Source organism: Numenius arquata, chromosome 10, assembly GCF_964106895.1.
Source record: "Numenius arquata chromosome 10, bNumArq3.hap1.1, whole genome shotgun sequence".
NCBI lineage: Eukaryota > Metazoa > Chordata > Aves > Charadriiformes > Scolopacidae > Numenius > Numenius arquata.
The window spans coordinates 5,779,336-6,329,346 of record NC_133585.1 but is presented as its reverse complement, the minus strand read 5'-3'; the positions used below and the strand labels follow the sequence as shown (position 1 = coordinate 6,329,346).

The 550,011-nt window shown below is 39.6% G+C and overlaps 5 protein-coding genes across 9 annotated transcripts in view; 1 reads left to right on the top strand and 4 right to left on the bottom strand.

Annotated features, from left to right (window-relative positions):
* The window catches only part of KAT6B (lysine acetyltransferase 6B), a 112,318-nt gene extending 75,734 nt beyond the window's left edge, over positions 1-36,584 (bottom strand). Inside the window, exons 1-2 of one of the 2 annotated variants that reach the window (XM_074154750.1) lie at positions 36,316-36,584; positions 28,432-29,327 (exon numbers count right to left, since the gene is read on the bottom strand). In XM_074154750.1, the coding sequence (XP_074010851.1) occupies positions 28,432-29,052 (621 nt within the window). In that variant the 5' untranslated portion in view covers positions 29,053-29,327; positions 36,316-36,584. The remainder of the gene's footprint in view (positions 1-28,431; positions 29,328-36,315) is intronic. The other variant, XM_074154749.1, reaches the window with a different exon arrangement.
* Positions 36,585-64,119: 27,535 nt separating this feature from the next.
* On the bottom strand, positions 64,120-355,221 carry ADK (adenosine kinase). Of its 2 annotated transcripts, none has more exons than XM_074154565.1 (11): positions 355,113-355,221; positions 339,559-339,633; positions 317,301-317,354; positions 270,717-270,795; positions 217,641-217,813; positions 211,860-211,968; positions 143,954-144,124; positions 109,268-109,303; positions 102,691-102,805; positions 82,615-82,701; positions 64,120-65,263 (listed from the first exon to the last, which is right to left on the bottom strand). In XM_074154565.1, the coding sequence occupies exons 1-11, from the start codon at positions 355,166-355,168 to the stop codon at positions 65,139-65,141; spliced, it is 1,080 nt and encodes a 359-aa protein (XP_074010666.1). In that variant the 5' UTR covers positions 355,169-355,221; the 3' UTR covers positions 64,120-65,138. The 2 variants fall into 2 exon arrangements, with proteins under 2 accessions (XP_074010666.1, XP_074010667.1); XM_074154566.1 differs by lacking the exon at positions 355,113-355,221 and adding an exon at positions 346,397-346,485.
* A 359-nt stretch (positions 355,222-355,580) lies between these two features.
* AP3M1 (adaptor related protein complex 3 subunit mu 1) lies at positions 355,581-373,813 on the top strand. Of its 2 annotated transcripts, XM_074154429.1 has the most exons (9): positions 355,581-355,661; positions 363,720-363,995; positions 364,722-364,893; positions 366,948-367,085; positions 369,049-369,134; positions 369,507-369,640; positions 370,115-370,322; positions 371,347-371,491; positions 372,767-373,813. In XM_074154429.1, exons 2-9 carry the CDS (start codon positions 363,723-363,725, stop codon positions 372,865-372,867), a joined length of 1,257 nt encoding a protein of 418 aa, XP_074010530.1. In that variant the 5' UTR covers positions 355,581-355,661; positions 363,720-363,722; the 3' UTR covers positions 372,868-373,813. The 2 variants fall into 2 exon arrangements, with proteins under 2 accessions (XP_074010530.1, XP_074010531.1); XM_074154430.1 differs by lacking the exon at positions 355,581-355,661 and having other exon boundaries at positions 363,723-363,995; positions 364,722-364,731; positions 372,767-373,812.
* A 972-nt stretch (positions 373,814-374,785) lies between these two features.
* VCL (vinculin) lies at positions 374,786-436,491 on the bottom strand. 2 transcript variants are annotated; one of them, XM_074155319.1, is made up of 22 exons: positions 436,055-436,491; positions 412,869-412,939; positions 408,129-408,279; positions 406,110-406,218; positions 405,095-405,217; positions 404,653-404,813; positions 398,799-398,889; positions 397,649-397,796; positions 394,957-395,110; positions 393,777-393,952; positions 392,397-392,587; positions 389,646-389,845; positions 389,002-389,130; positions 387,840-387,989; positions 387,110-387,218; positions 385,812-386,114; positions 385,102-385,226; positions 384,344-384,529; positions 381,232-381,441; positions 378,779-378,982; positions 378,058-378,162; positions 374,786-377,471 (listed from the first exon to the last, which is right to left on the bottom strand). In XM_074155319.1, the coding sequence occupies exons 1-22, from the start codon at positions 436,220-436,222 to the stop codon at positions 377,325-377,327; spliced, it is 3,411 nt and encodes a 1,136-aa protein (XP_074011420.1). In that variant the 5' UTR covers positions 436,223-436,491; the 3' UTR covers positions 374,786-377,324. The 2 variants fall into 2 exon arrangements, with proteins under 2 accessions (XP_074011420.1, XP_074011421.1); XM_074155320.1 differs by lacking the exon at positions 381,232-381,441.
* Positions 436,492-486,965: 50,474 nt separating this feature from the next.
* On the bottom strand, positions 486,966-493,529 carry PLAU (plasminogen activator, urokinase). Its single transcript, XM_074154967.1, has 10 exons — positions 493,470-493,529; positions 492,305-492,359; positions 492,018-492,122; positions 491,318-491,483; positions 490,891-490,976; positions 490,596-490,785; positions 489,831-489,985; positions 488,696-488,836; positions 487,997-488,145; positions 486,966-487,160 (listed from the first exon to the last, which is right to left on the bottom strand). The coding sequence occupies exons 1-10, from the start codon at positions 493,527-493,529 to the stop codon at positions 486,966-486,968; spliced, it is 1,302 nt and encodes a 433-aa protein (XP_074011068.1).
* Between the last annotated feature and the right edge of the window lie 56,482 nt (positions 493,530-550,011).

Genomic DNA, 550,011 nt, shown 5'->3' with positions numbered 1-550,011 from the left:
CCTACTGAGGAAACTAACCTAGTATGATTCCTGTTTTAATTACATATGCATGTATTTATTTTGCAGGAAGGCAAAGCAAACAGAGAAGCTTGCAACAACAACAAAAAAATGCAAGTGCTTTACGCTAATCAGTACTACATAAATAAGTTTTCAAATTTTTTGTCCCAACCCCTGGAAAGCATACTGCTTTTTTTACAGCTCTCCAACTTCTGGAGAGCTTTGCACATCAAATATCACGGCATACTTTTCAGACAGGAATGATGTTTTGTACTTATATTACACAAGTTCTAAAAGGATGGGGAGTTGTATATACAAGAGATTCCAGGGGTAATCTCTTAAGAATACACGCCAAACAGCGTAACCAAAGCAAAGTCCACTCGCTGGGCTGCCAATTTTGTATTCAGTCTGTCAGTAGCCAAAAAAAAAGAAAATAAAAAAAAGGCAGCTTAAAATGATCCAGGAGTCAAATGTATTAAATAAAGCAGTTCCTAGCTTTGTTGCATCTTCCATTAAGGTATGCAAGTGGAAAAACGTATTTCTTGAGATCATTTTTTTGTAATGGGAACAGGATGGGAGAGAAGAGGACAGAAAGGGCAGAGACATCACACCAAAGACATGGAAGTATTTTTCCTTCCTATGTCTGGCTATCCTAGCTGGCTAATTCCACAGCCTATGCTAAGGGTCAGAATATGCGGATCCTTTGTTTAAAAAAGACAATGATATCTGCATCTGTTGCTATAAAAGAAGAAAAACAACAATCACAGCTTTCCCTTTTTATTTTAGGCTATGAAATACTTTCAAAATCTCATGGGTTTAAGGGGTATTTAGTTTCATAATAACAAAGTTAGCTTAACCTAGAGTCTTGGACCTTTATGAACAGTTCATTTCCCAGAACAACACATCTAGTGAAATTTGGTTTCTGAATTACCTATCTTGTATTTCTTTCACTACCTCCTCACCTCCAAATTCTCAAACTATACCCCTCATGCTCACACTCACATCCCCAATATTCCTCCTCCTCCTCTCCATTTTCCCTGGGTCTCCATCTTACCAAGAGGACACATATTCTGCATCCAATCCAGCATCATATATGATTTGTTTAGCTGACTACCACCTCTACCATTATCTGAAATTTCACCAACAAAGATGTAGATAGAGCTGTCCCTCCTCTTCCTCCAAAAATAGTGCTTCCAAAGGCATCTCCTTGCCACTCTTAATTTCCATAAGACTTACTTGTCATTTTTGGTTGAGTACAAGCTAATGGTTCGTAAAGTTAAACTTAATGTCGAGTTTCCAAGGGAAGACGGGTAAAATACATCTGACTGACACTGACTGCAGCTGCAATGTAACTGCAAGTTCTTTAATGTAGGAAAGCGGAAAGTAAACCAGCAAGCATATAACCCTGATAAATGTACTAACATTGTTGTACTAACATAATCCTGACAAAAGTTTTCCCCTCATGGACATTTTACCTCCAATACTTTTTCTTCTCCTGTGTATTGGGCCAGCCTCACCTTAAGCATCTCTACTGATTCCAGCAGTATATATCCAAGATGGGTATGTTTCAGAAGAAACTAGCACTGTTGAATGATGAGTAGAAACTAGAGACTTCCCATTCAAACAAAGCCTGTCAATCTGCAACAACACTGGAATTGTTTTTTTTTTCCTGCCTAGTTCTACTGGGCTGCATTTTAAAACAACCCTGCACAAGTCAAAACTTTGGACACCTTCTCCTCAGGCCCAGCTATACCCAGATTTAGCAAGCTGTCTATTTTTAAACGTAGTAAATCTAACTTTTCATAACCACAGGATAAAGGAAGTACATACTGAACATTCATGCTAACAGCAGCATTCATATACTACAAAGGCATGTAAAGATGTGGCCTGGTAGTTTCCTAGGAATCCAATCTGCTCACACACCTAGCTTCCAAGGAGACATTTAATACCTTTAACAGTGTCACATCTTCATGAATTATGAGCCTATTTTGACAGAATGAAGTCCGTTTTCCCCCTTTTGTTACATTCCAAAAATAACCAGTAACAAGTAGTCTGAAAACTCATAATACGCTCATTTTAAAAAGATTAATTAGATCTTGAGACCAATCTCTTCTGCTGGTTTGGGACTGGGCAAAGCAGGGTGGTGGTTCAATCACATCCAAATCAAGTAAGTCTAAATTCAAGCCTCTCTCCTCTTAGAGGAACGAATTGCTACAGAATACATCTGCCAAAAGCACATCCTACCTCTACATCTTGGCTCTGAACAGCAGCCACACTTGTCCCCATGAGTAAAGCAGCAATTAACAGGCAGCCACCTGCAAGGTCCTACCAAGAAAATGAGACAACTGAAGAAACCTGCCACTGTAACAGCCCTGAAAAAAGGGCTACATATTTTTAGTCTGTAAAACAAATACAACGCATGAAGTTTCCTCAAATGTGTTCATCAGATGGCTTCAGATACTCTAAAAAAATCTAAACAGGGATGACTGTATTAAAGGGTAACACTTTCACAAATTCCCTGTGCTACAGGAAATCAATAGCCCATACTCTGCTGAAACTTGCAAGACCATGAAATTACCCCAATGAAGTCTAAAATGGACACTTGTTCATGAAGAACTGGACTGAGACCCCCTGTCTTTTACATAAACCCACAAGTAGCAAGACAACCTCCCATAGTAACGGGCCTGAACCGTACTTCAAACAGTTACCTGGAGGTGAAAAGCAACACCTATCATCGGTCTTCTAGGGTACACCCAAACAACGATAAACTGTCAAAATGTTAGCTGACAGCCAAAGCAGAATCTGAAGAAGATCCACAAAAACACACGCTGAAACTGAAACCAAAGTCTTTCCAGAAGTTCCCAACACTAACACAGAGCTGACAGCCTCTTCCCATCACTGGTGTCCTTACAATCGTGCTGGAGTTTTAGTAGAAACACAAGCTTTAGAATAAGCAGGCTACTGCACAAAACAACAGTGATGACAGGTCCTAGAAGCAGACTCAAGGTTGATGAATCATTATCAAGCTCTCAAACCACAGAAGCAGTTAAAATCCCTAAACACAAGGTGTCAATAAAGTAACTAACTATAAGATGAAAGAACTCTTATTTTACATTTGTTTTCCTTTCTTCACCCACATAAGTCACAGACCACCCACAGCTAGCTATGCTTCAGTGAGGTTTAGCAGAACTCGGAACAGCTATTTCCCTTTAATGCCTTTGAAGAGACTGATGATTGAAGAAAATCAGAATGTGCTGGATCCACTCTGGGGCATCAGTCAGTACTGGCATAATTCTTTATAACGCATGGTCAGGCTTACCCTGATCCATCGCCTGACTCTAGAACAGAAGTGTTAAATGCATGCATCCATACATATCATGTTTATCAACTGCATCCTAGGAATACAAAGAAAGCTGTAAGGTAACGTCCTATATCAATGTAAATTCCATTACGTTAAAACTGGAATTATCTTACTGAACTTGAGAATAAGTCATGTTTTGCCAGAGTGAGAAAAACGGGTTTTAATAAATGATGATTTTGTTTGGCATCGTGAGGCACATTTGTTACAACATGTGGTAGCTTTCTGTGAGTATATGCAGTCCTTGCCAGTACGTACTTTCAAACTATATTAATACTCTTTAGCAACAACCATATGATGTTTCGTAATAACAATGTAGCATAATTAAGTGCTGCTATATTTCACAATGAAAATCATTTCAAATTAATTCTGATATTACTATTGTTATTTAAACTACATAGCCTCTAGAATTACTAGCAAACATTCTTAACCTAGGGAAGCAAGACAGTCAAACTGCCAAAGAGCAGATCTGATGGCAAATTTTAACAGAAGCACAGTTCTGCCCAATCAATCTTTAAGAAGTCTGACACAGTTTTATTAAGCCTTTATATTATATATGGTCACAGAATTAGAACAATATGGATCCTGATGATGTAATCATCTAAATTTCTGTACTTCAACTTCTTCCATTTTTCTTCTTAACAGCCAGTTCCTTTTTATTTGTCTCCTATTCTTTCTTCTCTATCCAAACCTTAAGTCTCTAGGTAATGCTCAACCTATACCTAAAATCTGTCTCCAGTTTTACTCAGACTGCCCACAGACACATTTTTTTGTTTGTTTTGTTTTTGTTTTTTTAAAGTGATTTGACAACATTATAAGGTATACCTTAAAAATAAACAAGCAAAACTGTGGTAGTGTAAACAAGGCAGAAACCACAGAGGGTGAGAAAACCCATGTACTTGCACACTACAGAATATTTCTCCATGTTTTGAATTTGAACTGACATATAGGCCCAACTCCTTTGGAAAAATGAGACCAGAGAAAATGACCAAGTTTTCAATATATTCAAATCATATTTAGCAGAACAAAGATGGAACTCCTCTGTCTCAGGACCTGTCTCTCAATATTACATAGCCTGCTTCATTTAGACCCCAGATACCACGCTGAAACCTACTCTGATGCTCACTGGTTACCTTTCTCCTACCCCATTGCCACCTCTTTTCACAAAAGCTTAAGTAATATAGTGACACTTGTTCACAAACATCCAAGCACTTGTTTCCTGGGTCCCATTGTTTTGGGAAACATGTCAAAGTTTAGAAACATTTTTGCAGGCTCAAGTGGGAGAAAAAAATTCCCTTTCCCTTAAATTGATGCAAGCTCTACTGACTTTACTGAGGCCAAACCAACATATACCACTTGAGAAATAGCTTCCTAAGAAAATTTCTGGCAAGAGATGAACTACAGTATAGTGGTTGCCAGGGACCTGTCATGAGAGAATGCTGGAAGACATTTGAAGAAAGTAAGTATCTTCTGGAATCCCTTCTTTAACTATAATCTAGGACTAGCAACCATCATACAAAACTTCTTTTGCTATTTGTTTATTTTTTATTACTTCATCTGATTATAATCTTTTTAAAAGCAGATAGGAAGTTTTTCCACTGCAATAAAAAGCAATCCTGGCCAAGAAAGGATTTACCCATTAGCCGCACTATCTCCACAAAGACAGCAGCCTTATTAAATTACAACTGTTTGAACAAGGTCAAGCACTCAGGGTTTAATTCAAAGTGTTTCCAGGTATAACGCTGTCAGGTCAACTTAAACAAGCCAACAGAGGCTTTGAGCTTGATTAAATATTAAAACGGAATCTTTCACATCTGTTTTTACCCAAGGATGAAATTACTGTACATCACTTCAACCAGCTCATTAATACACTAAACACATATCTTGCCTCAAAAGGTTACAGGAATATCAATGCTTTCTGAGTGCCTGCAGTGAAACCTACACAACTCAGCTAGAAGTGAGGTCATTGCATACTTTAGCAGGATGTCAATATTTCTTTATAAATGTGAGAGGTAATCAGTTAGACATAGATACATTTTAAATTAAAAGATGGGAGCCTCCAGTGAAGCTAGATCAGTTGCCTTTGATCAGAACCTTTTAATCACTCATCTCATTTTCTTTGATAGATAACTTGGTAACAGACATGGACCAGAAAGTTTGATCCAACAGTAATTACTTTTCAAACTGGAGGGCTGTCATGTCCAACTAGAAGTCTGCCTTTTTTTTCCCCCTTCTCTTTTTTTGTTTTTTAAATTTGTACAGCACAATTTTTAATTGAAACATTAAAAGGTCTATCAGGATCATCTATTTCAACACCTATCATTTCTAATGATACTTTGATGCCACGTTAGGCTAAGGGAGAAGAGAATGCATTTGAGGATACAACTTCTTTGACAATGATACATACACTGTATTAACTACTCCACATGGCATCTGCTGCCCTTTAAAGCACACCCCAAAAAAAATAGATGCTCCTCTAGCATTATCTTTGCATGAGACAGGAGACATTAGTCAAATCATGTTTCCTGAATGCAATCCATAAAATGCACAGAGACAAATGAAAGTAATCTATTTAGAGCAACAGATGAAGGACAGGACTTGGAAGGGAAGCAATGGGAAGTGTTTTGTGTCTAAACTACGCTTATCCCAGATAAGAAAATGGTCTGTAAATTTGTACACACTGAAAGTGAACTTGAAGATCTTATTCTATGACACAAAAAAACCAACTAGTGAAACTGCCACAAAACATTCAAACTTACTATGCAGTCTTAACAGCACTCTCTTAGGGCAGGGGAGGGGGAAAACACTGCTTGAATACAGATATTCTTACATAACAAATAGGAGAAACCCACTAAGAACACTTCTGAGTGCCCTGGCATCTATTCCAAGAGTCAGAACTAACATTTTAAGCACTGGTAGTTAATAAGGCATGAGACAATTTGCTTAAGACAAAATAAAATTCCAATACAACACAGTCTTCTACCACCCACTAATTCACACTTGAATAATATAATCAACTAGACCAAACTATGCTTAATGTAAAGTCAATAAATTCCTTTTTGGCTGTTGACACAAAAACCTACTGGGAATTAAACACTTGAGGAAATTAATCATTATAACACTCTGGCTCAATGCACATCTATATTGAAATAATTTGGTCTTTAATTCACTTTATTTGTAGTTGGGTTTAAAGCAGTAAATTTGATAGAAGCGGGCCTCATTAAACCAGATCCAGTTCAAACTGCCTTTCAATTAAGCTTGGTGTATTTGAACAAAGTCGAAAAAGATTCATTTCCTTTAAAACAATTGTGCATTATAAAGTAACCCAAGCAAACCAAGACCATTAATATATAATACAACAAAGGCATTTATATTTGATCTGAGCAAAACCCAACATTAATGATCTATTTGCTCTCATATTTTCTTGAGGCACAGAGATACTCTTTTCTTATTGACCACAGAAACTCACATTGACAAAAAGCAGGAAGACCACCAAAATAAAGTATCTAGAAGCCCAGGCTATGACAACCTCCCAGCTTCCTGTTTTAAGAGTTGTGTTTAATTCTTCTAACACAGATGTGGTTTAGCATTATGGCTCCCGGACTTAGTTGGCTTGGAAATCAAAAGCAGCAGCAGGTGGTTTGTGCAAAGACAGTTTGGGAGACATCACATCTGTGGGCTGGGGAAACTTGTGTAGAGTCACTTGACTGCACAGAACCAGCTAAGAGAACTATACCAACACTCCTCGCTACATGAAGAGCATGTAGCTCTTCAAGAGCAGCAGCAACTCTGCAAAAGGTGGCAGCAATCACAGCTCCATATGTAGCTGCCAGGACACACTGAGCAGTTCAGCAGCCTGGGCATGTCTCCAGCTTAAAGTCTTTACCCCAGTTTCTCCCAGGACAGGGCATGACGGTCATTGTATATTATCACATGAGCCCTGACGCCTGCATAATGCAGTATGGAAACCTCTGGCGAAACAGAGATAATTACACTAAAAATGTGCTTAAAGAACATGTGCAGTAACTCAAAAGCATAACGTTAATCGCTTCCACACACATTTACCTTCCTACTCTGTTCTAGCTTAAGAGATGAGACAGGCAGTACACTTTATGCAAAGGGACTGCTTGCTCTCAGGTAGGCACTCAAGCAAAATCCTACACGATATGAGTAAACTGATCTACCTAGTGATGATTTCTATTTTCTCAAAGTGCACACACGTCATCCACTTCAGACAGAATAAATCTTTGATGTGATTTCAAGAAGTGGGCAAGTTAGAAGTTAAGTTTTTATCTTCCCAAGACAATGCTGTGTCCTGTCCCATCCCCTCTGCTTTCACTATGCACAGTTCATGCCTCCACGTCCCCTCTTTTGGAAACAGAAATATGCTCCTGTGTAATATCAGGCCTTACTATGAGATACACTACAATACCTACACCACAACTGAGTTGCAAATAGTGGTCACATGTTAGACTGGGGTGGGAAGGAAGAGAGGGATAACCTAGCATGAAATGCAACAGTATTCTTAGCAATTAAAAAAAAAAAAAAAAAAAGCAAAAATCCCCACTCACCCCGAGCCCTTATGAAAAGGTTTTCCCATTCTTTGAAACAAACGACAACTACTATCCAAAGCTATTTAGTCATGCTACTTTCAAAGCAATCCCAGTAACTACTACAGGCAGGCAATGAAACTACTCTGCATGAGAAAATACAGGACACCACAAATAACAGACAGAGGTGCCAAAAAACATGCCAGTGGGCAGAATGCCCTCAAAAGTACATCCTGATCATTGCAGCTTTACAGCACAGTTTTCATCAGAATAGTCTGAAAAGCAGTCTATGCAACAGCAAACTGCTCCTTTACAGCCTGAAGGCAGAGACACCGCTTTACTTCCTTCCTCTTGCAGGAGTAGTTACAACAGGAAGGTCATCGGCAACAGCACAACCTATGGGGAATGCAGAGCTCTGATTCTTATAAACATGGCAAACTTCTAGAAGACATGTGATGAAGACTAGCTGTCACCAAGTCAGGATGGCAGAAGAAGGTCTTCTGGCAGCAGATTAGTTTTGGAATTTAAGATCCTTAAGATGGACCAGAAAACCAAGGACCAGCTCTGCAGGAAATACAAAAATTTCTCAAGGTTTAATTTTTCAATAGGGAAAGTTCAGTAAATGCAAAGCTTTACTGAAAAAATAAAAAAATAAAAAAAAAAAAATTTGAAGGTGAAAAAAAAGCAGGAGTTGGAAGGCTGATGACCAGAGCCAGTCACTTATAATCATTACATGTTATCTAAAGATTTCAGTTAAGCATCACAGGTAGGCACTGAGACAATGACAACTCCGAAAGTTCTCAGCATGCACAGAGCATTAGCTAATTCTCTATCACTTTAACCATCAGAATACTTAAGGTGTTCCAGGTAAACATGTAACTTCACAGATTATAAATACTAGACCAAAAGGAGGCCTTCCTCATAACCTTTAACTCTCCATAAGGCTTAGTCTCGTATACTTTTGTGGCTCCGAGTTCTGAATTGGGATTCAAGTGCCTAGAAATCCTTGCCCACCTCTGAAACAAGACATCCTAACAGGGTTAAGTGATGTTCAGGATTCCACAAATGAGCAATAAGGAAGTGTGATAGTGCAAAGACCATTCCTTAAGTTCTTACGACAAAAAGAACAATCAATAATCACCTAATTTGATGATCTAGATAAGGGGATTGAGTGCACCCTCAGTAAGTTTACAGATGACACCAAGCTAGGTGGGAGTGTTGATCTGCTTGAGGGTCGGAAGGCTCTACAGAGGGACCTGGACAGGTTGGATCAATGGGCCAAGGCCAATGGGATGAGGTTTTATAAGGCCAAGTGCCGGGTCCTGCATTTCGGTCACAACAACCCCAGGCAACGCTACAGGCTTGGGGAAGAGTGGCTGGAAAGCTGCCCAGCAGAAAAGGACCTGGAGGTGTTGGTGGACAGCCGGCTGAACATGAGCCAGCAGTGTGTCCAGGTGGCCAAGAAAGCCAACAGCATCCTGGCCTGTATCAGGAATAGCGTGGCCAGCAGGACAAGGGAAGTGATGGTGCCTCTGTACTCGGCACTGGTGAGGCCTCACCTCGAGTGCTGTGTTCAGTTCTGGGCCCCTCACTACAGGAAGGACATTGAGCTGCTGGAGCGTGTCCAGAGGAGAGCCACCAAGCTGGTGAGGGGTCTAGAGAACAAGTCATACGAGGAGAGACTGAGGGAACTGGGAATGTTTAGTTTGGAGAAGAGGAGGCTGAGGGGAGACCTCATTGCCCTCTACAACTACCTGAAAGGAGGGTGTAGAGAGGTGGGTGTTGGCCTCTTCTCCCAAGGGACTAATGACAGGACCAGAGGAAATGGTGTAAAGTTGGGGCAGGGGAGGTTTAGATTAGATATTAGGAAGAATTACTTTACTGAGAGGGTGGTCAGGCACTGGAACAGCCTGCCCAGGGAGGTGGTGGAGTCACCATCCCTGGAGGTATTTAAGAAACATGTAGACATGGCACTTCAGGGCATGTTCTAGTGCCTGAGATTGTTGGTTTGCATCTGTTGTTTGCGGGTGGGATGGTGTGTGGTTGGTTGTTTTGGTTTGGTTTTGGTGTTGTTTGTTTTTGTGGTGGGTTTGTCTTTTTTTTTGTTTTTTGGGGTTTTTTTTTTTGTTTTTTTTTTTGTTTGTTTTGTTTTGTTTTTTTTTGTTTTTGTTTTTGTTTTGTTGGCTGGACTCGATGATCTCAAAGGTCCCTTCCAACCAAGAAGATTCTGTGATTCTGTGAATGACTGTCCTACTGAGTTTCTCCTACCCCTCACATGACTTTCTCCTAAAATCATCTCACAGGTGAGGAACACACTGACACTACAGGTTCCAGGACAATTTTGTGAGTGATTTCAGAAGGCTATCACACAATCTGTCAGTAATAAAAGCCTGGTTTATTGTAGTGGAACATTGTACCATGCCATTTGTTACAGCAACCCTGCATCTTTTGGCCCAAGCATCTGCAGCTGGCTGCAGCTATCACCAAGTTATTCATCTAACTTGGAAAAGACAAGTGAAAAACACCAATACTGCTGAACAGCTGCCTGTACCTGCAGAAAGGAAGTTGCTCTCAACAATTAATATCGCCATTACAAAGTTAACAGTACACAGAAAATTTTCTCCTTTCACCTTTCTTTCATTCCCTGCAGTCTTCTGTCTTTTCCCCTCCACTCCCACTGAATCTTGCACCCTAATTTTCTATTTTTAAAATCAGTATCTGTCAGTCTTCATAAGACAAAAAGGTTGGTAAACCACTGTATGAGTGATGCAAATATATATATATGTACACAAATATACATTTGTATATGAATATATATATAAAAATAGAGTATCCCAAAGCACACAGAAATCACTTCCCAGAAGAAAAAAAAAAAAATCTCTTCCCTAGAAGCTGTTTAAAATGGTTATTTGCATTAATTCCTGAATTGCTACTGCTAAGCAGCATTAGAACGTAAAAATCACACTCCTACAGTTTTCTCCTCTTGAGATTTACAGTTAAATTATAAGAAAAATACTTCCTGGTTAAATTGGACAGATAATGCAATACAGCTTTTATCAAACCAATAAATATGTTATAATATACAAGCCTCTGGCCCTAAGAGACTTCCTTCTTCAGGTGCTGGCAGTTCATAAATTAGCTCATTTGTAGCATAGAAAAAGCTTCATAATTAGTACCTAGTTTATCATTAAAACCTTGCATTCACTGTATGATGTCACAGACTAATGAGTCTGGCTCTCATTTACACACTCAATTATTTTCTGGCATCTCAGTACAGTCGATCCCATTATTTCCTATATAATTGACCAACTTCAACAGCTGCAATTCTTCTCTTGTAAATACAGAACACATTGCACAAGACAGGATCACAGTTATCACTCTTAAAATAATTCCACATAACGTACAGTTTAAGTTTGACAAGGCTTAAGATGCTTTACCCTGCAGCCAGCTAAAGTTTGATTTAAAAAGCACTGTACAGTAATTAGATTTAAACCACAGAATTACTTAAAGTACCACACTCATTGACTGGTAGAGCTTTTACTGCAATAGATTAGACTCATTACTTAGAGACTGAAAAGCAGCTCAAGATTCATTTACCTCTGGTACTAGAAATTAATACATTTACTTCTGATTACAGCAGTGAATAAGACATGCGGATAGAAGTTATGTGGGTCCAGCCATGCCATATAGCCTCCTGGACCAACACGAAGCAGGAGCATCCTAGCTGACTCAAATCTCAATTTGCTCAACATGCTAAATCCTCCTAAATCCTTATGGGAAAACCTAGAATGCACGTTCTCAGAAATTCTTCTACCCAAACAGCTTCAAACAGCAACCCCCTGTAGCACAGACATGGAAGACAATGGAAGATTCAGTAAGTATTTAATTTTAAATAGCCATGAGAAAACCAAAGATGTTTTCATTTACTTCCGCAAAATCTTTATCTCTAAGAACAAGATCTGAGAAAATACCCGTATCTTGTTCAGCATAAAGGATCTGCAAGTCTGAAAGCCAAGAAGCCCCTTCTTATTGGCCCTGAACAGATGTCATGAATGGCCTTCAGTTAATCAAAGGAGAAAGAGTAGTAGAAAAGACAGTATTCAACAGCCTGCAACTGTACTGTACAGTAACCTTTATCCCTCCAAAGCAAAAACCAACGAGAAAAGCATGCTTTTCAAAATCTAACAGTGTGTATACTGCTGTGCATATGCACAGAAGACAACTTTCACAGGAAGGTAGTGTTTTCACACACACACACTTCTACACTTTATTTTATAGCAGCTTTTTGTTATGGACTTCTGGGGTTTTATTAATACTGTTTTCACATCAGGCATATTCATGATGGCTTGGGATTTCAGAAAATTTTGTTTCAACGTTTTGTTTTATATTGCTAGAAACAAAACAAAAAGGCAAAGAGCAACAAAGCTGCTTCTTGCTAGTAGGTAAAAGGCACTACCTTCTAGTTGTTGTACTTCTAATTTGTCAACTGTGTCACTCAGGACATTTTCCTCCAGAGAAAACGTACTTTACCAAGGATAACACACTAGCCAAATATCTCCAGAACTTTTCACAGACAGGTGTCCATCAGTAGTGACGACAGTTGAAAAGGTGTCTCAAGCATCAGCTGGTATGGTTGCATTGTCTGAAGCATCATTCAAAAGAAGCTATATAATCCATGAGGAAAGGGAAAAAGAGAGAGGGAGGAAAGATTCTGCCTGAAAACCTGTAGAGTGCACTTAAGTTTTGATTTGGCATTCCTGTTTTACACCATTCAAGATACTTCAGGTTTTCACCCCATAAAAGAATGATGATACTTAAGGTCCCTATGGATCTTGCACATAAAAATCTGCACTGACCAAATTCAGGAAGTCTTCAAAATTAAGGCCAATACCTCACCCAATTCTACAGTATGGCCACATGATAGAACAGCGTAGCAGTGTAACGGCTCTGTAGCACAGCATATTTTTCTTCTGGCCCAAGGTTTTATCGTTTAACATAATGATTTTCTCATTTATCAATGTGACTCAAATATGTGTCATAATTGATAATCTGCTACAAATACAAAAGAAAACCAGCAGCAAAGCCTTACAGCAAAAGAACAGTATTTTAATTGTATGACATTACAATTTTAGTATGCTCTTAACTTTTGCGGAAGGAATTGACCTTTGTAGTACAATGTTAGGCACAAAACAGGAAGTTTTTAGCACTCCATTAAAAAGATTTGAATATTTGTGCTCAAGACATAAATTCAAACAAGACAACCTTAAGAGAAATGTATTCTTTAGACATGGACAAGGCAGATAGTAAAGCTAGTCTTCAGATTCCTGTTATCAGTGACAACAAAACAAATTCCGAGTTAGTTACCAGCATATATCTGTTAAAATCATATACATATGAAGCTAACAGCTTGTTCCTCTATAAAGAAACATCACTTTATAGCTTGTTATATTCTGGAGAAGAGTTAGGATCTTCTTAAATTAGGTAATTATTTCAGATGTTAATACAGTACTACAGAAAGTGCTTCTGCGGGATAAATCAGGCTACTCAATTCTGAGTAATGTTCTATTAACAAAATTCTATCCGTTTTTTTTGCAGAACAGTTCTCTCCTATAATTTCAGTTAAAGCCTTTCCATCCTCAAATAAAACATCTGCATGACCTCTCAAGACAGAATCTTCTCCCGAGTCTCTAAAAAAAAAAAAAAAACCAAACCACACTATCTTCACTGCATTCATTTGGTCTTTTGATTCTACTCTAATGGATTATCTATTTAATTTAGCCACAATTTTATCCAGTGTTATAATTCACGATCAAAGAAAGATTATTTTAATCCAGCTATAAAAGCTTGAGGTCTTGAGCTAACACACAAGATAGAACAGGTGAAGCTTTAGAATCTGGCTACTACCACTGCAGACCCTGCAGCACAACCAACATACCACAGACAGGACCCATCAGTCCCTTCCCAAGGCTTTGGAAACTTAAGCACTGCCTTAAGCCTGCATTTTCTAGTCTGTTCTACTCTAGCCAAGAAATACATACCCTGTACTCAGGGCCTCAACCCAGCTACTTTTTAAGCTGTGTGAAGTAATGATGGAAGGCAGGTAGGTGGTGGGAGAAGCTACTGCCAGTGAAATAGAAAGGTGAGAAAGAACGATTTTTCCTCTCCTTCAGGGGATGAACAGTCCAACACTTACCGTGTATGTTTCTCATTTCCCCAAATTATTTTAAGCTACATATTAGAATATTTAAGTCTTCAAAAGAGCCTAATAAAGATTATGACATGACGGGAAACAGCATGAACTCTACTGTGTCCTATACCACAATGGTAAACTCACATCATAGTTGGCTTTTTCCTTCCCCTAATAATAAGCAGTGAAACCACAATACCCATGTTAAGATCTTATCAGTTAAGGTCCCCTCCTGAGAAAAATTCAGGAACGGCTGTACAAAGCCATGAACACTACTGAGCTTGAAGTTTCTGAAGTAGCCACAAATTTATAAAAGAAAGAATGAGGTCTATCCATCTGGACACAATATTTGGGCCTCATCTGTCACTTGTGGTATTTGTATTAGTGACTTCCAAATTAGCACTCTGGAGAAGTATTCAAGTGACTACAAAAGTAACAAAAAAATCCCAGTATACTGTTTTCACTGATGCTGATAGCACCTTTTAAGTATAGAGTCTGAACACAAATTGGTAATTTAGCAAAAGAACCCGGAGAAAGTAGCTGAACTGTACATAGTATGAACAGGTTTTATACAGATTATATGTTACTGCCTCCCACCTTCATAACAGGACGCTTCTCAGCACCTCCATGGAAGCTGCTAATCATGTACTTACTACAGCTTTTCCCTCAAGCTTTACACTGGTGAGGCTACACAACAAACACCAAATCTCAAAAAATGTCTTCAATGCATTTCTACTAAATCAGCATTAAAAGCCCTGTTTAAAAACAAACAGCCAACAAAAAACACCCCTATGTTTTGCTATTGTTTTCACTAAGCAGTTGTCTGTTCTAGATTATACTGCTCTTAGAAAAGCCTGAAAAGTGCTTGGAACCCCAAACCTATGAAACAAAAAGCCAGGCATATAGCAAAAATACCAAACCTGTCTCCTGTGGCAATAATCAGGGAGGGAATAGGTGCTGACAGTAAGTATAAGCTGTATCAAATAGACCTGTGATGGAATTTAATAGATCTACTACAAAAAATATTTTTGTAGGCTAAATATTTACTGTTTTGTGAATACAAATGAGTTAAAACCGCAAATAAAACACTAACATTATTTTCTTGTAGAATTACTTTAAAATCTCTGAGCAAAACTGGTATTTTTACTTTTATATAAAAGTCAACACATCAACAGACTACAAGAGAAAAAATACACATTCCTATAGCCCTTTACAAGCAACAGCTGCGGTCTTAGCTTGAAATGTCATTCTAAGTCATGCTTTCCTGTTGCCGTTGTGCTTGTATCAAAACATTAGTCATTGTACCTCTGCTAATATCAGCCCCAATCAAGAATTTAATTACCCTCTCTTACAGGCTTTATAGTCTAACAGCCTGTTTTCCATAGAGCGATATAATAAGGTAACATACAATACTCCCTGTAGTACCTCCTCCTGGTGAAACTCCTTCCAAAAAGCTGTTTAAATTTAATATTAAGTAGTCAGGGTTTTTTCCTCCAACTGTAGCATTTTGCAATATCTCATTAAAAAGCTACCCAAAAGCAAGCACCCTTTGCTAGAGAACTTGAGGTGAACGGGACTCCTAGATGACACAACAAAGTAAAAGGTCCCAAGTTGTAACAAGTGCCACCATGTGCAATGCCTGGCTGTGCTAATTTTGGCCACGTTATAGCACTACTAAGAAACAACAGTGCCTAAACCAAGCCGTGCCATCAGCTGTCATTTTGAACTCTGACACTAGAAGCTGGTACTTCGGAAGTTATCATGCAGCCTGCCTATCTTCATCCTTGTCTCCGACGAGGCCACAGTCCCTCACAACTGAAAGATACCACAGGATAAGCTTTTACATTTTGGTTTGCCTGAAGAAAGCATTAATAATCAGTTTACCTTACATCACCCAATATATTCTAGGAAAGGTTGCTAAGAGATGAAAGATTTGATTTTCATATATACTATTATGCAATAGTTAGTTTTAACATTGTAGCAGCCACACAGATGCTGAGCAGGCCATTTTTTAAAGTGTGACAGTATCACAGATTTTTATACCCTACGAACATGATTAACTTTCAAAACACGAACCAGGTCACAAAAGAAACCTGTTAGCTACTTAGCAGAAGAAGTGAAGAGGAATTCTTGGAAACGTACTGGAGTTAGATATCAGCATTTCAGTAGACTAGGGGGTTGGAGAATCTATAAAAAATTCTACTAGATACAAGAGAAGAGCGATTTCTTCAGTCTGAGAAGCTAATTTAAACATTTATGATGGACGGTATTCCACCTGTTAACACAGTATTGAGAAATGGAAGCCAATTTGAATACTAGGGCAAAAATACATTGGGAGTAATCAAACAAATATGAAGTCACTTCCTTTTTTGCATAATTTCAAAAGTGTATCATTTGACTGTGGTATTTTTACAGTGAGGAAAAACATTTCAGCTCCCAGGCTTTCTGCAAAGATTTCTTCAGACTATCGTATGTCCTTCTTACTATAGTTTTACGTAACAAATAAAATTCATTCAACTTAAAAATAGATTCATTTCTAAATTCTATAGGTCAAATACTGATTTTTACTCAGCTTTTTCATTATAATCCTAACATCAAAATACACTTTCTAGTTTTTGAACAATGTAGTTTCAATAGAAAGAGCCCAACAATACTTCTTGAAACTGTATGGAAGATGGGCAACTATTTACTGAGAGAAGTCTAGTCAGTGCATACGATTTGGGGGTTGGGAGGAAACATAAGAACCCATTAAAACATTATATACTAGATTAAAAAAAAATAAAAATAAACTAACACTTTCAAGGATGAAGTCAAAGTTACACTTAAGCAGGGCAGGGAAGATGAACCTAAGCTGGATCTCAGAAACACCTTCTCCTGTAAAGTGCATTAGACAATGACCCTTAAAACACTTAGTCCTTTTCTTTTCACCTCTTCCCCTGGAAAAGAGGAACTGTAATATCAAACATAGCTAACTTCTAAACTACTTCTAAATCTTGCTAAGAGGACTGTAATACCTTGAGAAAATGGCTTTCTGGAAGGTCCCTTAAATCCTCAATCCGTTATAATGTTACAGAAGAGAGTACATTACCCCTCTTCTACATGGCACAGTATACAAGTATACCCTTTTATATATAGTTGCTGTAACAATCCCTTATTCTAGTTACACCTATTCTTTACCCACTGTATTTCCAAAGCAACCAGATTATTCTCAAAAACCCACCTTTGGGATCCTTAAAATAGAATATCCTTGGACAAAACTATATTGATCTGAAGACCTTAACTGTTTTTTTTGAAACTCTGTAAACGCTAAGAACCCAGAAGCGTTTCCGTTTTCTGCAATCCAAGTAATTTAAACTTTACCTGGGGGATGCTCCAATTCTTTCCTCAATCCCTTTCCAAAATCTTTCTAGAAACTAAATATTTTATTTAAATCTTGAAAACGGTCTTTATTAAAAGTAACCCAATTAAAAACCTAATTCTGACTGATTTGTTTCCCCATACTTTTGAAAACAAGTTTATAAGCAAGTTTTAACATGAGAGTGAACTATCACCTTTAAATATACACCCAATAGATGAGGTGCACAATCACAAGTGTAATCCAAATTAGAGAGATTTATTTATGAACTTTATTATCAACAGATTGCTTAAACTGATTTTGAGGCAAGTCTCATCAATAAACCATGAAGTAGTTTTAAGTGGTATTTGTCACATGAGCTAGTATCAAATCAGACTTGTTACAGCAGGGAAAAAAAAAAAAAAACAAAACACAAAAACCAAAAACAACAAACAAACAAAAAAAAAGCACAACAAAAAATCCCACCAAACCAAACCACACCAAAACAAAACCCAAAACTAGTAATACAAAAAGCAGGCAGAAACAAGACTTATTTCCCTTTGCACCACTCTAAGAAAGGCAGAGGGAAACAAGTAGGGGGGAGGTAAAAACACCTCTTTGCAATCTCTTTCTGACCTACTTCCAAAAGTTTTAAAATATCAATAAGCATGTGGTGACAATCAAGTTGGAAAATACAGTTTAGTCAAAATGTTGAAGATACTGTCTTACTGGATTGCCCTGATTTCTAACACTCTGAAGGTAATACTAAATAAAAAAATTCTTACAGTGGTCCAATGCTCAGTACCTGGAACAGGACTAAATACTCTTTAGCATAATCTTTGTATTCACTAAATCCAGAATTCAACAGTAGAGCAGCTGCTCAGTGCCTGCTCTGCAGAATTCAATGAACGACAAAAGGTTACCTTAATTCAATGAGATAATCAGCACACATTTACCCACTACCAAGAGTTCTCCAACCATCTGCAAGGCGGCAGAGCTAACTGCCTATAAAACAACTGGTAGCATGCTGACATGTCCTCACATCCCTCATGTCAATGAAAATTTATCTCTTAGCAACAGCTAAAAAGAAGCTGAACTTCCAGAAATATTTCAGATGCATCATGAGCCAACAATTTATTCGTAAGTGATTTTGACTGCTACTGATCTCCAAACAGATGTCTACTCTAATTGGTAAAATCTATTAAACGCATACTTAAAAAAAAAAAAAAAGAAAAAAGTCAAGTTGTCATGGCTTAAGAAAGCAGTAACAATGGGAGTCATTATAGCTGTGCACATAAAAAACAAAAGCTAACCTTATTTAAAGCTGCTGGCCCCGAAATGATATCAGTAACACTGAAGTAAACAAAATGCATGTGTTGCTGGGAGAGGAAAAAAATTGCTATTAAGGCTACTGTCAGAAATTGAAAGATAAGACACAAGTCTTCTAAAAACTAAGAGAAATATTTTTGATGGGAAAAGCAAAACAGAAGATTCAAAGTTAAAACCTAAAACTGGTTTAGGACTTCCTCCACTGCTACACATACATATATTAAGATATTTATACTTTTACACTAAGATATTTATATCTTTACTAAGTCTAAGTTAAAATACAAGATTTTAAGGCATCAAGCTTTACAAGTAAATTACATATAAACCCTCTAAGAAAAACTGAAATTCACTTGTAATAGCAAAATATCAAGCAAATTAGAATTTTACAACCAAACAGAGATCAGGAAAGGGAAAAAGCTTGCCTCATTCATATTAGTAGCTCTTCTCTAGAAAACCAATCTTTCAGACGTCTCTTCAAAATACGTCCAAACACAATACTGAGAAAGAAATAATATAGATCATTAAGATTCAGTTTCATGTCACAGACTATGGGCAGTTCTGTTTAGAACTACACACAGCAAGTTAAATATGACATGTTCACACAATGAAGCTTGAACATCCCAGGTGTTCTTTTTTACTTAGGCAGAATGGAGCTGCAGCTGTCAAAGTCACTTTCTCAAATGAAGTCAACTCCAGCAGGTTTATTAACATAAAAACAGATAAATCCGTTTTATTTCTGGTCTAACTCTGAAAATTATTAATACCTTTTCCGTAACAGGCTGAAGGTGACTTATACACATGTTGAAAGTGTTACTTAAGAAGGTAGAGATATAGGTAAGAAAGAGAGGTGACCAAACAAAATTCCAGTACACCCCTCTCCCACCACTAGTATCTTCTAGGAGACATAAAACAAAATCTGTCAATCCTGGGCTGAATAGCAGCTGCAATTATTTCCTTAAATTCATAGGCAGAATTGAGGTATCATCTTGAATTCAGAACGGTATAAGAAGTTGGGAACATAGGGGAAGATTCCTCCAGTGGTGTATTATTCCAAATAAAAGATTCCTACCATCTATCAAATGTTCAGATCTGAAAAGATTTCTGAAAATCTCTCCTGAAAAGCTGAAAACATGCCTGCAAGATAAGCAGCTACTCACTGTTTGGTTTTGGGGGGGGGAGGGTGTGTGTGTGTTTGTGTTTTGTTTGGTTTTTTCTTTTTTTTTTTTAAACACAGTGCACAAATAAAATAAAATAAATACAGTGCAAGTTCTCCAGTAATGGTCTTCCCAGATGAAGCTTCCACCCCTCTTCAAATTTCTTTAGCTGACACTTTGGCTATTTGATGCAGCTGTCTGCAAATCTTTATCAACATAGTCCTGCATAAAGAAACTATACTGTTTTATTAGCCAACAGTTAGAAGAAGCAGACAAACTTTCGATTCAAGTTGAAAGAGAATATTCTGGGCTGGGAGAGACCTCTGCAGCATGTACCCCAACCTACCACTCAAAACAAGACCAGACGCAAATGTTACCTCGGGTTGCTCAGGTCTTTGCCTAGTTAAGCTCTGACCGCTTCTGAGGATGGAGATTCCACAGCCACCCCACAGCCACCCCGACTGTTTCACGTCTCTCCATCCTCACCATAAAGGATTTTTCTCCTTCATCTATCTGGAATTTCCCTTGCTGCAACTTGTGTCAGTTACTTCTCATCCTTTTGCCATCTGAGAAACAGCAATCTCCATTTTCACTATAAACACCCAATAGTGCTGAAAGAGGTGCTTTAACACAACAGTTCTACCAAGACAAAAAAAAGTCTACACATCTATGGTAATTTGATCTTGACTACTCCTTTCAATTGTTACTTGTAACTACTTATTCTTTAGTTAAGAACTACGTGTACTCAGTGCCTGAAACACAAGGCCACTGACATTTGTCTCCTACTGAGCCAAACACAAACACTTCGAGTTAACGTTGCCACGGATACAGGGACATTACATAAAAATTAATTCCTAAAACTAGAGTCAGTCATTTTCACCATTTTGGAAAAAACAGAGCTGTGAAATTGAAGCCAACTTCAAAAACACCACTGGTGTTGAAATTAAATGCTGGAGAGCGCATGGAAAACGTGTGGCAAACTTATCACAGTTTATACTAGCCCTCGCTTCTATTAAGGATTCTTCCTAGATGAGGAAACATCAGCCATGCCTCCCAGACAACTTTGCTGAGATCATACACAGCTTTTTCTCCTGTGCCAGAGTCCTGCTTGTAATTAAAAACAGAAGTCTCAAGCCTACTCCACCTAGTACTGCATTAGTTGGTAACTGATGGGCTGGACCACCACAACCACAAGGGAAGATAAATGAGACTCTACCCATCTAGAGCCAAAACACTTGAGAAAGTAGAAATTCCTGCACATGCATATCAATTACTGCACAGACAAGACACAAGAGTTGACAATTTACGAGTCCACAGTTTCCCTCCTCCCAAGGACTTTTTCCTTATGTGACATCTTCTCTACAGCAAAACCTGAAGTCACAATAACCCGCACAAACCTAGAAATGCAGCAGCCCTGGAGTTGCCTACTCAGACATCTTTGACAGTTCACACCATTCATATTCTAAGAAGGCTGCCTGTGCCTGCAAATTAGAAACTTGAAGCTCTTCTGCAAGAACCTGGAGAGGAGAAAAAAAACACGGAAAAATATAAGCAACAGCAGTTATAATTTCCCTCAATGAGGAAGGATATAAGCAAACAGGGAAAAACAACAACCAACACACACAAGCGATTTTGCAATCAAAGGAAATCAAACTAGTTTAAAAGTTTGTTTGTCTCTTATCAGGTAACCACAAAGGACAGCAATGGATCTGTCAGCTAAGTGGTGCCTGATTTGATGAGTGTCATCCTCAAAATTCCACAGCCACAATCTGAGCCCTAATAGTGTCATTCCGGTACACAACTGCAACTCCCTCCATGTGGTTCCAAAAAGTCTTAAGTGTCCTGACTCGAAACAGACCCTCACAATGTTAGGAACTATGAGTCTGTCCTTAAACCCAGGCAAATACAGCCCTGAATACAGAGAAGAAAGTTGTCCTTTGAAATAAGATGCTAATAGGACCATAAATGGATTCAAAGTGGCAAGGAAGATTTTTACACCAATTGAGTAATTCCTTTCTCAATGCTAGTGACAGTCTTTTGCCATTTCCAACCAACAAACTCGAAAGCTGTGGTTGATTAGTGGTTGATCTACACCTGGCAATCTTTCTTGAGAAAAAAAAAAAAATCATCTGTCAAAAAACAGCAGACAACCTCAACTGCAAGCTATCAGTTTTTCATCACCTGCTTTATAACAAAGTTCCTGCAACAAGAAACAACATAGAATTGTTATTGCATTTCAACCACCACAGAAAAAATCCTCAAGATTATCACTATTTTTGAACATAGAAGAGGAAAGACACTTAAGATAGGTAAAGATAAAGCACTGAGAAAATATGCAAGCTAGTTCGCCTTGTATCTAAGGCAGACTTCTGCTATTTCTATATTCTAGAAGGAATCTTGACAAAGGAGATATCCATGTACTGAGTAGTTACAGAAAAATTAATCTTGGGAGGAAAACTGCAAGGAGTAAAACCTCTAACTGTAGTTTAGGAATCAAATGTCACTCCCAGTTAAGACAGAAGAGTTCACAGAAAATAGCAGAGATGAACAAACACAAACAGAACTGCTGGAACTACACAGGATTTCTTTAACTCGCTGCTGTCAGTTTCAATACAGGGCTCACCACAGTACATCACACCGATTAATTTTGAAGAGAAACTACCAAGAGAATCAAATTTTAGCAAGCCTTAGGATTAAACAGCTTTCAGTATAGGGTTTGGAATCACGAGCACGTGATGCAGAACTACGTTCCAAAATACCCATCTTGGGCAAAAAAAGATGAGTCTTCCCTGACACATCTGTCGACCTGTTTCAAGTCACTGACATCAGAAATTAGAACCTACCCCCAACCCGTCCCACCTTATGAAGGAGCAGACCAATTTAACTTAGGAAATAGCAGTTTTTCATTTCCCTCCCACCATACAAGTCAAGAAAACTTCTACAAGCATGCTTCTTGGTTTGATCCAAATATGCTGAATCGCAAAATACAAAAAAGCTGCGAAAGCACGATGTATCTTTCTACAGTGGTATGAGCTGCTTCTGCACGATACAGGATGACAAGACTTTTCCCTTTCAGTTTTAAATGCTCAAAAGATGGGGTAAGTCGTTCTTCAATTTCTGGTAAGCTCCAGTATCTCAAGCATGAATAGGATCCATTTTTAAGTGTTCACTTGGCTTATGCCTGAGTTGGTACTTTTAGCATTTCAGAAGCTACAAGGACAGCAGAGAACTGAGAGAGAGCAGTAGCACCTCGCAATCATCCCAGAATTTCAAGGACAAGAGCTACACACACTGAGGTGCAGGCCACCCTTCCAAGAAATAAAGGTATCTTGTGAATTGAGATAATGAGAAGCACAAACATGAGAGTTAACGTTTGTCAAGTAACTCTTAACATTCCTCAGTCTTTTGTCATGAAGATGTTTCGAGGGGAAAAACACAGGTTGTCTCTAAAGTCAATAGTATTTTATGGACTGACAAAGGTCAAGCCTAGATTTCCTTTTTCTTTTTTTCATACCCCTGTCTACAGTCTCTTCAACTGTAGCACTGCAGAGACTCTTAAACTTACCTATCACTGTGTTTTGGTGCTCAGACTCACCCGGAGCAGACTCCACATAATGCCAGCTCAAAAATTAGGCATTATGAATATCCCCTTACATGTAAATGGATCAGATATATTGCGCAGCACTTCCTTTCTTCCTAACTTTTCTGTTTCTGCTCAGTAGAAAGTCTAGAGGGGCCAGAGGGAACAAGGTAGAGCAAGCAAAGAAGCCTCAGCCAATCATCTCTTGTTGCCTACCCACAGGAAGGCAGGAAGCTGAAAAACTGAGCAGGGAGGAGCCTGGATGCCAAGAAAGCGATTCTCTACAGATTGGCCCTTTGCCTGAAAGACAGAAGGAGGAACACCCAGTGTCTGCACTGGCACAAACTACATACCAGAAAACTGAAATTCAACCCATGCCAAGTTATACTTTGAAAAGCTAAATGCACGCAGGCCAGCGAGAACAGAATTAGGAGTTCAGAGTATGAAAAAATTAATAAAACAAGTTTGGTTTTGCATGTAAGTCAGCTTAGTAAGACAAACTGAAAATGAAAGGGTGATTAATAAAAATTGTCATGCTAAGAATCAGATGGAAACAACTATTAATACAGTTGCTGAGCTGTTCAAGACAGTGTTCAAGAGAACGAAGAAAACACAGTATGGATCAAGTCATCTCCATTTGCACTGCATCTTTCGAAATACACTCTTAAGTAGTAATTATTCTGAACATAGCAAAGATGTAACCACTGAGATATACTATACACTCCCACAGTCCTCTGAAAATGTTACACTGGCCATTGCCTCTTCACCTTTTAAAGCTGGATTTAACACTTCAAATCATGTTTAAAAATAAGTAAATAAAGAGCTGTCTGCAGCCTACAAATATCTGCTTCTTTGGGTTCACAAGCTATTTGTGCTCTGGAGATGGCTAACTCCTACGACCTAGAAGGTTTCATGCAGTTCCCAAACTGCAGAACCTTCCTAGTGTTTGTCCAAATGATGAGGAAAACAAGGAACAACACAGCACATACGTGCACAGAAAACACCATCAATGTTGCTATTCTACAGTTGACATCATTAAAGATAAATTAAACACCCACTTAAAGACTAACCATAATTTTTAATTACCACTTTACTGCTGAATTTCCAGAAGTGTATTTTACTGCATCAAAAGCTTATCAAAAAGCTAAGTATCACTCAACATGTTCAGGTTGATTTTCCTCTCTGTTCACACCTTTCCTACTAAGGTATTAGTTTTTACACTGCATTTTCTGATTAACTTACTCATACAGCCCTTTTCAGAAGATGTTGGGTGAGACTCTGAACATAAGAAGAACATGTAAGAGCAGTTAAATTGTTAAAAGTAACTATGCACTGCAACATAGTGATGTGCACAAGATCAAACTGCTGAGTAACAAATTTCCTTCTTTTTCTGCTTGTGTGTGGTTTTTGGTTTTTATTTGCAGGAAAGAAAAAAAAAAAAATACAACAAGTCTTCATCCTAAAGGACACCACTGTTTTCAGTTTCCCGTCATTGTTAAGGCGGCTGGCTGGTCCTTTAACACACTAACTTAACACTTTAAAACAGGCATCTTTTGAAGTGCTTTGATTCAAGTCACCTGTCCAGATCAAGCAAGCATCTACCTTAATGTAACAACAGAACATTTAGGATAACCGGGATTTCCTTTTGCAATGTAATTTATACTACTCATTATACTTTATATGATGTACAGGCTAGACACCATACAGCTGATGACAGCTACTGACCTTGCAGTGGAATATGTCCTTCCTATAAGCCTTGTGCTTGGATCTCTTCATACGCAAGTAAAAAAGCAACCCCTCCCCCCCTCCCAGGAATGGAAAAAGGTGGAGGAAAAGAACATTTCAATAACTGGACTGTGTATTTCCTCTTCCTGTAACTTGGAGTTGACACACCTTTATCCTGACTCTTCTGGATCTGAGCAACACTTGAAGGAAACATACCAATTTTACACAAACATGTCCTATGGATAATAGGAGGAACCATGGTAACACAAGCTATATTGCTGTAACTAGCTGCACCTATTTCTACATCTAGTGAAACAAGAGGACTACATCTAGTTGCATTGGATCACCCAGTCAATATGAAGACAAGAAAAGCAGCTCCGTATCATCACCACCAACAGGAAAATTCAGCACTTCCACCTCCCTGTTCCACAGAAGTATTTCATCGAATGCATAGCACTCAACACCCTCGTAACACAGTCAAGGCTCCACATCTGCAAAACTAACTTCAGTGGCACTGTGTTGCAATATTATCTGTCTTCTCAGCGCACCAGACACTCTGATGCCTTTGGAAGGGAAGGTGGTGAAGGAAAAAACAAAAACACACCCACACCATAACAAAACACACCAAAAAAACCCCACCAACCCTAAAACCCAACACACACCACCCACACACAGTCAGTACTTTATATCTTCTGATCACCTTTTGCTCACTCAGGAAGAAAGGTTCGGAGTCTGCATTTGGTACTGGGAGTGTGAAAGTTCAGATTGCCAAAGAGAGAGCTCTGATGCACTTCTAACGCATTAAATCTTTAACTGCCTCATCCTGATGAGACGTTAGTTACGCATTTAAAAAGTAAAAATTACTCAAACTTCCACAGTCACCTACAAAGACCTCTGCACATCCTCCTGTTCTTTCTTCTCCTCGAGGAAAGTCAACAGATACTTGAACTTCACCTCTAGTATTTAAAAACAAAAAAAAACCCCAAACAAACAAAAAGAGCCACCCAAACAAAAAAGCAACAGCTTACTTCTGCTAGCTATATAAACAGCCAAAGAAACTTTGAAACACACCGGTCTCTTCAAAGACTAGCCATTCCTGAGAGATGCCAGTTGGCTGCATTTTATTGTGTAAAATTCAATAAATAATCTTGACATGCCCATACTGCCACTTAAATACTTCCAATAAAAATAGCCTAACAGTGTTGTTCAGCTTATTCATGAATTACCATCAGTTTCAAATGAACAGTCACCTCCCAATAACAGACACCTATTTATAGTTACTTTCAGAACTGTTCTTTGGGTGTATTTGAAGCCATGCAGCTTGAAGATGAGCAAAAATCCCATATTTAAACAAAGTCTATATATAATGTGCCCAATAACCTGTGCCACAACTAGTACAACTAAGCAGTGCACTACACTGATATCCAACCACTGATTTGTCAACCTTGCATCAAACCTATTTTTGTCAGGAAAAAGCGTGTGCTGAACAGTTTTTAAACACACAAGTCACACTGCTAATTTTGAGGCACCCAAATGAAAGCTTACTTCTTGCCAAAGCACTTGCTAGAGAACAGATTTGTTTGGCTAACTTCTAAAAGACAGATTTATCCTTATACCAGTATTTTAGTATGGGAGTAACGGCTTTGTCAGCACCGTGACCCAACTCACGTTCCTTGCAATGGATGCCAGTCCCAGTAGGTAGCCTAACTAGGGAGATGTTTGTTTCCACAGAATTCATATGAAGTATCACAGTATTAAACTATTTTGGTTGCTCAGTACTCCAGCCTTCAAATTTTTCATGCCACTAGAGTATCAGAATTACAGAAAAATCTCTGAAAGTACTTAAACAACAGACAGCTTTATTTCTACCAGCAACTAAATCTTTATGGTGTATGGCTATAGCACCAATCACACAGTAAGCAACACTCCCGAATTTCCATTTTGATTATTGGACACGAAGCCCCATGCATCCTTCAAATACCTAAGAAATCCAATTTGACAAAAACAGATAGATATCCACATAAAAGCAACCATATTTAACATGTATTTAGAGAAGCTCACAAAAAATCAACCTACAGGTACCAACATTTGTAGTGTCACCTCTGACAGTTCCACAAGCAGCTGTTCTTGTAGACCTCACTAAATATTTCTAACACAATCACTTTCTATTCCGCACCCTCCAGAGCCTTACAATCAGCTGAAGAAAAAAGGTAAGTGAAAACCATCATGCAGTTTCTAGGTGACACTAATGGCACCTGTACAATGGCAAAGTTGTCTGTGTTATTCCATGCCAAAAAGAACTGTCACCAAAATTTTACCACTGAGAAGCCAAAAAACGAAAACACCAAACCATCAAATAGTCGAAGTGACTCAATTCAAATAGAACAGGTAGCTTCCCCCCCCTCAAGTACACTGAAAAATTCAAAACACACTTCACCATGCTAAATGGGGAATGATCAAAGAATGCCTACAGACATGTCTTTGACACTATCCTTTCATAAACAAAACACTAATTGACACCCCTTTCTCCCTCAAGGCTTAAACTCTGTGATTAACCTGAAAACAAGGCCCAAGTAATAACAAAAATAAACCCATGCAGGAAGTCCAACAAAACTGAAATAGGAGGATTCTCCAGTTAGCTCGATTTGTCACTCTGACACCTTCACTTATGTTCCTAGAATATTTACATTAACTCCAGGTTCCTGTTAACTATACTTGTAAAGCTAAGTATCTACATACAAATATCTTTTAAAATAATAATTCTAACCATCTTAAATATCAAGAGTTCTACTGGTAGCATTTCAGATGGTGTTCAAATGACAAGAAAAATCAGTACATCCAGGCACAAAATAAATGTGAAAGGCCACAATCAAATCACACTGCAGATTACAGCAACACCAATCTGTCAGGCAAAGACAGAACAATCTCAGACCTAGAAGAGAGCATACAGCTGTACTCCTCCCTGCTGCTCTGTTTATCTACTGAAAATCCAAAGAGCAAACTATCCAACACAGAATGGCAAGACATTGGGAGCTAAGCAAACTTCCTTCCCAGAACAGATTCTGCATGGATCTTTTGACATGCATCCTCACTTACATACATCTAAACGGGTAAATAAAGAACAAAAAGAACCATTATTTTTGAATGAGGTAAATAAACAAAGACCAACAAGAATAATTTTTGCATTACTACATTTGCTCTCATTTTTCAGACTTACCTGGTCTTTTTCATGGGGTAAAAGGCTGACGGGTGGAAGAGAAGCGGGGAAAGTGCTGGAGTACTTTGGAGCTCCTTTGCTTTCCAAACTGCCATAATTCACTCTATACTGAGGTCCATCCTTCAGTAATCTCCCATTGTTCACAGCACGCTTGGCCCCCAGGCGCAACCTCTGCTGAAAGGCAGGATTGTTGAAAATATTTGCTAGGTCATTTTGACTTCTCAAATACTTCTCTATATTTTTCAGGGAGGAGCCATTTGGTTCTTGAAGCCCTTCAATTGCTCTTCTCAAAAGTTTATTCCAATCCACATTACGAAGCTCATTACAAGCTCCTCTAGATCCCTTAACTGATTTAGGAATAGTGCCAGGTTTAGCAGATGAAAACCGTCCAGGATTATCTGGGTCCTTGTAGGATGCAAGGCCTTTGTTGGTAACTTTAAGAATAGAACCATCTTGAACGCTAAGTTCCAACTGTTCCGAAACAGTCTTCTTATCTAATCCATGGGAAGCACAAACAGCATGACATATTCTCTCTTCAGAAGGCCTTTGCTTTTGCTTTTTAACTTTTTGTATAGCTTCAAGAATCCACTCCGTATAAAGAGGGTTCGCAAGTTTTACCATGGTTGACCAGTAATTGTTTCCAGCCAAGGGTTACCCATAGAGGTTCCTCCTTATCCTTTTAGCAGATCTTTCAGAGATTGTTCACACCTCAAACACAAATCAAAGGATTCCACACACTGCTTGGATGCGTCTCAAAAATATCCATCCTGAGGAGTCAGAAAAGGCTGGGAAATATCTGCTGACCAAAGCTTCCAATTACTTCACCGGTAAGGAAGGGTAGAAAGGATTCATTTGTGATGATACTGGTACATCCTTACAAGAAAGTTTGTTGCAACCTTTAAAAAGAAAAAAGAAGAGGCAGGGAAAGAATACAGTTAGTGCTGAAGTAGTAAAAAGAAACAGAACGCAGACATGCATTCACACTGTAGATGTTGCATTATGCAAAAATCTTTGTGAGATTATATGAAATGTTCACCAATTTCCCTATCAAACAAGTCATCGTAAAATCCTTCCACTTCTCATAACATTCAGTGGATCTAGTTTTTCTAAATTCCATCACCCCAACCCTTAACCTGTCACTGATTTGCTGGACAATTTTCTTTCAGCCAGAGATCTGAAAATATTCTTCAAAACAAACTGTCTACAAATCATTTCTACACCCACTGATATAAGGAAGTTACTACCTGGATGGATTATACATGCACTAAAAAACCAAACAAAACAAAAAAAAAAAAACAACACCACAACAAAAAACAATCCTCAACTGATGAAAGTCAAATTATTAATTTCTTAATTATTTATTATTTAATTACAGCATGCTGTAAGTGCTATGCCATATGTTGATTATACAACTCAAAAATAAAAAAAAAATATCAGAACTGAGTTACTAGGAGCACATCTTTCACTAATACCTAGGTACCCTACAACACAGAAAGGAATCACAGTCACTTATTCTAAGGCACACATTTTTGATACAAACTCTTAAGAACAGAAATGAAAATGAACTAACAGAAGGCACAAATAAATACACTTGTCAGCATTAAGACATATATCATTAAGTCACAAAATATGTTTCGGTGACTCACAGTTTAACAAAGAATTTTATTTATTTCTTATGGAATAGATTACTCCAATAGAAAATTCAGTGGCTATAAAAACTTAGGTAAGAAACCTGAAAGAACATCTTGATTGGGAGTTTATTCATTCTGCAGGACAATATATGAAAAAAAATTGTATTAAGAAAAACTACATAAATTAAACTAAGACAGTAGGTACCCAATGAATAAATATATTTGAGGTATTAGGTTTTTCTGCCATGAAATGTGAGGGAGAACTTTTGAAGGCATTAACAGAATTGTGTAATTACTTCAAATCAAAGGAAAATAAATAAAAACCAGAAGTGGAAAATCTTCATTTTCAATACATGGGTTGTCTTGTAAAGTAGAAGATTCACCTGTTTCACAGCAAAATCTAGAACTGAGTTAATCTGAAACTACATTTATAAAGCCATGGCAAGCAGCCTATAACTGACTATAATATATATGATTATATATGATTATACAAGCCTCGGACCTCATTTTTATTCATTTATTCAAGTCATCTTGCATATCTGTAATTTACCTAAGTTTTAAGCATGATTAACAGGGAAAAAGAACCACTGAATTGATGCAGCAATTTAAATTATTTTCAACTTGTTCAAAAGATTCCTCTGCGACTGTGAAGAGAATGAATACAAAAAACACTTTTGGTCCCATATCTTTTCCTCCCTCTCCTCTACCCCTTCAAAAATCTCTTTAAATATAAACTCTATATCCCGTTTCACAGATTCCTACACCTAGGCAACAGGATTAGTAACAAAAAAGCAGCTGGTTATTGGTGAATAAAATTCTTCTATACCCAAATAGAAATATTAATGAATCCGTTTTATGAATTTGTCATTCTTGAGGTCTGATTGAAGCTTAGGCATTTTCAGATTTATAAATAAGGAGTTTCATCTGAGTGCCAGAACGAAAAGACACATTCCTGATTCAAATGCAGGCCATGGATGTTCAATTGGCTCTCATACTGAACTCTCCTGATCTACCTAAATTGGATCCTGTTTCTTGCTTCCAGTCTGTACTCATGCAAGTTATATTTGTTAACAGTTATCACAAACACTTGAAATACACAGAAAACAATATCTGTAAACAAACAGTTTAATCCAGCTAGCAAAAGCCATTCTTTCTCTAACAGCATTGTTTATATTCACTGTTTTCAGATAATTCCAAAATAATACTGTAGCTGCAAAACGTAGACAAATATAGGGAAGAAAAAGTTTCTGTGGTATTATGAATCCTACAGATTCTCTCACAACTCTGACACTGAAAAATACAATAATGCAACAAAGCAGAACTCCATATATAGTGGAGGCTCACTCACATTGAGACTACTTTATACGCTCTGCCTATAGAAGTTCTCTGCAGCTACATATAAAGCCCCAGATTCTTAGAAAGCTACTTTTAAGTTTAAAAGTTATTTAGTTAGGCTGTTCTACTCTGAGTCTTCATGAAGATAGTCAGTACTTAATTAAACGCTGAACACTGCATTTGCTGAGTCAGATGTACTTGCCTCATTTTTAAGCCTACTGCAGTACTGTTGTATTAAATTTCATACAAGCAACCACATCACTTCCATTACATTCCAGAACACACAGTGCAGGGTCTGTTCCAAGCACCTGGACACCGATGAACATTTCAGTATAAACACTGCAACTTGTGGGTTACAGGAATTTTTATTGGCCAGTGATTGCGGCAAAAGGTGAGCATAAACCTGTATCTTCATGTAAAGTCTGCTGCTTGGTACAGGAATTTCACAGCAATATACATTCAGAACTACATTTTTACTTATTTACTTAAAACTCCCTACGTATAATACAACCTCCTGCATACTATTGCCTACTAAATCAACACCAGTTGAGTGTATCAGCAGGAGCACAGAGTTTCCAACACACACGGCAGGCTGTTCCAACAGAGAAAATGAAGACATCTTAAATTCACACCTTCCAACTGAATCAAAGTTCATTCTGCTTTAGAAAACCATGCAAAGCTCATCTGATCCAATTTTGGAATTGTTTTATGACAAGTTAAGAGTTTCTGTTATTCTGCCACTTTGACTGGTATGTACTTGAAAAGTAGCACCCTGACCTCCACAACTGACGGAAAAAGTTCTACCATACATAAAATTCAGAATAACCTCTCAATAACAAACATCTTTGCCGGCAATGTAATTCAGCTAAGAGATCCTGGAGCCATAAGTTAAACAGGTCTTTCACATACCAAGTAAGGACAGATTGATCCAAGACTAGCAATACAGAGATATATACACGTACACGCTGAGTGACTGCGTAAAGACAAAACAAACTTTCCAGATTAAACATAAGAGGACACACGTAAGTTCAAAGTGACATTCACATTTCTAAGTTTAGAACTTAGTATCACCAAAACCACAAAAAGGTAGTTATACATCATTTTATATTAAAAGTGTGATGCTTACCCAAACAGATTTTGAGGAAATACCAATTTTTAAGAGTGATCACAAATTAGGAGACAGCACTCGTGTATATTTATTAATTTTCCTCCCCTTGTAATTAAATAACTTATAATCAAACGTGCAACAGTACCTATCCAATCACAGATTAGATTTTCCAGTGCACTGTTAAGTGCACAGGACCACTTCCAACATGGCAAGAGTCATTAAGCTCTTTCTATGTCATATTTCAGCTTCTACACTCTATGGTATTTTATTTTGAAAATACAAACGTTTGAGAAAGTCTGGTTGCACTATATTCCTGGTCAAGTCTGTTAACAAGTCTGCTACTGAAAAGCTGCAGAATATAAGCATTCGGAGGGTTAAGTACAATACATTACCTTTTAAACATGAAAAGCCATCTCTAGTCAAGGCTTGTCCCTTTACCTAAGTCATAAATTATCAGATAAATACAAAGAAGTTGCAAAATTGCAGCCTGGGATTTAGAATGAATGCAAATATGTCCTTCATAAAGCACACACCTATTGTACATCTGATTCTAATTAAAGAATGCACTGACTGAACATGTCAATCCTAGGTGTCATCAGTAATCCTATAATCCTGTAATAAGGTTTTTTTTAGACTGAACTAGTATCTGGAATTATTTCCAAGTGATCCAGATTGTGAAAACAAGCTATCTAGTCAGACAAAAAAAACAAAAAAAAACCACCACCACCAAACACAAAAAAAAGCTTCCCCCACAAGAAACTGAAGTTATTACAGAAGTATCCAAAAGCATTTCACAAAATATAATCTAAAGTCTTTTTTTGGAGAATTTCATTAAAAATATTTGGTTTGGCTGTCTTAAATGCAATTGGACTTAAACTTTTAAAGACTGAGATTAACACAGCTACCAAAAAAATAAAGGCGGGGGGGAGGAGGAAAGAGAGATGACAGCAACTTGTGCAACCTGCCGGTGACCTGCGAAGCACAATTTCATTCTGCTCCCTCCTACCTGCTCTACACACACTCGGGAGAAGCAACAGCAGGCCAGCTCTCTGCTGCAGCATCAGGGTCAGGTAAGGATTGCAGCAGAGGAGGAGGAAGAGAAGATTGCCATTGCATTCAGTAAGCTTTTTGCCATTTTTCCTTTCCTCCAAGCTATTCCTTAGAATTCTGCAGCTAATCAACTCTGTATTCCACCCCCATCTCAATTAATGATGCAAAAGAGGCAAGATACTTGCTCCCCTATTGCAAAATACAGGCACCTACAAAGAGGCAGAGCAAGAGCAGATCCTGGCATGGACTCCCAGCACACATGACGCTCTTAAAATTACTCAGATCATGAAGCCAGCTATTGTATTCTTCTTTGTAGACAAAATACAGTTTTCAATTAACCAAGGAAGGGCAGTGACACTTGCACACGCTTTGAACAGACAGATGAGAAGACATTATAATAACTTCAAAACTACCCCAAAAGACTTGGGGGCGTAGGGAGTAAGAGTGATACAACTGATGAAGCGCTTGCACTCTGCAATACCCCACAAGCTAGATTAAGATCATATGCTAAAAAGCAGTTGACAACATGACAGCAGCAAGCACCACCAGAGGAAACAGCACCAGCACAACATGACACCAGCAAAACCACCCAAATTCACCCTTCCCACCCTCTTCCACGGTAGTTCTGAGCACTTCAAAATACAGTACTAGACAACATGAAGGAGCATAGGAAGGTAATATTCACTGCCAGCAGTTAACCTGGGAAGAAGGTTTCGCTGAAAACATTTCTTCTTGGGATAGTGATTTTCAACACAAGGGCAATCTGCTTGCTTCTTGCAGAGCGGGCTATTTTCAATGCTCAGTGACAGAATGCTAAAGGTGAGGTCTGGGCAAAGAAAATACAGCGTGAACATCACTTCTGAAACGTGGCTTCAGAACCTTGAATATTCCCCTCCCCAACTTACTTAAGGTTTTTGCAGTATACCCACGCCATGGAGATTCGCAACGCCTAGTGCCTAGCGCCAAGGCATTGTTGTATCTGACAGGGGCCGAGCTGGGGCTGGCTTTGGAACCCTCCAAGCCTTCCTCCGGGATTTTTCATGTCAAAGGCAGAACCCCCCTCCCCCAAGCCCGCAGGCTCTGCTCCCCGGGGCACGGCGACCCCGCAGGACAAGCCGGTCGGGGGAGGAGGGCGGCGGCGCGCACCTGCACCCACCCCACGGGGGCAGCGGCCGCGCCGGCCCTCCCCGCGCCGCGCCCGCGGGAGGCAGGCCGAGAGGGCCCCCCTCTCTCTCTCTCCCTCCCTCCCTCCCCGGTACCACTCACCTCGGCGGGACCGGGGCCGCGGGGGGAGGAGCCTCCTCCAGGCGCCGCAGCGGCTCCCCCTGCTGCCGGCTCTTCCCCTGCTCCCGCTGCCAGGCTGCGCCGAGGCGGCTGCCCCCGCTGCCGCGCTGCCCCCCTGCCGGCGGCCGCCGCGACTCCCCCTACCGCCGCGGCGCGGCTGGGCTCGGCCGGGCTCGCCTCACCTACGCCGCCATTTTGTTTCGCCCTGTTGTACTTAACGTGAATCCGACATGACACTGATTACAGCCCAATGGAGTCTCATTAAAACCTTACCTACCCCCGCGCCCCGCCCACCGGCGCCCGCCATTGGGCCGCCCTGCGCACGCCGCTCCACGCTCACAGGCCACGGGTTCGTGTCCATCAGCCGCCCACCCCGGCCCTGATCCGCCCAGCAACCAGCCCGTCTCTCCCATTGGAAAACGGGGCGTGTCAATCACGGGGGACGCCCCTTCCCTCCAGGCGCAACCCCGCCTACCGGCGAGAAAGGGCGGGGACGGAGGTCGCCATTGGCCGCCACCGCCGCCACACACCCGGACGGCCCGCCTCATTGCTGGGCCTCGGACGCTAGCGATTGGCCACCCGCCGCAAGCGGAGGGGAACGCTCTCGCAAGCCCGCCCTCCCGTTGGCTACCACTGCCGTCCGTCTGGCCCGCCCGCCCCGCCACCCTCCCCCACCCGCCGCCGCCCCACCCGCTCCTGAAGTTTGTTCGGGAGGGCGATCGCCAGCGAGAGACACCGGCGGCGGCCGCCGGAGCCAGGCCGGCGGGGCGGGCGGGCGCGCTACACACATTAATCGGCCGCCTTAAACACTGAGCGTCACGCGCGCGCCTGGGAGCCTGCCGCTCGCCCGGGCGGGCGAGATGGAGCGGCGTGCTCCCGGCACAACCCTCCCCCGGCGCCGGGCACCGGCGGCCGCCGACCGCGCACACGCACCGCCGCGGGAGGGGAAGGGGAGGGGAACGGCGACAATGACTCCCAGCTCCACCGCCACATGCAAGGTCCCCGCAAGTTTCGCCATGCGAAGGCGCAGGGACTCCTCTTGTCACCCCGCCGGCGAAGGAACAATCGCCGCCTCAGAACGGCAGGGTGGGAGCATGCAACACAAAAACCTCGGCCAGCCCCTGCCACCCTCCGCCGCTCCATCCCCCCCCCCCCCCCCCCCGGCTCCCCACCCCATCCAGCCCGGCCATCGCCTCCTGCCGCTGCCGCTCCCCCCCTCCCCTGCAAAACGCAGCGCGTTGCAATGCATTTACCAAGCACAAGTGCCTGCAAACACGTGCATCAGCCGCCAATGCAAAAGGGAAGGGGAAAAAAAAAAAAAAAAAAGAAGTACCCAGCCTAGTGACAAGCCCCCTGCACTGAGAGAGGGGAGGGAGAGGGGGTTATTATGGCAAATTGCAGCCTGTCACCCAACGCAAAACAAAAACCCATCGCATGCTCCCTATTATCCCCCGCATAAACTCCTGGGAATCTAACCTCCGGTGCAGGTTTCCCCCCTCTGCTTGCAATGACCTCCTTTCTCTGCCCGTGTGTGTGTCTGCAGCAGCGGTTCCTGCGGAATGTGCTGCCCCTGAATCGCGATCGCGGCTCCTCTCTCTCTCTCGCTCGCTCTCCCCTGCTCTGCTCTGTCTCTCGCTCGCTCGCTCCCTCTCTCTCCTGGCTGCAACCAGAGCCAGGAACACAACAACAACACGGCCTTCCCCCCCCCACGCCCCCCCACCCCCTTCCCCAAACACATACACACTGAAGAGACCCAGCCAGGAGAGCCAGACGAGCCGGGGAGGGGGGTGGAGGGAATCCCCAGCCAGCGGATTGATTGCACCAGTTACCTTCGCTAAGCCCCTTCGCGAAGGGGGGGGGGGGGGGGGGGGGAAGGAAGAGGGGGGGTGTGTGGAAAAAGAAGATGAATACAGAGAGAATACCTTGTCTCCCCTCCTCCTCCTTCTCCTCCTCCGCGGGGGCTCCTCTTCTCACTCCAAAATACTCAAAGGTGGACGGGCAGAGAGAGAGCAGAGACGAGCCTTCAGCCCGCGGCGGGGGAGGGGAGCCGCGCCGGCAATTATCATTAATTTTAGAAATTAAAGCAGAGAAACCCACCCCAGACCTCCAGCCTCCCCGATGTCAGGCGGACGCGGATTGCGAGGACGGGTGCTAAGACACAGGACCTGATAACAGCTAATTGAAAGGTTAATCTACATAGGCTGTGACAGAAGAGGTCCCTCCCCACTTTTTTTATCTGCTGTTGGCAAGTGGGAAATTGAGCTCCCCCCACCTTTTTTTTTCCCTAAAAAAAAAAAAAAAAAAAAAGAAGAGGGAGAGAAAGGGGGGGGGGGGGAAGGCGATAAAGTTTGGGGGGGAGGCGCGTCCCCGCGGCGGCGCGCGGCTGAGGAAAGGGGCGCGCGCGGGTGGCCGTTGCGGGGCGCGTTGGGCGGGAAGGCGGCCTGAGGGGAAACGGCCGCCGCCGTCGTCTCCCCAGGGGGCCCTCACACCGCCACCTCCCCCCGGGGTCTTGGTTTGGGGTTCACCTCCGATGTGGGGCGATTTTAAACGTCTCGGTGGCAGCAGCGCCACGGGCAGGCTTCGGCAAACCGTTCCTCAAGGGCTTGAGCGGTTCCTGGGTCCGGAGGCAGAGGGCTGTGTTTGAGGCAACCATAATTAGTGCGAGGGATGAAAGGATGGCGAACAAATTGCGGATGTTATCCTCCCATTGAGTTTGCTGTAAGTGTAACAAGATGTCCTGAGGAGTGTATTTTAAAGGACAAGGTGGTAAGACATATGGACTTAAGACTCGTTTAAAGGCTTCCTCCAGGCTGTCTTGAACCGTGCTGCCAAAGGCCACTCACCATGTCAAAGTTTTAATTTTCATGATGGATTTTTTTCTCAACTATGGCTGAAACACCACTTTTCACAGAAGTGTGGCGTGATGAAGTACCGTAGGGTATATACCATAGGGTACCACACGAGGGAGGAAAAGGTAATACACCTACCTGAGCATCTACTCAAGGAAGACACCCCCATCTTCCCACACTTGAGATGTGACCCATCTCAGAGGTCTCCTAGACATCCTCTTTTCCATGTCTTGTGGGTGACACATTGTGTTAGCCGCCTGTCTGGCAAAGTTTTCTAAAATTAATATCTGGTCCTGAAGAAGAAAAAAGAAAAAAAAAAAGTCCCTCCTTTTACAGTGGGTGGAAAATGACCTTCTACAATAAATCAAGAAGGTCCTTCCTAGATTGTGTACTGCACGTAGACCAGCAAGCCAACAAAATTTCCAACATAAAATACTAAGCGTTGAGGTTTAGTGCAACTTTTTCAGAGTCAATTGCTGGAGATACTGTGTAGGGAAGCTCTTTGGAGATGTTTTAGAGCACTGTAAAATTGAATGACCTACTTACAGAAAGCTACCAGGCGAAAATAATATTCTAGCATGTATCTATGATACCATACCTGTTGACTGAGGTTTTAGTCTTTTAACTGCCAGATGCAGCCCTTTAAATGTAGAGCAGGAAGTTGAAATGTGTAGTGACCTAATATTTGTTGGAGACTCCTTCAAGGTTCATGTATTACGCAGGACTTGGCTGTGATTGAAAATAGATTTTAAATTATTGGAAACAATATAAATCATTACAGCACAATTTGTAGCAGTGTCACATTTGCAATGCTATTCTGAATGTTGTGTCAACATTTCCATTATAAACATGGTTTGTTTTTTTTTTTTCTTTCTGGGAAATTTACAACTTGGTTAGTGGTAAAAAAGAAAAATAATCTCTTGAAACTGAAACTTGGCGTGGCACATCCTGGTTCAGGAAACAAAACACTGGAGAAAACTCGACAATCTGTTTGGCCATTTTGAAATTACCAGTGTGCTGAAGACGTAATTAATAGCACAGAGAAAAATCATAAAAGTCTCTGGTTTGAACACTGTCATTCTTTCTTCTTAATTTAATTCTTTTCCTAAAAATAAATTTTGTAGGACAATGTGTCATTGGGTGTTGTGTTCCGGTTTTTAACATATTCAAGAACCTTTTGTTTGAAGAGAAATTCCTATGGATCTTGACATTTACAGGTGTAGCTAACACTATGTAAATTGTGAAGTTAAGCACATGAACCTCTTTATACATGAATCATCCTCCAGCAAACTTAGATCGACTATCACTGGCAATTATACTATTTCCCAAAATAATAACTTCAAAAGAATTGCATCATGTGAATTTAGGGCAGTTCAGTTTGAGACAGTGCCTGTTACACAGACAAGCCAGAAGTACCTGAAACGCTTTGTATTTAACTGAGAATGTCTAATGTTGTGTGCATTTTGGTCTGTGATCTAGATAGGAAGTATTTCTGGTTTATTGTATGAAAAAAAAAAAACCCACGAACCACTACATTAAAAATATCCATGGAAAAGTTATAAGCCCACCAAGGAAGTTGTGCAAGCAAGAAAATTCACGCTTTAGCATGTCTTCTACTGTCAGACTTTGAGGGATTTAGTCTCCCAGAGCCACTGCTAAACTGGTGAAGTACATCAGTTAATGCCCCTGAGCACTAACAGGTGCCTAGACATCTACACATTGAATACACCCATTCCATCTGCTAAAAAGATGTCCCTGATATTAAAAAAAAGTATCTAAAATGAAAACCACTCTCTCTCATCAGCTTTTAGAAAGAAGCACTACGGCCCAGTTCACTCTGTTCCATTAATTTCCCTGCTTTAATTATAGTTTAAATATCCTTATTCAAAGGATATTTTTCCTCCCCCCTGTGGAAAAATATGTTTGATAGCACTATATTGCAGTGTATGTAGTAAGCATACTACTTCTCTCCAAAAGTCCTTAGGATTATTCTAAAAATGCATGTATGTTTGCTATTTTTGGATCACAAGTGAGAGAAAGCACAAAGTTAAGGGCTGAGCATGGTCTGAGTTAAATTCAGTTCCCAAAAATCAAACTCTTAGAACTGCTGTACGTATAGCAGTGGTGTAAGACAAGCTGGAGACTACCGCTTAAATGAAGCCCAGCCCATATGCAGACCAAATTCATCAATATACAAAAGGATGCTAAATTAGAGTTTGAACACTAATTTGAAATCAGTGAGAAAATTCTTGTGCATGAAATTACTGCCATATATAATAAGATTTTTCCCTTAGAAGGCTTTAATCGCTGGTGCAGTTCCATTAGAACTGGTGGGGCTGTTCCGTATTTAGAAACAATTATACAGTTGTCCATGTTGGTATGGTGACAGATCCCTATTTATCTTCAGAGCTGCTGGAGCGTGAAGTCTTGACCTTCATCAAAGTCTGGCAAAACTTCCTATGACTTCAACAAAGCCAGGACATCCCTTCTATTATTGCCATACGTAACCACAGATATATACGGTCACCTGGAAAGGCATATGCTGTCAAAAGAAGTCATCCTGAGGAGAAAAGTCATCCCAAGAGCGCAGCGAGTTTCTTCCCAGACTCTGCAGTCACCCTGACCACATCCCTGCGATGAGCTGAAGGCAGGTATGTATTCTTTACTTACACCACCTCCTCTGCTTAGCTCTCCTGCCATGGGCTCAGCAGCTTCCCTGTAACCCAAACCTTCAACCTCATAGTCCTTCTGGATTAAAATAGCCTTTTATTTTTTTCACTTATGAGATCTTTTTTTTACAGCCTTTTATACTGTAATTTAATCTGAAACATTAACCTGTGGAACTAAGTCTACCCCCCTGGATACAAACAGAGCGTTTCTTGGTTTATGCATGAGGGAATGCATTGCCACACACAACAGGGCATCACTGCCCAATTTAAGCACTGTTAGGAAACACTAATATAGATTTTATTAATATATACATGCCTATATTTGTACAGACACAGACAGACACACACAAAGTGAATAACCTGTGGGCATATTTTCTGATCACTTGCTGTCTCATCTATTACATTTAGTAAAATTGAATAATAGTATAAAATAGTCTCCTGCTGCCATCTTACTGATTTGGGGGCTTTTTAATTCCTGAAACTAACAGGCTATAAGGTAAATGCTACAACAGTCTCAACTCAGGAGTTGTAATTGGCATAATGCTGTAATTTGGAAATAAGTGTTTGTGGTAGATCAGCTGTTGTCCCACAGGGATGGAGACAGTGACTTTTTATAATAAATCCCACATGTTCCATTCTACGCTGGCAAATACACCACATTTCTATATCAAAGTATTTTACAATCCTTAATTAATTAGTTCCTATAAGAGTTCTGTTAGGTGATTGTATATTATTTTTCCTGTTCTCCAACCAGAGATACAAAGCGTAGAGCAAAGTGGTTAGAAGAGGATGCCAGCTTAAAGAAAGATCTGGCCACCTGGGTTCCACAGGCCCTGCTCTAGCCACAGGAGATCCAGTTATGGAGTAGCAGTGCTAGCCAGGGAGAAGAAACTAGTGGCCTCTTAATGCATATTTGAAACCTTAGCAGGAGCATGTCTTTTTGCTGCATTAACTATTATACATGTTACAGAGGCAACAGGATAAATAGAATTTAGGACTGCAAAGGAAAAGGCTAAAAGCAAAGCAGAAAAAAAACCCCACAGGTGGCTCATATATGTGTCCTACAAGATGGTGTCTTTTATATACACAGTAGCTCACAATACTGCATATAGAGGTTCTATTTATACAAACATGATGAAGGATTAGTAAGTGATTAATAGAAGTTTTAATAAATGGTAATCAATTGTTATGAGTCCAATGGGTCAATAGGGTTTTTTATAACAATAGCTCATCATCGTCTGAAACACCCTATTCATGTGTTTAAACTCTATACGCTTTACAGAGAAACACCTGCTAATCTCGTGTTAAACCTCACAAATGGAATCTTAATATAAAGTGTGACTCAAAACAAATTTGCTGGAGAAAAAAGGATTAGCACCTAGGCTCCACAGTAAATTGTTGGTTATAGCGATACTGGATTTAAGTTTCTCCTTTTGCCATGTAAAAGGCACTGATACGACAGGAAGCATTTTGCTGCTGTGCGCAAGAGTAGTGTTTTCTAGGCTAATCCCAAGAGGAAGGCCTGGGATATTGCAGGACTCTGTATCAACCAGCATCACTGAACTTGATGCAGCTTTGTGTTTTTATACACGTTTACGGTAATACTTGGTGAGGGCTGCTGATGAGATGAAGGATGGAACTGAAAATGAATAAAGATCAGTTTGCTCAGAGCTAGTGAAAGCTGCCGTAATCAGGGGCTGCTCAGGCCGTTCTTGCTACCGTCCTGCTGCGATTAGTTAGTCTAGGTGAAAGGGGAGGATGCTGGTGTTTGCAGGAGCCGTTTTAACACCTCAGCCTGTCTTTGTGAGCTTTAAAGTAATTAACTCTCCAATCATTATCGGTTGACTTTGTCCACAGGTTTAGGTTTCCCTCCCGCTGTTCCCTTTGGGGATATTGGGTTGTCACTTTATGAGAAGGGGGGATTCTTTTTAGAGTTCACACAAAATCCCTTTCACAGCTTCCCAACAGCTTTTTGTGATCTCCAAACTGCTAGAATACTCTCTCACTCTCTGTTTTAATGAACCTTACTTTTATAACTTTCTCCAGATCCAACTGGACAAGAAGGGGTGGGGAGAAGCCTCTCCAAAAAGCCTGGCATCGCTCTTGCTGAGCCCTTCAGATGAAAGGGCGGCCATCCTCGGTACTTAGAAGCTAATAAAAGACACTGCAAAGGCAGTTTTGCTGAATAAGGTTACTTTGAGGCTCTAAAGGATCCTGACAGTCCTTAATGTAACTGAATGAATCCTCACAACTTCCAACTGTGATGTGGGTGTACTACATTCTAGTTCACTTTTAGCCAGGGGAAAATTTCCAGACTTGAAGTTGTTGGCAGTCTTTTATTGGTCAAACATTGCCAAGAAACATGGAGAAAAAGGGGGGGAGAGAGCTTGACCGTATTTTTGTTAATCCCATTCTCATCCAGTTTCCACTCTATTTTTTTAAGTCCTATTAATAAGATGAAGAAATTGAAATGACCAGGAAAGCTCTTACTAGCCACGTAATTTGGAGACTGTTCTCACGCTGCCCAGCCCTTGGTGTACTAGGCAAGCAACCCTACTTGCACTACCCAAGCAGCCGGAGCAATAAGAACTGTGACTGAAAGGCACACCCACCACATTTCAGAGTCAAGGGACAGTGAAAACCCTCACCTACTGCAGAGCTGGTTGGAGCACTTCCCCTTTCAACTTCTGCTTGGCATCTCCTGGCACACCCACCTTCTCATAAAGGCTGGGAGTTTGGGCGATAACCCATGTGACAAACCAGCTCTGAATTTGCTGAGCCCAGGCTTAGGAGAACCTGAGGTCTGCTCTGTATTGTTTGAGAATTGAGCAACCTCCACTCCGGGCTCCTCCTTTTCCAGCTTGAACCAAGCAGAGTGTGGCTGGTCTCAAGGACTAAACTGCTATCTCCAGCTGGAGTTTTATCTAGGTCTGCATGATGTTTTCTTTACTTTGTTGGCAGCATTAGTTGTGAAGTTCCCTTGCTAAATAAAGCTCTGACTGCACAAACAATTTATTTCAGTCACTTCCCATAGCTGCCGGTACTAGAGCAACTCTACCTCTGTTAGCTAGACTAGGAGGCCTGTCAGAGTCAGGTGGCAACATACCACATCATTTCAAATACCTTTCAGAAACCTTTAGATTTGTTCAATGCTGCTTTAAAAATAGCCAGTGGCTTGCTTGCCTTAGGGCTCCCAACCTGACTAACTCCGGTTGTTAAATTATTGTCACACACAGCAGGATTTTGTATTAAATATCCTTTGGGAAGGAAAATCTTGAGTGAAAAGAGATTTGGGGGGCAGGAGGGACTTGCTTTTCTGTGTCAGGTAATATGAGAATGTGAACTATTGTAGTAGCTAGGAAGAGATAAGGTGATAATATATCAGTGCTGGAAACACAAAGTATTTTCTTCATATACATTGACCTATACAAACTGTCTCCTCAGTGGTACATAGGATAGGTAGCTGGTGATTTATCAAGATGCCAAGGAAGGAGTTGCAGTATCCAGCATAACGAAGCCTTTTGTTTATTTCATTTCATTCAAAAAAACTCCGAAAACAGCACACACCAAAAAAAGAGTGAAGTTCTACCTCTCAGCTGATGGCAGGACCTGGGCAAGCAGTGAGATTGTCAGAACTGTTTTCGTTAGCACTGGCCAGAATCCCCCTGTTATCCTGATATTATTCCCCTTTGTTATTCGATATCCCACAGTGCCAGCTAAGTCAGGAGTTGTCACACTCCTCACTGGTGCAGCAGGATACAAAATAGCTGGGGGTGGGGAGGAAGACTGGAATGGTTAGGAGGTAGAAGGGAAAAGGCCTTTTTTTTTTGTGAACACAGTAGCACCAGCTGCATCCTGCAAGTCGCTAAATTAGCCAGTCAGTTGTTTTTCTTTTAATTTTTGTGTGAATTCAAGAATAGGTTGTGGATGTCTTGGCAACTCATGAATGAGGCTCTTTATGAAAGAATTCACCTTGCAGAGGGGCTGCTGTCAGATGCACAAGCCTCTTTCCATTAATTAAGCTGCAGAACATCCCCTCTTTTTTTTTTTCCCCCCATCCCTCTCAACGCCTGGATAATCAGACCCTGTGTCTTTCCATAACATCCACCGCTGTCTCTCTTGCTCCTCACAGTATTTCACCCACTCTGTTAATTCTGGGCTGCCAGATTTTTTTTTTTTTAACGCAGCTTATTGCTGCTAAGTGAGATATCATGCTGCCTGAGCTAAAATGAATATTCTGCTCCCCTGCAACCAGTAGCACTCTCTATGCATTATTTTCAGCTGAAAGGTGGCCTAAGAGCAAAGTTGGATATTTTCAAAAGCTCAGCTGGGAGTTAATCAACTCTTATTGTCTTTCTACAGGAGCTGGGTGCTTAACGTGCATCCAGTGAGTCATCCCCTGAATTGTTGCTGGCTTGCACGCAAGCAGTCCCACAGAAGGTGCAGAGAAATTTTAGACATCCTAGAAATGACCTGCCATTAAAAATGCATAAGCTAAACTGTATCACACTAGGGAGTGATTAGAGATGTAGTTATGCCTGAACATACAGCCTGGGGAGAGAAGGTGGGCAGTTCCAAGAACCTCAATCAATCCCCACCCAGCTTTGCTGCCTGTGGTCTGCACAGGCTGTGTGACTGCAACTGAAGCGTCTTGGAGTTTTATATGGGGATACTCACATGTGTATTTATGAAGCTATACACCTGCTTCCGGGAATAATCCCAAATCTTTTAAAACCAGTGAAAGGTTTCCACTGACTGATGATCTCACTATCACACGTGAAGTGTTTGGGCTTAATTTTGTGTGGCCGATTTAAAATCCCAGTCATTAGGAATAGAAAAATACAGTACATGGTATTAATGACAGACTTTTAAAAATGATCTGTTCATTTTCCTTCACTTCTAAGTAATGCTGAACATTAATTTCCTGCAAATGAAGCAATCTGAAGTAGAGTGAACAAAATAATTAATCTTTGGAAACTCTGGACTAAATTAAAATAATTTCAAGTTAAATAAAGAGCTCATCTGTGGCCTCAGTGGTCTTTCTTGGAAGCAAGGGATACATAAAAGAATCAAAAAGAAAGCAAACACCAAATTGTCTAACAGGAAAGGAATCTACAAATATATGTAATAAACTCCCACATTACATCATAAAAATAACTTTCTCACAAATGCTGTCATTGCAAATACCGAGACACATAGGAGACCATTCAATTAGTAGTAAAACTGAATAAGCAAATGAGAAACTATTTACATTGGAAATATGCATTTTCTAATTATTTTCTTTTAGAGATTATCAAATTCTCTATTATACTACAGGTTTCCTTATACTAGGAACTGAATGTGGTAGAATCTGAAATACCATTTAAATTGTGAACTTGTGGAGGTAGAAACTCTCTTTATGAATGCAGGCACCATCTCAAAGAACGAGCATTCACAATAAACTCAATGTTTTTATTAGCAAATGTTGACTTTTTAATCCAATACCATAATTTGGTTAAAATTAAAACATAAATACAGTTGAATAGTTATCTGTAAATGGAGAAGATTCAGGAATATAAGAAAAATAATTCCATCTTCATTAGATCCAGGAAAAGTAAGCCTGACTTTTTTAGTTTGTTTGTTTGTTTGTCATCTCTGAAAATCAGGCCCTGAATTTCTGTGCCTACATGTAGCCATTTCAGGAAAGACAGTAAATAAGCTATTTTTATTTACCTTCTGCAGTGGGAATCTATAAAAATAAATCATTAATATCTGTAAAATAGCAGTGATAACCTCACTGAGAAATTTTACGCAGTAACAACATATTCCTAAAACCCAGAAACTTCCAGTAGAGCATTCCTGTTCACATCCCTTTGCCCGCTCAGCCTACACGGTCTTTGTTTCTTTCAGGGTTTCGCTTGTCTTTTTTTTATTATTTTTTAAATCTTTCCTTGGCTTCAAATCCTCAGCTATCCAGAGCTATCAGAGGCAAATAGTCTAATGGAAAATAATATGGCTGAAGAGATTAATTCCAATAGTGAGCAGCAGGATCTTTTGAGTTTTAAACACATGGTACTGTCTCTAGTCTTGCTGAAAGCTCCTTGCTACAGTTTTCTTGTTTGTTAAATATGAAAAATATTAACCTGTCTCTTGGTGAAGCAGACTTGGAGCTCAGAAATGCTCCTGTCTGTATAAATGCTGGGGATGATTATTAGAGAGAAAATTAATATAGTGATGAACCCACTCAATTTCAATTGCTGCATACGAGGCTTTTTCCTATTATAACAATTAACCTCTTAGAAAAGAATTAGCGCTGAGTTTACATGTTGACTCTATAGACATTGCATAATTGCTTTTAAAAAAGTCATCTATAGTCCAGGAAATTACATTTCTCCTTTTGCTTCTAAAATTACAAACTTCTGACTTCCCAGCTGGTAACGCAAGCAATCAAAATCAGGTCTCCCGAGTGCAGTTGCATGACACACATGAACAACAATCTCATTTCATAAAGAATTAACCCACAGCCAGCCACATTAACTGGCTCCAATTCCTGCCACAAAGCCCGTCTGATCAGAGCACTGTAGTTCCCCGCTTTGCAAAGGTAGAAATGTCCTGGTCAAGCAACACCCAACCTCCTTGGAGCCCTACTCTGACAAAGCTCCCTGGCAGAGGGAAAGAATTTGGAATAAAGCACCAACAAATAAACCAGCAGAAGCTCTGACTTCATCTTCTATCTTTGTTACAGACTTCCTATCAGTAAGTCACTTAACCTCCCAGAGTTTCGTCTTCTCTTCTATCATATAGGGACAGCAATACCTCCTTTGACTGTCTGTTTAATCTAAAGTATGAAGAAAGCTACATTGACACCACCCTCCCCCCCTAATCTCAGCTAAGGCATCTAGGCACTACTGTGATTCTAATGAGTGACAGCATTAACCAGCCTTTAAACAGAAGGGCCTACTTCAATTTGGCATTTCCTCGATTTTATCTAGTTAAAATTCTCTTTGTAATTTCTCTGGGCTTTTTCCTCTCTTTGAGAGAAGGTAGGAGGAAAGGAGTTACCTGTTTTGGGTTGATGATTCAGTTCTTGAAATGCTCCAGGTATGGGGTCCTAGAAAGGAAGCAGAGAACCTAGATCCAAATGAGGAAAAGCTGGCAAATTTAACTTCTTCCAGCAGGGTTGCTCCCTAAAATGTGTTCTTTAGAGCTTAAAGATGACCTGCAAATAGAAGTACAGAATAAAAGTGTAACTCAGTTGTGCACTTTTCTCAATGAGCTACAGTGAAGTGACCTGGGTGGAGGTTCCCTCAATACCTCTCCAGCATTTCATAGACTAAACACCTTGCTGCTTTCAGGTGTTTTTTCTTGGTGTTCAGTCTAAATCTTTCTCTACTGAGTTTTAAGCCATTGCAACCCTAATTATAGTCCTAAATCAGTTATTCTCCTTTATTGGCATTCACTGCAAATGGTTATCTTGGGTAAGCAATTGCCATATTCCTCACCAGTAATCAACTAAGCAACCTGTAGCCACTTATCTTATTTCTGTTTTGAAATACTTGTTAGCTGAAAGATTCAAACAAACACCACCACATCCAGTTGTGTCAAAGACTGCTGTTCAGAAGGTTTTGTGCTACACTATCCAGTCTGGAGAAAGGTTATTCATACATTCAGGAGACTGACTTTGCTGGCGTATGTACATGCTTGTATTCAAAATTTCTAGATTGACAACCCTTCAAAAGCAATTGCCTTCTCTTGGGACAGGAACACGAACCTTTATTTCTCTTTGACTTGAGAACTGACACCACTGTGATCTCCATCATGAGTCTAGCAATATTAAGCGTGTTGTTCTCTGCAGGCAGGTCTGACTGCTTGAGTTGAATGACTACACGTTGACCTTGGGGGAGCTGCGGGGGTATGTGTGTTTGTTTTTTAAATTCATCTCCTCCATGTTGTGGGGAAAGACACTTTTAGACATTACATGATCCATAAGGATTTAAACAACAGTTGATTTCAGCAGGATCTTACATTTTTCAACACAGCCTTATGAACTGTTAAGGCTTAGTACAGGATTTTTTTTTAGATCAAAAGATGTGACAGGCCACAAAATGTGCACTGAAGAAATAAAACCATCCCCCATACACACCCAGAAGCACCACTACATACCAGATTCCCCTGACAAAGGTGTCTTTAGCACAAGTCCAGAAAATTGACACTCCAAACTGCACATATACTTCAAGACAGACAGCTGTCTGCCAGGGACAAAAGTCTGTCTTCTTCTCTCATGATGAATTACAGTGGAGGACAGCAGTCATTGCCTGTTCAGTGAAAAGGGAGGCTGTGTGTGATGTGCTGCTCAACTGAGGGGCATCAGAGGGACTAAGAAAGAGTTGGAGCTGGCAGGTTGCCCAAGGCTTACGCCTCCAGCCTGTAATTCTGCTCCTGCTTTACCTAGTCTCTTGCTGCAACGCTGGGCAGAATTAGCCCATCAGCTGTTCTAGGTGCAAGGCTTCTGGGGTACACACAGAGCCTTATGTCTGTATTTAAGAAGGCACAATTATTATCATAGGATCATAGAATAGTTTGGGTTGCAAGGGACATTTAAAGGTCATTTAGTCCACCCCCCCTGCAATAAGCAGGGACATCTTCAACTAGATGAGGTTGCTCAGAGCCCCGTCTAACCTCACCTCGAATGTTTACAGGGATGACGCATCCACCACCTCTCTGGGCAACCTATGCCAGTGTTTCACCACCCTCATAATAAAAAAATTTCTTCCTTATGTCTAATCTAAATCTTCCCTATTTTAGTTTGAAAACATTACCCCTTGTCCTATCACAACAGGCCCTGCTAAAAAGTTTGTCCCCGTCTTTCCTGTAGGCCCCCTTTAAGTACTGAAAGGCCACAATAAGGTCTTCCTGGAGCCTTCTCTTCTCCAGGCTGAACAACCCCAACTCTCTCAGCCTCTTCTCACAGGAGAGGTGTTCCATTCCTCTGATCATTTTTGTGGCCCTAATTATCTCCCAGTGCTAGACAGATTTAAAACCCCCAAAAGACTGAGGTTCTCAGAACCACATGTATAATTTAAAAATCCCTAATGAGGGAGAATCTGAAACTCAGGAGGCCCCGAGTCCAATTCAGAGACAAATTTGAGCGCTTGTGACAGAGACCGATGAGTTACATCCGTTCATGGAAAGAAAAACAATTTTATGATCATGCAATTGAATTGTTTCTAATTAATTCATGATCTATATTTCATACTGCTGAAGCAGGATCTGAGACACACTAGGAAAAAAATCCTTCATGTGGCACATCCTAATGGTGGCAAGGGTGCTGAGTCACTGATTCCATTATTAACAAGTTTTCTTGAGTTCGTAACTCAGGTCTTAATTTCATTCTCTTGTTCCTGGGCACACATAATTAGTTGTTAGGGGGCAGCAAGCATCGGTTACCCCCTGCAGCCCGGGAGCTGAGAGGTGTCCCAAGGCTGGCAGCGAGGGAGCAGGACAGGGATCAGGGCCAGGTTTAACCAAAAGTCAAGCTCACCAGGCAAGTTTGTGGTGACGAGGCAGGTCCAAGGTCAAGCCAGGCAGTCTATCTGCAAGTCAGGATCCGTACTGAGCACAGCAATGAGGCAGGGCCAAGGTCAATCTGGAATGTTGGCCTGCGGGCTGTGGTCTGGCTAAACAGGCCCCATGGCCAGGGACGGGCATGGCTGCAGCTGAGCTAGGAACCACCAGTCCTACTAAATAACCTAGAGCTGAGCTGAAATGGGGCTCCTGGGCAGGGGTGGGGTGGTGGGGATGCCCCAGGTGAGGCTGGTCAGGGCCATTAATACTTATATAGGTGCACTGTGTTTTCAAGTTTTCTTTATAAATAAATGCCATGAAGAGCACCATACATTTGCCTGCCACACAGAGCAGGACTTTAATGTTACACAAATAATAACCTGATCCTACAGACCCTTGTATATGTCACTGAGATCTTATTACAGCCTGGCTAAGAGGATGCTGGGTGTTTGCACTGATGAGGCTATTTCAGTATGATAAGCTGCACTAAGTGGGCTCAGTTTTGCATCAGTGGAGTGTATTTGCATATTGCACTGCCAGGGAAAAGAAAACCTTCCATATTGCAAGAGTTTGCCATGCACAAAAATGCCACTGCAGACATCTGGCGATGTGAGCAGTTCCGATGAAGGCAATACTTCATGAAAGTGCTCTGTTGGTGCTAGGAAGGCTAAATTAAAGGGCCTATGACATTTCCAGTTTCTTGGATGCTCACTGGAAAACTCATCCGTGTACTTTCAGGACTTTTTGCAATATCCATTGCCTTTTGATTTATAAAATTGCCCATGGAAAAAGAGTGGGAAATATTTTTGGCTATGAGAATTCAAATAGTCAAATAGTCTTTTGGAAGAATCATTATTAGAACCAACTTTAAGTCCAGCCAAATATTCCCATTCTCTTTCACTTTGGTCCTTGATATACGCTTTCCTGTTGAAAGGCAGCCTGGAAGAGTTGTCCATATTTCCATTCTATACAAAACTTTTTTTCTATTAGCTGCTGATTTCTGATTTTTTTTTCATTTCAGATTTTTTTTCCATTTCATATATTTTAAAAACTGAGAAGAAGCCAAAAATGTATCTTATATTTCCTATTCTATGTTGCATTTTGCAGTTGTGTCTTAAAGTTCTTCCATAAGTCCAACACGGTCTTATTCCTAAATTAAGACAATTATTTTAGGCCAGGACCTTGAAAAATTGGCACCACATTTAAAAATCTGAGAAGGCAACTTTTATATTAAAAAGACAGATTACTTCATATCTATATAAGACTATAGACACATGCTCACATATACTTTTAGTGTAGTGTTATGTTACACTTAATTTATATATAGGCTATTAAAATAATTTACATGAACAAAACAAAGCAGATTACCAGCAAAAAAGTGCAGTAACAAGATTAAGACCAAAATTATAATCCCCAAGTAAACTGAGAAGAGAGTGATAACACGAACAAGTTCATTCTGCTCCTACAACGTAGGTGTTCACTAATTTATCTACAAAAGAGACTTGGGGGAGGAGAGAGAGATCCTAAGGCTCCAAGATTGTTTCTCCAACCAGACTCAGGCTGGGTCTTGTTTGACTGAAGTGGAAACGCACCTTTTGCAACAAGTGCTGAGTCTGAACAAGAGACTCACCGTGTCCGTTCAAACCACAGCTCCGACAGAGATCCCAATGTGGGAAAGTCCATTAGGGACATGTCATGCCCTGGAATTCAAGCAGAACCCTCCAGCAGACACTGATAGCCCAGTCCAACTGCTCACCTCTCGCTAGGCCATCCTCAGATGGTGCTAACAGTATGGACTTTCTTCAGAGAAGCACGAAGCAGCTCACTAGGGCTGTGCTGGTGCAGAACAAAGCGCTACCTTCAGGCAAGTCAGTGGGAAAGAATTAATAAACAAAGTTACCCATAAAGTGAGAATGCAACACTAACAAAAATGAAAGTGATTGTAAACTGTGTTAATACCTGGATCATTCATGTAGTAAACAGAACAGAAGAGAAGGCACAGAAAACATTGCTTTGGTGAATGGAGTAGAAAAACCTGTCAGCGGTAGATGTCAAATATATCCTTTGTAGCTTCGCTGAGGTATTTTGCAGTGAAACAATCAAAACAATCAAAACAAACATGCAGAATCTAATTACGGGACAAGAATCTTCTTGTAGTTTGGTGCTAGGAGTTCCCTGGCAGTTTGCTTTGCAACACCCAGTTTTTGTGCTGTGCTGGGACTGGCTGAGAGCTCAGAGCCAAGGTCTGACCCCAGCCCGGCTGCCAGGTGAGTTTGCGGAGCATGAGAGTACTGGAGCACCTCTGTAGCTACATGGATGCAGTGAAATCACTTTCCTGCTTAAACTGTGCACATAAAAAAAACCACCAACCCAAGTGCTTTCTGGGATTTTTCCCTGGTTTTTTTTGGTTGTTGGGTTTTTTGTTTGGTTGGTTTGTTTGTGTTGAGGGGTTTTTTATGTTTGTTTGGGGATTATTTTTTTGTTTGTTTGTTGTTGTGTTTTGTTTTTTTTTTTTTTTTAATTCTCATTCAACCGTAACAACATGCTTCATTTCTAGCTGTTCAGCTTCTGCGGTTTAATATTTATGGCTTTGCATCTTGGACTTCCCAGGTGGTCATCCATCTCACACTGGGCTTAGAGTCCTCTCCATCCCATATCCACCAGAATGTTCACCAGCACCAGCAGGTGCTGAGTAGCCGCATGATTTCCTCAGACTCCATAGGGTTGGAAAACCCATTTGCTGGACCACCAGGCAACAAGCAGCAGTTGTATCTGGCAAGCCTAAATCCAAAAGGGAAGAGTTTGGGTTTTAAAGCCATCAGGGACCATTCCACATCACATAGAAACTTTCCTACATTCCTCCATGCTTCAGCAAGAGCAAACACAGAGAGACAAGAGCTGTCTAAGGGCCCTGAGAACATCCCCCCCTCCTGACTGTTTGGCTGTCTGGGCTCGGGGCCAGCTTGGAGCTAGTGCAGCTGAGAGTTGTCCCACCTCCTCTGCTGGCCTTGGACACAATGCTGAAGGGAGGCCTCAGCCAGGGCTGATACCACTCCCTGCGGGACCTGCTTTTAAGCTAAGCCTCTTCCATTTCACCCCCACCTGAGCTAAAGCTGGCTTTGGGCCCATTGCTCTGGACCTAGACCCTGACCTGCAGTGGACTTCCAGCCTGATCTCAGACCTGCCTTATCACCGTGATCCTGCCTGGTGCTCACTGGGTTCTTCCTGGTCCTCGTTACCCTTGCTGGCCCTGCCCTGCTTGCCTCAGCTGGGGGCTGTGGGGCTGGTGAGAATCCTGCCCTCCCTGCCCCCTGTGTTACCGTGCTCAGCTCCCAGCTCACCTTCCCCTGCAGAGAGCCAGCTCTTGTGGCTCCCTGATGGGCTGTTCCTCTCAAAATCTCCACAGCTTTTAAAGACTGATCATCTCAGCAAAAATGCCATCCCATTTTCCTTCACAGAAGAATATAAATGGTGGGATCAGCCAGGAATCAAACCTACTACTTATATTCCAGAACCATGGAACGAGTAAAATTAGTAGTCTTATATTGCTTCCCCTGTCTCAGCAATAACAAAGCAGGTCTAGAAACTTTGGGAACTCTTTTTCTTAGTCCTCTAGCCATTCTATACCAACAGTATAGAGATATCCTGGGAATAAATGCCATTAATTTATAAAGTAGAAGAAAACAACTTGTGTGAGCAGTGGCTTTTAAAACTCTGGGAGTCCGATGGATCTTTCAGTCACGTGCCCTTCCCTGCTGCACCCTAACCGACCTCAGCTGCAGCCTGGATCACACTGGCCCCACAAAGAATATCACCGCACCAGCAAGTGTCATGAGACTAAAAAAAACATTAAAAAAAAATCCTCTTTGAACAGTAAGTCAGAGGGAGTCCAGAGGATCTGTGGTCAACATGTCAGGATGCTCTTTTCTTCTTCCCCTGCTTTCCTCTCAGGCCTTCCTCCCCCCACACCCTGCCCCAGCTGATTTTGCTGGAGGCTGGGGCCCTCCTCCTGGAAGGAGTCTTTTTGTGCCGATTGCTAAACTCCTGCAGCAGCTGCTCAGCCCTTTTCCTACCACTGTGTTGTGATGCAGTCATGATTTTACCACAAAAGTGGCGTTCACCTGCCATGAACCCCGATGAGTTCAGCACTGATTAGGAAGGAAGGCTGGCTGGCAGCACGATTGACTAAGCTGGTTTCCTTAGGAACCCAGCCGAAAAGAGCGAGAAAGTAAGAGCATGTGTGTTCGGGTAGGCAGTGAATAATCCATTAAAACTCTTAATTAAAAATTTAAACATGTGTCTGCTAATTACATCACCCTTCTCCTGCCCTCAAAAAGCAGCAAATGAGCATGGTTGCACACCTGCCTGTGTGTTTATTTCCTTAGGATGCTGCTCACTTGCTCAGCAACCCAAATACCAGCTCAGGTAGCAGCTGCCATTGTAAAAACATTCTGGGGAAGAGCGATGACAAATATTTTCTTTTGGGGAATGAATGGCAAAACTGTTCACAGAAATCCTGCTCGCTGTTGCTGCATGCCCTGAATTTGTAGATGTTTTTCATATATCAATCCTGATACTATCAGTTCTCATCTCTCAGGCAGGGCTATTCAATGCCAGCAATGCACATTCTGCTGACCAGACACCTGAAGGCCTGTGAAAAGGGAAAGACACAGGGTAAATAGTTTAAAAAGTAGGCTGTAAGAATATCAAATGAACATGGACGCTGTCTGTAAACTCACAAACTGCAGAGAAAGATCTACCAAGGCTCTAGACCCTCTGGAGAGTCTCAGTCCTGCAGGGATAGTGTGGAGCTCTGCATTTCAGGCACATACAGGGTGAGGAGCCTCAGCATGGTAAAGGGACAGCTCAGATTAGCTGTTGTCCGTGCAAATGAGCACTCACAGCAAATGAAACTGGCTTCTCCCTCCATAAGTTACCCTGCAGTGAATCTCCTCTGGTATATGTAGTCTCCTCAGCTGCTCTGAGTTGGCTGGGTTGCAGCCACTTGACATCAGGCCACAGCCTCTGAGTTAGGAAGGCTGTTTTATTCACTGCCTAGAGGAGTAGGATCATGTTCAGCATCGCCGTTGTTATTTATTACAGTCATTAATTTGGCAGGAATTAACCAAATTCTGGCAGGTAGCGTATGTCTCTGTACATTAGCATAACTGTGCTGAGCTATGGTGGGTACACTGGGTGAAAAATCAGTTCCCTGATTTTTGGCTCCTGTCAAAACAGGCCGAGGCCAGAGCAGGAGGGCATGTGTGTCTGCTGGCACATGTATGGTCAATCTCACCAGATGTTCATCCAATATGCTCTCCTCGAGGCCTGTCTTTACACAGTGGTCCTACCACAGCCTGCTGAACCTCTTGGGAAAGGGTCCAGCTGGGATGTAGGTTTGTTTCCTTGGAGGCACTTAGAGCCACACTGGTACTGCTCCAGGCCTTCTCCAACTCAACCTAGAACACTGCCTCAAGACTGTGAATGACCCTATGAGATTATCTTTAAAGTGATATTTTAATACATTCACTGACTGTTTTAAAGCTTGACAGGTGATTTCTTGAGATGACACACTGGAGAAAGCTTCATTATCCTAGCTCGGGTAGGTACAGACAAGGAGGTACCTGCCCTTCTGCCGAGTTTCCCTATGTTGAGGTCACATCCATCCAAGGCAGCTGGAGTCCGGTGACTCAGCTCAGGGGCTGCTGGAATCACTGATTTTTCATCTGAGGTGAAGCATCTGCAGGGTAAAGAAATTAACTGGTCCTTCCTTTGAAAAAATGGCTATTTGTTAGAATCTGAAGTATACGTAGAGCTTAGGATGCCACAGGGCAAACCTGGGGGCATATGAAATCCCAAGCAAGGCCACGAGGTTAATTGGCTCTGATCAGAAATATTGGGCCTGGCTTTCATCATGGAGGAGGGAACCCAGATCTGAAATTCAAATATTGGCCTGTCTTTATAGGGTGTCAGCTCCCAGTCCCCGAGCTTGGTCGCTCCCTGAAATCCCAAGTTCATCTCTGCTCCCTTTGCCTTTTCCTAGCTTGCCAGGAGGGTGGTTTTCTGGCAGGACCCTGCTGTGCTGCGCTGCCCTGCTGTGTGGGTAAATGTGCTGGGAGGAGAGGGTGGTTCACGCTGAGGTGGCTCTTTGACCTGAACTCATCTGCTCCAGTAAATGACCAGAGGTGTCTCTCATGGGCAATGTTCGCTCTGCTGACCAGGTGCCAGGCTGAGCTCTCTGTACTGTTTTTGCCCACGAGGAAGACTGTAGTGGCAGATCCTGATGGCTCTGGGGTTGCTTTGATGCACTTCACATGTATGTATTCTCCAGCCCAGGCTGGATGGCACAGAGTGAAGCAGCTTAGTGGGGTGAGCCAGGGCACATAGTCCCGGGGTCTGGGCTTCTCTGGGTCAGTGTCACTACCCTTTGCGCTGCAGTGGTGGAGGAGAAGCACTCAAGGCTTACACCAAAACCTGCTCAAGCCGGGAGCGGGAGGATGTGGCTGCAGCTGGGCTCCCCAGACAAAGCTCAATTACTTGCCATTTGTGTAGAGAATGGGTGCATTTAATCCAGAAACAGTAGCAACCAAAAAGTCATTTCACTAAGTAGCACGATCATCCACCACTCGGGAGCAGCTAGAACTATTTACAAAATGTTTTCACACTTCAGCAAGGAAGAGGCTGCATATTTCTGACTGTGGAGCAGAAGGCAATCCTATAATAATGCCTCATCTTTACCAATCATTCCAAATTATTCACATGAAAGATCCTGCTTTCTCTCTTGGACTTTAATGAAGCTCCTGTTGAACCAATTATTCACTAGCTATTCATGTATTGTCAGAAAGGAAATCGCAGAAGCTTTGTCATTAGGAATAAGATTTGATTGGCAAGCCACATGGCTTTGGGGTGGGTTTTCTTCTTCCCCTTTTTTGCTCTAAAGCCATAGCTTTTAACTGGCAATTTCCACTGCTATAATCTGATGGAAAGTGATAAAACGCATCAGACTGCAGTACTCAAATGAGAAAACACTCCAGATTAGTAGGAATATAATTATGTTTTTCATGACATTGATTTTTTATTTTCTAACTGATAAAAGTAAACAACTGAGTGGGGGGGGAGGGAGTGCCGAAAAACAACATTTAGACTTTAGTGAGATAATTAACTCAGCAATTAAACATATTTTGTATTCAGCATTTGTCCTCCATAGCACACAGCATATGTGACGTTTGTCCTTTATTCAAATTCTTGCTTCTTGCAATCTTTTTTGTCAGCAGGAGTGGCAGCCGGTGAGAGTCCTGTATGAAGGCCCACTTCCATGGCGCTTTACTTTTAAAGATAAATATTCACAGCTATAGATTGGAAGGGAAGAGGCAGCCAAAAAGAATCATTAAGCTGAGCTAAATGAGCAGAATAGAGAGGCAAGAGATCTTTGCAACAGGCATTTGCGTCTGTTTTCTTATTGCCAGTGGTGTTTGGAGGAGAAGTAAACCAAACCCCTCCTGATCCTTGGGGCGCTGTGTGCTACTCAGCTTCATCCAGCTGTGATATGAGGCTGCAATGTCAAAGGCCCTGTGCTTTGATCCTATTGGATATTAGACCATCAGGATGGGCTAGTATGTGGGCAGGATATATCCTAGGAAAATTAAAGAAGGAGAATTAAAGCCAACTAAAGCAGAGAGGCCAGTCTTTTGGTGGGGCTGCCTGGTGGTTCAACAGAGTTGATTTCTTGCTACAGCATGAAACACGGGAAGAGGCATAAGCAACAACGGATCATTAGAAATCCCACTGGCCTTTTTAGCACAGAGTGGTTCTTCCATCATCAGTTCAGCAAAGAGTGAGTGATTCTTCAGGGAAGCTGATTGTCTCAGAAGGTATGAACTACAATACAGCAGACGTCCTCCCCGTCACTGCCCCATCTTTATCTCTTTCAGAAAACTGAGGTCATTAGGAAAAGGTTACAAGGCTAGGATAAATAATACAGGCTACTTGTGACTTTTTAGGCAGGATCAAGAGGGACAAGCAAAGACTGTGTCAGGCAGAGGTGTGCAGCTATGCCGTGCAAAGGATGACACACAAAAGGATGACACAGTACTTCTGCACATCAACCAAACTGCAAAGCTGTAGCTGATATTGTGCAAGTTAATACACAAACACACTACAGTTTATCTTTTCCCTTTGAGACAACAATATGTGAGGCTTCTGTTCAGGGCAGAACGCTGAATCTCAGGGAAACCCAAATACCTTCATACTCTGTGAGACTCCCATGGCCCAATTTAAGCTGCTGCTGCTGCTGCCGGGGGGTAGAAGGCTGACTTCTGAGCTGGCATAAATTTCTACAGTAAACATACTATGACAAGTCATTCCAAATTAATTTCTTCCTTTCCCAAGCTGAATTTGCTAGGTTATGTGCTAAAATATTTTTTTCTTGCTTTGTCCTGAAACACTGTGGTGCATAATAAACACCAAGCCTCAAGAGGCTGTTTTGCTGCTAATTTTAGGCAATTAAATGTATCATGTATGTATTCATGATACATACGAATCACCATGTATCTGGAACACAACCTTCCCCAAATCCCCCAAACACCCCAAAAAAGGGTGTTCATCTTGTGAAATCTGTGGCCATTTACGGAATGCAAAGGTTGCACTGATAAATGCTTTTCACTATCAGACATAAAATGTGTTTGTTATTGTACTGACCTTGGGAGATGAATAGAAATGCGCTTTGTCCTTACCCTGCAAGATAGCCACAGCAGCTGGCTATGCTTTAGGACAGGCTAGACTAAAATAGGTCTGTCCACGTGACAGGTTGATAGAAGAAGCCTGGAAATACTGCAAGTTATTTGAGTGCCATTAATAGATGATATTATATGATACTGAGTGCCACCAATACATGATATCCCTGAAAAGGTATCCTGAAGTTGGATCAATGATTTCATTTATAATTCACTGACCCACTGATATAACAACAATCTAATTTTTGGGAAAACCTGTTGTGATTGGTTACTGCCTCACCCCTAAAAAAATTCCAAACCTACTCTTTTTATGAAGCTAAGTGGGACAGGAGGTGTGTTTGTGGGGAAATACTTCAGGAGAGAGCTAACTCCTATGGAAACAAAAAGTTGTGTAGGAAGCCCTGCCCAAACAGCAGATGAGCAATGGGGTTTTATACAATATCTACCACAAGTATTAATATGAAGAGGAGAGATTGGAAGAATAGAATCATCATTAATTTGCAATCAAAATAATTTTAAGGAACTCAGATCAAGGTAATTTAAACGTGAGTCATGTTGCTGATGGTTGTACATTTTGCTGCTTTATTTGCCTGTTTCTTATTGGTTTTCCCTCTTCTTGCCTTTCTGCAAAAAGCGCATACCAACAAAGGGAAAAGGCCAGGGCAGAGCGGTCCCCCTCTCTGTTCCCGCTTTAGGTGGCCAGCAGCCTTGGAGTAGGTAGGTCCCATCCTACCTTCCCTCTAGAGCCTGCACAGGTGCCTGCAGAGCATTTTGGGAGCTGTTGCTCAGCTCCCTGCTCTAACTTGTCCTCTGGAGGGATGCTCTCCAGTGGCTGCACAGGGAGCCTGGGCAGCATGGCCTTCTAATCACATTTGGTACTTCCCATCACATAAGAACAGCCAGCGGACAGATGGGGAAGAGGGAATGTGACTATTCCCAAGGACCCAAAGAGTGGGTACGTTCAAAGTAGAGCAATTTTAAAGTATAGTGAAGTGTTACTTCTGGCATGAATAACAAAAATAATATGTAGAATGAGCAATGATTTTCAAGCCGAATCTGTTTCTTGAAATATTCTCTCATATGCTGTTATTATTCAACTGTAATGGTTCTTTTAGGGCAATATTTTACACCAATGTTAACATCTCCATGGCACCATAGGCAGGGAGGCCTTCCAAGCACACAATTTCTCTCACATTCAGTTTAGAAGCTCTTTCATTTTTCTGTGCATTTATGCTGCGCCACTGACTTGAGATATTTGATCCAGAGTAACGATAATGCTTTGCTTTGCTTTGCTTTGCTTCATTCCAGCCTTTACTCAATCTCCTTTACGAACACCGCTGGGGAGTAGCAGGGCCCTGGGAGGCAGAAAGCCCAGCCAAAGCTCGCCTGTGAGCACCTGGCAAAGCCAGGACTAGAAGACAGAGGTTCTCAATCCTTCTCTCATTTGAGAAGCAGCTCAGGTCGACATGGCTCTGAACTTTGGAGATGATCTGCCTGCTAAGCTATAGCACATTTATGATTTGCGGGTTTCTAGTCTGACTTGGCTTCATTTTTTAACTTTTCATTTTCTTTTTAGGGAACCAAACTGTTCACTGGGTTTGGCAGCTGACGGCTATTAACTGTCACACTCCAATAACCAAGGGATAGTTAGAAGAGCATTAAATATTTGCACTGTGCAGCAAGGCTATACTTCATCTCAGTACACATGAATCCCATGCTCTTTTCATGCTGCAAGAAAACCCACCTTATTGCTATTCAAATCTATCTGTCTGTCTCTCTTCCCATACTGTCATTACGCATGCAAGGCCTGTCAGTGCCATTGACACAAAAAACCCCTCTCGCTTTAAGCCAACACCAGTGACACCTGAAAAAAACCAGCACAAGACACAAAAGAATTAATGCTTTTAAAAAATTTGTTTATTTGGCCTGCATTGGCTAATAAGGTCACTTATCCCATGTCTTTATAAAAGTATTTCTCCTGCCCTGCAAGGGTGCGTGTTCTTTCTCTCAGGAACAGGTTATAGATAATTCTATGTGAAAAGTGGGGTTTGCTAACTGAGGTTTGTCCACTTTGTACGTCCCTGGTTAAATTGTGAAGCTTTGTTTTTGAGCACAGTTTTTTCCCCTTATCATCTTAACTGCCATTTTGAGTCTAATCTTTTAGGAAATATCCTACATAGGCACTCTTTGTGGTCTGCTTTTAAAAAGCAGAATTTATTTTGGCCTCTGCAGGAAGCATTTAAAGCACATAATGAATAATGTTTGACACAGGAGTCAGTTAGCAGTCATTTTAGATTAACAACACTGCTCAGAAAAAAACCTTGCAGGGGATTAGACCAAGGAAAAGATGCTTAGGCAATAACCTCTGAGCCAGTTGGTTGCTGAACTATTCACAATAGACATAACTATCTCCCAAGGTCTTAAGTGTGAGAATTATCTCCGGGAAGAGAACAATGAGTTAGTGAGATATAAAACAATAGGCTCATGCTCTAACAGAAGCAGTTAGCGCCACACATGTTCTCTTCTCATTTCATCTGCAAGACTTTCAGACAGAAGCAGTTGGTGCCCAAATTAAGACTTCCTCTTTCCCTTTGATCTTATGTAAAAACTAATGAATTGTATAATCTCCAACACCTCTGAAATCCCGCTGGTTAAAGGGAAACTATCCCTACCTTTCCCTCGCCTGTCTCAATTCACTAAATGGGAGCTATATTTAACAGCAGGCCAATCACATGATCGCTGAAAAGGAACAGCACAAGGATCTGTAATCCTAATGCTCTGGAGCTGTGATTGCTATAAATCCTTTGCAGAAGATTTCCTTTAAATCCCAAACATGTCATCACACTTTTAATTAACATTTCTTTATGAAAACTGTGGATAAGACCCTTTAAATTAAAGATTGTTCCCAGACTTGTCATCTTAAAACACTGTGCATTTCTATTGTCATTTTCATGTAGCATATTTTACTTCAATTTATAAGTAAAGCTTTTTTTTTCTTTCCTTTCCCCTCCTTTGCCTTCCCTGCCTTAACCCTCAAACAAGTAGTAACAGCTACCACTATTTTTTAAGGGTAAACAAATAGTTTTAAATTAGTTCATGCACAAAAGGGAAAATTCAAATAATGGAAAGGCCAGCAATGAGTAGAGGCAGAGATGTGGCTGACACTGCCCTGCTTGAATTCTTACCACCTTCACCTCTTCCGTTTACCATCTTCTTTACAGAAAGAGATTGAGAGAGGAAAGCGATCTCCCCAGAGTAACGAAAGTGGATCACTTGCAACCTTTATTTCCTGATTCCCAGCTCTTAATTCTTCTCAAGTCTTTAGCATGTGGCTTTCTGAATACCAGGCCTATTTCCTTTGCTGTTGATCTCAGCAGCAGCGCTACTCACTTAATGTGGTACTCAAACAAACCTAAAAAGCACGATGCTGGGCACCGGACACGCAGTCTTATTTCCAGCAAGAGGGAAGAGTTTTATCTGAGGGAGGGTGATACGCTTTGGCCAGTGGCTAGTGGGGAATGGATTTCCAGTACTTGTTTTCCTGAAACTATCCCAGCTAAGAACTCTGGGTTTGAATGATGGCTCAAGCTCAGTGACAGACTCACTTCAGCTATCCCATCTGGGATCTGAGACAGTGGCACATGTCACTGGCAGACATCTCTTTCAATGATGTTTTTCAGGAAGCCCAGTTTTCTAACATGCCTCTGTGTGGAATAAGATGGTGCAGGACCAAGGAGAGAGGAAGAATATTTGTGAGAGAAAATATTAAGGATGGCATCCTTATCCATTGTATAGATTAAAAAACCCCTTTCACCAGAGAGAAGCAGGAAACAAATACAGATCCTGAAAAGAATCCAGAGTGAAATCGTCAGGCAATTTGACAGCACAAAGTCAAATTACTTAGCTTGATTTGGCAATACGTTTCTAAGTATCCATGTATCATCCAAGAATATCCATTGACAGATATTGGAGAAATAATGAATGGCTAAATAGAGTGGGTCAGACTCTGATGCCCTTCCATGAATTGGGTAGTAGTTTATTCCTCAGCTGCTCCCACTGGCTTCAAATTATGCTTTGTAGCTGACCCCCAGAGCCAAATGTCAGGAGCCCACGCTCACCAAGCATGTCAGTGGAAAAGCTCAGAACAGAACCTCTGACTTGACTCTCTTGCATCCTGAATTGAAAACAAGGTATAGCTGAAAGAAAGAAAGAAAAAAAAGAAAAGAAAAGAAAGAACAGAAAGACCCCCCCTATGTTACGAATACCTTCCTTTATATATCTTCCCTTTCTTTACAGTAGTTAGTCAGTCTTGACCATAACTCTGGTAGTTTCATTGGTACCGTAAAGAAAGTTTACATATTTATATTCTGATTTAAATGGGCCATAATTATCTGGCCAGGACATTGACAAAGCTGTTTCAAAAGGAATGGAGAATGTCATGGATGCAGAGCAAAGGGAACAGCAAATTTCATGACTAGACCATTGGGTTTTCCTTACCGACAGCCAAATTCATGCAGTAAGCGTGATGTGGCATATGTGACCATACATTAAAAGCAGGGACTCCAACACATCCTTCCTCGGCCTGTCAGCTTTTCTTGATTAAAATATATCGCATGGATACATCAAGTTAAAGAACTAAAAATTAACCATGAGATGTTAAAAATAACATTCTTCTGCTCAACCCATAAAGCCTGAAGACCATGCACACTGTAGCCTCTTTCAGTTTTGTTTGCAGTTCCATTTTCACTCTGATATATTCATTCCTCCTATGCTAGAACATCAGAAATGTAAAGTCCAAAACTCCTTCCAAGAGTAGTGCTGTGAATAAGCCAGACAAGTCTTATTGGCACAAAGCTGTTCATGAGTAGGTCCACAGACAGACAAGGCTGGTACATGCAACCTTTTTCAGATAGAAAAAGCCTGAGTCCTTAAAGAACAGACCGTACTTACGATGCAGTGATCTGTGCTTGCGACAACGGAGTTCCATGGCGCCATCAGGATTTTCAGGAGTGGCTGGTTTGAAGCTCCTGGATGTACTTGCAGGGATCCCACCAGGTGACCTCTAAGATGACAGAGGCTGTTCTCCAGTGTATGAGACTGGATACTGGGCCAAACGAGGGAATCAGGATCATAACCTTGATTTCTCCCCATGCTCTTTGGAATGCACTAACTGTAATAACACCACTCAACCTCTGTGCGCCCCTTGTTCCATGCTTTGCAGTAAAGCGCAAAGCCCTCACTGACTTAGCGTTCTTTGATGAACCGTAGCCATTCATTTTTCATCTCTCCTGCAGTACAAACACCAAACTGATGTTCCTTCCCTTCCTTACTGCTGAGATCACCCTTGAACACCTACCTGAACACTGAAAGTCTCATATAAAATGTTGAGTTCTAACATAAACTGTGGGTTAAACACCCGTTTCCTGTTCCCATTTCAGTACAATACGTGGGGGAAAGCCAGACACATACCAATACAAAAGCAGAAGTAACTGTATGACAATTTTTTATTTATCAGTATCAAATTACATAGCAAAGTAATGAATGCAGTGTCAGATCACCTCTTTGAATACTGTAAATACAAACAAAATCCACCATATTGCTTAATTATCCAAAGTAAATTAAAAGTTTAAAAATGTGCGTTTCAGAGATTCCGTTTGGCATATCCTGTCAATATATCCTGCATAAATATTTCTGTACCTCATTTTCACTATGTGTACCTTAATTAAATACAGCCTTTAGAAAGCTCACATGTAGGAGAGAGGATCTATCTGTATGTTTATGTTCATCAGCAAGTCATGCATCTGCCCTGAAATCGCTGGAAGTACCTATCTGTGAGCTCACCTGACAGATGAATGTGACTGCGGCCTGACCCTGCTCTCAGGCAGTGCCAGACCCAAAACCACTGGCCTCATCAGCTTTGGATCAGGTCCTTCAATTACCCACGAAGTAGCTACTCACTTCTCTGGAAGCTGGGCTGGGTCTGGTGGCCAGATCTTGTACACTCAAATAGGTAAGGAAATTCTTGGGACGTTTACACCACTCTTTACGCTAGTGTGACTCCACTATATAGAAAGAACAACTCCTGGTTTATAATGTTTAAGTGACAAATAAAGTCAGGTCTGTTGATTTCACGCAAGTTGAGAAGGATTTGGCCACAGCTGGATACAAACTAGATAATTCAACAGAAGTATTTTAATGGTGTTAGTTAGCAGTGTCATTTACATGGGGCTTCCTTATAAACTGTGTAAATAGAACAAATTTTCCTGATGGATGAGAGAATAAGCTTCACTTAGCACTGTTTCCAAAGTTAAGACTACTGAGACATCGTAGCGGTATGAAAAGGAAAACACCATAGAAATATATATTTTGTTTAGAATACAATGAACAGAAGTACAGAAGCGTTGATGCAGGTAATTGGAAAGGTGAGGAAAGGGAAGGAGGAAAAACGTAGGCAGCAATCCCACAGCAACGTGGGAGTTACTCTTGATCCCTCCAATTCACCGGTATCAGTGGAAGTCGGGCTTCTCTGGGAAGGTGCAACCTGAACGCTTGATAATTACGCTGGCAGCGTAATGTCCAGCCCGGATGCACTCGGTCACTGGCTGGTCATAGACGAGCTGTGAGAGAAAGCCTATGGAACAAAGCGGGAGAGAAAGAGAAGGAAGAAAATGGTTAGATTTGGGGTTTGGGTGGATCAGTTTGTCACAGGGCAGAGCACTGCAATACTGGCCTAACTGTATGTACACAGGTAGCCTGGTGTCGTGGTTTGGGCTACTATAAATTTAGTATTGCCCTTGAGTGAGGTGCCGAGTTGGAGTGCTGCTGCTCTTCTTTCTACCTGAACTCTCCATTTGGTAGCTTCAAGTAAGTCAAAGATTATCAAGACTGATCTTTATTAGTGCCGTCAAAATTATTTTACGAGAATTCTTCCTCTCTTCTTTTTCCAGAGAGAGCCCCTGATTCCTCAAATACCATTTTGAGAACAAAGAAGCAGTTTTCCCTGCTGAAGAGAGCTCCTTCTGTCTATACCGGCTACAGCCGCAGCCCCACACAACTGTCACTCTGCAAGTTCTCCTCAAAAAAAGAGAAGGGCACATAGCAAACAAATGTTGTCCATATTTACAGTTACAGGTGCTCACAATGGAAAGAAGGCGAGAAACTATCTGATGAGGAAAGTTATATGACATCTGTTGCCCCTGATTGTGGGAAATTTAACCTAAAACTTCAGAAACAGTGGGCACCTCTGAGCATGTTCCCCTAGCTACGTAAACAGCAACCCCTATGGAGAGCCAAGACCCTCTCAGAATCGGGGCCCTTGGTCAACTGCTGTAGCTAACAAAGCCCTCACGTGCGTGGCTTAGAAAACCAGAAACCACCTGGAGCCAAGTGTTTTGAAAACCAGAGCACCTCTTTAAATGAATGTAAGCAGAGAGTCCTAAAAAGGAGATTATTTACAGGTACTTGGAAAAGTTAAGTACAAGTGGCACCGGAAATTTTACTTTCTGTCCGTCACTTCTGAAACACTTTTTCTTGGTTGAAACTATTGTGATTGAAAGCGGGACAGAACTTATGGCAGAGGTGAAATACGTATTTCAAATTTGGAAGAGGTTTTCAAGATGTGAAAAGTAAACTTGGTATCTCATAATTTAAAACTTTACTCTGTCATTCTAGAGGTAATATTTTATTCACTTTTATCCTGGTTTTAATATGTTTCAGATGTATCTCTCTTCCTCATCCAATCATGGAAGGAAAGTGAGGCTGACCCAGGAAAATCAAAATTCGAGCAAGTTGAAACATGTTCCTTCTAAAGCTTTCATCCACCATTTCAAGCTCCTTGTGTCACAATCTGACAGGCCTTGGGCCTTGACAGTACAAATCTAGTCTTGAAACCATGTCTCTCGTAAGTACTGTGGAGCTGATCGGTACCAATTTCTGACATATTACAAATTTTGATTCAAGGATGGTAAGTTTTGCTAGCTTGCTTTCAGATGCATTTTCCCTGTTCGGCTTGGTAACTGCTGGAACAAAGACTCTATATTAGATTGTGATGTTCTCATTTAACCTGTGCTCCTTTTCTAAATATTTCCTTTCCTGGCACACTAGAGCATATTTTTAGAAGATGATAAAAATATTTTATCCTATGCAATAATGTCTGCTCCTTGAAGGTTAAAAATCATGTAAAAAATGAAAAAATAAGGTTAGATTAATGAAGGATAATACTGGTGAGCAAAAGATGCTGTTTCCGTGAATTACCAAGGAAATCTTGGCCTCTCGGTCATGACTGAGAGTGAGAAGAAGCCTAGTTGATGTATGGTTTTCTCTAAACTGCACCAAATGGGAGAAGAGTTTGAAACTACTAAATCTATAAACCAAATACTTTTCATTGGAACAGGGAGGCCATAGAAAGCAGGTGTTTTAGTTGACAAGTAGGACAAAACTTGCACATTTCTGACATCAATACTTTTCTAGAGAACTACCTATTAGCTGGAATTTCACAGATACTGACTGGCACTAGCTGGGAAAAAATGACTGCTTCACCAACAACAGTTAAGCCCATAAGCACCAGTGGAGGAGACAGGACTTTCCAGTAAACGAAGATGAGAATCCAAACCAGGAAGAGATGTTGCTGTGAGTGCTATCACTGATGGCAGTTTGGGGATGACAGACAACACAACTGTGGCAGGATGGTCCAGCTGAAATAGTTGGGTAACACTGGAGAAATTCAAACAGCATGCCTGGCAGAAATCAGACCGTTTCTGAATAACAAGATGAAAATGGTCTGCTCTCCATTAAATTAACATGCATTCTTAGGAGAAGCTTTCTTGGATATGCGGAGAACGTCAATCATTAAATTTAAACTGCCTGGGAGGCAGGAGCTTGCCAGTGTGCTTCTGGGTGGTTAAAACTTGAGAGCGTGTTGTAACCGAATGTAAAATGAGGCTGTTAAGACAGTCCATTTCTGACTCAGTAAGTACCGAAGATGCACTGGGCAGGCCTCCAAAGGCAAACAGGAGGCTGAGTTTTGTGCAGAGCATGAATTCAGAGAGGGGTTTACACGAGAAAGAACAACTGTCCTCTATGTTTATGACCCCGGCATCAAACATATATGAAGATGAGAAAATCCAAGGAGCGGAGGACCATAAAACATGAATTATTTTTTAACACCAACCGGACTGAGACTGTCATTGCCTCCCAGCCTCACTGTAGTTTCAAGCTAGTATGTATCTTTTGTCTTCAGTGAAGCTACTTATTTATTCTGATCTAAGTGAAAGCCGAATCAGGTAAAGAAACATCCTGTTCTAATTGAGGATAGAAATGAGAGATCTCTGTGATTTCAGAGTGGTGGAGAGATGACATTAAGTACAGCTGTCATATATGAGATATGTAGAAACTGCAGTGGGGAGTTTGCCCTCAAACCATTCTCTTGTCTGTTGAGTTTCTCTTAAAAGGTATGTGTTTCATAGATGAAATAGAAATAGCAGTATCTGACACAATATCACATCGAATGACAATACAAACACACATATCATAAACACAGAACTACATCACACACTAAGAGTAGGCAGTTGGCAAAGCAGACCCCGAGGGAACACCAGAAAGCGCTGTTGTTTGAGCAGAGAAACAAAGAGCTCTATCAGGTTGGCTGCCTTAGCTGCAGAATGTTCTTTTTAGTTAATGCAGTAAAAAGCAACATGATCAGAATATAATTCAGAGTTTGCCTCCTCCAGTGTATAAGGTAGTGTGATGCAAACCCATGAGTCACACTCTCAAGGCATGGATTCAGATCTTTGTGTTCCAGATGAAGAAGTTGCTGCCCCATCTGTTTTTCACCATCCTTCTTTGCTGCTCGCATAACCTGGTACTCGGTCAAAACGAGCCCGATTAGTTTAAACAGTAAGCTGTTGAAGAGTAGATCTTTGCTAACCCAGCTGATTTAAACTGAAGGGGGTTAGTGAGTACTCAAACAGCTCTACCAGCGACAAGGCGGCGGAGGGAAGATGATAAGCACTTGAAGGCTGTAATCTCTTTAAGGTGCCATGTCTGGCAATGCAAGAAGATAAGTGAACGTGGCTTCAGACCTACTTCACACCCCTCCTACCATTTCACAGACGGGACGGGCAGGATTGAACTCTCATCCTGTATCACAGGCCTGGGATCACAGAACTAAATCATCCCAGCACATACTAAAGTAGCTCAGCAACTATTTTAACTTCTGCCATGGCCTGAACTACTTCCTGACTATCATTGGAGTGGAGTGCAGAAAGCAGTAGTGTATTTTGGCTACGCAAGACAACCTCACTTCAAATATTTTACCGACACAACTTCAGGCAATATTGTCTATCATCTAATTGCAGCTATTCTGCACTAGCATTCCTACACTGCGGAAGCTGTAGACGGTGTCAATGCAAGGTGTACCACTCTCTTCACGCTAGAACACAAAGGCAAGAACCAAACTCAAGGCTTTCCCGCTTTTCTGCCTCCTGCCCCGACATCCAAAGTTGGCAGGATGTCTAGCAGGCCACCCTGCTGTAGCTAGCCATCTCGGTAAGCTTTCAGAGTAGCCTGGGATGCCTTTTTCCCTCACGGGTGTGGACAGCCAAGAAACCACTTTGTACCACAATAAGAACTGGAACTGTGTCCAATTCATTCCACTTTTCAGCATCTTCCTAGAAAGCAAAGACAACTTTGCTTGAAAAGCTGCTTTAAACCTCAGAGTGGTACAAAATGTATTTGCATTCCCAGATGATAGAAGTGATTATAACACATCAATAGCTATTTTTGGCCCATAATTATTCCTTTCCTGCTCAGTAGAGAACAGCATCTCTGAAATCACTTTGCTCTGAAAAGTGTGCCTGACATAATTGAGAGTTAATCTTTATTATCTCCAGCTTCCTTACTACATATGCTCAAAGACCGTGTTTATAGTCGTTAGGTCTGCAAACAGAATGAGGGATGGAAAAGCCAAGTTGCTTTCTTCCTTTTCGTGCTCACCACCAAGTGAAAAGTTCTGTAAGCCAGGTGCCAGAAGTGGTGCTTGAGCCTCAAAATCCAAACCCAAGCCAAGGCCCTCACTGAAACCAGCTCAAATCTCTTTGGGGATGTCAATACAAGTCTGAAAGGACACAGCAAGACAGTCCACCCACCGACACAAAAGGTGTTGTCTTTACTTTGTTACCGCTAAGAGCTGAGTAGCACTTAAAAACCATTAAAGGAGAACCAAGTTCATTTTCTTGCGGCCAGCAAAACAGACATTTCAGAGGCAGTTTCACTGAAATCAGTGGTTTCTTTGAAAGTTTTGTTTTCAGATTATCGGTGGTAATTCTGAATGAGCGCCTAGTGCTAGTGCAGTTGGACAGGAATGTGGGAGTCCGATAGCGGAGATTTTAAAACAGTTCTGGTCTGCTCCAGTAATGGTTTAACAACACTTAAAAACAGCTCATATTGAAGCCAAATGTTTCATTTCAAATTGTACACTTGACAATTAATTTTAATGACTGTTAATTACTAATGCTGGCTGGAAATCCGTTTATAGACTCCGACACCCAGCTCCCCCACTACTCGTCTTTCTGCAGTCTCTCTCACACTTCCAACCTTTGTAAAATGCCCAAGCAAAATTAATGTATTTTTTTAAATGCAAGAGAGAAAAGCAAAAAAAAGCAATTATCAAATGCATTAATTATAAACAATTACAAGCTGACTCTGAGTCAGAGCCCCCCAAAATCTTTTTGCTATGTGATGTTCCCAGACAATCCTGCTCTTCCAGCTGAACCCTGAAGCATCTAACACGAGCCACGCTGCCAGGCCACTCACAACAACATTGTCCCAGGCACAGAAAGCATCATGAGCTGCCTCCTTTCTTTTTTTTTTTTTTTTTGTGTATTTAAAGTCTCTGCAGCTTAATTTATGAACTGTCTTTTTAAAAATGGTGCTATTGCACTAAGGGGGACGGTCGCAAGCACCTTTTTACACTCCCGTTTGTATACAGCATTGATCACAGTTGCTCGAAGGCTCATCTATTTTTATGTGCTCCCACCAGCTTTCCAGGCCAGCAGTGTGGGAAGATGCAGTTTTCAAGAAGCATTACCCTGGCGGTTTAAAGCCTCGTAGCTGATATGACTGAGGCTTTTTTTGGTTGCTGTCTTTTAGCGCTGTTGGAGCGGGTTAATGCCGTGGTAGCACGAGCCTGGTCAGTTGGAATCAGGTGGTTCGCAGCGCTGGTGCCAAGAGCCAACCAGCCAACCTAGATTTTGTAAAAGACATTGGCATGGGATGATTCTGCAATACAGTCGCTGAACGACCGTACGTCAACATGCTGAGGTTTCTCCTTTTTTAATTTTGTGGCAGATGGTGGATATTACAGCCAAGAACTGTGGTAAGCCAGAGGCCCTGCCCACTGCTATCAAACCGAATGTTGGCTATTCTAAATGGAAACGTTTTTGATTAAGGGTGGGATTTGGCTTCTGTTTTCATGTATTTTGGCACTGTGGTCTGACACATTAGACTTACAGTATATAAGACAAATTAAATGTACACATCTTCAAATACACTCTACTTATTTCTGCCTTCACACACCGTAGCTTTTTCTCTCTCAAAACACAGTGTAAGAATTATTCCACACATGCACATATATGTTATTAACTACAAATGTATACATGTACAAACAAGTGCACACAGTAAACAAGAGTCTTTCCCTCTCCTTTAAAATGAGATGGCTTTGTGCTTCTGCAGAACTGTAGTGCCAGGCTAATTACAAGTGAGAGAAAAAAGGTTACCAACCCTTTCAGAAAAACAGTCATTTAAGATGTATATCTAACAAGTGGCAACCTTGAAATCTCACCCTCACTGAAAAGAACATTAGAAAAGCCTTCCTGTCTATACCACTGGAGGAAAGTTTTAATAAAAACTAATTAAACTACAAAAATCCCAAGTGGTTAACTGATTTTAGGGGCTAAATTTCTGGCAATTCTAATTATCCTCTTGTGGCTTCACTTAGTGTTTCACAACCATGACAGATGACAATGAAAAACTGCAGTTAAATTCATCCTCCCTGACACCATGCTAAGCACTAGCTTCTCCCTCTCCAAGTAAAATCAATACCATGTTTGAGTAAACACGTTTACAGCTTTATTAGGATGTCTCGCTTGTTCTGTAACAGCTACTTGAAGCTGTGGTAACAAATCGACTCAACTCAGTTAAACCTAGAGAGCTGAGTAAGAGGCTCATCGATAAGGTTGTTATAAAAATAAACTGCAGGAGATCAGAAAGCTGGAACAAACAGCCTGGTAAATGTCAATATTTTTACTTCCAGAGAATGACAAAACCATGAGATCACGAATAAAATGTTTCGGAAGTCTATATTTACTTTATTTATAAAACGGTCATGTGCTAAATGCATTTTGCTGCCTGTACGACCCCCTTACACAAACTTCTTATTTTCCAATCACCAGCATGAACACTAAACCAAGCACGTTTCCAAGAAAAGCAGCTAGTATGGGTATTGCTGTCCCTATCCCCCTTGTATTCTTTATATTTACATTTTGAATGTATTGAATTTCTGTAAGGATCACTCAGATGGGTGCACGTCTTCCTTAGTCTGAGGTTATACAGTCATTTATGGACACAACGCAAATAATACAACTTTGCATTTACTAGACAACTATGAATAAGTGCAAGGAGTGTTTTCAGTTTAGCAGCCGTTCCCCAGGGTGGAGAGGAGGTGTTGAATACACAAAGCAAAAGAGAGTTCAGACCCTAAGGCTTTCAACCATCACATGTGGAAAAAGTTAATGAAAGATTCCTGCAAAAACATAACAATAAAAAAGCCGAAATAAAACTCCACTACATCCCTGTTATTCCATTAGGAATCAGTTACTCAAGGCTGAATAATTTTATTGCACCACTGTTTGGACATACTGGGCCAGCTCACTGCAGCTCGCAGAGTAAGGTGCCATCACACCTCCCAAGGCCTGTAGAGATGCTTGTGCCCATCAGAGACTCTCTAAGGAAAATTAGCAGTCTTGTTTCTTTGATGTCTTTGTGCAAGTAGGAATGGTGGTTGTAACTCTATAGCGGTTTGGTCCTGAAGGCTGTGTAATGGACGGAGAACTTAGATCCTGATTTGAAGCCTGCTGAGACTGACAGGAGTTTGCCTATCACTGGCCTATGCCTTGTATGACTACTGTCCATCCTTTGAGGGGAACAGCTCAAAGCTGGAGGAGAGCCTTAAGTCTTTTATGCTGTGACACCCTCCACATTAACCAACAGACTCTTAACCTGTTGCATAGCACCTCTATCAAACCCCCAGCGCATCTTACTGTCCAAGAAAAGAATCACTTCAGTCTACAATATGCTCCAAGAAAGATGCGATGGAGGAAGCCGATAACAAGGTTATAACTTCTGATGGTTCGGTCCTATTTTTCACTTTTCATTTTTAAATCCACATGATGAACTTTGGGAAATTCCCTTTTGGATCAGAATCTGGTGGCTTTGGGCTTGTCTCCAACAGCCAGGACCAGGGGGAAACATTTGATAAAAAAAAACCCCTCCAAGCTTACAAAGAATATTCAAGGCACTCTATATGCCAAAGCAAATACAGGTATTTTCATTGGAAGCATTGTTGCTAACCATCTGAAAAAACTGCTTTCCAGGCTGATGTTTCTCTTTGTTTTTCCTAAAAACATTTCCGAGAAAGTTTCCTAGAAGTGTTGTTCAAAAGCTACAATTCTCCTTAGCCATTTTTGAGACCGCAGAATTAAATATGCTTGCTTTTATTAGTACCTGAGGAAATCTTCTGAGCCTCAAAACAGATCTGTTGTATTGACATTAAATGGTGCAGATTACTACACCTACTGCTTGGGATAAGAGGAAGAGACTTCCACTAATTTAATGTAGAAATAACAAAGTTCTAAGCAGAACAAAATGGAATACTACGTACTATCCTCTATTCAGTTTTTAACGTTGTTTGGAAGCATAATGCTTCTGTCATATATTCAACTACAAAAAAGGCTCCGTGAGGCTTCAGAGTTGCGATTCACCTGCACCAAAGGCAGGAGATGTGAAGTCGTGTTAGCAGTATGGGTTTATTTGCAGGTACACTCCCACACCCTCAAGCCAGCGGTAGGCAAAGGGAATCAGAAAGCAAGACCCAGCGCAGTGGGAATACGGCAGTTAGACATCCCACCACCTTCTTGACTTTTGTGGGCTGAAATGCCCAACCTAGCATTATGTTCACGATGCTCCTATTCTAATACAGTGGCGTTTAATGTCTTTTGCCTGTTTAAGTATCTCTTACAGTCCTGGATTGATACTAATCATTTACTGATTACCAATAACAGTAACGCCCCTTTAAGTAGAGTCAGAGATCAACCAACCAGCACTGCCACTACCACTGCTTTTAACTCTTTTAACTGGGACCATGGTTTTTATTTCTTTTTTTTTTTTTTATTGCAGCCTTGCCATCTCCTCACCTCAAGTATGAGCCCATTTCAGTGTGGGAGAAGTGAACTAATTATGGGAGACGTTACCACCGTATCATATAGTAGAGGCAGCAGCCAGTGAGTGAGGGTCCTGCTGGCTAATACCTCCGCCTGAGAAGTACCTCTGTGGTCATCCCGTCCATCGCCACAGCACCACACCAAGTCATAACAGGCGTGGAATAGATGACATATTTCAGTGTATTTTTATATTTCGTTGTGTGCTGTTGTATCTCCTGCGAATATAGCATCAGCTTAATCTGACACATCGTTTCTTAGGGGACTACATCCTGCCCTGATTCCCAGGGGAATGTTCTTGATGATCCAATCTGACTACTGCCTCTGTCTCTACTCAGAATACATTAAAATAACACAAAAATATTACCAACAGTCTGCGAGCAAGGTAATAATAACTCATTAAAGTAATTTCTAACCTTCCACACGAACACTTTCTTTATCATTACATGATTTTCTAACACATGACACATTAACATAAAATGAAATGTTATGAGGATAGTAGGCATGACAAAGTATTTTAAACGGTGATGATTTGCTTTGAGGCGTTAAGTCAATCTGTAATTGTCCCATAGCTATTACAGCAAAAATTGGAACTTTATAATTGGTTTTGAAAATCTATTTTTAACACGGTAGGTTTGTTTTTTTAAAATGTACGCAACCTATTCAACGTTTATTTCTCACAAAGCCTGTCCAGAATGTCACTGAATTTATGGTGAGGTAAATTAGGCCTTTTAAAACCCAATTTTGCAAAATATAATCTTCTTGCTGTGTACTGAGGTTCCCCTAACACTGACGGTGTCACTGACAGAAGAGAGACACAGTGGCTGGAAGGATCAGGTCCCGCTTCCGTCTAATTAGAAACTTCTGAGGGTTTTTAATTCCATACACTGATCCTTTTAAATGGATCTCTCACTTCTACATGTTATTTAAAAGATGACAGCAAGTATAATAATGTTTTGCCTCACAGTAATTCTACTACATATTTTTCTGGATTGCCTTTAAATTGTAGAGGTGAAAAAGTGAATTAACGTACTTAAGTTACTAATTTTGATAAAAAATACATATGTAATAAAATTAAGAACAGTTAGAAACCAAGAGAAGGGTAGCAATTAAAACAAAACAATTAAACCAGATTGGATGACAATTAGATTATACTTGAACGACACTTGCTGCCAGTTTTAAGTATAATGCCAGCGCAGAAGAGTGTATTATTTCCAAAGAAATTTTGAGTGGAAATTGGTAAAAAGTGAAGTAGGGAATGAAAAAGAAAACGGGAATATTCCATGTTTTTCCTGAGTGATATCTATTTTTATCAAACTGCGGCAAATTTCTAAATGGTGCCAGCACTAATGTTGAAATTACCAGTGACTGGCTACGCTATCGATCAGAATAACGATGGGCCTCTAGCTGAGACTGAGAAAAATCAACCAGGAACGTATAATCTGGTAATTTTCTAGTTTGTAGAAGGTCAGTTACAGAGATAACGTGGCCATCTAATAGCCGGGGTTTAGATGGGATGTTTATCTGAGAGGGTTAAGAATGCCATCAGAACACAGGGGCGGTAAGTCATGAGCGTGTTGACACGTTATCCCCTGGCAAGCAGAGACTGATGCCCTGTCTGCAGCTCAGCTATTATACTCCCGTACGCTGTTTATAAAACAGGAGTATTAAAGATGGGCAAAACAGGCTGTCAGTCAAAATGCTGATGACATGAAGAAGGTATTTTTATTTCAAAGCTTCCTATCTCATCAGCAATGATCTCAGTAACAACGGGATTGCTCAGAGGCAATTAGCCACCCATGTTGTATAAATGAAGACTGAGAGAGTGCTGATTTCTGTTATAACGTTTATCTTTACTTCAAAGAAAAGACAGAACAATTCAAAGTAGTATCCCCTTGTCTCTCTGCTCGTGAAGATAAATTTTGTAGCAAAAATCAGCCATAACGAGTTACGTGCACATACATATTTAATTGATATCACAAAAAAAAAATACCTCTCAGTCCCAGCTGGCAATTAAAATTGCATCTCAGAGCTCTGGTGTTATCAGAATGCAGTGCTTCACAGCAGTGATATTTTATCCACTCTCTATCAAATGTGATTAAAAAATGATGACAACTTCCCAAGGTATCTTAAACAAGTATAAAAATCTTATACAAATTAAAGACCGCTGTAAGTGGATTAAGTAGCTTCTGATATCGCACTCCTGCTGTTCAGTAAAGAACTGTTTCTAGTTCCTTGAACTCCTCTTTCAACAAATCTAGAACGTTTAGGGGTGGTGAGTACTGGAGGGAGGGCAGCTCTTACAACAGAGATTCATACAGAGATGAAAATACAACAAATAAGAGGAATATTTCATTTCTCTACAATGTTTTTAGTGAAAACAGATTCTTCAATAACCTTAAAAAGCCCTATAAATCTATTATGGAACTTTATTTTTAATGTAGTCACTGGCCCACTCACAATTTAGTATTCTGACAAACCATTCAAATCACCTGTCTCTGCTGAAGGCATTATCAGACCTTTTTGGCACGTTCAGCACTCCGGGTGTAGCCATACAGCAACCAGCCCTAAGAACTTACTTCATTTTCACACGTGCACGTGCCTCCATCCACACAATTCCTTCACATGAAATACATAAGGGACTTATTAGACAAAGTCATGAATACAGTCCATCTTTGCCCTGTATCAGATTTATTGTGAGAAGATGGAATTCCCATTGCAGAAGTTTCGTTTTTCAGTTCAGTCAGCTTCTGCTCTTCAGCCACCAACGCTGCCCCCTGAGGATGACTGAGGCTGGATTTTCAGAGGAGCAGGAAACGGCACCTGGGAAGGTAATTCCTATAGGATTAGCACTCATAGGACCATAGCACAATTTAGGTTGGAAGGGACCTCTGGAGGTCACTTGCTCCAGCCCTTGGCTTAAAGCAGGGCCAAGTCAGATCTGATGATTTTTTATTTTAAAGGTTCTTAGATTCCTTCCATAAATGACAGATTCTGCAGGACAACAGCAGAAGAATTATTATACTGGATTCCATTCTGTTTCCATTTTTATCAATAATATACTTGTTTAAATCCACCTGCTTCAGTCGAGGTATTCCAAAGCTATTCTAGTGTTTTTGCAAAACAGAACCCGGCTATTTTTTAAAAAACGTTTCTGAATCAAACTTGTAATAATAGAGTAGTAATGATGAACAATTATTCTGTGCACTATGGGTTCTTTGCAAACCCATATTTATATTTCTTGTGCTGTGTTTTTACAAATATACATATAGGTATAATACATTCAAAAAATGTTTCACATTAAGGGTAATATTTTAACATTTCAGTAATGTGGAAGCATATACTAAATATTACTTAGCTCTGAAATGAAAGCTGGATGTCACTCTACAGAAAGTAATTTGCATTTACCTCATGAAAACAGGCTAAAATTTGAACAATGCGATGACCTTAAGGCAAACCCTTAGGAGTCCGAGGTCTTTATCTAATTTGTAAAGGCATTTAGATTAAGATGGAAAAATAATGTTTAGAATTAACCTCAATATTAAAGATGAGGGAATGGCTTTATTGAGCCAGTTTGGCAGCAGAAACAAAAGGAGGGAAGTATCTCCACTGAGCCCTGTGGTCTCTAAAGAAAAGATAAGGATGCCATGAGGCACACTCAGGCAAGGACACGTATAAAAGATGACAATTCCTCTTTTGCTGCTGTCCCTGTCTTCTATCACAGCAGTTCTCTGATAGCCGAGACAGTAGTTGGCCATCTCGTAAGATTCACGCTAAGTTTTCATGAGAGAGAGAACTGTTTATTCTGTAGGCATGTGCACCAAAAAAAATCTGAATGTCGCTTTCAAACTGTAAGCAGCAGCTTTATGAGATTCTGCGGTACATGAAAGCTGCCAATGGGATTTTTAAATTGACGGGTGGTTTGAGCCGTTGACCTCAGCTTTAATACTGACGGAGGCAAATTGCTACCAGCTCGTATTCGGCACCGTACGACGCTTAATGAAGAGCTCCTTCTATCTTAGGATTTCTTTTCCTTGAGAATGGTATAACATCTTTATAGCACGGTGATAAGTAACAGACACTTGCTGCGATCATTCTGTCACTGCTTCATCACGCGACTTTAAAATGACTTGTGGTTGCATTTCATACTCTAGTACTTTTCATGCAGTATATGACTAAATCAGAGTAGATTACTAAGTCAATATATTTATATTGACAGAACCTGAAGAAACATTGATTTTACACCCTCTCCTATTCATTCATTATGAAGTCTCTACCCAGTTCCGCTGAGTAGACAGATTCTAGGGGAGAGATTTGGCAGGGAACAATGGCAGTAACTATCAGAAAAGATGCTTATTGTTTTCATTAGTTACGGTGGCAAAGGGGAGTCCAAACAGAAAGCAGAGCCAGACCTACGCTGGCTAAAGGCAGCGGGACGGCATAAAGGAAAGCATAAAATGGCAAAACTGTCGATATTTCGATCTGTTTATTGCCATTAAATATTCTTTGATTATGATTATTGCAAAGGTTCAAGCTGGGGTTGACTAGTAATAAATAACTAACTAAATGTTAATTTAACGAGTAATACAGTGTTCCCCAAACTCTACAAACAAAGGCTGTAATTCCATTAAGAGGACTCTGGTGACATTAAGTGATGTCAGCAAAGCTCAAGTGATTTGTCCATGTCATCAGAACTTGGAGGTGGAACTGCAACTTCGGTTTATGGGTATTTCAGGGATTTATAACCAAAAATCTGTGGTATCCCTAAAATCCACAAGAGGTGCTGAGATGCCACAAAGTAAACAATTATTGCTTAAACTTCTGGAAGGTTGGCGGTGTTGCTGGAAAGCAATACAGGGAGAGCTCTGATAAAGTGTTTTTAGCATAAAAATACTTGCAGCGATTTTAAAACTCGGTTTCTCATTCATGCATTGCACCAGCCTGAGTGGCAGATGACTTGATGCCTGCAGTAAGAGGCAAGAAATTCAGAGATATTCCTGGTGCCAACTTAATAAAAACACATTTCAACTGAAGAATGCAGTTTATTTCTTGTTGCTAGCTGCTGGAGTGAGCTAGTTCTCCTCGGAGGCTGGCGGCTTCGTGTTCAGAAATGCTGAGCTCATGAATCAACTCACAGACTTAGAAGTGCCCAGAAACTTTGTGTCTTGAAACTTTTTCATCACTTTAAGGTTTCAAGACCTTCAGTAGTTAGATAGGTTCTAGAAAAAAAACCCAGACAGATTTCTTATTTTCTACTTTCACATGGAGAAACACACGAGGAGAGATTTGCCAAGTTGGCATAATTATCCAGAAGGAATTTCCTTACAATCTGTGAGTTATACCTCTGGAAGAGAGCGCCTCCATGAAAGACCTTTCAAAATATAGTAGAGTCTAACAAACCTGACCTCCTAATGCAAAATAAATCCTGCTTGATGGGGTTAGGTCTCATTATATCCCACATTCCCTTCTCAGCCAAGACATTTGCTCCAACAAAACCACTGTTCAGTCATGTTAATATGCCAGTCCCAGAGAAGCATGGGAAGCTTTGCCATGGGACTCTTGTTCTCTGCTGTTTGAATAAAGGAACTATGTTTCCAGGAGAGAATATTATAACACTGAGTGCATTTTTTGAGTAAAGGGATGAATTTTGAAACATTTTACTACACTAAAATCAAAATATTATATGTACTGTTGTCTAGGTAGTAACAACTTGACAAAAACCTCAATCGAAGAAAGCAGCTAGAAAAAAACTGAAGAGAATATAACCTTCCCACGATAAAAACTCTGTCAGGACAACAACGCTGCATCTGACCCCGTGCTAGAATCAACAGGAGATACATATGTCGAGTAGTATTACCAACATTACTGCGTTGGGCTTTCTGGTAAGGAGACAATAAAGAACTTTTCCTGTTGCAAACATGTACTTTGAAAACACATGAAAAGTGTGATATAGATAAAATACAGACACTTCCCCCAAATGAAACACAGACCAAATCAAAGGCTATCCAGTCCAGTATCCTATTTCCTACATATGGGAAGGAAAATGAAATGACTCCATAAAGAAGACGACCACAGTATCTAAGACTAGAATCAGCTGTGTATCTAGACTGTTATGACTCCCAAATCTCCCATCTGGACTAAACTCGGGAAAATCTGTTCTCTGAGGAGAAAAAATGACCAATTTATTATTTATGGAGTGACAGAGAACTAAGTATCTCAGAAGCTAATGAAAGAACCACGGATATGCTAAAGCTCCTGTTGCTTTGTGGGTCACAGCAGAGAGAAACACGGCTCCACGAGAACCTAATCTCAGATGCTGACCCTCAGGTAAGTGTGTACCCGCGGTGAGATTTCAGACAGATGGCCACTGCTGAGCCAGCTTCCAGCACAGGGGGACAAATAGATGTGGTCCTTTCGTTCCCAGGTACCGAGGATGACCTGGACAATGCCATGCCACCGCTGGACTGCATTGCCCCTGTGCTCCATACAAAAAGCATCTGAGGCCTCAGTGCTATTTGTGGGAGAACTGAGGAAAATAAAGTACATCCACGAACACTGACACAAGACCTTTGTTAAGTTTACCCCAAATACATTGAAGCTTGTTGTATCCAGACACATTACCTCAACACGCTTAGGATGAAAAAGGGGAGTTGATCTTTTAGAAGATCTATTTTCTTTCCTTCCTTCCCAACAGAGTTTAGCATTTTCCATGTCATGTTTCCCCTTGGAGAAAGGAATCTCACAACTGATCCAAGACCAGCCTGACAGGATATGCCTGAACTCCTTCCACTGCTGGTAGAAGGTTTGGAATAGAGTCTGATGTGGCTCCTATCAGCCTTTCCATTCTGGATGTTCTGAATAATTACTAAAGTCAACGTTTTGGCCCTTCTACAGAAACCCAGGAGCTATGGTGATGCCAGGGAAAAGGATATAATTTAAAGAGGAAGGGTTATGAGAGACCAGGCAGTTCTTAAAGCCCGATTATGTGGTTGCAATAGTCTTCCTGCAGCTAAACTATGGAAGAACACAAGAAGGATCATTAAAAAAAGCTAAAAATCCTGATTTCAAAATGCCTAAAATCTGAAGAAATGACAGTAAATACAACCTGAGATAAACATGACAGACACATGAAAAGCTGCTTCTTGCTGAGGCAAAGCTTGGTTGGTGTCTACTGCATTGCTCACCTGGGCCCTGCGCAGTATTACTTTATTTTCAGGATCTGAAAACAAAATTGGCAAGATCTTTTCTCTCTTTTTTCACAACAAGAACAGCAGCTTATGGCACAGCTGATACACAGAGCACAGGTATACAAGGACAAGCACTTGACGAAGATCTTATTTACGTTATAGTCCCTGTTACTTATTGGTTCAAATTTAGTCTTGTTTGCGATTTAGGAGCCATAGAGAGTGACAAGCGTGCACTAAAAGGTGTATGAATAACATGATCTACTGTGTTTCCCTCTGTTTCTGTCCTTTTCATTCACGAAAGCACCAAAGCAACGAGTAATAACATTCCTATTTAAGATTTAAGCACGTACTGAAAATTTATCATTGGTTTAAGTGATGTATTAAGTAAGGACGGCATTACTCACATGCTTAAGATGAAGCTTATGTCGAATATTTTCTCTTTCTTGAAGCAGGACACAATTCTGTAGCTTTAATTTGGTAACAAAGCTGCTTGTTATCCCCTTCACAGCTACAAGACTGAGCCCTGCAATTCTATTTATAAAGTCTCTTTGGTAATGTTTCTAGTAAATTAGTGACTAATGGAGCTCCTTACAGCTACCACGTACTGGATATCAGAGCCTTCAGGATGCACTAGTGCATCACAGAACTACATGTACGAAGGTTACAATGAATGACAGAACTTTTGGATTAGATTGGGTTTTGGCTTATATTGAATCATTTTTTAAAACAGGCATAGACAAAACATCCTCTTTTTTCCTTAGAGCTTGTGCCAAAAAAAATAGTAAGTTTGCAAATGGATATTAAGCAATGCCAGATATTTTCTGGGTTTGTTTTAACAAATTAACCCTTTGTGTTCTTTTCTGATGTCCAAATAATTGTATTGGAAGCAGATGTTCTACCAAAATTGACATGATCAGAAGACATTATGCTCACTTATTAACATACTGTTTAATATTCACTACAACCTGTTTTAAAGAACAACAATGTGTTAACATTTAAGCCAGGAGGGATTTCTGTACACTATATAGTACTTGATGCAGCTTGTTTATGCAACAGTCTGACAGATACAATTAATCTCATGAAAAAGACCAGAGTACAGCATAATAGCATATTATTTTTAAAGTAATAGAACACACTTTCCCTTTGAAAATCAGAACTTAATTAAATCATGTAACTTCCGGATGCAGATAAAAGCTCTAAAAGAATGAGCTCATTCTGAAGGACAGTTGAATGAAAGGATGGTAGATTTTATACAGGGAGAATAATAGGATAATCTCCAAACAAGAGAAAGAAGTAAGAAATACCTCCAACAAATGCATCTCCAGCTCCATTGGTATCCACAATTTCACTCTGATCACTCACCAACACAGGGAAAGTAGTCACTTCATTTTCTATAGTGGAAAGGGAGAATAAAACGTGAGTTACTTGCAAATATGACTTTGAAATGCACAAAACCCAATGAAAATCAAAATAATTCAAAACTGGAGCTCTGACCTTTAGCACAATTATTTGGATAAAAATAGATTTTGGTTTATAATTCTATCTGTATTTACTGCATAGGGATACAGGAACACATTTGATCAAGCTATTTGTTGTGGACATTTTCATGAATTACTTCCAGCTTAATTTCTTTTCTTTACCTCCTAATATTAAGGGCAAGAGAAAAAAGGTTAATCAGGAGGAACAACATAAAACACCTGGGCATATGGACAAGACTAAGAAAAATCCATCCTGCCAAAACCAGTGCTTCCTATTAGTTGCAGAGAGGTGAGGTAGCCTCCAGAATGGCCAGTCCAAGCTTCCAAAAGTTGAACAGCAATTGCTGCATTGTAAAAAGCCAAATGCACATGAACTAACTAAAATAAAGCTGTGAAATAAAAAGCAGGAACTAGTGTAAATCAAAGTGCTCTCAAATTACATCTTTTTAAAAAACACACATATGTAAGAAGCCTTGCAACTTGCCATCTGACAAGATTTGCTTTCAAGATTTCAATGACTTCACCCTCTTCCTTAGTATTTCTTTTTATAAAAAAACACATTTCCTCTCTGCAGCTCCCTGCCCTCTACTGGCACCCGTTAAACCTATTGCAATAGGTGGATACTCAGCATCTTCACCTCCAACTCACTGCCACACCACAGTTCAACATAATTACACCACTTAGGTATGATAACTTTAGAGTTCTAGGGTTATAAATTTAATATATGCCACTAATTAATCAGCTATGGCTTTCCAGGTGGTAATGTCATAATGACGTGATAAAAATATAATTACCACCTTGTCACAATACCTTGTTAAAGTGTAAATTACCCCTGTAACAGAGCCAATGGAAGTTCTGCCTCTGGTAGTCAGTATGCATTAAACTGTCTCAGAGCAAACAGATTGTCCTTTGGCAGACAGCAGGAATTAAAAAAAAGGGAGGGGGAAGAAAAGCCTGTCAACCAGTGAAAATGAAAACCATCAGAGCTGTTTTCCTTTAATTTTTGGTAAAAATAGAAATAAAAAAGGGGAATAGATCCTCCAGTAGCTGAAAGCTGGAGATGAGTAGTTTCTTCACTGTCCAGCGACAGAGCAGATCATAAAAATCCTTCTTCCACTGACGTAGACAGTGGCAAACAAGGAAACCTAGTTTGGGAGGCATATAAAGAATTCACAGCCTCAAATCAGGCAAGTCTGTGTGTGCTGCAGAGGTACCAGAAGGATCCTGGTTTCTGTGAAATGCAGTGTATCAGCTCTACTGCTCTTCACCATCTGCTACTAAGTGAACCAGGCAGATATAATGATGCTGCCTCCAGAGGGAACTGTTGGCTGGCCCACCAGGAGGGGAGGGGAGCATTAGCAACAACCAGCCATGAGAGGCAAAGGAAAAAGGGTAATGAAAAACATAAGATGAATATTCCAATTAAAGAACAGGTTTCAGTCAGTTCTCAGTGGATCTGACTCCCTGTCCTATTAAGAAAGCTATTTAGGAAAGTGCTTCAATGCTGTGTTGCGCTCTTAAGATAGTCTTCAAGAGCAATGTTTTTTAGTAATTTTAACAGGATTCATTTGAAATCAAGAAAGAGAGGTCTTAGATTAACCTCTGCCAGACGAGCAGAGTGTATTCATCTATTTCATTGGAAGGTATATATGATTTGCTCTAGGTAATACTAGAACAACGATCAAAGTGACAACGCTGTTGAAGACACATTGTAATGAACTAACCGGCTTCCTTCCCAAGTGTGCATGGGCACACACAGATGTTCCACGTTAAAGACACAGCAGGCACTGGCACGTGCACACAAATGTGTGTGTTTGGGCACAGACATTGTATTTCGAATGCTGTAAACGGGGCTTGGCATCAAACAAGACTCTGTTCAAGCAAACTAACACCAATGAAAGTTCTCACCATCATCTTTCTCCTTTCTTTTCCTCCTGTGTCCTGATTCCTTCCCCCAGCTCCCTCTAGTACTTGCAGGTAAGCATTGCACTAGGAGCTCTTATTCTATTCTTTCTGCAGTAGATGTAATTGTAAGTAACTGAAATAGTCTAAAACCCCGAAGACATAAAGGAATTCAGCTGGTACGAGAACACTCTTTTTTGGTTCTGATCACAGTTTTCCACCCCTACGTGGGCCATACATTCTGCCTCTATAACTTTATGTGTTTTCAAGAGGAGCAATAATCTCATATTTTGAAGTACTGAAGTTTCAGAAGCAGCTAGCACGGCTTTGCAGCACATACTACATTATAAAGATATTACCACCTGCACAAACCCAATAGGCAAATTATCTTTTTTTAACCTTAGGAGAACTTCTACTAGCATAGTAGAGCCTGCTAAACTATAGCTAACAATAATACTCATTGAAAGGTACAACAAAATAATACTGAGGCGTTTGGTTTTTTTTCCTTCACAATAAATGAAGTCAGTTAGAATTAAAGCTGCCATTAATTTACCTTGCTATGTCTGTGCAACAGCATAAAAACAGCTAACATCTCTCACTGATCTGTGTTTTGTAACAACCAGGCACTATTGTGAATTAAGATGAAGCAGAAGTCTCCATTCTGGATATCCTTGCTTTTGTGACTTTAATGTTGCTTTAACTTCATTTTGGTGTGTGATCTATTATGTTATAAAACTCCCAAATCCATCACAGCAAACACAGAGACACCTTGGCTAAGTGCACTGGTCATCGGTGGCCTTGCTTTTCAAAGTCAGTTCTGATTTCATTTATCATTCTGAGAGCTTATGAAATAAAGAATAATTACATAAGTGTTTTGAAGTCCAAGCGCTGCTCCTCTGGGCATAAAATCCAGTGTTCTATTTTTAAGCAACAAATATATTCTATGGTAAAAGCCCTGGAATACAACACATTCCACTTGGATATTATTTCCTAGAAGCCCAGAATTGTGTGCGCAAATTGCAACAAAGTGTCTACAATTAGGGAAGTTTTAGTAAAAAGCATCACTGAAATGTAAAATTTGAGGATTCAGCCCTCTCAATGATTTTACATTAGTGAGGAACTCAACTGTTTTAAAATGATATAGAAATAATAAAAATCAAACATTAACGCGGTGATTTCACAGGCTGAAGACAATATTCACAGATAAATCAGAATGAATCAGCTTATTGGTAAATTTAGTTATTGTTAATTTGTTGCATTATGTACATAAAGATGTGAAATCTATCTTTATTTTCCACAGGCAAAAATATGCACTAGCATATCTAGCTTAAGATATTTTTGCAGATAAAACAGTCTGGAGAGATAATAATTGGAGAGCAATATTAATTGAAAAAACAGTGCTCCTTCCATTCTAATACATTTAAGCTCCCAAATGAACACAAGCCTATTTCGTGATGTTAACTGAAACAATCGAACTCTGATGGTAGCTGCGAATACTACAGGTCTGTCTTTAAACCAAATTAGAATCACAGACTACACGTCTACTCTTAGTACAGTAATAAACACCAGCAAGCAATCATTACATCCAATTAGGCTGAGTACTTTCCTTAACTGGGTCATTTACCAGTCTCTCTTGCTCTTAAAAGTAGATTAAATGTGTAAACTTACATTTAATTACCTGTAACAGAACTCTTATGGGCAACATGTTGGAGTGTCCTTAATTTTGTATTAAAATAAAATAAAAGGAAGAAGGGAGCCCTAAAATATATACAAAAAAGTCTAGCAATTTCCTCAAATAAGCTTTTGATCCGTGGGCTGGTAGTGGTAGTACAGATGCTTACAAGATGGAGACACATTCATGTTTCTTTCGTGAGCTTTAGCTTGGAAAAAAAAGGAACAACTGTGAAACAGAATTCTGTCCCATCTCCTCCCCACCTCCATCCTCTCTAATTTTCTTCAGATCGGGGGCCAAAAACAGATAAAAAGAAAGGAGAAAAAAAAAAAAAAAGAGACAGGAAGAACTTAACAGGACATAGAAACCTGAACTCAAAACCTATAAACGTCTCTGGGCAGCTATAAGGTAAGAGGTAATGAGAAAAGTATTTGGAACCAGCCCATGTCAGTCAGGGCGATTCTGAGCTCTCACCTCGCTCCAGAAGGTAGAACCCAGAAGCCTATAGGCTCCAAGTCTCTGCACCTTTTCCAGCACACTAATACATCTTTAAAAATTATTAGTGTAACTACACTTTGTCCTGTTTTCTCTACAGTAAAAAAATGCTGTTGTTGCTGTACTTCACACAAAGATACCATCGACAACGTTAAATCAAATAGATGCCACAATTCTCTCGCCGTATCGGCCCAGCACTGTCCCAAGGTAGAGGGCAACGCGGGGCAGGGCACTGGGCGCTGGAGCCCGGTGAGAAATCCCTAAGACTTCCAGCGATGACGGATTTCAAACCTGGCAGCGCTGATTCAACCTGTCATTTCAAAGCAAACAGAAGGAGATCCTGCAATTTCAGGCTGGGACTTTCAGATAGCTGTACTGGATGAACACCCCAGGCCCCCCGGCACTTTCTGTGTGCGTGTTGTGTGTGCCTTGTTTCGCATGCCACCTTCTCCTCTTCTCCTCCATCTAGTTCTGTAGCTACGTAGGGCTTGTCAGACAAACAGGGAATTTATTCGTGCCAGCCAATGGAGTTAAATAGTGTGTAACAAGCAAGATGCATGTCAGCCATGTGCTTTGGGATCTTTCTAATCAAATATTTTAATAGTACACAACAAACGATGCTGTATACTAATAAATTAAATATGTAACCAAGAAAATTTCATAACTAATAATGAAGAAGAGGTTAAGCCTTTATTGCTGTAATAAACAATGCTACTCCAAACAAGTTGTGGAGTAGTTGTCATTTATAATAAATTATGTCTTTGCTATGATATAATTAATTAATTAATTCAAATACTAATTTATTTCCATAATAAAAGACCCAAATAGTGCAATTAGGCTAAAATTCTCCTCGCAGCTTGCTAAGCAAAACTAAGTCCTTATAGCTGTGTTGGCCAGGATGCAAAGAACTGTCCCTCAGAGGCAGCTAGTTAATTTTCAGTAGAAAAAGAGAAAGAATATGATGCCAAAGACTTTGAATCTTTTGTGGCTCTACTCAGGGTTCTATAGATATCTGTAAGGGAAATGACAGTGTGCAGACCCCGTTTTCCCTCTCTCCTAGGAGGTAAAGTTAATCCAAAGATGTTCAGTGAGACTCGCCTTCCCTTTATAGCTCTCCCCAGACACACACACTGTCCCATTATCTAGTCAAGAGTATTTTTATTCAGAAGTCATATTCATAGCATCTAACTAAAGTGTGATTCATAGCGTTAGAGTTAATAGGGGAAAGAAGGTTCCTCCAAAGGACTTCATACACTCATACACATCAGCTATTAGCAATGATGTTAAATTAAACACTATTTTTGCATCCAGCGTACATCCTCTGAACCTATACTGATTCTGGCTGCTCTCCTGATAATTCAACATCATTCCTTCGAAACAACTCTTGATTTATACCAGCGTAAGATCAGACTGAGAACTCTGTATCTACTTACGACAGTTGTAAAAAATGTAACAGCATCAACTAATGATTCATTAATAGCTTCTATAGGCCCAAATTTATTTTGTTTACTTTATAGAAGGTGTGGGAGCCACTTTAACGTCAGTATTTTCAATATCAGCAATATCCTCACTGCCAGTACCATGAGTTGAAGCTCTACTTTATTTCTCATATTAAATAATTCTTGTTTGCGCAAGTAACCAAAACACTATGACTGTGTGCAAAAGACGGGGAAGCAAGAGGTCAACAGAAAATACTAGTTTTGCTTCAGTTTGGTGCTAATATAAAATTTTTTTTTTAAAAAAATAATATATGCATATATATATATGAAAAAACTGCCCTAAAGAGCAAGCCACTGAATTTTTCTGGCATGTGTCACAATGTTTAAGGTTTAGAATGGCAATGAACTCTGTTGAAAAAGCCTTTCCGAGCACACAAGAGTATTGCCATTTGCCCGTTAGGCACAGATTTCAGAGGGAGCTGAAACTGCGCCCACTGAACTGCCAGAAAATGCACTGCTCTAACTCGGCGTGGCTGCTGAAGACATAAGGTAGTGTTCAGAGCTAAATCCTCCTCCTGTGATCTCTCTTCCTACCAGGAAAGGGGTTGAGGACTCGGGAAAGGCAAAAGGTGTGAAGCCATAGGCACCAAAATTAAGAAAAGCTCAGAACTTTTGCAGATGTTTCACTGATTCAACACAATGTCCTGGAAGAGCTCAGATCAAAATCAGCCCCTGAAGATGGAAGAGATGGGTTACAATAAACCAAACCCATGAATTGCATGGTCCTAGTCTTTATGGAGAACACAGGGAATTGATCGCCTTTGCATAATGCCAGACTGACACCAGTACAGCCACAACAGCCAAACGGAACCAGATCTGGCCCTGGATATTAACAAAAATCAAACTCTATCCCTGCACTGTAAATCCTACATGATTTGGTTTGGCCACTGTACATCATATTTGACCCTTACATGTAAAAAACTAAACCAACGCTCCCACCGCCCTATTAATTTTTGAGCTGTATATGAGAATGCGAAATACAGACAAATCTATTTCCATGTCCATAAATAGGCAGCTCAAGAATTGAAAACAAATGCAAATGATCACAGTTGGAATTTCAATGTCTAATGTAAAGAATACATCACATACGTACGTCCAATTACACTGACAGATACGTCCTAGCTCACACATGCTCTTCAACCTTCTGAAAGTTGGCTACGGGGACTGTGCAAAAATGAAGCACCTTTCAGCTCAGAAAGCAGACCATGCACTTCACTTACTGCTTGCACTGACCCACACACCAGCAGGGGTGCAGGTATGTTTGTCCTCCATTTCATGGTATTCTCCAGGCATATTTTAATCCCCTGCCTAGCTGGACCATCAAAACACTGTCCTATGGGAGAATCTTCTGGCAAATATCAACCTATAATAACGTCAGAGCAATTCCTACCCAAAAGCTGATCAGGGTACTGGGTAAAAAAAAAAAAAAAAAGAAAAAAAAGGAGAAAAACACATTATAATTTGATTTTGAGCAGGAAAAAAAAACGTATTCTGCCTCACATTTTTAAACATTAAGCATATTGCCCTAGTGGGGCAAACACACCTGTCAAAACTTGCAAGCTTTCTTAGCTATACCTTGGTTTCAGAGTGGTGAACACAGAAATCACATCATTTAAATAAATGCCATGTTACATGACAGCTTTGTTTATGCTACATGATAATCTGAGAAGCATGGGTCGTCAGTGGAGGCAGAAATGGGCCCAAGGCACTTCTATTTTACTTGAGCATCAGTAAGACTGAAAAGAGAAGGAGTGAGCATTAGGTCACTACAGAGCAGTTCTGAAGGAGCTTTTTCTTCTGGGAGAATTTATATTTAGTTTCATAAATACAATCAGTCCATCAGAATGAAGGAGACAGCCTTCCCTAGAAACATTACTAAAAATAAGTTAATGCATATATATACACACACTTATACATTCTCCTTAAAAAAAAATTACAATTTTACAATTATTTTTTCTTCTCAAGCTATATTTGCAAATTCTGTGTTGCCTTTAATTATGATCTCCCTAGACTACTTATTTATTTTTGAAGAACAAAACACGCGTGCTAAATGAATTTTCTCAGCGTTTGCAGGTTTTAGAGCTATTAGAAGATGTCACTGCAGTGGAGGCTGAAAGTTGTTCTAATCTCAATGGAAAAATATTCTGCTCTTAAAATGCCAGTTAAAAACAGAGCAACTCCACTGCTTTCAATGGAATTCTTTAACCGTTATGCCAGTCTTTCTAGAAAGAGAATTTGGCCCAAAAATGAAGTTTATTTTTCCCCTAAATTAGTTGCAGATTATTTCTTAGATAACTAAATATCCCAAACTATGGTCTCTGTGGTATCACTTAATCAGTTTAAAAGTATTACCTAACCACTGCTTTAAGCAGGATGGTTAATCTACCACCTTTTAAAATAATTTCACATATGTTTTAACGTAAATTATGCAACTCTGCATTTATACAATATTGACTACATGGTGAACTAAATTCATTTGGATACAGTTTCTATAATAGCAGTTTTGACAACACAGTTTCCGGCAAGAGCTCTTGAATCATATGTTTGTGTAACAGCCTTTTTAAGCATGGCAGTAGGATATAGGCACCCATAAAGGTAATACAACAGCTTTTACAATGTGTGCATTACTGTCATTTAAAGTGAACCCCAACGATATAAAAACAGGCTGCTTGACAAAATCAAAATAACTAACCTAGCAGACAAATGAAAAATTTCCAACCTCTGTCTCTGCGGAACCTTGTCAAACTCCTGCCATTGCCTGTCACTCACTTTTCTTTAAAGTTACATTTCTGTAGTATTAAGTTGCTGATTCATTCAGTTTTAAGCTATTTCAACCTAAAACCCCAAACAATGCATTGATCTTCATTTCAGAAGCAATAAAACATATTAAAAATCATCAAACTTTGACACGTATAGCCAAGTTCAACTTGTGATCTCTTAAACCTAATTTGTATTCTTCTTATTGTCAAGGTGAAGGTATGTATTAGAAGGAGAAAAAACCCAAAAGTTCCTGTTTTAAAGAGTTTCCAATCTGAAAAAGTAGGCTGGTAAGCAAGCAAATAGATACGTAAAAATAAAATGTGGACACTCTGCTGATAATTTAGGTTATGAAAAGTTATGAAGAAAGGCAAGACACGAGTGAAGAGACCTGCTGGTGACCTGGAGGCCGATCCTCGCTCAATCTGGATTTTTATGCCAACAACAACTTAAGAGGCTTCATTCTTTTTCCATATAAATACAAATCTGAGCCCATAGCTGCTACTGGGCGGCAGCAGAGGCGGGAGCAGAGGGTGCCAGGAAGGAACAAATCTGCTCGGGAGCAGACTAGTGTTGGGAGCAGGTTTTTCTGCTGAACGCACTTGTCAAACTCGACCTCTGAGCCTGTATTGTTTGACTCATCCAGTCTCTTATTTCCTTTTTCTGATTTTATTCTTAAATGCCTGTACATTTTGCACATTCAGGCTGAAATTGGAAGAGTGGTGTTTTCCTCCTGTAGCTCTAACCTTTTATGAGGAGGCCTCTAGCTCCCTGTTAATCCACCAGTGCCCCCAGTCTCCAAGGAGAGAAGTGCTGTCACTCCCCACCAATTTATCGGATTCCAGTAAAGGGTGTGCTCCAACCCCAGCCTATCCCTAGCAGTTTGGCTTGGCCTTGAAGAACTAAACCTCGTTTCTCTTTATCATCATTTTCTAACACATTTAAATTTCTGTATTCATGTCCCTAAGCCCTTTGAGATGACAGCTTCACATGGTCTCACCTTCTAGACCAGTACAGTGACTGCCCCAGAAGCCAACACACAACACAAATCCAGTATGAACACCTAACATGCTTTGCTTTGTTTCTCCAAACATCTGTTTCGGTTGCACACACAAAGACGACTTGGTGGTTTCTGTATTCTACCTTTCACAACTACGGTCCCTTGATTTTTGAAATATTTAAGATGTCTAGTTACGCAGGAAATACAAAAACAATATTTAGGTTTTTTATATTTGGTTTTAGCCAAATATAAAAATGTCAGTGCACAAAGCAGATACTTATATTCCGTGATGCACCAGAAATTAAAAGAAAATTGCATTTTTAGCACTCTACTAACTATAGTGTTTAACTGCTCACAAATGGATTTTCATATTTTTGTAGTAATTTACATTGTGCAATAGGAATTGTAATCTAATCCACCACAATTGCGTAATTTTTTACCAACTTGCTGTTGATAAATAATGCAAGTATTAGGTTATTAAATTTTTTACAATTAAGTGGCTAAGAAAGCTGTTTATTGCCTTCCTTTTTACCCTCTGTTAATAAGATCGTTGTTGCAGATGTTCATGTATGCTGCATTGATGTTTAATGGTGCATGATGCTCTAGGTGGTTCCCATAACCTTGCTTTGTCTACTATGAGCTGACTCAATTGATATGATAATAGAGAAAAGAGGTCTGAAACAAGCTGGGCTGTACTGGCACAATTTGCATAACCTTTAAATTTGCCATCATTTGATAGCCAACTGCTCCTAAAAATTCTTATTCAGTTGTCAGCAACAACAATATACTGTACAAACAGCGTTCTGCAATTGGACAGGTGGGGAGGAAGGAGAGGGCATGCATAGTTTATTGCACTTTTATATTCTGTCAGGAAATGTACTTATTACCAAATTTATAAAGCCAACAATTTGGAGTAGGGTTCTGCAGTTTCACTCGTGATCAATTGCTATTAGCCACAATGCATGGCCTGGCATCTTTTCAGGTTCACAGTACAATATCACAGTGTGGGATTACAAGGGACATAAATATTTGGTTCCATAGACTCCTCTCTGATGAAGTTTTGACTGCTAATCACCGGGGCAGGCAGAGGAATCGGGAGGGATTAGGAGGGCGGTGGGGGGCACAGGGTAGCAGACTACAGCAAACAAAATCAAACCTAAGCAGCCTTCCAAACGTTAAATCTGCTTTCGGACGACTCTATGTATTCTTTTTAAACAAACATTAGGATTATATCACTGGGTAGGTATAGCCAAAACCTAACAATGTAAAAATATTTCATGTTTACTGTATACACTAAATATGCTGTCTGTATATACTTTGTCAGGTCTGCTTACTTTACTGACTTTATTATTCATAACAAAGAGAACAGCTAGGGTGAAAGTAAGCCGGAGCCCACTTTCATTCAAAGGGGATGAACTACATAAACGTTATTTTTGTGGTACTCAGAGGTTTATATCTAAACTGCCACTTCATATTCTATATCATGCTCAGGTGTGTCACAGCCAGGTCATTGGTACACGAGTAACGTGCACAGCCTACTTTTCACATACAGCATTTAAACCACTTCCACTTTCCTTTATCTGTAAAATCTACTGCGGAAATCACTGAGCCAAACTGATCATAAAATCTCACAACTCCACTTTTAGAAAATTAACTATTTTTGAGAACTCAAATTAACCTCCCTCTCCCCCACTCCCCAGTGTTAACTCTAGATGTTGTCTTACACAAACGAATCCTAAACCCCCAAAGTCAGGCGAAGCAGGCCCCATTCAACCCTCCCCTTTGTCCACTTTTTCCACTAGCCAGGATCTCTGCTCTGTTCCTCCTCCAGCTAAAGATCTGTCTTCATTCAGCCACCCACTTCCCACAACTTCTATTGCCCGCAACTGGATGCTACAGCAGAGAAACTTCTAACCAGAGGGTCAGTTCCTGCAGTTAATTTTCGTGCAGGGTCACCATACATACCCACATTTTACTCTCCTTCCATTCTGTGCAATTATTTTATAGTGACTATTTGAGCTGGTGAAGATTAGAGGCTTGAAAACGTAAGTTCCATCATTTATGGCAAAAGCATGACACGGATAGCTACAATTTAAACTTTTCTACAATGTTCATTCAACTGTAATCACAAGATGGGAAATAAAATCTCTAAATTAAAGATGATAGGCTATCAGAGACTGTAGGGCACCTTCTGAGTAGAGATTCCGCTGTTCAGACTCCTCTGTGATGATTTGTTATGAAGTGAACTGCTGTCTAATAAAAAAAAAAGGCTAAAGCTGCCAAAATAATGGAAAAAAAAGACCTACAGAAGATATTCTGCTGAGGTGCCAGTGGTCAGAGGGTCCAGTTCTTTATGCGCCTCATTTGTAACAGACAACAAAGAAGATACCTTAAGGTAAGATGTGTTATCAAATCTTTCAGCATACATAAAGTTCGCTTTTTGTATAACCTCTGGGTAACCACAAAAATTGAATCAGAGATTGCAGCCAAGGTACAACACACAAAAAGACACATGGATCAGTATAAACCATTAATATTCATGAATGTTTTAAGTTCTCCATGGCCATAATCGATATCCAATGAAGTTAATGAGATCTTTCCATTGATTTCAAAAGACACTGGGTTGAGCCCCAGAGACAATAATACCACATTCTCTGCAAGCACTCCAGCTGATAACACATAGTTTGATAAGGTGCTACCCTCCCATTCAGAATTTCAGCAGTGAACAAAAGATACATTATCTTATTTCAAACTGGTTTTGCAAAATGAGCGGTGTACCATTATAAAACTCAGTATGAAGCATTTAGTATCTTTAACTGAAGAGCAATCAAGGCCACAATAGTTATTTGCGATGTTAATGCCAACATGAGATCCACGTTATTTGTTTAAGAAGGAAATGTAGAAATAAAAAGCCTTAATGTGTTATCCTCCCAAAAGGTTGAGATTTTGTTTTGTTTTAACTTTGAGCCTCTGGAAAGCACTACTTCGAACTTTTATGTCTTCTAACACATCTAAGCCCATCCAATAGATTTAATCACTGATAAGCAGAGTTAGAAGTTCAAACTGGCCTTGACCTTGGGCAGTATGACATTATCTGAAAACCATTAATGGTCTGAAACTAAAGGAAAAGCTCATTAATAAAAGCAAAACCGTATAAAGGTACAAAGGTAAAGAAAAAAAGAAAAAAAAAGGAAGTTTTATTAGAAGTATTGATCATGACCTAGGGCACTACAGACATTGATCTTCCCACATCTCCACAGGAAAAAAAAGTTAAGCCAACAAATTATTGATCTATTATGAAACCTGCTGAACAAGCCATACACTTAATTCCTTACAATGAAAAAAATAATCACACCAAATTAGGCTGAAGAGCAAATGTATTTCTTAAAAATTATTGGTTAAAAAATTACTATCTGAATAATTTCATAAAATAGCCACCGTATTAGTATGATTTGGAACTAAGTGATGGGAGGGGAGAAGTCTATGCACTGTAAACCTTTAAAGCCCGGGTTTCAGATTTCAACTCATTAAACCATATGCTTTTAAGAAGAAATGGGTAGCGTCCAATACTGATTATTGCAGCCACACAGAATGCAAATTCATTCAGCTTTGCTCTCTTGAGTCAACCAAGAGAGGCCTCAAGTGGTTTAAGAGATGGTCTTATTGAAATCCCCCTGCCTAAGTCCAGTCTTGATGTTCACTGTGCCTATCTGTTACGGGTACCACCTCCAGGCCTAATAAGAAGCACAGTTTTGCCTTGAAAATTCCTCATTACTACTGATTATACACAAAAATGTGATTTACCAGCTTCACTCAATTTCTGAGCTAGACTGGTACTTTAACATATTAGACTAGAAAAGATATCCTTTTTAAAAATCAATATGAAATTACTGAAACACACACGCATTACATATATACATACATATTTTTACATATATACATATGCATTCTTTGAGATGCAATAGTTGATACAATTTTAAGTCCAGCTAAGATACTAGTAACCAGGAACTTAGGTTTTAATAATGTGTTTCAGCTGTCTAATAAAACGCTCAGACCTCCTCTCCCACACAGCATGAAATCATGAATGGTCTCAGTTACAAAAAGGTATTACCAGCTTTGCTATTCATTAACCTCTATCAACAAATCTTCATTATTAATTTAGGTTTTGTGGTTTCGTAAGTCACAACTAAACTAAAAATCATTCTATTGGGCTTTCTAGCTCATTTCTTATGCCATTAACAGACTAAAATTTCCTTTTTTCCTAAATCCACTTTTGGTTTTCAAACTTTTCTTTCCATTTGTGAATATAAATGGATAGAGAAGAGTGAAAGTATGTAATTCCATGCAAAAGAGTCCACATTGTAATATAACTCAACTATTGTTTCCCCAGGCCCAAGACACTACTTTTGTTTGTGTAAACACACAGGAAGGCTGGCTGATAAAAAGAGGTAGTCAAGGTTTTCCTGTCTGGAGGGCTATGCACGAAAGCTGCAAGAAGTAAGGAAAAAAAATAACACCACTTCTTGCCTCTTAGAGGAGAACACCCAATGCTCAGTACCTTACAGAAAGAGGAGCTGCAAACAGGCCCACCATCAAGTGTCAGCAGTGGCAGTAGTAATAAATACTTCTATGTTTTATAGATAGGCTTACAAGGCAATGTGCTGGTCTGTGATTGCAGCACAACCTGGCAAAGAAAACCCACTGACCTCTGCTTAGAGCCAGTTGTATGCTTGACCATCAGTCCATTTGCTTCCCCAAAAAAGCACACAGCATCACACCATTATGAATTAAGAATGACTCTTAAAATCTCTAGTTTCCACAATTTTGTCAACCCTTCTACAACAAACAGTTTAAAAACTCTCCTCCCAAAATATTTAAGATCTAACATATCCTTACAAAGTAAAAGAAGCTGCATCATTCATAACACCATACTATCCGTACCCTTGTTGCTATTTTCATTTAGATCAGGTTTTGGTTCTATCCAAACATACCCAAACTTTTAACTTATGAACATTTCTGTATATATTACCTTAAGAATGGTTGTACTGGGTGACACCAACACCTGTTTAGCTCAGCATCCTGTTTCAGATAACAGGTAGAGGCAACGCCTGGTATTATTCCAACATCCGAAGCTTGGGAGGCAGGCTTTAAAATTTGGTAATATTGCAAGTGTCATTGTGACATATCAGTTTGGCTGTATTACACATGCCATTTAATTTATGGAATAGATAACAAGTAATAATAACAAGTAGAAATTCACAAAACTATTTCAGTATGTACTATGTGGTAGGTGCACTACGAGATTTTTAAGGGGAATGTTTCTCATTTTACCACATTTGCCAGCACGGCTAATGCCTTTCCTGAAATGTTCTCAAGTAACATATCCCACAAACTGAAGAAGATGTAAGTGGTTAGTAAGGCCTAACTAAGGTGGCTTTAATGCTCGAATCCTTAAAAAAATCCATTTTTACTACCATATTCTAACAAATGAGGTTATTACAAATGTGCCCTTAACAGAGGTGGTCTTGCAAACACTGAGGGGAAAATAGAATGGAAAATTCTATGTTCATGCCTGAACATGCCAGATTTCATCATTCATAACTTGAAAAATGCTGAAGTGATTTTCTTTAAATTTGGATTGTTTTTCTTTCCTCTATTAAAACTATAAAACAAGCCAAGTTTAAAGTTTGTAGCTTCAGCTGTTTTTGAATTATGCAAATATTTCAATAGAAAAGTATGTTTTTCCATTGCTGAACTGATTTGCCTCAGACTTTCCGAAGATTTCCCTTTGGGCCAAGACCAGTCATAAAATGTATCTGACTAAAAGTAATTTGTTTAAAAATGTTATGAGCAACTCTGTAAAAGGGATAGCTTTCACAGCATTTGATTCTGACAAATGTTATAGCACACATATAGATATGACATATAGGTTCTTGCCAGAGCTTGCGATTTTTGGTGCGTTTCTTAAAAGCTCCAGCTGCTGAAACCAGGAGATCCCATGTGTTCATTAACTCTCCTCCTTTTCCCAGCATATGTATTTTTTGTGGTTATGGAAAAAAGTATTGAAACATGAAACAAATGTATCCCATAAACTCAAGAACCCTCAGTCAAATCCAGAATCCCTGGCCTTGGAAGAGGGATATGATGGAATAAGTCTGTGGTAGTGGGACTGGAGTCTTGATAGCCAAGTAATTCCAGTATGGATGTGGAGCATCCATACAAGGAATCAACCCAATACTGTTCCTCAAATAAACTTTTCTGGGAAGCAAGTCCATAGATCCTATTTTCAGATACCAGTACCTTTCCCAAGCCATAATCCTCTGTACTGAAAGGATTCGTCACAGGTGTCTCTCAGAGGCTACATTTTTTCAAGAGAGTTTTATCAAAACTCAGACATGTTGGGGACTGATGCTAGAGAAAATCACAGAATCACAGAATCTTCATGGTTGGAAGGGACCTTTGAGATCATCGAGTCCAAACACACACAAAAAGTAAAGACAAGGCTTTTGTCAATGCTAATTCTTAGGGTCACTGAGAAGATCCAATGACTTCAAGTTCTTCAGTAAATACGGAAAAATTGACATCATAAAAAAATGCACCTCGGGTTGCGCAGAGAGGTGGTTTCCTCATCCCTGGAAAATTCAAGGTCAGATTGGATGGGGCTTTGCGCAACCTGGTTTAGTGGAAGATGTCCCTGCTCACTGCAGGGTGGTTGGACTAGATGACCTTTAAATGTCCCTTCAACCCAAACCATTCCATGGTTCTATGACATGAAGAGGAAAACTTCAGACAACGATCATTTGCACATGCTGCGTGGAGTCTTATTAGAAGCTGACAGTTAATTTAGTCAACATTTCATCTGCCACAGCTCCTGTGTGCCAATCCTAAACACTCCTTTCCTTCCCTATAAAACACACTGATCACACTCAGCTTGAATTTGAGCTTGCCTCTTCCTTGCAATTATTCCTACTGACAGAGAACAGGAAGGAAGGGGAGAGAAAGGGGGCCTTGGGGCTGGAGTACTGTGACAGAGGAGATATGAACAGACAGTAGAAAGACCCAATGCGCTCCATGATAAAGAGACAGGGTTTTTTCCTCTGAAAACACAAATAATTCCGACAGCCACAGAAAGTGGACTGACAAATGGGAAAGGCTTAGGTTGGGATTGCTGATGCGGTTATTGCTTCTCACCATTTTCATGATCTGCTCCAGCTACAGGGACCCCTAAGTTGCTTGTCAACCCGTGCCTGAGTGCCTACAGCTCGTGGTCCATTTGAGGGGAGCCACCACTGGTTTTGGCGGGCATTAAAACAATGTTGTGTAAACTGCAGCAATTCGTAAGGCGACTAACCATCTTTGCAGTACGGCTGGGCCAGAATTTTAGAGGAAGTAGACGTTCTAACGGTCTCAGTCTAAGCTCCCTCCCTCGTCTTAAAGAGCTATATTCTCAGAACTTTTTGGTTAATCTTTCCTTCCTTTTGGTAACAAACTGCGCCTTTCTGCTCTACGCTCTGCTCCTCAAATACCTGTTGATACTTCCATTCTCTGGAATGTCCAGGAATCAACAGGTGTTGCCACAGTCCTCTCCACAAGTAACAATTAGCTGTATCTGGCTAATTCCACATCTAATAAAATCTAATAAAAAAATTCCACATCTAATTTCCATAATGCACAGTACATATAATTCTGTGCCCTTTCACAAATGAGCTGGAAACCTGCAACAACCCCTTTTATCCATCCTATTTCCTTTCTTTCCAGCCAGAGCTGTATCGAAGTGTATCCCCTCATTATTTCCATTACCTGATCCCCCACTCAGCCTACACACAACTCCCTGAAGAGGTTACTCCTCCCCTCGTAACCCAGCTCCTCTCAGCCTGGCCCCATGTCCTGGACAATGTGCAGAGGCTTTGAGAGAGGAAACAGAGCTCTCTCTGTTAAGGATGCTCTTACAGCCTCGGTGTTGCCTGTCTCATCCTGCCATGTGTGGGAAGAGGGGAGGGAAGGGAAAGAAGGTGGTGGTGGCCATCCAGCCCCGTCTCTTCACAGAGCACAGCCCAGTCCAAGTCAGAGAGACTGAGTCAGAGTCCCTGCCAGAGAGAGAGACCTTTCCACAGGGAAAATGGGGAAGGGGAGGAGGAACAAAAGGTAGAAACCCCACAAAGGCCAAATTCACCTTAGAGTCTCTTACTCTCACACCTGTAAGCTCCAGCTCCACCCTGGGCTCTTTCAGACACCAACTAAGACCACTGGAATACGTGATCTGCCCAAACTGCTGGTGAAGGTCGGTTAAAGGCAGTATTAGGAAGGGAAGAAAGAGTTGAGTCCTTTGCCTGGATGCTGACCCCCTCTGGTTGAGTCACTACTGACATTGTCCTTATTATTATTAACCTGGGCAAAATATAAAGCAGAAGGTACCAACAATCATATCCAAATCCACAGCTGACTTTACAAATACTATTTTAATCTAGGCACAAACTCTTTGAGACACTACTGTTTCCTCAGAAAGGCAGGACAAACAACTACATACAGCCTGCTTTTTCAAAAGATGTACTCCTCTTCTGTGCATTAGAAAAAGGAAATTATTTTTATACTGGTAACTACTCCTAAATGCAGTAATTCTTCCAAATTTCATTTAGAAACTTTTTACACATTCCACTGCAGGTTTCAAAGCACAACTCGACCTAATTAGTCCTAAAATAAGTGTGTTAGCAGTACTCTATGTCATTCTGTGGTATCATCATATGCTAAATTAAGGGACACATTCTCCTTCTTTCATTATTATTTTAATGTGGGGAGGTGGGAAAAAGATGATCCACACCAAAGGAAGGAAAAAGGTGGAAAACAATAACAAATTGGTATCTCTTTCAAGAATTGCCCCACAGGCCAAACATTTTTATGTTCTTAATCATTATTAAATGACTTAACATGACACACAGAGCCTGGCAAATGATTGCATCCTGACATGAGAACGAATTACAAATGAAATGAAAGATCAAGCTGTATTAGAGGACTGCCTCTGGGAAATGAAAATCTTTAATTCTCTTTTATTATTGACATTTATTTGGCTGCCATGAATAACAACATAGCAAAGAGATTCAGCTATGCTTGTGCACTGAATAGCTTATCCCACGGCTCAAAACTGCCTTAACATTTATCATGTTTGCTTTTGTAGCTGACACCATTGCATACACTCTCTATCCATCTTGCATTTATCATGCATATAAAGTGCATTCTCTAATTTAAGTTCATTTCATAGCGAACAAACAGCTAAGATTAGCAAGTGTCAGTCCTCAAATAAGCTCCCAGTTGTAAAAATATCAAAGAAGGGATTAATGGATTTGTTAACAACTCCAGTTTGAAGAATAAAATAAGTACACAGTGAAAATTAAATAAGAGCACAGGAGGGTTACATATAAGATTTAGGTTTAACTACCGTTATTACTACCTCATGTATAAAAACATTTTTATACTGCTATTTTTCAGCCAACTGTACACTGTTCAAGTGGAGTGCCTCCATATGGGCCATTCACGTAATGCAGTAACTTTCTGGAAGCAACACTTCCATCATTATTCAGTGAGACACACATACCCAACTCTCAATGCCTGCTTTCTATTTCCTGTAAACCAGTTTGTAGCTAACAAAATAGGGGAAGAAGCAAACTATTGGAGAAATCATTCCAACTGCTGCTACGAATGATCTATATAGCAGTGACATACCTACTTAGTGCCGAGCCCTGCAGCCACAGTCTGAAGCCAATTCTGATTTTGAGGCAAATATCATATGAGTAAGCACCAGTCCCTCAGGTGCAAAGCTTCCTCAACTTCACTCGACTTCCAAAGGAGGAATTCAGCCCTGACTAATAACTTACCTTGTGAAGGAATGAACGACTGAAATGGCTTGCCACAGCACATGTTTTTAATAGCTTTATTTAGTCTAGAAGCATAGGTGGACAGAATTAAAGAGACTGTCAAAAGGTAGGCAGTCATGTTTATAATGCTTAAATCTGTGCGTCGTACATCATCAATTTAGACAGCACAAACTACTTGTATCCCTGCTAGAACACCTTTTTCCCACGTACTCCTTTGAGAATAGAAGAGCAGACGGCTGAGAAAAGCTAAAGTGAGACTTTCTGCTCAAAGCAAAAAAGCCTGGAAATTCACTTAGTACTGGATTTCACTTCCTCCTCTTCACAAATGTTTAAATATACTATACTGTTGCACAGCTGTTCTCAGCAGGCATAGTGTGTTCTTGTTTGCAGCAAAGATGGCTACACAGATAAAATCCCAAGTCATAAAAATCTGAGTAAAACCAACTGGATCAATATTTTAGATCTATGTTATAAAAAAAAGAACTTAAGATGTTCAGAACTAAATTCTCAGGCATTCCTGTTGAATATTAACTTCTCAAATTCAGAATCTTAAAACAATTGAAAGCATAACAGATGAGAACCATGGACTAACATCAAAAGGCAAACGCTCCAACTACCATTTAACAGTTATAATTTGTAAAACCACGACTTGTAATTGATTAACTAGAATATTTACTGTGAGTGACAATGGAGATTTGAAAAATATACCTGTAGCCATTACAGTGTCATCTTTCCCTTGGGTAAAGACTACGATTCGTTGCCTTTTAGTGTTCACCTTTGGCAGGGCTTGTGTCTTCCGGGCTATCTCTTTAATGTCTTCAGTCTATTAACAGAGAGAAGGAAAATTCTTGTTACCAGCATACTAGAGCGGTGAGAGATTAGAACTTTATTAGCAGATCAAAGATTTATTTTCTTACGGCTAGGTATAAAATAGTCTTTATTGTCAGCAGAGGAAGATTTTCAAAGGAGGAATATTTCATTCTCCTAAGGGTTTATGTAGTACTATGAGAGCATTGTTTTTAATCTTGATAATGATAGTTCAGCTGTTCCAATCGCTGCAAAACTGCAAAGCTAACAAAGGAATTACGGAGCATTTCCTAATGAGCAATTAGTGGGTTTCTTTGCTGCTGACTGGATTCTAACCTTACCTATCATAAAATTAAAACTAAAATTGGTAAGAGAATACTTTGGATAAACTCTGAGCCTGATCTTCATCCAATTTAGCCAGGTTTTATAGTACTATAATCCCCCTGATTTCAGCAAGATTAGAAATGCAGTTTCTCTAACTTTTTTTCCGACAGCAACTGGTCCCGGGCAGTAAACTGAGCGTGCACTGCAGCACCTCAGAGGCTGTGAGCCCAGGTGAACGCCTGCCTAATTGAGATGCTTGAGTAAAGCAAGGGGTGAAAGCTATACCCAGTGGGGCACAGAACATCCCCGACTTCCTGAAGCAGGACTAAGCTGCAAAAATTTCAGGGATCTTGGCTTTAAAGGGACTTTGCCTGTACACCATAGTGCATGCAGCTGGGAACAGAGACACTGGCGCACTGGACCAAATCTCTCATCCATCTCATGGCTTCGACAGCAACAAGTTTGAAATGTTTCATTTGATTTAATTTAGAAACTCTAATAGCACAACTTGCCATTAGAATATCGTACTTCCCATTCTCATAGGTGCCCTATGATCTGAAACACAAGGATTTAAATTTCTAATTTACTTAGGTCTCAATCTAATCTAAATATAGGTATTCCTGTTATTTCTATATGCATCAAATCCTTTTTTAATGCTGAGTGGGAAGCTTTTGTTCTCAGATTTATCTCAAGTCAGTAAGTTCCACAAATTAACTTTGGTATATGTAAACCTATTTCTTGCTATCATTTATATTTTTTTTCTTTTATTTTTTTTGACATTAGGAAAAGGAAGAAAGACTATAATTATTCTCTGTGCTACTTACTATGTCCCACTTTATTCATAATGCCATACTTTTTATTCCAGTTTGCTCTTGTGTTACAAGCAGCTGTAGTGAAACAGCTGATTTGGTGAGGGCCTAGTGTTGAATATATGAAAACATAACAATACGTTCTGCATCGTTTTGTGTCCTGTTTGTTACGAATCCCAACTCATTTTTTAACACAATTACATAAAGAACAGAATTCATTTATAAAGCTGTCCAGAGGGGCTTCAAGTAATTTACCAGAGTTGTTACAATTAATTTATATTATTAATAAATTGATTTTTATCTTTCAAAATCAGCATATAGTGTTATTTTGAAACTTAGGTACAGTATGTGCCATTTTGACTGCAGCTGCTGATTTGAACAAGAGATTGATTATTTTTCATCAGCAGGTCAGTAAACACATCAAGACCTATAATCTGCATACCATTCAGTCCTGGTTACTTGCTGATTTTTGATAATCTTGTTGATCTTCAAGCACTTCGCCTTTTGTATGGACAGAGAATGTGCCTGGGCTATATATTCACCAGTATCTATTTATGTGAAAATCACCTAGCTCTTTTGCAATACTTTTAGCCTCCCTTTAATTTCTCCAACTCCGAAGCCAGTGAGCCCATTGATTTACACACATTTGCCAAACACAAAAATAAATTCCCCTTACTAATTGGTCTCTTTACCCCTTTTACAAATTCTCTCATACTTTTAATTTCCATGTACTGCATTCTAATTTATGTTATTTCTTCCTTCCTCCTACTTTGACTGTTAATGTAGCTTTTAGAAGGCAACGTTTTCCACCAGAGAAGAAAGGGAGGAACTCTGGACCCCTCTGTGTGGACTGAGGACCGTGAACAGGGGCCACCTTACCCCTAGTTCTCAAAAGGTGAGGAGACCCTTAAAGATGCCAGAGAAAAAAATTGAAATTGCTGTTCTTCTGTTTTGAAATGTCTTTTTAAGAGACTTGTGAATAGCTGGTATCAGCTGGTGGCACAAGCTGTTGAACGGGGGATGGATGGAGAATTACAGCCCTCCAGCTTGCTAATATGTAGGCTTCTGAAGGTTCACCTGAATTCCGAACTATTTCAGGCCTTGATAATTAAGAGATCCATGAACTAGAAAATGCAATAAAGCATCCTGGAGATCAAAGGAAACCGGGGAGAGGTGTTTAGTTTTTGTTAAGTAGGAAGTGGCTACTTGTGACTTTATTAAGCACATTTACAGTGAAGCAAAGCAGGCACAGAAATCAAAGAGCTTGAAGATATTTGTGTAACGTATTTACATGCACTTTAAATTTTAAAAGGAAAATGAGGGAGTTATAACAGGAGAAAATGGCAGGATCAAAAGACGATTTCGTCACTTTAAGGAAGAATAAAGATGAACTTATATGAAGGAAAGAGGACCCTGAGGAAAAAGATTAGTGAAGACTGATGGTAAAGGATGAAATAAAGTAGATAGTGAAAGAAATCAAAAAGCACCTATGTTTTCAGGAAGAATTAAATATATAATAAGCGTGTAACAATAGAAGGAAGGTATTTAGGGGAAAGGCGGCAATTTTTTAAAAAGCTGACATTTCAAAACAGGATGGTTTGGAGACGTGTCTGTGCAGAATTCAAACGTAACTGAATAGCATCTTTCATGAGAATTAACTTGGCCATTTTTAGTTCAAATCACTTTCTATACTAAAATTCTTCAAAGGAAAAGAATAAAATAGAGCTTATATAGCTCTATTGAGGAGGCTTTAACTTTTCCACAGTACATCTCTGCCTGACCGTTATGTTGTATTTTGATGGTACAAGTGTGACATTTTATAATATGTGAATATTTACAGCTTACGACTGCAGAGGTACCGTGCCCCTCATTTCATTGTCAGGCAAACATCACGAGATGTTGTCATCTCCTATTTCTGTTCAGAATATACATAGTATTTTCAAATAGCTGTAATGAATAATATTTGTTTTGCAATGACTCATACTTGCACGCTTATCAAGACTTTCTCATACATTCTGTATCTACAGACATGGGTGATGGTTGGACTGTACTGGTTTGTGGTTCTAAAGCCTCTATAACGTGTACCAAATTCACAGGATATTCACACGTACCCAGTTATACACTACAATCTGATTTAACAAAGCTGACATACAAATCTCACAACAGTATGATTTGCCTATTGATGCTGCACCTGAAAACCCTTGCACGTGGCATTCATTCCAGCAAGTAAGTGGGCCTGTGCAGCGGACCTCGTTAACTTGAAGACCTAAATTTGGTGCAGGGTACCAAAACTCTCCACTTGGGTTTCCCCAACCAATACAGACTTAGGAGGAGACCTCTGCCTCCAACAGGAAAAATTATTCTGCATGGCAGCTGCTACTAACCCCTTAGATACATACTGCTCCATTCACTTCATTTTACTTCTGAGTTGACAGACAGAATTGAACCCTAAGTTTTATGTTAAAGGAGGATGATGTTTTCCTAATTCCTACATAGAATAAACAGCAAGATATCACTTTGTAAAAACAAAGCCTCATAAATCTTTGTACTGGTCAATTTTGTTATTTGAAACATATTACGAACATCCAGTTAAAATATACTGACAACCATTCTACCACTTCCAGAGGAACCAAGTCCAGGAGCTTCCCTGGGATAAAAACTGTGACTGTTATGATGCATTATTGAGATGACTGCAACATACAATTAGGATGATGCACTGTCTTCACAGACAGGGAATTTACAATTTATTTAATAGTTTTAAAATGTCATAGAACACGAAACTCACAAAGAAGAAAACACTGATGCACTCCAGGAAGAGACTGCACCAGAAGTAATGTTCTACTTTTGATTATTACAGATAAGTGTTGGTCAGGAGACAAAATGAAGGAAATAACGGTCTTCAAATATCGTGATTGATTTTACAAAAATACTTTGGATTTCAGCAAGGCACAATGGAAAGCTAACTCTTGGTAAGGTGAAGCATAAAAATAAAAATTCCTTTGAATGTGGTTTCCCTTACAAGAGAAAAAAACAGGTTTGTGTCATGGAAGTGTTTTCTCCTGCCTATGGCAAGATTTTGTTTCTTCAGAAAAGGTGTATTTTTTCCTGAAGTTGACTTTATTGGACTTCTCTTTTGCAAAAATTGTTTCAGATACACTTAGCTCGATCAATGCTTAAAAGATGCATTTAGTCCACATAAACTGTTGAAATTACTGGGAGGTAGAAAAGGAGACAATAAAAGAAAAACAATAGCAAAAAAAGAAGCTAGTCACAACTGATTCTTCCTTCTAGAAGATTTCTGGTGATTTTTGTTAAAAAATAAAATTCCAGGCTGCAATTCAAGTTCAGCTACCAGAATCTTTTCATAATTTCTATGATAAATATCCTCTAGATTTTTGCTCTGGTCACTCCTGTCCTTTACTTTTCCATGTTTCTCCAGTTCTCTGCTCTCAATATAAATTGCAGAATCATTTCTACAAGCTTTTGAGAGTTGCTGGATTTTCTTTCCTTGTTTTTAATTGAAAGGCCTATTGAAGCTCTTTAAGTTTTTCCTAAGATACTTTCTCAGGGGTGTGATTTTTTTTCTTGCCTCCGCAGCACAATGGGAAACCAAGACAGTGGACACTTATCAAGTTTTACACATCTCTGTCAGTATACTTGACATGTGAGTTGTTGCCAAGCAAGGGGGTAATAAGAGATAAGATCATAATCATTGTGCACTTTACTGATATGCTGTAATCAAATGTGGCAGATTTAGGATGTTCAGAAGGAACTGTGCTAGAATCTCTAAGCAAGCACTAATGGAAAGGTTAATATGATGGTAGTTAGCAGACACCAGCAAAAGCAGTTTGTCACTAGAACTGAATTTAAACCAGGCACATTCAAAGTCTTTAGCTCAAGGGGGCAATAAAAATATAGAATGGGTAGACTTAATACACTACTTCCTTTCTTTTTTATTGTCTAGCTACCAGAGGGTACCAATAATTTGTTATGCTTCATATTATATTTGGAGGCATCTGTGAAATTCATTCGATAGAATAAACTCAAAGTGTATTTTTATGCTAACAATACAGATTATACAAATGAAAATTGACAGTGATAAAAAGCCTTGATTTCTGCAAAGCAGCCACATGAATTTGGGAAACATAAAATGAAATGGCACAGCCCACAGTTTTAATATCTAAAACACTGATGGCATCGATGTACCTGCCGGTGTATGGTTCTAAAGAAATCTAAATTGTAGAACAAAAGCTGTCAGTCTTTCCCTCTTTTTTTTTTTTTTCATATGCAACCATCCACACACAAAAGTGGCACGTTCTTAAAGCGATGCGGTTTGAATTGCGCGGCTTCTATTATTTATGCAAAATGGGTGTTGAGCAGTCAAACTCCTATCTATTCTTTTACACTGCAAACAAATCAATTAAGGTGGGTCTTATTCCAGTGGAAAAAAAAAAACCAACATGTAAAAGGATTATGTGTGTTCAGTTCTGCAATTTAGATTTCAGTAAGATCACTTACTATCTGCAAAATTAGCACAACCGTTGTCACAGTAATTATAGTATTTAAAACCTGCCTATTTGAATTCAGCATTAGAGACCAATAGCTGATAGCTCTCCAGATTAAGTTATCTGAATTTAGCCAATGGGAGATACTATTCAAATAAATACCTTGAGAAGATGAAATCAAAAGCTCTGAAAATCACTGTAAAATCAACAGTGTTTACTTCAAGAAAGTAGAGGATCATACATTTTTAGAGCACAGATGGAAAACACCAACTCGAATATGTTTTGAAACACAAATTCCGCACTACCCCTTCTAAACGAAGCTGTTTGTAGCAGCACGGTTTACATTAATCAGTACCTAACAATTTTATATACAACCTTTCTAAAATTCATTTGCATAATGATAATCCGCATATGGCAGGGTTTAAGTTATTTAAGCGGTGTTATATTTCACTATTTAGTCTTGCTTCACCACTGCTTTAGCAGCGAATCCTTCTGGAGTGTAATGCAGCTAATGAGGTAGCTTTTTAACTGAACAAACTGACAGGTCCCATATCTGCAGAGGCAGCTTGAAACCGTGCCCAACCTCTCGGCTTCCCAAGAGGCTTTTCAAAATTCAATAAATAACATCTGTAGGCGATGTTGGGTGCAGACCTAGCAGAGTGCGTCATAACACTGAGCTGGCAGAACAAAGAAACCATGACGACTGCCAAGTTTCCATGGCAACCGCTGCGAGGCTTGGAGAGTATAATAGCACATCAATCATTGTCCAAAAGAACTTCATTATCAGCAAGAAAAAAAACCTTTAGGATCTGTTTAGTGTGCAATTGTGGGTTAACTCACCTCAAAGCCTTGCTCTCTAGCAAAAGTGGCAGCTTCCTGAAATAATAAAAAAAGAACAGTTAATTATAAAGTGCTAGATAATGAAGAAATAACACATTTTGAAACTCATTCAGCCAGTTTTCTTTTTACACGATTATCTCAATATACCCACATACAGTTGTTCAGTTCTGATAGTCGCAGCAAAAGCTTCCCCCTCCTTCCCTCAAGCCCAACAACAGTACAATGTCAACACACTTCACAAGTTCAAATAAAGGAGGTACAATATGTTTTTTTCCAGGCGAGGAAAGTTACTTCTGGAGATAGGACTTTGACTAGGAAACCACTACTTCAAATCCAGACAAACATCCTTCGGACATATTTTTAACTGAAATTGTATCGTATCTCCATTTATGTATGGCACTTCATGGGATACAGGTTATCAAGGCATTTTAAAAAATCATTTGTCATCTACAGTGTATTAAAAAAAAATAGGATCACAAAATGTGTTCAAACCCTTGTGGTGGAATCAAATGAGCATTTTAAAATACTCTGATGTCTTAATCACTGCTTTAGGCAATTTAGCTATGTTCTTTTCCTGAAAGAACAGAGGAAACATCAGGGTATCAGAATGTCCTCATTTCTTATTTATATTAATGGGAGCAATTAAAATGTGTTTTGAAATAAAAGCAAGGAGACAGAAGACAATAGCAACGTTTTTCCCTTACTCCCTTTCTACCTTAACATAGCAAATACTGCAGCGAACCCTCCAAGTCTTTTATGTTTTAACTTGCATTCTTCCAGATTATCTTTGCCAAGTGATATTAATAGAGGGAGAAGTCTTGAGCCAAAATGGTGAGTTGATCCAACTAAACAAAAATAACTCCCGTACCAAACCATTTAAGTCCAGTGTCCCTAGGACAATTTTCAGCGCTGCACAAAATAGCCACTCATGGACCTAGATGATCTGCCAATTTGGGGGCAACGTAAGAATTTGAAGTGGGTACAATTGATTATAACAACAGCAAGTTGAGGTTAATAAAATGTGATAAGCTGAAAAGCACAACTCCTCGGGCTGCTTCACTGCAGAAACATAAGGCTGACCGGGTTAGCCTTAGCTGATGTTGACAGAAAAACTGAATCATGGTCCTGACAATTGGGTGCGGGCAAGGTTAGCCACTTTGACAATTTACTTACAATTGAATTCCTTCTTGTACATCACACAGGCAATGACATTTGCTAGCCTGGCTGTCAAGAAGGAGCGTAGGGTTCAGAGATATCATGCAGTGTTTTCCTAAACCAGCATGTGATTAACAAAGCCTATGCTTGTATGAAAAAGGGCGCCTGCGAGCTTCCACTCTGAAGTGATGCACGTACAATGAACCGCAACACAATCAAGAAAGCCTCAAATGGGACCGGGACACAGGAAAAAAACCCACCAAAAATAAGAGAAACAAGGGAGTGGTAAGGTGGCAGAGAATAAGAAAACAGACTAAAAATTACTTCTTTAACCTCAGGATTTTGGTCATGCAATTGAAATCGGAAGTTACGCTGATCTGTCCTAAGGGGATTTCTTTAATGTCCCAATGCAGCAGGACATTAACATCTGTGTTAAACTATTGTTTGGCCAGGAAACTGGACACCAGTACATTCTTACATCTGTGAAATAAAAACTATTCCAGTTAAGCAGTGTTTCCTTATGTGGGAGACTTTGAGAGAATTCATCTTAATTTTCTGTACTGGGGCACCCATGCATAGCACATGTGGTTTGAAAGACCTGGCTCTTCCACAAGAAAGGATAAATGATTGCACATTTGTTAAAAAAGTATCTCATCTTCAGATTTTCCTGTTAGAGCGTCATCTTTTAGCCTGGTCTGCTGCCTGGCTACGTGAATAATGGTAGCTAGCATACAATCATACATTTTCCTGCAGTTGACCTCTAATCTAAGGGTGTCTGAACGCGCCAAAGAACAACAGCAATCTTAATTTTCTTCTCTCCTATCAACCGAACCTCAGAATAACTCCTCAGCAGCTTCTTTCAGAAAGGGCCTACAGGCCCCTAAGAATCAGGTTCTCTCAGAATCACAGCCCTTTAAGAATTAAGGCCCTTCCAGTGGAAAAAAAAAAAAAAAAAAAGATAATAAAGCTCTAAAAAACACACGTTTGGGGACTACAGTTTGGTGTTTGCAAAATGGTGAGAAACGTGAGGCAGGCCCTGAATGCCAGGGACAGTTCAAAGTAAATTAACCAGATAAAAGCGATGAGAACCTTTTAGTATCTATTCACAATAACAGTGAGAACAGGAAACAAGCAGACCCCATCTGTGCAGCCCTAGGGCACCTCATACTGAGCTCCACGGCTCTAATAAAGTAGTCAGGTTAAAATCTAAGTGGCTGTAACATGTGGAGACTGCTAGGGTTACAGGGCCAGCCAGGGCGTTCCCTGATGCAGGTGATAATCAGTATGATAATCACTATATTTACAGGCTTTCCATTTTATATCTGACATTGGAAATCACGAAGAAGGAGGGATTAAGGAAATAAACAACCTACACAGAAGCTTTACCGCTCCCCGGAGAATGCAGCATTTCCATTCATGCGTGACAGGCAACAACAGCAAAGCAAAACAGCCACAGAACAGAATTTTCTTAGGAGGCTTCATTTCACATCAGGAGTTCTTTCAGTTTTGATAAACTTTAGACATTATTCGCTCATTACTCCAACTCAGCATTTTCAGAGCTATTTTCCATTATTGTCTACAGCAAAACATTTCATTTCATAAAATCCTCTCCCCCACCTTTTTACTCTTTCATACTAAATATGTTAAAAACTCACGCTCCTTTTTCTACATAATCTTTTTACTAACCGCTACAGCGAATTTATTGCTGTACCACCTAAAGGACAAATGGGATTTGTTATCAATTATGAAACATTATTTGGCTCATGCAGTTTGGTGAAAAAAAAAAATAATCCTAACTAGTCACACTGAAAAAACCTGTGTACAGCATTACTTAATGGGAGTAACACAATGTCACCAAAGTTAACACACACCCTCTCCCTGCACAATAGTGAGCAGTTTACACAGGAAAGCGAGATAAATTAAAGAGATAACAATAAAAAAAGACAACTTCCGTTAGTACTGGCCTTGCTGTTATGTTAGAAGTCACTTGCTAGCTGAAAACTACTTCCATTCTTGCATGTATTTTATTGCTGTTGGAGTCCCAGCATTTAGTAAATGGAGCTGTCTATAATCTACACTGGGGCTAATTGTAACAGGACTTGTTAAAATTCTAAGCCCTTTTATCACCAGCAACACAAACTATTTGTTTATAAGTAAACAGAAACATACCCTCCAAACACAGAATTCATTAGCATCTGCATTCCTAGGAGTATTCGTTAACCCCCTGCGTTAGAAGAACTTTATGATTATAGAGTTAAGATGGCTCAACTTCAATAATTGTACGTTCGATTTGCCATAACACACAGAAGGCACACTATATATTAAATATACTCGACACATCCACATTCTTTTTTGTTGGTACCAAGGTTTTATGATGACTCAATCAAATTATTGCAAAATGGTAACAGCATGCATGTTGGGTTAAATTTAATTAATGTGGGCCAACATAAAACTCATGGAGTTGCATTGAACAGCATTTAAAGCCACGTATTGCTGAAATTAGCTGACAAAGACTGTTTCAAAAGCACCACCAACAGTATTATCTACAATATGCATTTTAACCTTTATACAGAGAAAAGAAGCACTGTAAACTAAATTTGCATTTCATTGGTGAAATCAACATTATCTCATAAAGAAATGATAAAACAGCAGGACGGCAATGATACCCTTGCACACTGAATGCATTTCCCGTAATTACACAAGAAAGCAAATGCAGGGGACACTGAAGCTAATCCCTCCCCTGCCATCCTTCTTGGTAGAGGAAACATCTTACAGAATAACCCAAACTCAAAAATTATAGTATTACCCTGTGCAGCTCTCTCTAATTCCCAATTTTTTCTTGGGGAAAAAAATAAAATAAAATAGGATTTAACGTTTTTTAATTGGGGGATTACTGGCAGGTTTTGAGGGAGTTCCTATTGCAATAACTGAAAACGTCCTGACTTACCCAAAATAAGACCTATTCACATTTTCAGGAATATCACCCTCTTCCTCTGCATAACAAACCTGTGACTTAGTGGCTTCGGCCTGGCCCATGAATCAACGTAATCTTAAGTCCGCACATACAGAGAACGCAGGTGTAACTGTGGAGGAGGATCTTTGCAGTATCAGAGTGTGTAACAACAAAATGAAATAAAAAAGCAAATGTGAGTGGACTCACTCAATATGAAAGAGTAACTGACTATGAGGACCATCCACTTAGTGTTTGCATTTGATGGATCCATTCCTACCAGTACCAACCATGTTTGATTATAACTTGAACAGTACTTCTCCCACTATACCTTACAAGACTTTTTAAACTGCTAAGATCTTCTAAAAATCAACCTTAAAACATTTTCTTCCTCAGCTTCAGGCTACTGCTGTTGTATGACTGTCTTCTAAGAAGTATGAATTATTAGTTTTCTTTCATTTACAGTGTTTGCTTGAACACATTAAAGGCTACGATTATCTCACTGATAACTCCCTTTTTTCTTCAGTATAATCATTTAGCACTATCAATCCCACTCATGAGTTCATCTCTAAACCTGGTATAACTTTGTGTTCTTTGTATCCTCTCTTGCTTTTCTACAGCTTGCCTTGTTTGCTGCAACAAAGCAGTAGTTGTATAAATTTTCTCTAACATTAAACCCCTGTTATCTAAATGAAAAGGGTGACAACAAAGTAAAATAAGCAAATAGATATATAGGGAAGACTTTCATGCAAGTGATGCACACTGATATCTACAACTTCATTCTGTAGAAGACTGACTCAAATTATCAAAGTTGTATTACATTGACAATCTCCTTTCTTAGAGATAGGTGCTAAAGGTTTGTATTTCTGAAATAGACATTTTTATTCATGATTTCCTAAAAGACAGTATACTTGCAAAGCTTTCTAAAATAATAAAAAAAACCCAAACAAAATTTCATGTACTATTTGTCTCACTGCACTAGAGAGACACGGAAGTCTTCCGCTTTATTGTAATATAATTACAAACACTTGTACTTCAGCTTTCCTTAGGTAGGCACATTTGTCCTTCCTATCTCCGTGTCCCTTCTGTCGTCTTGCCTTGTCCTTAACAAAGAGCTTTTTTATAAAATTCTCTGCTTTCAGAGCTATACCCTTAGTTTTATATATTCCACAGGTGCTGAGAACCTTCGATTTCAGCAGTTATCTGTTGTGCCCAATAACTCTGAATATGGGCCCCTAAAAGACACCTCTTGTTAAAATCTCCCTCTTCTTTTTTGTCAGAAGATAAGTCACGAAGACTACTTTCTGTCAAGATTACTGTGTGCCCTCCTTTTAGTATTTCCTTCATAGAACACTCACCCAGTGCAGGAGCTAAGCTAGTTTTTAAGGAGGATGGGGGGCTAGTGAGCCCCCCATGACATGCTTTCCACTCTTCCAGCTCCAGGCAATCTACGCTAAATATGACCCTGGAAATGTGGCCTAAGGCACAGATAGAACAATGGATTTTCAGTTGCTGTCCTTGAATTATAACAGAGACGTCATACATACACCCACTAACTTCACAACACAGTTGGTGGGGTGTCCTTATATCAAATCCAGGTATTAATGCAGCCCATAAACATGGAGCAATATAATCTGTCTTTATACTACTCTTTCCTGTGTATGCTACACAAAGCCAAACTCGGTTCTACCTGATTTTATTGCCTATCGCAATTTTAAGTGAGAAAATAATAGATGTATACATACATACATATATTGACAGATACACATTTCTTAACATGCTGAATTAACAGCATGCAAGAACTAAGACTGTTCATCTTCTAGGCACATAGGGGTGACGACAAAGCTGTGGTAATGACAACCATGACCTACCCAAGGAATCAGAGGTAGCTACTGCTGAAGACTACCTGGTGATCGCTTGAAAACATCATTTCAGCAAATGGCCACTACCATTCTGTTATTTAAAACGAATGGATGGATAGCCTGTAGGACATAGTTCCAGCTGCATCACTAACCTTTAGTGCCAACCATATATTTATTGTGGTTAGTGGTAAGATACACAGGTTCCTCTTCAATTCAGTGCTAAATAGTGCTAGACTGTTACTCAAAACACTGCAAATTGTCCTACCCAGCCTTTAATGTCATTGTAGTCTCATTTAGACAGGTGTTACTTTCAGGTCAATTATTACTACACTGCACTCTGTCGAAGCAATACAAGCTCATGTGCCTTTATTAAAAAATGGCCATTTATCAAGGCATTCAGGGCTCAGGAGGAGAATGTGATTTTATCCTTTTTTAACTTCTTTTATTTCCCCCAGAGACATTTGCTTTAATATGGGTCATATGAGAGTTTGAGAAACAGGAGTCAAAAGAACCTCCCAGGATATTTTCTGAAACAAACGTCTATCTGGTGAAATTCTGCTACAGCTGATAAAATCTGAGCTATACTTGGGGATGTGTTACATGGATGTAATGCTTCCAAATTATTTCGTTTGACAAGTGCAAAGACTAATCTTTGATTCGGTCAGTAGCGTACACCTGCTCACGTTTCAGAGAAGATCAATAAAAGCTGGGCACGGAACGGACAGACCCCGCACACAGCTTGAGAATCAACACTGAGAATCAGCAGTATCTGAGCAAGTATCTACCCCTCGCTGGTTATTACTGAAGAAAGCACAGCTGGCATCAATTGGATGGGCAGATTATCATAAAGGAACACCGAGGTGGTTTTTTCCCTTTTTACTTTTCCCATGAGCAGTGCCAGACCCCAAAATTGCTTTTCTTCATAAAGGATAGTTCATGTCAAATCCTAAAATATTATTTCAGCTTGCTCCAGTAAAGATACTGGTAACAATATCTACCCTACCTCCCCTCAATAGGTGAAAATATAAAATAATAATAATCAGTTCAAGTGATTAAGCAGAACAAGTATAAATACCATATGGGGTTAAAGTTGTAATGTTCAGAGGGGGTTCTGGCAGAGCACCAGAGGGTTTTGTCTGAAAAAGCCTAGTGTGAAAAGAATTGAGAAAGAAACGTATTTCCTGTCCTGCTTGGGTTCACCCTGGAGCATCCATATTACGTACAATTCATTAATATTCAACTTATTTATTCTCCTATTCGGTTTATTACCAGAACTATAGTTCCTGCTAGAATCTTCTACAGGAAAAATCACCCTGAGTCAGAGCTTAATGCCATTACAGGGTCTGCAACAGCTGCAGCAGTGATATGCCTCTGAGCCATTTCGAAATTTTATGATGAATAAAGCGCTATTACTTATATCTCTACCTTACATCCTTACCTAAAGAACTGAACTACCTATGACTCTGTACGTGTTGCTCTCCTCACATATTATAAGCACCAAATTAGTGAACTATACTGCCTTACACCACCTCTCTGTACAAATGTGTCCGTCTCTATCTTAAGAATAGATGCAGAATGATCAGAAAAGAGGGAGACAAAAAATAAGACCCCTTCCTTAATCATCACTGAATCAGGAGAACATAATAAAAATGAAAACAAACATATTAAAATTAATTTAATAGCTAGAAGATAAGAGATTTATACACATATAAAAAATAAAAGATGTGCGGGGTCTTTTGAAGTCTTTAATACTGCTCATTGGATGCTCTTAGTGTTAACTTTCTGGCTGAAGGATGACAAACAGAAATAAAAGATTGCATCATTTTCAACAAGGCCTTCTATGATTGCAACCACTCAGACTAGCCTGAAATCACTGACAAGATATTCTCATCCAGCAATTTCAGATGAAGAGCATAATCAGGTACTGCGCTAAAAGTGCTGGGATCCAGCAGGACTTGCCTCTAGTCCAGCTAAAAGGTTAACACATTTTCAGCAGTGAAATTGAGTTGTTTTATATACTTTGTTTGGTATGATGTCATGCACAGCCATTTGGAATTATAGCTAAGGCTATGGGATTGGGAACCCTGTAAAGAGCAATCACTGCGTAACTCTCTTCGTGTGCTAGGCTTGCACTGCTTGTTAACTTCAGCAAGAAAATAAAATTGCTCACTGCAACTTCCAGCAATAACACTAACTTTTTAACTTATTTTAATCTTACACATTTTACCCATCCAATTAAGTTCGAACCCAGTGGACTTAAAAGATTCTTACTGGAGTTTGTTGTGCTAATTTGTGTTGTTAATGCTAATTTGATGATGCATTTATCAAGGTATGAATATTCAAGATACATTTTTTTTCTTGTATTTTCAGTTTTAGCTACTGCAACTACTTTATGGAAGGAAAAACCCAGTTCTTGGTCTGTATTAGTGACTCTCTCACGACATGGTCATTGTATGGAAAAACAAAATTTCAGTCTGACCACAGTCAAGTCATTGTGGTCCTGACTGAAGAATATGAGCTCTAATTCCAGATGTGACTAAGGCACTATTTGTCATCTTGGACAAGTTGATAATTTCTTGCACCAATTGTTTTTTCTATAAAGGTTTTTATAAATTTACCTGTTTCTGACCAGTAAGTGTTTGAGGATGAGTGTTTTTTTGATATGTTTGTTTCTTTTCTAAGAGAAGCCAACCTGAACCTGGGACGGGCTAAGACAGAGCAGAGACTGAAAGAAAATTCAACTAATGACATTAGAGGGATCACAAATTCCAACATATTTTAAGAGAAATTACAAAATCACAGAGTGGTTGAGGTTGGAAGGGGCCTCTGAAGATCACCTAGTTCAACCCCACTCCTCAAGCAGGGTCAGCCAGAGCAGATTGCCCAGGACCATTGGGTTTGGAATATCTCCAAGGTTGGAGATCCCATAGTCTCTGGGAAACCTGTCCCAGCATTTGACCACCCTCACAGTGAAGTTTTTTTCTTATGCTTAAGTGGGAATTTCCTGTAGTTGAATTTGTGCCTGTTGCCTCTTGTCCTGTCACCGGACATGGCTGTGAAGAGCCTGGCTCCATCTTATTTACTACCTCTTATGAGGTATTATTGATAAGATCATCCTGAGCCTCTCCTTCTTGAGGGTCTCAGTCTCCACTCCTCACACAACAGATGCTCCAAACCCTCAATCATCTCTGTGACCCTTTGCTGGTATCAATCCAGTAAGCCCATGTCTGTCTTGTGCTGGGGAGCCCAGAACCAGACCCAGCACTCCAGATACATCTCACCACTTCTGAGTTGAGGGGAAGGATCACCACCCTCCACCTGCTGGCAATGTTCTTGCTAATGCAGCCCATGATGCTATTGGCCTTCTTTGCTGTGAGGGTACGTTGCCAGCTCAAATCCATTTTTTGCCCACCAGGATCCTGAGGTCCTTTTTGGCAGAGCTGGTTTCCACCCAGAGGGTCCCCAGCCTGCCCTGGGATCAACATACCTCCCCAGCTGCAGGGCCTGCCATTGCCATTTGTTGAAGTCCTGTTGGCCCATTTCTCCAGTCTGTCAAGGTCTTCAAAATTTGATATTATACTTTGCATTAAGATAGTAGCTACAGACTCCAAGCATGGGATAAAATCCATGCTGGGGCCAGGCAAACAGGTAAAAACTTTGTCAAAGACTTATTGATAGATGGAGAAAAGTCAGATGAGTGTTAGGATAGAAAATAAATAGCTAAAGAAACCAAGCAACTAACCACAGCCATGCAGCAGGCGAGGACACTCAGGGACTACAAGTGAATCAGAACAAGCTGTTCTGACAAACAAGCAGTATCTCTCAAACTAGGAAAACCCCTCCCATCCAGCTTCTGCTGGCCAAAGGACTGCTAGCATCAGGACAGCACAACAAAGATGAAGGAAACATCGAAGTCCATTAATGTCTTGACCACTGAACATTCCCTATTACATGCTTGGCAGCAGACATTCAAATTACCTATACCTAATTGCTTCATGCATTCAAATCGTTCTCATTTCATTATAATTGTTTTTTTTAAAAAAAAAAATTTTTTTTGAAAACCTTTAAAAATTAGGTAAAAAAATTAGGTAAAAACATCAGGTAAAAAAGTCATGACTATCCGACCGGTTGGTTTTGTTACTATGCTTTCAAACATGAAAGCGACATTTTTTCAAGAAGTGGGGTTCAGAATTCCTGTGACAGAAAGCAAACTATAAGCTTCCTCAGCACTTCTTTCTACTTTTAAAACACCATACTGTCATCAAGAAAAAAGGAAAATGATAAAGTGTAAGATGCAAAAAAGAATATAAAAGGACATGTGAATCTGTATGAATTCCTACAGAAAAAAAATAAACATTAAATAATTGGGGAAAATTACATCAGTAATCTTTCACCTAATACATAACAGCGTAATTATGACAATAACTTATTTGTTAAAAGTACATAGTTTAGCAATGCATTATTACATGGATAACTATGCAAACCCCTTTCTTTCAATGCACTGGATTCGTAGCAGTAACACTGATAAGAAACTAAATCTATACTGGTTTTGTCTGTCAGGCATTTGCCCTCCCTCTTAAATCAACTTTATGTACACACATATACACACACTCATGCCCCCTTTCCCAAATGCATAAATAGCTCGTGACAAAACAAAGGCGATCTCCATCTCTGAAACCCTCTGTATTTCAGTCTTCTCCTACAAGCACCCATTCTCTAAACCATTCCTCGTTAAACCAATGGTTTTCACAAGCATTTTTATTCACTAGACCTCTAACTAGGGGACAGTAAAACCCTGCCTGCAATGGAATCACAGCCACTAAAATAGTCCAATTTAGTGGCACTTTCAGGTTTTCTGAGCACTTGAAGGCTATGAAGACCTGCAGCTACAGTTTGAGATATACTGGTTACATCACCATTCACGCTAAATAGCACTGATGTATCTTTTTGTTACTGTGAATTAATTCTACCTTGTTAATATAGTTGCAATGAATTATTATCTATTCTCTCTTAAAAATATCATTTGATACATTCACTAGCTATAAGATACTAAAGTGCAAATATATTTTTCTTACAGTGTAATGACTGAGATTGTACAATTTGCTATTGTTCTTCAGTTCGTAAATTCACATGGATAACTTTTAGAGCCAAGTTGAAAAGTAAAATTTGGACTCAGTCCACACAGAAGATTTGGTTTACATTTGAATAAAAGAAAACTTTTGAGATTTGACTGTGCTCTTTTTACAAGATAAGTTCTCCAAATCTCTGCTAAGCAAGGACACTCTCCTAGTGGCACCAGTTGTATATTCTAAAGGATCATAAAAATGTACCATAGTTTTCAAGCAATTATGTTTCATGAATTTTGTACGTAAGCATACAAAAACCTTGCCATCTCTGATGCCAGCATATGGACATTCTCCACGTACTCCTAGACTCAAAGAACATTTTTTCATCCTCAGCTACACTTCAGAACAGTTACCACTTTAACCTCTACTTCTGCATCTTTAAAATGCCACATTTATTTTAGGATTTGTCTCACAACTATTTTTTAATTACTGCGATAACAGATTGACGTTATATTTTAATAGACATTTATATATTTGTTAACCATTACTATGTACTTAGTATACGTTAGCATATTGCAAATGAATCTGAAATTGCACCTGATATATTTTTTATTTTATTACACAACAAATGTAAGACTGCAAATTATTCTGAAGCTGAAATTAGTAGTCGCAGTAATCGTAGTAGTAATTCAGGTTTGGACAGGTTATTTTTAGCTAAGTACTTGCTCAAGCCCTTCACTACAGATTTCTCACACCTCCTGAGTGCTCAGAAGTGTAAATAATCTTTTTTTTTTTGCCTCTGCCTGTAGCATTATATTTATGTTTAAATATAACAGAAGTTATTTCAATCTATTTAGTTTGCCTCACACTTTCCAACACAAAGAATTCCTGTGATTTCTTCCAAGACGCTGCGTCTCTTCCATTTTATGCAAAATTTGAAGAGAGCTGTAGGGTCAAAGCAGTGCTGTTCTTTTGTTCAGATTACATTCTGATTTGGGCTCTTGAAAATTTACTTCTTTCTCTTATATTAGTAATAAATTTTTTGGCCAAATACCAGGCAACAAATGAATGGGAACATTCTAAAACAGTAGTGCTATGCCTTCAGAGCAAAAAGTAGTGGTAATAACAGCACACCAGATGCTGCTTGGAAGCTTTTTCAAAAGACAACTATTTAGGGATTTAGGGAAATGAAGAAAAAAACAGGCTAGGACCTCTGAAAAGTGGCACAAATTTGTAGAATCTCCTTGGTTTGCGGTTTGTTTTTCCTAAAAGAGCTAGGAGGAATGTAGTGCTCATATAATACAGTAAAATCTAATTACGTTATAAAAACCAAGCTAGAACAGATATTCAGCACTAGCAGACATGTATACATCTTCCTAATTCCTTGTCTCCTGTCAGATTTTTGTATCATACACTCTCCTCTTCAGCCAAGTTAATCAACTCTTCTGAATTATGCTTCAAAAAGTCACATATGACATCTACCATGCCCTGTTTTGAAAATCGCCATGCTCTAAAAGCCATTTTGATCTCAGGTTTAGCCCATGAAAACAAACAGTTTATTTGGAGTCTGGCTGGCTTACATGGCGAGCAGCGAACAGTTTGCAGAGGATACTGTGTTAAAAGTGTCACTTTTTAAAAATAATATTGAAGCAGTTCTTTACAAACATGGCACTTGTCCAAAGCACATATGGAACATTAAATATAACCATAAAATTTTATGCACCAGATTTGACCAAGGTCTTGAGCTCTAATTTATATTTTCTCCGTTTTGCTGGAAGACTAGCTGTATTTGATATAGCTACTTCATAAGGAGACTGTTCTCCTAACATTTACACATCACACATCTGGACTTGGAAAGGGATTCTGAGTAAAAGAGCCAACTAATGCAGATCTTGTTTACATTATGTGCAATTACTCTTGTGTCATGAATCTCCCCGGGATATCAGAATGTGCTGAAGACACCCAAAGAATATGCACTTCAAATAGAAGTGCAAAAGCCTGGGTGTTTCTGTCCCTATCAATGTACACATGATGGTGTAAGAAAGTGAACAGTATTTGTATTCTCTAATAAGATTGCACTTCATTTTTATTAATTATTTGTATGTAATTAGAGCTGCCCTCAGTGTCTGAAGAACTCTGTTTGGATTGTTTTTCTCTCACAACTCGCTCACTGCAGCCAAGGGAACTAAGTGATGGCAGTTGCAACACTCAATTCAGTTACATAAACACATCTTCCTTGCCAGATTCCCCTGTGGTGTTCCCATTTCACGAAATAAGTCTCTAGCATTTAGTAATGTACTGTACCAGCAAGTTTCTTTTCATGTGACAAAAAAATTAGGTCCTTCGCTCCTGGCAGCAGAGCAGCATGTGTGTGAGCATCACATGCATGGAATCCACCCCAGACCAGGTGGCTGCACCAGCCAGAGGACAGAGAAGACACAAAATAGTTGAGGAACTACAGAACAAGAACTGGATGTCAGATTTTAATAGGAGAGAGACAGCCTTCATCCAGAAATCGAGGCAGATTTATTCCTAAGTCTGTTGCAGTGCCAACAAATGTGAGTGGACATTTTACCTTCAACCATATACAAGATGCATGTGCTTCCACATTGAGTGTGTGTGCCAGTAATGACAAAAAACACTCTGGCCACATTATTCTTGTAGGTGTAAATGGAGTTGTACTTTTTAACATCACAGCTGGAACAAACACACTCTTGACTGGGAAAGCAGTATGTGGTAGAAGTGGAGAGACATAGACAGAGTGACCTAATCTATCGTGCAGCCCATCAGCTGCAGAGCGAGGGGGCTTTCTGGACCAAGTTTCCCATCGTACCTGCCCATCAGCCTGAAGCTGGGTGGTCACACTCCATTGACTTGCTGGAGCTTACCTGTGCCACGCATAGGTCACGTTGAAGGCTACCTGGTAAATTATACAGGGACGAGTACCTGTACGTCTGTGCAAAGGTCAGAGACAATATAAGTCTTTGAGCATGTTTATACCAGGCAGCAGAGCATCACGGAGATCTGAGAACGACCTGAGCTGGTAATTCACGCAGAGTCACACAGCTTAAGGTACTCCTGAAGTGCGGCACTCGCACCGGCAAATTGAATTGTCTAGTTGTGCAGGTTACATGGTCCAGGGTCAGTTCAAATATCTCTGGTTGAAGAGTATACCTACGCTCCTAAAGGATTATTTGCAAATTCCACTTGCTGCCTAAATAAACATAAAAATACTGAGGGTTTTTTTTCTGAGAAAGAAATATAGGAAAATGGAGAGAATCCAAATTAAAACGGAAGCAGTTAGAATTACTTATTAATGGTTCCTAATTATAACACAATGAAAAGGATTTTTTTGATCCTTTTACACAATTTGCAGTCAACATGGAAGCCATGAAAAAGTTTCCTTCTTTCTAATTTAGGACTTCATTTTCCTTTGGCGGCCTCTTATCAGTTTTAGAGAGTCTAAACGGTGGCACTGCTACATAAAGCTGGAATCTGAACCACTCAGTCTCCACCTCCAGTTCAAGGACTTTGGGAGGTTTGATCAAACTTGCCAGATGAAGTAATTTCCTAACTCTTCCCTACAACTCATACAGATAAACTTAACACCTAACAGCACCATGTCCGCTTCCCTACCCAGCAAAGTGAAATTCCTTCTTTGTGGGAAGAATTCTGACACCTCACGATGCAAGGAAGAGGAGATCAACCATTACATGAACATGGATGAATTTTACTTTGGCGTCTTCACATGGACTTGCTAATGGCTGGCTCCGTGTGTTGACATGTTTGTTCAATAATTCATGTGCCCTGTTACTCTTTAGTTAAACACATTTTCGAAGTAAGTTAAACAGGAACAAACCACTCCTGTTCCAGCCTAAGATTGACCACAAATGGACACAATACAAATCTCAGTTAAAGCTGTTGTGCTTAAAATAATGTGCTCAGTTCAGATTAATTTTCTTGAATAGACAAGCCTTTATTAAAGAAGAATTAACTGAAACGGTGGATTAAATCCACAGTCCCACAAACTGCTTTTCTTTAAATATCCGTATTCACAATTGTTATATGTATTCAGGTTATTAGAAGACAAATGTAATAGTAACGTGAGTGTGACACATATGGTATGAAATAAGGGGTGGAATGTCCTGGTTTGAGCAACACAGGACTAACTTCTCTTTCAGTAATTTAACTTTTCAGTAAAGTCTCTTCTAATGCTTGGGAAAACTGTACCTTTAGAAGACTCTAGTGTCTGAATTTGTGAAAATATTTACTTCACAGCCAGCTACGGTATGTGGGTTTCAAGGTCTCAGTGTTTTTGAGCTCACCAGGTGCGGGGACAAGGAAGGGCGAGACCCGGGCACTCAACCCAAGCTGCCAACAGGAGTATTTCATACCATGAACATCACATTCAATATAAATTAGAAAGTCTGCCGAGGAGTTCTCTCTCTCCTTGATGGCTGCAATCCTGAGAACTTCACTCACTCCATCTACACATGAGAAAACATAACTTGGCTACAAGAAGGAGAGGTGTAGATCTCTCTACTGTAATCTGTGGTAAAAGATTTTTCACCTTTTATTTGCCCACTGTCACAAGTCACATCGGGGTAGCTCACCACTGCCCCACTGGCTAGTGCTGATTTGGGAAATCTGGTACTTGGCTACTCAATTCTAATGGTGTTAATGAGCTGCACCCCAAGGTACACAAGGTTACCACCTAAATTCTTCATAAATTTGCCATTTCTAAAGTAGAAGCAGCAAGGAAAAAAACCACTTTTTGTGCTGCTATTTTATATAACATTAACAAGCTGCAAATAGCCAAAAGATGGCTTTGTTTATGAGTTCACACTTAAAATCAGAGAAAATGTCTTCCTGAATACCATACATTATTTTCCCTGGAATGTTGCATGTAAGTACCAATATTTCACAGAAAACTAAAGGTTAAGTATATACTAGTGGAGTCTCTGCTGATAGAAGCCAGTGAAGCTTTTCTCTCAGCTTAGTGGCAAAGGATTTACAATACTAGGGATGCTAGCGACCTGAGATCCACTTGCACCATAAAACGTTCTGTAAATCAATGTGTTACTGTTTGTTTAGAGAAGTGTGTGACACTCTCAACTTCTACTTTCAGTACTTGTGCAGCAAATAATCACAGTTCAGGTGGCATATGGGTATTTTGTATTTCAGAACTAGCAAAGAAATCCTGTGACATGGTCATTGCTATGGTAACTATACTTTTGTAGTGAACATTGAAGTAAATAGGTACATAAAACATGTATAAGTTGTCACTACGTAAGTTACTGCTGCCCTGGAGCTGCAATAATTTGCTTCCTTTAAAATCGTTAAATCTAGCCATAAATACTTGGTATCTCGCAATGTCCCACTATTTCAATAAGATGACAAGGCTCCTTTTACATAATATAGTGCAAACACATGAGCAGATTGATTTATCAAGAAAGGAACTTTTTGGAGAAGTAATTTATTAGCCTGTAAGTAGCAAAGTATGAACAGGCTTCTGGCCTGCACGAAGAAGGTTGCCATCACTGAAACTTGGTGGCACGGATCCCATGACTGGAGTGCAGCTCTCAATGGCTACAGGCTGTTCAAAAGGGACAGGCAGGCGAGGAAGGAGGGGTGGAGGGGTTGCCCTCTGGTTTCAGCCAGGATAGAATTAATTTTCTTTCTAGTGGTTGCTGTGTTTCAGATTTGGTATAAAAGGAATGCAATAATGCATACTGTTTTAGTTGTGGCTAGGTGATGTTTATACTATCCAAGGACTTTTTTCAGCTCCCCATAGAAGCTGAGAAGGAACATAGACAGAACAATGCAATGGCCAATGGAATACTCCATACCATAGATGTCATGCTCAGTACATAAACGGGGTTGTTGGAGGGGCAGGAATCCATGATCACTGCTCAAGATGGGCTGGGCAACCAATTCACCAGGTGGTGAGCATGACTTGTGTTGTATTACTTTATGCTGTGTAATCTTTTACCATTATTATGATTATTTTCCTTTTCCTGTTATTGTTCTATTAAACTGTCTTTACCTGAACCCATAAGGTGGTTTTTTTAAATCTTTTTTCCCTCTTTTTCTCCCTACCCTTCTGAGGGGGAAGGGGAAGAACTGTCCAAGTGGCTGCATGATCGTAGCTGCCAGCTGGGGTTAAATCCACAACACCTCTACATCAAGAAATGGATAGAGTGTAAGGAGTTGTCTCTGAAGAATAGCCAGGAGCATGTTGAAAGCCCATGGGTAAGAATAAGAGACCAAAGCAACATTGGGAACCTTACGGTTCGTGTCTACTGCAGGCCACCTGATCAAAGGGAGCCTATTGATGAAGCCTTCTTGATCCAGCTACAGGAGGCATCGCGCTTGCAGGCTCTCATTCTGCTGGGGGTCTTCAACATTTTTTATGATGAGGGTGGTGAGGTACCAGAACAGGTTGCTCGGAGAGGTGGTAGATGCCCCATCCCTGGAAACATTCAAGGTCAGGTTGGATGGGGCTCTGAGCAACCTGATCTACTTTAAGACGTCCCTGTTCATTGTAGAGGGGTTGAACTAGATGATCTTTGGGCCCCATCTCTGGGAAGTACAGAAGCATTTTCAGGTAGAGTGCTCCACCTGATTTCCTCAAGTCTTCCCCTGATTCTTTGTCTCGTCTCCTCACATAACTCACCAACAGCTGAGATGTGGAATCAGAAAAGAACAGGCTGGACCCTGCCCTCCTTTAGCAAACAGCAGTAAACTGCAGAAAGAGGTTTTGGTCTCCTTTCATGCCCTGCTCTTCATCATAAAGAATGTTTGGCTTAAGGAGGTCCTCCTTTTGTCCCAGCTGAGCAATATAACACAATTGTTAGGTCTTTCATACACAAACTTGTTTTGGAACAGTTAAGTGCAAGCTTAACACATAGCTTAACACAAGCTTCTCACACATAGTGATGATGAACTGATACTCAGAGAAGGAGAGCACAGTTGTCTTCCAATTTAGACAGTGACTGTAATTCCTGCTGAGCAGATAACCATAGGGACCGGTCTACCCATGGCACAAAATGAAGGAAGGCACTAATAGGTCAAGTGGATCCCTTGGGACCATTTCCTTGGGTTAGATTACGTGTATGGCTTGGAAGTCTTATGTTTCTGAAAGAAAGGAGACAGTGTTTTGTGACAGCTGCATTATACCATCATATCAAATGGATCAGGATGGTGTGAAACTGGAAGGCCCACACAGTTATCACTGATGAGGGAGACACAGCTGAATAAGTCTTTCATAGAACATATACCAGTGTATGTCCAGTGACTGGATGAACATCAACAAATATCTTTTTAAACTAGAGAATCCAGCTGCTGCTGCTGCAAAAAGAAAAAAATCCCACAAAGGTGGTAATGATATTTTATGTATGAAGAGAAACCATCCACCTTAATGTATCATTGATGTTCTGGTCATGTCTCTAACACCAATGTTAAGTTCTGTTTTTCACTTAAAGCAGGGATTTGACCTCTGTTTACTGTGAGAAATAGTGTATCAAGACCTTGCATGCTTTGAATGTTCTGAGTGTGTACGAGAACTTTATTTATGAATCCACTGGCAAGCAGGTCCTTTACCACAGATACCAATATTGGCTGTATTCCAAAGCATCTAACAAACATCTTAAGTAATTATCATATGAAGTTTGACATTCAGCTATATTTAAAGATGGAAATTTAAACAATCTATTGATGATTGTTTTATCTAATTATATCTGGAGGGACTACAGCAGTGCAGGTAGTTCTAATTAAAATGCTAGTTACCTGTCAGTCTTTGTCTAATGATTTTATAGATTGTAAAAATTTAGCAATGGAGAAGAAGCTCAAGATCTGTGTTCTGGCTCCTTACTTTTAGATTGACTGTCTCAATTACATCTCTGTTTAAAAATGATGTGGCCACATCTCCTTGGGCCTCTTCTTTAAGATAACCCCCATGTACCTGCTGCCTTAGCCCCACTGTGCAGAGGGAACCCGAGACAAGTCTGAGAGGGGAGAACATGGAGTGAGATCTCCCTCTTCCTCTGGTGGTAAATTCCTGGATCAACCCAGACTATAACGTGCACCTTCACATTGATGTAACTCTGCATATCACTACCTTAAGGGTCTGATTCATCAGTCATGCTCTCATTTCATTATGCTGCTCTGCTGATAGAAAAGGTGCACAAGTATAGGTTAACAGGTTGGTGCACTGTGGCTGTTTTTCTTATGCTCTATTATATTTGTAAATCTGTCCTTAGGAGTCAACATCAATACAAAATGATTTAAAGTTGATACTACTGTAAAGAGACAACTTTTGCATGGTTGTGTAATCCTTGGGTTTCTTGTTTGGAGCCCACATATGACACTTAAAAAAGCCATAAAAACAATGACAACAATAATAATAATAAACAATAATAACAACAATAATAATAACCCAGGACTAAAATTTACATCAGGTCAATATAGAGTTAAAATCAGGGACTGAAGCAATAACTTCAGTATTAAGAGCTGCAAGTAAGCTGTAAGAATTCTGAATTCCGTAAGCAAGAATATAAACTCAGGAAACTCAGGGTTAAGTTTATATTGAAAAAAATCCAATTACATTAAGATAAAAGATAGACAAGCAAGTTACTCATACATTAACTCCTATCTGTCATGATACCATGAACAAAAACAGACATGAAAAAAGCCCAAAGTCCTGAAAACATAATTCCCAGCAAATGCAGTACCACAAACACTAAAATATTTAAGTCATAACAATGGTTATTAGACAGTTTTACTACAGGGTACCCTATCATTACTACTCTCAATAGCAGGACTGAGAAGACACCTCCCCGAGACACAGCTCTTTCATGGCTCTTTTGAGTGGACAAAGGACCAAGTTAACAAAGAGTAACCTATTTCTCACAAATTTAGCAACGCTGCCATGTTCAAGGCCAGTGCCACAACACAGGGAATCCCAACCTCCTTTCCCTTTGCTCTCCTGCATAAGATTTAGGCATAGTACAGTTAATAATGAGTGTGCATTCTTAGCCCACAATCTTTTACTCTGTTCTGCTAGAATTCAACAGTTGTTTTAAAACATGGGGACTGCTATTAAAAGTTGCTGGAAGTACTCATGCAGAAAGCTGAAAAGATTGACAGTGAATTTTTTTACTTATATAGCAAAGACTAATTTGTATTTTACGCTGTTTCAGCAGTCTTTGACTGTTTTCTTCAAAATCACTGGCTCAGTGGCACCATATGGAGCATGTTGAACTTAAGATACCAAGAATGTGTCCAAGATATATCTCACTCCAGTGTGTTAAAACATTCCACCCTGCAGCTGTCATTATAGGAATATAATTCATACCCTAAAGTTTAAAGAAAAACAGTGTAGCTTACTATGCTTACAAAAATACAAGAGTTTTTTGGTTCCAAGTAACGGTCAGTAAATGAAGAACAGTTAATCTTAAATACTGCTTTCTTAAATATTTAAAATTTTAGCTGATCATGAGCTGCTTTAATTCTGCATGATATTTAAGACTAGAAGCAAAACAAAACAGAGCAAAAGAATTACTAAAAAAAACCCTATAGTGAAGGGTCTTATATATCTAGACTTATCATAACCCATCATTACTTTTTTTCTTTTTCATTGATTGCATTTCTTTTGAAAATTGATATATGACATCACAGGGCAAAAAACTTAGCTACGTTTTTGGTAATGGCACTGTGCAAGTGTATGATCACTGTTACGACATTTCACCTCTCTCTGGTCATTACTTCTTAAGTCTTTTGTTTGTTGTCTCTGTTTAAAATGTAAATTTCTCAGGACAGGACATGCCTCTTGCTCTGTTTTGTGCAGTGTATAGTACTCCTAACACCTTCTATAAAGTTAACTGCTCTAATAATAAGGGTAGGAGATAGGCAAGAAAAAAAGAACACATGATGGTTTCTTAGAAAAGCTGTCTTGGGATGGACACATTACTCAAATGGTCAATTCACAAACTGCCTTAGAAAAGGATCCAGAAGATCATTTTAACATGCCAACCCATCATATATTCTGTATATGACATGTTTCAGAGGAAAACTATTTTAGAGAATTTAAAATTTTTATTGATACAATTTTTCATATGCCTTTGTCTGTAAAGTCAGGAAGTTGTACGAGGCTCAGGGGAAAATTTTTTAGAAACTTTCTAAGGGCTATCCCATAACAGCTTATTGATAAATGGTAAACTCGTATGTAAGGTTTAATATCCTGGAGGCCTTCGAGGGCAGGCACTAAGTTCTGTGCATCCTGCTGGCAAGCTGGGGATCTCCCCTCTACAATATTGTCAATCTTCCATTTACAGCCATCCAAGGACCAAAGACATTGGTGCAAGCCTGAACGTTGCATACCTTATGTCTCTAGCCAGTATAGTATTAGGGAGGCATTTCATATTTGCAGGGAGATAACCGGGAGCAGGAACATGGAAAGGGTTTTCAAGGGCTGGTTGGGGTAGTTCAGAGCACAGAAGCTGGCTCTGATGAGAGAGAACAGTAACTACACTCAGTAACAAGCACTGCTGAAGACGACCTTGCTACACTATCCACATAGCTGAGACAGGCAGCATAAGATCCATAGAAGTGATTGTAAAATGTGGAATTAAAATAGGAAAATATCACACATTCATACCAAATTTGCACCCTAGGCTGTTGCTGGGTACGATGTGTTTGGTTCCAGAAAAACGGAATTCAAGAAATATAGAAGAAAAAAAAAAAAGTAGTTAAGGAAATGTTATGAAAAGGTAAGCGTCATAACTTGTTATGATCTTGATTTAAATTGGTAACATGGTTTGGACAGATAGTGTAGACAAAATTAGTTACATTTCAAACAGTTTGCAGGGTAAGTTGGATATATTACAGATCTACTCTTGGGAATTTTATCTACATGAAGTATAATTTTTCTTATTCATTATCCTGAACAAGGATTTATTGCAAGAGGTCTTATTAACAGATGAACAAAACAGTAGCACTGAAAACAGTTGTTCAATTCTAATTAAAAAACCCCCCAAAACATTAGAAAACTTCCCACATGTTGTATAAATTGTAAAATGAGACAGTCCTATTTATCTGGCTAATGTTTTCTTGAAAGAAGTATCTTTGTTCAAGGACCACAGGACTGGCCATAAAGGATCAGATCAGGAATCTATCAAGCCCAGGACTCTGTCTTTGGAAAATTGTTACAAAGAAAACGGAAGGAAACTGAACGTTTACAGAACAGTCTGGTTTCTTTTAAACTCTCATTAAAGAGTTGACTTTTATCCTGAAAAATAAGTGAAAATAAGTGTTCGAGGACATTAACTGTGGATAGCCATATTGTCTAATTATCCAATACTCCCCATCCACCTAAAACTCAAAATCATTACTATGTCATTGAACAGATAGATTTTGAACCAGAAAAATTTGTGGGTTTGCTTTGTGTTTCATTATATGAGATACTATTCCAAAAATTGTTACCTTGAATAACCCACAAGAAAGAATGTCTGTATAATCTACTCGTGAATTAAGCATCTTCCTGGTGTGATAACATTCCTTGTTAACCTATTACATATTCTTCTCTCACTCTAGAACTCTTCAAATGCCCTCCAAACCAACCAACTTCTGTTACTTTACGTCGCAGTATTCTATATAGTGCACTTTGAGGTTCCAAATAACAAGAAAGAGAAACTCTTATTTAAGAATAGTAGAGGTGAAGGTTGGTTAAAAAGAGATAATTAACATTTAACTTCCCACAAAAGCAACTCCAATGGAAGAGGTGCAAAATGAATAGGTATGTTTTCAGTAAAGCCTGTTACAAGGAATACCCCTCCCTAAAATAGTTTATATCTTTACCATAAATGAAAAGATAACTTTGGGATGACTTATGTTGTCACTCCCATGCCAGCTTAAAGATTATCCCAAGAACACAACTGATGATGATGTTAACACACTAAACACTTTGATCTTGATTTTAACTTGCTCTACCTGAAATATATACATTGACCACTCAGTCCTGGGACACAAAGTTGTTCTTTGAAACATGAGAGAAACTCATCTGCAACTAGAGTTAATATGGACTCTTGAAACTTATGGTTTCCATGGTCAACTTTAAATAACCCTCCCACCAGTACTACCCTTTAGAATACTCATACGTGTGCCCACCCACCTCTCAAGTAATACGTGTTCAGAGATGGGCTACAATAGGCCAGCAAAGGGCTGTGTACTTCTGCAGTTCTTTTCGCCACTTTAGAAGAAATGAATTTGGTTCCAGATGATGAGTGTTCTTTTTTGAGCACTTAGATTCAGTAGTTTGACTCATTATCGTAATTCGCATCTACCAAGATGCAGCTACATCCAAATCTGGCATTTACTTTGATGTTCAAATCAAATGCATAGTGTTTGGCAACTATATGTGCAGAATTTAAATTGACTGATCCATTTATCTGAAACTGGTACATGTCCAAGACCACTCACAGATGTATCTGCTGGTCTAGTAGAAATTCTAACAAGAAGAAAAAGACACGTTAATCATAGCTGCTCCAAAATGATGTACATATTAAATACTGTGTATGTTAAGACCACCTGACTGCCCATCCAGACTGGCCATACACGTGTCACAAAAACTTCAGGTGAACCAATGGTGAAAGATGGCTTCAATTCCATGAAATTTCAGGTATTTTTCCAGTTGGAGGAAGGTCCTCCTTTCAGAGCAATCAGAACTGCCCCAACAACACAATCTATGGCTAAAACTTCATTTCACATTAAGAATTCCAGTTCTTTTAAAAAAAGAAAGAATGTCGCACAACCTGGAGAGGTCAATAGTCTGACTAGACAAGGTAAAAATGCCCTGGTCTCTCAGAGGAATTGCAGAGCAGAAAGACACGTTGTGTGTCTTTCTGCTTCAGAGATCCTGAAGAGGACCTAATTCTGTGAGGTCTCGTACCTGCCAGGAACCAAAGATACTGCTAATAGCTTGGCCTCTCAGAATTACAAAAATAGTATCCTTCAGAAGAACAGCCACAGAGAAGGAGAAATAAGCAAGCTGTTGACTGGCACCTGCAGACTGGCTTAGACTCAAAGGACAGTATTCATCAGAATGAAGAAGCAGAATTTCTCAATAAAAGCAGTGGTTTTCCCCTGAATCAAGATCCATCAATCTTCAGCATCAGAAAAATTTAAAATAAAACTCCTAATGCCAGAAATTTTTGGGACATCCTCGAGTAGCCTATTACACTAGCTGTTACCTTGGTAACACCAGGGCAGCTTAAAAGCATCCCTAAGGACAGATTAGTTGAGGATCCTAGGGGGTCTTCCATTGGAATGTGTACCACTTCCCCACTGCTTTCAAGTGAGTTTCTCAAACGCTAAAGGTTTTTTCTTACTGACAGGGACAGCCCATGGCCTTATGGAGTGGGGACAACCAGCTGGTTCCAAGACAAACCAGAAGCAGATTTTGATGGGCACCTTCCTTTGCGAGGGTGGTGAGGAAGTCCTTCTTAGCTGTGGTTGGGAAGAAGAAACTTTCCGCTTGCGAGACCACTGCCTCTGAACGAAATAACTTAAGGATGATTAATACAATTGTTTGGGAGGTCAATATTTAAACAAATGGTATTTTAAGTTGGAATATGACCACTAAACCTCAAAATATAGCATAAGGAGACACTTTCATGTGGCTGCAAAATTATCACACAAAGGCTGTTGTAAATGGGATGGCTTACTCTTATAAATAAGGAAAGGTTTTAGAGATCAATTAATACCTTTGGGAAAACCATGGATGCTTTTATGTACCTTTCAGGTATTTTAGGTACGCTGCAAATACATTTTTTTCTATTCCTTTTCCAAGCTCCTTTTATAGCTTTTGACAACTCTTTGAAAAATTATTTAGAAATTTATATATTTAAAATACTTTTGCAACCCTTACACATATTTATGACCCATTGCATATACTTCATAATACAGTGCACGTTTAACTTTCTTTTTATTGCCATTTATAGGAGGGACAAATTATGTTTTAATTGTATAATTAGTAAATTTAATCAATGAAAATGCCCAGTATTATTAATTCTAATGCCTTAACTCTAAATTCTAATTAAAAAATATTTTAATCAATAACAGTTTAGTGGAAGTCAGTTCTAAATACCTTCAAAGCATATGTCAATGCATAAAGGAAAAATCTTTTTGTGTTGTTTACTTATACATAGCACCTTTTCTATAGTCTTAAGGAAACACCAGGGGGCTACATTTATTCCTATCAAATCTATAAACAGTAGGAATCCCAGTAACAGAAGATTATATAACTAGTTGGAAATAGGAGAGGGCTCAAATGCTTTGTTTTGCTCTTCTTTGTTGAAGAAAGTCAGAAAAATGAAACTACTTAGATTTGTAATCAGATGTGAAACCCTCTTGACGGAATAAAAATATTATTTGAGCTATATAAGCAGAATGAAGGAAGGTGTTGATAGAGAAAGATAACATGAGAAAAGAAACAAGGTTAAAACTGTAGTTTTGGAAAAATAGTGCTATGTAGTAATACAGAAAAATATGTTAATGTAATAAAGATATTGCCAATTCTATTCCAAACCCCCCAAACTATGTTTTCAAGATTAATTCCTTATAAAAGTTTTAAAAACAAAAATCAAAAGCTGTTCTAATGCAGTTCCAATTTACTTTTGTACAGCTACACGTTCACATTTTGTATGTATTTTTCTTAAGCAGCTTCAGTATTAAAATAATTACTAAAACGTTTGCACTCATACAGTCTGAAAAGCATATCTACTTTTAGTCTCTGCATTTATTACATTATATTGCATATTTTCAGACCTTGTTCTCACCAAGAAGAAGTCCAAAGCTGATGGGGAACGTGAACCTCAAGGGCAGACTTGGCTGCAGTGACCATGAAAGGGTGGAGGTCACGATCCTTAGGGCAGAGAGGTGGGGACACAGAAGCTTGCTACCCTGGACTTCAGTAGAGCAGACTTCGGCCTCTTGAGGAACCTGCTTGGCAGAATACCATGGAGGGAAGAGGGGCCCAAGAAAGCTGGATATTCAAGGATCACCTCCTCCAAGCTCAGGAGCGATGCATCCCAACAACGCATAAGTCAGATAAAACCACCAGGAGGCCTGCGTGGATGAACAAGGAGCTTCTGGACAAAATCACATGGAGAGGAAGCCTACAGAGGGTGAAAGCAAGGACAGGTAGCCTGGGAGGAAGACAGTGAAATTGTCCCAGCAGCCAGGGATCAGGTTAGGAAAACTGAAGCCCAGATAGAATTAAATATAGCCAGGGACGTCAAGGGCAACAAGAAAGACTTCTACAGGTACATCAGTGGTAAAAAGGAAGACTAGGGAAAATGTGGGCTCTCTTCAGAAGGAAGCAGGAGGCCTGGATACCCTGGATATAGAGAAGGCTGAGGTACTCAGTGACTTTTTTGCCTCAGTCTTCACCCGCAAGTGCTCTAGCCACACCACCTACATCACAGAAGGCAAAGGCAGAGACTGGGAGAAAGAAGTACTGCCCATGGTAGGAGAAGACCAGGTTCAAGACCATCCAAGGAACCTGAAGGTGCACAAGTCCATGGGACCTGATGAAATCCATCCGTGGGTCCCGAGGGAACTGGCAGATGAAGTTGCTAAGCCACTACCCATCATATTTGAGAGGTCGTAGCAGTCTAGTGAAGTTCCCGCTGACTGGAAAAGGGGAGACATAACTCCCATTTTTATAAAGAGAAAAAAGGAAGACCTGGGGAACTACAGGCCAGTCAATCTCACCTCTGTTCCCAGCAAGATCATGGAGCAGATCCTCCTGGAAATCATGCAAAGGCACATGGAAAATAAATAGGTGATTAGTGACAGCCAACAACATGGCCTCACTAAGGACAAATCGTGCCTGACAAATCTGATGGCCTTCTACAATGAGATTACAGCGTTGGTGGATAAAGGAAGAGCAACTGACATCACCAACCTGAACCTGTGCAAGGCATCTGAAACTGTCCCACATGACATCCACTCTTGCTACGGACATAAAATTGATAAATCTGACTAAAAGGGGTAGATGAGACTATATGATAAGGGCAGGTGATAAAGGTCCACATCAGCTCACATTTAGATGCTACCCATGGGGATAACATGGTGCTGCAGCCTTACAATCCACTGTAAGGACTGTAATGGGGAGAATCCCCAGTATATGTTGGCATAAAAGGTTTTAGAATGATCTAACATTGCTCTAAATCAGGAACTGGCTATATCTGCCCCAAATAAGGCTTGAAATGTGGAATTATGGAATAGACCTTAGCTGGATTGGAAAACAAAACCTTTATTGCAGCCTATACATTTTACCTGCATTGTTATCTGCAAATACCTCTGTGAAATTGTATTGTTAAAAATTTACACTGATTTAAAGAAGTTTTTGTGAACATTTCTGCCTTTTTATCAACTATATAACTAAATTTTATTCATACTCTAATTTTTGCAGCTCTTACATTATAGATTTGTATTATATTATATGTTTTTGTGCTAGTACTGATTATTGAAAATGCACATGCAGTTCACCTTTAAAAGGCCTTCAGAAACATACATTAGTATTGCACTGAAAGCCAAATTCTGCAGGTCTTTTCCTCCAGTCAGTTGAGTTTTGCCCTGAATGTATCCAGCAGCTGACAACATTTCAGGACACTAACTGAAGAAAAAAGTCAGAACTCGATTTTGCTTGTTCCTGGCTCTGCTCTTGCTGTATGACCTTGGGCAAATAACCTCTCAATTGTCCACCTGTAAAACAGAGACAGGACTACACACCCACCTTATTGGTTTATTCTGAGCTTTAATGTTTATGAAGTGTTACGAGAGGCTCTGGGAAGTGCTACAAAGTGAAAAGGGTTATCAATCATCGTCAGGAAAACACAAGCTGCTGAAATAGGGTGAAATCTGCCTTCCCTCCTTACAGGACATGTTCTGTCTTGTGCTGTGCTCTAACCAGTATTTGTCATCTTAAAAGTATCTCAACACTGCATAGCATAAGGAAGGATAAATATCCCTAAGCATTCTGAGGGACTACTAGAAATGTTTTTCATTTTAAGAAATGAAGCCTGTTGTAAAGTATATGCTTCTCTTCTAAATACCTGCTTGTTTTCCATAACAGGAAAAAAGAAAGCCATTTTTGAGATAGGATTCCTAAATTGCTTAAATAGCTAGACATTAGCTGAAAGCAGCACTAAATATCAATTTAAATACTTGGGTCTCAATTTTCCTTTCATTCATAATGTACTAGGTAAACTATACTAAAATAATTACTTGCTTATTACTCATGAATTTCAGTGTAGCAGCTGAGACAATGTAGATAAATAAGATGATTAATTGAAACAGAATGAATCACAACAAAATATGTTGTTGTATAAGGTATGATTAACTCCACAGTGATTCATATCATTTCAGATAACAGGGCTTTTATCAAAGACGGCTGCAAGGTTGGGAAATGATTTAAAAGCATTTCATCTTAGAGAGCCACTGCAGTTCACAAGGGAGGGAAAAAGGGAGAGGAAAAAAAAGAGAGAGGCAGAAGCAGATTCAGTGTCTGCAGCTGAAATAGCCTTGGGCTGTTTCAGCATCCTTCCCACAGCACATCTTTACAACACGCCATTGACATTATCAACAGCCCTTGTGCTAAAGACCCTCTCATTTTCCAGTTGGTCACAATTTATTAGATACTCCAGTACTGAGAAAGTTAATTCTATGAATTAAGCAGCAATATTACAATGCCACAGCTTTCATATAATTGAAAACACAACACCTGCACCAGGAAATAAGTGTCATAATTCTACAAAGACATCAAAGAAAAATAATATTTATTTTCGCTCCCTTCAAAATTACAATTTTTAATTCCCAGGCTCCCTCCAAAGACTGTGCAGCAACCTTAAGTGTACGATTTATAAAAAGAAATTGCTATCTGTTTACTGCAGTTTAGAAAAGCAAACAGCAGCAGCAGCTGACCTTAAAAACCTCTACCTGTTAAAACAGAAGAGAAGATGAGATGTCTCCTTAGTAAATTTTTCCCCATGTGCATTTAATAAACTGGGTCAGAATATCTGACTACAATTTTTAACTTAACTGCAGACTCCCTGTAGGGGACTGTGCAAACCTCAGTCTCTCACTCAGCCTACAAAATGAAGGTAATACCCTCACCTCTGGGGCAAGTGTCTGAGAACTTCTGAAAGCAAAATGAAAAGGAAAATACTGGCATATAAATTGAAATGCAAAACACCGACACCCAACTTAATTTCATTTAAGATTATTAATGTTTCTGAAAACTTAATTCAAAATGAATAAAGATGTAGAAGCTGAAGGTAAAGGTTGAGCTCACAGGGAAGATAGCCTGCAAACAACTACTGACTGAAAACAACCCCTCGATATGGACCAGTTCCAGTAAGCTAAAAAGAAAGAATCAAGGTCTCTTGAGGGCTCTTTACATAACATACATCCAAGTTAGCAGTACAGTAAAATAAGCCTCTTCAAGATACTCCGTTTCAAATACAATCTAGTATTTGCCTTCTACTAATAATTTCAAACATTCAAAAATAATTCTAAATGCTTACTTGAAAATACTTCAAACAGTTTGGTGATATTTATGGTGTGATCAGCCATCCTTTGCAATGTTCTTTACTTGGCCCCATTGATACAGAAGAACAGACTGAAATGTTTGTCTCTGTTTCATTATTTATTGAAAGTCAAAACATATTTCCCTTCCTCCACACACCAAATTACATCTGCTACCCGATTTTCTCCTGTCTCTTACCTCTTAATCGTTTCCTCAGAATCAGACAATTCACCAGTGGGAAAGGACATTCAGGTAGTGTGGAAAACTACGCGTTAGGTCTATAAACGGTAGGAATTACACTGGTGTAAAATCAGATCAATTCAGTTATGCCATTATGAATGCACAAAAAGAACCACCGTGAGGCCCACTTGTCTTACAAAAGTGATTATGTCTCATTCAAGATTGTTGTGAGCTGTGGGCAGATTCCTAAGCCTGCAGGTATCAGTCTGGTCCCAGGTGATAATCCAGCAGAGGAAATTTGCAGGTGGGACTGAAGGTTGTCCACAGTGTCATATCTTAATGTAATATATCACAGTATGTGCAGTGAAGTTGTTCACAAAAATGCGTTATAGGTTACAGAGTGGGAATAGACCAATTTGTTTGGAAACTGTCATTTAGGTGTAAATCCTAGTGTGTTGAACACAGTCTTATGCCAGAAAATTTAGCAGCAGTTCCATTCACTCCCCTGGTTAAAATGAGCACAAAAGTACAGACTGACTGCAAGGTCAAAATTGGGACCATGTTAACCACTGTTATCAGTTTTAGATTTACTGTTTTTCCTTATCATTAAAGAGAATTTTCCATATCATTAAAGAGACTTGCCTTTATAAAGGTTTATAAAGGTTCTTAAAGGCCGTGTCCAAACCACATATATTTCTACGGATGTTTACGTGAGTATTTCATACCTCACTTGAAAATATTTTAACTTTAGCAGGCACAATGTACCATTTTGGTATAGTTGTAAGGAGAAATGGTGACAAGACCTGTTTGATATCTTATTGCATATAAAAGCACCCACCTTTTCAAAGCTCAGGATTCATAACTCCAGAACCACCACTAAACCTATTGTCATTGCTTTTAAAAACATAGAAGTCTTGCATGCAACCTTTTTTCTTTTCAGCACATTTGTGTCACACCAGCATCAATTTCCCAATGAGCTTGCAGAAGCATCTGTCTTTGCAGAACTTCAGCTTACAATCCTGTAATTAATTTGTTCAGAGACTGAGTGTTTAGAAGTAACAGCTCTTTACACTAGAGTGGAAGAGGATCTAATTCCCAAGAATAATTGTTGCCTTCGTTTTCTTTATTATATTCATGCTTTAGAAAAATCTACGATATCTCTTCTACATAACCTCCTCAACTTTTACTGAGCGCTGTATTGTTCGGTTATGGCTTCTGTTGTAAAGCAATAGATGAGGAGCTCAACATGTCTTTAATTCTAAAGTTTCTAAAAACTAAAATTTCTCAGTGATGTCCTGCCTACACGTAGGAAGAGAACCAAGATGATCTTTACCCCATCAATATCTTAATAAATATTCCTCTGAGTCATGAATGACTGCCATACACAGGGATGAATCATGTGAAAGCTTTGGAGTGTCCCTTGAATTCTGGAGACCTGCTCAGAAAAGAAACTGCCATTCAGCTGTGTGTCCCGAAACACACCGACCATTCCCCCCAGAAGTAGTTCCTTCCCTGAGGAAGTGCCATTGTAACCCACATCTTTTGGGGAGACTGGAAATTCAGTTCAAATTCCTGTGCCTGTTATTGACTTTGATGGGTCAAGTATATCAGAGATATCAAGCTTTAGCCCTAGCTGGGAAAGTGGAAAGAGGTCTGGGAAAGAAATAGATGCAAATTTAGTCTCTTTTACTTGCCTCGTATAATTACTGTGTAGGAAACATTCCACAACTCTGTGTAGAGATGTAATTTTAAAAGCTTTCACTCCTTTGACCATTCTGTTACTGAAAGTTACTTTGAGTTGTAAAATATGTATTCTAAGGTGAGCTTTTACAGACGAATTAAGCAGCAACTTGTGACAAAGCAGTTATCATCAGGAGATAATTGACCTTATTTGAGAGTTAAGCATCCTGAGGCAAAGTAGAGTGTGCTTAATCCTGGCAGGTTAATTATCCAGTGATTATGGTAGCTTGGAAGGTATTATTGCTAAGAACCATTTGCAAAATGACACTATTAAAAAAACCTTAATTTAATAAAAATTAAAAGAAATGACAATAATCAAGTTCTCCAGTCATGTATTGCTAGATAATGACTGCAGAATGGCCGTAATTGGGTAGCAGCAATGAACATATAATTATTCCTATTCTGAATGTTCTGTACTAAATTTATTATACGAAGTAGAGTTAATAAGTATCAGAAATCCAAGAGAGGATGTTTGGCTAGTTATTAAAGGGATTTAAGCAAATGATCAAAACACCAGTGGTCACTGAGCTAATGCTGAAACTGATACATGCACTGAGTTGTTATCCCAGAGTTCAGTGTCTCCGCTGCAGCTAAGGGTATGCTGGCATTTACATTCCAAACTAGAACATTTATTCTGAGAGGTTTATAACTTGCCCATTTTAATTACCATCTGGCTGAAACTTGAAATAACCAATCTCCATTCAGATGTAAATTTTTAAGTAGAAGATGTAATTTAAAATCACTTTACCAATTGTTTTTAGTTTAGGAACGGCAGCAATTTGGAATTTTGCTGCTCTTGGATGTTTTTGTATTACTCAAAAAATAAACATCTCAGTGCTTAACAATAAAACTGTATTGGTCTATAATGTGGAGTGAAGATAAATATAGGGAAGAATAAAAATCGTGTCTAAGAGTATTGTTTGTACTAATAAACTAACAACCACACTACTTAGTATGCCTTGCTTATATGTTAACTTACGCACTTGCAGTATTTAACTAAGCTAGCAAAACTGATGGAAAATGCAGCAAAAAGAGATCACTGTAAATGTGCAAAAATTTGGTGTTGGCTAGCTGAAGTGGTTCATTGCCCATCAAGGCATTCATAAACACAAAAAAATCCTTAATGTACTTGTAGATGAAATAAATATAGCAGAAAAAAACCACCAAAAAACAAAGAAAGAAGCTACTAGAAGGCAGAACGTGTCAGAATGAGCTTCTCTTGAGTTTTGCAACTACTCTTTACCACAAACCATATGCAGAGAGCAGAAATAGTGACAATCACAAGATACAGCAGCTACTAAAAACTAGAAGGAGGCCATGCCAAGAGTGTGGTTTCAAGTCACACAGAAAGACAAGGGAACAAACCACTGCAAAAAGCATTTCAACAACTGAAAAGCAGCAATGGGCAGAAAGCAGAGACTAAAAAATGACCAAGGTTTCAAGTGATTAGTGTAAGTAACAAAGCATAAGAGGCTGCTACTCTGAAGTGTGTGTGTATATGTATATATACATATACATATATTTCTTGTACTGCCAAATTTAAGGATGATCACTTAAGTTTAAATAGTATTTTTTAGCCTGACAGACACCAAAATGCTTCAGAAAGTTTATACAGAAAATGCAGGGAGTCTTTCAACTTTAATACACACAACAGTCCTATACAATACTTCATGCCAGCAGGTGAGTAACACCATAGCAAACTGAAACGGCAGGGGAAATTAAGGTAGCCTGAATATAATTTCTAAAATTGGAATGTCGTCAATATAGTGGGCTTATAAAGCGTGCAATTATACCAAAAGTAATGACTTATGTTTTATCTTCTGAAAAACAGCATCTAATGAACCACTGTGATCTGAATTCTCCTAATAGGTCAGTGAGGTGGTATTTATATAAAAGAACAGCAAGATTTAATCCTGGAAGTTTCTATGAAGCCCTCCCACACAAATATTGACTAAACTTGATATTACTTAATCCGTGAAATCTGACAAGATTTTTCTGTTGAGATTACACGGCTATTAAATCAAAATATTCAGTAGCATCTTTGTGGGAGACGTACTGTGAAAGACAGAATGAAGGTAACAGTTGGCAATAGCAGCAAAATGTCTGGAAAATACTTCTTCTGTATCTTTAACTATAATTAAAAAGGTTTCCCTTATACTACCGCATCTAAAAGACATCGCCATTTTCTTAATTTTAAAAATAGGGGTTTATTTAAAAAGTCCTGTAAGAATGCTAGCCCCTAATGTGGACGTGTAGACAATAGCGTAAAAACTGACTTGTGTTGGTGCAAATCCCCATATCACAATCAGGAATAACCACTGACAGGAATAAGTTGCTTTTCCATAATTTTCCTGTACTAATGTACTTATCTTGAGAGACAAGCCCACCCTTCATTTAGGTGTTTCACACTGTCAAAGGCTTTTATTAACCTTCTTATGCTGAGCAAACTAATAAATATTTAAGAGCACTTTCTGTAGTGGGAAAAAAAAATCAAAAAGTGATAGCACTACAATGAGTGAAATTTGAATTCATTTGGTCTATTACCATGAACTTCCAGCCAGAATTTCACGCAATCTGTTTGCCAACTGTTGCATAGCAAAGATAAGCCTTCCTTAGATAGACTGCCAGTCCATCTACCATAAAATCAATGACAACCTTCTAAACCAATTAACCATTTTTTTGTTTTCTCCTCCTACTTCTCCCTAAAGAGTCTTCTTCATCATGGAAAATGCTATTAATAGCAACAGTATGGGTATGGAAACAACTCGGAGAACCTCAGCAGCTCTGCGATAGCCCTTCATAGGTTTTCTTCCAGCAGAGATTTAACTTCTGGGTGAGTACATCACACAGGTGGACAGCTGTTATAAAGAAGCCAATGTGTTGGATATTTCCTCTTTTAACCTAGAGTGACTTGTTCGTGTGTCTCTACACTAGAATGAGCAATTTGTAAACCTCTAACAGGTCAAGTGACCTCTTTGGCATCTACTGAAATATCAGTCCTGTGGCCATGGATTTAATTTTCTAGTCATGCTTCACATGGTCAGTCTTTCCCTATAAATAACGGGGGACCAGGAAACAGGCTCCTAGACACAAACAGCTAGGTGCAAGAGATGCAAACACTTCATTCACTTCCGTAAAACTCACCGTCTCATTTCCAAACAGGACGTCGACATAAGGCATGACTTTCATCATAGGCTCTTTGTAGAACTGGCTGATAAACGGTGCAGAAAGATTCAAGCTGAAGATCTTGTTGTTTGCAGAAGCCTGAGCAGCCACTTTTAATACTGCTTCTGGTGACACCGTCAGGAAGAATCCCTGCAAGCATCCAAACAAATCAAGATATTTTAGTAATTTCATATTAAGAACCACATGCTTCTATAAGGTCTCCCCCAACCCACCTTTGCCAAACACATGCACATGTAAAATCCTCTGGAAAATACTGCCTTTCCATTAAGGTATTATGAAGGTGACAAAGAAACAGCATATGCCTAGAATCACAGCCTTCCAAAATCAAACACAACTCCCTACCTCTGCATTCCATGCAGTACACTTTCCCATGGCAGCTAAGACTAATGTTCATATTTTAAAAGCCGATATATTATAATTCTGAACGCCCCTTTTTAGTAATAGAGTCAATCAGGCTGTGCTGCTTAATTCCGAAGTCCAGTACGATGGCTTTATACACAGGTAGGAGATTAATGAAATCACTTGCCTAAAAAATTATTACCTTGTTTATAATAAATATATTGAGTATGCTGTCATTGTAGTGGTTGCTATTGTTTTGCAGGAAAAACCTAGGGGTTTTCACGTTTCCACACATGCATTTTATTTCACCCCCTCCTAAAAGTATTGTTCTTTATTCTGAATATGAACATTCAAGTAAGGACCAATTGTGAAACAAAACAGACAGAACGCAAAAAGAAATGATAATTTGTCTACTAAATCGTGAATGCCGTTTTCAACCCTCTATGAAGAACACTTCAAGGCTGCCATCTTGAATTTAGCGTTGCAGATGATTACCTCAACCACACATGTTCCAGGACTTATGTAAAGATCCCCTACAGTTTCATTAATCTATTAATTAGACAAAGGCTTAGTCTTTACACTGATTAAACACATTTTCTATGTTTCATTTTTACAATCCTAGAAGCAATTTTACTAACTGCTCTCAAAACTCAGGGAATAATAGTAATTTTCAGGCAAGAGCGGCAAGTGTTAAATTTAAGGCCAGATATAATGTCTAAGGCACAGCAACAAACAACTTTGAGGGGGCTCCGATAAATAAAACACGATCTCGGTCCTGTCTGTAACATCACCACCGTGACACTCTAAAAGGTATAATAGTGAAATAGTCTTATTTTCCAGTTTTTATCTGTATTATTATGTCTCCGGATCACAGAATATCTGTATTTTTATCCTGCATACTTCAGCTAACAGATCATCTTAGGCACTCTACTCACTGGAAAAAATAATATAATGAAGAGTCTACAGATTAAAGACTACTTAGAAACTCTTTCTATTTATTTCTCCTTACTCCACGCTCTCCAGTCTAACAAATACATGACTGATTTGAAAATCTGGGCACGATTCACTACATGACAATAAAAGGCGCAGGAATGCTTTGCGTCTCGTGGAGTTACTCAGTACCTTGAACGACTGGAAGCCTGTAAACATCCAAGCTTCTTTGCTATTTTTACATTCTGAAGAATTAAAACGAACAGTTTATATAAATTCTCGTCTCCATAGCAATCTCTACCATCTTTTAGTTTTTTATTTAATGAACCAAGTTGGGTTCTTTAAAAACTGTTCCAAACACAAAATAAAAACCTTTCAAGGCTAAGATGTTGCCAGCTGTGGAGAAATCACAGATTGCTATACAGTGGTCTATGTAAATAGTAACCTGGTCAAATAATTAGGCTTCTTACCAATTTTAGGCTGAAAACTTCATCTGAACTAAAATACATCTGATTGTAATTTAAGGTACAGAACGCTATCCCCATGAGATCTAACTCAGGCCTGCATCCAACTCCCTTTTCCTTGTAAAGGCAACGTAAAAGTACTGAGATGCAGATAGGAGAGCTCGCTTTTCAGATCCTGCAAAGTAAAGGCCAGGGACTCTCACAGGCTACAGCTCTGTCTCCTGGGTTTCCGAAAAATCACTTCTGCCATTTAATTGCATTCTTCCAAGAGTTTTTTTATATTTTTATTTAAATAACTATTTGACATTAAAACATCTAGAAATGAAGAGCTGTGTGCATGAGAACTCTTGTTAAAACTTTGCCAAGTATAACATTTCTTTGCAAAATAAATGTTGTAGCAATACTGAAAAGAAAGTTGTAGCAGTATAATTCACACAATGGAATTAAAAACGTAGGAAGAAAATGCATAAAATCTGAAGAGATCTGGGTTTAAAGAAACCTAATTAGACGCCCCTTGCTAAGTATTTAAATTGAGTTTGTCTCTATTTTCAGTGGAATTCCAGTTACAGCTATGGCCAGTACAGTGACAGGAACCCAGCTTCCTAAGTTTGAATTACAAGGAGGTAAACCACAGACCACGCTATTGCAGCATGCTACAATTCCAAACAGGAATGAACTCCACTAAACCAAACAAGTTTTCTTATAGCTCACTGGGATTCACAATGAAGTCGCTCCGTGGTTCCTCAGAACCACAGCCCACACGCTCTTGCAGCTCCCACTGCATTTTGTCCAGACAGATGCATACAAAGTCAACTACTCCAGCCTCCTCTAACAATTAACTGTTAGCCAATACTGAGTGTGAGAATAAGCATAGCTCGGTATCACTGGCATAAAAGACTCTGCATTTCACTAGTAAGAAGTCCTATACCCACTAACAAGAAGGTAAGAGGCCTCTCAGAAGATATACTATACCCACCTACACACCTCAGTCTACTTCTCAGAGTTTTGGGAACCTTTTTGCCCTCAAAACCCAAAGGTATCTTAAAACAACTACGAGAAAAATATCTGCAATGAAAAGATGAGATGCTTAGTTAACTTATATAGAGAAATTCCAATAGCCTGGGAAACTTAAGTTGCGCTTATATATGAAATGAAATTACTGTGTATGTATCTATCCATGTGAAAAGAACGTTGTACATACAAGGACGTATGATAATTAGACAACGCAGTCAAAGAAAGTGAAAGGCAGGGATATTGTACTATGAAAACCTATTAAACATTAAAGCCTATCAGACGTACCAGCAGCACGCAGTATTCCTTTGGTGTGCACTGATTGAGACTGAGTGTACCAGATGCTACAGTTTCATGATGTGCCACTATTTTCTGCTGCTCAAAACGTAATGAGGCTCTTTTCTATGCCAGGAGGAAGGCACCATTCTACCACAAGTCAGAGAGCACGGCTGAACTAACATATACACCAGGAAAATAGGATGATAGACTGAATTATTTATATGCATGCTTGTACGTACACACGTGCAAAACACAACAATATTTTTCTTATGCACTGTAAGCAGTCCTTCTGTTTAAATACAGTCCTTTGGTGGAGACAAACATTTTCTTGTGGGAGAAAAGAGAAACAAAAAGAAGAAATCAGAAAAACACATTTGTGCATTGCAGACACATGGCTATGGGAGACACAGTAGCTTGTTTCTAACTTAAGAGCTTTTAAAATTCACTATTAAGATGCACAACAAAGTCAAGAGAGAATATCAATAATCTCACCCACTTTTACAATATTCAGGAATTCTTTGATGCACCTTTTAAAATATGGCAAAGCAGTGTGAGTATAGATAGTCTTTTAAACTCAAGTCTTTTTTTTATAGACACTAGCATTACTGGAAGCATTTGATGGGTTTATGCACAAGCAATTTGTCTTTGCAAGTCATCTCTCTCATTTTTATCACACACAGACCCAAAAGGCTTCTTCTGGCCTAGACCAAGCTCATACAGCTCTAGGTATTGCAGATGTGAGGGGTGGAAAATTAAGGGTGTCAAAAGTGTCAGCAGCACAGAATCAGAGAACGTTCAAGGACCTCATGAAACCTGAACAACCCTGGCTTTGGTGAAAGTAATTCTGTATAAGGTGCTCTGTCCAAGCTGAGAAGTCTTGCCATCATTTGTTCCCATGAAATAATGTGCTTGCACTGAATTCATCTGGATTACATACATGTAATGTTCGCACAATGAGAATCAAGATAATTTTTTTCTAAAGCCAGTAAGTATTTCATTAAAGCCAAAACTAAAATCTGTGACCTACTGTACATTTAGACGAATCCAGGCTGAGATGATAACAAACAGCTTTGCAATTTTGGATTTATTATTATTTAATAGCACAGAAGCAATGTTTGCATAAGAACATACAGAGATAATAAAAATTAGGATTGTTTTCAAACCTGCTACCCACTAAAATGCATTTTCCCTCTCTTCTTTCTAGCTCTTCCTCTTTCCTCGCCACTCCCATGTGCAGAGTGCGTTACATGAAAATAACTATCATATGAGTGACAGGATTTTGAACCATGGTATTCTGAGCTGATTGTGAAATGGCATTTGGTAACAATGTAAAATCAATAAATCGCAAATGTGAATCAAAATATTTAACTTTCAGAAACACATATACAACAGTCTGCTGCCATTTAAGACAAATTATATTCTGCCAACATGAAAGGAACACATCATTTAATCCAAAATTATTTTATAGCAAGCATTTACATAAAAAAGCAACTATGACGACATCACGCTCTCATCCATCTAAAGGGTGGTATTTTTCAGGCACATCGAAAGTTTGACAGTTAGGTAGTGACAGTCCTGATAAATACTGTGATTCAGTAAAGCCCTACAGAAATCATCTAACTTCAAGTAAGCTGGCAGTTCCAGTGAAAGAGTGAGACTGCTACGGTGCCAAAAGAGCTTGCTGTGTCAAGCGACAGACATAACCAAGTCAGAGCTTTTGGTTAAGTTTCCTGTATTCTATACACAAAGAGAACTTCCAGCCACACACTTGGGCAGAAGAAGACTTCCCTCAGCTCTGCTCTGCCGTCGCTCTCAGCTGCTGCCATCTAGCTGGAATACCAGGGCTTCAGGAGTGAAGCTGCAACACATGGCCATCCTTGGGATGGATAATGAACCACCAGGTACCTTCTTCAGAGAGAACTTACACAAGGCTTCCAGGTGCCCTTCCAACCAGAAGAGTCCAAAAGACTTTTGCCTTCTATCCTCTGAAGCGCACGGGGCACAGATTGGGTGCAGCCCGTGTCCCACCCACCGTGAGACAAGGCAATGAAATCATCTTCCTTCAGAACAGGAACCAGAAGGAATCTTCTTGGAACGTTACAGCAAAAGCTCTTCATCTCTCTTAGCACTTATGTGAGTTTAAAAGGGCGGGGAACAATTTAAAAACTGTCTCCAACACTGAAATCTCTGAGCATAATCCTTGGAATGTGCAACACTGTCAGGTTAGCACTTAGTGACCCCTTACCCCTTCCTCTGAGTTTTAAACATTTATACTCACAACCTGCTCCTGCTTGAAATTATTTGCTAAATTATTTTCCTTACTGAGATGTGACAGCATAGTATCAAATGATAGAGATATCAAAATACTCAGGATGTGGATAAAACCTCCAGAAATTATTAACAACCCCCCACAAATTAAATAAACAACATGACCTTTATTCATGAAGGTGCTTGTGCTTTAAGTAATTTTTTAGTTTCTCTAGGAAGGACAAAAGCTCTCTGTAACTATCCACTTGGGAAACGTTCAGTCTGTAAATTGGTGAAATACATGAACGTTATTTTAATCTATGTACCTGTTCCTCACGAAATAGGTCATTTAGGAACTTAGAAAGTATCTACACGGTATCAATTGCATTTTGGAACTATATTTTATCTTGTAGTGATCAGCAAGTGGTTACTTAATGAAACAAAACCCACTGCTTTTTGTCCAGTTCCTACTGGAGACAGTTGTTTTAAATCAGAAAGCAAGGACAGCAAGAATGCAACAATTTCTCTGAGTAATTGTTTTGGCTTGTTCCTGTATGCATTGTTTATTTTTATGAAAGTATTGCTTTATAACTGGAAAATGACTAAGCTGTAAACTATTGTTTTATCATTCTGAGTGGCCAGTGTTTCTGGTTTTGATAAAAGCCAAGTTTCAAACAGTTTTCAAGTAACATAGGAAAAAACCTAACTGTCAGTAAATGTGCTTATATTGAGCGTGACATTTTCCTCTATGACGGTGCCAACATGTCAGGAGGAGAGGATTGCTTTCAGACTTGAACAGCTTCTTTGTTGCTGAAGTGAACTCTGATTGCTGCCATATTAGTATCTATCAGATTACAACAGTAGCAGAAAACCTCCAATATTTGACATTACATGTTAAAGAAAATAATTATTTTATGCATATATGAGCAATTTTACATTTAGTTTTAAACGATTTGGAAATCGTTTTCAATTCCGATTACTATTGATTAAATTAGGCACTCTCCAGGAAGGTCTTCCAATCCCTATTTAGGACAAAATAATTGTGTGACTTTACTTATGAGATGTACACTTGCAGAGTGTAGAGATGAGAATTTTAATGATGAGATGGAGGTGTACACACATGTGCGAAAGAGCAGTAATATACCTGGGTTTGGTGTAGGGAGATGCCACAAATAAAAAATTCTCCTATTTCCCTGGAAACTACAAAGTTAGTTCAGCTCATTTTGGCAAGATGAATTAAGATCTTAAGATGATGGTTTGACATAGTTCCCTAAAGTCTGCCCCTCTGTGAGGAAGCAAAAAAATTGCTATATTCTCTCTAAATTTCAGCACACAGCTTTAAGTGAGATTATTAAGCTCAGGGAGTGAGATGTCTATTTTTATTTATGCTGAATTTATAACAAAATTTTAGAGGAAGTATTAAACATCATCTGGGAGACAGGAGCCTAGAGGTTTTATTACTTTGATTAAAGTAATTCAACCTTTTTTGCCTCTGTTTACCCACTTGCAAAATAGTTATAATGATAAATACACCTCCATTGGCAAACCAGTGGGAGGTTTAATTACTTAACATTACTAAAATGACTGAAATTCTGTGTTGAAAGGTATTATAAAGTACAGGGCATTACCATCAATAAAATATAAGCTGCAAATCAAACAAGCTCTGATAAAGAACAAGCCACTTTTCTTCTTTTTTCCTAGTATCCCCAAACCACTTTGCTATGCTTTTTCTTCATTGAAAGCCAATTTAATCCTTACTGAGAAAGCCATGCATCTTAAAATATTTGTTAAATTGTTGATTAAAGAGAGAAACTGTTTCTTTCACTTTTCATCCCTCTAAAATAACTGTCAAAACTAGATTTGCCTAACCCATCTATTAATATGAGCATAATGTTGTGTTTAGACCAAAAAGTAGACTGAGAAATACCAATCGTTGTTTCATGAACCAATAACCAGAAGTCTAAAAACTGGTAATTATATTATTTATGATGTTTGGAACAATGAGATAATTGATTTTCAATCTTAATTTCCACAATTTTGAGCACAATCCCAGGGTCCCTGTTGTGGCAAATTAGCATTTCAGGAAGAATAAGGTATGGTTAATTTAGGCCTTTGATGATCGTGCAATATTTGCCTTTTTGTGTATGGCTAGTTACATTAATATAATTTGGCATCTCATTAATTATGTAAACATCAACCATATGTTGAATTCATTCAAGTTTGGTGTGTACATAATATTTACAGCGTATTAGTAAATTGAGAGAATCTATGTAACTACAAATGCATAGAGAATTTCTAATTCTCTAGACAGTTAATCCTCAGTTTGAAAGCTCTATAAGCAAACATTTAACGCAAGTCTATTCCTTAGTTATTCAAACAGCTTTGAACAAGAAGAGAACAAATAGGAGTATCTTTTTAATCAAATGGGCTTATACCAGAACAATGGTTTATTTTATAAACACAGGTAAAACACTCAAAGACAGAAACAAAGACTGACCATTGGTGTATTAGTAGATAATCTCCTCATTGACCGACTGCCAAAAGATCTCATAAAAAAGCAGATTATTTGATATGACCGTACAAAGTCTTGTGGAGAACTGCTCACAGCTTGCTTATCAATAGTGCTTACTTAAGAATCTTGTCTTTAATATTCCATGGCCTGAAAAATCATAAAAATTCTGCTGTCTACACGCAAGAGACTTTTTTGGTTATGTGACTATGCACACAACTACTGTGACTTTTGGAGTGGAGGAGGAAACTAATTTGGGCTTGCCCTGTTGTAATCATAAATATTAGTTCCCCTGCTCACAAAAAAAGCAAAAAAGTCCTCACCAACCTTTTGCTCTATACTATATATATGCACTGCTATACCTGTGCCCTCAGAGTGCCAGGATTCCCAGGTGACGCAGAGCAACGTGGCTGCTACGCAATTTAAACAAATACAGGAATGAGTCCAATGCCATGACAAATCACTCAACTCCAGCATGACTTCTATACTTTATGGATTTCCCTGTCAACAACGTGGTCATGCTGTGAAAGGCTTCACTTAAATTCAGGTTAGAAAACAGATATAAGATATAATAAAACATAGGTATGTTTTTCCCTAAGCACTCTCATACTGAAACACTTAAGTAGAAACCTTTCTTCCCTCCCCCCAACTACCTTTGAGATCTTGTAAATTATAAGAACATAGCAGCACGGGGATTAAATATTAATCAAAGTCATTACCATCATCGTCAGAACATATTTCAAGAGCCCCAAAGAAAGAGCGTATTATTTCACTAATAAAGATCATATCATCAGAAAGACTATGCTGATATTGTAGCATGGTAGGTACGATGAGTTAAAAAAAAAAGACATGATCAAGAGGTAACACAAAAGATTTCTGAAGCTTATCGCACTATTGAAATGCTAACTCATCCTTTCACTGAGTCTGTTTAAGTAAAGCAGGCTCACCATGGGCAAAACACAGCTTTATATACAACCACAGAAGCATACGGTTTATCTACAAAATGTAATTTTGCTGAGAAAAAAACCCAACCAACCACATAAAAAAACCAAGTATCCAAACTCCATAAATTATATCCGTGAAAATCCAGAGCAGCTCTAAAGCTCTGTGGAGATCTGAATTCATTGAGTGTGTGATAGGGCTCTCCAAAGCCCAACCAGCACACCTGAAACTAATGTTGTTCACAGGATGACTTACTCTTTGCATTAAAGCAATGACAAGTTTTATGGAATAATGGGACTTTTGCTATTTGCAAATTAAGGTGTAAATGTTTAATAAACCAAAATACCCTCTCCCATTCCCCAAGGTATTTGTCAGCTGATTCTAAACAGCCTATGTATCCCTATGATATATTTAATTTAATGTATAAGCACCACTATTGCATAAAATTAAGTGCATAATAAAGTAAAATGCTCAGAAGAACTAAAAAAGTAATTGGCAAAATGCTAAAGGATGTATTTCTTTCAATATCTGGCTTACCAAGTTTAAGAGCAGTAACATTTCCTTTTAAATATCACCCTTCTCCCTACTCTAACCCCAGAACTACAATTCCAAAGAAACTTCTTTCACAGCAAATATAACATTTACTATGAACACGCAATTAGGTCCTAATCACTTGGATTAATTACCACATCAGGATTTACAATAAAACATTTATTGCTCACACTTCCACACATTAAAATTAATTATTTAAAAGAACATTAATGTTATTGCTTGGCCTTTTAATTTTCATTATATAAAGACTGTTGCATGACTTTGTTTCTGAACACACAAATAAATGAGGGTCAGGACCTACGCTAATTCTAATAATTATTAAGAAATATAGTTGAAATATGGACAATTGCTAAACTCTAGACAAAGATATTTTCACTTATATTAATTTGGGTATCAATACTTGTCTGCAGAACACTAAATACAATGAGCTGTGTAAGTGCTTAGCATTAATTATTATAATCTGAATGAGCACCTTCTTCAAATACAAAAGGGGGGGGGGGGGGAAAATACCCCGACTATTAGCTTTTTAGAGCCAAGTAATACATTAAGTTCCTGTTTTTAATGAACTCATGAGCTCACACCTCAGTAACCCACTTTTAATAGCAGAACCACCACTGTAACCAGGGAGAGTTGTGTTTGTTTTACTCCCAGATCTTACAACCTGAGGGGAAACTTCTCTGCTAAGACACTATTTTCCGTGATGTCTTATTACTGTGGGAGTAGCAGGTTTCAGTGGGGGCTTCAATTTGCACTGCTATTCGAGAGGCTTGAACACTCAAAATAAGTTTTAATTTTCTACTGAACATTTTCCATATTCTGTACCTGAAAATGACTCCATTCCCGTCCCATTATTTGCTCACCTTCACAGAAAATCAGACTACAGATATAGGAAATATGACGGAGCAAATATTTTTTCAGAGAACTAACCTTTCTTCACACAAAATACCTCTGAGTTTTCAAGTAAAATGATTTGGAGAACAGGAAACCCCCAAAATTTGGTACGCAAGTTCAACGGGGTACCAGTCCCTTCTGCAGATGGGTTTAGTACTAAATGTCCACGTGACATACAGCTTCTGATGGGAACACTTGCAAATCACAGATTTTTCCATTAAAAACACCAGTGTCTGCAAAATGGAATTCAGGAAATACTGAAGGAGGCTGCTCACATACAGACATCGTGATGCAATTTTGGATGGTCGGATTACACACTGCTAACTGGTAATTAGTGAGTTCTTTGGACTCACTTAAGCCTCCAAAGCTGTTACTTTATGGAAATAAAGTCACATTCAAGGAGATATTTCCAACATGGCAATTCTGGTTTTGGAAGATCAGCCTAACCCCTTGAACCAACGTCTCTCCTATTTGTTAGTGCCCAAATTAGTTTGTCTGCTTTAATTAAATTTGCTTATTCTTGAAGTGTTGAAGTGTATGGGGAAAAAGAAGAGAGATTTACAGGAGTTCGTGTTCTTAAAAAATTCCATTTGAAATTACAGGATTCAAACCAACTGTTTTTGAAACTCACGTGAGTTTTACAATGTTTGAAGAAATTCCAAATGGAAAAAGAATTTTCACAATAGCAGTCAAACATCAGAATATCCTTAGAAATATTCAAAATGACCGACCACAAAGCAACCGTGTAAACTTTGAATTTGCTCTAACAAACCTCTGGTGGTCCATTCCAACCTGAATTATTCTAGAAGTCTATGATATGTTAGATATCTGTGTATTTGAAAAATATGGACAAAAAAAGCACATAGCCTCCCATGTTCATCAGCTTCTAAAAGAGCAGTACCCCAGATACTGCAGCTACCTCTAAACAAATCATGTAAGAAATTAGCTCTTTTACCCTGAAATAAATACCACAAAATGTATACACTTTGCAAATGAACCATGTAAATGCATTAGGAGTAGAATAACACCTTAGAGGTTACGGTCCTCCTGTGGCCCTTCAACTTCACATGGAGCTTCCCTGAATTCAAAATTACGAAGTCAATGAGATCTTAATAATCCCTACAGCCATATTTGCAGACAGTCCTTTGGACAGGAATGAGCTCTGCTACAAGAATATTACGAAAAAACGTTTCCTGCTCTTCTTTGCTCTTGAATCTCTGCCCATCCAATTTGTGTCCTTGAAAATAGAATAAGAAAAACAGATAGTAAAGCTATCACAATGTATTTAACACTGTTAACTTGTGTGCTAATTGATACACTATAACCATGATTTTCTAGATTAGATTATCAATGAATAACTTTGACATATTGGACACAAATAAAGATAAATGAAAAAGCACTCCTTTTTAAATCAGCATTTAAGCTCATGTTTTAGTGCTTTTATAAGAAAGGAAAGTTGGGATTTCTCAAAATCACCTCCTCAGTTTGAGAGTTTAAATCCATTCCTTATGCTAAATAAACATAATTTCTACTTTTTAAACAGCTAAACTAGGACAGTTTGGAACAGTTTAGTAAATAACCTCAGTTTAGGGAATGAAAATTATTGGTCCATGTCTAAGTAAAATGCAGCACGCATTCCTCAGAACAAACATGGAAAGTCTCCGACTCAAGTTTTGGATACATTTTTATGTATCTGTATCAATGACATGCCTTTGTTTATAGGAAAGCCCAATGACTGGGTATTTATTGGAGCTTGCTTTCTCTTCAAAACAGCTAACTATGGAAATCAAGGATTTTCTCTTTACTCCTGTCCCTGCAATGGCTCCTCATCAACATCTATGGTCCAACCCAGTCAGGAGGCTAGTAAGAAACCAACCACTGGCAGAGCGGTATAAAACACTTCTACAAATAACAGGAAAAGAAAGCGATGATGGTACCTCTAAAACCAGAGTTCAGAAGCCATGGATAAATATTTTACATTGTTTCAACCTTCTGATACTTAGAGCTTGATTTTCCTTCAGGAAGGGCAGTGGAGACACACATCAGCTATTTTCACAAAACTTTCCCTGGAGAGCAATATCTACATGACGCTACTTGGAACATCTTCTACAGAACAAAATTAAGCTTAAGAAGCTCCCTTCTGAAACAGATGTTTGAATACTGCTATAAATCACAGGACAATACAATCCCCTCTCCAATACTCACGTTTATCCATAGTAATAATTGTTGTTAATCGAAGGGTTAAGTAGTTGGTAATGACATGAACAACAACAAAAAATTACTTGACAAGATTCCACCCTCATTCCAATCTCTACCAAAGCGTCAAATGTAATTATAAATTTTCACCAAAGATGTCAGATTCTTATGTTAATCTTTGCACAATCTGACATTGCCATTCTTCAACTTTTATAGATGTGAACAGTTATCACTTTGTTTGTATGTCACCACAGACAACATAATCAATAGTTTTCATATCTTTCTGTTCACACTTTTTGTTAAAATGAATTTTGTGAGTGCTGCTTACTTTTGTTCCACTATGAAACTTGTTACTGCTTGAATAGAGAGTACTTAATCTCAACAATAAACATTATAATGTGTGATAAAGCAGTCAGGAGAAAAAAAAAAAAAACCTCAACATTTTTTTTCAGTCCCCATTTTAACATACTCTGTCCTTATCAAATTAATATCTAACAACAGTGACACGAAAGCAACACAATGGATGGCTTTGTTCACTTCAGATGTACTAATCTGAAGCACAAACTGCCTTTCACTCCTTTTCCTTTTATGTTCTGTATTTCTGTAGTAGGGAAATCTTACTCCATGAAACTCAATGCAAAAAATTTACAACTGGAAATAACTGATTTATAAAATATTACCTGTCCTCATCAATAATTTAAACAGGATCCACCAACAAATGGATTGCTCATTTATTGTTTCCATAGCCGAAGACCCCCCAGGAAAGCAGGAGAGGTGTTCTTCCTCACCTGTACCAGGTGAATGTACCATGTGGGCACATTCAGCTCTTCCTCCAGTTCTAGAGCAAAACTCCTCCAACTCCAAGCACAACCAGCACAGTTGCTCCAGACACTGACAGATTTTCATAAAAGTTGCGAATGACACTCATTGAAAAATTGTTTATTGTAGGATAGTGGCTCCTGTGAAGGTTAACTTGATCCTTAATGTGCCTACTCATATACCTATTCTCCAGGGATGCCATGATGCACCAAGACTTAAAAAAAAAAGATTATTTTTTTAATCAGTCACCAGGGCACAAAACTGAAATGTGAATAGAATAAATTTTTTGCTGGCCAAGCCTTTACATTAGCTTTTACAAATGAGCACCACTGTGCCAACAGTGAAACGGGTCCTGATTTTGTAATGTTTGCTGAACTTGAGTTTAGAAATTGACTTTCTTGACATGTAGTCTGATGGCAAGTTTCCTTCTGGGCACCAAAACAGACAAAGCTGCTCCAACAGAAAGAACTTATTCTGAATATGATGTTTTAGGCTCTGGCTTGACCAAATGAGTACTTCAGACACTTAACAGCCAACAAAGAGAGTCAAGATTTTTTTTACTGCCAGCACCCAACTGATTTCTTCCAGTGTGAACTAGAACCAAATAAAGAGTCCGCTTCATCCTTTCTAGCTTAACACCAACATACATAATCATAGGAAAATGTCACCTAACTCTGGCTGGGTTTAGCCAGAGGTAATTACTGTTACTTATTAGAAACTGCAGCCCTGGCCTTGTCTAGAAGCAGAGAAATTACATGGCTCTTCCTTGAGCGAGTGCTTCAGACCTGTGGAGCTCCGCAAATCCAACAGTACTGAAGTCTAGTAACAAAGGCACATCCACCACCTCCGAGTAATACCATGGTACGGTTCAGGCTGCTGAAAAAGCAGATTTCAGAGAATGGGTTGCATCATGGCAGTTCTTTGGCATATGTGTAAGAAACAGGTGTCTTCTGACCCTATTTACTCCTCACAACTCGCACTCAGATGCGCAGGGGTTGCAGAAGGCTTCCCGTGAAGTTGGTTTTCTGGCATCTACTCTCCGCAACGATGATTGCTTATATCTCATGTACCCTGTCATCTTCCTGTCCACTCTAATCTCAGAGCAAAGGAACTTCAGAATATTCACTGCGAATAATAGTCCTTGGAAAATATTCAACAATTTCAAGACTGTATGATACATTTTAGAATTTAGAGATTTAATAGCACTGATGACTAGCAATTTTCCACAATTACCATCATAATCATTCCATGTTCTGAGAAGAGGATACAGATGACAAGGAGCTGTTTGAAAAATTAAACTTTTATAAAACATCTTCTGAATGTCTGGCATTTTGATACAGTAATACTTTGTCTGCTTTTCTGACTGCCTGTTACAAATTTGTATTTGCCTTTAGATATTCTTCTTATGGCAAAAAAGAGTCTGTTCTGAGGATGATTTGTACCTTGGTTTTACTACAGTGAATTATGGATCTATTCAGAGATCATGCTCTCCCAAATGAACATCCAAGCCTGTTAAAATAGTCTGCCAACATACTGTGAAGATCTGGGAAATGGCACACCCTCACAAATGCCAGATGTAATTCTGCCCACAAGAAAAGTCAGATGGATTCCTCCAATAAATTCCTACTTCTTTTGTCTGCCTCTTGGTTGATATATGATACCACTGCAGATGTATCCAATTTTATTAAAATTTGTCCCATCAGCTCCATTCTGGAAGGAGAATTTTCAAATTTACCCTGAGCTTGTGCACGTTTTGTGATAAGTTGTTCCTAAGCTGAAACCCAAGCCTTAAGTTTCATTTCATTTAGTTCAGCAAGGTCCGTATCTGGTCAGGCAATCTTCTGTCTTTGTGATGGTAAAAGACAGCTATATTTCACTGAAAATGGCTGGATATTTGGGCTCACTCACATTCCAGTAAATTTTTCAGTTAGCTCTGAAACTGGAATTATGATGTCCACTTTGGTTGAGCTTGAAAATCATCATAATATTGAAACTCATCGTAGCGGCTGAGTTCAAACACCAAAACCTCCCACAGGACTACACACAAGGCAGAAAGATCTCATCACAGCCAGCTCTTCAAATTCTAACAGAAGCTTTGCCGAAGAACTGAACTGTAAGAATAACATTCTTCAGTGTTTATGGTTTTATATCGAATGAAAAGCTTTCCCTAAATGAGTGGCTAATAACGTACTTCAGACTATGGAGATACTGGTAAACCTGTACTTAAAGATGTCACTTAATTCCTCCATTTCAAAGACACACCTAATGCTAAAAAGTATTTAGGAAACACACCGTTGAAAGTCAACACAGTTGTCTATGGGTCTTTACTGAATTTTATATTAATAAAATTTTGAACTATTCTGAAAACCTCAGACTCTAAAAATTATCACATAGTAGAAAAGTATCCACTAGAAAATTTTAAAAAGTAGCAATTCAAAGTAATTTTTTAACAGTCTTTCTGAGTTAATATTTGCTATGAATTTAAGTACGATAATTTGCAAATACTTATATGCACTGAGAGAACAACTACAGTGGATACACATTCAAGATTTTCTTAAGGGAGTACATTAGGTCCAAACTTTTTGAATTGGGAAGTATTAGGATTTGACATTGAGCTAATGTTGAATGATCTTGCACTGAAATACTCAAACATTTAAAGACTGACAAAATAACTCCATATAAATAAAACAATGAAAACAAATACAGGTATATAAACATGCTGTTTGTTCTACACTGCTTCATGTACAGAAACTAAGCTTCTAATTCAAGTTGTCTTTGTGTAGTATCACTACCTTGTAGAAAAGAGGGTGTTTTGTTTCCAAAAATGACATTTTTGGCATTATGACCCAATTACTTCAGATTCTGAAGATATTGCCCCACAGTCATCCTCCTGCTCCCAGTCATTCATTTTGTTACTAGTGTTTGCAGAGACCGATGATCTAGAATGTCGTTTGTGGTAAGTTTTTTGTATTCCACTTTCCTCCTTCTCAACTGAGGATATTATAGTTTGCTTCTACTCACATTTAAAGGAGCAGAGAGCGCAAAAGCTAGCGATACTCACGGGGAGATACTCTTCTGCTTGGAGATACAGAAGGGAAAAATATTGTGTGAGAAACAGGGAGATAAATTTTAACACAAGTGTGAAAATGAATTGGGGTAACTATTTTTGTCACTGTGGTGTCACAGCTGGCCCTGTGATAGATGAGTCTCAGCCTGCATATGAAATGAATATACACTAAAAACTTTATTAATAGGAAGTATTAATTACTTCAAGATGATAACATACCTTGGATCTAAATCAGATGCTGCTCAAGGGCACACTGGGGATAACTAAGTATTGTTATACGAGTGCTTTTCTCACATGAGAAAAATACAGTAAAGATTCTATACATTTCAGTTGTTGCACAAAACTATCCAAAAGCATATTGGGGCTTCTCGTAGAAACAGAAAACCTCTAAAAGGGGCCTTTAAAGTTGGCAAAATCAGCAAATTTAATCTATCCACTTTCTTTTGACCTTTAAACCTGACCTGAAAAAAGTGTTCAGCAACATAAATTTGATCTCTAAAGGCCTGCTGCAGATCTCATTTTCTGCTGTTTTTCCATTAGGCATTTATGGGACTTGCTGGTGTTACAGGGGACTAGTAAAATGTCGAAATAATCCTGCAGTTCCTGTGTATGAATTCAGCTTTTCCCTGTGAGATGATAACATTTTTTTTTCCCCTGCCAAGGCTTTTTCAGATACTGGAGTATAAGACTAATACCATAGGTGTGATGTTATTTTTTTTTCATTTGGTAACATTAACCAGATCTAGCAGTTCAAGTGTTGAAACAAAAGAATTCTTTTCTGAGCCAATAAGGTGGCTTGGTGCACATCTGCACTAATTGAAATCACAGCATGGCTTTTCAGGATAGGAATTGTATCCAATACATACAGAGGATCTGAAGATCCTGGTTGTGTGTTTGTACATTCTCTTAAGTGCAGAGGAAACCAGCTGCTTCCATTTATAAACTGTGCTGATGCATGTGCCTCGATGTACCAATGACACAATGTGCAGCTTCGCAAGCTATAGATTTGCCAACTGTTTTAACAAGGAAAAAGAAAGGATGGGTATAGAAGGCAAGACAATAGAAAAGAATTTATGATAAAGGTAACTAATTTTCAAGTAGCACATTCTATAATTTATGCTATAATTCAAAAGGATTAGATTTAGATGATAAAAATATGATAAAAATAACAGCTTATTACATTATCCTGCCATTTCATCCACTGATAATGGCCCTCGATTCTTTCCAAGTTCTCTCTCCTGTCTTTTTTGGCTATTGCACTGTTTTCCCATAACACGGTCATCAACTTCCAACCCAAATTCACTTTCCCCTCCTTTTATGCTCTAGTAAATATTTCATGCAAGTTTGCATCACGAGGGCATAATCAAAGTCTCTAAAAAATTTTTCCCATCTCTGAAAACCTAAGTACCTGTTTTCTCTTCGTTAATCATCTTATAGTAGAATTGACCATGTTTTTCCTTCTGAAGCATTCTTTTTCTCTTGACTTTCTCTCATATCTTTTCCCTTTTTTCATGCTCTTATCTAACAACTCCTTCAGTGTATCTTTTGGAAGATCCTCCTCAATGTTACTGAACATGGTTCTACAAGTTGTTTTAAGACATCTTTACACTGCCTCTAGCTCTAGCCTATTTCCAAGTAATCATTACCAAACACAGACTTAAGCTGATGACAGAAGGACCTTTCTCTCTCCCCTCCTTCTCTCTGAGTTGTGACTTATTCTGTCCAAGCCGAGACCCACATTTTCAAACCACATTCTCAATTCAAATCTTTTTTAGGACTTCACTTTAATTATTCTAATAGTTTCTGCATAACATTTCCTTTATTTTTTAGTCCCACAACTTAAACTGAGCAGACATCATCTTATTCCAACTGAAAAATAAATAATTTCCAGTCCATATCTAATCAGATCACTTTCCATTCATCTCCTTCTTGACTGCATCAAGTACTCTGTACTTGGTTCCTCATCCAGGCTTTCATACCCATCTTAAACCAGACTATCTGTGAGCATTCACCACTTGCTACTTCGCTTTTGAAACAATTAGCTATCTGCTTTTATCTGTCCCTAAAGCAGGTGAAGTGCTTCCCATAAGCCTCGCCTTTTCCACGTCCACTATAAAACGTTTAGCACTGGAGATTCTGGGATACTCAGACCAATACTACTGCTATGTTCTTATTTCCATGTGCTTTCCCTACTGCATGCACTATAACGGGAAATATTTCTTAGAGTAGCACCCTAACAGGGTTTGGATCTGTCATTAAGGCTCCAAGGCACTACAATAATAGGATGAAAAAAGAAAAATGTTAAGTTTGTGTGACAGGTTATAGAGAAGGTTCCAGGGAAAGAGAGGAGAGAGAGAAGAGTTTTGATTATGTTTTTACTTCATGCATACTCACATAATACTGACTCAAGTCAGTCCTCTCCACACTCTGCAATTGTAGTAAAACAACAGAAGAGATGGAGGGGGGATAATTCTAATTCTATTGTTAAATGGCAAAAATAAAATCAGTCATTATTGATTGATAATTTGATCCTGGAAAATCATAAATGCATTTCCATTCAGGAATTAAATATTGCACAGAAGAAGGATGTATAATGAAGACAATTAGGATCCTGGCATTCTCACAAGAGAAGTAAAATTTGGTTCAATCAGTGACTGAATTTTAGTGTCAACACAAGAAAATTAAGACTGCGGCCACATACGATCATAAGTGTTCCTTTGAAAAAGACGTCATATAATTAAAGGTGCTAGCTTCCACATCAAATTCCACTTTGGATGTGGTTAAATTCCAGCTCGGTTAAGTATTTCCTGTCTATTTAATTTCATCCTGTAGATCCAGCTGCACATAGTTATTCCACACTTCCTGTCCTAAACTATCACAGTGGCATAGTGAGTCACTGAGCAGCTTCATTCTTTTTCATTCTTTATATGATGTATCAATTATGTCATCTAGAAAGTGCTTTGAGACCATCTGAGAAGTTACCAGAGATGTCAGGTTACACCCCTAACAAATAACATGTAGTGAAAACTTTAAAAAACCCCAACTTTTAAAAGGAAATATAAGTCAAGTAAGAATTGGTAGATTTTGGTAAATTATGCCGAGTCCACTAAACAATAAAAGCCAAATAAAAATTAATTTCAGAACACAGTTTTCGGAAAAGGTAATTCAATTTCCTCATAAATAGGCTGCAGTTTCCAGGGTGGCATTAGGAATAAAAAAAAAGGCAAGGAGATTTAGAAATAAATATACAAAACTAAAAAACCTGATAAGTGTATTTTTCTATATCCTCTCTTTCACTGTTTTTTCACATTAAATAAAAAGTAGGTGACAAACCCAGAAGGTATGTCAATCACTCAGTAATACCCCAGTGCTCTATCAGCTCACAAAGGACCAGAGAAACTGACTCCTCAAGTAACACCTGGTCTAAAAGCCTTAAAAGCATTTAAAAACACTGATCAATAAATAAAACTGAACCATACATAATCCCCAAAGGGAACCAAGTCACTTTTTTTCTACAGTCAGAGGCAGAAATAGAAGCCTTTGACTGTCACAGGACTTCTTGCCAGCTCCCACAGGCTCGGTAGGCCTAGGTTGTCCCTATTTACATTTTTTAATTTGGGATTAAATTCCAAAAAACCACACTCATCCACATGGGAGCTCTCCCATAACTCTTTTGTCACCTACAGCCTGATAACCAATAGGAAAATTTACCTGATGGCTCCAATTTCCATCGCTTTAAACCCCCATTTCTGATTTTAGGTCTGGGCGCTAGGCCCTGGCTCCTGAAGGCCGTTTGTTCAGGCCCAAAGGGAAGTTCAGGCCCAGCACCCAGGGAGGGAGGGATGGATGGATCCTCCTGACATTGACTGATTATTAGAAGAAATAAGCTCTCCTTAGTATATATACAAGCAATTACGAACCTAGCTCTAGTTAAGACAGGCCCCTGGACATCACTCTAAGAATTCTGCATGCAAGTTTTATGTCAATGAAGACTAGTTGGTCGCTACCTTTCCCCCTTGTTAATCAACAGATAGGAGCAGTGAACTTCTCATTCTAGTTTCATCCTACAAAACTTACACAAGGTCCGTCTACACAGCGCTGCTGTTTTCTCAAGAAACGTAGTTATAACATTGCTTTTTTTTTGACACTTAACAAATCTAGATTTCATCGTTCAAATGGGTTTGAACCAAGTTTATGTTCTTAAACAAGTTGGTTCTCAGTGGACCTCAAAACCATGATAAACACACGAGGTAAACATATGCTGCCCATGGTACCACGTGTCACAAGGCATCGAAGGGCATGACCCGTTTTCTACCCATACCAGGGACAACGCGTTAGTAAGACAAATTGCATTCATGCTATAGAGCACTTAAAGTCTGCAAAGACTTGTTATAATTCCTTCAGCACATTTCAGACTAATGACCCACAATAGTGAAAGAGCTATTGGTTTTACAATGCAGATCAATTCTTATACGCAGTGAACAGATTCCCTCAACTTTCTTTATACAATTTACAAGCTGCTCTGGAGAAATGGCAACAGCAAACTAAGTAAATGTAATTTCTCTTTCATTTACTCTTGTGTAGATCACAGTACTTGATTACCAGTAAAGTTTCTCTGCTCTTGAGTGAGGAGAAATGAGAGCTTAATAACATCAAAAGTTGCAAACATGTAAATACATGCAAATTAATCCATGCATGTAAAAAAAAAACCTGGATAGAGACGCAAACAGGGAGACACCAGTTAAGCTGTTTTTACATTCAGCCTCAAATCACTTTTACTGTAACATACACCTAATGCTTTACATCAGTGTAACTTGAAATAAAGTTTACTTTATTCTTTCTAAATGTATTTGCTGATGTAGGGAAACATGACCAAACAATGAGTCTCCATTTAGCAGTGGAAACACACAAATGACATTTGCTTTTTTTATTAAAATAACATGTGAAAGATGTATTACAGATTGAACTTCCTTTTGGAAACTTTAGCTGCCCTGGGAGACAACACAGCCTATAATATTTCTTACTAAGAATATCCATAATAGTTTTGGAAAGGTCTTAAAATAAAATCTAAAATATGCATGAAATATATGTTTTTCATGAGTTTTTTTCCCCTGTCTTTTCCTCATGAGCTCTAAAATGCCAATTTTAATGTTTTAATATTTAATTCAATTCAGTTAGTCTTTTTACCCTTTGCCTTGTAGAATTTAGGAAGAAAGGTTGAAAAGTTAAAGAAAGGGGGAATTTATCTAATTAAAATGAAATCTTTTAATGATGTTATGAAACCACTCAGAGCAATGTTTTAGATTTGCTCCTGCTGTTGTTTGAAGCTGTGGTGTTAAAAATGCCCTGGTTAGAGTTACAGACTGTTCGAAAAAACTGTGAGGAATTTATGTAGGATTTAAAACAGACACATGCTTTTAAAGTCGAGAACCTTCAAATACTACAGCTAATCCACACAATAATTCAACAACCAACCCATGCTCAAATTCCTAACAGATACCATATGCAACCTGTAATAAAAACTGCATCAAGGTATTTCAAGCGATGGGATAATTTCATTTTCTACTTAAGAGCCCTATTTACTTTCAATTAACAACCTATTACAAGGTGCATGACAACTATTCCACTATTTTGCATACAATGCTTATACTGAAAATGGTCCTGAAGATAATTTACTATCTAAAGAGCCTGGGTTATTAATTAGATGCATTATGATAAAATTAGCTATTGCTTATCTAAATATACTTGACAACCATATATCGCAATGATACTTTCTGCCTTTACCTTTTCTGTAACTACAACAGAAAGAAAGATAGGATGAAGTGACCCGTCTCGTTCAGAAGTAGCACAGGTATTAGTTAAACAGCAAGAAAAAAACCAACCTCCAGAGTTCAATGCGATCTATCTTGTAACAGAAAATGGTGCTTTGACAATATAGGAACAAAACGTAAAGATACAACGAATTTAATGGTTTAGCCTTTACATTTTTCCATCCACTTTTTCATTCTAGCATGCTCTCTCTCAACAGCCTCCTTTTCCCTAAGGATTACACATTTTCTGGATTTGGACTTTCTCACAGGAATAACTGTGGTAATACAGCTGGACCCAAATTCTTGTAGTAGTTGAAAAATGTACTTCATACAAAAAACAGGATGTAATTCCTCTTTTGACTGTCTCTTTGGTTAAGCTATATATTTAGGTGGCTAAATAATTAGGCCATTGCTAAATGTGAAGATTTTTCAAATGTGAATCTAATTAGCCTAAGTAAAGAAGGTATTTCATGGGAAATTATTTTTTTGCCTTCAAGGAGATGATTCTATAGTCAGTGAAATTGTGTCATCTTATTAACACTCAGCTTGTCTGCTATAGGTCTTAAATGATTTACTCTTGTACTCTGTTCCAAATTACAGATTCAGTAGCTCCTGAATACTAGCTATCTTTACCAAGATTCCCAAGATTGGTATTAAATTGCCTTACATTGTAGAAGCAAAAATTTGACACTGTTGATATACATATAAAAAAAATGTTCAATAAAGCATCCTATTATGTCAAATGAAAATTTTCTTCAAATGAATGAATGGATTGCTTAATATCAGGATGGGAACATGAGGCTCTTAAGCAAAGAGATTCAACTTCACATCAATGAAGTCCATAACTGCTGACCGCCACAAGCTACCAGGATACCACAAAAGAAAGACTATTTTCTCCCCATTTCCTTAAATATGTATGGAAATATTTATTTGACTGGATGGATTTTTGCCTTGATCTACTATGATAGATTTTGTTTTGCAGGTATGAGCAGTTGGAAAGATTTTAACATATCCTTGGGCACTGCAGCCTTTTAGTCTATGAATGGATTATAATTCAACACAGTGTATCTATTTAATAAACACAGCATGCACTAAACAAAGTATTTAAACTCTTCCATAAAACACCAAGAGCTTAGCAGTAATTCCTAAAGAGAAAATAACCAGACGACAATACAGCTCCAGATAGCAAAAAATCATGCGTTGTCCACCCAAGGTAGCCCTAGTATTTTTCAACAACATAGCGAGCATGGAAAAAAGTACAGAAACAAAGTAAATAAACCTCATGACAAAAAATAACTTACCCTGATTAAATCACTTCATTCCACGGCCTGAATTTTGGGTGCTCATTACTTCTACTTCTGACTGGCCACATTCAACAATTCACAAAGCTTATTTTTGTCTGTACTAACACTTCCATAAACTTCAACAACGTATTAGTGTTCACCGAGTGGAAGCACGATCAGTCCATCTTGACAAGTCTGGTGTTTCCACCTAACGTATCTTAAACAAATTATTTGGCATATAATGCCGTATTTCAGCTGTGACTTTCCTTTCCAATGAGTTTACTGCTTCCAGGTTTGCATCAATCCATTCTGAAACGGTGAATTAAACTATCAGTGAGAAAGCATGGTATGCCATCATAAACTGGTACAGACATACTTCTGTTTGATACACTTCAATGGATTTGTTTAGATTTATAATATTTTGAACATTTTTTATAGGCAGATGCATACTTATGATTTGGACCAACCGGCTGCAAGAACAGTCAAAAATCAAGAGTTGGGAAAGTTATGTTAGTGCAGCTGTAAGTGCATCTCAGCAAAAAGGTACATTAAGACAGGCTCAGTGCTGTACAGAACATGGACTTTGGACACATCAGAACATGACATAATAAACTTGCACCTGCTTGGAGTACAATGAGTGAATGTGAACTCGGGCAGATATTCCTTTTGTTCCCTGGAGATTATGGATAATGGACAATAATGGGTAGCTCTATAGTGCACATTTTGCATTTTCCACTATTATGCACTCAGCTTCCCCACTCCTTGACACCCTCCGCAATGAAAGAATCTTTCTCAATTTGCAGAAAGCAAAGCTTCCAGGATGAGGTAAGCCACCATCAAAACCATCCCACATAACCTTGATCCTGTTCTTTTTTGCATATTCAATATTATCATCATTATTCACATGTCAAAGCTTTCTCGGGTCTTTGTGTGAAACAACCACTTACTTCACAAGATCACTTCCTATTTTAGTATAGAAAATGAAGCGGGGTGGGGAATTTTGTACGCAGTTTCTGTTGTAATTTTTGGGTATAAAATTCAAATAACTTTTTGCATAATTCCAAACATCATCAGCTGTAGTTAATTTACTTTTATGAATGTCATTGCTCCCTTTATCAAATGTAAGAACTCTCATTATTCCATTAAATCCTTGCAAGGTGAAGCTGTCTGAAATCTTAGCATATGGTCATCTTTAAAATTTCACCATTTTCTGTCACTCAGGCAACATTAGCATCCTTAAATAATTGTTTAACTTATTTTCACCATAGAACTCAATCTTTATTCTGTGTCTCACTGACAACATATTACCTGTGTAACAGCTACAAGAAGTTCCAAGTAAATATCCTCAGACCATTCACTCCAAAATGACAGAACATGTCCCTCCCCATTTTCCACAAAGGGATGTTGAAGTTCAAGCTCTGTGTGACCATTACTTTCTTGGTTTGCCCCCCACAAATCCCGTTTTCTTTCCAAAGAAACTAGATTCTTTACCTAGGTGTCAAAAGAAGTTCAGTAACTCCTTCTTTGTATGAGACTGGACAATAAGACACCTTGCATTTCAAACTCAGGTGACACTACTTGAAGATCTGTATAAGCAGCGAAAGACACCATGAAACTGCATGGCCTTTCTGTCTTTTCAAATATTTTGAGATGGTACCCCTTTATATATGGCCTGTTATTTAAATTAAGAAACTTCTGAGCCTCTGTAAAGTGCTTTCTGGATTAAATAATACTGCTGTGATACATGTAAATCCTAAAATATCTCTGGAACAGCCTGGGGTGAAAAACCTCTCCGATGAAAAAATATTCAAAACAAAGTGCACAAATCAACCTCCACCCCAACACTGGATTCCTTTCATACCTTAAATGACATAAATGCATTTAGAAAGTTTCCACAACTATTGTTAAAGATCATCAAGCTTCATTATCTTTGCATTAAAAGAAAGAAAATTACTTTTCAGCGTCCAAAATAGAATTAACAATTTCTTATTCTTACAAATTAAACATTCCAATTAAAGTATTTCTAAATTGTTGCTTAATTCTAAGTTTGAGAGCTGCGGTTTTTATGTATATATAAACTACTCAATAAAATGGTGCTTTGTCTTTCTTCTGAAGTTGTTTTATGAACAGATGAAGGAAAAATGATCATAAAATGATGAAGTAATTTCTAAAAGCAAAATTATTGACTTCAACTGAAAGGCTTTCTAAAGGTTTTTAATTGCCCTAAATTTGTGAAAAACTACCCAGGAGATCAACAAATTCATATCAATGAACTGCATTATACTATTGAGAGAACCCTTGGCCTCAAGCCAGGGAGAACAAATAGAAAGGACCATTTTCACTTGGCTGCAAATTATCAAAAAGCTAAGAGAAAGCTATGGAGTTAAAGTGACATGTTTGTATGGTGGGAAAAAGATCAAATATTGATCGTCCAAGCTGAGGTAATTAGAGCGGTTGTCAAGGAGATGGGATGCATGTCGTTAGCCCTACAGAAATGCATCTTTGTTTTATATTGAGTGAATTAGCTGTTCAGCAGTTGGCAGTGATTTTTTCTTTTCTTTCTTTAAAAGGCTATACACCAGTCAGTAGTAACATATTCCCGTAATTCAATTTTTTAAAAGATAAACATATACAAATACACTTTAAAAGCTTATTCTAAATATTGGAAGTTTTTCTACATGGATATTTTGTAAAACATGCATCTTCCTATGCTTTAAGGCTTATAGCAGTGTAAACCACCCGACTGTAAATGGAGAGAAAGACGCATGGTGTGGAACTGAAGTGCCTGCTGTTTTAATAAACCTTCAACCTCGCCCTGGGTAGTAAGTCCTTGCAGATTAATGTCAGTCCACTGGGGACTGGAAGCTCACACCATTATGGACACCACAGAGACCCATCTGCTGGAGCTGGTGCCGCTCATGCATTTCATGTGGCAGAGAACTGCTGCTGCCTCCGTAACAGCCCAGTCCCGTAAGGCTGGGGTCTCAGCGTGGCTCCCTCTCCTCCAGCACCCGCCGCCCAGGAGACCTTAGGGCTGACAGCAGCATCTTCTGCTGCGGCTCACGCTTTGTCAGACATCTGCCTGGGACATCGACCAAACGAACGTCAGAACAGAATGTGGCACCTTCTAGAAATATGTGAGCACCCCCCAAAAAGACACAGACCAAACCGCTAACAGCTTCATCCCCGCAAACTGGATATACTTCACTCATAGAATCTACATCTGTACCAACAAGCAAAACCACTACTGATAGAACATGTAACCCTTGTGACAACCAGGAATGCGGGGACGACATCTAATCTCCTCACACAAAAGAAATGGTGTTTCTGATAGATGTTTACTAAATATCTTTACCTACGAGACTAGTGGCAAAAAAACATCCACCCCCAAAAACCCAAATCGGTTCCCCAGATGATCACATAAAGGTGAGATGTAAAAGACCTCAATCCACAATTGTTAAATACCCCCAACAAAAACAACCCATCTGATACCTAAGAACTCATATCGGGAACTTCATTTCCTATCTCAGGAATTCACCTTCAATGTCATACAACTATTTAAGTGGTTTCAGACTTCCAATTATAAGACTGTTGTCAGTTGTGTACAATTTTGTCAACCTTCCCATTTGGGCTGAAATTTATCAGCGCTGAATGTCTTCTCTAAGGTAAGATAATAATCTTTCCAGGAAACCTTAAGCAGAGGAAATGAAAGGAAGCTATGCAGTAGCTCTGACTAGAATCCAGTTCTCCACAGGATGACCAACATGGGAAGGCTGTGCTTTATCCTAATGTGCTGCTGAAATATTTTTTAACATAGTAAAGTCTGTTGAATTTTGATCAAGTTCAGCATTTTTTTTTCCAAAGAGAAAGTCACCTCTGCAGTGCTATCTTGCAGACATTTCTCTCAAAAAAAATCTGGTCCAGAAACTGTCTGAAGAGAGAGACCGCCAAACAGCCACGTTTCAGCAGGACACTGAACAAAGCCTTATTTCTATACTTTGATAATCCTAGATATTTTTTTTTATATTTATCACCATTTTAAAGCTTCAACAGTAAGCACTAATGATATTTTTTTTCTTATAGCAGAACATTTTCATACTGTTCTCAAAAATTCTGATTTTTTTTTTAATAAAGAAAAAACACAGCTGCTCAATCCACTAATAAAAAAATTCAGCATATTAAAATACGTAATTAAATAGTCTGTCTTTACTGTTCTGCCATGTGTTTAGTTTATTCCAGGTAATTCAATAAAAAGAACTAGCTTTAAAAGAAGCAGGCCAGGTACTGGAGTTTATACTTTTTCACAAGTCTCTGTGCCTTTTAAGTAGAGCTGGACAGAATGCACGAACCTTTTGCTTCCTTTGGTCATTTTCTCTTCCCTACACACAAGCCGATTCCTGGAATTCCTATTTGCTGGAAAAGGAACTCATTATAACCACTTAGTTCAAATACTACCCTTCCTATGAAAGACAAACTAAAGAAAAAACCTGAGCCAAGTACAATATTCCATCAGTCTAGATGCCATGGGGCTCCTTAACATGGCAATGCTTAAAAAAGACCTACTAAGACATTAGACCTGAGATTCAGGGACTGGCAGCCATCGGGCTGCATATTCTCCCTGAAACACTTAAGTATCTATTTCACACTTGCATTCCTGTCATATCCAAACTGAGAAAATAGTCTTTTTCATTCTTTCTGCCATTAGTATTTGGTTGAAAACACAATGGTATCAAAGTAAAATCTATCCTTCAGATTATGAAAAATTACCCAGAAGAACATGTTCTTGTTCAGATTCTTAACTGCATATGGAAAGAAAAGATCTATTTCTCATTTGTCATCAGAGTAACAGCTTCCTCAGTTCCTCTTAATGAAACCTCAAATTTGATATACCATGAAAATGGAAAGAAAAACAACCCAAACGATCAAGCAAACCACTAACCCAATAGCCATGGAGTGCAGCTCTGGTATTCCACTTTCTCTTATCACCTACTTGGTCAATACTTGTCACATATAACAGTGCAATGACTCAGCAGTCATGTCTTGCTAACGCTATTTTTAGGCAGTATACTATAAGGTGGTAGTTACCCTTAAAAAAAGACATCAACATTGCCCAACGGGTGCCATGGAGTAATAAAACCCCGTATCACAAAGATATTGTCTGCATACTCTTAGCTAAATGTTGAAGGATGCCGAATTCTTAAAGTAAGCAACTGCACCTTTACTATATTGCCATCCTGATCAATAATTATTTGTCAGAATACATGAAAAAGATTTCAAATAGCTTTGTTTATTATGTTTGTTTACTTGCTTAATCCAAAACCTGATCATATTTAATTATCAGTGAAGCTAAGAGTTTCAATTGCACAGTAAATACCACACATTGTGTTTGGCATAATCAGACCTTTAGATCTGCACAGTATTTCTGTTTCACTACCAATACTGAAATTACGATTCCTCCTACAGCATAAGCCAATTTTTGGCCAACAAAAATGTTGTTTCAATAACAAGCAGCTCTTTTACTTACTACAGGCACGTGGCAGTGAGCCTCTGAATAGAAACAAGAAATGGGCAGAATTTTCCTTATCGTGTCCTGCTCACAATAGAGGACCTTTAATCTTACGTGTTAAAAACTGCATCAAGCTCCCAAATCTCTCTCTCAAAAAAAAAGCAAGCCCAGCAATGGGCTCTGCCTCAATTTGCTTAATAGCAAGGACAGTTCAAGAGCTGCAGAAGAGAAAGCATAAGATGGCATGCACTGCCCTTTAGTGGCTGCAGAAATCCTCACCCATAAAGTACACAACTGCTAGCTTATCGCAAAGAGAAGCGTTCCTTACTTGGCTTTTCTGGAAAAATCCCAACGTGTTTTCCCCAAAGCTACAGGTAACAGTAACTCGCACACCTCAACAGCATGAAAACTATTAGTCTCATTTCAACGTAACAAATACTTCAACAGGAAAGCAGTTTGGGGGGCTGTGCTGTCTAAATGCGCCATGGTTTCTGACCGATCGAAGGGTAAGAAAGGAGCAGGCTTGAGAAGACAGGAAAAGAGAAAAGTTGAAATTAAAGAGAAGAACAAACTGTTTTGTTTATCCTTCTAACACTGGACAGGGTCTTAAGGATTTTTTTAAAAAGAACCTATGCAGGGCCGGTGTGTAAGTTATTAAATCCTTTTGAAACCACTACTGGCAGTACCAGCTGTATCACCACACACACGAGTAGCTTTGAGTACCCTTAAACTTTTTCAATTTACTGAAATCTTCATTTAGGTACGTTCACGTTTGTTTTCACTCTCATACCTTTATAAGGCCAGTGATAAATGCTACCGAACTTCGACAGAATATGCAATGCCTCAGTATTCTTCCGCAGTTACTTCTTGTGCCGCTCGCAGTTCCAGGACTGCAGCTATTGCAGAAAGCACCAGCATGAACTCTCAAAGACCCCATCTACGCCGGCTTTAATATTGTCCACAGGCCAATGGCTGTCACTGAATTCCTTAGGTTACTGTGAAAAATTGGAAGTTTTAATAGAAGTTTAAAGCTCATTTGAGGGAAACACTGCCATTTCTAGGCTAGTAATAGTGTGAAATAAATTGGGTTTAATTTTAAGGTCTGCTGTGGATTAAGCTGGCCAGTCATGACTGTCATGTAAGTTTTGTCTTCTACGTGTTCACAATATGTCAAAAGTGTACTGAAATGTTCTAACAGAAGGGCTATATTTATTATTATTACTTAAGTGATGTATCATGCATAACAGATTTTCAGCTCAACTTTATCTTACCTATCCAACAGATTAATCTCTAGGACTGCTGTCTAAAGTCTCTTGTTATCCTTGCACGTGATGGATGAATGAATGCCATCCTGTATTTTTCTCAAAGCCGCAATGAAATAATTTTCCTGTGAAAATCCTAGGTGTACATTCAGGTTTGGACCTGGAAATAACAAAATTAGCAGCAGTTCCAAACTTGAAGTATGTTGCAGATATGGAATATGAAACTGCTGCATCTTCCTGGTGATTCTTGTATTTCAATAACGACCACTTTGTCTCAGTTCATGTCTTCTGCTTCTATCTCTTACCAGTAAAAACACTCAGCAATTCACAGAAGAACAGAAAGAAAGGTGATGAAAACACAAAAGTGTATCACGTGCAATTTTCCACTGGAAAAAAAAAGAGGACTGGAGAAGGAATGTGTGTGTCAGATTCAAAGTTATTGCTAGACAGTAAAGATTTGTTTATTGTATTAACAGGACAGCACGCAGTTTAAAATATTGACACTTTTTTTTCCCAATTCCTGTATTTCTTATTGGGTAAATAGGAGCAGATGAGCATTCAAAGTCTTGGCAAAAACATTTCTTGCTCACTCAGTGACCATGTGGACTATGACACAAATCCACAGTCCCTGCTATGGACTTGACTGTCACTTGATTTCTTTTGGTATTTTAACACATTTACCCAGATTCTTATTACATAGCGATTTTATAATTTTGAGTACAGAATGACCTTCCATGGAATTTATTATGAATTTGGTAGAAAAATGGTATGCACTGAGAAACTGTGGCAATTGAAAATGATTGTAGCTGCAGTAGTTCATGGTTACGTGTCCTGCCAGGAAAAGACCAAGTAATAAGAAAGTCTTCATATTAGTCTTGCATCGCGCCTGTGACTGGAATACTAGAAAATGTTTTAACTTCATTATGTTAAAAATTCTGTTCTTAAACTACAATTGCCACAGTACCTTTCTTAAGTAACTAATGTACACTACCAAAATGACAGGTAGCTTTACAGTATTTTCCCAAAGGAAGAAGACGCATCTAATTAATTTTTACAAAATTTGGATATTCTCTAGTTCTCTCTTGTACAAAAAAAAAAAAACCTTTTAGATGTTACAGAGAAGAGACTGAGACTTTGTTAACAGCATAGCCTTTTCAAAGACGGAATGGAAACTTGGTTGCTTTTTCCTCTTTTAACATCTTCAAAAAGATAATTAGGAGAAGTAGCATAGTGGGAAGTAGAACAATCTTCATGCATTAACAGGCCATTGCCCAGTAGATAAGGTGAGAAGGTAAGATAGCATGGCTAATTGGTCTTTAAAACATGGATCTTGAAAACCATTATTACTTAAAATAGATATTTGTTCTTTTAAAAAGAGTTGCACATCGGTTATTTTGACTGTTTTCTCAGAGGTGGCACAGGGAGGCTGGATTCATCCTGTTTAAACACTGCAAACCCCTGCATTCACCGTGTCCCACTGGATCCGGCCCTTGTGAAGCAGAGGCAGGCAGCTGGGAATACTGGGCAGAAGGTCTTTGGCAGAACTTAAGTTAATGAATCTGGGCCATGACGTCCAGTGGAGAACTTGGAGCATCTAAAGAATACCAAGGAGTTAAAATTATATAAGCTTTAAGTTATTACGGGCTGCTTTCCAACAAGCATGACTTCCAATACTTGAGCGTGCAAGCCAGATTTCATTTCTGGCTCTATCTCACAATGCTGTAATAGTTTAATTCAGTTGAACTAGAGATTCTCATCTGGTATTAAGAACAAGAGCTAGAACAATACAAGTGTTTTATAAACTGCAGCAAAATTAATTTGCAATTGATGAGAGAGAGCAAAATCAATAGTGTCCTGCAACAATTCTGCATCGGTGTTGGCTTTCTGTAAGTTCTGCTGGCTGCTAAAAAACCCCAGCATTGATAAAAGATGCATTTTTTTGTTAATACCATATTATGTATTACTATGATTTTTATTATCTTTATCTAAAGTATGTGTTAAGCCTAGTTGTGTGACCAGGAAACCAAGTTTGCATTGACTTTCTCTATGAGTAGTTTAAAGTCTGGGAATACCAAATCTAACCTTCTCTAGAGTAAATGTCTTCTGAGAAAAAAAAAAGTGAAGGTTATTTCTCATGTTTGAAAAATGATAATTTTAAAATTGCCATCACACTTCTATTATAATAAAAAAAAAAATTGAAATTATGGGCAAAACAAATTGTGAACTACACAATGTAAATACAGGCTGTTATGTTTAGAAAAGATAAAAGCTTCAGACTGTGAGGGACTCCAGACAGAACAGAGAGATATATCTGTGTATACCTGTCCATGTAATACTTCTATACTCTTAGTTATATGGCAGATAGTTCCTGAAGATGACATCTACCATCCAATCATCTCCTCTTTGAAGCACTGTTCAATGAATAAGTCTTAGTCTTGGGACATAAAAGCAGAATTCTGATTTTTCATAATGTTACATATAATTGGATTCATACAGAACATTTTCTTGGAAGATGCCTGTAATTTCTTCAGAAATATAATTCATAGTTTCCTTTCTGAGCACATCACAATTGTAACAGGGACTGATGGGACCCATGGGTGTATCATATATACATAACTACTGCTGAATACAAATGGAAATACTTGGCTGAAGCAGCTGTCCCTGGGGGCAAGTTTTCAACAAGGCAAATAATACTAATATTTTGTGTTTATAACACAAGCTGAGAAGATTTCACAAGTGTTATTGAATTAAACCAAACAGCAAATTTCCAAGACAAGGTTCCACAAAATATTTGAATTGCACAACCAAGAATCAAGGCCTTTTTTATGGCTCCAGACTCAAAGACAAACTTTCTTCATCTCAAAGACGAACTTTCTCTTATTCTCTCTTCCTCCCAATAGTCCTGGACAGAACAGTTACATTTTGCAATTAAGAGAAGACTCACATTAATTACCTGCTTCCAGCTTTCTCATCTTTCTCACAATCTTTCACTAAATATTCAGTCATATGAAAGGTATCAGTATCACACCAGCACTGTTCTATGAGAACTTTGTATATGCATTGAGAAATGCAGTGAAATAGTGCTCTTTTTGGTGAAAGTGGATGATAAAGTTTACTATTACAAAGTGATGGCCATCCTGAAGACGAAATAAATTTTGCTACAAGTTTTAGAGCTCTCAAATGTATTAACGGGCTTGTGCAAAATACATTACTTTATGACATAATTCAGAAAATTAAGGTTTAGAACTGTAAAAATAGCCTATATTCCCAGCCCTCATGGTTCCAGTCATAACTGTAAAATTAAAAACTGTTAAATAATGCAGTAGTGCTGTCCCGAGTCACCAAAGAGCCTCAGCCACCAGCCCTGCTCAGAAAACTTCCGTCTTCATCAGGAGCTGACCGAAATGTCATTACTGCAGCTAACGGCATTCCTGATCCTTTCAGATGAAAAACCTAGAGAATTTGCTTGAATTTAAAGAATACATGTGAAATAGATGATTCTTATTCAGTTCGGGAGGTTTTCCTCCTCCCAACAAAACCCACCTTATTCTTTCTAAATATGCTTATTAGGAAATAGCTAATATTAGGAAAAGCTATAGCTTTTATCAATTTGCTTATAAGCGATGTTGGCACAGCCCTTTTATTCTAGAAAAGCAGTCAAACAAGCAGACAATCAAGTTTAGTAATTCCATGGAAATTCACATCCATCCACAAAGTAAGTTAATGATAATTTATGGAGGAAAAGAAACAAACTGCAATATCCTTTTGCATTGAGACCACTGTGTGCCTCACTTCCCCCAAATGGTCCAGACGGGGCTGTGCCCAGGCAGCCCTTTCTCTACTGTTCCCGTGATGATACTCTTCTACTTAAACCAGGAGTATTTTTTCATAAGAGAAACCCAAAAGTATATTAATATACTAAGCTCTTTAGTGATGAGGTAAGAGGTATAGCAGAAACAAGTGTGGGTGAAACATCTTCCTACTGCTTCTTCAATTACATGGCATTTTCTAATATCAACTATAGCTCAGAGATATTAACTGAAAATGACTGAAGGACATGCATTGGAAAAAACCTGGTGAATAAGAATGAAACTGCTTGTCATTTTTAGAAAACTGAATAGGAAAAAAAGTAGAGAGAAACAGATTTTTCTCTTTTTTTTCTTTTTATAAAACTAGTGGGCACTCAAGTCATCTGCCCCTAAAGGATGAAGAATTTAATTTATAGTTCTAAGAAACTGCAGTTTTTTCAACTGCATTTTAGTAGCTTAAGCCACTAAACCAGTTCCTTATGTGTAGAACAATAATGGTTTGATTTTGCTGAAGTTAAATAAGACTTTGTCCAACTTTCAATGGGACAGAAACAGACTGTAAGGCGCATTTTGTATAATCACTTTTAACAGAAAGATAAAATGCACATAGCTTTTATCTATTCTCTTAAGGAACTGTACATAAATAGACAACATTTTGCCAAATACACATCAGGATTACTTTTTTCTTATTCATTTAGAAACATACTAAATTGCAAAAAGAATATACTAATGTACTTATGAGCAAAACAGTACTATCTACCTTTGCTAAAAACAGGCTGCTGTTTCTGAATCTGTTTTACATTATCTTTCTTAACCTGAAAATACACAGGAGGAATTACAGCACAGAATTTTCTCATGCAAATACACAAATAAGGTGGGAAATTCCTCCCCCCTCCATGCCCAACCACCAGTTTCATTCATTCTTAGACTGAGTGAAAGGAGCAGGTTACAATGACACAGTTAACAATTCATTTTAGTCAATTTAACGATAATTACTCTGCAATCATCCCTTATTTACAAACATGTAAATGCTTGCTTTAGTTATGGAATTAATCATAAAACACATAAGGTATTTAATATTGTAATTAAGTATAGATTTATTAATGACACATAACACTTGTAACTAATTAATGCACACAGTTAATCATTAAGTATCTTGCTAAGTGCTTATTAGGGTGTCTCTACCCATGGACAGCTGATACTTCCCTTTGTCATCTGCCTGATATCTTCACATTTCAAGACAGCAAGGAACATAAAGGAAGGTAAGACCTTTGAGGAAATTATTTTGTACTGCAAGTATTGCTTCAGATTTCATTGTGCTACTGCTTTACAATTAGAAAATGACCCAACAGCTCCTGGAACGCTTACAATGTAATAATTTAAAATCTCAAAAGCAGGAAGTTCTGCTAGACCCAGATAACTTGTACTTTGTGTTAGAATATACATGGTTTTTCTCTTTCAATAGGCATTTGCATACAAAAGTAGTTCTTTCTTAAGGACGAAGCCTTTTATTGATTAAGGAAATTTTCTCTACACAGGAAATGTGCACTACCTCAATAAACCCAAAGTTTGCAACTCATCTACACTTGACATATATAGAATTTAGGGTGGTTGTGCATCCTGTGCAGATGGGCTGCTGTTTCTTATTAATATACTTTTATTATTTATTCACGTTGCGGTAATGTTCAAAGTCTCTGATCTAGATCACAACTTCATTACAGTCCAGGTGATCTATACATAAAGGCTGACTCAATTCCTACCCTAAAATACTAACTTTAGAAAAAAATACAAGTGAATGAGATACAAGATACAAGCAAAGTAATTAAGATCACAGACAAACCTCCTATTAGTTACCTGCTATTTTTACATCCTCCATAAATTCCCTATCGCCTTTCCATTTCCTCAGCCACTGTAAATAATGTAGCAATTATGTCTCTTTCTCAATTTCATGTTTTAGCTACAAGAAAAAAAGAAAAGAAAAACCACAAACCACGCTGCACTGAATGGGAACTGCTCAGGTGACTCGGCACAGCATTGCTCCCCTGGCTGGCTGAACACATCTCCCACAGGTTCCCAGTGGCTCCAGCCACCTCCTCCTTTTGGTGGAGGATTGATGGCTACTGTCCTGGATGCTGTGGTCCGTCACTCAAAACTATGGAGTTAAAGCCAGCTGTTGCCCCTGGTGTCTTCTGAACATAGTCCTATCCAAAGAACCTTCCTCTGAATGTTTATAAGTGTCAGCTTCACCGCCACGAATATTTTCGGTGTGATTTCATATTTAAAGTTGAAGATGTATTGCTTGCTGCCTCATCGTCCCCCCGGATGCCCATCTGCAAATCTGCTCTTTCTGCTTTTGTTATTAAATAATTAGCCAACATTTATAAAACAGTACAAATATCTGGAAACAGAAAACAAAGTTCAAGGATTGGGACCACAAAAATACCCCAACGTAACTTGGTACGTACACCGATACTTCCATTTGCTCTGAAACCTGCACACATGATAGGGCTTTGTTTAAACAAGTTTTTCTGTAACAGCCGTATGAAAGTAACAAGTGTCCTCATGAGCTCCTTTCACCAGTTAGGGAAATCTTCACTAATATCTTAAAATATCAGACAGAAACTTATAACTGATGGACCACATATCCTTTACCAACTGCGGAAGACTGGATTCTAACCTATTAAGGTGATTTTTACCTTATTTATCAAATGATTACTTCCGTAAGGTTTCCAAATACTTCAATTAAATCAGTGATATGTTTTGATCAGAAAGCTGAATGAGATGTAGCTGCTTAGTAGGTAGGTATTCTTTCAGAGAAAAAATATTAAAGTTCCAGTAATATGGTACAAAACCTACACTATTTTTAGTACTTTTTCATGAAGGGAACTTCTATTACTGCAAATGCTGGAATAACTCTTAGTGATATTAATGTGTAATTTATATGACAGTAGCTACATGATCGATGTCCAGAGCATCCGAGATCAAAACACTGCATCAGTCATGAGCACATGCATGTCATTATCTTAAGAGAAACAGCATGCTCCTTTCCTACTTCTGAAGAAGTGATTCAAATTGCAATCCAACAACGTAAAATTTTACTTGAAAATAATTAAGCTACTTTCTCACTATGAGAGAAAACAAGCATCATGAATATCTACCAAGCATTAATTTCTATGGTGTTGGGGGTTTTTTTGGTGTTTTATATTTTTTTTATTTAAAAAAAAACAAACCCTCATGATGAGCAAAGGCTAACAGATGGCTAAAATGATTGTGTTCAAATTGTCCAGAGAAGTTTGCCTTGACCTGAGACCTTGCAGAAATGAAGACATACGTACTTCTCTCCCCCCTTATAAAACAGGACATAAATGGGTTGTGAGCAGTGCGACACAAGCACACATACAATAATAAAGGCACCGCAGACAAAAACATGTTATAACTTTCTACTAGAAACCAGTGAATGTGTGAAGCACAAAAGATAATGAATTTTTTTTTCAAAAAAGAAAAAAATGAGTACTCGTGGGATGTGGGAATGTGGGACTAACACACTGATCTCTCTCACTGTCTGCAACATCCCTGTCCAAGCCCAACACGAGATACCATCAGAGGAGTAACAGGCACTCATCGAGACTCTGTGCCATGCCCACATGATTTGGAGTCCCTCAGCTGAGACAGGACAATAAATGAAATAGAGATAGAATTACATGGCTGATGGTCAAAGACAGTAGGACTGACAAAAATGGCAAAGCCCAGCAAGTAATGATAGCTTCCCACGTACAGACAACTCTACCAGAGAAACACAATGTAAAACATGCCTTACTCACTGTTTTGGGGCTTCTGCCTCATTTTGAGCTATTATAGATACCTTTCAAGACAACGTGTGTGAAAGCAATCCACGGGGAGATGCTCATCTGGGGCACTTGTATTCTTACCAACTTTTCAAAATTTCAAAATGAGCCCAGAGTACCCCCCCAAAAATTTTTAATTCAGTAACAACTGTGGTGCAATGAAAGAAGAATGTTAAAAATAATACAGAAAAAGAAAATATTTTTTGCATAACCCACTGAAAGCTGAGTGATACGTTGCCATTGGAGTGAAACATCTGAAGTTCATTTCGGATTTTAGCTTTCTTGTTCTAAAGATTTTTCCAATCATCTTTTTTGGCAAGAGCTGATGGACAATATATACTGCTTGAATTAGTGTTACTAATTGTACTTACTCTGCAAAAACAGATATTCCACTCCAACTGAAGCTCTGCTGGATGAAATAACGGGGCTCACATAGAGGGCAGATTTCAGCTCTCCATTTGTTCTTATTTAAGCTGTTGGTTTATATTTTCCCACATCAGCTGAGCATCAGGTGTTCACATCTGTACTATTCCTTCCCATAGCTCTGTCTTAGCAAACTTATTACTTTTACCAAAACCAAAGGCAAAAGTAGCAAATGGGAACAAGGAGCAGCAGAGTTGCTCCTATCAGCTCTATACCCCCAAAAAGTCTCTCTGCAGAACAACAGTTCTTAATAAATCTTTCGACGTTTCAGTACATTCTGGAAACCAAGCACAACTTCCAATTCTGAGCATAACAACAGCTATACTTGTTGAGTCGAAGATCCATCCAGTCCAGTGCCCTGCCTCTAGTAACGGCCATGCGTGGACACACACAGCGACAACTAAGAACAAGGCGTGCATCACACATGCCCCGTATAAACTTTCAGCCTCCAACTGTTTCCAGCTCAAAAAATTTCCTGAGCATACTGTAGTTTATCTTAGAAGGTAACACCCTGTGAATCCATCTTCCACGACCTTGTCTTGGACGTGAATATTTTGCATCTACAACCACCTTTGGCAAGATGTGCCACAAGTCTGCTACTACCTGTATTTACTTTGAATCTGGCTTCTACCAGCTTGACTAAGCAACACTTAAGTCTCACCTTGGAAGAGATTGTGACCAGTTGATCCTAACGTATCCTCTCACACCGCTACTGATTTTTTCATCTTCTGTAGTTTCTTCCTTTCAGCTGTTTCTTTCCCAAGGAAGAGTCCTCTGTTCCTCATACAGAAGCCATTCTTTTTCCGTGAATATATTTTTGCCTTTCTCTGAACTTTTTTCCAGTTCTACTGCAGTCTTTTGGAACCGACAGATCCAGAACTACAAGCAGTATCCAAGGTGTGGACTTCTTTGATGACTTTATGACATTTTGTGCCTTGTTCTCTAGTCCTTGCTTTATAATTCCTAACATTTGGGTTGTACTGGGTTGGTTTTTGTTTTGGTTTTGTTTTGGGTTTTTTTGTGGTCCAGCCAGCCAGGTGAGAACTATTCCAAGTGCCCTCTGCTTCCCCCGCACCACACATAACATGGGTATCTGGGCCTCTGCATGGTTTTGCTTTGAAGGTTGCTCCTGTTGTCTGGCATTCCTTCCTCACGGATAGACACAGTTGTATCACTTGGATAACCCTTGCCCACATGTTTGTTGAGTCCTTCAAACACTGCAAGTCGGATTTCCCTTTGCAGAAGCCATACCGACTTCTTTCTAGTAGACTATATTTAGCCAGGCATTCATTAACTCTATTTTATTATAGCCTCTACTAAAATTTGCCTAGTAAAATCCTCCAGCTTACATGCCTGTAATTCCCTAGAAACTTCAGGGATTGCTTGAGCAACAGGATTATCTCTAATAATCTAAACCAAAATGTTTAAATACTTGCTAGGGAAAATATTAATTCAGATATTCCTTTGTGTATGATTAGGATCCCCAGACAATGTTTTCTAAAAGACAAACATACTCCTTTTTTCAAGGAAAGGAAATCATAGAGATGTTTCTGTCTTGGCCTTAGATAATAGCGGTAGCAATAGATACAGTTGCCAATCAAACCAACAGAAAATATTTTTGTACCTTAAGCGTACTTTCCCTTTCAACTTTTTGCCCCCCAAAATTACTTTTTAAAAAAATTTTTAAAGTAGGCATATGACTGACTGAATACAAACATTCGCTACAGGTGTGAACAGAGCCATATATGCTGCTTCTACACCAACATTCAGGAAGGGAACAATTTATCTCTTTCTTCAGCTACCACACTACATACTGAACTTACATTTTCTGGTAGAAGCATGAAATACAATTGCATCATCTCCGATTGCCACAAAGCTGCAGCTTGAAGGCATGTGGTATTTATTAAACACAGTCAAAGCTACTGAGAAAGTCAGAAGCAAATAGATCTGACCAGGATAATGTTTATCAATTATCAATACTTAAAGGGGAAAAAAAAAAAAAAAAGACCTAAAGGCTTATTTAACAACAGTTCTGAAAAATCAATGCAGTAGTTCAGAGGCAGCCTTTTCCAATAAATATTCCCTTCTTACAAAGACAAGGTATTTGTTGCTTCTAAAATGTTGTTCCCAGCAGTTCCATGCTACTCATGATGATCCAGGGCTGGAGTATCTGGTTAAGCCTGGTTTGGTTGGAGAGCTCTGCGTGCAGGAGTGACACAGCCCTGCCAGGTCTCTGCTCCAACGCCAGCACCTACCTGCTTCCCGGTGTCTAACTGGGGGAGATCTTCTGTGCGCACCAACTGTTATTGCAGGACTTTTATTTCCATTAAGCTCTCAATGGAGGCTCTTGCAATCTAATTTTACATATGTTTTGTGTTAGTCGCATTCGCAATTACCCAGGTTATCCCCACCTCCTCATTACTCCTCATTACGTTATTATAATTGAGAGTTGACTAATTGAAACCATAGGTGCAGTTTGAGAGCAAGACATACTTTTCCTGTAATAACACACAACTCCCCCTTCCTTCCTCCAAGGAAACTACAGGAAATTCACAGCCAGTGCTTTTCAGTAGAATCGCATGCAACAAATCTACTGATAAGCAAAGGAATCACCATGTTCCTTCTCTTCACTCCCCTGTTCCCCAAAATATCAAAAGACAAAAAACTGATGAATAGAATAAAGACGTAATACCATCTCAGGAAGGCATCATACAGGAGATACAAGGGAGAAGGACCATCTACCTTTGCACGTCACTTAATTTTTCACTTTCCCGCGGGACGAGTGAGAGCATTTCAACATATGCCAGAGCAGTGCTAATTGCTGCTCTAACGCACGGGGGTTACCTTCTTTCAACAGCTGTTCTACAGCACAGAAAAACAGAGTTGAAAGTGCTCCATCCTTTCAAGGCCCAGATGCTCCCATCCCCTCCCCCAGCAGACTTCCAGGCTGCAGTTTGGGAAAGCCATGGGGGCAAGTGGCTCCAGGGGCTTGTTACATCGCCTTTGAAGCTGAAGATCTACTGCAGAATGAATGCACCGCTACAGACCTGCCCTAACAGCCACTGCATAAATAAAGGCAATCTCAATTTTATAAGTAATTAAAAAAACCCACACAAATAATGTGTATTTTTAATCTCATTATGCCAAATAGCAAAAGGAAAAAATTATATTACGCAAATTTCTTTGAAATCTTTCAAATTTTAATTTTTGTGTACGTACCAGTTTTTACTCAGCTACACCACTGAGCCACATCTAAATAAAAATATATTTTTAAAACTAAGTAGTAGATTAATGTCTTGGAAGTCCAAAATAATAAAGTACAAGCATAATGGTATTAGAAGTGGGGGTCAACAAATATTTTCTTTATTAAAAATGTAAACGTGATGTAGGTGGAGTTAGGCCACAATTACTTGCATGCTTTTATTATCAGCAGTGCTAGGGCAAGCAATCCCTAACCTCCACCTTCCCCAATTGCTCATTAATATCCCTACACCATGGCCAGTTTTATGGGAGAACTGTTTGTGGGGTTGCTAGGAGATTGGTTAAAAAAATTAAACAAAACCCCCCCCTTTTTTTTTTTTTTTCTCCTTTCTTTCACTCAGCTCAGTCCCTGCTTCAATTAGAAGTGCAGCCCAACAGACGATGACCCAAGACAAACGATGACACGAAGGAGAGGGAGAAGATGCTCAGGTACACCCCCACCGCAACAAACGTACAGACATCCTCGCCTGAAATTTTTTCAGATAGAGATTTGAAAACACCGCTGTCTCATTTAAGACTATATTGTCTGTCATGGAAATGTAGCAAGCACTTTTTTTAAAATAATGAATTTGCACATAGTTATACAACCACACTCAAGCATTTAACAATTTTTTTTCCAAATGATGAAATGAATCAGGGGCAGAATTCACAGCTCAAGGCCCGAAAGTGGAAGAGAATCGGCTCACGTGGGCCCGGGTGTTTTTCTGGAACAAGCCACCTATTGCATTTGGTGGAGACACAGAAGCCAAGCCAGTGGAGGCTGTCCTGCTGTCCCCTCCCCGTGTCACACATCCCTTCCAGCCAGCAGGCTCCCGAGCCCAGCGGATCCCCAGGACAATCCAGCTGCTCTCGCCGGGCTCTGCTCCTTCACACCGGCCACCAGCTCAGGCTCCGCCACCCCTGGAAATGATTCATACTCAGAGTGATGTTTCCTTCTTAACAGTGTTTCTTTCCAGTGTGAAGTCACTCTTGGGGATTCCTGCAACCTTGAGTATTTATGGCTTATTTGGCCTGTGCATCCCTATTTTTTCCTAGGCTAGCAAGAATCCCTTTCAGCCGCCATCCCGTGCAGCTGCCCTTGGATGCCCTTCCCTGCCAGCTGGACCAATTTAGCTTCCCACCTCCCCAGGCCAAGCAAAGGCAACGCTTCTCATGATGTCAGTGAGGAAAAAATGCTTCCTAGTCCTTCCTAGTCACTTCCTAGTCCTCAGGAGCTCACATACCAAAGCCTATTAATTACACGTGAAGTAAAAAATGACTATTACATTAACATTCGCAAGACCAGTGAATACAGTTTATCCCTAGCTCTAAAGTGACACCAAACAAATATGATGAATGTCAACTCGGGGAGATGACACCTAAATACAGACACTGGAACTGGCGTGGGGAAGTGCACTGTGAGATTTCTTACGGCTCCCATAGTCTGAAAGAGATTTGCACGTGTAGTTTGCACAGGTACACGCTTGGGATACAATCAACGCTTTAAGCTGGCACTAGTTTTAATGGATGAGTTTAAGCATTATCTTCAAACTACCTCTTCATAACATAAATACTAACAGAATCTCAAACACTGTAGAAAGCAGTCTTACAAATAAGGAATAAGGTATAACGTGTTGCCCTTTTCTTGGTAGACGCAGAATGCTTTAAGCGCTGTTAGAAACCCAAAGGCGACATCATTTTAGCCACTAAAATAGGTGTGAAATTTGTTCTCATCTGCAGTATCCGAGTGCTCCTACGTACTATATTTTGGAACATCCTCAAACTGAGGCAGATCAGATTAACCACACTCACAGGCACCACTGAAGCCATAAAGAAAAAACAGCAGCTCCAGCCAGAGCTCTAAAACTATTTTATAATTCTGAAATTAGCACTATCATGTACTTACGACACACTTGCCCACTATATTATCATTTTACAACTGGTTTTCCCTGTTCCCCCAGGTACTGGTAGCTTTCCAGATAAATTAACTTATAATATGTTATGGGAACATTGTTATTTCGGGTCAACATTTTCAATATGAACTCATTGTCTCCATGAAGCAAAGAAATATTATAATCCATTAATATCTCTTTCAACAAAAAGGATGAAATCTTCCCCTGGTTGGGCTGATAAACACTTTGGTGTCAAAACTAAGCCTCTTTATCATGATAACCCAGAGTAATGGTCTGCTGCTCCAGGCACTTTATCTACTTTACAGATGAAAAATCAGTTCTACTTTCATGGAATTAGATTAATGCCATAACAGGAAATACTTCTGGGGCTGAACTTGCTTCATGCCTTCAAAGCTGGCTGTAAATTTAAAATACTTCCTGAACTCAAAAGATAAGACAGGAGAGAAGGAAAAAGAAAAACAGTGGAGTGACCCTCTTTCTGAAGAAAAATATTGCTTCCTGAAAAAGCTGTCGAAAGCTACTTGCTAAGGGCATTGTGCTCCAGAAGGCCCAGGGCAAGTCTGGTTTAGTTGAACATGAGGATTCTGGGTATATATCAGACATTTGCCATAAATCTGTTCCTTCCGTAATCCTCTCTGATAAACTTTTCTTTTTTTAGTCATCTTACTTGGCAACAGCCAAAGTAATAACTTTCTCAGCTTTTAGCAAATACAAAACAGCTTGCTATTTTATGTACAATATTTTTCAAGGATTACAGTTTTGCAAACTTTGAAAAATGCTGACCCTCAAGCCTTAAAATTGAATTTCAACTCTGAAAATGGACAAGAAGCAGCAAATTGAGTAACACCTTTATAAATAAATAGCCTTACAATAGAAGATGTAAGGCATTCTTAGGAGTACTTTCACATTTATAATAGCAGAAACTGAACACTGATACAAAATATTACTATAAAGGCAGACTTTAGGGAATTTTGTGTTAGTGAATACAATCATAGAATGAATCACAGAATCACAGAATGGCTTGGGTTGGAAGGGACCTTAAGGATCATCTTGTTCCAACCCCCCTGCCACGGGCAGGGACAACATCCACTAGAAGGTGAATAGGATAGAGAAGTTTTTCTTTGGTTCCCTTTTCCATCAAGCCGTATAGACTAAAGAGCTGGGGTTTTTTTTGGTCATGTGGTATACATTTAAACGCATCACTAAACTCAGGATCAAGTTTCTAATTTCTGATTAAGTACTGAATAACAATAACATTTACATACTCAGAATTCTGAGTCAGAGAATCGGAGGAAGATAATCAATGTGATTTCCACCCATTTGTCTCTTGACTAGATCAACAGTTCTGCCCACTTGGGCCCGTGTTTTTATGGATCACTTAATCCCCTTTGCCTTTTACGTTTGTTGCGCTCAGTACATTCCTGCCGTTGGAGGTAAAAAAAGCACTTACTGTCTTGCTTTCCTGTCCAAGCTTCACCTCAGTAATATTACTAGCCCGAAGAGGCATAGGTTTAAGTGTTCGCTCCTGTGCCAAGGCACTCGCCACTCAATCATGAAGCAAAATTGTTACAGAAAACAGGAAAGGAAGTTTATTGACCAGCACAAATCCAAAACCAGCACAAAAGGGATGGTCAGCTATCTTCTTGGAAGCGTTCACGTCCAGGCTTCCATGCTACACGTCAAGAGCTGCACCTTATTTCTCAACGTCAACTTCTCTCCCAGGTTTAAACAGGTCAGTAAAAAGCCCATCCACAAATCTCCGTCAGTCTCCAAAGACCACATCAGATCCACAAGAAGCAGAGCCTGAAGCTCTCTACTCATCTCTAAGCACCAATTTAATCAGTAGGAATAACTACAGAGGTTTGCTGAAGATGAGTGGGAGGTGAGAGAATGCTGTGAAAAGGGCACGTAAGTAATGCAACCAACTGAATTTTAAGACAAATTGCGTAAAGCATGCATTTACACATTTTTTTGAGGGATCAGCTTGAAGCTGAAGCACGCACACAGTTGTTTAAATGTTGAGGAAGACCGTAACAAACCAGATGCTTTTCTTAGTAGATTTTAACTGAGCTTCTCACAAATTATAATTGGATACATTATTCTGCTAGTTCTTGCTGTAGTACAAGACTGCTTGCTGAACCAAACCAGCACCGCAGCAGGATCTACCATCTAGACAACAATTCCACCTTTGACCTTACAGTATGCTCAAAGTCCAGGAAATAGAAAGAAAAAAAAACACTCAGAAAAATCTATTTTAAGATCCCCTCACTATGAATTGTACCCTAAATGCCCGTTATTTCCCCCCCATATGAAATCCATTCATAATAGGCAGTTCCCAGAGATTTTTTTGAACGATTGCAATACCGCCACCAGTATTCTTTCTGCCTGTGAGTCGTCATTCAGGATCAAGTGCTTTTTCCTGTACACCTTATGCTATGGCAATTCAGGGACAAACAAACTCAGCAGCAGGGAACCGCAGTATTTCAGGCTAGCCTTTCTCAAGATAATACTTTTAAAAACTACGTTTAAAGTCATGTACTAAAATTGTCCTCTGCAGCAACTGCCCTGTAAGGAATTGCGGGCGCATGGGACCAGTTAATGCCACAACAGGACTTCTTCTAGGATAAAACAACCTTGCTAAACAACACATCGCTGGCATTTAACTCCTTTAACAACTATACTGATTAATGGAGACGGTCAGAGAGAGAGACCTAGAGCTCTAGTTCTGTGTGTGCTTTTCCTGTCAATGTTTTACTCATAAGACACACGGAAAACACAGGATTCAAAGGGAAAATGTAATATCACACCTGCATATTTATCTGGGCAGCCTTATGGAGAGAATATAATCTTTCCACTAACTTCTACAGAAATATTTTATACCAATGTATTATTAAGTAATAATATGAGCATCGACCTCACTAGAAAGCTAAATTAAGACAAATTAACAGTGTTTTCTTCTATGAAGTGGCAAACATATGAAAAAGCTAATCACTATTAAAAAAAGAAAAAAGGTAGAACATTACAGGAACAAAAGACAAAAAAGGAAAGCATTAGTAAGAAATATAAATTAGTTGGTAAACTAATTTTCTTTGCTGTTTTTCTTTGTGCGTTTTGGGATTTATTTTTTTTGGCAGATGGATTTGCTTTGTTTTATGGGAGACACGCTGAACCTGAGCCCTTGTGTCTTCTACAAATAAATCCGTTAGCTTCGATGTGGGGATTGCTGACAAGCAGGGTCCTACAACAGGCAGCCATCGTGCTCTCAGACACGGGTATAGGACCCCAGCACTCCAGAACTGCCAAGTTTCCATAGAACTCTCTACACAGTTACAGACAGCATTGCACCCCATCTCTGCTTCCACGACACTTCCTTGCATTTACAGACATGTGTGAGTTTTCTCTTTCTTGATCTCACTGCTACAGGCTGAAGGCCACACGTGGAAACACTGAGACCTCACAGGCCACAGGTCACTCGAATGAAGAACCATTTGGATCTTCTGTACGGAAAACTATGAATGAAAGACACCGCATTGCTAGAAGGCACATTTCAAGAATCCACTCGTTTGTTTTATCAGAGTTAAAAGCATCATTATGAAAGAATTAAGCTCCTTTGTGAAATGGATCCATCACGTAGAAACTTCAGTGGGAGACTTTAGCCTTATCACTTATTCACATGTGAAGGAAACTTTTATAAATTAACATTGCTCCTGTCAGAATGTTGTTATATTTGCATGCGTTTAACAAAATGTTGCCTTCTTCCACCTACACTCACTAGAAATAGAGCAAACATTTCAGTCTTTTCATGAAAAAAAAAAAAAAGGCCACAGAAATGCCGCTCTCCTGAACTTCAAACCCTCAATTTCATTAAGGGAGGCATTTCAAGTCTGAGTGGAAGCTGCATCTTTTTACTTCGTGAATCTTTCACTGGGAAGTTTATTACTTCAATTATTGTAATACATCAAGTCTAGAGCAAGACAAGATCCATAAGCAGAACATGTGATCGCGACAGGCACCAGCTGTAACACTCATTCATCTACTGGTGTCTGTATTTGTTACAAAAGGGGTGGAAGACTTCACTTGAGTGAGCTCAAACAATCCCGTTCTGTCCCACACGGATACCACATCAATATCCACTTTTGTGAGAGACCAGTCTTCCAGAAAATATTTGTTTTAAAAGAAGAGAACTGGAAGACTCAATTTGTTTGGTATATTTAAAAAAAATATTCTTTAGATTTTCCCCTGAGAACAGACACTTGGTATTTATGAGCAGGCTCGTTGTGTAATGAAAAATGATTCAGAGGAAAAAACCAATTCTTCAGGTGGCAACAACGTTACAGCTAACCATTAGCCCTTTTTATGGATGGATTTTTTTTTTTTACATTTCACAGTTCAATTTGAAGTATGTACATTATCTTTTGGAGTGTTGTTCCGTGGGTGGTAACCTCCAAGGGAAGGAGAAGACTGTCAGCTGGATGCAGAAACTGTTACGACAAAATATACAATAAAATTCAGGCTGGAACAACTCAGTTCCTGCTAACGTAAGTAGTCTGAGTGTGGATGCTGACAAGTTCTCCCCAGCAAGGATTCTAATTCTTTGCCACATACAATTAGAAGGCTCCTGGGAGACCTTATAGCCCCTTCCAGTACCTAAAGGGGCTACAGGAGAAATGGGGAGGGACTCTTGATCAGGGAGTATAGAGATAGGATGAGGGAGAATGGTTTTAAACTGAAAGAGGGGAGATTTAGATTAGATACTAGGAAGAAATTCTTTCCTGTGAGGGTGGCGAGACACTGGAACAGGTTGCCCAGAGAAGCTGTGGCTGCCCCATCCCTGGAGGTGTTCAAGGCCAGGCTGGATGGGGCTTTGAGCAACCTGGTCTAGTGGGAGGTGTCCCTGCCCATGGCAGGGGGGGTTGGAACTGGATGATCTTTAAGGTCCCTTCCAACCCAAACCATTCCATGATTCTATGTGCCCCAAAAGGACTGACTAGCTTTAACACAACTGCTTAGGAAACATATGGGATAGCGATGCAGCGTCTGATTCAGCAAACCCTGGGATGAGCCCCAGGAACCTCTGTGTCACGCACCAGATACAGTAACGCCAGGGCTTGCATAGGGCTATTTTGCACATTGTGTGTTCACCCTCACTCAAGATAAGCAAATTCAGTGCATCAACTTGAGCTTAGAAAACCTGCCTTAGCTCCGTACATGATGTCCTTGCATAGTAAGACAGGAGGGACCTTTTACGGAGCACTCTCAATCCAAGTGCAAGAATTCTACATTAAAATTCGTTACTTCCAGGCTGTGTGTTTACAATTACTACCACATTATACTGACAAATGTATTCCTGTAATTCAAGAACAGACATAAAGAAGGTAGAAATGTTTGTGTGGGGTTTTTTTTGGGGGGTGGGGGGAAAACAGATTAGCAGATCTGTATGGAAAAAAAATGTAGAAAAGTATCTCAGGGCAGCCAGTTGGGGTAAAACACCTGGACTGTTTCTACTGTGGTGCCACTAAGACTGTATCCAAAGAAAAAGAAATGAAATTACATGGTACCTGAAGGGACAACATGCTCTTCCAAGGCCTGAGCAGAAAACCAGCCCATTCACACTTCACAGAAACCATGCTCAGACGATTTAAGAAACCAGCAATACCACAAAAAAATCCTGCCACAAGGCACCACTGCACCCCACAATGTCTTCCTCCACTTCCCACTGGCTTCTTTTCAAAGTATTTGTTGATTACTTTGTTACGGTCATCAATTATGATTTTTAAGGTGAGTTTTATAGGTCTGCACAGCAGTCTGTATGAATATTTGCTGCTGTGAAAAGACGGAAAGATTTGCGAGGTCGATGTTATATCCTCATTTTGAGCAAAGCTACAGGCAAATGCCAGGGTCAGGTGTAGGAGGGCATCACTGTGATAAAATTCTTTTCGGGATATTACTGATTCTTTGCAAATCACTGACTGTTCTGGCATTAATACAAGCGTAGCAGCTCACATTTTATAATTAGCAAGTTTTGTTTTGTTGGGTTTTTTTGTTGTTTTTGTTTTTCAACTTACTGCTACTGGATATACAATAATCCTGAAAAAGCGCAAGTTTACACTCTGGAGAGAAAGTATCCATACCCATGTATGCAACTCTGTGAGTTGCCTAAAAAATGTAGAACAAAACACAAAACAACCACCTTTCTTTTTTAAAAAAAAAAAAGTTTTGCATGCCAATTCAAAAATGGGGTAAAATAACGTAAGCAACATTGATTTTCCTTTTTTTGTGTGGGATATTCAACTTCACAAATCCTAATCTATCTGGATACCACTTATAAAACAGCAAACTGGTCTCTGGGAAGCACAGTCTTTCTTCAGCTTGCCCTCTTCTTCACCGGCAGCACCAGACAGACTCAGGACTCAAGACAGGTACTATTCTCACACGCTGTAAATTGTTTTGTCTTTACCCTCCCAAAATCTAGATGATTGATTTTTCCTTCTTGTCTTTTTTAGTCTCCAAATCTCCATCACTAGAATATTTATACAATTCTATCCTAGTCTTCCACAGCCATTCTAACGAGTAAAGGAAGGTTATCTGTTTTAATCCCAGGGGCTCGAACAAGGGAAAAAAAAATGACACTCCCTCAAGGTTTACCTACTTGAGAAAAACTCACTGCTCAGCAACTACAAAAAAAGCAAAGAAAGAGTCTATACTAAGTTCAGGAAATAATTCTGAATAAATGACAATCATACATCCTCATCTGAAACACAATGCTCAGCTCTTGGGAGCCAGAAGCAGGTCTCCATGATTGCAGGCAGAGCCAGTGTACAGAGAGAAGAAGAAAAGCAGGACCATGAAACTCAAGAGCCAGGATGCCACAAACATGTGCAAACCAAATATTCCTCACAAAATGTGGGTATGCATTCAAATATGCATGCAATGGTGGAGCAACCACTATTTCCTAGTTTCTGCAGACAAGCCTTAGGACTCTATAAAGTCTATACACATTGGCCTACTCCACTTCAAACATCAGATGCGTTTCCTCACAACTGCCTGCACTAACGAGAGCCATTTGGGGTCAGCCTGGCATCCTACGTTCACATCATTGCTCACTCCGTGTCGACCATCTCATAGGAGTGCACCCCTTCCAGACCACAGAGGGAGCCTCTGGTGTCAGGAAGGACACAGAGAACAACTGCTCAGTGTCTCTCCTACCATGAGGACTGAAGGACATCAAATAAAACTACCAGGTGGCAAGTTTGAAACAAAAAAATGTATACTTCATACATAGACTGCTGAAGCGTATGACGTGCTACTCCAGGATGCCACAAATGCAGACGTTCAAAAAATTATTATTCACATTAACCTGGGAAAGACTTCAAGAGCTCTTGAGCAACACGCCACCCACCTTCACCTGAGGAAGACCTTGAGCTGCAGATTACTGAAAGCTGAGAGTGTATTTTGTGCACATTTTCCTATACCATGTCCATGATCTCCCACTCTTCCCCTAGCACTTGCCTTCCTCTGTCGGCTCGCTCTCTCGGGATGTGTAAATGTTGCTCTTATTCTGTCCCACAGTTTTATTTCTCATTTATATTTCTCCTTTTCATTCTGTTGAAGACAATACTTTAAAGAAAATAAACAGTATCTAAATCCCGGTTTAATATAAGTTTAAATATCTAATGAGAGTGACATAAGAGGAAGGGAAAAAAAGGAGTTTATTTAATCAACATCATTGATTTAAAGCAAATAGAGGGGACGAGGTTAATTCTTGGGTTTGGATTTAAAAGAAAAATCGATGACAATAACTTTGTCCAACCCATGCCTGAAAAGTTGTATTAAACAACCTCCCTCTAACTTTGGAGAGCACCTCAAACTATCGAGATCAAACAGAGCACAAAGTACTCCTAAACAAAGCAGGGCTCGAAGTAGCTCAGCTCCCATTCAGCTAAACCCAACTGTCAATACTCCCGCTATGCCACAGCTGGAGCAGCGTGGCCAGCCCTGAAAGCAGACGTATCCAGCTGCTCTCAACCCAGCCTAAACAGCGACAACTGCCTGCAGTATTGGCTTCCAAAGTGATAATAAATGTTGTGCATTTCAGAGCAACTTAAGTGGTTTTTTTCATTTCTCTCATGAACACCGCTTCTTTCGAGAACTCACTTAAATCCACAGGAATTTCCCTACATCTAAATCCATTTTGACAAAGCAGCAACTGGAAAGTGTACTTGGTTTTCCATTTGATTTGCTAGTATCTGAAAATTTGTTTTCTGAAATGAAATTACCTTTTGTCTTTTGGTTTTTTGGTTTTTTTGTGGGTTTTGTTTTGGTTTGGGTTTTTTTTTTAGGATTAGCTTCCTGAAGTCAGATGACAAGTTATCTTTTTATTCAAAGACGAACCCACTGTAATACTTATATTAAAAATTCAAATGCCTGTTATGAACATATGACACTGTTTAATAAAATCTTAACAAAATTTTAGTTAGTAAGTTTACAGTATAGTCAACGTAATGCATCAAATATTTAGTTCCAAACTTACCGGGTGGTCTTACTAGCATATAACAATCTCTTACAAAAATCTGTGAGGTATATAACAAAAATATGAGCAAAATTGGAGAAAAATTGCACTCGGATTTACTGCTACATTTGAACCACCAACCATAGGCACCCACATCAGCGCCAGACAAATCAACCACTGCTAGTCTGGGGCTCTTAACAGCCAACAATCACTGAACTTCAACCACATACGTCTGGAGAAAATGATTTGTTTGCTTTATTGTGCTTAACCAACGCTACCCTTTCAGGAAAACCACACTGTAAACCAAATGGGGTATCCCACATCCCAACAAAGTATCTTAAATATGTTGAATAAAAACACGAGCATTACCTAACGGTGCACTAAATTCCTTTATAACATGCTCTTTGCCCCCTCTCATTTAATTCCCTTCTATATTGCAAAAGAACAGTCACACCTCCTATGTATGATAACAGCTGCAGACTGTATCGTTACTGCTTTTTAGACGATTTATGAGGTCCATGACTCAGTTTTAAAGGCCCACATGACTGTGGGCTACCAAATCCTGCAGCTCATCAGCGGGAAAGATTCTGAGAATCACAAGATGAGTTTTTATATTTTGCATCGAATTGCAGTAAGCAACAGAAATCCTCCACGTGGCACAAGCAAATTAAACCATAAAAGACAAAGTACTGAGAACATTATCGTGAAGAAGGCTGTGGTCTAAGGAGATTTACAAAAGAGATGTCTCTCTGGAGACTAAGCCAACCACCTTTGCAGCACAAGTCCTCTGCTTCTGTGCACTTGAAATCCAGGATTTTATTGCCAAGATCGCACTAATCTTTTTAATGTGGCAAGTTAGAGGGAACAAAGATCACAGAAGAATGAAAACCAATTTTTCTGGCCCATTATTACCAAAAGGGCAGAGAATATTCTCTGGTTGAAGGATCTGTGGGGTTGCATTATTTGAAACATGATGCCAAACAAGGCTATACAAAATAAAACAAAGACAGATCAACCATATGGGTGTCCTTTTATAATGCATTTTAGACCAAAAAATAGCTGGTATCAGACATAAGAAGCTAAGAGCTTTTAGAAAACAAACAAACTATAAAATTCAATATAAAAATCAGTGTACCGAGAAATTTTGGGAAAAAAATGTCTTCTCATCAGAGGTTTTGGTAATGAAAAAACTTCATGGCAATTACAAAGCAAAATGAGTCATTAATAATAATCCTTAGCATCTGGGTAGAACTGCGTAGTTTATTATAATACATTCTCAAACATTTGTGGCTCTTGTGGCAATAAACACTACTGACATGGAAGATGAACCCACAGCGTTTCACAGGATTTCTAAACGCTTTTCATTCTTTTTAAACAAGAGAGTTTAATTTGAGAACTGCTTTTACGCCTGCTCTAAAAGTTCTTACTCATTTGTCGTATCAGGCAAATATTAACTCCCTCTAATTTGCACAGGGCTTATTTTTGAACCATCATCCATTCCGGGGCAATCATAATTTCTGAGTTTTGCTGGGCAAACGTATCAGTGAAGGCAAACAGAGCTCCAAAGCAAATATTACTCATGTAGAATTTACAGCTAACACGCTTTATGCATTTCATCAAAACTTCCATATTTAGCCTGAGCTCTTCAACTGGAAGGAACTATAAACACATTCTAGATTTAGCCCCCAAATCAGTACGGGATTGTCTCTAAGATTTTGTCTAATTCATAACGCAAATTTTTAGTTTATTGTTGTCATAATAAGTATTTAATCTTACTTCAATTAAAATAATTAAGGCACATATGCAAAACATAAGAGTATACACAATGTAACTGATTTTTCTTTTTATTTAGCTGTGGGCTACTGCTGCCTTTCTAGTACAGATGAGTCACTGCAACACTGATTTTTTTGCCAGTGGCCGTATCAGCAAACCCAAAGTTATTATCTCAATCCCCTTTTCTTGTTGTACTAAAAACAGAAATTGATTTCCATTGGACATTTTGAGTTGGCAAAACCAGGAACGCACATAGGCTACCTGAAGGGCACATACACTCAATAATATTAAGACTTTTTTTGTTTTGTTTAAGTCTTCCAGCTACTAGTGGAAGCGGCTTCCACGAGTTCCAAATAAAGCTACTTATTTTCTATTTATTTAAAACTTACAGCACTTACTGTTAAAATCATAAAAATTGAAAACTTACCTGAATTGTAACAAGGGAACAATACAGTATTGTAAAACTGATGCAGTATTAAGTAGTATCTATATACAATAAGATGTAGGTGACTACTTTTAGCCTTACAATATATATGGTACTAATAAGAAGGAAAAGACAAGATGATGATTGAACTTATTAGGTATTTGGAAAAATACTCTTCCTGGCTATAACAATACTGCTTAATTATTGTTAGGAGGAGGAGAAATTACTTTCCAAACGCCAACTGATGCACCAGTTGCAGATGCACAAAGACATTTATGAGTAGAAGGGAGAAAGCACAAGCAAAGCCTAAGGTTTGCCACTCTCTAACTGGGCTGAAAAGAGGAGAACGGGGGGAAACGTGGCAGTGCTCCTCCTTCCTGACAAATATGTCACTCAGCACCAAAATATCCCCTACTCTGTCAAATGGTATGAATTATTCTCCCAAATGGGGAAACAAGAGGAGGCAAGGTTGACTCTGACTCCAGTTTAAATACAAATCGACTTGTGATTCAATTATAGCTTTTTAGCTATTATAACCATTTATAGCCTTCAGCTTAGAAAATGGAATTCTTGTCCTGGGTAGCATGCTAGGTGTTGCCTTCTACATGTGAAAGCCTAAATCCACCTTTGAATTTTCTACATACTTACATATTACTACGCTGTACAGTCAGAATTAAAAATTTTGCCTTCAGGGCAGATACTGTTACGTCTCTTTCTAGTGGGTAATACAGGCTTAAGACAATTATGGCTTAGCAAAATCTGTCAAATCTAAAAGCAATAGCTTGAACACTGTGGAAAACACAGTAAATGCTCTGCCATGGTTCACAAATGTGTGAGCTGCACTCTATTGCATTCATATTATCACAATTTTTCTGAAAAGAAAACATTAACTTATGTGTATTCCTTTTAGGCAAAAGATTAACAGATGCAATGTTATAACATCCCAGCAGCAATTTTTCCTAACATCTAAAGATTTATACTTTTTTTTTTTCACCTCTAACACTTTTGTCTTACTTTTCATTATTGTTCACATTTTTCTTCTCTCACTAGCTAAAAAATGAAGAACGAGAGGCGCAAGCCACGAATCTTTTGAACTTAAAAGCTGCAATAGTAAATTATAAGCTCCAAGTTCCTCCTAGTCCAGCATCGCATCCCAACAGCAGCCACAAGTGGATGTCTAGGCAAGAGTAAAAGAGAAGCACAATACTCTTCCAGCTCCAAGCTTAGAGGGTTTCCTGCACAGATCTACAGTTGCGCAAAGACTCAAGTACTCTTCTGATACTCTTCCCTGTCAGGTCAGTGGTGACACAACTGCTAGTGATATGAAAATTAGAAGATGAAATCAGATTACCTATTAATTGGTAAGCCAACCTCCAGAGTTCTACGTATCAGCCTCAGGTTCCTCGGTTACATGATTTCTACGTACCGTTCTAAAGCGGTTTTGCTGCTGTAGCCCTGTCCTCCAGCCTATGACATCCCTTCATCAACAGAGCAGCCAGTAATCGCTTCTTTTAAAAACAAAATTGAAATTAACTTTTCTTAGAGATGAGATCAATTCAACCTAGTGTTAAAAAAAAACATAAAAAGACTATACTAGCAAACAGGTATCTTGAAAAGACAGCAGCACAGCAGCATGCCTGTAATTCTACATTCTACGAAAGAGGGTATTTGGTTAGGGAGCATGACTGAAGTTTAATATAAAATTGATGTGCTGGATGGACTGAATAAAGCAGAGAACATGCCTCCAATTAAATGGGTTTTAATACCCTTTTCTGATAGTTATCTGGTAAATGATAATATTGAATGTTTTCTGTTGTTCCTTTACCACTGTACAACACTTGGTACCAACTCTGCAGTTGGGCAGATTACTGTGTGGACATTTTTGCTCAAAAGAAAAGAAAGATGACATCTGCTTTCAATTCTGCTGACAGAATTTTATCATCACAGCGATAAAACTAAGACCTTATTAAATTCATATTCTGAAGGTTTGGGGGCTTTGTAATAGAAAGAAGTTCCATGATTTCAAAATAATTAGAATCTGATGATTTTATTTAACGTATTTACCGTACGAACATTCAAACATTCGATTCCGCCGCAGCGCAAAACCTCACTGTATTCTGTATAGGAAGCCATTCTAAAAAAATTTTAACATTTTCTGTTCCCTTTCCATGAACTATATTTTACATTTCTGCTGTTCCTGAGAAATGCATTAAAGGCAGATCACATGATTTCCCTCACGTCAACAAATGATGGCTCAATTAGGCAGATAAGAATCTCCAGCCCTCAGCAGAAACTCTCTTCAGCCCATTCTCAGCAGCATAAAGCAGCACTTGGGGACAGCACTAGTCCTGGGGAATGAATCCTTGCTGTCCTTTATAAACACGCTCGTTGAAAATTCCTCTTTCTCTTCAAAGAAAATTGGATCCTTCATGTTGTTGAAAATTTTCAGTCACTCACAGTTTGTAAATCCTTTTTTTCTACATGCAGCTACAGTTCATGATTAAAATCAATAAAATGGTGAGGAATTTTAATTTTAGCACATTGCTCTACTAATTCTAAATCTTCTCTTGGAAATAAGGTATTTTAATAAGTAAATTAATAAAAACTCTTAAATATTGACTCAATGGACACGGGAAATTGATAGTTAAGGACGAAATTCATTCTTACCTTACTTTGCAATGGTCAAGTGAGAACTCCATATACAGAGTGCCAAGGGTCGTAAGCCCAGCTATAAATGCCAATATTCTCCTGGGCGCTCTCAATGGATGACAAATTTGTTTCTGCTTCATTCCAGCTACTCAGACCATCTTCCATGCTCACTACCTGCCGTTGTTTTGCTGAATTTCTAAATTTTAAGCCTACTGTGAAGAGAAATCTATTTAAAATACTGTGGTCTCTCACTTCAGGTTACGCAGAGAGGCAGAATGCTCACTACCTCCCTTCTTTCTCCCACTTATTCCACTTCTCTCATTCTTTAAGATTTTATGACTCTTTATAATGCTTAGCCTTTACTTTTCACAAAACACCTCAATGTTGTTCAGCACCAATTATACTCCATATGGTCTTAAGAAGACATGTTCAGAGGCATATGCTGAGGCATATTTCATGCTAAATGCTGTTAACTGCTGTTCCCCACCATTTTCAAATTTGCAGAAAGTATTGTTATATTGCATCTGGCAATAGCATAGTTGGCAAAAAACTATTAGGAGCGGTGGCATTTCGCAAAACAACTTCAGCAACTTCAGCATAAAAAGTGCTAACAAGACAGATCTTCTCACCTACAGGTCGTCAAGGGCTAGACATTATTGGCCACATACTCCACCTGATTTAGAAGGGACTTTGCAGTATCTACGGACTACAAGGTATGAATATGCTGATATTTATGGTGAATATTATGGCCAGGTATTCAGTAAATGATTTTGCCTGAGCAGCTACGGTATTTAGAAACCCAAAAAACCGCACTGTCCTTAATGAACACAGTCCTGCCAATAAAACTTTTGGTGCAAGTATGATTAGTCTGGGAAGGTGAGAGCCCTTCTGCTGGTACACCAGCTGCTATGAACTGTCTCCACCTTGGGGTGCTTATGTCAGAGAGAAGTGTAAATCCCCATGAGGGTTTTCCACAGCAGCTGCACCAGCAAAATCCTTCTATTGTGGACAAAATCTAAGTGCCCTTAGCTTTTGTTTAAGCCAAGCCTTTGCAAGGATTAGTACTGGTGTTTCTATCTTGTTCATATTGCTAAAATGACGTTTCATCAGTCAAGCCCTGCCTGCCACCATGACGGTCTGGGTATGCCTTAGAAAGTAACAGTGTCTGCCTCTATTTCTCCAACTTAAAAATTTCTTTTAAGAGTGCTTTAAAACAGCGCTCATTACTTATTCAGAGAATTTAGTACTTCCTTCAGTATTCTATCCTTAATGAAAAGAAGAAGAAAAGAAAAGAGGAGGGTTATCTTTCTTTTGGCCAAACCAGACGTGTGTCTGAAGCACATTTACCAAGCAGGTGACCCAGCGCACTCCTGACGGAGCATTAGCCCCACGACTAGAAGGATTAAAGCCTAAATCCTGTCTTTAAGGCACAGTTCTATTCTTCAAAAATAAACTCGGGAAACACCATGAAGATCTCAACTAAAGCAGATGTCCCCTGAGAAAGGTGCTCCCTCTGTTGCACCAGGATGTGTCTTATGTCCTATAGCCTCTTTCAAATGAACTTCCAGGACCTGTTTTTGGAATCAGTCAATTCCTGTTTCAAATTAACCTGATAACAAACAAGGTTGGTGAGACTCAGCCCTTCTGCCTCCTAAAGGACTAGGGAATCTATCACAAAGTTGCAAAAAGCCCAAACCACAGGGCATACTATTAACGCGTTTAATATGGTATCACTGCAAATCTGTGCCGACGCATTTTTCAAAATACTTTTTTTACTCTAAGTCCACAATTGCTGACACGATGTGGCACACAAATTTACTTGACACGGATTTTTCAGATATTGATTATCTACGCTGTAAGAACATTTTTACTTTTTTAAATGATAATTTTTACTTGCAGAATCAAAAAGTAGCCTCCAGGTTCCCATCCTGCTTGCAACCCCTGCTGTTTCAAAACACCACCTGTAGTTTACAGCGTAGGTCGATGCCATTCAGTACAGGTCAGCTTTTGAGCTAAGAGGAAGCGTATATGACACCCCTTGCACTATGTATACATATTTTAACATTCTATAATTTTAGTGCAAAAGTTACTCGCTTTGAAACAACGAGCATAAAAGTGACCATTTCAGAGTGCTTACTTCAAAGCAAATTATTAATCTAACTTTTTGCAAGAAAAAAAAAAAAGAGTTTTGTACTTAAACAACTGCACTATCCCTATTACAGACGTAAATGATAAATGAAACTCTAATTTCAACTTCAGAGCAGGTAGTGGGCTACCATAAAGAGCTTAACTAAGCTCTCAAGTTACACACACGCACATAGTTTTTGCTGCTAAAAAATTAACCTTCTTCATGTAAAACAGAGCCCAATTGCTGTTGTATTGATATGAGGTTTTTAATGCAGCAGTTGATGACACAGACACAAAGAATATATATTCCAGGGTTATGCAGACTATGACATCTCCATGGGTTTCTGAGATCAACTCCTTCGGAAGAAAGGTGGAACGCCAAATTTCAATCAACTGTACAGAATGCTGACTACCAATTTATTATACATTTTGGTAGTCAGCATCCAAAATAGCAAGTTACCTCAAATCAGAAAAAATCCACAAATTTCAAGTTTTAGTCTTTAGAACAGTCTTAAATTAGTGATTCTTTTTAAACCTTATCAGAGAAGTACTGAAAAGAAAAATAATTCAAGATAGAACCAATACTGTTTCAAGTCAGAGCTTCTAACTCCTCGATTTACTGGAGCTTTAGTTTAGAGATTTTGCTCTAACAAAGTTGACATGGTAACAGACAAAATTCTTGTGCTCTCATAAAGGGAGCATCTAATAAAGACTGACATGCAAGAGGACCTGCAGTAAAAATTTCCCTTCAAATTGACTCACCTCACCCCTTTGGAGTCTGAAGGCTTCCCTTTTTAATTTACATTTAAATAGTGTGTTAAATCTGCCCAGACTTTACATAGGATTTGAGACTCGGTGTCCCTGAAGGCAGAGGCACCTGGGAGCAGGGTCTCAGCAGGGTCCCTGGCCCTGGTGACCACCTCGTCCCACCGCTCCCCAGTTGGCTACAAAGCCTGACTCAGTCTTTGCAGACACGTTGCAGCCCAGAGACTGAAATTTAGTATTTCAGAGACAGAGAATTTAGTATTTCAACGGATTTACAAGTTCTCCTAATGAAATAAAAGCATGCCCTTCCTGTCCCCCCCTCCCTTCTCCCCGCCCCCCCCCCCCCCAAAAAAAAGCAATATACTTTTAAAAGGGTAATGCAATCACAACCATTATGTCAATGAAAATTACATGCTGGGTTTATCTCTGTAGGTATCTGTCAAACGCAAAGTGCTCACAACATCTTTGGCGTAATAATGATGTTTTATCATTTTAATTACAAACACTTTGAAAAAAAATAATCCCTAAAGTGTACCAATTGGGGTGGTCTGAATTAACGGGAGCTTGATAGCCCAAGGGTAGCAAAAATAGATTGAGCTACCAAATTTCATAGTAGTTATAGCAGCTGTCTTCTTGCCTCAGGGAAGCCGGGTATTTAACAAAGCAGACAGCTTGGCATTGGCATCTGATTAGTAATGTGGGTATTGTTGGACAGAATACGCATGGTTCTATTGTTTCGCTGTTTGATTAGGAATTTGGAGAGCTAGGGCATCATTTAGCTTTTATAGTCAGCTCCAGCGTGTTCACTTACAGGTACTGTAAAAGGATATTTTCTCACTCCTCACATGCTGCAAGTAGGGAATATTGTCTTGAACATGATCGATGAAACATGACAGGATTTAAATGTCAGGGTCAGTTGCTTCCCCATTTCTGTGCCAAAATTTTGTTGAACCGACCGCGTAAGTTTTTCTAATTGGGGAGAAAAGCGAATAAGGTGAAAGCCTGCTCTTCCCTTACCACAGGATACAAACTGTTTGGAATTTAAAATCATTTTAAAACATCATTTATTCCTGTTTAACTTTACAAGGGAAAATTCCTCTTCACAAAAGAAGTCTCAGAGGAAAAATCCAACTGTTGGGGAAAGGGGGATTGATTTTTATTTTTCTAATCCCAGAGCAGCCTAACGGTTTGGATAACCACTGGGGGTAAGAGAATCTCCGGTTCAAAACCAATCTGCTTAATGGTAAGAATCTTAGTTAACACGCTTTATCTAAAAAGGCTTGATCCCGGGGAACAACCTTAGCACAAACAACAATATTACTCCGAGGTTTGCGTTTGAACTTCATACAGCCCAAAAGACCCCCCACGTGGCTCTTCTCCCTTTCCTTCTTTAAGTATACATCACAAATTATTGGGGCTTGTTGGCAGAGTTCAAATCACTGAACTCATTGCAAAGAGTCTACTTCAGCCGAGAAGTACATTCTTTTACTCTATCAAATCCATCTGAGGTAATAAGACTTGATGTTTTATTCAACAGAGCTGAGGAAAATTGTTGCACAATAGGTTAATTCAAAATGGCAGCATAGAAAATGCATCTGTCAGTGGGGATCAAATTACAGGGCAAGCTCCTCTCAATGCTTCGAAAAACAAGTCTGCAGTTCCACAGATTACGTGCATGTGTGTGTTTAAAGGGGTGGGAAAGGAGCTAAATATCTGAGCTAACCTCCAATTAAAGTCAATCATAAAAACAGCCAATTTAATGAGCACGGATTTCTTTGGGTAATTATAACACCAACCACTTTTTTTTTTTTTTTCTTTTTTTTTTTTTTTTTTTTTTCTCCTCTCTCCCTCTCTTTTAAATCTGTAATTCTGCCTTCTTGTTATTGCTTGCTTTGTCATTAATCGCCTCAGGAACTTGATTTCCTAGCAACAGACTCTGCCACCAAACATTTGGCTCCCGTTCAACGTTTCCTTTGTGAAAAATGGCACTGCTATTGCCGCCTGGCTGTTGCAGCTAGACTGGCTGTGTAAGTGCTCTAATAATGCATTCTTCTAAAAAACACCCCAAAAATCACACGATAAAAGGAGCGATGACTGAGCTTCACTAATTACTGTGCTGAAGAAGCGTAGCTGCAATTTAAAGGCTACTGGGGTAGGAGGAGAATGACAGCAAAGGAAGCGTGTACATTCGTCATATAAATAAACATAAATTAATAACCTAGAGGCGAACATTTAGAAATAAATATTTTTATGCAATTAGACAGATTCTCATTAATCTATTACGGCAAAAGGAGGTACAATCTTTCTTAAAAGTTGACGATGCATTTTTCTGCATGAAGTACAAAGCATTCATCTTCAGAGAATGACAACTCGAGGATCAAACTTCACGAAAGATAAGAAAAAAAAGTTTCTTATTCACTTTTCCACACCAAGCTACTTGAGGAAACCCTGGCAAATTTGTCTATGCCTGAGAAGTTGTACCTGAAATGGTAGCATAATGCACACCGCACCCGAAATATATCACAGAATGACGTAACCCATGCTGGTGCCAGTTTAGACAAAGAAATAAAGCCGGGAATTTTTGTATTTATGAAAGTATTTTTTTCCGTATTTGTTTTGGAAGCCAGCAAATGGCAGCTTTGCTTCCTGGTGAGATGCAGAGTCCATCATCTCTCCACACTGAACGGATCATACTTCAACTAGAACTTCCAAGAAAACACAGAAAAGACTCAAGACGGTGGGTTTCAGGGGGGCGATGTTTTCTCAGGTCAGCAAAAAAAGGCCCCGACTAACTGTTGCTATCCGCAGCTTCTTCTTTATGCTTAAGACTTTCAGAATGGTGTTTTCCTGGCCATAAAACCTATTCATTATTGTGAGCAATAGTTTTGCATGTCAAACGGCACACATACCATCGCCAGAGCACTATGGCAAAAGTTATCAATGGAAAAAAAAAAGCTATTGTGGAGTTATTCAAATAAATGTCTTTTTTAGGAGATATTCCTGCCAGTGTCTCTGTCTCTCGTTTCCCATGATGCGCACACTGACCCAGCACATCTCAAAGCAAAAAACCTATCACAACCCATTGTAAATTATCGTACTTATCATAGCAGCAAATTACAATAAAAATGCCTTCACTGAATACGCTTCTGAAAGGAGGAGACAGCACAAAAGAAATTTCACTTATACTTACATTGTTATAATAATCAGCATTTTTTTTCTCAAGTAGAATAGCCAAACCTCATGTAAAATACTGTAGAATGTTATTTAAGCTTTGCTACACATTGCTGACATCAAGCTTATGTTTTGACAGTCTCATGTTGAAACCAGATAATTCCGCCATCAAGCCCACCACACCACCACAGCATCTCTCTGCTTAGACAAGCACTTAGGCATTAAAAGAAAATAAATATAAAAATACCACAGTATTTGTTGAAACATAGCAGGGTGGTTGGAGCTTTAAAAACTTCTTCTCCTCCAGCAGTAGGTATGTTACATTGGGTTCATTATCATTATGTCCCAACGCCTGACATTTCCTAATTGAAACGGCCTCAGACCGGAATACCTGGTCTTGATCAGAACTGTCATTAACATCAACATAAACTACGCTTGCCGTTAACTTTGTAAATGCAAAAGAGGTGCTGAAGGTGGGTGAATGTAATTTAATTGGGGGCTAACAAATCTCAGCAGTATTAGGAAATTTCATACTTAACGTGGTACAACTCAAGGGCGTCACCACTGAGCAATGTCTATTGCTTGCTACATGGAAGCAGGAGAAGGGAATGGTTTAAACTTCTATGGATTGTGAGATAACAGTTGCCGATACAAAGCTGACCGAGCGAAAGCGTTATCTTTTCCGAGTAAAAGGTTATATGGCAACACTGAGAGTGAGCAACCCAAAATTCAGCCGCATAGAAATAAGTCTCAGAGCTACAAAAAAAACGCTTCATCGCTCCTCTAGTCTCTAGCTACGACAGGTAGCACAGGAGCTGACGCTTTCAGGTCACCGTAAATTCAAAAAGCAAAGACAAGGGATCATAATGCATAAAGTATGGTGTAAAAACAGTCCCACACCTCTTTAATGGACACAGATAAACGTGAGCATCAGCAATGCCGTACCTTTATGAAATGGCCAGGCAAGAAGGCTATGTAGATACCAACGAGAGAAGCTTTTTAAGCACAGAAACTATATCCACAAAATGCAAGTTCAAATACAGTCCCTAAACAAGCACCCACTATTTTCCTTTGTACAGAAGAGAGACAAGCATTTTATTAAAGGAAGATCTGTGGGTTTGAGGAGCTACTTAACCCATCCATTCTAAGCTAAGACTCAAGTTACTGCAGATGGGGGACCTTACTGCCATCACTACTGCCATTTCACATGCCTAGTGAAGGCAAGTATTAAGGAGGGGGAAAAAGGAAAAGCAGAAGTACAGAAGGACCTTTCAAGAACACATTTATTACTTCAGCACCGAGATAATAGAAGCATCAAATGACAGCGTTTCACCCACCTAATGGCTCCAACTGCAAACATTAAATGAATGCAGGTGTTGGACTGACGAACAAATTGAGTAAAGCTAAATAACAGGCAGAAATAACTGGAACAAGAGAAAACACACATCTGGGAAGCACCACACTTGTGGCAATAATGTTCAAATACAGGCAGAAAGTTAAAATTCATCTGCCTGTGTGAGCAAGCAGTATCAGTTGTCACGGAGTTAAGATTTCACAAGGTTAAGTGCAGCTTTTAATGAAGAAAAGCATTTTCCCTTTTTCCATTTTCTTCCCATTATGAAAGGACAAGTGCAAAATTCCTTACTCACACACAGCAACAGAGAGGTGCTAATTGGAGTCAAATGACAACTCAAATTCTCCTGAGTTTTTCTGCTCTCCTAAGTAACTCTTATCAGCAGATTATTTTATTTAATCAAAAATAAAAATGTGTTTGCAGTCCAGGTTTTCGGAAGATATGAAAATTAATAGCTATATACTGCAAGTTGCATTAAAAATGTTAAAACGTTTGTGCGCAATGTCAAAGAAGTGAGTACCAGCAACTCCTATAGATTTTAGCTGGTGCTAAAGACATTGATGATACTTAAAAAAACCAAAACCCAAACAAAATACAACTCAAAAACCCCACAACCCAATACATGTCATAGAATCCCTGTAGATGCCTACATAAATACAGTACTACCATCAGTCTATTAAATACCTCTGAAAATAAGATGAGCAAGGTTCTCAAATATGGGGTTTTATTACCCAAATTTGTAAGATGCAACTCTAACGCTTAAGAATTCTAGAATGCAAGTCCTGACAGAAAGCATGGATTCACAAAAAGAAAGAAAAAAAAAATGAGAAAACCACACACACAACACAACTTAAAGATTGTTTTCACGTCAGGTTGAGTCCCATTCACAATTTCAGAGACAGAATGACAATGTTTAGTGCTATCATAACTCTCAACTTATTCTGAAATAAGGGAAATGTCTGAGGAAGAGACATTTTCTAGCCCCAGCAGGAACCAAATAAAATCCCTCACAGTGAATTCTAATCAGACACCAGCAGCACAGCTAGCTGAGCCACAGTGAAATGAATATGACAGAATGGAAGATATGATGTCAGCGGTAGAAATTACTGCAAGTATATGAATTATATCTGGAGAAGAGAAAGAAATTGCATAGAGTTTGACAGTACATGTAATCTATCTTAAATGATATAAAGTAGAGTAATTTTCAAGGATTAAAATACACCTTTAAAGTTTACCCTCTTTGAGAAAGCTGGGGCAGCCTCTGTATTTTGCTTCTATCTGTGATTTACAGGGTCCTATTCTTTTCTAGTCTTCCTCCAATTTGTCTGCCGGATCTGATTACCAGATGGCTAAAAGAAACGTATTGTGTTCATTGATGGTAACAGAAGTTGTCTTTAAAGGTTCTGTCACGGCTTCACTATGTTTTCCTTTGTACCTACTCCTCCCTCTGTGAATTGATTAGATTTCCGAGCTAAGTTTCATCTGAGGGCCATTCTGCCGAACGCTGCATTGAAAAGCACATTATCTATTCTGGGAAGCACATACAGATGACCACAGGATATCACGGACCTGTCCTAAAGCAACAACTGCCCTACTCTGCCAAGAAAATAGATGGTTCGATCATCTCAGGACACGGATTTCCAGAATAAGTATCTGTCACTAACATACATTCTAATGCCATCCCAGAAATAGGTGACAGTTGGATAGAAAGAAAGAAATTAAAAGCAACATACGCACAGTGCAAAGCCAAGGAAGGCAACAAGACTAAAGTGAAGACAGACAACAGCAGACAAATTAATGACTCTGAGAGCTACCCTATACCTCAGGGGTGGTAATTGTTCACTACCTGGTTTCATTTAATCTGGTAAACCCCTACAAACCTCCAAGTGAAGGAGCTAAATGACAGAATAGGGCATGAACGCGCTGCAGCGTGAGGGAACGCGTCTCTTTTCCTTCAGTGAAGTTACACACGCAACAGCCTGTCCTCTGGGGTGATGACACTGTCCCAGAACTCGCTCAGACGGACCCATCCTTGAGTGCTTTTGCTACAGGGGTGAGCCCAACAGATCTCCTCCACAAATCAGATATCTGAACTCCATTTTGCAAATATCTAATCCAATTTATTAGCGCTTCAGTGTTATTTATTTATCCATTAACATATGGGCATCTTGGGTTTTATTTTCAGTTCAGTACAATAATTCTCTGTCTCTTAGTCAAAGCTTGGATGTCACAGAACTGGCATCTGAAGAACAGCTTTTAATATATATGAAAATCAGAGTAGTGAATCACCTAGTCAAAATTTAAGCGATCAAACCGACTGAACACAGTAGAGTGGCTTCGGAACTAAAATAAGATGAAGGCTGTATCTTAAAAAACCCAAACCTAGTTTTCACCTCATGTAACGTTTCCCACTTGTCTAGAAGCATCTCCACTGAGTTTAATTTTTCTAAATTGTATATTGGAATTGCATATGATAAAAAATAAATAAAAAACCACCTTAGTGCAGATTAGCTTTTGGTAACATTTGTTATTCTTCTTTATTTAAACTATACTCTTAGCCTTTCAATATTTTTTTGAGCCAATAGCATTAATTCCTAAGCGTGGCATTTGGAACAGACTGAGGTATAATTATTGGGAAATAAAAAACTGAGAACACTTGAAAAACAGAAATAAAAAATGAGTAGACAATACACCTACGTATTTTTTTTCAACCGCAGCACAAACATATGGTCATAGCAGTGGGATATATTTTCTTTGTATACTGAGAAGGTTATAAGTATTTTTTGACAGTTATAAAGGGGCAGTCTTGGCCATACGCAGGAATCAATAACAACCATGTAAAGCCTACAGCAGTGCACACTAACAGGCTGTAGGAGACATTAACACTAGCTAAAAGAAATAACTGTATTTCCAATGAACTTGTTCCTCCTGGATAATCAATTTTTTACACTTCTTACCAGCTGTTCCCACATAGCTCAGGTAGCAGAATGGAAGCAGCTGTCATACAGAATCCATATATTACATGCATGTTAAGAGGTTTTAATCTGTCATAGATGTTTTACGTTTGCTAATTTTGATCAGTCGTATCAACTCGAGAGCAAGAGGAAAACAAATTCACCGCTTCTATTTAGGCAAGATGTAATCTACACAAATACACTAATCTGGCTCGATTCATTCTGGATGGTAAAAAAAAGAATACTGATCGTGAATCTACAAATGCCCCATCCTCAAAACCCCTTTATTCCAGAAGTAAGATTTCATCATTAAAATCAGTTTGCCCCACCGCCCACATTCAAGAGATTTGTCACAATCATTGTTTCTGAAATATTGAGTTATAAGGTGCCGTAGTAATTACTATGGAATAAATAGCAATTAAGATTGTTCACACAAATAAGCTCAAACTGTTTGCAGTGAATAATTATGCTAATAGTGTTTTTCTACATAATTTGTGCATCCTTCACAACAATTTACTAGAAAATGTGAAATGTAAATTTGATGCACTACTACAAAAGCTCTGAAAATATGTTTAGTTCTTATTTTTTTCCCCACTAATTTAAGAAAGCACACAACTGAAACATACTTCTACATTTGTACATTTAAATTTGAAATCAAACTACGCTGAAATTGAAGTAGTCATTTTTTTTCATTGTATTCCTACGAAATCATCCTAAACCATATGCACAAGACACGCTCATTGCTTAAACCTCACAACGTTGTAACACAAATTTTAGCAACTTGAAAGAAGCCGAACTTACCGCTATGTAATAAACTTTGGCCTTTTCCACCAACTTCCAGTTCTTCTCCAAATCAAGATGCTTTTCCTTCTTGTAGCAATTAGCAGCAGCAAGGTTGGCAACAAGAGACCTGAAAATGATTAAAAACCAGGCATTAGATCCTCTTTAACTAACACTACTGCAAATTTCTCACTAAGAACAAGATTTCTCAAAGATAATCAAAGATCCTAAGGAGCATAAAAACAATTAACAAAGAGCACCATAAACCACATATACTTTATTTGACCATTTCATAGTATTTAAATAGTATTTTTAAGATTATATATTAAATACAATTTAAATTTAAACCATATATTAAATAATGTATTTTAAATCCAGCTACGTAGTTCACGTAACCTGTCACTATTCTACTGTTCACGTGCCTTCGTTTGCTTAACCAGACTCAACCTTTGTTGCATTTTGTGATCAACCCTGATCTGTATGGTATAGTATCTGCAGATTTTCACTCAAACTCTTCTAGTACCTAACACCTAAAGGGAAGTAGCTGCTCCAGTTTATCTTCTGAAAACTGTTTTCCCTCACTAGGACCAAAAAGTTGATGGATACTTATGTCTTGCCTTTATCATTTTCCAATGAATAGTTGAATTATTTAAAAAGAGGTTTGTTTGGGTACTTTTTCCCCCTTAGGTTCATATTTTCCTTTAGCAAATGAGAAAGAGTCACATTGCTACGTTTAGATGAACTGTTAAAAAAAACTTTGGCTTAGCTGTGTATTACTGGAAAACTACCAAAAACTCATTTGTACTTCATTCTTTCCTAACAAGTTATAACACAAGCCATGGGACACAAGACAAAAATACCTGTATTGTATTTACTTTGTTACATGTAAGATATATTCTATTTGAAATCCTCCTCTTCAGCCATTCAATTCAGCCTTATGAAACACACAAAACTTATAGATGTACTCCTAAAAACAGGTCATAAATAGATGGTTATGCACTAGCTCTCCACCCTGGCTACCAGGACCAAATCCTTCTGTGCAATTTTGTTACGAGAATGTTTAATAACATCCAATATTTAGAGAAGGGGAGTTGGGGAAACAGACATTTCCACGTTGGCATACAGAGTTTTACGTTGATTTTTCAGGATTTAATGGTCATAGGATGCATCTTTATCATTAACACACCATTGTTTTGTGATATTTGAGTACATTAGCCAGATAATTAATATGTAATTGCACATACAACGTACGGCTATTTAAAAGTTTTCCCTTCTCCAACATACAAATTCATGTTGTATGTGTCATCATTTTCGATAGAAATGCCGCTACAATCCAGAGGCAATGGGTCAGAGTGAATGGCTGATCTGCTCTACCAAGTTATACTTCTGCCTCCAGATTGGGTGCCGTGTACAGGCCCTAGGAGGTAGTAAACTGGGAATTCTTGAAAATTTATTCCACCTCAAAACAGCATCTTTCCACTGTTGCCACTTCTTTTTGTCCTATTCAATAAAAACCAAACAAAAGGCCCCAAAGAATCTCTTATGAAGACAGAACCAAGTCTCCCTGTAAAGCTTCCCAAAGCGCTTGTCACTGACAGTCCCTGTAGAGTTAAAAAGATCAAGTATATGAAAATTTAAACAAAATGTTAGACTAACTTTTTCTGATTATATCAAAATACATAGCACAGTTCTGTGTCATTTCATCCCAAGGAATATTCTTGGAGCTTATCTCTCTAATTGTAAAGCCTAAAGGCAATGAGAACTAATGTGAATTTGGAAAATTAAAAAATAAATAAATTTATAAACAAATAGACCAAGCCTGTGTAGCAGCAAGAGGGCAAGAATTTTCATTCTTAATAAATATTATCATTTCAATGACAAAAAATCCACCAGAGAACCAAGTAAATCCAAGAAAGACTTGTGCATAACTGTAGTCATTTTCTATAAACCAAACTTATAAAGCAAATTCAATCTTTCGGTTTTGGCAAACCCTAAATATCCAAACAAGGACCTAGCTGGAAAAATCCTGCCTGTCTGCATATGTTGCTAAGTGAAAAGCACTCATGTTCCAGAAAACTAAGCAAAGACTCTCCCTCTGTTTCCTTTCACTTACCACATGCCCCTGAAACTGTAAACCTCGCTCCACATCCAACTGCAGAGATACTCTGCACATGGCGCGTAATAAAAGACGGTTACACTGAAGACAAAGCACCAAGCTTTTCCAAATTAAAACTCTAAGTCTAACAGCACCACGTTCAACATGTGGGACGCAGAGAAGGTAGATGTTTTTTCAATGAAATACGGCAATTGGAGACAGCCAGAGCGCTTCAAATCCAACAGCTTAATGGGGACTCTCTGCACGTGGGGACTTCTGAGCGGAATGCACAAATCAAAGTCGTGGATTATGACGGAGTGTAGGTTCTACTTCAGTTTAATCATGTGTTAGGATTTTCTTGAAAAGCTCTGAGAAAACAAAGCCTATTAGTATCGCTAAGCTAAAGAATTCCGAGTGGTAATCATGAATTAGCTCCGAACCCTTTCCTGCAAAAAGCTAGACAGACTAGCAGAAACAAGAAACATTCACATCGGGGCACCTGGAACATAGATATACACAGTGACTTACTGGGAAAACCAGGAGTGCTATCAGCCAGCTCCTCCAAAAGTGACAAGAAAGCTGAATTACCTGAAGGAGGAAGTCGGCACGTACCTCAATTGAGACAAGAGATTAGTCAATAAATAGAGCTATCAACTGGGGCCAGGTTGAAGTGATTCTTACAAATATAGAAAACGCTGAAAACCAAGAAACAATCAGAGGGTAATTAAAGACTGAGAATAAACTTGCTCTCACTAGAAGAAGGGGGGTTGCACAAGAAAGCCTATAGAAGCAACCGTCGGCTGTTTTTTCTCTGTCTCCTGAGCAGGGAAGTCAGTCTCCAGAACTTGCTGCACACTCTGAAGCCATTGGGATGAAGCCACTGCCTCTAGTATTTGCACAAACATGTGATATTAAGAGAGAAATGTATTTTATGGTAGCAAACCAAAAATACTGATTGATACATTAAAGAAGTACTTGCAGACATTTTTATGAATAATATACCTAAACTTTTAAATTCAATTGAGATGCATGGCAAAAGATGCACATATTTTTCCTGAATTTATGATGTACGTCTATTGACAGTCTTGACTTCATTTTCCCATCACGCCATCTAGGAAACGGTGATTGCTACAGGATGCGTACACAGACAGTATGTGACTGGAGAGAGAGAGAGAATCACAGAGCAAAAACATCTTTATCGCTTATCTTCTCTTTGAAAAACTGAATATGGATCCTGGAAATGAAGGGGGAAGTCTGTAGACATAATTAATGTCAAAACTCCAGATGAAGATGAATGGACTTCCTTCCTCCACTGAGTACGTACATTCATTCCTGAGAGTAAGACATTATGTATGACATTCAATTGGGAGGGACAGGCTGATCAGCTGGAGGACAGGGCTGTCTGTCATACAGTGGATCTTCAAGAGCCTGGAGAAGAGGCCTGGCAGAACACTTGAAGGCAAATGCAAAGTCATGCAACTAGGACAGAATAACTCCCATGCGACAGTATAGGCTGAATGTTGACAGGGTACAACACAGCTTTGCAGAAGAGGACCTGGATGTGCTGGTGGACCAAGCTTGGAACATAAGTCAGCAGTGGGCCCACACAGAGAGTTTAATCACATTCTGGTCTATATGAGCAAGCATGCAGCCAGCAGGACAAAGGAATTACCTATACTCAGAACAGAGGAGAACCTGTAATGGAAAGCTCAACACTTGACATGGAACTCCAGATGAGGTCTGGAGACCAGAACAGAGGTTCTCCTGGTCTTGTCTGGAGTTCTGTGTCCAGCTTTGAGCTTTCTTTTCCAAGGAAGACGCTGACACAAAGCAGTGAGTCCAGCAGTGGGTCATCAAGATTATTAAGGGGCTAGAACACTTAACAAATGAAGAAAGGCTTGGCTGAGCCTTAAGAAGAGGTATCTAAGGGGAGACCTTCCTCCTGTCTTCAAATATCTAATGCAAGTTCACAGACAAGATGGAGGCAAACTATTCATGGACGCAAGAGGGAACAGACACAAGCTGGAAGAAGGAAAATTCCAGCTGGGTATCATCAAAAGAATTCCTCCCATTACAAGTGGTCGAACACTGGAATAGGTTGTCCAGGTATGTTGTGCGACCTCCATCCTTGGAGATGTTCAAAACCCACCTGGACATGGCCCTGAAAAACCTGTTGTAACTTCAAAGATGGCCCTGCTTTCTGCAGGGGTTTGGACCAGATGCCCACTTTAACTAAAATTGTTTTAGGGTTCCACATGTTATTTGGAAAATTCTCCTTCCTCCGACTCTCAGATCCGTTCATGTTGCTGCCTATTACTTTTTCTAATTCTACCCAAAACATTCATCAAATACTCAGGAAGTTTGGTGCAGATTTTAATTATGGGACTGTTATCTTACCTTAATAAATTCTATTAACTCCTGATTCGGCTTTGAAAGGGAAAGAGCAGTTCCTTAGGAACTGGCATTTCAATGGCATTGAAAGCCACAAAGGGAAACCAAAAAGGATAATGACAGATATTTTGCTCTTATTCAGAGCCAAAAAGAAAATATTCTTCAGGGTAACCAATGCCACTTTCATTATTGATTCAATATCTAGTATCAGAAAATACAGATATTGGCAGAAACCAGGGAGGGTTGGTGTGTGCTGGCAACATCTCAAGATTAAGGCAGACCTGACTGGCTGGTTTTGAAACCTTTAAAAAATCGTCAGGAGGTAATCAGCAAATTAGTAGTACATAAGTTCAAGTGTTGTGGGTGGAGGGAGAAAGAAGAAAGCAAAGGGCTGTGCTTAAGATATGCCTATTGTCTTCATTATCTCTTTCTGAAATTCTTGTTTTTATTCATTTTATATAGTAGCCAAAATAAATCACTCTATGAACAGGTTCTTCCTTATGGAATGCTCTGAAACCATACAAAATACCACGAAAGTGATTGTTCGTAGTTTACAAACATAAAAAAGGTTGAACAGAGTTCTGGAGAAGTGATTTTTCATATAGCAAAGACCATGTAAAAAAAAGGTAGCAAATGAAAACATGAAAGACAAAATTCAGATGAAATTGTTAAGGTGTAGACATACAGAATTACAGTTATTAGATGAACTTCTCAACAACAGCAAAAACAATCGCTTTTTTCTCCCTCTTGTATAAAATCAAATTAACCCTTTCAAATCAGGCTATATGCTGACACCTATCCTCTTAAAACCCATTATCACCTGAAATATATTCCTCATTTGCCAATCAACTACATGCCTTCCATGCCAATCAGCTTTCATATAGGTGTATACCTACCTGCTCTAGTGGGAGGTGTCCCTGCCCATGGCAGGGGGGTTGGAACTTGATGATCTTTAAGGTCCCTTCCAACTCTAACCATTCTATGATTCTATGTATATGCATACTTGATAACCAACATTTGTCTCCTACATATTTTCTCTCTCCAGAGCAATTGGAAGCTATAAAGTTCAGAAAGAAGTAGTATATTATTATCTTACACTTTTCTGCCATGATACAACTGCTGTTCTCTAAAAGTGTACTAATACCACCCAGCCCCAAACCATGAGCCGGGCAGCCCTGTGACGTCTCAAACCGGTGCTAATACTTCCTTTATCATTCAAAACACAATTTTTCCAGGTGAAATATTGCAAACAAATTAGGCTCCACACACTATGCCAACTGCATTTATATCTTAGGAAAATAAAAAAGGCCCCTGACCTGTTATCGCTAGTGATGCAGGCGGCACAGGTTCCTGTTGGTTCTTCACTCTGCTCGTAGTAATGGGCATCCACATGGGCTTCCTCAGCCTTCTTCTTTAAAATCTCTCCAAACTTATCTTTGCCGATGCACCCAAAGAACGTTGCAGCTTTGTAAGGGCTCTGAATCATCCACTGCAGATTGACAGGAAAAATAAAAACAAGAAACAAATACAAAGTTAGCAGGCCTCATATAGCTTTTTTTTTTTTTGCCGTTTTTTTTCTCTCCACTCGCCATATTTAATTCTGTGCCTACAAAGCACTGTGAAACAGAGAATACTTCTGTGCCTGAACTAAAAAACACCTGGTACCTCAAGGGAGGGAAGGTCAAAGAATAAAAAATTTACTCTTAATGATCCAAATGACTGTTTAGTACCTAATATAAAACTTAAATAGATGTAGTTCACTATCAAATAAAGTAGATTACTAGGTTTTTACAAGGTATTTCAAAAGAAGTTCCCTTGCTCAAAGGAGATGCCCCTACACTTACATTTAATCAAGCAACCTATGATATCTTTAAAAAAAAAAAAATTGTAGAAAAGACAAAAGAAAAAAAAAACCTCAACAAAAAGAGAGCACATAAGGAAAACAATACATTTGAGAAACACAAGAAGAAATATTGTGCAACATACACTATATATAAAAAACTAAATGGTACTGAAAATAACCACTTGTGTCTACCATTTAATTAAATGCAAAAAAGCAAATGCTCCCCATTTACATTGTTAAACCACGCATGAAAATATCTATCTCCAACTTTATTAAGAGCAGTTCTGTCACTTGAATTGTAAAGAAAGAGCGTAGCTGCACAGTGTTGCGAAGGTGCCAGGTTATTTCATAAAGCTCCTCTTTTATTCATAAAAAATGTGTATCATTCAACTGTAAATGTAACTCCATTTTGCACTAAGCTAAAAATAGCATTTAGCAGCAACGTAAAATCAAGAGTGAACTAAAAAAAAATGTGAAGAAACAATCATAGGCCCTACTCTGCTGGTGGTGAGTCAACCAACTGAAGTCATTATAATTCACTCTAATTACAGTCAGAAAGCTTATCCACTCAATCTATAGTATGAATTAAAGGCTACATCAATTTACTGCCATACTAAAACCCTACTTATAATTGTTTCCTAATCAAGATTTAAATAAACGATAATGTCTCCATTAGAAAGCAGCATTAGTGGTAGCTGTGGGTTGTAGAAAGGTCAAGTAACTGAGTTGCAAATACATGCTTAGTCACATCTTTATTACTTCCAGCTTCAGAGGAGGTGGAAAAAAGGAAAAAAAAAAAAAAAAAAAGAAGAAAAAAGTCTTTAGTCATGTAAAAGTCTTCATTAATAAGGCAAAGGTGGACAAAAGTTGCCAGGCCTCTTTCCTGCAGCAATTAAAGGTATATAAAGTATAAGGACAAAAAAAAAAAATTGTGTCGTCAGATGGTGGCAGCGTTCAGTCTCTCATTCCTGAAATGCACACTGCATAGGCTCTGCTAATCTAATCCATATCACTCTAAATTAATATAAATTAAGAAAACCCCTAACGAGAATTATCTGATATCCTTGAATCTTATACACATTCTCACAGTGTTCATTTAGGATATCTTAGGAACAGTAATCTTTTCTATTTGGAGCTATGGCTAAATAGAACAGGTTATTTAACAAGACTAAAGACACTGTGACCTGCCGTAAGCAAATATGGAACCAATTTCCACACTGGTAAGAACAGAAATACCTGAAGCCTCATGTCCCATGTTGAAAAGCACGCCTTACTCTGACAAACTGCAAGAATTAATAGAGATCACTATGAACAGCATTTATCCAAGCATCAAACCCCAATAGTTCTCAAAAAAACCATAAGACTTCAAATTGCACCTTAGGCTTACAACATTTTCTCAAATGACATAACTTTTCCATCCTTTATGCATGAAGTCTGACAACATTTGGAGCAGCAGTAAGTAATATTTCCCATACATCTCTGAAAAAAAGAATTTCTGTTCAAGTATCACAGTTTTGGCTATTGGCAGCAGCTCAGTTTGAATTCAGATGTGATATATGCCATATATAACTAACTATCACAATCCTTACTTTAAATATAAGCAAAATTATTCTAGAGAACCAGAAGTCGCGACCTAGGATTTCTTGAGATGAACCTCTGTACATTGTGCAGACCACTTCTTCCAGAAGCAGCGGTTCTGCTCATACTCATCGTTATCTGAAACACAGGAATTGTATTGGTGGGGGAATATTCCCACTCTATAGATATTATTTTCATTTGAACATCTGACCTATGCTAAGCAACAGCGAGGAAGATGGAAAAGTACTTCAGCGGTGTTTCTGGAAAGATCCTTTCATCACAGATCTCCAGTTACAAATACTCCCATCTTCTTGGAATTATCCCACAATAACGCTGGTGAGGTGTTGGTAGCTGCGGAACTCCTCCAAACTGCTTTTCCTCCTTTCCTCAGCTAAAAGGCTACATATTAGCAAAGGCAAAAACCAGACAACACATTACAAACTTGATGAAAGCGAACTACAGAAATCTCTCAGTGGTATCCCATTCAAGTTGCACGGAGCGGAATGAGTCACAGCAGGCATTTTTTGCATACGTGTGAAAAAAAAACAAAAGAGAAAATAACATCTTCAAGGTAGACTCTGGAGCACGTTTTTTAAAAATTGACCCTAGATTGGAGTTTAATTTTGAATGATTTGTTACGGAAATAACAGGCTTCTATGGGCTACTGCACACACCGTTGTTATTAGCAACGTTTTGGCTTAAATACTCTAAATGGGAATGGGGTCAGTCAGCACAAGACATTTAGCACCACGGAACAGCCCGTGCAGCATCCTATCCAACAGCAAAGGAGGGCCAATAACAAACCGCACACATTGATGCCAGGTATACGGTTATACAAACTGCAAATTCATTTTATAGATTTTTGTGAAATACAAGATTTAATTGAATGAAAAAGACTCTAGACAGAAACGGAAAATGACCCAGCTCAGCAGGCACTAGCATAATGAGTTAATTATCTAGGGTTTGGCTAGGCAGCGAGGCAGCTATTAACTAACTGCACTGACAGCCTGGTCAGGAGAGGTTGGCACCTGGCCACACCACGAATCCTCACCGTCACCCAAGGGAACGCGAGGCTGTTAACAGCCCAAAGACAGAAGTGTCAAAAGTAGGAACTTATCATGAAGGAACCAGACAGCCTCAGGAGAGGGACACCACAAAGGAAACTCAAAATTTAGAGTGGTTTATGAAATCTAATGTGTTTCTCCATCCTAAAGTTTTCTTCTGTCAACGCAGCTTGGACATCAGATACACACAAGGACAGGCCCTGCCCTTTTCAGTTAGAATGAGCATCCGTGACAGAGGAAGGAGCAAAGGAAACAGAACACCTTTCAGGTGCTCACTTGAGTCAAACATTGCATTTGGCTTGCATTTTTGTTTTATACATTCTGGTTAACTAAAAGCAAATATTAAATTTTTGTTTTTTAAATTTATTTCTTGCCTTTAGCATAACTCTGTATGAAAATTAGGCTGATTTCAAAATAAGCATAATCTACTATCAGATTACCCAATCCCTACAGGCACATTATTCCTTGTGATCAAATACTGAAGCCAGCACTTCCAAGAAGCCAGCACCCAGCCGGCTCAAGGATACCCTAGAGAGTGACAGAAGGCTTCCCTCCTTATTTTCACAAGGCTAACTTGGGTTCACAGCAGTAGGAGTATCTGTTCAAGTGGTTTTTTCATGATCAGAGTTAACAGGGTGAACTCTTTGGGATGCTTTAGCTATCAGAGAAATGTAAGAACCTTTGTGTTCCAGGGAGTAGGTGGCAATTGCAGAGAACAGCATCGTCTTTTCTTGCAAGATGTTGAGATGCCAAGAAGACTTGTTACCAAGTAAAACTTCTGAAGACTCAATTGTGACTTTGTGAGACTGCTTGGATTTAACTACGTCCCGCTCTTTCACATCCTCAGACTCGAGGATGTGGTACACCTATCTCCCACTTCCGTCTGATTAGAAAATGGCTTTGGGAGCAACCTTTCCTCTGAGTTACAGAAGCACTTCTAGAAGCACTTCTTCCAACACTAGAAGGGACTTGACTTTGATTGGCTACTCAATGCTGTCTTCTGAGAACAGGATTCGAGATGAGATGACAAAGTTACCCGAATGGTCCCTTACACCCACCCAAAAAATAAAAAAAAGCACCTTCATACTATGTGAAAGAAAATCACTGAATTAAAGAAGAAAGGGAGAATTGTATTTCCCAAGCTTACCCTATTTGGCTTGAGAATGCCACACTTCTGCCACAGGGGCAGAGTCCAATATCCCATATGCCAGCACTTGATCTGCATTTAAAGCTTTTCTTTGCTGTTCCTGCAAAGTTCACTGGAGAGGAGGACCTCTACTTGAAAGGCAAAAAGCAGCAAAACTAGTTAGTTGATCTAATGTACCTCACTACCTCCAGTTGCAAAGATACTTCCCCTGCCAAAAGGAGAGTTTGCTACTGTTGGGTCTCGGTACACAATCCCGCAAGACTTTAAAAGAAACATCATACTGATGAAGCTTAGGACAGCTTTACAGTAAGCCCTCTGACTAAACCAAAGATCCTTCAGAAATTATTTCATTTTACTCCAATGCTACTCTTTGTTGTAAGTGCCACTGTTAACTGGACAACATCGGTAATTGGAACAAGGAGGCTGGTGAAGATGCTCGCTCTCAGTCCCACATTGTTCTCCATCCAAAGTCCTTGGCTCCTGAATTCTTTTAGAGAGCTGCAGCCAGTAGCACATTTCCACATCTGTCAGTCATCTTAAACTAACAATGTCAAAGCACAGGAAGCTTTGCTTAGACTGACATACCTTCTGCACATCGGAGTTTTCAGCTGCAGACTTGAATCCTAAATGCTTAGGAACTGACAACACAACAGGAAGCATTATGCCCCTTCACAGTGAAGGATCTTCAAAACTCATTAACACTGAATACAGACATCTGAAGTGCATCTGAAGTGTGTTATTTGAAGCTGGACTCTTCTCTGCGTGATCTGTCAAATCTGATCTTATTTTAAATTGCAGTTCACAGAGGAGAGGACTCCAAAGACCTAAATTTAGCTAAGACTTAACATGCTTGCTAAAATCTAAACTAAATAATGTTAGCAACTACTTATAAAGCACTCTTTTTAGTAAATCAGAACAGAAAAGGCTTCTTTTTCGTGCAGTGCTATTTGGAGTATCTCTTTATATTCTGAATTTTAGAATGAGTCCGTACACTTTTCAGAAGGTTTCACCAGTCTGTTGTGCCCCTAGGACATGTCCTGTCACCAATTATACACACACTCCATTAAAAAGTTCTTACAAATATTTTTAGGAATATTTTAGCTGCTAGAAGAAAATAAATCACACCTCATCTTAGAAAACCAGATAAAATGAGAAAAAGTGTGATCAAACCCCAAATCATTGTGTATGTCTTAAAAACACAAAAACCTGACAATATGTAAAACAATCCTAAAAAAAAAAAGACATTAGTGTCACTGTTCCAAGTGAACTCACTTATTTCTTGTGAATCGTGTGATTCACCTCAGGCACAACTGGAATGCAATATTCTGTTACCATTACACATACTATATCATTTAAAATCCCTACCGTGGTGGGTTAACCCCAGCCAACAGCTCAGCCCCCACCCAGTCGCTCCCTCCTTGGGGGACGGAGGAGAGAATTGGAAGTGCAAGAATGAATAAAAAACGCCTGGACCAAGATGACATGATGCAAAGGCAATCCATTCACCACTTCCCACCAGCAGGCCGATGCCCAGCCAGTCTCTGAGCCATGGCTACCTTGGAAAAACACCCCCTCTCTCCCTGCTCCCAACAGTTTTATTGCTGACCATATTCCATACGGCCTGGACCATCTCTTTGGTCCAGCTGAGGTCAGCTCTCCTGGCTGTGTCCCGTCCCAACCTGCATCCTACTTTCTGGGGCAGCAGAGTGAAAACACAGAGAAGGCCTTGATGCTGTGCAAGGACCATTCGGCACCAGCTAAAACATGGCTGTGTTAAACAACACTGCTTTGGTGATAAACAAAAACACAGCACCGTATGGGCTGCTACAAAGAATATTAACTCCATCCCAAGCAGAGCCAGTATCCCTCCTCCCCATACGGCATCAAGACCCTGGAAAACAGATGAGATACTACAGTTTTGTTCCAATGCCTTTGCAATCTTTTTTTCCTTTTTCTTTTTTTTTTCATTGATCAACATTTAAAGATTGCAACAGCTATTATCACATAAAGACCATTTAAGGCAAAAAAAAAAAAAAAAAAAAAAAGAAGGAAAAATAAGCTTATCTTTATAAAAGCAGGCTTGCAAAAAGGAGCCCCATGTCCTGCACAGCAATTCTTCCACCATTAGCCGAAGCTGCCAAATCTTGCATGAGGAAGTGATATTGTTAAAATGCATGACAACACCCTCAAGCAACTTCCAGTCAAATGATATAAAAGTGATAATATTTTTTAAAGGAAAAGACTAGCTAAAGCCTTGCACTGAGAACAGTATCTAAATCTTATCAGGATTTGGTTCAACAAGTACTGCACAGGAATATCTATTAGTTTTAATGTGGCGCCACAAGTTGCGTTTTGCTATAGAGCTTTTCAAATTAAAATGTCTGTCAAAACGTTAATCATACAGGAGCAGTAGAATCATAGAATGGTTAGAGTTGGAAGGGACCTTAAAGATCATCAAGTTCCAACCCCCTGCCATGGGCAGGGACACCTCCCACTAGACCAGGTTGCTCAAAGCCCCATCCAGCCTGGCCTTGAACACCTCCAGGGATGGGGCAGCCACAGCTTCTCTGGGCAACCTGTTCCAGTGTCTCACCACCCTCACAGCAAAGAATTCCTGCCTAATATCTAATCTAAATCTCCCCTCTTTCAGTTTAAAACCTTTCCCCCCTCATCCTATCACTCCAGTCCCTGATAAAGTAGTTCATTCACTTCTACATTTAAAAACACAAAGCTAACAAACTGCCTCTTAACAAAATCTATAATCCAAATAACTATTTGTAATACTGCTATTCTTTAGTATACCGTTTCCTATTCCTTCCTTCTTGCTCTTCATCTGCTTGTCCGCTGTCTTATTTTCAGTCCACTTTGTAAGCTTCTTGCTGTACAAGGAAATACAAGCGTATTTTCTGTAACTAAACATGTAGCAGCCACATTCCAAAGTTTCCGTGTGGCCAAAAGCTAGCTCTCTCTTTTATTGCACCCCTTAAATACTGGCCAGTGCAGGCACCTAATTCCAATACTCCTTACTCCACCACCCTCTTATTCTGTATTTATGATGCTACAGTTCTGCCTCAAACACCTGAAGTGCTGCAATCGCCTCTGAAGTTCAGTGTACGCCATCTGAGGCCAAAGGTCTCCTGCAAGACGTGACAAGGCACATAACTGAGCTGGCCTTGTGTCCCTTCCCCATCTGAAGCACAGACTCAGAGACATCAACCACCTCCTTGTTGTTTGATCCGATGTGTCACTCCCCTTCCCTTTCCACAACAACGAACGCGGTCCCTTCTCAAAACCAGAGAAAAGACGATACACCTACAGAACAGGGCTGGTCGCTGGTGGTGCCAGTTCTGCATCACTCAGATGACAGTTAGATGAAGAGTATCACAACAGTAAGAATTCCAGGTTTACCTGGGACTCTTCTGCAGCTGCTTCCATGTGTTCAACTGTTTAAGAATTTTCCTAATACTACAAAGCTATGTACAAGGAAAGCTTTGAGACCATCTTTATCAGTAAAAGAACTCAAAGTTACTGATTTCCTTGTTGAACACTGTGTGTGAAACATGGGAAAGCGGCAAATAAAGTACAACACAAAAAATGTCTTGTTAAGCCGTGGCGTTAAGCTGTTAGTGGAACCATATCAACAACGTGAAAAATGGAACATCATACTTGTTTGCAGTAAGACAGACTCATTGGGCAACTGTAGACCAGGGTTAACCATCCCTCAGCCTACTCTGCCTCTTAAGAATTAGCACTCACTTCACAGAGGTACGGGAAAGACTGATCAGCATTTTAAAAATGCCTTCAAATCCTCCAGTGTAAAAACAGCATACATATATATTTAAGTACTAACCTATAAGTGAAGTTGATATTGTTGCAAAGTGACATTTTAGGGATATTTCGCAACTGGTTTTGCATATCTATAACCCTGAAACAAATCCTCCTTTTCAAGATGCCTGCATATGTCCCTCCCGCTCCCCTGCTAGATGATGTGCAGTCCCAATGAATACACCCACCCTCCGAATGACAGCACAAAAACCCACAAGCGAAGAGACTCCTCTCATTGTCTGGCAGCACAGGATTCATAAAGCACAAACTGTAAACAGCTGCCTATCAGCTTCCATCAGCGATGGTATCAAAAACAGATGCCAAAGGTCAAGTCAAAGTTTATTGACAATGATGAACTTTGACAGCCTCTATTAAATTACTTCTTCCTTTAAGGTGTATGTGATCAAAGCGGCAGAGAGATTTTCACTCAGTCACATAACAAGCTATTTGTTGAGATTGAAACATCTGGTCAATATCTTCTAACACTGCAATTTCATGCACAGTTAGCAACAGGGTACGTTTCTTCTCTTCTTCTTCTTACAGGGTCCATAAGGGTGGCACATATGGCCGATCATTTCATTCAAAAGGGTTTCAATTCCAGGCATTACATACAATTGTCTCTATGCTTTATAGTACTTTAAGTCTACCTACCATTGTTTTCCATCATCACTGCTGTCTGCTCTACTCTTTGCTGTAAAAGCCCACAAATATGACAGAGCACTTAAAGCTTAACAGCTTTTGACTACCGGAGTTAGAAAGCAGTTAAGGCAAGGGAGTTTTTAAAGTGGCAGGTCTTCAGCTATCTGGTCTCAAGAATTCCCACTGCATTAAACTATTTACCAAAACCCTAGTAACAGAGATTGTAATTTTTTGTTGTAATAGCAAACCCTTCATTTATGAGGCATTCCCGAGCAAGTAGAGATCCCCCTTTTTACTAATTTATAAATTATTATACGTTTTACAAACGTAACATAAAACACATTATATTTCAAACGAACGTGTGATAATTATAAGAAGTTGATGAATCATAATCCTATTCCTCAATCTGAAATAGTAAAAAGACACAAAATGTTATCTATCCCAAATGCTGAGAAATGCATGCTTTTAAAATTATGCATCTATGTTGCCACAGCAACAAGTAGTGAATAATGCAAAATGTGCTTCACCCTTCCATTTCTAAATCCCAATCTTTTTGGTCAAACGAGAAAGAAAGGAGGGCTAGGTGCAAACGCCTACAGAAAATACATTTCTAAGAATTTTCAGTCACTATTAAATAGCCCCCATTTCCATTCAGTTAACGGTTGATTTCCACATCTCATTCCCACACTGGCTGACTCCAAGTAGCATCTACACCTTAAAAGTTTATCCAGCAGGTGTAGGAAGACATTGACTCTAAAACTCCTCAATGTAACTATGCATCATGCACCAAAGGCATATGGGAGGGGTGGGAAGGGAAGAGGTAGATAATCTCCACGTGGGAAAAATCTACAAAGTGCTTGAACAGAGACATCCCTCAGAGATGTCACCGAAGATGCCTGGGTTTTTCTGGAGAGTGAGTTCACTTTCAGCACTATGGCATTTAGTCAGTAGTACCTCATTGTTCTGAAGGAATGGGATACGTAACCTAGACTTAATTAATAAATAAATAAATTAGAATTGTCCACTAGAAACTGATGGGTTTCATATAAATGTCAAGATACAGCTTGCAGGTACCAGAACATGTTTGCAGGTTGTAAACATGAGGCTAAATAAGAGCCTGTCAGACCCTGCCACAAAGGCAGACAATCAAGTCAGGAAAGCAACTAATTAGCTGTCAGTTAGCACTAACAGCATTGGTGTAGAAATTAAGTAGTTAGCCAGATTCTAACTGTTTTTTGATAGGAGTGGGAAGCAGGAAATGCTCCAGGAGCTCCAAACAAGTTCAGAAATGATGGGATTAACACTATTAAATTGCAATATTTTTTCAAAGAAACCCACGACAACCCCAACCGGTCGCAAAAGGTGTAAATTCAGCCTAAACTTTATTGTATATGTACAGCAAGGCTTATAGTATTGAGTGGAGCATTCCACCTACGCTACTAAATTTATTTCTTCCAGAGTTAATAAGGAAGCGTCTCCAGAAGAGATTAGGAGAATAAAAATTTAAAAAAAAAAATAAATAAAATCTGGTGTCTCCTCTAACTTCAAGGCTTTCTCTCACTAGACTAGGAGCCTTTTGAATGATCAAGACAAAACTTTGGAAAGGTGGTATTAGGCTTTGAGTTGACTCCATTAGGAATGAATATTTCAGGATTGGCCTCTCCCAAGTGTTATTGCATATACTCCATCCACAGTTCCGCTTGGAAATGCCCTCACTCCAAGGTTCAATACTCTTAAGGAATGACCCCTCTTGTAATGAAGAAAAATGTAAGCCAACTGAAAAATGACTGCCTTAGGACAGGCGAGTCTCAGAAAAGCCTATGGATTCCTTATGTGTGACTTCCGACCACATTTAGTTGGAAATGCTCTGTGTCCACCAAAGACTGCGACCAGCACATAGACCAGGCTGAGATTCCTGGGGAATCCTGGATCCACAATGTGTGTGTGAACAATGATCTTGAAAAATCACAGGATCAGACCCAATGAACTTTATCTGAACTTTTGTGCAACAGGAAATATTTTTTTTCAAACCTTAAAATCAAAATTAGCAGAAAGACAAAATACATAGACGAAACACTAAGGAGAAGATGCTTTGCTGACAACTGTATGGGCCTGATCCAGTTAATATTCTTTGAGTGAGGTGCATTTGGAAATTAACCCAAATAGTATACCCCTATATGTATATTATCTTTTCATTTAGTAACTTATTTTCTATTTTACCTAAAGGATTCACCTAAGCTTCACTTTAAAAATATGTTTTCATTACATTTTCATTCACTATCCCAAAATATTCAAGTTGCAGGAACAGCTCCCTAAGCACCTTGCTTGTGTATTCATTCAGATTTGCTGAACATCAGGTAAATCCCCGGTCAAATCACTCAAACACCATAAACCACTAAGTGACCACAAGTGACCCTTACGAAAACTTCATTTAGTGATAGGCATTTCAGTTCAGTCTTATGATCCTACAGGTAACAAGATCCTTTAAATGTGGACAAAAAGAGCATCTCTGAAAATCTTTGCTTATCTTTGATCCCCCAAATTCACAAATTTAGGATTTTCTCATTTACTTCTTTCTGTATTTTGGAATGATTGATGAAGATTGTACTGGAAGGGTGAAATGCCAATTCACAACTCAATTTCAAAAGGCAACAGTTGGGATAGCTACCACTGATGAAAGGGGAAAAAAAAGAATGAGAAAAATATTCAGAAGGAAGTCCTTACCAAAGCATACTCTAGAACCTTTTTGTCCCTATAAGGTTCATAATGAATAATTGTCCACAAAACAACGTATAAAACTAAATGAAAAATCTTGTGGCCAAAATTTGGCGTGATATGCTCTTGGCTTGTACATGTCATAGAGCATAGTCAATGCTAATAAATGAGACACGAATCTTTAGCTGATGCACTGGGAACACAGTTACTTCATTCACTGTTATAAAGTCTCATTTTTTTCCCTCATGGGCAATTCCAAATATCCAGAATTATCTACTCTTCTTTATAATAAATCTGTCATAAAATATTTCCATCTGAGCACACAGAATAGGCCATTTACTTTTTAAAGAAATATTTTTATGTATGCTTTAAAGAAGATGTAAAACAGTCTAAGCAATAATGTAATTCACCAATCTCTGTTGTTTTCTGCTCAGGGACATTTACTGCTTTCAGCAGCATCAGGCAAGCCAACAGCCCCGTATCTTGCCTGCACTGGCTGCAGGATATGCTAATTGTGAACCATGAAGATCCAACGTATTAAGACAGCATGTACTTAATCTGAAACCCTAACTGCTTATGTGCTAATTAATGTGGATCTAAAATTATCATATTACTACTTTGGTATTTTGTATAATCATTTTCTGTGCAGCACAAAATCCATCATATTGCACATAGACAAGTGTAAACGTATTTAACTTAACATCTAAGGAAAACTAAAATCAAGTGTTTTCAAACTATAAATATCTTGGGATATTCTCCTTCTCAGAAAGATAAAAACTGCAACAGCATTTTAAGGATTCTTTCTGGAGTTTTTGGATATCGCCATTACTGTTAGCTGTTCTACTAATGTTAATTACATCATTACATGATTTCCCATGGATAACAACTTGTAATTCCATCTACTTATTCTCTATAGAGGCAAAGGAACACAGTAGATTAGGAGGCTGTCAAGATGATAAAATGACAGCGAATGCAGATTTGTATTTGTAATACAGCATGGAAGATTTGGAAATGCCACTTAAAACAGAAGCAGCAAACTAGCTTCAGGCACTGAATGTATGCTTCAGGCAGCAAACGTATGAAAAAATGCAAATACATTAGAATGTCTGAAGCAACAACAAGAAAAGATTCTATCTAAACTTCATTAAGAGGAGAATCTGTCAATAAATCAACTGAAAGAAAGGACGAGTATCAATATTAAAACACTCACCAGCTATAACTGGTATAACACCATTTCTCTTGAGGCAAAAGCTAACAAGTAATGATATAAAAGGTTAACTCATTAGTCCTTATTTTTAATTTTCCAGAACAAATTCCTAAGCGTTTCAGATACTTTTAATCTAAAAGCCAATTTTCTGCTCCTACTTATATTGATGGAATCTGACTGATATCAGTGGGATTATACCAGTATGGATCAAAAGAGAATTTGGTCCTATTATCTTAATTTCGGTAAGTTTTTAGCTTTTTTACATACTACGTGACCATTCAAGGGTAAGTCCTCAGGACATTGCTCTATTAGCGGGCTGTGAGGATCAACGCTAGTCACTGTTATGGAAGTACTGCATACGCACAGGATTTTAAAGCCAACATCACCACTTTTTTATTACTAAGAAAATACAAACACATTTCTTTTTACCAGTTCAGGTACAAAACCTACTTCTATAAAACCAAAGCAACCTAATATTAAAAAGGCTCTTTTTACCACATTTCTTTTTACCAGTTCAGGTAGAAAACCTACTTCTATAAAACCAAAGCAATCTAATATTAAAAAGAGCAAGCAGAAATTAAGTTAGAATGTCCAGGTGTTAACAAAAGTTATTTCTGCAGACCCATTATTTTAACAATGTTGAAAGCATTCATCCCTTTCTTAACATGACATAACTTACACTCTGGAAAATGCTGTAGAGATTTAATATATTATCCCAATATTTTTTTTTTAATTGAAACTACAGAGGGGTTTGTTTGTTTGTTAACATTCTTGTTAATATGGCAGTGTGATTACTCTTATTTTAAGACATCTAAAGTGGGACTGGAAAAATTCTTACTGAAGGCTAAAAGCAGCCCACTACTGGCCAGTAGCAGCAGTGGCCAGTAGCCCCAGGCCACCTTCATAGATATCCAGGTTTATAATGCATATATTCCCATCTCCCCACTTTATTATACCACATATCAACGTAGAGGGGTTGCCTTGATAAGAGGTGGCCAGGACGGGTTCTCTCTCTATGGGCTGCCTCTCTAGGGAGCAGGTATCGATTTTGTACTGCCACTTCAGCACATCGTCTGACCAGTGGCTAGTTACCATCCCTGCCATTGCTTCTATTTTTATAATTTTTTTTACCCTTTCTTTTGCCATTTTTAATTTTACTATTATTTTCCAGAAAACAAATACAGCTGTCAGACAAGGATAAACTGATTTTTGTGAGGCTGAAATCTGTTCTGCTCTAGGTTTCACATTGAAAGAAATTTCAGAGGCACCCGACCAGAATCATCAACTTCTCAGAGGGCCTGGCAAGTATTTACTATGAATAAATTTAGCCCAATAAGGCTAATATTTCTACTGATGAAATATAACATGGTAATGAAGATTCTTCATTTTCAGACCTCTCCAGTTTTCTCCTGGAAGCGCACAGGCACTTAAGATTTTTAGCTATATACAGATTCCATATAGCAGACAAGAATTTTCTTTCCTCATTCTGTTTCTGGGGACCACTTAACATATCCATGATTACTTTTAGATCACTTGAATATTCCACCACCCCCAAAAACCAATGGAAAATTATACAGGAAACTAGCACTACCAGCTTACAGCCAACCTTCGTTTGGTTGAGAAATTTGAAGATTTCTCAATTCTTCATGTTGCTCCCTCAAAGAGGAGAAAAAAATTGCCATAGTGAGTATTCCTTCTAGATTTAGTGATACTAAAAGCTCACCCTTTAGTAGCAATGATTTTGATGAGTTGCCTCTCTACAACTGAGCCCCAGCACCAGCATACCATCTTCTACAGCATTTTACACATAAGCCAAAATAAACACTTTATTTTCCAAAATGTATTTGTTAAAATCCCAGTCTAACCCAGCACTTTAACATTTTGGAAAGTTTATTGTGACAAATGTAGGAAAACAATGTTATTACAGTCATTCCTGCAATTAGATATGACTTACAGTGTAATTGGGTCAACTTTTTCTTTAAATTTTTTTTTTCCTTCACTAGAGCCAAAAGTAGCATTCTTAAATCAAGGAACTGAATCTAATTTCCTTGCTAATCCATTATCCATTTTAACAATTGCTAAAGTTTGAACAAAAGATAGCAGTGTTAAAAAATGAGAGCTAGAAATACATCAGAACAGATACCTTGGACTGTTTCAGAATGAGGTTTTAAAAAGATAATGACTTTACAGTTCTGTGGGCTGCACGTTCAGAAGACATTAACGTAGGAAGCTCTAAAAATCCTTGTAACCCTGACCTTGCCAGAGATCACACACACAAACGCCAGATGTTACAATATTAAGATAACCTCACCCCCCCCCAAATAAAATAAAAAACCCTCAACAACAAAAAATCAGCAACACTGACACAAAAGTTTAAGCTTATTCCTCAAATGACTCAGACTCCTTAAAAAAACAAACCAGAAAACCCAAACACAAAAACCTTCTTAAATTGTTACAAAACTGTCAATCCACAGCGCTGCCAGTTTGTACACACCAAGTTTAGGATTAGCAAATTCCATTCCTGTACACCGAGAAAGAACTAAAACAGAGAAAAGAAAATCCAGAGAGAATTGTACAGCACAGCAATGGACTCTGACAAGCGGCAGTGTACAACGATGGATCCCTTTAGAGTATTAATGTCTTCTATCAAGTATGCAGGAATCAGCCAACTCATGGAATTCAGAGTTTAACGCTGCACATGAGATTTCTCTTAAGTGAAAAATCCAGTGTTTCGGTAAGATGTAAAGTACCTTAAAATAAGGAAGCAATTTAACTACACTACACATATGACTGAGCATTATGCAGTCATTCAGTACTTTATTTTGTCACTTTAATGACTTAAATACATCTCAAGATGTACCTTCTTTATTGTAACACAGAGCTATTGTACAACAAACTCTTTATGGCAGGAGAGTACTTTTGCTCACTTACAAGCATGTCACCAGAAGACGATGTTCCCTTAGCTGATTTCCCCAGTAAAAATTCTACTTTTCTGTCTGGGAGAGCACATCACCCAAAAACTTCCTACTGTAGCTGCTTGGAAAACAATCACAGATTGTTCTCCCTTGAACAACCTGTTATTCCAAGACAAGGTCTCCTTGAACTGTAGTAATGAAATGAATGTACCTGGAAGAAAACCAAGCTATTCTTACTAGGACATGGGTAAAATTTGTTCAGTCAATCACAATAAATTGTTCCCAGGTATACACAGAAAACCTCCCTGCTTCATTCAGAATATGTTAAGTCATTATCTTCAGCATACCCCTAGAAATTTAAATGAAAGCAATTACGAAGCAATTTTCCATTTGGATATTTTGTACCGAACTCCAGTGAAAGCCTAAAATTTGGTTCAGAAAAGATGGCAGGTAATAAACAACTTGAACATTTACTTCACTGTACTGTAAGTGTCATTCCAAAAAGAAAAAAGATTCTGCTTACTCAAAATTGTCTAAAATAATATTTACTTAAACCAAGCAAGAAATACTATATATGCAACCAGTGTTAGCTGTACTATTTATTGTGTTCTGAAGACAAGGTCTACCACAAGGCTCAGTAAAGATGGAATCGTGCCTTGTATTTGGAAAACGAAATTACTTCTTCCAAATACGCAGTCTGAGATCTGGATGCCCCAGTGAAACCTTCTACACGCCCACTGACTGGCGCTCCAGTTATCCGCAGTGGTCTGTACAAACTGTAGGGTGTTACATCACATTGTGTAAAAAAATAAATAAATCCAACAACCAAACACTTTTAATCTGCTCTTTTCACATCTCACAGAATCGGTAATGGAATTTTCCTTTTTTGTCATGCTCTACATTCCCCGTAATCGTACAGCAAGTATCCCAAAAATTCACTGATCTTCTAATAGCTCTGCCTTGGCAAATCAATAGGTTTCTGCACAGTACAAAGTAAACTGGCACATCACTCAAATACTTTTTTTTTTTCCTTTGAGTTTAATGAGCACATTTCAGTAACCAACGAACCAAACACAGCTCAATTAATTCCTTTACTGCATTAAGAAGTTCTTCTTCTCTTGACAGTCAGACATAACTCCCATTAATGCTAATTGGAGTTATGCATGTTTATCACAGTGACAATAAACTCTTTGAGATACAGGGTATAGAGTCTGCAGGCAAGTGTGAAGATCCTTTGATAATATACTGTACTTCCCGACTCCGAGACAGAAAAGCCGGACGCTTCGGAAACTGAACTATTTAGTCACACCAGAGGTAACTCCAAGTGGGGAAAGTCACCGTAACTGCTGGGAATTACTTCTGCTTGCCTCACTCTTTTATTTGAGGGTCATACAGGAAAACACTGAAGAGGAGAGATTTTGTCTTAATTTTGGATGTGTTAAGAGAATGCAACTTGTAACTTTAAAGAATAGGGGAAAAAAAATAATCATATGATGGGACAAAAGTTCCATGTGGGTGGATGGATCTGCAGTTGTGAGGAACAAATCAACAGTGCAATGTACAACCAGAATAAGGTCTTGGAGAAGAGGTGGAAGGTAGTGTTGGGGGGAAGAAGCCACAATGGTCTACAATATGAAAAGAACATTGAGTAGATGTAGATGTAATAATGCTCTACACGCTCAAATAATTAAATTTACAAGTCTGACACTTAATTTAATTTGGCTAATAAAAGTTTAACTGCAACTATTCTTTTTTTTTTTTGAATCTGCAATTTATGCTGTCTTTTTGTGAATTTACTATTTCTTCAATCTAGAATATTGGACAGAGTATAACAAAGCCATATAGAGGGTGAAAAACCGTGGCTTTAGATTTCTTGAATTTGTTTGCAGAATAAATTAAACCTAATACATCCTTAAGTACTTCATAAATACTGTGATATCCATGTTCAATTTTACAGCTACAGTTTGTATAATCTAAACTCAAGTTATTTTTAAAACACTGCATAGAAGACTAGATTCTTTCAGCTACAAAAGAAAAGTTTCTTTGAAAGACTGCCAAAAATACTTTTACAGCTGATATGTAGCTGACACATTAACCTGCTAAATGTTTGTGGAAGTACTAATGACTAAGCAAGGGATATCAAAGACAGTGAATAAAAGAACAAACAGCTGCCAGCACTTGGCATTCCATTCTGCTATCATAGCTAATATGATTGGCAAAGGAAGTTACACCTACTTTGTAATAATAATACTACATTTGGCAAAGACTTCTAGATGGAAGTATTCCAGCACTCGATTTTCTGAAAGGTGTTGCATGATTCATTAGAAAGATCAAAATAAAATATACTACTATGTAACTGTAATACTGCAGAGAATTATAAAAATAATGCCTCTGGATCAACAGTCTGTTAAGATATATAATCAGTATTATTTTCACACTGTCTTTTTACTATCGTTGGATTGTGATGCAGTTGAAAGCGTTCAGTTAAATATATATAAATGTCCAATTGACTTGGTGCTGAGCATTTTATCGAACAGTGGCTTTTGGGATACTACGATAGAATAAGAGTCAATTTTAAGTAATCCAGTCTACATTAGTCATGACAGGAAATATTAAAAATTTCAGTTGACTATCCACTGAAAAAGCATGGAAATTAACATTTAAGAGCTACTTAACATTTAAGAGCTTTGAAAATCCCCCAAAAGATCCTAAGTTGCATAAAAAGCTAATAAATTTTAGAGTTTTTAACTTTTATTATTGCTCTAGTAATTATTCTACTATACTCAGTGTAAAATGGAACTCTACATGCTTATGATGGTCAATACTTATCACAATTTTTACGCAGTATAGCAATCTTTATTATATATTTTCTTATACCTTCAATATTTAACAGATTTCAAGTACTTACTCTAAACTCTTACAATACAGTGATGTAACAAAAATATTGGTTTCAGACTATCTAGAATGCTGTTGCAAACAGTTGATTAAAGAATCATTATTATGATGATAGCAAGTGTCTTCATAAAACAGGAAAGATTATGCAAAAATTTACCTTAAATCTACTGAAGTTACCAAAAAGAATTAATTAGTGGGATATAACTGGCTTAAAAGACTAGGATAATGTAAGTACAAATGATATAAAATGACCACTCTCAATTAATACAAGGAGTTTCTTTTTGGCAGGTAAAGATCTATACTAAAAATCGCTCACATAAAAATTGTATTTTAAAAATTAAAGTTTTAAATTTTAAAAATATGACTTTAAAAATCTGCAAACGCTAGTTTAACATGCTGTCTCAAAGTTCACAAAATAATACTTCCTTAAATCTTCTTTGTGGAATTTATAATCTGAATGAGCATTCAAAATACTGTCTTCAGTGGTTTTGTCTGACTTACAATATAAATAGAATCACAATACGATAAATATTTAAGTAAATGAATAAACAAACTAAAATTCCCAGGGCAAAAAATTATTTGTTTCATGTACTTCATTCTCAATACCTTCCTGTTAGGAAGCAAGAGTCTAGGGATCTGTTACCCACAAAAGCACTATCATCCCAATCTGCTTAATTAGCTCATGATTGGGACCAGACAGGAGAGTAATAATGAGCTACATATATTTGGTCTACTTAAGTGCTTGTACCATGCATGTTTATTAATGTAAAAATTGATAAAATGGTAATTCATATTCAAAGATGAGGCACCAAAGGAAATGGGAGACAGCTTTACTCCTGTCGAACACACCTAAAGAAATGAGTCAATCTTTCCTTTCATTAAGAAAAATGGCCAGGCTCCCTCTTGGATAAGGAAAAAGCATGGTGAGGACTTAATGTGGTGTCTCTGGAAGACTTCAAAAGGTGCGCTAATTATAATAATCACTCATCTTCATGGGAAAAGTTGGCTAATAGGACGCTGATGTGCAGGTCTATGTGATGCAGTGAGGGATTGCCAGCAGCTCCCCATCACTCGTCCTATCTTGCTCCAATCTCAGCTGTACATTCCCATGTGCCATCTCATGCCAGCTCCAGCAAGGGCTTCCTGGGCTTCTCCCAGAGAAGCAGCAACCACTTCGTGGATATGTTTACATCATATTGGTTCATAATACTGTGCCCAACAGCTGCCTCAAGTTTCTTTTCCTACAAGTTTTCACCTACACTTCACACTCCTTGTTTTCCACCTTCATTCCAACATTACGGCCGAGCATTATAAGCATTTTGGGTAGGAAGGCACAGAATTTCAGGCGGCTGCTTTATAACGGGCATTCTAAAATCAAAGCCAGGTTCACCTGCCCCACCAATTTCTCAACCACTTTCCCAAACCCTGAAAAACCAGAGTATTTCCCGAGATAATTTCTTTAACTTTTAATATTTTCTTGAAATTTGTCTTAAGTAAACCAGTGAAGATTTTACACCACACACCACCAAGTTTTTATCTTTGCACTTAGGGAAGTTTGGAAGTGTTTGCTTCCAAAACAGATAAACAACAACTCATTACAGGATAAAAATTATGTTCCAGATCAAAAACTTGAAAAATAGGAGAATTCTACTAGGGAAAACAATCAATCTCTCATTTAATTAAAACCACTACAAATTTACATAGTTGATTGAAGTAAGGGCATGGAAAATACGCACAACAAATTTTCAACACAGCTATTGGAAAGATGATCAAGTACCTCAAGTACCATTTCTTAGAGAAAATGTCGGCTTCAGGGACTTACGGCTTTTTGCCCGCAACTATTAATTGCCATCTATAAAAACATGATAGGATACAATAGATTGGCTACTGAAACACCATGTACTGCAAACATGGGAGGGCAAGAAAGGGTTCTTATAGTTAAGAAAAGGGAAAACATCATATAGATAACTGAAGATGTACAATGTGACCTCGACATCATGCAATATTGCAGGCACTCTTCTTCAATAGCTGAATAAAGCACATGGAGGTAAAAGTGGGGAAAATGCCACATGGACTTTCTAAGGGTAGATTATGCCAGACAAATCTGACATTTTTCTTTGATATCTAATATATCTGGACTTGACTGAAGTATTTGATTTAATGCTGCAGAGGAAACCATTAATGAAGCTGCAGAAATGGAAATTGGTAGTACGCAAATCCCAGGAAAGTAATAGGCAGTGGTGCCTGGCACTGGGTTGTGCTGAAATAGGGATCATCAGGCTTCAAGCAAGTCAACGTTGGAGCTTCTCCAGGATCAGCCCTAGGACAGATCTAACAAAACACTAATGACAGACCCAACAGAACAGCGCTAATGAGATTTGCTTACAAAGAAGATCAATAAAGAAGAAAAGCAGAAAACCTTACAGAGGAACCAAATGACTTAGAGAACTATTCACCCGTAAAAACAGAAATGGTATGGAATGCCTTAGCAGGAAAGGCAAGGTCACATATTCAATGCCCAGAAAGTACACATTTTTAAATATAAAGTTAGGGGCTTATTTGTTGGAGAAAGAAACTATTATGTTGGATATTATAGCTGACCACAACCTGACTTAGATAACCTGAGATGCCTTAAAAGACACTTATTTTTTTTAATTTAAATTTAAAAAAAAAAAAAAGCAGCATTTCCAATATAGATAGACAGTGAAACATTAAATCCATTGTAAGCATCCTTGATACAACCACAACCAGAATACGTTTTGCAGTCTGGTCACTGTTTTCAGAAGAGAAAAAAAATATGCACAGAACATTAAGATCACAAGAATGAAGAGAGTATAAAAGGATCCCAAATAGTTCAGCTTTGTATAGCTTAATAAAACAAAGGATAACAAAGATTGTATACATTAGACTATACATCCTTCTACGATGAGATTACTAGCTCAGTGAATGAGGGGAGAGCAATGGATGTTGTTTATCTTGAGTTCAGCAAGGCTTTTGATAGTTTCTCTCATAACATTCTCAAATGATAAAGTATGGCCTACATAAATGGACAATGAAGTGGACTGAAAACCATCTGAACTGCTGGGCTCAAAAGGTTGCGATCAGTCCAGTAAATCCAGCTGGAGATCAGTCACTGGTGGTGTATCCCAGGGACTGATACTGAGGACGGTACATCTTCATTAATGACCTGGATGATGGGACAGATTGCACTCTCAGCATACTTGCAGACAATACAGAACTGCAAGGAGTGGTTGATGGACCAGATGGTTGTGGGGAACTTAGACAGGCTGGAGAAATGGGCCAACAGAAATCTCATGAATTCAGCAATGGTAACTGGAGAGCCCTGCAACTGCAGCGGAATAACCCTGTTCACCAGGACAGGTTGGGTGGAAAGCAGTTTTGCAAAAAAAGACATGGAGGTTCTAGTGGACAAGTCAAACATGACCCAGCAATGCACCCTTGCAAGACTGCTAACAGCATCCTGGGGCTGCATTAAGAGGAGCAGTGTCAGCAGGTCAAGGGAGGTGATTGCTCCCCTCTACTCAACAGGACATACTGGACTGAGTCCAGTGAAGGGCCACTAAAATGATTAGGGGATTGGCACATCTGTCACGAGTGGAGGCTGAGAGAGCTGGGACGGTTAAGCCAGAAGAAGGTTCAGTGGAAATCCTACCGAGACATATAAACACACGATGGAAGGGAGCAAAGAAGACCGAGCCAAACTCTTCACAGTGGTGCCCAGTGACAGGACTAGAGGCAACGGGCACAAACTGAAATACAGGAAATTCCATTTAAGCATAAGAAAACCACTTTTTTTTTCTGTGAGGGTGGTCGAAAGGTGGCACAGGTTTCCCAGAGAGGTCATGGAGAGTCCATCCTTGGAGATATTCAAAACCTGACAGTCCACAGCAACCTGCTTTATCCACCCCTGCTTTGAGAAGCTGGGGCTGAACTGGAGGGTCTTTCCAGCCTCAGCAATGCTGCAATTCTGTGTAAACACCAAAACAGCTACTTGAATTAGCCAAGAAAAAAACCCCACAGGACAGAAATGACAATATTATTTACTTTGGAACAGCTTTTTCAGAAAAAGCAGAGGAGGGTAGAAAGCCAATCAGATGGTTTTTAGATGAAGCTGACAAATTTGTGAAAGGGAGTACAAGACATGATTGCCTGTGGTATCTAAACAACTTCAGGTCTTTCTCTTCAAAGAGAAAGATAACTTCATCCTTCACATCTGCAGCTACCATGAAATAATACATCACTGAATATTCACACAACTGCGCATTCATTATTACAGTCTCTGCAGATGTGCAACAGTCTTTCAGCAGCACCAACTTTAGTGAATCCTGTCCTGTATTAAATGAAATACCATCTTCAGGCAATTAGGAGTTTTACATTTAAATAGCACGCTAAGTTCTGTTTCTTTAAGCAAAATTAACAAGAAAATTTTAACTAATGAATATTTCCAAAACAAAGAGCAAATTGTACATAGTCTGTGTCTCACATGACATCTCTGATGTTTACAGAGAATGACAGGATCCCAGTCTGACAACTTACAAAGCCTCCAGAAGCAAAATGACTTCTAAGTGCTCATATTAACATAATACTTAATATTAAGTAACTGTGACTGGGGCCACTAAAGTACTTTAGAAATATTTTAACTAATATATTTTGAGAACAAGTGAAAATGTTAATGACTTCTACCCATTTGAAAGAAACCAAAACCAACCAATCCCCAACAACAACAAACATGAACAAACCCCTCAGAACAAAGTCCAAAATTTCTATTAGGACATTTTTAAATGTCTGCATTTTGTATGATTTCTGCAATTAAAGATAAAACCCTGAACTAATAAGCAACAGCTAAGAGATGTCAATTTTCAAACCGAAACCTGTAAAAGCTGAAACCTTCAGAGGGGACTATGTCACCTCTCCTCCTTGGCCTCTGGGTCTCAAGATCCCTGCATGCGAGAAGTCTTCCTTCTGTTTTATCTATTTTACTCCAAAATAACTTCAGTGCCCTACCAACGGCAACCACGTAACTCCTGAGCAGCTGATTTCACGGCAACAAGCAATAAAACATACTATTAAATAAACATTCAAACCCACATAAATCGAGGTTTTATTTTATTTTGTATTTCTAGCAAATTACCAAGTTATCCATCTAGTGTATGACTGTAATAAAGGATGTATCAACCAATTTATTGCATGGAATAATAACTACTAATTATAAAATACGTTCCATGCACAAAAGCCCAAACTTTGACATAGGGCAATTAAAAATCCTGTTTTCTACTGAGATACATTCAAATACAGTAGTCTGTGGAGTTATCCTGCCTTCTCATTTGGCAGTTTTAAACTGCTATCACTAGATTTCCTCTCTTGTAAACAGCAGCTCTCCACACAATACACAAAACCGCATTGTAATTATTTTCAAAGGGCAGGATTTTCTTACATATGACTTAAAGATTTGACCTATGTTGGCATTCAACATATGCTCTTTGTTGGCTTTATAAGTCACCCTACTTCAAGCAGCGTAACTGGACCACTACAAAGTTAAATAAAAACTTGAAGTTACTACTTTATCACCTTGCCCTCCCAGCAAGCTTTTACCATGCCCTGATCTTAAAAAAATTAAAACATTGCACAAAAAAAAAATATCCCCCTTCTCAACCCTCCTAACACTTATGGATTCTGTTCCATCTGATCTACAAGCTACCAGCAACCAATCAGTTTCTGAGATGCCTGCTGTGGCATCTCCGTGCTTATTGTATCCGAATTTTAAACTTTGATAAAACCCTTAAAAAAAATAATGCTGAAGTATCTACCATAATGTATGTTTCAAAGGAGAATAAATGGATACTCTAGCTACAGACGATGTGTTATTTATTCTTGCTAAATCAGAGCAGTATTTCTGCCAAATACTTCATTTGATAAGATCCTGCATGGAAATACGTCAAAAAAGCAAATATATAATAGATATAAGCCAAAACTCACTGCAAGTCAGAAAAAAAAAAGGACCTTAGGGAAAAAGAGCTATATTTAACTGCTAAGAAGCCATGGGACAACTATATTTCACTTGAACTGATAACACCAGAAACATCTTTTTTTGACAACTAACATTTAGAAACTGTCAGTTCATGTGTCGAGCAATCTTTCATCTCTGTAACAATTCTTTGTAGCCACATTTTCAATCCTTTAAAGAAGGAAGCAACTTAACTTTTAAGAATGTTTTTCCTCACTGGAAACAGTTTCTGTCAGCGTTTCTTCAGTGTGATTAAAGACTTGTGAAAATTTTCAAGTCCACATGCCCAAATCACTGCAGTTAGGTATTAAACATACTGGCTTCCACGTTAACAGTACTAGATAACTCCAACTTCTATTGATATTTGATTAGAGATAAAATACTGAATGTCTGCTGTGAAAGCGAGGTGCTCAGTGGCTCTCAGTTTTTCTGTGTGAACATTTAACCAGAAGAGAACATGAGAACTTTCATGAGAAGCTCCTGTTCTCATGTATGGTATAAACAATGCTATTCTTTGGCACAGCTGAAATTGGCTACATCAGTCTCCCATTTGCCAGCAGGACAGAGGATTTAACGAACTGGGATCTTGACATTTGATTCTCATTTAAATAGATTCAGGTTCTTCCAGCTTCACTGTTAAGGAGCTGGGTCACAGGGGCATGCAAAAATCATTTTATACCCAAAACACATCTAAAATTCCAAATACAACTTCTCAGACCTACAGAGACATAAACGTTTCAGGAGATAGTGGTCAAAAGCAAAGAGAGGAAGAAGGGTTAAATGGCAGAAATCCCCTTGTTTGCTGGTGTGGATGCTTAAAAGAACCTACCAAACAAATAAAAAGCCCCAGATATGCAGGAATGCTACTTCAGCCAGAATCTGGGAAGACCAAGAGAAAAGACAAGGGAAGCCAGTGAAGCTCAGATACCTCCTGTGTGGAAATGAGCATCTCCACGACTCCTTGGGCCTCTTCCTACACATCTGCAGTGGAATCTAGAAAACACGTCCAGCGGGAAGATTTCTGGGGTATGCCACCCAGTCTTATTCTCTTAATCATTGTATCTCCAAAAGCGTTGATCAGCATTCTTTGTAAAAAATCACTAAAGCACTCAAAAAAGTTCCCAAGTCAATTTAGCTACCATCTAATGTGACTCTAAATTCCTTTTTATTTAGTCAAAAAATGGAAACCAGCAAGCCAAATAGAACTGTATTTTAATATTTTTCTGTAACTATAAGCAGGATTAATACTGAAAAACCATTTCTTCTTTAAGAATCTTCAGAGTTAGTTCCTATTCTGGCAAACACACAGCATTAAAACCACAGCGTCTCTTTTAGTAGCCCTGTGGGCTCCCTACTCTTCACATTTTAATGTTCAGTGTGAAGTTAAGAGAGACATCTGATCCTGGGCTCACTTCAGTTCCTTCTGCACTACAGGTATGTGAATAAGCTACTTCATCTCATCCATTCTCTGCACTTCTAATCTTTAAGACAAAAGCAGTTAAAAGCAAAATGAAGACGTTAAATATAATGCACTTCATAACTCTGATCTGTAATATGGCCCTCCTAGAAGACAGAAAATTAGACAGCTTTCCTGTAGCATAAACAGATATACCAATTTTTTTTTTTTTAATTGGGACATGAAAAAAATTGGTTTCGGAAAAATGGAAGAAATAAGATTTACCCTGACCTGTATGCAAAGGTCTCAAATAATATGTAGTTTTATTGCTTTTGAAAATGTTAGTTAAGAAACAAAATTGATAAAAGGCAAGTAAAAACTGCATGCCACTGTCATAGTTTTTTTTACTGAATTACCAGTAACACACACAATGAGAAAGATTGGTGTTGAAAAATTACTGCCTGCTCAAATGGATTTAGTACAAACCAGAACGCAGAGTATAAAAGAAAATTGATCACTACTTACAGAGTGCTATAAATGAACACAGTGCTTTACAGATAAACATTAACAGGGTTCCTTCCCCTTAAGAGCGTATAATTGAACTCAAATGGGATACTCTGAATGACAATTAAGGTTTGTGAAAATGAGCAGAGGCATTGTTATTGCAAAGATGACTATAGAAAGAAACAGAGACTTGCATACTCCCTGCCTGAATTTCTGCAAAAGCTGTAATTCCCACACTGCTATTGTTCTCATGGCTGTATGGATTCGTTCAAAGGAAAGACTACATACCTGTAATTTAAAAGGTGGCAATTGACTATTAGAACTATCAGATTTGATATTCCTTTTATTAATAGGGAACACTCACAGAAAAGATAAGAATTCTATAATTGATGTGGTTCGCTGCTTAGAGTATGACATTATTTTTCATCTCAGGACAAATGAACATAGCTCTAGCGTGCATTTTGTTCAGCTCCTGGTTCTGGTTGTGGTGGAACAGACTGAAAGCTTCTTAACATAGAGGAGATCAATATAGATGAGATGACAAATGACCACCAGCTGTGTAGGGTACAACACAGTGCAATATACAAAAACTAGAAGAGAAACAATCAGAAATAAGTGACATGAAGTAGGAAACTGAAAAAGTCTGTGTCAAAAGAGAAATTTAGTATAGTTCTCTCAAGCCGTCAGACAGTTCACAGATTAATCCACAGAATGGAACTATATATGCAAGTTTAAAAGTGACCCCATGATAGGACAGCTGGGGATATTCCTCTGTCACTGGCAACATCATAAAATTAACAAAATCAAGAGCTAGGTGAGTGAGGTGATAGGCACACTAAAAGACAAGCTAAAATCATTTTGATGCAGATGCTGCAGTTGAGAAAAATCACACCAGATACTTTCTGAAGAGATGCTGGAACAGGGAGGAGCTTTAAGTTTCTAAAAAGTATCTGAGCACAAAGAATACAGAAGATGATCAGAGACTTTCTAATAAAGTACGTAAGAAGGGATAAATTCAAAGGTTTCTTGAAGAGTTAGATACCAGGCTGGGAAGCAAACTTTGAGGGAGCAAATGATTTGTTAATCTGTATGATCACACCTAAAAAACCCCCCCCAAAATACTATAAGATACAAGAGCAGAAACATGAAGCATCGGTAAATGTAGAACCATCAAACCAACAAAGCAGGCCTGAGTGATGAAGTAGTCAAGCTGTTTGAGCAATACTTGAATAAAAGCTTGGTTTGGGTTTGAGTTTATTTTGACAAATAGGAAAACTACTTGAAATAATTAAGCAAAAGAAATATTGAAAAAGCAACAGAAAATACTTGTTTTCTGGTCAAATCAATTTAATTTACAATCAAATATTTAGGCACAGAGACAAAAGATATGTAACAGTACCTGAAAATTTTTCAATTAATAAGTAAGTAGTATTCTTAACCGCACATTAAGATGCTGAGTTTCAAATGTTAGGGAAAAAAGAAACCTTATTTTTGACATCCTCATTTCTCGTCTACGAGATCTGAGAAAAGGTGTCCACCCACATGTAACAACACCACAGCGTACAAGAACAATCAGACCACCGAAAAGGAAACAACTCTTCTGTGGGATCATCCAAAAACCTGAAGTGTTGTCACTTACGACACAGAAGGCAAAAATTAAGGTGAAAATTATGTCTACTGTTATAAAATTTAGTTAATATGCCTCTTGTTAATTGTTCACAGAACTTCACAAGACAAATTAACTTTCCCCCTAATATCCAAAAGGAAAGCACTGCAAATTTTTTGGCCAAAAATGGAAACTGTGTATCTATGAAGGGAAACAACAGAAATTTCCCACTAGTTATCTTAGAGAGAAATTAAAATACAAATAGCATTCCGTATTTCATCTGTCAGAACAAAGGAACATCCGAGAGGGGTGGCAAGGGACAAGTCCAAACCCCTAAGATTAGGCAGCTCCTGTTTTTACAGTGTACCTTCCTAAGCATTTATTCTGTTAGTGACAGTTCATCTGTTTCTGTTAAGAGCTTCTGGTTTTGCAACTAGGAATTCCACACCCCGAGACGCAGAGTTAACGATACAGACGGGCAAAATAAAGTTGTAAAGCAGGAGTAAATCTGCATTATCGAAACATGAGCTCAGAGTAGCGCTCTCAACTTCCGCAACATCATAACATGTAGCACAGCATCTACACATCAAACCTCATTAGCGCTCCTACTTTAAGCCTTTTCATCCAAAGTAGATCCCGAAGTAAGAAAAAACTTGAGTAAAAGTTGAACTAGAGTGGTATTTTAATAGAATTTTCAGTTACCCGGATTATAAATAATAGAAAGTAGACGTTACAAGAAGAAAAGGCTTAGAGGTGCCACTATGCCTGTACTATTACTCATTTACTTGAGAAAGGAAAACACAATTTTTGGTCTGTAATTGCAGATTGTCTAATCTCACCAGAGTATTTCAACCACAACGGGAAAGAATTCCTTCAATGTACAACTGCAGTGTACCCCTTAAAAGAAAAGGAAAAGATTGAAGCAGGTATGAACAATTTGGTTTTTTTGATAAAGCGCAGTAGCAGGCTGGTAGGAATTTAACCATTTGGGAATTAAAAACTAGTTCATACACAACAGTGATGAAAGCAACGCTGGCGTTTGCAGTGTTTTTATAGACCATTGCTGTTTCTTTTTGAAAAGAAAACTTGAAACGTGAGCAAGTTTTCACTGAGTTTTACACAGAATAATTGAACAGAACAACACACTTCTGCTAGAAGCAAATCACGGAGACAAAGTAGTGCATTAAAATTAATCACTGAGAACTATATATATATATATTTGTGTATATATAGAGAGAGGGATGTGCACTGAAAATGTCATTTCCTTACGCTATTTAAACGCATAATAAAAGTGGGCTCAACGTTTCAGCTTCATTCACAGGGTCTGTTTTACAACACATTACATAAAGCAAATCTAAATCTCTCTCTTAATTGTAGCAGATGCAAAATTAGTGAAAGCTCATCCTTATTACAGGACTGCCCTCATGTTCATAAATACTGGCTTCAAGTGACAGTTATATTATGCAAAATTCTCAGTTGTACGAATCCTGATAGAAGCCTCACTGTTTTTATTGGGTAATAAAAATGCAAGTCACTCTAGTGGAACCTTGAGAAGAAATTTCTTTAATATGTCATTAACACTACCTCATAAACTAGATTGTTGATTTGAAAAGGGTACGAGGAGAACTCCGCACATTTCCTGCTGGACAATTTACACCTAAGACTGCAGAAATAAGGCTGACAATAATAAATTCATCAATCTTTTTTAACCCAAGGTATTTTAGAAAATAATATTCCGAATTGAAAGACAAAATGATTATTTTCTCCCACAAACATATCGGTCGTACTTTTATCTGTATGATGTCTGATTAACGTTGGTAACAAATATGAAGCTTCAGATTTAAACAATTTTTCACTTATGTGCTACAAGGAAGACACTAGAAATATATACATTATACTTTTTTTTCCCTTTTTTTAAAAAAAAAAAAAAAAGTACTTAACAGTACTTCGCTAGACCAGCTGGGTTATTGATTATAATACTTTCTATAGGGCTATATATTTTCCACCTCTACAGTGTCTTTTTCCATCTGAAGCTTAACACCTCGCTGTTGTAATAAGATTTGGTGTCAACATGCTTGCCAGTACACATTGTATCATTATCTTATACATGGTTATATCGCTTCTACGATCTGAAAATACACTTCTTTCCCACACTGAGTATAATTATTTTCCCCCTTTTTTTTAACTCTTTGCCAAAAATTTTTCAAGTTATCTTTAAAACTGTTCAAATTAAATGGGAAATGTATTTTTGTGAAACTTCAAATGTTTTAAGTAAAAACAAAGCAAACTCTCAATGGCTTGCATAGCCTAATTAAAAAGAAACCAAAAACCAAAAAATAAAAAACACTTAAAAAAAAGTTATTTGTATCACTTTTATACATACAGACAAAACAGTCCCCTCCATGGCTGCAGATACACACAAGGAAGGCCAGAAGCTCCACTTGAACTTCCAACTTCCAATTTCTGAAGCACCTCCAGTGCTTCAAATTAAACAATTTGCTGAATGTTAGAATCCAGTCAATATATTGAGTTTGATATACCATTTACTATATATATTTACTTGTTTTATGATGGCTGTGAATCATTAAAGGAGAGCCTGTATTCCTGCTAACGTGCAGCTTTTAGTTTGTACTGTGGCCGCTTTAGCAGTTACTACGTCATGGCCATGAGAGCTTAATGATTTTAAATCATTTTCCTGGCTGGATACCACAGACTTTTCACTTTCCTCATAAAAAAAGTGTATTGCCTACCCATTTAATGCACACTGGTAAACATGCATTAAATCAGGAAGTCTCCCTCTATTTGTCAATATTAATACTGAATGGAAAAAATATCCTATGAGTAACTACCTGATTCCTGAAAACAAACATAAAACCAAAACAGCTTCAAGGTGACGGAGACAGTGTTCCATTCAAAATAGGTATTAACATTTTTATGGCCCGGATCCCACCATTTTGCAATTCTTGCCACTAATACATCTGGTTATGGTAACTTAAAATATTTTTTCCATCTCGCAATTAAGAAACTATTAAATATTGGGACATGTTAATAACTCTCTCTCATTACCACATTAGAAATCATTATTGTCACCACACAGTATAATGTAATGCTGGATTAATATAGTGGAAAATTGCTAATCATATAATAACATTTCAATGTTTTTACTACATTAGCAAAACTGATTAAGAATAAAGTGCAAATAATAAATAAGACACAGTTTTACAAGCAAGGAGAAAATTACAAGCAAAATGACAGCACTGAGAATGCTGCTGTACCCGATAATATAAATATCAATTATGTTGTGCTTCTGGCTAGAATTTAAAATACTTCAGAGTTGCTGATACACAGCACTTTTGGAAATCAGATCTCTTCTTCTATGCCTTAAATAAACCTAAAAATTGTTATGGCCTTTTCTAATTGCAATGGAATCTGCAACCAAATGGGAATTATTTTAAAGGTTGGAAACCATCTACAATTTTAACTTCTGTCAAATTGTACACATTTTTAAGCACTACATTGCAGTAAGAAACCTAGCAGATAATTTCAACTTTCAGCTAGAAAATAAGTGTATAATTTTAATAATCCCCTCTAGCATATTTAGGTATCATACTTTTGACTTAGTACGCATGAAATGGAAAATACCAACAGGATCCAATTTCTGTTAGCATCCAAGTAGGTTTTTCTGAGGACTTTCAAGCGTCCATAAAGACTCCTTTTAATTTAAAACATCCTTTTTGTAGCATGCAAGTTCCAAAAAGCATGATGAAACGTGAGATTGAAAATAGAAAAGCCTATCCCTTTTATCAGGCTTCATTTTGCATACTCTTACCAAAAAATGAAAGAATTATTATAAATGGATCCATTACTTATTTAAATATTCTAATCAGTGCCTATCACTTCAAAAACAGTTAACAGCATATATTCAGATGCTTCTGTAATTTCTTTTGATATAAAGAATGCAAAACAGGATCATAACACTCATTCTAGCAAGTCTACTGCAATTCATTTACAGATTGGCAAAATGAGCTTGAACTAATCTGAATTAAGTATAACTAATGTGACTTAAGTATAAACATAACTTTAAAAAATATTTAAAGATAATCACAGAATGCCACTTTAGACCTTTAAGATGCTTGTAAAATACTGAAAGGAACAAAACATTTCAAAATGTTTTCTAACTCACAGACAACGATACAAAATTAAGGAAAGTGAAATTTTGATGTCCCCTTTTTACCGAGTCTCTCTGTTGGATTTATATTCAATTACAGTACTAATTAGGCATGTTTCCACTTACAGTACTACACCATATTTCACTGTGCACCTCAGTCTTGCAGTCCAGACAAGTTTTTGGCACTTGGTTACAGTTAGAAGTTAACTCAAGTTCCACAGAATGGCAAAATGCCTTGCGCTTTGCTCCCCATTGTTAAGGACCCCTCTCTTCTCGCTTGGTTTTAAATTAGAGAAGAAAGCGGATCATGAATGCGTTAGATTGGGAATTTCATTTAAGTCCATTTAAAATTTCTCATTAAAAAAGTACCATCTCCCTGAAACCAAGGCATAGCGCAGAGAGGGATCTTTATTTGACAAGACTTTTGTCAGGGAAGATTGCTCATGATGAACCGTCTGAAAACAGGTTTTCTGTATCCCAGTGACTGCGTGGACTACTTGGGTATTGCTGACACTCCTAGCAATGTCCTTCTTACCCTGGCAAATTTGGCTCAGTTGGTAAAGGCTCTTGAAATCTTTAAGCGGTTCATAGGAAGAAAAGAATATTTGCTGACAAAAGCATACCTGAGAGCATGAAGAGTCACAAAATACCAGTGAAACTTCATTTTATGACAAGACTAAAGGAAAAAGCCGCTTCTCTATATTTCGTTCCTCAAATCCGTAGAGATAACGGTCTTCCTCTAGTAAATAGCAATGCAAGGTACTTCAAAGTCTGAATACATTTATGATTCTTATACCCATGTTGGGAAGTACTATGTTTCATGCTGATAGAAAACTCTGAGAAATACAGAGGGAGGAGTAACAGGAAAACAATTCTTTGAAGAATCAAACCCTGTATTTTTCAGTTCCTAGTTCCCAACTTTGAAATTCCATTCCCGTAATGCCTAGATTACCAAGATTGAAATACATAAAAAGCTACCTAAAAACACTTTAAAAGGGCTTTTGAAGTAAACCTAAATTCAAATTTCTTTGCTATTAGGAGATGATATTTAAAATTTTATGTTCCAGTTCATTTTCAGAATAAGATATTTAAATACTCATCTATCATGCATTTCAGTTTCATCACCATGCTGGCTCAACTCTTATTTAAGGAAAAAAAACAACCCTAAAGGCCCAAAACTGAAAAAAAAACTTGCCCTGAAATTCATCACATTAAGTTATATTACTAGTAGAAGTGTAGTATCTGCTGACTAGGACTCATTACTTCCTTCACGAAAGACTGAAATAATAAAATTGAATCAGCATCTGATCAATATGGCTCGTATTTTGGCATGGGGTTTTACAGTTTGTGGATATTTATCTGAAGTACAATCTCAACACAATGTTTTTGTGAAAAATGAGGTGATGCTTCCTGAAATTCACAGGAACAAGGGAAGACTTGATAGCAGGTGCATAACAAGTCATTTATTCTTAGGACGCACCTTGGTAAACCAATCATTTTCTAGTTATGCAGATAAAAACAACCACTTAAAGTATTGACATAATAGAATTCTTTGCATGCTGAAAAATTATTTTCCTTTTTTATTATACTGGTCCCAGTGGAAATTTAAGAGTTTCTGCAGATGCTGACTTGCTGTAATTCTAAAGCATTGCCTCAAATCCAGCTTACCTATCTAATCCCCAAAATATCAATGCTTTTACGTTAGAGGCTTAATAGATCCCTAAATGTTTTTGTCATACAGAAGAATGAGTTTTTAAATTACTTGCACAAAGAAAATAAAATACAAAAAACCAAAGTCAGAACAGGCTTTAAAGGTCTGAATTTACCAACAAAAGCAAACTATTCTCCCTGGAAGCCTCACCTTAATTGCCAGGTGTCTAGGTAATGTGCCACATCCCATATGCAAGATCAATGACAGACGGGAAACCCTCACAACACCCAGACACAACCCACTAGACCACGGATGGCAAGAAGGTCCATACTGAAAATCTGTTACATGTGTCCTCAAGATGTTTTGTTCTATTTCCTATTAAAGCGACACCAACAGTTTGGAAAGTGACGATAGCGATAGATTTGAATAAAGACATGCAACTGTTTTATTCCATTACCTAAGAAACCTTAACCTATGAGTACACGCAAGTTAACCTGCTACTACGATTAAATAATCATAGAATGGTTCGAGTTGGAAGGGACCTTAAAGATCAGCGAGTTCCAACCCCCCTGCCCTGGGCAGGAACCCCTCCCACTACACCAGGTTGCTCAAAGCCCCATCCAGCCTGGCCTTGAAGCGTTAATTATGCTCTATTTTCAGGAATGATACTGGTCAATGCTGTTATTTATGTAGTTACTTAAGTAGGGAGAATGCAAAGCCCAGGCACATTTTTTGAGAAATTTTGCAGCTTTTTGGACCAATCCAAACCGTAAATCTTTTTCTCTCTCTCCAAGTTATTATTGGAAGTGTTTGAAATAAAGGTTTTGGGGTTTTTTCACGGTAAAAGCTCACTTTTCTCATCTACTACTCCCCCTACCACCACCACCTTGATCTGAAATTGATGTGTGCACACACAACTTGATTTATTGAGACAGATATACAATGAGAATAAAAAAGGTCAAAGAGAAAGTAGGTAAAATATAACTGCCTGATGCCATTATACCAAAGATGCTCCACTTCCCCAGGAAAAAATATTTTTACCTTCTAGCCCAACTGCAGAGCTAAATGTTTCTAACAGTACCTAAATAAATAAATAAATAAACCTTTATTTTCCCCTCAGTTATCTTTCACAGTCTTGTCTGAATTCTTTACTGTGTTTATCTTGCTTTATGCCTAAATCTGTAGTTATTTTACTCCATAGAAAGCAAGAAATGAAATGGGCATTATCATAAATAGTTACTGAAAAGGCATCAACATTCATAAAAATGGAAGAGTAAAAAAAGATCATAAAAGTCTGGAACTCAAAACAGCATGATAAAAAGAGTCGAAGCAAATAAACACAAAGGTATAATAACTGGTTATCATTTTTGCACACTGCTGCCTCCTGTTGTGCCACGATTGGTGAAAGCAAAAGAGCACACTGCTACTATTTTCATCTCCCAATACTTTTTAATATATTTCCTTCCTGCAAATTAAAACCTGAGCATAACTAGCGGCAGTAATTACACTGGTAGTTACATGCCCTTCAGTACAACTCAAAGCTGGCTCAAGTCACCACCACTGAAGGTTCTGCACTAACAGTTTCTAATGCGTAGCTTCTGGTTATCTCCTCCTTTTAGATACCCCTAGAGCTTCAGAGAAATCTATTCCGTTGAAATGAAGTTAAAAATATTTGAATTAACAATTAAGGCAGTCACTGACTGTTTCACATAATACACTTCAATCTACAGATTCATGCCACTGACTGATTTAGAACAGAAAGATTCTAGAATGTGCCTTTATCCCTGAAGACTCTCCATGCACCGCCACTCAGTGCTCTTAGGAGCAGCAATTTCCATCCGCTACTGGTACACTGTGACGGGGTAGGAAAGGACAGGGAATCAGAAAATATTTGCCTCGGTCTTATTTCTGATACGGTTTTGAACAAAGGCCACAGGCCAAAGCAAGGCAGGCAACTGCTTTAGACCCTGAAGACTTGTGCCAACTTGGTAACTCCGAGTTCCCCTCCGGTAGAATGCTGTAGGTGAAAATACCCTCTCTTCCCAATTCTGGTATTTATGGCCACAGGTAAATATGGTATATCTACACAAACTAAAGAGGTTGATGCAAATCACACATTCTTTGATCCATCCTGAATTCACTGGCACCATTGAAAGCTTACAGGTGATTCAGAGGGCAGTAAGATCTGAGGTCACTAATTTCCCTTGGAAGAAAATTTCTGTGGGCTGATGATCGGGAAAAATCTAGGCCATGTTCAGAAATGATATAAAACACACATAAAATATATTGCTTTACATTGACTTGACACACTTGTCCTCTGTTAGGATGCGTGAGTTAAGAGTTCATACCTATAAATTACTTTCTTCTGTCTCCAAATTTGACTATTTCTTTCCAGATTTTGCAGCTGCTGTTTTTAATAGCTCCCCTGTTGCTGAAGACGACAGCCGTTGTGAGAGAGATCTTTACTGCAAACGGAGACACAGTCCCCTGGGTCGTCCAGTCAGCTTTGATATTTAGTACCATGCTCTGGAGCCAGTTTCAGGAGGTAATGGAGAGCAACTGGAGTTTAGAACTGAAGCTTTCAGCTCAACCTTAAGTTGCTGAATTTTGGACCAGACAGCATTATTTTAAGCCTTAGGTATTTTCCAGGTACATGATTGTTAGAGCAAACAAGCATGCGAGTCTCAAAGGTAAGATCTGTATCTGTCAGAATAACAACACAGACTTGTAGTCAATAAAAAGCAACTTTTAAAAGCTCTCTCCTAGATTGAAGATCATAAGCCGCACGTCATTTTTAACAAAGTGCAATATTTTAAGCGCTAGCTTCTAGCAAAGGTTTCATCTTTCCATTGGTATCACTTCTACGCTGACTAACTTCAGTCCCAATATATTGCTTTCCATTTACGTTCAGGTTTCTCAGAAGCTTTTAGATGATGCTCCCTGCACTGACTTAAAGGAAACATACAATTACTTCATGTCTGCTTACTGGCAACATCTGATAACCCCCTGGGGTTCCATGTGAATTTTAACTACCATGGAGAAGAAAACAGAGGTCTGAAAGACTCCATACAAGACAGCTCATGCAACAAAGATGTCTATTCCCATAATATACAGTTACCAAACTTGGTTTGGTATCACTGCTATTGACAGTAGCAACAACAGTTGGATCTCTGAGCTGCGAGCCAGATAAATAATGAACGTGACTGCGGAAAGGCTGTCTCCACCTCTTCTTTCGTTACTCCTCTGATTACAACCTTAATATTAACTCTGGTAAAACGAACACGCATCCAAAGGCAACCTAATGGAAGGGCCAAGTGAAACAGATCCACAACAGCAGCAAAAGATGGACATTTTTGGGGAATTGTCCTTCAATCTGTTTCTGAAACAAATTCTTCATAAGTGAAGAGCTATCATACAAAGAGAAAGATAGAGAAGCATCAGTGCTTTTCTTTCTAACTTTCCTTTATATTTAAATTATATTTTGTAATCATATGCTGGCCAAAAAAAAAAAAAAAAAAAGGCACTGCTGGTCTCCTTAAAAGAGATGTGGACGCCTACAATTCAAGCATGATCCTATAGGACAGGCTGGACCCTATGTTCTACCACAGCACTCCCAAAAACACTCCAAAACCAAAACAATAAAGCAACAGTTTGGAAATTAATTATAAGGAACATCTTCGTAAGGACAGTGGGTCCTGATACTTGGCAGAGCAAACCACATCTGACAAATTCTGTATTAATGAAATGCCAAGTACTATTCAAAGAGCCATCAGCTCCTCCCTAAGCAGACTGTCAAAATAAAGAGGAAAGCTTCTAGTAGATGACATCCTGCCATTGCACTCTGGGTCCCTCCGTTAGAAGAGGAGGGGCATTTCTACTTCCCTACAATAACCTCAAGCAGCTCCCTCGGAAAGAGGGATGGCTCCCTTCTTAAGTCCAGAATGGGGACAACAGAAAGGAAAACCAACGAGAAAGCTGGAGAACCAGGGAAGACCACAGACTCCTAAGGGGTACAGTGAGTTTGTATTAGAGAGCAAATCCAAAGCAAACACTTGCAGAGATCTGGGGGTGAAGAGGAAATTGCAGGGAGTTTGTCTAGTGGCAGAAGCCATTTGAAGTTCCCAAACTAGCAAGCAAAACCATTAAAAAAAAAAACAACTTATAAAACAATGGAACAGGGTGGGATTTGTTTTTAAACTTTATTTAATCTGCCTCGCCCATATAATTTTAAATCATAGCTTCAGAACAGGGAACATTTGGCATCTTTTGCCTGCTTACAAAAAAAGCCAAGGAAAGGGATTGTGGAAAGTGGAAGAGGTCGTTACTTGTTAAGCCAAGCCAGGAACACCATAAAGGAGAAGTTCAGCTTCGGTGGTCAGAAAGCAGTTCAGAGCATGAGCTAGAAACAAAGTTTTTGTGTCTTTGGCTTCTTGGTTGAACAGAAGATTTATTTTTTGGTAGTCAAACCCCTGCTTCCAGCTGTCTAAAAGCATCCTAAAGACTAGACACTTCCCATGATGACAGCAAAATGAGAAAGACAAGAACACAGGTCAGATGATGGTCAAATTCTTCCCTTCCTTCTACACCTTCTAGAAAAAATGAAAGAATAATTAAAACTCACCTTGGCAGGACTAACAAAATAGTTTATCACTATGTTTCAAAGAATGGATGGGAAAAATGAGAAGATCAAAAAGAAAAACCGAGAACCCAACATGGCAGCTCACTCCACCATGTCACAATTAGAAAATAATTATGTGATACATGGTTCTTGCTTGCTTGACTTGGAACATACTAAATTACTATACCGCAATATTTTTAATAAAGTGTGCCATGCCATTCTCCATTTTGTACGTGAAGCTGCTTAGGAATTTAATAATTAACCTTAAAATTGATTCTAAAATTAAACTTGCCCACAATATTTAACAAGAGGAAACCCGGTGTCAAGACTCTGCTGCCTCACCAATTGCTGCATCCAGCTTCCTTTATTCGTAAAAGAAATATTAGAGGTATTGACATAGAAGTCTCTTGAACAGGTAGCTCCATATGACCAGGTCACAGTTACCTTTTCTTTTAAGCACCTCAGTTCTCAGGGTCTTTAAACCTTTGAACCGTGTGTCAGAGTTTAATGAAATACCATCAAAAATGTCACGCACAGAAGCTCGCTTTTTTTATTTGCATATATATTCTGTATGTGTACTGCAGATTTTAAAACAGAAACCTGCTTTATTTTTAGCAGGGTAGCTTTGAGTCATCCAGTGCAAAATTCTAGCACAGTTAGATTGTCACAGAAAATCACACTTGGTCTACTTCCCAGCAGCATTCCCAGCATAAAGCTCAAATTTACATTATGTATGTAAATTTAAAAACTGTCATTGCTACAGTTTCTAAAATCATGTTAGTTCTTCTGAAAAAAAAAAATTATATTTGTCATATCTAAAGCCATTATCCATCCATACCAGACACAGGGTAGCAAAAAGAGAAAATTTCCCTTTTTTTCCTGCCAACCTCTCCTTATTTTGCAACCCACTGCTCCTGGCTCCTGCTGGATCATGCTCTAGGTCCTAGAGCACGCTTAGTGGAAAAAAAAGGCACGTGGTTTCTTACAGGGCTACTGCAAAGCATTTAAAAAGTAGATATATCTTCATCAATAGTGTTGGCAAAACCTGATAAATTGCCCAGTTTAGAGGGTCATGGACTAGATTGTAATAAAATAAGAAAATAAATAGTTTTGCTTATTAAAAATGATTCTGAAGAAACAATGTAACTACACATGCAAATACTAGGACAAATGCTTATTTGAGACTAACAATTTGAGAATAATTCTTTGCCTTTGGTAGAGGTGCTTTTCCTCACTTTTATATATTAAGACTCCCTCAAAAGAACGAGTCCCACTTCCTTTTGCTCTCTAGAATTGGTTCTTTCTGAAAAGGGAACAGAATATAAAGTTGTCATTTCTGAGATGTGAGCTTTCAGTTCCATGACTCCAAAACATCACAAAGACCTGTCTCTTATGGGCAATTAACATTAAACAAGAAAAAATGCAATAAAATTTCAAATTAATTTTGAAAAACAGACTTTTAATGTATTGTAAAGCACATAACTGTTAAAAAAACTGCAATTAATGATACAATAATTCTGTTTAGTGTAAAAATATCATTATAGCACAAGTGCATTCCTGTAGCACTAACTTCTTTGCTTTTTGAATATTTCAATTCAATCAAGTTTTGAAAACAATATTTGAAAAAACTTCAGAGTGACTTAAATAGGCAATCCCTAAACTTCTAGATTTGGTTAATCGGATGCCTTTCCATTTGATCTCATTTATAAAAAGCGGGGAGGGGATTTTTGTAAGCAGCAGTACTTAGCAAATTTTTGCAGCAATTTTAAAAGGTAATACATCTTGATACATGTATCAAGATATCTGCATTTCACATGTGACAACTGTTAGTAAAATTAGTTTGGGGATCGAAATTCCTCAGTTACTGTAATTAGACTAATGCTGAATTTTGGACTACCTTGCAATCACCATCAGCTGTATCCATAAACTGAAGATGCAATAATCCCAGATCAAACTCCCTCTCGCAATAGGGCAGGGGCCCTTACAAACACAGCTGGACCCCCCTGGGAATGATCTGGACAGGTTTCTATAACGTGCATCCTCTAGAGAGGCAGAGCTGATTTTCTAGGCTCCCATCCAGGCAGGACCAGGTTTCCAGAGGAGAGCTTAGTGGTATTTAACCAGCAAACTACCCATCCCCTTCCCAGGAACCCTTCCCCTCACTGCAGGAACGATTCAGTTGCTCGTGACAGATCTACTGAGCTACCGCAGCTGACAGCCTGGTAAATTAAAATAAACCAGCACCTATTTTCTCTCTGTATTTCGGCCTCCAGGCTGCAGCAATTCAGCAGCTGTTACAGAATAGACTGACCCATCTTGAGATCATAGGTGATAACTGCTGAGGCCATACAAAAGTTAGCTTTTTTGGATCAATCACACCCGCTGTAGTCTTGACCTGTACAAAAAGTATTTAAAAAAAAAACTTGAACAATGAATAATAACAATATTAAAAATTTATGTCAACAAGTTTCCTTCTTTACTAAATAATAATCTACTGTAGACTATGGAATTAATCTACAGTCAAGCAGAATTTCTTCCACACAAGTGCATGAAAAAGGCAGGAAATCCCAGCTCATCTCAGAGTCCAAGTGAGCTCTGGAAAGTCATCTTTAAGAAAAATCCTTTTATTTATTTTACAAACTAAGAATGAGATCACTGTGATTTCAGGTTGTATTTTTAAAAGACAAACTAAGCAGCTTAATTTATCCTATAGCACATGTGTACCACTATAATGACAGTGAAAGAAAAGCTCGTGTTCTTAGGGTTTCCAAATATATCTCAATGCATTAATGCTACTGTTGACAGAACAAGAGTAAATAATTTTCTTGAATTAATTCATTTATTTGTCAGACTAACATCATGAAGAAACTCAGTATAATTGGGTGTAGTCGTTTCACTTTACTCGTATCTAAACTTAACTCTTCTTACACAGACTAGCATGTAATAGAAAGTATATCTTTTATTAGTAAATACTATTAAATTTTAAAGTGTCCACATCTAACTCCTAAAGACCTCTTAGTAAATCACAGTGGTCTTCTCATTAGAAAAATAGACAATATAAAAATGTGTGTATAGAGGCAAACAAGTTAACTTACTTTGTTTCCTAGGGCAAATCTATAGTGATTTAGGAAAAAGAAATGCAAAAATACTTGAAACTCTGTTCATTTAGTTCTGATACTGCAGTGTGCGTGAGGATGGGGGAAGAGTCTAAGGTAGCTACTGTGAATCGCTAGGGAAAATACGCAGAATGTAGTTATTACACATATAGGACCCTTCCTTCACTCACAAGTGAAAAACACCTGAAAAGTTAAAAGCAGAAGACCAGCACAGCATTTGAAGCTAATACAAAACTGTCAACTTTCAGTGCTTTGCTTTACTTGTTACAACATAACAAGAAACTAAGTGGAGCTGCTGCATGTGTGGTTGTGCTTTAACAAATTTGGAGTATACAAGAGGCATATTTTTCCTTTGAGGTCTTGTGACTGTTTAGAACAGAACCCCAGCAATATGGGGTAAATATTCTCCTACAGTTGTTGAAGATAACAGGTCAAATCCACCTAAATATTATTTTGCACTAAGAATAATTAAACAGTGAAACTTAATGTGTATCAATGAAGTAAAATTTTAGAAAGTTCTTTTTTAAAAGAGACTATACATATATATCAATAGTAAGAGTAGCCACAGGCAAACTCTACTAGTCAGGGTATAAGTCAACTACTGATGGAGTAGTCCTAGGATAAGACTTTCCTGTTGGGAGCTCACTGCGTTATCCCACATCGTTTGTTCGAACAGAATGGCACATAACACCAGTCACTGCAACGGCCAGTGAAACACAGCCTGCTGATGCGACTGGGAAGGCAATCCTACGTGTTTCTTTGAAATCATGCTTCGTACCTCCTGATGAACCTCTCAAATTATCAGTCCTTATCCCTTTGCATTCTGAAAGAGATTAAGGAAATTCCTATATTAAATTTCTATCCTGATAAACCACTGTTGCCTCCATGATACACGTAGGAAAGAGAAAGGTATACTAATTTACTATATGGCTACGATGCAAGTTAGCAGGAAAGTCAGACACAGAACTCAAAAGTACAGAATCAGACATACGTGCACTTGGATTGAGCACAAGTTACTGAAAGAGAGAAAGAATGGTTTTAGGTAACAAACCTGTGAATATATCTAATAAATGTGCAAGGAGGTTATACTAATATATTTAAACTTTCTGAGGAAAGCACTAGGTCTCCAAAACCAGTATATTATAAAAACAGTACAGAGTTCTTAACTAACAGCAAGATTTCCACTGTCCTTGTTCAGGCAAAAAAAAATTTTTAAAAAAAAAAGTACACTTTCAACGGGAAGTATTCTAGAGATGTGCAAGAAACGCCTGTAACTTGGCATTTCAGATTTCCAGGGCAATTAACTCCCCACTGTATCACATCACTTAACATTAATTAATTGCTAAAGATGTAGTTATGTAACTTACTGAGCTGCTAAGGATAAAATAGCTCCCGAGCTCCCAAAACTTGAGTGGCATGCCAAATTAATCAGTGAAGCACAGGGATTTACCCTCTCTTCTGAGATTGCCAAATCAAGCAGTCAGTCTCCTTCCAGTGTCAACTAACGGGAACGAGTCAAGTAAATGTCAGTCAGTGATGAGTGTGCCATCAGGCCAGCGCTGCACGGACAGCATCACGGAGAAAAAGGCTCCGAGAAAGTCCCATCGTTGCTCTGTGTACGAAAAGGTTCATAGAATCATAGAATGGTTTGGGTTGGAATGGACCTTAAAGATCATTGAGTTCCAACCCCCTGCCATGGGCAGGGACACCTCCCACCAGACCAGGTTGCTCAAAGCCCCATCCAGCCTGGCCTTGAACACCTCCAGGGATGGGGCAGCCACAGCTTCTCTGGGCAACCTGTTCCAGTGTCTCACCACCCTCACAGGAAAGAATTTCCTCCTAATATCTAATCTAAATCTCCCCTCTTTCTGTTTAAAACCATTCTCCCTCATCCTATCTCTATAATCCCTGATCAAGAGTCCCTCCCCATCTCTCCTGTAGCCCCTTTAGGTACTGGAAGGGGCTATAAGGTCTCCCCAGAGCCTTCTGTTCTCCAGGCTGAACAACCCCAACTCAGCCTGTCAGGTCATAGGGTTCACAAGAAGGTACCCTTGGAACCAGGTCCCCTAAACGTGACTCACCAATGTTTATTTCTTCAGGATAAATCCCAGCCTACACCAATTATTGTGTTACCCAGAAACATCTTTCTTTTCAGGATAAGTATAATTTAGCGAATGTACTCTCATCCATAGCCTGGCTTACAGGTCAGAGGTGGGATTGGCTCAGGGGAAAACAAAACCAGAAATCAATGACATTTGAGTCCCCTCACTCAGCTGGACATTATCTTAGGGACAGAGCCCCAGTTCTTTTGTTGCTTTTGAAAAAACTAACAAATTTTTACAGCTTCAAAACATGGTGCTAACATAGCTAAACAGGCATAGAAGCTGAGTCAAGCAGCAGGCAGCTGAATTGCATTCCCAGGAAGAGCCAACTGCTACCATTTATGTAGTGCCTTCTGATTCCATGTGGGTGACTGATGTTTGATGACTCTGGAATATGGAAACAGTTTTTAATCATTTAAATAAATTACAATTTTGGATGGATGAACAGAGGCTGCATATGCACTCTGAAGCTGACTCAAACACATCGAGGAGAGAGTTTCAAGGTTCTGTCTGAATGGATTTAGAGGGATTGTGATTGTACAACTCTTTTTACTGTTCTTAAGTGATTTGGGATGTGACATATTTCAAAGACGTTCTAGCCACAATCTTATTGATGTTGCTGGCCAGGGACAAGACCTGAAGAAATAAGTGGCTGTGGTTCTGGTGCAAACAGGCCGGTTTGTGTGACCAGCAGCCAGCCACTCAACTCCATGCCAAAGTGATGCACATAACGGACGCTTGTCTTGCAATGTTTAACAGTTACCATCTGTCTCATAACAAAGTCTGTTTTAGAGCAATGGTGGTGTGACTGGAACTGCCTCATTTTCAAGAGGACAAATTTAGGGACCTGGCATTGCGAAATCTGAAAAAAAAAAAAAATGCCACGGGCTCTTTGGAGCTTAATTTTCTGACCATCCTGGTATCTGTTGAAACTGCAATTCCCAGGACTATGAATATACACAGAGTTGTATACAGTTATTCCCAGTATGCAACCAGTACCGCTGTGCAGGAAAAAGCCTCACTATCACTAACCTTGAGAAGTTAGGTCCTCCAGCATACTGCTGCACCATTTACTGTCAACATCTGACCCATAACCAGAATGATAAAGCGGTTTTGTTGCTTTTTTGAACTGTTCTACGTAACTCTGCATAAGGCTTTGAAATTGATCTTGGGTACAGTGGAGTAAAAAGCCTAGCAATCTCTAAGGCTTTCCAAAATACCTATAAAGTTCTAAAATATTACAGAATTTCTCTGATACCTGTACAATCAGCTTCGGCATTACACCAGTTTCCCAAGCTATGGGTTATAATTCCGAAGAGGAAAGGCTGTCTGTTCTGTCAGAAGCACGGACACATCACTGTGGTGTTTGACACAGGCTAATCTGGAAATGCACATGAATGAGAGAGCATCCTTGAGAGAATAAATAACTTGGGAAATGGATGTCACTGGCATGTGACACTGTCCACTGTGACACTATCAATGGGACATAATCTTTGCAGTAGTGGGACCATTGCCTTTGTTGTGTTTCCAGAGAGACAAACTTAAATGACTATTTTTGTCAGCGCTGAGGCATGTTCTGTTATTCCTTTGCCAGGTACAAGTCATTAGGACTGGCCACAGCACTGGGGAGAGATGCTCAAGAGATCCAATTTACTGACTAGTAGCACATAAACTTTAGCAAGGTCTAGATAAGAAAAAATTAGCTGCAAGTCCTATAATAAGCTAAGTCCTAATAAGCTGTAAGTTTTTCTCTGTTTTATCTTCTTTTACATTGAATAAGGTTGAAAAGCAGGTCATGCACTTGCAGCACAGCAGAAACACGCGGAAGCTGGCATAGGAGGAAACACACGCCATGGGATTGTTTCCCAGCAGAGAAGGTGAGCCCGTTACCCCTGAGTTTATCGAACGACACCAGACACAAAACAGTTTCATACTTTTTCATACTTTTTTCTTGAAAGCTGGACTGAACTATTGAAAATATTGGAAACACATGTTTGCTGGGGCCACCGAGCCCCAGCTGAGGAGGGGGATGCAATGAAGCTGCTTAAGGAATATGGAGCATAAGGCCAAAAGTAACTCTGAGGAATTTAAGATTCTAACCCAACTGGTTCAGAAAGCTCAGAGCCTACCTCTCTTGGAACAAACTGACCTATTTCCTTTTGGTCAACAGAAGGATACAGAGCTAGATGCTCCCTGCCTCACTAAGTAGGGGGAAAAAGTTGTTTAGGGGACTTGCTTACACTTTCTGGGAACACTACTCCTGAAACTGGTTTTGGAGAAAGGTATTTGTGGCATAAGTGAATTTAAGCACACAGTAAGCAAAACTGAGAACATTTCCAGTTGATGGCATGATGGGTTCTATAAAAAAATGACAGGTCCTGCAAAGTTGCATCAACATCAAAAAACTGAGAGCGTGCTTGAGGTGACCTCCCTGGTAACTATGTCATCACCTCTCTCCTCCTTATTCATATTCAGTAACATTTTGAGGCCTGATCCCGAGCCAAACCTTTCTTCCTGCTAAGATCAATCTAATCAATTGTAAAGAAGTAATCCAGAAGTTTTCACAAGTGAGGAAAAGACTAAATTCGTTACAGTTATATGCCCATTTATATAGAATGATAGGAAAGCGAGGAGGAAATCACTGACAACAGTGTAGAGCTAATGTGTGACGGGCTTTGTAGATTACACACAGTAAGTAACATTTAGCCAAGGGTACTACTTTGCAAGTATGTAGAAACCTAATTTTAAAAGCATAGAACCAGTTGCAATGAGCCAGTTATGTGTTTACAAGATTACAAGCTTATCTGCTTTTAAAAATGCAGTTCTGCCTGCAAGTATTTTTCATAGATGAATCTGTAATTTTACAGACTATTTTTGGATTAAGCATGACATGACCCTGTGGACACATATGGTTAATATAAAGCCAAGGTTTGGCTAATTACATAACAAATAGTAAATATTTAAGAGACATCTAAGCCTTCAGCACATATTGCTTTTTATAAACAAGCATGAATCTGTTCATTTTTCAAAATTATATTCTCAAACTTGTCAGTTTATTAGAATGCTAAAAAGCTCAATTGCTTTAGATCAACAGATCAAGTTAATCATGATTGAAGAATAAGAACTGGGATGAAGATACAAGCCCTTGAAATATAGGCTGATAGTGGGAAAGTGTCAGACCGCTGACGTACAGAAGATGGTGGGACACAAATGCTCAACATAATTTAGCATCATACTATTCTCTCTTAGTGTCATCCCTCTTAAAAGTCATTCCAATCAATGCATTATTAAGAGGAAATAAAAACATATTCTAGTTTAAAACCAAACTTCTTTAAAGTACCTAACAACAGTATGTAGGTTTTTTTTCAAAAAAGGTTGCACAACCACAAGAAACCAAAAGCTTATGATTAGAAAGTGAGAGGTAGTGTGGAAAAACAAAAAAAACAAAAAAAACAAAACCAAAAAAAAAGGGAGACATTATAGTTTTCTGAGGTGTGTATTCTAAAAACATTATTGTGGGGTCCCAAGAGCATCTATCTGAAAGCTTCCCAAGAATTCTAACTTACTTTTTTCCCTTATCTGCCAGTCCTACAAATTCAACTTGAAATGTGTCAAGCTACATTCTTCCAAGTTCACATGGCATCACCAGTAATAAAACTTGTGTAATGAGAACTTCCCAATTCTTCTGAGGAAGAGTAGGCAATAGAATAAAGCACTCTAACTGCTAAGTTAGATACATGGCAATAACAGTATCGTTAGAATGAAAATAAGCTATTAAGAAATTGAGCATAAACCGAGAGCACCCATTCTGAGGATGAAAAATGTGGTATTTTTTATATGCATTTCCAGAAAACCAAGAACAAAAGTGTGCTGTTTGTTGCCAAGGTTGTGTTGTTTAAAATCCAAGTTATAAAATTCTAACAAGACTTGAAATCCAGCACTTCAGTTAAAAAGATAAAACTTCAAAGACTACTTCTTGCAGTTCTAACCTCAGCACTCCCAAGTCAAAATAAACACTGACAAAAATCATGCAAATATGGCCTGGTCAGCAACACTTGCCCTGTCTGCGAGCTATCTGCTTTAGATACTTTAAAGTCACAAGCCCTATTAAAAGATTCAGTCTTTTTTTTTTCCCCCTTCTAGATCAATGTCTGCTGCTAGACAGGCACAGTCTTAATTAAAATTACAGAAGGAAGCTGAGAAGTAGTAAAATACTGTCTTCACAAATCTGAATTTAGTTTGTTGGCAGAACTCTAAAACAATACATTATTTATGAACTGCATGCAGTTACATGTATGCATATTTTATAGATTTAATATAATGGATCCAATCATTTGGAGGGATTGCAAGAGCTCAGATTAAAGCAAGATGTCACATATCATATTAGATGTAAAGCCAAAATTTAATGAGACAAGTAAAGGTCAGAGCAGCACACTGCAGTTTCCATTTGATACCCCCACTCTCCTCCCTGTTCTTAAGCAAGCACCATAACTTCAACCTTAAACACAAAGGAAAACTAAAAGTTAGTACAAAAGGATAATCCCAATGGCAAGACCACTAAAGCAAACAGGAAAGTTGCAACTTCAGTTTGTATTTCAGAAGCTAAATGATTGCAACTCAGTTCACCTCTAGTCCTCATTTTTGAGAGTATTATGACACAATTTTCAGTGATTGATGCCTGATAATTACAGCTTGATCCAGCAAAGTCTGAAGTTACTAACACTCCCTACTGGTGGGTTAAGAAAAATGAATAAATCCCAACAACTGCGTCTAATAGTAACATCGCACCTCCAGAAGTGCATTACCTGCACTTTTACCGATTCCAACTGTTTTCTGCATTGTTCTGCACTCAGGAAACCCCACTATCATTATTCCTCTTCCCCGCTCCTCATTCTTTATGGTGTCTATTTTTCCACTCCGTACTGAAGTCTTAAATGAAAATGTATTAATTTCAATAAGACTTTACCTTAAGGCCTTAGAAGTACTCAATCTGCTCTAGTTAAGACATCTTTTCTCTTCCAGGGGAATGAATTTACACCCAAGAAAGATGACAGTGGACACGGCAAATCAGACTGGGATGGAGGAAACAAGGACGGGACAGCGAGGGACTCAATCAGAACAACATTAGAATTTTTATACTGTTTTTCTCTTTCTAGATTACTTATTTCCTATCCTCTCAAACAGTTTTGCCTTTTCCCCTCATAACATTTTCTGTCTCCACTTTCTTTACTTCTCTGTTACTGTTCCTCTCCTAATATGAATTAGTATTTCCAAGACATAATTTGCTCTTAATTTCATCTCATTAAGGAATGACTAAACTGTAATCTCATTTATTTTATCTTTTCCATTTTTATGCCTGTTACTGTCATTTCTGGAATCCATCAATCACTTTCCTCCCCCTCCTCATTCACAACATGAGTTAGGCCAAGTCAAAATAATTTTGCCTTTCTCACTCTTCTCAAGATCAATACACGTTCAAACAACTTTAATATCCCAGAGAACTTAAACATAAACATCCTATCTCACTGGCTTCAGTACTGCTCTTAATTACTTTTATATTGATCTTGGTACTCCCTTTCACCATTTTGAGGCATTTTAAAAAAGTATTGTACTTACAAAACAATTTATATAGTACACTTTTGAAAACTAAGTGTGATATTTCCGGGTTTCTGCCCCTTTATCATTTGTCTTCCATCCTCTCAATTTTTAAGCCTGCAGTTTTCTCTATTTCTTTTGCAACAGAATAGTTTTTCATTTGGTCCTTCCTTTCCTTTCACAGAGCTTTCCCTCTAATGTGTGTTTTGACCCTGCTTCCACATTTCATTTTGCAAAAATCTGCCTTCTCCATCGTACATTAGATGCATTTATTCCAAAAAAATCCTTTCTGTTGTCCCAGACCATTTTCTTTTTCGGACCCTGCTGAGATACCCTGTCCACAGAATGTCCACTTTGGGCTGTCAACATTCCACTTTCTGATGCTCACGATGCTCTCCAACCACCACATACTCCTGCAGCGTCCCACACGCTCTACTTCTGCTCTGCTGCAAGACAACACGGAAAAATTACCAACATTCCCCTTAGTACCTTACCCGCCAAATTTCTCCCTCAAGGCTGCACTTCAGATCTTTCCTTACTGTTAACATGCTAGAAAAAAAATAAACATCTAATTCTACTCTTCACAGCTTGACTGCAATTCTGGTTAATTCTTTGTAAACTTCTAAAATTCTCATTTCCATTATAGTTGATGCTGCTTTAAATTTTAGTTCCAAACCCCATGATTTAAGCCTCACTTTCTTCTCAGTTTTCTTCATAATTCAGAGGTTCTTCCTATTGCCTCTTTCTGTGATTACCATCTCAAATTTCTCACACATGATAGATACAGTATTCCTAAGACTTTTTTTTTTTTCTTTGGTTTTTTTTTTTTTTTTTTGGTAAAGAAGTTGGCTTACCCTTTTCAGGAACAGAGATACAGTCTTTCTTGAGTAGCTCTCACTATCTTTACAGATACGAAAGAAACATCCAAAATATATGAACATGTATCACAGAAGTGATGATCACCATACACCACGTATGCAAGCATCTGACAGTTTCATTTTTCCTTTTTAAACACATTAGATACTGTAAGTTTCCCCTCCCACTTTGCCTTTGGGTATTTTTGTTTCAGCACAGTTGCTTTTCTGACCCTTAAAGCAGCAGACTGTTTGAAACAAACAATTCAATGACCCTTTTCATGAGTTGTTTCTTAAGTTCTTCCTTTATTTTTATTCCAATCATTTGGCTAATTGCTCTCCAATTTTCTTACTACACTCCTCAATAATACACTCTTCCTGCTCAGAAATAAACTTTTCAAAAAGCAACTGCCAGACTTCAGAGGCTGTTTGTTCCTTTCCAGCCATTCTGCTCAGAGTTGTACTCCATCGCAGTCAGGCTTCCAAGGATGCTTTTAACATTATTGCTCACCAACTTTTAAACAATTGAAACAAACTTTTTTTTAGTTTCTATTACTCAGTTTTTAACACACTTTTTCAAGCTTTTCCCATAAAGTAACACAAGTTGAGAAATGGACAAGAGGTATATTCTCAGGATTTCTTCCCCACGTCTTCTCAAGAGAATCGACATTCATTTATAGTGTGACTGTCTCAGAGCTCGGAACTTATTTATTGGTCCTTCTCAACCACCAGTCAGGCTTCCTGAATCAGTCTTTGCTTTCTCCCGCTATGTTCAAATAAATAAATATATGTTTAAGTTACTCAGATCTAAGATTACTCACACACTTATTTCTCCAATATGCCAATGAGTATTGCTGCAAAAATTCTTCCAGATTTTCTAGTTTAATTTTTGGTTTACATTTAAACTATTTTTTTCTATCCCCCCATTTTTTTTTGTTCTGCTAAAGCTTACAGAATAACAGATAATCTTCTTTCAAGATTTCCAGAATTCTCTTTTCTCTCTCTCTCACATCCTCCCATCCCTCTTTTTAAAGCCTCTCAGTGATGTTACGTTATTCATGCACAACTGTTTGAAGTTTCAGTCTTATTTGAAACAAAAACTAGGAGATGACAACCCTTCTGGAGACAAATACAATTCCAGATGGCAACTGGAGCCGAATGAAGCTCCCAACTCAGAGCCAAGGTAACAGGAAAAGTTCACTGACAAAACCCGATCAGTATAAGAAAGGAGCATTGACATAGAACCCCCTACATTTCATATATTTGAATTCCAACTTTTTCACTGACTCTATATAATTTCTGTGTACTTCACAGTATAATTGTTGAACCCCACCTGGACCAATAGATGAAGAAGCAGTTAAGTATGAGACACAGTTTACTAATAGATGAGCTGATGTCAAAGAGGTCACTCCAAGGAGAGATCGAAATAAAATCTCGGGCTCTCTGAACACTTCAAAGTTTAGAAACTCTGAGTCTACCACATGCATTTGCTTCTAAATGTCTTCAAACGATGTTGGAATGGAAGCAGAATTTCATGCCTCTGAAGTAATAAACCCTTGCAGAACTCCCTCCAAAAAGTTGACCTCTAATCAGCTGTCATGGACAACACCAACAGGGTTCCACCTCTACACCATCCCCATCCGTCAAGCAACAGTCGTACTGACACAGAATGAATTTAGTAACTTGAGCTCTCCTGATGAAAAGGATTTTTTTAAAGTATCAGAAGCAAAAAAATGGCTTTACTACACTGTAAAAAAAAAAAAAAAAAACACACCAAAAAAACCCACCCAAAAGCTCTGAAAGCTGTATGTAGAAAACATAACCATTTCAAAGTTATAATGATATATACAATAAAACACATGCAACTTAGATTTCTCTCTGTTGTGAAATATTTTTATCACAAATATTTTCAAGACATCTGGGGTCTCAGAAAATGAAAAACTTAGTAAAGAATCAGTAACTATTTTGTACAAAAAAGGGCCAGCAATTATTACTATAATGAATTTTTCTTTTTTATTGGCGGAGCAACCTTTGTTAAATTATCATTTAATTTCTTCCAAATGTGCATTTAATGCTATCTGGCAGTAAGTTTTAATTATATAGGAAGTCTGGAAATTAATAAGCCAGGATCATAAACAAATAGGTTATAACTACAGTTTGCATATTTTTATTTATAGGATTTGTACATCTATCACAATCTAAAAATATATACACAGGTATTGTGACAAAAGGCATATTTTAGTTATAGAAAAGCGATTATACCTAAAACCCAATTTATCATTACCGTTCTTCATCATACCCAAAGCCAGAAAAATTATCTTTGTATAAAAAAATAAGTTTTACATTTCGATCTTTTATGGACAAACTTTCAAGTTCTTACAGGATAGATGTGGTTAGAATCACAGGACAATGCAGGCTAGGAGGGACCTCTGCAGGTCTCCAGTCCAACCCACACCACTCAAAACAGCGCTACCCTCAAATTTAGATCTGTTTGCCCAAGAATTCATCTTGGTAAGTTGTAAAAATCTCCAAGCACAGAGATTCAACAACTTCTCTCCTTATCCATTCTCATTGTGACTTTTTTTCCTCTCATTGGAAGATTCTTAACTAAAGCTAGCGACCTTGTCCTTGCCTCTTGTCCTTTCACTGTACACCTTTAACAAGAACCTGGCTAAATCCTCCTTACAACCCTCTCTTTCACTTTTAGGTACGTTGTAGTTGTAACTATAACCTTAACAGAAAGCGTGGGAAAAGAATAAAGAGCACAACTTCCAAATAAATCATGTAAAAAAATACAAACACAGTCTGAGCAACAGAATCACAAGCACCCACTCAGCAATGCTCATGATGAACACAGACAATACAGAGCATCAAGCTGATTCAAATTCAACACTTCAAATTATCAATAATTCTTTAAGGAAGAACAAACCTGAGCCACTTTAACGGAATTTTGAGTAGAACCACCAGCATGATATTCTACTTTGAACTTTTTCACAAGTTCTTCAAATCTGTTAAAAAAAAAAAAAAAAAAGATGGAGAAGATTAAAGTTAATCTCTACATTTTTTTGTTAGTTTGCTTCCAAAAGAAAACATGAAGATTAGAAGTAGATGACATCATGTTATTTGAAAACAAGGAATTCAGATACATTAGCTGTTCCAACATGGTGCAAGCTGGAAACATCTATTGGGATTTTGTCCAAATTACAAAGCAAAATGTGACATCAACTTGAATCCTTTACCTTAAAGTTGCACGTGGAGTAAATAACACAAAAAACATTATCTGAAGCATAAGGTTGATTTGTAATGAACCGTTAAATTGGTAAAATAGATGTTTGAAGAAAAATTATATAAATATAGACATTCAGATACTTATTCCACCTTGTTAAAGCTAGAAACAGAATGTAAAATCAAGTGAGAAGATTGAGGAGATCTGGTGCCTGTTTCAAAATTAACTTGAGCCAAACAACAGCACTATGTTTTAAGTTTTCACATGGAATAGTACATTTTGACAGGTGAAGCGCTTTTATGAACCCATCTACTAGTATGTGAGAAAATCTGATAACGGAAGAGCCAAGTGTCTCCAGATGAGCTTTCAAATCCTTGAAGTCATGCTACTATGAAAACACAGCATTCTCTGGTAACATTTGGTAGTTCATCAGGTTGGAACATTAAAACAAGTATTTAAACTTTTAACGGAAATATCAACCTTCGTATTTAAGATCAAACTTTAGGGTTAAGACCCCGATAGTGTTCTATAAGACGCTCTTCCTTGTCCAGGGTATGTTTTGCATCTTTGATGACCACAGCTTAAGCCCCAGCCTTCTCTCTAGTGCCGGGCTGTAGGAGAGGGAAGTAACGGGTCTCAGAGCAGGAAAGGAGAAGGATGGAGTTGTGGAGGCTGCAGGGAGGCTGTGCACAAATTGTATCATGCCTTTAAGTTCTAAGCAGGCTTCAAAAGGAATGGATTAAACAGCAGGATTAACAACCTCAGAAGACATTAGACTCAGAAGGAAGTACTCCTGCGGGCAAATTAAAATGTTTACTGTAAAATTTGTTCGCACATTTGAGGTTCAAAATGACCTCCAGGTCAACTCTAATTAATAGCATAGGTTTGCCCTTAAAGTCTATTAACTTTAGATGTTTACCTTTAACAAATGAAGCGTATCCAGTTAAATGTATTTCAACATATTTTATTCTATTCACCTTTAGCATCTTTTGTAAGTGACACATCTTTATTTCACACCCAGTGAAAAAATGAATGCTATCTGCCAACCCTACCCTTCCTCTCCCCCTCACAACCCTGATCTCATAGTATGTGAACAACGGCTTTGGGGATAGATTTGGCAAATGACGATTTGTTTGTTTAAAAGGTTTTGATTTTCAGTACCATGTTACTAATAAGAGCATTTTGATTTCTACAGTACTTTCCATCTAAAATGTTTGAATAATGAGCTACTCACTCTAGCAAACTACCAATGGGCAGACAATTAGAAAGAACCATGAACTAAATTACTACATATGCTTTTCAGTTATCCACCATTCTATGTCAAGCAATTAAAACCTCAAATGATAGCAAGTAGCTGAGAATAAGAAAAAAACCCAACAGAAACCAACAGGTTTCCCAACAATTGCTTCTCAAGCAAAGACGTACAAACCATCACGAACCAATTAAGTATTTTGGCAATATTTTTCCCTTAATTTAATTAATATTTTAACTTTTCAATCAATTTGAGTGTGTACTGCCCAAACCACGTGGTTATTTTTGTATTCCTGTATATCTACAGGCATGCCAACTGATATTTTAATTCCTTTAGGTAAAGACATCTAATGTTTCAATGCTTGTATTACTTAATGCACGTTAAACCTTATAAACTTAGCATCCTGTAGTAGATCACCCAGGTTAGCAGCTCTACAGCTAGATCAGTATGTATTTAAATACTTATCTTGCCGTTTGAATGAATAAAAGAGGTTGCATCTGAATTTGGGAAAAAAATTGGAAACAGCTTTAAAATACTGTCTGTATGATGAAGATTTCAAGGTGACAGCTATGAAATCTAAGAAATAGTCTGAACAAATTATTTTACAATTACTTAATAGAATAAGACAAACAATCTTTCACTATTTCTGATTGAACATTTAAAGACCTAACTCTGTTTCTTCGAATTAAGAGCAAACTCAACACCTCTAAAGGTCTGCTACATAAAATAGAACATGAGTCCGTACAAACGCAAGAAAAGTGATTTTTTGCTGGTCATTTTCCATGACACATCAAAAGGATGATATAAATTGTGCTGCTTTCATCCACAAGAGCCTGATAACCAAGTTGTACCAAGAACGACCTCAAAATTAAGAATGCCAATAGCTTTTTGTCTTAAGAAAATGAACAGTTCGATGGACATTTTTCAAAATGTCAGCAGATGGCACAGGCAGCGTGGGAACACTGACTTTGTCACTCTCTGCTGTGTGTCTGACCTGCAAAGAGATGACTGTCATTCCAGCATGCCTCAGAAACAGGTATTTGCTTTTATAAACCTCTCTATTTTAAGGAAGTAAGTTCAACTGTAGAAACTGCTCTGAGGCCTGGGAATGCTCAACAGAGCTTCTGTGTGTGCTCCAGGACTAAGCTGTTATCACACTTAGGATAATTCAAGAAAATTAGAACCTTATGAGCAAGACTGAATAATATTTTTGTTTCACATTCTGCAATTGTTGGTCTTTCTGAGTATTTCTTAAGGCTCTGCTATAGCTGAGAACTGTGACCCTTCTCCTGACCTAGCAACATACCATTACCTTAAATAACAGAATAATAAATCCCACAATCAGCACCATATAGAGGGGCCCCTATTTTCGGTACCATGAATTTGTTCACCACATTACAGCGTATTTTAACAAAAACAAGTTTGCATTTGCAGCAGCATATGTTTTCCGCTGTGATACTGCTGATCAACTCTAGCACTGACCAAAGAGGATACGTTAATGTTTTGCTCAATTATACTAAAGGCAATAACACTTTTGTCAGTTGCTTTTTTTTTCCCCCTACCCTTTTTTATAAAGGATTGCCTCCTAATTGAACTTGATACTGAGAGGTGAGCCTTTTCAGTAGGTTCACTTTTGACAGAGTTAATGGCTATTTTAAAAAGAAAAAAAAATGGTAAGAAGGTAACAGAAGAAGCTATTTTAGAAAAGAATACAAACAAGAATGAGAATAAAATTTTTTACACTTTTTTTTTTTTAAAAGAACAATACACCTCCTTACATCACAGGAGGTGGAAGCTTATTTTTAAAAGGCGCACACTCCTCTTATATATGCCATACCATTACCTCAAACTGGAACCAGCTAACAGAATTTCCCCCCAGTAAGTATCACGGCTGACATCTTCACCAACCTGTTTGTCACTCAAACCATTCATAACCTGAGCATCACCATTCATCTTCTCTGTGCCCTCTTCCCAAACTCTGTTTAAACCTTAAACTATTCTCTCGTAGCACCTCTTAAAAAGCATGATTTCCTGCACTACACAGATAAAAGCACTCAGTATCTAATTCCTTCGGAGAGCTGCAGAGATCCTCGTTGCGGGCTCTCCCTCTGACCAGCTCGCTTCTCTCCCCATCCCTCCCCCAGCCCCTTCGCACGCCTTTCAAGCAGAAGCCGCTTCTCCACATTTTCAAGGTCCTGCAAAGCGTCAGGGCAGTGACCACACCATCCTTCAGTTGGTACGCCCAGATTTACAGCGGCCTCCGGGCACAAAGCAGTCAAAAAACCACCTTTTTTCCTCTTGCTAACCCATGATATCATCCAATGTCCAGTTACCAGCATTTTCTATGAATATTAGTAAATCTACTTTAAATCTTCCTTCGGACTATCTTTCACCATAATGTCTAAAAAAACAAGTCATCAGCAAGGCTGTGCGATTTCCCAAGGCTATTCTCCAACCTAACGACTGGCAATCCTCTCCTGGATCAATACCCATCTCTCCTAACTCACTCTATACACAGAATCTGAGGCATTTTTTGAGCTGGAACTATCTTCTCGTGCTATGTTACACAGCAACAAATACAGTCATGTTTGGCTCGCCATGGTTTCAAAACCAAACTGACAACAAATATAAGCACATAAAACATTCCCTACAGCTGGAGGCAGACAACATAAGGCGATGGAGCCGCAGTAAGGAAAATTAAAGCAAATCAAGCAATGCTGTTAAGTTTTTGGACACAACTTATAACAGACCACAAAGAAACTCTTTTTGAAGAGCAAAACGGCCGTAGAATACCAACATTTAACTGTCTTACATAGAGAGAGCACCAGGAAAAAACATTTCTGACGCCTATGTCAGAAGCTACTTATCTGCAAGAAGTAGAGAAATGTAATTTTGTTTTTCAGCAGGGTGTGTTGCCCTGGATATCTTTTGATATATCTGCTTATTACCTAAGATGTACTCAATAGCATACATCAGCAGGGAGCTACACTTTAAAAAAAAAATCAGCTGCCAAAAACAGCTAGAGAGGAGAGAAAAACAATTTTTGCCCTTTTTGCTTTGTATGCCAGATAATGACAGCCTGAACGTAAGACAAAAATCTGGTTATTTTGTATAATAATAATACAATATTTCCAGTGGATTTTCCATTTTTGTTTGGTATTATAAAAACCTTCAAAAACACAAAGATGGAAACCTCTTAAATAATCAAGAAAAGGTTGCAAGTTGCACATAAATCTGTAACTTCTGGGAGGTAAGCTGGGGCTGGGGAAGCAGCCTTTGTTGATCCCTCTAGAGAGGAAGGTAGAGTAGGATTTGGTAAGTTTTCAAGGTAATGGATGAATTTTAATTAGATTTTAATTAAAAATCATAATTAATGGTGGTTCTGACACCTTTCCCAGATATTTATTTTTAGTTGCAAGAAGAAGTCATATTAAGACATGGCAAAAGCTTAAATGTTCAGCTGTGAGGAGAACCAGACCAATACACTGACAGTTAGATGTTTGATCCTTTTAATTGCGTTTTTTAAAATCTGCTTAAATCTTCAAATTAAGTAACCTGTGTCAGAATGTCTATGAAATCACTCCATAAATTAAAGAAAAAAAAAATATATATGAGAGACAGTAAGCATCATATTATACAACCTGTTTTAATAATACTGGAAGCTCAGTAAAACTATAAGAAACGTAGTAATTTAATTATTTCCATTTTTAAAGAAATATTATTTCCCTTTTTTTTTTTTTTTTTTTTTTTAAAGCAAACCCTCAAGGAATAAATCAACACAAACAACTAACCAAAGCCAAACCTGCATATCCTGATTGTTTTGCGTGGCAGAAGTAGTTAAGCGTACATCTGGACAAGGCTGTCGTCTGTCACATTCTCAGTTTCATCACAGCCTGGGCCAGTGCCAGCGCGATGCAGGCAGCCACGCCGCCAGGCAGATGGGGCGCACGGTGTAGAAAGACAACCTTCCCTGGGCAGTGTTAGCAGGCAAGCTGAAGCTTCACCTTACGTAAAAAAAATCTAATTCAGATTTAAGGAAAAGGTCTAGTCTTGAGACGCAAATATTATATTTAAACCAAAAGGTATTATTTTTCAACAGAAGTAGAAGGGAGAATACTTTAGGACAAATACAGTGGGTAAAAAGTAATTCATATTTTTAACTCTAAAGGGGGTACCTAATTTCTCTAAATCGTACAACTTGGTGTCCAAAGTTCAAGCCCTCAACAGGATAGTTATATATATGAACTATTTCATCCCTAGCCTTTGACGTATAACCAATTAAGACAGATGCAGATATAATTGGTTGTTCTTACTTAAAATTGGACCAGAAAGAGCAAAAATACTGCCTTTTAGAAAAAAGGTACAATCACAGAGGTACATGAGAAAACTGTATAACAGCTGCTTGGCAATGACTGACTTTACCCAGAGCTAGTTCTTCTCCTTATTAGCTTGGCACAGAATTAAAGAGCTTGGGAACGGGTAGGGGAGTAGAGGGGAAGAATGAAACATGCTAAAAAGGAAGTACTGGAGACAGGTTAGCACCACGTTCATTTAACACAACAGAAAGCTAAATGTGTTAGGAATACGATTGCTACAATTGAATATAGCAGATTATTATATTTTTCTCCCTTTAAATTAAAGTTCAAAAAACAGTGACTCTTCATGGAAGTATTTACTGTTGCAAACTAGAATTTCACATGAAGTATTTTCCTAATCACCTCATCCAAACAAACAGCAAATGAAAAAAGCCAGTAATTCCAACCAGGTTAGGATTATGAGTACCAAATGTTAATATATGAAAGAAGAAAAAAAAAAATGCATAGGCAAATTGCAAGATTCATAGCTTTGAAATATTTTACCACAAATGTTAGCGAGGTTGAAAAAAATGCACTTAAATGTCAGTTTGATAAAAGCCAAAAGAACATTTTCCACATGTGTTTGCATTTAGGCATATTGAAACAAGATGGAAAAAGTAACAGTCATTCAAATGTAAGGTTAAAACATCAGCTCTTAAGGATCATGATTTAAAGACATTTCTCAAAGTAATTTTTTTTTTTCTTTTCTCAGCAAAGTCAGGCAAATTTATGTGAGTGTTCTTGAAAAGCCCCCCTTATTCCAGATTATCTAGATATCTTCCTCCTAAACATTATCTCAAAAATGTACATGAATACACTCAGAAGCATCAGCCACCACAAGCCAAGTTTGACTGTTGATATTCTGAAATGCTATAGGGAAATGAAAGGAAAAACTATACCACTAGATTATTAAAAGATTACATTTCTGATTCTAACTGTTGCTAAGATCTACAAATACATACACACATTATATATACACAGAGTACTTTCATGAACTTTAAAATACGTATATTATATATGATTACTATAGTATATGTCAAGGAGACTAGAATTTCTCTCCCTCTATTGAATTTCTAATGAAAACATTTTAAAAAGTTTCACCTGAGTATAGGCAACCAAAAATACTACTAGAGAATTTCTATCAGTTTGGTAACTCACTACAAGTTTATGCTTTCCCCCCAGTACTGTCTTTTTGGAAGATCTTCCAAATGATCAGCCAAGACTCCAAAAATCTTGTGGATACATCTAGGGATTTGCACCATAGTATTTGTTGCAAAACACTGTAGCCAGAAATAGCTCCCTGCCCTTATGCACAGGCAATAAGGGTCAAAAGACATTGCAGGGAGGGAAAAATATGTAGTATTTACCTTCTCCATCCTTGGATGCGCCAAAGTATGCTCTGGAGCACTAAGGAACAAGGTCATTTCCTTTGTTATTTCTCAGCAGTATTACAAAAACATTTACACTTGCTCCTGATGTTCCCAGTATACATTTGGCAGCTTGTATACAAGAATACTACTTCCAAAAAAACTGTGTCATTTTCTCTTTGTTTCTCATGAGTAGTATGGGAAGAATACATTCTTTCTGAGACCTACCAGTAAATTCTCCATGTCCAAATTTCCTTGCTATCTAATCAAGGAAAGGGCAAGGTTTTTTTCGTATTAGAAAGTACTATATTTCTTGACCCTTTTAACATCAATAACTTTGCCTGTCCTACAATAAAAATGCAGGAAAACAAGTGACACTGACTGGTTCTGAAAATAAGACTAGATTTACAAAATTAAAAGCAAATTAGAGATGATAATCCTAATTATGCAACGATCATATGAGACTGCAATAGATGCTTCCCACTTGGCACAGTAGAGACCAGGTGTTAACTGTCAATAAACCTTTAGTGAACGCTAATTGAAACTGCTCTTTCACAAGCAGCAACTTACTCCAGCTCACATCAAAGTGAAAATTTGTTTAACTTAATAGAGTATTTGCCAAGAATATTTTAATATTAAAAGTATGCAGTCATCAAGAGATCTTAGACCGTATCTTTGCTACAATTTAGATTATCTAAAGCTCTAGTACAAATCATATTAAGGTGCCTGTAAAGAGCTGACAAAAAAAAAAAAAAAAAAAGAGACATGCACACACACACACACCTGGCAGAGAGAAACATTTTACTATAGTAACTTTACAATTGGTACTTTTATCTATAAATACATCAAAACAGTAAAAACTAAGTTAACCAAGTTGCAAAGTTCAGGTTCTAATTCAGAGTCGATAAAATATCAGAAAGTTTTGCAGAGTTGTTCCAAAACCAAATTATAAACTAATTGTTTCCATACATCACTCAGATTAAGAAGCATTTTATCTGAGTAATACTCTCTATTAACACAAAGTCCAAAACAATGGTGACAGTTGTTAACCACAATCTAAATCACTTTTTTTGTTCTTTACAATAATATAAATGGTTCATGTTAATTCAACTACACTGCTAAAATAGCTATTTTTCTTTACCCCTAGTGCTATTTTAAATCAGTAACCAGTCATAGAATCGCAGAATCGCCTAGGTTGGAAGGGACCTTTCAAATCATTCAGTCCAACCATCAACCTAACACTGACAAAAACCATCACTAAACCACATCCCTCAGCACTATGTCTACCCGTCTCATAGATACCTCCAGGGATGGTGACTCAACCACTTCCCTGGGCAGCCCATTCCAATGCTGGATAACCCTTTGAAGTACAGAAAGTTTTCCTAATATCTAATCTAAACCTCTCCAGTGCAATTTGAGGCCATTTCCTCTTGTCTTATCACCTGTGACTTGGGAGAAGAGACCAAACCCCCCTGGCTACACCCTCCTTTTGGGTAGTTGTAGAGAGCGAGAAGGTCTCCCCTCAGCCTCCTTTTCTCCAGGCTGAACACCCCCAGCTCCCACAGCCTCTCCTCACAAAACTTAACTCTCCAGACCCCTCTCCAGCTCCTCACCAGCTCCGTTGCCCTTCTCTGGACCCTCTCCAGCTCCTCAACGTCTTTCTTGGCTTAAGGGGTCCAAAACTGGACACAGCACTCGAGGTGAGGCCTCACCAGTGCCGAGTACAGGGGGACAATCACTTCCCTCATCCTGCTGGCCACGCTATTCCTGATACAGGCCAGGATGCCGTTGGCCTTCTTGGTCACCTGGGCACACTGCTGGCTTATATTCAGCTGGCTGTCCACCAACACCCCCAGGTCTTTTTCTGCCGGGCAGCTCCAGCCACTCTGCCCCAAGCCTGTAGCACTGCATGAGGTTGTTGTGACCCAAGTGCAGGACCCAGCACTTGGCCTTGTTGAACCTCGTACCATTGGCCTTGGCCCATCGATCCAGCCTGTCCAGATACCTCTGGAGAGCCTTCCTACACTCAAGCAGGTCAACACTCCCACCTAACTTGGTGTCTTACTGAGGGTGCACTCGATCCCCTCGTCCAGATCATTGATAAAGATGTTAAAGAGAACCAGCCCCAATACCAGGCCCTGGGGGACACCACTTGTGACCGGCCACCAACTGGATTTCACTCCATTCACCACCACTCTCTGGGCCCGGCCCTCCAGCCAGTTTTTAACCCAGTGAAGACCACTCCCGGCCAAACCATGGGCAGCCAGTTTCTCCAGGAGAATGCCGTGGGAAAGAAACTGTGTCAAATGCTTCACTAAAGTGCAGAACAACAACATCCACAGCCTTTACCTCATACACCAAGTGGGTCACCTTGTCATAGAAGGAGATCAGGTTTGTCGAGCAGGACTTGCCACAGCAACCCGTGCTGACTGGGCCCCATCTTCCTGGGTGTCCTTCATGTGCCATGTAATGGCACTCAGGATGATCTGCTCCATGACCTTCCCAGGCACCAAGGTCAGACTGACAGGCCTGTAGTTCCCTGGATACTCCTTCCGGCCCTTTTTGTGGATGAGCATCACATTTGTAATAGTGAACTTAAACCAAGAAAACATTAAAAATACAGCAGGATATTTAAGTAGACCAAGAAGACAGTATACGTCCACTCTAAGCTCCTATTAACATGCAGTGAACTACAGTAATTTTCCTCATGAACAAATAACGAGGGCAGAAAAACTTGCTTTGAGCACAACCAACAGTAAGTACCAAATAAGATTTCTATTTTAGTTCTCTCGTTCTCTTTAACCTCCCTGTTTCTCAATGCAGTTCTATCTTAAGATAGTCACCCGCTGATAGTGGGTAATAACATGAATTTTTCTAACTCAAAACCACAGCCAGTATTTACTACCACAAGCACACATGCATACTCCCAAATCTATTTCTTTTTTGTAATTTTTCCGCTAAGTATGTAATCATGTGTCGACATCTTTATTTTCATTAGGTGGCACTGGAAAGTACTGAAGGAACCAACTCTTTATTATCAACATCTTAGGATACCTGGGGGGAGGAAGACTTAAGAAAGAAGGAACCAGAACTGTTCAGAAGGGATAACATGGAAGTGTTTTCCTTCCACTTTTGGAAAAGACAAAAACCTGTTTCTCCTACAAGCAGGACAAATTATGCCGGTGGGATGACATCCAAACAGTGCATACATAGAGTAGCCTACTACCTGAAAAGATGCATTAACTGCCTACTAGGGAGACAATTACAGGACAATCTATAGAGTCAGTGTAGTGTACTTAAACTAGCCATAAACAAATGAGAACAGAATTTGGAGGCAGGCTAACCACAGCAGCCTGATGTTTAGGAAAAGTTCTTTCTGCTAAAACACGGGGTAAGTTTTCCCATGCAAACTTCCATGCTACTGCAGTTACATTGATTCTGATACTTACACCAGCTTATTTGTAGATTTCGCAAGTCTTTTGACCACAACATTATTGTCTGCAATGTAGACAGAGGCCAAATTTCTAAAATGTAAAATATTAATCTTGACTAACCCAGTCTAAGCCCTGTGGTCTATTTAGGAGCAGCACACACTGGTAATATCAGAATCATTAAACTTGATTGTTTTCAAGCATTTTGTACAGTGATCACAGCCATATGAAAAGAGGGGTTAAAACAGTATAGGTTGAAGGGTCAAAAATATTTATCTGAATGAGTTAAGATAAAATGAACTCTTATCTCAATATTCCACTGACAATTGAAAAAAGCAAACCCAAATGGCTAAATAATCAATGGAGAGTATAAGTTATTAGCTCTAAAGGGAACATCCTCTTGCCACCAGAACAGAAAGGTCTCTTCAGACTTGTAATATGCTTTACAAGGGGAAAATGTGTAAACAAAAGAAGGTAAACATATAGATTGTAAGTGGCATTAAAAGTACCAAAGGTGACAAAGAGACTTGACACTGATGTTATTCTTTAAATAATTTCCTTTACGGAATAGGGCTTGGGGGTCTTTTTTCCCCCCTTTCTTTCATATAGTTCTACCTAAGTCTTTGCATAGTGTTCTTATAAACGAATCGTTTGCACTACCGAATTCTGGAATTTCAATAATAAAAAATGAAGCAACCAGATCAACAACTTTGATTAATGACTCTTACATTAAATTTTTTTCCTTGAGTGGTGACTGCGTTGTATCAGCACAAAACCTTCAAACATTGAAGGAAGAGGTTAAAGGAGAGACTATGAATTGCACACAGAAACGAAAAAATATTTAAAATATATTCTTTAGTAGGGATCAAAACAAAGATGCTGGATAATCCTTAAGAATAACAAACTGAATGTTGATGAATTGGGAGGTTTCTCAAGGATGGAAGCCTTACACAGGGCTTATCTAGTTAAGAATCTTTCCAGAAGATTCCTAGAACTAGATAACATCTTCAGATTTCAGAAAGTGAACGATGTTCTGAATTAGGAAGCAACTATGTATTCTTCTCTATTTGTAAAAGCTGACTGTCTCTTCAATTAACCTTCTTTCTCAAAAATGTTGCACTATTATGCCATTACTGGGCTCTTCATCAGTCTTCAAGATTTTAGAGATTTTCATATACATCATAATACAATAATAACAATAGTGAGTGCATGCTTATTCTTACAGGGAGATGATAAGTCTCCATTTCAACATATTTTCTAGTTGAAGCTTTAGTTACTTGACAGAATATCTCCTGCGGAGATTAGCCTATTATTATTTGCTACAGACCCTCTCTGAAAGCAAGAAGCCCATTTTCTCCAGATGACTCATTAACAAGCACGACAGAATGAAGTGTTCCAGCCTGAAATGCCAACAGCTAAAAATAACTCATCCCACAGCCTATGACAATTCAGTCCATCTCTTCGCTCCATAGGCACAATCTCAGAGGGTCACCTTTGGGGGAAAAAATTAGCATATGCAATGAACGGGGAGGGGGGGGGACACCACCCAAAAATTACAAGGTACAGAAAAGTTGCAAGGGAATAGTCCTGCATAAACAATTTCAAAAAGCTCTGTTCCAAGCAGTGCTAAAGGGCTAATTCCACAACAGAACAACAATTCATAGATTTAAAGGAAAAATCCAAATATTTGACCCAAATATGACAAAATTGAGAGGCTCCCTCTGATAAACCACTCATTTTGACTTCCCCTGTCTGTATACACCCAGCCACTACAACACTAACAGGGCATGGTTAGTGATACTCTCTGTTAGTTTTCATGCTATTATTAAGAAACGTGGGGTCAACTGTTAAGTTTCACAGAATCACTCCAGCTCTTTTGCTGAACAATACCTCTAAAAAGCAGCATTTCATCACAGGAGTTGTGCGTGAAAGAATTTATCTCCCCTCCCAAGAAGGCTGGAATGAAGGAGGAAGAAAATTACTGTCTTACTCTCAGCCCTGGAAAAAATAGGATTAAAAAAAACCACCAACAACAAAACACAAACCCCACAACTAGTCTTTATGAAGTATAGAAATACATTATTGACCAGAAAAAGTGGGAAATGAGCAGCTACAGATCACTGAAGGTTAATTTCTATGTCTGGAAAGCTGCTGGAACAAAACAGCAGTGCATAAGCACCTGGTAGTTAACCGTCACACAGTGACCATTAATTAGATATCAACATTTTCTTTACAAATCAACATGCATTTCCTCCTTCAACAAGATAACTGGCCTACTATGGAACAGAAGAAAAGTAGACATAATAAATCTCAACTCAAAAAATGTTCCTGGCATTTTCTCGTGTAACATTCTCAAAAGCAAACTGAGGAAATATAAAATAAAGCCAAGTATTCTTAAGTCGTTACACCAGTAACTGAAAAGCATCAACTAAATCTGTAATTTTCTATGTAATCAAATTACGTTTCAGGCTTGGTGCAGATGTGATTATCCTGTTCTGTTTTTCAGTCAGTATTTATTAGATAATCAATTACCTAAACTTAGCAAAACCTTAACAGCTGCAAAAGAAAATAAATAAATAAATAACTTTGCTCAATGTTCCAAATACAATTACGGAAAAAAAAATTCAAAATCTTTTCAAATGAAAGCTAGTGAGGATTAGCACTGATGAAACAGAAGTTTAAGGAACAAGGACCAAAGAGGAAGTAACTGGGATTAGGCATCAGTATCACTGGGGCAGGGAAAAGTGTCTGAAGGTAAGAGAGGATCAAAAATGCAAAAGCCAGGCAGCAACGTAACCCCATTGCCGCAGCGGGGGGAGCTGCGGGAGCAGGAGGATGTGTGTTTTTCTAGACTATAGGAGTAAGGATGACAACTGTTAGATGGAAGGAAAACATACTCTTTTCTTCTCAATAGTAATGAAGACCTCAACTGTCAAGTCCAATTTTGGTAGCCTACTTTGAGACGAAAAGCAGTTTAGAGAATTAATTGGAAGGCAAGTAGAATAAGAGGTATTAAAACATGATTTATAAGAAAAGAGTGAATAAATTGAGTTCAGTCAAGAAAAGAAATGTCTAGAAACAAGATGGACAGTTGAATAATGACTCCTACAAAGAAATCAAACAACATTTCTTCATGTCTCTTGCAGGCAGGCTGAAATGAGCTTAACTGAGACTTAGGCTATACCTTACAGAAAGCAAACCACATGTAGGGAGACACCCTACACAGAGGAGGGATAATCTCCTTCACCCATATTTTGAGAAAAATTAGACAAACTTTTAGATATTCCAGCTACATCTGTTTAGCTTGGTGCTATACAATGGACTAGAGGCTCATACCAATCCTCTGGGTCTATAATTAAACATGCAGGAGAAAACCAAATGACATTTCCTCAGTCGTTTTTATCTCTAGGCTGAACATTCCTTTAGTCTTCTACATGTAACAGCACAAAAGCTCCCACAGGAGAGAAACCAACACACAAGGAGACTGCAGAGGAGCTCACTGCACACTGAAGTTTTGAAGAAAACGGAAGTCAACAACTCCTTTTGTTTCAAACATGATCTTTCACATGTAGGTCACAGAAGATAAAGAATACCCAGCTGTTCAAGAAATCAGGCAACAGTAATGAAGTTCCAGAGAAACCCAAAGCAATTGCAAACACTTCTCCAAGTGGTAGAAACATTTCTTTAACTTTCCTTTTCACAAGAAAAATATTACCAAAAAAACCAAAACAACACAACATAAACCCAAACCTCAAAACTCAACCTAAATATCTTGTTGGGAAGAGGTAAAAAGGGAAACACATGTAAGAATACAAAAAAAAAAACCAACCACCAAACAACCCCAACCTAAACATGCTTTTGTAGATCTATAGACATTCCAGTATTAAGCTTGATGAGACTAATGCAAGAGCCCACAAAGACTAGAAAAATAGCTCAAGGAGCAGTTTTGAGTAGCTAGAGAAGACCAGAATGAGAGTTTCCCTGAGCAAACATAAGTGTTCTGAGGTTGATATGAGACCAATTTTAGAAAACTTATTTATTAAGAGTATGTCAAGACTTCACTTTGAGTGATGCATTGGATATGCATGAAGTAAAAATAGTCCTAAAAAAATAAAGTACCCTGACCCAAAAACTACTGCTGGTGTGTAAGATCGGCAAGGTTGAAAAATCTTAGTGTTATGATTGTTCTCTGCTCCTCCTAATAAAAATGGAGAACATCATCAAGCCAGAGTGAAAATCAACGGTATGAACACCATAAGCAGCTTTGGTCCTCGTCACCTTAAAAGGTAAATGGTGAGAGACTGAAACAGGTGCAGAGAAGAGAAACAGACACAATGAAAGTTGCAGAAATGCTTTCACATTAATGAAGACGACCAGGACACAGGCTAGAAGAGTCAATTATGGAGAGAAATAATCAAAATCTAGAAATTCATCAGTGGAATAGGTTGTGATTATTCACATCATCTGATAATACAAGAGATAAAGGCATAAATGAGCCAAGCTGGTGACAGACTCCAAAGATGGAAAAAAAATTTACTTCTACAAAATGGCACTCTTTCCTTCACAGACCGTGAATGTCAGAAGCATACTGGACTCAAGAAATTACTGGAGAAATTAATGGACAAAACAATTGGAGAACTGGAACTGGAGAAATTAATGGACAAAATTTATTTGCTAATAAAGAAAAACCCATCCCCACGCCCCAAAACCTCAACCATCTCCCTTTCACAAACTGCCTATATGTTATTTGTCAGAAGCTGGGAGAATATTCAACACTAATATAGAAATCCAGCAATCCTTGCCATATTTCACAGTCCTTCCCTCCGGTCTCAAATACTAGTAATAGAGCCTTTGAACTGACTGGATGTGCCCGTAACTAAGTTCGTACATAACACCAAGCAGAGGTACACGAGCCATTTCAGCTGTTCCGAGCAGCCTTTGTCCCCATGTCATACTGCTTTGTTTTTGAGAGGACTTGGGCAGAGTATTACATTTATGTTATTGCAGCTGAACCACCTGCAGAGAAACATTTAGCCCCCACACCAAAGACTGGCCGGTGACTTTCTCCACCTTACAGCAACGCTATCCAATCCAAACACATTTCACATATATTTTCTGTGATGCTCTTGGGATGGTCCACAGAGACCATTACTGAGTGGGGAGCTCAAAGAAAGCATCTCTACCTGACAGGAGATGGTGGGTGACTCCCCTCTAACTTTGGATACACCACTCTCTAGCAGAACACCTCTGCAAGAGCTTGACTTTGTTCACAAAGCCTATCTTCTTCTAGCAGAAGCTCCTGACTCAGTCTCACCATATGAAGAATGTCTCAAATTGTGTAAGACTATTTCCCTCTCCAATTTTTACTCACCAATCATACTGTAAAAATAGTAGAAGCATAAAAAAAGGCCTCCCTCCAAATCCTTTCTGAGATGAGAAGACAAAAATGGAGGTTGAAAATAAACCTATTCATCCTGACTCTCTCTAGCTAAGAATGACCAGTGGTAGTGAGAAAATTACACTTTATACATGAAACATGCCTGAAAGTTTTCTGTTATAGAGCTGTTATTTGTATTAAGATCATATGCAAGCCAGTAGGAATGGAAACGCATCTAATCAAAGGACAAGTCAAACTGAAGCAACTTGTAAAGTTTTCCTCTTTTTTTTAATGCCATGTAATTCTTTGAGAACAAAATCCTGATCAAGGTGGATTAAGACCAACAATTAAACTGATTTTATATCTTTTATTTCAATTCCTAAAGGTTTCGGCTTTTAAAAATACATTCTAAGTAGGTTATTATAATCAGTCACAGTGAAATAATAAATTCAAAATTAGAGTTTTCAGTTTTAATAAATAGTTTGATATCACGGTGAACTCTTTAATTTGTTTCCTTGAACAGGGTCTTTTCCTAGTGGGTAGGAACAAAGCAGCTTTGAATTACAAACAATGCCCTGCAGTCAGTAAAACTCATGAGGTATTAATTTACAGTTTCATCTGTGATCAGTTAAACTGTATGTGAAATCTTAAACATCTTTTAAAAAAACACCGCAAATAGCTCAATAAGATATTTTTTCAACAGTGCTTTAACAAAAACCATACAAGATTAACTTCTATTGTCAAAACAGAGCCAAACGCAAGTTGTGTTTAAAGTATTCTAGTAACCAAACAATACTGAGAGATGCTGTCCTGCAATAATATCTGAGGAGCCGATACAGAAGTAACAAATATGGTCTCCAAAGCCACTTTACTCTGATTTTTAACTCACAGAATAATAATAAAAATAATAATAATAATAAAAGTAATATTAAAAACAACAAAAAAGGTATCAGGAAAAAAATGTATACATATGTAAAAAGTATATAATATATAGAAAAATAAATACAGGGGTTTGCTACAGTGTATATATATATATCTATAACAAGAGATGGCAGTTTAACTGGTCTAGAAGCAGAGTATTGCCAGTTTATGTTCTTGTGTCCCTGATCTCTTCTTGCCCTGATGTAGCAGTGACTCTGTTGCGGCTTCGTGCCATACTCAAAGGCAGAACTGTATTTGCAGAACTTGCTTTTGGAGCAGGCAATTCAGCAGTGATATGTAATTGTGGTCAATTGTGAATACTGGGAACATCTGGAACATTTATACTCCTCTTAAAACATATTTATATTGCTAATACGCATTTATTTCTAAAATGTAACTTTCCATAACTGTTGAATTAACTTTCCGTAACTGTTGAGGACTGTGTCCGTTTCACAAAGCTTTTTCTTTAACAAAGATTTTCATTAATAAGTTCTCATTCATTATGGATGGAAATTATAATGTTAAGCTTTAAATAGAAGTCCATTATGAACAATGTACACGAATACAAAATATTTGAAAACATAAGGCAACTTTTGCAGCAGTCACCATAACTTAAAAGGAGCTAACGTTCTTCAGACATTTAGAAATACTTGTTTTGAAAAAAGTAAAACTTTAAACCATCAGTCAGGAAGGCAACTGGAAACTGTAAAACAGTTTTCACAAAAGTTTTTTACCTCCATATGGAACTAGAGACATAAGCACACACACTCTTTCACTGCATAAACATAGATGTTGGAAGTTCACGTAGATCACGACTTAACTATTGCCTTTATACCACACAAGTCTAAGCTCCTACTGGGAAAACGACACATCACTTGCTACTTCTCAATGACTTGCAGAGAGCGCTACTGGAAGGCTACACAGAATATTCTCATGCACAGTGGCATACACCTAAGAGCACCAGTGTAAGTTATGCATGTATACATGCTTTATAAAAAAAAAAAAAAAAGAATTCCTGAAACAACTAGTTATACACTGTTAACATAATGGTACCATTATAAATTACTATCACCTCATTAATAAAACGTAGTAGTTTGATTTTCATTCATGAGGTTCTTTTTCTCCACTCATAACTGTTTTCCTTTACTAACTAGTAGCAGAGTTAAAATCATTCATTAAAATATAATATGTAACGTATTTTGAGACAACAGGTAATATTACACATTTATTACATGTCTCAATTCAAAATTACATATCTATAACTACAAAAAAGAAATGGAAAAAATGAACTTCAACACATTGCAGTTGATTTCTATTTTCTGGATTTAAAATAGGATTTCTCAGTTGACTGATCTATTCTAATGTAGAAACAGTTGAACTTTAAGCAAAATTGCTAAAGTTCCAAATTACAATACAATGCAAAATGGCTTTGTACCCAAAAGAGAGCTGTACAAAATGTATGAAACTGTATTAATGCAAAATCCTTACCTTAAAAATCACTCAAGTTCCAAAGTCAAACACTTCAAAGCTAAGAAAAGCTAGAAATAAGTTTGGCTCATTCTTGTCTGCGCTTCTTTCTATTTCATCTTCCTATTCAGCTTGTGGCCCTACACATTCTATATATACCATTTATTAAGACAGAATTATTGGCTCTCAGCAGTATTTTGCGACATAAATTCCTATAGTGAAGCACTCTGAATACCAGTACAAACAAATGTATTTTCATAGGATCCCACAGATATTAAAGGTATAATTATCCTCTTTCTGTGGGAGTTAAGGTAAAAAAACACTACTAATTTTGAGTGCTCAACTTGTTATGCTTAGGACCTGTTTGCATCCAGGTGCATCTAGTACCCAATATGTTCGAAGCCTGACTCCCATTCATCTACTTACAGTTGTATGTACTCCGCACATTAAGATCACAAGTCAAACACTTGAGAAAAAAAAAAAATAATCACCTGTGAAAGTTAGAAAACTTAGAGGTGATTAGAATACAAACTTCTAGGAGATTATTCAATTCTGCTGTAAAAGAATTGAATGTCTTCACTTCCCACTATCTCTCTTCTCATTCATCTTCACAGATCCCATCTTCCACAGCGTATGATGCTCTATAGACAAGGGCATCTTCTCATTACACCACCACCATTCTTTTCATATTCTGCTCTGAACAGTTCTACATCAAAAAATAGTGTACGATCATATTGCCAAAGACCACCAGCACAGCGCTGCAGGCTTGTTAGCAAGGCTGAAGAATTTAAGACAATCACACAGCTGATAGATACCATCACCTTAGTGGAGATGGAGATAACTCTCTGTATAAATGTTGTTTGGTCTGTTCTAACGTAAATCAAGGCAGATTACTTTAAATCACTCTCAGAGATTAGGCACATCCATGCTAAAAATATTCCCAAAAGTAAACTCATGTGTTTAAAAAAAAAAATTCATGAACAATCATCACATTGTTATTGGAACTGACACTTGACTGCACATTTGTTAGCTTAACTAGTGGAAAGGACAAATATTTCCCCAAAATGTAAATACAAGATATCACTGGACAAAGACACATCCTGAAGACACGAAATGAAGTACAAATATCCAGAGAAGTTTCAAAGACTTTTTTTTCCTCCCCAGATCAGTTTCTGATCCTACAACAGAGAAAAACTTGGCTGACAATGATTATTAAACTAAATAAAGTCTTCACAAATTAAAGAGCTCTAAAAGGCTGCCTTGCAAATCTCCTGGAAAAGTGAACTGAAGCTGCTGTTGATCTTCTGATTGTGTGATTTTTGTCTAACACGTAGGTTTAGGACAGGAATATGGCAGCAGTGGTAGATAATCATCAGTGCATCCCAGATAAGCCTCAAATTAAGATTCTGGAAGACAAATAAGCGTATTTTCCAAAGCTTTTATTGCAAACCACCAGAATTTAAGAATTTTTAAATAAGCATTTTGTCAGAAGACATCTTTAACATGGATAGACCAAGAGCACACACAGCAAAAGAAAATAAATCCTGGTCATGTCTTTTTTGTACCTGGACAGAATCACCTTCTTTTCCAGTTCCCTTTATTTCTAAAGATGCATTTTACCCAGAACAGCAGGCCTGAGGACAGCGATCATTTTCCATGTGTTCTCTTTTTCCTGTTTTCCCAGTAACGGTTTCCAAAGCTTTTTTCCCCACAACCTAATTGTCCTCCTGCATTTTCTCTGGCAAAGATACCTGAAAACTTATCATACTTGCCTCTGAGTAATGAAATTTAACTTCATTTATTATTCAGTTTAGTTTCAGCTATTTTATGAAATAGCTGTTGAAGTCCCTTATTCCCTTTCAACCCTTTTTCAGTTATACTAAACCATTTTTGAGAGGAACAGGGGTTTTTAAGTGACCTCATCCGCAGATCATCTCCTTTTGTTTGCTGGACTGTATCTTTCCTTAGCTTTCGTCTGGTTCATGTCTTCATTCATGAGTACTTTTGGAAACCATATTAGTTTGTGTGGCACCTGTACTTTTTTAAGTGAACTGCACCCTGCAACTCACTAACTTTTTTTGAGTCTGCAGGTGGCAGATTTCAGTCATTCCGAGGCCTTGCAAAGGGAGAGGGAAAAGGGAGCATGCGGAGCAGCCTTCTTGCCCAGGTGGCTCCGTAAGAGCCCATGAAAACCACAGCCACAAGGTTAGAGCAGCAGCAAAGTTAAACTTCCACAAAGAGTTATATATGGGTAAAGCTTTTAGAAGTCTGAATAGATGACATCTACTTGGCCACTAGCTCTTACTGCTCCGCCACCAAGGGCATTGCAAACTCCGGCAAATTTAGTTTACAACTAATCATTTAAATAACATTAGAAGTGAGACAATTGCCTGTATTACATAATTAGGTATAGTATTCAGAGCTACCACCATGATCTGCTTAAATGCATTATATTATCAGCGGTTTCAGCTCGTAACAATAATCTGCTCACAAAGAACGAACTAGTTTCAGTTATACTTCCCCAAGGAAAAATGAAATCTTTTGTAACACATTATTGATAAGAAAGTATTTAGGTACACTGTTTGGCATGGTGATTTCCTTTATTTCCCCTCATTTGAATGCACCAATTTTTTGGTTAATACAATAAATCTGTTGTATTAAACCTGAACCTGATTAATGATGCACTGTATCAAGCTAAGTAGAATTAAATTAGCGTATAATTGATTAGTGTGTAATTGGAGCAGAGCTGTAGATTTACCAACTTTAATTAGGATGGCTTATTACAGACAATTTTTGTTATCATAATATAAAACAGATAATAGAAGTACTTGGTTCATCAAAAAGCTTAACTTAAGATCAGGTGGACAGCCTCAGAGATTAGAGGCGCGTACAAACTAATGCCTTGCAAAGTTCGAGACAAGTAAACCATAACAAGCTAAGTCCTTTAAAGAAAGGCAAATTGCTGATTAACCTTTTACCCTGGATTTCCTAAGCAATTAGACTGTTTATACTAATTTACTATAATAGACCATTCTAATAGAAGAGGATAAATCTACAACGCCGCTACAATTAAACATCAAATCCTTTTAGTCAGTAGGCAATATTGCCAGCCTGAGAACAGAAAGAAGATTATTACTCCCAAAAACGAAAGAAAAAACCAAAACAAACTTCCCTCTCCGCCGCCCCCCCCCAAACTCATCAAACCTTTAAGATTAAAGTGTACAAAGCATATGCATTTACTAAAGCAGCAGAAGGAAATAAGCAGCAGCAACTCAGCTACCAGCCCTCATCCATATTTTCTTAATACTCCTTTAGACACTAACTCCAGTCTAGACAGAGGAAAGAAATGCACATTCCCCTGAGTACGCTGCCACAGTAATTATGTTCATTATCTTGCATGCTAACAACAAAGATATAATAATCTACCAGTGAATAATTCATACATTGTCAGGTCCCTCTATGCTGTTCGTTACTAATGGTAATACTTGCAGTGCAAGTTAGAATGCAATTTTTTTAAAGATGCATTTACTACATAAACAAAATCTTTGAGTCAAGTTGTTTTTACCTTCTTAATCATTAATGAATTTAGCAATCAATAGAAACATTTTTAAGAAATCATTTTCTTATATATTTAAATGAACACCAAGCAGGGAAAGTTAGAGAGCCAGTGGGCAACTTCACAGATAAGCATAAATCATGATTTTTAAGACGTTAAGCCTTAATTTTTTTTATTTTAAATTAATAACAAAAGAAGAGCCAAAAAGCTTCAATAACAACCATTGGTCCTTCCCACCTCCCACCCCCCAATTCTTGCTTTATTCGCTACAAAGATCAAAACATCTTTCCACTGGTTTTATCTAAATACTTGCCATCTTTCTCACTGAATCTAAACAAATAAATTTAAGCAAACACTGACCTACTTACCTACTATTATTGATAATTACAGTATTTTTCTATTATTGGAACTAAATTCAATACATCTAAGATTTTGCTTCCCATATTCACTCACTTTTATAATTTTCTTTCATTACATTTGCTGAATTTCGCTTGGAAAAGTTAAAATGAGTGCATCTTAATCCATTTCAAAAATTGTTTCAGGTGTAGAACTGCCATAACTTGTCTAACAGCCCACACGTTACTCAATTCTCTGAATCAATGTACTTAGCTTCAATAACTTCAAAACAATAAGGTACAACCACCCCTTCATCATAATGCTTTTTTCCTCCCCCTGCTCCCCTCAAGCTCTCTACTGGTCCCTCCTAAATATTTTTATAGTCTAAACAGCGCTGCTCTCTGCATACACGAAATGTTAAGACTATGATGAAATTCAATAGTAATAAGCACAATTGATCATAATATTCTGATTTACCTTTTGTATAGTAATTAGGAACCCTTTCAGCAAATCCATTCACACTAATAAACACAAAATCAGCTTTCTGTTTAAGATAATAATGAATAACTATCCACTTTCATTAGCCCACGTAACAAACACCGTTTTGACAAAATGAAGCACCAAAACAATGAGACTGATAAGAAGTTAATTCAAAGCATATAGATCACCAGTACTCTTCTGCATCAAGAAAATATTTAGCAGAATTAATTGGTTCCTGGGCTCCCCTCACGCACTTCCGCGACCATTAACAGAAGATGCTGTTCTGTGTCCCACCAGGCAGCTCAGCCCCATGAATCCCCAAGTGTCAGTAGGGACAGGAGTTAACATCAGCATCAGACCCCTGTGAGAAATGGGACATTCACAAATCCGGGGCTCTTATAGAACCACAGAATGGTTTGGGTTAGAATGGACCTTAAAGATCATCGAGTTCCAACCCCCCTGCCATGGGCAGGGACACCTCCCACCAGACCAGGTTGCTCAAAGCCCCATCCAGCCTGGCCTTGAACACCTCCAGGGATGGGGCAGCCACAGCTTCTCTGGGCAACCTGTTCCAGTGTCTCACCACCCTCACAGGAAAGAATTTCTTTCTAATGTCTAGTCTAAATCTCCCCTCTTTCAGTTTAAAACCATTACCCCTCATCCTGTCGCTCCACTCCCTGATGAAGAGCCCCTCCCCATCTTTGCACCATTAAAAATCTAAGACAATTAAGAAAAAGCTCAGTATACAGACATTCAAATTCAGTTGTACAAGGAAATGTTTAAAGTTTAAGGGGGCTCTGTGGATCGGAAGTCACAGCTTACAGGAACAAACTAATACATTTGTTCTTACTATTAACTGATTATGCCTCAAGTGGTTGAAGTGTTCTATACCATAACAGCATTTCACAGAATCACAGGATCTTCATGGTTGGAAGGGACCTTTGAGATCGAGTCCAACCACAAAAAAAACCAAACCAAAAAAAACCCACAACACACATACAAGAAAAAAAACCAAACCCACAATCTCGGGCACTAGAGCATGCCCTGAAGTGCCATGTCCACACGTTTCTTAAATACCTCCAGGGATGGCGACTCCACCACCTCCCTGGGCAGGCTGTTCCAGCGCCTGACCACTCTTCTCACTAAAGTAATTCTTCCTAATACCTAACATAAACATCCCCTGCTGCAACTTTACACCATTTCCTCTGGTCCTGTCATTATTCACTTGGGAGAAGAGGCCAACACGCACCTCTGGGTAATGTGTATATGACACATACATACTCTAAGTTTGCGCAATTTCAACTTTGTTTGATTCACAACACAAACAGTGCTCATTTCAACATGGCCTAATGTATTTGCTGGCTCCACAAAACTAGCCAGAGGATTACCAGTTTACCCAGAACAGTACCACCAGTTGGAAAGGTTTAGAAACAAAAGTTTAAATTTGATTTCACACGCTTCCCCCAACCGTTGCTTCTCTGGGTAAGCTCAGTATCTGACACCTTTTCAAATTTTCCAGTATATTAAACTTCTGAATTTTCCTAATCAGCATCTTCTGAATACAGCAGGCCAGCGTACCATTGCATTCATTGCAACCGGAAAGCCTATTTAGTAAAACCTCCAAATAAAAAACAGAATGCTTGCTAGCTGGAGCTTCAAAGCATACTAAAAAGGGAAAGAAATGCAATTGTTAAAAGTGTGACAGTATGTGGAGACACATTTTAGCAAGAAATCCAGAAATACGCAGGTATGTTTGATTTTCAGTGGGTTACACTGAAATTACTCCCTGAACAAACTGTGAAAGCCCTTTTACTTCTTTCCCAGCACTGCCACCTCTCCATTATCTACTTTATTATACGAGTACTCATGCTCCAGTTGGTCTCTAAATAAATCATCCTCCCGTAAGAGAAACTAGTTCCATTCTTAAATTATGAAATTTAGATCAATTTTCTGGCACTTTAAATCAATGTAACTAATGGTCCAATTTCAAATCAATTTGATGCATGTAATTTACAATAAGCATGCACGTCCTTCCTCTGAAAGGCTAACAAATGAATTTTACAACGACCTCACCATGATTACCATAGGAATTTAAATAAGTTAAGAACACTCAGCTATAAGGTTTTAAGAAAAAAAAACACACCACACCACCAAAAAAACCAAGTCTCCAGCTCCAAAACCCCTTGAAACTTAACCCACAAGCAGCACATAAATGGTCAAAGTGCTGCTCTTCTCCACAGTGATCCAAACGTGCTGTCAAACCCCACTCGTCCACAGAATTAGGTCAGCTTTTTCATGCTTGGACTACCGACAATTTGTCACATGTTGGTACTTTTTCCAAAAGTTTAAGAATATAACTGGAATATTCCTCTTGCTCAGCAGTAATACAGTAACAATACTGACCAGAAATTCAAGCTCACTGGTAACTCAAGATATGGTGGACATACAAACAAAACCATTTTCAGGCTGAGGAATACAGTCCTCCAAAAAGCTCTACATCCCATACACCACAGAATCAGGCCACAGTCCAGAAGCTCAAGTCTGACTTCAAAAGAGAAGTCACAAAACCAAGCCCAAAGAAATAGGTGAGCAGCCTATCAGTACAAAAAACCCAAATTAACAGGCTTCAAAGTAAGTAAATAGAAAATAAAACCCAAACCTCAGACAGCAGATGTATCATCTAACAACTTCCTCCTCCCCTCTGTTCAAACTCACATCGCTTTCTCTCATTTATGTCAGGAGTTCGGAGGCTGCAATCCCCAAACAAGGCTGCTTATTTCACTCACAACTTGGGTGGTACAAGCCCAGAACTATTGCATTTCTTTCTTTTGCTACTCCCAGCAGCAGTTTTTTTTCCGTGTTCCACTGCTATTAAATATCTGCGAACTTTGTTTTACTTAATTGATTTTGCAAGCAGCAATTACTCTGACATCCAAATAGTGCAAATAAATCAAAAATATCAATGATACCAAAAAACCTCCAGTGATATTAAAGTCTCCGTAGGAAGAGTTTGTGCTATTCCTGCCATGGCACATAAGCCTGAAATCTTATTACATGTGCTGTTTTTAAAGATACATTCTGCAAAGGTAATTCTTTTTTAGTAGCTTCAGTGATATGCAGCCTTGCTCTCTAATTATTAAAGGCAGCAAAACATCATTAAATGGCAAAAATGCAAATGCAAAACTATACAAGAATATATGGACCATTTAAATTAAAGTACAACCCTGTCCACAGCTGTAGGCAACCACCGATAATCCAGACTGGGCACAGAACATACTCTTCGCAGCCTGACCAGCAGCCAGTTCACACATTCCAGTTCAGTCCTGATTTTTCTCTTATCTTCAAATCTCACAACAGTGGTTATTATTTTCCAAGAGCAGTGGTGAACTCTTCACCATGTCTTTACTTGTTTATTCTTCAAAGAAAATAAAAACTTTCTATACACATTAACCGCTAGAAGTTTATCGGCAGCCCCATATTTGAAAGGTTTAACAATGCCATCGGAACGATGCAGGTAGCTCGATGGATAGTGCATTGCCCCAAGAAGTCCTAGATCTAAAAATAATCTCAAGCTCATATATATGGAGCCTATACACGTATTTCAGGGCATCTCTCAGACTAGCTCTTGCCTCCTCCCATAGCCCGAGTTCATAGCAGTTGGGGCAGATAAGGTGTGCTCCTGGAACATGCTTTCTTTTTTGTTTTGCCCAAAAATAATTCAGTTCATTTGCTCAGAGATCCCTCTACAAGGAGAAGCCAAGTGCAGTGAGTGGGGACAGTTGAAGACTCAATTCAAAAGCAGAGGAATTCCAAACTACATACTAACATAAATCCATCTATGGAACCCATGAGTTCAATCTGCCCAGACAGCATCCAGATTAGCTGAGGGTCTTTTCTTCAAAGGCTAATTTCCTAAAAATACAGCAAGGTTATATGTAACATCCACCTTCCCAACTACTATTCCTGCATGTCAATCTGACGAGTCAGTTTAATTAAGCACTCTTCATTTAAGTAATAACATTGATGTCTGGCTTAGATAAAACGCAGTCTACTTAAACCAACAAAGCAGCATTTATATGAACAGGGCTGTAGTAACCAACTGCATTATAAGTAGCAGTATACCTCAGACAACCATGATACCCTCTTCTCCCAAAAACATAAGACATAATCCCACCTTTCCACTGCAAAGTACAGAGAGGAGATGAGGCTATAGCAGGGACTGCCCCCAAAGGACATTACTTGTGGTAAATGACTTGCCACCCTGCACCAGAAGGGGTTAGGCTAATAGCACTTTAAGGGCATCCTTAAGGGCATCCTTTAAAGGGGAAGCCCATACAGCCTCATTCCAAACCTACACGTGCATGATGAAAGAGCAGAAAGAAAAAGAAAGTCCATAAACCAAACACTTCTTTCTGCTAAGACAAACTGAAGCATCGAGCATGATTTGGAAAACAGTAAATACACTCCTTGAGCTAATAGAAATTTGCATATCAACATATAATACACTAAAAATAGTCATTTTAGATTGTTTAGATACACATGTAATACTTAAAAATATTTCTTCAAGATAAACACCAGTTTGAAGTCTGCACTTAATACGATCAAATGTTCTTCATTAGGATGAAAGTTCATCCAATTCAACAAAGTTGTTTTAAATAATGCCAAGTATTCGGAGACAAGTCATGATGTAATATGAGAAATTTACGTACTGCGTTCCCTCACATTGTGGTTTCAGGCGTTTAATGCAAAATTTAACATCTGCATGTGCTTTCCCCTGCCCCAGTTTATTAAGGACCTAACAAGAAAAAATAATTTGTTTCATAATTGTCAAGATATCACTTGCAGGATTTTCATTCCTTCATCCACCCAGCTTGCCAGCTCCAGCATGCTTCCTTTTAGATCAGTTTGCACATCTTCAGCTCCCAGACTGGTTTTATCTTGGTTTGCTTCTCTTTCATACTAAAAAACACTCTCCAACACTCAGCTTGTTCTCCCTATCAAGGGAGAAACATGTAGGTTGTTATCAAGTCTGGGACAACATCTTTAACACTGAAGCTTTTACAACCAGAAGAAGAGGATGGCATATGAGGGAAGCTGTTTCTGGCAGAACTCCAGGGTTTTCACACTCCTCTTCTCCTTGTGCATGTCTCTCCCCACAGCAAAAGGCAGAGCTCCCACAGACAGGAAACAGGCAGGGCATGACTGAAATGGGACAACTCCAGCAAGCCCATCTTTCAGAACGAGTGGAACAACAGGGTAACAAATGAACGCCAGCTTACAGATCTGACTCAACTGTGATGGGAGAATAGATGAAGAATCCAGGGTATATATAAAAAAAAAAAAAACCAAACAAACCCCAAATATCAGAGGAGCAGCATAAAAGGCCACAGTTTTCCCTCTCCTTAAAATGCACCTATTAATGATTCTCACTTTTAGAAGATAAAGAGTTTGAACAGTATCCCAAGACACAAGGGAGAGCAAAGAGGTAACATGGGGCGCTAATGCCTAACCCTAAGTTCTAATTGCTTTTACATAAGGGAATGGATCCATTAAAAAAAACCCACAAGATAATTACAGAATCACAAAATGATATGGGGTTGGAAGGGACCTCTGGAGATCATCTAGTCCAACCCCCTGCCAAAGCAGGTCCACCCAGAAATGGTCCACCACAGGAATGCGTCCAGGTGGGTTTTGGATGTCTCCAGAGACGGAGACTCCACCACCTCTCTGGGCAGCCTGTTCCAGGGCTCTGCCACCCTCAAAGGAAAGAAGTTCTTCCTCATGTTTAGATGGAACTTCTTATGTTGAAGTTTGTGTCTGTTACATCTTGTCCCGTCAGTGGGTGCCACTGAAAAAAAGACTGGCCCCATCCTCTTGACACCCACCCTTTAAGTATAATTGGGAAAGTTAAAATCAATTGAAAACTGTAAGAAAGTTGGATAAGGGACTTCTAATAATCAGAGAAGATTCATGAATCTACACTAAGATACTAGACCCAAAAACACAAGGCCTGAACAGATGGTATCTTTAAAGAATTCTATTTACCAAATGAAGCTGGATGCTCTGCAACAATACCGGTTTTACAAAATCTATCACGACTACTGTACATTATAAATTTAAAAAAAGACATATGCTACTACCACATCTTGGTTGTTGAACACCCTATCTATATTCACAATCACACTGACTAAAACATGAGTTTGTGATGTGTTACCTCATTACAGTCAGAAGATGAATCTCTAGTAATAAGAATTTAAGTGAGACAGACCTATGACACACTGAACATGAGACTTCCATGTGGGAATGTATCTAGGATTTTATACTCCTTCAAACAAGTGATAATTCTGCTTAGCTATTTCATAGAGAAGCCGGAGGGCATAGAAGCAGTCACATAATAGAACATAATCACTCTTTCACATGCAGACCCGATAATCAAGAAGAAAAAAAACTAAAAAACTGATGTGTATCTGGAATCATGTACCTAGCTACAGTGATTCATAAATTTCATTTCAATTACTGAAACTTTTTTTGTATGGACAATTCATCTTTGGTTCTATCATATAACATGAAGAATTTGGAAAAATAAAATAATCTAGAGATACATAATGTCAGCTTTTCTACCCCTACTGAATGACAGATTATTTTAAAGCGACCCTACAAAAAGATGTAAAACTAAGTAAAGGCTGAGAAACTTGGGTCTTTTTAGTCTGGAGAAGAGAAGACTGAGGGGGGATCTCATCAACACCTATAAATACTTAAAGGGAGGGTGTCAAGAGGATGGGGCCAGTCTTTTTTCAGTGGCACCCACTGACAGGACAAGAGGAAACGGGCACAAACTTGAACATAGAAAGTTCCATCTAAACATGAGGAACAAACTTCTTTCCTTTGAGGGTGGCAGAGCCCTGGAACAGGCTGCCCAGAGAGGTGGTGGAGTCTCCGTCTCTGGAGACATCCAAAACCCACCTGGACGCATTCCTGTGGTGGACCATTTCTGGGTGGACCTGCTTTGGCAGGGGGATTGGACTAGATGATCTCCAGAGGTCCCTTCCAACCCCATATCATTCTGTGATTCTGTGAAAGCATGAAAGCCTGTTCCAGTCAAGTAGGCGTGATGCTGCTGGGAGAAAATAATGTCCGAGTTCTACCCACCTTTCCCTCCTTAGAACTCTCTCTTCTTTACCAAGCCAGTAACTTGCTTGAAACCTGAAGTAACTTACTACCTTACACATTTTTGCTGCCCCATCAAATATGGTTATGATATTGCCCACTGAACTTAAGAACTATTAGAAGACAGATACAGGATCACTCAATTGGTAAAAGAAATCGGCTACAAATACACAGGATGGAATCTTGCCAAATCTCTTAATTTTTTTCTGAAGTCAGGACTGACAGCAGCAATAGTTTTCTTAGTTTCTAGGGTTTTTGGTTTTGTTTGTTTGGGTTTTTTTTCCTTCCTCTCCTCTCCCAGATCTCTTAAAAAAATTTACTCCAATTTCTCTGGACAGATCGAAATACGTGAAAGAAAATGGAAGAGGAAGAAAGAGCAAGCACAAAAAAATAAATCATTTTTAAACCAGCTTATAGGAAAATTGGAGTACATTTCCAATTGTTCATAGCATATTCAAAGATGAATTTCAAAAATTTCTAAAGCCATTTTAACTCTCAAATCTCTAGCTTATCAAACTGCAATCTTCAGAAGAAGATGCACCTTTTCAAGTAGTTATTTACTTCTTGAAATGCAAATTTATAAGAAGAATTCATTTTCTCCACCCTCAAAAAACATGAAGGGCTTTCAAAAGCTGATTTACCTTCTCATTTATACGAGGTAATGCAGTGCATTTGCATAAAACAGTCAAAACTTTTTTTTTTGTAATGTAATAGGTAGCTAACTATGTAACCCCTGCCGTTTTAAAAGACAGTCCCCTTGTTAGGAAACCGTTCAAAGTGACAATTTCAGTAACTCAGCATCTCTTTCTGGATAATTAGATGTATTATGAATATGCAGATTTCACTGAGCTGATTGGCTCAAATAGATCCCATTCCTCAAGAACATCACCTTCCATAAAAACAACTGTATTCCCAAGCAGCAGGCTCTCATCCAAACTTGTATTAAACATTCATCTGCAAAGCTCTGACACAGATCACACCAGCCAGAATCACCCTTGCCCAGCCTTTGTGAAGGTACAGGCGAAGGATGACTGTTTTCCCATTGGTACTGTGACCTCTAAACACAGGATTTTCTTGCAGCAGACCTTAACAAAATCTTTGGGGAGGACAGGGGTGGAGATTTCACGCCATCCACATTATCACAGACTGCAAGTTAAATAACACCCCAACAGCACCATCCAGTGGCAACATCTTCCCTTTAAGGAGTTCATCACTTTTCTGATCCTGCTGGAGCGACTGTAAAACACCGAAGTAGGGTATTTCCACTTACAATCACAGGTTTTTGAGCTGCCAGCATCCTGAGAATATAGGGATCGTGGTGGGAAATGCAGTAATAGCAAAGACTGTGAAAAGAGCAACTGCACATACAAATGATTGGGCAAAACCAACACTGAACTTCAAGTACCAAATGTAAGATTCTGTAACTCGTACTTTTTACAAAATCTGTAATGCAAGTTTACTCCAATGCTGAAATCCTACTAGTATATTCACTGAAGGTTAAAATTGCTGTTTGCCTACACTAGGGAGCTTCTTCAGTGGAAAATGATTCAGTGTTTTCTCAGTATATGCTTTTAAAAATAAAAACCCCCCAAAAACAACCCCATTCCCTCCCCCAAGAAACCCCAAACTACAGTTCTCTGTATATTTTAGGCCTGCTCATTTCTCCCTCTTTTTTAATTCATATTCAGTTATATTTCTCCCTTCTATTCATTTGGTTGATGTCTTACTGCCTCAGAAAATACAGTATTTTATGTTTTCAGGTACCACAATGGTAACCTCTACTCATGGAAAGCCCCTGTAGCAGAGCCAAAAGAAATTACAGAAGAAAATAAAGGAAAAAAGGCTGTTGTATAGTAATTGCCATCTGCAATAACCAATATGACAGGAATAGAGAAAAAAAGAACTGGTTTTAAAGACATTTGCAGCATGTTTTTCTCAGAGTAAAGACAATAAATAACAGAGTCACACAGTTTAATAGTTCGGTGTCCAACCCTTGACACAGGCACATCCTTTCAACCTAGGAAAGGCCACCATAAATTATATCAACTACTAACACATGTATTTGGATAATTACGATGGCACAATGTTATCTTTGTTGTGAAGTAGGATGTTCACACACTGGGAAGTTGTAAGAAAGCTGCTGTTTCAAAACATTCCCATGGCTGCTGCTGGGGATTAGAACCCAACTCCCTGCCTTTATTTTTTTTTTTTTTTTTTCAGATTTTTTTTTCCCCCCAGAATTTTTTTTTCGGAATTCAGAAATTTGTGCAGGACTGTGCCAAGAGAAGGGAGTGGTAGGCTTATTCACTGTTGCATACTGACATGTTCCACGGTTGCTGAAGACTAGAAATGTTAGCTGAAGAGATCACCTGCGTTAGAAAAGTTATTTGAGTTCAGAAGCAGACTAGAGTAGCCCATCTCAGCTTTCAGCAAATCTGTAAGATAACTTGTCACTGCAGTATAAGAGCACAGTGTTAACTACTGTAGTTGCTTATCTTGTTTAAATACTCACTTTCAACTTAAAGCACTCAACACATTTTTGCACGAATATTGAATTTCCCAAAATGCTTTTTCTAATACAGTGAAAGACTGCGATTCTATCTTCATATCTTTGATAGTCCAAGAACTGCAAACATCCCACTGACCTAAAATTACAACAAGCAGGATAGGAAAATGTGTGTGTATTCAGTTTTGTTTATGCAGATATTAGAAATTAATAATTGAAATGAATTAATACCCTTATATTCTCACCGTCTGCAGCTCTGTTGTTACCCCCCTCACAATCAGAGCTACAGCTACACCAATTAGAGAGACAAGGCCAGGCTGCATGTACTGGGAGCATGATGCTTAAGATGCTTAACTGGCACAGGGAGTTTATCTCCATCACCTCCCATGGGCTCCTGCACCAGCCTGAATAATGTATATGGGTTTCAGCTGCTGAGCAGAGACAGTGGCATCTGCAGCTGCAACTGCGGCAGCTGACTCATGCCACCAGAAGGTACCACTGAATCCCTTGCAGCAGCTGCGCTCCATCTGTGATGGCTGGTTTGGGGACAGAATCTGCAGCGTGTGTCAGTCCCTGTTTCCACTCCTGGTAGAGCAAGGTCAGCTGATGGTACAGCAGTGCGGTACCGGGGCAGCCGACCCCCTTCAGAAGCAGCAGATGGCTCAGTGGTTAAGGCACACGGCTTCTGAATTTGCAGCAAGTTTCCCCGTGCAATTTGGACCCAGCTACGTTCCCTGTTTGCTTTGGCCACAAATCCATAAAATTACAATCTTATCTAACAGAAAGCTGCAAGAACAAATCAATTTAAATGCCTGAGACACCCATATACAATGATTGCTGAGCTATATAAGAATGTAGATCAGAAGATGAGATATTTCCTGGCAAGTCTTCAAGGCTATTCATGATCAGTAAGAAAGCAAATCAGCTTTACACTACAGCACACGCTTATTTCTCTGCAAATGTAAAACCGCATACCCCTGCCAGACATCGACACTTACAGGGGCTTCTAGATGTCCTCATGTACTCAGTCAACTTTAAGTGATCTCTTCCATCACACTACTAAAATGGCTTAAATATCAATATTTTCCTCACACAACAGACTACTCTGCCTGCTCTGCATCTGTGCACCTACACCCTGTGCCTATAGGGGCGCATATGTGCACAGAACCTTACCTAGCAAATATATATATATATATATATATATGCACATTCGCTTTGCATATGGCCTTGTCCTGCCAGTCCTGAGCTGTTCTGGCTCCCCAGTTTAGAACCATTGCTATTTTTTTCCCATCCCATTCCTGTAATAATTCCTGTAATCCATCCAGCTCCCTTTCCGCTGTTTTGTCCACTGTTTAGTTGGCTTATGGGCACCGGTTCTGTGGTTCATCCTGCCACTTCATGCTCTTAGACCGGATTTGATGCAAAGGGAAACTTCTGTAACAAAACAGAACTGCCAAATTTTGCACCGTGATTTCTCATAGCAGGAAAGCTCATCCAGAAAACCTACTTCAGAAGTACAAAGAACTGTTCCTCTTAAGTAAATTACATACACCCTCGATCACTCCAATTTGAAAACAGTGGCAAAGTGCCTTCAACTCATGGTCTTCTGTTCACCAGGAGGCAAAGAAGAACGACCCACTCCCAACACCACCACAAACCAGCGGCCATTCCAAAACTACCATTTTCAATTCTCTGAAGCCACATTAGAAATTTAAGTCACAGAGAAACACTTTCGGGAATTCAACATGCAACATTATTTTGTTACTTTATGCAGTGTATCCAGAGGACTTCTGAGAGTCAATTATCTGAATTGTTTTAAGTAGCTAACTTTCTTTTCCTGAATTCATTCGGGGGGGGGGGAGCTATGATGTTTGACTAGAGGTTAATTAGTAGTACAGTTACTCTTGAACTTAAAAAATTAAATCCTAAACATATGAACTAATAGATGCTATAAGTTTTGAGCTTTATTTATTAGTCTTGTTTCTTAATTAATCTGAATGTTAATAACCAACTAATTTTTAGTTCTAAGGCATACCAAACAGCATCTCCAAAGTGACAGGAAAACTTAAGTTTAAAGATAACTATTTATGATTTCAATATTGCTACTCAGAATACTGCACCCTATCAGCTTTGAGCTTAATGTGCTTTAATTTGATGCCTTAGGAATCCCATGCTATACATGGCAAGGCCACAGCTGGAAGACTGCGCCCCATTTTTGGTAACACACTTCATAAAGTACCTAAAACAACTGGGGGGAGGCCAGAGGAAAGCAGTGAAACCGGGAAGAAGTTGAGACAATGTGAGCTGCAGGGAGAGACGTACCCTGCATTCCCCAGTCTACAGATGAGAAGAAAAGGACAGACTTGAGAACATAAAAATAAAAAACAATTGGAAAGGAATAATCTGTTCTCTGTGTCAGTGGAGAATAGGACAGTTCTGAATTTATTCAGAACAGATTAAAATTTGGGTTGAGTGTGGGGAGGGAGAACTTTTGAGTGGGAAGGAAGCGACACGCCAATCCAGATTATACAGTAAGATTGCACTGTCTCCACATGACATCTTATTACTTCCAAAGCTCTTTAGAGGGGGGTAGACAAATATCTGCCAGGAATGACAAAGACGCATCTCTAGCTGGATTAGGGGAATGAAATTAAATGATCTCTTGAGGTCTCTTTCTAAAGTTCTATGAAAGGAAAGGCAATTAATGGACAGCTGCTACATTATTTTCACACAAGCCATTTAATCTGCTCTGATAGATGATCACCACCTTTAAAAAAAGCAGGATCCACTATACTAAACGCTAATTGGTACTCTTGGGGTTAAGCTTAACCCAGAAAAGACTGAATGGACAACAGACTTATCTATTCTTTCAGTTTCTGATAAACTATACAGCTTATTACATTTTTTTATATGGGGCACTTACATCTGTAAATGAGGATATTTTTAAAGCTAAATTAGTGAAGAAAGTGATTGTCACATTAGCAGCTTTGGAAATGGAATACCTGATGTAATCATGCCTTTTTTACAATAGTGTAATGAGCAGGACATCAGTTGAATTTCTCTGGCAATTCAGTTCTAAACAGTCTCACTGAAAAAGCTTTTAAGTGAGAAAACTGAAGTCCCAGCATAGGAAAAACATATACCATGTTATTCACTGAAAAGCACACAAACGTCTGAGAACAACGGGATTACACAACAATAAATCTCATTACCCGATTATTTAGGAAAAATGATGATATCCTGACTATGTGTTATGGAATTATGAAGAAACAATAAATTGCATACTTTATGCATTTAAACAGAACATGCATACACAGGTGGCATCAAGCAATAAGTTCTATATTTAGAATTCCAAGAGTTCACAAAAGCTCGAAGCTATTCAAAAATCAAATGAAAGATGTCTTCATTTTAAAATTCAGTTATAGCATATCTTCTGTTACAGTATACTTTTTTATTGAAAAGCAAAAATACCGAGACCTTAAATTCTCCATCTACTCTTAGGACTACCCAAAAAAATGGAGTATAAACTAAGTGATGAATATTTTTACTTTCTTTTGCATTGGTCAGCTTTTAGATAATCATACCAGCAACACGTGTAAATGTTTTTAAAGTACATTACCTCAACCATATCGTGCCAGTAACAAAACAAAAGAAAAAACACAACCCACAGAACAAAACTGAGTTTAGAGACAAAATAATTGAAGTATAATTCTGGGGTTTGCAACTTTGTCTATTATAACATAATCTTTTAACACAGTAATCTGAATATGCTTGTGGTCTGCATTATAAAAAAAAACCCCACACAATTTGCTTTCTGTACTCAGGTGAATCATATCTCCAGCTCAAACTGTGAATGCACATCATATATTTTACATCTTTTACTGTAGTTTTCCATTAATTGCCATAAAGCGAGCGCCTACATAAAGCACCACCTTGTGGCACAACCAGTACTGACTGCACATCCCTTTTCTAAGGCTTTCAAACGTTGCCACAGTTTCAACAGCTTTGCTGTTTGTTTCATTAAAATCTGAAAAAAAGCAGAATTCAAAGAGAATCTGCCAAGAAAAGATTTTCTGAAGACTCTCCTCCACACACACATTTATGAAATTAATGAAATTAATGTAATTTCATAAAATGTTAATGCAGGTATTAATTTTTTTCCTGCATCTACTGGTCTCCAGAGAACCATGAACAAAATACAATATGCAAGAAGTACAGTAAGCAAATGGCATAAAAATCCCATGTTAACTCTTATTGTCTCTCAGAATACTTCAAGCTGCAAGATACATTGCAGGAGCTGCATAAATCAATTACTGTGACAGCTCAAAACCATGCCATAGCAATATCTTTACTTATATTCTCTTTCCAAGGGACACCAATACAGATGGTGTATCTTCCTAGTGAGTAAAATGACCAAATAGTCATTTCTACATTTTAGAAAATCTCAAAAATTTAGTGCTACATCGCATAACACATACAAAATAATACTCTAAACATAGACTTCGTTCAATTCTAAATTGCGCATTTGGTGCTGCCTTAACTAAGAAATAGCGTTCCCAGGAGATTTTGCATGCTCTGCAGCTTAGGACTGCTTCTTACTGTAGGTATGCACCCCATTTTCTATCTGAAAGAAATCAATAAAGTGACGGAAATATGCAGCACTATGGAAAAATTTGTCTGCCTATTCAAAACTGAGTCTTCAACTGCATCAGTGGTTGCACGCAGTCGTGTCACTACTGTGTTAGCAGTGCACTTTGTGCACACCTGGAGTCAACGCAAAATACAGTTAACACCATTTTTCACACCGTTGTTTAATTTTTAATCTGCCCTAACTTGCATTTATTGAAACATGAACTCCAGGGGGACAAGGGGGCGTAACTACTTTGTGCTGTTGGTGAAGCCTTTGCTGTGAACGCTCGGTGAGCGGCAACCTGAAACCCTTCACAGGAGTTCAGAATACTTGAACCTTCTAAGTCTGGGCATTCAATTGAGTGCTGTGGGCTACCTGCTCAGCCTGCGCTTGAAGGTGATTCCAGGAATAGGCAGCAAAAGCAAAAATGTACAAACTTTGTTTAAAACAAGGAAATAAAGTACATACTAAGTAACAGTAACTACTATCAGAAAGAGCAATAGAGTACTAACCCATCTCATTAGCTCACTACATCTAAGAACCAGGCAGGTCGATGACAATCCATCTATTCCCGCATAATTTTTCAAAAAGTGTAAGAAATGGTTATGAAAGATCAATTTAAGTCAATAACCAACACTGTGAGAGCTCCTGAAAGCTTCAGATTTGAGCTGGAATAACAGCTTGGAATATTCCAAACCATTCTTCCATTGAAGGATCTTCTGATATCTCTGATGTACCGCTTAAAAGATGGTAGTGATAGTCAAAGTAGACAACACAGGTACTTGAAAAACATCTCTTGAAGGTAAGAGAATTAAAATTAATATGAGATTGTCACATAAGAGCAAGACTACAGAAGAACAATAAATCTGACACTAGGAACTTCTATAACTTGATTTAAGCAAATTAACTTTCAATCCTTTAGAAGCTGTTTTTAGACCTTTCATTTTTGGGTTCTCATATGTCACACACACACAAAATATTTTGGGTTCTCCATCGGCTTTCACCTCCATCCTCTTTTCCCCTCCAGCTCTCCCTCTGTCCGCTACCATGGAAGTGTTGTACCACAGGATGGTCTCAGATAAGCAGCTCAGGATCTAAAACAAAGTTCCCCAGAGGAACATAGGCCTTGGTCTTATCTGCCAACCATAGCTATCAGAAGTTTTCTTCTATTTTATATGAAGTAAACACTGTGTCATATAAGAACGAGCCAACACTCATTTCCAAAAGCCGCTTAACAATAAAGAATATTCTAAGAGACCCTATAAAGCTACATTGCAACGTTGTGCTTTAATATATTGTATACACAAAATAACGTAAACAGAGGCAGAAGGCTGAACTTCATTGTCAATACAATACTGTATTGACACATGAGCATAATTTAAAAATACTGACCCAGTATGTTTACTGCCCTGTATAAGTGTAACCTGCAGATTACTTCAGCAGGAAGCAAAATGAAATTATACAATGTAATTAACACTTGCAATTTTTCATTTTTAATTTAAGCAGATGTAAAGGCTGCCTCCATTAAAGAAAGGAAAAGCATTTCTGCTATAATTTAGATTCTTAATTTTTTGGAAATTTTATGCAGGATTCTCTGTTACCAAGAATTTCATGAGATGGTTTGTGTAACACTAACTTGCATTGGTGCTGCACTCAAAAGAATTGGGTTGGGGGTGGGCAAGCAGAGAACTGAAGGGAAAAACAGAGGGAGGAATCTGTAATAGAAATTCTGTAGCTAACTACAAATCGTTCTTTTTATACATGTGAGTCAAGCCTTTACATATACTGCAGAAGCGATAAAACAATTCTAGAGAAATCAAACTGCAATTTAAAGTAATTTCTACAGAGGGAGCCAACAACCTAAAGAACAAGATTAACTACATGCATTCCAGATCAACACGGAGTTCTTCCCAACTATCAATCTCTCTCATTACATTTTACATGTCTTTCAAATACCCACAGCACATTGTCCACAGAGTTCCCAAGCATTTGAGAAAAGTTTAGAATCATAGAATAGTTTGGGTTGGAAGGGACCTTTAAAGGTCATCTAGTCCAACCTCCCCTGCAATGAGCAGGGATATCTTCAACTAGATGAGGTCGCTCAGAACCCTGTCCAACTTGGCCTTGAATGATTCCAGGGATGGGGCACCTACCACCTCTCTGGGCAACCTGGGCCAGTGCCTCACCACCCTCATTGTAAAAAGTTTCTTCCTTCTATTGAGTCTAAATCTTCCTTCTTTCAGTTTAAAGCCACTACCCCTTGTCCTATCAAAATAAGTCCTCCTAAAAAGTTTGTCCCCATCTTTCCTGCAGGCCCCTTTTAAGTACAGAAGGCCGCAATAAGGTCTCCCCAGAGCCTTCTCTTCTCCAGACTGAAGAACCCCAACTCTCTCAGCCTCTCCTCACAGGAGAGGTGCTCCAGCCCTCTCATCCTCTTTGTGGCCCTCCTCTGGACCCACTGTAACAGGTCCATGTCCTTCTTATGTTGGGGACTCCAGAGCTGGATGCAGTACTCCAGGTGGGGTCTCACCAGAGCAGAGAGGCAGAATCCCCTCCCTCAACCTGCTGGCCATGCTTCTTTTGATGCAGCCCAGGATACGGTTGACTTTCCGGGCTGCAAGTGCACATTGACGGCTCATGTCCAGCTTTTCATCCACCAGTAGCCCCAAGACTTTCTCAGCAGGGCTGCTCTCCACCCCTTCATCCCCTGAGTCTGTATTGATACCGGGGCTTGCCCCAATCCACATGCAGGACCCTGCACTTGGTCTTTTTGAACCTCATGAGGTTCACATGGGCCCACTTCTCGAGCCTGTCTAGGCCCCTCTGAATGGCGTCTCGTCCCTCAAGTACATCCACTGCACCACTCGGCGTGGTGTTGTCTGCAAACTTGCCGAGGGTGTGCTCAATCCCACTGTGTATCATTGATGAAGACATTAAACAGCAGTGGTCCCAGTACAGCCCCCCCTGAGGGAAAGGGGCGTACTTCAAGTGCTTGATTACACGCCACAGAACAGTATGAATACACAACATAATTTATATTTGGTTTGGGAGACGATGGCAATTCAAGAGACTGATCATTCAAGATTAGTGCTTATTCATTAAAAACAGTAGTTTAGAAGTTTCAATTTGTAGAAATCTTAAAAGTATTAGATTTTGTAAAAATGAGTATCAGTTCCACAGTAGACATTTTAATTGAAGTTTTCATACAAACCTCTACACCAGGAAACAGGTCAGTATGACAGCTTGAGCTAAAAAAACGAGGAGGAAATCTAAAATACAGTGCTGTAAAGACGAGAGTTGGTAAGCTGTTTCATAAAGCTGGGCACCTTGTTATTGCCGTAAGTTTTCCGCATTGCTTCATCGCCAAATCACATTTCATATTATATACTAATCCACTCAAATGTAATTACAAGTGAGGTATATTATATAAAGTAACTCAACAGCTTTGACAGACATCTGTGACATGTTCATGCATCACCCCAACTATACAAATCATCTATGTTGTCAGCATATGTTGAGTAGGACAACAAAACGTTTAAAGCTTAGTATTTCTAATATTTTATTATCTCTTCCCCCAGAACAATTTTCTACCCTCTTTTTTAGGTTTTGCGGGGAACAGAGTTGATAAAACACAAAGGTATTTTAGAGACACAACCAACCAGACACAGAATCCTAAATGGGATCCAGAAAGGATTTTTGAAAGTGTTATTGAAGATAAGCTACACCCTCTAGTGGCACAAAATTCTGTAGCTTGGTTGTTTCCAACAGCATTAGACAGAGTTGCACCCCTTTATGTCCTCAGCATTCATGCCTCTCTCACTATATGTTGAGCCATCAGGGAGGCACGGCTACACAGTAAGTGGGTTTGGGGTTGAGTCCCTTAGCTTTTGCGCTTCACTGTTGTGATAGTGATTTACACACGATAACCCCTCCAAACACAAGGAAACTCCATTACCACATTCCCATGAAGAGATTCAAATCTCTTCCTCATCCTCTAAGTTTCTAACATACCCAGAATACTTCTAAACTCCTACTGTAAATTTCTCTACTTTTTCCCAAACATCAATACAGACCTCTGTAATCCCCAAACAGACCTACTATGTCTCCAAGAGTCATCCTTCCAAAACTCCCTTAGATATAGATAGATACAGATATATACACACATACTCACTTATATACATCTTGGCTAAGTAAAACCAGAATACACAAAAACCCCTAGATGTTATGGATAATTCAAAACTGCATCACTCGCCCTAATAGCTGTTCTCAAGCTTAAAAGCCCCTCTCTCCCTTGTTCACTTTCACTCTATAAAAATATTCGTATAGCAAGTATGCAGCTAAGAATGAAATACCTAAAGAAATTCTTCTCAGCAAACTTGCAGCAGAGCAACACGTCTGCCCTCTATTCTGACTGCAAAACATCAAACACCTGACTGAAGAGAAAGGAAGCTTGTATTTATCTTCTTCCTCTTTATCAGTTCATAGCCTTTATCTCTGTAAAAAGATGGATTATGGAAAGCAGAGGTAGCTGCAAGGCACAAAATGGGTGCTGTATTTCATACTTTCTCCTTCAACTAACTTCCAAAGGGAAAAAAAAAAAAAAAAAGTGTTCTGTTATGGCCAAAACTGCTTAAAAAAAACAGTTTATAAAATTGTACAACAGCAGTCAAAGCTGTATTAAACCAAGCATCCTCAAGCACTGCTTACAGACTTAGTGGTACCACTAAACTCCAAACAATGCTTTTTAAGACTCACAATGAATACATTTTTGTTGCGTATTCATACAAGCTAGTCAAGCTACCAAGATTTTCCTACAGCCCATATTTTGGTAAAAGAGACTATTACTAAAAAACCCCAACACCTCTCCTAACGCTGCTGCACACAGTGAAAATGGACTCTGTACCGGGCATTGGGTAAGCAAAGTGTTTCTATTTTACTATCAATGCAACTTTGATCACATCCCACCACTTGCTGCAGTCAACTTTAAATTTATTCTCCTCAAAAACTTTTGATGTAGAACCATAGTGAAAAAAAAAAAAAAAAAAATCAGCTAGGCAACCACACACCCATCCAAGCCTATACTTGGTTAATATGACCTTCAGTTAAAGTCATTTAGCCCAATTCTGAGAATTAAAAATAGGAGCAACTCTTGTAAAAGGACTATATAAATGGTCAGGAGAAGTATTTCCATTTTTCTCTGAGTTTATATTTATTTATTGTTCTCAGACAGGAAAAAACATATGCAACATTAGGGACTCACCAATCTTATTAAGTCCAAGTTTCCCCAGCAGCCTTGCAGGATGGAATTCTTTTTTTCCTCTCCTTAAAGTTACAGGGGATTAGTTGGGTTGGAGGAGGTGGGACACGTATCCGGGATATCTCTTCAGCCACAAATGCACACTTACCTCGTAAAACAACTGTGCAAACTGAAGATACTACCGTACCCCATCTTTGTTACTCTTGCTGCAGAATAACAAACTCACCAGCAAAACCAAATACGATTGCTCATCTGATTCACTACAGCGTTGGCATGCTTGGCTTGATCATTTCAGATTGTTTGAACTAATCTGCTAATTTTACGTGGAAGCAGGCTAAGAAGCCTCCACACATCCCACTCCCTGGTTGAGCTGCAGGACAGTGACCTCCACCCTGTGTGCATTCAAGAGTTGATTGGGACAGGGGGAATAGATATTTCCAGTTGAATTCTGAAAATAAACTATACATGCACTAACTTACAACTTTAGTGCAATGAATTCCTTTAAGATAAAAAGTTTACACTAACAGAAAGACACAATTCAGAAGATTGCTACAGTCCAAGTGAATTGGAAGCAGGGAAAAAAAAAAAAGGTGATCTTTCATACCTTAGCTCTTAAAATAGAAGTTAAGTATGATGCCATGCCTGTAAACCAACTCCAGTCTGTCTCAGTGGCTGCACTTCTCTCTCTAGATAACTGAGATTCAAGGACAACAGGATCAAGCCAAGTCAGGGCGTAGCTGGCCCAATTTCTTTTGGAGATACCGCATTCATTACAGAACAAAATTTAAATTTTTACGAAGAATAGCTACATAGAAGTGATATCTAAGAAACTGAAGGACATCTGACAGTCAGAGAAATCATTGTGGTACTATTAGATGAAGAATGCCAAAACAAGTCTTCCTTACTAGGTAAGTCAATATAAAAGCTGCTGACATTCCAAGACTGGAACATAAATTATTTTAAGCAGAGGGATTTTGGCACTGAACAGGAATATGTAGAGTCTAACTTTGTTTGTATTTGACTTAAAAACACCAGGACAGGTTCAGGAGAACACTTTAGTTATAAGGGCACTGAGCCTAAGAATAAGTTTATAACCAAATCAGCGACAATTACCCTAGCGGTAAATTGCCTTGCACCATTCCCTAGAATTGGCATTTCTTTTATATGAAAGCCTAAGTATCAGAAAATAACTGTTAAGTATCTAACAACTCATCTGTAAGTTAAATCAGAGAATTTAGCTTGAAGGACTGAAAGTGCTCTGAGGTTTAACACTGTTTAATCTGTTCTGTACCGTACAGTTAACATGGTCTGAGAAGAAGAGCACACAGCGTATTAGAAAAGTCCCAAAGGTCTGTCCCGAAACAACGTGACACTGACCTACGGGAGTTTGTCCCTGCTCAAGTATCCAACGACATTCAAGATGCCAAGGTCAATGGCAAAAGCATGTTCAAACTCATTCATTATAACCAACAGCAGATAAATCATCTCGGGAGCTACTGTAGCGATAACAATGAAAAACTAAAGAAAGGTCTCTGTTGCAGCAGATTCATGTAAAACTTCAGTTTTTACTGAATTTTATTTATTTAATTAAAGGAGTACAACCCTCCATTTAAGAAGTGACTATGCTGTGAATGTACCAGTAACTAATATGCAATTAAGTAATATGCAACATACTTAAAACAAAAAGCTCAAATGGGATTTTGGTATGTTTGAAGTACTTTAAATGAAATGCCTCACATCAAAAGGTTCAGTTTAAACAGTATCTATTGTGCAAATAAAGGCTGTGTACACAGTACAACTTGTACTGTCCAAAATACAGACCTGCATGTCATTTAACTGGTGCTTAACCCCTCAACATGCTAATACATTTAATACTTCCAGCTTACTTATACCTTTTAAAATGGTCTAACACATTTAATGGGTTAATCATAATTATGCTATCCACAAGTGCTGCGTCATTAGAGAGAGTGCTCGACATAAACCAGTCTTTTCTATCGATCAAAGGCAACTGCTCTTGCTTTTCTTTTGCCTGCAGCTCAAGCAGTTTTAATGTCACAGGTACGTTACCATGATGTACAAATCTAAGTTAAATGTCTTTTTCCATCCTCTAGAAGAACACGGAAATTTCATTTGGCTAGTAATTCAATCACTAAGGCTTTTGGCAAATAATTCTTTTTCTAAAGATATTAAATCTTCATTACCAGAATACATTTTTACTGTTTGAAATCTATGATCTTACTGAGAAATATCCTAATGTTTAACACGGGGAAATCTGACAGCTATAAATATTAATTCATCTGAAACAATTACCTCATTTTACACACAGATAAACTACTTAGGGCTTTTGGGAGTACTATGAAATAATGCAAAATAATGCTAGTGTAAAAATGAAAACAGACGATTATGTGCAAGAGCTGAAAGTTTAAAATCGAAAAGGAAAAAAAAAAAAAGGTGTTTTTTCTTGTATCTAAGCATGCAGATGAACACAAAAGGGACCAAATTCCCCACTATCTCTATCCTGAAAGGAAGAAATGTGAAAGTAATCCTAAAAATCCCTACCTTATTTGGAAAGACAACTCTTATATAAATACTCCACTAGTCATCATGGAGAAGACACTGAATACAATTATGCAAGGGCTGACAAGTGAAGCATTTTCTAGAGTCTTTCATACCAACTAACTATCTTCAAAAAAAAGCAGTTAGATAATACAGATTTGAGGGATGGCAAAGATGACATTCACACAGAGTAGTTTCAGGCAGCTCGTGGAGAGCAGTGAGTGAATGGAGCGAGAAGAAAACTGGAGTCCATGCACCGGGCACAGCTCTTCACCAAGTGGTATTAATGTGCAGGAATTAAAAAGCAGTAATAAGAGACAATTACTTCACATACTGAAGAGCTTTAAGAACAAGAGAAATTTTAAACTAAGTTCTGAAATAAAAAGAATTATAGTATTGCCTTTTATGCTTACAGATGCAAGTGAGCAGGAACGTTCCAGTTGTGCCATCTTTTAGTAAGTACTTATTTCCCATTTAATATAATAATTCTTGATTGAACTAATTAGTCATCACAGAGAACATACCAAGCTCTGGTAAGTCCCCTCCACTTTCAAAACATGTATACAGTTCAAAAGTCAGTAACTTGGAAAACCTGTTTTAAAAGTTACCATCATTTAAGAAAAAAAAAATAAAACGAAACAAAATAAAGAAAGGAAGGTTTCAAGACCAGGCATACAAACTTAGAATCTCCCTCCCCCATATGTAGATAATATCCAGGCAATACCTACCAGTCGTTTTACTTTGCATTTTCCAAATATATATACACATGTTTATGCACAGTACCCAGTATTTGCCTTCAACTCAATTATAACGCTTTTGTATTTTAGGACATAGTGTGCCAAAATAAAAAATAATTATTTTGCCTGAACACAGAATGCTATCTAAAAATCAGAATAAGCTTGAACTTTAAGCTTCATTGGTTTGGGCATGTCTTCAATGAAGGAGCAAAATAACTGAATATGCTGTTATTGCAATGTTTCATTAAGCTTCCTATGGCTACTTCTCCTGCAAGACAAAAGAATGATCCATTGAATGACGGATCACATTTTTCCCCCAGGACCAAGAGCTTTTAGGCTACAAACAGGATTAGCAAAATGTCAATATAAAAAATTGCAATATAACTGACAGGGCACTGGTGACTCTTAGCTACATTCCACACCACAGCCCAGCTGTGTTACTGGGAATTGGCAAAGGTGGGAACAGCCATGATCACAGGAGTAGACTAATTAAAATAATGAGTCAGAACCTGGGGAAAAAGTAAATAATCTTCCTTTTTGTTTCTGCGAGATTTAAGCGAACATTTCACTGATACACAAACATACTGCAGGCAGGCAGTAGCTGTTAGCATAACCACCGTCATACATAAAACATCAACTAGGATGAACACCGAGACATTTAAATCGCATATGCTGCAGTTAAGAAATTAATGAAAAAAAAAAATCTAAATCTTCTTTTGGAACAATTAGGTTTTCAGACAAGTTGTGGAGTTTCCAGCAGACAATACTGAAGAGCAGAAACTATTTATGCAAACACAAAATTTTTGCTTCAGGTCTTTAATAGTAAGGTATGTATGTACATAGAAAAGCAAATACATAGAACATGCATGTATATGACCATAAAGGAGCTTACAGTTCTTTGTGCTTCTCCTCTGCCAAAATTTGGTCGTTTGGCTTCAGTCCATACCTTGAAAAAAAAAAAAAAACAACAAACCCACAAAAAGTGGTTACTCCTTTAAGAATATAGCCATAAAATGCATTTTTTTAGTTGGCAAATTATTAAACTATGTAGTATTTGTTGATTCAGGTACCCCAGGTATTTCAAAGACAGCAGCAAAGTTTTCTAAAACATTTATTCCATGTTCATTAAAGTAAACTTAACATCACACAAAACATTTGCTCTATACCAGAGCTTCAAATTTTATCAGATAGTTTGGCTTGCTATATATCCAAAATCATTGCACTTCATACCATAAACTATACATTGATCTTAGAATTTGGATCTGCAAAACATGACAGTGGGGAACACAGACAATGCGAACACTGAAACTGGCTGCAGTGTTTCCCCCCCGTACGGAAAAAAGCTATAATCGATACCAAAAACATTCTAGAGAAAGATTACACAATAACAACAGGCTATTTGGGAAAATTTCTGCAGTCCATACAGGCAACCTCTGATGCAAATGAGAGCTTGAGAGAAAGCAGCTTAACCTAATAGGCGATTTGACAGAATAGGTTGCCTACACAGTCCGAATCAGAGGGGGAAAGGAGCCCAGTCTCCCCAGCACAGGCCACTACTAGCCACGCTGCAGCCTGCACTGTCACTCGCTGCCAGAAACCTTTAAGAAGTGACCTCTCTTTTGTTCCTCCGCAGAGAGAAATCTTCTGCCATCTCAAAATACCCCACAAATCTAACTGCTGCGGTTTGCTGTGGGGTTTGGTTTTTGAGGGGTTGTGACTGGTCTGTAAGAGAGTCATACATAATGTAAGCAGCTAAGTGTCAAGTGTCCGTTTGCTGGTTCTGCAAACAGCAGACGTGTGCTCACGCTGCAGAGGGTTCCCACCGTCCCTTTGCCCTCTGGTTTTGTTCCTTGCTCCAGTCAACTGCAGAACCATAAACTACTCCTCCCGAGGAAAGAGTCTGGTCACCAACCAACCACAAGCAAGCTATCTTGCAGACTGATTTTTATTTCAAAGAGATAAAAATGTCTGTTCTCTTTTCCTTATAGCATTTTCTGATGATATTTCTCTGAAACTTGTCTTTCCAGCATCCATTTAAAATGCAAGCATCAACCCCAGACACATTCCCGAGCTCGCTAGTGCCGCATTCAAACATACAAGACACCAACTGACTGACCCATTTTTCTTGTTTACATATGCAGAGACTGCCTTAGGTTATTTGCCATAGTATCACGCTGACTTGCACCCATTTACCCACTTGGCTGCTAAATCCTTCGTGGAATCGCTTCTAATCAGGACACGGTGGGGTCCGTCCACATTCTCCTCCAAAATGCAGGGTTTGCATTTGACTCTTAGAGCGAGCAGACTACGCTGTAACACGCTGTTCAATAACAGATCTAGGTCACTTGGTTTAATTGACGAGTCTTCTTTATAGTTTACCGTCCTATCAGTCTTTAGGCCACAACTTTTAACTGTTTTTCCGTAGTGAACAGTATCAGGCTCTTTTTCCTTAATGAAACAGGGTCTAGCCCAACACCAGTCTCTTCATAATGCTCTTACATCTCCTCGATATCTCCATTTGTCATGTCTTAATAAGCATTTTAATGATAGCAATTGCTTATATACCAGAGAAAATGCAAAGAGCTAGCAGGAAATTCTAAAAGGCACATCTTTCAGAAGTCAAAGGACACTAACTCTTCTTATGCAACTTGCAATCCTATTTAAAATGAAATCGGGTCATTTGTTAAAAGGATCTGCCTGACAGATACACACTTGGCTAACATGCAATCCATTTTGTAAATGGAGATAATTTTGCCCATTAAAAAAACCCAAAACCATACAAAGTCACAACCATTCTTCACTAAAAATAACACTGCACGCTTTTCTCCTGACCAGAAACCAGATTTCTTCAGCCAGAACTGAATGCAACTTTATCTGCTGAGGATATAGAAATAATATCTTGAGCTTTTTAAAGCTTCCAGATTCCTTGCTCCTTCACCATTTTTTAAACCATTATTTAACGCCTACAGTTATTTAGAAGAAAAAAAAAAGATATAAAACCCTTCGACTACTTACTGGGAGTGTTAAGTCAGAAGCCACGTAACATAAAGGCAATGCTGTTGGACAGATGTGTGATTTGGGGCCCGGGGAAGTTCCTGACATAGCACAGAAGGGTGCGGGAGGGACACAGTTGCTGCCCTGGAGGTTTGCAGAATGGTTCCTTTGGTGAACCTTAATTTACCTCATCTTTTTCACCACCACCCTCTTCTTTCACTACGAAAACGGTATATTTCAAATAGTCTATCCTGACCCCTCAAAATACTGCTCTGATAGCAACTTCTCAAAGAAAATTTCCCACAAAGGGACATGCTTAGAGAGTTCAAACTTTTATTAGTACTTTACGCATTAAGACAGGATCCATATTGTATTTCATACACAGCTGCTGAAGTATTTAATAAATTTAAATGGGCCACTAGCACAGTGAAGAGCTTACATAATATTTCCCACCATGTGTTTCGTAGGCAAGATTGATAAGCACCAGTTGGCTCTTTCTAACTGATGAAGGTTAGATTTCGGAGATTTTCTGTAAAAAACATTTTAGGAGCCAAGGATACTAAATGCAAGATTGAAGCTAAAGACGTGCAGTAGAAAAATTTTAAATAAATTAGAAGATTTAAAACCATCTAAGCAGCCAGAAAAGCATACTGTACATATATTATACATTTACATGCCTGGTACTAAACTAGTAAGTAGAAGAGAAGCAAGTATGCTATGGAAGCGGGCAGAGGAACTGAAGGGACCACAAAGGGACCACAACTTCACTTTTTTTCTGTTTTCCACCCTGTGGAATTCGAAGTTCAACACATCCCAGCACATTAAACAGTGATTACTCTTTTCAACTATCCAGTACCAAACCGTGATATAGTTTCAAAATGTTGATAGTCTCGTCATCACTGCTCAAGGTCCTATTTCAAAAAAGGGGCCTAGGAATAAAAATATGCAAGAGTCTATAGCAAGACCGTAGCTAAGTACATTTAAAAAATGATACATTTCAGCACTTGGCTATGACCTTCACAGGCATTTAACCTACTGGAAGAGTGGCCCGTGTTCCAGCCACCCCCTTCAGCACAGCAGCTGCACACAGCTGTGAAGAAGGACAGATGAAGAGCCTCAACTGCAGCAGTCACCAATTTCCACCCAAAGGGCAGCTGCTGGCCTGCATCCCCCTCTCCAGCATCACAGCATCAAGCCCAGGGCTTCAGCCTGACAGGCTGATTGTCCCTGGGGTAAAACGTCCACTTTTGGAAGACGGTAGCTTTCTCCCCAAACTCAGTTCCTCCTGGAATTTCTTAAGCCACATTCTTGGTCTAACCTCTAGATGTCATCGTATCATAGTCACTCCAACATCCCCTGTTCTGATCAAAGCCCAAAAGACCTGGCTGTAGACGGGAACTAACGGGGATCATCACTCTATCACTCATTCTCTAATCGCAGTTTAAATGAGAAGTTTCACACTGCTTTGCGTTAAAAAAAAAAAATCATCTCAACACTGAAAAGAGTAAACAGTGTTCTTTCCAGCTTGGTTCCAAAAAGGGATATTTAGGCATTTAACTTACAAGGATAAATGAGCAACCTCAGAAACAAAGCCCCAGCTCCAGTTCACACTCTGGAAAAACATCTCTCTGTCCTTTGACTACAGTGATACAGCTAAGATCACTACATTAGCCCATTGAGCATGGCGACTTGAATGCCTCCCATTACTGCCTAACTCCATAACTTCAGAACATTAACAAACTGGAGATACATTTCTATGAGAAAATCTTGAAATAGTCGAATTGTAAATATCAAGGATGTTTTCAGCTTCCCAAGACAAAGCTTTCCCGAACCTCTCAATCTTTTTTCCTCATTTGTTTACTGTAACCAATAACTCTACCAGAGCTCAGAAATTAATTTCGTGTTCTTTTCTTCCTTCCTAATTGATATGTTTCCAGAAGCAAGTTTTATGTACATGCAGATACATACATAATATCAAACTTAGCCACCCAAAGCATTAATTATAAATGCACAACTACATTAATCTTAAATGTTTTCCCTCTCCACAAGCCTGAAAATAAAGTAGCACAGACCCAGACTCAAATATTAATGCAGGCATTCCAAGGACAGGTATTAGACAGAGCCAGAATGGTGTTAGGGAAATTTGGCTGTACATACAGCTAAATATACTCTGTCAAAAAAAAAATGCCAAGGCCATTTGGAAGAGTTTTTACTGTGTAACAGCTAGAGGTACAACTCTGACCAATATGTTCTATTTGGTTATGGTGCTATTAAAAAAAATAATAAATCAAGGTGGCATACTCTCCGCTTGCAGGTACATGACCTCCCTAGCATTCACCTACATCTTTATCACCTCAGTTTCAGATTTTGCAGAAATGTAACATTTTTATTAAATGTCTTCATTTTTTAAGCATACTAGAACCTGTAAGTTCAGCTCTGACTTGTGCAATGCATTTTGAAGATCCTTCTGAAACGGTAATCCTACCACTCAATGTTTTTTTATTTCCGAGCTTCTAATATGAGAGAGTACGAAAATTAATGTGCTTGGGCTGCAGTCGGCATTTTTTTTTTTTACAATAATGTTCTTAATGTAACAACCAGCCGTAAGGCACAGCTCCCTCAGGCAGCATCCAATTTTACAAAGCCTTAACCAAATTAAAGAGAAAACACAGCCTACGCTAAGTATGTACTGGTGAAAAACTTCAAATGAATATCAAGTTCAGATCTGTTCTGCGAACAAGAGTTTCCTGAAAAGCTGGTAAAACTCACCTGTCCTAAGGCCCAAAATAAAAACTGGTGATGAGCAAACAGGTTTAAAAAACAGCAATAGATCTTCATAGCTTTAAAATTAATTCTCCTTTAAAAACTTCTGATTTGAATCCACCAACCTAAGCAAAAACTTACATAGAAACAATAGCTAAAAATTGCAGAGAAATCAAATTAAAAATCTGCAAAATCTGTGCAGACTTATACACTCCTGCTTGGGCCAGAAGAGCCAAGAGAAAATCTCTGTCATGCAGATTACCCAGAAACAAAGAGGTACAGGAAACTCTCTGTGTATATATATATACACATGTAATATTTTCATCAATATTTTCAAGAATACTTGTGAAGGAACAAGACACAAGAGATAAAAATTTTTTTGTATTAACCATGAATGTGAGTCGTCAGCATTTATAAAAAATTAATAAGATAAAAAAGATTAAAACAATTTTCAGTAATATAAAGTTGCCAAAGTAAAGCAACCCTAGAAAGCTCCAAACATATATCTGCACAGACATTCCTCTGCCTTGCTTGATATACAAATAAATAGGAATTTTCTGCCATGGTGCACGGCTCTAACCTTGCTTCCCTTTAAATGCACCTGGGCTTTGCTATTCCATTAGCTTATTGTACTTGACACGCTGTGCCGCAGTTACTGGTTTAAGTATTTCCCAGATTGATTAAAAATTGAACGTATGAGAGGGTAGATTTTCAACACGTTCTTTGAACTTTGCAGAAAAGTCATCCAAAAAAAGGAACAGAGTGCAATTTCTCTGTCAGAGACCTAGAGCAAGTGGGTGGTATTAACTGGACAAGACAAGCAGAATTTCTGCTACACTAGGCTACGTTTCATCAATAAAAGACAAGACCTTTTAAGACAGAGCTCTGCAGAAGCATTTCTTCATAGATTTTCAACAAAGCCATTAAGAAACCTCAAGGACTTCAGTACAGTCTTCTGGTATTTCAGATTAATCTCAAGAAATTTCCATATGAATGATTCAGCGATTATGTTGCTTCAACTTTCAAGTGATGTTAAGGCTACTTTTACTGTTCTTAAAAAAAAAAAAAAAAAAAAAAAGAAATGCAGTCCTTTTTCTATGGTTTTTTCTTAATTATTAGTCTCGTAAAAACTAGGACAACCAGCCTGTGGGACACTGATGCTCACACGTCCTTTTTCAGACTGTACTGACTGCTTTCTACCAAACACAGCTAACACATCCCACGAGATCCTTCAGGTCAGAAGCATGGCCATGTGAGAACCTGCTACAGCCAGGCATCCTCACAAGCAGCATTTACAGAGCAATGCACGCGGCAAGCCCAACACAGGCTCCCAAAATATTTCTCACACATCAGATTTATGGGGGATGGGTATAGAAGGTCACCCTGTTTCTCAGCTTCCATCTGCAATTTATCAGAGAGAACAAGCAATGCTGCCACAACTGCTAACTCCATTTTTCCGATCTTGATCTATGCGGAGATCAAAAGGCAGTAAGTGAACTGCTTTTCCTACAGTAGTAAAATACTACTTAAAGCAAGGCAGTATTTCACATTTTTGACAAGGCTACAGTTGCTCAGAAATTTCAGTCAAGTCTAATGCAGCTTTACTCTTCTGATGAGTCTAATAATCTTTTTCATGTACACAAATATGGAATTTAAGTACCATGACTTGTATTTGTTTGGATCACTACTTAAGCTTGGCTAAGCCAGATTCTAGGAGCCATGCATTTTCTAAATCAAAGATGAAAACAAGAAACCACAACCCAGGCCACACCTTATGTATAAATTCAGCAGCCAAATTTATCATGGACCACATGCAACCGGCTAAACCAAAATTAAAGTTTTGTGTAACTGACACATAGATACGCCCTAGTCCAAATATTTGTTTTAAGGCATCTTTTTTTCCCCCATTAAAAAAACCAAACAGCAAAGGGCTTTGATTCATATCCTGAAAGCCTCAGTCTCTTGCCAGACTTGCACTGGTTTTATTCCACCAGTTTAATACATTTACTTTTTCATTTTTTCCGTGAATTCCTCTGTTGCTTTGCTACAGTCTCCCAGCTTCACCATCTGAAGGCCACCGCACTCCCCAGTCCCTCAACATTTCTCTCCCCTATTCCATCATAACAGGACAGTTGGTCCCACCTACCTTTTCATATTCTTTCTTGGCCTCAAATTGACAGCAAAACAGGGACCCCTTCTAAATTGATTTCTGGTTTTAATGACAGCTGATCATTTGCTGTTACTCTAGGATGCCCTTGTACAGATTAGACAATTTTAGAAAAATTCCTTACTGAGTAAACACTGCTTTGTTGCCAAATACAAAAATCAAGTCCAGAATCTCTTCCCTGAAAACATGAAAGATTCAAGAGAGGTTGTATGATAGCAATAAAATCTCAAAGAAAACCCGCTTCCAGAAAAACCCAAGTTTTGCGGTAGTTAACTTATGCCAACAAAAGAAGAAAGTGCCTAAAAGACTTCTCAGATATTCCTCTAGGAAAGTATTAGGGCTGTTAAGAGAACGTACATCTCAGATAGACTTCAACATGGATCAGCGCTAGACCCAACACTATGCCACGCATTCAGAGATGATCTGGAGTTAAGTACAGTAGCTACTGATGGAATCCATAGATGACAGCAGACTGGCACAGGTATGTAGTGACAAAAGAACATTCCAGCAGACAGTACGATGAACCCGTTCAAACACAGTAACCTCAAAATACAGACAGATGCAGAGTCAAGTAAATAAAAAAAGAGAATAAAAATATGGGTGGGGTAAAGGCATCCCACACAGTAGTAACTTGGAGAGGGGAGGAAACCAGGTGTTATAATCTGCAACTAACTCAACCTGTCAAACACTGAAGACATCAATGAACTGCTTTAACAGAAATAGGAAACAGCAAACAAACAAAACAAAAATGAGCAAAAAAACCCCAGAATGAACAGTCAGCCTCCCTAATTGTTTTGTCCCCTTCCATTTTTAAGCAGAAAAACATATAGCTAAAATATTTAGCTTGGGAAGAAAAAATGTCAGATGAAGTTGCCAAGCAACTATCTGTCATATTTGAGAAGTCGTGGCAGTCCAGGGAAGTTCCCACTCACTGGAAAAGGGGAAACATAACAACCATCTTTGAAATGGGAAAAAAGGAAGACCCAGAGAACTACAGGCCAGTCCATCTCACCTCTGTGCCTGGCAAGATTATGGAGCAGATCCTCCTGGAATCTCTGCTGGGGCACATGGAAAATGAAGAGGTGATTGGTGACAGCCAACATGGCTTCACTAAAGGCATGTCTGACAAATTTGACAGCCTTCCATGATGGGATTACAGCGTTGGTGGATAAGGGAAGAGCAACTGACATCATCTACCTGGACTTGTGCAAAGCATTTGACCCTGTCCCACACGACATCCTGGTATCTAAACTAGAGACGTGGATTTGATGGATGGACCACTTGGTGGATAAGGAACTGGCTGGATGCCACACTCAAAGTCAATGGCTCAATGTCCACGTGAAGATCAGTGACAACTGGCGTTCCTCAGGGGTTGGTACTAGGATCAGTGCTGTTTAACATCTTTGTCTGCGACATGGGACAGTGGGACTGAGTGCACCCTCAGCAAGTTTACCAATGACAACAGGCTCTGTGGTGCGGTTGACACACTGGAGGGAAGGGATGCCATCCAGAGGGACCTCAACAGGCTCTAGAAGTGGGCTCACGTGAACCTCATGAGGTTCAACAAGACCAAGTTCAGGGTCCTGCAAGCGGGTCACAGCAATCCCAAGCACAAATACAGGCTGGGCAGAGAATGGATTGAGAGCAGCGCCAAGGAGAAGGACTTGGGGGTGTTGGTGGAAGAGAAACTCACCATGAGCAGGCAATGTGTGCTCGCAGCCCAGAAAGCCAAGCACATCCTAGGCTACATCAAAAGAAGCATGGCCAGAAGCTCGAGGGAGGTGTTCTGTCCCTCTGCTCTGCTCTCGTGAGACCCCACCTGAAGTCCTGAATCCAGCTTTGGAGTCCTCAGCACAGGAAAGAAATGGACTTGTTCTAGCAAGCCCAGAGGAGAGACACAAAGATGATGAGAAGTCTGGAGCAACTCTCATCTGAAGACAGGCCAAGAGAGTTGGGGTTATTCAGCCTGGAGAAGAGAAGACTCCAGGGAGACCTCACAGCAGCCTTCCAGTACCTGAAAGGAAGCTACAGGAGAGATGGGGAGGGACTCTTCATGAGGGAGTGTAGTGACAGAACAAGGGTTAATGGTTTTAAACTGAAAGAGGGGAGATTTAGATTAGATACTAGGAAGAAATTATTTCCTGTGAGGGTGGTGAGACACTGGAACAGGTTGCCCAGAGAAGCTGTGGCTGCCCCATCCCTGGAGGTGTTCAAGGCCAGGCTGGATGGGGCTTTGAGCAACCTGGTCTGGTGGGAGGTGTCCCTGCCCATGGCAGGGGGTTGGAACTTGATGATCTTAAAGTCCCTTCCAACCCAAACCATTTTATGAAATGCAGGCAGGAGTAAAACACACACTAGTGGTAATGGGAAAGAGACATGAAAAAATAGCAATAGAATGTCAAGATACTTCTGTCTTAAGACCGTTGAAAATAAATTACTTCATAGCTATCAATGACACAGAATTGAGTCCAGCTAGGAAAAGAGCACATAGCTTTGTCCTTACAGAGAATTACACCGCTTAAAACAAAAGCGTCTGCTTAAGGAAAAGTTTAAGTGCAACTCAAACAACAGTTCTTGGCCATTTCATTTATAAAAAAAATCCAGACTTTAAACACTGCTACTGGAATAGAAGTGTCGGGGATGAAAGAATGAAAGACCATCTTGAAGAACCCATGGAGTTATTTCAGGTGTTTTCATTTTTACCCAGTTATTAGTATCCAGTTCCTGTGTACTAGTACGACTGGTGTCATACTTTGCTGCATCACATCATATACAAACTTCTGTTTTTCAGAAAAAAACCTTGGAATTTCTGAATAACATGGGTCCCAAAAATATTAGCAGAAAGATTTTTTTTTTTAATCATAATACTTATTATGGAAATGAAAGATGGATTTAAATTTCAACACAAAATTAACTTTAAATTACACTCTTGAAATACAGTTATTGATGTCAGAAGTTAGAAGCACTTTGTTTCCCCAATTTCTTGCATGGGTATGATCATTAATCTAAATATAAACATTACTAGGCATAATTTTTCTGGTGTTTTTTCTTTGTTTTGTTTTGTGTTTTTTTCCCCCTTGATCAACATTTTCCTAAATAATTGTTTCTAAATTATTCAGTGTAATAAGACAGACTCCCAACTGATAATATGGCTGGAAATCAGGACTTTAATCAGCTATTATTTAATCTGCAAGACAGATTTAAAGCGCTTTTGAAATGGAAGTCAAAACAATAATAGGTTTAAATGATTAAAAGGGATTAAGAAAGCCAGGAAAGTTCAAAGCCTGTTAATCACCAGACTGTGGAAAACTACGATCATTTAATAGGGTCAGCCCTATCACTCTGAACTTAAGCATATAGTAGTGGCCTTGCCAAAACAGTTTTTTTAACTATAAAGTAGTGAACTAAAAATTTAAGACACCTAAATACCTCCTGTATACAGCTAAAGAGATATGTTTTTTTCAGTAATAATTGTTTTAATAGCTGACTGCAAGCACCTTTTAAAAAGCTGTACACACTCTGTATGGTTTTTTGGAAGTCTGAAAGCTCTGAATTGTATCCTCATTACACTGGTAGAAATATACTTGGTTGACCTTTAGTAACTTCGTGAAGGAATAAAATATTAATTCAATTTGTGCAGAACTACAGGCAGTTCTGCTTATAGACTGAACTCTTCAACATATTCTTTGAATATTATTCCTTTGAGCCTTCAATATTTAAACAATATTTATTCATACCACTCATTTTGCATTGTTTCTGCTCTGAACTCATAACCTAACCTTTACATATTGATTTTCTTCAACCAGAGATAAGCATTGGTTTGTAGTCAAATTCACTGTGATTGTGAAATCTGGTTTGCATTTATAATCTTGCATTAAAGTTTCATTACTAAAACCAACCCAAAGTAACATGTGTATAACCTGAGCAGTAATAAACGGAAGGGTTCCTGTTCTCTTCCTAGTTATCCAAGATTACTTTAAAATTTATTGTTCGGACCAACTTGTTCCAGCTCTGTAACGGAGCCTGTCACTCTAGCAATGAAAATCCCTAAATACCTCCCTACTGCTGCGTAAGGAGCTCTGCTTTGAGAGGGAAATCGTTAACAAAATATCCTTGGAGGAAGGCAGAGTAATGCAGTTGTTGACACGACCCTGAGATTCTCCTGCCCAGATTTATAGGTTATTTTAACGATTTCTTCTAAATAAAGACTCTCAGTGTGTCACATAGGAATAGCACTGCCAGCTACTCAGCTGAGCTTTTTTAGGCTTGAAAATGGATCTTTTATCATTTCTTCCAAGAAGGCGGCAGACCTGTAAAGCAATGTGCTTTTTAGGTGTCAGGATGAAGTTCAATAGGTTCTACTTCTACAACCAAATACACGTTAATATTTTGGACAAACCAATAAAGGCAGTTAATACTACACCGTTGCAAACATAAACCAGCAGTGTTAGGCTCCATCAAACTGCAATACAGTTCATAACTGAATTACAACTTTGTACCCATACTAGATCTGTTCTGTCTCTATCTCTAAAAGAAAAAAAACCACAAACACAAAATGTCTAAAATACGATTATTTTAGTATCTCTAGTACGAAGAAAGAAATGCCACATCAATAAAAGTCAATTAAGACCCAGCAAAAGACAATTATTCTCCAGTGAAGAACTCATAAACCACAAAGTCAGCCCAGAACATTACTCTCAAGCAATAAAATCCTCCCAAAGGAAGATACTGGAAGTACTGAGGCTGTATTGAATCTTGATTGATGCTAAATACTGTATTGTCTTTAAAATTCTAAGAATTGACCTTTTTGTCATTCACAGGGACACAGAGAAAAAGACTGGTGTATTATATTTCATGCACAATGCATTGCTCCATTTAGAAATCATAAGGAAACAAGAGAGTCTTCCATACCAGTTAAAACTACTTCTTATTTATTTAAAAAATACAGTTTAAGATGTATTCCCTTTTCCATTACACAGCTTTATGGATGTATTTCTGTTTGTGATAGGCTAGGCAAAAGTATCAATTTCATACTGTTATTGCAACCTAAATGAATCTTTGTGCTGCCTAAAAATTCGATCTCTTCTATCATCCCTCTCCACATCTAAGCACTTGTTCCAGGACAGTTCAGCTTACAGAAACCTCAAGAGAGAGTTGTCACATTCATTTGCCTTAGTCTTCTCTAAAAATGACTTTTAACACTGACTAGAGCAAGCAGCAAGCTACAGACAAGTGTTGCAGCTACTGGGAAATTTCAGCCATGCTGAAAGAACTTACCCAAGCCACTAAAGGCATTAGCTTTAGTGGGGAAAAAAAAAAAACAAAAAAAACACAGCAGATGGAAAATGGCAGAGAAGGTTTCTTTACTGCACTGAAAATTTTAATTTCATCCTAAAAAATGAAGGAGCAATACCCAGATGGAGATTCAGGGCAACGCTCTTGAGAGGTAAAGTCCTTGCCCTGCTACCACTAAAGGATGAGACATACTGAGAACAGCAATTACAGCTTCTGGGAAGAGCTGTTCCTCCCTTTGCCTCTGGCCATAGCTGATGTTTTGCGTCTTAACCCTTCACCCACAGTGGGAGCTGCAGCATCAAGCCCAGACATCCAAGGATCTGGCAGAGGAAAAAGGGACCGAGGCATTTGGACAGTTCCTGCCAGTTACAGCCCAAAAGAGCTTCCCACTTTGGCTGAAAAACAGTTTTGTCTCAGGGCTGGCTGTAAAAAAAAGGTGGTTTTGAGCATTTCTAATTTTGTGAGTCAGCAAAAATTTGAAATTCAAAATACCTTCCTATCTTGTAAAGTTGCCAGTATTCTTTTATTAACTTTTAACCTTAATTTATATATAAAACTTGAAATTCCCTGAAAACAAGTCAGCTACACCTCTGATGTTCTTAGCTAACGCAGGACTTTGTAGTTGGTGCTTTCAAAACAATAAAAAGCTAGTAATTACTAAAACAACTTACTCATCTTAATTAATTTGGTATTTGAATGGTGGAGTCTGTTGATACAAGGCTACAGTTTGCCTTAGCTCATATATGTTAGCCATGTCCCTAGAACGAAAGAGGCTAAAGAAAGAAGTCAGGGATTTTGCACAGGCTAAATTTTGCAAAGGTGGCTTTTTTTTTTTTCCTCCCTAAGTAGAGAAGACAGCTAATTCCCAACCCACAATCCTCTGAAATGTGATTTCCAACGACTCCGAGCCTGTGGAATTGCAATCTAGATGAAAAATACTACAGACAATGAAATTGAAACCATATCTTACCAAGATGCACATCCAAACATTTTACCTAATGTAGACCAAGTAACCAGTTGCATTCTGTTTAGTACTTCAGCTTTGGTTAGTACTGCTGCAGGTAACACCACACAGCACAATTCGATTCAAAACCAAACCAGCTTCAATGAAATACACTGCAACACACTCTTGCAAGAAATGGAGTTCTAGCAAACACATTTGGGGGAAGGTCTTTGACGCGTTTTCCACACAGCAACTCTACAGAAATCTTCCCAAGAGAGCCATGAGATTCTGGAACACTTTGCCTCTTCTACTGGAAGGTCAGGGAAATATAAATGTTAGAAATCAAGAGACTTATCTTGTACCTACAGTTCTTGTCTCGAAAAAGGACAGATAAGGCATGCTAGCTTGAAGCCACAAAAGAGACACTGGGATTGAAACATCTGCATTGATGTGTACTTTTAGCTTTTTTTAACTTTTTAACTTTTTTTAAACTTTTTTAGCTTTTTTAACTTTTGACATGTTAGCTTTTCTATTAACTTAATATCCCTAGTTGAGACTGCGTGCCACCTTGACTTGGAGGGTCAGGCACTGAATTTGCTCCTAGTTTCACTTCTCCTGATGGAGGATGACTGTACGCTTCCTGACTACAGGGACAGCATAATTTTACAGTGATCTTTACTGCTTGTCTTCCTACCAGTGGGAAACTCCTCTTGCCTAAAAAGAATAAGAACCAGCCCCAACACTAAATAAGTAGCCGAAATAATACAAGGATTGAAAAAACGTCCACGGTAATACTTGTATTTCTATAACTTCTTGCTACTGTTCACTTGTTACAGCTTGTCGCGTTAGGCAGTCGTACGCTCCCCTTTATGCTTCGTCATGCGCGTTTCAGATTCCCGCACTGAAACTTCATCACTTTTGCTCTTACTTCACAAGGGAAAAAAAGCAAGAAAAAAAAAATTTAAAAAATCACTGGAGCAAGCTGGAAAAACAATCACCTAAAATCGTTTAGCCATAGCTCCCCAGTCTTTATCTGATAAGACAGACAAACCCACAAGTTTAAAGCAGAAGTACAAAATGAAGGTAATTTGTATGTTAAAATTAATTCATGCAGCTTGCAAAGACACAGAGCTTGTCTGAGTTGTCCTAAAAGACACAGCATCATTTTATAGGATTTGGCACAGATTCAAACTAAGAATCTAATGGCATAGCAGGACACGCAGCACAAACATCTACACAGTGACTGATGAGCTCATCATTTAGTCTCATGATAATAACCAAAAAAATCCACCATCAGTCACACACACTTTCACTGAAATATTCTATTATCCTATTAAAGGGGGGAAATCAAGGGTTTGTGAGATGAAAGATATCTGTTCCCAGCTCTGCATTTAATCTAAATTTATTAGGGAACTGCAGGCTTCGTGACATCCTGAAGTCTACAGCACAGACCCAGTCTCCAGTAACTTGGAGAATGGATGGTTCTGCCCTGACAAAAATAAAGTAAAATAGTACACAAACAGCTGCTTTACCCTTCTCCAGCCCTTGACTAAGGAAAAACAAGAACACCGGTAATTAAGAGGAAGACAGGCTGCCTCCGCCCTGTCCCTGTGGCTACAGCAGAGACCACAGGTCTGACGCTCCAGAAAGGAAGAGGACAAGAAGAGGCAAAGAACGGAGCAGGCCTGGACCTGGTTATGGGAGGCAGAGCACGAGCACAAGCACAGCATCCAGGATCAACAGCAGAGAAGCATCCCATGGCTTAGGTTCCAGTTAACAGTAACACTGACGCGGTATTTGCACATTGTTCAGGAATAGCCTGACAAAATAACAAGTTACTGAAAATAAATGTTAAAAATTCATATTTAATTTCAAGGGAAGGACAGAGTCCCTCTCATCTTGATACACATTCTTCTGGGGAAGAAAAGCTATTGAGATTGCAAATTTCCTGACCCGAATGAAGCAAAAACATAGTAATAAGCATTATAATTTACTTAAATATCTAATTTTTAAAAAACTGAAGTTGTTAAAAAGCTCAAGGTATTCCAACCTTCAGAAATGCTATCATTAACATGTTGTCTTTTCTAAGAGGTGACACATCAATTTCACCTACAGTAAAAAAAACTGAGAACGTGACAAGTAATTGTTAATTTTGACTGGATTTTTCTATTCTTCAATTCACAAGTGATCAAATTGTTTCACTATATTACTATAGTGACTAGAAAAAAAAAACATCTAGCCTTTCCTATGTGGTTGGAAATTTTGGGTTGGAGAAGCAGGATGGGAATGGAAAACAATATTAAAATTGCATCTTATTATCCTGTAATTAAAAATAACGCCTGCAACCATACCCAGAACATCAATCACAATTTTTATCTACTGTATCCTAAATGAAGATTAATCTCGTAGTTGTGCAACCAGGAAACTCTAAGATGAAAAGTTTTTCAGTACAGACAGCAAGTACAGCTTCCGAAGAGAAAGTTTTACCATCTGGTTTTGGATCAATTCCAGTGCTCTAGTGAGAAACCTAGCTTTTTCCATCAAAGGCATCTTCAGCAAGGGTCTTTTCATTTAATGTCACTGCCTAGTTAAAAACAGAGATGCTCAATTCATAGAGCTTTTTCACTTGAAGTTCCATGTTTGCATTGAGGATGCAAATGGGACCCAGTATTTCATCATTTGCCTCGTAGCACAAGTCCCAAAGTTTTGCTAAACAAATTTTTACTTGGGAGTGAAGGGAAGATACAGATAAGCTCTGTGTGTGTGTGTGTGTCAGTCTGTCATACATCTCAAGGTTATTCTAAAGAAAAAATTAATCCAAGAACTGGACATGTTCTATTGACATACATATTAAATTAAGTTTTCTGAAGAAATGGAAATCTAAAAAAATGAAGTTATTATTTGCAGTTTATTACTAAGCAGGTATTTAAGAAAGTGAAAACGTACAATAAACAGAAGAGATAACAAGGAGTGGAATATTTCCTATTCATGAACATGTTACATCCTATTTTACAGGTAAATTAGTACTTACAAGCTCTTCCATAATCATTGCTTAAGGTCAGTATACCCTGAAAACACCACAGCTCCTCATGCAGAACTTTGTCCTTGCATAGGGTAGATTTTTCAAAAAGCCTTTTCCAAATTGAGCTTAACTAAAAGCTTTCACTCATTTTAACCACACACTTAACTAAATGCACTAGGAGAAATTATCAGGCTTGTAGGAAGCTCTAAGCACATTTTCAGGAATGCTACAAAATTTACAGGCACGTTAGTACTGAGAGGATCTTTTTAAGACAGCCATCATTACCCTAAGGTTCTGCAAGCAAACACTTATTTTTTAATTTTTTTTTTTTTATAATTTACCAGCAGTCAGATGATGCAATTTGGCTCAACAGTTTCAACAATGTTCTATGGTCAGACCCCAAGATAAGCTAAATTGACTTCTACAGCTACAATTCAAAACACAAGGTAATAATAAAGAACCCTCAGCTGTTCAGCTTCTCTCCCAAATGAGCCAGGGCAACAGCTAGTTTTAGTAGCCATCTTTCACAAGGATTATTGAAACAAAGGCACATTGTATAGCAAACTATCTTCAAGAAAAAAAAAGAAGGCTAAATTTTCAGGGACAAGTTTTAAAGTTATTACTATGTACTCTGCACACATTCAGTGCTGTACAGACAGATAACAATCCCCAACTCAAAGCAACGCAAAAAACCATTAACCTGTCCCAGTGGGTTGATGAAACACATAAAGTCAAAGTAAACACATTAGCAAAACTAAAAAAATAAATAAAACTGTAAATCTGGGTTTTTTTTTCCTGCTGCTTAAATCTGGCAGCAAAGCCTGGTTTTGCAGCCTGTGCATTCTTTGATCCTGCAGCCTCCTAGTACAGGACGACCACTTGTCTTCCTCAGTCTTCAAGCTCACTCCAGCATGTGTTATTGGGGAAGGGCTTGTTTTGCACTGAAGCATTAAGACTGTGTTGAAACGTGAGTCTGGTGACAAAGAATCAGTTCTGATTGTGTAAAAGCTATTTAGACCTTTAGCCACTTTGTGAGAGTTAACTGCATGAGCAGTGTTTGGATTTTTTTTTGCTACGGGAAGTTACAAAGGCTTCTGTTAGAGATGAGCAAAGGTAACAAACTGAAAATGTTGAAAATAACACATGGGAGAATGGCTAAAGCCACAGCTGTACAGACCAACCTAAATTTAATGCAAGCAAGCACATGTTTTTCATTTCAGCTGCTTCTCAAACCTTTTCCTAATTTATAATCCAAATACCCACAAGAATAGAAAATTTGTACATCGTCTTCACTTCCATTACAGCAAGCACTAAAACAGCCTCAAACAAGACAGTTTAATTTACCAGATGTCATCATTGCTCTATTAGTAACATTTGTGCTTAACTAATCCATCACCCTCCAACAGTACTCTGCAGTGAGGGAAAACAGAGAATGACCAAGCATCTTGGGATCTCCAGTGATGACCCAACCACTCTCAATGCTGCAGACAAGTTGGTAACACACTGCAGGAGATCCATATCCGTACTTGTGAAATTACAGCTCAAAATTACAGCAGTTCTTCCTTCAGTGTGATGATACTCTCTTTTCACACATTAAACATCACCTCCACCCCAAAATACAAACACACTTTGAAGACCCCATTTGTTCTTCCTCTCCCACTTCTTCAAACCTGTTTTTCCAGTGAAGAGCGAAAAGAATATAAACCCATTTCTTGGTTTACAGATAGCCTGTAGTTAAAACAGCATCACAGGGAAGGCAGGTAAGAGAGCTAAGGAACAGATGATAGAGGGCATGAAAGCTATTAAAAACCACAGATCTTTACTGAGCACCTTCAATGAACTTGTGCAAAGATTGCCATAGACCCTGATTTTAAGGAGGGGAAAAAAAAAAAATAAATCAACAAACCACACATAAGGAGAAAAAGACTTGGCTGCTTTGACAACTGATAACTGAACCAAATAGCAGTTTGTAATCCTGGACAACGACAGTGATCAAATAATCAGTCTGGAGATGACAAGTATAATGGAATTCGGCATCCAGACTAGTAAACACACCTTCATTTATGAGAATGTTGCTCTGGTCAAAAGCCCAGAAATTGCAGTGAAATAAAGCAATAATCAATCTTAACCTTGATGTGAAAAATAGGACATATATCATAATTTTCCCTATACGTCCACTCCTATTTATGAGCATGAGCTGAAAGATATTTACATGCTTATACAGGTGCTGGCAATTTCAAATATTTCCCTTGCCTTCCCACTGGCTAATTAGAAGAAGATGCAAGGTTTCCATCTACTTAGAAGTTCCAAGACTGGCATAATAATTCTGTCAAAATGAATTCATGCAGTCATAGACCCAGATGTTGGACAACGGCAAGAGAAGATTTGCCCCCTCTGTGAACATACGCTTCTCAGCTGCTGAATGTGCACTCAAGGTGACAAGTAATGACCAGATCTCTACAGTCTAGAAGTTAACTATAGTTAGATAAATGTCAAAAACTAAATATTTGCAAACCAGAGCACTCCAGGGGAAGCAAGGAAACAGATGCCATCTCCTAACTTTTAACAGCAGGACACTGGAGTATTTACAGGAGTCAGCAGTAATGAGTTTCCACAGAGTCTTAAAACGTCGTTGCCGTGTTAATTTCTTTGCCTGCTTAATTAGAGTTTAATATACAGTGTAGTTTAAATTATTCTTAAATGCCTGTTACAGATTCAGTAGGTAAAGGAATCATTCCTGTTAAAACGTCACAGGTAGAACCAAGTACCAAAAGCTTTAATGAATAGCTGTTAGCAAAGTCACTTTCACAGATTAGTGCAGCTATAGTTAGCAATTCACCCACAAAGCATCAATCCTTTTTCTATTCTTTTCCCTCCCACCCACAAAAAGCTTCTCTTTGAGCAAGTATCTATATCCTAGAAAAATGAAACAAAAATAAATACTGTTAGGTTATGGAGTTAATGCAAATTAAAAGTTGACCACCCTCCTCCAAAAAAATCATTTCTCATATTTCTTTCATGCAGATACTCAGAAAAACCAAGGACATAGAATGGATTACGTTTACTTCAAGACTGCTCTCCAGATCTGTGAACAGAAACCGAAGGGGTTTGGGGTATCACCAGCTTTCAACAGTGCCACCAACATTGCTAACACTTTTTCAATTGTCTCCCTGAAGAGAGGTAAGAATTGAGACCCAGAAAACATAACTACCTGATAGAGGCCAGAGCTTCTCCGGCTCAGGTAATGCCAGACCGCTGATGTGCTCTGAAAAGCCCAGACGGGCACGGTGAAGTTCTGTTGTGGTATAAATTAAGACCATCTCTCCTAGATATAGTCCAGGATAGGCTTAAAGCTTTCCAAAACTTGTCAAAAGACCAGAAGACTTCAGGGCCCAGATTAAACCAAAATCCACCTTGAAAGAAAGGTGACAGGGCTGTGCTAACAACCCAAAACTAAAATAGCCACCCAACCCTCCAATACTGCTCTTTTTCCTTGAACCAGTATTACACAGCAGCAAGCTGTTTCAAACCTGCTGGGGGTAGGACTGCATTATGTATTTATTTTCAGGTTTATTTATAACATGGATTGTAGGCCATTTAAATATTGTTAAAAGCACGACCTGAGACTTCCTAGACAATCTTATGCTGTTTCCATTTGCATTTTCTTAATACAAGTTACAAAAATAATCTGCTTACAGGATTCATTTTAATACTCTCTCATTTCATTGACAATATACATTGATTAAACTTGCAACATCAAGTCCTTTATTCTGAACAAAGGTATTTACTCTTAAAACTGGTTATACAAGAGAAGATGATAAACTAACAGAAATAGTAAAGGAGTTAAATGTGTAAAATCCTTACGGGGGTTTAACTAAACTCTTTCCTCATTATACTAAGATACCTTTTCTCAAGTCAGAGCCCAGATGGCCTGTTGGCCCCCTCGGGCTGAAGAGGTGAGACACAGACTCCAGAGCTACTTGATCGCTGCCAAGACACCAAGAACTGATACTACATGGCTAGAGATGGATGCATGTCTCGTTTGACAAGAAAAAAACAGAGACGAGGCTGCTAGATTGACAATTTCTCTGTCAAATGCTTCACAGTCCTGAAATATCTATGTTCTTGCACCTCCCTGCAGCATTTGAATAGATAACTTGATTCTAGCAGTTGTTCTACAGCCAGGTTTGCTATTTTATCTCCCGTCACAAGCTGAGGAGGCGTGGGATTTGATTCTCATTTCAAGAAGTATTGCAAAAGGTAGTTGGGCTTTGAGTAGAAACGTGCTTGTCTGTTACATGGAGTACTGTGCATACACCACAAACAGGGAGCTAGAAATAAAATCAGGTACGTGTGGAGAAGGTAGACGAGTTCCTCAGTTTTCAGGTCATTACCAGAGCTATCACGCTATCAGCAGGTCCCCTGTGAAACTGTTGCTGGAGGACTGGTTAGTGCTTTAAATAATGCAATACTCCACAAAGGCATTTTGGCAGTAAAGAAATGCTCACAGAGCATATGCTGTTCCAGAAGATAACTCAACTTGTCTGACAGGACTCAAATTTGAGTACATAAGACTTCTAATTTTTAAATTAAATTAAATTCTGCAGAGCTTATCAGGTCCAGTGAAAAGCACAATGAGCTCTTGCAGGATTTCAGTGCTGCAATGTAGGTCCCACCACCTCTTTAACGAGAGCAATTTATAAGGATTAGTTGTGGGTATTGTTGGGTTGGGGGTAAGGGCATTACTTATGTTCAGAAACTGGTTTTCGAGTTATTTCAGTAGGAACGTAAGGCAGAGAATTACATCAGAATAATTTACTTTTTCAGAATTCAAGTCTTTATCTTGAACATTCAAAGTTCCAGATGTTTTTGAGATTGACACACTCCATTACACTCCTGTCTTTTGCCTCCAGCTTATAATATTCAGGCTCTCACTTAAACACACCTTTAGATAAAGCTTGGGTGATAAAATACCTGTTGCAAAACAAATTACTGTTAATATTAAAAGCTTTAGAACAAATGATTTGTGGCTGACAGTACACATTCACAAATAAAAACTCTGCACCTGTTCTTTATTTGGTAATGCGAATTTTTTTCTGGATTCAGTATTCCCATTAATAACTAAAAGAATGACTAGAGAAAAAAATATTAACACTAGAAATTAAACAAAACAAAGAATTGTGAGCACTCGGAGATGAAATCAACTTACTGATCACTTGAAAACAAGATAAATAAAGTGGAAACAACTGGAAGAAAGTGAGCTCATGCAGAAGGATTTAAAAGAGCAACTATATTTTACACCTCTTGAAAAGGCAGATCTCTAAGCTGATCAGAGAACGAGTTTTGCTGAATGCCAACAGCAATACACAAACAGCAATTCAGCGATAGGGTTACACAGATGGTAGCGTAACAACTAGGCTTAAGCACGATAACAGACCACATGATAAGAAGTGGTCCTGTTCTTGACTGATAAATTGGACTATTATAAAAGGTAAACTTGCACAGCTTTTCTTGGTGTGTCACAGAAATGGTTTATTTGCCCCCAAGTCATCACTGAAGAGAGAAAAGAGCGCTGCAATAGGACATCAAAAGTAGCACACAAATATTCATACAAGAACGACCTACATCTTACTGACATTGACGATTGCTTTCAATTAAAGGCTATCAAAGACAGCAATAAGAGACTAAAATAAGTAATTGATAAAAAACAATAAATACTAAAACCACATGAAAACACTGAAGTTTTCCGTTGACACCACCACCACAGCTTCATAGAGCTAGAACAATCAAAAGACTGATTGTTGGCCAATGTTGGCTTCTTTCAGCTTAAGGCCAGAATCCCACAGAGATCAGCACAAACTTCGCATTACACAAGCAGGTAGCCCTCCATTTATTTGTAGGCATCATTCTGGAAATAAAACTGACACTAAAAAAAAAAAAAAAGAAAAAAAGAAAAAAAGACTTACTTGTCAAGGAAGTCCTTATCCACAACAGCACATATATCAAGCAGAGGATTTCCCATTCCAAAGAGGACATTTTCACTGTAAGAGAATCAATTATTTCAAGTTAGTTTAGCATTAGTTTATTGTTCCTAGTATAATATGTTGAAACCCGTTTTTTATTACAGAGAAAAGTTTTTCTTGAATACAGCTAAGGAACATTCACACATTTTGCCTAGTGCAGCACTCACATGGAGACCTGGCATACGGACACAGAGAGTCAAATTTGAATGAAGTCTCATCCTACAATAGTCGTCTTTGATCAATATACAGACTGCAAATAGTCTAGAATATATAAAGCTATATATTCTGTCAAGCTACCATTCACTCAGATGAAGAATTAGAGCTGAATGCCACATTCCGTCCTTTTAAAGAATTGCATTCAAGTTGTAATACCAGATTTTAGACAGGGGGAGCATCAGAGCAGGTTATAAGAATTTCACTGAACAGATTTAGTTGCTGAGTTTACTCTGCTACTGACCAGTAATTAACAATTTAAGTCTGTTTTAATAAACTGAAATTAAGAGACTATGGATTCTGCACTGTCAGCCATCTTACACAGCATAGCCATTTACTGGTAAGAACGTACGGACTTTTTAATCCATTTGAAATTCATTACCATGACTTCTGCCACATAAAAACAAGACATCAGAGATACCATAACCAGCTGAAAGAGCTGACTTTAACTTTTTTTTAAGATTCATTCAGAAACCATGTGTTACACTCTCCTGAATAGCATGTACTTGGGTGATAATGCAGTAATTCCCAAGGATTAGATGCGTGGCCTCGTGTCAAGTAGGAGTGAATGCAGCTGCTGACGAAGGCTGCTTAAAACTACATCCAAACCCAGCACATTCCTTGCTAAGCTAACAACACCTGCTGCCTCCAACTGGCACGGAAAGCCCTGGCTCTACCCACCTTCAGTATAACCACCAAACATGCCTCCTCCTTTACTATGTCTCCATCAAGTATTTGCAGAGGAAGCATATTCTCTGTCTCTCCATCCCCCCAAAGAGTACTCCTGTAACAATGCAGTTGGATCCAAAGTTTATCTGCAGTTTATCCAAAGCTGCAATAACAGTGTCAGCTGAATCTCAAAGAAAGTGAGAGAGTTTTCAATTGTTCTGGCCCATTTAGAGCAAGATAAATGTTTTAAAGGCTCGACGTCTGCCTACTAAATGATAGATTTCGTTAATTTCTACTCAGCAGGATAAGAAAAAAAAAAAAGGAATATAAAACAAGCAGAAAGGGGATGATATGGAACAATCTCATTAATTGTGTCCAACAGAGGTTGGAAACTCATTCACTTCTCACCACTGCTATGAAAAGCCCTTAGCTGACAAATATTTGTCAAATTTGAAGCTACTTGCCAGAAGTACACAGTCAAACTTCTTCCTCTTTACAATGCCACATTAGCTTCCATTAAATGCTAAATTCTGAAGTCCAGAAATGAAGTAGTGGAAAGCATGAATAATAACCTTGATATTGAGACAGAAAACCATGCTTTAAGTACCCTCATTTTTGTCGTAGCTTTTAAGACAGGCCTTTACAGCCCATTTCACCGTAAGTGCAATGTGGAAGATGCTGCTTTGTGAAGATGAAGCCAAGAAAGCCAGCTCACTCCCGAGACAGCCAACATCTGCTTAGCAAAAACCTGTAAGACTCACTAAACACATTTTTGTCAGTGTGAAAAGAAGTAGAGACAGATAATTAAGAAGAAATAAGGATAAAGGGGGTTGCAGTTGGAGTCCCAAGACAGGACATTCTCTCCATTTCAAAAAATTAAGTATTGCAGGACAATGAATGAACAAGTCAGAATACTGAAAGTGCTGAATGCAGATTTGTCCCAAACTGTGTGCTTCTGTACTTGATGTTTAGCTGATCCTCACATTCTGTGAAATTCTACATATCAATAATATTATACCTACACTTTTTTTTTTGGAAAAAAAAAAAAAAAGTATATCATGGATAATTTCTATGTTAGGCAAGTATCAGCACTTGTCTGGCATATCAGTATGCCAGAAAACAGAACTGTACTTCAAAACCCCTCTGAAATACAGCTGACGTGTTAAGGTCACTACCTATGAAGAAGTTACCTTGTTCAACGGAACAGCAAAACAGATTCTACCAAACACTTAACAAGCTGCGGGCTGCAGAACATACTGGTCAATACACTTGAAGCAGCACAAGAGCAACGTTGTACTGGTTTAACATCCACAGAAGCTCTATCAAGCCAGTAACATGGATACAAACCCCTAATACGTCAAGAGCAGTGGAAATTAGCACTTTCAGTGCCATTTAAAGCAGGCAGCTCTTTAGATCACATACAACAAGTCCTGTTCCATCCCCAAGCCTTCCTTCTCCCACAGTATGTTATCATCATCCCTGTTCAAGTATTCCAGAGGCTGTGTAGTTGGGTGTCATCTGGGATGGAGTTTTAAAAGCCAAGGTAGCTATCACTAGACTAGTAAGTGTACGTTCAGCTGACCCCAACTGACCAAAGGGCTATTCCATACCATATGACATCATACTCAGCATACAAAGCTGGGGGAAGAAGGAGGAATGGGGGGGACATTCAGAGTTATGGCGTTTGTCTTCCCAAGTAACTGTTAAGTGTGATGGAGCCCTGCTTTCCCGGAGATGGCTGAACACCTGTCTGCGCATGGGAAGCAGTGAATGAATTCCCTGTTTTGCCTTACCTATTAAACTGTCTTTATCTCAACCTGTGAGTTTTCTCACTTTTACCCTTCTGATTCTCTCCCCCATCCCACCAGGGGGAGCGGGTGAGTGGCTGCGTGGTGCTCAGCTGGTGGCTGGGGTTGAACCACGACACAAACACATAAACCAGAGTACGTTAATTGTTTGATTTCTATGAAAAAGGAAGTACATAGGTTATAACAGTCAACTTATTTTAATAAATAATCTAAATACATGAGCTAGTATATACTAACAGCTAGCCTCGTGTTTTCAATTAACGTGTATTTCTACAGTTTTGGTTGTTTCAGCTAGATGTTTGAATTGACTAAGTCCCAAGGTACTAGACCTTCCATGCCTAAAACTAGATAATAACATTCCATTGGCAAAAAGGAGATAGATCCATACGCTCCATTTGTACTGGAGACTGTAGTCGTGTCTTTCCTTAACTGACACCGCACTTGGTAAAAATAACTTTCTGGGCAAAATGGGTAGGGTCTAAATGATCGCTTTCCAAGTCACAAATTAAAAAAATTCAACAAGTTTAAGCAGACATTTAAGATCGCCACTGTCATCACCGTCTTCTAATACAAGCTTTGTGAATCACAAGCTGGAAATTCCAGTGTTTCTACTGTTAAAGAGACAGACTTGGCTGTGTAAATCCTTGCGTTCAACCCGATTAACACAACACTGGCTACATTTCAGTGCAGATCATCCTTCCCTTCTTGAGGGGCTGAGAAGTATCTGCAATGTCACACTATTGCACTTTTTTGTGCATGAGGTATAGCAGTTACTTGGCTACAGTTTGCTCCTCTGCGAAAATAAAAATTTAAAAAAAAAATTTAAATCACATATATTCTATAAAGCCACATATTGTAAAAGTATAACGTTAAACATAGTATTTAGGATGCTGGAAAATGTTAAATTACAAGTCTTCAGAGCAAGTAAACTGCTACAGTCTCACCAAGTTTCTCACTTTCAGCAGTACACGTGAACCGCTATACCCTTACGTTTGCTGTTCAGTCAAACTGGACACCTTCATTGATTAAAATTTCACGGATTATTTCCAACCAACTAGACGTAAAACATAGTAAGGAAGCTGCAATAGTTTCCTGAAAGGTGAGATTTCAGAATACATAGATTACTTGGGAAATACATCTCTGCAACAGAGACAGAACACCCACGTACTCCACAGCCTCCCCGACTCTCTCCAGTCCCTTCTCTTGTGCAGGTGTACTGGTATCTAATCATTCCAGAAGCATGTTCTTGCTTAACTCAACTAACCTATTGCAAAAGAACATTTGGCCCAGCTCTTCAAGAAAAAAAGTGACAACTCCTCCACCTGCACACATTAAGGGCATATAATTGACTATACACAATCAGTGTGTATATATATATGTATGTATATATATATGTATATGTGTGTGTATATATGCATACAAGTACACACGGAGTACATATATATATATACTTTTAAAACTCTAAACTGAGACATTCATACAAATCTAAAACTTGTTTGGACACAGAAATTCGCTGTCCATCTGGCAGGGAAAACTACAGGAACAACGGCGACTTACTCTACAGAAAGCTTGGATGTACACTGCATTTGCACCCTAAAGTCTCCACAACACAATATATTTTACTAGTTTGCCATTTAACTTTGAACTAGTGGAGTGAGTTGCAGTTATAAGCTCAAGCAATATAATTCATTAAATATAAATAAATCTTCACCTGCTAATTAAGGCATTTTGTTTGGAAATTGCCGAATGATTAATTTTTCACAAATAGCCAGCGTTTCACGCATTACTCTTATCACAAGTTGCAGAAGTAATGAGGTGAAACCAAACTGGATAAAAACAAAGCAAAAAAAAGCCCTACGAAACAAAAAACCCCGCATCAGTACTGAGCTACCCCTTCAATCACTTTTAAAAAGTCAACAAAATTAACTGAATGATCTGGAAAGCTGTGTCCAACATCATGATTATGCATTACTAATGCTCTGCTGTTAAAGGCATTTTTTAAAAAATATGGTCCCGTTTCAAGTCAGCTGCTGAACGTTAGTGGTGCTGGGTCTAACTATCACACAACACTGTTATCATCGCATGCTGCTGTGCACTTCAGTGGAAGAGCAACATCAAAATATCACTGAAAGCTTATTATTAGCTACTGGCACACAGACAGAGGAATATTTTAAGCCTTTGGATACTGGCATGTCTCACTTAAATAAAAAAAAACCTTTTATTTCTTTCAAAAATCTATTTTTTCTTGCTGCAAAATTTCCTCATGTACATAACAGTAACTAATAGTAAAGGAAGCCAAGTTGAAAATATCACCTTTTTTATTGCTCCGTAACAGCCTCATACTGCTGTGCAGCTGTAGCGTACGCTTAATATTAAATTCTCGCGCTAAGACATTTTAGAGTCAGAAAGCCTTAATAAAACACGATTGGGACATTTGGGCACCCCAATTGCCCAACAGCCTGCTGCATGCCTAGTCTTCCATTTACAAATATTTTAGATCTTACAAAACCATAGCCTACGTTAGTATTTCTATAGGGTTGGAGTATGCCCTTAGAAGTAAGGCCAAACAACGCAGATTCTAAGCCTATTCTCAGCATATCCATTTCAGTCACAAAGGAACATAGCTAAACCCCACGTAACACAAGATCCGAATTCCACTAAAATCATTTACGCAGGTAGTTAAAAGAAAACAGCAGTAGTACCACGTTCACAGCACCTGAATAGCTCTAAGAACTACAGCTATGAGGACTAAGAACACCCTTCTCTCATCCCACTAACCTACACAACAAATGTAAGCGAATAAGGTGACATTTACCGTTAAGCATAACTTGCCTGACACTAAAAGTTGCTCAGAACTATTATTACATGATTCCAGAGTTCAGACGATTTCCCTTGCATCACTCCTCGGCAAATCACTTCAGCATATAGACCTTAAACGTACACGTAGCCTGTAGGACCGCTCACATGCGGTCTTAAGCAAAGGCAATATTTGGCTAAGGAGTTCCGTGCTTACACACCGACTCAGAGGAGTATCTTCAGTAAAGATTTCATTCCTTATGAAACTTTCATAGTCTTCCGGAGTGACACATTCACAGGTTCCAACTCAGAAGCCAAGCCTTAAAAGCCTTGGCCTTATGTAAGCAAGGCTGCCACGGGAAAAAAAAAAAAAAACAAAAAAACCCACCCTGTTCCACCACTACCCAGCTCCTCCGGCAGCTGTGATAAAACTCCACACCAGCTCCAGGAGCGAGATGATACCACCACGATTTCAAAGCGCTACCGCCTGTACTCCTGGGTCAGAAACAGCGTGAAACGCGATCCAGCGAGTTTTGAGGGTGGAGAGAGGAGATGGGCCAGTCGCCCGCAACGATCATTGAACTTGGGAGTCCGTAATTTTAGGCATTTCTTTAGCAACTGAAGGACTGAGCAAGATAGCTACGTGATGAAGGCTACCCGTTCACCATACCACCCCGTCTTAAGAAGAAGCAAAACTGGTCATAATAATTCCTTTCACTGAATGTTAAGTTAAGGGTTTGTCACTCTTTGGTGATCGCTGACAAACTGTCACCGCCGCCGTTCCAACAGCGTGCTCCGAGCCCCGCCGGTTATTATCACCCTGCTTCTCGTTATTTGGGATCCATTTAAAATCAGGTTCCAGCCACCACGGGCTACAGCGATGCCGTACGGTCCATCGGCGGCTGCCGAAGCCCCACCGCACCCGACCCCCGACCTTCAGCCGCCACCCTCCGGCAGCGGTACCGCCGCAGAGCCCCGCCGTGCCCCGGCCGCCGCCCCGCCGTCCACCCCCGGGAGCCCGGCCCGGCGCATCGCCCCTCGGGGCTCTCCCCTATGCTGTGGCGGGCGGCCGCTGCGGGGCTGACCGGACGGGCGAGGACCGGCATCGGGGCGACCGTCGGGCGGCGGTTGGCGACTCCGACGCGCGCCCACCTGCCCGCCAGAAATCAACCGCGAGAGGGTGACCCCCACCCGGCCGCGGGGGCGGCCCGCCAGCGCTGAGAGGCGGGCAGGACACAGGCACGGCTTCCCCCGGGGGGCGCCGGGCTGGGCTGCGGTGAGGCGTCCGGTGTTACCTGAGGGTGGGCATGGCTCCCCGACCGCCCGCGGCGGAGCCCCGCTGTGCAGCAGCAGCAGCAGCACCGTCGCCTCCTCCGCCCGCCTCAGCCGCGACTGAGCCGCCGGCCGCCGCTCGGCCCACCCACCCGCGCGCCGGCCGCCCCGCCCCGCCCCGCCCGCGCCTCCCGCCATTGGCTGGGGGGCGGCCGGCGGGGGCGGGCCCGGGCACCTCGAGCGGCGGCGGCGGCGGGGCGCGAGGAGGCGGCGGCAGCGGCGGGGTCGGGGGCGCCGGCGGCCGGGCCCGCGCCCGCGCCCCCGGTTCGGAAGCTTCACGGTACCGGGCGGCGCCGCCCGCCCGAAGCCCCGGCCGCCATCTTTGGTACGGGCAGGGAGCACGCGCCTCCCACACACCTCCTCCTGTCACCTCCCTCCCCCGGGCCGAGGAGGCGACGATGGTGGCCAGCGCTAATTAAGAAAAAAATAATAACGTTTAATCGAGGTAGCGAGGAGGTGCGGAGTTCCAGCCGCACCGCCCACATTAAAGATGGCCAGCGGAGCCCCTCAGCTGTCACGGGGCGGTGGGAACTCCCTCGGGCACCACTGACCGGCACCTCCCTCGGGGACACCCCATTTTTACTCACAAGAACGCATTTTCGCTCTTTTTATTGGTGCGTTGGGTCAGGCCTTAACACTGCCTCAGGAGACTTTCTGTGAAGCCTTCCTCTGCGGCCGCCACCGCCGGGCACCGGCCTCCACGGCCATCGACGAGCGGGTGCCGGGCAGGGCCACGCGGACACGGGCTCCCGCTTTGGATCCAGAGAGGAGCTCGATTTTACCCCCGGGTTGCTGAAGCGCCTGGCAGCCACCTGTGGCACCGGGCAGGAACCATTACTCCATCTTTCCAACCTGCCAGAGGGCAAGAGTGGAGACAGGGAAGAGACGAGGGCCTGTCTGCCACCATTGGCGGGGAAAAAAGGGTAAGCCCTTCGTGGCCTAAACTCCTACTTCTCCACCCAACATTCAAGCACAACCCCTGTAGCTGAAAGGAAAAGCGTCGGTAAAGCCAGGTTCCTGTTCTTTGCTCGTCCTACCCGCTTGCTCTTCGTTTGGCTGTCGAAAGTTACTGCTGCCCTGGGCAGATTTGGCACTTATTTTTGTTAACTTACCGGTACCAGAAACTCCGATTCATGAAACTAATGTCAGAAGAGGTTGTTTTTGCCAAAAAGTGAATCCCACATTGTTCTGTCAAGTACTGCTGTGTCGCCTCTAATCAAATATTTGAACTTTACCACTTCCTAATCGTGTGGCTATTAGCCTTAGTTTCCCTTCCTCCCCATCTACAAAATGGGAATATTGTACTTAGAAAAATCAAAGCCAAACTTTCCAACTATTTGCTGATTTTTAGGTGTGTCAGAAGAGAAGATGCCAAAATTTGAGATGTTCATGATGTTCAAGGACCTATAGTGTCACATGAAGATAACAGGAATATTTACGTTCAATACCTGATGTAGGAAAAATTTCCTAGGTTCTCTAAATTGGACACTCAAAAATGAATCACTTTATTCTCATTATTAAATAATAATCACAAAATTCTCATTATTAAAGTGTGTCAAGGGTCTTGAAAAGTCAAACTAATTGGAATGGGAAAAGCATCCATCCCCTTACTGTTGCAACACACAGTACAACAGGTCCCCAAATCCCAATGAAAGATTTTTAATTTTAATAAAATGTAAATATTCTATAATGGCTGTATCCTCTGATCCACACTGAACAATAGATTATGCCTAGTTTAACAATATCAGTGCCTAATAGCCAATTCTCTGTTTTGTAACTGAAAGGGGGTGAGGGGGGAATCCCATCACAGGCGAGTATAACAGTAGTACTAACATAGCTTGGTCTTGTTGGTCCCATTGGTTTATCCCTTGGGTAAAATCCCGTGTATTTTAAATAACAAATCAATTTTTAAAAAAATCAAATTGTAGATTCCCTCATAAAAAATTGCCTGGTTTTAACAAGCACATAAGAATATGTAAAGGAAAATAGATATAATACATTAACATGATCTATATAGTAATTTATAACACACAACTGCATATTATGAATATTAAGCTACAGAGTCCGAATGAGGTACCATCAAATGTTAATATCTTTTTTACCAGTTCAGCAAGATAGGATCAAAAGGGTGTTTTTCTAGAAAATTAAACAGCCCTTCATGAAATAGCACGTGTGACACCTCAACAGCGTTTGTCAATAGCACTTTATAAACTTCCAGCTAATCCCAAGCGTCCAACCGTCTTGCTTGTACTATCTTACACTTGCAGGTTCTACCGTTACTGACGTCTTTGAGGCATCACCTACCACTACAGGGTTTTTGATTATTTGCCAGGGAACTTCTAGACGTCCTGACATGTAAGTGGAGCAACAGCAACCAGGGTATCCCTGGAAAAATGGTCATTTATCCCCTATGGTCCTTCATAGACTAACTTTATGATGCTTGTGCCACAAGTCTGACTGGTAGTCACAGCACAAGTTCGCTCAGCCTCCCTGAAACCTTCTGAACTTTCTTTGCTTGTGTGGAGCCTAACCTGTGCCTCCGCATGTGTTTTGGCTTCTGAAATCCCTGAGAAATACAGAATTCACAGCTTTTGCATCTAAAAATGTATAATACCTGACAGGGTCTAGTCACAATTTCTCTTGACTGCTTCTGTTAGTTTACAGTAAGGAAGAGATCTTCACGACCATACGATTTCCTCTATGTATAGTGAACAGTTATTCCTCAGGCGATTTCACTAAAACCCTTTCTTTCAAGCACGGTATGGATTTAAAGTGAACTCCACCCCTATCTGATATAACAACAGGTAAACATGTGATAACTTTTAAAATTGCACTTTATTGAAGTAATCCACAAAACTACACATTTTATACATTTGTAACTTGCGTATCCGAGATACAGGCAATCTAGGCCTCAGCCTTGGACTCATGATATGTTTTACACCACAAAGACTTGGTATAAATCCTCCAGTTTACAATACATAAACAAAAAGTTCTCCATTAACCCCCATATTTCACCCAGTTTCTTCAAAGTACAAAATTAAGGTTAATCTTAGATAAGCTGCCCACTCTTCTATCTTCACAAGGCAGAAGGTTGATCTTTGACGTAATACACTCAGCAGACATTATAAAATGGGACCAGCAAGCAGAAAGTCCACAAATTCTCTTTCAATAACAGCATTTGGCAGAGCTTGCATGTATTTTCTACTACAACAGTGGTTGTTTTCAAGACTTTTCTAAAGAGTGAATTTCATATTTTGCAACATAAAGTAAGATGCATTTTTATCTTGTATGGATCTACTAGCAAAGTATTAAAAAGATTTAAAGATTTTTTTTTTAATTATTTTAAAATTCCATAGCATAACGCCATTCCTTTTAATGCAGCTTCACAGACCATACAGCTGTAAGAGCTAAGGAAAGTCTATAAATCTGCTAAGTCTTCATCATATTGCAGACAGCTATACTTTTTTTCCTGTTTTACTCCAGTCAAATAGCCTGGCCTTTGAGACAGTTACAACTACTTTGTACCACTGAATGTACAAGGAAAAAAAAAAGCAAAAAACCCCAAAAATCTTTCCCTGTAAACGAAATCCCAAGGTAGCATAAAGCCAGCAAGTAGCTTTAAGTTACCATATCCTTCAAGCGTGGAACAGCTTTGACTGTGGTCAAACAATCATTACAGAAATGACTGCAGTTCAAAGTGGAAAAAATGCCGTTCCCTTCACCGAATTCTGAGTAGCACTTCCCTCCTTCACACAAAATGCTTTGATATTTATTATATAAATAATATTAGTATGTAAATTGAAATTACTTAAGAAGCAATTTATGTAAGTAGAAAATGAACAGCCTTGAGAAAAGAGTGTTCACATTTTATCTGCAAGTTCAATTTACTCTCTTAAAGTAGATAAGGTTTTCCAACACATCGCTAGCAAATACTAATTAATGACCTTTAGATAGCAATCCCATTCCCTGTTTCTGAAACTGGTTTTGTGAAATACTTGTGTACCATGTGTGTGTAAGTACCTGCTCAAATTCAATATCACAACCTTGAATCACAAGCCAGGGTTTTGCTTCAAACATTTCCACATCAAGCACACCTCAGCAATAAGAGAGTAAGCCAAGGTCTTGTTCTGCAGAAAGCGCTTTTCACACTATTGCATTGACACCGTATTCAACTACCTCCACGTTCACTCAAGTCTCCTTTCCAGGAACCCTCCTCGTCTGGTTATAAGTAATATTAGTAGATCCAATTAAATGAGTAATTCTACACAATCTGTTTTGTTAGCTGAAAAAGAAGGGACTCGCAAATCTCGAAAAAATTCACAGGAACTTCAAGATTCATGATGAAATGGGCATGTTTGCACCGTCTGCCCTCCCACGGGTAATCAAGTGTGCAAGCAGCTCCGGGGACAAGACTAGTCCTGTTGACTTCAGGGAAGCAGCACGCAAAGGCAGAGGCATACTTTTCTGCTGGATATTAGTAAAGGCTATTATTAGGTCTAAACTATCGTTGCTCGTCAGTATGACTCTTGGGCCAGGTGGGCTGCAGGTAACGTAAGTAATGAAAGAGAGAGACACCAGCCATGCTCATGGTCCAGGGCAGAAAGAGCCTTCCCATGACCTCCTCCTTCCTCAGGTTACACGCTCTTTCACGTAAAGCAAGGAATTACTTTAATTAAAAGGATGAAAACACCCTAACAAGCCTCTCCAATACAAGAACACAAAACTGTGGAAATATGACCCACGCCGTGAGAAATCCCACAGGATTACATCAAAGGCCAGGCAAAGACACGTGTCAATCTGAACAGTAATTTGAGAGTTACGTATCTGAACAATGGGAACCAGCGCCTGAACCGTCGGAGCGAGGTATTTTCCATGCCGCAAGTCATTCCGGTTTGGGATATATTCCTGTCAGCGCAACTCTGAAGGGAAGGTTACTGCTGTTATGTCCTAAAGAAAGCAAAATTAGGAAAGTCTGTTGCTAGTGTCTTCAAAAGACATTTGTATCTGTTTGTCTGCTTTCTACAGGGCTCTAAATATCCATCTGAAGAAAAAGAGTCTGTTGCTTTTATTCTTCTGGGAGCAAACACAGCAAGGTGCTAGAGTCTCAGATCTTTCTTTGTACTACCAGGCCGTTAGAGTGCTGACATGGAAAAAGTTACCCATATTTGCAGATATGAGAAATTGGAAAGTGAGAAAAGTATAAGCCACGAAGACAGAAACTGAAATGAATGCAAATGGGGAGTGAGGTGAAATTTAAAAAAAAAAAAAAAAAAAAAAGAAAGAAAAACGATTTACTAAATTCTGACTGAAAGCTTTGTCACAGCTAATTTACAATATTCAGAATCTTTCATTTATAGAGAGCTGATGAAGGAATAAGCTAAATTAAAAGCCAGCTTATTAAGAAAATTAAAAATGCAAGAAATTAACAATATTTTTACAGCCATTGGTATGAAGCTGCCTAAAATCTAGTGGAGCAGCAACGACAAAGGACTGCTTTTGATAACAATTACCCACAGAATGTTTGACAATTTATTCTGAAAAGGAAGAGAAGTTTAATAGTAACAGAAGAAGAGGAATATTGTACTTTGTACTTCTAGTATGAAGTATTTATCAAATTCAATGCTTACATTGTCTCCATGTAGATAAACTGATTTGTCCCAACAGCCAGCCACGTCAGGACTATTCAATCAATCCAGCAGCTGCAGAACGGCCAGAGGCCATAACGCAGCAGAGGGGACTTCACAGCAGAGGATTTCACAAGTTTGTTAATTTTTTTTTTTCTTCTGCACACATGCATATTTCAATACAGACATGTACATACGAGCTCAAACATTTCTACAGAGAATGTCCAAATTCTTTCCTAACCGTAGCAGTCTATTAACAGGAGTCTGGCTGCAGTTTCCACAGACTTCCAAGATAAAACCAACCCAAAAATAAAAGGACACAAACCCTTAGTAATTCTCCTCTAAAGTAACACCCCATGATGTTTCTAGTAAGTTGACTCTACCGCTCAGCGACAAACCATTTGCAGTTCTGCAAGCCTATTTTCTCTTCAAACAGAACAGTTCACACACACAATATTTTATTTCACACAGCAGAGATGGAGTCAGAAGCCTGGAACAGCACCGCAGGCATTAACGGCCTTGCCTAAAGCCCACTGCTTTTAGCGGGGATTTGCACCCCTCAATAAAGACAATGCAAAAACCTGCCGCCCAGCAGATTAACGTCAGCACAACGCATTGTTGAGCTGGGAACGCTGGTTTGGGTCTCGGGCTTTGTGTTCTGCTCAATGGGTGGCAAAAGGCAGCCATCCCATATTGCTTTCAAACAACTTTAGCTGAACCCGGTCAGCTTTGCCTACCTCATGAGGGAGCAATATTTGCTTTCCTTTGCCTGAAAGGATCAAAAGGCACTAAAAAAAAATTTTTAAAATGTACCCGTGAAACCTCCCTGATGCCACTTTGAGAGAGAAAATGATGAAAAAAAATAAGAGGGGGAGGACATGTTTGTTATTGTTGACAAGGTACAGCCTATAGTGCAGAGTAGAATTTAATTATTTTATGTCACTGTTTTATATTAAAATAGTTTTCATGGTAGCCACAAGAAAGATTCAGGTTCGTACCATGTGGGAGAATAAGTAATACACACGACCATCCTTGTTGAGTCCATTAGACATGGTTTTCGGAAGAGGCTGGAGAGTCTCGGATCTAGATGTCAAGGTCAAGGAATTCTCCTCTAATTCTTGGTATAACACACACAAAGTTATTGTCTCCCAAAATTTTTGAGTGATTTTTCACTTCTTTTCTAATCTGTAGGTTAACTGTTTCCAATACTCCCAAGCATATGTAGCAGCGCTTTGCATTAACAACCGAACCTCGTTACAAACACAACAAAATCAAGGAATCTCGGCCATTCTGGTACCTTCCACACTGGCTTTTAACAGGGGACAAAGTCCCCCAGCAGCACTCGGCCAAACACGTTCTTGCGGCTACGTTCAAGGGAGTGCAGAGGTCTGCCAAATCCAGGCCAACCACCTCGCCCGCTCCACGAGTCCAACCTGCGGCCCACAGCACACATTAACTTTATTTCATCAGCGGCCGATTATGGCATTTCTCCTCTTACGAAACAGAGCTGGAGTCCAGTTTACACTTCATATTGCAGTAACTTGAAACAGAACTGCAGTCCGCAACTTCTAACAACCTTCCCCGTGTTTTATCCATCCTAGCTCACAAAAGTATTATTTCAGTTTAACCAGTTGTTATCGGAGCATGTCACCGTGGCCTTTCATTCCATTCTAAACATCCTCTCCATTTTCAACTCAGCACTTCAATAACCTTCTCAAATTTTTGAATTTTCATGTTTAGGCTCAAAGCAGGTAAAACGCACTTTCCTCTAATAAGCTTTATAAAAAAGAAACACTGCGATTCCCAGTTCCTTGTCCCACCTTGCCTTAAGGCCCATGGAAATAACTTGCTTTTTAATTACAGCCTTACACTGCTGCCTGCCATTTATTTGCTTTCAGAGCTCAGTTACATTTTTTTTCTTTTCCACTATCTGCAACTGAGCTTGTCAACTATTATTAGACTTGAAAAGTCACTCAGCTGCCAAAGGAGCAAGTACCCTGACTTTGACAAATTTAATAGGATTAGTTCTTTCAGTAAGACCATCAGTACCGAAAGGGACTGTTCTCATCTCTGTACTAAAGTACATCTATTTTATGCTATATTTGAGCAAGTTATTAGTTATCACCAAGGTAATTTTGGACCTTTCAAGCCTTATGTCATTAATCCTCTTCACAGACCGAATACTTGGAAGGGGATCGGCTCTCTTACAGTTATATTCATGTGAATAATCCCGAGAAAACAAATCAGAAACTGCCCCGACAAGAGCTCGGCTATAGCGCTCTCCGTACACATTTTGGCCGTGGTCCCTGCATTGAGAAACCTTATATTTTTCTGCTATGACATTTAAAAATTAATGACTTGCCTCTGTGCAGGCCATCGGTCAGATGGCGCTCAGTCAGTGATATTATACAATAATCACACAAATAAGGAAGCATAGCAAACGGCACAGGTTGTTTCAATATGAAAACTCTTAAAAATATTCTGCGTGTCCTGAAGAAAACGTGTGTGTGGAGGAGGATTTTTCAGATAACCAAAATCCCGTCTGTCGGGGACGGAGACCCCCCTCAAGGGCATTAATCAGGGCTGTTATTCGGAGGATATTCTCACAGACGGAGGCACACGGAGTGACAACCCGGGCTGCGTTCCCAACACCGCTTGCTGGAGCTGCGGCATCCCCTTCCACCCCACCGCCCGCCTCCAGAACCGCCTCGGCGCGAACCCGCCCCGGGCCCCGCGCACCCGCCGCTGCCGGTGCCGTTCCCGCCGCAGCGCTCCCGTCCAGCCCGGCAGCGGTACCGGCGGCAGCGGGGCGGCCCCGCCGCCCGCCTCCACGTGTGCCCGGCGCCGCCGGCAGGGGACCGCGGTCCCGCGGGGGGGCCGTCCGCACCGCGCCTGGCCCGGCCCGGCGGGATCCCGCCGCCGTGACTTTGACCGCGGCGACACGTGTCCCGTTCTCCACCGGGGGCAGCACCGGCGGCACCCCGCCACCCTCCGGTACTCGCTAGGGCTTCCCCGCGACGAAGAGCCCCCGCCCGCGGCCCCGCCGCCCCTTTACCTCAGTTGCTTTTGCTCCAGCTTGAGCTTCTTGGCTTGCGGCTCCCCCGCTGCCATCTTCGCGCTGGGCGGCGTGTGCGGCGCCCTCCGCTCCCCTCGGCCCGCCCGCCGGCCCCGGCCCGCCCCGCCGACCGCGCCGGCACCGCCACCCGGGGGGCGGGGGCGGCGGGGGGGGGGCGGCCGCGCCGGGCGCCTGACGGAGAAGGGAGGCCGCGCCGCCCCGCCGCTCCCGCCCGGCGGTGCGCCGCCGCGCCGCCCGCCCGCTTCTAGCGCCGGCTGGCAGCCCCCGTCCCCCGCCCGCCGCCGAGGCCGAGGGACGGCGAGGGGCGGTGGGCGGCCGGGCGCGGCGGCGGGGCCGGCGGGGCTGTGGGTGGCGGGGGGGGGAAGCCCGTTATTCGCCGCTCAGCGCAGGCAGCGCCCCGGTCGCCCGCGTCTCCGCCGGGGGGCGGCCCCGCGCGCTGCCGGGCCTCGCCGCCATCTTGGCCGCTGCCCCGGGAGCGGGACGGGCCGAGCCGGGCCGGGGCGAGCGGGCCGCAGAGGGCCGGGGGAGGTACGTGGGGCCGGGGAGCTGAGGTGGGGGTGCCCGGGCCGCTGAGGGAGGTCTCACCGGGGGGCGTTGGTCTCTGTGATCGGGGGAAGGGGCGGGCCTGGGAGGCAGCGGCCGGACCCGAGCCCGGCGGGAGCCGCCTGTGTCCTGCCCCGTAGGCAGCCGCCGGCAGTTCTGGGTGTCCGGTGAGGGAGCGGGGCGACATCCCGGTCGGCGGTGGCAGCGGGAGGCTCCCCCGTCCAGCCGGGACTTCCCGCTTTATCTTCGTCCATTTCCGTTGTTCGGTGCCCATTTAAATACAAAATTATTTCCGTGTGAGAATAATGATACTCATAATAAAGGCCTGTTTATCTGGGCTCTGGTGCGTGTGCGGAACGGCGCGGCTTGTGCTGGAGCCAAGGCCCCGGCTGTGGGCCTGCGGGGTCCCGGCCTGCCCGGGGCCCGCCGCCCCTCGGTGCCCCAGCCCCAGGGAGTGTCCGCACGGGTCACCCTAAAACGCTAAGCAGTGATGAGAAGGAGGGATTATGCGCAGGGAGGTAATTAATTTAGCTGTTAGGGGAGATGGGCCTGCAGGAGGGGTGATGCAGGAGCTGCTGGTCGGGGCTCTATGCCAAGCCTATAGCAAAGCCACGGCAGGGAGACTGCAGGAGGGGTAGCACCCAAGCCTCCAGAGTCTTTGCTTCAGCAGCATTGCTGCAAACATGGTGGTTCTGGTCATGCTTCATTAGCCAGGGACCCTGTGAGTGTAGATTTGCATAATACACGCTGGAAATTAATCCGTTATCATCTACCACTGTGCGTTGCACATTGCTTCTGCCCTGTTCGCTACCTGACAGGGTAATGGAGTGGAGGTTGTCCCTCTTTTCCTCTGTTTCAGTGCTAATCTGCTCTGAAGTAGCAACGCACTCGCTATCTTTTCAGTACAATGAGTGATTTGTACATATTAGATGGTGATCAGACTGGAGGAATAGCTTCACCATTGAATGTAGCTAATGTATAAACAACCAGGCAAAAAAATCATACTTGAATAATGAAAATTCATGTTCATAGAAGGCAGACTGCAGTATGGGAGAAGAAGAGCTATTTGCAAGTAAATTAAATTACTCGTACAAGAGATAAGGTGATGGAAGCATTTTACAAAAGGACTGACTATGCCGGGCATGAGAATGGTTCAACTGGCAGTTCCCAGCTGTAGTACATAGCTTCTTGTTTATTTAAAAAAAATATGAATGGTATTTCATTGTAACTGCCTGGGATTTAATCTGTGGTATGTTGGGTGCTAACTCAAAACCACAAGAAAACCTGGTTTTGAAAAAAAAATAAAAATGGGACAAGCAGATCCTTTCCTGTCTGCGTGCACATACCTGGAAATTCCTTGCAGATGGCAAATTAAGCATTAAGACCATTCCACACCCTCTAGTGCTTAATTTTGCTGTCCTTGCCCAGAAATGAAATTTCCTATTGAGCAAAATAACTATGCATCAGCTAAGTCCCAGTTACTCTTTCAAACAAAGCTCTCCTTACAAGCAGTTCTGCATTAAGAATCTTAAAGAGAAACCTTGTCATGACGATTCATGAAAGAGAGATTTGATGTCCTTGAGGTAGAGAGGTCTGAACATCAGGTGACAAGTGGCAGCTGTACTTCATGGCTGTAATAACGAGAAGAAACCAAATTAAACCTTTTTAGAACATTGAGTTCCTTCCTTTTATTTCCCTTTTATTTTCACCCAACTTATTTCCTGTGTAGCTTTCAAAGCTTAGTTAATACACAGAAAACAAGTGATACCTTTTTAATGCTTATTCAACATAATGAATGAGAGGCTTTTTAACGGGAACTTCTTGAAAGATCCTTTAAGACTGCTTATTCTGGAGCCCGATTTTATTCTATAGGATGGAAGAATTAAAAGAGTGCTGCTCTGCTCTCTTCTCATGGAAGAGAAGGGGGGTAAAATTGGTTATAAGCCCTCTTTCTACCTTCTGCATTTTGGACTAGTCGTGGCAGAGAGCACACGCCTTAGTAAGAGCTGTCATTTACAGCAGGGTTCCAGTGATACTTGGCTCTGATCTAGTATTTCAGTAGTGCATGGCTCTTTGTCACTGAGCTTGTCCTTTCTTGAACCTCGAGTGCCTCTTAAAATAGAGCCTGTAAAAAAGAGCTGGTAGCACCGTTGCTCCGGCCCATCAGACTTACTGGAGCAGTGAATTGGGAGAGAGCAGGATGGACAGCATCTTCCCAAAGAACTACTGAGACGAGGCTTTTCTATCCTGTGATCGAATCCTGCTGCCTTGGCCGTTCAGAGTTCTTAGTGGTTTGGCTGGAATATGAGCCTAATTATCAGTCCGCTCCTGAAAATCCGGTTGACAGTAAATATGTAAGAAGATACCTTACCTGTGTCCGTTTGGTCCTCTCTATCTATTTAGTACTCTTTCAGAGAGGGAATTTCTTAAGTGGTCCCTTAGTAGTCCTAAAGCAGCTGATTCAGGTGTAAATTGTATTGGAAAAGTTCCATCTTCATGTAAAAATGTAGTTTTAGCAATGAATTTTTAATTGTTTTGGTGGAGTTTTTTTCTAAGAAAGTCTTGCTTTTTCAGCTTTTACAGTGAAGCTCTCTGTTCTTGCAGGTCCCAAAGGGAACTGCGGTTACTCAGGATCTAACATTGCTTGATTATTCAGGATCTAATATTGTTCTGCTGGCAAGAGATGGAACTATCTTGCCAGCAACTAGAAGATTTATACTGGAACTAAGTTGAAGATAGGCGCCATGCGAATGTGTTATTGGAAAGCTCATCAGTCAGTAGATTAAATGCTGCACAAATTCTTATGCGGGCTGTGATTGTTATTGGTGAAAGCATGGAGGAAGTTGGAAATTTTGTTGTGGATACCAAACACTATACCAAACACTGATTTAAGACAACTTCAGAGTATTCTCAGAAGACTACTTCCTTTTAAAAACAATTCCAGAAAGTTACTAACAGGGCTTTAAATGAGAGTAAAGATAAATAAATGTATACTGAGCATCTGGGAAGCAAAGCATTTAGTCTTTAATAGGGATGATCTTTCTGATAAAATATGCATGTGAGTAGGTGTACACACACAAGCTCTTCGTGGTGTTAAGCTAGAGTTGATTTGATTCTGGGAGTTTTGCTTGACTAACAGAGAGGAACACCAGGCAGTTCTTAAGACGGGTTGCAAAAGTGTTTTTACTTTAATGTGCAGATACCTAAGCTGTGGACATCTTAGAAATGGAAAGATTCATGACACTGGAGCAGCAGCGGTAAGATATGCTAACAATGATAGGAGCCTTAAAAAACTGTGAAAATCCAGAACGTTCACATTTTACTAAGACCCGAGGCTCCCAGGTATATCACTTTGAATCACAGCTTCTAATGTCATGCCAGAGGTGGGGCAGCCAGTTATACATATGTTCAGAGCTGCCGTGTTGGCTGTCTTGAAAATGTCATTCAAGTATTTAATAAGACTTCTCTTCATTCGGTTTGCTGTTTTTAGAACCGGTGAATGGGGTTGGGAAGGTGAGGAGCAAAGGCTGCCTTCACGTGTTTGTGACACAACTTGAATTTATAGGAAAAAAGCTAAACTGCCCACCAGCTGGTTGCGACAAAAATACTCGCTTTAAAATAGAAATAGAAGTGCCTATCTTAGCTTATTTGTTTCTCCAGATTATTTTAAGCATTTGATTACTTTCCATTCGCTTGTCACTAGAAGTTCATTTCCACAAATAAAAAACAGAGTCTCAGGCAGTCCCCCCCCACTAATCCTTCCACCCTTCAGAGCAGCTACGCCAAATGCAGGGAACATGGGAGCTGTGGAATACGTTCCCAGTGATGGTCCCGTTTGGAGCTGTTTTCAGTGATTATTACTAGCTCTAAAGGGCATTGCAGGGTCAGTGATAAATTCCTCACTTCCTGGTTTTCAGAGCTTTGACTGTAACTCAGCTCAGTGTTATGGAAAAGCAGCTGGTAACAGTATTTCTGCATTAATTACATTTTAGAGTACTTAATTGTAGCTAAGGACAAGCACGTGCAATCAGTCTTATTCCCATGCTCGCAGCCTCTCCCTCTTGCCAATGAGCTCCACTTTTGTCTTGTGGGCCTGCTGTGACTTCAGTCCAGATGTTTCTCTGCCAAGAGATTGAAAAAACAGTAAGATTGCAAAATCTACATTTAGTCAGAAGAAAAGATACAGGCTTGGAAACAAGAGTATAGAAGGTGCCTTAGTTAAAATATTTAGTTCTTCTGTAGGGACTTCAAATTCTGGTTGGATGGAGATGACTACAAGGAATCACGTGGAGTTTCACGTGTCAGAGTGAGGATGGGGAGTCTGAGAAGAAGCTGCAAAACCTCTGCTGGGCGGCTTGTTGCTGCAGCGCCTGCGAGATGCCTTTCAGTCGGGCAGTAGGATGGAAGGCTGTCAGGCTACTAAAAATGAGCTTGAATGGCTTGCTCTGGACTAAAGATGCAACTAATAATCCATGGACGTCTTCAGTCCGCTTCTTAGGTCGGCCTAAAAGCAGAGAGATGGGAGGCATGTCCTTTTGAAATAGTCCTTCAGTATTTTACATAGAACGGTTTTACGTTGCCATCTCGAAGTGGTGACTGCATAGGCTGCTGCACAGGTACTCTTATGATTCTTAAATTTTTGGTGCTGTGCTTTTTGCTACTGGTTTTTTTTTTTTAAACTTATGAACTTCGATTCAAGACCTTTTACCCTCGAAGTGTCGCAGCTCTGAGCATGCTTTGCTGTTTGGCCACAAGTATTAACTTGACCTATTGGTGTGAGGAATCTTACTGTTACTAGATTGATTTCTTATGTTCAGCATTTTTTATTCTTTTTTCTCTTTGTAAACCTAGTGTTCTGATGAGACAGAAGAAGGGAGGGTGCTGAGAAATGAATTCAGGGATCTCTGTGTGTCTGAAATGAAATCTGGCACTCAAAAAATAGAGTAGCTGGGAAATCTTCAGTATTGGGAGCACTGTAAGTCATTTTTGCTAAATAACAACTTACATAAGATATTCTTGCAGTAGCACCAGTTGTAAGATATCCAGCATGAAATCCATCTTTAATTGGCTGGTGCCAATTGTTTGACAGTGTGTGGGATAAATCAAATGACTTAGTCTTGCATATAATAGACTGATGTCCCCGCTCCTTTAAGAGCTTCTTTGCTCTGGTGGGCACTGGTAGAGGGAAGCGCCCAGCTGAGCTGCCCATTGACTGGTAGGGCAGAGTTGCTGTGTTTAGGTAGTATATGGTGACAAATGCAATCTGCTCAATGGAATCTGTATGAATGTTAACAGCAGGACAACTGCTAGGACTTAAAACCACTCTGTCACCCGTATCTGATATACTTTGTCGGGGTATGGTCCGAAGCTGCCTGCAGTCCAGCAGAGCTTCACCACAGTGGGCCACAGATCAAGTCCTCTGGAAATGGAGTCTTACCGGTGCTGCTTGCACTGAAACTCTCCTATGCAGCTTTGTGTGCATTTATTTAGATTTATATTTGTTAACAGATATGCTATTGTATCCATATTAAAATGTACAGAGAACTATTCTAAGCTTTATAGCTGATCACCTTCATATGTTTGGGCTGCCTTGGTGTGGAACAATACTGACATTCAGTGGTTGATTATACTTGCCACCGTTGTGTGACTATCCAGGAGATTTTGGAGGGTTTTAATGTTCAGCGTTGGCTAAATTCAGAACATGTTTAGTTAAACTGGATTAAAGCAATTGTGTCAAGGCTCCTTTATAAGAATGCTGTGCTCACAGTATTAAAATTGTCAGGTTTTTTGACAAACTGAATTAGACATGAATTTGGTCTGGGAGAGATATGGTAGAAATGTGCAATAACACTTTGTAGCTTTGTTTCCTTTCCCACTCTTAACAATCACGGTTTCCAAAAGAACTTCCTCGTATATATCGGATTGGTTTAGTTGGATTTTTTCTGTCCATGTTTTCACTATTGGTCTTTTCGTGTCTACCACCAAGGACAGTGAGCTCTTAGCAGGAGGTCTGTAAGACCTGGCAAGGCCCCAGTGAAGATGAGCACATTGCTGTCATGCATGTGAAGGAGCAGCTGGAGTTTAGAGCGTGAGAAGCTGGATCTTGGCTCCCTTCCTACATCTGCTGACTTAGGTGGAGGGAAATAGCATGCTAACTACCTTCTTTAGTAGTCCTTTTTCACCTTCTTTGGTGCGCTTTGGAAGACATACTCTTGTTTTGTAAAGACCTGCAGGGCCAGACCATTTTTCAGTGTTATAAACGTGTTGGGAGGTCAGCCTAGTACTCTGGGCAGTTTAGAATCAGACACAGCAGCAAGAGCTCACTCTGGATGGAGTTAAGTGCTTATTCCAGCATTCTGGAATGAGGCTTACATCATACAGTGTTTAGACTCCCTAGTATCTCTGTGGGACTGGACCCTTTACATTTAGATGCTTCTGTGTCATCTCCACATTTGTGTGCCAGAGTCAACATTAGCAAAGGAGCAAATTTTATGTCCATTTTTTGGCATGATCCTGGCCAAACATCCTAAGATTAATGAAAACTATGATAGGTTTTTGGTGGATGTGTTTGACTTCTCTTGGACATACAGAGTTGACGATGGTCTTCCTGTTTCAAGGTGTGGATGCCCAGTAACTATTTGGGCTCTTTCCAGTCACGGTTGAATTCCTCCAAAGGCTAAATAAACTTTGATTCAGGGTATCTCCATTGCTATCATCTTCCCACTTCCACCACCTCCTCTGCAGCAGCTATAGCACTCTCTGGCAATGCAATAACTTCGATCAGGAAGCTGATCTGACCAGAAACTCCCTTTTCTGGGTCAATTTATGGCTGAACCAGTTTCCTGATACAGGTAATTGCAGAGCCACAGACCCGCTCAGATCAGTACCTGGAAGGCAAAAGGGATGAATAGCCAACGGCAGCTGCTTCAACTACAGCATGAGTTTATGCAGGATATAAGTACAAGATTAACTTCACCGTGTGGAGCCCGTGCTTGGGTTACAGTTTGTTTTGTTTTCTAAGCCTGAGTTTAAACTTGGACCTTTTTTTTGTTAGAGGATGGTTATGCTGCAGGTCAGCCAAAGCGTTGTATCTGTCTGATGTAAAGCTTAAAGAGATGATAAACTGAAGTCTGATAGCATTTGTCTCTTCTGTAGATGTGAAGAAAATTGCTTGTTCGCTTCATTTGAATCAACAATTTAGTTCACTTATTATCTCATTGAAAGTTGAGACATAGACTGAGAATTAGTTTTAAAAAAAGGCAGATAAGCTTCTTGTGCCATGAATAAAATGAAGGATTAGTGGCTGAGACATGTTATTTGTAAATCTTTAAAGATACATGAAAAAAGTTACATTCCTTATCTGGAGTTCATACTCCCCTTTTTCATGAGTGAGTTTTTAAGTGTAAAACATTTTATGTAAACATATTTCATGTGTGTTAAGCACATTTGAGGCAATTTTATTCATTAAACCAGATTTAAACTCCTGGGTGTGTGTACTTTTAATGCATTCCAACCCTTTATCCAAGTGCAGCTTGGCATAGATCATAAGTAAAAGACTAATCAGCCAGCAAATAAAAAACACTTTTCTAGTTCAATAGCTGAAAGCTGACAAGCTAAAGAGCTCTATCTTTAAGATAGTGCAGTTCTTAGTTATGTGTGTAAATGTTACACAAAACCCGCTGCCATAGGCAACTTTATATGTAAGTTGCCAAACATGTTTAAGTGAGTGCCAGCTCATGAGGGTCAGCTTTTCTTTAAGAAATAAATTACAAATAGCAAATCAGGATGAAAGTGGAAATCAAGGGTGCTAGCTTCTTGTTTACATTGTGATATATGTTACTGACTGTGAAATACATTGGGGGGGAACATTCCTCTAAATAAAGAAAATGCAATTTAAAGAAAAGCAGCAAAGCAGATCTTTTTCTTAAATTCACAGTGTTAATAAAGAGTAACTGTTGTAAGAAAGAGAGTCTGGGAGAAGAAATAATGTCAATCCTCGTATCCTTTGGTTTATTTTAACTTCTTTGAATGTGTTTCCAACAGAAAATGATCCACAGCCTGTTTCTTATAAACTGTTCTGGCGATATATTCTTGGAGAAGCACTGGAAGAGCGTTGTGAGCCAATCTGTGTGCGATTATTTCTTTGAAGCTCAGGAGAAAGCAATCGATGTTGAGAATGTGCCTCCTGTCATCTCAACGCCGCATCACTACCTCATCAGCATCTATCGGGATAAAATCTTCTTTGTGTCTGTCATACAGACAGAAGTGCCGCCACTCTTTGTAATTGAATTTCTACACCGAGTAGCAGATACTTTCCAGGTCTGTGAGCGTTAAATAATTTTAAAATTGAATTAATTCCAAGCGAATTTTTTGAATAAACTTCTTTTAAAGAAAGGCACTAGACCCTCCTGTCAGTGACTTTCCCCTTTGCAATTTTTATGTCGAACACTGGTTTATAGAGTACAAAGAAAAAAAAAGATGTATTTTGTGTATTCATTTGGTTTATAGATACTAGTGCATATGCACTAAAACCCAGATCCCATTTTGTAAAAGCTGTCTTTTTTTTGGTAAGCTTTTGTGCTGTTCATGTTCTGTAGATGAACAAGAAGGAACATGCATCATGAAGCACTCTGTAGGGAGGAGAGAGATGTGAAGTAGGAGTCAGTTTTCAACCTGTTTCACAGATACTGTAAATAAGGGAACCTCTGTGAAGACTGGGCATTGCCAAAATGTCCTTGTTTTTACAAGAGTCTTCTAACAGAAAATGTGTTAATGTTCACAAGTGGGAGAACCTTTGAGAGATAAATATACTAGTAAACCAGGTTACAATAATTTCACTGTTCATGCTGGTTTTATTTCTAATTAAATGATAAATGTAACTTTAACCTACGATGCAATCAGGCTATAGAAGTAGCTGGTCAGTTTAGGCTCTAGAATTCCTTGATATGTTGGAGGGTTTCTGTAAGCAAAAAACCCAAACAAACCTTTGCAAAGCATTTGAACAGGAATAAAAATCCTCTCCTTTGTAATCTCTGATTTGTTTAGGATTACTTCGGCGAATGTTCTGAGACTGCAATTAAGGACAATGTAGTTATTGTGTATGAACTTCTAGAAGAAATGTTAGACAACGGCTTTCCACTGGCAACAGAATCTAACATATTGAAGGAGCTGATTAAGCCTCCCACAATTTTGCGCTCCGTCGTCAACTCCATCACAGGTATGAAAATAAATAATTTTCAGCGGTGACTGGCTGCTTAAAAGCAAAGCCCCATCGTGCTTCATAGCTAAAAAATAATATCGTATTGGTATGAACCTGTAAGGTGAGGTCACTGTCCTGCCACTTCTCAAAAGAGTTGAATTAAAGCAACTTCCTCCTTATTTGTACTTTATGCCTGGCCCCTTTGATATCCCCAGTGGCACTATCTGGTCCGGCCACAGCTGCCGAAGTCCCTCAGGCACAGCAGTTCCCAGCACAGACAGCACATACTGGAGACAGGTGCTCTGGGACTGGTAGGGCCCCAAGCCTTGAATAACTCAGGGGCATTGGAGAAGGTTATTATGCATATTGTAAGAAGTCATTATAGAAAGGTATATAACAGATATCTAATAAATCTTTGCTGACTGGGAACAGATAGCATGAAGGGAAGCAAATAGCCTGTCCTCAGCGTCCTCTCCGCCCCCACCACCACCCCCCACATCCGTCAGGCTGTTGTGAATGGGTATGTCTTGCACTGACAGAGCCAAATGTCTGTCAGCTGAGCTGGTGGAATCTGCTTGTCTGGCCAGGAGGTGCAAGGGAGTTACGCCCTGGGGTGTCGCAGGGGGTCAGGGATATGCAAGATGTTCCCCTGTACATTGTGTTAGAGAAGGGTAGTAAAAGTGGGCTGCAGGGCCACACAGATCTGGTGCTCAGAGGAGCCAGTCTTTGAGGTAGCACGCATGGTTTAATCTTTGAGTATAAATCTGATCAGTTTTAATTTCTGGAGTTTGGGTTTTCTTTTTTTTTTTTTTTTTTTTTAAATGTGATTTTGGATGGTAGTAGTTATACTTAAGAAAAATATCTATGACGTTAATGGACTAGATCCACCACCGTAAGGGGAATTAAGACTCCTGAAGCCAAGGGTTGCAGCATCAAATCCTCTTGTTCTATCTAAAGCCTTATTAGAATTCCCTAGGAACCTAAAGCGCCTGCCCAGGGCTGCCTGTGTCTTGTCACTGTCAACAGCTCAGCACTGAGTGGGTGGGAAAGGGCAGTCTGAGAGCTCTCCCCACTACCTGGCCTGGCAGCCCAGACTGCAAGGCTGCTGAGGGACACGAGGGACAGACACGCTGCCACACTGCCACATTCGTAGTGCTAAAGGGCATGAGCAAGTGTGAGCTGTGGCCCTATCCTGAGACATACTTCTAGCAGAGGGAGTTGTTTCCACTGTACTGGGATTCCAAGACCTAAGCCCCAGAAGTGATGATTTTTCTTTTTTTTCCTTTTTAAATAATCATCAGTTTACTTTATAACTAGGTAGCTCAGAAAGCCCTTTTCTCACACCAGTAAGAACCAGTTGACAGCAAGACAGGCAGGGGCAGTGGCATCACTGTTAAGGACCCCAGAAGTTGAGCCAACAGGCCAGGGTCAGGATCAGATGATAACAGGGTCATCTGCAGCTCAGCGATTGCCAGGAAAGTCCATCATGATGAGCCAGGTCAAGCCAGAAAGCCAAGTCTGTGGGGCAGGGTCTGGATGGATTTGGCACGTGGTCAGGTGTAGATATGCCTGTCACGTTGCTGCAAGGAGCTCAGATGGGTGCCAGGGCTGAGATCCTCAGCCTAACAACGGCTTGCAAAGAGGGTGGTAGCCCTCCCTAAGGCTTCTTCCAGGTCTGTCTTCGTAACAGCTCTTACCAGTAAATCAGCCCTGAAGTCAGCCGGGTAAAAGTCTCAGGAGAAGGGACAATTGTGCTTAAGGCCCTCACAAGGAGCTGTAATGTCTTGTGTTGTAGTGATGAAATCCTTCACAGGATCTAGCCCCAGATCTACTCCCAATCACACCTCCTGCTGACATGAGCCTTGTCTTTTATTGTGCAAAGTATGGTCTGAAAACCTAAAGTCTGGACACATCCTTAAAGTGCATTCATGTCACCTAATGAATGAAATTTTAGTGGCCCAGGTTTAGTCTGTAATTCTTGGGGGCACACCTTGCTTTGATTCTTAATTTTGGCAGTTGAAACATTGCTCTTGTAATAAATTACTGATTTTGAGTTCCTTTTCATTTTTAAGGCAGCAGTAATGTGGGTGACACACTTCCCACTGGACAGTTGTCAAACATCCCTTGGCGCAGAGCAGGGGTAAAATACACAAACAACGAAGCTTATTTTGATGTCATTGAAGAAATTGATGCCATTATAGATAAATCAGGTAAGATGCCTTCCAAACTCATTTTTGTTTATTGAATGCGTTTACATTTGGCTGCTGATGTTTAGAGAGAATACAGTCCAACTGCTTTTTTGTGTGTGTGTGTTATATACATGAATCTGTATCTTAAACAGAAATAAGCGATTTAAAATAGCATGCCCAAATGGATTTCTTCTGTTCATCTTAAAATAGCAATATGCTCTAGGCTGCTTCAGGAACGTCCACAAGAAATATCCTGTACTTAAATGCTTTCTGTTTGTATATTGATTATCTCTTAAGAGATATAAATGGAAAAAAAATAGTTGAAGTTTTAAATGTGATGAGAAAATTATCTTCCATTGTTCCTGCCAACAATTTACAGTAGTCCTTGTAGGGCCTCAAGTGAGGAAGACAAAAGCTTTAATTAGCTTTCTTCTCATAGCAAGACAAAACTTGGTACAAAATAGGGACAGTGTTGTTTTCCTCATTTATAAACTGGAGCCAGATATTACGAAGCATAATACTACTCCTTTCTTTTCTGTAAAGGAAACATGGTATTTTCAAATACAAAAACCTTTAATTTGAGATTTTAATGCTGAGGAGGAATCTGGTAACTTTTGTGTAAATGTTGTCAGTGCCAAGAAGCGGAAAAAAATGACCCAAAAATAAAACTGTTATGCCACGGGCAGGAGCCTGCTCTTTTGTTCATTATTGGAGCCATCAGTTACTGAAGCTGAAGATTGCATTTTGTGGTGGTAATGGGGCAGGGACCAAATCTCTCATTTCTTCATTTGCTGCTGCTCTTGTAGCAGTAACCAATGTCAGTTTGGTTCCACACACTGATTCAACAAATGCTTTGGCCACCGTTGAACTGGACGGTCATAAATAGCTATTGTGCCGCTCTTACTCTGCCCATCTGGAAACTAAAAGAAGGTGGCAGTCACAGCCAGAACACCCTGATGGCCGTCTTACCCTCCGAGCTCAACAGGATTCCCAAGAGTAGGCTGGGTGCTTAGTCCGAGGAGTTCTAATCAAGACTGTGTTTGTATTTCTGTACGTATTTCAAGCCCCGTCAGTGTCCACTGAGTGTTTACATTTCCTACTGAGGATCCACTGCAGTAGTCACAGCTACTTTTTCCTGCTCCGATCACTTGGGGACTGGCAATGCAAGAATCTTTCTTCCTAACCTTCGCTAGGACTAAGAAGTAGATAAGGTTGCTCCCCTAGAACAGGGATGTTGTCTTGTTTCATAGGGATATGGTTAACTGATTTCATCTGAAACAGGATCCCTTCTTTTCAGGCGAAGTATTAACTCACAGTTTCTCCTTCCCCTTGACTAGATCAGCAATGTTTTCTACATATCTTCTAAAATAACCTTTGCTTGTAGGGCTAATTAGTCCAGAGTCCTGCTCATGCCTTTCTGTCCTTGTAAGGCATTTAAGGAAATGAGTCTTTCCTGGATGAGATGCTTGGTATTCTTGCTTTGGGTGGTTTGGGGTTTTTTGCTATATGTGTATTTAACATGATGATGGATATGTAATCCCACTGATAACCAAGCCGTGCTCGTGAACGCTGAGGTCATCTGGAGCTTTATAGCACAAACCTACTCTGTTTTGATGCTTCCCTGCATCACTACCCAACTTGCTGGTTTTCTGGAGACAGGGGACAGGAAAGAAAGAAAGGAAGATTCAGAGCTTGCATGTTCTGAAATTCTTATTTACTCATTGCTAGCAACCAGTTGAGGCACATCCAGTACAGGTCCGGTGTAGCAGCTGGCACGAGTATAATTAGCTGATTTGGAACACGCTGTTTGCTCTGGCTCATGTATTTTCGCAAGCTGCCCAGGCCACAGGTAACTGCAATGACCTTTCCTGTCTGTGCTTGGCGTGTTCTTGAGTGTTGTGCAAATGCCACCTGTGCCCTCCAGCCGCACTTTACAACCCTTGATAATAATGTTAAGTCAAGTGCCTTTTTTTTTTCCCCGCAGGTTCCACAGTCTTTGCAGAAATTCAAGGTGTTATTGATTCGTGTATTAAGCTCTCAGGAATGCCAGATCTTTCTCTTTCTTTCATGGTAAATTTAGCATATATTTGGGGATTTTAATTGCTCAGGATTTATATTTCTTAATGATCAGAGTTAAACAATTTTAAGAGCACAGTCACTACTTCATGGGTTACATATATGAAAAATAACATGAGTTTTGCATTATATTGTAGAAGTTGCTGCGTTGCTCGGTAGTTGGAATGACTTTTGTCTGTACATAAAAATACACTCACAGGAACTGCTGTACCAGGTCAGAGCAGAAATTCTCTAGCTCAGAAACGTGACTCGGATAACGGCTGGGAGTGATAGTTGGAGTCTAAGGGAATCGTGTAGAGTTCAGTAGCGGGTTTAAACTGCTGATACTTGATGAGATTTCATGTACCGCTTTGGCACTACTTACAGAACCCACGGCTGCTGGATGACGTGAGCTTCCATCCCTGTATTCGGTTCAAACGCTGGGAGTCTGAGAGAGTCCTTTCGTTCATTCCTCCCGATGGGAATTTCAGATTGATCTCCTACCGCGTCAGTTCACAGAAGTAGGTTCCCGTTTAGACACATATATAATACAGGGCTGTTCATTCCTGGCCATCATTGTTGCTGCTAGATGCTTTGTGGCTGAGTCTCTGTATACACACAGGACTCTGATCTTCATACAATGAATAAAGCAAAAAAAGTCTAAAATGTAGGTATTTCTAAACTAAGTCTGATTCGACTGGTGGCTGTTCGGAGAATTGGCTCAGTGAGATTACTTTAAAAAAAATGAACAGATGGTGGGAAGGAGATTAGAACAAGTGATTTGGCAGAAAATCTTTTTTTTCCTGTGTTTTTCTGCTAATAAAATCACTTCAGCGATAATGTTAAAGAGCTGAGTATCACTTTTCACTTTCAAAACAAACTGGTTCTAACTTGAATACCTGCCAGAAACACAAGAACTATTTATTAGAAAGAGCCTTATTTTCTCAAGCAGAGAAGTAGCCAGGATGCATTCACCTACTGTCCTCTCTTTTCAGCTTGGTGGCAATTCCTGTATATGTGAAACACATGATCAGCTTTAAGGAAAATAGTTCTTCGGGAAGATTTGATGTTACCATTGGACCGAAACAGAACATGGGGAAAACAGTAGAAGGAGTTGTCATGACCGTTCACATGCCAAAGGCTGTACTTAATATGAACCTCACTGCTACACAAGGCAGCTACACGTTTGACCCAGTTACTAAAGTAAGTCTTGAGTTTTTATTTATTTAAATATCTAAGATGACATTAGAACAAGTCTCACATATTGCAGAGCACTGGAGCAGCGTTCCACACTTGGCAGAAAACTTTCCCCTCAGCGTGAGTTTATGAATTAAAATCTTCTCTTTAAAACTTACTTTTTCAAACTGAGATACCCACCAGCTGTGATTCCTGGTTTTATCAGTCTCCTTTCGCTTCCCCTCTCCCTTTCCTTCCTCTCTTTTCTCCTGCTCCTTCATTCCCTAGTATTTTTCTTTAGTGGATGCGGCAGTATTTTGCTGGTGGTTTCAACTACGGTGTATTTTGCAGTCTATGTTCTTTAAAACATACTTACCTGGAGAACACGCAGCAGACTTGAAAACAGGTAGTCAGAAAACCGGGGAGCAGGAGATGAGAAAAAAATGTCTTCCAAAAGATCTGCCTGAAGACACACAAGAAGGAAAACAAAGGGTCTGAAAAATCGTATCTGGGGAGTTCTGTTTTCTTGCCTCTGAATTGGGGTTTGAGACCTAAATTTCCTAAAGCTCCTGAAGCTTTTTAGGACCCAGGAACCATTTGGCTGAAACGGAGCCTGAGCCAAACTTTCTGCTGCCCTTGGAATATCTCGGTCAGCAGCTCTCAGTGAACTGGAATTAACATTTGGTTTCAAAAAGAACCAACCTTGATCTTTTACAAACAAAAACACCAACAAAACCACTTGAAGTCTCCTTTCCTCTCTGCGGAAATCAGTTATACTGTGTTTCTACCCAGGGTTGGGATAACCGGGTGGATTGTAACTGCAAAAGTTTGTAGAAGTAGGGACAACTGAGGTTTTTCTGCATTTATTAAAAATTTCTGGTTTATGATAAGAACAAAAAAAACCAGCCCACACCTAACCATGCCATCTCCCAGTGGGACCATTCTCAGAGCTACTTTCTGTACCCAGCCTGAAAACTAAAAGCTTGCCGTGAACTTGACCTTTTATGTTGTTTCCTGGAAAGCTACTGCCACTATTCTCTTTCCCGACAAGGTGTTAACGTGGGACGTTGGCAAAATCACTCCTCAGAAGCTACCAAACCTGAAGGGCATTGTGAACCTGCAGTCTGGAGCCCCCAAGCCAGAGGAGAATCCCAGTTTAAACATCCAGTTTAAGATCCAACAGCTTGCAATTTCAGGTGAGTGGGTGGGTGTTACTGGAAACTGGTACTGACGGAATGAGTAGCAGTAGGAAATGAAGTGAGAAACTGTTAATCTTTTAATTGGAGAAGCTGATCTGAAGTCAGCTTGGCCCAAAAAGGTAAAGTTTGGTTTAGCCAAACCTGACAGTTACCCTTGCCAGAAGATTCCCTTGCCGGGAATTGTGAATTCCCAATTGTTTTACTAAAGAAAGATTGTGAGAAGTTTACAGAAGAATGGATTTTTCTTTATTGACTTGTGCATTGAACATGCAAATTTATCCTTCTAGGGAAGAGTGATGGAGGATGATTTAGGATGCCGCTCGCGTCTTGCTTTACCCTTGTACCACTAAAGCCCTTTCTAGGGGTCAAAAAACTCCATTAATTTTAAAGAACACCCTTCTTACACTTCCCTTCTGGAGCTGCTTAGTTTTTCATCTTCAAAACAATCTGCAAATAAAATCAGAATGAAGTCTAGAGAGTAAGTGCGAAAGTAAATTTAAAGCAAACAAGGCCTCAGTCTGCAAACGCCTAAATCACGCGAGTTGTCCACGTGTGAAATGCTTGTGTAAGGCAGCTTGGCGGGATTACGAGCCTCGCAGGCTCCCCGGTGGATGGAAGGAGGATGAGTGAAGACAGTAGAGGAGAATCTGTGGTAGGACACGTAATACCTCTCTCGGCAGGTACCGGGCTGCGGTCCTTTTGCTTTCTAGACTACTGTGCTGAGTCAAAAATGGTTAGTCCTTGTACAAGAACAGAATCCTGCAGTTTCCTTTTAAAACTTGCAATCCGCTGTTAAATCTAGTGGATGCTAAAGGTAGTAGAGCTGTAAGAAAGCAGGGGACAACACAAAACTGTTCAGTAATTAATAGCTACTGGCATTCCTCAATTAATAGCAGGGGGCTTGCTAGACCTTGAAATAACGACTTTAGAGTGCAGAGAATTTTAAAACCTGTCCTTTGCTTCATCTACATTTGTGGGAAACGAGCGCAGTGCAGAGGAGCGGTGGAAGATAAGACTCATTCTTGGGTGCATCCCGTGGAAGGAGGGTGTTGGCTCAAGGAGTACAACAGAAAAAAGCTGTTGCCCTCCCAGAGCAGCTACAAGTAGCGACGAGAAGGGTCCGTTCTGCTCTTTCAAACTGGATGAACTTGTGAAAGGAAGGAAAATTTGCTTCCCAACTGATCTTAACATGCTTCAAGAAAACAGGACTTCTAAACAGACTGACACGATTTCTAGCGTTCTGCTTTTAATTTTGTACTTTGTCTTTTTCAGGACTGAAAGTGAATCGCTTAGACATGTACGGAGAAAAATACAAGCCTTTTAAAGGTGTCAAATATATTACAAAAGCGGGAAAATTCCAAGTCAGGACATGAGAAGATTCTCTGCTTCCAAGAGGAAATTCCCCTTAAAAAAAAACTTGACTGCTTAGTGACTTATGTTGCTATTAATTAGGTGCCAATTAATTAATTAATAGACACTGATTAGTTCGGGAATCAAAGCATTTGTGCACAGCAGCTCTTAAATTGAAAGGCATAGCTTAGTTTTTTCTTAATAAGGTACTTTTTTTCTAATACACCTTCACTGTTTTTTTACTGACTTGTTGTGCCGGTGAGTAGTTTGATACAGGTTGAGCCACAAACCGCCGCAGACACTACACTGCCAGTCCGATACCAAAGCCCCGAGGCCGAGCCCACGGTGAAGGCCACGCAGGCCATTGGGAAAGTCTCACGGTGGCCCATTTTGCTGCTGCAGCCGCCTGCAGAGAAAGCTGAGCTTTTCCCACAGCCGGCTGCGAGCCGGCGTTCCACAAAGCGTCACCTCATCCCACAGCAATGGAAAGGGGGCCCCCAGCGGCCGGGGACAGAGCAAGTGTCACTCCTGAGAAAGAGCTTCTGATGAAGAAAAAAAATAATAAAACAAACACGTAACGTCCTTGTTGTTTACAAGAAATCGCCTTTCTTAAGAAGCATTTGCCTTAATCAGCTTTCATTTGTGCCATCTGCAGATGAGCTGATAAAAATAACATTCTGCATTAAATCTGGGAGGTGAGCATTGCTTCAGAAATCCACTTTCTTTCCATTCAGTCTCATCCCTGTCATTTTTTTTAAGAATACAGTTGCAGAGAGTAAGATCTATTTTTTATGTGAAGCCTTTGCTTTGATTTAGATGTTCCACTTGTCCCAAGCGGGGTGCCACCAGATCTGTGCCATGTGTACGCTGGAGCGTAGCTTTTTAGGTAGCACAATAGAAGTGTCAAGTGTATTTAATGGTTGTGTGCTTTAATGTTATGAAATAAAGGGAACTCTGCTGCAAATAGCATCTCCTCTGGTGAAGTGTTTGCTACCGTAAACGATTCGTGATGCTCCGGGGCAGGAGACATCTGGGAAACAATAAAACCATGACCGTTGGTCATAGGCTGAGGAACCCAAATTCAGGATTACGGAAGGGTAAGATACTGGAGAATCTTTGTTTCCCAGACCTGTTTGCCTTACGCATTTATCAACAGCTGCTCGCTTTGCTTCGGATGAAGAACAGGAACCGAAGTCAAAATTTCAGGTTTTGGGACAAAAAGTGATCCAGTCTGAAGAAAAAGAGGGGGAACCCATCTGAACAGCGGCAGTAAGAAAAGAAGTGAGCAGATATTCTCTGTTGGTAACTGCTAACATCACTAGGGTTAACTTGGCCACAGACAACCGTGTTAAATTTCTGAGATTACAGTAAATTAGCGTAGCTAAACCAGCACTTTTAAGAAGCAGCACCTGTAAGAAAGCCCGGCATTTGCATAGACAACACTGGGCAGTAAAAGTACCAGCCTTCTCCTCGACCTCTTTCACCTGGAGAAACAGCCATCAATTCACTGCTCACCCCACAGCTCCGCTCCACGTTACAGGAAACGGCATCCTTCAGGTTAAGCGATTTTAAGGTAATTTCACTGGAAGTCTTGTCTTCAGCTGTAACCAGGATCATCCCAAGCTTACGCCTGGGTCACCGGAGCTGCTCTCGGCATGAGCAGCTTGGGAATGCTGCAAGGTCTCCTTTCTGAATTGATGGAGAACATCATGTAGTAGCAGAAGTGGCACCTTCTTTAATTACTCATCTTAGGGGCAAGACAGACAGAAACAACCTGTTTTAATCTTCTGTTTGAGCAACTTTGGAGTTTTTTCTGTTTAGAACCTGCAGAAACCACCGCTCTTCAGCTTTACCATTTCTGCTGTTTCAGGGTTCTGCTCTCGTTGCTGTTGCGGTGTCACCCACCGCTCCCTCCTCATCAACACCCACAAGCTGACTTTTGTACAAATGCATTTTTATTGTTTTAACAGAACCCAAGAGAGGTTGAAAACATTAGACTATACAATACATTTTGGTTTATAAACAAAGTTTTATAGTGGTAAAACGTTTCTAAGTGACATTCATGGTCTTTTTCAAATTTTTTTGCTGCATTTCAGGGTCTGAAGACCAATAGTGTTCCAAAAAAAAAAAAAAAAAAGCAGCAATTGCATAAGCTGGACAAGTATCTTGGCTTCTACAAAACAGTTCGAGAACTTAGAGCAAACATTCTGGAAGAATATCAAAGGCAACCATGATACGTAGCTTTCCCGCAAACATCCCTCGATAAACAAAAACGTGATCTTTGGCATAAACAATTATGTATTAAAGGCATTAGTAATATTGCATTAATATCAGTCAAGCAACTAAACAGTGATGCTAAAAAAAACAAAATAAAAATCTCACAGAGAAGCCTGAATTGGGGGGGAGGGAAGGGGGAAGGAAATGTGAGGAGCGTTGAAAAGTAATAGAGGAAGACTATTTAGAAAATCCCTTAAAAATAACCCTTACCTATTCAGTGTTATTTACTATTAAATAGAAATTACTACATTACAATTATGTTAAAGATCTGGTATAAACCAACCAAACGCAAGACATTCAGGTTAAGGCTCCGGCTTCCCTTCCTTCCTCTTCCTCGGGCAGGTACTTGCAGGAAGGGAACACTGAGGGAAGATCCCAAGGACCACGTATTTCCTAATACGCAGGGAGTGGGTGAGAGAGGACCGACCCTGTGCTTTCTCTCGCTAAGGTCAGTTCGAGGCAGATGGATTTATTCATCATCAGTTTAACTTCCCTTTTTAGATAACAGTGCAATGAAGGAGGGGGATTAAGGGGAGAAAGTCCAACTGTAGAATCACTGTTGCAGAGAGGTAAAGGACAGAGGACTGTCCCGGGCGTCTCCTCCAGCTGTTAAGACTGAGCAGTTTTCCCACAAGGGCACTTCCATTGAAGCTGGTTTGATCACGCAACAGTTTTCAGCAAAATTAAGAGGGCACCGTGAGGTCAGCGCTGATCTGGGCAGGAGTCTCCAGGTGTTCCTCATTCTAAAACAGTCATTTTCCTTTCTCACCAATGCCAAAAGAGACTATGGAGCAATTAAATTACTCTGTGTGTGTGTATATATATATATATGTATATATATATCTGAAGGCATCTTCAATTACAGAAGGATAAAAGCATCCCAAGTCCATTTTAGTAATAGAGTGGGGGGATTTTGTGGGGTTTTATTGTTGTGGGTTTGTTGTTTTCATTTTTTTTAAAGATACAGTAACACTTTGTTCAATTCACTATTACTAGACCCTGAAAAAAGATTTTGAGCCTCCAAACACCAAAACCGTTTAAAATATCTGCGTTATGTTTCGCATTAGGACCCGCCATTTGCTGGCAGCCCTCAGACTGCCTGGAAAAGGGTTCCATGTCCCTGCAGCGCTTGGGTTTCAAAAAAACTTACGAGTTGCTGGAAATGAGAACGGTGAGGCCAAAGGTCTTTTCTAATTGAGTATCTTTATCTTTCAATTTCCACCTTGAGTGGCTGGAATCACATTAGATGGAAGGAAGAGGAGGGGGGAACCAAACACAAAACTGCATGTGCTCATTTGGTTTTCAAACGGAGAGAGCCAGCACATGGTGTTTGCTGGTCCTGGACACGCAGCGACCTTAACACAACCAGGATTTTTTTTCCTTTTTCAGCTCGATACATTACTGATTTGGGCAAGAAGGAAAGAGTTCCGTGATTTAAGGTCTCCAGCCAAAAGGCTCAAGCTGTCAACAGTGGCCACTCGCAGGCACTGCAAAGCATTTCAGTCCAGTTCCAGAGTTCTGGAATGCCCACCTCCAGGGTGACAGGAGGGTGACAAAGACAGCCCCAGTTTTGGTTAAAGTCCCGTTGCCAGGCAAAAATCAAAAGCAAAAAAAAAAATATCATTTCAGACGTGGAATTTTAATGGTCAGTTTATCTCTATTCTGCTGACACCCCACCCTCTGCTTTTTAATTAAAAACCCCCACACCTTCCATCATTTCCGCATGGTTTAAGAACAGCCCAGCTAAAATCCCGTTGAAAAGTTGAATGTTTCTATCTCCATGATTGTCCCTAAAAAAACTGCCAGATAACCAATAGTGTCCTAGACTCTCAACACAAGCTTAAAGTGAGGGCCATGTTTTATATCATCACATGGAAATTACCGGAATATACAGTGCATAAATGAAATGTGCTTCTGGGAGTACAGGATTCATGAAGAGAATCTTCAAAAGCAAAAAAAAAAAAAAAAATAGAGGATAAGAACCGTCTACTGTTGGAAGCAATTCTGAGGTGTTCGATATCAAACGCGTTCCGAAGACATTTGAAATGCATTCTCATATAATTCATACCCTTAGAATGGGGCATTAGCACAAGCTAATCTCAAGCTCATGTAAACAGCACCTTTTGCTGTCAATATATCTCTTCTGTTTCCAAAAAAAAGGCATTTTTTATGTTACAGAAAACAATACTTATGTGGCGAGTGTTTACTGATACCACGGGGTCTTCCTGACCCAGCGAAGAGTGAACCCAGCATCTGTTCTTATCTTAATGGACGCTGCTTCAGCTTCTCGCACAGTTTCCTTCACAGACTGCATGAGGTTCTGGGCGTTGTGAACCAACATCTCGGTCGCCTGTCAAGAAAAAGGACAATTCCCAGTGTATTGGTAAATTCCACGTTGAGGACAGTAGCATGGAAATCCCACTGTGCAGGAGGACTCCCAGAACGAGCATGAAATCAGTCAATTGCTGAATTCAACTATGAAAAAGTAAATTTAAAAAAAAAAACAAAAACCACCTCTGGAAACCTGACTCGTGACAAGACTTTCCCATTTCTCACTATATTTGTGCAAAATCTGAATGAATGTTTTCACTACCATCCACCAGAGGGTGCTAATGCTCCTCCAGTGCCAAACCTGCCGGGTTTAGAGAGGCAAGTTCTTTCATTAGCTCGCATTTTACTGCCCAGTCAATGAGATTGAGAAGTTCTTCATATAAAAATTTGAACCAGAGGAGCTTTTTGGCTTGGGAAGGGTTGATGGTCCTCTATTAAACTGTAGCTTTTGAGCCAGAAACTTATCTTACTTATCTTTCCTAAGCAGCTGAGGTAAGCTTCCAAGCACTGAGTTCCCAGAACACATCTGATACTACATATCGTGTGTTCTTCCCCATAAAGCTGATGAACAATTCCACGCTACCACCAATTTTTACACCTCTTACCTGTTCCGATTCTTCATCGCTGATGTTAGTCCTGCCCAGCATGGTGGCTTTGACAGTGGAAAGAATTTTGAGTTGGGTACTGATGGTTGGGATTCGCTCACAGACCTAAGGAACGGGGATAAAAAACACATTGTAAACTGAACCAACACATCATCTATCGTTTTTTTCAGGTAAACTGTTTGATTTTGGTTTACTATTAGATAAGGAATAAGCGTAGAAGGTTCTTATAACCTTCAAGACTTTCTGACACATACTGGTGGAATAATTGAACCTTATTTTACTTTCTTAAGGGATTTTTGGGATAGAGCCAACATTTTTCCTTTCCTCCAGATATTCCTCAAGGGTCTGCTTGTTTAGGAGTGGGAAGACGCGTATTTGGCTGAGACTGAAAAACTAAGGAGTGTTCTACGTCCACTGCTGTGCTTTGATACCAAGGGATGAGGAGATGAACCGCAGAGCAATGCAGCCTTAGGACACAGCAGCGTTCACTGCACAGGATTCTTCAAGAGCTCTTTGGGCACCGGTATCTTCCGCTCAACTGTAAACAAATCCTGAATTTACGGAATACGTGCGACCATGGGATCTAAAAGCGTACCGCTTGCCAAAACTTGACGAGCTATGGAAAGATACCCGATTTACTGCCACAGCTCCTGCCCTCGCTCACACTCTGAGAGGAACAAAAGGGAGAAGTATTTGAGGCATTTCCAGGTTCCCTCGTTACCTGCAAGAGGTTTGTTCTGATGCGCTTGTCAGTGCACTGCTTGGCCACCTCCTTGGCCAGTCGAGTGACTTCATCCGACGCCTTCGCGATGTCCTTGGCGCACTGAATAAGGGCGCGCTTGTTCCCGCTGCCTCCTCTCACCAGGCGCGACATCTCGGCCATCAGAAGGGCCATGCGTTTGGCAGCAGCGATGATGTCGTTACCCTGAAGAGAACAACGCCAGTGAGCGTTCGGAAGCGTCACGGAAGTCACCACCGAACAGCAGCCTACATTTTGGTAGCAACCCTTTCAAGAAGAACCACCATTTGTGAACACAGAAGAGGTTTCTTCAAGGAACAGGGAAGATCTGGACTGAATTATACGTTTCTGACATTTTTTTTCTTCCTAACACTCAGGGGAAAAAGTTCGCTTCAAAACTGGAAAAGAAGTGGTAAAGAAAAGTGTTAGTTTGTCCGTGGCATGAGAGTTACTGCTCTGCTGGCTAGGTTTTAAGATAAAGCATGTTATTAGCATTTGAAATCCCAGATTTCCCAAAAAAGGCTTTTTTTTTTTTTTTTTAAATTAAAAAAGTGTGCTAAATAGCTTGTTAAACCAAATAGCACTAATTAAGTTCAATCGAGTGGTGGTAACAGTTGAGCATAAAATTTTCAGTGGCATCGGAATCTGAAGCGGTTAAGCATCAGCTCTGCTGCTGTAATGCTAGGATTGGACCAACGGATAAATGGAAGAGAATATCTAACATACAAAGCGTTTGTCACAGGTAACGTGGAAAGGAGATGCAACTGTTACTTGGGGGTTTTTGTCGGTTTTTTTTCAAAGTTATTCCTTGAAAATAAGTCTTCCTTTTGACAATCTCTCTCCCTTTCAAGTAAAGCTTCCAGGAGAGAAGAACATGACAGTTCAAAAGATACTCTAAAGATATGTCCTAACATTAAACCCCAGATTTCTTGTACATCGAAATTACAGTCACAGAAATACTTCTGAGAAATACCTGAAACACGTGAATTAAATATGATCGAGGCAAAACCATTTCTTAGACACTGTTCCAGAGAGAAACCCAGTGCAAGGAAAAGCAGACCCAGATGATGGGTGGTTAGTGGTCTGTTAGTGTGTTTAGATTCACCTCTGCAGAAAGCTGCGAGACTCAAGTGAACCGTGTGGCGCCGTGAAGCGTAACTATGGTGTGGATGGAATATTAGCAGGGTGAATTTAAGTATTAACATGCTCTTCCCTCAGTAGAATTCCACAATTAATGGCTGATGAGGTTCGGAGCAAAGAGCACGCAGCAAGAACCCAACTTAACAAATGCCGTCTCTGTCCCTGCGTACGTAATTCCACCTCTCCCTATTAGCAAATTCAGGAAGATGCCCCAGATGTTTCACAGATACGGGTGACACAAGAAGCTGAACTATTTGTTACCGTGACCTAACAGCTACAGAGTTTTTGCTAGTATAACCAGTTAGGATGCAAACGACACAACACAAAGCTTTTCCGTGTTTTCACGTAGGAGGATCAAGAAATTAGGACCAGTGTCCTTTACGAAGCCCTCTAACAAGTTATCCAAGCACCAGAATCTGAAAAGGACAAGAACATTTTAAAAGCCCTTTTTATTAAAATAGTTTAGTATATGTCGCTATGTAAATATATGCACACACACATATACATACGCACACACCTCTAACCTTGGTTTGTTACGGGACACCAACCTTATTCTTTGCGGCATGCTATAAAAAGTGACCAGTCTGGCAAACACTTGTGCTTAGACAGAAGAGACAGGCTACTCGTGAACATCTGAACCTGGTGTTAGATTTCCACTGGTTTCATAAAACCCCCCCCAATCTCAATCCGGCAGCTAAAGAGCATTCAGTGCAGATTCTTCGGAAAAAGAATTCTCTCAAGACCAGCGTTTGCAACACAGCCAAGTGCAAGCCCGCAGCCAGTCCGTCCTCCTCCATTCCCGCTGCCATACAAAGCCATTCCTTGTTGGAAGGTGTTCTCACGGATGGGCATCAAGGGAGGCAAAGCACAAGGGACACGTTAAATGACTTCGTGAATGCTGTACACTCTGCTGTATCTGGAAGTCATTAAGAAACCATTAACCATGGCTTCCCAGGCAGCCCAAATGAATGGAAAAAAGAACGGGGGGGTGAGGGGGCAAGGGAAGGCAACCCCTACTACAATTTGAGAACTGCCGTAACAGAGGAACAGGCAGATGCAAAGGGAAAGGAAGCCTTTAAATATTAATAAGTGACCCAAATCAAGCTTCAATCCAGCACTTGACAAACAGATCTAGCAAACTCGTGAAGCCACTCTCAGCCCTCAAAATGAAGTGCAGACACGCTAAATTCATTCAGACCGGCGGGGCCCAGCAGGGATCAAGAGTGATGCAAATGTGTCAGCGTTCCCAACGGCTGGATGCACACGGATCAGTCCCCGGGGAGACTCGGGAGTACCTTACTAGACCACTTGGTTGCTTCCCGATGCAGAGACTGAGCAGCAGCCAGAATGGGCTGGTTAACGGGCTGATTGGTTGGCATTAACAGCAGCTCAGGCTCGTAATCATCTTCAATGTCAGAGGGGAGAGTGAATTCAACATCTGCATCATCCTCCTCATCTACATCTACACCAGCCTCAGCCGCTTCATTAATCACAGTCACATCAGGCTTTGCAGGTGGCAGCAAGGGTGGAGAAACAGGGGACAGTTAGTACCAGAAGCAGAATTTGGTAGAAGAGCATGAACTGAGCTGTTTTAGTGACCAAAACATCCTCTTGGTCTCCCAGGATCTGGCAAGACAGCTCTAGGATCGGGTCAGAGGGAAGGGGAAGGAACACAAGATTAGCAGAAGGAAAACAAACATTTCACCTGTAAACCAAAGTTACCATAAAACAATAAGAAGTTACAATTCAAAGATACAGCAACATTTTTCATCTGAGCGTACAGCTTCTACAGACAGAGGCTGACTTGCAGAACCACCTTTTTCTGGCAAGGCAACGGGGAAATGAATGGATTTGCTGTTTCAATGAAAGCCGTTTCGACTGCACGGAAGCGGGTGCAGCAGCTGATGAGGGTGGCGTTTGTGCAGACAGGAAGCTTTGTATGGAAGCCCGTTCACATGTGTGTGATAAGAAGAGAGAGCAGCAGGATCTCGGGAAAAAAACCCACTGACTCCGCCTGCTGTAGATGGGGGGGGGGGGAAGAGAGGAAAAAAAAAAGGTGGGGGACACTGTAGAAGTGAGTATTGAAGCACCACAGATAACACGAAAACGAACAAAACCGGGTTATGAGAAGAGGAGGTGATACTGAATGTTATGGCTGCTGTGAATATCACAGCTCTTAAAAAAAGAAAGACTAAAACAGAATTAGAATAAGAGGATTATGAAGCATATGATACTGTTTTGCCACAATATGTTGTATCCGTTACCTTCAAAAGAGGATTCAAGCAAATTATTGTGTTAGGGTGGATGACAAGGAAGAGGGAAGTGGTGTAACAGTACAGGCGTTTCTAACACAGCAGCATTTCAATACAATAATATTCTCCATGTTTACTGACTTCTATCACGCTTGGCTTTAGTGAAAGAAATAAAGTCAAACTACCCTTACCAAAAACTATGCATTTTCAACTGCGTTTTGCTTAAGATATGGCCTTTTATAGAAAAAACATCTACACCAACAAAAATACACAGAAGTTTTGGAAGGAAGTAGTAACTTGTATATACTGCCAAATCAACTCAGCTTCAAAGACAACTTCTATTTAAGTCTCAATCTAATGAAAAGTTTCCAAATATCCCTCATTTTCTGATTTATCCAAATGAGGGGGAAAGGCAGGGAAAGCTAAAGCAATAGCTCCGTGAGAAAAACAGAGTACATAAAAGCCCAGAATCCACTCAGTGGAGTTTTTGTAAAGGAGGAAAACAAAAATAATTTAAAATCTTACAAGACTGAAGAATGTTATCAAAATTTTTTAAAGACTAAGTACTTGTCCCTGCCCATAAGCATAACACATGGTAAAGTACCAGGAGACTAATGTAATCGGGCAAAAAAGCAGAAGACAACTGACACACAGAATTGGTAGGACCAACGCTAGACTGACTGACTGCTTTGTTGGTCTCAAAGAAACAGCAATGAAAATAGTGTTTTATAATCTAAAGATACTAAACTTGGTAATGGTTTAAAACTGAAAGAGGGGAGATTTAGACTAGATATTAGAAAGAAAATCTTTGCTGTGAGGGTGGTGAGACACTGGAACAGGTTGCCCAGAGAAGCTGTGGCTGCCCCATCCCTGGAGGTGTTCAAGGCCAGGCTGGATGGGGCTTTGGGCAACCTGGTCTGGTGGGAGGTGTCCCTGCCCATGGCAGGGGGTTGGAACTCAATGGTCTTTATGGTCCCTTCCAACCCGAACCATTCTATAATCAGCAAGGAGTTTTAAGGTCTGCCACTTGGCTTTGATAAATAAATATTTTATCAGTTGCACTTTTTAATACCTACTGTGTATTGTTAAGTCACCACTTTGGGATTCAAACATCAAAACCACCTCAAAACTACCTTCTGAGATGACTAATACATTCCACTGCTATCCCTTTAGTAACATAAATAGGCGTTTGGTATATCCAGAAGTACGGGGGGGAACAGAGCTTTTCATTTTACAGAAGAGACATTCAAACAGACTTGTAGGACTTCTTCTGTATCTTATCTGTACTTCCAAAACAGATGTTCCCTAAGCACAAAGCACCGAAGTTGATTCTGTGAGCTATTCAAATTTATCTTATCATTCACCATCTAATTTGGTGGAGAAAAAAAAGCAGAGATTTTAAAACCCAAATTCTGACCTTTAATTTATACCTGCAGAAGCCTAAATTTCAAAAGTTCTTATTTAATTGCTGCCAGAGGAAAAATGTAGCTCTTTGGGGGAAAAAAAGGGGGAAAGAATAAAAGTTGTATTAGCGTTTATAAGACTGACGAGTTCATGCTGCTTTGTCATAGCACTGAAATGGAAAGGAAATGAAGGATTTTGGCCTTGATAGGGAGTGTGACTCATTACAAAAAGGAATGAGACCAGGCCATCTATATATGGTCACTTTCCCAACCATAAATGCACCAGATTAACTGCAAAGTGACTTGCAGCCCCTTCCAAAATTAAGACAAAGCAGCTCATGATTCCTGCAGCTGCAGCATCCACAGACTTTTCAAAGTCACTTTAAATATAGCAATCCATCAGCCTGTCAGCCTGGGAAGGCCTAACTATTCGTGGCTCTCTCCAGGCAATACTAGGATTAAGGTTCACAAACGGCTTCACATACAAGGCACATGTGTGTTCCTGGAGGTATGTTAATAGAGCATTCCAGCAATTTGAGTATTGCAACAGTTGACCCTCGCTCACTCCCAACTTGAAAGAGTTTCTAATTCCTCCTATGGCACCGGTTTTACTGTTTGGTCTATAAAAGACTTTTCTCTGCCATTGAGGCAACTGACTTTGGACCAAACACACTGATCCTAAAAATAAATAAATAAATAAATAAAATAAAAGTAATACTCCTTTTAGCACAAGGCACATCTCAACTCCTTACCTTGCTAGACCATTTCCGGGCTTCATCGTGCAACTGCCTGGCAGCCATCATCATGGGCTGATTAATAGCTTCTCCCGCTTTCTGCTCCGGGAACTCCTCATCCTTTTCTTCAGGTGGTGGTGGTCTGGGCGGGGGAACCTCACCTTCTGGAAGTGGTGGTTTGGGAGGAGCAAGCTCATCAGTCAGCTGAGAAAGGCAAAAATCGCATTCAGTGCAATGAAATAGTACAAATTGAGTGAATCAATGCAGATTGAGTAAAGGGTGGTGTCATGGCAAGACATGATTTTAGATACTAGAAAGAAGTTTTAGATACTAGAAAGAAATCCTTCCCTGTGAGGGTGGTGAGACCCTGGAACAGGTTGCCCAGAGAAGCTGTGGCTGCCCCATCCCTGGAGGGGTTCAAGGCCAGGCTGGATGGGGCTTTGAGCAACCTGGTCTGGTGGGAGGTGTCCCTGCCCACGGCAGGGGGGTTGGAACTCAGTGATCTTTAAGGTCCCTTCCAACTCTAACCATTCTACGATTGCATGAGCTCATGCCTTTTGCCAGTTTTTCAAGTGCCCCCTGTTAAAGGAAATACCATGTTTTCATCTCTTTTGAAAGCTGGATTGGTGTTTTTCAGACTGAAGGCTACTTGAATGGCTGACCAGACAATGCATTTTATTTTTAAGGAATAAAAATACACTTAAGCAATTTCAGCGTGCAATCCACACATTGTCAGTGACAATTGTGTATCGGATCAGAAACTCTGATGCACTTACATGAAGCTGCTCGAGGTCAGGAGGAGGAGGGGGGAAATCTGGCTCTTGAGGCTGGAAGGCTTCTCTGACTTTGGCCACAGCTCCCAGAATTCTGTATCCAGAATCCAAGAAACTCTTCTGCAAAGCTGAACAAAAATCCCGTTACCAGTTTAATAGCATTCTGTAATATTCACATCTGCAAGACTACCCCAAAAAATTACTTCTATAATGTACAGTGCTGAGTACACTTATATCTGTGAAAAAATTGTTTAAAAACTACCAAATCGTTTACAGTGGATTTACATGTTTGAAACGTTAAGCATCACATGGAACATGAATGAAATAAAACCTAGGCTGAGTAATAGTCACTATCAATAGCCAAAGTAATTCCCAAAACAAGTTTTAGAATAAAAGAAATTATGTAATATTTTCTTACCTAAAGGAGTACTAGTGATAACTAGCGACAAATACTTCTAATAAAGATCATGAAATGACGTAATAAACTAGAACACTGAATCCTTTTCCCTTGTATGTGCCAAAGGTCTTTGATTGCATTTTACAAGAGCAGGATTCAGCAAGTAGTGGTGTGACCTTGATTTCATCATTCTGGGATTTAAGCGTACACAGAACTTGCAGCTGTGTAAGACCAAATGAGCACTACTTCACATCATCCTCAGCCAGTAAAAAAAAAATAAAAATATATATTTGACATCAGCTTGCTGAGTCCTTACCAGGATCAGAAATGTTTCCTGCCACAGCTTTAGCATCCATCACCATTGGTGATATAGTTTTGCTGAGCTCATCAGAGGCCGCTTTAACTGCCTCACGGAATTTAGGATCTTCTGAATTTTCAACCTCCCGTTTTGCTACCAGTAGGATGCGGTTTGCTCGTCTGGCGATGCTGGTGGCACCAGCTACCAGCATCTGAGGTTGCATGTTGGCCATCGCAACTTTACATTTATCAAGATCTTTCTTAATAGCCTCTTCTGACGCATCCAACAGAGATTTAGTATCAATGGCTTCATCCACCAACCCTAGAAAAAAAAAAATTAAACACATTAATATTCCAGTCTCATCTGTGGAAAAGGATATTTTGTATTCCAGAGACTGTTCACAACCAGAAAAGTATTTCCAAACTGGGGGGTGGGGAGGGGTGAAGGGGGACACGGAAATCAGACCAAATGTATTACTGCAGTTTTACTTCCGATTATGTGGTACCTCTGTCACAGGAACCGTGGTCAGGTTTGCTCCCACTAATGACACCCCAACCTCTTACGCATCTGCTGTGGAATGTTGCGTAAGTCAAGAACTGGCTTACACAGTCGATGCAGCAGATATTCCTTCCTCCTACCAAATTTCTTTAAGCATATTCAGTACTTTTTGTACCTCTCCCATTCGTTCAAAAGGAAATATCCCTTTCGCTGTGCTTTCGCTTAAGGGTGATACACAGTGACAAGGCAGTAAGATTGAAGATACCCACAATTTAATTACGGGGATGGAGAAGGAGGTAGTACACAGTCAGGAGATCAGCTGAGCAGTGCAAAGGATCTACACTTTGGGAGGACTGATCCATTTAAGTGTCTCAGCAAGATTCAGCTCAATCAGTAGCTTTGTTTTATTCACTGCTTTCATCAAGCTCTTAAGTAATTTTGAACGCATTTTTTACCCCCAACTTAATTATCTGTCCTCATTCAACAAGCCAAGATTATGCAGAAAAAGCCCTCAAGTTGGCACAGTAATATATTGCTAGAGCAGCAATCGCAGTAAGAAGTACTGGCATTCTCTTTTTCCCCACAAAAAATACTAAAGCCAAATTCGGTCCCCTACAGCTCAAAATTAACACATGTGAAGCAAACTATTTTTTATGCTGTAACTTACACATATTTTTGGAGTCAGAGAGCACGTTCCCACTTCTAATTTATTTTTAATCATTAATTTTGCATGTTTCATCACTCCAAACCAAATGGGGAAAAAGCTATACCAGCTAGTTAGCAACAAGTATAATCTTCAACAAAAATGCCTACTTTACCTGTCATTTTTTCTATATTATCAATCCACTGGTTTTTCATGGTCTCAAAATGTTCAGAAGCAGCTTGATTTCCAGGATTTCTCAGGAGGATACGAGCTGCTGATACTACCTGCCAATGGAAAACATTTGTAATTATGGAAGTATCAGTAAATAACGACATCACGCATATTCTTGAAAATGCATTGTTTTTTTCAGGACTGGATGTGTAGCTCCCTATTTGGAATACTCAGTAATTGTAGTTCATTAATTCTAGCCAACTAGCTGCTTGAAGATTTACAATACTTCTGGAATTTGTTGACACAAATACTTTCTTTCCCAGAACTTCAATTCCATGCTAATATATCTTAAAACCATTTCTAATATATCTTAAAAACATTTCTTGAAAGCACTGAAGTACAATATTTATTATTCTACCAAAACTTTAGATGGAAGTTTAGTTGGGGAAAAAAATTCACTAAGGAGCATTTTTTTCACATACATATTTTACTAAGCCTCAAAGTAATTTTGTTTCAAGGATAAGTCACTAACACTTCTGTCCTAAAGTTGAAGAATAAGACGCGGCATTTAATCAGTTTGTTCTACGGGGCATCACATAGGCAAATGTTTGCCTTTCTCCTTTTGAGGGTGTCAGCACTACGTTCCCTGCTGGAATTAACATCTTTCTCCAATAGCAGAAGCATAAAGAAAATTCCACAGAAGTCACCCCCACTACGAGAGAAAGGAAGCAAACCTGTGGGGTAAGTTCCCGCGCGGATTTCACCGTTGCCTGAATTCCCTCCACCGTGGTTTTATTCGCAGTTCCAACCGCAGCCGCTTTTTCTGCCGTAGCTCCCAGCCTGGCAGCGTGGTTCTCAAAGTTTGCTGCTCTTTCATCAAACACCTGGTTGTCAGAAGAGAAAAAACCATTGGAAAAGCCTAACTTCCCTACCGGAACACACAATTCCTTCCAAGTGTCAAGTACCAGACACCTGGTTTAACCAAAGTTAATTCATCTCCTGAGAGGATGCAAGAGGACACAAAAGCTTTGAAGCTGTTTTACTTTTTTTAATCGTTACATTACTGGACTTTCTTCTTTACTAACTCATTTGGGCAACAAAGGATATTACCACATTTTATAGCTCTGAGGTATTAAGTACACTAATTCCTGACAACTACTGCTGTAATACATACTGCGTTAAAACTATTTTAGCTCATAGGGATTAATCTTCAAACTCATAATCCAAAAGTAACTATATTTGGAAGATAAATATGGGGGTTCACCCTAAAAATTGAAGCTTCATATTGGAAAAAAAATTCCCTCCTTCCACAGTCCTTAGTTATCCAAGGCAGAGAATACTTTGAGAAAAAACTATCCTGTCATAAAGCTAAATTCCCCAGGGCCTTGGGAATCATTTTGATCCCGTTCAAACCAACTTGCCAAATGGAGCTGCCAGACACAGTGTTCGATACTTCACATGCAGCCAGTAGCTTTGAAGTACAGGAAATATTATCCAGCAAGAGAAGAGGTTAAATCTGTTGATTGATCACAAATTTGACTATCTTGATCAGCTTATATAATGTTGAGATATACAATCCACTAACTAGTGTGTCAGTGACTTTTGCACAATAATTTTTAGCCTGCTGAAGGCCACATGGTATAAACATCACAGGGAGAAATCTCTGCCATTTATTGAAGTCAGGGACAACATAGTTTCCAGGAATATACAGCACAATTTGCAGTCTCCAAGACTCCAGAGAGATCTGCATGGAAATCACTATGTTGTCAGAATAAATAAGCACGTATGACAAGCCTGAGAAAAAACTACTGATTCATTTTTCACAATACAAATTCAGGTAAAATTAAACAATAACTGAAATTTCACATGGGAAAAACACCACCTGGGTATACTTGCCTCATCTCTATTGGGAGCATCAGGGGGAGCAGTGGCTGCTACTGCTAACAATTTAATAGGAGTTGTGGTGTCACTAAAAACATCAGAAACCTCCTGGGTCATTGCCTCTTGCATTCGTGTTTTAAGATCCTTTAAAGAAAAAAAAAAAAAAAAACACGGGAAAATTATTAGCATAAGATACAGGAATATTAAGTTTATAGGGATTCAAATCCTATAAGACCTCATCTTGGGAAAAAAAAATAAAGCCCATTACATCAGCAGCCATTAAAATAAAATTATCTTAAAAGCATGATGAATTAATCACTTTTTACATCATTTGAAAAACAAGAAGCTTACAGACCACTTCTTGATGCAGCACCAGAAGCTATGAACCACACGGTTTGAGACCTCGCCCCTCAAATTTGCAATGCTAGCATAGTTTTCTTTTAAAATGAGATTTCAATTTTATTTCTAAATTGTTCATTTGGAATGAATCCCTACAGCCTGTTCTCAAGGCCTTTGCAGAAAGCTTGCTTTAAGCATCTCAGCTAAACCAACAAGTTTCTTGCTGCGCTTTTGTTTTTATTGATGCCTCAAACGCAGAAGCACTTTATCAGAGGAGAACAAAATACCACGTGTTCCACTGCACAAGAGCAGAGTCCTACCTTCAGCGAGTCCTGAAGCTGAGCAGCAATTGCCCTGGCCTGAGGAGACTCTCCCTCCCCTCTTGCTGCCAGGTCTGCTAGCTGAGCGGCCAGCTGGTCTACACGGTCACATTTGGCCAGCAGGTCTTGACGGTAAGGTCCCATCATGACATTGGCTAAACGGCGACCTTCTGCAACCAGACCTCGGATCGCCGCCTGGCCTACAGCGGGAGAAGTCACGTTACATTAATGTACTGGGGAACAAACCACTGAAAGCATAAATCAGATGCACCATGAAGAAAGCGACACTTTAGAATTCTTGAGTTTTCAAGAACACCTCTCTAGGTAGCGGAAAGGGTCTTCTGCAGTTTATCACTGAGCAATTACAGTTCAGATCTATAGAGGAATTGAACTGTTTAAAGCAACTCTGGCTAAAGATGCATCCTTTTTAACTAGGGTGGCCTGAGAGAAGTTCACCATTACAGGTGATTCCTGTATCACCATTACAGGTGATACCTGTCAGGTAATTCCTACATAACTGATCTGTTGACTCCAATAGAAAGCACTTGCAAATTCCAAGTACTGCAATTTATCTCCACATCATTACAAGTCATTAGAAGATGAGCAGGAAGAGCGGGAGATAAAGCCAAGCAGAAAACATAAATGAAAAAGCAGAACACCCTCTCCCAGGATTCTAGAAGTGACGGGTAAAAAGCCTCAAGTATCCAGGATGGGGGGGAGAGGGAGGGGGGACACCACCTTACAAAGCCTCCCCAGTGTGTCAAAAGTTTTTCTGTAACAAAAAAAATTATTTTTAGCACGGGTGATTTCCTTCATTCGCTCACAGAAGCTTCCTGTTCTTTCAATAATACAATAGCGTTCTTCTTTTAAAAGAAGGCATCATATAGTAAGTCTTTTAAAGATCTACTGAAGAATCATTTTAAGCCAATGCTAATACACAAGTAATCCAAGTTCATGATCAAGCTCAAAATTACTTAGAAGGAAGCTGTCACAGGTCCTGACTAACCAAGACTCACTCGGCACCGCCACCATCATTTTAGAAAGCTAATTAGTGTAATAGCTAAGTTTGGTGCTGTTGGAATGTCCCAGGATGGTTTTTAATTATTGTGTTGCATAAGTCAAGTGCAGCCAAGCAAGTACACTTCATACACCAGTTTAGTATTTCAACACATCTTGCTTAGTTTATATCTGCCAATTACAGTGACTTCAGCCATCACTTAGCTAGGATAATTCATAACATGACTGCATGTAAATATTTGTAGCAGCTAACGCTACTGAAGTGCCCCACGTGTTTATAAAATACACAATCTGCCTTGTTACTTCAAAATTCAGTTTGTGTTGAAGCACTACCATAACTGCAAACACAGAGTTATTTGTGACACACTCAGTACTGCTGCAGAGAACACTGAATTATTTTCACATTATCGTAGCGCTAAAAATACCATCCCAAATTCTACCAAAAGTGCTGTCTGGACAGAAGAGAGCACATACCCGATTTATATTCTTAATATACCTCTCCTATAAGCACCCTGCCGAGTGCCAATGCAAGTGAAAGACATTTAAATGAAAAAATATTATACAATGACATCATCTTCCAACGAGAATTTTTTATTTATTAAACTAGAAACATTCAAGTTACAGGACATGCCACATCTTGCATTCTACACTCATTTTTGTCACGGGTATTACTCCAGCAATTGATTAAATTCCATCGAATATATCCAGTGTTGAGAAATTTCAGTTCCCCCAACAAGCTTTCACTTGTACACACACAAGCCTCATGATTAACTAGGCTCTTGCAGACTCCGAGGGGGATTTCAGTTACCTTTGTTTCTTTTCAATTAGAAATAATACAAATTAACTTTAGGATATGTGCTTTTTTAAGCCAACAGCCTCACAAGTTACTATGTTCAAGAGAAACATCGAAATTCAGAAGGTTTTCAGCCACTGCCAAAACATTTCATGAGACCTATCTACCGCCTTCTCGGCCATCTCATTCCATGTGCAATTTGCTTATCAGAAAGTGTCAAAACACGAAACTCCACTAATCTGTTTAAAATACTGCATATAAATTTGCACTTCACAACTGTCCAAGCTATAAACATGATTAAATCTTTAATTCAAGGATCTGTCATTGGATATTCACACAACAGAAGTTATCTTGACAGACAGGGAAAGGTGTGAGAAAGAGGTATTAAAGATTTGCGGTTTCCATTCGTCGTTATCGGTTCCACTGCTCAGATCTAACTGCTATGGAAAAAACTACCAAATCCAGTTCTCAAGCTTCACCCACCTACTGCAATAGCATCAGAAGCAGCTAAACAAGAAATTTCAGCCGTGGTTTACAATAAGCACTCCATAGTGCAACTCCTGAACCAGAGTTAGATGCCCTCTGAGAGCACGCTTGGATTCTCAGACCACCTTCCTCTTTGATTAAGTAGCCTTCTCCTCAGATAACACAGAAACCACACAAGAGGTGATATTTTTAGGCCATGTTTACGAATTTTTTTCTCCTTTCCAAAGGACTGACTTAACTCAATTTGCTGGAGTAGGTATAAATTCAAATTTGACATACAATATTTGCATGTTAATAAGAGCAAGGAGCAGTCTGAAGTTTCTCTTGTTCTACAGCACACGTTCTCCTGTTCTTTGCTAAAGCTGTTGAGATTCCACACAGCAGTTGCAGTCATAAAAATGAGTAACAAGTTTAACCATAAGACAGTGGGGGGAAGAGCACACGGAAACACTTACCTACTCCCCGATCAGCAACCGTAGGGTTGTCTATCCACCTCTGAGCTTGCTCAATCTTGCCCTCCAGATGGACGGCTGCTTTCACTGGCCTAGTGTTTGCTACAGCCCTGTTGGTTTTGGACTGTAAATTCTGAAGCGACGTAGCTATCTGCTTCGCCAACGCACGGGCCTCAGGAGAGTCACCTTTCCCACTAAGGAATAAAGAAATTATAGTCATATAAAGATCATTTACAGCTTAGTCCCAAATTCAGCAGGAAGACACAAGGAAAGGTACTTCATCTTTGTAAATAAGGTTAAATTTGACACTTGAGTCTCAGAGCAAATAATGCAGATCCGTCATCCAGAAACCCTCACACTTCTCTGCTGTGGTACCTGGATGTTCCATGTGTTCAACACAGCACTGGGGTGGGGGAAAGGACGGTGCTGTCACTGACAACGCTGATGCATGACACCGATTTCTCATACTCACAGCGGCCTAATGAGCAACTGCAATAACGCCACATAGATTACAAGCAGAAAAGTAAGCAGCAACAGGCCCAGGACTACACTTAAACTTGCAAAGTAGCAGCACATTAAGACCTGCAGCAGCTAAACATCAAGAAAAACTTGATTAAAGTCTCCAATTAATGAAGAAAGAAATATTTATCTCCCTATTGCAACCAGCCACAGATGAAGATCAGTTTATACAGTAAGTGTTTCTCCACTTCCATTCTAAAGCATCCTCTTTGCAAAACTGATATAGAAATATCATTTCTCAAAGTCTTCTCTTTTATACAGTTTGTGGTTACAAAGTGCTTAGAGCACTGACGCTGCTTGAAGTGGCAGATACTTTACCTTGCCATTCAGTAAACTGCTTAGCAAAAACCAGGGATGACATTCGTCTGTATAAACAAACTTAAATTTCACATCATCTCATTCCTTTGAAGTGCTTTGACAGCACAAAGCAGCTCACTTTTGGCTTCAGTTTGCCTGTCAAATATTCAATAGGCAGCAGAAAGAAAATATTTTTTTAAGTAATGCAACTCTAGTTACTCTAGTGGGGGTTTTTTGGGGTGCTTGCTTTATTTGAGGAAGATAGCACAAGTTGGGCTTTAGGATACAAATCATTAGGTTGAAGCATTAAAAAGGATACCATATTTAATAAATTAATTTTTTTAAAGGATGTTAAAAAGTTAGCTCCTTCCCTCCCCCTGGAACAGAACAATTCCTCACATTCAATTTTTACTAAATGCAGAACAGAAACTCAGAAGATGTCCATTCCCAGCTCTTGGAGGGGAATATATTCCCCAATTAAGCATCAATATTGTGATTTTGCTCAGCACTACGAACTGCAAATGAAAGTCATTCAAATAAATTAATGGTGATAAAACTAATACATACTGTCGTCGCAGATCTGACAGCTTGGCTGTCAAAGCAGAGATCTCCCCCAGGGAACGCAGGATATCATCTCTTTCTTTAGGCTCCTCACATAATTCTGCAACTTTCCTTGCTTCAGCCATAATTCCCCGAATGTGTTCTTCTCCTTCACTGCCCCCATTAGGATCTGCAAGCCAATTCTTAATAGAAAGAAGTTGTGTATGAGTGAACACAAACGATAATATTATTTCTATAGACACTGTTAAAGAAAAAGAAATACCAATACAGCTTTCAAAACTGTACTTAACAGAAAATACTTCTGAAAAGCAGTTTCTGTTTATTAGATAGCATGAAGTCGTTCTATCGTCTGGCAGATTTTCTGTTTTGAAAAAGATGTCAAACTAGATGAAATCTACCCTAAGATTTTACATTCTCTCACTCCCCAACACTTGCCAACAGTGTTCTCAGAAGTAAAATTTAACTAGTGGCTATAGAGACTCATGATCTGGCTTTCAGAAAAAAAAAAAAAAGAAAACAAGATGCTTTTGTGCACAGTGTGGCACTCTTTACAGAACTCTTCCTAAAAGGTCTCATTATCATTTCATTCAACATATATATTAATGTATATTTATATATATAGTTATATACACATACACACATTTAGATAAGATATATATAGAAGGTTCATTATTTGATAGCCATCACTGGGAACAGGCTGTCCATTGAGGGAGATAGAGAGCTACAAAAATAAAGGATCAACTAAAAGAAAAAGTAGTTTCGTTAACAGCGTTTTGCTTTTATCATGAATGTGAAGTTCTAAATCCTGAAGTTCACTCGCAAAACAGAGCGCACAGAAACGGCTCTGGTTTCACCCACAGGTAAAACTGTGCAGTCTGAAACTCCTCTACTCTTCTCTTTAAGATCAGTTTATGTCCAAATTTAGTGCGTTTCCTCGTTTTCATTTCACAACCTTGAAATTTTTAGCAATGCTAAAAAAATATAAAAAAATGTCGTAAGCTGCAGCAAAACTCTTAGCTCCCTGCAAATGACCAAATTGAAGATTTTTCTGTGAAAAAGCACGTACCCCCTACATGTTCTTCCTGTAACAAGTAAGTTTGCCAACAACTACAACGGTTCGGTATAACTGCTCTAACAACAGTGATGTAATCAGCTTCTGAAGTTTCTATGAAATCATTAGCGGTACCTGAGCAGCATCAATCTTCTTGGCAATTGCCTGCTTGGAGTTCGTCATGGCCTCCAATTTGCGAGCCGCGTTCTCCACTTTTGCGGTGAGCAAATCCAGACCCTGCGACACCTGCTGCGCCTTCTGCATGGCCATGGGCGTCGCACCCTGTCCTCTGCCCGAGACAAAAACAGCAGCACAGATTCAGCCCGGGACTGAACAAAGCTCTTTTCTAATGAAGAGACGACCGCAGAAGCCGTTTACGAGCATTCCCAGCCCATTGCAAGAGATACAGTATTTAATCACTTTTTTTTTTCCCTGGGAAAATAAAAATAACTTGAGCAGGAACACCACAGCAGCAAGAGTTCAAAACTAAAGGCATATTTTCACCTTTCCAGAATTTGACACTTAGCATCCTCAGAAGAATAAACATTTTTTAAGTGTCACAAAGTAAGGGTATTTGAGGATACAGTTCCACTAAAATACCCAGGACGAGACCTGTTATCTCCTCGTTTATAGTCTGCCACCGAGTCAGTCAGAACCTGCAGGGGTTATGTCTCACCAGACCTAGGTGGGGACAGCAAGTCTGTAAGTGAAAATAAGATGTTTCAGTTGCCTCGATCATGTTGACAAAGTAGATCAAAGGTTACGGGCTATCGGTAAAACTTCTCACACCGGTGACAAGGATGCTAGCAATACCTGTTTACAGACTGTAGGAAATGATTTGCAGCACTACCGCTGTTGGTTCAAATGCATATGCCTGAGAACATCAGTTTTGCATATGAAATCTCATACTCCACCCCAAAATAACCTGTCTACTGAATCCATTTTTGATCATGTTAACTTTATCAAACCACTAACTTTAAAAACTCCACAGTAAGTGTAAGGACGACAAGCATGCTACTGGGACACTAGGGTGTATTTACGGAGCCAGGCCAGAGTCTCAAGATGCCTTTCACTGAATTTCACTGAATTTCACTGAATTTTTTTTAGAGTTGGAAGGGACCATACAGATCATCTAGTCCAACTCCCCTGCTGAAGCAGGATTGCTTAGAGAATGCTACCCAGGACTGCATCCAGGCGGGTCTTGAAAATCTCCAAAGAAGGGGACTCCACAACCTCCCTGGGCAGCCTGTTCCAGGGCTCTGTCACCCTCACCGTGAAGAAATATTCTTTATACCTTATTTCTCACAGGCTGAGTTGAAGTTATTTATATATTAAACCAGCAGATAAACAAACTCATTTGTTTGTAAATCTTAGTCCTGTCTCCTCCTCCACCTCCAAAAATTTCAAACAACACGAAGCTGACACAAGCCACTGCTTTACACAAAGATACAGAGTTTTGCCTAATTTCTAATGCTCTGTGCAAAACCTGGTACAAAGATGCTCTTACATTCTCTCAGGTCAATCAGCTGGAAATCCATGTGAAGATAAACTAAAACCGGTTTCTCGTCCACTACTACTATTATAGCTAATATACATCTCTTCTTCAATGACAATATAACCAGTAATTCTGAATTTTGGCCTTTTTAGCCTTTATATAGCAAACTAACAGTTCTTCACGGAAATAAGTTATAGAAATACTCCAAGCTTATGTACATACTATCGCAACACTTCAGAGCCTGGCAGTCTATGGATTTAAAGTGATGGCAAGAATTTGTTCTTAAGGTAACTTAAAACACAGTTCTCCAAATAATTTGCATTTGCTCGCTTCCTGTACTTCACTAGAGCCTTAAGTCAGAAGAGGCTTAAGCTTTTTTTTCCTTTTTAATAAAAAGCTCCTAACTTGTATTGCTTTACCTGACAATTTGAAACACATATTAAAATTTAGGAGAAAATACCATACCATGGAAGCACTACCTGGTATCCCTAATGGATTGCAATGAATAGCTTGTGAGGGTTTCTGGGTGGAGTATTTTTAGGGGTGTGGGGAGGAGTGTTACAACAAAATAAAGGAACCAGTGTTAGAGCACTCTTGCTTAACAATTTACTACACTCAAAAGCTGCTGAAAAATTCCTTATACCCAAAGGAAACTGAGTTATAGTGTTCAAACTACATGGAATAGTTATTTCTTAGCTCATCATCTCTATGCCTTCACAAAGGAATATCATACTTCTTTTCTGGGAAAAGAACAACATAACAAACATCAAAAAAAATATAGTACTCATCTGCTGGCTAAAACCAAAGACCCTTAAATTCAAAACACCATTGTGAAAGATTATCCAGTTTCTATTGAGGAGGCAGAAAACTGATAAAGGGCTCTGGTTAAATAAAACTCTATGCAAGAAATACCCATGAACTTCAGTAGAATTTATCAGCGATTGATAAACAATTTAAACTACAATATCCCAATAAACACCTAAAAACTAGAATATTTGTGTATCTTACAGTCATTGGGGTATATCCTCTTTGGAGGACAGAGTTAACAGAGTTTGAAATTTCGTTTCTGCCTAATTTGGAGGAAGGTTGTGTTTCACATTAAACAAACTCCACATTATCTACTTGAGCAATTTTGTTCATCATGTTATATAATTAAGATTTCACATGATAAAACATATTATTCTTATCAGAAGAGACTGAAGTAAAAAAAGGCAAAAATACAGCTGCTGGCCTGCTCTCCTACCGGTTAGGAAGTGACACAACTGAAAGTTCAGAAAAACTGTTTTAATATTGAAGAGAAAGAAAATTGTCCACGAAGAGTACCAGATTTACCTAGCTCTGAGGTCAGCCAGCTGATCAGTCATCTGGCCCAGCGTTTTACACGTTCCCAGAATCTCCCTGCGTTCTTTGCCCGCGCACAGCTCTCCTGCTTTTCCAGCTTCATCGAGGATCTGCCTTATTGCTTGCTCACCAGCATCCCCTAAGGTGCAGAGTCAGTCAGTCAAACAAACAGGACATGTATGAGTAAACTGCTAGCCCCATCACATCCCACCACATTAACTGCAAAGTATGGTTCCTCCATGAAATTATAAAAACACAATTCGTTCAAAAAGGTCTGACCATAAGGAACACTCAGACAATGAACATATTATGAGGTTAGTTCAAAGTAATATACCCAGTAAAATCTGATTTGCCGTCAATTCTACAATTATCTCTGCATTTGTCCTTAGCTATTTTTAATAGTTTATTTCATTAGTTGTCAGTGTCAATGACAGAAGGCTTTGAAAAAAAGTTTGAGGTTTCTGGAATTGACGGTGGGAAGGGGAATGAGGTCAGAAGTAGTATCAGCAGTAGCTTCACAGATAACAATTCACTTCCAACTTCTACAACTGTATTATTTTGGCTCCATTTTCAGAGCAAGGCTTTCAGATAAGGTCTTTCAAAGCCTAAATGGACCAGGCTTCTATCTGGCTTTATTTGTTTTAATGATGCATACAAAGGCAAAACCTTTATATAAGTCCAGGTGACTATAGTTACAGTATTTATGGCAGGTTTTTGTGTTAAAAATTTTATGTCAAGACAGAAAGAAAAGCACTTAAATATTTCTGTTAGGCAAATCTAAAATTATACAAAATTGAAAAACACAGAAGGAGGAATTTTAAGTAATAGCAACCACTGCAGTTAAATACTGCTGAATGCAATTTATGGGGTTTTGTTTTTACTAGTGGAACACAAAGGAAAACCACATATGTTATATAGAATTTGTACAAGTGAAAAAAACCCCAAATCTTTCCAGATCATTAGACACAACTTGTTTGATCTCAGTATCCAAAGAAAGGAATAAATACAGGCTCCTCCTGAATGATACACCACATATGGGTTATTAATGCTTAAAGGCAATTTTGTCTCACACAACAGAATTATTCAGACCTTTAAAAATCAAAATACTTTGTGCTGTGTTGGTTTTTTTTTTTAATATTACCTGGAGGTGCATTTGGATCTCTCAGCCAACCTTTTGCCTGGTTCATCTTTGAATCTATTAAGGCTAATGCTCTTTTCATGGCTTCAGTGTCCTTTACAAAAGAGAAAACACCAAAATGATTCTCAAAAAACCAAACCATCAATAGTCAACACAGCCAAAGCAGACAGAAGTTCTATAAAGCACAGTCTACTTACAGAAACACACCCATATAAGCAGCTCAAAACCCATTTTCAAACTAGCGGGTCATAATTACTTATTTCCAATTAAGACAGACATTTTCATTTCACTCAAAATGCAGAAAATATGCATGCAATTTTAGTGATTTTTCTATTCCTTTATTTACTAGTGGTTTAATTTCTAAAGTCAGAGGTCTAATAAGCACACATCCTGGAGTTAGTTCCGGGTTTTTTTCCTTAATGTACATCAGGGCACATAGAAAAGTTGTAACAATATGATTCGGGTAAACTTTTCATAAATGGAAATTGGCCAGTGAATTTTATTTCTTACTTCTGTGTGAGAGGTTGCACATCTGCATTTTTCACCTGCTCTGCTGCTTAAAGTCAAACAGCTGCTACTTGCAGAAAAACAGACTGCCAGCTAATTCCTGGAATTCTCAACTACGGAGTCTAATGTCTTCAGAGAAAAGAAGTGTGGTTGTTTTAAATTCAGAACTTCTCTGCCAGGAGCATCAGAAAGGTGCTTCTTTCTTTGACTATTATGTTGCTATTATCCAACATCTCTTTGACCAGAGGAAATAAAACCATCTAGTCCTCATTTCTCTGTATACTGTGTTAATTGTTCATGTGTCATCTCTCCACTAGAGGCCAGAAGTTTTCTATCTTATGCAAAAAGACAGTGGAAAAAAAGTGTAACAAGCACCTTAAGTAGAAAGTTGGGGAAAAGCCAAAATAGCTTTTTGCCACACATGTCAGGGAAATAATTTGAAATGCATCTAATATCCCGTGATTAGTATACAGATGATGATAAGCCTGGCTCTCATGCTATTAACTGTATTGGACTGTCCGTGTCCAGCTTTTACAAAGAGGAGGCTACTAGCGTCAAAGATCAGTATGTGGTAGAGCACGTGATATCCTGACAACACTGAAGATTCGTTCTGCGCGCTTAGTCTCCAACATACATCACCGTAAACCTTTTGGCATTTCAGCCAGCTCTATTCAGGCACGTCGGTCCGTCAGCTACTCAGAAAGTGTTATAATATAATTCAGCAACCAGCTTTCTGAAAGGTCACGCGACACACTGCTGGATATTTTTAAGGGCTCTTGAATCACAGCCTGAGAGAAGGCACCAAAAGCAGAATCGTTTTCACCTGGATCATTGGTTCTCAAATAGAGAAACCGTGTCTCAGAGCTTAGGTCAGGACTTGTTCGAAAAAATTTCAAAAGGGTAGGATTAGGATACGCAGCTACGGGAAGGGGGCGGGCACACTCTTTTAAAAAAGTCATCCTGTCTATAGCTTGAGAATTGTGCATTTAATATATGACAAGAGACAAATAAATAATCCCTTAAGTATTCAAATGTACATAAAAACCTTACTAGCTGTGAAGGTAGGTGTTACACTTGTCCCTTGTTTTATACGTGGGCTGAAGCTACTTTAGTTTGGCATGAATGGCCTGCTACAGGCCTGCCTACCCATAAATAATGTCAGACAAAGAATCAACTGAATTTTTAACAAGGCAACAGATGTTGCTTAGCCTGTTGATGAGAAGATAGGTGTGGGATAGCTGAGGAAAGGGGGGCCTTGGGAAAACTGTCTTTGCCCCTCCCTTTTTACCAACACAGGCTTTTTGTCTCAGCTGCCTGCAGAGTTGCAGCTTCAGCAAAACTATACAGAAGCCTCGAATCTAAAGTCTTACATCAGGGGAGAAAATCAAGGGTATTTTAGCTTTTACACTCATGATTGATTTTGTACTTGCTAGTATTACCCAAGCAGTAACAGGACCCATCTGTCCTATCACACAACCCAACTGCTCCGCAGTGTACGTCTCACTGTCCTGTGCGGCTCCGCACTCAGGTTTGTAAAATATTGTCCCCTTTTCCTACTTAAAAAAATCTGGTGGAATCCTAGCGTAGCGGTTGAAGTGTTCCAGGACAACTGCTCTTAAAACACGCATTTCCCACCATCACAGCTCAAACTGCCACGGCAAGGAAACCTTCTCAGCTTTAGCCTGATAAGGAGTTTTCGTTGCAATGAGATGAGTAATTTTTAAATAGGAAATTAAAACAACATCCTTAATTAGGTTTGTTGGTACTGCGCTTTCATTTCTGCCACAGCTGTGTCTGGTGTCATATACTTGGCAAGTGACAAAGGTGTAGCAATCCTGAAATGTCTGGACTTACCCACCAAAGTAGAAATATTCAATTTAAACAAAACAAAGCCACTTGCTCAAGGTCTTACTGCTTGAAAGTGTCTTCGTATTCCTGATTTCTGGAGCAGTTTAAGTGCCTTGTTCCATTCTAAACAGCTAAATATGTTTAAAATTTTACTCTTTGGGATTTGCCAGCAGAATATCAGTTGCAAGCAAGAAAAGAAAAAAAAAATCCTACAGCTATATCCTGCAAAAAGGTTTCGTGTAGAGTAGTTTTATCAGCAAAAAAGGATTCTTTCCCTCCTCGGCCCACAGTTCCACTGTTGGCAAAAGGAATTTCATTAACAGAAGCAGCACTATTACCTTCTCAGAAGAGATAAACAACTTAAGTTAATCACGTTAAACAACTAGGGCAATGCTGTCTGAGGGGAAAAGAGCAAGTTGGCTTTTTGCAAATCAGTTTGTAAAGCAAATGGGCTAATTCCAGATACCTTTATGCATCGCTTCTGCCACTACCAAGAACTTTGAGATTATTCACGGAGCAGGTGGTATTGGCACTGCTTTGAAAAGGAGCATCATAAATCCTACACAACCCCTTGTTGAATGTAACACACAACCTCTGACTCAATAAAAGTGGTGTAGTCTGGCGATATCTGCATTTCATTACCAAAGAAGGGAATGTTGAAGGAAATAGGCAAAGCCAGCTTTCTGGCAGAGTCGATAGCTTAGTCACCACCCAGGGTTCAACCCTGCAAGATGCTTCTCAGCTTCCTACAACTTTTAACTCCCTCCATTTTTGTGGAAATGGAAGATGTTAGAATTGAGTATTACTTCAAGTTTATTCAAAAATAAACGTTAGGAATATACAAGAGAAAGCTAAACTCCTCTGTAAAAGGTACAAAGCTATGAATGGAAGAAATAAATACAGATTGTTTTCAAGATTTTGTCAGAGATCAGGCTTTGCTCAGTATTTCAAGTCTAAATCAGCATACTATTTTTAAAAACCCAGTGGTGGTGCAAGCAGAGCTTATTGCAATCCAGTAACAGTAACGTGCATTTCGGAGTCCAGAAAGACCAACAAAATAGTTAACAAAAAAGCCTACGAGTCTGGCTCCATACATCTGTTCATTCTCCACTATCTCTAGGTGGATTTTGTGATGCTACAACATATAAACAGTTCAAGAAAGAATAATAAATGTAAAATAAACTCCAACATCAACAGTAGCATGTAGTACACAGTTAAAAATTCAAGCCTGTGCATCCCCAAACACACCTTACTTTGCTCCAGAAAAGCATGGGGAAAATATCTTCCCTTTGACCGTCGGGCAAAAAATGCACGCAACAGTAATCTCATATAGAAATAAAAAGCTCCTCCCTCTTCCTTCCAGAAAAATAATAAATCAACCATTAAGGGATACATATACACAACTACAGGAGAAGGTCTATAATATGTGGCCATTAGCAAACTAGCTCCTGCTTCTGCATTTTCAACTCAGATTCTTTGTGGTAACTGTTCGGGTCAGTGCTACAGTTCCAAATCTTCTGTGTACCTTAATTCAAAAGACAAAATACAATTTAAAAGTTCTCAACTTGGAACAGAATGATATTTTGATGATACTAGTCCACACAACATATTTATGCATTACACATAATGACCAATATTTTCCCTTTGGAAATATTGCTAATAGGGCAACTATTTTCTTAATAAAATTCTTTATTAATCTGCCTCCCAAGGAAGAGAAGTAATAATTTCCTAAGGCTAAATTGCCAACTTCTTGCAAGAGTCATTTTTTCTACCACAAAAATTTCCAAATTCATTGCATAGAAAAAAACCTGCATTTGTATTTTGTAAAATACAGGAATGCTTACATCCAAAAATAAAACAGAATTGAAAAAATGCAAATACAGAATTGAAATTTGAGGCCAAGACCTGAAGAACACAAATCATTTGAACTGAAGGAAGGCTGCTGGTGAAATGCTATGGAATGGACAAAATTCCTGATTTAAGAAAGCTTTCTGGACATGCAGAGAGCTTGTTCCTGCATGACTGGGCCCTTTATTTGTAGCTACAGAGACTGGTAACATCAATTAACACAAAAGCATTCAGCAAGAATGTGCTCTAAGATCTTGGGCTAACTCGTCAGACTCAGAGAGACAGTCAATGCAGTTCAGCTTGCAATTCCCATTCTCTTAGTGACAGCCAATTCCACATTGCTAGTAAGATCCTTTTAAATATTCCGTGTGTATAGACATGAGTACGGTGTCACAGCTGGCACACAAATAAGAAGTTGCACAGCACACAGTCTGCACACAGCACAAAATCCCACGTACATGCTTTTTTTTTTGGTTTTAGTACAAGGTAGAGGTGGAGGGTGTGGAAGAAAGCTTACCTTCTAAAGGTGAGAAAAGGGTAAGAAACAGGAGAACAAAAACAAAGATGCATAAAGTAGTCATAATAAGGAAGTGATAGTGACAAAATAACTCAAAAGGCAAACTAAGGGTCAAGTGCCAAACAATATAGGCCAAAGTGATTTTAATGCCTAGACTACATCAATGTTAGATTCTCTGCAAGATTTCATTTGTTAATAAGTTTGGCTTCAGGCCTCAATATTTTCTTTAAATACATTTACAGTTACTTGTTGCTCATAGCACTAACCCTTAAAAAAAAATCCCTTTGGCAATTTACTTCCAGGCACTCAAAAAAAAAAAAAAAAAAAAGGCAGGAATTTCAGTTATGCAGTTACACTTATTTGTAAGCCCACAATAACACTTTTATGATTCTGTCTGTCAGACCTGCTTTACGGTCTGCTAGATATTTCAGTACCTTCTGCAACTATCACTTAAGAGCATCGCTTAACTCCAGGTGAGTGGCTGCGGTGACTCGCACAGCTTAACACCGAGCTGTAAGGAACCAATGCCATCCATACACCAGCTTCGCAGACATCACATTTATCCAGAAAAGCTGCCCAATCTAACGTGTATTTCTTTGAAACAAGGCAAAAACTTGAAATTTACTCCCATGTCCAGACTAAAAATGGTGCAAGGGGAAAAGAAGAAAGTGCTCAAGGAGGGATCCCCCAAAATTGACCAAAACTTCTCAACTTCAGGCTTTTTGCACCAGGAACATGACAGCAACCTATCATTTCTAGTAGTATCAAGGAAAAAAAATCTCAGGTAATCTCACTGATGAATGCTTAGCTACAAGACCAGTTTGATGTATAAAACAATAGCTTTTTATGTAACTTTCCTCTGTTAAATATGACTATGTAGCCATTGCGCCACCTTCAAATGCCGTACTTCTTTGACTTAGCTTATTGAGAGAATGCTAATTTTGCAAGATACATTAATACAATCGTCTCTGAAGATGTTCTTTGACCTTGAAGAGACTATACAACGTGATTACAAAGTGTTACAAAACTGATGCACAAATACGTAGTTCAACAGTTTCAAAACCCCAAGTTTATCAAGTGTAGGACACGGTAGATAAAAATTAGACTTCTAGACACAAATGTAGGTGTGAAACATACCTTGCTTGCCCAGGCATCTTCATCCCAGGAAGTGAGTTGTAATACACGGATTATTTCGTTTATCTCAGCACTCATTTTCTCTACTGTGAAATTGCGATTTTTCAACGCTTCTTCTATTCCCTGGCTTTTAGAATTTTTTGTGGTTACAAAAATCTTCATAGCTGTGAAAATACCATAGATTAGAAAAATGTAAATGCACGATATGATCAATGCTCCAGGTGACCACCTACTGCATTAACACAGAGGCAATACCTTTGATTTTGCACCATTTTGACCATTTTACCTCAAAGAGATTGTAGTTTTAATACAAGAACCACAGTTATTTGCAATGAGTACAGAAGCAAGGTCAAGGCTGTTACTTTTAATAAACACAAGACATCGGAACTCCAGCTCAAAATAGAAAGCAATTCAGAGTGATGTTAAAAATTAAAGCCGAAAATACCTGAAATAAGTACTGGCAATAGCTCCTTCACAGTATTCATGGAGTTTACCAGCATAACCCTATGTTCCTGATGAGTTAATTCCTGTTGTCTCTCATCAATCATTTTGGCCATCTTTGTCATTCCTAAAGATTAAAATAATTGAACAGTCATAAAGAAAGAAATGTAATATTAAGTCTAATTTGCAGTATTTGAGCTTTCTAAGCAAGAGCAAAGTGTAATGACTCATGACAATAATATTAAAGTTTAAAACTTAATTTTTGTGTTAGCAGCTATTATTTAAAACACATTCCAGATGCTTCAGAGAAGCCACTGGTTCAAAACCCAGCCACTATGCAAAGTAGAATGGAATCCTCAAAATTCTTGACTTAAAATCCCAACAGTAAAATCAGAAAATACCTGAAATGACTACTTTAGGACATGAAGTCACCTCATGAACTCTGAAAGCCAATTTACAAGGTGGGGTTTTTTTTCCCCTTTTCTGTTAAGACTTAATCAAAGCCTTAATTGTGAATGACAGAAAAAGGAAACATCAGGGTTTTGTTTCTTTGTTTGCCTACCAGAGTTTGTTCTATCAGAGTTCAAGAATTGTATCCATTGATACTTCAGTTCTGCTAGAAATATTTTAGTGCCCTAGAAGTGTGGAAAGAATTAAACATTTTATCAGTTCAATGGACTTTATAGCTGTGAGTGCTTAATTACACAGCTTTTTCAATCTCTTTGTTTTCCTCTCACTAATGCATGCTTACTTCCCTTATGTGATACAGCGTAGGGAAAACACAGTACGTATCACCTGGGTAGTATATATCATTTACCAGCATCTTGACTCTTCTGCATTAAGAGAGAACATGAATCAGAAAATACTCATCATTCACCCTCTAGTTTAAAACTTTTTCCAACAGACACTTTCGAAACAACTGCTTCGAAACTTTGGTGAGGAAGGTGCTGGGGGGGGAGGAAAGTGTAGTGGAAAAGACTATACTTAGTATATTTATGATAGGCTGTAGCAATTCAAACCTGGCCCTAGGTTCTTTGTGTATGTCACCAAATCCTCCATAGTCTCTACTACTTCCGCCACAGTCAGATATTCCAATATTCCTTTGCAGACACGGATGATTTTACGGACCTAAAAAAGGGACATTCCACCATTTATTAGATGAAGCTAAGTTACAGTTGAATTAGAAATGCAAGCCTATTATCAGAACAGAATAGGTATCGCATTTGCTAACATGACATATGGGCAATCACAAAGGTCTGGGATACCGATTAATTACCCACCACACCATTACTCAAGAGTGCCGTATTGACAAAGGCAATATTTAATTAGCATTCCACTGCTCAGAAATGCAAAATCCTTCTTCCAGTGTTTTCACTTTGTATGATAAATGAAGGATAACATTGAGAAAGTAGGTTATAAGGAAGTGTGTTTAAGTTTGTTGGCATGCTTGAAGTTTTTCATTGCAATTTCGTCAATAAAATAAAATATTTAACTTAAATCACAATGCAAAACTATATAGAAAGCAGACTCCAAGCTTTCAGAGGAAATATTATTCACCATACAGCTCTACATATGGCTAAAACATTATCCAGCATTCCAGTGGGAAAGGTAGATCCAACATCTTAAGCTTTCCAGAAGAATCTGCGAAGACTGTACTTTATTTGCCTCCGGACATCTGCCTCAGCTTAACTTTTTCAGTTCATACTTGATTCCAAAACAGAGTTCACTGTCAGTTAATTTCTGAACCTCCTAAACCACATTATTTCTGACAACACCACATACAATTCTTATTGAAGAATGAGTTTATTAACATTTAGTTCCTGTCAACCGTACGCAGCGTTCAGTCTCTCGAACAGATCATAGTTTCCTCTAGAAGTCATTTCAATTTTGTCTCAATGGTAGATTATCTTGAAAGATAGTAAGATAGAGACATGCCAAGTTTTGTATTTGTGAAAAGTCAATCATTCCAGACTAATATTTCTCTTTTGGTTAACATGCAGTTGTCAGAGACTAGTTCAGTGAAGCATTAACCAGAAGTCAACTCGTTTCCTGAACGCTGGAAGCAGGGACGTTAAAAGCTATTAACCTCCTTGCAATTCTGTCCTATAACACTTTGTAGCATCTATTAAAAACCACTTGAAATAATGTGTAATCACAACTGCCACAGAGAAATCCCACAGCATTCTCCTCATTTCAGAAGAACGTGCTAACAGTACTACGAGCTGATTAAATGAAACAAGGATGCCATGTTAAACTACTCAGAACAGCAGGAAGAGTAACACAATTTCATAGATTAGTAGATTGTCACAAGGATAAAATTTAGAATTAACCTCCGCATTCCTAACAGTGTGAGCTTCATTTCCTCATGGTAGCATGATATTTGCTTTTTAGAAACAAGAAGACTCCCCATTCCCAGAAAGAGGATCACAAGAGTAAAATTTGTAACAAAGAAACACTCAATCATAAGACACTGAAACCCTCCTTTTTAAGTTTCCTTGCAAATCTGGCTTTTTTGTCCATCTGAGGATGGACAAACAGCACCTCTGGGCCACTTTTCGGCTTGTACAGCAGCCAAAAATGTAGCAACTGTTAAATCTATCAGAACACATCTTCTGGCTAACCAGCCAGGCAGTCCAAATTGTTATTAGCCCCCGTCAGACAGGTTAGGAAGTGACCTAGGGCTTTTCAGTGAAGGGCTATGGAGAACATAAGGATCAGTAATGGGTATGATGAAGGGAATACAGAAAAGCGTCAAGCAAGATTTAAGACAGGGCTGATGGGATCTGGCCTTTCTAAGGAATAATCACAGGCAACGCCTAAACATTATGTCATAAGAAGATGCTTTTAACAAAACAGAGCAACAAGCCTAAGCTCCTTCTGACAGAAAGGAATGCAAAATATGTTTCCAATCAAGCTAGAATGATCAAAACCACATTTCGTCTACTCAATAGTTCAGATTAGCTAATTCAGTTAGATGCATATTTGAATTAATAATACTATTGCGCAGATACCTATGCCAGTCATGTTGGGATTCCTACCTCCGCTTCATCGAATGTCAGAAGTAAGTCTGAGGTTCCAGAAAGGATGCCTCTCGATCCGTCAATTAGGTAGTCACGAGCTGGTACTGAATAAGGATCCGCTTGCAGCATCTGGGCTGCCCGAACAAGCTTGGTGCAGGCGTTCTCCACTCTGTGGAAAGTCATCAGATAAAAACTTGATTAGCTTCTGTCTGTCGTTTAAAAAGCAAGCCTATTTATTGTATTTATTTTAATAAGAAAGTGACCAGTAATTCTACGACACAGAAGTCATGCAATCTTCCAATGTAGGGAATGTTTGAAGTATCCCCTGTACAGCAGTGTTGTTAAGGAGAGGTCCCAACACAGCAAAACACCTTCCATCCTTAATGACAAGGGCAGGGGACACAACAATTATTCTTTTAGGACTTCACAATCAAAGTAAAGGCCAACCTTTATCAACCTTGTATTTGCATTGTCATTCAAGAAGCAATTGCTATTAACAAATATTAAATGATGGCTACACATTAAGAGAAAAGAACATAGCATTAAGGAAAATTAAGATTCCCCAATTGCCCTGCTCATTGAAGCTGTTTGTCCAGCTCTTCAGAGTCTGTTAACACTCACGACAGAAATAGCATTTTAAGTACCCACAAGATTTAGTGATAAGGTATGAATTTCAAATGCAGCTTGCAATTCCACACTTAAAAACAGAAAGGAGCTTTTGCAAGATATTACAGTATGTAATTAGAGTAACACAGAAGCAACTACAATAAGCAAATGAGCTCTGAAATTAGGTTCCATCAGGCCATTTAACACAATAATTTTAAATATCAAGAACCAGAACATTGAACAGTTTATGGTTCTGTTCTCTTGTTGTAATTAGTTCATGACAGCTTAGAGAAACACAGAATTCAGACTTCACTTCCATCTTAGCTCTGCTGTTCACAACTGTAGTTATTGACTACTCTGATTGTGACTTTCCTCCATTCTCTCCTGTTTCTTTGACAGAAGTGCAAGTGTAGTCTAATACACAGGCTCTATGTGAGTGCCACGTGCTCGTTCAAGTTACACGAGGTTCCAACAAACACTAAACCCCTTTATTACAGGAATGCTATCTCTTATCGCAACCTTCTCATGCTTGTCATACAGCCCATTTTCTACCGGCCACCTGGACACCCTTTTTAATCATGTTTTCAGTTAAATACTGTTGGAAAGTTACACAGGCCATTTTCTCCCCTACATTCTTAATGGTTACATCTAAATTTAACTATACTAGAAATAAGACACTCATTACTGGAAAACATACTTTTTTTTTTTTTTTTTTTTCAGAAAGTAAAAGTTTCAGCTCATGGCTCCCTAGAGTAGATCAAATTGGGCCAGCTGACCTTATCCTAACCTGCTCTTTAGTGAGACATCTGCTCAGCACATCAGATGGTGGTAATTCATAGCTGGGTAAGAAAATACAGGAGGATTTCAAGGCAGAAAGTGGGAATGGTCTGCTCATTACTATGCAACGTACTTAGTTATATTATCAAAGTCAACTGACTTCACTAAATTAGATTTCCGCGCTCGCTTCTCAAATTTATTCTTTGCAGCTCTGCCAAGAAAAGGATTAAACAAATCACCTATTCAGCCAACTCAGAGCTATGGGCTCAAAAATACTTCATTTCCTACAGTTCAATTTCATGGTCATCTGTTTAATACTAATGATCATCTCAAGGCTGGCTTTTTCATTTGTAATGAAAGGAATTAACATGAATGTGTATTACCCATAATTAACAAAAATAAAGTTTCTAAAGATTCAAAGTTTTCTTTAGAGTTGAACCTCTGAAAGGTAAACTTGCATTTTACTTGTACAATGTCTATTTTGTATAGACTTTCCAATGCATTTGAAAGACTTTAAGAGTGTACACTATGTACAAAAAAGCAGAGTGGTGTTTAAAAACAAGACACCCTCCATCCCCTGGAAAGCATATGTGCTAGGAAACAAATGATTAGAATCTGGAGAAAGAAGTAATTCAATTACTTTCATTAAAAAAAAAAAAAACCCCACACTAAAAATATTCACTGCCATGAACCACTTGTTCCATCACAAGAATCAAACACATTCAAAAGTTTTTAATAGAAGTTCATTGCTATGGTGAAAAACCTAAAAAAAACCCCTAGCTTTATTAAAAAATTTATATTTATTTTTGAGGCATGATTACAACAAAGCCATGTTAACACCAGCCAAATTCTTTGCAGAGAAGACACAGGTCACGATATTTCCAACCATACTACTTTTGGTAGTCAATCAGCTTCATTCCTGTTCATGTCTTCCTTGTGAAATGCGAGGAAAAAAAATTAGGTTCTGCTAACCTACCATTTTAGTTCTTAGGTTTTAGGATTGACCTCTGCTTTTCCCAGAGATGCTTGCCCAAAAATGCCAGGCAATGCCTTTGATATTGGGATAATGCTAGTTTCAAATTCTAATCACTTAAGTTAAGTGAGTTTACTCACTACATATTAGAGTACTTGCAGTTCTAGAAATATAATTTAAAAAGCAAATACTTCATATCAACATTAATTTGTTAATATACTTATTAGCAATGGAGCTCCAGCTCGACCACCAAAATAATGTTAATATAGAATAGCGTTACTGCTTCATTTGTTAAATGAGTTTGCATGTGCAAGTTAAACGCAGAAAAATTTCTTTTTCTCAGTGTGAACGAATCAGGTGTTACCCCATTCCTTGCCTAGAGATTACAGCTTTTTCCTTCTTTACAAGAGAATTACAACAAGTAATATGAACACATTGCAAAACATCTGATGTTAATTATATGCATTACTCGGACTCCCCAGTGATTAAGACAATTAAGATAAAGAACACGGCATTTTTTAACTGTAGGTCAATAGTTCCAATGTGATTTATGTCAGTAGCAAGCAAAGAGATGCATGAGAGCTTCTCAGCAGCCAAATTGTTTCGCTGCACAATCACACTCCTACTGAAAAACTTTACAGATTACCATCATATATATTTTCATTATGGACCCTCAACGCCAGTCTCAGGCAAGCCAAAATCCAGGTCTTTAAAAACAATAAACGGATCATCTCCCTTATTCTCAAGACTGGTGGTCCTTTCGAATGGAGAAAATACAGACAGGGAACGGGGTGCTAACGCATGTGCACTGCTCCTTACCCCATCGCCCATGGGCTGGTACGGGTTCATTTTTATATAAATTTCAGACTAACAAAAAACAACAAATGCAATAGATTGTCATTAAACATTAGTTAGTGCCTCTAAAGCAAGTAAACACTACGTGAAGTAGGTTTCATGACTGTGACAGAATGCTTTGTTTCTCGTTTTTCACTGTACCACAATTCAAGCAGTCATGACTTGCTGCAGAAAAAGTTCCTGCACCCAGCACAAAGTGGTACTATTCAGCAGTGCTTGTATCGTATTTCTACAGTAATTTAAATATTTAAGTCTCCACAACCTGCTAAGTGTTGATCAAAGACTGGTTGCAGTATAGCAATTAAGAAAATCTCTTTTCCTTAATCACTTGCCTAGGTGAACAAGAAGCTGGAAATTAACTAAAAACTCTACACAGCCTAGAAAATGAGCACAATCAAAATTACGTATTTGTAGACAACTCATCAAGAAGTAAGAAAAAAGTTTTGGTCTCATTTCAATACAGAAACTCTCCCCTCAAAAAAAAAAAAATAGAAAAGAAAATCAAGCCTGTCTACACCCAAACAAGATCTCACAGCAGGAACACAGCATAATAAATACTGTCGTGGGTCGTATCAAAGGACCATTCAGCTCAGTATCCTGTCTCCAAAAGAAGCTGCAAGTAGATGCCTAAGGAAGGTTAAGAACAGGATAAGCATTTATCATACTTCCTCTAGGCGCTCTCCCATCCCCCAACTACTTTCAGTTCTTGGGATTTCCTGCAGTTTGTCTATTTGATAACCCACAATGGATTCCTCTAAGTACTTATCTATTAACCTCCAAACTTATACAAAGAATTTTAACAGTACATAAACTACTGCCTCAAAGCAATGTCCCCATCAAGTTCTCGCACAAGAAGCAAAGTGCAAGTTCCCACCTTCTCCACGTAACTCACACTTTCTTTTTTGGACTATCTGCTTGTTTTGTGTTTGGGAATACAGTAAAATATTCTCTATACATTGGACACCACTAATAGAGCAGTCATTACATTCAGCAGGTTGTAGGACAAAGTCACTTCAGTGAAGGTTTGTCAGTTGGCAGGAAAAAGCTTGGCAATTCCACAACAAGAAGTGATAAATGATTTTTAAGACCTAAGGCAACGAAGGAGAAAGTCAGTTGTCCTTGACACCAAGCCACGGAACTAAGAGTGTCAGTCACTGCTCTTCAAATATCTTACATTTCCAGGCAATTATATCATGCATCAGCTGCCTATACTGACAGATTCACACTTTTCCACCAACCAATTTAATTGGAAAAGACTGAGAACTTCACATTATCTCTGACACCATTAGGCAAAACTACAACTGCACACAGGTAAGCACTGAATTTATTTTTAAAGGAAGAAATACCCTAGATACATACAGGCATGTAACAGGAAAGGTCACTGTTGGGCAGAAAGGTCATTGCTGACAAAGGTCAGCGTGAAGACCCCAAAGAGCTATTGAAACATGAGCATTTTCTGATCTTTACAGCAGAAATAAGTAACTGCTCTAACATTGGAACAAGTTTCCTGTACCTACAATAGAAGATTTACAAAAAAGTGAGTTTACTTGATAAATGCTGGTGGCATATCCCTTTTCAAGATCTGGTCTTCTGTTGTCTGCACAGTCTCTTTTCCAACCTGCAGGAGAAAAAAGTCACACTTAAGATTAAGAATTTCACTGTAAAGCCTAAATGAAAACAAATAGCAAAATATCAACCAAAAAAACCATTATTTGTACTAATGATAATTCCTTTCACTAGGTCTGCCGTTGTGTCTGTTTTTGAGATCACTATATTCTATGGTTAGTCCAATGCCTTAGAAATCATACGTTGTTTCCTGCCAATGTAGCCAATTAGTAGTAAAAACTTAATCACTGTGAACTCTGTAGGCTTCCCTCCCTCCTAAGCCCAAAGGTCAGAAATCAAGTTCAAATAAAAAAAAAAAAATTGCCCCATTCTGCTATTCAATGCAGTCTATTAGAAAAATGTAGTTAATTACTGAAAATACACCCCACATCCACATTCACACCATCCTTTAGGCAAAAGTAATTATGCAGAAGCTAATAAAGAAAGAAATAGAGTAAGATCTGGAGTTTTCTATACACTAGCTCTTGTGTTATACAATAGAAGTCTTTATAATTGGTAGCTGGCTCTCTGGACTGTGAGATCACCAACTTGACAAAATATTTCCAGCTCCTTTGTTCACTGTATTTTCCAGCTGAATAAGCTATTCAGAAAGGCATCACAAAGCAGAAGGTCTTTAACCCAGACACTAGTTTGTGTTAAGAGCTGCCAGGCCTGCTCAAGCTAGACAAGATAGCCCTGAAAATCCCCGAGTTAAAAGATTTGCCGGTTTTTGACTGAAGTTGCATGTGCCAGTATGCACAGCACTTGCCACTTCTAATGCTCCACAGCCTTCCAGAAGCACCGTTTCCTTGCAAATTAACGCTGCTCCGCTAAAAACCGTGTCTCCCTCATCCGCTCCTTTTCAGAGGGGCTTTACAGAAGTACATTGGCCCTAGTATTTTATTTTTTGGTTCAAACACAAAGTCAGCTAGTCTACTGGGTTTTTTTTTAAAAAAAGATCTATTAGTAATAGAGTCACAAGTCGTCCCATAGATATTTGTAAGTAATGAAGGGAAGAGCAGAGAGGAGGTTGAACGTTTTCAATTTTATGGCAGGTTTCTGTCACTTTTCCTTGTTGTAGGCTCACTAATAGCCATGCTCCCTCCTAGTGTAGGGCACCGCGCCATTGCTTTGACTCCTAAACTTCATGACAACGGCTCAGGAGCACAATTATAAATATAACTCATGTCCCGTTTCTTGGGAGAGGGTTACATGACCCACCAGAGAATATGCCTGCTTTCTTCTAATTATTTCCATTGCCCTCATGAAACACATTCTTTCCATTTCTCGCATGTCTGTATGCACACATGGAGGATAAAGATGACATGGAAAAGGAGTAATTTGCATAAACTTTGGATTCCACATCATTCAGACAGAAGGCTGTCACAAAGTATTACTCTTCACTGTCACTTAATTTTCAAAGAACCACTGGGAGGAAATCCCATTGCCTTCAAGATGTATTTCTCTTGCAGTTGTATCAATCTGCTTATAGTTCAGTTTATTAAAAAAAATATTTCTGAGGACATACAGTTTTTAGACAAAGCATGAAAAATAAAGCTGGGGGGGGCAGCTTCAATTTGAAGGTCATTCTAGCAATCGTTATTGCTATTTTATATTGAATAGTCAGTCAGGAGCAACTAAGAAACAATTTCTGCTCAAGGTACAACACATTTGATGCTTGATGTAAGTTACTTGTAGTTTTATTAGACCATACTAAATGCATTTCTTCATTCAGTCTGGAAAGGATAAGTGTCTTCTATAAGAGGATATATCTAACTTCACTACTCAGAGAAGCATTATCAACTAATTATAGATAGACGTATACATACTATATATGCACTTCATATATTTATACATACACACATATATAAATGGACGTTTTTGCTATGCCTAGCTAGCATCCCTAGTCTTCAAATGAAAGTAACAACTAGGATATGAGTCAAATCCCATTTTCATTTTTTGCAGGGAGTTTTAACCTCAAAACTTCCCTGAAACAGACACAGTCTTTGGACCGAAGTCCAAAGGCAAACCATTTCTCTTCCAAGATCATCACAAAGCAGATATACTCATTCCTCCAATATCCTCAGCACTATAGAGCACACAGAGAGGGCACAGGATTTCAGGCAGTTCCCATGAGGCTTCAACTAAAAAGGTCCCCTACCTTTCTAGAAGAATGGACTTTTTACCGTATTTTAAGCACCAATACAGCACACACTCACTGAATCTGTTTAAACATAAAACCTCGTGGCTAAAAGGAAACATTCCATATTTACATAGCTATTAATTAACCTCTCCAGAAGTTGCTCTTCGCATTTATAGCCAAGTTACAGAGAGGGAATGTAAGGAACAAATGTCCTCCACGTACCATCTAACACAGGCAAAGTCGCAAAACATGAGGCCACATTCATGACTAAAAATACACAACCCCAAAAGAGTTTTGTGGGTTTTCTTTTTGAGCTTTGTGGTTAGGGGGATTTTTTTGTTTCTTACTTTTTGTTTTAATAAGATCCAGTTTCTTCAGACCGAATTTTACATGGGCTAAGCAACTTTCAGACACACGGCTGTGTAACACCAGGTAGAGATTAGCTCAGCTTTACCGTCTCCATATTCCAGTGAGAGAGAGAGAATGAAGATTTTTTTTTTTTTTGCCTTAAGATGTAATATCTACACATTCGCTGTTTCAGACAGAAGGTTTGTCGAGTTTCATGCTAATACACAACAATTATCTGGGAAACCTGTATTTTATTTGTATCCAGCAGTATACATGTGGAAAAAAAACAATTCCTACATGGGTTTCAGATATTCTTACCTCCTAAGATTATTTTTCTCTGACTAACTGAGAAGCAACAGTCTCCATAGAATAGAAGCTTCTGCTCTTAAGTAATACCAAAGTGGCCATTACTCACAGTTCCCAAGAAACCGTGCTGGTTAATACAGTAAAGAGACCATAACTTCTTGAACGCTGTACCTTCCCAGAGCGGCACAGAGGAAGGAAAGCTCTCAACCAAAACTTACCAAGACAGTTTCAGAGTCACAACTTCTACCCATCTATATTAATTTCTTTACTCTTCGGGAGACTGGAGGCAAATCAGTTGAATCGAAATAAAGAATGAGCTACTTCCCTCTTCCCTGCTACTTAACAGTGAACAAGAGGCTGGCAAGTCTAGAAATTTAAAGGAAATGGGACACACAAGTCAGAGGGCGTATATGGCCACTGGAAAACCTTCTAGGAACATTGCTGGAAAAACCAGGAGACAGAGATTTCCAGCTGCTTTTGCTCTTAGCCTTGCTTGTAGGTCTCATGCACTCTTATCTGCCACTTGATTAGTAGAAGATCAGTACGTTTTAAGCTTCCTGCTGGGGAGTACCGTCTCCATGGAATACCAAGAGGAAATCTTTCTGATCAGGCTGAGTTTTTCCTTATAACCACTTTTGTAGCTTTTTATCGTCTCTGCTTCTACTGCAGGAAAGACAAGACATGAGCACCCCACGAGGTCCCTTTCCCATCTCTTAGCCCGCTGAATATAGCAAAGAACAGCTGTTCAGTGAGAAGGGGAAAGAGTTTCAGCTTCTGTAATTCTCTAAGAGTTTGTTTAAACAAAAGACACCACAAACACCCAGTAATATCTAGTTCTCTTAACTTCCAGAAGTTTGAAAGTACTAACTGCATGTATCATATAGAATAAAACATACAAATATTTAACATGAGAGTCCGAAGTTTATTATTTGGGGGTGGTTTTGGGGTTTTTTTTTTGTTGTGTTTTCTTTTCTTCCTTTTTGAACAAATATTCTTCTGAATACATGTATTGACAACACCGATTTGACAATTTGCCAAATGCGGGAAGTGAAATTTTCCTTGCAGCTTATATGATTTCCCCAGTTAAAAAAGAAGACCTTATAAGAATTAGTTCTCATGCTGTTCCAGAAGCTAATTTAAAACATCTGTCATTTTAGCAAGGAGCCTAAGAATATTCCTGCATCATCATCCAGTGAATACATACAGCCCTGGCTGTAACACTAGCAGAGCCCCAGGCTTCTCCCAAAGAATAAGCTACAGGATGAGTTTTGCTTGACACAAAGGGGTCCTCCACAAGCTGCAGATGGAAATCTGCTCCACCAGAACCTCCACGGGCTGCAGGGGAACAGCCTGCCTCATCATGGTCTTCATGGGAATCCCTGCTCCGGTTCCTGGAGCACCTCCTCCCCTTCCTTTTTCACTGGCCTTGGCATCTGCAGAGTTGTTGCTCTCAGATGTTCTCACTCCCTTCTTCTGTCTGCTGCTCTGCAGGGTTTTCCCCCTGCCTTCTTAAATGTTATCCCAGAGGTGCTACCACCACCACTGATGGGCTCAGCCTTGGCCAGTGGTGGGTCCATCTTGGAGCCAGCTGGCATTGGCTCTGTCAGACACAGGGGAAGCTTCTAGCAGCTTCTCACAGAAGCCACCCCTGTAGCCCCCCTGCTACCAAAACCTTGCCACGCAAACCCAATACAAGTATTTGCTATAACTCTACAATGACAGCAGTTTCTACATTGCGTATCCATGTCTAGAATCCATTTGAAAACAGAGTTGCCACTCCTTTCCCCCACCCCACATTTTAAGAAAGCAAAATTGGCCTAGATTTCAAGACTATGAACAATCCATCAAGCAGAGATAGAAGCAAGTCAAAATTACACCAAAAATTTATGCACACTCCTTCCTGGCATAGATGATGCACATTTCAGTTCCGACTGCAAAATACAACATAAGCAAAGAGAATTAAATCTTCATGAAAGCCTTTTGAATTCTGGTGACAGACTGAGGGGGTCTCACATGTGACAATATAAGGAAAACAAAGACTGAAGTTAATGGTACGCAGTTTTGTATCTTATACCTTTCACCGAGTTCACCCCTCCCCACAAGGCTTGCCGCTGAAGGCCGAGAAAGCAGGTTCTGTATCTCAAACAGAGTTCAGAGATAGTTTGTCTCAGCGTGTTCAAAAGCATCAAGGGCTCAATAACTACTTCACAATTGTTCAGTTTTCCCTTTGTGAAACCAATAACTGGAGCCAAATTACATGGACAGCTTTTGGGAATGAGCTCTGGCAGCAAAAAAGAAGCAAACAGGACTTAGCTGCTTACCTTCACTGTTGACAGTCACAGAAATACAGCTGTTAATGTTGGCTTTTTTTTGTGCCCTGACTTTTAGCTACCATAACCCATGTGGAAAATGTTAGCAAAACAGAATTGCATACATCCTGGCATAGCAGCAAAGCATAAAACTTTGCCAGATGCAAGTCAAACAGCATCGGGATACATCATGATATTTCTTGGTCACATCTAAATTTCACAAGTCACCCAAAAATTACCATCAGATGACATAAACAGCTCCCAGTAAAGACAAAACTTTCGACAAACTGAACAGAATAGACAAGGAATGTTCAAGTGCTTTCAGAAAAATCTAAAAGAACAGGTTTACAGGTTACTCCTCACAATCTAATCCTTCTCATCCAATAAGGTTGGAAAGAACCAGTTATAATAAGGCACAATAACACCGTAAGTTTTTCCTTCAAAGGCTCTCTTGGAAGCATTTAATAAAGCAAGTTTCCAATTTCTTCATCATTCCACTTTCACCTCGCTTTGAATGACAATTGGGATTGATACATCACTTGCAATTAGTGAGTTTAACACTGTTTTAAGCAGCTTTCAGTTTTTCTACTTATCTGCAGGGGAATAGGCCAATGCAATTAGAGACTGAAAAATAAGTCCAAAGAAATAAGCAGCTGAATTCTCTTCCTGCTTCTAGTTTATGCCAAACAAACAAAGCACACATACTACCAGTGACACCAGTTAACAAGACCACTTTTCCTTCAAGCCAGGCATGGATCTAAAGAGATTGCTGAATCACAGCCCATCCACTTTGCCTTTCAGTTAATATGGAAGCTCTATACTGGCTCCTGGTTTTCTCATGATTACCCTGGAGACCACATTTCAGGCATAGCAAGGTACAATTTCAAAGTCATCTGGCAATAAGTCAAGTAAATTAGAACACCCCAGCCATCTGGTCCCTAATAGCAGCAAACTGACCTACCTGTCTACACTGGTGATTAAGACAAATTCAATTGGCTTGAGGCTAAGGAAATCCTGCCGTCCAAGTAAAATACATAACTATGAAATGAGAACCATATGGAAACCAGAAAGTGACATCATTTGAGTACCAAAAGACTTTCATTCATGCTGCCATTGTCTAACTTTGTTACCAGTACAGAGCTGAGGCCTGGATGGTTTAGCTAATTACAGGATGCACAACTTAAAGGAAACAATAGGATATACTGATTATGTGAGAAATTTTACAGAACTATTATAATTTGGAAATCAGTTCTTTTATCAAGGGAAGAGTTTCTTCTTCTAAACCACTACTTGCAAGTTAAAACTACTTTAAGACACTGTAACTCCACTTCAATCAAATTAGATAAGTCAGCTCTGACCTTTCAGCAAATACAAAACTCACTTGAAAAAAGATACAGCAACTATCCTCTGCAAATAAGATTTACAGCTGCAACTACCTATTCTCACCTCATGTTGAAGTCTAAGGAAAGTGCCTCATACCAAACAGCATGCAGACTCCAAAACCTCTTCATTTCCAACTACCCAGACCCGTGGAACGCCACGAAGTTTCCAGCACCTCTTAACATTAATCCTGCAGTAGATGTATACACAGATTAGTACTGTGCTAAAAGATAACACACGTGATACCATAAAACTCAATTCTCTCCTTATTCAGATGCTTGTCCGAAAAGCAAGCACCCAACAAACACTGTGATGCTGCTGGGAGGTTTGCATTATCTCTGACAATCTGCCCATATCTGCATGTTGGAGAGAATTTTTGTTCTCTCTTCCCCCACCCCCCAGTAACTGAGATGCATCCTGTCCCCCAGCCTCCCAGGCGTTAAGTCAAATAGAAGCATCTAGAAAGTTTACTTAAGATTAAGGCTTTTGGGCTCTGTTAGTAACAGAGTAATAAGAAGCCTCACCATAGGAAGTTTATAGATCATAGAAAGTGGAAGAAAGATTTCTTCCCAGAGACAGCAGAGTGGTCTGTGAGAATCTGTGTTTCTAATATAGATAAATATTGTAATGCAGAGTCTCTAAACCAACCCAAACTATAGCTTCACATAGGTAGTAACAGACTTCCTCCTCGGGCTGGGTTTTTTCCTTCATCAGAATGACAAAGTAAATTGGAGGTGGTCTCTAACAATGTTATTAAATTGGTGTTTAACTTATCCACATGTTGGCACAGAAAACACTTAAGGAGCTGAAAAATGAGAGTTGGGCCTTTGCCAAGAGAGTTGCACTCCTGGGTTATGTTTTCCCAGGTGCAAGACCTTACACTTGGCCTTGCTGAACTTCATAAGGTTCTTGTTAGCCCACCCTTCCAGCCTATCCAGGTCTTCCTGCAGGGTGGCTCTCCCTTCCCAAGTGTCCACTTCCCCACTCGGTTTGGTTTCATCAGGGTACACTTGATCCCATCATCCAGATCACTTAGGAAGACAGTAAACACCGTTGGGCCCAACATCCATCCCGGGGGATCCCACTTGTGACAGATTGCCAGTTTGAACAAGAGCTATTGACCACCACGCTCTGTGTGGGGCCTGTCAGCCAGTTGCCCACCCACCACTTGTCTACACCATAACACATCAGTTTCTCCAGGAGGAGGCTGTGGGGAACCGTGTCAAGGCCTTAGAGAAATCCAGGTAGATAATGTCCATCACTCTCCCCTCATCAACCAAGCAGGTTACTTTCTGGTAGAAGGCGATCAGGTTTGTCACACACAATTTGTCCTTGGTGAACCTGTGCTGGCTTTTCCCAATCACGTGCTTCATTTGACTTGTGGTAGCCCCCAGGAAGATTCGTTCTATACCTTTCCCAGGGACTGAAGTAAGACTGATGGGCCTGTAATTTCCAGGATCCTCCCCTCTAAGCCCTTCTTGTAGATGGGGGTGACGCTAGCCATCTTCTTCCAGTCTTCTGGGATGTCCCCTGATCTCTACAACCTCTCAATGATTATAGAGAGCAGCCTCACAACGACATCAGCCAGCTTTCTTAACACCCTCAGGCGGATAACGTCAGGGCATATTGATTTATAGGGGTCAAGCTCCTGCAATAGTTCACATACCAACTCTTCCTTCACTAGTGGTGGGTCTGTGTTTGCATCATTTTAATATAACACAACTGAAAATGTAGGTTGGCTACCAGACACTGAATTTTAGGATCTTTTATTTTTCATATGCAAACTTACACTGACTTCTGAAAAGAGACTGTTCAACTCTGATTTCCCACTCTTACACAGAAAGAAAGGTCAGCACTGCTTCCCATAACGAGCTCCCTCCTAGAGCATCACTGGTTTCAGAGTAACAACATTTTTTTTCTAAGTTCAAGAGAGTAACAGTTCCCTGCAGGAAGAGGAAGTTTATAGGCATGAGAAAGAAAACAGTTTTGAACACCTCTGACAGCAGGGGGAGAAGGAAAACCAATTATCATTGATTTTAAGACACAACAAATCAGAATAAGGGCTCACTTGGAGTCCTGATAGGGGTGATGCATTTATCAGCAAACAGAATACTCACCACTCCGCCATTTACATGACACTGCTTTTTAATATGTTCTAAATGTAACTATTTTGCCAAAGGCACTGTCATGAGACCACCCTTCATTCTAAATAATTCTAAAATTCTCAGAACAATCCCCCCCCCCCCTTCCCATGACACTGTTCCAAGTTACCGAACTGGTTCTAATCTGCCTGTCACAAGTGCTGGCTTATTTATCTGTAGCCCTGTCAAGCAAGTATCTATTTCCATTACCTTGATACATTACAAAGACTAAATGGGTTTAGTACTGAGGAGGCAGAGAAGGAATACATGAGATGCTACCTTAATCTATTTACTTAAGTCAACCTGCAAATGCAGGAACTAGACAGGGTTCTGTCCCTTATTGACTTTGTTTAATCCTAGTCTTTCCCTCGAGGAAAACACTCATCTAAAATTAGCTTTCTTGATAAAGTAATGTTTTTCACTCAGGTTTTTAATATTATATTAAAGATATTTCAATGTGTTCACTAATATGTGGTTGAAGCAACAGAAACTGATAGCAGTTAGCTTTTGGCATAAGCTCTCCCACAGTAAATGTTTCTTCACCAGCAAGATATGTACTAACATGGTATTTCATAGTGATTATCCACCTTCTGTCACATATTGGACAATTTTTCTTTCATAAGAGTCTCATTTCACTTGACTAACAGTTAAGTGTACAGTAAGTTAATGGTATAAATCATTGCTCAAATGTTAAATGTGATTTAATTAGCTACAACAATATCTAGTTACCTTAAATAGAATAAGGACTAGAAACGGTGGGCTGTTTTCCAAGGGACAGTGCTCATTTACAGCACCATTAAAAACTTAAGTGTGTCAGAAACTTGATATTAAGTGATTATTTTCCAGCTTGACTTTGCCTTCAGTGGCTCGTGACTACTTATACCAGCTCTGCAAGGAATTTGGCATGTAGGAGATGACCCACTTATGTGCAGAGGCATCACAAATAATTTGCAAACTACTACAAAGCAGCTACTCAGCAGAAATAATTCACAGAGGATATTAAAAATCAAACAAAGAAGTGTCTGATCTGGTATTAGTTCCAAGTTGGATGAAGATCTACTCTGCTGTTAAAATTAGTTCTAAATAAAACTTAAACTTACTATGTGGTCAAGTAACAAACTACTTTTCACACCCAAAAAAGCTTTTAAAGCAACTACTTTCAACAGCATTTGCTATTTATTTCTTGACTCACACTGATAAAGAACGTTATTCTTTGAAGAGATTAAGTGGCCAAGGCTAATAAACTATGGCATAGCAGCAGGTGTTACCAATGTCGTCAGAATCTCCTACTAGAGGATGATATAACCAATGAGTGGTATAATCTAACTAATTCCTAATTTGTCAGTGGCTCCTGTAGCTCTGTAACATGAAGCTCCTACTATTCTCATTTGAAACAAAGAGGAAAAACTACATCGTGTAAGCAAGCAACTTGAAGGTTACAACCCAGTACATACAAATATCTAGGCTAAAACTGCTTATTTTGTTAAGTTCCCATGGGTGGCAGAGCTGGACAAAGTTTGGCTTCACCTCTCACATACAAAAGGAATAATCCTAGTCACTGTTAGTTTGAAGTCATACAGAAGTAAAGCCTCTATAAACTTGTCTTTAAAATTAATCTTTAAATTTGACACTGAATCATAAAGAGACATCAGAAAGTTCAACAACATTAAAACAACGTAAGTTTTTTTCACTGGAATTTGTTAGCATTTTAGAGCTCCATTGTGCCAGGCACTGTGCAAATACATAATATTATCCAGTCTACATATAACATTAGAAGAATGATGAATATTCATCAAGTCCATGTTAGAATAAGGATAATAAAGTGCCAACAACACTTAATAGTATATAAATGCTACCACTTTGAGAAGTTACAGGTACCATTTTTAATTGTTTAAATCCTTTTAGAAGTTTAATAGAAATTAATGAAAAATCCTTTAAACCTTTGTAAGATAAACATATTTAGAGATGCAGTTCCTTCACCTGCTACAAGGATGTGGTTGAAAAGAGAAACAGCAGTATCGCAGCAAATCTGACTAAAAGCATCTCCTATAACAGTTCCCAACACCATTTTGTCCTATTTGAGGAAGTTGCTCCAAATTTAAAAGCAATGGTACAGGAGAGAACCACCCTGAGCAACCATTATACTCCGTGAATCTAAAATAAAAGTTTTTGGACCAGCTAACAAGCGAGCTGGAAAACCTGTCTGAAGAAAGGAACTACCCTCAATTGTGAAAGCAGACGGTAGATACATCAAGTTTACAAACCCCCTCGCAGCTTACTTCCTCCATTACCACACAGTAACACAAGGCTAAAAGTTATCAGCATCACCAAAATATTTAAAACTAATAAACCTTGTGCAGGAAAATTTGCTCTTTGCGAGGAAAAAAGCGTAAGACAACTGTATAAAAATCTGCCACGACAAAGGCTAAGCAACAACTCTTCGTAGTAGTTAGTAATTGCTTCAGGGTTGTAAAGTCTCTTTAGTGTTTCACTATCTTGAGTAATTGGAGAACAGGTCAAAGACTCCAACTGCCTCCCTCTCCCAAATTGCCAGAGCTAAATTGGTATGCCAGACGATAGCTTGCAATTGAGAGAGAAAACAACTTTTTTTTTTTTATATATATATATTGCTTTGAACTACAATAATCATTGATGTCGAGCTGGGAAGATTCAGAAAAAATAATAATAAAAATCAGATTAACAGAGAAAAATACATTCCTTTGTGCTGCATGGGGAGTGGGGTGGGCTGGGCTGACAGCTCAAGTGCCAGTGGAGTCTAGGCAGAGAGCTAAGGAATGCAGGTTTCTCCAGCATTAACTTCAGAGAAGTAAAAGAAACACTGTGCAATTACCTTCCCCCCCACCTCCCCCAAAGAAAGACTGAAGTCAAGCTGAAACCCAACTAAAATTTACTGAGGTTCTCACTCTTCCCACCCCTTGATTTTTTGAGGGGGGAACTTTTTATAAGCATGACAAAGAACCAAGCAGCACTTCGTCAGTTGCTACAGTTAACTCAGTTGTGTGGCAGTTACTGGCCCTTCACGTGCAATTTTTTTGGTCATTCTATCAGGGCAAGCTAAATAAAAAGTGACCTTTTCGCTACTACTCTGGAGTTTCGAGAGAAAGTCCATTTGTTCATCTCTGTTACTCAGCACAACTATTATGCTGTAGAAGCTGCAAAGAGCTAGACTTGTGAAAGTGATTTTTAGTGTAGTCCAACAAACACCAGTCAGTTTACTGACTCGGTCTCTTACCTAAAGCCTCATAGAAGTTACTCACTAATTTAAGAAAGTGTTTTTACACTTGAGAATAAATTTTATTTCAAGTGTTGAGTTGGTTTTGTGGCCTTTTTGTAACCAAATCAGCTTTTGAAGACGTAGCTGAAAGGATATTTAGACACGTGTGTACACATTCAGAGGCTGAAATGGGAAACTTCTTTTGAAATCAATCTTGAGCAAATTCACCAAAAAAAAAAAAAGTGTAAGATTTTAGAAGCAAATAGACACACCAAAGAAAGTAACTTTCCCAGTAACTTCTGACTGGGTGCCTGAAGCAGCATTTTTGTAGGGATAACCCCTAAGATAAACAGTCAGTACACCACACTCCAGTATTCAAAACCTCTCCTAAGCAAGTGTAGATGTTTACATGGCTATATGTTAGCAACTGACAGGGTTTCCATAGAGTTTAAGTAGGAAGGCTGAACACGTCAGCTTGCATACAGCTAAACCCCAGCACTAATTGTTTCAGTCGATTATGTACTACTGTATCCCATTTTGAGATTAACAGCTTAACCACTCATTGCCCGTGCGCAGACAGGTGTTTTACTCATAAGCGGGAAGTCCGTTTGTTCAAAACCTAACCGAATTTGTGGTTCCCAGGAACCAAATCTACCCAAAAACTCTTGTATCTCACAGGTTATCTGTCTGTCACATGTACTATCAGTCCGGTTGAAGTCTGTTTCTGTTCCTTTTGAGGAAGTGTTTGTGCAGACAAACAAAACAAGGCCTGCATTAGAAAAAGAAAGTTTTATTAATGTGTCCCTCCTCAAAACCAGTTGCAACATGCAGCCTCTTCCAAACTCAGGGAAAGGTCTGAGAAGGTCAGCAGAGGAAGAAACTCAGCTGGAATAACTGAAGTTCCAGATGACAGCTTTTAATAGCTTCCCTGCTTGACGGGAGGAGTCTTCAAACTCTCCTATGGGTGAAAGACTGATACCCAGAAAACGGCTGAAAGCCTAGAATGGGCAAGGAAGTTGATATGGTTCATCCTTTAATAACCTTCCCTTTTTGATGCACCACACCTTACATTATATAGCAACTTTCTGATGAGAATTTAAAAAAAAAAACCAAAACAAATGACAGAAGACAACAGTCATTACTGTTTGCCATCACATAATGGCTTAGCTAAGGTGACGCTTGTGATTTATCCAGTACAGGCCAGAGCACTCGACATCAATTCAGGGGTTGCAGAAATAACCACCATCTCTCATGCTGCTACTTTGGTACTTCTGTGACTATACCTGTTAAAGAAATTAATTTCTATATCTATTTTCTTGTGCACTCTTCAGCATTTAAGGAGGGACAGACTTGCCTCTGTAGTTCGTACAAAGACTCAGCTACTAAAATGCCATTCAAGTTCAATATCATTATACTTCACTATTCCCACAAACAGAAGATAAACATTGTAAAGAACAGTCTGGTACTGCCATCAGCGTGTCCATTAAAAAAGAAAAGATGAAAAGCAACCTTTTCTATCACCTACTTTAAAAAGACGCATTGCTGGATAAACACCATCACAAGAATGTCAAGCGCTCCTGAATACACTTATGAACTGCAAATGCATTTATATTTATATTAATTACAGAGTAAGGCTTTTGGCCTTTGCCTACTGCTAACCTGAACTGAGACTGCCTTGAAATAATCTGTACCTTTTTGGACAGTTAAAAAATTTAGATAGTTTTGGAATTACCATACAAGCTTTCCTGTATCACAACCAAGTGACTGAAAATTGTCACAACTCTAGTTTGTAGAGCAATGAGACCAGAACAGCTGCAAGCATACACAGACTTTTTAAGCTGCACATGCAAAGATATCCAAGCATAAAGCTTGTAAAATTATCCAAAGCAGTACTCTTTCCTCAGTTCTGTTACTCATCATTTCATTTATGCACCATATTTATCTGAGAACAAAGGTCAAGCATGACAGTTGCTCAAGTCAAACTTTCTTAGGCCATCACAGAAAATCAGTTTAATGTGAAAATTGCTTACCTCCATGGCAATGGGAAGTGCTGCACTTTTCCTATCACACACTGTAAGCTCTAAATATCATCTTTCATTAGCAGACAGATACAGATTGAGAAGCCAAAGAGAGGAGGCAAGGAAGAACTGGTTGGGAATGCAAAAGTCAGGTGCAACCTTAGCTGCAGTGACCATGAGATGGTGGAATTCAGGATCCTTAAAGGAAGAAAAGACAAGTCAGACCCCAGGCTTCAGGGGAACAGACTTCGGCCTCTTCAGGGACCTCCTTGGATAAGTCTTAGAAAGATGGGATACAGTCTTAGAAAGAAGAGAAGTTCTGGAGAGCTGGTTGATTTTCAGGAATGCCCTCACTCAGGATGGTTCACCCTGGTGAGCAGGAAGTCAAGCAAAGGTGACAGGAGGCTTGCATGGATGAACAGAATTCTCCTGACAAAGCTGACATAAAAATAGGTGCACAAGAGGTAGAAGCATGGACAGGTGACTCAAGACTACAGAGATGCCACCTGAGCAGGCAGGCATGGAATCCATCCCAAAAATCTATCTAGAGTTGAATCTGGTGAGGGACATGAAGGACAACAAAAAAATGCTTGTATAAGTAACAGCAGCAACAAAACGAAGAGGAGGTAAAATGTGGGGCCACTGCTGAACAGGTGGGGGGCCTGGTGACAGCACAGAAGAGGGTGCAGTACCCAATATCTTCTTTACTGCAATCTTTACTAAGAAGACCTGCCTTCAGCAATCCCAGGTCCCCGAGACACACTGGAAGCTTGGCACAAGGAAAACTTCTCCTCAGTGAATGAAGCTCAGGTTACATTCGCTATTCTGTGGGTGTAACCACTGATGGAAAATGCAATGCAATTTTATTACAAAAGGTCTCTTCATAAGGGTTCCAAGCCAACAGCAACAAGACACACAACTTTTCTACAGGAACGGCTTGTTTCCACTCTTTACTGGAGAACCCTGATATGAATCATCATTCCTACCCTACCCATGAAGTCTGGGTACTGGGAAACTCTTCCGACACATGTTTTCTCAGTGAGAGTTATCAAGATCATCATCATTTACTAGTCAATATGAGCCGACGTTTTCAGTAATCATCAGCCTTAAGGAGTTAAGAGGGTTTTTTCCTTCCTTCCCCTTTCATCAGCCAGCATAACATAAATATTTCTTCTGAAGCATCAAAACACTATTTACTTCAGAATAAGAGATTTGTTCCTAAGTGAGCTGTTCAGTACGTTTTCACAGAAGACTTTGGTTCCAGTCGCAGGACAGAGGCAAGTCCAAGTCATACCTCAGTAGAGCTGAATTACTAGGGAAAGTAAACGAAGGATAGGTTTGTCACCTCTACTGATTCTCTGTCCAGTTTTTCATATTCTTGCAAATGCACTAAGGCCTGAAATTACTACAGGGACAAACTAGATCTGCTTCCAAATATTACGCACACAGAGTTTCCTGCCCATCAATTCAGTTTTGAGCTGCTAGGCTCATGTTTTAAGGAGAAATATTTGTAACTGACAAGAAGATCCAGCCTTTATTTTATCATTTCATCTCTCCATGTAGCAAGTCATCTTGTATCCTCAAAGTGTCTTCCAAAATAAATAACCACCCATCTGTGGTACGTTTCCATGTATCAACACCAGTTGTTCCTTTAGACTCCAATTACAGGACATTATCTAGGATTAATTCTATCTTGTCTGATGGCCCAAAAATTAAGGAAGAAATTATACAATTAAACATTACAATTCATTTAGTGGATGCACTTATAACAGTTACATAGTTATAAAGAAGACTCTTTACTGTTCAAATTAGGTAACAACAGTGTTCCCTAGCAAGAGCTTTTATTGCTGTGTTTGAAGATAAATGCCAGGAAGTTTATCATTTTGCAGGAATTAAGAACCATTGCCACAAAGGCAAGTTCTGTATCAAGAATTGCTTCTCAGCATTTGACTGAGCAAGTGACAGAACAGAATTTTTGACACTAAAGGGAAAAAAACCCAAACCAACCACCACACACATTACATTGCAATGTTTCTTAAGGTCTATTTTGCCAGTCTAACTTGCTTTTCAGAGTGAGAAAAGGCAGCAGGAGACTGATATTACTAACAGTAGATACTTTTTCTTCATATTTGGGTGAAAAAATACAAAGCCAGTAAGACTTCGTAAAACAATGCAGTCAGAAAGAACAGCTTTGGAACAACACATACAAGCTGTACAACAGACAAGTAGGGATAAAAAGCTGGTCTTAGCTATATGTGAAGCCACTACCAAAATTAAGCTGTGCTCCAGGCAAGGACTGCCTAGGACTGGCCTATTCTCTCCTTTGGAAAAGTAATTGGAAAAAAAGTGTCATTTGGCTTTTATTTAAGAATTCTAGCAGATTTGGAACAAGAACCATACCCTAGCATTTGCAACAACCAGTTAATCACTTCAGGCATTATTTCCAGTAAGTAGCATTAACACCACATGTTTGCTAACACATCTTTGAAACCACTGCTTGGCTCCCCCCTGCCTAGTCCTCTCAAAGACTTGCTTCATCAATCCAAATTCCACCTATATTGGTAAGGGGAAGACACCTGTAAATTGCCCTGCTTATGTTCTCAAGCTACGCATACCTAAGTGTAAAACATACTCAACCACGTTTTATTTGGTTCACTGTTTTAGTAAACTCTCTAAAGGAATTCCACATCTACAGTCCAATACTGCAAAAATTAGAAAAACATATTATTGTTTCAAAGCACAAAGCAAAACTCCATGGCACACTAAAGTAACAATAAGTCAGGAACATTGCTAAACATTGACCCTTAATATGGATTTAACAACTCCTCCCTCACTGCTGTAATTCACTTATGCAGCAGAAAGCATATGTTAAGTTTTCCAGAGCAGTAGTATATGCCATATTGTCGTCATATGGAATTTTTTAGTCCAACTGCCACTTTAAGATTATCCATTCCACAATAAAATTCTCAGTTTTTATGCCCCAGAAGCAAGCTGCATGTAATTAGTAATGGAGGCATTCACCACCTCTATGCACATTTAAAGGAACAGAGAACAAAACATTCCTTTTAAAGCTGATGAAGAGACTGGTATAAATTAAGTCACCAAACATAATAACAGAACAAAGAGATTATTCCATTCAAATCAGAAGCTGATTTATCACTTATGTAAAGATAGTTCCTAACAGATAAAAACAAGAAAGACTTTTATGATGTGCTTTTGTTATTACAAAGTTGCTTTCTGTCTGATTAATCATAAATCACTCTTCTCCCTGTCCCTCCCATGCACACACCCTAATGGGTTTTATCCACTTTCTCAAAGCATATGGCCACAATTCTCACAACGTGGTAAATTATCCCTAGAGAAACTGCAAGGACACTGAAGGAGAACGTTCCATTTCAAAAAAATAAGGAAATTTTTATTATTTAAAACACACTCTCTCCTGACACTAAAGACGAGTTTCTGCTACACACAGACAAGACCTAGAAACCAATAATGAAAAGACTTACTCTCTCATGAGATCATCTGGGCTCTTCTAGTCCTCTCATTCACTTGTCACCAAGTTTGAGTCCTGTAGAGGTTCAGATGAGCTGCTGTAACAGCCCATTTCTTTCAGCTTGAAGACATTCCAGTACAATAAACTGGAGGTGGGAAAACACAGACACTTCCCATGACAAGTTACAAACATCAAGAAAAAAAATTCATAGAGTTACTACAACCCCTTGTCTTTTGTGCTGTGCAGAAAATTCTGGAAGGAAAAAGCTTACATTTTTCCTTTCTTCTCCATCCTTTTCCAAGATACATAAATATATAAACGTAAATACTGCAAGCTAATTTTTCTCTCAAAAAAGAGAAACACTAAGCTGTCCTCAACAGCTCACTCCTCTCTTGCGTACCTTGAGATGCAGGCAAGTCAGCTGCACCAGAAGAAAACTTAGGGATGAGGAAGCTGTTCTACTGTCCACTCTCCACAACAGTTGGACCATTTCTCCTTATTTTAAGTGTTCAGCCATGTATTTGGCTTTCGTTACTGCAATCATGACAAGGTTTTCAAGGCAGGTTGCATTTTTCACAAATTCATTTTCTATGAGTGATTTCCAAGCTGGTGGTTTGCAGGTGTTGGTAGACAATGCACAGCTTGTCCAGGGACGATGTCCAGCTCTTTCTGCATGACCCTGCAACCCCAAGCAACTTCTCACTTGACCGAGGCCCATGGGTACGCACTCATAACACGTTGATTGATTCAGGTAATTATTACTTCTTCATCCACTAGGATGAGATAGGACAGCCGCTACAGCTACACTAAATGCAACTCTCTCACAGTTGAGTTCTTTTGGATTGCTTTAAACTTTATGTCACTATGTAAGTACTAGTATAGTTTCATAGTTTGGCAAGTAATCTGTGTGGTTTTAGTTATGCCTAGACGGGTGGCCTTCAGCTGGTGGTAGTTTGAAGAGACTGACCTTACAACTTCAGGAAGTGACAAAAAGCTCTGCCATGAATGACTGTTTGACCCAGTGCTCTAGGCTGTTGGTCTCATCAAGTACAACCTCCAGTTAAGCTTAATCTTATTCTAGACTGCTTTTATTTACTTTTAAAGGCTCTGCTCTACTTAAAGGAAACATCTGATAAATCATGACTACGAGACAGGATATTTGTAAGCTAAGAGACTGTTACTGATGATTAACCTGACCTGCTAGTTGTGGTTGGAGACTGATATACAGGAAGATGTCAGTACAGTTTCTTAAAATTCCTAATCTCAGATAAAGGCATATCACAGCATCCACCAAGAATATATTCTTGAGAAGCATGATAGTTAACAATTTAATGGAGAGTGAAGCAATTTCCCCCATAAAAATAATGTAACAGAAACTGCATGCAAGTAGACACTTATGAAACATATAGATTCAAATAAAAAAATGACAGTACCTATAGCATGTAGGATGAAAAGGCAGAAGCTACATCATCACCTAGGCAAGTGCTGGCCTTTCAGAGTGGATCTCTGTTCCAAAAGATCTCAGCTGCTTCATTTGTGACCATAAGTGTCTTACAAATTTTTCATCATGAGCATTTCACACCAGTGTCGCTTCCCTCAGATGGCTCAAGCTCAGTCAAAATAAAGGACTGAAAAACAGGGTAATGGTCAGGCATTTGGTCTCAGGTAAAGCAGGTCAGATCTTTCAGAGCACTGACCTGGTTCAACAGACTCTGAAAAGCCAACACCTCCTTGAGTTGCTGATCCTGCTCCAGTATTTAAATTATGTGGACTCAAGTCCCTTCTCAGGTTCCCCTCTACTACCTTAATTCTTATGCACAGAATTAGTTCCCAGTCTATCAAACTCAGCGGCTTCACCAATGGTACCGCTGGCATTTGGCAGAGCAGCAGCGACTCTGCTCTGAAGCAGTTCTGTCCCCAACAGTGAAGTGACAAGACTGGGCTACGCCTGTACTGACAGAAAGCCAAGAACCCATACAAGGAAGTAAGTTAATGGCATTTAAAACATCAAAGTAGAATTTGCTTTCTCTGTTCAGCAGTAATATAACATTACTCTGAACATAAACACCTGTAAATTCACTACTGGAAAGTAGAGGTTTTTCTTCTCCATAGATAAAGTTATTTTATATAATGTGTGTGATAGGATTAAGTTCCCTACATCATCATTAGTGATCTTTGATAGATATCCCTCTTTTTAGAAACAGGCTAAGTTTGACGAATGTTTTATTTAAAAAAAAAAAAAAAAATTAGAAACCCACCATATGGTTAATTTCCTCCCAGTGAAGTTTCCAGTTAGAAGTCTGAATTCTATTTTACTGCCCACTAAACTAACAGTGTATTTAGCAAGCTCTAAACTATTCCCTGCCTATTGGGCTTGACCGGTTTTTTTCCCCCCAACAAATTCTGTTGTCTTACAGTGTTACATCTTTAGCTACAAGAAACACCAAACCCCAACCCTCCCATAAGAGGCACACACCCACCCCAAACATCAGCCAATAAAAACATTAAGATCTTAAGTTAAAAAAAGGACTGATATATTACATTATTAATCTTGTGGTATTCATCTGAAGCCTCTCCCTCAAATTCTTGGCTCCAGTCAAGGGTTATTTTTGTGCAAAAAAGCTTCTGCCACTTACCTCTACATGCAAAGTTTTTGCATGGGCAACACGTACCTTATCTCACAGTTAAAGCCATTTCAAAGTACTTCAAAATAATTTGAGTATTCTTCTGCAAAAGCTATCCCCATCAGAATGTTCAAGGCACAGTAGAATCAAACTGTCAGGTATTGGGAACTAATACACAGGTGCAGAATACCAAGTCTTTGGTATTTGCCATAGGAAAAAGACTGACTTGTGAAGATTTAGTTATTTCATTAACTTTAACAATGACTTGGACTTTCGCTTACCCAGGATTACTTTACAATTAGGTTCTGACAAGGAAGCGTCCTAACAGTAGGTGTTATTGGGTGTGCAAGCCTTACATTAGAAGAGCCACAAAACTTAAGGTGGCTTAAGGCAAAACCTTAATTTACATTTCTGACAGAAAATACTGAAATGCCTGCTGAATGGCAAACTGAAGGAAAAGTCCTCACATAGAGATCTGAAGTCAAGTTATCCAGGAGAAAGACTCCCCTTTAACAGATCTAATAGTCTCAAATTTAAGACTCGCATATCTATCGACCTCTGTTCCATCTTGGATGTATTAACTCCATCTCAGAAGTGTCAACAAAATAAACTTTTAAGTTATTGCATGTGGCTCCTTCCTCACAACCATTTTCTCATTTCCTAGCCCATTTCCCCACACAGCACATCTAGGCCTTGCACAAGGAGGAGTATCAGCACTTCAAACCCTGCTACCAGCAGTTACTTACATGCAGTAATTACACAAACTAAATATTGCACCTTCCAAACTGTGGAGTCCTTACTATAGGCTGGGGAGCCAGAGAATGGTGCTGCTGCCTTTGACAAGTTGTCACTGAAAAACTTCTCTGCTGGTCAGTACTTACTGTCATGTATACTTTGTGATGCTCAGGCTACACAAAGAACCCTGAGCCAACAGCAAGCAACACAAAGAGCCAGCAGCTACATTACTGTCTTGGTTATCCTGACAATTCCCTCTTTGCTGTCACCTGCGAAGCCACCAGAGGACTCGCGATTAGACAACCTGTCTGCACAAATATTCCTGCTCTTGTGAAACTGCAGTTTCACAAGGCACCTTTACTCTTCAGAATGATGCACTGAAATCACAGCTCCAGATAGGAAACAGAAACTTTAATTCTGTATTTTTTCTAGTGTACTCAAAGCCGTATTCTACGAGATCAGGACATCTTCCCTGTAAGTACCACCTCAGATTACACCACTTCTATTTGCTCTTTGTGAATTAACACAGAAAAATAATTCAACAGCCTTTCCTTTTATCTAGCTAACAGGCAAGAAAAGAAAACCAGAGGCTTCCAAAAGAGTTCAAAATGAAAGAAGAGCTGGCATTAGCAAGCTGCAGAAAGAAACTAATTCTGTTCCTGCATTTCTCTAATAAATGCTACTTTATCAGATTAGGTTTCTTTTGAGAGGAGGCGGGGGGAGGAGGGGGAGAGGGGTGGAATAGCCACACAACCCAGCGATACAGGCTAAGCTCAGAGAGCCAAAGCGTTATTCTAAAGTCTTCCTTTCAAGGAAAAGAATTTCATACACTCAGGCTTCACACCCTTACAGCCAATACACCTATTACATCAGTTCATTGCTGCAGACTGATTGTTCTGCATAAAAACAAGAGAGTTTCAGCTACAGTCAGCAAGAAGCACAAGTATTCCAGGCACTACATCCTGTAAAATTCATGGAGTCACGGGGACCAAGAGTTGCACTTACGCTGGAGTAAACTGCAAAACCTCAAAGTGGCAAGTTATACGAGCAGTAGCAAGCACTACAGGCCGAAATCTGATAAACACATCACGTACATTAGTCATCTCGACAGCTTCTTATACCCACAAGCCTCATGATTTCAGTGCACTAATTCATCAGTTAACACTGACACCATATTTTAACTGTATGCAGCCATTTCATTTTAAGGTAAAGTTTGCTAGCAAGGGATATCACTTGCCACGAACGTCTTAAGAATTTCCCAGGATTCCAACTGAGCAAGTAACGCCTGATGTTCAAAAATGAACTCAGAGTATCTGTAAAGGAACTTAACAGAAGAGCATGGTAACTATTACAGGTAATTCTCAACGAAATAGAGGAGTATGTAACATTGCAGTGCTTTCTGTATCGAACAAGACATTTCTGCCTTGCAACAGTTTGCTGTTCTTTTCATGCAGTTGGTTACAAAAGTACTAATACAACTAAAATATTTCAAGTGTCTTAGTCATCTGCACTTCTCGGACCGAAATGTCCATATGGCAAATACTCAGATCTTAAAGAGAAACGCTACGTATAGCTGCTTTCAAGAAGCCAAGAGATTCAAGCTGATCTTCAGTCATCTTTAGCTTCCCACAACCAAACAGTCCCTCACACTCGAGGCTACAAAACAAACAGAAGAAGCTACAACTCCAAACTTTGCCTAGAAACCACAGGTCTGCCCCTCTTCAACCCCCGTGCTGATAACACAAGCCTCCACCAATATAAAAATCGATACCGAATGCCTGGAACGTCTGGGGTGGGTTTTTTGGGGGGTTGGGTTGGGTTTTTTTGCCCTTTTTTTTTTTTTTTTTTTTTAAAAAAAAGTCTAGGATCACACCAAGTAAGTGTTTTGCCTTTTATAGTGCAGACACTTAAAATAGGAGTTTCCAAGACAGCAGAAAAACCGCCCAGCGTTATCGGAGACACCCGAGAGGCGCCTCAGGGCGCACCCCGCAGGGAGCGGAGGGGACGGTGCACGAACAGCAGCGACTACAGCACTTTTCCTGCACTTTTAACAAGATACTGTCCCCCCAGGTGGGGAAAAGGCAGACTTCTTCAGCCACCGGGACGCCGCTCCGGACAACTCGTTGCCCCCCCAGCAGGGGCTCGCCCAGCTCCTTCGCCGGCCGGAGCGGGAAGAGCCAAAGGCGGCTTCCAGACAGGAGCCGCAGAGGTCCAGAAAGCCTCCCAACTTAACCCCTTCCCGGCCCCGGACACCGCTACAGCCGGGGGAGCCGCTCCGTGACGGGGCGGCCGGCGGTGGGGGGGTCCGGCACACCTGTGGGCGACAGGCCGGGGCGGCCCAAGCCGGGTCCCGTGAGGGAGACGCGGGAGGAGACGGGCCGGCCGCCGCTACTCACCCGCACCAGGTTGCTGACAGCGGCCTGTACGGCCGAGACGGGGGCGGTAAGGTCGGGGATGGCCTTGCCGTCCACCTCCCCCTCTTCGTGCATGATGACCAGGTGGGAGATCTGCTGGGCCACCGGCTCCAAGATGCTCTCGATGGTGCGCGTGTGGAAGACAGGCATGGCGGCGGCGGGGCGTGGGGGGGCCGGGGCCCGAAGTCCGTACAAACTCCTGGCAAACTCTGTCCCCGCGGGCTGGCACCCCGCTGAGAAAGCTGCGGCCTCCGCGCGAGGAGGGAAAACAAGGAAGAAAAGAAACGAGCCCTCAAGTCCTGCCCCTCCGCCCCTGAGGAGATTGCAGCAGCCCGCAGAAGAGGCTCCCGGTTCAGACTCACGGAGGCGGGACTCGAACTCGCTGCCCTCCTGCCTCCCCCTGGCAGCGCCCACCCCGCACTGGCACCGCTCCTCAGCCAGGCGGCGGCTTTTCAACCACTACAACCTACCCTCCCCGCCGCTGCCCGCCCCCTCGCCCGCCCTCGCCCAATGGCCGGGCCGGCTCCCCCGCTCCCAGTGGCGCAATGCCGCGTCCATCAACATTCCAGCGCTTCCCCCCCCGCCGCCTTTCCCGCACCACCCGCCTTCCCAACCAAGCTCGGTTGCGCGGGTGCTGGTTTCCCAGCGTTGGGATGACGTCAGACGTTCTGGTGTCCATATAAGGAGAGGATTAAGAGCCGGCTGCCGGGACAGCGGCCGAGGCGGCGGGGGTTGAGGGACGAGGGCGGTCGGCGGGGAGGGGATCCCTGCGCCCCGCCCCGCTGCCGGCACAAGTTCGGTCTGTCGGGCCGAGGCGCGATCGCCCGGCTGGGTGCGTGTGGCTGGGAAGGGGGTGGCCGAGGGGAAGGGGTGCCCCTCGTCCGCTCGTCCCTATTCCCCAGCCGCCGTTTCGGCCGGCTGCCCGTGGGGAGCTCTCCTCAGGCCGCTGCCGCTTCCCGTCCCCTCCTCACACACATACGGCTTTCCCTACAGAGCGCCCGCAACGGGCGCGCCCCGGGCGCGGTCGCAACCGCTTCCGCCCCACCGTGAGGAGAAGTAGTGGGAGGCGGTGGAGGCCGCTTCCCGCCCGTGCCCCGCCTGAGGTGGGGAGGTCTGCTCCCCCCCCCCCCCCCCCCCCCCCCCGGCTTTCTCTGATGTGGGGAGGGCCGCCCCCCCCTCCCTCTGAGGCGGAGGGGTCGCGGCGGGACGCTGCCTGGGGTCGGTGCCGGGCAGGGGGGAGAGCGAGTCGTTTTTTACCGTTACGCTGTGGTGATGGCGGGGGGGGGGGGGTGGGGGGCGTTTAAATACACTTAGGCGGACGGCGTAGGGTTTGCGGGAAGGAACGCGAGCCGTGGGCTGGGAGTAACGCAAATTCCCGCTCTCCCTACGGGGAGGGCTGGGTCACGGCTGCCGGGGGTGAGGGGGCGGCGGGAGTGCCGCCCCGGGGCCTCCGCACACAGCGGGGGTGAGGCGAGGCGGAGCCCGGCACGGCCCGCTCCCTCCGGGCACGGAGCGAGGGGCAGCAGGGTTGCTGTGTACTTCATCCTTTCCTTGATAACACCAACACAGAATTGAGCTTGGGAAATGATTACTGGAGGCTTTTAGGTATTTTTGTCCCGGCGCTGCTATTTTGAGCTGTAAATTCAATGTTCCCCTCAGACTAGCTTTCCCTCCGAAGCGTTTCGCGGCAAACAGCACGCTTTCTGCACTGTGTTTGAACGCAGCTGGTCCTACCGGCAGACACAGGGACACAGAGAAAGAGCAATTAAGTCAGTAAGGCTTCTTCTGGTCTTTAGAACTTCAAGTACCGGAGTTGTCATTGTTGGAGCTACAAGTTGTAGGCCTAAAGAGACTAAAAACTCCAGATTTTTTGCAGGGTTAGCAATCTTAGCAGCGTTTTTATCTCTGACTTTCTTTTTTTTTTGTTGTTGTTGCTCTCTTTTCCTTTAGGATGCTGAGAATTGTGTTTACGTGTGTGTACTTATTGAATCCACAGTGGCAAGAGTCAGACAACTAATTTCCATCTTGTACAATCCAGTTTTCTTTGGAAAGAGGTATACCTGTAGGCTTGATAACAGCTAATCAAATTATGTTATTGGCATGGAAAACATACTTTAGTATCAGTGTCTCAGCAGTAATGAGTATATTAAGTCACTTGAACTATGCACTGTAAGAGTGTTTAATGGTTTTAGCTATTGGCTATATAGCATTGTACTTATCATTTCTAGTATATTCATTCCCAGCAATGCCTCTTTAGCATACTATGGATCAGTAATAATGTGCACACATAAAAATCCTTCTGGATGCTAATGTGCAGCAGCTGGGAATTACAAAAAGCAATTAGTCCATGTTATGAACTAATAATCTGCTAAATTCCATTTGGTGGAAGTGTGCAAACCTAATAAACCACATATTTAGTCAGTTGTGGGACTTGCACATAAGGTCTCTGATTAAAAATAATTGCTTTAAGTCTGGGACCTTGCATAATGAGTTCAGGTTGAGATATGTATATGCATGCATATGTTTTAAAGAAAAGTGTATTATAAAAGGCTGTCTTGGTGGCTCTAATAAGTATAGTTACTACTGTCAAAATAAAATATAGAACAGATGGGTGTTTTTGGTAGCCTTGTGAAACTTTACTCATCTACAGAGTTGAAATGCATGTGTTTGTATTTGGGGGTGTGTTAAGAGTTTGCCTCACAATTTGGGTTATATTGGTGTAATTTTTGCCTATGCAAAAATCAATGTTTATTGTCTGTACTATGTGACTGTACTGCAGGCCCATCACTGAAGTTCCCTGCCTGCTATTCCTGTGGCTACCTAACTTCTGAAGCCACATCCAGCAAAATTCCATGCAATTAACAGCAATACATGTAGCACTGCTTTTTTTTTTGTTTTTTCAAGTGCCACCTTTACAGTGTTTTCTTTCCTTTGCAGTATTCAGGGCTGTCACACGGATGTCATATGAATAACAGCTTTGCAGCAGGTACTTTTTTTAAAAAAATCAGTTTCTTTTGCCCATTGCACTATTCAGTCTGTAATTATACATTAATTATGCTGCTACTGTGAGATTGCTTCTACAGTTTATTAACTCTCTGGGTCCTAACAGATGTTAGAAAGTAACAATAGATTTCACCGCAGTATTTTCTGTTTATTGAGCCCAAGGTGGAAATGTGTGAATTCTTTTGTCCTCTTCCAGCATGGTTTTACACAGGCAACAATGAAGTCCCCAATGAGGAAAAAAGATGCTGACCTCCTTTCCTTTCCACACACTCAAAATTTTAGTATTGTTAAGAAGCAGTATCTATTATTAGCACTACAGTGGTGACTAGGGTCTCAAGTAAGTTAAAGTGGTTAGAATGAAAGGATTAGCTTTAAGACACTCTTTTTGTGTCTTTCACTATTTCATAAGAACTCAGGTGAGTGCAGTTAACCTCAATTCTGTAAAGAACTTCACGTCAGTTTAGTTCTGGGTCTTGACTGGCAGTTGTAGGAACTGCAGCAAGACCAACACGAGGATTTTTCTACATTGACTCATCACCAGTGACAATCTGAGCTAGATAGGAGCAGCAGCTTTTGATGCTGCTTGGTTCCTAGCTGCCCTTCTATAGGTGTGGTGTGTTGTCAAAACATAGAGGAGCTTAGATCTGCGGAGAATGCTGCTACTAATTCACTATCTCCTCAGGGAGTTTCTTGCTAGAAGTTCTCCACAGCTATGTAGCATCTACTGGGAAACCAAGAGTGCAAATTTTGTTTATTTTTTCATCTTAGTTATTTTGCCAACTGTTCTGAACTACACTGCATTCTTAAGTGGTTTATGCTGGAGAAGCACAGCAATTTCAACAACACAATTCAAGGAACGTTTTTAAGAACGTAAAATGTGGAAAAGAAAGATGAGCGTATTAAATAATATGTGTCTCTATATATGAATGCTTATTCTAGAAGTTTCTAACTAGGAATAACGTTCAAAAAACTGGATTTTCCTACTTCTGAAAAATTCCAGATGAGAATATATTATCATGCATATGTAAAACATGTATGATAATGCATAAGTAATTAAAATTACACAGTAAATGCAAACAAAAAAATCTTTCTACTCTTGTGGCAACATTATTATGAACCTGTGACAGACTTTGCTCTTTAAAAGGCAATAAGTAGTTTTCAGGAGCTTGACTCTGTGGTTGGATAGATGAGTACCATGAGAAGGAAAAATGGAATTGAGGCCAAAAAACTGTTCCTATATATCCCATCAACTATCACATTTACTATGGCAGTGTTCTTTTAAATAAAATTTTTAGGCAATGAGAGATGTATACTTGTGTTCTGAGTATATGTATTCTGGCCCAGAGCTTGTCAATATAAGTGACTGTCTGGCAAACAATCTAAGTGCTTTATTCACAGTATGTGACCATTTTAACAGTCTGAACAGAGACATTAATTTTACCACTATTAACTTTGGTTAATAGAGGTGGACACAAGGAAATTGAGGCAAATAAACTGAAGATGTTAAATGTGTTTAAGTTAAGAATATTAAACTTCACGTGGATGTTGGCATTCAGCTCTAAATGTCCTTTGCTGCACTGTGATTCTTTTCCAAGAACATGCTTTTTGGGAGCAGTAAGACTTGTGATCAAGCAGTTTACAGAGCTGTTGCATCTGCCAGCTGAGATCTGGTAACTGACTTCTTGTATGGTCTTTGTGTATTTCTTTAAAAATGGGATGGTTGTTTTAAATCGCTCTTGTTGACCAGTTTAAGCTTCCCTGTTTTACTTTGCACTGAAATGGTCAGATACCTCAGCTGAGATACATATAGTAAGTTCTCAATTTTTTTATCTCCCTTGCAAGAACACATCTTGGTACTCAGTCAATTTTTGATTAAGTGTTTTTGCATGTAATTATCTTTAATTCAGTTTCAAGGACCCCTGTATCTAAATCAGCCTATAAGATGGCCCACACAATGCTTGCATGTTTGTGGCTACATGTTTATCAGCAGCTGTTTCAGCTCTGCAGGCTTTTTTTTTCCCCCCACTTATTAGGTGCTTTTATGTATCATCTCCTTTCCTACTAGCTCCTCGTATTGGATTTGATTTACCAAAGTATCAAAGCGTGTGTGTATTGGTAAGAGTAAGATTAGTCTGGAATTTTAAGTGTTTTGCTAGTTTGGAGTCTCATAAATTATTTATATCCCTATGGCGGAATGAACAGGCTCAGGGGTTTCTGCAATTTTGTGTACGTTCCAATTCACCACAAAGTCAAAGCCTTTGGACTGGCCAAGACTTCTGGAAAAGCCACTGGCTAAAATTAAATAATGCTATATTTAGTAATAATGAACTCTTTGAATATATGCATGTATGTAATTGCTTTTTTACTGGATAGGCTTGAAGATCTTTAACTCTTTCATAGATTCTTTATGGCTTAAGTAATTGTATTATTTAGCATGCATGCTAAAGATTTGTGACTTCCTATTACTAGGCACAGGAGTTTACTGCTATCAGCAAGTGCTATATGGCTAAATTATGCAATACTTAAAAAAGAAATTACTAGGTAGCGCCAAATTGCTGTATATATGTATAAACTCTTTCCATGTACAATGGAAATAAGAATCCACAGAATAAATCACATTGACATACTTCTGAGTTTCTTATCTGTGCCATATTCATTAGTTCATCTTGTCCCATATGTCCCATACCTCAGAGGAGCTTCGAGTAATTACAATAAAGAAAGAAAATTAACCTAATACAAAAATACTTCCTTCTTCCTGCCCCGAGATCCTCAACCAACAGTTATTTTCACCTAATTGGACCCTGGATTGCAGAAAATTCAGTAGGACTCATTGTAAGATTGCTCTGTGAATGTATACATTTTGTTCTCTGTTCCTCATAAAAATGCAGTGGTGTCACAGAAAGGATAGTGTGTATTCAGCACTGTGCCACTCGTAGGTTTAAAGATCATTAGGAATGTAGTGAGTTTGATCCTGTTGCAAGGGGAAGAACCCAGAATTACCTTGATCCAGGCCACGTTTCTGGGCTTGAAAAAACTGTCCTCGTGATGTGTTATGTCTGGATTTGTTTTAGAATATATTTTAAGTGTGCTGAAAACATGATCATCTTTCTCTTTAGTCTTCTCTATAGTTAGATTCATAGCTATTAAGAATTAAATTGTGGATCTCTTATACATAGAGAAGATCCCTGTGCTTTGCGTTACTTTTCTGTAGGGGTCAAGTGTTAATAGATTGGATTTTTGCCCCATTGCACAGATGAGACTACACATGTGAGTATTCAGAGACAGGAATATGAGGTTTATAAACTCTGTCCTGAAGGTGCTTGGCTATAAACTATTAGTTCTGTTGAAATACTTTAAAATCATTCCTGTTTAAGGTATGACATTCCATACGGTATCAAGTATTCATTCCACTGACAAAAAATAACACTTGAGTAATAAAAATTTTAAAATTTTTTAAAACAAGCAGAGTTCTGCTATCTTGAAGCTGCTGGAAGATGAGAAGCAATAATTAAGGGCTACTAAGTTTGCTGCAAATGCCCTAAAATTAATTCAGGGGTGAAATCACAGAGTTGCAGAGTCACAGAATGGTAGGGATTGGAAGGCACCTTCAGAGATCATCTAGTCTGACCTCCCCCTACCAAAGCAGAGTCACCCAGAGCAGGTTGGACAGGAATGCATCCAGGCAGGTTTTGAATATCTCCAGAGATGGAGACTCCACAACCTCTCTGGGGCTCTGCCACCCTCAAAGTAAAGAAGTTTTTCCTTACGTTCAGATGGAATTTCCTGTGTTCCAGTTTGTGCCCATTGCCCCTTGTTCTGTTCACCAGGCACCACTGAGAAGAGTCTGGTCCCATCCTCTTGACACCCACTATTTAGATATTTATAAGCGTTGATGAGATCCCCTCTCAGTCTTCTCTTTCCCAGGCTAAACAGACCCAGGTCTCTCAGCCTTTCCTCATCAGAGAGATGCTCCAGTCCCTTGATCATCCTTGTGGAGCTTCACTGGACTCTCTCCAGCAGTTCCTTGTCTTTCTTGAACTGGGGAGCTCAGAACTGGACACACTACTCCATGAAATTCCTATTTAGATTTTGGGCTCTGTGTACAGAAAAATGCCCCTGATGCCAGGCAACAATATTTTCATGTTTCTTTGCTGTTGCATACTGTGTTGGCATTGCCAATTAAATGTGGTACCCAGTGGTAAATTGTGTGCAAACTGCTGCAAAATGAGGGTCAATAGCCTCAGCAGTGTCACACTGTGCAAAGCACGCTGCGCTTGTGAAACATTTTCTCCTGAGACAAACTCTCTGCCCTCATTATGGTTTCCCTTGCAAAGCAGTTAGCCGAGCCTATACTCACATTTTTCACTCATACTGTATTTGATTTACATTAGCTGAAGGAAATGGCAATGTGCAACTGTGACTCTGGAATTTAAACAGAAACCCACGAGGGATCTCCGAACTGCAGGCCAACTTCCAAATATGGGAGCAGAGAAGCAGCCGTAGTAGCCTGGGAAGCCATCCTCAGTGCAGCGAGGGACAAAATAATTGGGAGTATATGAGCTTCTTGGAATTTGTTCAGAAAGGTAACTACTGTAATGCTTTAGTCAGAATAAAGGAATGAAATACAAGTACTGGGACAGCAGAAAGAAGCGTTTTGGAATGTTAACTGTCTAGAGCCTGAACAACACAAGCGCAGCTATTTTTTTCATTTCTGTTTTTCAGTATGTAATAGTGCCCTTAGCCCAAATCCAAATGTGTATCCGTACTCTGCCACTAGCAATCTGTTGGGTTTTTGGGTTTATCAGGAAGACTCATAAGAAGAATGCTTAGTAGGGCTGACTATCAGGCCTGATTGAAATTCTGCCAGAACAGATTCTCTCAACAGAACTAAATCTACCAATATTTAGACCCCACACTCTTCAAATCCTTATTCAAAGACTTAAGAAGAGCTTTTAATATACACTTAACATAGGGAGGACTTTTTCAAAAAGCCCCAAGGAAGTAGAGGATCAACAGATTCTAGTTACCAGCTGGTAGATTCACTTGTATTTAGCTGTTGCAAATTTTTGAGGCTTCTTACTTCCTTAAGTCGCGGTAGCTGTGTGTCAGATGGGCCCGTAGAGAAGTAGTGACCGGCAGGGCAAAGGAGTACGGAGCCAAACCAGCCAGGGCAAGTCTGACAGAGAAGGCAGCTGCGAAGTGGTTCACTTTTCTAGCGAGTCACTGTTTAAAAAAACTTCATAAGTGGTACCCTTGTTGGCTGCTTTATAGACAAGGGTTAGGACCTTTTGATAGGATGAGGATAAATCTGGCTTCAGGAAACAAGGAAAATGAAGCCAATGTCTTATGAACTGAAAAGCCTTCTTATGGAGCTGGGCTTTTTATGACAGAAAATAATTTGTAGGCTGCTTTCCCTTACTCATTCTGAAAAAGCCGTGAATTTTGTAGAAAAAATAGCTCAGGCTAGGATGGCTATAGAAGAGATAGGGTGCTGCTTGTCCTGGGAGACCTCATTAGGGTGAAGCTAAAGTAGAAGATTCTATTTTTCTTTTCAAACTGCTTAAAGGAACTATCGTGTGTTCTCTTACCAAAAGAGATTTGATTGCACTGTGTTTCAAACTTCTGGAACTGACTTTTCTGTCTGAACAACAATTGAATTTGAGTTTCTCTAGGGTGGCATATTATGGTGGTATATATGAGAGTATATTATTTATATGTCATTAGGCAAAAGCACCAACATTTCTCTCTGCAGGTTCTAAACAACTTCTCATGTGTCTTCATGCGTTTCCTCTACCACTGCCACCACAATAAAGATACCATATGTGAGTTGTAGTGGGAAGGGGTCCTGAATTTCAAGTCACAAGTCTCAAATTAGGATTGTAATGTTAAAGTTGAGTCATAGTGATTCAGCTGACGTGCCCTCAGTGAAGGATTTAGTAGGAGTGCTACTAAATTACACCATTAGCTTGCAGAGCTGTCCAAAATAGGAAATGTTGCAACTTTGATAAAGTTGTTACTGTCTAACTGCAGTTAAATTTTGTACTTTATTCTGTAAGACGACATTGCTGTGGCTGCTGTTTGAAGGATGTGTTTTACCCCTCAAAAGACTTAAACCCTGACGCCTGATTTGGTTCTACTTTTCACGTTCCATCCCTGGACATGATCATGGAGTCTAAAAAGTGGTTTGCAAGGATGTAGAAGACTCTTCCTTGCAGTACATGCTTAAACTGCTCAGTCTTTAGTTGGAGATGAAAAGAATAAACGTGTGTTATCCATATCTGTAAATGACAAAATAAGGGGTTCTGAATGTTAAGTGCTTGTAACTTCAGTAGATATATTTTCACTATATGGTCATTAAAAGATGTTAATGATTCCAAAAGTTTATATGGAACAAAGTTCAAAAGTCCAAAATGCTCAAAAGCTATTCAAGCAAATTTGGTAGAGAATCCTATTGGTGTCTATTAAACACAGAGACGCTATTTCTGGCTCAAGAAGATCCTCAGCTGTAGAGTTTTCAGCTGGAGATATGTACTTAGGGAATTGTTAGTTTGTTCTTTTTTACTCTTTCATAGGCATCTTCTGTTGCCCCGTGTCAGAGCTGGGATAGTGTGCTAGATGACACACGTGGTCTGATTCTGTGCATCTTTATATTGTTCCTGTAAAATGATTTTGCTCTAACACCTCAAACCAAGAAAGAAGGACCAAAATTACTGTGAGGGTAATGACAAACTTCAGGGTGAGGACCTGCGATACGAAAGTAACTCATCTGCTGTTGCTGTTACTTCCTCTTTTCTGTGTGACTGAGCTTTTCTTCTGCTAGAATTGACTCATCTCTGTTACAACAAAGATACATATTGTATAAACACAGCACTGTTCTTATTTAAAAATTAGCGATAATGTGAGGGAAAACAGAACACATGCTGCGTCGTCATGTCCTGACCTTACGGACAGCACAGTGATCCCAGAGGCAGAGCTGTGGGTCAGGTCATGGAGTGGGCTTGCATCTGGTCACATGGCAGAGACCTTCAACTGCCACATGTGCTTTTAGCGCTCAAAACGTGAGCTGTAAGAAAAAAATCATACATCTGTTAAATATACCTATTTGTGTACTCCCATGCACCTTATTTACATGCTTATGACACTCTCTGAGAGATATAATCCTTGCATCTCCTTCACGTAAGCTGGAAGTAAACTTGTGGCATCTGTCTTCCAAAAAAAGAACCCTGGAAACAACCTCCCATGGCTTCATGCAAGCCTATTTCCTTTCTAATTTCTAACTGTCTCTAACTAACATAGCCTAAGAATTCCATGTGTCTTTAATTAGGTTTTCATTTCTCTTGGAGACTGGGAGAGAGGGCAGAGAGTACATAATGCAATAGAAACTCAGGGAAAATTAGATCTGAAAATGAGGTAAAGAAAACAGACTCTGAACAAAGGACTGAGACAGGGAGAAAATTTCTTTTGGGAAAATCGTATATGCATTCTACAGAGAGGACTGTTTGGCGTATCTGAGAGCTTTCATAAGGGAGGAAAAGATTTTATTTTGTCTGTGGAATGACAGTGAGCATAGACTTGCTTTTAGCAAAGGAAACAGGCCTTCTATATTTTAATTTCAAAGTAATAGTAAAGGAGAGGAAGAGTATGGGTTTAAACTGAAGATAAGCATTTCAGAAATCCCCGCCCCCTTCCCCTATCTGAGTAGATACAGTTCGTCCACCCACAGCACAAAGCCCTTGGGAGGTCAGCTTCCTCCAGCTCCCGTAGGAAACCAGTACTTCTGTAGCTTTCAGGAAGAGTTAAAAATAATATCACTAAGTGTATTTCCAAATGTGACTATCAGTAGGGAAGGCCCGAGGCTGTGCTTGCTGTTGTCAGTAGAGCTCTGTACAGTCCATGTGTTTCTGAGAGCTGGCTGTGGTACTTGATAGCTACAAAGTGTGTAACCTCAGGACAGTTGCTTTCCAGGTCTTGTAGCTGAGAGGATCCTGGGGGCAACACAGGAACCTTCACTACTGGACACTGGAGTCTGGTTCTCCTTTTAGCTGTCTAATTGCAAAATATGGGATCATCATCAGTTTAACATCTGAAGTACAGAGAGAATCATGGTTCATGGATTTGCATGGCTCGAGCCCTAAAAGCAAGTACCTTTCAAGTGGTTATAGAAAGGCCCTCCAGAGCTCCTGGCTCTAACAGACTGGGGACCCCTTTGATTGCGTGTCACATGTCCAATGCCACAAGGAGATATAAATGTTAATTGCCACATGTTATGGTAGGAAGTAAACCTGCCAGTGCAAGAACAGATGGCATTGCATGAGGGCTTTCTTATATGGAATGCGAAAGAGAGATTTTTATGTCCAGGACACAGATCAGCTGGGGAACACAACAGATAACACAGCCTTTGGGTTTGCGGATTTGGATTTGTGGACAGGCTTTACTTAAGAAAATTTTTGTTCCATTTCACACTAGCAAACAAGTCTCATTATACTTCTAAAAAAAAAGAGAAAAGAATGCAAAAGGAGCATAAGTATTTTTTCAAAAACAAATAACATCACAGATGACCTATAACACAGTGCAAAAATCCAAAGCATTTATGCTGATTATAGCAGTGAGATGCCTGTGTTTCCTTTTTTTTCACACAGCCTTCAATAGTGGGTGCAAGCAGATAAGCTCAGAGATGCTGAGAGTGGGGAACCATGGCCTTTGGGTTGAAATCCTGCAGGTGGTACTGAATCACGCGATGGTTTGCACCACTGTAGAGGGAAGGGGGAAGTGTAAATGCTCCGACCTGGCTGCTGCCATTCTGCTCTCTTCATCGCCCACAAAGTGGGAAGGCACAGAGCTGCAACTCAGGCCTGACCTTGGCTTGTGCCTCTGAGAGAACATCAGGAAAAGAGCGAATAAAATAATGACAAAACCACAACCAAAAAAAAACCCAAAAACCAAAACCCCAAACAAAGAACAACAAAAACCACACACACACAAAAAAACCCAACACCTAACCCACTAACAACCCAATATGCTGAATCTGCATAGCGTAGGTGCTGCTCAGGGTGTCTCCAGTCTGGGACTGAAATTGCAGAGGCTGCATAAAGGAAGGAACTTGGGAGACCCAGGAGAAGAATAAGAGGGAGCATGGACATGCAGGGAGCAGAGAGAGAACTCCCCAGTAAATCCAGGACCAGAAGAACAACAGGTGCCAGAGGCCAAGGGTTGAGGTGCCTTGTCACAGAAGAGCTATGGAAAGAATCTTGCCCAGCACCTGTCCATAGTGTCCCAGGCCTGCTTGTTCTGTGACAACATCTAAAGCTGCTAATATATATTTAAAGAGAAAGGAGAGGGGAGGAGAGGAGATGAAGAAGACACAATGATAACGATGATGGCATTCATTTGGAAAGAGTCATTTAAGAAAGATTCAACTCTGGTACAAGCTGAGACAAAAAAGGAGTCCTAAGGAAAGAAATAGCCATTACAATAAAATAATTGGGTTTTTTTACTGGGAATAAAATAACTTAAAAATACATGCAAACATAAATTATAATATAATTTTTTTTAATGGTGGTAATTGGCTACTGTCAGCTTTGAGCCTGCAACAAAATGTGTTCAATACTCTTAAGTTACAGCTTACTTTCAGTACATTTGAATGTATGGACACTGCAGGAGCACTCCAGGGAATTAACCATGCAGCTGATAGTACATGGCCTTCCCACCCCATCCAGAATCAAAGGAGTTTTGTTTCTTTCTACTGCACTGTTTCCCATTCTGTTCTCTGTAGGCTCAATTTCAAGCAGGGCAATACATGGGAAACATGGTAGCACTGCTCCCCCTGACCTGCAAAATTAAAGCCATGGTAGTTGATACTTTAGAAATATGTTTTCTTGCAGTTGTCACCATCAGAAGATAGCCTTTACCGTGAGAAGAGGTAATTTGGCACTACTGCTAATGCTACTGCAAACCTTTCCATATGCATGGAATGCCTCAGAGCTTTGTGAGAATCTCCAGGCTGATTCTCCTTTCTCTTTTCTTATTCCCGGCTAGCACCCTACAGCCACGCTGAGTTCAGACTTCTTAGTATTCCAGAAGCAGACAAAGATACTTTTATTCGATATAAGAAACAGAAAGTACTTCCTATTTACATTTTCCTCGGAGCACAAATACTTATACAGCCTTTTCATGGGAAGGTAGCAGTTGTCATATAGATTAGACCACTAAGCTGTCAAACCCAATCATACTGTGGCCAGACCCAACACTTTCAGAGGAAGGTGTAAGAAACCCCGCTTAGGAATTCCCACCCAAGGTAAACAATTATTTTTTTTTCATCTCTGTAATGTGGCAGTGAATTTCTCCTCTAAATTGTCTTGTAACCTGAAAGGCTGAGCAAGCTCATTTCAGCCATGAAATAGTACACGCTGGGTCAGAATTTAGCTGCGTGTGTTCCCCTACATATGGGAATCCCATCAGGGTAAGTCGTTTTTACAGGCTGTGTGATTCACATACTGACAAAATGACACTCAGAAGTATCTGATCTTACAAAACCGCTGAGCTCACAAAACTCCCATTGTAGTCTACAAGAAATACAGGTACATAATGATTTGACATTATCAACAGTGAATTCTACTGTCTTTTTGCTACCAAAATTTACTATTACTAAGTAACTGAAAGTATTATTTAGCAGTAATAGTAACATCAATTTATCTGCTGGTAGATTGATCTCTCTATTTGTGAATGTTCTGTTTTCTCTGCAGGTAACGGTACTATTATATCTATTGATGCTCTTTGCAAGTTCATTCAGCACTATGTATTTTTCAAAGGCTGGGCTACATATTAGCTAACGTGTAGTACTCTCTTCTGAGATCGACATGCAATAAGTCCTTATTTTAGAAAAGAAGGAACTGAGACTATTTAAAAATAAACTTTTTTTCATTCTTTAATAGTGCCTGGAAATTGCCATGTCATATTTTTAAATGTAGTCTGTGGATGGCTCTTTTTGAGCCATTTGAGAGCACTGTTTCTATATGCTTTTATTTTTTTGTGATTTGATGTGAACACAGTAATTACACAATTGAGTGTTGACTGCCTTACTGTTAACTCACTCAGATGCGTTAAGAGGTGGTCTCAGAGTTGGCTTCCCAGTTTAATGCTATTATGGGTTTTAGCCAATGGTCTTGGATACTTGGATACTGTTGATTCTCTTCTGCTGCTTCTGGATATTCTAAGCTAATTCTTTTAACTTCTCTAGCTCCAGTAATACAAACAGCCAAGGATCCATTCTCTTGAATTCTTAACTTTAGGTGTTAGATTCCAGATAGAGATGATACCACTTACATCTTGACAGTCTCCTTTCCTCCCCACTCCCATTCTTGAAATGTTTGCCATAGTTATAACTTCCTCACACAGGGATGACTTATTTACTGTATGTAAATTATACTATTGTAAGACTTCTGCGTGTCTCTCAAATGCTTATAGGAATGTTTGAACATGTTGGAGTGGAGGATACTTAATATTAGCTACTAGTTGTATATACACATACACAAAAAAACTGGCACTTGTACCTCAGTCTTTTATAATTTCTACGCAAGGTAAGATTTGTCCCAGATTTCTTAAGTATTTAGCCCAACTTTGCAAAATTTTATCCCAGTCCTAAGCATGTAAGGAAATATCTTTGCTGAAATCCTTGTCTCACTGAACTAAGTAGCAGAACTCCCACATATTTTAACAGAGCAAGGAATTTAACCCTGAACGTCAAAGAACTTATGTGACCTGGAAAAAAGTCCACAAACTTTTTTCCCATTTGAGCATTACCAGAGCTTTTCATTTGGAAGAAACTTGCTGAATTAATGCAACAGAATTCTGTGTATGTGCACATTATTCCCAAACACATTCAGTCTAGACTTAAACTCTTGACAGTCCAGAGGTGCTCCTGGATATAGCAAAGGAAGCTGTGAAGCAAAGCAGGAGCTGCCCTTGGACTGTGTACATAAACACTCTGAACATTACTTACTCTGTTTAAAACTAAATCCTATTTCTTGCAGCAAATAAATTGCTTCTGCTGTACAGGTTCCAGAGACTGGCTCAGCTATAGATGTGGTGACCGGTGTTTGACCACAATAAGCAGTGATATGGTAAAACACAGCGCAGTCTCTGCTACCTCACCCTTTTTGCAGTGGAGTGATTAGCAAGCTGCACAGAGGTTGGCGTGCATGAGGTACCTTTGCAAAGAGCCACAAAGGAATAAGTAAGTAATGTATGGGAGGTTTTATAACTATGATGGAAGTTGGGGAATATCCAGTCAGTCAGGAGTGTGGTTGGTGAGTTTTAACATCTTCCAGAGTCGCCAGAGCTTTCAAACATGCTGGGAGATGACAAGCAGCTCATATGAGCCTCTGAGATGGAATTTGTATAGTCTGTGACGTTCCAACATGCTTTTTGGTAACAATAGTCTATTCCCATTACAAAACTGCTATTAGCATTCTCCTGAGAGGTGAGCATATCCCTTGGTTATGTTTAAACCCCTGATAGCAAATGCCTCAGCTGCAACTGGAGCCAGTGATGCCCATTTGCGAACAATTTACAGAGTTGCCACAATATACAGAGTAGAGCTATAAACTTTCATAGCAGATCATTTATCCTCCCTCCCCTAGTAATTGTAGGAACAGTCTGCCCACTTCATATGGGACAATATTAATTTTCTAATTTTCTATTTGCTGAAGAACTGTGCACACCAAGTACCACTCAGAAGGTTAGCAGAAAGGCGAGTATTTCTTCTTACAGTAGAAATTGTATATAGTTACCATGGAAAAGTCAGTAAGGCAGTGTAAATTATGATTTTATTTACATGTCATCTGCGAAGACACAAAGGCTTTGTCTTTATTTGGAATTAGCCCTGCAGACACTGATGTAGAGGAAACGGTACAACCTCCAGTCTTGTAAGAGAGATAGCAAATTTGTGCTTTTCTCAATCCTGGAGTCATCTCCACTCAGAGTATTTTTTGTTCCTTTTTCTTGTGAGTTTACTTTGTGTGGGAACACCAGAAGCCGCAGCTGTGGCTTGCTCTTTCCATATAGCTAGAATAGGCCAGATAATGCCATAGTTTTCAAATGATCTAGACTGTTGCAAAAACGTGGGCTGTGATCTGAAGTCAAGTTTTCAAAGAGCAACACGCCAAGGTTTGCAACTCATTGTGAACAAGACAAAAGTTCTCAGTTCAAAGTATTTAATATGGAGCAAAGATTTTTAAAAAGAAGTAAAAATGAAACATGTGTATGAAACCGAATTTAAAATCTGCTTTAAAAACTGCTCACCTTTAATCTGTTCAGAAATACTAGAGCAGGTATACTTTGTAGGTATCACTGAGAATTCAGTGTCAGGTCATGAGAAAGGCTCCCGTCACAGTGTGTATCATCACTGCCGTTTAGCCCATTGGCTAATCTAGTTGTTAGCTCACAGTCTGAAACAAATTTTTCATCCACATCTGTACTTCTCAGGGTATAGCTTTCTCCTGAACCTGACATGGTGATGTGGAAGAGGCTTTAAAACAAAATACTAATGCAGACGACTCATCCCATCGTCCCCACAAGCTCCAGTGTCAGCCAGCGAAGCTTCAAAGGAGTTCCCCTGTGACTGCAGTGTGTTCAGACACTCAGTGTTTTTTGTTTGAAGGCCGGAGTGTTGTTATTGGCCTTTTCTTTTGAGAGGCATAATTGATGAAAAAAACTTTCATTACATCAGTTTAGGTAATTTTCTAATCCCCACTAACTCAGTATTCAATGTTACTGACTCTAAAACTTTATAAGTTTTCTTCTTAGCCCTACTATTACTATGAATAGAGTGCTAGTTCTTGAGTTCTCTAATTATTTAATGCCATGCAAACTCTTAAATTAATATGTCTAATTCTCATCTCTTTTTGGGGAGTGAAAGCTCAGAAATTGGGCACTCTAAAATCCCAGCAAGTAGTAGTATGAGTCACAACATTTAATTACAACACTGCACTTAATTACAATACTACATGACTTTTCAGGATTTGACTTACTTTCTGTTGTCCCCATTAAATGTGCTAGTTTACTAATGTATTTCGTTTGCATTGGGCTAATCTTTATCAAGGCCCAGTACAGGCCTAGGAAGGGATTTAGAATTTTCCCTTATTTAATGTCAAATATTTTTGTACTGTGGATAATGTCTATAAATCTGTTTCAAAGGAGGTTACTGGTATTCTGATTGCTTCTGAGACTTAATAGTCTCAGAGATTGTGACTCCTAAAAATACCTTATATAGCTTGGGAAATGAGCTTTTGGGAGCAGGATGCTGTAGTTCATAGATGTGAACTCTACTTCTGCAGGAATTCCTGGGTTTGGCTGGGGCCTTGTTCTACAGTGCCCCCCTGACTGAGAACTATCAAGGAAGCTCTATCACCCTTTCCATCTTCAATTTAAAGCTGTTTGATGGCAGAAAGCTAATGGCTAAACTTCTATAGAATCAATAGATCATCTTTATGATGGCTTTTGGCAATATTTCTTTGAAGTGTCAGGTCATTTGATGGTTTAATACAGTTCATACTTTTTAAAGTACTGATTTTTAATCCCTGGGAAGGGATTATGAAGTGGCTTTGGAACGCTGTGTTTGCACATTGGTAGCTATCTCAAATCTTATCTGTTTATAAATATAATACTATTTCTGACAGCTACTGCTGCAAATTCTGATTAGAAAGTGAAACCCAAGGAACGTTGCCTTCCTGTTCATTAATTCCTTGCAGTAAAGAGCTCGACTACATTAGGAAATCTGCAACATGAGAACCTTTGTAGAGACTGTCTCTCTGAAGCCTTGGTAGCTATTCAGGAGCCAGAATATAAAGCATTTTCCCAGAGTGGCCTACGATGTGCAGGTACTATAGGAATAAAAGCAGAAGATGTCAACTTTTCTCACCAGTGTTCGTAAATCTGAAATGGACTATTCCTTAAAACAAAAACCCAAAACCAACCAAACAAAAAAACCCAAACAGATGTTTGTTGCCCAGAGAAGCTGTGGCTGCCCCATCCCTGGAGGTGTCCAAGGCCAGGCTGGATGGGGCTTTGAGCAACCTGGTCTGGTGGGAGGTGTCCCTGCCCATGATCTTTAAGGTCCTTCCAACTCTAACCATTCTGTGATTCTATGTGCTTTGTTTTTAACTGGCACTTTCAGAAGTAATGAAACTCTGAGTATAGAAAGAACCAGGTGTCTTTTGCTCAGGAAATTGGCTGTAGCATATTCAAACACAAACTTAGCCCAGTCTCTGGCTTGAAGCTATCTGAAACAGAGCATCAGCAATGAGGAGGCTGTTGTAATTTAAATTTCATAGAACACTGAGTTATTAGACAGAATCCCTAGATTACTACAATCTTTTAAACAACTATTGCTTCTAGCAATATGTGCAGACAGCTCACCAAATATTTTCTTCCAGATTTCTTGCAAGTGTGGTGCATGCTTATTGTAAGCTTGCTCTTCTTCAAGACCACCAACTGTTATAACTACATGATATACTACAGTTGCCACAACCGTTCTATAGTTCTGAAACCTGGACATCCACACTTGCTAACAGTCATGCACGAAATAGGAGAAGGACTCAAAAATAGTAAGGCTGATGAAGATTGCCATAAAACAAAATCAAATCCAGTTTAGCAGCAGCTAAAGCTAGGAGGTTTTGACCATCAGATGTTTTTTGCTTTAGTGGAAAAAAGAGATTTGGGATCTTGTAGCATGAAATCCAAACTTTTCGTCCCACTGTGATCTGTGAAAATACTTTCCATAATCTAAAATAAGACATGCAGACCGGAAGTATAAAGCTGCTGTTTTTCTGTGGGAAACTAAAGGCAGATTCAAAGTTTCTTGAGTCAGACTTTTTTCAGTTTTCATTTGGAAAGACCTGGATTTCTGTCATGTTGTCAGTGTAAATCATACAAAAAGAAAACTCATCAAAGTGTGATAGCTACATGGAGAAGAATCCGTTTTCCCTTCTCTGCTTCACTCGACCGTCACTGGCTGTATAACTGGTACATGCTCAGATGAACTCTCCTGCCCCTGAGAAAAATCTCAGGGGAATAGCTGCTAGAGATATTAAAATTTCAGTTTGTTCCTGGTTTCCTTTATCTGTTGACAAAATATGATGCTTGCATCTCTCTCAGGCTAATCTATTAAAGAAGCTTTGCCAGGGTTTGTTGTTGTGCTGACATGCTCTGCCCCTGTGAAAGAATCTATATAATCAGTACTGAACTCTTTCTGAAGTTTTAGTTACTATTTTTTTTCCGTACAGTGTTAAAGACTGGTTCAGGGTCAGGAATGATCATAAAATAGAAGAGGGAGAATATTCCCATTTGGAAAGCTCTGCTGTCTTGATACCAGCATCTTTGCCAGAATGTTATAGGCTGGAGCTGTAGTGTCTCTTGCATGGGAAAATGAATTGTGTCTGTCACAGCTGCTGTCTGTCACTGTGGTTGCAGGTTGTTTCTTATTTCGGGGGGAGAAAATGGAAGGTAAATGGGGCGTCCCATGGAAGAATGGAAAGAAAATGGGGCATCTGTTAACAATTCCTAGATAAGTACGCTTTGGTTGGTACAATGATCAGGTCCCTTGAGGATAACTCGGGAACTGGCTTTAATTCACAAGACTTGGCACTATGCAGCCCCTCAGTGGGCCATAGGTCTTATATGGTGCTGAGACCTTGTACTGGCTCTGTAGGAGTGATGGATATCAGCATCCCTGCTGTGTATCGAGCTGAGCAAGCATTGATGAGGTCATACTGCTGGTAACTGTAGGAAACAATATGCGTATGAGGAGTGAGGGTTAAAGCCATGTATTGGTGCAGTCTCCACTTTGTCATGGTGTGGCTTCTGAATTGTTAACAGTCAAAACTGCCCTCCATCTAGTTTTCTGCCTTCCTCACTGAACTGTATACAGCTAAATGATGCTCTGTCTAGTGACTTGCTTGATTCTTGCTGTTGTACACTGCTGGGAAATTTTCTTGAGCTGCCACACTCCTAAGATAAATAAATCCTTTTTCCTACTCTCAGGCCCTACTGTATCTTCTTTGATATGGCATCTTTTATGTCAAAGTCAAAATATTTTCAGTTACCTTTCATAGCAGCTTTCACTAAATGAATTCACTAAATGAATTGCTGTGGCTCTTTTTCTGTATACATTTAACTTACATGCAGTATTATCAGGGCAGGAGCAAGACCTCATCATGCGATGCTTATCTGTACTGCACCTTTTTTCTGATTCTTGCAAAACAATACTAGTGCTCAATTAGTGCACAGTTACCCCAAGTATTGCAATTAATTTGTCTGTCTTACCTCTCAAAGCTCATGGCAATCTCTGCATTAACCAGAACCACTGCTCTTAATATGTTTCCTGATATATAACTGCCATGATTTTACAACCCCGGTAGCCAAATAATGTTTAAATTCAGACAAGTTTGACTCAAGGAGTTCTAGAATGTCATGAGATAATGCTGAAAAAAATAGAGAATGTTGTACTAACCTTATGTAAACTTTAAAAAATGTTATTTTGATTTAAAAATTGTAAGTTGATGGAAGTTTAAAAAGACAGGCAAGAATTGGGAGCATAGTACAGGGAACAGTTGATTTTGACTATTATTTCAGTAATAAGTGTTCTGCTTAATTTGATATGATGATTTAGTATCATGATGGTTAGGGCAATAGGAATATCCTTTAATAAATAATGTCATGCTATATGTCCATTCCCTCTTTCCCCCCTGTGCAAGAACACATGAGTAAATCCCACAGTGATCAAAAATATGACTCTCCCAGTAGTCATTATTATGATCCTGTGACCAGCAGGAGGGAGAAGCATGGCTTAAAGATGTCCTATAGACTGATGAAAACATGTTCTTATCTTCTAGAAAGCAGAGCCTTCTGCTCCACTTCAGTGATGTGTTCCTTATAGTGACTTATTTCTTGAGATTACTCTCAGCATGCCAACGTTTCTTTCAGGTAAAAGAAAAATCTCAGGAGTCCAGATTTTTGTGGTCTCTTTTCAGCTCTGCTACTGATGTCTGTCTATTATCAGACAAGTCTGAGCCTCCGCGGCTGAAACTGGTTTAATATTTACACATCTCAGAGCAATGAGTCACATCTTGGTTCTGTCCAGTAAAGCACATAGAGTTCATCATGAAATGCAGAGTTATTTCCAGACAGGGCCCCTCTCTGAAAAATGTTAACAGGTGGAAACCCTAGTAGATAAATTAACGTCTGCTCTTCAAGAGAGTTATTTTTACCCCCAGCCAGAGTTTGGTGAGTGCAAGTGTACCATGCAATGATATACAGAAAGCATTTATAGCTAGAGTGCTCTGGGCCTGTCCCTCCCCCATTTTTAAAGCAGAAGAGACAAACAGTCTGATAATGTCTGTGCATTTATGTATTCATAACACCTACATAAGGAGATGATTTGATTTCTAGGCACATAATTAATTAGATCCCACAGACTGAGAGAACTGGATCATGAATAGAGGGCACCCAATGTCAAGTCCATGGGTGCTTTGATGAAAAGAAATGTACAGAATGATTCTTCATGAAAATGCAGCTTGTCTGTGGGGTTACTGATCACAATAAGCTTAGAGCCACATGAACATATTTAGAATCTTCATATGCTTATATATGAGAAGATGTCTAAGGAAAAAGACATTTTTCTTCCTCCACCCCTTTTTTGCTTGGGGAAATATTAATAATTTGTAGCTTCTCAGAAAATCTGTGCCTTTTCCCCAGTGTCTAGCATAGGTTTTTACACTTGGAGAAGGATGCATGCCCATGAAACTGAAGAATCTTTATACAGAAAGTTGAGCTGGTAATTGGATGCAATAGTCTTGTCTCTCTGCTGAGCAAGAATGAGAACTGACCAGGGGTGGAATTCCCACTGTCTCAGCCCGAGTGGGTGGGCAGTGACCTCTATGTTCCCCCCGGCCCAGCAGCTCTGCTCGTGGCTCATCATAGTGACCTCAGTGCCTTTGACACCACTGTCTGCTCAAGCACTCGAGGCCCACCAATGTCCCGTGTGCGTCTAGGATAGCAGTGGCTTATAAAAGCATGAGACATTCCTACGGTGTTCCTGACAGAAAGGAGTCCAGCTTTGTCCGGGTCCAGTTTTGTGGGGAAGGACTCTACAAGAGAAAGCCCACGACAACAATGTAAAATGATAAGTCACGTTACGCTATAAACAGAGTTTAAGTTTAGGAATGAGGAAATCAGTAGCGAGTCACCTGAACTCTCCATCCCACTTACTGAATATATTATATGGTTTTAGAAAATTCTGCATTAGTAATACTATAAAACTCTGCTTTTATTCATGGGTTGCATTGCATATCCTCAACCGAACAAAAGGAGGTTGTGCTCCCCCCATGCTTTTCTAGCTAGGCCACTAATACCACATATTTTAAGAGAACTGTTCTGTGTATTTTCATTTCTTGGTCTTTTCTGAAACACCCAGTATGAATGCCAAATAGAGGCATGTTTTTGATGAGTATCTTTTCTCTAGAAACTGGGCTGAGTGCCACAGACTTGCTTCCAGTGAACCACCAAAGCTTCTTTTAATGTGATGACCTAAGTTGCTGTTGAATTTGGATGAACTCAGACAAGTTTATATGTGAAAGTGTCTGCCTTTCATTGCTAATCCTTTGAGCTATTCAGTCCTTTTAAATCCTCTTCTTTTTAGGCTTAAAAAGGCTACATCTGTATCCAGACATTTTCAGTGTTCTGCTTTCAAGACTTAAAAACACATTTCAAGGCTCTTCCTGTATTTAAGATGATACTGATAACTGCAAAAACATGTTTTTGCACTATCAGCCAGCATACAATATTCTTTTTGTTGAGGTATAGATGTGCTTAATTAACTAAAATACATTGCTTGCATATTTTAAAATCCTCTTTTCTAGGAAAAGACATATGAAGAGTGTGATCAGGTTATCTGATCTCTTGCTTAAAAAAATTCTTCACCAATAAAACATCACAAAATCTCCTTTCAAGAAAGGAGTCAGCAAATCATGTCATGAGTTTCAAGGTAACATAACGAGAGATTGGAATACAGGACAACACAGCAATGGAATGGAATAAGATGCATGAGTTCAGAAGAGTTAATGCTTCATATAAATAGGCTTTGAGACAGGGGTAGAAGAAAGTTTCATGTCATGAGCACAGTTTGACACTGCAGCTTTTTTCCAAACCTGGGCACTTGGAGGGGTCGCCACTGTTGTGATATCACACTTGAGAGAAGCGCAACTTCCCCAATCGAGCTTATTCAAGCCCTAATGTGTCTAAACTTCTGAAAAATTACTTCCCTGTTTACGATTTTTTTTTCTATTTTCAGTTCTTATTTAGTGTCAGGGTGAAACCACAACCTTTGATGATTTTAACATGAGTATAAATAAGAAAAAGTGTAAGTATGAAATTAGTAACCTAGTGGTTATTAAATCTGGTAAATTCTACAGAGTTTCGGTGATACTTAGTATTGAGATGGTGATCACTAACTCAGGTAAATTTTAAGAAAGATAGATGGTGGCATAAAAGGGTTGTGGGGTTTTTTTGCTTTTCTTGGTTTTAGTTAAGATCAAGCACATCACAGAACATAATCCATGTTTCCGTTAAATTCTCAACAGCAGAAGTTGCTGTCTTTTACTGAACAAATGACAACTTGTAACTACTCACGGAAATTGTTCTTAGAATACTCTTTTAAGGTCACGGAGAGTCAAATGTAATCAATCATCCTGGAAAATGGAGCTGTGCAGACTCAGAGAATCTGAAATGGTCTGAACTTGTCCGCTCCGGGAATTCTGTGCATGCCTAGAGTGAAACAAAAATGTTCACAGCTTCTATGAGCAATAGGAGATGGAAGATACTTAATTTTTTTCTGAACTTCAAAAAACATTTTAACAGTCACTCCTGTAAGTGTTGTACTCATCTGGTAAGGGACATGGTGGTAGAGCCTACTGTCCTAATCTGGTATTAAGTTACAAGGCAAGCATGTTCCTTCCTCTTACCATATATTAAAAAGGTGTCAAGAAATGCTATACTCAAAAATGGAGATGCAGTTCAGCCTTCAACAGGGTAGGCTTGCATTTTTCTCTGGTGGAAGTCAAGAATTTAAAGAAATTACCCTTAGCCTTGGGGAGACTCCAGAAAGAACTGCACTGAACATGGACTTGCTTTAGGTTTAAATCCCTTCTCTCACAAATGCCCCTCCTTCTATTACAGTATGCAAAATCTGATGCTTACAAGTCCAAAAGCTATGATATGCTTTACATCCTGAAACAGTCTTCAGTGCTGGCTGTCGGCTCTGTCATGGAGACTGATGCTAAAAATCTTGACACGTTCCTCTCTGTGAAACACAATAATTTAAATAAAAGAGAATAGTTCAGTTTAAGGCATGCTAACAGATGAAAACAAATGTCTGAGAGGCCGAGCCTGACCTCCCTACTGTGTTTTTTTATTTCCTGTGCCTTAGAGCAGAAACTTTAGCAAAACGCTTCCACTTACAACAAAGCCTCCCTTGTACGGATGAAGAGGGAATGCCCCAATTTCTGTGCACCCTGGGGGGGCTCCCTGAAACCCCCCTGTGTTGCCCTGCCTCGCCGGCGCCCTGGGAGCAGCCCGACCGAGCGGAACATCGGATTCGTTCCAGGCACTGCTGGCTGCCAGCACGTTGTAGGACTAACTTGCGAGGAATGTTCCCCTTGGCAGGCAGCCTCCCCCTGGCACCGGCACCAAGTGATATCAGCCGTAATTGTTGCTATTTATGATTTTTCTTGTTTTTTATATGAATCACCGCTAAGACAGCTAGGTTATCCCAAATCTTTGAACAGCTCATACAGTGGGAAGCCTGACAGAAGGTAGAGGATAATATGTATTATTTTTAATTGAATCTACAACTTTTTTGATCTGAGAGATAAAAACACATTCTGCTTGAGCTTGGAGCTCTGAATCCAAGATCTGCTGAGTCTTAGGACTCCAGCATCGACACTTGTCTTGCTATGTGTCCTGCAAGAAGTTTCTTAAACATTTCTCTCGGTTTTCTTTTACTCATCATTTTCTCTATTTTCTGTTAGTTGGGTTTTTGTTCAGCTCCTTTGAAACTAATGTAAGCAAGCAGGCCCAAATGTAAATAAATATTCAGGCAATGAGAATAATATCACCTGTGTGCAATGGGTCTGACTGTGTGTTAAACCCTGAGCTTCTTTGCGTGTGGATGAAATATATAAATAAAAATGCTAATTCTGGTTTTGGATGGAACTAATGAACAATTAAAAACATAACAATGACCCCATCCTGCTATTTCACTTTTTCCAAATAAGAAAAATGCAAATATACCAAAGAATATATGAAATTCCTGAACTGGACATTGCTGTAAGTGCCCAACAGGTCTGACCCGGGTTTTGCACTTCCAGAGAGCCTGGGCATGCTCGCTGTCACAGGCGTTCTGGAAAGTGTTGAGTAAAACATCTCTGCACACACAGTAATTATGGCATGTCCTAAAAGCAGGTGACTTTACTGTGCAAGTACAGTGGCGTATGAATGCGGGCAGCTTGGATCAGGAAACGCCAAGGAGAAATATATTGGTTCTTTTCTGTGTGTCACAATTAAAGGGGACAAAAAAATCCATTTTCTACAAAAGAGAGAATATTGTATGCAGGGTGCTCCTATGTGGGGTTTTTGGATGCCTATTGTAACAGCACAGGCAAATAAATCTACTTTTTGGTGCAGAATAACCTTCTGTAGCACACATTGGCTAGTAGAGAATTCTGTGGTAATACCTAATGGATATTTTAAGTCCTGAACAAGGAGGTTTCTAATTATTTTTCTCCACTGACTGTGGAATAAAATAGCATACACCTCTTCTTGCATCTGCACAGTGTGTTTAGTGCTTCTGCAGTTATGTTATATAAATAATAGTGCTCATTTAAACTTACATAAGGTTGCTGCATGCCAATAATACAGCCGAGTTTGAGTTTTGCATTGGTTTTAGCTACTATTGTGCATTTAATTGTAAATGCAGTACTTCATATTTCATTTTGCAAATGAGAAGCACCTATCAAATATCCCTGTTTACAATGACAAACTGATGAAATGTACTATTCCTGTAAAATAATGCTCTTTTAAAGTTTAGGATCTATATAGTCAGAAGAGGGCAAATTCTAATGTGGGCATATAATGCAACTGTGACTATCCCCAAATACCTGCATTTCCATCAGGTCACCCTAAGCTACACGAAGAAATGGGTTATTAGTCAATGTAACAGACAGACCACAGATGTGAAGCATCCGGAGACCCAGGAAAGCAAGGCACCATGACGGTGTTATGCCATCAGAGATCATGCAGCTTGTACAGAAATAGAAGGGTTGGTGACTTGGGAACACGAGGCAGAAGGTTTGAGCTGATTAGGGACACCCTGCAGATGCCAGTGCTTTCTGTTGCCCTCAGACTGGCATTGCATCAGAGCAGGCACAGCACTTATCCTGTGTAGAAAGACAGGATATTGCTCAGTACAAGGCACAAAGCAAAGTGAAGAAGTTTTGAGGTACGCTGTGTAGGTGACTCACTCAAAGGAAAGGATACAGTGGATTTTTCAGTGTCTCAAACATAAGACTGAACTCTGGGGAAGCCACTAAGGCACTCTGAGCACATAAACTGGGGCAGCAACCAACCTCTGGAGAGTGCATCGCCCTGTGTCCTCGCTCCTGGTCACCAAAGCTCAGGCTCAGGATGCAAAAGATGCACAAGCTCAGTTGTTTGCTGTCCTGACACGGTCACTTAAATGCACAAAATTATTTATATCTTGCTTTATTCCAACCTCCAGTCAGTGCAGAACTCTGAATGTGTAGTTTTGTGGGGGACAGATGAAATGTTTTATTATTACGAAGTTGCAGAGTAAAGAATCAAAGGACTGTTTGGTGTAATCTTACCTAGAAATTATTGTAGTACAACTGGGAAATCTTTGTGTTTCATAAACACAAATACAGAAACAAGAACCAGTCCATTAGGTTTGAGGCCATTCTGAATGAATGGGCTTAGACTTACTGATATTTTGAACAGTAACCAACCACAAACTTGCTCTTAGTTGTTCAGGTTCCTCTTTTTTTTTAATCTTTATAATTCTTAGAAAACATCTTAAAATATGACCAGGGAAAGAATGACAGGGAAGTAATGGTTCCTTTGGTAAATACTACCCTGAGATGGTTTTCTTCTGTGTTTTCTAGTGAAGAACAGACTTTTCCAGGAAAGAATTATTTTTTCCAAAACCTGCAGTAATGTTTCAATTAAATTCCCGTATATGGTAAATTTCAGCGGTTGTCTGGCCTGGCCAGGAATATGAGTCTTCTGTTTTCCCACTGTTAACAGCTTAGAGCTAAAACTCTTCCATATTTTAATTACTGCAGATCTATCCAAGTGCCAACCATCTAATTATGGCCAGTTTGAGGGTTTTTAATTGTTACTTTAAATGTTTTGTCTTCAATTAACTTTCCTCTGCCCTGAAGCCAGTATTCAGCGGATTGCAAGGTCTTGGCTGTGTGGCACTATGCATGGTCTGTTCAAGTGAACCTTTCTCCTTTGTAAGATCAGACTTTCTGCTGCTTTAGACCCTGGATGTTCTCTGTTGATGGTTGTGACAGTTCTGAACACGCCAGGAAGGCAGAGGCCAGAGCGATGATTTTGCTTTGCGGATGTATTTCTCAAAAGCCATCCAAATGTCATAGTGATGGGTGGCTTTGAAATATCTATTTAAGCTTATAAACTTGCAATTAAAGAGCCTATCATCTGTTATGTCAGAGCAAGAGACAAGTCTTAGAAATATATCGTAGAACACCTGAACTACCCACAAGCAAAGTTTTGGTGCATTGGCCTTTCTCACTTCTGCCTCTCATACGTGTGATGGTTCCTAGTGACCAGACTGCAACAGAACATAACATTCTATTCTTTTTTTTTTTCAATTATGGTTTCGCTTGAACTATTCTGTTCTTCATAGAACTCTGACTGTATCCTTTTCCTAACCCTTCTCACTAATGTAATTTCTCTTTGCGTAGTAGCTCACAATATCTGACCTGAAGTCAGCGAGGATGCAAAATCTGAAGATTATTGATGCCAAACTATTAGAAGGTTAGAGTTGTATAGAGAAACATGCAAGCTGGAGCACTGCTGGAAAGCCAACCAAAAAGGTCAAAATCACTAAATATTTTCTCCATAAGACTTTTGCCTTGTGCATGGCTATTCTCATTTTACTATAAAGTTACTTTCATCAGAAGTGCGTCTCTTGCATTAGTTATTGTCACAGGCCGCAGTGTTGCTGCTTGTTTCCATCTCACAACCAATTAAACAGAAGGAAAAAGAGAAGGAGCAGGATACAGACTAGTGTAAATTTCTTAGGTTTCTGTTCAAAGTCGTATTCGGCATCCTTATTTTGACAGGCACTGCTGAAATTGGGTAGGTTTACTGCCGTGCTGTGGAGCGGGCTTCATTCTGTCGCACTTGTTTGCAATAAACTGTAGCTTTCTCTAATCTGATGCTTTTGTAATTGTACGGATAACACTGCTGGGCTCTCAGGGATACTTCCTAAAGAGCATCTGTTACAGGAGTCTCCACAAATAGGGTGCAGCACATATGGCTTTGTGATCATTAGTATCTAACAGTTTTAGCAACCCACCTGACTATATGACTATATTTTGCTCTTTAGGAATGTATTTTTAAACAGACATATTGTTAAATTACTGGTATCTTCTTGTCTTGCTCTTGATGATTTGGGAGCTTTCTGCATTTTAAACTCTCAAACTCTCAAACTATAGTCTAGCAGGTAGCAACAGCACTTAAACACAGCATTTTTAGAACATGGATTACAAGGCACAGAATTCCAGCCTGGAACAGCTGGCTGATAAATTACAGTGCACACTAATCAGCATGTCATGGTGGAGGATTTACATCGTCGATAACAAGTGCCAGCCAATTACAAAGCGAATTCATCACTATTTCTGTCTCTTCAACCAGAGCACTATCTGTATAGTAATTTGCTTCTGCACCTGCTAAACTGTAATTTCCTAGTCATCTGGAGAAAGATGCTGTTACCAATAGGGAGAGTGATTCTGGGGGGAGAAATCTGAGTCTACTTGGTCATTGTAAGATGAAAAAATCTCTGCTTCCATTTCATACAGGAAGCCAAGCATCAGACAGCACGTTAGCGTGTGTGGCACATGCACACGAGTGATGTGCCTGTACACAGATGTCAGATTAAAGTAAGTGGATAAGGATGGGAAAGATGGCTAACAAAAAACAATTAACAGTGAAACAGAGTTGTAGTTTGTGGTTTTTCCTCATGATTTTTGTTGTTCACCAATGGCTAAAGATTTCTTGCTGTGTGAGTTGTCAATCCTGGCAAAAGAGAATAGAGTTGATATAGCTCTTTACTTGTTGGATGTTCTCAGGGTATTGGTGCTTCTGATCACCTGTAGAATATCATGCTTCACTTCTGGTTGTAGGAAAAAGCTTGAATATTCAGCTCTGAATATTTTATATTTTGTCTGGTAATGGGCCACTGCGTTCTTCAGCCACTCAGCAGTGTAATACTAATTCTGGATGACTGATGAGAAATGCTGGCTCATTTAGCTAAGTTTACAAAGCCTTTACGCTGAGCTGGGGCTTTCTAGGCATCAGTAGAACTCCTTTTTGTTGCTGCCTTGTGTACGTGCTGCTAGGCAGCAACAGCACCAAATTTCAGATCTAAACCTGTGCTGACCAAAGAACAAGCGAGGCATGGAAGTCTGAAAGGGGGAATGCTTCAGTTTCTGAGAAACTTTCACTGCCTCCTTAAATGATCAATTAGCTAAAATCGTGTTTGTGTTGGTTCTGAAAATTTCCACATGTTTCTGTTATGTGGATCTATACTGCTGATGAGGCATAAACTTGTAAGGAAACGACTAAGCCACGTGGCGGCTGGTTGATTACTGTGGTTAAAGATGGTGCTGGGTGGATATGAATTTATGGAAACATATCATACTGCTGAGCCCACTGTGGCTGGGGCTCTCCAGTCAAGGAGGACAATATGTGTCAATCCTCTGAAGGAAACAGAATAGAGGGGTGTTCATGAGATATACTGTATTTCTAAAAAGGGATCGCAGTTGACATTTCATTTGTCTGACCTTGCCTTCACTTGCCTTCATTTTGAAATCTTTCTGTCACAATGAATGGAGGCTCCCAGTAAAATCCACTCCCTAACTCTTGACTCACATATGTTTAGTTTAGACTTTCTGATTTTTTGCTTGTGCTGTCATAAGCCTGGATCCATAAGCAATAGCTACACAATGGCACTGGAAGAGAGAAAATGAATGTACTTCAACAGATAGGAATGCCTGCCTCTTACTACTCAAAATTATGAGAATTTTCTTATTTCAGGAATGAGTCATGCCACATTGACACAAGTTATTTGCTCAGCTCAGTGGTTTGGCAGCTATTATGTCTGATTTTGAGTATGCGTGTGTTGCAGTATCTAATTTAGGGGAAAAAAGTATAACACTCACTTATGTATTGGAAATTATTTATGAGCTAATGGTACTATGGAGCCTGATTTGAGCTTCCAGGAGTGCCTTTTACTTCAAGGACTACAAACATCTGCAAATGTAATTAATAAAAAATGATTTGGAAGCATAGATGGAAATGAGACAATGGAGCACTACAAAATTTACTTCAAAGCAACATTTCATCTCCATGTTTGTAACTAGATTCTCCTTAAAGCTAAGTCCATGGAATCGATGTCATCTGCCTCCTAGGGATCTTCAGCAATCCCAAGGGATTGCTTCAGGGTTAGCTAAAAAATGTTCTTTCATTATTTACCAGTGACTCATTTATAACCATCTGCCACTCCTCTTCCTTGAGTAAATATTGGCAAATGTTGTTGCTGCAAAAACAACAGTCAGCTCTACATCACAGCTTTCTCAGCTACCGGCACAATGGCTGTGCCAGGATAAGGCAAAGAGCTTATCTGGAAGCTGTAAAACCCATCTGGGGCTTTGTCACAAAATGCCAGTCAGAGTAACCCTAAAGCTGTGCCATCTGATGATGGGAAAATCAAGACTGAGGCTAAGAAATAGCAAAGATCTACCCCTCAGTCATTTCGGTTGAGGGACCTGAGGGACCTGAGGACCTGAGGACCTGATCTGTGTTACCTTAGCTAAGAACAGTCTTCTGACTTGAAGAAAAGAGCAAGGGCAGATGATGGTTCTGTGAAATCCATTGGGGTTATCATTTCTGGAGGAAGTTTTTGGAGGCTACTGATGCCTAATGTTCTTGCTTTCTTCAGCAGGACCGTGAAAGAGAAAAGGCCACTCATACATATATATTTTACTTTCATGCTGTGACATGCAGTTGTATCTAATTTCCATGCTTTCATCTTCGTCTTCATTGTAGAATTGTGAAATCCTCTGTGACCTGATGCTGTATACAGATTATTCAAAAAGTGGCATCTTGGCATAGAAGACCAGACAGTATTTTTCCCCTACTTTTACAAGTTGGTCTGTTTTTAAAAAAAATAATATCTTTGCTGCATTCTTACTTATAAATCAGTGATCCAAAATTATACCTTCATTGATTTGGCACTTATCAGCTTTCCCAAATAAGACATTACAGGTTCCTTAATGGCTGTGCTTTTGAGGCTTAGTAGCAGACTGGCTCCTTCTGTTTGCTTTCAAGGTAACCTTTCATGTTCACTGCATTTTCAGAACACTTTGAATATATGCCCAAAACCACCAAAGACATGAATCCTGCCCCTTCCAACTTCAAAGGCTATTTCAGTCACTCTCTCCTGAGCAGGTGAGGTTGTTGTAAGAGGGTGGTTTGTCTAAGTGTCTTTCTTCCCTCTACATGGGTAGTTAGTCAATACATACCCAGTACCGTCCAATGCAGCGTGGAGATGCCCTGATATTTAGCTGGGTTACTGACAGCAGTACGGTGATATGATTCTGTGCGTGGCTTCACTTTGGCTAAAATTCTCAGCTTCATGTTCGGCCTGATAATGCTGAATAGTGTCAGAAGGGTGAGGTGCTGCCTGGCCAACAAGAGGAAAAAAAAATACATTACTCTTTCATATTTTGATGTGTTATTCTGGTGGATTTTGGTGGTAGGTCCTTGCAAGCTGGCTTTTCAACGAAGATGTGCTACATCCCTCTTGCTACACACAGGCCTAGAAAACAAGCTTTTCTTCTGAGACTTAAAACTCGCACATGAAGCAAAAAGGTTCTTAAAAGACAGCAGTGGTATTGCTGGGTAACACGTAGAGCTAGCTTGTGGAAATTTGATCTTTTTGGGGTTTGGGGATTATTGAGTAATGTGAAAATTATGAGAAATAGGCAGAAGGAGATATTTAAAGACCAAGTTACAGACTGCTGGCTGACTACAGCTTGAAAAGTAGTGCCACTGACATGGTGTGTGGAAAAGCCCGTTTAAAACCATGCTTTGTCTGATTTAGAGTGATAAATACCCATAATCTATATTCAAATATTAGAGCAGGGATTTGTACCAGAACCCTTGCATTATTTTGTAAGTACTGAAAGGCTTTGCCTGCTTTCATTGCAAAGAGGGAATAACACTAATTTTGGGAGCTTGAAATCTTCTGCAGGACAGAGTTAAGATACGCTGGTCTAGTTCTGTGTTCTTGTTATTGTGGTGCAGCACGTGAAAGTGAAATGCAAATGTTACTAATATTATAACCACTGAGGTTGATCTTCTGTTTGCTTAGAATTCCCTGTGAAAGATCTTTAAAATACATTACATCACAAATTAGTTATATGGAGTTCAAGTATGTTAATATTGTGCAGACTTCTGTAGCCCTTCTCTCCCCTCCCCCATCATCCTGTAAAATCATGGGCTTTTCTTTGAGATTTTTTCATTTCTTTCTTTGTTTTGTTTAAGGAAACACTTGAGTCATGATTTTACTTTTTTCTCTGAAACCATGAGGGATACAATTTTTTTTATAAGTGAAAGCTTAAATCCCTCTGGGCTTTAAGCAAAACACCAATTATCATTACAAGTTCTCATAGCTTTTGTTATCCCACTTTAGTATGAATGGTATTATTTCTAACTAAACACTCTGTTAAATACCATTGATGCTTTCTTTGGGGATAGAAACTCACAGAAAACAATTTAGCTCATTCTGCAGTACAGGATTCTTGTTGACTAGGCTGTTTGTTTTAAACTAAGTCTTAATCTGTGAACATAAGAGAGATGTTGAGACGAAGGAAGACAAGAACATTACAGGTTCAAGCCTTGTTTCTTTGCAGCAGAGAATGGCAAGTGAAATGGGGAGCTAATTTTAAAGTTATTTTCTGTACTTGACATACCAGCACCAGCTGAGAAACATAATTACAGTTGATTTAATTGATGTGCCTGATCTTTCCTAGTATAATAATAAGCATTTAAGCATCTTGGTGACACTGGGATAAAGTTATCTTAGGAAGCACTCTGTGATTTTATTTATTAGTATCAGGGATGCAGAAGCACCATTTGACCTCTTTGTATACAGATAATAGGCAGAAAACTGCACAGTTTTGCGGCAAATCATCTTCTGACATCAGCACTTACCTGTCCTGTAAGCATGCAGGCTGGCACCATAGCCATTTCTTGAAGCTGCCATTATTCTACTTCTCATTTCATTTCACCGAGAACAATGTCAGCCAAAGGAAGAGTTGAAGGTTGCTTTGGTTGTTGGTATTTGCAACCAGTCATGAAGCAGTGTACTAAGGTCCCACATGGGAATGACCACTCATGAAATCTAATTTCTCATTCCTTTGGGTTTATAGAGCTTTTAGCTTGTTTCTTAATTTAAAGAATATCTATAATGGCTAACTGGGAGTGTCATAATGTTTTTATATTAACATCTATCTTCACAACCACTATGCCATTTTTAATGCATTAACTGCCCTTACAGATTCCAAATGGAGGCTCATCTCCATGCCCATTTCCTTTTTGTTGGAATTACCTGTTTTAATTAGTCTAAATGCCTGAAGAGTTTTATGTCTTCATACACCACTAAGCTTATTTTCCTTCTGAACATACAAACAACCGAATACAGAATACATGACATTGCAATGTTGTTCACCTGGCTTGGTAGTGCAGCTTTTGCGGCAAGTTAAATTAAGGCATCAATTTTAGGCTATGCTGATGATAATGAATTCCCCACTTAAAAGAAGTTATGCTTTGATGGTTTTTCACGTCATTTTAATTAATCAGTATAAGTTTTAACAAAACAATGAAGTGGTTTGAGCTATAGAACATAACTGTCTTCTGCTAAGTACTGTGCAAGAAAGAATAACAGTTCTTACCAGATGGATGCATAAGTTAATGTGGCTTCCCTGAGTGTAAGGTTTTCAGCTTTTTTTATTTTGTATTTTCATTAGTCTTAGGAATATGTCTTGAAAATGAAGTAAAACTACAAAAAGCATGAAAGTCTAATGCAAAAAGTTAATGCTTAAGTTGTTTAATTCCAGTCAATAGAGGATGTGATTTTGTAAGTATGATTAGTTCTTATCGACCAGCCTTCCACAGTGCCTTGAAAGGGGAGTCATTACTAAAGCCAAAAAACTACACAAAACATGGCCCTTTGCTTCCATCATGGCTTTGGGAAACAGAAGAGACGAAATGTCTGGCTTTTGCCTGAGGTGCAGGGCTTCCAATCTCGGTGCACATCAGCTTCAGAAGCAAAGCTGGGACCGCAGACGTTCCTCCCTCCGTCGGTAACTGAGCTCCATTCGCTGCTTGGAGCAGGGGAGAGTTGCAGCCAGTTTGGTGACCGGTTACCAGTCCACATGAAGCTGGGAGTGTTGACTGTTCGCTTCTGGTAGGCTTCACTTGAGTGCAAGCACTGTCTAATTAGACATGGAGAGATTTGTTAAGCTATATTCCCTTTGCTCACTGGGTCAATGCTTGGAGCATGAATCTTTTAGCAGATATTGATGGGACTCCAGCTGATGAGGGAGAAGGTTGTGCATCTGGCATGCTCAAGGTCATGTCATGGATTCATGTGTTTGTGGGAAAGTACAGAGCTGCCCAGAAAATGTGCGCTGCTGCCACATCTACTCCTTCTGAAACTCCATGAACAGGGCACAGCAAAAAGCGAGAGGAAAATCCCGGCCCTGCAAAGACATGAAATGCAGACTCTGTGGCAGATGTGGGAAAGTGCATACGCTGAGGTCTGAGTGAGTGAGGCATATGCTCAGAGCAATGAGACTTGACAGGTCTTAAGTGAGGAAAGCCCCAGAGGGGCTCTTCAGAGACAGAGCACTATTGCTACAGCAGTTCAGTTCCTTCTCAGCCTCTTGCTAGAGCTCCAGCCTGACCTTGAAATGTTTGCAAAACATAAACTGCACAGGAAGTTCATACTTGGGCATTTTGTAGCATCTTGAATGTCTTGACTGAGAGTTGTCTTTGTAGGCGTTTGATCTCATTGAGGTATATTTCTATTTCATGACAATCTGGGCTTTAGGGTAAGAGAAAGTTGCCAGATTCTGCCTCTGGAATGAGTACTCGGTGCCTGTGAGATTCAAAGGGAGCTGCTGGCATCGAGTAGGACAGGGATGAATCTTGAAAAAGAGGAGGAGAACAAGGACTTGGTCTTGAAAAAAAATAAATTAAATTCCTGCTGTTTTATTCGTTAGAACATAATCTAGACAAACAGGATTTATAGAGGTGTTTTTTTTTAATGTGGGACTCTTTAGCACGTATTTTATTTTTGGTAAAGTAGCTGTTTGAAAAATGATGTGCAACATAAATCCCATTTCTTAATTTGGCTCCTGCTGAGAGAAGACACATGCAGAAGAGATGGAAAAAGATGCATAATGAGGAATCTGACCTTAACTTCCTCCCTTGCTGGGTGTATGCTCTTTTACTCGAGAGAGGCCCATAAATAAAAGATTTTTTAAACATTTAACTTTTTTTTTTTTTTTAACATTTAATTTAATATGTTTAGCCATTCCTTTCTGACTAACAACTGCCATGGTGTTAGGTTCCCCAGCACCGTGCTGTTAAAGTAATTGCAGGCTAATCTGTTCTACACCTACCGGAGTTTTGTCAGTTCCGAGTAGTCAAGCAAGTCCTACAGCTTAGTTTTATTCCTCTCCTGTCACAGAGGCAGAGAAATAGCCCTGCTGCTAGTCTTGTTCAATGGTGAAATTGCTCTTGAGTCTCATTATTATAATGAATCAATCTGTTCTCCTGAACTGGCATGTTTTATGTCTCTTACCCTTATATGCTCTTAGGCTCTCCTCCCTAGGAACACACTGCTATTTAGGGATCAAATCTATCCAGCCAAGTAAAATGAAGTGATTCCCCCCCCACCTTTATATATTTTTCTAGCTAAGGAGTATTCCAAGCAGCATTCTAAATTATTCAAGACTCTGTAGCCTGTGGAATTTTCAATCTGTTGAAAACAGCTGAAAAATAAAAACCACATGCTCCACTGGCTCTGCGTACAAGAGTCTGCATTTTAAACCTGAGCTGCTGCATAAACTGTAGCTTGTGCCTGTATCCTTTGGTGTTGACATCTGCATTATGATGAGGGGAATTATTCACAGCCAAATTACTATTCAGGGCGGTAGTGTGAAACAATGAAAATGAGATTGCTAGAGGGGAAAATATATGCAACAGTTTGTATAGTTAGGAAAGAAAATCAGTCTCATTTGCTGAAGTGCTGCTTTCCTCTTTAGCAGAGTTTAACCCCTTTACAGCAGCTAAAGTAGAGCTGTGGCATGTTTCATGACAAAATACAAGTGTTTTCTATGTGCTTTTTCAACTGACATAGTTACATAGTTTATGGACCTAATCTGAAAATGTCCTGTAGGGTAGTAAATACTTGGTTTAGACACAGGTCTACACCTTGATGGAATAGTGGGAATAATTTGCATCAAAAAGTAAAATATGACCAAAATCACCACTTTTCCTGTTATTAAGCTATAAACACACTGATTTTATTTTTTCATTGCATGTGTAAAAAATTCTGCAGTTTAGCCTCACTTACCTGTCTGTTAACTGGTGGCAATAACAGCTTTTACGTGTGATTACAGGAGCTCACAAAATTCCTTATTGACCAAAGAGATGAGTCTAAGTAAACAACAAAGAACTGGAAATTCAAATTTAAGACCTGAGACAAATTGACTAATGCTTTTAAGGCTGGTTTTGCTTTTATTAATGTTGGGTTTGTTGATTTATTGCGTCTTTATTTAAACAAAAAAAACCCAACCCAGAACTGAGTTCTTTTCCAGCAAGATGATGTTTTTATCAATGTACATTCACAACAGGGGAAAGAAATTAATTGTTACAATTATCGGATTACTTGAGAAAGGATTATAATAAGAAGATACTTGGGGTTTTTTTTGATAAAAGAAAAGATAGTTAGGGACCAGATTTTTAAGAAAATCTTCTCTTCATGGCATGTAGTACCTTTTCTTTGGAAATGGAATTCTGCAGTTTCTTATAGTAAGGAAATCTATTCTATATATATTTGCATGATGTGCCTTTTTTTGTGTAAAGGTAGAAACACTTATCCAGTCAATAGAAAAATGTTGCAACTGTTAAACATGTTTTAGAGATGGACAAACACAGAAGCAGAAAGGAGATAGAGACGTTATAGTAGGTTCCGTACTGAGGAGACCAGGAGTACACCCAAAGAGAACAGGAGAAACACTTCTGGCTCTTACAGTGTCTGTAGCTACCCTTTGACCATCTGATCCTGGAGTTTGAGAACTGAATGTTTGGTAGTTGAATAGTGATATGTCACCTGCACTGTCTTGCAAAGGATCTGAAGAAGTTATCGGCTTGTGTAAGTGCTATGAGAGGCACAATAAGATTTGATCTCAGAGAGCTGGAAAATCAGTTGTCCATGATGAAAGACACTGATAGATGAATTAACTTAAGGGAGCCAATAAGTATGTGCTTGCATTAAGGTGCAGAATTCTGTTTTCATACATGTGCTAGAAGATATCAGTTCTCTGGACCCTGTTCAGTGCCCCAACGATACATGTTAAACATCCCCCATTGCTGTGGTTTTAAGAACCTTCCCACAGATGCTGGAAGGCTGCCCAGCTGAGTGCAGCCTGGGCAATGACAATAAGAGCTTCTTCGTTAAACTTCATCCTCCAGCAGGGCCTGGAAATGACGGCTATTTAATCCCCCTCTTTTGCATGAAAGAGATTTTTCCTGTGTAATGCCATCCTGAGTTTATGTAGCAGATGTTAAAAGGTCAAATGCATTTTGTTGAGGAAATTAATTCTTGGCTGTTACCTTTCATTTCATTTGTAACTGAATGCTTTAGAAAGATTTCTTCTACACTACATTGCCTTCACATTTTCAGTCAGAATTTATTCTTTAAGCAAAAAAAATCTTCTTACCTATCTGAACCACCAACTTTTGCAAAAGGTTTCAATTCTAGAAATAATTTTGAAAATTACTGAAGATTATGCAAATCATCTGCCTCCTCCCTCAAATTCTGATTCAATGTGGCTGTGGCTGATTGCCACAGTTTAATCTCATTTGCTTTCAAAACATCGTATAACCTATATTTGTGGCAGAAATGACAATAAAAGGAACAAGTGATTTGGCATCATTTTAGAATGTGACTGATCCATAATGAAGATCAATAGTAACCTAGAAACTGGGTGATTTTTGTGTGCTGTGCTCTTGTAATAGTGTAACAGAGTATGTAACAAACCTATCTAAATGTTACAAAACCAGTTTCTAATGGGAGTAGGTAATTTGCGAGAAATGCGGAATATCTCAGGCATTCTGACTGATGTCATGTTTGTTTGACATCTGCAGAATGAGATGAAATAAGTGCTCAATTATGATCTGGAAAAGTAGCATTTGCTTAAGCAATATTGAGTTCTGCTCGTATGTCAAGGAGAAAGTAATCTTTAAAGTTCTTTTTAATGGAACTATGAACTAGGAGTTTTTATCTTTGCCACCAATTTCACGTTTCTCTTAGAGCAATGTATTTGGAAAAAAATTATTTATATAAACTTGATAAATTAGAGCCTGAAAAAAGTTTCTTACCTTACAGTGTATGTTTTCCAGTCACAGGTGTTTTAACAGCTTCATATTTCCCAGATCCAGAATGATAAGGATTCCTAATGTTGGGCTCACGGGCTTTGTAAAATTTGGCAACAAATGATAGCACAGATCAGACACCCATAGCAAAGGGGTCTGCAGACTTATTTGTTAAATATATGCAAGTGCTTTCTGGCTGGATGTTCTGTTAATCTCCGTGACACCTAATTTGACATTGTAATGCCATTTTTACTTTCAGGATGGGACAACTTCTTGAACAAACGGGTAAGATTTGTCTTTTTAGCTGTGCATTGATGCCTGAATAGGCTACAATTATTGTTCAGTGTAAAATCAGTTGTGTTCTGAGAATGTTCATATATCTTCTGATGCAAGTGCATTGTCAGAAGTCATTTGACAGTACTTCGCCTCCCAATGAACATGTCAGATGTCAGACGCGAAGACCCAGAAAAAATAAATTATAGAAAGACTTTTGGTTATCACCTGAGTGTGTCTGCATCACCATCAGAAAGCAGTCAAGGACTGAGTTCCTCAAGCACCTATAGAAACTTTGTGGGCGTTATCTTGAAGTTAAAACTTTCAGCACCCAAAAAAGAGATTAAGTGAATTCACAGCAAATTGCAGTATGTTGTTGTAACTCGAGTCCAGCAAAGTACTTCTCTGTCTGTGTATAGCACGGAATGGAAGTGGTCTGGAGGAGACTGCCCGAGTGTTAGTGTCAGGAAGACCTCAGTGATGCCACCTCCAGCCTCACTGCTATCTCTAGTACCACTTCACAGCAACACTTTGCAGCTCTCGGGCCAGAGCACCGAGCTGGCTCATGTTTAGACGCGGCCACACGACCCTGAGGTCAGTATTTTCAAAATAATATAAAAATTAATATTTTCATAAGCGGGGGTTACAGCCTCGCATCACTGTGGGTGTCCCGGGGGAAAGGCACCTTGCCCTCCCCGTGGCTTCTGTGTCACAACACTCTCGCCCGGCCAGCCTGCCCCAGCCTGGCTTGCCCGCCTCTACCCTCGTAAGCCCAGCCGGCCGGGGGTTCCCCTTCGCCGCCGCCCCCCGGCCCCGCCGTCCCGGTCCCTCCGTCCCGGTCCCGCCGCTCCCGGTCCCGCCGGGGCGAAGCGCGGGCGCCCCCAGCGGAGCCGCCGCCGCCGCCGCCGAGCCGGGGAGGTCCGGGGCGGGGGGGGGGGGGATGTTCCCAGCAAATGCTCTGGAGCGGCAGCAGTTGGCAGGCACGTTTTAATGATCTAGCGCTTTAGAGCGGCTCAGGGGAAGATCACTGTCATCGCTCCCGCTTAAAGCAATTATAACTGTTACTCTTCTTAGGTAAGATTTAGTATTGTCGTGTTTGCTGGTATTTTATGTGCCAGTTTATCTTCGCTCGTGCTATTTCAGTCGAACTCATGCATTGTTGGAGGAAAATGGTAATGTACTAATGTACTGGACTGTGCTTTTGCGATTTCTTCTTAAACACTTTTCCCGCTGTTTCCGTGCCTTCCTGTGGGTGTGACATGAAATAGCTGGTCTTTTTTTTTTAATTTATTTTTTTTTATATATATTTTTGGTTCACGAAGGCTTTGTTGTCACAAGGGGTTCTCATAAGGGCAGCATTCTGGCTCTTCTGCTGCCGCGTTGCCTGAAATCTAGATAAGTCAGGAAGATGCAAGATGCTGCCTGTCAATGAGGAATCACAGCCTGGTTTGGCAGAGCCACAGTAAGAAGTGCGGGGTTATATACGCAAATGGCTGAGTACCTACTGTTTATCCCTTGCTCACCTTCCCATAAGTACTGAGGTGGAAGGGGAGCAAAGGTCATGCTATAAATAAAACCACTTCAGTGTGATTTACGTGCACAGGCTCAGTAAATGGGCTGCGCATAGGCTGCGAGCGACAGCATCTCCTTTTCTGAGGCTGCTGCCCCATCTAGTGGCAATTTTGTACGTTGGGCACCCTGAGAGGCGGCGAGATACTGGCACATCCTCACAGCCTGGGTTACGGGTTGCAGGTCCGTAATTTAAATATAGATTTGAACAAAAGCAAATGCGACCCATCAGAGTTTGAGTGTATCTAGGCCAATCACTGAAAGACTTAATGACTTTTTCTTCAGCTGTTCATAAAAGTTTTAACAGAGAGAATAGTGGCATTTAAAGACAGGGAAGCTGCCCTATCTGCTGGGAGCTTTGTAGGTGTGAGATTGTTTCCTGTAAAAAAAGAGATGAAGTTGGCCCAGACAAGTAGGACTAATCTGGAAATAAGAATTCAAATGCTCTTGTAGATCATTCAGTAATCAAGGTATCTTTTGGAAGGTGGGGACTTTCCTCAGCGCTATATTTACATTCTCCCTTTAAAGTAGTATTTCTCTGATAGCTCACAAATCTCCAAATTGATCTGATTACCCATATCTTTGTTCTGAGGGCTTTTGCATTTCATTGCTGTTGCTGAATCCATATAAAGACTGTTGTGATGCATCTCTGTTTTCATACCAAGTCCGTAACTGAAAATACAAGACTAACAGTTCTGTTTGGCAGTGGTTTAGTTAATAAGAAAAATGAGCCATTGGCTCCTGTGCAGCGATACCAGGGGCATGGCTGGGCTACTGGTAACCTTCTGAGTCAGAAAGCTCATACAGAAATGCTCTTTGCCGTTCAAAGAGCCCACAGACTGTCATTTTAGTTGTAGTGGCTGGACAAGTATAACAGATAGCCAGACAATGAAAAAACAATAACTAAATACCATCTGGTCTTGATTGTCCCTATAGAAAGCAGGATATACCATCAGATATATCTACTTCCTCAGGCTGTTGAATGCAGGAGCTCAAATGCTGGAGATTTGCAGGATCCTTTGATATTAAGTCGGTGAAATACTTCACACACACACACACACACACATATATATATAAACTTCAGCCTTTATCACGAATGGTTGGTAGGAAAAAAAATGTAGCAGAAAAGCTCAAATATTTGTGAAATTCAGATCTTGTTACCACACAGTCTTTGTAGCTGTAAAATTGTCAAAGGGGGAAAGATGATTAACTGTTTTAAAGCAATGTAGTCAAAACTATAAAACCAATGTAGTGAAAACGACAAAATTTGATTATACCTGTATACTTGTCTCCTCTCTTACACTGGCACAAGGTCTATCGGCATAAATACCAGCACAGGTATGTGTAGCCTGGCACTTTGGTCTGTTTTCACTGAGAAGCTGTATCTAGTTCCTGAGAGGTCTTTAAACATTGCTGCCTCCTGGCATTTTCAATGCTGCAATTAATAATAAATCTTTTTGTTATTCTGCAAGTGCATTGATTTAAAGGACTGCTGACATAGATCACAGCCAAGCGACAAACTGTATTTTTAAGCTTTGCAATTCAAAGCACTCGTTCGGTAGCATCCTTGGGAGGTTGGAATTCACTCTTCTCCTTCCCACCATTTGTCAGCTTGTATGTTCAACAGCTCTGTTGCCTCTGAACAGTCTATATTTTTCCGGTCCATGTGGTTGTTTTCCCGCTTCAGGAGGACATATGTGCATTTTAAGACTAGAATATGATTGTTAAAGCAAAAATTGTTGCAAAATTTTCAGAGCAAAGCTAATAGTTTATATGGTTTCCCAGCTGAATTTTCTAAAAGTTCCTGTAATATAGTTTTAAGGAGGCATTGACCATCTAAAAATACTTCCATAGCCTGGTTTCAGCTACAAAATATGATAAATTTCTCTGATTTGTGACCCTGGGTAATAAACAAAAGAGCTCTTGATACTGCATTTATTAAAACAAGCCTATTGTAAGTAAAGGATACAGTTAATATAAGGCAAAAGTGTCCTTAGATGCCAAAAGATTTCATATGTAGGATAAACCTAGTTGCCGTTATTTTAGATGAAATTGGGTTGTTCTGGAAAAAGATTCCAAGTTTATTTGTTTACATATAGTTTGAAATGAAATTAGCAATCATTTGTTCTTAAAGATGATAAATAAAATGTGGTGTCTCTGATCAAATACACTTGATCCCAAATGCAAGGTGTATCAGGGAAATGAAACAGCCAAGCTTAGATTCAGTCTCTCCAGTGATCCTCTATAAAAGTGGATACTTTAGATACTTCTGTTGTTCCCCATCTTCACGTGATGGCCTCAATGAGAATTTCTACTCTGCGTTTTTGAGGGATTTTTCCTTCAGTTTTCGCCCCCATGCCCCATTTGGCATTCAAAGCCAAATCAAACACCCAAACAAGGGTGCCTAGGACATACCCTGTGAAGGATCACAATTGTAAAACAACAGCTAAGATTCTTCCAGAAATAAAGCAGAATTTGTTAACCACATAAGGAGGTAAAAATGTCTTCCCATTTGAGTGATGACATTTGAATTCCGTTGCTGATTTGTCTGATCATTTCTCTCATTCTTCTGAAAGATTATTAGTCAGAATCATTTCTGAGACGAATCAATTCATTTTTGAATGGCAGCTGCTTAAACTGCTTGTTGTCCTGCAATGTCGGCTCAGGTTCTGGCTAACAAGTTCTAGAGCAAAATACGACTGAGACGGTCGAGGGTACCTGTTCAAGGCAGTTCTTCATGTGGCTGGGGCTGCTATTAATATAGAACATAAGCACGTTTAAAAATAAAAAATGTTACCCAACCACATCAATTTGCAACATGTCAGACTTTGCAGGTGTATTTGAAGATGAAGGAGTTGGAACTTAGTGAAGATGTTTTTATCCTGGGTGCTGATGTGCTGTAGTGATGCCAAGTACATGCTGTGATCTTTGTGGAACAGCTGGAATTTCAACAGCTGGAGTGATCCTCGGATTTATGTCACTTGGGGATATTTTGTTTTAACTTAGGCTAAAGTTTTGTGCCGAAACACAAGAAAATTTAGGGAAGAATTAGTAAGTGGTCATTGTTATTTACTGCTGCTGAAGTTATGAATACAATGAATTCAGAACACCTGAGCTGTGACCAGCAGAGATACTTTGCTTGATTTCTGATAAATGCTGAAACCACCTGTGGATGTTTTTTATTTGTAAACGTGTCCAGCTGTTTTTCTGGAATTATACTGTCACCAAACAGGCATCAGATCCTAAAACGTGTAAACCCGTGACTGGCAGAGTCTGACGGTTGCCTGTGATTTTCAGCTGCTTTTGTGATTGCCTCCTTATGATAATACTGTGCTTTGGAAGGTTTTATCACACCCAGAGGCCTCCAGCTTGAAACATACTGAGGTAATTCGTGCGTATGATGCCAAGTCATAGCGTTACGGACAAAACACTTTCCAGTTATTCAGTAGAGAAATAACGTTTCCACTATCCAATGGGGGATAATAATTTTACTTTCTCGTCAGTTACACATGTTATTCATTGAAAATATTTTGCCCAGTGGGACATGGAAGCAATTAATTTGATTCCAGTTCTGTCTGGAATATTATTTTGTTAAGAGTTACGAAAAGTTTGCTCAAAACTTTTTACAGTTATTAGTCTACCATTAAGTGGTTTGCCTTTAATTTTTTTTCTCTCGTAGGAACCATTTTTTTAAAGCCGCTTTTTAAAAAGACGGTTAAATTGTGTAATACTATTTCTAAACTTCCCTGTGGTGTCTGTATTTTCATGTAATCATCTCAGTCACTGAGCGTGTTCTTTTATTTCATAATAAAACAGGGAACCTGAGATTCGATGATTTCTCAAAATCTCTTCCAGTTTCATTGCAAGAGCCCAAAACAACTGGTTTATCTCTGTCTAAATTGTTCTGAAAAATTGCAGTGGAGGAGGTTCAACACCACTCAATGCCATTTATTGTCGTGTTTCTCTCTTGCTTCTACTCTTACCAGTAGAGTAATTTCATAATACTTCAATTCAGTTTCCCTTCCTACAGCCAGGCTTATTGCTTCTCACCCCGTCCCCCGGTGTCACAGAGGACAGTTCATCCCCTTCTCTGCTGCAGCCTTTTCCCCTTTGAAGAAAATGTCCCTTGTAGATTTTGCTTCTCTGGATAAAATTCACCAAATATTTTCAGCCTTTTCTCTTTGTCATGTTCTAGACCGTTGATCATTATTGTTGTGTTCTCGTCAAGAATAAAGATGCTCAAAACAAGCCACAACTGAGCATCTGCTTAGTCCCTAGGTTTACAAACTGCATTCTGGTGTGTGTGTCAGTATGTTTATATTTTTGTACTCAATACTCTTGAGTGAAATCCAGCTTGTGGTCTGCTGTGCCTTCTGGATCTGCTTTAATATCAGCCATCACTCATCTACATCTGTGCGGTTGGTTATTCCTGTTTGTCTTTATTAGGTTGTTCATTTCCAGTAACTCTGGTTTGCTAAGCTCGCTCTGAATTCTGTTTGGATGCTGGAATATTTGCAGCCCTTCCCAGCTTCAGATATCATTAGTGGATCCTACCAGACAGATGCAGCCTAAATCTGACCGAGTCAACCAGTTGGCTGTAGCTATAGAACCGGACACAGGAATTGAGTACCGCTCGTCTGGGTCTGCATATGTTTTCATGCTTGACTTGTGTGTCTACATCTCATTTTACTGGTCAGGAAGTAAATAGCACTTGTTCCATAAATTTCTTGCATTTTCACTTCTTAAAATTCCACATCCTTCACTTGCCAAAAGGTTAAACAACACAACCCAAATTCTGCTCCGATTGCCCATTTGTGTAATTGCATGGGATGCGATGGATTTGGAAGGGATACACCAGACCAAGTCTGAACCCAGATTTGCTCTTTAAGGAATGTGCATTGTTTCAAGTGTGTCACTTAGTTTTTTCACTTTGGCTTGAAATGGGGGTACCTGAAACTAGAGATGACAAGCTTGATGAACGCAGAAAGGTTTGATTCTCTTTTCATGGACAAGCTCTGTTCTCATCTGCCCCAAAGCAAGCACTCTGGTTAAGTGTCAGAAGTGACCAAACACTTGGTGACCAAATAGTCATATTGCTCTGTATTAGCTCAACTTTCAATATGCACAATCAAAATCCTCCCAAGCATACAATTCCACACGGAAGTGGTGTAACGTATGTAACAAATAGGTGACTATATATCATGTTTCACCAAAACTTAGTTTATTTAAAACAGATTTTATTTTTAAGTGCTTTGAGTCACATTTTAGTTTCACTTCCATGAAGAAATCTTCAGCTATATAAGGTAAAGTGGTCTGTCCATTCAGAATGTATCACTTCCTTCTAAGAGTGACAGGTTAAACCAGCTTCCTATGCTCTGGACATATCAGCTGCTGCTTTATCCTCATTGCTTAATATGTTTCTTCTGTGGAAGTATTTGAAGAGAAGTAGGGACTTGAGTTCATATTCATTATGCTCCTAAGGCTTCTGAGAATATGATCTATTCTCTTTGGCTGATGCCCACCCCTCAGCTGTTTCTAAATGCTTGTGGGACTCCCATTTGACTCCTTTCTGTTGCTTGCCACATATCTGAAATCAAGGAATGATATGCTTAAGTAAGAGCAGATTTATGATACTAACATGTCTTGCATGTATGTCAGTACCCACCAGGTATCTAATACCTTCCAAAAACGTCCCCTCTCTAGTATTTCTCTTGTCATTCTGCAGTGGTGTTTGCCAAGCTCCATGCACAGTTCTCTAGGCTGTTTCTCTTCATCCTCACCAGCACTTCAACCTGGCTCGTCCTCTGCTCACTCTCTGTAAGGAGGGAAAGAAAACGTTTCCTGTGGATTCTGTTGCAGGAAGAGAAAGTTTTGTGAAACAGTGCGCTCATCATCTGTCCTTCTTTTGCCCAGGCTCTGATTATTAGCCAACCAGATGATACTGGAATTGTGGGGCCAAAGTCTTGCAGAGAACATTGAAAGAGAGTATATGAAGTATTCTAGCAGCCAGAGCAGAGATGTATGTACACTGTATGTTTGTTTAAAGATTTCGTTTTTGTTGGGGCAATCTATCTAACATGAACTAAAGAACAAGTAAGATTGCACACCCAAACCAGCCTCTAAATTTCCTCAGCTCTCAAGAGTCTCTCTTTATTCATACTTTCTCCAGAGCTTCCTAAATTTCAAAATGAGACCTAAATGCGATTTTTTTTTATTGCTCCATTTTCATTCTTACTTATAATGATGAGAATAAGTTGAAATTTAATTTGTATTGACTTTATTAATAGAAAAAGCCCATAGAAGTCAATGGCAAATGTGTCGTTCATTACAATGATAATATGCGATCACCCTGAAGATATTTATATTCTCCACCTGTTGGAAATGTGTTTACTTTAATACTTTTGTAAATGTTTAAATGAAAGAAATACTGACGTGAGAAAGCTGTAGCATCCCAAAAGTTGTGATTAAAACACAGTATTATTTTTGTCTAAAAGTATATTATCATTGGTTACTATGTGCCCGTGGTATTCTCTGCCAACACTGGTCAGGCTGACCTGTTAGTTACTGTCTAGAAAATCAGTGAAGAGGTCCTCTCCTCCTCTGCTTGCACAGTCTCCAGTCTCGCAATCTCTCACAGGAGATCTCCAACTTGTTCTCTAGAAACTACGTGATCTCAACTCCTGGCACAAACTTTAATCAGCAGTCTACAAACAGCACAAACAGCTTTCATGGAATAACTCCACCACACATAGTGGTAACCTCTACTAATAAATTTCTGTTTGCAGATCCCAACCACAAATCTTATTGCCTAACAGTTCACAATCCCGTATCATCAGTAATCATTTCATGTTTAAGCAGCACTTGCTGTCCCTGTGTGAGACTGGGATGTCAGCACGTTACCTACAGTACATTCACGCAGCTGTCAACTCTCCCTCCTCCTGACAAATCGTACCCAGCCAGACCTGTGGGAAAAAGGAAGTACTGTCCCACCCATTTTATAGTGGGGAAATTGTATAAAGACATGTAACTTAATAATAACCGAGCTGGAAATAGTCCAGATGATACATGTTTCAGTCTTGAGCCTAAAGGACAAGGCTTTATTAAGATTCTTATTCCTCTCATTCCATCCACAATGTGCAAGGTTCATTGTACCCAGACTACAATAAGCTACAAGATGAAGCGTGCTTCTCACAAATTACCAGTGTGCTTTTTGGAAAGCAAGCACTTAGTTTATGCATTTTCCCTCAATTTTTGAATGGATTGCTATAGTTGAATTTGTACCTGAGCAACTCTGAATTCACAGTTGCCTTGACGCCAATCAGTCTAACAATGAGTTATCTAGCTCATCTCTATTTCATAAAAAATAAGAAAGGAAAAATAAGTTTTTTCTCTCTTCAGAGTTTTTTTATTTTCTTTGGAGCATGTAAAATGACAAAAAATGTTTGACCAAAATGTTATTGTGAGTACTTTTTAAAAAGAGCCCATTCTGCTCATTTGTAGTCAGAGCACTGCTTGTAGGCCACAACAAATTTCTCGCTCAAGACTTTTCCAAAATGGGTCTGAAATCTGTAGTAATTCTTCATTAAGCAGCTTGTGACTGAGACCTAAAGTTTTATACGAGAGCTCATTGCACATACACATTTGAATTTTTCTTCTGAATTCTTAAATGAACTATGATGAGAAAGGAAACGTTAGTATGGTCTGATCTACAAAAATTGATTAAATTTCCATAGCAGTCCTGTAATTTGACCCCAAATTCTGCATTTACGAGGAGATGAATAACTAACAAAACATTTGGGTACTAACTTTTTTAGAAATAGGCCAAAAATTGGCAAGCCAAATTGCTAGTGTGAGATCTTTTGACCAATAACTACTGGAGTCTTGCTGCCTCACTGTGTTACTCGGTTAGGATGGATGGGACTGCTAACTTCAGAAATTATCCTGCTAACTAGGCTGCTAATTTGCTCCTTGATGGCCATTTCAGTGTAGGAAGTCATTTTTCACAGTGTTAAATGCTTGGCATTTGTGCAAGCCTTTTACTTTCACAATTGCAAACATCACACAAATATAGGGCATCTTGATGCTGTGGTACAAACTCTTCTCTGTAGGTTTGGTATAAACACCGTTCTTTAAAAGAAACAAAATCAAAGCAGACAGCCCATGGTCTTCAGGATGTTGAAGCAATGCTAGAATCCCACGGCATTCCATTAACCACTCAAAAGAGAACACCTTGAGAATATTTTCTGCCTTTTTTGTCTGCCCAAACAACGGGCTGTATCTTCAGCAAGGACTTGGTGTTTAATTGTGGTATTTCATCCAGAATTAGAAATGCAGTTGGCTTTAAGCAATTCATTATTCTTAGCACTTATCTACTATGAATCCTGTTCTAGGTGAACTCCTTTCTTGAGAAAGAAAATAAACTGAAGTATAAATCAATCTTACCATTAGCTATGATTTCTACTACCTAAGATTTTGCTTAGCAATACTTGAGGTGAATGCTTCTCTTTAAAAGCGTCAAAATAGTACTGAGGGAAGCTGAAACTACCATCTTCATCATAGCATCTCTCTATGCTGCTGCTGCGTGGCATCCTTCCACATGCAGTAGCATTTTCATTAAGGAGTGAGCTTTTGGAACGAACCTCTTGATCCCCCCACCAAGTGATTTGATCATATTGAAGTTCCAGAGCATGAGAACTGTATTTCCTAAGGGTGAAACTAAACAGGGTATTTTGCTTTATTAGTTCACCTAATGTTCCTCAACCACTTGAGAATGTTTAGTCCCCAGGGCCAGACTGGAGTCCTGAAGCACATACAGTGTGGATATTGCATCCTCAGGCCTCTTGTTTATCCTATACTCTATGTCTTGCACTCTATAGCCCATAGAAAAGGGCATCAACTCCTCATATGAAATGCTTCAGTAAACAGGAACTTCAACCATTTATGGTTCAGATTAGGACTTAATAATAGCAGTTGTCTTTCAAATCATACTATTCCCCTTTCAAGCAAGAAGAGACACATAAGAATTAAGATTTTTTTATTGATATTTTATCATCCATCATACAAACAATAAGTTAAACACAGTAAAAATAATTAAATAAAGCTTGAGGTTCCAGCCCTCAAAAATAATACAAATCTATAAAACAAAGTTTAAAAATAAAACCAGCATAAGTAGTTTCCATATAATATCAGTTAAAAAATGGAAATAAAGTTCTGACTTTGGACACCTGCATCACTCAGTGGGTGTTGAGTTCTTAAATCTTCTCCCGAGCGCATAGGTACCTGGAGAGAGGTTGCACAATCAGACTCTTATGGGGACCCAGACACCTTCAGGTTTGACCTGGATTTTCAATTTGCCTTCTTGCAGTACAGTTCCTAAGTGTAATACATTTGAGATTGTAACCCTGACACAGCTACCGGTGCCACGTTTAAGATATTACTATATGTTGGGTCTATAGCAATGAACCTTGTACACTGTTTCCTCGGTCTATGCAGACTTTAGTCCTTCTTCATGCATTACTGATCATTAACGTTTTACAATTTCTTCCACTTTCTGATGCAAAGCCTGGTCACCCTCTCAGTACTGGTCTTAACAGATAGGTTTCTAGGACTTGAGTCTTAGCATTATTCCATGTAATGAAAAAAGATTTTAGACTCAGGCCATGTATAAAATGAATACTTGAGTTAAATAAGTTAAAACTTTACCAATACTTCCAGACCAAATGCTGGTTCATAAGTGAAGTGGACAGATAACTTGATATGCATAATATCGTGCATGGGAACACTCATTTAAATATTAAATATTTTAGCTTCCCATGTAGTGATTTTCAGGTAATTTAGAGTAGGAATATAACATATCAACCATCTCTCTGCCTCCGGAACACTGATGGGAGCAGCAGACCACACCAGCATTTAAAATGAAAGCCTCTCATGACATTCAGGACTTTAGTGTCCTGACATCTGTATAGGCTTAATTTTGTTCATTTGAGTCCAGATGTAGGAAAAAAGGTCACTTTGGTTCAGGGAGGAAACGACTCTTTGAAGTTACAGCATTCATATTGGAGTCAATCCAGTTTAGGTATCGAGTAACTCTGGTGTAAACACCAGGCTTGTTTTCCTTCGCACAGCCATCTCCCCAGCTGACAATCCCATAAAGCGTCATCCTGCCATTGTGCTCACACACCATGGGGCCACCGGAATCTCCCTGAAAACAGAAAGACAATATGTTAGGCCATTTTCTGCAGATGGAGCCTTTATAGCAGAAGCCTGTGATTGTGTTTCTGGAGTGATACAAGCTGGTAAATATTTATGAGCTAAAGTTTATTTTATTATGCTCACTGCATAGATGGAACAGAAGGCTCAGCATCGGGTGTGAGCTGAATGCAGTCTGTAAGGTAAGGAAGAGTTCTCTAGTTCAGCCCTAGCAGGGCCGAGAGAGAACAGTTACCTTGTATACAACACCCCATCATAAATTTATAACCACAGAGATTAGGCTAGCGATGAGAGGCAGCACATCCAATTCTTCATCACAGAATCAATTGTTTCCCTGTCCATAAGGACAACACTTGCTCTCTTCAGTGGTTCATATGGCCATGCTGCCCAGTGAGGGTATAGGGAAGCAAATCTAGTTTTGAGGAATCTCTGGAGGAGCTCAGAAATTCAGTAGTTCACCTTTTATGCCTTTGCAGAGCTATATTTAACATTAAGTGCAAGCTGAGACTGGAATAGCTACTGTGTTCCTCTGATACGTATCTGCCAGCCATTGCTTGAATTCATTATAAATAAGGCCTTGAGGAAAAACAATGGCTAAGATGCAGCACTTCTTACTCCTCCAGAGGAGGTAACACCTAACTCCAGATCACAAACTTATTCCTTATCTTTGGCCACACTACAGGTCAGCTCCACTGGGTGTACTAAATTCCTGCTACATAAAGAGAGACTCTTCTGACCAGTAGAATTACAAGATGCCATCAGTTGATCCATATAGTGTACATGCATTTAAAGCAGTTTAGAAGACAAAAAAAACCACACTAGTTGTACCTTGCATGCATCAGTCATCCATGTGGGATCTCCAGCACAGACCATGTTGTCAGTAACTCTGATATTGTCATAGTAGTCATATTTGCATTTTGTCTGTGATATTAAGTTTACAGTGGCTGACATCAGTCTTTGAGCATAGTAAATGTCATCTGCAAACAAAAGATTATTTAACTATTTTCACCATCCAAGACAAACAAAACCAACCTATAACACACACTTTCAGTACTTAAAAGAAATTTGTACAACCATTCCAGTTCTGATTTAAGGCTCTTACTACTTCTACTGTTAATGAAGAAATTTTGAAGAGGAAAAACAAGTGTTCCAAATGCAAGTTATAAAGCTTTGTTCTTAGACAGAAAGAGTTTGATAGTTCTTGAAGGAAGTTCTGCACAATCTATCAATAATCCTCCAAAACAGCTTTAATTTTTAATATTCCTCACCACATCAGAAATGAAAGATTTGCTGAGTTTTACGTCTTGGCTTACTTTGCATGGTTTGGAAAGTGTGAGAAGCATCAGAAAGAAAATGCCATGGACAACTAGAGAATGATAATAAAGATAATCTTTGAGAGATGCACATGGAATACACAGAGTAATGTAAAGGAATCTTTTTGAATCCTTTGCAGATCATGGTATAAGAAAGCCACCCAGTTCCCACACTGTGGAAGTACAATGGTAGAAAAAGAAGTCATTCACTTACAGAAATCTTGTTTTCCATAGCCAGCTATTTCACACCGGGTATTGTCTCGTAAGTAAAGGTTCCTCTCTGGCAAGCAGACTGTTCTGACATATTTGGATTCCACCGCGCACTGCCCAGAAGCTGTTCTTATCCTTATCAGAGCTAGGAAACAAGTCAGAGAATATACAGTTAGATTTGTAAAGCAAGTTCTACCCCCCAAGTTCTGAGAATAGGAGTATAGGGTGCAGTTAATGGGAATAGTTGCAATTAAATTTAGTTCTGGTTACATATGGTTCCTCTCGTTGCTTTTTGGAATGACACTGGGTTATTATTTAGTAACAAAATTAAAATTTCCCAGTGCTGGAATTGGAAAGTGTTTCAACTTGAACTTCCTTCCTGGAAGGATGGGGCTGATAGCTCAGGGAAAGTTTTTCTGCAAGTGTATTTTCAGGTGTTTGAAAACCTCAACTCCCTGACTGGCTGTAGAGCGTGGCACCCCCTGCCCTGCTGAAGAGGAGCAATTTATACTGCTCTCACCAGAAGGGCTTACAAAGCCATTCTTTGAGTCTTTTTCCTTAGCAGCAGGAATTTGGGAGGGGTGGCAGAGCTCTAAGTGTCAAATGCAGGAATGGCGAGTCTGTTCTGTGCATGTTGCAAAAACCCATCTCTGATGGTTTAGGGATAAGCTTGTGAAAGCCAGAGAGACTTACCAAAGTCTGGATTAATTCAGGAAAGACTTCGGCTACTGTGCTACCTGATATGGCATTTCCCTACTCTATGATGAAACCTACTGTACCTGCATTTTTTCCCCATCATTTACTATACACACAGTTGATCTCTGTAGACACAGAATAAGATGATAGAAATGGGATGCTGCCACCAGTGCTTACGGAAAAGCCATACCTGGTACAGGTCCAGAGATAAGACAGGCTCACAGTTGACTGTGTGCCAGGTAATGCGTCTGATGTGTGCCACAACCCAAACTTATACAAGTGGGAAAATCTTGCTCAGTACAGGCCTAGTTTTCAGAAGCACCTAGATCCTGTTCCCCTTCATCTCATCTCCAGTTCTACTTCTAAACAAAGGTGTGTGCCACAATTACGTAGCCTTCAGCCACCCTCAGTGTTTTAACGGCTCATATCAAGATGACACTTACCAATATCATTCTCATTGCCACCTGTGTCATCTGTAAATTCAGGGTGAGAGATGATGTCATCAACCATGAATACTTGTTCCTTATCATCAGTAACATTCAGGATGGACTTCCCAAGGAAGACTTTGTAGATGGATTTGTTTTGTGGCTTTTTTGACCTGTGTGAGAGTAAAGAGATTCATGAAGACTACCGCTGTTTCCGACAGCGAGGTCGACAGTTTAGATTCAGTCCCAGTTCTGTTTCATGCTTACTTTAATGCTGATAAGAGAAAGCAAAGATTACTCAGCTTTGAAAGTTAATCCAGTATTCTAAAGGAAAGCATCCCGATTTTCCATTTGAGGGGGTTAAGATAGATGTTCAGGCATTTTGCAATGCACACCTAGTGAGCTGCTACTTATGCCAGGCATTGGCAATGAGAGTCCTCTGCAGGATGCCAGGATGATCAGCTTTCCACAGGAAAAACAACAGAAACTACCCATAAATGTATTGCTCAACAGCTCAACACCTTTCAGTAAAACTTTCAAGTTTTGGGAACAGCTAAAGTAAAAATGAAGCCCTGACTCCAGTTTAAGCTAAAATTTTGGTGGATTATGCAATTTAAATAATGTTTGCACCTTGCTAGCTCCTTCTGCTCAACTTGGACTCCCAGAGGCTTAATGAAAAGAACATTCTTCCTACAGTACATTTTGAAGGGTTGCTCAGTGAGCATCCGGAAAAGAAATCCATTGAAGAAAACTGCAAATAAGGATGTGGAACTGCAAACTTACGGAGTGTGAAAACAGTGTGCTGCTGTAAGCACCCAGCAAGGGTCAATGAGGCTGCCACCGCACAGGAAATGGTCCACGCCCCTTATGTTTTGGAAGATGCCAGCTATCCACGGCTGAGACTCAACCTCTGCCTGGCTTCCACCAACAATCTTGAAGTACTTGCTGATGCTCCTTTGACCACATGCACGCCCTGCGAAAGGAGAAATTTTGTTCAGATGTTCTTACAACTAAGCATCAGCCTTGTGCTATTAAAAAAAAAAATAAAGTCAGTTGTCTTGAAATTAATGTTACTTACCACACTTCTCTATGTTGCAAGGTGTTTCTTGAATGGTGAATCTCTTTTTGGTGTAACACCAGGGCCTGCTCCTTCCATTTGGGTTTCTAGAAGATAAAGGAAGTGTTCTTTTCATAAAGACAGATTTTAAGAATGATAGTATCTTAGATTTTTAACTGTCCTGAAAAGGCTAAAAGTGTTCTTTTGCAATATATGCCAGAGAAAATAATTAACAACTGACTGCTTCTGTTGCATACTGGGAATTTTGCAGTTTGATCAGCTTCAGTGGTAAGAACTCTAGATGCTTCAAAGAGTCACATTCCAAAAATTGTCAGTCTAAGTTAATCTCTAAAATTTTGTTATTTTTTTAAATCATGTACCATCACTTGAGGCAGTTCTGGGGCTGTGACAATAGAAGTCACCCCAGGAAGAGTGATGCTTTTCTTACCTGCAGTAGCTGTGTTTGCCCAGTCCCAGCTCCAAAGCATTACTCAAATGAGCATGGTAATGACCCCTCTTGACTACTGAGGGAAGATCCCACGGCAGACACTCATCATCTGTTGCCATTCCTCTGTAGTCCTCCCCATTCTCAGTATAGCACGTGCTCTCAGTGTCTAAGAAAATAGTATTTTGTTAGCAGCATGTTCTTGTTTATAGTTGTCCCGAGAAAAATAATCTGTGTGGATCCTTCTAATGAGAAGTTCCTACATCACACTTGAAAACAGATGATGCAAAGTCTGGACTGATTATATATTCTTATTGAATATGTTCCATATGAATTTTGAGTATCATGTATCTTACGCTTTAAAGCATGCATATTGCTTCTTTAGTAAATTCAGTTTACATCACAATATAATCAGTTCTGCTTCTGAACGCTCCCAAACAAGTTCACTTTTTTTCACCTCAATCTAAAGCATTGTGAGGTTGGCAACATTAGTGAAGAAGCAGGGACACAAAAAAAAGTCAGATATCCTGATTTTGCACCAATATTTAGTTGTTTCTCCTCAGTCTGTCAGCATAAAGTGCTAAAGGACATCTAGTCATTGTTCACAGGTAATACTGTCACTTGGCATTTCATATTCATGATTTGCCTGTCTTTAGACCTTTTCAATCTATTTAGTTAGTACTAGGGAAGGTAGATACTTTACCTAGTTCACAGTGAATCCCAGTGTATCCTTCTGGGCACACACAACGATTAATTCCACTAAAGAGGTAATAGGTAATACAGGTTCCTCCATTCAAACAATGGCAATCTGCAAGCAAAAGACATCACAAATTAGAGGCAAAACATTTGACTGACGAAGTAAAGAGTGAAACGTAGTTGCAAACTAAGTTTTAGGTGTTAAAGTACCAGGAAGAGTCTTCCTTCTCACATGAAGATGTAATTGCAGGGTAGCAAGTCTTTTAGGTGCAAGTAGAAGAGGCAGATATTTACCCTTGTGAAGTGATCTGTGTTTATACGGCAGCTTGTGGTACTTCCTGCTATAAACCTAAGGGAAAAGAAAAAAGGATTTTAAGGAAACAGTTTCTTTTATGTGGTCTGACTATCTTTTATGAGTCCATGCTCTGCTCCCTACTGCATACCTTCAACAGTTTAGGTTTTTGCATGTAGTTACCAACTGAACCTGCTCTGTGGAATCTGGATGTGAACGAAAAGTGGAACTCTACTTGAGCAAAGCAGAATGGGGAAGAAAAAAAACCAATACACCACACAAAAAAAAAAAAGCCTCAGAAAAACTGCACCAAGCTGGTCCACTACATCAGGTCAACACTGCACTTATTTCTGCCACAAGGACCTAAGCAGCTCTCAATGGCCAGTGTCCCTAAAACAGGGAAGGGAACTGCTCCCTCTCCACCCCTCAGCCACCGAGCAGCGCAGCAAAGATGCAACATTCCCCAGCTGCCTCTGTCATTTTGGCAACTTTAGTGCTTCACATTTTTGCCACCGAATAAATCTACTGGCTTTTATACAACAATAGATTCTTGCCCTCTACTTCAGGTCCTGCCTCAGCTTTGCGGGCTGCATATTTCTTTCTCCACAGAATTAAATAAGATTAGGCTTTTAGTGTACTTTTCCCAGAGGTCAAGTGGGCTTGCCTGAACTTAAAAAAACCCCTAAGTAATGGTATCAATGCCATAATGTTGGTGAGCAGCTCTGCTGATAGATATCAACAGTCATACAAGTTGATAGTCAAAAAAACATTCAAATTCATATGTTGCTCCTTTTTTTAGCATCACACTTTCAAGTAGGGGAGGTGGAAATTTGGTTAAGACTCAATATCCACCCCCACGAAAGACCAGTGGTACTCCATGTCCAGGTTTAAATTGCATTAAGAGAAAAACAGAAAGGCTAGATTTCTTGGCTATTGCATGATGTCTTCACTGACTGAACACTAACAGACATCTTAGGGTGGAGCAGAAAAAACAAAGGGTTCAAAAACATGACATGTATGTGCAGCAGATGTATATGTACACACAAAGGTAGCAAAAATAATTTAAGTCCAAAGCCTACTATACTGTCCAAAGCAGAAGTGTAATCAAAACCAGAAGTGGTTCCAAGTGAACCCCCCCCTACCCTCCCCATTTATTTCAAAACTTACAGAATCTAGTCCCGTGACAAGTGTGCCCAGGGTTACTGTGAGAAAGATAAGTAACTTCATGTTGTTAGTTAACTTCTCACTTTGTTCCTCTTCTCTCCGTATTATTTTGATTCTGAAAATGAAAGAAGAACTTAGCGTCATGTTATAGCTTTGGATGTCAGCTCTCTTACTCTGAAACCCGCTGAAGAGAACAGAAGCAAGTCACGATTGACAGAAGAATTAAGCATTGATTTGTAGTGGAATATCTGCTTATTATTTCCATGTGTTAAATTAGACATTATCATTTGAAGCTTTTTTGTACATTTAGCAATACAACCAGATTTATTTATTTTTTTTTAGAGTTTAAATAAAGCTGAGAGAAAAATTAGAAAAATCCGTACTCAGTTTCTGCAGTGTGGACTAACACAGTTAGAAACTGGCAGATATATTTAGTTGCTGCCCAGCTGTTTGTACCTTTTTAACCAATTATTACTACCTTGCAACAAAAGCACTGAGCAGCCACACGTAGGGTATGAAAGGGAAAGCTCCCTTTTCATGACTCTATGGTTGCTGACTGCATCTTGTCCATGCCGGGCACTTACAGCAGCCTGGCCACCGCAGCAACTGCCTCTGACCACTGCAAACTCCTAGAAGTCTGCTCTTGATGTTACATCACTTATTTACAGTATGAGAGAGGCTTAGAACATATTCTGTCTTGAGTTCTTATATGCTGCTGGCTCTGGTAGCCAAGCACATACAGCAATCTTCTCAAGAGTGACTGTTAAAAAAACAGCTTGTAAAAATGACAGGCAGAGAGAGCTATAAAGCACCAATGTCTTTTTTTCTTTTAAATTGCAATGAAAGTAATGAGATTTTTTTTTTTTAAAGCATCCTCTGTTCTAGGAAACTGAAAAACTTAATTTTTAAAAGACTTTGTGGCAATCTTAGTTAAATCTACATGAGCAAGCAGTGCAATGCAGTAGGAGCAGGTATGCAGAACCGAGCTGAAAACCTGCTTCACAAGCTTTTACATTGGACTAGTTCTAGCTCGGTCCTGCAGACCGAACGCCTGCAGCTTCCAGCCTGGCTTTATCCGGGAGAAATACAGTGCACGTACTCTAAAGCCATTGGGTGGTATGAACCAAACCACAGGGAATAGAGAAGATCCCTGGACTCGTTTGAAAAAAAAAAAAAAGCTGACACAATCAAAACTAAACTGCTAATGTAGATGCAGCCTTTACTTGTGAGCAGGTTTCCTGATGCAAGAGAGCAAATCATGCCCCAGGCACTCAGACATGCACAACTTTAACATGCAGATTGAGATTTCCACAGATATATTTTCCCCTTAAGCACTGTTCTTATTAAGATAATTATTTTTTTTTTTAGCATCTATACAAGTAAATTGCCATTTGTTACCATAATGAGTTTCTCGGGCCCAACCGCAGCATCACAAATAGCAGTAAATTTACAATACGCTGCAGCGTGTAGAAGAGATCTCCCCCACTGCTGAAACACTGCAGCAGAGGAGATTTTTAATTTGAGATATATATATATATATATATTTAATTTAAAGGGCAACCACTTAATTCTGTCCGACTTAGACCTAGTATTTTTCGCCCTTAAATCACAGTTTTGTTCTAAAGGCACTTACCCGCGCAGAAGCCCCGCGGTCCCTGCGGCTCTGGCTGTGGGTGCCGGGCGGTGGCGGATCGCCTGCTGCCGGCGGTGGCTCAGGGCAGCGCTATAAAGGCCGGTGCCGGGGCCGGATCGGGGCGGAGCTGCCGCTTCCACCGCCCCGGGGCGGGTTCGGGTCCCGCTTCGCCCCGCCCGCACCCCCGGGACCCGCGAACGCCTCTGAGGTTTCCTCGCTGCAAACAAGAGCAGCTGGAGTGACTCAAGGGGGAAATTTTAAAGGTTGCTTTTTAGTTTCGGGGGGCGGGGGAGTAGATTCAGGGCGAGCGAACAACTTTTTGGGGGGTTAGATTTCGGGGGGGTGTGTGTGCTCCTCGGTTTCCCCACGGCAGGCAGCTATTGCCTAGAGGCATTTAAAAAAAAAAACAAACCAAAAGAGAAATGTGAGTGACAGCTATGAGAAGAATGACTTGTGTTGAAACATGCCTAGAGATACAAGGCATGGTGTGTTTTATTCATAATGAGAGAAGCACAAATGGTTTATTAATTAATAGAGGATTAAATTGATTCAGGTGTGGGTTAAACACAGCCCACTGGGAGGGGGTATTGGGCCAGAGTGTGTGTTTGAGGGACTGAATGTGTTCTGAGAGCTGCCTCCAGCTGAAACACAGGGCATTTGGGGTGAGTGGGGTGCGTTCCTCAGGCCATTGGGACAGGGGGCTCACAGCAGGGGCCAAACTCAGCTTCTCCAAAGCTACTTACAGCTCCCTCGTCCTGGAGTGCTCTTCTGCTCCCAAAAAATTGCTCATGGTTTTTCTACAAACTCTGTCTTCCAAAGGAGTATTCAAAGTGGGGTCATTTCATATGATGCAGATGGACACGTGAGCTGACAGATGTCTATTTAAGAATGCAGGCCCAGCAAAATAGATAGTCTTTCCTAGCCCAGTCAAATGTGATTTTTCACATTATGCTGTGGCAATGTAGTGAATAACAGCAAACCAGCACATAGTATTTCTGGGCATATTTGTAGGGTTTAGCTCCAGGTAGTGCAGGTGACTAAGCTGAGGCAGGTCTCCATAGGCTGCGTAGCTGATGAGGAGCAGTTTCTTCAGAGGCCAGGTCAGAGCAGGAGTTGACTTGATTTTCCTTCAAGAGAAATGTTTTCATAACTGGGCAATTCAGAGCTTAAGGAGACCACCCTTCTATGTTTGACACCTAACTTCACTGGTATGAGCATGGCTTAGCTTTCTTCTTCCCTCCCCACCTTCTGTTTGTGTCAAGTCTGTGGTACCTTTATTTTTATTTGAGTACTGGCCGCTTACGTTCTCTATTCCTTTCTGTTCAGATCTTCAGGCTCGCATCAGAACAAAGCTCACGTCGGAACAGACCTCATGTCTGCCGAAAGCACGCTGAATTCACTTCACTGAATGGCAGGAACTGAGTCAAGAGAAACAGCTCAAGCTGGAAGTCCAAAAATGAACATAGGTAAGAAAGAAATCTTTCTGAATTTAAGGAAGGTCATTTTTCTCTCTCTGGGTGGTTGAATATATCAACATCACAAGCAATTAGATCCTCTAAGAAACAGGGCAGAAAATATTGAGGTAGAATCTCCGTGGTGTTCACTTTAGAGGAGTGGTTGTGGAGTAAACTTATCCTAGGGACTAAATTTCAGAGAGGGAAATAATATAGATTTTAAAAATAGTTTGGAACATTTACTTACTTAATGAATTTTAATACACCAACCTTACACATCATAAATGAAGAAATTGGTCATGGTTTCATTCAGCAGGGAGAGCAGGAAGGGACAAGGTGCCCAACAAGGAGGGCTTCTCAGGGCTGGATGGCTGCTCTCCCTCCTCCTCCATGCTCCCAAGGAAGAGGTGCTAGGCCTTGGTGGCTTCCTCAAACTCTCTTTCTGGAAAAAGAGTCAATCCTAGAGCAACTGGATTTCCTCTTTCCCGTTTGTGACCTTCTCCCTGAACCTCTGACCAAGCAGTATGGATGTCCCCTGTTCCTCATTTCCCCCCTAAAACCTGAAGGTTCATACTTGATTCCCAGGTTTAAGAGCCAAATACTTTTGTTGTCATTGCTCTGGCACAAGATACAGCAGGATTCAAAACTCCCTTTTTCTACCATTTCTCATATACTTAGGTTGTACGGTAGAAATACGTAATAATAAAGTAATACCAGAAATACAGTATTACTTTATTCTCAATGATAAAATATATCTAAAAGGCCACCAGCAGAAGTGACCCGGGCTGTGGTGGTGCTTTGTTTCAATCAAACTGGGAACAGTTACCGATGAGAAAGTCTGCCATGTTTGCCGTACCGCTTTAGTGCCATCAAATTCCTCAGGACTGAATATTTGCACCTAGATAGGTGAATGAATTGTAGTTGAATAACTGAACTGAAACTATGGTGTAGCAGACAGATATCCAGGCGAGCTGCAAATGAGTTTGCTTTTGTACTGCAAGTAATCTCACAGCAAACAAGGCTGCATGATCTCTATGAGCATTAAGTGACTCTTAGGGAAGCAGAAATGCATGAGATAATTTCCAGCAGCTGAGTTCACTGGGCTGACTGATGGCTGGTACAGGATCTGGAGTGAGGTTGCAACTGAAATAAACCCCTGGACCCATTATTTGCCTTGTCTTAAGGCAGAGACCTTGGAAAATCTGTAGTCTGGCAATTCTGGCAAGATCTCTACCTGACCTCAAAGCTGGACATGCCTGCACAAATAGGAAGTGCACAGACCCAGGGAGTCAGAGGGGTGAAACAGGACCAGGTCTGCTACCAAGGCACTTCCAGTAGCTTCAGGGTCAGGACTTGTTCATTACTGTGTATTTCAAGAGTTTAGCAGGTCCCTGTTACAAGCCATGTTATCTGTCCAGAATAAGACTGTGATAGGACAGAAGAAATGAAGGTCATTATAACTCAAAATCAAAGTTGTTTGGGAAGAACAGTGAACAAAATCAAACGCCTACTGAAAGTCTCTTAATGGAACTTACGTGCCTAGGAGAGACTGATTAATGATGAACCATGTGGCTTAAGAGAAATTATTGTACAGACCAAGTTTTTACAGAAAACTGTTTGTACAGTACAGTTTGTACAGAACAAGTTTTATATTTTGAGAGACACTTTCTGCTTTCCACTGTTTAGTTCTTTTTTCCATTTAAGTGTCTGTGTTTTTATCACCTTGGTCACTTACCTGAATTTGGCAGAGGTGTGGGCAGCATGGAAGGGGGGCAGACTTAAGAAGAAAAGAGAGGTGCTACAGGAAGGGGTATGGGTGACCATGTAGAATACACTTTAACTGCTTAGCAGGAGTACAGCATCTAAAGCAGATAATGCAATGCACAAAATTTAAAGTCGTTCTCTCATATACATACTCAGAGCTGTTAATAATAGGATCCAAGGCTGTGAACCTCTCACAGTCGTATAGTACTTCTCTCAGACAGAGGTCAGATGCAGTGGATCCAGTTCTGAAGAGCTGGTAGGATCAGACCCGCAATCAGGCAGGTTTTGGTTAACTGTGATTCTGTGGTTTAGTTTTCAGGTGCCGATAAAAATCTTGCTGATTCTTTTAATTTATAGTTGAAGTAACTTGAATGTTTCAGATTAATCGGCCAGCCTGACTTAGCAAATTTAGAAAAGATAACATTCCATTCCAATTAGACGAGGACACCACCGACCCTCGTAATGAAATACAGGGGTTTTATCTCATGGTGGTGGGCTGAAAGAGATTGTGAGGTTTGCATTGTTTTGCAGAAGTTGCCGGGGTGGAGGTACTATTAGTTCCAGTGTTCATTTTCACAGCTGATGATAAAGTATTAAAACTAAAGAGAAATACCATCCACCATACATTGCTTCTGGTGGTCCATCAGTAAAGCTCAAAAGGCTAGAAATCATGGAGAGTTAAGTAATCCTGTAAATATTAGTAAAAAGAAGTGCCACAGAAGTGCTGTTCTATCAAGAAAAATTTCCCTTACTGTGGTACCCGGGTACTCCACACCAGTTTTCTCAGTCAGGCACACTCAGTAGCTTAACAGGAATCTGCACATGCTTAAAATTGCAACCATGCTTAGAAATCTGCCCTAATCCTGAAATCCTGGCTCTGTGAGCAGGCACTTCTGCAGGCCCCCGCTGCAGGCAATGGAGCTCAGCGCAGGGGGGGCAGCCCTTTTCTGCTCAAGGCACTTCCAGAGTCGGTGCTCAGGTACCTCCGAGGCTTTGTAGTGCCTTGAGTCTGGTGGTTGTGTGGCACACGTTCTGCTTTGTATCACACGTAAGTAATATCAGAATTAGTCCTTTGACTAGTAAAATGTCTGTTTTTCCAACACGGCTTCCCTTGAAGTAGAAAAATAATTTGCAAGTCCTCTCTGCTCATGGTGCATCAGGAAGGAAGAGATCTGCATTTGTGTATGAGCGGTTATGAGTGCCTGAACCTCTGTCATCTCACAGAAAAGAGCAGGGTTAAGCCTCACGCTCAGTGTTTAGTTATTGATTAAGAACACAGAAGCCAAGAAAACACCTAGATCCTTTGGACATGACTTGTCATCTCTGTAATGAGTTTGCTGATGTTTTAAAAGAAAACAGCTTGTCACTGAATTAAGTAGCTCCAGCTACGAGTATGGAATATCAAGAATACAGCTATATTTACGACTGTATTGGAATGCTGCTTCGAAATCAAACAGTATTGGGTAACAGTGAATGTTGGATTAGGGCAGAAAGGATTTCAAGGCAGTCATAAAATGTATTACAAATTTAAGGGAAATTTTCCAGTATAAAGTTGTTTTAGAATATTCCAGCTTCACCTTCAAAAACGCATGCACTTTTACAATAAAACATTTTGTATTCTCCTTTTGATATTAGCCAAGTTAATTTTTTTAACCAGTTTACTTCTTGAGATAATAACAGATATGTCTAAATAAACCAATAGGTTTTTAAATGTAAACCCATAGATTTCAAACATTACTTTATCACCACTCGTAAAGCTAAAAATATACAGCTTGCTCTTTAATCTTATACTCTCAAATTACAGTTTGCATGAGTCCCAGGAATTTCCAGAGTCGCTGATTTTAAGTCGAATGTGATTCATAAAAATTCTTGCACTTTAATGCCTGACTCTTGATTACTTGTCAGTTGTTTGTGGTTGAAATCTGAAACAAATGATGATCTCATTTCCTTTAGGTGTAATTCAGCTACTCAGGTTTCTTTATTTATTTAAAGTTTTGTTCCTTTTCCTTACTGCCTGCTGTTTTGCTCTTATCTGTGTGGGTAGAAATAGCAGAGTGTATCAGCTGAGGGACTCTCTCTGGATGCTTGTTGACTTTGCGAGCAGCAGGAGTAGCCACCCCTTATCTCTGAGCTAACCCGGTGTAATCACAACCTTGCAAACTTGCTCCAGCCACAACAAGCAACCCACTGCTGTTTGGCTCAGCTGTTTTATTACACTAGGAGAGAATGTGGTTGAAGCTTTGAAATGACACAACCCCTCTCAGGCACAGTTTTGTTGGTCACACCAGCTGCATTTACGAAACGCTGGGCTGTGCTAGAAGTTGAGCCTGGGTACAGGCTGAGCACCTCAAGTACCTGTGAAATCCCCTGTCACTGGCCCTGTTTCATTCACCCGTAGAAAACAGCTACTTGACGAATGTTGGGTTTTTTTTTCTAGACAATGTTTTGTTGTTTCAGTGAGCTGTCCGGATACGGGTATTTTTTTGAACAGCAATGATCACATCGCAGGATTTCTTCACCAGCTTGATGTGCACCTGCTTTAAACTATGTTTTGTATCTCATTTAGCATTTATGAAACTCCATTGATTATGAAAATTACCAATCTCTTTGACATTTGTTGAAATTGCTCAGCAAATATCTAAAGCAAAGATTAGTCTAAGCTACAGATGTTGTATCCAGATCCTAAATAGCTTAAAATTATGTTTGCGTTTAGGTCTAGGCTTCCTTCGAGTTTCTAGTTGTTGGTAGCACTGGGGGAACCCAGAAAAGACGACTTCTGAGTCTGAAGCTACAAGGCAGAAAGCAAATACAGAGTTTTTTAGGGATTAAGCCGTGTTTCTTTTGCCGATCCTAAGTTCTGAAGTAGGATATTTTTCAAGGGAGTCTTATGTCTGCCTGCCCTTTACTGATTTGGAATAGCACATGGAAATCTAACATTGGGAATTTGCAGAAACAGCTGCCTTGGACTATTATTTCTGCAGTGCGTCAGTCAATCAGATTCACATTCCACAGGAAAAACCAACAAACTGAGAGCGCGCCAGTTGGCAGACTCCTGGAGAAAAAAGATCTGCTAAAATCTGGGAAGAAAGCAAATTTTGGGGGATGAGTATCCCAGTGATGGCATATCTAGGGAGGCAGCGTACCCTAATTCCCTGTGCAATACAGCCCAGTTGGGAAAATTGGCACTGCTTATCTCCGTGGGAGGCTGCCTGGGAAGGTCATTTATGATTCCACTCCTTCCTCCTCTGTCTTTGACTTTCCTACTCATGAAGGAAGATAAACGCCTGAACTAACAAACAGAGACAGTTCCTACCTGCAGGGAAGGAAGTGGTGATTTTACGGGCTGCCCTGCCAAGCAGCACTAATACCGTAACAGGTGTCTTAGTGGAGGGACAATTAATTGTCCCTGCTCTCAGCAGGGTGTGACACTGCCTGCTCTTATTGGTTTGGCCTCCGGGGACAAAACAGGGTGTTGTGTAGGTCTCGCACCTCTCGGGTAAATCCAGGGGTGCAGGATCAGCGGGGGAGAGCCCTGTCTGCCCCGAGGGTAGTGGCTGGGCTGAGTGTGTCCCTGGCAGGTCACTTGCGGCCGTGGCAGAGAATTGTGCTACAATCCTTTAAATACAGGATTGTTTTGACTGTAAATATCCAGGTACCGTAATGGTGGGCAGCAGTATAAATTTCTAAAGCATTAATTATCTAAATAAATACAAGCTGCAGAAAAATAACTCTGTAATCATAACCTTAATGATATTAGTCACGGACTGTTCTATGAAACACTGAAAAAGGTCTGAAGAAGGAAAAAGACACCCCCGTGAGTTTACAGCTGAAGGAAAAGGACCCCAACTGCAGAAAGATGGGAGAGCAGAGAGGCAGCAGGGCAAGGCTGCCCAGTGTGTCAGGCAGAGTCACAATACACTTGCAGGTGAACGGCTCTTGAACAATTCAGAGGAAAAAGGATTTTAAGGAGAAAAAATTAGTTGCTTCCTGGGTGCTGTTGAACAACAACATTCTTCCTGACTAAGCTCATAAAGAAACTGTGCTAAAAAAAAAGGGGAAACAGAATTAACTTGGGTACTCTAATAATAGTGCATATCTCGGGTGCTCTAATAATAGTGCTTATCTTTTCTCCCCCTCCCACTCCTTCGGATGTTTTGGCTGCAGTCTTCCTTTTTTGTTTCTAGTTGGTTTCCTGTAACTTATTTCTAGTATGGACACCGTGCTGCTTTCCCTAATCTTTGTTTGCTGATTGTTGTTCAAAGCTTATAGAGTTTAATTAAATACATCTCAAAAGAAAATCATGCTTGTTCCCCTGCAGGAACTTTAACACCTATCCTGTCTATGGCAGTTGCAGCTTTTATTGATGAACCAAGAGGACAAAAAAAAAAAAAAAAAGAAAGAGATTACAGAGCTTTCTTGTACGTGATAAATGCAACAGAAAAAACTAAAAACTTTTAAAACTCAACTCTTCTCCTCTCCTCTCCTCTCCTCTCCTCTCCTCTCCTCTCCTCTCCTCTCCTCTCCTCTCCTCTCCTCTCCTCTCCTCTCCTCTCCTCTCCTCTCCTCTCCTCTCCTCTCCTCTCCTCTCCTCTCCTCTCCTCTCCTCTCCTCTCCTCTCCTCTCCTCTCCTCTCCCTCTCCTCTCCCTCTCCTCTCCCTCTCCTCTCCCTCTCCTCTCCTCTCCTCTCCTCTCCTCTCCTCTCCTCTCCTCTCCTCTCCTCTCCTCTCCTCTCCTCTCCTCTCCTCTCCTCTCCTCTCCTCTCCTCTCCTCTCCTCTCCTCTCCTCTCCTCTCCTCTCCTCTCCTCTCCTCTCCTCTCCTCTCCTCTCCTCTTCTTTTTTTTCAAAATAGGCCTTTTTTTCATCCTTGTGCAAAGTCATCCAGAGGGAGGTTCTGGCATATAGTAACCCATCATCAGTAGCACCAAGAGTATTCCTGCCAGAAAGCAGAAATACTTTCTGTCTCCCTCCTCTGTCTCCATGGCTTTTTCTTGGCAATACTGACCACTTGTGCCATTCTGTGATTTTGGTTAAAACTGTTGGAAATGACAATATTTATTTCTTCTGAAATGTGTATGGTTTTTGAGCAAAATATCTCCAATTGAGATACAACAACGCTTCCCTCATTGGGACTTTTGGAAACAGCTTTGGAGTGCATCTCCCTGTTGTTCCCCAAGAAATGTCAGGAGTATGCTCACTTGTCTCTACAGACGAAGCAGTGAGTGAGGCAGGCATTTACGGGGGAGATGGAGAAGGCAAGTTGTAGAGCAGAGTCCATCCATGCTAATAAATCTGTAAGGCTCAGCATCTTGGGTTGTGCGCTGGTGCTGTTGTAGTCATGGTCAGAAAGGCAGGGTGGAAGGGAGCGGGAGAGAAGGGACAGTGTTAAGTGTCATTTGCCTTTCAGAAACTGCTGTGGTTTAGCTGGGAGAAGAGTAGGAAAGAAATGTTATTAAGTAAGTAGTTGTCAGAAATTGAAGAAGAACACAGTAGCAAATGAAGGTTGTGCTGGAAATGGTTGAAAGCCACTTCTCCCTGGACTTAACATCAGAAACGTTAGTAAGTGGCCAGTGGAGGCTGGCCATGTAGGTAATTCAGGAGGAGTCAGCATCCAAAGGATGAATGCAAGAGCGCAGGCCTAGAGGGCACAGGTCATGAGGTGCTCTGAGAGTGAAAACAAATTATGTGTGGTTGACTCAGTGAAGAACAGGCAGATGATACAGGATGACTTGATCAAAGATAATTCCATAAGAGAAGCCTTTGCAGAACCTTTTCTGAGTGCGGACGAGAAGCGGAGTTGCATTTGTCAAGGCTTCTGGCAGGCAGAAGAGTTGCATTGCTTTCAATTATAGAGAAAGGAGGTGGAGGACAGTGGTTTTGGACCCAAAAGGACCAGGAAAGATGAAGTTCAGTTATAACTGAGTTTGATCCTATGAAAGGTCTTACAGAAGGTGATACCAGAGAGATGTGGGGATTTACTCTTTGGCAGAGTGAGGGAGATTTACAGTAGAGGTGCAAAGGGAACCAAAAGACAGCCATTTCAAGGCAAGAAGTGTTGAGTTAGAAGAGTACAAAGAGAGGCAATGAAGCAGAGAGCCGTGGAACGTGGCCAGTGATGTGTAAAGGGAACTCCCAAGCCCAGGAGAACAAGGAGGCTGTTCTGCTTCTAAACAGTTGTGGTGAGGATAGCTTCCACTCCATGCAAAGGACAGAGGAAGATTGGAGGAAGCCTAAAATGGAGTCATAGGAGAAACTCTACTGTTAAGTTTGTATTCGGTGAGCTCTGAAGTGATCAACGTATGAAATAGTTGGAAGTAGTGTAAAGATTAGGCTGTTAAGCCGAGACAAACTATAAGAAAGAATTGGATTTTCCCTCCTGGCACCTGGTGATGAACATTCACGGTGTAGTCCAATAGGAAAGCTTTTGCCAGCCTGTGTGAATTCCCCTGAGATAAATGGAAATTTCTAATATAGTCTGTGTAACACAATTCATTATATGGAACTACTTCTATGAATAAGCATTACTCAGTGGGAGTAAGGAACGTCAGGACAAATCCTAGGCTACTCTATTATGCTGCACTGAATATTACTTAAAACTACCTTACGCTGCACTGAATATTATTTAAAAGAAAACTAGCTTATAGAGATCCTTCTCTTCTGTTCATTTCAATGGGATAGATCTGGGTACCAAAACACCTGCTAAATCAGAGACCCAAACCCTCTTCTGAAATACACATCTCTAAGCTCAGTTACTCTGTAACATGTTTATACTGGTGTAATAGGGATCAGCATTTGGCTCATAATAACTCACCACTGTTTTTTTTTTTTATCCACAAAATTATGCCAAAAAGCCCACTGTAGAATGAGTGTTCCAATGGAACAGCTTTTCCTGGAAAGCTACCTAGTTACTCATTGTCTCTTGGGCCTCATAGATCTCCCATTTCTCTCTCTGCAGGGCCTCATTCTCATCAGGAAAAGGTGGAGAATGACTCCTGCCCTAGGCCACCCTCTTCGCTGTAAACTCTAGAAATTCATGCCTTAGGCTGACAAGAGCCTGGAATCCCAATCTTTCCTTTCAGGGAATCTGCAAAATTTGGCGGCTGCTGCTGCTGCCTCTTTTGTCAAGCTCCTGCTCTTAGAAGATCATTTGATATGAGTCTGAATGGGGGAAAGGGTGTTTCTAGTGCAGGTGCTGAACTTCAGCTGGGCAATGGTTCTACAAAAGCATGAGCTCATATAGCATAGGGCATGTTACGTGTTTTTAGGGGTGCTCTCATGGGACATAGGGACATCAAATACCTACCAGGCCAAGCATTTTTCTTTTTTTCCTATGCCTAAATTTGATAGATGTGGAAATTAGGCTCATAAGAGTGATGATTTTCAAGCTAAATTCCAAGAAAGGCAATGTAGGCTACTAGGTCACTTGCTTGCTTTAGATACTTCTGGGTGATTAATGCTATCCCTCTGCCTTCTGTTCTCCCCACTGTGTGATTCATGTTGAAAAAGGAATTTATCTTGTCTTTGGCAGTCTGGTGATATATTAGTAGGCGATTCCACAGTAGTATTCAGTGCCAGGCAGAGGTGTTTGCTTTGATCCTCAAAGCATGTCACTACTTTAATATGAGATAATTCCTGAAAGTGAGGTTCATCGAAATGACAGTGCTGCACAGTTCTGGTTTCACAGCCCTCAGTTCTGGAGCTAGATAATTTGACACACTTGGACCTCTGTGTTTCCCCACATTGCCTTCTATAGGCATGTTGGACATTTTTTCCCAAGCTGTGATATATACCAAAAAGACTGATTTCCTCAAAAATGAGTGAGAAAATGAGGAAAGACAAAATCATTTAAGGAACATAAGGAAACCACAGTTTGAGCATGTGACATTCGAGTCTGTGTGAGCATATATATCAAGTACTCTTAACTTAAAACAGCTCGTGTTACTTCAGACTAGACACGCAGGAGAACTTGCCTTAAATATCTTCAAAAAAACTATCAAAAATATAAGCTCTGACTAATATGTATCTACAGACACTTCAAAAGGCAAAAGAAATATATTAAACTACGTTTTGGTTATTAATAAATGATGTGGAAATTTTTCAGCAATTTAATAAAAGTGAAAATAAGAATAGATACCTGAATACCTGGTGTGACTTTCATGTTATGGGAGGATTTCTTCTGATGTTAGATGGACCAATGCTATTAGAGCCAGTAGAGTCCCAGGAGCTGTGACTCATCGGGAGCTCAGAGGCATGTTTGATGTGACAGGTAGTTCTCTGAACCCTGACATGAGATTTACCTTTCGAAGCAATAGTAACACTTCTTTTAAAGATGTCTTTCTAGGAAGAGGAGACAGAAAGCTTAGGGACTGAAAGTCAACATCGTATTTTCTTTTTACTTCTTGACAAAATAGAAGTGCTTCTTGCTTATAAGCTGGTGATTAACAACAGGAGTGTGTCCTTATCTGATACTCTATCCCAAAGCATAGGAATGGTAGATCTTATGCAATGTCCAAAGGAAACAGTGAACCCATGAGTTCTTGTGTAGTTTTATTGCCATCTCGCCTCTGCTGAAACCTGTGTTCCACAGCAGGACAATCTTTTGCGGCACCATGTTGGTTTCTTAAGATTCCTGTACAGCAACATTGTGGCTATGGGAAATTCCACAATAATGTACTGAGAAGCTGAAGTTTTGGGTATATGGGTATACTCTGAATGCTATGGATCTATCTGGACTGCCTGTATAAGCTAAAAATGATACCTACTGTGAAAGACTTGGTTCAGATCTTAGTGCCTGGCATGTACACAGCCCCCCTTATGTCATCTGAGAATTTCTGATTTGAATTTTCAATATTCTGAGTGGTTCTTGTATTCCTCATTCAGGCATCGGATGAGAGGTCAGTGCTGTTACTCTACCAGCAAAATCACGTCCCAGCTCCTTGTGCACAAACATTAAGAAGGAAATTTGAATGTGTTAGCAATTCAAGGCTAGGTTTATGCTGTTGTTTTCTTATATCACTACTCTCCTTTTGGACAATCTTCTTCAGAAACCTGGCTAATTGAGTTTCCAGACTAACTAAATCTTTGGTCACTCTCAGAATGGAAAGTGTCTTACTGCTTACTACCAATTAAAGCAGATACTTGATGTGAAATAACTGGCTTTTTTGGCAGGCATGTAAATAGTCAAATGTATTTTAAATAAGCTCTCAAATGAGAATAGTTACAGCTGGGCTAACAATAAGAAATCTAAACAGAAGCATCCATTACTTCTGATTACAGCTTTATTTCATGCATATTCCTAGTACTTGACAAACATTTTTATAAGCACAACTTGCCAAAACTTTTGCTAACGGAAACCACAGCAGGAGAGTGCCCGGGCTTGGCTGGGCTGCAGAGACAGCTCTGCTGTCCCCTGTGCAGCTGAGGTGGTCAGTGCTGGCATGAAAGCATGACCTCATGATAAACTCCCTGACTCCCACTAGCAATTAACCATTTAGCTACTTGCAGCCAACAGTCTCTCACCAAGAGGAAGAGACCGCTGTCTGTCTTTTGCATACCATAAGGACAAGTACATTTGTCAGCATTATTGACCAGAGACTTAGCAATGAAGTTATGAGCTGGGACAGTCATGTGCACATGACATTATGTGTGTAATTTCTCATAATAGTACCATGTAAAATTCCCCCACTAGTACTTTATTTGTTTTTAAAATGTGCAATATTACAGTGATCTAAAGGTTGCTTGTTTTGGTTTTGCCTGTTTCTAAAAGTTTTACAGCCTAAGATACAGAAATCCGATTCCCAGAAACTTTTAACTATCTTGACTTCCTGACAAGGGAAAAATCTTCCTTTTCAATACGACGTCATTTCTGTTATAATAAAGTGCTTTGCAGCGCCACTGAAGAAGGACATAAGGCGAGAGAAGCATAAACATAGACATGTTTTCTGTTTTTTCGTTTGAAAAAACTTAGTTTATCTTCCTGAGAAAAACTAATATCCTATAACACATATGAAATCAATTTGAACAACCTCATTCAAAGTCTGTGGGATGGAAATAGCATATTTTGTTCGAACACTACACAAACTGCATATGTTCTGCAACTTTGTTGTCTTAATTTGCGAGGCTGATTCTCAACTGACGAGCCAAGCGCTCCTTCGAAATCCTACAGGGGGAAACGGTCCCGCAGGAAGTGGTGTTTGTGATTCAGTAAACGGCACCTTGCCCACTGCGTCAGTGCTGAGCCAGTGCCGGGATGACTTTCTAGAGTGTGGAATATAAAACTAGAGTCCTGACTGCATGTGGCCACTGGGAAATTCACTGAACTATTGACGAGAATAGGGATACTAACCGCAACATCCCAGATTCCAGACAGGGATAATGGCAACTTTCCCATACTTACTTCATTGGGAGAATAATCCTTCTCCTTTCCTCTGAGCTTTTTCCTGAATTTAGCTGATCACCATCCTCTAGGCATGTTGGATGGATGAGTGCTACAACTCTGACGTGCCGTCTGTCTTTCCATGGGCCCTGCTGGAAGTGCCAGGCTTGGCACCTGCAGTTTTGCATTGTCTTATCCTGCTTGGAGACTGTCTTTGGACAGTCCATGACTGTAACCTGTCTGAGCTTTTTTAGCTACTTCAATTTTGCAGCTGAAAGTATGGACTGAGGCTTTTGCAGTACATTTCCTCCCAGGACTCGTGACCCAGTGGATGTGCACAGTGACTCAGAACAGCCTTTTCTAAACAAAGTCTTAATTTTTGGATAGGAATTGAACAAAGCTCAGCAAAGTTTAAATTGAAGATGCTCTGCACATGTGATCTTTCCTACTGGCTTTCAGAAGTCCAGTTTATAATTGTTCTCTACTGAATAGGCTTTCTGTTATGTTTGGGTTTTTTTTAATCCCATTTTTAGATAGAAAAAAACCCCTCAGCTTTACAATTTAAGAAAAGTAAGTCCTCAAAACAGATGTCTAATGTCCTTCATCCACAGATGAATTTATGTGAGAGTTTGTGGCAGCAAACTTTGGTACCCAGATTTACAAAGTAATGCCAGAAGCTGCTGTGAAAGGTCACAGCTTCAAATCAGAAGTTTTCCCACGGGCAGTGTAGGTGCTGTGATCCTGCATGTAGTTGATGACATAGTGCTTAGAATTGTAAATCTTTTTCATGTTTAATTGTTCACAGAAATCTTTTTATCATTTTCCTGATTTTCATTTTTTGTAAATATGAAATAATATCTACCTGCATTTGGCTTAATTTTAAAGAAATTTTAGTAGGACTCTTGGTTATGCTTGTTTTGGACCTGCTAGCATTATTGTTAAAATAATTACTAGCTACATATAAATGGTTCAAATTTTGTAGTAGGGAGATGCATTTTGGACCATTTAGCTGATCTCTGTAATCTGTGTGTAATGGTTAACGGATTTCTGGAGTTATGGAACATATGAAATGTTAGGTAGCTCATTTAGCAAATGGATGTAGATGGGGTTTGACAACATGTGAGCACCTCCATTAGTGTTGAGAATGTGTTTAAACATTAGATGTATCATCTTAGCAAGAAGATGTGGTTCATCAAGGGAGATGCAGTAGCTTCCACAGCAGAGCAAGGGCCATAAGCATGCAAAATTCGGTCCCTGGGCACAACAGTGCCAAGTCTGAGCACCTGCTGGAACTGGGCTTGCAGGTCCAAGCCCCTTTAAGAACAAAGGAATAAATCATTCCATCAGAGTGAGAAATAGGGTATTACTCAATGTGAGAAACAATTGCAGTATTTCACTCTGAAATTTGATGAGGTTCTTTTGGTGTCATGTAAAGAACACACTGATCATGCAATTAATCCTGGTCTGTCCCCTTCCCCTTCCTTTATCTTTCCTCCACCCTCCAAAACAAAAATTTCCACTCGATCGTGAAGGAAGTGAGGGAGCCTGGATGCTACCCCAGGAGAGAAAGCTAGAGGAAGGGCTGGGTCACTTAGTCAAGCAAAGGGGAGGAGAAGGAAATGGTCAGTGAAAAAAAAAAAAGGTACTAAATACAGGGCTTTGGACTAGAAATATGTTGAAACACTTTTAAAGAAATGAGGAAAGAGGATAATATAGGCAAATCAATTTAATCATATGCCATTAGTAATGGGAGCTTTCAAAGTTTGCGGCCTCGCGTGAGAGCAGCTGCCAGCCACATAATAGAGTGCCAGTTCTCGCTATGTATTGAACCAGAAAGGCCAATCATTATGAAATTCCTGGTATCCCTTTGCCCTGCCCACACGGCATCCTGCCTACGCTGAAGCTCATGCGTTGACCGTAACTCCGTTTTGATCAGAATCCCTACTGATGCCTTCATCTGTCATATCCTGCCTGTGGCAGCACCTTTCCTTGTGGCTTCTGTCTCCCCCTCAGATATGATGATTTAGGCTGTGTACATTCTGACAGTTTAAAAAACATACAACAACAAAAGAAATCGATTGTGTCATATCCAGTTACCATACTGGTGTACATGGTATGTGTGTATTACTGTCTGTTTATTTAAAAAAAACAAATAATTGTTGGTCTTTGTACTGTGCAAACATACACTAATGTATTTCATGTTAGCCTATCCTAAGTTAAGTGGGTTTTCATTCAATTTTTCAAATTTTGCTTGCTTTAAATGTTGCTTTTAGGGTATTTCTTCAACTACCATATTTTCTGCCTGTAGTTCCACGAACAACTATAGAAGCCAAGCAACCTGTTCGTGAGTGTGTTGGGGTTTTGTAGGTGTATTGTATGTATATGTGTATTTCACTATGTAAAGCTGAAAAGACTTACACAGTGCAGAAAATTAAAATCTTTAAAAAGTCAGTCTTTAAAAACTTTAAAAAGCTCTTCAGTCAGAAATTCTGGTATTTTGTACCTGTATTGCCATAGCATGGAAGCTCAGAGAGTGCAGATGATGAGTTGGGCTGGTTGGCAAGACCTGTGGAGTCCCTTTGCAAGCACTCTGGCTTCCTGACAAATTCTGCTCGGAGCGACTGGCAAAAGAGAACTGAAAAAAATAGTAACGTTGTTATTTTGAGATTTTATGGCTTGACTACGTCTTTCCTAGCCGTTGGAGAACTGTGAAGATACAGATATCATGCTGAAGCAGTTACTCATTTCAAGTTGTGGGGAAGGGTTAGTAGTTGAAGACTTACTGGAAAGGTCTTAACAGTGCCAAGTAACTAGGCAGCTCAAATCCCTTCTAACTTTAGTGGGATTTTTTACAGGGTGTCAGTGAAAAATCATTGAGCAGAACAAAAGGCATTGTCTCTTCCCATACTAAACCTGGTTCATGAATAGGATTTGTTGCCACTTCCTGCACTTCGCTGTTTCTGAGCCTCATGGGATCCTGAACGGGCAAAACTGTTTTGTATCTGATTAAGAATTGAAAGGGCAGACTTATTTCACCCTGTCCTTGGAAATGCAGGTTGAAGGTAAAATGGCTAAGACGGGGCTTTTTTAGTGCTTGAGAATTCAAGCATGTGTCAGTGCTTATGGTTTGTGAGTTTTGCAAGGAGATGAGTAGCTGGCACCACTCCTTGATGTCTGTTTACATTACTCTGCCACAACTCATTTGCTTACAGTGGACCTCTCTGCTTTATGCTGCCTGATCAACCAGCAAAAAGTAGATACTGGCTCACTTAACTGTAAGAGTTGTAGCCAGGGTAAACACATCTCTGTGGGATGAAGGTTATGAGAGACTGAACATCAAGTATTGAGGAGAAGCATGTCTTTTACCCAAAGGTCTTTTTAGGTATATTGGGGCAACTTCCCCATTTCCTTCAGATACATAAACAAGAACACCATGTTTAGTGGCAGCAGGAAGTTTCTGTTTCTTGTACTTCATGGGAAAGAACTTTTCTTCATTCTTTCTTTCCTGTAGCAAACAAAGTTTTGGTAGCAGATTCTTCCCCAGTGGTTCACCCTGCTGAGAAACGATTGTCAGCTCATTCTCTGAAAGCAGCTAATTGAGGTTGTTTGCAGGTGCAAGATAACATCATTGCATTTCCACAGTTCCCTTTCTAGCCATGAAATTTCTTTCTTGAAGTGTGTGGTAGTAGGCATAGGCACCAGATGCAGACCTCTGTCATCCATATTACTTCTCATCTAGCTGAAGATGCTCATATAGGAGCACCTTACCTGACTGCCTCACACATTTATTCTCCTTAACTTCTTATCTATAAATGCAGGGGGGGAAAGTAAATTTTTCAAGGTCATGAGCAGTCAGAGTGAAGAGGAGGGCAGAGACCTGCCTTTCATTCTAGTGTTTGAATTTTAAGCCAGAGGTTTCTCAAAGTGCTGCCTGAAGAGGGCTGGGTTATTATTTAGAACAGATCCTCATTCTGTAATTTCTAGCTGCCGCCAAAAAACCTCAAATCTTTTGACACCTAGTAATGTGAAAACGTACAGAACAGCCAAAGAAATGGAAGCAAAGCTCAACTATCTCTCCTCCACCTCTTCCTCAGACTTCAGGGGAGAAGAAAAGTAATTTTCAGACCCAGTGGGTATATGTACTCATCAGCAATTATCAGGAGTTCCAAAGATAGAAAAGACAGGGAACATTAATTTTCTTGAAGCTGCTGGAAACAACTGTATTTTTAGCATTACAGACATTTATTCATATCACTTACTGCACTTTCCTACTACTCTTTTGAGTTCCTATGAGTTGCTAGGGAGGGCGTGAATGTGAATAAGAGGTAGGGATGTGACGGCAGCTATGAAAGGAAGTGCAGGGCAAGGTTCCTATTGAGGTGTGATTCACTCCATCAGGATATTCCTGAAGAGATCATAATCCTTTGATTGTCCATGTTTCATGGAAAAAAAGTCAAATAACTTAGAATGGATGATACTAGAAGTTAAGACAAGTTCATTGTCTCTAGTTCATACAAATTTAGTTCCTTTTCATTGTCCTTGTTTCAAAACAAAATGTCAGAAATTATTCTGACTCTTTTTCTCTGTTTTCTCTAACTTGGCAGAATTGAGCTCTGTTTCCAGGTTCTAGTTTTAAATGCTTAGAAACATCCATTTTCAAAACATGGGAACAAAAAGGTGATAGTTTTGATCTTACAAGAACTACAAGGTTCAGTTTTGGAGGTGAGCAGGTAGGAGTGAGTTTCACATTGTAAAGTTGTAGACTGCCTCAGTTCTTTCTACTAGTAAAGTGAATTGTTTTGCCTGCACAATAAATACATTGGATTTCTTTCAAGAAAAAAGCATTACTCCTTTCACAGAAATAATTTCAGGAAGGCCTTCTAAGAAAAACACTTGTTTTTATGCAGTTGCTCACCTTGAAAAACAGCAGAATGTTCCCCAAAGTATTATTCCTCAAAGACCAAAAGCATCTGTCGCATCTGGGAAAGATGTAAAGAGAAACAGAGGAAGTTTAGGGCTCTTCTCACCACTGCAATGGACTGGTAAGAGGAACTAAACCTGTTGCCATTGGTATCTGTTCAGGAGGGAAGTGTCTTGGAGTTTCAAACAGGTCAATAAAACAGCTCTCACCTGACAGTAAGGTGGAGCTGGGTATTGCCACACAAGCAATAATAAATGAAATAAGTTTATCTTTTTCATATTCATTCTAAAAGATATCTGACATGCAAGTCATGGGTTGAAATGACATCATGTCCTCACAGGGAAGAAATCCTGGCTTGCTCCAGAGACATGTGGAGAGAAGGGTTTCTGTAATATGTTTGAAAGTAATCTATGTTAATAGAATAAAAAATTTTCAAACTCTAAATCAAGGGACTTAATTTCCTAGTGTTGCATTAAAAAGCAAGCTGCACAATATATTCTATTCTATCCTATTATGGAAACTGTTTGTTTTCACCCTCCCAAATGAGCCAAAATTTGCAAAGGGATATGTGTCAGGGAATTCTAGCCCTATGAGTTTCTCAATAACATGCCCTGTGTGTTCTCACTGCTAGTCTGTAACATCTCAGAGCTGACCAGTGTGCATCCTGCTGCGTGACATTGCATGGGCATTTGGTAACATCAAATATGAACCCATTCTGTATAAACAAGAGAGGGCTGTTTAGTTTTGTTTAGTTTTAAAAGATTTTCAAAGTATGATAAGAATACTCCAGTGAGTTGGAGTAAATTCCCTGTGGAGTTTAAAGTCATTTTTGCTTATCTTGTAATCTAGAACTGATACGGACAAGAAGTATGGCTGTAAACACAGCTGAAATTAATTAAGATATATTCTTGGTTAAAAAGGAAAGAATAATGTTTGGGCTGGCTTTTTATGGTTTTTTTTGAAATAAGATATTAGAAAAAAACCCAATTCTTAAAATTTGTTAATTAGTAGCTGAATAACCAAAGTGATCATTCAAATATAGGAAGACCAAGGCAAGTGACCTCTTAGTTATTGTGAAAAATATTAAAATAAACAAGCATCCAAGTTACAACCATTTCCAAGTTGCTTTTCTGTAAGCTGCACCACTATCTCCTATCTGTGGAGCAAGTCTCGTTGATCTCTGGTTCTCCAGCACACCTCTTATGCCAAGGCTTGCAAATAGATCCTCTAAGCAGCACTATCCTGCTGTCAGCTGAAGCGCCAACCCAGTGATGGGCTGATCCAGCTTCCAAGCACAAAGGTAGTGGAGCAAATTAAATTCTCACCTAAAGCATGTGTGCTTCCTTGTCCTGTATAATTTTTGTACCTCTGTCCTGAAGTTAGTCAAGCTGTACATGCTTCTGACATTCTGTTTGCTGAGGTACATGTAGCACAATGTGTTGGGGAGGTATGTAGTAAAATTGCTTGTTGACTTTATTGTGCAGGAAGCTCTTCATTAAATCAGTCACCTAGAAGAGGAAAAGCAAGGTAGTATGAGCAAAGAGCTGAGTGATGGAGGACCACAAATTAGTCATATTTACTGTAGGATGTCATATTACAGTAGAATGTGTTCCTAAGATAGGTGTCTGTGGGTGCTGTTCTCTGTGAAATTTATGTGAAAGGTGTTGATGACTTGTCCATTTGCCTCTTACTTCCTCTCCTGTCTTATGGACAGTTGTCTTGCCATGTTCAGCCGTGTCCCCCAACTACCTCATTGGGGGCAATCTTCTTGGACAGCCCTGAGTATTCCCCCACAAAGATACCCTTGTACTATCAGAGGCATGCCCAGCAGAGATCATTAACCATTAATTGCTCTTCTGGTCAGCCTGCTGCACGGAGCTGTGAATGTCATGTTGTGTCACTCCACAAGGATGGGGCAAAAAAGGAGGGGTATCCTTTACTTCTTTCCTAGCTGTATGTTCAATGCTGTTGGTTTGGGTATGCACGTGAGCCACCATTTTATTCACAGTACAGAGTGACTACAACAGCGAGGGAATCACAACTTGCAAGCCTAGCAGGCATCTTTCAGCCTGTTTTTGCTAAGACCAAGTTATTATCCTCTATCAAATTATGAAAGAATTGCAGGCTTTTTTTATTTAAAAAAAAAAAGAAAAAAAACAGCATGAAAGTTCAGAACAGCTAAGGTTTTCTATTTGTCTTGCTTTCCATCTATGCCTAAGCATTTCTACCTGATAAGAATTCTGCCGACAATAACCAGTCCATTTCTCTAAAATAGGCATAGTGAGAACTCTTGTTGCTGTTTTATAACTGCCGCAGTAGAGGTAGAGCTCAGAGATGACAGAAATGGCTCACATCACCAGCTGGGCTGAAAATTCAGCAACACCGAAGTTTTTGCTGTAGCACGCAGTCCCCAGATGGCATTTCAATGAGAAATCAGTATTCACAGATGGACCAAAGAAACTGTTGCGTTGTCTGCAGTCTTAAATTATTTAATAGACTCAACCAAAACTTCTGATTAAAAGTATATAAACAGCTTGCATTTTTAACTTTCAGGTGTTTCAAAAACAACTCAACCAGTTATATTTGCAAGTTCCTGCTTACTGTTTCCCATAGGCAAAGACATAGCCCAGGGCTGTGTGATCTTGACAGTTGACATTATGTTGAAAAGATACTGTGGCAGTACCAGGTATTGTGCTTGTCACACTACGCTTTAAAAGTAAACTATTCAGAGCGTTATAGGAAGAGAGCAGCATTGCATTTTTGTTACTAATGTATGAATGTTACTTAAATAATTTCAAAAATTTCTAGAAAAATGGTAAACATCTTCCACTGTGGTGAAGTAGCTCAGTATCGGACTGGTCATTAGGCTGATCATTTACAAATAGTGAGTCAAAATTTGTCCCTAGCTACACCCTCTCAGTTCCACTGACGTCACAGTTTGTGACCTTCAAACAGTTGTATTCATAGCTATCAATGATGCAATTATGAAATCTAAAGATGGTGGTATTGTATGCTACCTCTACAGAATCATTAGCTGTAACAGTAAGAGCTCTAATTACAATAATACAGTTAGTAGGAGGAAGTACCACTAACAGTCATAACCATCAAATAGTTTTCTGTGGTGCTTTTGGTCAGCAGAGGCTCCATTTATTTATTTTTTCCATAGTGAAGATGGCCAACTATTTTCAGCCTCTTGAGATTAACTGGGAAGAAGGTCATCCAAGTTTCAGCCTGGTTTCCAGTCAATCCATTAAAAATTTCTACCACTAAAATGCAACTAAAAGTAGTATTTTATTTGCCTTTCTCACTAAGCAAAATTTAAAATGTTTCCTAGCTAGTAGGTCAACTCTTATTTTACCCTTTTTAAGAACAAGGAACAAAATGTAACCCACGTCCATGAAACTGGCATACACGGTTTGAACTGGGGGAGACACCACCTTGTCGCTTTTGCTGCTCCCAAGTGTATGTGAGGGGTGGAAGGAAACCCAATGGCAGAGACTGGTATAGCTAAGGGGATATATCCTTCTCGCTGCCAGCTGGAGCTGTCATCTCCCGCACCCTGATCCTTCCTCTACAGGCAACCACAGCAGCACATTTGATTGCTTGTAGCTCTGGTCATCACTCATTTCCAGTTGTGCCCTAGCAATCATCTGCTCTGGGCAACTGCTGGCATTTTACCTGTACCAGAACTCCACTCAGAAATGTAAGAAAAATTCTCCATGCAAAGTCTTAAAGTTCTCCTGGATAGTCTTAAATTTCCATAACACGTGGTCTGGACTAAAAACCCCGATAAGCATACTGCATTTGTGGGGGATACCATCTGGTATTCTGGGTAGACAATAGTATGAATAAATGGTTTAGCTGCAGCAGGAGACACCAAAATTTTAAATTATATTGCTTATAGGTCAGTGGGAAAACAGGGTGTAAGTGTAAAGTCTTGTGAGTTCCATTCCAGGGCTCTACTTACAAGTATCTTCAATGAAATCGCAGGAGCATTGAGGCGCCCTGAGGGCAGTGTGTGTGTGACTGTGCATGATGTGTTTGGTTTCATTACTTCCATTTTTGATGGCTCCATAGTGATAAATCCCCTCAACTATTATTTCTTTTTCAGAGATTATTAAGAAAAGTAGCCTCCTGATCTAGAGACTACTGAATAGTTTTGGAAAAATTGATAAAGAACAACAAACCCCCTTGAAATTAAGACCTTTTCAGATCCTAGTATTTCTCTGACTTCCATATCAGCCTTTTCTTGAAAACGTTGGGCTTATAATTTAAAGTAAATGGTAAATATTTGTATTTTCATGTTGTTGCATGCTCCACATTCTTTCATGGCATTTAATGTGTTCCAGTTTGTAAATACAAGCTGCTACAGGGATGCTTGATACTTACTAATTGGAACAGAATCGTTTTTTTCTTTAAGTTTGAAATAAACTGGCCTGTCAGTCCAAAGTATACAGTTCTCCCACAGCACTTGAGACGTTGCATTCCCTCGCGTGCCTGTTGTCTCTAATGGAGTTGAAGGAGTTCTGGGTCATTCGTGGTGAATTAGTTTAGTTTGGGTGTGGAGTAATTTTTAAGATTACATAAGGGACCTCAATATGTGCTGTCTATATTTAGAATAAAAAAGCTAGCAAAACTCATGTGCCGTGCTAACAGGTGATTCAAGTCCATAAAGTATGTGGAGTTACTTTGAGTACATTACAAGTGCTGATTTTTTTTTAAATGTGGATGCTTCAGCTCACCCTTAAAGATTATTAAATTGGCAGTTAAGTTTGATGAAAAGTTGACTTAACTATCTCAAGCTGACCACCCAAAAATATATCTTTTTTTCCAGGTAATTTTTGAAAGCTGTTGCAATCTATATGTGTTTTCTGGTTTTGGTCCTTCAAAAGCTGACCTTAGAATAGGGTTTGGTTGTCTTAAACATTTTATAAATGCATAGAAAGTGATGCTTTCAAAAAAGACACGATTCAACCAATATACCATTATTTAGTAGGACAGCAAATGAGAAACTAAGGTATGGAAAGTTCAGTTGCCTAGATCAAGGTCATAAAAATGAAATCTGGAAAGAGAAATCAATGGCAGTATTAGAAAGATTTTCCAAATCATTTCCATCAGCTGCAAAGTCAATTCCTATATATCTCTGTTCTCTTAAAATGAACGTTGCTCATAGATATCTGCCCATCTAATAGATTTCAGGAGATGTGTATTGGAATTTTGACAAATTGACATCTCCACTCTTAAAGATGACATGTCTGTCAGAAACAGTCTTTGCTATAGTATGATCACAGAATCACAGAATGATATGGGGTTGGAAAGGACCTCTGGAGATCATCTAGTCCAATCCCCTGCCAAAGCAGGTCCACCCAGAGCAGGTTGCACAGGAACGTGTCCAGGTGGGTTTTGAGAGTCTCCAGAGAAGGAGACTCCACCACCTCTCTGGGCAGCCTGTTCCAGTGCTCTGCCGCCCTCAAAGTAAAGAAGTTCCTCCTCATGTTTAGATGGAACTTCTTATATTCAAGTTTGTGCCCGTTCCCTCTTGTCCTGTCACTGGGTGCCACTGAAAAAAGACCGTCCCCATCTTCTTGACACCCTCCCTTTAAGTATTTATAAACATTGATCAGATCCCCCCTCAGTCTTCTCTAGACTAAAAAGACCCAAGTCCCTCAGCCTCTCTGTGGAGATTAGGGCTTTGCATTTTATTGTCCAGTATATTAACTCAGTTCCTCTGTTTAAGACATTAGAGTAAATCAGGACATGTTTACTTTCCACTGGTACATGGCACTGGTATTCTAGCTGGAATGTTTACCGGCTGCCAAAAATATATTTATATGCTAGGTGTTTGGAGAACACAACACTTGAGAAATGAAACTTCAGGCTTTTTAAAACAATATATGCACACTTAACAGCAGCAGTTCCATCAGGTGCTTCCCAGCTTCAGCGATATTATCTGCCATTATCTGTCAGTTCCTATAATTAATATCTCCACAAGATGAAAAGCTGGCCTATTGTTCTTTGAACTGGGATCAGTCAGTATCGATAATTTTATATTTTTCTCTGTCAGATATTTTACAGATCCTACATCTTTCAAGCAAAATGTTATTCAGTTTCAGTTGAAGTGTCCTAAAAAAGAGCCCTGTTAGGAAAAACAGCTTCCTGCGTGGAAGGCAAAGTTCAGCAGCTGGTAACTTTAACTATTTGGAATAAGGACTGCCAGAGAATACAGATGTTAGGGTAACCAAGGCCCATGTTTTAAGAAGATTAAATCTTCATTTTCTGGTTTATGACAGTAGGTGTTGTGAATCAGCAGCAAAGAACCCCAAACTTCTGTAGGATTCCTGCCCCTGAGCTGTAAAGATGGGTAGTGAACTTCTTCCTGCACATAAATCTCTATCATTACACCCTCGAACTTTTACAGAGTTCATTTGTCAAACATGTCTCACATGCCAAGTATCCAAAGGGCTGGAAGGATTTCAACAATTCTTCTGCCATCAGTCACTCATTTTCATTTGGATATGTCTTACAAGGGAAGGAGAAAAGGCTTAAGGACCTGCTAGTCTTTCTCTTGCCCCCAAAGCCTAGATGACTGAAGACTGCATTTTTTCAGGCCTTGAGGCCATAGCTAATTGTAGTGCTAATAGGGAATATTAAATGAACTCCAAGATGCTTTGCTCTGAGAAGAAAAGATACTTCCCCAGGCACCTAACAAAGGTAATATAAGAATAATTACGAGATATAAATTGAGCAGTTTTTCTCTGCTCTACATACACAAAGACTCCTCAAAGTCAGGAGGGAGGAAGAGGGACATGTTATAATAAAGCAAATATCATGTCCTGCTGGGATAAGAGAAGGTACAATGGAGATTCTAGTGCCTGCTAGAAAGAGTAAAGAGGTATGTTTGGGGCCTGTTGGGAGGAAGGATAGTAGTTCAATTTTGATAAAACCAGCATCATTCTGAAGTCTGGATAAACACTGAGACCTTTTGGAGTATGTAAGTTGAGTACTAACTATAAGAATCTTTATGATTTTGTCAGAATGAAGCTAAACATAATTTGAAACCTATTTGCTTTCTTCGCTGGTCAGAATAGCACTTATTCCTCTTCCACAATGAACTGCTTGCTTCTGGTACCACTCATTAAAGCCCATCTCCCTTTTATGTCAGTGTCCATTATTCTATCTATGTATTTAACGTAAAAAAGTAACGTAGCTAAAATAAAATAAAATAGGAGTGGGTTTAAATTCCCACCTGGTTCTGTATTTTCTGGAGTAGTTGCCACTAAGTGGGAGGGGAGCAGTGACATGAATCTATACAGTGCACGGACACCCATCACACGCATTGTCCTGCAGGGAAGTACTGCACTCACTCAAGGGGAGAGCTTCCATCCCTAGGAAGATGAAAAGTAGATACTATTTGTATCACTGTTCCCATTTCCTGACTCTTTTAGTCATTAAAAAACTGTAGAAATTCTGAATCAGACTTCCACTTCTCTGGAGATGTTAATTTTAACGAGGAAGAGAAAAGAATAGGATATTGTGTTTGCTATTTGACTGATAAAGATACCTCTTCTTCCAATGCTGATAAGGATTTCCTTCCTATGATTAATATCTCTACCCGATGAAAAGCTGGACTAATGTTCTTCAAACCAGGATCATTCAATGCTGATAATTTTATATTTCCCCCTGTCTGTTATTTCACACATCCCACATACTTCACGCAGAAGGCTGTTCAGTGCGTATGCAAATTATACGGTTCAAGCTAGGGGTTCAGAAGATAAAATTGTCACACTTTCTGCTTTAATCCTTTATGCTTATTTCAAGTGACTGGAGTTCAATGAGATTTACCATGCTATCTTCTCATGTTCTTTAGACAATTCCTGCCTCTGGCCTAGTTTATTATAGAAATTTTTGTTTGATATACTTTGCAGATTGAGCACATAATAATTTTGTGAGCAAAATAAAATATATTGGTATCCTTAACCCTCTTCCATTCTAGCATAGTAGTACCTGCACAAAGACTTCTAGCCTAGAAATATAATCAAAAATTCCAGCCCACTTGCCATTGGTAACACTAATGCAACCTGAAAATTTATTTTCATCTGAAATTTTGCAAAGTTAAAATCTGTAAATCTTGCAGATATATTCCTAAGTTGCACATGGAACTGATCCTTTTCCAACTCTCCAGGGGGAGTAATGAACAGCTGCTCTTAAACCAGTGTGTTTCATTAGCTTTTCTTCACCAAGAACAACACATTATTTTATGGGCGTTAAAACTCCTTGCTTTCTGAGAATCATACATGCTAATTAAGCTTACAACACTTATTTGACACCCCAGGATGGCTCTCGCTGACAGAGTTAATGAATTCCTGTATGACTTGGACCTCTGTGTTCTGCCCATGCAACAGATCTGTCACTTCTCTTTAACAATAGTGCAAGCTTGTGTGCTTTACTGTCCTTGTCAGGAGCTGATCTATGCGATTATTTTGTTGTTGCTGACATGCACAAAAATAGATTCTGGCACTTGCAGTCATGCAGCTGTGTGAGGTTTACTTACCCAAAAACTTTCAAGGGGCAGATTTTTCTATATTTTAATTTATTATATACAAAAGATGCAGAATTAAGTTCCAGAGTTCAGTAACGTGAACTGGGGAAAGAAAAGCATTTAGATGATGTCTTTGTATGAGTTTCTTTTGATGTTTCACAGATGTTTAAATGGATAGCGAGGGTCTGCTGTGCAGTGTCTTTTAGTACCAGTGTTTCAACTGATGCCAAGAGATATGTAAATTAGATCTTAAAGTGCAACTATTTTGCCAACAGACTTCATGGCATGCCAGATCTGGATAAGAAAACTGGATATAATATTGTGCAAGTACAGCTTAGTAAGCAACCTTCCTCATGTTTGTGGGCAGAGGGATGATAAAAACCATCACAGTGTACACAGATGTGCCTCTTTTGATAGTAATGGTGCCAGAGGAAGGACTGACTGACTATTTTCCATCCAATTATCAAATAATTTGAAATCCAAGTTTTACACGAGTGAAATATTAATTTATTTGGTTGTGCCAAACTCAGGATCTGAAGAATAAGGTTCCTCTGCATAGTACTTCTTGACATTTCAAATATATAGGAAATAGCACAGCTCTCTTGAAGCATGTTAGCATGTCTCCTTAGAAGGACATACCGTATCACATCTTCTCAGTTGTCACCTTATCTCAGCTTGAATCCACAGAAGAGTACATTCCAGATGCTTGCAGCCCTATTGATCATCTCATTTCCCATACGACTTGTTCCTCAGATCCACCATAGAACTAAGCTTTGTTTGCATATTCTGTCTTTTTGATGGCAAGGAATAATTTTCAGACTTACGTGTCCCCATGCAAGTTTACCGATGGCCACAGCAGAGGAACGATTGCAATAGCATGAGCGAGAGGACTGCCTGACATCGGTCAGATTTTCAACACATTTTTCATGCTGCTTCCTTTATTTACGCTCTTGTAAATAAGTTTATGCAATCATGACTTGACGCTAAGCCTGTCTTGCTTTACATGACTGTGGGCTGCATTTCCAAACAAAGTAGGATGTGACTTAAGTGGCTTTTAAGACTGAATATGACTGTCAGCCTTGTAGGGTCATGTTTATTCATTTCCTCTGCATAGATACTGCATACCATACATTGCAGTCTCTCTTCTCTTATTTGCAGTTTGATAATGACTATTAACCACCCACCAAATTCCTTTGAATTTACACCTTCAGAGTTTGACTGCTATATCCACACTCCTTTATGAACTTTGTGATTTTGTTTCAGGTTTTTCCCATCTGACCTTCCTTTTTTAGTAGCCCACTTCTATGCCATTGAAACCTGATTTATTTGACACCTGTGCTGTTTCAAAGAGGCATTGCGTTGGAATGACAGGGTGGTATTTGATTCTGTATCCATGTTTGCTCGATTTCAGTTAATTTAAATCCTTTTAAAAGGAATTAGAGCAAAATAGAGAAGTTGCAAAAAACGTTTGCCCCGTTGCATTCCAAAGAATTATTTTGGCTATATGGTGAGGTTTGAAAATCCACTAAAGCCACACAGAAGTCTTTGACAAATGAAATAAGTAAACTGGAATATAAATTATGACAGGCATTAAGAGGGAAAATATCATTACAAATAATTAAGAAAATGGTTATAGTTGTAAAATCAAACAAAATAATCGTGTGCCACCTTAAGTTTATTGGAAAAAGCAAGCCCGTGACCGATGTGGTTACCCTAGTGGGTCACAAAGTTTTAGGCAATACTGATAGGAAATCCAGACAGCTGCTGTGATTGCAAACCAACTTTCTGTATCTGTCTTCTCGATCGATTTTGGAGAGAGACCTGTCTTGGACCTGCTTTCTCCTTGCAATATATATGTAAAATGAGTTATCAAAAAGAGGGGTGCCTGATTAAACCAGTAGTTTGGAAAGAAGCAGTGCTGTTAGGAGGTGAGCAGCATCTGAAACTTCTGAATGAACTTCAATATGAAGTACAGAAATATTAAAAAAAATGCTGCTTCTCAATTAAAATTTCTGCTTCGGAAGAAGATCAGAACTAGTAAGCATTGCTCTTGTGTTAAAAAATGTTCCAAGGTTAACTCAGAGTATTGTATACCATAAAACCTTACCTTTATTCCCAACAATTATTTGAAACTGTAGCTAAAACAGAAGGAACACCGGAAGATAATGTTCTCAGAAGATGAAAGAATACAGGTTTTGCAAAGGTAAATCTTGCTTCTCTTATTTAAGGATTCTTTGAACGTGTCAGTAGAATGAGGAGCGAATACGAACCAGATGATATCATAAAGAATTTAAATAATCATGTGGTAAAAACCAAAAAACATTGGGAATGGAAAAAATGAATGGCTTTGTGGACCTCCCGTCTTTCTTCCCCCATATTGGCATGGTTACAGATACGGAACTAAATCATGATTATACTGGTTTGTTCTGGCATGGAAATAGTCTTCCTCTCAGATTTGGCTTCAGCTGTTGTTTTTTCTGTTAATTTTTTATGCAATTCATGGCAAAGTTGCATATTTTAGGGACATGTTCAGAGACTTAGTCTAAGCTAGGAAAGAAAATACTTCTCCCATAAATTATGAATATATGGAGATATATTGTTGTTTTCATTGCTAGTTTTAAAAGCCCAGTATTGATCACACGAGCCTTTCTCTCTTCTGTGCTAAATATAGGGTGATAGTTTGAAGTATCTTGAGTGCAATTCTGGCATTGCTTACTGTAAATTTTTGATTATAACAATATGAATGCTAAAGAAAAACGTGTTGAAGAGCACAAAGGGAGTTTGTTGAATCAACATTGCAGATACTGAAACACATAGAAGAACAATTGTTTGTGAAATTTCTTTCAGATTATTTTCAGATATTTGTGACAATGTTATGGTATGTTCATATGACCCAATGACTACATCTGAAGAAATCAGAAATGACTCATTAAATATTTGCAAATAAAAGAAAGCCTTCAGTGTAAACATTACAACCAAACCTATTTAAAGTGCAGTCCCTTTTTTACTGGGCTATAATAGACTTCTTGCTGTATGCAAAATAATGGGATTTTCATGGTAGTCATTGTTACAGTTAATACTATAAATGACCTTGTAATGTACTTGGTTCTCAGATACCAGTAATATACCTAAAAAAAGAGAGGTTTCAGGCTAAGATTCTGCATTGAAAGGGACATTTGGGAGTACACTCTCAAAAGGTGTGCTCTTAAAAGTCGGAGACAAAACTGAATTTTACTATTTGAACTTCTGTTAGGGTGAAGCAACTTTTCCTTGCCTTTATCAAATGAACTTGGGTTAAAGTGGATCTCAAGAGGCACAAATGGCCTACTGGGCTGAAGCCGGCACACGAACAAGTTACCTGCCTTCAGCTTATTTCAACCAGTTTAGCCAATGCAGTCCTGTATTTCCTAAACTCTGTTCAGTTTTTGTCTGAGATTGCCCAAGAGTCATTTTAAGGAGTTGCATAAAAGAAGAAGATAAAATCTCCGAGTCTGGCTTTTGTCCAGGATATAATGCAGATGTGCTGTAATTTACTGGGGAATTCAAACAGTTCTCCATGAGTCAATGTCCCCGGTCTTGTTCTTGGCGCTGGTTTCAGAACTGAGGTTGCTGGGTCTGTCCTCTGTAACCATCTCTGGTTTTCTGTGTTTTATTACCTTGGAGGCCTTGTTTAAAAAACCATTCCTGTTCAGCAATTTCTCTATTAATATCCTTACATTTAAGAACACAGGATATGTTTGACATTTCTTGTATATTCACAAACTTTGATTGATCTGAAGAGGCAAAGAGGAAAGTTCATTCCGAGCAGTTATTTCAGGTGCAGAAAAGCGTGCAAAAATTGTCAAATTATGACACCACCTTTTCATGTCTTACAACTGTCTTCATCAAATTGAAGGGAGGAAACCTGTCTTTTGAAACAGATTTTTCTAGGCAGTAGAAGCTCTGTCTGCGCTGGTGGTCTCTCTTGTCCGGCCAACCACCCAAGAGCTCCCTGGCTGCAGGATTTCAGTCCATGTTCCTTGTCAGAATCCAAGTTCTTCTACTCATTGTAGTGCTTGCACTGCATAAAGCTGGTTGCTTACCAGATGGTGGGAATGTCTCTATTTCCTTCTCTTCTGCAGCCTGCTCTTTGCATGTTTATAATTGGTAAATGAAGTTCAGCTCCTTGATCCCAGTATCCTGAACCCTGAGTCTGGATGAGATTTATATATACTTTATTTTTTTTCTTATTTTGAATCCTCAGACTGCATAGAAATGCTTCCATAAGGGTCTTCATTACAGTAATACTTCCACCTGTGAAAATGGATCTTTAATTTCAGATGTTCTCATGTGGAAAACGTTTTTATTGAATCTAAGTATCTCGTACCTTATGCAACTCATTGAAGTTCTTGTAGCAATTATAGCAGCCATTTTTACTCAGTGAGGAAAGAAAAGAAAAGCGAGCGGTGATGCTATTCCTGGTTTTCAGATCCTTTTGAGATTTTATGACTACTGGAGGCATCTTCCAAATAAAACCAAAATAAAATGCTGCTCAAGTATTGTTAATTTTAAAAGCTGAGTGGAACAGGAGTAGCTGATATGCATTCCAGCCACTGTACTATCCAGCCCATTCCCTATTTTTTTATGTATTGACAAGGAAAAGACTGGTTTAAGTGTATTGCAATGTATCTGTTTAGTGACTATTCTTTGACAGTCATGGTTTTAACCTCGCAGTATTCCCAGGAAATAGGGAGTGAGGCATGGGGAAATTAGATAAACCTGGAGTCATAGCAAATTTAAAAGATCAACTGTTTTCTAGGCATCTGAAGACAGTGTGTCTCACAGAGGCTTTGGGCTGCATAAACCATTATAATGTTAGGCAAGGAATTAATTTCTGGAAGGAGTAATGTTTGTTAGAAAGATTTGCAGTTAGTGTGTTGAACACTTCTCTGTTTCCATAATAGGCATAAACCAGAGAATTTTTTTTTGTGGACAGAGGGAACTTGTGTCAAAGATTAAAGAGGAAGAGGATGATTTGCTTGAGGTTCTTTTTTCCCATGTTAGTATTTTTACATTTCTGCATATCATAACAGGAATTGATAACATTCACATCCTCATGGTCTTGTGAGAAGGAGGTCATCTGAGAGGCAGAGGGTTGTACATCACTTTTTTAGATTTGTTTTCTTTCATAGTCTTAAACTCAGGAATAATCCATCTACAATACAATGTCCTGTGTTACTCTTTCTTTCATTAAATTATAAAACAAATCATATTTGAAGGAACCTTAGGTTCATCCCTCTGTCCAAAAGCAGGGTCACGCTATCTATGGTATTATTTCACCTGCCTTAAAAAAGAACTGTGATAATAGAGACCGTGTATGTTCCTCATCAATTTATTCTAATGAAAACTTGGATTACAGTCACTGCAACTGAAATCCATTAGTTCTTGTCCTGTCTACTGTAGGCATTTAGACATTTTATTTCTACACTCCTCATGTACTTTAAGACTGATATTACATTCTTTCTCCTGCCTTTTTTTGTGACCGGTGCAGTGTGTCTGATCTCTGCTCACAGGCAGTGTTCCCTGAACCTCTAAATACATTAGTTACTCTCCTTCTGTCTCTTACTGCCCCATGTCCTTCTTGGGCACCTAGAACTACACCCCGTGTTTCAGCTGGGGCTTTATGGGTGCCTAAGTGAGTAGAGAAGCAGGATTATTTCATGTGTTGTACAGGCAATACTCCAGTGTAGACACTTGAGTACAATGCCTGCATTTTCACAATATCATGATGTTATTGACTCATCTTCAGCCTGTGGATGATTATATCCTTGAGATGTATTCCCGCAGAACTGCTGGTGGGACAGTGGTATCCCAGCCTGTGCCATCTTCTCATCGAAGCTCATTTTCTTGCATTTGCCAGAAGAGCTTGGCATTATTGGCATATTATTTTTAATTGTTTTTCTAGATTGCCAAAATTGCCTTAAGTTCTAAACTGATCTTCACCGGTACTTGAGCCCTGCATGTTAAATAATTATAGTCTCTATTCCACCCTTCTTGCTGTTTTGAAAATATTGAACAGTCCTGGGTCAAGGACAAACTAGTTTTTAAAACCCCACCCAGTGAAACCCCGACCCATATCAACTCAATGGCAATTAAAACAAAAACCAAAAAACAGGTTTGCCGGGTTTGCTGTGGAGAACATTTAGTGTGCCAGGATAAGAAATCTGCCACTTGTCTCTCACGCAGGGCAGCCTGCAGAGGCTGTGCTGCCCATAGCTGGGAAAAGGAATGCAAACAGCTGCTTCCATGCCCCAAGTGGAATTCAGGTATGGCTCTGGGTTGTCACTGGTGCTTTTCTCTTCACGGTGGGCAGACTGAGTTATAAACGTTGACGCAGAGGACTCATGTATTCTCTCACAGGTCTACAAGCAGCACAAAGGAATAGGTGTCCTTGGCAGACAAAGGCAGCCTCACATTCTCTATCCATAACCCTTATTAAAATGTGAGACTGTTTGGAATTCCTGCCATAACTGTCCCACAGTTCGTCTAATGTTCAGTGACAATAAGTTACCAGTCTTAACTCTTAACGTATAGTGTATAAAAAGGGGGAGGAAGCTGGGAATTTCCCCGAGAGTTTCGGGAATGCATATCAATTTGCTGAGTGCTTAGTGCTGTGTACAGAGTGGGGAGAAGAGGTATTCCTTACAGCAGAGAATCCGAAGTCCCATGATCTGTGTTCTCTCTTGGCTCTTTCTAGTCTGTCTCAAATTAGGGATGTCACCATAATTCTGTGCTTCTATTTTCCTATATGACTAAAATGATCCCAGAAATGTGAAAATGAAAGGAACCTGAGAGGTCATGTAACCTCCTCACCGAGGAGGTATTAGTTATAAACAGATATAATCAGTTATAAATTGCTGAGACACATTTGTGTTCAAATATCTGGGGAGTGGGACTTAAAACCTCCCCAGCTAACTTCTTTAAGAACTTTTTCCATAATATTGCAGTGTTTGTACCAATCCTCTCTTCTCTAATCCACAACAAAACTAATAATTTAGAAAAAGCTGAGATTTATGATTTATTTTGTAGCCGTCGCATTATTGATCCCTATTCAGTGTGTGACATTTTGCCCAAATGCTTCACTGCTCTTTTGCTAGTAAGCAATTATTCTTCATTTTGAATCGGTGTGCTTTCATTCTTTCTTCTCAAGGGTGGTAGTTTGTGCTTTTCTTTCTTGAATTTCGTCTTACTGCATTCCAACTTTCTCTTATCCTAATCCATTTAATTTTGAAATTTTGTCCTGCTCTGCAGGGTGCTTGCAATTCCCCCCAGTTTTGCACTGTGACAGATAACTGTTATCTCCAATATGTCATCCAAATTGTGGCTAAAATACTTGGCTAGTACCAGGCCTGTGGGAACTGACTTAAATGGGTTTTCCATTTGCCAGCAAAACACAGGTGACTCTACTGTATGTATGTTTTTTCATATAGTAGGGCTACCCCATAGCAGTGTCCATCTAGACTGTATTTCACTACTTTTCCTATGAGAATATCAGATGGGGTTATGCTGGAAGTATATCTATTACCTCTCCTTTGAGAGATCAGTCGGCCTCCTGCACCCAGAAGGAAACATGGTTTGACGTGATTTGTTCTTGACAAAGCTGTGTTGGCTCTCTTTAGCAGGCTTTAGGCTTACCTGGGAGCAGAATAGATTTCTGCAATGAACCCAAATGGGATGTACTTCAGAGCAGATGCTACTCCAGTAGCACGTGTGTTTGCTGAAGCCCCTTCTTGTGCAGTAGGGAGGTACTGCTAAAAACCTAGCAGCCACAGAGGATGAAACTGAAAATACATGGAGGCTGAGAGAGCATTAGGGAGAACTGTCCTGTTTGCTTAGCCTGTTCCCATTCCGGTGAAGATGTAGATTTTCTAATCCGCGTTGGAGACGATAGCAGGGGATATAAATAGCCTGGCCTTCTCCAGTCGTTATTATATAGTCAGGGTGACCCTTTTGCATTCCCCCTTCTCTGTCAGCATCGTCTCAGTCTAGAGCTCTGGGGAGCTGCAGCGTGGCACAGGGAGTTGGATTAACCAGCTCTGTGGATCCTGGTGGGATGTGGGCGGGAAGCAGCAGTTGTGTGGGGCTATGGACAGGACTGGGGAGGATCCCCTGTGTATATAGTACAGGGACAGCAGGGGCAGGAGGACTGTGGAGCAGCAAATCAAAGTAAAGGTTAATGATTTCTTCTTCATTTTTCACCTCTGATCTTCCAAAATTAAACATCATCTTAAATTTGAGATTACTTTATAATCAAGTCAGTATGGTATGAATGCGCTGTGTAGTTAAAATGCATATTGTCTTGGTTCAGGAAATCACACTTTTTCAAACCTGCCTATAAATCACATGTGCTGGAAATTAAAAATCTGCTCAAATGCATTTCTGAACCAGGGTTTATACATTTAAAGTATTTTAACAGGGAAAAAAAAACCTGCATTGTTTATTCTTCATCATGATACTGTGTAACCTGGGCAGCTTTAGGAATTTCTCCTCAAATTCTTGTTTGTCACCTACCGACCATGGTAGAGTGGAAACAATTTGATTATTTTTAGCAGCCTGTCTACTCAGCCATGCAAATCTAGAGGATAAAGTTGTCAAAACTCCTGAACATAAATACCATGGAGTCGGACTGCTAATGCTGCAACAGATGGAGAAGTGCCAGCACTGTCACTGACATCAGGGCACCCAGACGTTCAGGGTAAAAGTGAGTTGTTGTAGAGTGGCTACAATGCAGTGAGACAATAAAACAGCTCAATGAAGGATGGATAAGAATTTTTTAAGTCTTATGTTCATGTCCATATTCAAGTTTTTTCTTCATAGCTCCCGTTCAAAAACCCACTTGTCATTTTCCAGCTATCACTTCTTTTGAGAACAGACATTGGGTCATCAATGACATTTCTAAATATTGCCTCACCATCTTCTCACAGTGGAGAATCTTATTACCATTGTGTGATTGATCTCCTTAGTCACAGGCTGTCACTTCTTCACTATGACTTCACTGTCAAGAGGTCAAATCACTACACATTTGAACCCCCTCCCCATCCCCTGAGAACATTGTTTTTTACAGAAAGAGCTGGCAGCATTACAGAGTTTTTAGAATTCTTCCTTTCCTTATGTCTTGAATCAGACGTTGGCCAAGATAACCCAGGCAGTAAAAACAAGTTATTGTAATAGAAATACAGCTGACAGATGTAACATTAGGCCATGAGTGGCATTGTAGGTGGTGCTTCTAAATAATTGTTTTATTATTTCACTGTTAGAGATTTTTAGGCTAAGGCTTAGGGACCATGCCCTTTACAGGACCATGTGTCCTCCTGTGTACAAATCTGTTACGTTTACCAAGAGAGTGTGCCAAATTTGCTTGACCTAACTTTTGTCATCCAAACCATCACCCAGGCACTGTTGGTCATTGGTAATTCTTACATCAGCGTGTTGCTGAGAAGAATCCACGTTCTGCAGACATTGCAACAGCCCCTGTGCACAGATGTGTTAATGATGCAGCAGCCCCTTAGTGACGGTGTGGTAGAGGACACACTAACAAAGAACCTGTTACTGGCTCATGCAGGCAAGCTCAGCGTAGCTCCAAAGGAGCATTGATATTTATATTGCATTTTAATGGTTTGGAGGGGGTTTAGTTTTTTCTTTCCGCAAGTGAATGTTACAATGATGGTTGATGGTTATCTTAGTGCTGGTTATTTGCAGTGGGAAGGATACACGGTGGTCAAAACTGAGAAGAACCAGCATGGCAGAGTACTAGATTGAAGAGCTCCAACGTCTAAGAGGAAGTGTTTCTTCCTACAGGCTGGCGCTCCAAGCAGAGCATGTGTCTTGTCTCTCTCAGAGACAATTTCCTGTTGTTAATAAGTGGAAGTGGTCTGCGGGGGAAGTGATGTGTCTGTCACAAGTCTGAAAGCCCAAGGACTTGACAGGCAGAGTCTGAGGACAGCGGTCAGGACTGCAGCTGGCAAACCAGAACTATTCTGCAAAATTTGGTTTCTAATTCACTGCGTTGCTTGGATTGCCTTTTCTTCCTCTTTACCTTCTAAACATGTCACTGTTCTTACTTGCATAGGAAAGTCAGAGGTTCTGCTCCCAAACCCAGTTACAAGGCACTATGCTCCTGGGAAAGGAGTAAATTAATCAATTAAATCAGTCACAATTAAGTCATGCAAGCCACTCCTTTCTCCTGAGGCTTTTTTGAAGAATTTGAAGAATTCCGAAAATTAGCCACCCGGCAATGTTGCACCCCCACCTCCACCCCAACAGCACAGACCCAGGGAACACTAGAAGGGGGAAAACCAGATTTTAATTTCAGAAATTATGGAAGTTACAGTAAAGAAAGCAAAAGAACCCCAAGAATTTTGAGTTCATGCTGGCTCCAAGGCTCGAAGTCTGGTCATGTTTAATAAAACCATGGAAACATTCGAGTTGTTACATAGACACCATGTCACAAAGTGGGCCCAAAGGAGTCTGTGTAGTAACTCGGTGTCCTCGCCTGGCTGGATGCTCCTATGAGCTAACTATGAGGGAGCAGCAAGCCACCCTCCAGTGTGTCAGCATTGCCAAATTTCACAACTTCATGGCAAGACTTTCTGCAGTTGCTATATTACTTCAAGGTTCCTTGGTGTATCCGAGCAGTGGAGACTCTCGGTTATATTTTTTTTACCTTCCTGATTATTGGAAAAAGGATTAAAACATGGATTCAGATAGGAAATCATAGGACCCACAAAATATTGTATTTTGAAAATGTCATTAATTCAAACAAAATCTTTTTCTAAAGCATTCGAGGTGAGGATTTTTCTCCCTGTGGTCATTATCATGCACGTGATACGCTACATCACAGCTGGGTAATGCTATGTCATGATAAAGTAACGATGCAAACTCTTGCCCGCTGAAGATTGCAAACTTGAGCTGGTGACCTGTCTTCCTCTCTTGGGCATTGATTAGTAGAGCCAGAGAATGAGTTGACAGGAATGACTCTGCTTTTCTATGGATTTGGGTTAATTTTTTGTAAATCCCGTTTCTTATTCAAAACCACCAAAATTCCTATAAACCTTTTTCCTGAAGTCCTGGCCTCTGCAACAGTGTTTTTGAAGAACAGGCATCCACTGGAGTGCTTATAATCAACAGACGCTGCAGTGAGTCACTGGTATGAGTCACTGACCTACTTGTAGTGCACGGGATTGTAAAAATGGGGGCAAATTTTCCTCTCTCCTCTGGGGAGAGGGTACACTCCGACTGTCAGCTTCCCTGCACCAAAATGAGGGACATGGCCCTGGATGGTGGGTACCAGCAGGAAGACACAGCCTGTCCTCAGAATTTGCTCCACAGGCTGAAGTTAAATGAAATGCCATGTGAACTTAAAAGCAGAGATTGCCATCAGCAGTGACGGAATCTTTACAGTCCAGAGCACACTGAGCAGCACTGTATCACCACTCACTGTAACCAGTGTTATCCGTATGTTTTCCAAGGTATGGACAGTTATGGACACAGCCAGGTGGAACCGTCAGGCAGGTCATAGAGTTGCAGTTCAATCAGCTATTTATCTACAGAGCTTTTCTTCTTGTTACAGCACAGTGAGGGATGGAGTGTCCTGGGCCAGCTATTTAAAAGGCAGACCTACCCAAGAAGACACTTATCTAAAGGTCACTTTCCCCCTTATCTATCACTTCTTCTTGTAAATATTTCTAAAACGATGGGCAAACATTTTCTCAGTTGCAGACATATGTTTAGAGTCAGTAGAAGTTTGATGTAAAGTTGGAGGTTGATATGAAGGGTTGGTTACATTCTGTTTACTCATATCCAAGCACACATCCCGCTAGGAACTGGATGAACAGTGTTTCACAAGCACTGTGGAAAGACCACAGTATTCCAAACATTGCTCCATGGAAAAGTGCAGTGAAAGAAAGCAACGTGGAAACGTATAGTGAAAATGTGTGCATTGAAGAGACAACATCCCAGGAGCTGCACAGCACTTTGGTGTGGGAGAGACCGTGAAACGAGATGGGGCTGCCCTGTAGAAGGAAGAGGCTCATGGAAAAGACGAGACAGTGGAAATGAAGGAGTTTAGCTGCAAAAACAGTCAAGGGGTGAATGTTACAGTGTGGTGCCCGTTCACACACCAGCTGCTCAGAGCTTGACCACCAAATTGCTAGACAGTGAACTCAGTGAATCACACAAATTGGAGCAACCAGATGTCATAATAATTAATTCCAACTGTACAGTAATTGAAAACAGCACAGAGGCAGCAATTTCTTGTTGACAACATTAATACAACATCATCTTTAGTTGGAAAAGCCTCAGGTTTTGTAGTTCTGGGTAATAAAAAAATCATTAATTACTTTTAAAGGAAAGAATAAAATTCTAGATTCTGAGAGAAGTTTTGCTACGAGACAAGACCATCCTTGCATGTCTCAGAAAGGACTCGTTCAACATCCATAGTTCTAAAATATGTGTCCATATGTATAAGGCAGGGCTTCTTCACAGGCATGTGTCTGTCCATTATGAAGCAGTAATTTCAAATCCTCTTTAATAAAATATTTTGAAATTTTATGAAGGAATTCCAAGAACATTGCCATGGGAAGCTCAGCTTCTTTTATGTCAGTTCTAACTTTGCTGCTTTATGTAATTATCCTTGAGGTAAATGACTCCTAGGCTGCTTTTTTCTTATCTGAAGGTGATATTTTGATAGGCATCTTGGGGATTTCAATGCCCAAATTGCACTAAAATGCCTTAGGGCAGAGCACACAGTTCCTGTAAAACAATGTTGGCTCTATTAGTATCTCCTCTGTTCGTAAGATCCAAAATGTAGCTTCTTATCTGTATATTCCTATTCGATTTCTCATTTTATTTGGAGGATGTTAAAAATGAGGAAGACTAAGTTTGTTCTTGCCGATGTGCGTAACAGTGATGAAGGGTGCTGGCTCTTCCATTTTTTTAGGATGAAAGCCTTTCTGTAAAATAACAAAACAAACGTTTGCATCTGATCTATACTGTTCAGCTCTTTTAAATGAGTAGCAAATTATGGTTCCTCAAGATACCACAGGAATTTAATTAAGTGGAGTTACTTTGTTTACACAGTACAAATGAGAGCAGAATTTACCTGCAGTTTAGACACAAATGAGAGATATTTTCTTCATCAGAAGAAGAATACTATCACTTCTAAGATTTTTATGTAGTTAATTGTAGATAGGTTCAGAAATTGTTCGTTAAAGACTTAACATGTAATTGTTGTAATTCCATTCTTTTATCCTGTCTAGCAGTTTAAATGGAAATGCCATAACTTTGTTTTACAATTCTTATATTTGCCACAAGAAAGTAGGGAAATGAAACAGAATTAATTAAGGCATTATCTTTTTATCTTTAATGGAGGTTTGGAGGGTTTGGTTAATTGTTTGGTTTTTTTCAGTACAATTGATACTTGGTATCATGCAAAAAAACCCCAAAAAAACAACAAAAAACGAAACAGCCCGCTAGCACTTAGGATCTTTTGTGTAATAACAAGCACATCTTCTACAGTTCCGCACTTGTAAGCAACCCTAGAATAGCAAACCTGTGCAAACAACTTGGATCTTCTGAGAAACTCTGAAGTAAAAAGTTATTTTGTGCAAAACTCAGCACTTTGTGACCATTCGGACAACGGCAAACCAATGTTCTCAGCTCAGCACTTGCCTGCTCTCCTGCAATAATAAGCCAGTGTGAATGTATGACAGAAGAAAACCACTCAGACAAAGATTTCATTTCCAAGTTCACAAGGAGTGAATAAAACCAGATTTTGTCATTTACAAAAAATGTTCTTATATACAGAATAAAGTGCAAAAGGTTATACCTGGGCTTTTGGTATTCTGCAATGCTTGTAGTTAGTACGGGAAGATGTGAATATATATTTTTTTCATTTCCTTGCCAGAATCCTGAGGCCACATTAAGCAAGGAAGGGCGAGGCAGGCTGGGATAACTGACAAGCGGTGATTAAGGATTTGCTCCTTTTCACAACAATTTTGGGTGCGTAATTCTGCTGTTCACCCCAATGCTTTCAGGGCGCTTTCCTGGCTTTTAGCTGTACACTGCGGGAAACCATCTCAGCTTGTGCTGCCTGCGTAGCGGTGTGACGGGGACGGCTGGGCTAACTGCTCAGGTCTACAGAGCCGTGTTCCATCCCCATCCTTTTCCTGGTCTGAAACATGACTCTCCTTTTCCCATATTCTCTCTCTCCCCGTTTCTGACTCATTCCCTGTTTCTTTTTATATGCAGAAAGGAATGACTCCAGTGCAGGAGAGGTCAGAGCTGCTTCAGCAACTTTGCACTGCTCATACAAAGGCAGGATCTGGATACCTCTCATTCACATAGCGCTATGCAGACTTGGGGGACCGAAGTATCTGGCTCAAGGCAGATTGTTTTCCTACAATATTCAGCTATTCCGTATATCTCGTCTCCTCCTGGTGGCGCTGGGGGAGGGGAGGCTGCGCCCGGAGGGAGAACAGAGCAGCTGGATTGGCATCTGTCATGTGGCAGCAAAAATAGCAAATCACCATTATGATTTCAGCCACAAAATCATTATATAACCCTGAGTTATACAAGATTCAAGTTGTTTTTTTTTCCCTCATGCGAATGAAAGTGACCTTTAATGACTGTTTTCTGGTCGAATAAACACCAAACTTTCGGAAAAGGAAACTCCGGTTACGTACTGAATGTTCTCAGTTCTGATATAGAGCTGGGAATCTATCTAACAACTGGATTAATGATGAACCATCATAGTCAGAACCTGTTTTACAAACTGAAGTTAGCCTCTGGAGTATTTGTCAGGGATTTAACCAGAGAAAGGCTGGAAATTCAGCTGGAACACAAGCACCCTTTGTTGAGCAAACTGCTGACATGTTCCTTCAGGCAAATTTTTCCTTTGGCTGGATTAGCTCACCAAATAGCTATGCAGAGTGCTTACTCCTGGGTTTGCAAATCTGAATCAAGTTTATTTCCTTTACAGGTGCACTGTATATACGAGTATGTCAAGGCAAGATCAATAGTCTCAATCTTTGGGACTGTGTTTTAATTCAGTAAAGCTCAGGTCCTTCGAAACAGAGAACAACTCTGGTTGTGAGTTATCAGCAGGACTACTGGTGGTCATCACCGGGTGGTTAAGAACAATTCCAATACCACTAAAGTCTTGTTCATATTTTCATGCCCTTTAGACAAGGAAACAAAACGGAAATGGGGGACTCACGGTATTTTAATTCCAGACTCCTGATGGGGGATGCAGCAAACTAGAGGGCACTTGGCTGTACCAGGTAACTCATGAATACACATTAGTTGTCCCATAACAGTGAGACTATGGCCTATTGAAAATATGGCTTTGGAGAGCCCTGTAATAGTATAAGCTATAAATTATGATTTAGAAATCCTTTAATAGACAGTTAATCAATTCAGACACACAGAGCTCTGTGTGTGCGAGCATCCAGTAGTGAGCAAGCTCCTGTACAGTCAGAAAAAAACCCTACTTTTCTTGGAAGAAATAATGTAAATGTATGCTTTTTAGGAGTTTGCAAGGGAATGCTAACACCAGTAGAGCTGCCTCCCCTTTTCTGAAGTATCTTACTATCTTAATATGTTGCCATCTTTGTCCAAAGGTGTCCAGTTGAACCTTCATTTAAGTAGGTCTTAATTCAATCCCAACTCCTTTGCCATTAGGAAATATATATATTTCCCATGTTGCAGGTGCAGACATTGGCAGGAGGGGTGGCACTTCTCAAGGTTGCAGAGGAAATCAGTAGCAGACCCTGAATGATCCCTTACTTCTCCGTATGTCTGATCTTGCGTTTCAGTCGAGAATGCAGGACAGCATCTCAGAGCACAAGGGGCAAGGGGCCACCTCCCCAGCAGCTGCTCTCACAAGTGAGTGCTCCCACACTGAACTCCTTGGGAGTCTGAAAGAAAATGAAGTGCCTGTGTGTCCCAAATGCCTTTGACAACCGCAACCCCAGAAGCCCATTCTTCATCGAAGGGCTGTTTTCTGGCAGCTGGCTAAAACCAGCACAAAATTACGGAAAACCATCCATTGTCTGTTGGTAGAAGAAACAATAGATATTCGATGGGCTGAATTTTGTAGCTAATCTGTGGCTTTCTAGACTCATTCTGATTTTTGCTAGAGAGAGAGTGATGCATAATAAGTTACAGATGGGAAACACTTTTTTCCTACTTTGAAAAAAAATGAGTAGAAAAGTGAGCTTGGAAAGATTTGCTGTTGTTCTGCTGTGTTATTGACATAATGAGGCAGCGAAAAGCAGCAAGAACAAGGAGAAACAGACGCGTGCCCTAATCAGCCTGCACAGGCTGTTCGTGGTAGGTCTTACGAGCTAGGGATTAATTTGGAACCTTCTCGCTCCACACCGCGCAGGTGATTCTGTGACCACTACAGACCTGCCCGTGGCTGCTTTTGGACTTTGGCAACAGCCGGTTTGCTGTTCACAGGCCTGAGCGATGCTCTGACTTGCCTGGGCCTATGTCTCATTCTGCAGCATGTAAGCTGTGTGTGTGCGCTGCGCAGCTCATTGCGGCGACTAACTTCCCCTCAGTTCCCTTCCCTCTTGCCTTCGGTGGCTCAGAGTGACAGAGCTGAAGTCAATGGGACGACTAAGGAAGGAACTGGTCATGTCTGCCTTTCCTGTTGAGCTTTTTCCCTTTTACAGTTATAGTAGGCCCCTTAACACAGGAGAGAAAGCTGGGGAGTCGTTTGCTCTTACAGAGCACTTGCGCACGCTGTGTTTCCCAACACCCCCGTCAGGCAGGCACAACGGTTGTGAAAACATGCCTGAGTCTCACCAGGGGATTTTTGCCTGTTTGAGCATCACAAGTCAAAGTAGGTTAAGGTAGACATTAAGGTAGACAGGGAACGGAGGTGCCAAATCTTTCAGAAGCCATTTTGAAAGTTATGAGCAAAACGGAAAAGCAAATAATAAATTAATGAGCACTTGCTAATGCAGACATGCCCTGCTCCCAGGTGAGAGGAGTTAATTAAATAGGCGGTATGAACTTTGAGGACTCAAAGGCTCTAGAGGGGGCTGAAGACGTTTGTGAATCTGGAGACATCCCAGAGTGCGAGCAGAGGACAGTGCAGATCATTGTCTCCACTTGGGACTGGAGGAACAGAGAGCTCTTTGGAAAGAAAGTGGGTTGTGATGAAAGCAGAGCTTGGTGACGCATACACAAAACAAGACAGTGGTTTGCAGAAAGCTGCTCGTGGCTTTTGCAGAGCTCACTTTGGATACAGGCACACGAGCCCAGCTCCCTAAGGAGTACGCAGAAAGACTGGTAGCAAGTGGGGTTGATCCATCAAGGAAGGAAACGGTCCTATCCTCTATCTTGCTCCACATTCACATCTCTGCATTTCTCCAGTCAACTGCATCCCAGGGACCCTGCCTTTCATGAACCCCCACCTCTTTCTTGGTTGTGTGAAAGGACCATACAAACAGGCAAGGCATGGGTGAAAGGAAAAAGTTGAATGAGCTGGGATCCACATCCAGAAGAGAGGAAGTCCACCTACCTGTGCTTCTATTTGATATCTTGCTGTTTTACATCAGCTCTTTGTGGTTTTGTTTCCTACTCAATGTTGGCTCTTCCCAGACGCAGCTGCCTTTTAGTAGGTCTCTCATAGAAGCCCACATTGCCTGGTCTCTTTGGCCAAGCTGATCCTTGATCCTGGCAACATCCAAACTCTTGTGTCACAGAAGCCAGTACTTCCAAGGTATCTTTATCTGTATCTTTATCTCTGTGGAGAGAACTGGCATTACAGGGTTGTGGGGAGAGAAGACAATCGAATCTATACAGAAATCCTGCCTTCTCTACTGGTACATCTTGGGAACCTGTTGGGATTGTAGCTTTTCTTCCAGCTGTGTCTGTCTGTGGAAGGCACCCTAGCAATGAGAAGTTAATTCTGACTTTTGGGATGCCTGTCCTGTGTCCTGGGATCTAGCTAAAGAAGGGGGCTTGTAATCCACTTTCTCTTTGCAGTGTAGAGTGTTGCAGCTCTTTGTGCTCTTTCCTTTGGGTGTTGGAGGCTTATTGGCTGTTTGGTTGGGAAAAGCTCAAACAAGCAGATGTGTTAAGGTAGGTGTGGTTGTCTCATCTAATACACAGGCTTTTCTGATCAGCAAAGACTATTAAGGACTAACCTTTTTAGTTTGGCGTGTGAGACAGTAGAAGCGGTCTGGCTTGACTCATGGGTTTGACAGAGGAGTTAGTAAGTTTACCTGAGGACATTTTGAAACATCATGAGACTTGCTGTAGCTAAATATAAGGCAAGTCAGTCGGTGCCACCCTGGGAAACAGACCTAATGGGTGGTGTGGTACAGAGATAGCAGAGCCTGATGAGAACAGGCAGACAGACTCTTCCCACCTTCATTCTTGCAAGGTCCAAGGCAGTCAGGCTCACCCATGGTTGTAGAGCTGTGGCTGGAGCTAATATCCAGTATCTGCAGGATGCTGGTGAGGTGAGGAGGAATGATAAGAAGATACAAGAATTAATGGGACAAGGAATACAGATAGTTGAAAGCTGAGAGTTTCAAGAGATTCCAGAATACTTAGGATTTTCCATCCTGAACCCGGGTTGATTCTTACATGAACTCAACACACATCAAAGTAACCAGAAAATAGACCTCTGATGGTCTCCTTTTGGACTGTATGTTGATTTGACTAGCTAGCCCATAGCAACAATGCTGTAATACGCATGGGCCCAGATCTTCTACGCATGTAATACGCATGGGCCCAGGTCTTCTAATAATAAAACTGTAGCTTGCTAAAGCTTAGGGAGGAAAGATGCTGTGTCTCCTCCAGGAAAAGAATGGTTGTGTCCTGCAAGAGATGTGGCTTAATGCAGCTGGAGAGAATCAGCCAGCCAGAGTCTCTGCTGTACAGTAGAAGCAGGTCTCAGCACCCCATAGCTACCTCCAAAAGCCAGTTGCTGTATTAAGCTTCTGTTTGTCACAGGTGCAAGAGATGTGTTCTGATTTTCACCTGCCTCAGGTCTGACCTCCAGTTATGGATGCAGAGGAACTGTGTTTTGGACCTTGACCCTACCCTCAGGGTCACTGAATAGTTGAAGAATTTAACAAGTCTAGCTACCTCTGAAGGTCTTGCTGTGCGTATGTACCTCTTGAAACTGACCTTTAATGTCTCTTCAGTTTGAGTCTCATCTATCAAATTGGGCTGCCAACGCTTCCTTTCACCCACTACTTTCTTTACTTTTCCTTTCTTACTTAAAACCTAAACTCTTTGGGGTTTACATACTCTTGGCTAGGGAACAGCACTTCAGCTTCTCATTAGCACTTCCAAAGCTTAAGGAAAGAAGCAGAAATGTGCAGAAACACGAGTGTGTGTGTGGATATGACACCCAGTCATCAGGGAAGGCTCACACAACAAGGCTTGCTCTTTCAGTGACCCCAGAAAAGGCACGACCATCACAGCTTGCAGGTGGGACGGTCACCAAAAGAGAATAGGAATTAATTTGTGCCTGATGTTTCTATTGCCTGATCACTGAGCTGCATGAACAAGTCACACTGAAAGCATCTTCTGCAGTAGAAAATAAAGCACACTAATTTCCTAAATCTGAAAAAACTTGGGGTTTTATTATCTTTTGGCCCAGACTTGAAATAGGGGAGGTATCTTGAAATAAAAGTAAAAAATCAACAAAGTATCTGAGTATCATGTGACATCTGTTTTCAGCGAGCGACCAGAGGGTGGGGAGACTCCCATGTTAGCAATTGCATGAAAATTACAATATTCTATGGCAGCACCCACAGAATGTCCATCTCCCTGTAGAAACTGGTTTTGCTGCTACAAGCACATTCATGTTGAGATCATTATCTGCTTAACAGTTCTTGATTCCTTGTACTTAAGAGGATATGCTGTATGTATTTTGAAGGTGGATGGCAGAGAATTTGAAGACTGACTTTATATACAGGTAATTTAAAATAATACAGCACATTTATTTTAAACTGGAACACCAATAGGTTTTATATACACCGTTCTTACACCAGAATCCCTCTATCTGCCCATTCTGAAGTTAGAAGAACCAATATTACAGACATAGAAAATAAAATTAAATTCTTCTGTATGACTTAAAGATATATTTTAGAACAGTTGTTATTCAGGACTAGCTGTATCTATGGCCTTTTCTTTCAGACCTCTCCAGATCAAGTTATTTGAAGGACAGTCCCTAGGTCTTCTTTCTGTGTACAACCATCTTTCAAAGGTGTTTTCAGCCTATAGTTCCAGCCGTCATTGTTCTTCCAGCTTCACTCTGCCTGACCACTTCCAAACAACTTCCTTGGAAGGGAGCTCTGATTTTTTGATGGCACAAGGGGAGACATAGAAAGACTTACTTATTACTTATGCATCCAGAGGACAGGAAACACAGAAGAAGGACAAGATAATAAAAGGCCAACATATAAATTATTCTTTTAAGTGCTTGGCATCTTCCTTTGCACTGAAGCAGGCCCCAATTATCCAAGTGTCACTAGTCACTGGGAAGCAAAATTTGAGCTCTTGCCTCTCCTATTCTGCACAGATCTTCAAAAATTCCATTAACAATTGCATATCCTGTAGCACTGTTCCACTGGAAGGGTGTGGGGCTTGATCAGAGCTCTTTGACACCTGTTTTTGCTATCAGTTATCTGAATTTTTTTTACTTTTTTTCATGTGGGTATATGAAACTACCATCAGTATATTTAACTCTTAGCACTTTGCAAGCAATGCAGTAGCCATCAAACAGACAAGAGAGTGAGATAACGATCGCTGATAACACCCAAGTGCTTCACAGGGAAGCTGCAGCAAAGTTTGTTATTATCTCTTGCGTTACCTTTAAGGTTTTGCCTGGAGGCCAGTGCTGAAACCAAGCTTCCAACCTGCCATGAAATGTACAACTGCTTGCTAAGACACCCTCCCTGCCCTGAAGACTTTCTGTTCTAAAAAGGCACTCTTTTCATTTTATAGACAGAAAGGTGATGCATAAACCCAGTCAGATTTTGCAGCAGGTTGACGCTGACTTGTCAGATGCCTTGCAGAGCATCCATGAGAGAATCAGAAATGTTTTCTGGGAACGCCATGTGTTTTAGCCCTGTGCCTTTCTTACCCAACCTCCTTTATAGGCCAGAAAGGCATGGAGTAGTGAGTGACTGAAATTTTTAAGTCATCCTAGTCAGTGCAGCTGGCTAGGTTATGAAGAACACCCAAAACTGCAGATACAATGGATATGCAAAATCCCACCCAAAAAAAACCTTTTAGAAGTTGGTATCTCATTTCAGTTCCCATAAGAATGAATATTCTACCAAAGATCATGTTTTCAACAGAGATTAGCTTGGGTTTTGCTCTGTGTTTTCTTTTTCTTTTTATTCCAGATCTTCTATTGAGGAGAAAAACTCTCATGGAAAATCATACAGTTTACTTCATCTGTGTGAGAAAGGGCAGGATGTTTTGCTGGTTAATTCATCATGTGTGAAAAACAAAATGTTGCCAAAACCTACACTGAACATACTTCCTTAAGAAAAGCAGGTTAAATTACATTAGGCCTCAAGGGGTTTTAGTCACTGTAGAGAAGTCAGTCTACAGTTTCTACTATAGCAGCAGGTTGAAATGCCCATACTTGCCCAGAATATCACTTCTCTATTATACTGCCTTGTGAGTTTTGTTTAACATGGTAGTCTCTGATTACAAAATATTTTTTTTTTTTTTTTCTGTTTGTGAGATTTCTGGAAAACTCATCTAAAATCCTTTTAGACGATATTTTATCTTTCTGTCTACGTATATCAAAGCTTGAGCCAGAATTCCTTGAATCTTCTGAAATACCTGTACATGAAAGGAGCAGATAATGACAAACTGGAAAAATGCAGAGGATCGATAACATCTCAAGTAGTTCTCATATCTTTATGTTCCTGGACATGAAACATGAAATGGCACTTACAACAAAAAGTTAGGCATCTGAAGGTGACCTGTGTTTGTCACTCAAGTTGTTTAGAATTGTTATCAGCTCTCTTGATGCCAATTTTACAGATGTAACCTCCCATCTTGCAGACAATGCATATGGTGCTCTCAGTAAATGTACTTACTACTTAGAATAGAAGAACGATGTTTGCCTCTGCAGACATTCATATGAGTCACCCCCACGATTTTAGCACAGATTTTCATGAAGCACCTGCATGACAAAAAGTTGGTAGAATCAGCCTTGAATTCTTGAATGTATTTTAAAATTTCTTTAGGATTTTGCGAGGTGAAAAAGGCTCTAAAAAGACAGAAATACAAATAAGTCATCAGCAGTGAAATGTGGCAGTCGCGAGTTTTATTATTTGAGTGCTGACAGGTCATTTCCCTTTTGCCTCTTGCATAGAGTGTAATATTATCACCAGTCAGCACCAACCATTTGGGCTTGTCAGCAGAAGGGCAGGGAAATCACACACCAGGCAGGGAAAGCTTCTTTGTTTCATTCCCAGGGAAATCCACGACAGGAAACAAAGGAAGAAATTATAAGCGATGATCAAATAAGATAGAATCATCCGCTCAGGAATTTCGTTCTCTTTTCACCGGGCAGTGAGAACAAAAGGCTCAATGTTGAGCTGCTCTGATCTCCAGAGAGCCCAGGCAGTTCTCTAGCTGAGCGCTGGGGCCTTAATGGTGACTAAAAGCAAAGGCAGAGAACGGTTATGTTCCAAGGAGAGGACAAGTGGAGCGGGCTGGGGACAGGCTACACCTCCAGCAGCTGTGAAGCACCATTCAAGAATCCACCATTGCAGAGAAAAGTTTGTCTAGAAATCAGGCTTTTTTCTCGGTGCGTGTCAGTCTGACCTATGAAACAAGGTGCAGCACTTCGAATGCACAAATATGTCACTGGACCTCAACAAAGCCCTTAATTATATAGTGGTTAGGGAATTACTGCATTGCTAGGAGCATGAAGTGCTCGGTAATACCCCGCAGCTGTCTGAAGAAACCTTTGTGCTGCTGCCAAATATTTTGTGGGGACATTAAAACAAGCAGTGAGTTCTCAGCAAAAAATGAGGCTGAGGTCTTTTACTTATAACGAGCGGCAACGTTTCTGGGCTCCAAATCTGGGCAGTTCTGCCCTGGTGCCCCTGCCAGTAAGAGAGAAGTGCTCTTAAATCTTTTCTGTGTTTCAGCTTTTGAGGGGATGCAGATACCTCTTTGATCCCTGCTTTATATTGGTATGTCTTGGCCATTTATGGTGAGTCTTAGCCATTTCTCTTGTCTCCCTTTCAAATACCGTCAGCGTGCTTGAGTCCTTACGTACACAGACACCAACTGCTGGAGCGTGGGCTCCAGGGAAGTGATAAGTTATCGGATGCAAGGGACATATCCTCATTGGATGCGGTTTTAAATTTTTGTTCAAAGCATGAAACTAGTGGAAACAGAAACTTGCGACATGCAGACAACTTTTTTGAAACATAGCGGTTTGATTTATTTTTATTTTTAATGGCAAGAAACCTGTGATTCCCAGCCTGGCCAGTGTAGAATGGGAAGGTCCCACAAGTATGAAATGAAGGGATTTGGTTTCGGAGACAGAGCTGAAGAGTTCTGCTAGTTAACCTAAAAGACTAACATCAAGCAAAGTAGGAAAATGTTACCATCTAGATCTGAATTGTTTTGTTGCTTTAGATAAGTCAGAATTTTTCAGTTTCTCACTGTACATATCCATTTAGTGGACTATAAAGCTTACTTACCTTGGAGATGCTGGGGAGTTTAATTAATGACTGTGTGAAGAGCATGTTGCTGATCAAAATAGAAGATGTTTTAGCTTTGCAAAGCCAAAGGTGTTTTTAACAGAGGAGAGTCTCAACACCCACGCTTGGTTTTGTTCCTTTTGTAAATCTTTCTGACATACACATGTGCAGATCATTAGAGTCAGCCATTCTCTGAAATAATTAAGAACTAAATTTAGCAATTAAGGGGCCAAATTTTGTGATGAAATAACCTGACACTGTCAACAGCACTGTCAGTCACCAAGCACCAGCCCTGGGAAGGTCAGGTCGTGTTTCCTCAGGGCTCCTGCTGCACGGGATTAAAAAAAAAAAGAGCTCTGGAGGGCAGAACTCTTTTAGCAAAGTAGCCTTTGATTATATGCCTCTATCCCACTTTGGCTCTGTGCTGTCTTTTTCAGGCCTGCCACTCCTTGCTGACACATTACCAGGTCACCTCCGCTTCCGTGCTTTTGCTCTCTTTTTTTCCCAGGCAGGCTGTCCACCAGGGTTTTTTGGACGAGGGGCATTCAGAGAGCCTAAGGAGGTCTCCTTTGCAAATAAGAACTGTTTTTCAGGCCAGATAGAAATCTGCTAAAAGTGCTGGACATTTTTAACTGCTTTTAAGGGCCATCAACACAAGTACTATACATATTCATATCCTTTCATGAAACAATACATCTGGCTGCTTGTGAGTCAGAATGAATTTTCTTGGCAATCAACAATGTTCAGGAGATGAATTTGCCAAACCCTAAGTTATTCAGTGTCCTTCCGTCTCTGGGGCATTTTAACTTCTGCAGCCATGAGGCTCTTGAATAAAGTGTTTGGGTCAGGCAGCATTCTTATTAAACAGGAAGATGGCCTTTCCTCCTGCCAGTTCTCAGTGCATTTCCTGCTCAATTCTATGGCACCACTCAAAGAAATAATAGGTAAAGTGGCCAAGTCTTGCTTGCAAAGGTTTCTGTTGTTTATGGCATGAGTACAGCTGGGATAAAAGCACCAAAATGCAGGTGCACCTTTGGAAACTCTCTCCTGACTTATCAGACATCTTTGCTTTCAGTTTGGTTCCTATCACGTTTTTGCATGAGTTCTCTAGAGAACAGTAGGAGTTGATCTCACCTGATAATGTGACTGATAATGTGACTCCTGAGCAGCTGCAGCTAGATCCTTGCCCTGGGAATGAATAGCATGGTGAGTGTGTGGCTTTGGGAGGAAATGGTTCCATGTTTCCTTTCACACTGCTTTCCAACAGGATGATCTTACTTTCCTTCATTGTATTTATTGCTGATTAAAGGCTTCCTTTATAGGATGGCTTATCTCCTTCCTCCCTTAAGTAGTGTTTAACCTTCAAGGAGCTAGTTTGTTGCAGATGGGAAGACACAGATGTATTGCAAGTAAATCCTGTTTAGGGCTTCATGAATATAGAGTAGCTTCATAATATGCTGCATACGAGGTAACATCCTAGCTATATCTGGAACTCCCAAACCGGAAGACCAGGTCTACTGCCACCTTCTACTCTGGTGGGACTAAAGCTGGTGGTGCAGATAATTTGATCCAAATCTATTCCTGAAAACTGTTAATGGAATTGTAAGGAAACGGGACTTGGCCGCATCAATACTCTGTGCACTTTACTGTATCTGAAATTGAAATTTGGGCTTGAATGTTATAGGGGAAGGATATCTCTAATGAGAAAAGGAATGAACGACCCCTTTTCTTCTGTGGAAACTGAGAAACTCTGGCTGCAGGCTAGCACCTTTGTGCATAACTGTTAGTGTAAAGGTGGATGCGTTTGACGGTGCTGATTCACATGCTTTGTGATATTGCATTCCAGTTTCATTACCCACAGTGGCTCAAGTAAGTGACTCTAGAGAAACCACAATCTCTGTGCTCAATGATCAGCTACTTACAATTTTATTGATTTAAGTAATTTATCTTCACACCTGTTCTCAGGCCTTATATTTGTTTGTGGTGAGGGTTAGGATGTTCCCATAGAACTAAAGAAAGGTTATGGGCTGCTGCAACAAGAGTTGCATTCAGAAGCTACTGTAGCGTGATTAAGTAATTTCTCATGCCATATCAGCCTTTGAGAAGGAATGCCCACCTATTTGACCAACAATCTGTGGATCATACTCTTAAAATGAGTCACTGAAATTCTTTGATGCATAATGAAATGTGAGGGTATTTTTCAGTTCTTTTTTTCTTCGCCTAAGGCAGAAAGTGCCTTAGGACATGGGTATGCAAAGAGCATATTCACTGTATTCAATCATTTTACATTTGTGGTGCTTTACGTTAACGGATATCTGTATTGGAGAAGGTCAGTAAGCAGAGAGTTTAGCTGAAGGCTAAACCCATTTAATGAAGTTGCTGCAGCTTCAAGTGTAAACAGATTTAAAGTGACTGAATCTGGTTTATGTAGAGTTAGCTTATACCTAAAAGCGACAATGTAGCCTTAGGCAAAACAGGGGGACACGGATCCTATTCATATACACACAGTGGACATTAAAAAATGACCCTCCTCAGCTTCCTGCTTGAATCTTCTCCTTGGTTACTTGGTCCCCAGTAATTGGAAAAGCAGGGCAAATGCACGCTCTCTGAGTAGTGTTGGAGGAAGGACCTTGTAAACAAAAAGCTACGAGACAGGTATTCTCATTCCTTTCCCAACTCATTAAGCAATGCTGGGCTTTCTGTTGTGCCTGTTTTCCTGCTCTCTCATGTGTCAGTGTGGGGTTTTCCTTTTCTTCAGGCTAAGACAAGAATGAGGGAATGCGGAGGAGCTAATAAAAAAATTGCTTTTGATCAACTGGGAAATTCACAGATACCTAAGTAGAAATGGCACACCTACTCAAGTTGCCTGGATAACGAGAGGTCTGGTCCGTTACAGAGTCTGTACAGACAGCTATGTATTTCACGTGCTTACAGGAGTGTCATCATAGATGAAAGTCTTTCATCTCCCCACTTTGGCATCCTGCCTTTTGACCTGGCTGGTAACTGAGAGTTAAGTGATCTGCATGGTTTTCCATCTCTTCTCTCACTCTGAAAACAGACATAAGCTGCTTTACCCTAGAGGCCAGCTTTATGCCTTGGAGGGACCCTTGATTCATGAGTTGCAAAGCTAAGTTTTATTACCAGCTCTGCCACTGACTCACACATTGGCTGTAAGCACCTTACTATCAGGTTATTTAAAATGTACAGCCCACTAATTTAAGGTTTGTCTGTCCTTATGATTCCTGCAATGTTTTGTAGAGACATTATTTATTTCCGGTGCCAACCAAATCTATTCAAATTAATTCCCTGAATCATCCTCTTAAAACATGATCTTTTAATGCAGGTAACTGCAAACTCTGGTAATAGTCAGAAATGTTAGCAGTGACTTCTCTGTCCGTAAGGCTCAACAAGAGTCAGTGTGTTGAGTTGAAGATCTCTTCCCCAGCTGAACGCTGCTCATGGGCTGTGTCATCTGCAGCTTCTCTTCTGCAAGAGGAGGATGAAGGCCCCGTGTACAGCTAAAGGCTGGGAGGAGGCTTCCTTCCTTCCTTCCTTCACACATAGCTGGTGACTCTGCTAACACTATACGCAATGTTAACTCAGGCAAAAAGCTAAAAAATACAGAGACAAGACCAGAGGATCCAAGGAAACAAAATGTAGTAAACAAGGGTATGTATAGGGGAGTTTGTAGGAAGCTGGGAACCGAATGAGTGGAGGGTGTACTACTGTTTGAAGAGATTTGAAGAATTACTTCATGGACTACTTCAAATCCAGCTTTGGAGTCCTCAGCACAGGAAGGACATGGACCTGTTGGAGCAGGTCCAGAGGAGGGCCACAAAGATGACCAGAGGGCTGGAGCACCTCTGCTGTGAGGACAGGCTGAGAGAATTGGGGCTATTCAGCCTGGAGAAGAGAAGGCTCCAGGGAGACTTTATAGCCCCTTCCAGTACCTAAAGGGGCTACAGGAGAGTGGGGCTTTGAGCAACCTGGTCTAGTGGGAGGTGTCCCTGCCCATGGCAGAGGGGTTGGAACTTGATGATCTTCAAGATCCCTTCCAATGCAAACCATTCTATGATTTTATGATACTTAGGTCACAAAGATGACCATCCTCC

What these genes read in the sequence shown, in the direction of transcription:
- ADK (XM_074154565.1), bottom strand. Translation starts at nt 355,168, where the DNA reads ATGGCAGCGGGGGAGCCGCAAGCCAAGAAGCTCAAGCTGGAGCAAAAG. An exon ending in CTGGAGCAAAAGCAACTGAG is followed by an intron (nt 339,634 to 355,112) that starts GTAAAGGGGCGG and finishes ATTCTCTTACAG; the next exon opens with TGAAAATGTCCTCTTTGGAA. An exon ending in GATAAGGACTTCCTTGACAA is followed by an intron (nt 317,355 to 339,558) that starts GTAAGTCTTTTT and finishes TTTTTTTTCAAG; the next exon opens with GTATGGACTGAAGCCAAACG.
- AP3M1 (XM_074154429.1), top strand. Translation starts at nt 363,723, where the DNA reads ATGATCCACAGCCTGTTTCTTATAAACTGTTCTGGCGATATATTCTTG. An exon ending in GAGTAGCAGATACTTTCCAG is followed by an intron (nt 363,996 to 364,721) that starts GTCTGTGAGCGT and finishes TGATTTGTTTAG; the next exon opens with GATTACTTCGGCGAATGTTC. An exon ending in ATCTTTCTCTTTCTTTCATG is followed by an intron (nt 369,135 to 369,506) that starts GTAAATTTAGCA and finishes CACTACTTACAG; the next exon opens with AACCCACGGCTGCTGGATGA.
- VCL (XM_074155319.1), bottom strand. Translation starts at nt 436,222, where the DNA reads ATGCCTGTCTTCCACACGCGCACCATCGAGAGCATCTTGGAGCCGGTG. An exon ending in TGACATTCGATGAAGCGGAG is followed by an intron (nt 406,219 to 408,128) that starts GTAGGAATCCCA and finishes TCCCTTTTTTAG; the next exon opens with GTCCGTAAAATCATCCGTGT. An exon ending in CTGTCAGATCTGCGACGACA is followed by an intron (nt 392,588 to 393,776) that starts GTATGTATTAGT and finishes TTTATTCCTTAG; the next exon opens with TGGGAAAGGTGACTCTCCTG.
- PLAU (XM_074154967.1), bottom strand. Translation starts at nt 493,529, where the DNA reads ATGAAGTTACTTATCTTTCTCACAGTAACCCTGGGCACACTTGTCACG. An exon ending in TTGCAACATAGAGAAGTGTG is followed by an intron (nt 490,786 to 490,890) that starts GTAAGTAACATT and finishes CTCCTTTCGCAG; the next exon opens with GGCGTGCATGTGGTCAAAGG. An exon ending in CTATGGAAAACAAGATTTCT is followed by an intron (nt 488,146 to 488,695) that starts GTAAGTGAATGA and finishes TTTTGTTTGCAG; the next exon opens with ATGACATTTACTATGCTCAA.